At 38.8% G+C, this 576716-nt stretch overlaps 16 protein-coding genes and 1 long non-coding RNA gene across 35 annotated transcripts in view; 9 read left to right on the top strand and 8 right to left on the bottom strand.

Annotated features, from left to right (window-relative positions):
* The first annotated feature begins 34345 nt into the window (after positions 1 to 34345).
* Positions 34346 to 38473, top strand: cnr1 (cannabinoid receptor 1). 2 transcript variants are annotated; one of them, XM_040016931.1, is made up of 2 exons: positions 34346 to 34816; positions 35418 to 38473. In XM_040016931.1, the coding sequence occupies exon 2, from the start codon at positions 35463 to 35465 to the stop codon at positions 36870 to 36872; it is 1410 nt and encodes a 469-aa protein (XP_039872865.1). In that variant the 5' UTR covers positions 34346 to 34816; positions 35418 to 35462; the 3' UTR covers positions 36873 to 38473. The 2 variants fall into 2 exon arrangements, with proteins under 2 accessions (XP_039872865.1, XP_039872866.1); XM_040016932.1 differs by having other exon boundaries at positions 34346 to 34811.
* Positions 38474 to 40969: 2496 nt separating this feature from the next.
* On the top strand, positions 40970 to 48548 carry akirin2 (akirin 2). Its single transcript, XM_040016937.1, has 5 exons — positions 40970 to 41498; positions 41933 to 42064; positions 46097 to 46246; positions 46356 to 46427; positions 47909 to 48548. Exons 1-5 carry the CDS (start codon positions 41327 to 41329, stop codon positions 47917 to 47919), a joined length of 537 nt encoding a protein of 178 aa, XP_039872871.1. The 5' UTR covers positions 40970 to 41326; the 3' UTR covers positions 47920 to 48548.
* A 1110-nt stretch (positions 48549 to 49658) lies between these two features.
* On the top strand, positions 49659 to 60259 carry rars2 (arginyl-tRNA synthetase 2, mitochondrial). 3 transcript variants are annotated; one of them, XM_040016924.1, is made up of 20 exons: positions 49659 to 50007; positions 50130 to 50203; positions 50310 to 50412; positions 50920 to 51003; positions 51118 to 51218; positions 51794 to 51849; positions 52227 to 52310; positions 52407 to 52483; positions 52676 to 52834; positions 52964 to 53070; positions 54019 to 54114; positions 54299 to 54359; positions 54923 to 54999; positions 55514 to 55638; positions 57482 to 57549; positions 58087 to 58196; positions 58395 to 58490; positions 58576 to 58650; positions 58762 to 58841; positions 59831 to 60259. In XM_040016924.1, the coding sequence occupies exons 1-20, from the start codon at positions 49972 to 49974 to the stop codon at positions 59905 to 59907; spliced, it is 1746 nt and encodes a 581-aa protein (XP_039872858.1). In that variant the 5' UTR covers positions 49659 to 49971; the 3' UTR covers positions 59908 to 60259. The 3 variants fall into 3 exon arrangements, with proteins under 3 accessions (XP_039872858.1, XP_039872859.1, XP_039872860.1); XM_040016925.1 differs by having other exon boundaries at positions 49662 to 50007; positions 58762 to 58825; XM_040016926.1 differs by lacking the exons at positions 49659 to 50007; positions 50310 to 50412 and having other exon boundaries at positions 50167 to 50203.
* slc35a1 (solute carrier family 35 member A1) lies at positions 58912 to 65997 on the bottom strand. Its single transcript, XM_040016933.1, has 8 exons — positions 65800 to 65997; positions 65378 to 65558; positions 62841 to 63000; positions 62213 to 62365; positions 61990 to 62056; positions 61595 to 61771; positions 61375 to 61509; positions 58912 to 60803 (listed from the first exon to the last, which is right to left on the bottom strand). The coding sequence occupies exons 1-8, from the start codon at positions 65822 to 65824 to the stop codon at positions 60670 to 60672; spliced, it is 1032 nt and encodes a 343-aa protein (XP_039872867.1). The 5' UTR covers positions 65825 to 65997; the 3' UTR covers positions 58912 to 60669.
* A 1368-nt stretch (positions 65998 to 67365) lies between these two features.
* LOC120724654 (protein yippee-like 5) lies at positions 67366 to 70932 on the bottom strand. The gene is made up of 3 exons (XM_040016940.1): positions 70752 to 70932; positions 69478 to 69631; positions 67366 to 68440 (listed from the first exon to the last, which is right to left on the bottom strand). Exons 2-3 carry the CDS (start codon positions 69616 to 69618, stop codon positions 68219 to 68221), a joined length of 363 nt encoding a protein of 120 aa, XP_039872874.1. The 5' UTR covers positions 69619 to 69631; positions 70752 to 70932; the 3' UTR covers positions 67366 to 68218.
* A 5889-nt stretch (positions 70933 to 76821) lies between these two features.
* LOC120724655 lies at positions 76822 to 79038 on the top strand. Its single transcript, XR_005693965.1, has 3 exons — positions 76822 to 77069; positions 78521 to 78586; positions 78675 to 79038. It is a non-coding gene; the product is annotated as an uncharacterized LOC120724655 (long non-coding RNA).
* Positions 79039 to 80216: 1178 nt separating this feature from the next.
* LOC120724644 (phospholipase B1, membrane-associated-like) lies at positions 80217 to 93600 on the top strand. The gene is made up of 31 exons (XM_040016923.1): positions 80217 to 80267; positions 80370 to 80441; positions 80564 to 80638; positions 80731 to 80791; positions 81255 to 81313; positions 81395 to 81468; positions 81582 to 81625; positions 81735 to 81843; positions 82045 to 82096; positions 82296 to 82376; positions 82468 to 82533; positions 82634 to 82734; positions 82874 to 82955; positions 83045 to 83149; positions 84436 to 84531; positions 85451 to 85522; positions 85695 to 85772; positions 87017 to 87077; positions 88671 to 88729; positions 88823 to 88890; positions 88975 to 89018; positions 89378 to 89477; positions 89567 to 89618; positions 89709 to 89789; positions 89871 to 89936; positions 90015 to 90109; positions 90361 to 90442; positions 90522 to 90626; positions 90705 to 90800; positions 90950 to 91024; positions 91757 to 93600. Exons 1-31 carry the CDS (start codon positions 80253 to 80255, stop codon positions 92030 to 92032), a joined length of 2502 nt encoding a protein of 833 aa, XP_039872857.1. The 5' UTR covers positions 80217 to 80252; the 3' UTR covers positions 92033 to 93600.
* Positions 93601 to 95199: 1599 nt separating this feature from the next.
* On the top strand, positions 95200 to 101251 carry LOC120724649 (serine/threonine-protein phosphatase PP1-beta catalytic subunit-like). The gene is made up of 8 exons (XM_040016934.1): positions 95200 to 95390; positions 97239 to 97370; positions 97810 to 98040; positions 98488 to 98592; positions 98899 to 98970; positions 100071 to 100222; positions 100590 to 100724; positions 100813 to 101251. The coding sequence occupies exons 1-8, from the start codon at positions 95339 to 95341 to the stop codon at positions 100915 to 100917; spliced, it is 984 nt and encodes a 327-aa protein (XP_039872868.1). The 5' UTR covers positions 95200 to 95338; the 3' UTR covers positions 100918 to 101251.
* Positions 101252 to 102253: 1002 nt separating this feature from the next.
* bpnt1 (bisphosphate nucleotidase 1) lies at positions 102254 to 108849 on the bottom strand. Its single transcript, XM_040016935.1, has 9 exons — positions 108391 to 108849; positions 106998 to 107123; positions 106796 to 106900; positions 106583 to 106690; positions 106379 to 106427; positions 105868 to 105959; positions 104829 to 105026; positions 103958 to 104063; positions 102254 to 103835 (listed from the first exon to the last, which is right to left on the bottom strand). Exons 2-9 carry the CDS (start codon positions 107115 to 107117, stop codon positions 103684 to 103686), a joined length of 930 nt encoding a protein of 309 aa, XP_039872869.1. The 5' UTR covers positions 107118 to 107123; positions 108391 to 108849; the 3' UTR covers positions 102254 to 103683.
* A 117-nt stretch (positions 108850 to 108966) lies between these two features.
* On the bottom strand, positions 108967 to 111535 carry saysd1 (SAYSVFN motif domain containing 1). The gene is made up of 2 exons (XM_040016938.1): positions 111302 to 111535; positions 108967 to 110017 (listed from the first exon to the last, which is right to left on the bottom strand). The coding sequence occupies exons 1-2, from the start codon at positions 111503 to 111505 to the stop codon at positions 109694 to 109696; spliced, it is 528 nt and encodes a 175-aa protein (XP_039872872.1). The 5' UTR covers positions 111506 to 111535; the 3' UTR covers positions 108967 to 109693.
* Positions 111536 to 111668: 133 nt separating this feature from the next.
* grcc10 (gene rich cluster, C10 gene) lies at positions 111669 to 117607 on the top strand. Its single transcript, XM_040016939.1, has 4 exons — positions 111669 to 111777; positions 112222 to 112275; positions 115610 to 115786; positions 117125 to 117607. Exons 1-4 carry the CDS (start codon positions 111690 to 111692, stop codon positions 117262 to 117264), a joined length of 459 nt encoding a protein of 152 aa, XP_039872873.1. The 5' UTR covers positions 111669 to 111689; the 3' UTR covers positions 117265 to 117607.
* A 210-nt stretch (positions 117608 to 117817) lies between these two features.
* LOC120724646 (cytospin-A-like) lies at positions 117818 to 126148 on the bottom strand. Of its 3 annotated transcripts, none has more exons than XM_040016928.1 (12): positions 125598 to 126147; positions 124640 to 124757; positions 122461 to 122934; positions 121732 to 121805; positions 120884 to 121452; positions 120716 to 120803; positions 120535 to 120610; positions 120414 to 120450; positions 120009 to 120105; positions 119792 to 119908; positions 118609 to 118668; positions 117818 to 118488 (listed from the first exon to the last, which is right to left on the bottom strand). In XM_040016928.1, exons 2-12 carry the CDS (start codon positions 124677 to 124679, stop codon positions 118399 to 118401), a joined length of 1722 nt encoding a protein of 573 aa, XP_039872862.1. In that variant the 5' UTR covers positions 124680 to 124757; positions 125598 to 126147; the 3' UTR covers positions 117818 to 118398. The 3 variants fall into 3 exon arrangements, with proteins under 3 accessions (XP_039872862.1, XP_039872863.1, XP_039872864.1); XM_040016929.1 differs by lacking the exon at positions 125598 to 126147 and adding an exon at positions 123001 to 123257 and having other exon boundaries at positions 124640 to 124754; XM_040016930.1 differs by lacking the exon at positions 124640 to 124757 and having other exon boundaries at positions 125598 to 126148.
* A 2079-nt stretch (positions 126149 to 128227) lies between these two features.
* Positions 128228 to 211258, top strand: LOC120724642 (disks large-associated protein 2). Of its 4 annotated transcripts, XM_040016921.1 has the most exons (7): positions 128408 to 128536; positions 129109 to 129163; positions 192529 to 193670; positions 199851 to 200068; positions 202091 to 202244; positions 204349 to 204568; positions 207620 to 211258. In XM_040016921.1, the coding sequence occupies exons 1-7, from the start codon at positions 128519 to 128521 to the stop codon at positions 208432 to 208434; spliced, it is 2622 nt and encodes an 873-aa protein (XP_039872855.1). In that variant the 5' UTR covers positions 128408 to 128518; the 3' UTR covers positions 208435 to 211258. The 4 variants fall into 4 exon arrangements, with proteins under 4 accessions (XP_039872854.1, XP_039872855.1, XP_039872853.1 ...); XM_040016920.1 differs by lacking the exon at positions 129109 to 129163 and having other exon boundaries at positions 128228 to 128536; XM_040016919.1 differs by lacking the exon at positions 128408 to 128536 and having other exon boundaries at positions 128918 to 129163.
* A 16017-nt stretch (positions 211259 to 227275) lies between these two features.
* On the bottom strand, positions 227276 to 331550 carry ptprk (protein tyrosine phosphatase receptor type K). The gene is given in 43 exon segments (XM_040016918.1): positions 227276 to 230215; positions 230383 to 230518; positions 230669 to 230832; positions 231296 to 231421; positions 231727 to 231858; positions 232476 to 232493; positions 233302 to 233475; positions 234175 to 234324; positions 235457 to 235592; positions 235717 to 235871; positions 236150 to 236266; positions 236635 to 236732; positions 236872 to 236908; positions 237482 to 237499; positions 238632 to 238777; positions 239661 to 239748; positions 240197 to 240384; positions 240699 to 240710; positions 243210 to 243245; positions 243814 to 243974; positions 246710 to 246739; positions 249727 to 249862; positions 255542 to 255578; positions 255761 to 255835; positions 256166 to 256288; positions 256490 to 256562; positions 256703 to 256808; positions 256919 to 257120; positions 257228 to 257337; positions 257615 to 257734; positions 258530 to 258712; positions 267395 to 267575; positions 268205 to 268317; positions 274592 to 274766; positions 275689 to 275724; positions 275726 to 275805; positions 277260 to 277341; positions 282235 to 282293; positions 282392 to 282443; positions 283694 to 283854; positions 289533 to 289655; positions 324827 to 324850; positions 331224 to 331550. Coding segments are annotated over 43 exon segments (4509 nt in total). The 5' UTR covers positions 331306 to 331550; the 3' UTR covers positions 227276 to 230161.
* Positions 331551 to 384888: 53338 nt separating this feature from the next.
* On the bottom strand, positions 384889 to 390683 carry LOC120724701 (vesicular inhibitory amino acid transporter-like). Its single transcript, XM_040017023.1, has 5 exons — positions 390562 to 390683; positions 389967 to 390169; positions 388777 to 389014; positions 388351 to 388513; positions 384889 to 386821 (listed from the first exon to the last, which is right to left on the bottom strand). The coding sequence occupies exons 1-5, from the start codon at positions 390631 to 390633 to the stop codon at positions 386502 to 386504; spliced, it is 996 nt and encodes a 331-aa protein (XP_039872957.1). The 5' UTR covers positions 390634 to 390683; the 3' UTR covers positions 384889 to 386501.
* Positions 390684 to 390843: 160 nt separating this feature from the next.
* Positions 390844 to 397779, bottom strand: LOC120724702. Of its 2 annotated transcripts, XM_040017024.1 has the most exons (3): positions 397600 to 397779; positions 396604 to 397294; positions 390844 to 391029 (listed from the first exon to the last, which is right to left on the bottom strand). In XM_040017024.1, the coding sequence occupies exons 1-3, from the start codon at positions 397701 to 397703 to the stop codon at positions 390889 to 390891; spliced, it is 936 nt and encodes a 311-aa protein (XP_039872958.1). In that variant the 5' UTR covers positions 397704 to 397779; the 3' UTR covers positions 390844 to 390888. The 2 variants fall into 2 exon arrangements, with proteins under 2 accessions (XP_039872958.1, XP_039872959.1); XM_040017025.1 differs by lacking the exon at positions 397600 to 397779 and having other exon boundaries at positions 396604 to 397428.
* Positions 397780 to 398623: 844 nt separating this feature from the next.
* Positions 398624 to 576716, top strand: part of lama2 (laminin, alpha 2) — a 212298-nt gene continuing 34205 nt past the window's right edge. For 3 of the 10 annotated variants that reach the window (XM_040018526.1, XM_040018527.1, XM_040018529.1), the window contains exons 1-45: positions 398624 to 399070; positions 439219 to 439389; positions 442494 to 442606; positions 460109 to 460160; positions 461626 to 461816; positions 467161 to 467340; positions 467473 to 467562; positions 470476 to 470593; positions 472825 to 473003; positions 473086 to 473185; positions 473673 to 473730; positions 474564 to 474666; positions 474918 to 475058; positions 478563 to 478727; positions 498164 to 498268; positions 501337 to 501548; positions 501945 to 502056; positions 504274 to 504387; positions 507088 to 507215; positions 510808 to 510894; positions 517315 to 517526; positions 526514 to 526620; positions 527231 to 527497; positions 528775 to 528955; positions 530570 to 530706; positions 532163 to 532294; positions 533126 to 533230; positions 536922 to 537065; positions 541687 to 541863; positions 542180 to 542365; positions 542600 to 542718; positions 542920 to 543037; positions 544718 to 544870; positions 550060 to 550184; positions 550356 to 550442; positions 550938 to 551131; positions 553993 to 554135; positions 555652 to 555750; positions 557692 to 557803; positions 566666 to 566828; positions 572003 to 572081; positions 572158 to 572289; positions 575486 to 575602; positions 575801 to 575964; positions 576410 to 576548. In XM_040018526.1, the coding sequence (XP_039874460.1) occupies positions 399004 to 399070; positions 439219 to 439389; positions 442494 to 442606; positions 460109 to 460160; positions 461626 to 461816; positions 467161 to 467340; positions 467473 to 467562; positions 470476 to 470593; positions 472825 to 473003; positions 473086 to 473185; positions 473673 to 473730; positions 474564 to 474666; positions 474918 to 475058; positions 478563 to 478727; positions 498164 to 498268; positions 501337 to 501548; positions 501945 to 502056; positions 504274 to 504387; positions 507088 to 507215; positions 510808 to 510894; positions 517315 to 517526; positions 526514 to 526620; positions 527231 to 527497; positions 528775 to 528955; positions 530570 to 530706; positions 532163 to 532294; positions 533126 to 533230; positions 536922 to 537065; positions 541687 to 541863; positions 542180 to 542365; positions 542600 to 542718; positions 542920 to 543037; positions 544718 to 544870; positions 550060 to 550184; positions 550356 to 550442; positions 550938 to 551131; positions 553993 to 554135; positions 555652 to 555750; positions 557692 to 557803; positions 566666 to 566828; positions 572003 to 572081; positions 572158 to 572289; positions 575486 to 575602; positions 575801 to 575964; positions 576410 to 576548 (6078 nt within the window). In that variant the 5' untranslated portion in view covers positions 398624 to 399003. The remainder of the gene's footprint in view (positions 399071 to 439218; positions 439390 to 442493; positions 442607 to 460108; positions 460161 to 461625; positions 461817 to 467160; positions 467341 to 467472; positions 467563 to 470475; positions 470594 to 472824; positions 473004 to 473085; positions 473186 to 473672; positions 473731 to 474563; positions 474667 to 474917; positions 475059 to 478562; positions 478728 to 498163; positions 498269 to 501336; positions 501549 to 501944; positions 502057 to 504273; positions 504388 to 507087; positions 507216 to 510807; positions 510895 to 517314; positions 517527 to 526513; positions 526621 to 527230; positions 527498 to 528774; positions 528956 to 530569; positions 530707 to 532162; positions 532295 to 533125; positions 533231 to 536921; positions 537066 to 541686; positions 541864 to 542179; positions 542366 to 542599; positions 542719 to 542919; positions 543038 to 544717; positions 544871 to 550059; positions 550185 to 550355; positions 550443 to 550937; positions 551132 to 553992; positions 554136 to 555651; positions 555751 to 557691; positions 557804 to 566665; positions 566829 to 572002; positions 572082 to 572157; positions 572290 to 575485; positions 575603 to 575800; positions 575965 to 576409; positions 576549 to 576716) is intronic. The other 7 variants (XM_040018531.1, XM_040018528.1, XM_040018533.1 and 4 more) reach the window with 4 other exon arrangements.

A 576716-nucleotide genomic window follows, 5' to 3' on the forward strand; every position in this document is an offset into this window, starting at 1 on the left:
ACAGTGTCATAAAATCAATCAAACATTGGGTATCAGACGTGCAGCCTGGAGGCTCAAGCTCCAACTGGGTCCACTGGATGGCTTTGCAGTGGGAGAACTGCAGGGATTTTTCCATAAAAATGAACTACTCTTTCTTTTGTGGGGATTCCAGCTTTACACAGGACAGAAAATTGGTGGAAAATTTAGGAGTATTTCTAAAAGTTTAAATCATAAAGATGTAAAATACTGTTGTGAAACAAAGCGATGTTTGAAGCCTTTGTGACCGTCCACCTTCCACATAGTAATGCACAATGTACTTACAGTAAACGCAACAAATGTGGATAATTCAAATATGGATCATTGTTAAATTATAAACAATTATTTGCTAAGAAATAATACTTTTTGTTGTTGGCACATTTTAGAGGAAAGCAGGAAGGGGTTCTTCTTCACTGAGTCCTGTGGTTTTAGCTTGAATAAAATCTTGGCTATGGCTCAAGTGAATATTTTAAGAATATACATGTACATCTTAAAAATAAAGTAAAGAATGAACGTGGAGGGCTGTTTTTTGTTCGTTTGTTTTTATTTTAGATATGCACTTCGTTTGTTTTTGGGGTTTTTTTTTATTTGTCTTGAACTTAAAAAAGACTACTTTCTGAAGGTCTTTCAGTTTTTCTTTACACTTCAGCTGCTTTTTCACCCATCTTCAGTCCAGTCCTTGTACCTGCCTATTTTCAGGGGAAGCCTATGAATCATTCAAACACTTAAAAAAGAGCCATTAGCTGGTGTGCGCAGTGTCCAAAACAAAAAAAAAAAACTGCACAACTGATGGACAAAGTAAGATGCAGCAGACCAAAAAACTATTTAGAGCAGATAAACAATATCTGAAAGTTATGTCCTTAACCAGGAATAAAAACAGCAAACCTGACAGATGCAGCTAGACCCTCATCATCAGAAATGGCCTCAGTGGAAGATCTGACAGTCAACAAGCCATTCTTGAAGAAGGGGAACAAAGAAAAGGCTGGGGTATGGCAAATTACACAAACTCTGGACAGAAATTTAGTGGCAACAAGTATTATAGACTGATGAACTAAAATTTGAAATTTCTGCTTCAAATTGTTGTCGCTATGTACGATGGAGGTCGGGGGAGAGTGAAAGTGAGTGTACACAGCCAACTGTAAAACACAAGAGGCTGTGTTATGGTTTCAAGCTGCATTTCAGCCAGTGGGGTAGGAGGTCCTGTCAAAATAGAAATGACAGTGATGTCGAACACTGCCAGTGCAGTAAAAACATACCTGGATAGAAAGACACACAACAGGACACAATCAGTCATTGATGGGTCTCCCCAGAGCCTGGACCTCAACATTACTGAAGCATTGTGGGATCATCTCGGCAGAGATCAGAACAAGAGGCAGAAACATCCAAAGAAGAGCTTTGAATGTCCCCAAGCCTGAACTATTCCTGGGGAACTATTCCTGAAGACTGCTTAAAGAAAGCAGGTGGTCATACCTAATATTGACTTTGCAGCTCATTAGAAAAGTCTGATTTTGCTGTATACACTGTATTTCCATCTACTTCCCATTTTATGAGTAAACAAATAAAGAAATGATGGGTACCCCAAACTTTTGGCCAGTATTATACATTATTATGAAATGATGTAACTGGTTTGGCCCACATGGGATCAAACTGGGATGTACATTTTGTGCCCCATGGACTAAAATAAGTTTGAAACCCCTGAATTAGACAACAGAGGAAAGTGGAATTAATGGATTAATTGTAACAGACACAGTAAAATGAACACATGAAAATGAGAACATCAGCAGTTCCGACTTTGAGACATTAACCTGCGAAACTTTGGTATCAGCACTTAAGGATGTGTTCTGTTGGCAGCAGTAGACGGGCATTAAATGCAAATTTAATGTTTGAGCATTTTGAATTATTAACTACTTTAGAAACCAGTCGATATCCAGTAGGCAACTTATGGAAATGTGATGTGGAAACTTAAAGCCCTCCGGGATCCACTGAGAATGGACATTTAAGTAGGAAAACCTTTTTATGAGTTTTAATTAAAATGATTGAGGTTGTTTTTGAAAAAAAATCAGACAAACTAGAGGTTTTCTAAGCATAGCCTGAAAAATGACAGAATTTCAACTGTGACGCCTTTCCATAAATCCACTAATCCTGTCTGCGAGACGTTGACTTTCTCTCAAATGTTACTGCTCTCAAAAACATTACTTGGTATGGCTACGATTGCTGCCATCCTGTATTGGTAGTTTTTGAATGTTTATGTAAAAGTTTTAAAACACTGAAGGTGATCCAGATATATGATTCTGTAACAGGTGAAATTCTGATGTTTATGCTGCATGTCTAAAGTTTGGGAAATCATCCCCTACTTTCCATCTCACTACATAAAGCACACACTTCTTGTATTGGTGCTGAAGGCACTTTTTGCATTATGGGCATTATTCTGAGGGATAATGGGCTGTAATCCACAGACCTCGAGCTTCTTAGAGACTGCTTTCAATCTATAATCGTCCCTGGAATGACTTCAGGTTAATTTTTATTGAATGAAAGCCATTAACTGGAAATGTATTTTATATTAAAGTGTTGTAGAGCCTCAAATTGCCTCCCCCCCCCCCATACTATACCATCATTGCATTTAAAATAGTGCTAATATTAATAATAAACTTCTGCCTTGTGTTTAAATGCTATGTCAAGTCATTGCAGCAGAGTTATTACCAACAAGTGCCTGCAGCCAGAGAAAATATACGTGCGACAAAATTTAGCGAGATGTGCAAAACTAATGAGTCACATCTAGCTTTAGGACTTTAATATGAGTGCGAGTCAGGGGGATTTGTCTGAGTGTTAAATATAAGGTGATATATGTATTATCAGATCATTTGTCATGAAAGCTGGCAGCGTGACCACAGAAAAGGCGTCACTTGTTCTGTGGTACATTTAGTTTGTTCTCTGCAAGTGTTCAAGGTGAAAGAAAATAGGGATTTTAATAGAGGGTTTTATGAGTGCAACAGCAACACTCGACTTTATAACAAAAACAGCAAAAAACAAAGTCAATGCAGGCTTTGCATCATTTTTTTGTTTTGTCTTGTAGCTTCTAATTGCATCTGTCTGGAAAACTGAAGATGTGAAGGGTGTTTTTTTGTTTGTTTGTTTGTTTGTTTTTCTGCCACAGACTTCAAAATGACCATATTACAAGTTTCTGTGTAGCTTTTAATCAATACCAAACATTTCTCTCACACAATGGATGGACTGTATACAAGTAGTGGGATTTAAAGACACATTTAACCCTCCATTCCTCAGTCTAGTGCTAAAGGACAATGTTACCGTAAAGGTTTTCACAAGCCTCAAACCTGTTATCCTGTATGTAAAACCTGACAGTGAGTCTGTCTTGTAGTGTCAAAGCCACTCAATCTAAATCCCAAACGGGAAAGCTGGGGACCAATCACGCTTGTTTTTTTATGTCCAGGGAGAAAGAAGTGGAGAGCTGTTTACTGCCCTGCTGCTAAAGTGGAGTGGGAATCCAGTAAAGTGCAGACACAGAAGCACAAATTGGAAACAAAGCACCATTATTTTCTCCTCTGCAACACACAGTCTAAGCTAAGTTCATACTTAAGCACGACAGTGCTGATGCTACCAATAGCATGCAATTATCAAGTGGCCACCTCCAAGGTAGAAAAATCAAGCTAAGATGGAAATATTAAAAACAGCTGCTCCTCTGATGGCCAATAAAAATGTAAAAATGTCCAATTTTAACAATTTTAAGTTCAAGGTCGATAGCGTGGTTAAAGGAAACATTTTGGTCTATATGGGTCCCTTTGGATTATGTTAATGGCTGCTTTGGTGCCTAAACCCGTCTGCTGGGCTACACCTCAGTGTTTTTGCCTTATGAAGCATTTTCTCATGCTGTTATAAAACGAATAAAACCCCCTGCTGTGTTGTACAACCCAACTAAAAACACAGTGCTGAAGTTTTGGTTGTTGGGATTTCTTTAAGCTTGTCACTTAGCACCAGTTACCAGGTATGTGCCTGGCTACACTGCACCTGTGCAGTTTATGGATGTATCATGGTAACCAGATCTTCCAGCATCAGCTGATGACTTTGCCAACTTGTCCAAATATAGTATCTTCTTTTTAAAAACCCAGGATTTTATGTTGAGGCTTTGAAATGTGAAAAACCAATGGGTGACGTGATGGTGGTCATTTTATATACTCTTAAATATAAAAGAGGCACATAGCCTTTGGTTTGCCATGAGGTGATCTTTTTTGTTGTGTCCACGTTGGTGTTTGGAATTTGGATGTAATGAGTGAGGGGCAGATTTGACTGGGTAATGTGCAAACTCATTGGCTAACAAGTTGTCAATCACAAGTTGTAAGAGGATATGAGCATAGGTCCATTAATGTTTGGACAGAGACAGCGGTTACTCTTCATCATGGAAATGATTCTGCGATCATCCAGCACGACTGTCTTCCATGAACATCCAGTTCTTTTTGCATCGCTGAGTTCACCAGTGCTTTCTTTCTTTCTCAGCATGTGCGAAACTGCAGATTTTGCCACTCATACTATTGTAGCAATTTCTCATATGTTTTATGTTTTTGCAGCTTGAGGATGGCTTGTTTCATCTGCAAGGAAAGCTCATTTGACCACATGTTGTCTGTTCACAGCTAAATCTTCCAAATGCAAGCACCATACCTCAGATCAACTCCAGGCCTTTATCTGCTTACATTAAGATGACATAACGAGTGAATTGCCCACAACTGTCGATGAAACAGAGGGTTAAAAAGAGAGTGGCACATGTTAGGGAGCTGAAACTCCTAAACCCTTTGATATTAGATCTTTGATATGAAGACCACACTTGTTAACAGGGGAAATTTGCTGTTGTTTCTTATTTTCATGGCGCTTTACAGTAAGGAAAATATTAAAAATCACCTAATTTGAAGCCCTTGAATACCAAGAAAATATTTTCTTTTAACGGTTTCTTTTAAAGCCCTCTTTGGGAAGATTTCTGGTGTCAGTTACAGTCCAGTATAACTCAAAGCAAGATGCAATCTGGTAATCTGGCTGCACTTACCCTGAGTTAATTTAATAGAAAACTCTCCTAATGTAGCAGCCAAAGTGTTGCAGGTTCGTGCCGCTACTACAACTGTCACCGCAGGGATCCATTTGATTTCTGTAAGGTCCGCCTCCCTTCAGCTTTCAGTCTCACTAATGACATGACTTGATGTCATTTGAGAGGCATTTGAAACACAAGGATGAGACTCAGTGTGGGGAAACTCCAAGCTTCATTTAGCCAACAGTTTCCTCACAGCAGCTTTCAACATGCTGCTTATAAAGTGACACTTTTAAAAAGGACTGAGACAGACTGATTGGCATGTGGATGAAAACATACAACAGAGCCTTTATCTGCATTTCTCTGAACAGAGAAAGAAAAAATCATAAGCCAGTTTTCATGCTCTTGAATATTATAAACTATGATTGACACAAAAGAAAGACAAGCCCACACAACAGCAGTAATATTGCAAATTGCTTTTCAAAAAATTCTATGCATCAAAAAGACATTTCAGCACAATAAATCATCCAGTTTGGCCACGAGGCAGCGAAGAAAATAGACGTTGGAAACAGCACCCCAGCTGCTATTTGTAATTATGCATTTTTTGAAATCCAAGAGCAGAAAATTGAGTCAGGATTTTAGTGTGAGGGGGTGTTTGTAATTGATATAATGGAACTAGGGGAAAAGCTTTGAAATGGGAGCTTTAGGAAGGAGTGTGGAGAAAAGCCTTTGTGGCACAGCAGCAAAACCTCTTTGTCTCTATCTGAAGCAGAGGTGACACAAAGCACCGCTGATCTGAGTTATCGCATCATTCTGTAAGGATTTAAGAGGCTGAATTCCCCACAAGATCGGCCTCCGCCACATCAAAGAGTGCCCTCTAACTCAGAGTAAACAGGCTCGCTGTTGTTCAGCGCCTGTAGTGGTTTAATAGTGTACAGCATTAATGAATGTCTCCTTGTGCTGGAACAGCTCAGGACTAAATCCTTCAGACGAGCAAACATACACTCGGTCTGTTTTGGTTATTTTTCAATTACACAGAAAAATACTGTGCTGTGGTTGAAGATAGCAGAGTAGCGTTAGTGATCCCATTGGATTGTGGAGAAACAATTTAAAAGTCCACTTCTTACCTCTCTGCTTTTTCCCCAACTTATTTACTTAAATGTGGAGGATATTTTGGTAAAGTCAATGGTACGCTAACTGGGGTGCAGGGCTCATGGTTGGGGTATTTAAAAACTAGACATGGGGCAAGGAGAAAGATATGGACAGAAAAAAGTACAATGAATGTGGTTTATGCTGTGAAAACGTGGAAATTAGGCTTTTCTGATGCTACAGTTCTATTAATAAAATTGAACTTAGATCCTTTTTTTGGGGTTATGATCATGGTAAATATAATATGGTATAGAGGTTTAGATGCAAGTCAGTGATGAATTTAGACTGCATTGAGATCTGATGTATTCCTGACCACTAAAACGCACCATGTGCATAAACCGGATTGATGGTTGATTTAAGCCTTTAACTGCTGTCATGCCTTGGTTCAGATGTCTGTGGCACCACCACAAGGATTTATAGTGCTCAAAGTAATGGATCTGAATCCTACAGTGAGTCAGCCTTATTTCATTAGAGTCAAGGCTTAACTCCTCTTCTGCTTTACTTTAATGGGGAAAAAACGTTTCCTCTGATAGCAGTTCCCCTTTTTACGAAACACCAGATTTGAAGACCAGAAGGTTGAATGGGGACAGTTTTGGAGGTTATTAGAAATAAGTGGGACGCAAAAAACATAAACATAAAATTATGTGACTTGAAACTGAATTTTATGGTTTAAAAATGTTCACTGGTGTTTTTTTTTAATGTATTCAAGGTCAAACGTGGTTCGTGGTTTTCAAAATGCAGAAAAACATGCTGGAAACGTGCTGATGGACCATGTTTCCAAAAAATATGTCTTAAATATGCACAATTTATAAAAGCTAAAATTTCACTACTAATTCTATACATGCAAACTTTAGACCATGAAATTCTGAGGCAAATTGAGCAGAAGGCCCATTGGTGATTTTCACCCTGTTTCTAGTAGAGAAACTGTAAAACCAATCATTCGTGTATCAAGCCACTCGAATTTGAAAGTAGAGAAAACATTTTAGTAGCAAAAATGTAAAGCATCCAATCATCCAGCATACGATTTAACAGCATTAAAAAGCCTCTCTTGATAGTTTCCTCCTTCATAAGAACTTCCCATTATTATTTTTTATTACTCATCCACCAGGAAGTTTTTGTTAGGCATGTGCCCTCTTTCACTGACAGGAAGCTGTAGTCAATTGCTATCTGCTAATCGTCACGTTGGCTAACTGGAGTCACTGAAGTGGACTTAGTTAAGCTTTTGCTTAGATTTTGGCGTTTGATATTGCACTAGTTACTTATATTTAGCAGCTATCTGTGTCAGTGCATTGTACCCGTATAGTTTATAAATGTGGCGTGCTGACCAAGCTTGACAGGCTATGAAGTAGGCGTCCCAAAAAGACAACAACACGAGAAGACTGTTTCCTCACCCTGTGTTTGCAGGATGATATGGCTACCATCTCTCTACCCAGACAATCCGGAACAGACTCCACAAATCACTCATAGGGCAACCAGGAAACCCTCCATGACTACACTTCACCTTCAGGCCCATTTATGCTTGACTCAGCAACACAACCGTAAATAAACCTGAATATGTGGAGGAACCTTTCCAGATTCTTCCTACAACAGTTAGAAAAATAACCCTTGTCATCACTGAAGAAAATTCCCATATGTCCCCAATCTAGGATCCAAGATGACCCCCACAGAGTGGGCTTTATCAGAGACTACCTCCAGAATTTGGAAGTGGAGAGGATGAAATGACCTGCCTGCGATTTTGGAATGAATAGGACACCATCCCACAGCAGTGTGTGACCGAGCTGGGGACAAGCATGAGGAAGAGGTGCCAGGCTGTTGTGGCTGTGTACGGTTCTTCCACACCATTTATGCAATCTATGTGACTCCTGCTGTACTGTCAAGTGAGCATCCTGGGCTTTCTATTGATGCCATATTGGTGTGGGCTGGGCTAATAATGCACATGGACAGAAGATGCAACTACTGTATTTTATGGCCACAAAGGATATTTTTTTCGCAGATATTATGATTCTATTGCTTAAAATCAAATCGAAATGCACAGTAATTTGACCCCTTCCACAACTAAACTTTTATTCAGTGTCCTTTGTAGGACTTACTACCTTACATTCTTAACCAACGTATACACTCTGAGAAGCAGAGGGTAGGATGATACAGAAAGGATTTTACTCAAAACTGATGAAAGAGGTGGAAGAAGGCCAGACATCAGAGCAGGAAGGTGAAAGCTCAGAGGAAGACATATCAGTTTTTTTAGAGACTGAGCAGGGACAGCATGATGGCATCTACTGTCCATAACAGGAAGAACTGGGTTTTTAGGCATTATGATATGTAGAAGGGGAAATAAACACACACACCAGAGTTTGATTTCTTCTTTTATCCTGTCGATTTCAGTAATCATAAATGTGGTTGCAGTGCATTAAACTGCACATTTCCTGGCTTCATCAATTCAGTTTCAACCATACTGATATTGTCATTTATTTTTATATTATGTGCCATGAAAACAGGGCACCAAACAAGAAATAGACAACCAGGTTTTAGCAAAAAAAATAAAATCAGCCACAAACAAATGTGAAATTCTCATTTCTAATAAAAAATTAAAAACATTCACCACATGTGTTCACCACCAGATAACCTAGGATCCGAACTGACTGTTTCCTATGAGCCAGTTCAATAAGTTGAGACAGATTTTAAGCACAATGCAACAAGGCTCCCATGGAAAGATGATTCTCTTAGCATGCCGGTGTCCTGTGCGGCAATTGAGAACCCAAATCCCACAATTACAGAGTGCTACAATACTTTTTATCCATAGTGGATGATGGGTGTGGATGTTGTCATTTTGCCCCTTCTCAAGCCCCCGAAAATCTGGTACAACCTCTGTCTGAACTTTCAGCTTCTTGATGTCCTCACAGCTCCAAGCATGGCTCCAATTCCACAGTAAAATCCTTTCTGCCACACTCGGTCATCATATTATTCTGTGATCAATTAAGACCCCATGTCCCCTTGAAGGGTCTGAAGATTTAAAAAACAAACAAACAAACAAACAAACAAAAAAATCAATTTTGAAAAATAATGCTTAAATTATCAAAACAACCAAAACTAACTATTAAGACATGCTTTTTCTTCTGGTTGTGTTTTCAGCCTGATACAAAAAGAGTTGATTGAAAGTTTTTATAAAGGGAAACCATTTGAATCATCACTGGTGAGGCTGGCAAGGAGCAGTCATTGTGGGAGTGATATGGTCAGCGGACATTAAATGACCCTGTATGGCAGTTTGTCATTCTCTGTGCCTCACAAACAAACTCTCTGTCCCGGCTCCCCATGAACGACTTTGGTTCAATTATCACTGCACTGATGGAAGACATGAGGTCCTGTGGCTCATTTATCAGTTCATGAGGTTTCCTTTCTTCTGTCCATTAAGTGTGATTGTTCTTTTTGTGAGCTTTTCAGGGTTATAGCCTCTTTTCTCCACCCTTGAACACAAAAAAATACAAACTGCCCAATAAGGAACATTAATGTTACTGGGATTTAGTTTTTACAAATTTTATTTAGTAAAGATGTTATGGTCTAACATATATAATAATATTCTTAGACCGCAATAAATCTGATATCTTAACAGTTGTAGTTAGAAGGAGACACTGCTTTATTAAAAAGATTTAAATGAGGGAAAAAAGGGTTCAGAGCCTTTTTCAGTTTGTGCGAGAACAAAGTAAATTTCACATTTCAGATCAAATCAGAACTGAAAAGCAAAACATTACATCAACCCGTGAACAATTTGGATCGGCTAGTCTCACAATTTGCTTCTGTAACATCCATATTTCGCTCCTCACCCTATCATTGATGGATAAATTCCGTCCATTTCTCTTCACACTTTTCCTCGTAAAGTTTTATCTGTTAAGTCAGTTACTCTAAAACATATATTTCATATATTCATATTTTCACCCTTTCATCTTGTGTTGGTGGATCTGGTTTTGCACTCTTTGCGATAGCTTCTTACAAGCAGTTAACACAAATATCTTCTCTTGAAACGATATTTCCTTCAATGTAACGTAAATACTATTTAAATACTAATACAATTGCCTACATTTTGGAAATTACACAACTAGCTCCAGTTCCCTTTTCTGTTGAACCTATAGTGGTGTATTTCCTTTGCTTTCCATTAGTCGTTGGTATAATTTAGATATTATTCTATATTTCTTTGGTTCTAATTATGCCGTTTTTTCTCAATTTGATCTGTTCTCAACTTCTTGCAGCATCTCCGTTTTCTTTTGTTTTCACTGGAGATATAATATTTTAAAGATCTTAGAACAGCTGGTCACTGTATGTTTTAGCTGACTTAACCTCAGCGTAGTGCATTCGTTTTCACCTGCAGAATAATACACGTGACTAAGGGACAAATTTGCGAGTGCAGCAGCACTGAATAACTAACTCTTATATACTTTTGCAGATTTAGTTGGTTAACGGAAATTAAGTGGAGGAGTGAAGGGTGAAGGGAGTGGTGAGGTTTGGTAGAGATTAGAAAAAGATTTAATGATGAGGAGATGAAGCTGCAGAACAGATGAAAGTGAGAGGTCAGGGTGGCTCGAGGTGGGTGCAAAATAATTTTGTTGATGAAGCATGTCAAAAATACATCTTTTCCTCCCCCCGATGTTCTGAAATGGGAAGAAAGGAAAAGGGGAAAATAATTAAGAAGGAAAGTGAAAGCAAAGAAAAGCGTGATTAAAAAGGGATTAGCTATTCCTATACAACGTTTTGTGGCAGGGAATTCAGTGCGATGTGTGATATGCGATTTAGAGCCTAAGCTACAGTATGGTGATGTATTTTCTTGTGTAAATGTAAGTGGTTTTAACAGCTAATACCCAGATTCCAACACAAAATCCAGAATTAAAGTACAGACAGTGCCAGTGCTTTATCTCAGTTAGACAGTGCTTTAGATAACAAACACCTCAGAGCTGCAGTCTCATCTGATTTAAATCCCCAAATCTGAAACTGAAGCACAGGGCCACCTGTTAGGATACAGTCTCAACATTCCTGGTTTTGATTGGACTTCATTTGATCCCAGTAAAAAACTTTTCTTAAATCTTAAATTCCCTTAAAATTTTAAACCCTAATCTGGCTCTTTATTATCTAAGTCAGTGATAAAGTAAATCTGATCAATCTGACTTGGTTTTACGCGAATATTCAACAGTATTTGCCTTCACTTCTTTCTTTGATGTCTGTATTATATAATGCAAGAACTACATAAGCCGTAAAACGTACAGAGTCTAAGGCCTGCCAAAACATAAAGGCAGCAAAATAAATCTGTAGAAACATCCACGCACAATCCACAAGGTACAAAAAAGATTCTTAAACTTAAGCCAGTGTCGCCTATTCATCAGCAAGTACTTAATATTGCTCACTAGCTATGCTATACATGAACAAACACTGGTGAAACACTAATACCAAGGTACCAAATGATGTGTTTTGTGAACCCTTGCCCGTTCATTTCTTTTCTTCTTTAAAAGCAGGGGAGGAGCCGAGGCATAGCCATAAACAGCACAGACTAAATTCATTCAAGCAGTCTTAGTCTTTCAGTCTTAGTCCCAGATGGAGTTCCTGGGCTGTCGTTGATTCTTCATACACTCATAGGTGTAGTTTTCCTGCCAGGGCTGACCTTCCCACATCTGCTTCTCATGGTGTAATCAAGTGCTGGTCGTTTCGAGGTTGATGGATGCCGCAGTTCTCTGCTGGACTGCCCTCGCCACTATATTGCCAATACCTAACAGTTCCCAGAAACCAGCTACCTCCAAGCCACACACACTCCTGATGACTGCGAACACCATCATGCACCTTTATGGTGCTAAAGATGCAGCTAAATGCTAACATGCCACCTACACACATTAGAGTGCATTTAATTTCACTGAATATTTGTGTATTTTGTTACATAGGTTTTTTAAAAAATATTTATAGTGATTGAATAAAGATACTAATTTAAACAGGGAGCTTCATATTTTACATGTCTGATCCTTGTATTTTCTAATATTGATGTATTTCTGGTAGGTTTTTAATGGCAGCTGGCACCAGTGAAAGTCAGCTTTCTATATCTATATATCTATAAATGTCGATCAGTCGTGTATTTTGTATCTTATAATCTGGATAACTTTCATCTCAGATAATCATAATCCTCAAACAAATTGTCTGTCTATAGGATTAACAGTGTACCACAATCAAATTAGGTAAATCATTTAATTGAATTAATTCAGTGGAATCTGTAGTTTTGATTTGAACATGATTTTTTTTTTTTATAAACACTCAAGGTTCTGCACAGGAATTTACAACAGAGAAAGCCACATGGTGAGTGTCAGTTCACAAGGCTGGGACAAGTGTTTGAATTTATTTAGGAAATAGGAGGCAGAGAGGGTGACAGACTGGAGTCTTTCACAGAAGATGAGGAGCCGTTAAAGGGCGGACAGGCTGGTGACTTTAGTGAGACAAGTGACAACTTCCTCCTTTTTCAAAAATGGACCAGCTCAGGATTGCAGGTGAGTAATTTCCACAGAGGGAGAGCTTCACCTGACAAGGAAAAAGCGAGCTCAAATTGGTCCTTGAGAACTGGTAAAATAGTAACAGGCGTGTCGGATAAGGAGTGGGAAGCTATGGGGTCCATCGCCACCTGAGAGCAGAGGAAAGACAGGAGACGAGAGAGAGAGAAAAGAGGGAGAAAAACTCTAACCCACCCTAGACCACAAGCCAAATTGGATGAGAGGAAAAGAATGGATTGTGGAATTTTTCCATTAAACACTTTTGCACATGGTTTCAGAGAGATCTATCCACATTCCCACACTTGTTTTCAGAATTCAAATCATTAAGGACAAAACTACAAAAGACAAAACAGATGAAAATGACTGATGATATTATTATTTTCATTTTTAATATCAACAGCAGTCGTAATAATTGTGTCCTGGGCAACATGGGTGGGAGTCAAATTACCCCCTAAATTATTTTCCAAGTGTGTCACTGTGTACTTCTGCATGGCAGTCATGCCTGAATATGATAAGAGCGAGTGACCCCAAGATGTTATATTTATCTTACAAGGCCAGAAAAAAATAATTAATTAAAAAATAAATTCAGTACCATACCAGTTTGAGTAATGTCGTTCTCAGCATGGCCACATAAAAAAAAACTGCGTGGCTGTGTAACTGTTTGATAGCGTAAATGTGTTTTTAAATCACTTAATTGTGTGAATGTTCAACTCTGAAAACTATACTTTTTATTTACTCTGCGAACACAAGGGCTCTCCGAGTGTTCCAGATACTAGAAAAGGTCAAACTAGAAGCAACAGCACTATTATAAAATAGAAACAAGCTTTTACAACCTCGCTCTCAGATGACACTTGTCTTAAAGGAGCGTGCTTGAAATCTTAAAATCTGCTCCTTAATAATGCCCTGGCACTTTCCTTTCTGTCCTGACAAATGAGCACCTTCAGCTCTTCACTCCTTGTCAGTTCAGTCAGAGCTCTGTAAAATGGTGTCAAACCTCCACCTCCTCCTCCTCCTCTTCCTCCTCCTCTGTTGTGATGAAGAAATGTGATGAAGTCAGTCAGTGTGTGCGTGTGTGCCTGCAAACTCTGTAAAAGATGTAAATAGCACATGGGAAGATGACAGTCCTTTCTCCCCTCCTCCGGGTTGTCCATCAGCTTTCTTCCCACACCAGCCTCCACTAGCAGCCTGCCTGCATCATTCAACCTAAACTCCAGCTTAGACAACACCTCCCACCCTCTGGGTCTGCATCATAGTTTCTGCTGCACAAGCTGCAAACACACATATTCACATTTCAGTGCCCGGGGTTCATCTCTATTACAGGAGATTGGATCTTTATGCATATGTTTGTTCTGTGTACATATGTAGAAATTAAAGGTTTGGAACAATGAAATAACTTTTTTCTTTATTCTGTGATGCTCTGTGCTTTCATGAGCCTGACAAAGTGCTGTTCTGCATAATTTTCTATTTGTTGAAATGAGGACCAGAGACAAATCTATAACTCCGTTCAGTCTGTAAAACAAACACGCTTGCCAGCATGTGTGTTCATGTAGAAAAAACATGGTTAAACTTAGCTCCGTGTATTATAAGCTGTCGATGGAGCTCCCTGAAATGAAAACACTTTGTTTCTCATGTAATTTGGATGAGATAGAAGATTAAGACAATTTCGCATTTTATTGCTCATCTGTTCTCCTCGTTGGATGTTTATAACAAGCATCTGTTATGTGTTTGGAGGAGCAAAGTCCTTATTATACTCCCCACTATGCCATATATATATATATATATTTGAATTGTATTACTTACATGTAATGCATACAGCGTGTTGCAAAACTGTTGAGCCACCCCTCATTACAAGCCAGTATTTGGTACCACCTTTATTTATCAGCACAGCCTGAGTTTTCATCATCATGCCATTTCTTTAAGCCTTCTTCAGCCTTTTGTTCGTTTCTCCGTCACACTGCTTCTACACTGCTGATGTTCGGGCTCTGGGGAGGCCAATCCATGACAGATAGTGTTCCACTGTGTGTTTTTCTTTCCAGGCATGCTTTTACTGCATTGGCAGTGTGTTTGAGATAATTACTATGCTGAAAAATGAAGCCGCTCCAATCAGACACTTCTCACATGGCATTGCATGGTGGATCAAAATCTGGTGGTACTTCACCAGATGGATCTGGCAGGTCCTGTGTCAGGTCTTTCCTCTTTCCTCTTTGTTTTTTCCCTATTTCTTAAGTACATAACTCTCTGATTGTGTTCATATACTGTACATAGTTTGTTTTGTTTTGTTGTTTTTTTTAGGTTTCTTTTTTAGGGCTGCCACTTCTTGTGTCCTCCATTTGTCCAGTTTCCTCATTAAAAAAAAAAAAGAGGCCCTGCACACCATGCTATATTTTCACATAATATTTTCACTTAATGGCTCTTTGGAATTTCCTGGTTTGTGCCTGACAGGTTTATGACTGTCCAAGTGTGGTATCTTTGGCATTTTTCACAGCTTCAGGTAAAGAAATGGGAACCAGGTATGTGCTTCTGTGTCAGACTGCTAGTAACAAACAGGCTATGATACCATTTAAATTTGGTTCTTTGCTTAGTTCTCTATTCCTTAATTTAGGGTCTTTTTTATGCTTGAGTAAATCATAGGTAAGTGTTTAGTGGCCTAAAAAATTAAAAGCATTACTCTGAAAATTATAAGTGCAAGGACTGAACTGAAAACGAGTGGAAAAAGCAGCGAAACCTTTGAACCATACTATACAGAGCTAGCAAAAATTTTGAGCTTGTTTTTTGTTAAACAAAATCGCTCTTTTAAGCACCTCCCTTCTGTTAAAAAAGATTCTCTATCTATCGTTCATCCATCCTTCATGTGCTTCTGCTTCCAAAGTTTATTTCGCTCTCGTCCAAGATCAAAATCCCATTTGTTCTGTTCTTTTTTTCGATTCCCCTTTGCAGTGTTTTATTATTGTTATAATTTCTGCTGCAGCATCCTTGTTTTCCCCAAAGAGTAATTAAAGTTTTTCTCTATCTTATCCTCATCTTCATTTAAGCAGAGAAAAATCAGATTTTAATGCGTTTGTAGATGGCAAATGCAATCAGCGAAGATAAATCATACCAGGAGAGCGTGGATGCAACATGAATACTAATGCCAGCTCTGAAATGAGCCTCTGGGACTCTGACGTTTTAGACTTTTCACCTTAAAGCTGATAGATTTCATCAGCACACATGGATCTGGAGATTTCAGACACAAAAGCCCACAGAGTATTCTTGCTCTAAAATGTTTAACTTTTAAAATATTGACGTTTATGTCTTTATGGTAAATATGAAGCTTGCGCCAGCAACATGAAAGCTTCATATTTCATGTTACATCATGAACTACATAATTCTGCAGTAGTGATTTGTATGAGATTGTAGGCCGAATTTAAAATGTACCTATCCAACTTAAAAGATGGACATCTGCTTGTCGAGTGATTATTTATTAACCCTGCAATTTGTTCTTGTTTTTGAGATCCAAATGAGATCCAAAGAGAAGAAACAAAAGCTTTCTCTCTCTGCCTTTCCAGCTTTTTATCAACACTTTTGATGTGTAGCACATCTTTAAACTACAGTTTTAAAAGCTCATGGTTTCCTGAACAACAAATATTTTTAAACCTCTCTCAGTATGAAGATTAAATAAAGACCATAACTTTTCTTATGCCAAGTAATCTAAACCACAACATTAATGACTAACCTCGTGTTGTTGATGCCGCCTCAGCTATTGGCTGAGGCTCAAGTTTGGCTCAAGTTTGCTCCTTTTTCTGTGTTTTCTTCTTTCTATCGACAAAGATGCTGATTGGTGATCCTCAACATGTATTTTTATATTGTGAACAGTTTAACCCTCATTCTGTTTGTTTGTTTGTTTACGCTGCTGAAGAACATTAAGGGAGCATGTGATCATCACAGTATAACACAAGCACAGTTAAATAGAGACATAATAGAGACACCATTCTGTCCAACTAGGAAGAATAAACTATTGTCAATCTGCTTTGGAGCAAATAAAAGTGACAACAGGTGCACTGGAGAGGCATCAACCAGACACCCCCCAAAAAGAGGAAAAGTTTTGCAGGTGGTGGCTTAAGATCATTGATCTCCCCTTAATCCTCTTGACTGAGTTTCTCTAGTTTTGCTTTTTCTTAGAATCCTCAGCGGTGTCTTAGCTGGCATTTAGTCCACAGTTGCTGCAGTTCTTTACATTTTTTGTATTGCTTTTTTCTTCTCCCTCCTAAACCTCATGAATCCTGAATTGAACTGAAGTGAATAGAAGACATTGCTACCTAGTTATTGACTTTGGGCCATATCCATCCATCCATTCCATCTGTCCGTCTGTTCATCCACTGCTTATCTAGGGAGACACGCCCAGCTACTTCCTAGGAAGGTAGCTGGGGAACCACCATGGTGTCCTCAAGCCAACTCAAAGATATAATATCTCCAGTATCACCCAGGTCTGCCCGAGGGCCTCCTTCGAGTGCGACTGAGCTCCTTAGCCTAACTCTAAAGCTGAGCCCACCCACCCTTCAGAGGAAGCTTATTTCCACTTCTTGTATCCACAGTCTCATTCCCTACCTCGTGGTAGGGAGCTCGTGGTTTCATATTTTCAGTTTTTAAAACACCAAGAAGGTGACAGCCGAAATACTCAGCTCAAGGCTTCAAAACGGGACTTCACAAACCAATCAGTAACAGCATGGTGGCTAAGTGCATCTTTTATATACAGTACGGTCATTTGACAAGCTATTTAGTCACATAGTTTAGAGGAACTGTTAAACACATCCAGTCTTACCTATACAGACAAACGTGAGAGTGTTTCCATTGCTGGGCTGATAGTGGTGTGTTAAATCTGCACCACAGCACTGTGTCCTGCAGGGTAGCGCATGCTGTAGCCTGAGGTGTACATTTCAGAATCATATCTACACATCTCAGCAAAGCAGACCTCAGCAACTGTGAGATGTCTGTTTAGTATGTGCTGTGTAAACACAGTATATGATTAGCACAAGGATAATAATGTGAAACAAGATGTAACATGTAGGCTGTAATTGCAATTGTGTAACATGCTTTTATCAGACTCTGTTGGTTCAAGGTTAAAGTCTTCTCTTTTTCCTAGTAACTGTTGTTCAGGATGTATTGGCTCTGACATTAACAGCTTCACTCATGGGAGAGCAATGCAGACACTCGAGTGCACATATATAAATGCAAACAAGGTAATTGCTTACTACAGCATGGACTTAACAGGGGTCCAGTGCCACACTATAAACAAAACTTAAGAAAGTAAGAAGGAATAGTTCATTAAATGTCAAACAAATGTGTCATGAGTAAAAAGTACACTAGAGAAAATGGAAAGACCAGAATGAGGGCCTTTATTCCAGAGTCTCAAACAAAGCTGGGTAAATATTCATCTTTAATTCTGTCGGCCCAAATGTGATTCTGGAGCTGGGTAATAACTGCTGGTAAACTGAAACATTAGAGAAAAGAACTTACACAGAACTATGTACAAGTAAAACTGGTGAACAGCAGCAGCCAGCTCCTAATTTACTCCTCAAAACTCACTTTTACTGATTTTTTAAAAAAAAAAAAAAGTAAATCTGTGTTTATTCCCCTCCACTATTACTTTATTTACTTATTTATTTTTCTTTTTTTTTTTAATGGCTTTTACAATTTTTTTATTGTTGTTATTTTAACTGCATCTGCTTTTACTTTTGCTCCTTTTTGAGTTCATTTCCATTATCATACTCTAAATTGGACTTAGCAGTACAATTTTGGGCTGCAATAGAGCAAACATTACCTTCTTCGCTCATGAGACAACGAAGACCAAATGTTTACAGTCAGAGGTTTAATCCTCTCTATGCCCTCCTGTATGATAAAACTGAAAGTTTGAGTTTGTGCCGATGAGGCAGGGAGAGGAGGAAGGAAAAGGTTATCGTGGGGGAGGGAATAAGTTTGCTAAATTAGTCAGAAAACTGAGAAGAATACTAATGCAATCAAAGTGCCTCCATCTGTGCAGATGAGACACATATCTGTATTTTCTCATTAAATGCAAAGACAGACGGCAAACACAAAAGGCGCAGCGCAGCAAACTGCAGTCTGCTTTGCTTGTTTTCAGCTAGAAGGACATCAGATTGCTTAATGTCATATATATCAACATAATTGCTTTGAAAAGTTGCATTTAATTTAAAAAAAGTTGAAAGTTGGTAAAAAGTTAAACTAAGCGTCTAAATCAGTAATTCAAATGCTGTTCAGATGGACAAAAAGGTGTATTTTTAATGTTTTAACATTGTGTTTTGATGTTGTTTGTAGTTCAGGTGGAGCTAATTCTTTTCACTTACATAGGGTCATTTAGTTGATCACATTTTGTAGGGTGATTTTTTTAAATATAGGTTTTATCTGGAAAATCCAGCTATCTCCCCCTATGACAGCTGGACCCTATCCCAGTTTTCATAGGGCGAGAGGTGGGATAACCCCGAGCATGTCTTTGGATTGTGGGAGGTACCCAGAGAAAACCCACGCAGATACATGAAACTCCACACAGACTAGATTTGAACCCAGGATCACTGTGATGTCCATGTACGTCATATGTAGTAATGTAGTACAATAAAAGGGATTGAGGCCTACATATGCATGTTACAGTATATGTAGTCGTAATACCTTTTATTCTGTTTTCTTAAACCAAAGCAGTCAAAGGAGCTTGCAAAGAAAAGCGTCTGGACTTTAAGTTGCTAGAAGACCCACTCACATCCTGGGCCATCTGACCTCAGGAATTCGCATGATAAGGTGGGGCCAGGTTTCACAATGAGCTCACCCGAAACCCTAGCTGATTGGGACCCACACCCAGTTTCACACCTTGGCTTAGGTGATTAGAGGATCATCAGGGGGTCCTTTTGTCCCTCTGTGGGGGGATACTCCCACTAGGTTTAAATCTGGGACTCCCCACCATTTGACCTTAGAACTGAAGAAGCTTCTCAGATGAGAGGTGAAACGTCTTCTAGCAACTTAAAGAAGTCCAGACACTTTTCTTTGCAAGCTCCTTTGACTACGATGACCTGGATGACTGAGAACCTTCACAGACATATAAACAAAAGCAGCTCCTCATAAAAGTGCATCTGCAGCACCAGTAATTCAGCATGGTTAGTTATGTGAAACTGAAGCAAATAATAAAGTGCAAAAGAATCACTAAAAAATGAGAAATGAGTGCTCTTGTAACATAAATGGCATGCGTACACGGTCTAATAAAAGTCCTTAAAGAGTCTCATGTCTCTGGTTGAATTCTGTTTAAACAAATGCTTACATAAAGTCACCTCATATGGACAAAAAAGGCCCATCCATTGTGTTTCTCATAGCACTGAGTCTTTTAATATTCCCACATTCTCGAGGGACAGATGTTGGACAGTATAGTGTGAATGACTACAGCCCCTCAGTGTACACACTTCAGCTGGGCTCTGTCCAGAGGCCTGCTATTCAACCACATGATGCCGCACCACCAACATCTCATTCAAAGGGACTCAGTTGCTATGACAGCCAAGCTTAGCCTTGGTTCAGATAGCAGATGTTACCCATTTTCTGCTCATTTTTCTTTTGTTCTTTGTCTCCTCACCCTTCCTCAAGCAGCTGTAATGCACCATTTGTGCACAGTTCAATAGCACTTGTCAGATCACGATGTGCTGGGCTGGAATAGACTCCCACTTCAGATGCGCTGCGCTGCAGAGGAGGCATGCTTGCACCCACTGGGTGTCCCAGGGATAATTGGCTCAGAACATCTTGTTATTGGCCCCTTTCTTTGATGCACTGTCTGCTGTAAAAGCTTTACCCTGCAGCAAAAATTATTATGTTCCCGTGTTTTGTCTGTGCTCAACCTTGGCTGTGTCATGTGACTAGCCATTTCAATCCTCACTGGTTGTCATGCCAACCGTACATCTAAGTCAGTGTGCTTGTTCGGTGTTGAGATGGGATGCTTGCGCTTCACAGAGAGGCAGGTAGGTGCATACAGAGTGTAAGCTTCGTCGTGCGTCGTGCACTCTCAAAGGACACTTATGTGCTTGGATTTTTTGCACTGAAGTTTTGCGATGATTCAATTATTTGACATCTGGGGTAAATTTATTGGGAGTTATAAGAGAGTGTCCTGGAGCTCAGAGAAACCTGGACTGAAATATGTAAGAGAGTTCAGCAGCAAACATGCTGGTAGAAATTCTATTATATGCATGCAGTTTTTGTATATTGGTGAAAACTAAAAAAGTTTGTAGATACTCGATTCCTCTCCTTTTATCCTCACCTTATCCCTCCCACCAACAGAGGAAGCAAGGAAGTTAAAATAACTTCTGAATGCAAAGAAATATTTCTCCTCCTGGTGAGATTTGTATATTTTCTTGGTGCCCCAGCTCTTTCATGCATCATACATAGAAACACTTCCTCAAAGAATACACCTGTGTGTGCATGTGGTAGATTAAAGCTTCTCCAGCAAGGCTCCTCTCTCCTTCACTGAGGCGTACAGAGTATGATTCCCGGGTCACAGTTGGGAGGACAGAGGAGGTGAGGAGGTACAAAGTAGAGAAATGAGAAAAGCCTCCTGTCATGTTTTCCCTCTTTCTCTGTTTCCCTGATGTCTGTTATTGTCACTTCCTGTTTTATTTGGGTAATAGTTTCATGCGTCTCCTGTTGTTTTACTTCCCATTTTGTTTGTTTTTTCCCCTTTTGTAATCCTCCTCCCCACCACCATCATTTTTACCTGTGCGTTATTAGATCCCTGTGTATTTATAGTCTTTTCTTCACTTTGTCAGATGTCTGTAGGTCTGTAGTCGCTGACTGTGTACTTTCACAGTGAGTCTGCTTTTCTTATATATGTTTTTAACCATATTTCTTTCCTGGTTATTGCTTTGTTTGGATTTTTTTTGGTTGTCTTGTTTTTTTGCAAGTTATTTTAAAATCATGACACCTGCTAGCTCCGTCTGGTTTTGGCTCCTCTTTTGTGAGGAGCCCTCAGATTTTTATTCTAATGTTGTTTCAAATTTGACCATGCAAAGACACGCAGAACGGTGTCATGCTAAATAATCACATATGAGCTAATTTCTGCTTTTCATCTGAATCATTTTCATATTTTTGATTCCCAATTTTTAAAGCTGGCATAGCCTTCAACCCACCGTGACCCTTAATTAGATAAGCAGGTTAAAAAAGTGGGGGGGGGGGGGGGGGGGGGGGGGGGGGGATGTTTTTTTCCTTTAATGCTGCAGTTTTTTTTTTATCAAATATATAGAGGAGATTAGACCTAATTAAATTAATTCATGTTGTCTTTTACTGAAGAAAGGCTGATAATGACAGTGATGACACCATAACATGAGTTACTAGATTAAATATGGGTAAGAGTGCTGCCATTAGTTTCTGGAGAGGAAGCTGTAGATATTTAGCAATCACTTTGTTTGGATAACTTTGTTTTGTTTACAGTTTATTGGGGCAGTAAAGTTTGTCTGGGGTAGTTCATCATCACCTTAATTGCAAATATTACTGTTGTCTGTTAAAATGAGTATTATTATTTTTGAGCAAAACAAAGATCCCAAGATTTATTACTGAGTTTTATGAATAAGGATGATTTCATGTTGGAACCCTCCTGGATTCAAATTTGTGTATCACTGATTAGTAATTAATTTTGTCCTTTTTAGACTGATTAAACATCAGAACTTCTGGCTCTATTTCTAATTCATATGCAGCTACTGTTGTTGTGAGTGGTACAATTTAATGAGTTGGAGCCTGAGGCAGTCCTGGTCTAACTGGGATACTTTGTCCTCCAGTGTGTCTTGGGTGGGCCCAGGGTCTCTTCCCAGTCAATCTTGCCCAGAGCTTCTCCAAACAGGAGGCACTCGGGGGCATCCTCACCAGCTGCCTCGCACAGCTCAGATCTCCATATCAGTGTGACACAAAACCTCCACGACAGGCTGCCAGGCCCACAGTGTTTCTTAAAGTCTCTAAAGAAAGAAGCCGCGATGTGGCTGCTTTTATCTCTCACCTGGATGGGTCGGGCTTCTTTGTCCAGTGAGAAACGTTTCAGAGGTGGTGATCCCCATTTGAGCGGTGTCAAAACGTCATGCACACTGCTCTGGTCGACTTTGAGCATCAGTCCAGGGAAACTTGGAGGAAAAAAAATTTAAAAGTAAAAGAACAAACTGTTACTAATCCACAGAGAGACTCAGTAGTGTGTGATACCCAACAGGATTTGTGGAATGCAAATGTGCCTGCAAACATATATCCTTGAAGGTCATATTTTTTCCCCTGATTACAAGCTTTGCATCCCAAAGTACTTTTCCTTGTTTTACTTTTGCATTTTAAGGTAGCTGAAATTTCCATGATTTATGCTGTTGTTTTAGATGTAAGATTTTAACTTTTTCCATGTTTTATGTTCTGTTAACATGCTGTCACCCCTTGAAGCATTTTTAAACAGTCCACTGCTGGGAAGGCCAATAGGATGATTCACTTATATTTTGTACTCTCCATACGTGTTAATAAATTCTGGAAAGATTTACAGGGTCTGCTTGTGTAGGCATAACCATTATAAGCCATCATTTGCCCCTTTCCCAGTTAAACAAACAGTTCCTGCAGGACAGACACAGCAGTGAGTTTTCTGTTGTCTTGTTTTTATGCAGACGTTTTTCAATCATCCTTTGAGAGGCAATAAAGTAACCATAACCTTTTTTGGTAGACAAATGTTCCCTTGAGGGCAATAGGTCAGAAACTAAGGTTTGAAATCAGTTGTAGGAAATTCATCACACAAAATATGCAAAGTAAAAGCTTCTAATGCAAAACAGTGTTAGTTATTACCAGACATTTGTGGCCGTAATAAATTGTTGTCACCGCGGGAGCTTTTGCAGACTTTATTTCTTTGTTTCTTTCCATTATTTAACGCTAATCAACATCAGTTTGCAAGGTTTAACTGGATCATACCAAGAACACACTCAGAGGCAGGAATCGGACGCTACTCAGGATAAAAGACTAATCATTAATAATTACAATAATTACAATTTAATGTGCAAATGGGGAATCACGCACACAGGTAGGCAGTTAACAAAGGAAAAACTGAGCAAAGGGGTTGGGAAAATGTGTAGTGCAAAAAAAACTGTCTAAAATACAAAATCCAAGCAGTGCAGGTAAATAGGCAAAAGCAAACTGTCAGGAAAAATGCAAGAAAAATTCTTGCTATGTTCAAGCTATGTTCAATGAAACCCAGTGGAAGGAGAGGAGTTTGCACTTTGGGTTGTTATCCTGTCACAGATCTGACAGGAAAAGCAGAACTAATAGCAATTTGAAATAAATATTTTCAAAATAAGAGTGTAAAAGCATATGTCATTGCACGCCATTGCACGATCAATTTTCTGAAGGATTTTAGAAGAAGAGACAGGAGGGATATAAGTGACTTGGACCCAAAGAAGAACTCTAATGCAGGTCAAGCATTAACAGTCTCCAATAAATAGCGCTAACAAAGTGGGCCAGTTTAAAATGTACCAGAGGTCCAGAGATGAACAGGTAGGGCTTCACAGAATCAGTTGAGGCAGGCTACTATAACTGGCACAAAGGACGAGGCGTCTGATGGTGAGTGAATTACAAACTGAAGCTTTATACTGCAGTTGAGCAGAAGATGATAAACAGGCACCATGAAATACATATCCACACATGTGCACAATAACCTTTTGAATCACAAGATATTATTTTTCTAAATTGATTTTCTGGGCTTTTCAGCCTTTATTGCAATGGGACAAGAGACAAAGAGATAAGACGGGAGAGCTGGGAGAAAAACACGCAGTAAGACCTCAGGGCGGATTCAAACCTCACGCTTCTGCATTAGCCTTACAGCATATGAGTCGCCTCCTCAGTCCAGTGACATCAACTGGCACCCGATAATTTTTGTACTTAATAAGAGCAACCAAATGAACAAGTGTATGGGTGCAAACCGCAGACAGACACCCCTCGCATTTTTAAAAAAATATTTTGTTATATCTTTTCATGGGACAACATTGAAGATATGAAACGTTGATACAATGTAGTCAGTGTACAGCTTGTACAACAGTGTAAATTTGTTGTCCCCTCTAAATAACTCAACATACTGCCATTATTGCCTAAACCGCTGGCAACAAAGGTGAGTACACCCTTAACTGAAAATGTTCAACTTGTTCCCAATTACCCATTTTCCTTTCCTGGTGTCATGTGACCCATTAGTGTTACAAGCTTTCAGGGGGAACAGGTGTGTTGAATTTGGTGTTATTGCTCTCACATGCTCAGTGTCATATCCAGAGGTTGTCTTTTGAAAATAGATGTATGAGTGCTACCACCGTGGCTGCAGAGGTTGAAGCCATGGCGGGTCAGCCAGTCAGTGCTCAGACCATACGCCGCACACTGCATCACATGGCTGTCGACCCAAAAGGAAGCCTCTCTAAAGATAATGCACAAGAAAGCTTGCAAACGATTTGCTTAAGACAAGACTAAGGGCATGGATTACCTGTGGTCTGATGGAACCAAGACAAACTTATTTGGTTCAGATGGTGTCAAGGATGTGTGGCGGCAAAGGGTGAGGAGTACAAAGACAAGTGTGTCTTGCCTACAGTCGAGCATGGTGGTGGGATTTCATTGTTTGGGGCTGCATGACTACTGCTGGCACTGGGGAAACTACAGTTAATTGAGGTAACCATGAATGCCAACATGTACTATGACATACTGAAGCAGAGCATGATCCCCTCGCTTCAGAACCTGGGCCACAGGACAGCATTCCTACATGATAACAACCCCGAACACACCTCCAAAAAGGCCACTGACTTGCTAAATAAACTGAGGGTAAAGATACTTGACTGGTCAAGCATGTCTACACCCTATTGAGCATCTGTAGGGCATCCTCAAATGGAAGGTGGAGGGGCGCAAGGTCTCTCACATCCACCAGCTCCATGATGTCATCATGGAGGAGTGGAAGAGGACTGCAGTGGCACCCTGTGAAGCTCTAGTCAACTCCATGCCAAACAGAGTTACGGCAGCGTTGGAAAATAATGGTCGCCACACAAACTATTGACAGTTTGGGCACAATTTGGACATTTTCACCTTGGGATTTTCTCTCTTTTGTGAGATACTGTATATATAGGTAATTCCATTAAAGGGGCACCAACAGCACAAACAGAGACGTCCAGTTCATTGATTGTAATTGGCGGAGATGAGGCCTAATAAACAGCTGCGGGCTGCAGCTGCCTGTGTTGTTGTCAATCAATGCAACCCCTCCACCCCCCCCACCCTCACCCCCGTCCTAGTTCACAGTTGTAATAAAGAAGGGAGCTATTAATAGAGGACAAAACTGTGAATGTTTGATATGATTCTAAAAACATCAGCTTAAAAAAAGAAAATTACCCTTGGTGCTCAAATAAATTAAAAGACTTTGTGGAACACTGAGCACTCCTGACAGTCCGGCTTGATTTTCATGAGCAGCACACATGCCTGTCTCAGTAGATGGAAGGCTGACTTCCTTAAGAACTTTTTAAAAAATTCCTCATATTCAGCTCAGACTGCAGCACGCTCACCCACATTAGGTGTTTTGACATATAATTCATAAAATGTGTATGAGGATGCTTAAAAAGGCAGTAGGCTATCATCAGTCCGCATGCAGCAGCATCAGCAGAGCACTGCGGCGTTCACCCATGTGAGACATCCTGACTTCATTGCATTTCATATAAGCAGGAACAGGGAGATAAACAAATGCTGATTCATTTTTTTCCAGCTTGGAGTGCATTATGTTTGCTGTTGTCACCACCAATATGTTTCTCTCTGCCACTTTTGACTCAAGTTCAAGACAAATGGAAAAAAATATTCTGTATTGCCTGCATAAAGCCTCCTATATACTAATATAATTAAATACTTTTAGTCTACTGGGTTTCCTTTATGCATTCATTATTTTCACCTTTTGAATATGAAGACAGTTTTTAGTTACAGTCAAAAGAAACTTTTTCAAGAATTAGAAAACAATGATGAAAGAATGCTGGGAAAGTTACTTTTCAAATGCAATAACCCAGTTACCCTGTTTGTCTTTCTAACATATGTTCAGGGACAAAGCATAAATTTAAATTCAGTACTTTAAACCTTACAGCAGAACTCAGTAAAGATTATTTTAAAACTGAAGGTAAATAAACACAATAGAGAAGGTGTTGGTGACTGCGGGCTTAATAACTTACCTGCAGACTTTTCATAGCAAACAAGTTTTACAACGCTCACCTTCCTTGACGTGGTTGTTGTTTTGCAGCCTTATTCCTTCATGTTAATAAGATTTGTACACATTAAATTAAATATAAGAATTTAGGGAAAGCATTCATCTAAATGGTATTATTATGAGCAGCCAAGGATGGGTTCATTACCGACCAACAAATTTACCCTTAATGGTCTTGATGTTCAATGACATTGAACTATATGCAAAGAGAAATCATTCCTGCATGGGGTAAAATGCAAAAACAACAGAAGAAATGTTCTTATTAACATAATATTTTAAATCATATAATTAGAATTAACACCTTCACAATCACATTTCAGTTGCTAACTATAATGAAATTGCATATCCTTACAAGGTAGCTGATTAAAATCTTTCTCATTGCCTATTTTATACTTCAGTAAGATTTAACTATCCAACGCTTTCTGTCACAGGGCTCCTCTATGTTGTTTAGTGATTAAGTCTGCAAAATAAATGACAGACCGTTAATGCAATGCTCCATTTTTATTTAGTACTGTATGTTGGTGTGCAAACAAACATATTCTTTTCTCATTCAAAGACAGACCCTTCTGCTAAAGGAGACACATTTAGGCTGTAGTCTACACAGCAATAATTTAACACAATGATGCACCCAATGTAAGCATAGCGAGTTTTGCATTTTCCCATGGTTCAGACAGAGGTTTTGTGAGCCACTCACTGTGAAGGATCTTCTGGCATAAAACTTGAATTTTTTTCAGATGATCCATAATTCCATAACTCAGTACTTATAATATAATTCAATACTTTGCTGGGATTAAAGGCAGATGCTCCTTGGAGTGGTTTGTTCTTTAGTATGTTTGTGAGCCTCAAGCTTCTGGAGTTGTAGTGTGCAAACATTAACTAATTAGCACTAATCACAATGTAGGCTGATGCAAATGTTCTTTTGCAGTATCTTCCTATAATATAGCAAATGCCTTTTTGTCTGTTTGTTTGTTTCTTTGTCCACCAACTCGACCTAGATCATCAGGAGTTGAGTAATCAAACTGGGGCCCAGGGTACATCTTAGGCCCCTGAAGGTTCTTATCTATATCAGATATTATGATATCAACGTGTTGCCTAGCAACTGTCTAATAACAGGCTAAAAATACATTTATATACCTGTAACACCTTGTAAAAGCATCATCTCAACAGTAACATCTAATTTCTATCCACAAATCTTGAATTATGCATGATGTATTATGACACCACCATGTTGCCTGGTAAGCACCCAGGAGTGGGCTAAAATAACCTGTTTTAGACTTTATCTTACAAAAACATAATGAAAACATCCCATTGTTATAATTTCACAGCAAAAGCATTTATTTTATAACCACATGATTTTAATTTCAATACCTAGCAACCACCTAACAGGCTAAAATCGCCCATTTTCAGCATATAAACAACATCTGCTATGATTGAGTATATCATCATGGGAGTCCAAACAGGCCAAACAAGCTGTAGGATGGATATGTATGAGTTAGCAAAATTTAAACCTTGATCTGATGCTTAGGCTGTATGAGGAGTTCATGCACCTCCAAGGTTTCTACAATTCAGCCTTAGTAAAATTGCGTACCACATTTCACTCAGTAACTACGTATGCCAAACTCATAAGAAGAAATATCAGAAACTCAACAAAGCCAGTATGATTTATAATCTGTTTAATAAACTGTGACAGCACATGCACTGAAGTCTGGGCCTTTAGCCAAACACTGTTGCCAAACAACAACCAAAACCCCCTGTTATAATAAAATGTGTACAGTTGTGTAAGAAAGTGAATGCTAATTGTCTTAAACTGTAAAGCACATGCACACACAACGGAGAGGAATAAAAATTTAGATAACCAAACTCTTTTTAAAATTCAACACATTGCCTGTGACGAGAAAGGAAACATGCAGGAGGATCAAACTGCAATCACTTGTTCTCTTTCCCATTGTCAACCTTTTATTTTCTGTTCTGTCGTTTTATTGAAGCAAGGTCACAGTGAAAAGGGTTTTCAAACACAAACAATCACTTCAGTAACGACACAAACAAACGTGATGTTTGCCTGACAGCATTTCAATGTGGGTTGTCCTTCTGAAATGACAGCGCCTCTCAACGGGGAAGAGCTAACAATGAAAACATCCATCTACCAGTAATGTGAACAGAATATGGCCCGTTCTTCGGTCATAATAGATACAGATGGGATTCACCCACAAATGACCCATAAATAGTGTCATAAAACTAATCAGATCTATTCATCACAATTTTATTCATTGTTTAGCATAAATAAGAGGAAGTTTGGTTATTGCTGCAGAGCTGGAGTAAACTGTAATTTATCATGAACTGATGGTGCAGCTGCAGCTCTGTTACATACAGATTTTATAGCTAGTTTGGGTCTATTTATGGAGGAACTAAACAACGGCTCATTTGTCTCGATAGGTTTCTAAGCGTATTACACGGAATGATGAGTAAGTGCCACATAGGAAAAAAATAAGCTCTAAGTTAGTTGGACTGCTTACTGGCAAAAAGGCAGAAGTATACATGTGGCCTATTTTCAGATGACTCATCCACATGTCATGCGATAACCTTACTCACTGGTTTCACCTGTTTGAGCAAAAGCATGAGCAACTGAACGCTCGGGTTTCCCAATGAATTTTTAGGATTCAGATCAGGGGAATACCGCTGGGAGACCAGGATCAGACGAATGCAGGAATGTTTTTGATGTTCTGTTTGTTTGTTTTTTAGCTGGATATTGATGAGTTTGTTACTGATGTATTAGTGAGGTATCTGGGAGTTAGAACTTCTTCCTAAAAAATTGCTGAATATGGAGAAAACCTGCAGGGAAGAGGCAGGAAGTTAGGATGGAGTAAACAGCCTTGATGAACTTTTACCTGACAGCTTCAAGTGCAGTGTGATGCAGTCATTTTTGAGGCTCGCCAAAAAAACGAACCATTAAAAAGTTAGATTTCTTTTGAATCAATTTCCCAGTACATGATTTGAATCTCTTGGAAAACACAAACATATTCTGTGAGTAGTTTTCTCGTTGATTGGTTTCACTCAGTGGTGGGAATTTTAATTTGTTTGTCAAACGCAAATGAATGAATCTGTACACCTCAGAATGTGTTCAGTTTGCTGCATTCTTAAGCCAGTGGTATCAGAAAACAAAACAATAGTTTGTGCAGAACACTGTCACAATGCCACGATGGCACAACAGAGGGCTTGCTGTTGGGATGCTGGATGCGGACTTGCATGCCATAAGTCACGATTTGCCATCCCAAATCTGATCGTTCTTGGGGGAAAACTGAGACACTTGTACTTGTGCGATTCTTGTGATAGCACCCTACCCTGTGGCTTTTTCAGCAGGACAATTCCTGTCTCCATACAAGTTGTGCTAGTGTAGCACAGGACTTTCTGGACACTTGTCCTGATACGTCGCCAACTGAACATTCCTTAGACAGGCTGAGCCACAACTAGTGACTACTGCACAGCTGCAGGGTCCAACAGCAGGTGCAGACACTTGTACAGTCTATGTGCAGACTATTTGCATTACATCCAGAAAAGGCAGTACCTCGTATTAATCGTCTATCTACATGTTATAGTACTGGCCTTTTACTGGGTTAACACAGGCTCTACAAAACTACAGCAGCAGCTTATTTCATGCACCGTTTACATAAATAGCTGCTTCCTATTTTCAGCCTATATTATAATGTAGACAGTTGTTTATGCACCTTAATGTTGAAATAATGACTTCATGCGTTCGGTGAGGTAACAAAATTACTTCTGACTAAGAAGGTCGTTTTCCATATCGTTAGCTTCATAGCATAAGTGCCTAAGTCATTTTTGGCCAATGACATAGGCAGACGGACAGGATGATGCAGCAGTGGTAGGGTTTTTCCATATACGCTTATTAATGGGCTTAAATGGCTGTAAATGTACCTAAACTGGAGAGTTTGACATTTTGTACTGAATAGCAATTAGTTACTTAAATTACATCTAGTAAGACTTCCTTCCTCTGACTGTTTTTTTTTTTTTTAATTTCCCCCTGAGCTCTTTGTCTGGTCCATGGACTCGAAGTGAGTCACTGGAGGACAAAATGTTATGTACCACAACTGAAACGCAGATGGCCGTGAGCTTTGCTTCAGCCATCACTCATTGCTCACTCACAGGTTAGCATGCCAACCAAGTCAGAGAAAACTGTCACAGTACACCCGTCAGTTTGGCAAACCACCCTGCTGCCTAAAGTCTAACTGCTCCATGTGGTGGATATTACAAAGTCTCAGAGATTGGGAAGAGAATAATAAACAGATGAAATTCACATGTTGGACATTTTTGCTGGAACATTTTGTGGTGTCTATATATTTAGAGTAAAACTGCAACATACTAGTGGATGTATGTTATTTTCACAGGTGTTGAACTCCACATAAGAAGGCAGTTAGTATTGTTGAATATAAGTGACATATTAGAATTTTGTTGTTTCCAGGTGTCAGTCAAATAGATGTTGATGCTTAAAGGTGAGTTCTGCAGAAATGATGCGTAAAAGAAAGAAAAGTCTGCCTTGATCTTAAATTTATCCCCTTCTGTTTTAATATTACAATCTGTTGCTGTTGTTTCCATTCAAGTGGCATCAGTTCCTCAAATGGCCACATGAAGTTGGCTTCAAAAGTGAGATGGTCCCTATCCACCTGGGAACCCACTGGCCAGTTTATTGACTTCTCTGATTTGCTTTCATGTGCAGCCACAGCCAGGCCATGATTATAGTTTCTGTCAGCTGGCCATTGTTTTCAAATGCAGATCAATTTTTAAAAAGTAAATAAATGCTTAATCGTCAGCGGGTGATAACTGATCGTTATCTGCTGTTTGTGTTTTGCTTGTCACACAGGTTGTTTACCTTAACCAAAGCCTGCTTAAACCTGATGTTAGATGGAACTCGAATAACAAAGAGAAGCCTGAAAGCATCGCGTAGCAAAAATCCCCTCACAGATTCTTATTATTCATGTGAAGCAATATGTATTCATGATAAAATACCCAACGTTTACAGCCAGGACATGTATCCTAGTCCACAAACTAACGCTGTAAACTTTATACTGACATTCTGCATCCCACGAATACAGTCCACCCTATCAAAACTGCCACCTATAGCGCAGAATATCTTAACTCAGGATCAACTGTATCTTTCCCGATCCTTTTATGTAGCACCGCCCTCACCCTGACGTTTCAGGTTGTCTGATACTTTAAGAACAGCTGCACAGTTAATCATACTGTGCTCATCCATTGCCTTCAAAAGCTCCCTTGGTAGTGCAGAGGACTTTAGAGTGATCACAAAAGACACCCTTGGGTTGCTAGTTTGATTACGTGAAGGATGTGGTGTTTTTCGGTGCCTGTAGCTCAAGTGGCAACGCTAAATGTAAAGAATAAAAGCACTCTGCCAGTGTGTGGTAATAGATGAATGTATCTTGTAGTGTAGACAGTGTTCTGAGTAAAACTAGAAGCACTGTATGAATATAAGTCTATTTACCTGTGTTTGGTACATTATAACCTTTGCTGCTGAAGATGGAAAGCACCTACTGAACGTCAACATTTGGATTAATATGAATATTATGCTTAAAGCACAACTGTGCTTTGTTCCTTATTAGTAATTACACCTGCCAGGAAATATTTTCATGTCCTTAACTTTAATTGCATCAAACTACTTCTGCAGCTATTAAATTGTAGGAAATACAGCGAGGAAGTTGACAAAAAGATGCAGTGAAAAGGTGAAGTACAGCATATGATCAAAACACAAGTGGATAGGATATACTGCAACATCACAGTTGGCTTTTTAGCAGTGAAAGTGCATCTGAGGGAACCATTCTCCTTTCAGAGGGAGATTAAAAACAGTAAGATCATTACCTCAAGCTTGTGTACCAACTGAGAAACCCAGAGCAGACAACGTGAAGCAGTGTCTCTCTCCTCACACTGCTTTGATGTTTCCTAGAACTAGGCATTTATCTCCCAGTTAGTCTTTTAGAGCTTATCAGTTATCAACAGAGGAGGAAGAGGGCTTTTATTTTGGTCTTCACTCAGGTTTCAATCAGTATGTGAAGCTCAGATCTTATCGAATCTAGTCTGGCTGATTGTGACTGTAAATAATGTGTTCTTTCTCAGTTTTTCTACAGATTATTGAGAATTAGCTTGGAGAAAATCTACGAGTAACTCACAGGCTCATACTAACAACCTTGACCTCATTTAAACAAAAAGACAAAAAATAATCTAAGTTCTTTTTGGCATTTCTGTCATTTCCTCCCCATGACAATAAATGAATTCACACTTTGTGAAACAGTACACTTCGTTCCCTTCAGACATCACTGGCAGCCATGGCGGAACAATATTAATAATTACACCTGTGATGATGACAGAGGCACAGTCTAATTTCAGTCCCAAAGAGCCAGCAAGTTGGTTTTTTTAATTGTCTGTCTGCTGAGGCAGCCTGTGACCAACAAATGTCCAATTTTAATGCATCTATTCTGATTTTATCTGCAACATTACTGCTATCATCTCCTGCCTCCTTGGCCTGCACTGCCAATTCTGCCATTGTGCTGGCCTGAAGCCATGTGGGGAGAAGAAAACATCACTAAAATGTCTGAATAAATGGAAATTAGATCATTCATAATCAGTGAACTGAATCTTTATTTATTAAGACCATGCACAGGGCAGGGCTTTGCTATTGTGATTCATAACAGGATCTGACTCTTAATTTGTTGGTGAGTAAATCTGATCGAATGTGCTGATAACTAGTCGGCCTGTCCAGATGAGAAGGGACACTGGAGCAAATCTGAAGTGTACAAAGAAAAAACAAAAACAAAGAAAATGTCCTTGAATCATCACCGATCAGGACTGTGTGTGAAATGTGAAGTGTTTTAATGTTAAATGCGACTAAAACTTACTTTTCTTTATTTCTTTCTCCAATTTTCTTTCTCCAAATCGGAATCTTGAGGTTGTTTTTTAAGCTTTAAAAATAGCTGGAAGGCAGACCCGACTGGATAGGTGGGGATGATGGGGTTCAACAGTTAGAGATAGCCAAGAAAATATATGAAGTGTGCTATCTGCGCTCTGAGATTGTCAATCGTGGTTAATTATTCACAGAATAAACAGGCATGGAGTGACTATCAATGAAGTCTGCAACCTCCATCTGTCTTTGAAAGCATTCAAATTAAAGTTAAGCCTACTCAAGGCAACTGAAACGTGCAGCTATTTGTTCCTGCACAATACAAACGATTGTGATCACAATAACGTCATGAAGTAGGAGGACAGCAAGCTTCTACTAAGCTGCTATTTATCTATTTGTTGTGCTGTGGTGATGCTGGTTCTTTGCCCGAGAACATCCTCTGCAAAGAGGAGCTTTGGGAATTCAAAATTCAAAATCCCTTTTGTTTTCTTTCTTTCTGTTTTTTTTTTCCCACATAAGAACCCTCTGTCGTCTGCCTTGTTCCTATGCACCGCACTTGACAGCTTCATGGGTTGGGCAGATAACGCGGTATGGAAACACGTGACCGGGCTTTGTGGAAGCTACGCTTCATAAGTGTGAAGACAGAGAGAAATAGATTGGAGAGACGCTGGAGGCGGCAGGAGCAGCAGTAGCAGCAGGAGGAGCAGGAACAGCAACCTGTTTCCACAAAGCAGGAGCGCACTCCAAGAACGAAAAGGCACTTCTGCAGACACCCGAAAAACTTAACTTGCGCAGAGAATTTGAAAAGCAAACTAATTATTATGATAAAAGTGACGATTTGCGTTTAAAGCTTTCACGGTGGTTGTCTCTCCTTTTATGTAAGATCTGAGTTGGTTGGAGGATGCGTTTCTGACTTGGACTAACGCGCGGTGAAAAAGGGCGATTCTGTGCACTTGGGAAAATTATGTAAGGTAAAAATCAGCACTTTTCTATTGTAAGCGCTACATTAATACTTAGATTAGTACTTCAAATGCCTTTTTAATGTTTCTTCCGCCATCAAAGGGTTGGTTTTTCTTTTTCTTTTTTTCTTTTTCTCTTAAATGTTACCTATTTCCAAATATTAATTTACGCACCGGAACACAGGTTCCAATATACATTCCCACATTAAATGTTTAAATTCGTGTGGGAGTGTTTAAAACTGTAGGTGGAAGTTATTTAATAATTATTGTTCTGTAATTTTATATGTCTCTTAGTAAGTTAGACTGCACAAATTTGCACAATAAGCTTAAAAAATGTATAAAACAGTACTAAGAACAAAGTGAGCTACTGTGTGGGTCATGCCTAACTAACTAACTCGGTAATACGTGTGGAAAAAAATCTGAACTGCACAGACTTTCAGATATCTGCAGTGGAAAATTTGAATTATGCGAGGATTATCCATCTTAGAGAAATTTCAGCCCAAATTTTGCACTGCTGCAAACTTGTTTCTGTTTATGGCTTGTATTTTCTTAGATTTTAAAAAAAATATTTCTGAAATTTTGTTGTTTTGTTTGTTTTTAAATCAATTTGTAGGTTGTCCAGACATCTTAGACTGCAGTATAACCCTCAGACGCAGCCATGAAATCTGTGCTGGATGGTGTGGCAGACACCACCTTTCGGACTATTACATCTGGTTTGCAGTATCTGGGCTCCAACGATGCTAACTATGACGACCCGCTCAGTGATGTAGACTTCAAGGGCAGCTTCTCTCTGCAGAAGCCGTTATCTGCTTTCCGCAGCAACTCTTTCCCAAACAAAGTACCTCCAGACGAGGAGCTCATCCTCAAGGGCATCCCCTTCTACCCTACCAATGCCACAGACTTGTTTGGCAACAGGAGTACATTCAAAGATGAGACTAACAATATACAGTGCGGGGAGAACTTTATGGACATGGAGTGTTTCATGATCCTGACTCCTAGCCAGCAGCTGGCTGTGGCTGTGATGTCTCTGACCCTGGGCACCTTCACTGTTCTGGAAAACCTGGTGGTGCTCTGCGTCATCCTGCAGTCCCGCACCCTCCGCTGTCGACCGTCCTACCATTTCATCGGCAGTCTCGCTGTGGCTGACCTGCTGGGCAGTGTTATCTTTGTCTACAGCTTTTTGGACTTCCATGTTTTCCACAGGAAGGACAGCCCCAATGTTTTTCTCTTCAAGCTGGGTGGAGTCACGGCATCGTTCACAGCGTCAGTGGGGAGTCTTTTCCTCACTGCTATTGACCGCTACATCTCAATTCACCGGCCTCTCGCCTACAGGCGCATCGTGACACGGACCAAGGCTGTCATAGCCTTCTGTATGATGTGGACAATCTCCATCGTCATCGCAGTGCTACCTCTGCTGGGCTGGAACTGTAAGCGTCTCAATTCTGTTTGCTCAGACATATTCCCCCTCATCGATGAGAACTACCTGATGTTCTGGATCGGTGTAACCAGCGTGCTGCTTATTTTCATTATCTACGCCTACATATATATCCTGTGGAAAGCTCACCACCATGCTGTCCGTATGCTGAGCCGCGCCTCCCAGAAGAGCCTTGTTGTCTATTCAGCAGATGGGACCAAAGTGCAGACCACACGCCCTGATCAGGCACGCATGGACATCCGTCTGGCCAAGACCCTGGTGCTTATCCTGGTGGTGCTGGTAATCTGCTGGGGCCCATTGCTTGCCATCATGGTCTATGACCTCTTCTGGAGGATGGACGATGACATCAAGACAGTGTTTGCATTTTGCAGCATGCTCTGCCTGCTCAACTCCACTGTCAACCCAATCATCTACGCCTTGAGGAGCAAGGACCTGAGGCATGCTTTCCTCAGCTCCTGCAATGCCTGCAGGGGCAGTGGCCAGCAGTTGGACAATAGCCTCGAGTCAGACTGCCAGAACAGAAATACCCACATTTCTGCCAACAGGGCTGCAGAGAGTTGCGTGAAGACCACTGTGAAAATAGCCAAAGTAACAATGTCTGTATCAACTGAAACTTCTGCAGAAGCCGTCTAATTGGCCATGACGGGGAAAACTGTGTAAATGTCATCTCTCCCCTCCCCAAACAATGCCATTCCACAACGTAAAGCAGAGGTTAGGCATTCATCTCCCGAAAATTCTGACTTACATCCTCACGTAGATGCTTTAGTGGTTGCATAATTTACGTTTGTGTATGAGTACATAGTGTGCCAAAGTGCCAAATGGTATTGCAAGGTCATGTAAAGGACTCATATAACTGGAAGGGGTCATTAAAGACTATCATAAGTCTGCTGTTTACCAGAGACGTCATGATATCCAATTAGTGAAGGCATATTATATTTTTGTACTGTGAATTCAGGTTTTGAAAACAATATTTCATTTATGGGATAAGGGGCTACTGACATTTTTAAGTAGAGATGTTTTACTGTGTCATTTAGACTTTAACACGTCTTGCACCATAAAAGTATGAAATCCTCGCATCTTGACTTTCTACAGGCTTCATGTACATGTTGCATATCGACATTTCTATAAGCAAATAGAAGGAAAAAATTGATGCAAACTGTCTTTGCCATATAACATGTTACTTTTGTACTTCTGACAACACTCAGTGAGTGGCAAACGTGTGAGGAGATTTTTGAGAAATCAAAGGTGGTTTGTGTTCCAAGACAGAAAACATTATCGCCATGATGAAGCAAACTCTAAGGCAAATAGATTCACAGCTTTTGGCATCGTGAAATCTGAAATGGGATCTTCTGCAGGAGAGTGACTGTCCCCGATGTCTGTTTCTTTACTCGCTGGCTGTTACACCCTCAGAGTAACGTGTCTTTGTTCCGATGTATACCTAACAACTGTACAGTGTTTTCTTGCAAAATAAAGTGTTCAGATCGACTCATTCAACTACAAAGCCGAGACAACAATAACAAAAAAGCTTTTGTTCGAGGCTTGAACAGCTCAAAAACTGAATTTGGACGCAGTGTGCTGGTCACTACTGTAAAAAACTGACTCTAGCTGCTTTCATCAAATGTATGATTTTACTGGATTCAGCCTTGTACGTGTGTGATACCTTGTGACTTGGTGATATGTTTCCAATCCTGAGTCTTTTGATCATTGCAGTGAGGTGTTTTAGTGCTACTGTTGCAGCGGGGCATCATGTTGGAAAATAACCCATGCACGGGGCTAGTGAAGTAGTTTTGGCGTAACTCTACATTTAAAAAAAAAAGAAATCTACTTTTATTTTATGTATGAAAACAAAGAAACTAAGGTCTTTTCATTAGCTGGTACTTTGAATGAGAGTTCTGTGTATGCGTTCTGTGGAGCATTGACAACTGACCTTACAAAAGAAGCTCAGAAGATGTGATTTTTCTAATAGGTGATGTAGTACTTTTAATCTAGAAATCTCACAGCACAATTGTTCTGTAGACATTTATCTCGGTGTAAACTTATCCAGACAGCTGTTTATCAGTATGCTTTGCTGCCTCTTGTAATTTTGAGTATTGAAGATCAAAATGTCAACTGTCAAGTGGCTTCTGTACATTGGTGGCATAATGAGGAATCTATGACTTTAAAAATCCCAATCAGTCAAGTGTTTTTAGTATTGCTGTTCTCAAACTTTTGAATAAAGTCGCAGCTGGTGGTCACTTTGCGTGCAGTTTGTTTGTTTGATTGATTAATTAATGATGGAAAACAGGACGTTTTTGCCTAATCTATCCACTCAGTTGAGAGGGACCAGACGCTAAGAAAGCACAGCTCTGAGCTCCTGAGCATCTGTGATGCTTCAGTGCCCCCTTGTGGAAGAATCTAATCAGCCTTTTTGAATAAAGAGGACATTCCTCCTGTTGGATATAGCTTTGTTACGGTTACTTATCGCAGCCCTAAAAGTGACAAATTGCAAATCACTGGCTGCAAATCATCTCCTGACAGCAACATCTGCTCTGATCTTTTTATCTCTTGGCTTACATGAAGAGGGAAATTGAAACATCTGTTCTCACAGCTGTCCTTGGGATTTTGTTTAATGCAGATGCTTCAGTCTTCAAAAGAAAAAAAAAAAGCCATGAGGCAGCATACATGAACAGGTCTCTCAGTAGGCAGCATGGTGATTCAACGGTTGGCACTTCTGTTTCACAGCACACAGGTCCAAACCAAAACAGGACCCTGGTACTGATGTGGGTGAATGAGATTCTTAAAAGTTTGACTTCCTGTTTAAATAAAAGTTAATAACCCTGTCAAAAAACAATAGCCTTTATTCTAATTACATTTTTCTCCTTTTTACATATTAGATCGCTGATTATGCAACAAGTCATACAAGACTAGTGAAAATAGGTCTTTTCTACACCCTTTAGCACTAATATCAGTCTTAAATCAGAATAATAATAGTTTATCGAGCCGCACAGCAGCACAGTGACACAAAGAAGAAGTGGTGAAATAAACAAAGCTAGCATATCCTGTTGTACAGTTCAAACATAGCATATGTGTACAGAGGTTGCTGAGGAAGTGATCGATGGGAAATGTCTTCAGTGTATCTGTGCAAGAGGTTGAGGGTTATTTCAAAACGCAAACCGCATCTCTGAGAGACAGACTTTTGCAATCTGATTGTTAGAAATGAAAATACCACATTTTGTAATAATTGTTTTTTTATTATTCTTAATATTATTCTTTGCATCAAACAACACAAGGCTGAAGCAAAGAGAACACAAGTCTTTGTGTTATTAAAAAAAAAAAAAAGACTAAATCAAAGTGCCACACCCAAGCTTTAAAGGGAGTCCTACAGGGTATCAAAGGTAGAACAGTTCTCGGCTTTAACATTTGCGGAGCATTTTATGGCTTCTATATATTCTCAGCAATAAGGAATGAGAAGAATTCAATTTGTACTTGGGGGTTTGGTTTTTAGCAAGCAGCAAGCTGTCTGATATTATATCCGACATAAAACACATATCCTAAAGTACCTTATTAACCTAACAGAGCACTTTGCTCACTTTTCTTCCCTAGAGTTTCTAAAAGTAGAATGAGAGGCAGAGCCTTCAGTTATCAGGCCCTCTCCTGTGGGAACCAGCTTGAGTTTGGATTCAGGAAGTCTTTTTAAAAACTAAACTGAAAACTTTCCGTTTTGATGAAGCTTATAGTTAGGGCTGGATGAGGCGACAGTGAATAATCCCTTATTTTAAACTGGTGCTGGGCTTCTTTTGATGCACTCATTTCTTTTTCATTTACCTCTTTTCACTCCCTGTGGATTCATACATCACAACTGCATTTAATCACTAATAATGATCAAACTCTACTTTCACTTATTATTTGGATTTAGTCTTTTCCCTTACCTCCAATCATCTGCAACAGATTCCTGCCAAATACCTGTAAGGATTATTAAAGTGTTCCGATTCTGATGATTCTGTTGGAGGCTTCATGTTTTTTTCTTCCCACTGTCACTAAGTGTTTGCTCATTTCTGGTTGTTGAGTTTTCTCTCTAACATTTAAGTAATTTTACTTTACAGTATAAATTGCCTTGGGGGTGACTGTTGTTGTGATTTGGAGCTATACAACAAAATAAAATTGAATTGGGTGAAACCTTAGGATTAATTTAAACAGAAGCTTTTCTTCATTTGTTAGTAATGACACAAGACGACAACTCTTTTTCTGAGGCACATTCGCAAGTACATAATTCAAACGGGATTATACAATGTATGGACGACAAACAACACATAGAGAACATAGAGAAATCGGAGTTCTTCACCATTTAAGTAGCTGAATTTTAACTACTTTAAATATTGTTATTAGCCAGTTAATTATGTTAGGCAAGCTAGTGATGATTTCGGTCAATATTTCCTCACATATCCAAGATTTAATGCTTTAAAATGTGTACTTTGAATGGTTTCTTCTAGAAAACAACTCCTAAATGTCAAGTCTGTTGCACAAATACTTTTTAAAATGTATATGATATCATATCCTAAAGTTTTAGACGAAACTGAAACTTCGCGTGGATTTGGTACGTTTTGTGAACAAACAAAATAAAATTTAAAAAGAGTGCGTTTTCTGTGTTTTCGGGAAATGTAGTTTTCAAAATGTACAACCAAACGGATGCGAATGTGTCTAAAAACTACAATTACCTGCAAGAGCGTGTCTTCTTGCACATGCGCATTACCAAACAAACGCAAACTAATAAAAGGTAGGGTTGTCCAGACCGTTGTAGTCGGTGCTCTCAGCTAATGTGGTAAAATCTGTAATCATCTGATTTAATGCGACGTTTTCGCTACGTTATTTTATCCTGGTCACGGTAAAATATATTCGTTAACGTGAACGTTGTGAGATTTATCAGTGGAAGACAACGGGAGACGAAAAAAATCCGTATTTGTCTGCAGCCCGGAAAGGCTTCTACCGATCGACTTAGCTAACACTAGCTAGCAAAAGCGGTACATACCCGGGCCCAGGCCGGCGGCTTTCTCGGATACCAAGGAATTTTGAAGTTTCCTGGCTTTAAATATTTAACATATTTAAGCGCGATGGCTTGTGGAGCGACTCTAAAAAGGAGTTTGGACTTTGATCCGTTAATGAGCCCTGCTTCCCCCAAAAGAAGGAGGTGCGCCCCGGTTATGTCTCCAGTGTCTTCACCGCAGAAATATCTGCGCATGGAACCATCGCCTTTCGGGGAAGTGTCGTCCAGACTCACCACGGGTAAGAAATGATGTCTACGTTTGATTTCACGGCCCTCTAGTTTTCTATATTTATACCACGCTATATTAACAAGTATTTCCAGTGGCGTACATGATGTAACGCTCCAAACAAGATTGTGTGAAGTTAAGACAAGCATTGTTATATTTAGCGCAGCATGTGGTGGTTATCTTGTTATAAATTCAACTTCCATCGAACTTTTATGGCTTTATGAAGAAATATTGTTTGGTATTAATTTGCGGGGGGGGATAGTAAAAGGATAATCTTACAGTTTAACTGATTGATTTAATGTATTTGTCTACAGTCGGGATATACATTAAAATAATGCCAAGGCCATACTTAATGATCATATCTGAATACTGCAGCGACTCTGTCTCCATACAATCACAGCACCTCTATGTAAAGATCTCATTTAATGCTGCTTCTGTCTTTTTCAGAGCAAATTCTACACAACATTAAACAGGAGTACAAGAGGTTTCAGAAACGGCGACACCTGGACAGTGCTTTCCAGCAGGCTGAAGGCTCTCCTCTGGACCTGCAGAACATTCCCGGTGGATCTGCCTTACCAGGTAGCTATACCAGGGTTGTTTTTGAATAGGCTTGTTTTGCTGTAATCCATCAACTTCCTGTTTGAGATCAGGGTTTAAAGGGTAATATAAATATTTAAGTCAGTTGCATGGAGTGTGGATGAGCTTATTGTGAGGGATTGTTTTGGGTTACAAGCCTGATTTTTCTCATTTTTCACACTAAATCATCACTTTTCTTTTACTGCTTTGTGGGGTTTTTTTTTTTTTTTTTTTTTATAACATTGCTTGCTTGCTGGGAAATCCTGCTGCCTAAGGCAACTCCACAAAAAAGGCAGAGGGAGAACAGATGACATTCCTTCCTTATCCTTTCACTTTCTTTTGATTGTGAGGTGTTTTTTTTTTTTTTTTTTTTTTTTTTTTTTTTGTAATTCTCCCAGATGGGAGTGTACAGCAGACATTGGAGTCTACAGATGGTAGAGGCCCTCTGGGTCTTGAAATTACACTTGACTTAAAGCGTATTTGCTGTACCAATACTTAACTACAGTCAACAGTGGTGTTAAGTCTAAAAATAAGTGTCAATGGCACATTTGCGTGACGCTACTTCCATACATCAGGGTATTCTGTCATCAGTTCTTTATTTGAACTGTTCAGCTTCACTAAAACATTTATCAAGACGTGCGATAATTGTGTTTAGTGTTGTTTTATTGGTAACACAAATGGCCTTTTATTCTACCAATAACAGTAACAGAAATATACATCTTGGTTGAAGGTTGGGATGTTAAAAAAAAAAAAAAAAAAATAGACGGCAATCACAATTGGTGTATCACAGATAATTTTCTTTTATATGCTTAAAATGAGTGACAGAACCCATAAACTCACCAAAACAGTGTTTACATAGGAATGTTTGGGGGGTGGACAGATCATAAAGTGAAAACCAGATGTGTTTTAGAGTAAGATTAAAACCTGACAGCAAAGCATATGCACTTGTTTGTTTGTTTGTTTGTTTTTTAAAACAAGATTTAGGGCAGATGAGGTGTTTTAAACTGTATAATTACAGTATGAGGCTCAGGTTAACGTATTCGACTTGACAGCAGGCCTGTTTTGACTATATTTTAGTTTTTCTCATCAGTTTTAAGTTGCTTTGTTACAACCCTCTTTTCTATTAGCGATTTGTGGTTCCTAGCTATTATCAGACAGATTTAAAACAAACTCATAGAAAAAAATGCTGGAATAAAACTATTGTGTTGCTCTGTTGTGTTTAACAACGAGAACCTGCAGCCTGCTCGTCTCCTACTTTCCTGAGTGTAGAGAAAACCACCACGAAGTGTATATATTTATTTATTTATTAGGGGTGCAACGATATTCGTATCGATATTGAACCGTTCGATACAGTGCTTTCGGTTCGGTACGCATATGTATCGAACAATACAAGATTTGTAATTTATTTTATCAACTTTCCTTCTGACGATGCTGTCTGTGTGGAGCGCTCAGTGAATCTGCGTTCGACTACTCCGCCTAGGCTGCACTGTCGAGCGCAGATCCACTGAGCGCTCAACACAGACAGCATCGTCAGAAGGAAGAGCGCAGGGCAAGCTAGCGAGACAGAAGTTAAGCTCTCCTTGCAACATGGCAAATTGAACCTCCCCCACCCTCATTCAGATCTCGCATTTGGAATTATTTTGGTTTTCATGTGACGTATGACCCTGAAGGTAAGCGCGTCATGGACTAAAGTAAAACAGTATGTTGGATGTGCCATGCAATGCTCAATTACATGGGTGGGAACTAGTGTGTTAGCGCAGTTAGCTCGTTAACGTGTTGGCCGTCTAGCCCCATGCACGGGGCGATCGGCGGTAGCTCGTTAACAGAGAGTTGCCGTGTTGTGGCGTTAAGGTCATTTCAACGAGATTAACCTGAAAGCACTAGTGGGAACACAACGAATATGACTGCACATTTACGCCGACATCATCCTAGTGCAAAGACAAGTGGAGGCAGACAAAAACAACAAGCATGCATGCTACAAACTTTACCCGAGTCATTTAGACAGCCGTTAGCACATGATTCTCCTTATGGGGACCTGATATGTTTAATATGCTGCTGAGAATATAGCCCAGAAGAAGCGTATAGTATAGCTTTTAATTTGGAAAGAGCCATTTCTCTGTAATAAATTCTCTTTTCCAAAGATGAGTGATTCCTCAATCAGATACAGGGCTTGCAATATCGCTAGCCCGACGTCCTGGGGCTAGCGATTTTTCCAGTCGGGCTACCAAAATCTATCTCTGCCCTGCCCGTCGGGCTATCGTAGGAAGGAAAAATATATGTCAATGCTTTTGCATTCTTTCGGAAATGTAGCTGGGTAATTATGTCATTGGCATCGGTGAGCCACTGTCAATATGTGACATATTGAAATCGCGTTTGAATTTGCGCTTGTTTTTTGCTTTCACTTTGCAATCGCACGAACTGTGTATAGAGAGCGACAGCACTGATTGGTGAGTGATGATAATTTGTGCACCAATTCCTCTGATATCGTCTTATCAATCGTTAGCTTACTATCCAAACATGACAAGTGAAATCTCCCGCAGCAAGCTTAAACATGTGAGAGGTTGATCGCGCATAGAATCGCTGAGCGTTATGTGAGTGCATGTGTAAAAGCAGCAGGATATATATTTTAGTTCTGCTGAGCCAAATAAGACAGGTCAGGGTGAAGAAGTGACAGCCAAAGAAAAGCTTACCACAAAACGGAGAAGTTATGACAAATCAGAGTATAAGGCAAAAAAGTGCAGCTTTATGGTTTCATGGACAAAAGAATTTCTGTGGCTGCAATATGATGAGCTAAATAACCAGGGGTGCACATAAGTGGTCCGCAGGTGCGCATTCGCTGTCAAAATAAAAAAACACGCACAAGGGTTAGGGTTAAATTTAAAAACTGTACTTTTGAGTTAAAATATATATTTATAATTTTAATAAATGACAAATTGAAAAGGCATGAACATTCTTTTTTTTTTTGTATCGAAAAAATATCGAACCGTGACACCAAAGTATCGAACCGAACCGTGAATTTTGTGTATCGTTGCACCCCTAATATATAGATAGATATTTAAAAAAAACAAAAAAAAAACCCCATAAACATCACTGTTTGGAAAAAGCAGTACTTTCACTTGACTGTTTTATGCTTACTGCACTGCCACACTTTTAGCCCACCATGAAATGGTCTACTTCCAAAAGGCATTTGCAGTAATGGTTCATGATTATGGACACAGTGGCTCTTTTTTTCCCCCCCTTAACTCGGCACAATTTTGTTAAGTAATAGGAAATATCTTTGGCCAGAATCTTCAGTGGGGAGGTGTCACCATGGCAACCAGGAAAAACAAGCTTAAAAAGAGCATTGTATTATAAACCTGTCATCTGTCTGGCATGACTCAAAGTGTGGCCTCTGGTGTCAGCAGCGAAATGGTTTACTCTTCCACAAAGCGTGCCAGCCTCCAAATGTGGACGTTTAAAAAGTGGAAAAATATTAATATATATTAATTTTGTGGCACTAGTCAATAGATTAGGGGTTGTGACTGTTTCACTAACTGCCGAGCGACTGCGTTGCATTAATTATGAACGTGTAGGCAATCTGTCACTGTCTGACACAGCCTCTCAGCAGAGTGTCTATTCACACAGTGAGGGCACGATTGATGCAGCACATCACCATGCTCGCACTGTTTTTTAGTGGTTCCAAAAACGTACAAGCACAACACGTTGCAGCTTGTTAGCCCAAACTCTATTGTTAGAAACAAAAGTTAGAAAAATAATGTCGGCATGACTTGAGACTTGTAGGCCGTTTTGCTGGCAGCAGAAATACCTGATTCGTGGTGCAGTGGTATCAAATTAAGGCAAGACTGACTGTGCTTCCTTTGCTTTGTTTGAAGCAGGCCTTTGATTTGTTAGCATGAAGCTGGCAATTGTTTTTATTTCTTTCTTGCTGCAGGCTGATTCTCTGGGCTATATTTTGCCTGTAGTGTTGTTGTTTTTTTTGTTTTGTTTTTGATATATATATATAACTTACATGTGAATTACTGACTCTTTCAACAGGTACATCCTCAGGTGCTTCATCTCCTGCCAGGAAAGAACAGCCTTTGTTTTCCCTCAGACAAGTTGGGATGATCTGCGAAAGACTACTGAAGGAGCGAGAGGACAAAATCCGTGAGGAGTATGACGAGATCCTGACGACAAAGCTTGCAGGTATAGTTTTTTATTTTATTTTATTTTTAATGTTATGTTCACGTGCAAGTAATCCAAACTGAGTTTTTTTTGTTTGTTTTTTTAAATAATATTTGATTTATTCCACTAGAGCAATATGACGCCTTTGTCAAGTTCACCCATGACCAGCTGATGCGAAGGTTTGGAGAGCAGCCTGCAAGCTGTGAGTGTATATTTTTGCTGTTAAACATTTCTGTCATATTAGCGATAGCTATGGTATTTGCCTCTTGAGGTTAAAGTGCATAATAAATAGTTAATATTAAAATATAATATAAAAGGAAACTTGCTTTTCATGGCAGAGCTCTTGTCAGAGTCTGTGTACATTTATGCTTTATCAGCAGTTACACAGCTTCTGGGTGCATGTTTACATTTTCACAGCAGACTGAAGCTGTCTGAGCTAAATGGAAGTATAATGATGTGAGGCTGAACTGTCTAAAATGACAAAGTATTTGCTGCAGTAGACTGTGAGAGTGCAGCCTTTTCAGTGTGCCCAGGCATATCAGCTTATGCTGATAAAAGCCTCAGAGTCAAGCCAACATGAATGAAATTCAAATCGTAGGTGATGTTTTAGCTTCTTAGGGCTATTTGTGTGAAGGAAGAACTCACATTTTAAGTGGTAGCAACCAGAACTAGGCTGCATGTTAGTGCTCGCTCATTTTTCCAGAATTTGGTTACAACTGACACCTAGTGACTCATTTTCTATATTCAGGTGCTGCAGAGGTGCAGTGTTTGGTGGGGATGTCATTCAAACAGCCCACCAATCTTAAACGGCAAACCGGTGATATAACTGTGACCGAATAAAGAGGAACTGGACTTTGCGATATTTATTTAAACTTCATCTGCAAACATCTCTCAAAACCTACTTTTGAAAAATGTTTGTGGTGCATAAACTGTATATAAATATTCAGTCCCTCCTTGTCCACCGAACCCCTCTATTGAGGGCAAAGCCTGCAATATTTGGCCCCCTTAGTGGTGCTGGTGACTTTTCCACATCTGCTGTGTGGATTGTGATCAGTTGATCAGTTTCTTGTAGACGTGGTAGGGCTCGACTTATTTATTGACAGGTTGCTGTAGGCTATTTGCAGATGTATCAGTATTTGTATTTATTAATGGCCAGTAAATGGTAGTGGGTAAAAGCAGTAGAGACAGGGCAAACACCCTTCAACCATGTTATGAATATTTACTTTGCATAGTTTGTCCACAAGAGGGCGCTCTGTAACTTTCATGTTCCATATTTTGCAAACACAACAGCCAATCCTGTTTCTGGTCAGGCTTTTATTATTAGCTTAATCATTTACAAACATGCTATAATTTTTTTTATTTTATTTTTTTCAACAAATAAAAATTCATAGAAAACAAAGAAATCTGTGAAATCTGTTTTTTGCGTGTTAATATAGAAGATGTTAAATTAAAAGTAATATTGAAAAGTAAATTTTTAAAAACAAAATGCAAACAAAATTTGGAGCTCTGGCTTGGTTTTTGCATGTTGAATCCCATTTATGAAGTTGTCAGTGCAAACATTTTTAGCTGAACTTTTGTTAAATGTCTTCTAGCTTAGACAGGATTTATAAACTGTCTTATTAAGAACAGTTCCTGTCTGCCATCTCTTATGTGTAATCGTTTTTTCCTTTTTTCCTTCCATAGATGTTTCCTGAGGTCGGCGCCCAAATGGAGTACCATTTACTGCAAACTAATCCAGGGCCTCACTGGGTCTAGTTGGACTTTTCTCCTAGCTGTGCCATATCGCCTCTATGTGGACCCTCTGCCTCAGGCATCAGTTAGTGGCACTGATGTTTGCTGTTGCCTCCAGAGTTTGGAGGGCGCCCTGCTGCCTTCATGTCTGAGGACCCGCTGTGGCTCCACCCGTGGCCTCTCCACTGCCGCATCGATATTTATTTGGCGTTGTTCTGATGCCTTTGTGAAAGGCTGACTGCCACCACTCATTTGACCTTTTGATTTCACTTTATTCTTTATCATATTGAGTCGTTCCACAGAGAGGATGTTACTGTCGCGGCTTTTCTGTATGTACTTTTTTGAAAAAAGGAATGGCTGAAGGCAGCTTTCAGACTGACTTGAGGAACGGTTGTCTTGGCTTGTTTCAACATAGTTTAAACTGTACTGGTGATTACTGCTTTTACACTTGTATACACTGTATATTTTTATTTTTTTGCTTGATGTGTGTCCATTGTACCATAATTTCATGGTTTTATTTGCTGTAGGTATAAAGGGGCTTTGATTCAAGAAAATCAAACAAATAAAAGTCTTTACACAAATGTTAATTTTAGATTGTCGGTTGTTTGGGGGGGGGGGTTGTGTTTGTTTGTTTTCTAGCCTTTTACTCTTTCTATCACTTGGTAATGGGCTTTGCCATTGTGATTTGTTACTTGGGGGTAGTTGTTGCTCATCTCCCAGGCCACAACCACACTCAAGTCATTCATACGTTCTGTAAATGTATTTAAGGCTTGGGGCGATAACATTCATTAGGATAATAAATGTGAACGCTAAACACAAAATGACAATATTCCGCTGAAAAGTTTTGTTTTGTTTTTTTTAAAATAAAATTCGGCTCTTATATTCTAATAAGAGCCATAAAAATTGCAAATCTTGCAGTACAGTAGCAGGAAAGCTTAAGTAAAAAGAAAATTACATTTGGTAATGAAAGAAGTAAAATCACTGCGATGCAGGGATTATTGAATCATTGTATGTTTATATATTAGTTATGGTGGGGTATTCCATGCTTGAATTTAACGCATCAATTTGACATTGGTCTTGTTTATATGCATCAAGTTCAGAAAAAAAGCATCAATTTTGACTTTGAAAATCACGCAGAAGCCCTGATATTGATCGGATGTTATCTCCTCAGTAATTCAAAGATGAGAAGACTCGAAAAATGGAGAAATGTAATTACCCAACTTCTCCGTCCAGAGATGGTATTTGGAATAGATCACAAACTTTCCAGTAATCCGCGGGACTATTTTTCCTCCATATTTCTAATTTTCATACCTCCTGTTAAAGGTCATTTAAAATCACCAAAGATCTCGATTATCAATAAATTTGAGAAACGGTACAAATATAACTTAATCCTTCCCTCAATCTTTTTAGTGAGGATTTATATATTTTTTCGACTCGTTACTTACGGAAAAAGGTTTTTCTAAGCTTTAAAGCTGCATTTAACGATATGAAACTGAAGTCACGTGAGTTCTCGAGCCAATTGGACCCTCTGTTACCAGGGAAAAACACTTGACTCAAGCTCCTCCATTCAACGGCTCTTGTTTTAGGACTTGCTCAAGTGCACAGATTTTATCCAGGGACTTGAACTTTTGTCTCTTGTAGTCAATAAAAAGCTACAATTAATAATAATAAAACTTTTTTTTCCCGCAGGAGCGTTGTTGGTCATTTTTAAATTCACCAGCTCCCTCGTTTTAAGATGGCTGGCGATGATAAAACTAACCGCAGTCATATTGTCCGCCCTTTCCTCTCCATGCCATAATATGACCGGGAGCAGCCTAGAACAAATTCGAACAAACCCTTTCTTTTATTTACGCTATTTTCTAAAGCGAAGCCTGTGATTGGCCGAGGAAATCGGAAGTAGTAGCAGTAATACGGAAGTGCAGCAGCAATGTGTCAATGTGAAAGCACCCTGCAAGGGTTTTTTTTAATTTATGTATAAAGGTTAAGTTAAGGTTTGGTTCGTGTGTTTAGAAAACATGGCTTGCTTTTTCAGGAGAAAAATCGCGGAGAAGGTAATGCGGCTGGGAGTCTCAGATTTTCACAAACCTGTGTGCTAATGCTATCATGTTTTGACCCTGCAGGGCAGTGATTGAACACTTACAATGTTTATCTGGTGTTGTGTTTTAATGTCTAGCTGGGTAGAGCGCTGCAGCAGTCAGAGGATGTTTTCATTCCAGCTCTGACAGCAGTTCCAGTCCTGAAGAAACAGTTAAGTCTGTTTGTGTCGCTCACTGCTAACCTGTAGGATGCTATAAGTATGTTTTGTCCTCTCACCTGTTTGTCAGAGACTTTAAAAAAAAGTTGTGATCCTCAGGCAGGGAGCCGATTTCAGGCTTTTAATTGGAACACTGAGAGCCAGTGGGATTTTACCATCCAGTGGAGACATTCAGGTGCAGACAGAAAACTTGGCCACTCAGGTGAGATTAAACCACCCTTAGACAGTCACCATTCCTCTTCACGTGTAACTCCACCGCATGTATATATTTTTGGTGGAGGTCATGGTAATACCCGCGGCTTAAAAGTGAGGCCCTTAAAGAAATTGTTTGCTCCAGACAAAGAAGTTAAAGAAGCAGACTGGTTTAACCTGAAGCCTAACCTGTGACATGAACTGTAAGACTGTGACAGGCTGAGCTGCCTGTAGCCGAAGCTCTCACTGCTTGCGATCTATTTCATTCCTCATTGTTCCAAACAGGCCAGTCTTTCAGCTTCATGTGCATCCAAGTTTATCAGTTCCTTTAAGCACCGTAACCATGTGTTTATGACAGTTGGACATTGCAAGACAGTCATATAATTGTATAATCTGTAGCTACAGATTATACAATTAATCTTTCTCAATTCAATGAGTTCTAGTTTGTGTTTGTCTCATATACATTAGATGAAGCTTTAATTTGTTTTTAGTAGGTAATTCACACTTTATCTTTCAGTTGAAGCAGGACAATGTGGTGGAACACATCTCAGCTGCACGTGGAATTATCAACTTTAAAGTTAATCGCAAGCTTCTTGCTCAGGTTTGAGTTTCCACTCACACAGTGACAGCTTAAGCAAACAAAACAAAATGAAACAAAAAAAACTTCCACAGCTTCTGCTGTGATCACAGTCCCTCTCCACTTTATCTGTTCCAGAAATTGTTGGAGCCATTTGGAAATGGGGAGGATGATAAATTTGGGTTAAATAGTGAACTTTTCAATACTCTCACGACAGGAACGACGTTAGTGGAGTACAGGTAAGTTTGTTTTTCAGTTTTATTTATATGGCGATAAATTTAAATGTGGCCTCTTTGTTAAAACGGGGGAAGGATTCTGTATGTCTCCCCCTTATTTTAACGTACACCCCCTGACTATGTAATTAGGTACGCCTGTTCAACTGCTCATTAGTGTAAACATCTAATCAGCCAATCACATTACAACAACTTTGTGTATTTAGCCATGTGAACATGGCTAAGGCAACCTATGGAAGTTCAACCTAAGTGTAAGAATGAGGCAGCATAATAACACAGCTTGTCACAAAGCTCAAATGATCTCAAACTGGTCTCTTGAACATAACAGTGAGTTCACTGAAATGCCCTCCACAGTCACTGAACTCAATCTAATAAAGCAGATTTGGGATGTGGTAGAACAACGTGGATGTGCAGCTGACAAATCTTTAACAACTCTGTCATGTCATTACTTAAATATGGACCAAACTCCCTGAGGAATTGTATCCAGCGCCTTGTTCTTTGGAATAAGAAAAAGTGGCTAATGTAGCTATTGAGTGTATTCATATCCACTTAACAGAGTTGATATGTTGATATGCTTACAGCTCTCCAAACATTGCCAAAAAATTCCATGCTGGACACTTGCGGTCCACAATAATTGGTGAGTATAAACTAAACTAATAATAATAATAATAATAATAATAGTACAATTATTATTATTAACTGAAATGCATGCGAGCTACATATTAAATTGAGCCTTACCAATGAACTTATTACTGATTTAAAAAAATGTGCACAAAAGGGTTTAAAATGATTTTTATTTTGTCATCTTGAGCAACAAGTTTAGTTTTTTTTTTTTAAACCGTGAGTCCGCACAGTTTTACCTTTTAATTATCAGGAAATCTTCAAAATATTTATATTGTTAGCTTGAAGAAGAAAATTAAGACCCGATGTGTCATTACTAGATTTTCAAATTCTTAAATAGCAAATAGTTTTTCAGCAAGTGTAAAAAAAAAAATATATAAACTCTATCTTCAGGTAACTTCATTGCTAACCTTAAACAGTCACTTGGAAATGATGTCATTCGAATGAACTACCTTGGAGACTGGGGGATGCAGTTTGGTGAGTTGGTCAGAAAATTACTCTACAGTGAGGGATTATCTTTTGTTTGTTTGTTTATTAAAACGTCAAGGACAAGTAACCTGTCTTGGATTTCAGGTTTGCTGGGAGCTGGATTTGGGCAATTTGGAAGTCCGGAAAAATTAAAACAGAATCCCTTACAGCATTTGTTCGAAGTGAGTTTGGATGTTTGGAGAAGGACCCGATAGATGCTCTCTGACTCTCAAATTTATATTTAAGCACTGAATGAGCCTCAGTTGCACGTTTAGAAGATGTTGTTTTAGTGTTATATTCTAAATGCTGTTTAAAAAGGCATTTTTAAACAGCACCAGTGTTTTGTTTTTTTTCTTTTTTCTTTTGCTTTGCAGGTTTATGTTCGAGTAAACAAAGAAGCAGAGAACAATGAGGATATGAAACAGGCTGCCAGAGACTTCTTTAGACAGCTGGAGCAGCACGAGAGCCATGTTGTCTCCTTATGGCAGCAGTTCAGAGACATCACAGTGAAGGAGTATCAGGACATTTATGAGGTTAGAAAGCTGCCAGACAGCTTGGTAACAGCTTGAGTCTCTAAAGATAGAAACTTGAAATGAGAAATAAAAATGTTTAACAGTTGACTGCCACGGAGCACGACTGAGATTGATTTAAAATCTCTCCAGCGGTTGGGGGTCCACTTCGACGTTTACAGCGGGGAGTCCTTTCACCAGGATCAGGCCCAGGAGGTGGTGCAGCAGCTGCAGAGCCGGGGCCTGCTGAAGACATCTGAGTATGTGGCGACCTTCGATTGGTAACTGGTGTGTCTAACACCAAGTAAACATGTGCTAAGAGGCCACTGATTAGTCAGAGTTCAGCTTCCCTACAAACAGAATACAAATAGATTTTAACAGATGGGGAAGTTTATTTGCAAAAAGTGTGTCCATCTTTAAGCAAGGCTTTAAACTGCGAATAACATATATTTAATTGTGAAGGTGTCGTCGATCCCCCGATGCATCAGTCATTCATTTTGGAGCCATTTGGAGATGTCACAGAACTTTTTATAGCTCTGTTTTTGATCTCGTTCAGCTCTACAGGGAAATATCTGGCTCTTTGGCTAATACATTCTCCTCTGTGCTCACCTGTGTCTGCCAGCTCTTTGGTGCTCAGCAGGTTGTGTCCTGTTGGTTTTTAGAGCTTTACTTTGAAAAACGAGAGCAACGGCTGAACCAAAACAGTTAAGCTGGAAGGCAGAGAGATTAAATTTGAAAGAAAATACAGATTCACATAGTTATCTACCAGTTTATTGCTACATGCCACCCCTTGTATAATGATATTGTTAAAATATTTACCTAAGCCCAGACTTCTCTCACCCCATACACCTTTTCCAGCTCTATCAGATAACCAAAACACTTCAACTGGCTCATTTTACTGTGCAGGAGCCAGTTGAAGTGTTTTTTACAACACACTATGTTGACTTGAAAAAAAGATCAAAGGTCCAGTTTACCCTTTCCTGTACAGGATCACCCGCATCACAACCTAGAATCAGGCCCAGGGTACCGGCTCAAGGCAGAGGGTTTGGAAGCTACTTGGGTCTGCCCTCCCGTGAACTCACAGGAGGAGTGTAGGGATTCAGTGCTTAGTAGCTTAAAAATGAAATACAGTAACATATGCATAGATTCAACAGCTGAGCCTGACCCTATGTCTTCTGGACATAATGAATTTTTTTTTCTGTTGACAGGAAGGGCACTGGTGTGGTGGATCTTTCCCCCAATAGAGACATGACCAACGTCTGCACAGTGCTCCGCAGCGATGGTACGACTCTCTACATCACCAGGTTAGTTAGCAAGAATTGCGATCGGTACAAAATGGTGAAAGCTTTTAGTCCTTGGGATTTAAGTTTATGTGAGCCCACTGAAACTGTTAGCTGCTTTACTCTGAAAAATCGAGTGCACCTGGTAAATGATGTCTCTCCCTCTGATTTGACGCCATAAGCACTTATTTTGTATTTTCTGTTTTAGAGATATCGCTGCAGCCATTAACCGAAAGGAAAAGTACAGTTTTGATGAGATGATTTATGTGGTAAGCACACCCAAGCTCTCTTTTTTGCCTGCTGCTTTATGCCAATAACAGACGAGGAATAGATGGTAGAAATTGAATGACTTTAATAATCATGGAGCCCAGTTTATTTTCTGCATTATAATTTTTGTTTTTTGCCGTTAATTTTTTGAGCTGAAAACGGAGCAGAAAAATAAACTACTTTCACAACTGGTCATTTAAGTAACTTATAGCCAAGCAATCTTTGTCTAATGTGCTTTTTAAAAAAAGCAGAAGAAATGTATTGAGAAATACACCTGGACTTTCGTTTTAATGAAAAATAAATAAATAATAATTTTCTGGTAATTTTCTCAAAACAAGTAGTAAATAATCGAGAAAAGCAACTGGCAGATTAACTGTTTATGGTTAGTCTGTATGATATTCATATTTTGTATTTAATTCAGTATTTAAACTGAAAAAAAAAGTCTTTATAAGACTTATTATGAAATATTGTATTAGAAACACTAGCAGGACTTTTCTATGGAAGCTTGGAGTTATCTCAAAATTGTAACTCAATAACTTGACATTTCAAATGTTTCTTTTTCTAGACAGATAAAAGTCAAGAGAATCACTTCTCCCAGTTATTCCAGATCTTGCTTGCGATGGGTCACTCTTGGGCTGATGGGTAACGTAGCATTACATAAATTCACCCATAATGCACTGGTTTAATGAAAACGAATTAATGTCAGCTCTCAATCGTATTTTTGCACATTATGTTTATGAAAGACTTGAAATTAAAGATGCATTAAAGGCTGGAATGACAGTAAACCTCGGCTCAGTAATTACAGGATTTCCACCTTCACTCTTGTAATTCAATGAAGATAGATTCAGCATTACTTTACTCCTCCCACCCAAAACAGGCAGCTGTTGTAATTAGAAACAGAATGGAATTCTGCTGTCTCATGATGTCTGTGTGATGGTGCTGGCAACTTTGTGTTGGCCTTAATATTTAAGCCAACTTCAGGCTTCTATTCCACATTTCACTTAAATTTTCTGCCACTTGTAGTTATTGCTTTTTTTCTTTTAAAGTTACACTTAGAAAAAAATAATAGGATACATTTGTGAATGTACATGCATATCATGAGTTTATAAAGTGCTTAAAATGAGTGCTTCTAATAGTATTAAATACATGATTTTAGGTGTCGGCACGTGTCCTTTGGTCTGGTGCAGGGCATGAAGACCAGGGCCGGTGAGGTGGTGTTTCTGGAGGACGTGCTGGACGAGGCTCGGGCCAGGATGCTCAACAACATGAGCCAATCAAACAGTAAGCCTGTCACACATTAGGCAGTTATATAACAGTAAAAGAGTAAATAAATACTTATGTGTCCTTTAAGTACTGTTATGTGCCTTTCTCCAAAAGTTGATTCTTTTCATCTGGGCGTAGTGTTTTCAGTGGGAGAAATGTTTCGTCACTCATTCAAGTGACTTCTTCAGTCTCAGCTGACTGCAGGTTTCCCCAGTCTTATAAACTTGGATCAGTGACGAAACATTTCTCCCACTGAAAACGCTACGCCCAGATGAAAAGAATCAACTTTTGGAGATTTACTTACCTGGATGATTGAGAATGCATCAAGACGTTATGTGCCTTTAAAAACAAAATCAGCACTTCAGTCCTCAATCGACTGGTGTGCAGGAGTTTTGCTTTTATCTGTAATTGTTGTCAATTGCATTTTGCAACAAGAAGATGGCGCTCTTCTCTAAAATGAGCTTGATTTACATTTTTACGTGATGAGCAGGGATGGGTATTGATAAGATTTTCACGATTCCGATTCCATTTTCGATTCTGTTTAACGATTCGATTCTTTATCGATTCTTTTTTATTTTCTTTAAAAAAAAAGGAGAACACAAAGGTCGAATAGCTTAGAACTTTGTTTTATATCTTCTCTTTGAACAAGATAGAAATTTAGGAGTAGCATGGCCTTACAAACCCAACAGTGAGATCTTAAGAGATCCTTAAGAGATCCACAGCCTATGGCTCTTCCATGGGGTGTCACAGGGTCCCCGGGGGAAAAAAATTGTAAATGTAAAATAAATATTCTTCTGTAGCAATAACAATGTATAACATAAATTATTCTGTAGCAATTACACAAGAATATCCTGTAATGTCCCTGCCCACAATTAAACACATTCACTCAAAATCGGGGCATCTGCTGTGGCAAATGGGTGCAAACCTTTTACCACAAACTTAGTCACTGCTCGGTGACATTCGTCTATCCTGGCCTGAAAGGAGACGCTACCGGTAGACTGCAGCGAGAACTGCCAGCATCTGAGCCAGCCAGACTCTGTCTCTCTCATCATGGTCACCTAAATGCACAGTAATGGCAGGTTTTGTAATAAGGCAGATCGCGCTAACATAATATGCACTGTTAGTTGATTATTGACCTGCCGCATTAACGGGAGAGGACGTGCAAACGTTACCGCTGCTGCTGGGTTGAGATTCACGAGTCCGGAGCGGAATTAAAAACACGACATTGATTTAAGGTCATCGCGTGTTTTGTGAGCAAATGCTTTTGCATATTCGTAGTGTTTCCTCCCTTAAATGAAATATCTACTTTGCAAGTATTGCAAGTTGCCCTGTTGTCATCCGTTCTCGTAAAGTTATAACCAAACTTTTGAGCGTTTAAGCCGCTTAGGCGCCGTGTTTCCTGCCAGGTAAATGACGCTCCGCAACGTGGTGACGTCATTCGGGGCGACTGGAATCGATAAGGGAATCGTTTGCAACAATGGCAAACAATAAAAAAAGAAATTGAAACAGTGGGAACTGGTTCTCAACAAGAACCGGTTTTCGATACCCATCCCTAGTCTGAAATCTATCCTCCTGTAAGCAGCTAAGCACATTTTTCGCCCACAATGAACTACACATGCCAAAAAAGGCGTTGGTCAGAGTTGATAAGAGCTGAAACTACTTGTAGATGGTTAAGGTCTTTAGAAAAATGCCTCCTTAAAAAAGTACAAAGACTGGTATGTATTGTGACATATTATTGAACTGAGACACATTCTTATCGTTGACTCAACACTTACTTATTCCATGATTACTGTGGGATTGGCACATGTCAGAACAAGGGCTGTTTTGTTGTGTCACTGACTAAATTTAAATCTTTCCACAGCAACAAAGGAATTGGAAAACCCAGAGGACACTGCAGAGAAAGTAGGAATCAGTGCCCTAATAATCCAGGTTTAGTATTTTTATTTAAAAATACTGCTAGTATTCAGCAACCAGCAGCTTCATTCATTGATCTGTGTGTGTGATTAATGTTATGATTGGGAGTTTCAGGTCTTTAAGTCAGACCGATAATAACATATTGGCCATTAACTGATATTCTAAGTTTGCTAAATGTTCAAAATTAGTGGTCATAAAGATCTAAAAGACTAATGTAAATCACATATTTGTTAAATAATTAAGACTTTGTTTCAATAGTACAAAAGAAAATAAACAAGATTATTACACTGTCAAGTATAATATTCCACCACTGGCTGCTTCATTTCTCGGTCTTAGTGATGATGCGGTGACTCCTTCTTTCAGGAGTTTTAGCATTAAAGCAACATTTATTTATTTTTTCATTAGTTTCTGGCCTTCATCGGGCCTATCACGAGCCAAAACCCATCAGTTAAGCAGTAAAGTCCTGTTGATGCATTACCTTTCTCACACCTTTCCTCCTCTCTGTGCACTTTGCAAGTAGGCGTTAATGTGCCTGAAACCTCTGTGTTTTAGGACTTCAAAGGCCCCCTGCAGTCAGACTATAAGTTTGACTGGGACCGGATGCTGCAAGCTCAGGGTGACACTGGTGTCTTCCTTCAGTACACACATGCTCGACTCTGCAGGTCTGAGATTTCTAGTATTGATAAGTTTTCATTTTGGATCCGCTATCCATTAATCTATTCAGTCATTTATTTTGGAAAATGAGAAATAACAGAAACATTTGAAAGACATCACACTTTAGATGCATGTCTGACATCCTTAATTCCAAAAGGTCAACAGGATATTTGTCATGTGATTCACATACAATCCTGTTATTACAGTTTAAAGCAGACAAACAAAGGTGTAGAGGCAGTTGCCTTCGACCCATCTCTTCTATCTGAGCAGACGTGTACTGCCATCCTACAGCACCTCCTTCGGCAAGCACACTTTCTGAACATCTGTTCATTTGTCAATGTCAATATTTGTTCTACGTTTACAACACTGTCCCTTCTTTATTTGCAGTTATGACGAGGTATTGTACCAGTCAGCTCAGGATCTGCAACCTAAGCACCTTGTCAACTTCTTGCTGAAGCTGTGGTAAGGGACAGGATGCCAGTCTTGCTACTTGGCAAGCCCTTACAGTCATAAGTTAACATTAGTAGTAAATATGTACAGAGGTGTGTCCTTACTCTCTTTCGTGTCTTCCAGCCACCTGATTGCTTCAGCGCACAGAGAGCTGCCGGTAAAAGGAAGCCCTGAGGCTGTTGCACAGGTACAAAGAAAACAGAGTTAAGCAAACTTCTACCTGTTTCTCCTCTTAAACCTGCCAAAATACTACATTGAACAGCCACAATGGAGTTGATTTTTGTATAGCCTTTTAATGCATGGTTCTAGAATTTCTTATGCAACAACCTGTTCTTCTCACACATGAACATATTAAGAGAAACTGGTTGGGACATTGTCTGAAACTGCCAAATTAGCAGTCACATGCACCACAAGCTTTGTACTGAGGAGGTGACAGGTTGAGGGGCATTTACTGTCTGATTTGACTGTTTAGGAAATTTTTCAAGATTTTAAAAGGTCTAGAAAATTAATTATAGCTACATTCTGGCAAGAATACCCAAGAGATTTATACCAAGAAAATTACATGAAAATGAATAACAGAAGTGCTTATTAGTGGGGTTCAAAGCTGAAATTTGGACAAAGTTAAAGATGCCTTACCCCTCACGGGACTCTTCTTTGACTAATCAAACATTGTGTTTGCTTGTAGAAAACATTGGTCAGCCAATAGAATTTCTGTTTAATAGTAGGAGCACTGCTTACAGATATCAGCATAATGACAACATAGATGGTCTATACTAATATCAGTGGTAGATACTTAGGTTTGTCAGTGCAATTGTAAGCCTGACAAATGTTAAAGTGTAAAAAGCTACCTTATTATCAAGGGATCAACACAGTAGCCTCACATATTTTGGCTTTTTTTTTTATTTTTTTTTTTTTTTAAATACACACTTAATACCCTTCCTGATGTCTTCTCTCTAGAGTCCAACTCATTCACATATTTGACTGATAACCAAATGATCCCCATCTTTTGGTAGCCGGTCAAATATGTGAATCACTACATGAGTCTTTAAAATATGCTATACTGATCTCTTTGTTTCCCTGCGAGAACTGATTGTATTTGCAGTCACTGTTACATCTGTCACTACATATGTAAGGGCATTGCTAACAACAGTTTTGCAACCTGAAAACTGCTTCATTCTCCTCATATCCACAGGCAAGGTTACGACTGTTCAGCGGAGCATGCTCAGTCCTGGCCAACGGGATGAGAATCCTGGGCATCACACCAGTTAACAAAATGTAAAAACCGCATCGCTGTGTGTCAGTGTTCTTTTCAGTGCTGCAACTATTGTTGATTTGTATTCTAAAAACAGAGCCTTATATTGTCAAAATAAAATTATGCTAGTCCGTAGGATTGGGTCTAGTCTGTATTCAGAAAAACACTTCTCTGCTAATAAAAACTGTACAATTACCTTCATTACGAGACAACACTGAAGTGATTAAAACAAAAAAAAAATATTATAAAACAAGATGGGGGGGGGGGGGGATTATGCATGCAGTCTGTGATTTGGGCACATTCAGAGTAAGGACTAAGTGATTTGGAGTTAAGTCACTCGTATTGCACAGTTTAAAGACCAATTATTAACACTGGATTATTAAATAAAATAAAGACAATATAATACTCCCAATTTAAAAAAAAAAAAAAAAAAAAAAAAAAACCACACAGGGAGCATAATAGTGAACTTCTTATGCTACTTATTGTGGCTGAAGATTGGATTCCAATTCCAAGAATTCACTGGTTAGGGTATAGATTCGCGAGCTTACTGGTAGCTAGCTATAAGCAGTTTCCAAAAAAAACTACAAAAAACCCAAACTCCCCCACCCCCTTTTTATAAAAACAAAAAAACCCACTAAGATTCTTCAAAGTATTCAGAGACTCAGTTCACGGTTCCATCTGATGACGTCGACACAAAGCAGATCCAACTCCAACCTCAAATGAGGAAAGGCTTCCTTCATCCTGGTCCAGCATAGAAATGTCTGATGTCAGTCAGCACCTCACACAGAAATTAGTTTCTGTTTGTCTTCTAAATTTGTATCCTTCCAGGTTAATCTGGATGTGTCTTGCTTTGGAAGTCCATACAGGTATATGGAAATGCAGACAAGGAATGCTCCAGAGGCAAACGTCATAGCTGCACAGGAGGGTAAAAAAGCAAAATGACATTTCCATTATTAAAAAAAATAAAAAAGGAAGATTAATGGTTTTAATGAAAGCCGGTGTATACCAAATCATTTCATATAAAAACATAGTCAAACCTTCTGTTAGTTTCAAAATGGAAAAAACATGCTAGGAGGCTGAAAGGTAGCACTGACTGTTGCCAATATTTTTAATTATGTGAATCTAAGCTGCTGTGCACAGTGTTTTAAGCTGTTAATGTCAATAATAGAGTATAATTGAGGCTTTAAGCTACTTTTCAAAACTTTTCTAGAAAGTTACAGGAGACTGTGGGATCTGCAGAGTGTTACTGGATGTTTTACACAGATAAAAGAGGGACGAAGCAACACGATTTTGACCATTAGTAAAAATTTGTGTTTATATATTTAATATCTGATTCCAAGAGTGATCTACTCTATATTTGATCCACTACTTTATCAAGTACTAGAGAGGTTTACAGTTCAAATAAAAGAACAAAAATCATTAACCACAATATACTCTTACTTAATGAATTGGCTGGATTCAAACTGTGGTTATGAGAAACTTACTTATTTGTAGTCCAAACAAGATTACAGATGCCACCATTGAGAGGACAATTGCAGCTGCAGCAGAAAAGCCTTTCATGATGTTATCAGTGTACTTCACTACCACTGATGTGTACAGGCCACCTACACTGGCCAGGACTGAAAGCACAAGCAGAGCAGAGTCAGACAAAAGGTACAAGGAAAGTAAAAGAAAGGTACTTCTTCCTCAAGATGTCATACTTACATACTACAAAGAACACCCAAGGTGTGTAACCAAAGAAGAATCCTTTCTCCATGACCCTCTCTCCATCAGTCATGTAAACACCGATCAAGGTGATCACTATGCCGGACAGGTACATCTGAATGTTTCTCACCCACAGGGATGTCTCTGAGCTCTTCAACACTTTCTCAAAGTACACACCTTAAAGTAAATACCAGACTGTCAGATTCAAAGGTTCAAAGTACAGCAGCAGTAAAAGTAAAATCCATCTACTTTAGAGAAAATATCATCTTATCAGTTTCAGGCATGTGTACAGATTGTGGGTTTTGTTGGCGTTTTCTTAGTTGCCAAACGTATTTCTGGATTTTACTTGACAGTTAAGCCAATACTGAAAGTCAAATCATCAGCACTGGTCTTACCTGCAAAACCAGAGCAAAGGACAGCAACTGCAATGGCAATGAACCCAATAACAGGATTCTGTTCAATCTGTGAAAAAAGGATCAATAATGAACTACAGAACAGATGATACAGCTTGTAGATTAACATTCATTTTAAAAATCTCTTTAATTTACTGCTAGTGGTATCACAGGAAATTAAGAGTGGTTTACTGAGTAACCAGGATGGTGTAACATGCCGCCCCACCTGAACTTTAGTGGCCTCCGCAGGTTTCCACTGAACCAGTGTAACGCCTCCACAGAGCATAAAGACGGAAAACCATTGCAGCCGGTTGAGAGAGCGGTTCAGCATGAGCACTGTACACAAGGCTGTGCACGGGATCTTCAGCTGATAGGTGACCTAAAAAGGATTTTGAACTAAATATTATAACTTCACACATAGATGTAGAATTAGTTTCCCTAAATATGTTGCACACTATTAGCATTTCAGCCTGAAAAGCAAAAGCCAAAGTGATCTTAAATTCACTGCCTACAAATCTCTCTCAAAAATGTGTCAAAAATGCAATTTACTGAATGCTTTCTGAGGTATAAACTGCACATAAATTGAGCTTCATTTTGTCACAAATACTTGTGCAACAAACCCTTTGACTATAAGGGGAAAGTCCCACTTGACATAAGGAGGATATCAAACTTCTTGGATCCAAAATATACCAAGTACTTAAAAAATATAAAACAAAAAGGAAACTTTATCAAGCAGTTATCTATAGAATTTAGTTGCTACTGATATAATTAAATGCGTGTAACAAGACGTGTGTAAATGATGGCGTGGACTGTCTCCACAAGAGCCACATGTCAAACCCAGATTCACATAATACCTGATAAACTGCTACATCCAGATTACTCAGGGCGATGAAAGCCATATTATTCTGAACTGCATACACCACCGAAGGCACGCTGAGTTTTAGCAGTTCTTTAGGGCTGCAGAAGATGTGTTCCTGTAAGGTGGCTTTTAGTTTGATGAGACTTGCAGTTTCCCTGGGAGAGGAAACGTGAAAAACAACAGATGAATGGACGAAGAAGAAATTTTTGGTAAATGATGAAACCATTGTCATTTGTATGTTCTGCATGACATGATGAATAACATGATGAATTGTTTTATCTGAAGGGTTTATTCATGAAACAAGATTAACAATTCTCTTAGTATGTCATGAAGGTGTGTCTCCATTTGTGTGGCTACAATGGCAAGGCAACTTATGACAAAGACAATCTGCAGTTAGGTTCAGACTGGAAATGGCACATATTTTCTTTTCAGAATCACCTCCAATTACTCTTTGGAATTTCTCTTGAAGAAATCCAGTTTATACGTAATAAGTTACTATAGTGCATTTTATTGGCACTGACAAACGAAAGCACGCAACAGGAATTTATACACAGTCATGTGTTACAGTGCAGGAATTGCAGTTTATAGAAGACAGATTAGAAGACGGATCAGTTTATTTGTAGTGCAGATTACTTGCACTCTCATTTGGACAAAAGCTAATATAATTTCCATATTACTGTCAGGTTGCAGCACAATACAGTTTTACCTTTATATTTTTATAGCCTTTTTAAAAATAAATCTCAATATTGTGTTTCTCTGACAAATTCTGACTGACATGGATCCATTTTGTGTATAAAAAGTTAGGTATAGAAAAAGAAAATGAAGCAAAGACCATTAATAACCACTCTGCTTCTCTTTGACTGGTTTTGTTGAGGCAGCTAACCCAAAGAAAGTCTGGATATGCTGAACCTGAGCTCTGTAAATAAAGTTACAGATTGAACTACAATGTGTCTAAATATGTTTTTCTATTATTAAAGTCTTCTTTGCTGTCTCTTTACAACTTGTCACTTGTGAGAAATTTCTGCTCTTCTTTTTCTTGGCAGCCTTTAGTTTATTATTTGGCATCAATCTGACAAAATGAAATGAAAAGTATAAAGGCAAAATACTGGGCTTAAATGAGCTGAAAAGGTACAAGTTTAAAGGAAATGTTATACACCAAACTATAAATCAATTTACTCGGAAAATGAGTGGCAAAGAAGATTATCTTTAGGTAAAAGCACATACATATTCTTAATGAAGCTAAGCATCATCTATTACATCTTCAATTTTAATTATCTCTGGGATGTTAAAAGGTTTATTTAAAGTTTGCTAGCTCTGCCCTAACATAAGGTTTTGAAAAAATGTTTATTTTTAAAACTAAGATCTATAGCCCTTAGATTTAAATTAAGGACTCTTTGAAGTATCATCTCTCTCTTGCTTATATTGTGTCTCTTATTCTGATAATAGATTTCTTGGGCTATTGTCCACTTTTAGGGAGTACTAGACAAAATCTATTGGCTTATTTATCAAATGAAATTTCAATCTAGGCAACCTTAATTTATTAATACAAAGATTTATAGAGAAACATTTTTATGTACACACACACACACACACACACACACACACACACACTTGCTGATTACTTTATTAGATAATTAAACTGCTTGGCAACAAGTGCATTTGGAAACCACAACTAAGCCAATCTACTCAACTTTAAACTGAGGAATGAGGAATGGTGATTTACTTGACTCTCAACATGGCATGGCGGTTGGTGCCAGACGGGCTAGTCTGAGTATTTCAGAAACTGTTCATCTGAAGGGATTTCCATGCACAATTATCTCTTGTATTTACAGAGAATGCCTCAAAAAAGAAAAAAAAAAAAATCAACGAAAATGCCTTGTTTGAAGTCACATGTCAGAGAAAAATGGCCAGACTACCTCAAGCTTAAAGGAAAGAGACATTAACTTAAATACCCATTCATTAGAGCCAAAGTTTGGAAAAGGTGTCTCTGAACACACACACGCACACACACACGTACACACACACAAGGAAAAATGTTTCCTGTTATGAATCTGAGAGAGCCAGAATTTGGCATAAACAACATGAAAGCCTGGATATATCCTGCTTAGACTGAGGATATTGGACCCCTTAGCATCAGCACAGCCTACCTGAACGTTATTGCCAACCGTGCCCACTACGTTATGACCACACTGTACACATCTTCTGAAAGTTGCTTCCAACGGCATGTCATAAAGCTCAAATCGTTTCAAACGGAATTCTTGAGCATGACAATGAACTCACTGCAATTAAATGACTTCCACAGTCACCGGCTTTCAATCCAATAGAGCAACTTTGAAATGTGATGTGCAGCCGACTAAAATGTCCGAGGTATGTTTCCAGTAACTTGTTGAATCAATGCCGTGAAGAATAAAGACGGTTCTGAAGGGAAAGCGGAGTCCAAACCAGCATTGGCCAGTCATGTGGGTTTCTTAATTCCATACCTTACATTCTGTGGTCACTAAGGAAATAGCGGGTAGCGCCTCAAACACTTACTTTGTGAGCATCCCCAAGCTCAGCACTAACTTAATGACCTCGGCGATGCACACTGCAGTTGTGGAGAAATAAAGCTCCTCTGTTGAAATGGTCCTGGTGTACCGCAGTGCCACTGTGTAGGTCGCTGCCACCAGTGTCATCACCGTGAGACAGTACACTTTGAAGATCACGCTCACATTTTCTGAGGAGAGAAAGGGGAGAAAATATTAGCTACCGCTCGTAGCACAAAATGGTATAAAGCTACATTAGCGACCGCTTTAATAATTACTTTAAGAGCAGAAACGACGCGGTTAGACAGTTTATCTGTAAACTGTTCGGTTTTGCATTTTAATGTTTTGCTACCTAATGTTTTTGTCGCTCAAACGGGGTCTTACAGCTAACATTAACCAGTTGTGCTAGCTTGTGTTAACAAGTAAACTCACCGTTGGCCATAGTTGCTCCGTTCATCTACCGTCCGAGTGAATGGAGAAGTAATAATGTCGTTAATGGTACATATCATCAAAACAATGCGTATTGCAAGCATGCAGTCAGTGGGGGAATGCCGCTCGCAGCACGTGAAACCCGTTTTCTATCTTATTCCCAGCTCCTGTGTGTCGTCATTCGTTCCGTATTACCCAGAATGCAGCGTAAATCGAGTTTACAAATGGTGCGTTTGTTTTCTACACATTGACGTCAAACTGACCATAACAATATTGCTCAATAGAATAAAGACAATTGCTCAATAAGGTAAAAATGATTGAAACAAATGAGTATTATTAAAAAGAACATAAATAAATAAATAAATAAATAAATAAAAGAGCATCACGTGACCCCCCTTATTGAGCAAGCGTTATTTTTCTTTTGCTTTTTTCTAAGTTTTTCAAGCTTCAGGATTAGTTCTCTAGACTTCCTGAGGTACATTAAACGCTCTTCCTTGCCCTTTGTTCTTTATTCTGTAAAGATCCCCTAGCAGTGCCTAAAGATACAGTTTAAAAAATATTTATTTCCTGTTATGTGTAGACGTAACACTGGTTCATCTACTTGAATAGTTCATAGATTAGTGTTACAAACTTTGGAAAGCCTTTCAGAAAGCCTGGAGAACTATTGCTCAAGAGCACTTTAAAAATTATAAGACACATTGTGTTTCTTTGAAGCAAAATATTGGCAGTATAGTGAAACATATTTTGCTTTTTTGAAACATAATATTAAGAAATGAAGGGTAACTCGACACTTCCTGTAGGTTCCTAGTAGTCAGCTGTGGTATAGTGAGAATTGTATGTAGGATTTTACTTTGGTGCCTTGGGTTTTCCATTACGACTGGTATGCAACCAAACAAGTATGTCTATATAAAGTTCAATATGTTACCTTATTTGAGCTATGAGACCAGTTTAGACTGCTTTCAAACCTAGAAATTTGAACAGTCTAATGCAATATTTACAACAGTTTATCCAGTTTATATTAAACTATGTGTGTCCTTTGATTTAGTCTATGTCAAAACTGAGCTGATAGTCTACAAAGCAAAAAATAATCTAGGATTTTTCTGTTTTATAAATGCGGTGGCATAGGGGTTAACAGGTAACCAGTTTAGGAAAATATACTTTGGTCATGACAGTAAATATACTTCATTTTACTGTGTGGCAGATATAAATATACAATATCATTAACATTTGCCAAATAAGAATTTATAATGCACATCATTAAATTTGAGGAGGAGTCATTTCAAGTAAGTATGCATAATTGTTTCCCCTTTTTTTTTTTCAGATTGATTTCACTTATATCAGGTTAGCTTGTCTACGTTGACTTATGAGAAAGTATTCAGTCACAAAGCATACCGAGAACTGCTTTCACTGGCCAAAATTGTAATAAACACAAGGTCTAAGCCACTGGTAATGACAATAGGCAAATAAACTCAGCACATTAAAAAAAGAAGAGAAAACTAACCAGATTGTGATTATTTGGGCATATTATGTAAATCTAGATATGCACACACAATAAAAAAGAGAATTAAATAACTGCATATTTGAAATCATTTATTGTTTTGCAAATAAACATATCACAAGTCTGAAAAACTGAAACAAAAACATGCTTTGTTAAATAAAGGAAAATAAACTGGATAGATTAGTAGTGATGTAGTGAAATATTGGCATTTCTAACTCTGTAGAACATGTCATATCAACTTTACTGAATTCAGGTTTATTTATATTTATAGAGTCAAATAAGAGGTATGGAAAGGTAAAGACCCCACAATATTGTTTTTGTCATTTAATAGATAAAATAAACTAAGTGACAGGCTTAAATTGCTAACCTGTCTGAATGAAAATAACCTGAATTATAACATTTTATATCAACTAATAACTCTTTTATTAAAGGTAATTCTCTAGCACAGCTGAGCCCATAGGGTAATATATACTTAATATGATCATTTCCAGCAAAGTATCACATTGAACACTTTGTAGAAAATGATTCTTTTGCAGTATAATGTTTAACAACTCACTCTTAAAGCAAATTAGACCCATTGACAGCCTCAGCATTATCTTTACACAGAAATCTGAGCCTCCTGTAAGGCTGCAGGAGCCACGTCTCTTCGTCTGACAGCAGCCACCATCAGCTACACCTGCTCATCACATATTGGACATGAAGATGATTTTTAAATGGGAAGAAAAGCAACTTTATTTGCCCTTTGAGGAATAATCCCCATCAGAATTGAAAAATATCCAACACCTTGTTGTTAGTTGTTCCCACAAACACCCAGCCTGTGATATTTTGGTGTAGCTGTAGGGAGAAATGGAACACCATCAATGCAAGTCCATGTTCTGCTGCTGGAGGGAAAGCTTTGGTATCCACAGATAAATATAAATGAACTCAGGAATTGTCGGTCGGGACGTGCTCGAAGCCTTCGCTCTCCCTCACCAGCGCCCTTTCCAGGATGACGCGGCCCTCCTTGTAGCGCTGGCTCTCCTCTGTGGCGAATTCGTACATCCAACCGAGTTTGCTGTTGCAGTTCTTGCAGCTGACGTCACGCACCATGTGCCTCCCCGTCAGCATGACTCTGTCCTGCACCTCGCTGTGCTGCAGATTCACAACCTGGAGAACACCAACCACACGTCACTGTCACTGTACCGCATAATTGCTTTTCAAAAGTGATCAATACTGAGATCATAATTATTCAACATGATTTATTCCAGGTAACTGGTTTCAGTAAATTAAAAAATATTAAAGTAGTGAAATTGGACTTTTATAGCAAAGCAAATATGAAAGAAAGGGATGAGCTGAAAGACAAAGTGAGAAAATTGTTGAAAAACAACACAGTGATCATTTCATCTTGATTATAGTGTTTTGTTTGGAAGCCAGAATTGTAACTGAAACTACAGCTTGAATAATTGCACCAACTTTAAATCTCAAAGATAGTCAACAAAGATTGATCCAATAACAGCAATTTTGGTTTGAAACTGTTATATGTATTTTGGGTTTTACCTTCATGCAAAACATTTCTGAAAGAAAATCATCTGGACTATAATATTTATAAGTTTTGTTCACTCAAGCATAAAATATGTTTTTTTTTGTTAATGGAAATAACATAAAAATGCCATCTGTTATGTAATGTACCACAGACTCTGTGCCTTAGCTAATCACAAACCAATTGTGCCTGCTTACATAGAGCTTTTCTACCCTAACACAGGACTCAAAGCACATTTTACTACAAGCCACATTCACCCATTCATATACAATTTCATACAGTGCTTTGTTCTAACTGTAACAAACACAACCAGTCCAATGCATGAATCAGCAGCAATTAGGACAGGATAACATGCAGACTGGACGACCTGGGTTTGAACCTTCTGGCTGGTGGATGACCATCTACCTGCTGAGTCACAGCCACCCTCATTTAGGGGCTTAAGGGATCCAAAAGGAAGGAAACAAATATGGTGACTTTAAAGTTTCCTAATTTCAGTTAACCGCTATGTACTTTGACAGACTTTAACTCTTCTAATACTTCTTAATATGAAAGTAATTATTTACATAGCTGCATTAAATATGCTAAACAATCACTCTATTGTTTAAGTTAAAGTATTTTAACTAAATAACATCAATGTTGTCCATCACATGAGAAACTGATGTACCTTGTTGAAGAGGAAAGCCCGGCCAGTGGCTCCGGTGAAGCGGGTGGAGATGAGCTCAGCTCGGTTGGTCAGGATGGTGTCACAGTTGGCACAAGAGAAGAGGCGAGTCCCACCGATGTGGTCCAAGAAGATACGCCCCATTTTGAAGCTCGGCCTTCATAGTGAAGAAAACAGCCCTGTTGGAGTATCCCTCTCACATCTTTCTTTAGATCGCTCTCACACATACAGTGGGTTTTAAAGTGATGAACAGTGTGAGACTCTTTGATTTTCTTTTCAAGTTTGATGTGCAAGAAACTGACAAAAAAGCCATGTCTCAAATTGGCCACAAATAACAGAAAATATTTTTACTGTCTGAATGAACACTGTCCTTTCAAATAAAAAAAATAATTAAAATACTAGCATCACAAAGAGATAAATCAGAGGGGTTTAAATATAAAAAGAAATCTTTATGTGCAAGAAAACTTCCTTTTTGTTGGCGTTGCCAGATACATTCATCTGAAATCACAGTGGGCCTTTTGCTCACCCACCTCAGATTTATCGAAAAATGTCACAGTCCAATGACTGGACATAGATAATGATTGCTGTGGAATATACGCGTCATATAGAAAAAAACAAAAACAGAGCAACCCACCTATTTTCATCCTTCTTTTCCCCCCCAAATGAAATCTGAGGCCATGTTTGAACATGAATATCTCATACAACAACAACAACAACAACAACAACTGGTTTTCCATAAAGTTTATCGTATCACACTACTGTGATAGTCCACACAATATCTGAAAGACTCGAAAATATGTTGATTAGCTCCTTTAGGTGCTTTTCGATTGTTAGCTTGTGTATTGGCAGAAAACGGAACTCAAACAGCTTGTTTTTATTTGGGGGGGTATCCAGACAGAGTAATCAAAAAACAAATATTCACCGCTTACTTTTAAAATAAATAAATAAATATGATTTTGTACCGTACTTGTTGTAAAATAAACAGTGGGGTTTCTGTTTTTAAAGGGACCCTTTAAAGGCATCATCAGGCCGAGAGCTTCGCCAATAACAAGGTTAGGAACATATACAAACTACGTTTCAACATCGACATCGTAAATTATCAAAAAGGATAGTTTTTATAATAAACAAATGATTCAGCTGAAGCGGACTTATGCCAAAAACCTTCTCGGAAAACTATATGATGCCAAATGTAATGCCAAAGTCACCCAAACAATAGCTAAATAAGGATAACCTCAATAGGCCAAAGAAAACCGTTACGTGTGCTCCAAATTTCTCACCTCGTTGCGTTAGCTGAAGAAAACTCAAAAAACTACGGACGTTTCCCTTGTTTTTAGTCGCCGGGTCGTCTTTATATTCGAGTGTTTTCACGTTTCCTCTATTATTATTGTCGTCAAACTCAGCACAGAGGACAGCGTTTGATGCGATTTCTGTTTTTTTACCCAAGCTGCCAAGAATGATATGACAGCTTCCGTTCAGGGGCTTAAAAATAAATCCGAATCGAAACTTTATTTGTTTAATACTGAAACATTTGTGTAAATAATATTTAATTATAAATGTTAGTGCCCTGAAAAACATCTTAATTGGAACAGTATTCATAAACCTACTTTTTTTCAGCATCTTCTTAAAATAAAGGCTTTTATTTTGAAGTTTCGTTCTCTCCAACGTTTTCCATACTATTTAGTAGATTGACGCAGCTCCTACCTTTGACCACTAGGGAGCAACACGTCATACCAAAATAGAAACCCTTTATCAGACCCACATGACTGGATGTTGTGGTATATTTCGTTCCTGCCAATTGAAGCATAAATCCACCAGTTCATTGCTAGATAGATTACCTTCTTTGATTTTTTTTTTTGATACATGAAGTACAACTACCCTTAAACTGTACAGAAAGTGTCCTTTGTAGTAAATTTCTCCTTTGTAAGATGTACTTTTCATATGTTTTCTTCATTTTAAAGTAAAGGTAAATATGTCAACGAAGGTTGAATCGCGTGCTTGTGAGCAAAAACTGCAGACCGGTTTATTTTTAGTCAAATTTTCCATTGTGCTAATCTTGCAGTAAACAGTTAGTTTACCTTACAACCAAGATTAACCAATGGGATTTACCCAGGAATGTGTCCATTCAAAAATAGAACCACAGCATACTTGCACCACCTGCACCAGCTTTCATTCTGTAGCCTCATTCTCCTTCCATGGCACTTTATATCTCTTCGTCAGACTTTCGTCAGCCCCCTAAAACCCATTTCCTATGTTATAGTGAGTCAAGCCAGTTTTCCAGAATAACACGTGTAGCTCTTTATCCTCTGAGAGGACTCGTTGCATCTGCTGTCACGTTAGACTAATGTGCTCTGAACAGCCAGAAAAACAATCAGGAACATTGCACTGATTGTCAATCATTCCACTTAGTGTCATATGTGAAGGCAGTCATTTCTCCATGCATTGTCTTTTTTCCTTGTTATCTATTTTTGCCACTCTCTTGTTTTGCCACTAATCAGGGATTTGAGGGGTTTTATTGTGACTTTTATGAAAACTATTCCAATACTTCCCCGTATTCATGGGTTTTTCAGTAGATTTAGTACTTTAGTGCAATCTGCCAGTTTACTTTTCTCATTTCAGTGCCTGATACAAAGGCTCCGAAACTTTGTGCATTACTTCTGAAGTTGCTTCTTTTCTCCGACAAGTCCAATCTCCTCAGTCTTTAAATCTAAATTTAGGTCTTTAAATTTAACAGCCTCATTTTGTTTTGCTTTCTCTCTATTACAAAATACAAATAGATCGAATGCATTTTATCTTCTGATACAGTGGTGAAACAAATATAAATAAATAAAGTCATAGTACTAGTACTAAAGTTTTAGCATCAAATTATACTTTAAATACACTGTCTTGAGAGACTGGTGAGTGACTCCCTGACAACCCCAATTATTGTGACCTCCAACAGCCAATAATAAACTCATGTTTTTAATTTGGTGGTGGTTGGTGTTGAGGAATAAACATTTTTCCCTATTGATTGGTGGTTGCTAGGAGGTCACTGGTTGGTTTCTTTATGGGTACTCTGACAAAAGTCAACAATAGGTGCTCTATTGGCTTGAGATCTGGTGACAGTGGATCCCATTTGTGACATGGCGCATTATCCTGCAGCAACAATCCCTAACAATACTCAGGCAGGCTTAAACGTTTAAACAATGTTCAGCTGGTCCTAAGGATCCTAAAGTGTCTCAAGAAAATATCCCCTACGCCACTACAGCAACCAGAACAGTTAATATAAGCAGGGTGGATCCACGCTTTCATTTAATTAATACCAAATTCTGACCCTACCATCTGAATTTCACAGCAGAAACTGAGACTCAGACTATCAGATAAGACAGTGCTTTTTTCAATCTTCTGCTGTCCAATTTTGGTAAACCTGTGTGAACTATATCCTCAATTCTGTCTGCTTAGTTAAGACAAGCTGCATCCAGTGTGGTCTTCTGCTGCTAGAGCTCACCTGCTTCAAGGTTGGATGCATTGTGGATTTAGAGATGCCCTTCTGCATACCTTGGTTGTAACGAGCGGTTATTTCAGTTGCTGTTGTTTTTCTATCAGCTTGAAGCAGTCTGAACATTCTTCTCTGACCTCTTGGTCTAAGGAGCTTGGAAAGAAAAGCATCTGGACTTCTTTAAGTTTCCTTAAAGATGTTTCCCCTCTCATCCAAGAAGCTTCTTCAGTTCTAAGAGCAAATGGTGGAGAGTCCCAGTATTTAAGCCCTATCTGGGACTGTCCACCAATTGCTCTTAGAACTGAAGAAGCTTTTTGGGAGAGAGGGGAAACATATTCAAGGAAACTTAAAGAAGTCCAGATGCTTTTCTTTCCAAGCTCCTCAGACTACGATGACCTGGATGACTGAGAACCTTCACAGACATATTCTCTGACCTCTCCTTTCTGCCACTCTGCCATAGGTGCAACACATAGAGATAGGCAACCATTCACACTCACACCTACAGCCAACAAATTCATTAGTTAACCTAACAAGCATGTCTTTGGAAGCCACACAGGTATACTCCACACAGAAAAGCAAATTCAAACCCATTACTTTCTTACTTTCTTTGAGCTTATCAGTGTCATTATATCATCATATATCATATATCATTTTCAAGCTGTGTCCTTTGAACAAATAGGATAGTCCCTTCCCTGCATGAGGATTTATGACATCTATAATTAACTAAGTATAACTGATAATAACAGAGAAAGACGGCTTACTGTAAGCTGAGAGAGCAGGAAGGAAAGAAAGCCATACAGAAGATAAATGAAAACAACATTAAAAAATAAGATGCTTCAGCAGCTGCTTCTGATCTCTCTGCTGGGTCTCACGTGGACATCAGGTCTCCACTGTTACTATAGCTCGATCTAATGCTCATGTTTCATGTTTGTTATGATGCTGTTTTGTTTCAATTTGACAAATTATAAATATATATTTTGAAAAGGTTCTGCATGAAATGTAGGAGTTATGTATGATTTACCTAAAGTAAATTTTGCAGAAGTCAGGTGTTAAAATAAGCTATTTTTAACTCAGTCTGTTAATACTAACATTACTACTTGTACTATTTATTTGCTTATTTTGGAGGTTTAGTTTAAATTATTGGATTTTGATGTATATTTGCTGCTATAGTTATTTATATAGTTACTATAGTTATTAAAAAAATCATTTAAGTAAAATTAAAATATTCAGTATATGACTGTCCAGTTGGTAAGAGTGATAGCAATACAGGAAGAAGATGTTTGTGTTTGTTGTGCTCCTCTTTTCCAACCTAGAGTGGATTTGAGCCAAGTCTGCTATTGAATAAAGAGTAATACTTTTGCCAGAAATGCTTCTCAGGACCTTGAACTTCTGTACTTTGAAGCATTTTTTATCATTTTTTATCTCTTCATGTTTTCTAGCAGTCGGACTGCCGTGCTCGCAGATGATCCCTTCGCAGGAGCCTCCTTCAACTGGTAAATTAGACAATCATATGGTTTTATGAACAGCCTTCGAGGAGAACAAAGCTCTACAGCTGACACTATAATATTGATCTTTATGATAAACTACAACTCAGCCATGAAGTGTCCTGACCACGCAAAGGTACAGAGCAGGGTCGGTGAGTGCTGAGGTACATAGTGCATAAAGCTCTGCTGACTCATTACTGTAGTCCTAAACATCCTCTTGCATTAACAACAACAACACAAAAACTGCACTGGGAGATCGATGTAGGTGTAATGATTTAGTCTGAGTAGAACGTTTAGCATGATTACTAGATTTGATAGTTTTAGTAAACTTTCCTGTTATCACAGTTTTGAATCCAGCAGCTTTATATGAACTTTTTAAAACTTTTACTGGGATATAAATAAATGCAGGTTATAATAAATTTATATATATAAATAAATAAAACAACTTCCCTGCTGCACACACTAATGTAACACCATCATGGGGCGATCGTGGCTCAAGAGTTGGGAGTTCGCCTTGTAATCGGAATGTTGCCGGTTCGAGCCCCGGCTTGGACGGTCCCGTTGCCTACTGGTGGTGGTCAGAGGTCCCGCTGGCGCCAGTGTCCAGCAGCCTCGCCTCTGTCTGTGGCTACAATGTAGCTTGCCATCACCAGTGTGTGAATGGGTGGATGACTGGTTGTGTAAAGCGCTTTGGGGTCCTTATGGACTAGTAAAGTGCTATATACAAATACAGGCCATTTACCATTCATACTTTTACCCACATTTGGTAACTAGGCTAATCAGCTGCATCATTATATTTTTTGCAATTTTTTCAGTTAATGTTGTTAGGCCCTCAGATGTGGGTCTGCTTTCCGCCATTGGACTTCACATGCGCAGGTGAGCACAGTTTACTGTTCAGCTGTGATAGCGCAGTGAAAACCTACACAAAATTTAAAATTCACACTTTGGTCCTTTTCTACAGCACTGAGCTGTCCTCAGTTGTATCAAGACTTAGAGGTAAGTATATATCTTTAACAGCTTCTGACATTATATGTGTACCTAATAAAGTCAATGTTGTTTTTCTGGGCTTCCCGTGGGACATAATGTGAGAGCTTCAATGTGTTCAAGTGTCTCTGGGATAATATAAAAGTAACCAAATGGCTTGATCCAAGCTTTACCCTCACTAGAATTACAGCACCTTACTAAATACACTCATGTCACGAGGCTAATAATTTTTTCCTGTTATACCACAGTGCTTTATCTATACAGCACTGATATGGACACAACGTGATAGTTACTGTTACAAAAACACTGCAATCATGTTTAGGTCAACTTGGCAGGGCAGATTAATTTTTATGATTAATCTGCAGTCAGAAAGCTTAAACCTAAACTAGTTTTAACAGCCACACAGAATAAAACACAAAGATACTGTACTGTGATTGAAGGTGAGCAGTAAACTCTTGCGTTTAAGAGATTTAGGATAGTAAATATTGGCCTCTTTTTCAATCTTTCTACTCTTGGGCCTGTATGATATTTTAATACATAGATATTATCTAATATGCCCATCTAAGACACATTGTTCTAGCTGTGAGCACAGATTTTTCAGCCCACATGTTGTTCAAACTTTCTGTTTATGAGAGGCAGCCATTTAGAAAGGAAGTTGGCTTAAAGGCAGAAGAGTTTAAAAAGTGTTTCAGCTCTTGTAGCTCTAGTTCAGTTCAATTTAATAGAAATGAATTTATCTAGCACTAACACACAGCCACTTCAAAGTGATCTACTGCAATAAGGCCCAGTACAGGGGACACAATTCTGCTTTTAGAGCTTATTTTGAACTGTGAATCATGCAAAGCTACCCTAGATGAGTTCAAGTGTGAAAATAGGTTAAAAATAAGTGCTAATGTTAAACTTGTGTTACCTTCTCTCAACCAGAGCTGATGCTTCTGTTCAATCCTGAACTGATTAGTCACCTCTCAGAGGAAACAAACCTTTACACCTCTCAGCCTATACAACACAGGTACAGTGTGTACTTTTTGGCTCATGAGGAAAAGCTATGATTGCATATGATGGCTTAACTCCTTCATGTTATTTTATTTTTGTAGCACTCTGGTGGATCAGGCAAAGGAACTGTCCCTCTATCTACAGAACAGTCAGGTATATTCTTGCATTTTCCAACCTTAAGGATAAAATTAGATTTTATGCTTTCCATGGTGAATCAAGAAGATATAGCTTATTTGGAAATGAGGGAAATATTAAATATTCACAATAAAAGTATTCTGACCAACCTTTTCAGAAAAAAAAATATATAATTTAGTGTTTGTTAAAAAACACACACACCAGAAAACAAAATATATTCTCTCATTATTGATGTAATTATTAAAAACTGGAAATTTTGCAGAACTATATGTTTGAACAGGTGTTGTTTTAACCTGCTGTGCCCTGAGAAAAATATCTAAAGATCATACTTGCCATACAATTTACTAAACATGTACCGGTGAATGGTGTTTCTTACAGGTTCAAATTCAAATTATTTCAAGTAAAAGTTCAAAAGTAACCAGCAGTGACTTCCCCCCCAACAGGCTCCCAATGTGAATCGGGACTGGAAGTTGGTGCTTCTCTTTGTTCAGCTGGATCAGTTTTGTGCCTGTGAGGACCAGCAGGTAAACAGTGAAAGACCTTACTGAGGTTCCTTAATCTTCAAGAGCTCAATGCCCAGAGTCCAACCCTTGTTATTCATATTTTATAGACTTTGTTGCCTTAATACTGTAGTTACAGAGCCCAAGCTATCAATTCTTATCAGTTTCAGACTTGCACTATCCCAACTTTCCTTCATATATGCAGATAAAAATTTTTTCTGTAGATATGTTGTCACTGTTGCTATTGCAAAGGTTGCCTTCTATAGCGTTTTTTGGCTACTTAGCATCAGAGGTGTGGACTCGAGTCACATGACTTGGACTCGAGTCAGACTCGAGTCATTAATTTTATGACTTTAGACTTGACTTGAAAAAATGTTCTAAGACTTTGACTTGACTTGGACTTTTACACCAGTGACTTGGGACTTGAATTGGACTTGAACCGGTTTACTTGAAAAGACTTGATATTTCACCCCAAATCTAAAATTGAACACACATATTATATAGAAAGTGTGCACCATTCATTCAATTCATTCATTCATTTATTCCAACCACACTCCGTACGTATGTGTGCCTGAGCTGTAGCACAGCCAATCAAATTAACCAGATTTTTTTTTAAGAAGAAAAAAAAAACGTTCAAAAATGCTGCGAGTAGTTTTTTTTTTTTTCAGGTACATAAACTATGAAGTAGTCAACAAAAAAACGAAATGCAATATGCAAAACATGCAAGAAGAGAATCACAGACAGAGATGGAACAACTTCCAACTTTGTCTGACAGTTGAAGTTGCATAAAGAACAGTAGGTGGTGCTTCTCTTTTGCTATGATGAGATAGCTGACTTCATCTAACTTTGTGATGTCAACTAACTTTATTGTGTATGATATTTTTGTCATGCTATTTTAAAGCCGGTCCTACAAGCACATCCAAGAATAACATGCAGCTTATCTCAGAATTGTCGGTGAAAATTATTCTTGGAGCTAAGTTTAATTGAGCTGCATTTTATAGAGGTGCAATTAAACAATTTGTGTATATTTTCTAAGTTCACTATTTCGTCATGTGTTGAGAAAAACAGAAATTTAAAAATCACATGGTCTAATATTTGCATTTAGCATATAACTGCAACATTTTTTTTCCGTTTTTTTTTAAAGACTCGAAAGGACTTGAAATTCAAAGTTTCAGACTTGTGACTTTACTCGGACTTTTACACCAGTGACTTGAGGCTTGACTCTGACTTGCCTGACATTACTTGAGACTTGACTTGTGATTTGAGGATAAAGACTTGAGACTTACTTGAGACTTGCAAAACAATGACTTGGTCCCACCTCTGCTTAGCATTTCCTATAATTTGATTCACATAACACATTAAAGTATTAGCCGACAACCAAACAAACAAGTGACTGTACTGGTGACTCTCTTGTTGTAAAAAAGTAGCATTAAAGTCACTAAGAGTTCATGGAGTCTGTTGTGTTTGTACTGCAGGTCTCATCAATTATCGAGGCAGTGGTCAAAGAGGTGGATAAGGCTCTGCAGTTGCTGCATTCTCGGGTATGTTTCATATTATACGCAGGAAGCGATTTTACCTACAATGTGTTCATAAAATTTGCAAAATTTTATTAACTTCACTGTGCTACAGCTCAAATGGACCATTGTCAGCGTTGCATTATGGGATGGAGAGCATGACACTATGCAGAGCAAGTAAGTTCACTTTTTCTTCCCTGACCTTTAGAGAATGACATCAAAACAGATGGCGTGCATGTGTTGAAGATGTAAAAGGAATTAAGATCTTTTATTCCGAGGAAAATAAATTAATTAGATGACATGATGATAAGTCAGTGTGGCAATACAAAATGTCACTGCTGTCAAGTTAGAGAATGTTATGTTCTTAACCCGTTTACTTGTTTCCTTTAATAGTTTTATTTTCATTTTTTAATTATTCACTGTTGGGGTAGATTGTTTTCCTTTAAATAGGAGGATCCATATTAAGTTTAATGAGTAAATGTGTTTCATTGACAGATCAGGCCAGTGTTTGGAAACAAACAGTGAAGGGGAGCTCAGGCTCCTGAGAGCCGTGCTGACTCAGTCTCTGCAGGTTTGTCCTTATTTCATGTTCAAATAGTGTTTGGATTTGCTTGAGGGTATAGCTAACCTCTTGCTGATAAATGTTGTTCCTAAACTCCCCTTTTCCAGGAATCTTTGGATGAGCTGTTGGTACAGAAACACTGGTACAGTGACAGAAAAGACTTCACTGTTACCCTTCAGGATATACCTTTCATCAGAGACCCATCATTTATTGCTGTGAGTTAAATTCAGATCATATCATCCTTTTATTCTCCTATAAATCCTTTCAATTGCACCATTTTGCAAACCCAAATCTTTATTAGTGCCTTAGTCACACCTGCAGTTTACTGTGATCATTTCTGTCATCAAAAAAATGATGGAGCCTATGCTGGCAGATTTTTAGCTGGCAAAACAAAACCCGAACATTTTTATTGTGATTGAAGAAATTCACCCAATCTTTCTATTTAAAAGGCTTGAGAGAGCAAAAATTTATTAAATAGTGACCTATTTAACTTTTCTTCATCCATTTTGTTGCAACAGCAGTTGGTCAAATTGAACATGAAGTCAACTTCCTTTTCTAACAGTTTTTTTTGTGGATGTGTATCTGTGAGGAGCACTTTAACATTAGCTTCTGAATATACAAGCCCCACCCACCTTCTCTTTAGACCTTCTGTTTATGAAGGGAAGCCAATCAGAAAGGTTAAAGGGATGTGATAGGGAGCTAAAACAGTTAGTGTAGTAAAACTAAAGGGCTTCAAGAAGGCCCATCAGGGTGATATTAAATCGAGTGTTGTAGTCTATTTGTATGCATTATATAAAAACTACTTTCAGGTGCTCCCTACGTCACAAGGGATCACCACAGCAGGTAGTTCGCACAGTGGTTTAGCAGGCGTTTTTATGCAGGATACTCTTCCTGATTAAGTCCCACAGGGATTTGTGTCTCGTCCCAGCATCTGTGAAAATCGACTCCCAAAGAGTACAAAGACTTTGTCTTCTCGGTAGATGATATTAAATGTCTGTGTTTATCTTCCTGAACTGAACTGAAGATATTTTTTATGCACTGTACATTGTCTGTCTTTCTTGCTTTTAACAGAGAGGGAAGCATCTCACTGAGTCTGAAGCATTACAGCACAAAGATAAACTGTTGGTGCAGATGTGGACAAACCTGGTGAGGCTTGGGACTCTCAAAGTCGAATGCACTGGCACTTTCACACCCAGTTACTCTTCTCGGTATCCCAGACATGAAAACAATGAGCCTTTTGTCTCTTAGCTGCAGGTCACAGTTGCCCAATATGAAACAGAGGACAATGGTAAGATCTTCACATTGCCGTGTCCAAGCGAGGTGAGTAATTTTACAGAAAACCCACTTATATATATGGTAATCAGATTAGACACACTGTATTTACAGATGATGATTCTGTGCAGCATATTCCTCCTCCTTAGTTATCTGTCTCCCTCCCTTAGGAACGACCCTACCTGAGGACAGAAGGAAACTCTCCGTCATATCACCACAGCAATAGCTCTCCTCTCCTGGAGCCTGTGAGTATTGTCTACAGCCAACCCGAACCAGCTTTGGGCCAGCTTTGCATGCTTCCTGTCAATTTCTGATTGTGCTCTGTGTGACTGCTCAGTTTACAGGGACAGATATGCCCTGTGAAGACTTAAGTCCCTCACCTTCCACACCCACTTCAGGTAAGATGACATTAAAGGCTTTTCTTGAGCACTTTGGTGACCTTAAATTAGCAAAAAAGTAAGACAGATTTTTATCCAAGATCTGGTTTTTTATATAACATATTGAAGGTTATTCATTTATCCCCCACTTTAGCACATGGGACTAAAAACTACAAAGTAATACCTCTGACACTGTACAAACTTCAAGTCACAATCTAAGATGCTTTATGATGGAGCTTTGTTTTTGTTGTTTTTTGTGAGATGTCTTGGTTTCCTCAGTCTGTAAAATGTAAAGTGTTCTTTAAATCTGCCCTTTCAAATCATCCTAATAGTACCTCCCAGTACATTGATACTAGTATACAATATTTGTGGGAAGTTTAATTTTATATATTTTGTATTTATGTGTATTCTAAATACAATATTATTCTACACTTGTCTTGTTAATTTTATTTATTATTCTGACCATTTCTTCTGTTTTTTGCAGTCCACAAACTCAGACCTGGAGACGTCAAAGTTGTTGCTGCTGTTGGTGATTCGTTGACAGTGAGTCATTCTTATCAACTTCTCATTATTTAGAATTGAATAAGTTGATCCTAAAACTTTTTAAAACCTGCTGTTTTTCAGGCAGGCAATGGCATTGCATCCAGACCATCTGATATCCTGGATGTCTTGCGTCAATACAGAGGTTTATCCTGGAGGTGAGTCAGGACTCTTCAGGTATCCCATAATGTTGCAGCGAAACACTACTATTAAACTTCCTGGGCTAGTGTGTCACATCATTCATGTATTTAACTTCATGTCAATTTCCCAGCATTGGTGGAGATGAAAACCTGACTAGCGTCACCACTCTGCCCAGTGAGTCATTTAGATAACCAAACACATTGCTCAACATTACGTGTGAATTTTTTTTTTAACCTTGATTGTTATTACTATTCATTGTTGTTCATTATTATTGTTATTACAGACATCTTGAAATATTTCAGCCAAAACCTGACGGGTTACTCTGTTGGCACGGGTCAGCAGGACACACCTCAAGCATTCCTTAACCAGGCTGTGGCGGGAGCAAAAAGCCAGTGAGTCCTTTTAGCACAAATACCTGCCTAGAGATTTGTTACAGGTGATACATGAGTGATCAGCTTGTAGAATATGTTTTTCTATACTGAATGAGTACAGCTGTTGTTTTTGCTGTTTAAAAGTTTTGTTGATGTTAATGGTTTAACTTTGATAAAATGACTCTTTAACCATCAAAGAATTGTCTTTTACTGTGTTTTTAGTGATGTACCAACCCAAGTGTGTGCTCTGGTGGAAAGAATGAAGAATGACTCTGTATGTTTAAAGATATTTGATCTTTAACTATATTTTTACTTACCAACTCGATAGATCTATCTATCTATCTATCTATCTATCTATCTATCTATCTATCTATCTATCTATCTATCTATCTATCTATCTATCTATCTATCTATCTATCTATCTATCTATCTATCTATCTATCTATCTATCTTCACATTTGTGCATGTTGCAGAGGATCAACTTTGAATCAGACTGGAAGGTGATCACCTTTTTCATTGGAGGAAATGACCTGTGTGAGCACTGCTACAACTCTGTAAGTACTGGCATGTAGTAAGAACTCATAGGTCACTTTTAAAGAGCCAAAACGGTCACCAAACCCGAAAATGTTATATCTTGGTTTGCAGCTACGTTACTCTACAGAAAATTATGTTCGCAATGTCCGAGAAAGCCTGGATTATCTTCACAAGGAGGTAAAATCATCAGGCAGGCTGTCACATTTATATAGATGCAGTATGTATGCTGGTCCTGGTTAGTGTTAGCATTAGTATTAACTTAGCTAATGTCTGATAGGTGCCTCGGGCTCTGGTGAACTTAGTAGAGCCTCTGCAGATAACACAACTAAGAGAAATGCACAAAGATCCCTCACTTAAATGCCCAACCTGGCTGGTGAAGTGAGTATCACTTTTTTGTATTATGAGATATAAAAAAAATATGTAGGTAATGCATTGCTCAGTTGCTCTTTTGATCGTCCACAGTTATTATTTCATAAATAATCTTAAACTGTTGTGTAACCCCTTGTTATCTCTCCAGGATTATGTGTCCTTGCGTTATTTTGCCAAAGTCCAACTCTGAGGCTCTTCAAATGTTGGAAGACCTGAACAGAAGCTATCAGGTAGAAAAGTCCAGAAAAAGGAAATCTCATTAAAAAAGGAGCCCTAAAGTCAGTCCCCATTGATCGTCATTGTTTTCTCTATATTTCAGCGAGCACTACATGAACTCGTGGAGTCCGGCCGGTATGACACTCGCTCAGACTTCACTGTGGTTATCCAGCCTTTTTTCAGAGACATCATTTTCCCCAGGCTGCCGGTCAGTAATAAAGCACAGAGCACAGGATTTACGGGTGTTTATCCACAGTTCACCTTATCCAGTATGTAACAACATGGCCCCTGCAGCAGTGCACAAGGATTTTGTCGTTATTCCACTATAAAACCACTGAATCAATGGCTTCCACAGAATCTGTTCAAGCAATTCTGTAAATTATTCTGCAAAGCATAAGGTCTAATTTTGATTACCTTAAATCATCATCAAAAGATGTGAAATTTTAAATACTAGCTAACAAGAGAAAGGACTATTGAATTTCTGTAGAAATTCTTGTGAGAAATTGTTTGTGTCACGGCGAGTGGGGTGAGCCGTGTGGAGATAATAAAGGAGGATCCAATCGCAGGCACTTGTAAAGGTGTGAAGGGGGTTTATTGAAAATAAAGTACAAAATAGAAAAACGGCAAACGGGACTGCAGACTATCTAAACTGAGAACAACTAAACTACAAAACACGAACACGAACACGAACACGAACATGGACCATGGACAGCAGGGAGAACACACAGATGAAACACGGTGGATACACAGACAGACCAGCAACTACTACAACAGAAGACCCGACTTAAATACACTCAGAGAAACACAGGGAGATTACACACAAGTGGGGGACACAGCTGGAAGTAATTAACGAGATAAGACAAGGGAAGTAAAACAATACACTCACATGAGAAGCAGACCTTCACAATAAAACAGGAAATACGAAATCACTACAAAAAGACACAAACTCAACACTGAGAGGCAGACAGAAAATAACACATGGAACTCAAACTATACATGAGACAACAAATCCTTAACCACGAATAAACAGAAACATACTAAATATACTTGTGATTGATTGATTGATTGATTGACTGATACTATTCCAAAGTTAAAAATCCACCTCTAGAGGTCACTCTATTCTGTCTGGTTTCAGTGGTTTGATTTAATCTGTATAATGATCGTGTCTTTATGTGATCTTTATAATTTTAGAGTGGAGTGCTCCTTGAAACAGTTAAGATTGTGTATTTTAAAAGTATATTTCTCAAAAATGACAAATTGCTCCCTTAACGATTAAGGTCAATGTTAAATCCTAAGTTCTTACAAAAACAGCTTTATTGACATTTTAAAAGAAAAGAAAATACTGCAGATTCTTTCTTTTGTTTGTTTTGTTTGTTTTTGTATTTTGAAAGATCTGCTGGTCCTGATCAGATATCTACACAGTAGTTATATTCTGACCGCTGCAAGTAGTCCAAAAATCTTAACATTTACATATTTATTGTGCATTTTTCTCAGGATGGCCGCCCTGATCGCTCTTTTTTTAGTGCTGACTGCTTCCACGTCAGCCAGAAGGCCCAGACCATGATGGCTCGCTCCCTTTGGAACAACATGGTAAATATATGGCAAACAAAAGGGACTCTTTTTGTAAAACACTTATTCTGACCCGTATATATTTTTGCTATTTGATACTTTTATTACTACAAAAGCAACATAATATGACATGAGTATTTGATTCCGACTGAATATGTGTTTGTCAAGCACCAATAAAGAGGTAGTTGCCACACTTCAGCTGTTTCATGTGCTTCTAATTGTGCCACATCAGCAAGGATTTTTTTCTTTCTTTTGACATCTCTGCCTGTGCCACTGAAGAGCCTCAGTGGGATCAGCCATCACAAACAGCAGCACTTACCTTCTTTCGTAAACAAAAAGAGGCTGTCACAGTATTTTGCACACATGCCATTTTGCTGTTGACTGCATTATTAATGACTGTTGGGGATGTTGTTCTGCTTCATGAAAATATTAATAAGTGGGTCACTGCATGGAAAACAACAGTGTTTCACCCCCCACCCAGAATCAGAACATTATATAATAACTGTATTATATCTAATGGAACTAGTAGTATGGAAATTTTCTGAATTACAGGCTTTCAAAGTACTTAGTGGTGGGTAAAAACCACTATGTGCTCCCTCAACAATGCCATTATAGCTACTGATGCTATGTGTAAAAGGCAGGAACATTGTAAATATCAGCTGATAAAACTACATTACTAGTATGAGTAGCTGAGCTTATAAAGAACAATATATATTTTCTGTACCCTTGAGACATAAGGATATAAGAATTTATACCGACTAACAAAACTGTATCTGTTAGACGTAATCTTGACTATTTAACAGACTGTTAAACTTCCACTGACTTATTGGTACTGAACATTATCCTAACATGATTATAAACACTATAAAGCTTATTTGCTCTAATCATTATACTTAACATGCTGTGTGCACAAATCACAATTTTTTTTTTACTCTCAAAGTTGGAGCCACTGGGCAACAAGACTTCTTTACAGGACTTTTCTGTATCCACTGGCCTGAAATGCCCAAGTAAGGTAGGAGAAAAGTCAACATGTCTTTGTAAATCCTCGTTGGAAAAATTGCTATTCAAACTTAGCTTAGATTACAAATGTTGTGGTTTCTTTGTCTAGACTCTAGCCTCTATAGATACACATCTCTTTGTAATCACTATACATCACATTTAATTTAAGTTCTTTTTATCCCCAGATTTCACCTTATATTCGGACCTACAACAACAGCAATTACATCTATTCCAGTCCCTCCCCAACACCTCAGCCTAATACAGTGAGTATCTAACTTCCAGGTTTTTAAGGTCTTTATCCAAAAAAGAAAACCAGCAACTTCTATCACGATTAAAATATTTTATTGTTTAAGAGCCAAAGACCTGAATGGGCCATTAAAATTAGCAACCTATCTATTATCAACCTACCAAGTGTCAATCAGAGCTTTTGAACCACCCATCTTCTGTCATTTATCTGGGTTAAAGTTACTAGGACAGAAGTCTAAGCAGAAGTGTCCAGACCTCTCTCCCCCTAGCTACCTCATCTACCTCATTCAGGTGTTAGCTGTTCCCAAGCTAGCCAAGAGACATTATCTTTCCTGTGTGTTCTGGTTCTCCCCTGGGGCCTTCTCCTGACAGGACATACCCCAAAACACTCCCCTTGGAGGCTTAAAGGAGGAATGGTCAGTTGCCTGAATGAACTCATATGCCTCCTTTCGATGTGTAGTGGTGTGGACTGAAATAGTAGTAGGCTCTGCTCTGAGCTCTTTTTGAATGACTGAGCTCCTCACCCTGGAAGATCATTTTGGCTGCTTGACCTAAAGCTCATCTTTTGGTCAACATACAAAGCTTGTGATTGTCATAAATGTCAGGGCTTGTCTCAAAGCACACATTCAAATTACACACAACATTAAAGCTATAAGATTGTTTAAACCCTAGTAAACAGACTCCCTTTTTTTAGGGTTTGGGCTTTTATGAAGGAGTCATGCACCGGAGTCTGTTGGGTCTCAGAGGAAGCTCAGAACTGCTTAATACTTATCTAAATAACTAAAATAGATGCCAGTAATGAGCAGCCCGAGGGCTTATGATGGTTTGTCTTGTGCCAGGGACTTGGGTTAGACATGTGGATATTTTGGAATTGCTTCCCAGTATTCTCCTTGTTTTTAATTATTTCTATAATTCAGCTAGTATCTCTTATTATTGTTACAAGGTTTATGCACTTTTGTTGTGTATGTGTATTTCCCTCATTTACAAATGCTCGCTTCAAGGCCGAATAAAGCAGTGATTCTCCAGATCTTAGCCCCAATGATTACCCCCCCCCCTAAATCTAATTAATGTCTGCTTATTTTCTTTGGGTAAGCATTAGATAAAAAACAGTGCAATGCTTGGACAGACATTCCATTGTTAAAGGTTAAAAGACACAAATATTGTTTTTAAGAAATGTTATTGTACTGATGCTTCATGAAAGCTAAATGTTCTGATTAATGAGGACTGATTAAAGTATTTTTGGTATTTGCAATTCTTTCAGAACTGGAGAAGTGACTTTTCCTGTGTAAATATTGCACCATCTGACACTGTGCCAACTTCAGGTAAGATGGACACCCACATACACACAGACACACACACAACACGTGTCCACTATCATCCACTCAATGCAATCCCAATTCTAAAAAGCTGGATAGATTTTGGAACCAGGGAACTTAAAAGCCAAAAACTTTAAGCTAAAGTACCAAACTTTGCAAGAACTAAAACTATGATAACCTATAAGACTAAACTAAAATTCAATTTAATTCAATTTTATTTACCGTATATAGTGTCAAATCACCATAACAGTTGCCTCAAGGTGCTTTATATTGTATTGTAAAGACCCAACAATAACAGACCCACTAAAATGTAAGACATAAATGTGTCGCTCCATCAACACACACAGCTATCACACATTTGTTGTTTTTGTTCTTAAGATGAATTATTCTTAAATGAAGACATTGATTTGACACAAGTAAAAATATGGTTGATTATATTTATTGTTAGTTAAGAATAAGTTAAGGGAAGGTGAACAAAGAAAAGAAAAATGATGAGGAAGGGAGGGGAGAAAGAAAAAATGGGGAGTGATGGAGAGGTGGAAGGAGAGAAAGGGAGAAGAGGGGAGGTGAAAAGAAAGGGATATAAAGGAGGAAAGAGAAAGGAGGAGAGAAACTCCCAACAATCCCCTCTGAGCAAGCACAAGGCGACAGTGGTTAAGAAAAACTCCCTTTAAAGGAGTGATCAAGTGAAGAAGCAGGAGGGTCCCTCCTCCAGAAAAAACAGAAGCATTTCTTCTTTTTTTGCCTTCTTTTGCAGGCACTGTTCCTGGAGCTCTTTTTTCTGTAGGATGAGGGTTTTCAGTTCTTTGATTGTTACTGCCATTTCCTCCTCAAGTTTCTTGCATTTTTTCTCCAGTTCTTCTAATTTTGCTTGTTTTTCTTCAAGCTTTTCCTACAGATCTTTAGATGCCTCCTGTAATAGCTTTGCCTCGTACATGTCTGTATTCCTCTGTTGTACTTTGTTGTACATGTCTTCTAAGTCGTGATTTCTGCTCTGGATTTCTTGAAGCGTACACTGCAGGTCATCATGTGTTTTCTCCAGTTCTTGCTCTTGAACCTGCATTTCATTGTTTTTGCACTTCAATTTCTTACTAAGTTTTTCGAGCACTGTGTTTTTCCTGAGCATGCCATTGTTCTTGCACTCCAAGTTATTATTAAGTTCCTTGAGCTCTGTGTTCTTTGTCAGCATTTTAATCCATCCTATGCTGCATGCCCGAGCATTGTTTTCTTCAGTTTTTCCTTTTCTCCTTCTAGTAGATATAAATTCCTGCTTTATATTTACATTTAATTACAAAACATTTATTTACAAAACAAATGACCTTTCTATACCTTGTTCATCTGAGAAATGTGCTTTGAACATAGATATTTTATACTGGTGAAATGAACCGAATGGCCGCTATTGACGACATAATAAAACATCCACCAGTAAAAAGTAATTAATACTCTGAGTAGTTTTTGAGAAGAGTACTTTGTATTTTTACTCAAGTATTTTTTAACACCAGTACTTTTACTTGTAATTGAGTACAATTTAACCAATGTAATAATACTTGTACTTAAGTACAAATTTTGAGTACCCTTTCAACCCTTTCAATATCCTAGTCCACAAGCTGAGGCCAGCAGACATTAAGGTGGTGGCAGCACTAGGAGACTCTGTGACAGTAAGTGCAATAACATAATTATTCCCCCTTTTTAAGCAGAAAAACAAACTTTCTGCATCTTTAAACTGCTGTGTGGTATATTTGTTTTCATAGACAGGCACTGGTGCTAAAGCAAAGAACATATTTGAGCTCAATACAAAGTATAAAGGAGTATCATGGAGGTATGATATTTTCCCATTATACAGGATGCTGACTGTTATAAACCAATGTACTGCTGATTGGCTTTTTTCATGTATATCTTAAAGCATTGGAGGTGATGATACTCTGGACACAGTCACAACACTACCAAGTGAGTTATGCCACTCGTTGGGCAAAAACCAGTTACTTTATGGGACTGAAATAGCTGTTTCTATGGGGTATCTAAAGTCTTTATATAATTCTTTCTGTTATACGTATGTCTAATAATCTCTGATTTACTGTTGAAAACATCCAAAAATATAAAGCCTGAAAAGAAATGTTACAGGAATTTGCCTTTTTAAAACAATTTCTGATTTGTTGTTAAAGATTTTGATTTGAAATTGCAATACAACTTAATAATAAAGATTACATGATAGCAAACGACATCCAAGTTAAATCATTACCCCACTGTGTACAAGGAGAACGCCACTCTTGCATATTCTCATTACTCATTTATTTGTATTTCCTCAGACATCTTAAGGAAGTTCAACCCCTCTCTGAAGGGCTTTTCCAAAGGTCAGGGGTTATTGCAGAAACACTTCAACATGGCTGAACCTGGAGTTAAGGCATCGTATGTACACCTCAGTGAAACAAACCTTTCACCAACCCTCTTTCATTTTCTGTAACGTGTTAACGGTCTGTGTATTCACTTGTTCACAGAGATATCCCATCACAAGTCCAAGCTCTCATCAAGGCCATAAGAGAAGATACGGTACATGAAAACCGAGTTAGATTTAAAAATGAGTTACATTTAGCAATTTGTTTGTTTTTGATAATCAGTTTTGGTACATGTGCCCCACAGGAGGTGAATTTTGAAAACGACTGGAAACTTGTGACAATATTCATTGGAGGCAATGACCTCTGCAATTACTGCTTTGATCAAGTAAGTGTTCCCCCAAATTACTGCATTGTACACAAACAACAGTTATGGAACAATAACACAACATGTGCTTGACCTCTGTAGAATAATCTATCGCCCAAGAACTACAGCCATAATCTTAAGATCAGCTTGGATATGCTTTACAAAGAGGTAGGTTATATTTAAAATAGTGAACTATACTGTTATCATGAGTTTAACTAAGTTACATTTCTCTCCATGTATCTTTAGGTACCGAGGTTGTTGGTTAATGTTGTGGAGATCATGCAGATAAATCTGTTGAAATCAGTTACGAGGAACACTCTGGGCTGCTCACTAATCCAGAGGTTGGTTTTCTAGTGCGTGTCTTTTCTGACCTTTTCATAGAATGAAACAGGGATTTTACATATGTCATGTAAATCACCTTTTCAAATGTGAACAAATAAATGTTCCTTTGTTTTACAGATGAGATTGTTCGGAGATGATGTTTGCGTCGACTGTATCATTTCGACTGTATTACCATATTTCAATTGGTCAGCTGATAATGTTATTCCTTCTAAGGACAATAAAACACAATAATAAAATGATTTTTTTCCAGGACCAGCTGTCCCTGTGTTATCAACCCATCAGAAAAGTCTCCAGAGCTTGAGGAGATGAAACGAATCAATCACGAGTACCAGGTCGGGAAGCAGTTTGTTTTAAAATCATTTCAATAATTTCTTTATTTAAAAAAAAATCCTTTCTGTTATATTTCTTTAGTCTGAGCTCCAGTATCTTGTATCTGGAGATCTCTATGACGGAAAAGAAGACTTTGCTGTCGTACTTCAGCCATTTTTACGTAATTCCTTCATCCCTAAAATTGGAGTGAGTAACTGAGAAACAAACCAAACATGAATTATCAAATGCACCCATATTGATACTTTTTTCATTTTTTTTCACCAGGAGGGTGAGCCAGATACAAGTTTCTTCTCTGTAGACTGTTTCCACATCAGTGAGCGAGCACATGCTGAGATGGCCATTGGTCTGTGGAATAACATGGTGAGCTGCGGGAAATAATGAACCAAACTGAAGCAGGGTGGTATACTCTATGCAAACTTTTAACTCAGTAAAAAGTATTAACTTCGTGCAAACTTTTCTTTTGGCTTGCCATTTTAAAGATTTCAACTCTTTTTCTTTCTTTCTTACAGTTAGAGCCTATAGGGAGAAAGCAGGCCTACAACAACTTCACATATGACCGCTCCAAAATTCACTGTCCTTCTGAGGTATTTAGGAAGATTTTAGAGAAATTCTACTAATCATGTTGCTACAACTATTTAATAATTAGTTGATTTAATTCCACTTACAATCTATGATTTCAAAAAGAGTTTTTTTATTTTAAAAAATACCAAAAGTATAAAAAAAGCAAAAGAAATATTATAAATATATATACATATAAATATAGGGGCCACACCTGTCAGCTAAGACCAGGAAACTGAGGCTACAACTTCCACTGATTCACCAAAACTGGACAACTTGGTGTAAACAGCCTCACAGTCCTTTTTTTTTTTTTTTTTTTTATAACAACAGTATAATCATCTTCTGATGGCTGTTTCCAACAGGACAGTGTGCCATGTGACAGAGCTCAAATAATCTCAAGTTGTTTTTTTGTTTTTTTTTACCATGATAATGAGTTTACTGTACTCAAATGCCTCCAGTCAGCAGATTTCAATCCAAAAGAACACCTTGGGGATGTGGTGTAATGAGATTTTTTTTTTTAACATGGACGTGCAGTCGACAAATTCTGCAGCAACTGTGTGACGCTATCATGCCAATATGGACATGTGAAGATGAATAGGAGAAAATATTTCACAATATGTCAAACGATTTTAAAAATGTAGTGGATTATTCCACAATGTCACCCAAAATTAATTTTTATTTCCAGTGTTTCTCCAGAGTTCAGAAATTCTTACATATAGACAGCTCTTGAGCTTTTAACCATTTTATCTTTCCCATAGGCCAGTCCGTTTATCTTCACAAAGATCAACAGTCTTCCAAGTCCATCAGGAACCACACCTACTCCACTTACAGACTCCACCCACAGTTCCAGCTCTGCGTTAACAGCCCCTGTGCTCAACTGTCCCTCCTCCACCCCTGTGTGGGTGCCTGTCCTTGTGGGAATTGTAGGTTTAGTGGTGGGTTTTGCTGCCTGTTGGATAATTCTGTCCCTCGGTCATCGGCGCAAAAGCAAGGCAGAGAGAAAAGAGCTTGAAATGAAAGGAACAGCTTTTTAATGTTGTCTAAAATCGTGTCAAGAATCGAATCAGTGAGCTGAAATCTGGACAAGACTTCATGATGGAATTTAGGTTTGAAGCCATCTCTCAAATATTTAATTTTACTATTAAAATGTTCTTTAAAAGTGCTAGCAGGTGTGTGAAATATTTGTAATTACTTTGTATTGCACAGAAATTTTGAACTATTTATAATTAAATAAACGTATGAATCCTGACAGTTTGTACATTTCACTCTCATCATACCCATTTTTATTTATTGATGAAATAAAAATGCTTCAGTATTTGAGTGCAGTTTGATTCATTTGTTTAAAACAGAGTTGAATTTAGTGTTTTTAAATCTTCTAGCAGTTTTTTGTCCAACAAGTGAAGCATTAACTTTGTATAAATATGCAAATATTCTCTAGAGAAGAAATCCCACTGGCTCTGGTGATCCCTCTAACCTTTTCATAGCACCCAGCAGCAATTTGATATTTGTGGTTTGGATTTATATATTGAAGTTGCTCAGCTTATCAGTATTGTCATACTGTTATTCATTATCATGCTACTCTCAGGGTGAACTGGAGTAACTTTGAAGATCACTCATTTCTGGCTGCATCTCAGAAAGCGCTCAATTGGGCAAATTAAGAAAATGTAATGTGACTCCCACCTTACTCATTAATGTCAGTAAGCAAATGTTGCACACATGGAAAACTAAGAAGGTGAACTGGAACATATTGATAATGTATAGTATGTCTATATCACATAGATAAACATTATTTATTGGATTTGTTTATGGAAATCACATCTTTTTCTTTTCTTTGATGGAATTTTCTCAATAAAAGACATGAATAAACTATGATGAAGAGTTTCTCCCAGGGGAAAGCGACTTATTTTCTCTAATCACTTTGGACAGTCCCCTTTCACATCTGAGACAAATATTATGACTTCACACCATGTGCTGAAAGATGCATTAATACAATTTAAGGACAAAAACTGTCATGGTCTGCGGTGGGTGGCTGGAATTTCCATAAGGCTCCTGAACTGACCTGGGATCCGCCCCTGGGCAGGGCCAACTCCAGCTCCTGCACACCTGGAACCTATTGCAGGCAATCAAGCCAGAGGGATTTAAACCACACGTTGATGTTCATTCACTGCCAATTTGTCATCAACACATGTTGGTAACTGGCCTTATACTTTAAGTTCTTGCTGTGATCTATCTTGTTAACACGACTCTCTTGTGCTGCAGTTGCTGTATTCACCTTGGCTCACGTTCCACCTCCGGACTCAGGATACCAAACAATCATTCTGAAAATCTCTCTGTGCCTCACCTGCCTGCCCTCCTGCCATCACACTCCATCTGAAGCCCCGGATCTCAGGCCAGCCTTTCCACGCCACTCAGCCTCCCCTGGATTCTCATCACCCCCCTCTCAACACTCCATGTCCCCTACTGCAATTAAGAATTGCTACTCTTACAACTGGCCACTTCAGAGCTGCCTCCACTACCTCCCTAACTCCTCTATCATCTCTCTTCAGTGTGACTGTTCCCTGCTCAGCTCCACTCCGCATCTCAGGCCTCATTCCCTCGCCCTAGCCATGTTCCCCAGGCCACGCCTCGTCAAACTCGACGTCTTATTGTTGTTTTTTTTTTGTCTTTGCTACGTTTTCTTTTTTGCACTTAAACCTAATAAATTATTACATCATCTGCTGTCTCTGCTCTGGGTTTCTGCACTTGAGTCCTGTTCAGTACAGGCCACTTGGCCCCGTGACAAAAAACAGAGAAAAGCGGATAGAAAACAAACAATCAGAGAAAAGTTCAGATTCCTCCACTGCCTTCTCTGTCAGACATCTCGATACCTCCACAGGTTTGCTGCTTTTCATCCTTATCATAGCTCCCCACAATCTCTCCATCTAGCTGTAAACATTTAACTTTAGTAATCACACCATTAAATGGATACAGTCTTATCTATCCGATAGGAAAAAAAAAATGCATACAAATAAAGAATAGTAAGTCACCCTATCTTTACTGTATGCAAGGTGTCCCTCAGGGTTAAATTCTAGGCCCCCTGTTATTTTCACTTTAATTAAATGACTTGCCCAATGTGTGCAAAATGTGGACACAATTATATATGCTGATGATACGGTAATTTTTACACAAGCCAAAACTGCTGATGATGCAGCCCATCAGCTTTCATTGGCATTACATTATTTTAAAAATGGCTGAATGACTCATGCCTGTGCCTTAACGTTAAAAAGACCGTATCAATGTTTTTTTTTAGTTAGTGTATTTACAAAAAGGGAAACAACTATTAGTGTAATGGTCAGTGCAATATCAGGACAGTCAGGGCATGTGTAATACTGGGGTTTGTGCAATATAATTGATGTGTTTCCTTTACTGTTATCTATATTGTCCTCTGTTGTCCACTCTTCTTGTCATTGTTAGTTCTAATATGATGTGATCACTGTTTTTGTCCTTGTCACATGATCTGTGAATAGTGTCTCTGTATGTTTTTACTAATTTATCTGTAACACCAACCTGCCAGAGGGTCTGCAGATGGAAATGAGCCCAAGCCTATAATCTGGCATATTTACATTTGTTAAAATGTTCATTAATATGTATTGTCCCTCTTTCTAAATAAAAATAAATTAAATTCTATTAAAATGACCCTCATCCAGATCGCACTGCTTACAGGCATTTTCATAGCATAAAAAGATAGAGCTGGAGTCATTTAGATACCAGGAGAGGAACATAAAGTCTATATACTGTATAATTGAATGCAAAATTTGAACCAGGTGTGTAAATTTCTCCTATATTGGCTCCCTGTTAAATCCAGAATTAAATTCAAAATCCTGCTCCTCACAACGTCGTGAATCATCAGGCTCCATCTTTTTTCTTCCCCCTTTTTTCTTTTCCTAACCTCTTCATTTAAATACTTTTTAAGACTCTGAGTCAAGTGCTTGTACTGCATTACTGGACTGTTCTGAACGTCTTAAATCCCCTTATTGATGAAGAAAACAGCGAAGTGAAGCTTTACAAAAGTAAAGACTTAACAAATGAGTTGGGGCAAACTAAACTGAATGAAAAACAAAAACAAACAAACCCCCCCCCCAGAATAAATAAACTAATAAAAAATCGAAAGCTATAATACCTCTGTTCGTCGGTACTGTGTCTTGATAATACACTCTTGCCTTATTTTACATCCATAGCTTCCGTACTTTTGTACATTTAAGTGTGATTTTACTTGAGTGAGCTTGTCCACTCATCGAGCCTACAAGTCAGCACTCAGGGCCAGTGTTGTCCATTAACCTGCCTGTGTGAGCATCAGAAACATGGCGGAAAGCGAGTTGAACGTTGACAGCCTCATCTCTAGATTACTGGAAGGTAGGTTAGCATTTGTGATCTAGCGTCTTTATGTAAATTTATTCGGGGAGGAGAAAAAGGCTATCTGGAGGTTCTTGTTTGTAACCAGGAACTTCACGACATGTTTCGAAAGCATTTCGCCATCGCATCCTTAGCTGTCTGTTTTTCATCGGCATCAAGCCTTAAGCTAACCGCCGCGTTAAAAAGCTACGGTAAACATTCGACCCAAATAGTGTGGCATCACTCTATCTGTTCGTTATTGCTGGTTAATGCTAGTTTTGAGATTGTGTGGAAAATAAGAGTGATGTCAAATTGGCTTGCTGTTGCCCGATAGGGATAGTGAAAGCTAATTAAATTAAGTAGTCATATAAGTTGAGGGTTTAACAGCACCTCTTTTGTTGTAGTGGGTGCTGGTTAATATTTTTCTTATGTTGGGGAACAGGAAGAACTGTGAAATTTTATGGTTGCTTAGTAACACTAATTGTTCTCGTTCCCAAGGCAGGTAACTAAGTCGGCTACCTCTGCGGACACACCCCCTTTACGTAGGGGATCACTAAAGCCTGCACGGCTAATGAGCCTTTGCTAATTTAAACAGTAAACCAGTGTATTCCCTAGGCTGTACCTGGGGTGGGAATCAACTCAGTCCACTAGTACTGTTCTGAGGTATTAGTATTTCCCACGAGTACCTGATACTTTTAAATAAAGCAATTCCATAACATTTAAGAAAACGAGAATCTTGAGTTATTAGTTGCTGTACAATGCATAATTTAAGAGATAAAATAAATGAAATGTAACAATAAAAATGACGTATTCGATTGATTAAAAAAAGTGTCTTAAATGAAAACAAAATAAACAAAACTTAAAATTTAATTGTATTTTTTGGTCCAATTTCTAAAAGCTGAAAAAAACCTGCGTATGATACCCAGAATTATAAAGTAGTTTAAATAAACCCCACATCCATCAGTGTAAGTAAAAGTGAAGTGAACTTCTTTTACCTTTCACTTTAATCTTTTCATTTGCTCATAACAATTCAGTATTATTTTTGTTGTTGCTTGCCTGAAACCAAATAAAGAATGGTATACGGAAAACAATAAATAATATCTAGTTAAACATCCTGCTTATTGGCAGATGCACTTTGTGGTTATGGAAAAACCAATGATATGCAAAATCATTGTTACTGTTTTTACACTTCAAAATTTATTAAATCCTTCAATTCCATCTACTTTAATGCATGTCATGAACTAATTTTGGATGTATTTGTTCTGCACATACTGAAATTTGTGCATTTAACATCTGCAGGAAGAATGATAGTATTTAACATTACTAGAACTCCACTGTAATTAAAAATCAGCATCATGCTAATTTATTACAAAATCTTTATTGTTTTTATCTGTGGTTACCATTATGGGTTTAATGTGCAATTTGTACCTACTGTCAGTTTTTCAATAACATTTGTGAGTGAGCTTTCAGCTTTGGCTAGCGCTACCACATTTCTAAACAACCTTGGTTTTTTTTCTTCATACATTAATCTGCCCTCTAGACTAGACCGCCTGCGCTCACTCACTCATAAACTTCCAACTGAGCCAACAAGCTGTTCATTCCTGATCTTGCCAGTTCATAACAACCCATGTTGACTGGAGTAAATAGCATATTTGGCCAGTAGCAAAGCAAAACTTGGTGATCAGATTTCTTTAATCTGTGGTGCAAATGTAAATAAAAGACAAAACTTGTGACTTGAACATACTATTTTTTTTAATTAATAGTTTTGTTTAATATAAATGTTTTGGGAATTGGTGATATGAATGAAATGGTTTTTCTTTTTCTGTTTTGATCACAATAATGATATGTGTGTTACTTTTTACCTTGTAGTGCGAGGATGCCGTCCAGGGAAGATCGTACAGATGACAGAGGCTGAGGTGCGGGGGCTCTGCATCAAGTCCAGAGAGATTTTCCTCAGTCAGCCAATTCTTCTTGAACTTGAGGCTCCACTCAAAATCTGTGGTGAGAACCCACCTATATCCCCAGAGGGCGTTTATATACATTGTTTTTATTTGTTCACTACATTTACAATGCTTATGGGTTGAATTGACCAAAAATCCGCTTGGATTTGTCTTATATGTTTTAAGTCCCTTCACAGCAAGACAGTCCACCCCACAATGCTGTTATTTTTGCTCCAGGTTAACCATATTTAGATTCACAGTAGTTCACTGTAGCACAGAAACTGCATTAGTGAAGATTATGAATAACTGCCTTATGGCCTCTGACACTGCACTTACCTGTGTGCTTGTCCTGCTTGACCTCAGTGCAGCATTTGATACAGTTGAGCTTAATATTTTACTACACATTTTATAAATATGTTTATAAATATGCCATTCATTTTCAAAGATATCTGTATAATCACATGAGATCAATAAACTGTGGGTAAAAATTTTAATTTCAGGTGATATCCATGGGCAGTACACAGACTTGTTAAGGCTATTTGAGTATGGAGGTTTTCCGCCAGAGGCCAACTATCTGTTCCTGGGAGATTACGTGGATAGAGGGAAGCAGTCATTAGAGACCATTTGCCTTCTTCTCGCTTACAAGATCAAATATCCAGAAAACTTCTTCTTGCTCAGAGGGAACCACGAGTGTGCCTCCATCAATCGCATCTACGGCTTCTATGACGAATGTAAGTTGAAAAATCAGTGCTTGCCTGCATCTGAATACTGTTAGATTTAAATTCTGTTAATTTAACTTGATGGTTACAGTTTCATAGATGTAAAGATTAGCTGCTTCTGTGGTTTGTATCGATACAAACTGAAGAACTATTTTCCTTTCTCTTTCTGTTATTCAATGGAAATAAGCACTATGGCAATAAATTATGTGTAAAAGACAAAAACGTTTGATCAACATTGGATTTAATCCTTAATATTCTCTAGTGCTTACTGCACTAGAGAATACAACTCATGATTATTAAAGTAATCTGATAATGATTAAACTTCAAAACATATATTGAATTTTCTGAAAGCTAAAAATGTGAAAAGTGAACATTTCTGGTTGTGAGATAACGGAGGTTTTCATGGATGTAAAATAACACACCTGAATTGGAAATTGTTTTTGGTTAAATTTTCCTCAGGCAAACGCAGGTTCAACATAAAGCTCTGGAAGACATTCACAGACTGTTTTAACTGTCTGCCCATTGCTGCGATTATTGATGAGAAGATTTTCTGCTGTCACGGAGGTTTGTGAAACATCTGTTATGTGGGAGGTAACAAAGTACGGCTGAATAATTTGTCTCCGTGAATTAAAAGTGTGCCTCTAAATAGGCAGTGAGTGATCATATAGAATTATTCCATTTATCAGTCTTAGATATTTAAATGCATTTGAGGGCTCAGCTAGTAATATATCTTGTTACTGTTGCATTAACTTAACATATTTTACTAACTACAGTAAATACTTGGTAATTCATGACATTAGTCAACTTTGTTTTTGTCATGTCTAAATTTTTTACTGATGCATGTAGTAAATACTGTCCTCTTTTGCTCAGGACTGTCACCTGATCTGCAGTCCATGGAACAAATCCGACGTATTATGAGACCCACTGATGTCCCAGACACAGGTCTGTGTTTAAGTTAATAGATTCATGAAGATCATCATATATATCTGTAGTCATTTCCCACTGTGCACATGTTCAGTGTAAAATTATGAATACATTGTCACCTACTGCTTTAGCATGTAGACTGTATATAAAGGATGGACATAGCTTTGAGGTTTAAAGAGTAAAGCCATTGTCATAGTGCCTTAAGCCCCATCCAGATATGAAACGATTTGCTCATGGTGCCTTGCTTTGTAGCTGACAGATGCTCATTACAGGACATTTTAGGCTCTGGTTGTCTAGGTAACTCTCTTATGTTTTTACCACCCCCTTATATGTCAGTCAGCACTTTCTTTGTTCCCACACAGAGCTGTTTAGATCACTCACCTCAGAGATGAGGAAAAATGTAACTCAGGAGTGGTCCACTTCATGTCCTTAACAGTTTTTTCATCTGTTGTCATCTGAAGCATCTGACTGTTAATGGCATTCCCGGATCTTTGCTTGCCATATCGCTGTTAGTTGTTCCATTTTGAACCCCCATTTAGACTGATTTTTTTACAATGGCCAGTCAGGGTGACCATACCCATCACTTCTGGTAATTCCATCACATAGCCACGCCCATTTATGGTCACTGTCACGGTACACGTAGCTACCGCCACATCAGCACTGACATATGAGAGGACAAGTCAAAACCAGAAATTTTAAAACCATTTTTTTCCCTTTTTTTACAAAAAGTGTCTTATTCCAGCTTCAGCAGCTAGAGGGCTGTGCTGCTCAAATCGACTAGTGATGTCAATTTGAGGTCGACTTTGCTGGATGGTACCATAAACACTTTTGTGATGAGGTTATGGTCTTGCTGACTAGTTTCAGTTATGTACGGTTTAGGGTGAGCCTGACTTGTGATTGACAAGTCTCTACTGTATCAGTGCATGGTGACAAGTTTGGATTTAAAACACCAAGATGTCGCTCAGAAACCAGTCTTCACAACAGTTTCACTAACCAACAGGTGAAATGTCAGTTTTTTAAACATACAATTACATGTAGAAGTTTACAAAAATAGGCACTTGTCGGTGGGTAACTGCTCAACTCGACTGCGCTGCTGACCTAAATGTGCCACATTCCAGGCTTGCTGTGCGACCTGCTGTGGTCTGATCCAGACAAAGATGTCCAGGGCTGGGGTGAAAATGATCGGGGCGTCTCCTTCACCTTTGGGGCTGATGTGGTCAGCAAGTTCCTCAACCGCCACGACTTGGACCTCATCTGTCGAGCACATCAGGTAACACTCAAGCTACTTGATGACATACAACTGTATTAAAATGGCTCAGCTGATAATTAAACTTCCATTTGTTAATGAAAACAAGTTTGGTCAGTTTTAATTGAATTAAACCATTTTTATTTATTACAGCTCTAAAGTGAAAACAGATCTGATCATTTTGTATGCAAAACATGTTCCCTAAATATTCTTGAATAACTTACAACCACCAAGTAGAAAATGTTTTTGGCTTACTGAGTGGAACATTAAGCTACCAAAACAATCTTTAAAAAAAAACAAGCCTTAAAAATAACTAAATTGAATTGATTACCAAAATAGGTGCCAGTTAATTTTCAGTCAGTCATCTTGTATTAATCCTGCCACACCACAGGTTGTTGAGGACGGTTATGAGTTCTTTGCAAAGCGGCAGCTGGTGACCCTGTTTTCTGCTCCCAATTACTGTGGGGAGTTTGACAATGCAGGCGGCATGATGAGTGTGGACGAATCGCTCATGTGTTCTTTTCAGGTAGAGCGTGTTAATTTTGATGGCACATTAAATCTCCCTTAAATTCTCTGTAGGCTTATATGTCAACACCGCTATCTGTTCTTTTCAGATCCTGAAGCCGTCAGAGAAAAAAGCTAAGTATCAGTATGGAGGGGTGAATTCAGGACGCCCGGTCACCCCACCTCGTACCACTCAGGCACCTAAAAAGAGGTGAGCAGCTGGCCCCGACTCTCCTGCTCCTCCTCTGGCTGGGCTTTGGCCCACATCCCTGCAGGCTGCCTCAAACACTCCAGCCTTCTCAGTCAGTTTATTCATGTGTAAATAAAAACTCAAAGAGAGGGTTTTTTGTTTTGCTTGTTCTGTGGGTATTTTTATGAATATGTGAGTGATTTTTCTTTTTTAATGCTACAGTATGTATTTACTCAGCTCATTCAGGAATATTAACACCAACCTTTTTTCGAAATGGGCGAGATGCTTCTTTGCCTTCAGATTAAAAAAAAAAAAATCGTGGTTTTGTAAATGCATGCACGCTTGTGTGATTGAGATGAGCTCTTTGTTTAAGCAATGTGTAAAATCAGCACTCTCCCAGCCTACAGGTCCAAATAATTCCAGTCTCATCTCGATTCCCACTGTGTTATCTCAAGTATTACACTGGTTAAATCATTAAACATTTTGGGAAATATGCTCCTTTTTGTTCCTGCAAAATATCAGGTAAGACTTCTCACCTGTTAAATATGGCTTTCACAGCTTAGCACAAGGGCCTGAAATCACTCTTCAGACTTCCCAGTATAAAACTTAAATTGACAGATCTCTTGTTAAGGACACATTGCATCTCAATACTTGTCACGCTTTCAAAAGTATGGATGTGCTCTCAAGGAATGGCTGTTTGTTGCATTAGTGCATTTCCCACCATCACAGGTGTTAGTTTGCAAAACAGATGTGCCATGAGCACAGATCCATTAATTAAGACACAAATTGTTCTGCTTCCAGTCTGAAAGTGCAAAAGACTCTGGAGACACTCAGGACTAACAATTTTAAGTTTTCCTAATTGATACTTTGAGGCTTTAGTTGTGCTTTTAGGTGTTGGTTTGGTTTAGGCAGCAAAAATATTTGGTTAGATTTAGGAAAAGATCATGGTTTGGGTTTAAACAGGTGTAGCATATGTTTTAAAGCAGCGCATGTCGGCACAAGAGGTACTTCCAACTGAAGTGCATTAAATTCAGTGCTGGGGTAAGTGTCAACAAAAAGGACAATTTGTGTTCACAATTAGTCGTATTGTCTACTCCTTCAGGTTTTGCAGTGAGACTGAGCTGCAGGGTAGCATGAGCAAAGTATCTACCAGGTCGATTGTTAGATTTAGCTCCTCGAGTACTATTTTTTTTTTCCAGGTTTATTCACAAATTAAATTAGAATTTGATTGCAATCAAATTTGGACTACCTTCTTAAAATTCACATACTATATAAGTATGTACTGTACATGGTGTACAGCATTAAAGTTGACTCAAAGAAACGCCTTTTAAAATTAGTGGGTTTTTTTTGTTTTTTTTTTGTTCGTCCAGATAAACCAAATATTGTTAACGTTCTTGTTAATATTATTGGGCTTTGGAGGTGCTGATATGTTGATTTTGTTGTATTTGATCTCTGCTAGTCATGCTAAGCTCTGTTAGCTGTACCTACAGTCCCAAACAACACAACAAACGAACCGTTAATCAATTCACCATGAATTTCACACTTAGCAGGTACGGCCAAAGCATATTTCCCATAATGTTGAATTTTATCTTTAAATGTGACAGCTAAGACTTTTCTTACGACTCAAGAATGTTTTCTTCCTATGGAGATGCCAATAAAATCCAGAGACTTTTATGATGTTAGTGCAATAAATATTGCTAGAAATCTTGCTGTATGCAAGCACAATTATGTGAGACTGCTATTAAAGCCTCTTAATTTCAAAAAGATGCCAACTTGTGCTAAATCTTTAGTTGGGCATTTGTATAAAGCCGATGCTCCTCGTAGTGTTTCAAGTCCATTTTTCCACAACTCATACTGTACTGTGTACATTTTTAATCCCTCACATCACTGAACAAGCATTAGTGGGTGTTTCCATTGTTGGTATAAAATATCGATAAAGCAACATTGTAAATGGTTCCTTTTTTGCTTCTGAAGTAAAAATCCAGACATCATGGACCCACACCGCTCAGAGAGCACTTTGAGTGTGTGTCCTTTAGTCTGATAAATACAGTAAATGTGTAGAAAAGTAGACAGATGTGCCAGTGTGAAAAAAGAGAAAAAGAAGGTAAGAAAATGAAGAACACGGCATCTTGTTAGATACAAGACGAGGTTTCAAATACAGGATTAACTAGTCGTTGTCAGTTCATTTTTAGTGTTCACAGCTCAGTTGTATGTTTGTTCTTCACAGCAGTGGGGTTTGACCATTGCCCTCTTTCACTGTCCAGAATGCATTTTCTGTTACTGTGTGTAAAGAGGGTAAAATGTATCAAGTCAAGATGCCTGCATTTTGTTTGTTGTTGGCATTGCATTACGTATAGACTGTTCCGACTTTGTGGTTACCGAATCAAGTACAGTACATCATTTCCAACTCACTAACCAACATTTAACCTTCAGATCTTGCCTTTTGCCTTGTACATCTATTGGTCTTCAAGTTGAGAAACAGTATGTTAAGATGTTCTGAGATTTGTACAAGTTTGTTTCAAATGAGTGAAATAAATGGAAGCGCTGTTAAGCCTGCTTTAATACCTGTGTCTGATTCATTAAATTAGTGCAGATCATAGTGGTAGTTTGGTTAGTCTGCTGACACTCAGAAATCACGGTGATTTGTTTTAGGCACAGGAACACAGAATACCCTCAAAACTGCTGTTACTAGTTACATTTAAAAATTAGATACACCAGTCAAATAATGTGGTTAATAAAAAAACAAAACAGAGATTTTACACTGTATGTTTTGACAACATAAAGACAGACCTCAGTCTGACTTGAGAGCTTGCAGCACTGACTGTGGTACTCTGCTGACGTAGTACTTGTGGTTACGGAGTGTAGCAAGAACCCCGGCAGAGTTCATGTGCTTTACACTAGCATCATAGCGGTATGCATTTCCATGCATATCAGTCAGTTTACCTGCATTAGAAAAAGAGATGATCAGGAAATATTTGGGAAACGATTTTAGAAAGTGGTTTAAACCCTAAAAAAAACAGTGTCTATACATGACATTATGTTGCTATATGACTAAACGTTTTCACCTCCAACAGCATGCAGGATTGCTTCAGGGGCACAAGTGTCCCACTTCTTGCACCCTGGACTAGCAAAGACATAGGCAGAAGCTTTTCCTTCAACAAGCTGGATAATCTGCAGGTAGAGAAGCACGGACAGAAAAATGTACGTTCAGTCTCTCTGTGTAGAATTTATCTATGTAACTAGACAAAAGCATTCACTTTTCCAAGTTTTAATTTTAATAATGTAAAAGAAAAATCTCACTGCTTCATAATTCATTGGTCACTAATGCAAAAAAGTGAGTTCAATTTGTTAGCACTTTTTTTTTATATTGATTTACATCTTTCTTTTATTATTTATATAGTAACAACCTTCACCACCTTCATAATGGGGTGCTAAACTAAAGCAAAGAGCCTGCAACAATAGAGAGAAAACCACATTTACAACAGTCTTCTATGAATGCTACTTTGCAATACTGGGAATCTTTTAATATAAAGAGAACGCCGGTTGGGGTGAGAGGAAAGAAGAGCAGAGAGAGCTGATAACCAATAAACTAAACAAAGCACAAACTCCAGGACGATACATAAAATAAGGCCATGGAGTAGTGGGATATAAATGCATGAAGGGTCATTTGGTAGATTATGTGAGATATGCCTGCAGACAAAGCGCTATGATAGCATAAGAAGAGCACAGGACCCTACTTTAACAGAACCTGTGGATTTAAAGCTTGTGATGGCACACTGGGAATCAATCAACTGACTGTTCATTCTATACGTGCAGTTTTTATGTCTTGATGATCTCTGAAATTAAAGATAATGTTGATAAGTTTTAAAAAACCCTGCCCGAACAAGTACACAGAGTTGTTACCACTGTCAGAAGAAAATTTTAGATCCATCTTACCTTATTTCCAGCACCACCCACTCGTACAACTTCGTGAGGCTCCATGGCATCCACACAGTCTGTTACCAGCTTGTTGCTATGGGAACGGGTGGTGGTGACAATCCGTCTGTCACCTGGAACTTCCTGGAGCTGGAACCCAAAAGCGCCCAATCCCAGCATCCCCCACATGGTTCTTCCTAATTGTGTTCCTGCACCAAGCTGATGTTGAAAATGTCACAATTAACCTTACTCACTCAACTACTACAGACTGTTTCTTATAGGTATGCTACATTTTGGACACTACATATATGTGCAGCTGCAAGAGTCCTACTGTGATATCATGCTTTTACATTCCATTGCACAACAATGAGACAAGCCCATATATCGAACGGTGGAAAAGCAGGGGTTCAAGCAACTGGTTAAAAAGCTTGACGGAAGTGACGACATTCCAGGTAGAAAATATTTTTCAGTTTCAGTTTTATTGGGTGTCAATATCGTGCAGGTCCTGGAGAGTTACAAGGTTAGATTATTTTAGTTATTCTAAATTTAGAAGTTAAAAAGTTAATCATCATTAATATCATCATTGCAAATTTCATTGAACTATTGTGTTATAATTTTAAAGCTATATTGCTCACTCAGATGCTAAGCTGCTGGCCTATTGTTATAGCTTGCATGTAGATTTTTAATAAGCGAGCTATTTTATAATGCATCTCTAAGATGTACAATGCAATTCAGCAACTGAAGACTAAAATATGGCTCTAGTCAGCGTTTATCAGGAGAAGATGGGCCACAGCACAGCTGAGACATCTAATTTTGCCTCTGAGAAGCCATCAAGCTCACCAGGTACAGCATGCTCAGTGGGTAAGAAAATCACATTATTTCCATCTCTGGTGAGTCTTTCATCTGTGCAGCTTTTGTGCGCTGTTTTTAGTGTGTCTTGTGATGATTTTGTTGTGTACTATAAGGTGAATGATGTTTACAAAAAGTACTACAAAATAGCCGACACACTATATAGCAAAGCTGTTAGACAGTTTGAACACAGTTTTGATTTGGCTTGTACCTGGTAGTTGTAGAACGGCTGGTTGATCACGCCTGCGATGGCTTTGCCTCCATATGCAATCCCAATGAGCACTGTCACATTATCCAGGAGCCCTGAAGTCAGGAAGCAGCAGGATGTTAGCTGGAAGCCACTAAATGACATTGCTGCACTTCCACTCATAAATATTTCTAGTGTGGCCATAATAATTAATATTCTGCAAGGCCAGGCTTAACCGTTGCCTTCCCATACAGAGAGCTGTGCTGTGAGGCTGAGGGGTGTCCAACCCTTTGTGTGGTGCCTGGGCCACAGCTTGGAAATGGAAACACCTCGATGCTAGGGTCAGCAGAAAGACAGCGGACAGGTGGATAAGCAGGAGCAGGGATGCACAAAGAAGAGGCAAAAAAAGTAGCAGTGAAGTTCTGAGAGCTGAGAACCAGAAAGCAACCAAGCAGGCTTGTGCACAGAGAGCTTTATGCAGCTGAATACACAGAGATGGGAGGAGATTTTTAAGACATGCTTCAGAAGAGCATACCTTCAGTATATTCCTTTGTGCCATCAAGAGGATCTACCCACACAACTATCTGAAATTCAGATAGACACATTCAGAACAAGTATGTATACACCGTAGGAGGTAAACAGTGTCCAAGCAACAACTGTACAACACTGATTTGTAATAGCAGAAAATACTTTTTTATTCAGGTGCTAAACCTCTGAAACTAAACCCACATGTGATTACCTCTTCTTCTTTCAGCTGGCTGTACTCAGGTGGACAACTCCTCTGAAGAATTTCCTCTGACTGGCCAGTCTCAATTAGATCTTCCTGTATCACTTCAGAAGGAAGATCCTGAACAAAGTATATAAATATTCATGAGCTTTGTCATAATACGAGGATGTTTTTAGGTCTAGGTACCCACAGCAAATAATTTGGCTAAATATTGTTGACACTTACCTCCTCTCCAATTATGGTGATTTTGGGGAAACGTTTGGACAGTGAAGCACAAATGCTCTGCTGTGCTAATCTGTCTGCCAGTGTTTGCAGATCATTAGCGCCTGTCTGTGCAAGAGTAGAAACAGAAATGTTAACCTTATATGTTTAACCATGAGTGCAGCTAGTGTTGTTAAACCACAAAATGCACATAGTGGGGTCATACCTTTTCCACAATACCAAGTTCTCCACTGTGAAGGACCTTCCGTACAATGGTCCCAGCCTTTTCAGCCACAGCATAGGCTGAGGCCACCAGTCGCATAACAACAGCAGGACTTCCAGACATTGCTTTCTGGTTGGTGTAGGGCAGAAGAAAGTAAAACTCATAAAACTAGGAGTGATTTTGTTCATTATGCCAATCTGCTATAGCCAGGTTTAAAAACTCAAATGCATAGTACTCCAGTTGATAAATATAATATCTTAAATAAAAGATAACAATGATGACCCTTAAAATTAACAAAAAAAATAAGTCCTTTTTGGATTTATTCCTTAAAAAATAGCTGAAAAATACCAAATGCTCTGGATAAGCAAATAGCTTTTACAATCCCCCAGTTAAATTAAAACAATACATAGGATACTGCAGCTACAAGAGTTAATGACGAAGTTAAGCTGATCACAACACACTAATATCAGAAAAATAATAGTAGCTTCTTTTTGTTGTACATTTTTCTTATCTTAATGTACATCAAAAAATATTTTTAGGTTGTTTTAATAAGATTTACACATTCAAATGAAAATATTTAGCTAAAGGCAGTTGTCCCATTAATTCACAACAACACTAGTGCCATCATCTGCCAATATTTTCTAGCAAAGTGCTACAAGTAACGAAAATCGAAAATGTCACTTTAATGTGATATATATATATATATATATATATATATATATATATATATATATATATATATATATATATATATATATATATATATATATATAAGTACAGGTCAGACTGGTCTAAAAACGACTACTCAAGCAGGTCTTTCCACTCCCTATAATATATAAAGGATGTGGATATCCCGAATACGGTCATCTGTGGCATAGGTTATGCTGTGGGTGCAGCAGCTGATTAATTGACTAATCATTCAGCTGTACTTTACTGTGTAAATCAATAATTTCTAGTATACCTTGTACTCATATGCATAAATGTGTAAAGTAATTAAACTGTTACACAAACATAAACATTACTCGCTGAAATATAGTGCAGTACAGGTATAAGGTCTCACAAGTAGACAAGACTAAAGTTTAAGTATGTTAAGATTGCATTTTAGTAAGTACAGTACTAAATGTACTTAATAACAGCCTAACATTGATAGTTTAAAACTCAGTGAATGCCGTCTTTCGATAACCAGCTTCGTAGCTTAAATATTAAGTAGTTAACTTTGCATTTTAGAGTGATTAGTTTAGCTAAGTAACTAAAAGTCGGGTGTAAACGGAATTCTAAGTAAGCTCGTGCAGTTAAGGCTAATTAGCCACCATGCTATAGCTCAAAGCTAGGTGACTAAAAATCTAAAATGAAGAATATTAAAAAATATATCCTCTTAACTTTGATGAGTACTTACTGATGCTAACGCTGTGCAATAGCCACAGTTTTCCTAGACTGCACCTGGAGATTGTGAAGGAGGGAGACGCAGGAAGTGGTAGACCTTTGATCGCCACAAGATATATACCCCCTCGCCCAAAAGACAAACTCTCAGCAACGTTTCAGAATGAACCCGTCAACAAATAATAAGAACGCCGACCCGGATTAAAATACAGCGATTATCTCTCATATATGAATGTGTGTAAGTAATTCGAATTTGTGTTACGCAAAACAACGTTAAATTTTGCTTAAAACTGGTCTAATCACAATGTAAAACCGTTACGGAAGCACCGGAATATGGAGGTGAACCATCTCGCTTTTGCTCGTGAAACACGTTTTCTCTGTAATGACAGATGTGACGGGTCAAAGTGCCCGCCGGTTTCGTCGAAGGGGAGGAAAGGAAGGACAGCCGTACAGTTTTTTGTTTAAATTTTATTTAACATTCAGTTTTCTTGACCGTAATTCTGTTTTCAGTGAGAAAGCTGTGTTTTGCATTTTAGAACTCCACTTCGTGAATCGCAAACACAATTTGTTATCGGACATCTGTACTTTTTTCCCTCCTAATTTTCTGTCATATGCAGCATTACAGTAGTGGATGTTCATGTGTCTGCACAAATAATCATTGAGAACCAAAAGCTGCTGCTTTAAATGCAGGGTTTCAGCACTTGTTGCACACTTGACCCTGTGTGATATCAATAAGACCACATACCTTAACTTGGTCATCTCTAGTGAGTGCCCACATGCTTTTTCAATCATCTGTTTGACAGGAGCAACCAATCAGCAGTAAGGTCGCTTAAAGGCCTAGAATACAACAGATTATTTTGAGCTACTCTAGTAGCTAAAGAAAAAACACAAAGATGTAAAGTTAAGAAATTAAGATGTAAACATAAAATAAAATAAAATAGCCATTTACTGAGTTAAATTAAAAGCAGTTCATTTGACTCAGTAGAGGCTGTTTGTTTTTTTTTCTTTAATCCTCAATATGGCTTCTGTATTTTCAAATAAACTCACATTTATCAGAGAATTAGGAGTACATCCATGTTTAAATGAAAAAAAAACTTGTATTACAGACATGCCAACCCACCATCATGATTTAGCCATTATATATGACTGATGTACACTATCAAAATAGTTTACAGTAGAAACAGAAATAAAACTTTTGGCTGACCAGTTACATTTTAATGTGGCATACAGAAGCAGCAACTAAAAAAAATGGGAGAAAAGTTAACATTTTTCAGATGAAAATTTAAATATTTGATGTCAATGTGCATATCACAGGCAAGTCATCTGTTTGCCAGAGGTCTGTAGCCCATCTCTCCCTCTAGCTGCTCTGCGGTTAGAGCACCCAGCAGAGGTTGACAGTCTGGATTGAAGACTGAATAAGCACTCAGTTCACCAGGCTTGCGCGGCGCTGGGCTCCGGAGTCCTTCATAGAGCCAGTAGAAGAGAGAGATGACAAAAAAGGGGAGACCAAACTCCAGTTCGGCAAACAGACCCAGCAGAACCAGCCATAGCAGCACTTTTAGTAAAGTGATGTTAGAAATGACAAACTGTCGGGAAGCTAGCCACTTTCCCAGAGCGCTATCCAGCAGCCAGTCTCCACGATCCTATAGTGAATACACAACAGAAAAAGAAGAAGAGAAGAATAAAAACATGTGATGCTACAAATACACCAAACTGGATAAAATAAATAAACAATAGGATGTCAGTTTTCTTAGAAACAGCTCACAAATTGTACATGACTTAGTGGGGATTAAATGAACATATACAGTACAGTGAGTATTCCTTGGCTGCTGAGAAAAAATATGAGCTTACAAAAAATAGCTTGGATCTCCAAATCAATACATCGCAATCAATACAGCTACTTTATTATTTTTCCCACAAAGGCATTTATTTCTAATCTTTAGAGAGAATGGTTCAAAAAAGAGAAAATATCCAGTGAGTAGCAGTTCTCTTGTAGATAATCCCATCAAAAGCCAACACTTTTTTGGCAACAGTAACTCAACCAATCGTTACAACCAAGGTACCCAGAAGTGCATACCTTTATGACCACAGTTTACCTATCTTCTAATGGCTCTGTCCAGCAGGGTAACATGTCACAACCACAAATCATCTCAAACTGGTTTCTTAACAAGACAATGAGTTCACTGTCCTCGAATGGCCTCCACAGTTATGAGACCTCAATCCAATAGAGCACCTCTGCGATTTTGTTTGTTTCCAGCAACTTGTTAAATCTATCCCACAAATAATATAGGCAGTTCTGGTGACTAAAGGAGGTCCAACCTGATTTCAAACGAAATGCCAGAAGGTGTATTCTGGTACTTGACAAAAAAGGACTGCTTATTTTACACTGTTGTAAACACTGTTGGCCTATAATCTGTCAAAAGTATCTAAAACATATCTTTTTGTGAATTATATCAAGTCATTTTGAGTAAAAAACAAAACAAAACAAAACACCCCAATAACATTAGAAGATATTTTAAATGGCCAATGTAGAAAACAGGGTAGGTGAAATAACGTCATGGAAATACCTTCAATTCATTTTCTTTATTTAACTCTTTATTTTATATGTAAACCCTTCGTAAATCCTGTTGACTACAGCCTATTTACCAGTGTGGGCAAATATATTAGATATGAAAAAATAGAAACGATGGAAATCACTTTTAGCAGGTGTAACTAATGATGTGGTCTGTGCGTTTGTTTACTGTTATATTTGATGGTTTACTTTGTCATTGTTCGTGAGTGTGCTTTTTTAAATTATTGCCAATTGTAAAACAATACTATCAGTGCAAAGCAGACGAAGCACTCTATTTATCACGCACAGTCCGATCTTTAAAATAACAAGCTAAATCGGGAAGTTCATGAGCTTCCCGATTGAAATGATCTCTTACGCTGCTTTGAGAGCCGTCGGTCGCAGTCTGGTTGTTTCGTGCCCTGTCTTCAGGCTGCAGACTGTCAGCTGTGGGTGTTTTATCACACTGAGCAGCGGTGTCTGCTGCTGTCTCCCCTCTGGATTGTGAAACAGTAGTCGCACTCTTCTGAGCAGCTTTTTCAGCCTGTCGTCTGGCTCTGAACTCTGCCAGCTTTTGCTCCATGGATAATTAAGAACCGACAGCAACTCATTCACAACTTCTATAAGCTTACGTTAAAGTTATAAGCCCTTCGAAGCACAGGCAATCTCTCTCACACACACGAACTTTCAGTCTAAGTTCGATGACTTGCTACTAGCTTAGTAACAGGTATGTTTACATTTTACGTCGACGTCTACCTGAAAGCAGGATGGTGTGTCGCAAGAAGCCCCCAACAGTCCCCGTTTTACGACAGTTTCACAGTTCTGTTGCTAGCTTAGTGATTGTTTTCAGTAGAGGTGAGTTCCCAAATGTTATACTGTTTTATGTTCATTTAGTTTGGTAAATAAATAAATGGATTTTTAGCTGCTGTTGCTGTTGATAACCGTCAAATTTTAAGCTACTGAAGCTACTGAATGAACGATCGGAGACAGATGCTAATCACCACATAACCACCACGTCTCCTTTATATATACGTGTCGTTGTTGTATTTAACTTGTTTGTGCTATTATTGCGGTTTCTATATTTTTTTTTATTGGTTTATCAAGCTAACAGTTATCATTATGTTATACATTGAAATATATTTCAATAAAACAAAGATGCTTCATATTCTTGAAGCTACCTTGATCTTCCTTTAATTTTCCTACTTTTATTATTGCAAAATGTAAATGTTTTTAATTTTGTCTACATCAGTGCGTCTACAGTAGCTTTATTTTTTTCGTGGCTTTCTGTTTTCTCTGCAGACATGGCCTCAGCTCCAGCACAGCAGCCCACTCTGACAGTTGAGCAGACCAGAGGTGAGAGGAACAGCTGGTTTATATATATAAAAGCTCCCGTTTTTACTTGTTTACTCTTCCCCAGGTGGTCCATATTGTTGCTGAATAAATACTGGGCAAGTACTCGTACCGTTGCATTTGTAAGACCGAGACCTGTACTTGTCAGCAGGATTTTGGATTATCCAGGTAGCTTCAGGGTTAACCCTAGGTTTTCTGTACTACATAGGTGGTTCACTTTTTACCGAGGTAAGTCATCACGGTAATTTATGCTGTAGACTTAACCTGGAAGACCCGGGAGAACTCTGTGGGGAGAGTTGTAGGATGTAAAGTTTCTGTGTTTCCCTGATGAGCATCAGTAATAAATACAGATTTTTAGACACAACTTATTCCTTGTTTTCTGTGTTGGCAGCAAACAATTTTACAACAGCTTTTTGTATTATGAGTAATAAATAGTAATATAAAATAAGTAGTAATATATAAACCTAAAACAGGACGGCTACACTGTCCTTAATGACCTCATATCAAATTTGTACTAATCCTGTGTTTGAATTCTGTTTCTATATTTAATATTTACTTTCAAGCCCTTAAACAGCACTGAGTCTGCAGCTGAGAGAACAAAAACTTACATTTTTAAGAGCGGGTTATGTTCTGAGTTTAAGTTTAAAATCAACTGGAAGCGGCGTGATTCACTGATCCTTTTATTCACAGCACGTTTTAATTGCAACATAGATTGTATGCTGGTCTATGCTTGTGTGTGCAGCTTATTAATGTGTAGCTTAGTAAAACCACTGAATGAAGCACAACCTGTGAGTCATATTATAACGGCAATGTGCATGATTAACTTGGTGATTTAGAAAATGTATAAAATGCTGTTATGCTTAATTCTAATCTTTTACTCTGGTGGTATTACAGCTACTAGAACACAGGACACACAAAGAATGCCTGTTCAATCAATAATATGGTTTTAACTTTTATCTGCAATAAACTATGGCAATGTAAACATCTCCTTTATTCAGAATAATATTATTAAATCAAATCAAATCACTTTTATTGTCACATCACATGTGCAGGTACATTGGTACAGCACATGTGAGTGAAATTCTTGTGTGCGAGCTTCACAAGCAACAGAGTTGTGCAAAATACAATAATGTAAACAAGCAAAATACAAGAATGGCTACATCTGAAACTAATAAATATATGTACAATATATAATAGTATATGCATTTCTGGATGTGTATACTAAATATTTTTCTACGTGTGTGTGTGTGTGTGTGTACACATATTTTACAAATTAAATAGAGTAAAACAATAAATAAAATATATAAAATAAATAAAATAAAATATACAGAGTGAGACATGTGCAAAACAGTGGCATTACTGTACAGTATGGAGTGCATAATGTTAAAGTTCCAGTAGTGAAGCTGAGGTGTCTATGAAGTGTTCAGCAGTCTGATGGCCTGATGGAAAAAGCTGTCTCTCAGTCTGCTGGTACGGGATCGGATGCTGCAGAACCTCCTTCCTGATGGAAGTAGTCTGAACAGTTTATGGCTGGGGTGACTGGAGTCCTTGATGATCCTCCCCGCTTTCCTCAGGCACCGCTTCCTGTAGATGTCTTGGAGGGAGGGAAGCTCACCTCCAATTATCCGTTCAGAGCACCGCACTACTCGCTGGAGAGCTTTGCAGTTGTAGGCGGTGCTGTTGCCATACCAGGTGGTGATGCATCCAGTGAGGATGCTCTCAATGGCACAGTGATAGAAGGTCCTGAGGATGCGGGGGCTCATGCCGAATCTTTTCAGTCTCCTGAGAAAGAAGAGGCGCTGCTGCGCCTTCTTCACTGTTTTGTTTGTGTGTACTGACCACGTAAGATCCTCAGCCAGGTGTACGCCAAGGAACCTATTATTATTAATAATAGTATTAAGCTGTGGGACAGTAAGCTTTAATATTCAAACGGATCCAGTTTAAAGTTTCAGAGCTCTAATGCACAGCCATCACCTTAGAAATAAACAGCAGGACTGAGAGCGCACTCAGTGTTAAAATAATCAACTGGAATGAAAATATTTATTTTACTGTTTTGTGTCCGAAATCTAAAGCTTTCATCCTAGACTTTTAATCATGCATTGATAGTTTCTGGATTAGGTGACACTCATAGGGATCATTTTGTGTGGAAGAAGAGTCATATGATCCGTGAAATGCCTCTTTTAGATTGGTTAGATGCAGCCAATACCACCCTTCTTGTGTTAACGCACAAGAGAAACCCTGGGTTAACTTATTGAGCTGATAACCAGCTTTGTGTGACCTTTTATCCTGATCGCCAATGTTAGCATAAGTGAATCTAGATAACGGTAAAATAGCCTGGGTGTTGTGAACTTTTTTTTGTAGTATAGGGCCCTGGAGTTGGATGGGGTGCACTTTCTTTGTTCATGAAAAGTAAGAAGAAGAATTAGTGATGGTGATTTTCAGGCTCCAGATTAGTTACTGTACTGCCATCCATCCTTCTTCTTCCGCTTATCCGGGACCTGCGGGGCAGCAGCCCAAGCAGAGAAGCCCAGACCTAGCTATCCCCTGGCCACCACCTCCAGCTTATCCAGAGGAACACCAAACCAGGCCAGCCGAGAGATATAATCTCTCCAGCGCGCCCTGGGTCTGCCCCGGGACCTCCTCCCGGTGAGACATGCCCAGAACACCTCTCCCACGAGGAGCTCAGGAGGCATCCTTGTCAGATGCCCGAACCACCTCAACTGGCTCTTTCAATGTGGAGGAGCAGCGGCTCTACTCTGAGCCCCTCCCAGATGGCCGATCTCCTCACCCTATCACTAAGGGAGAGGCTAGCCACCCTTTGGAGGAAACCCATTTCTGCCACTTGTATCTGCAATCTTGTTCTTTAGGTCACTACCCAAAGCTCGTGACCATAGATGAGGGTAGGGGCGTAGATCGACCAGTAAATTAAGAGCATCACTTTTACACTCAGCTCTCTTCACCACAATGGACTGCTACAGCGTCTGCATCACTGCACCAATCCGTTTGTCGATCTCCCGCTTCCTTCTCCCTTCACGCGTGAACAAGACCCAGAGATACTTAAACTCCTCCACTCATCCCTGACCTGGAGTGAGCACTCTACCCTTTTCCAGCTGAGGACCATGGCCTCAAAATTTAGGGTGCTGAATCTCATTCCCACCGCTTCACACTCGGCTGCAAACTGTTCCAGTGCGAGCCAACAGAACCACATCACCTGCGAAAAGCAGAGCTGAGATTAATTAAGTTGATAATTTCTTCTAAAATGTGCAGCAATGTCAGGAAAAGGTTGGGTTTTTTTTACTTTGTGGAGCAGCTACTAAAAAAGCTTTTTTTTCCACAGTGGTTTTGAGCGAGGTGATCCAGGCATTCTCAGTACCGGAGAATGCCGCACGGATGGAGGAGGCCAGAGAGAGCGCCTGCAACGACATGGGCAAGATGCTGCAGCTTGTGCTCCCTGTGGCCACCCAAATTCAACAAGAGGTTATCAAAGCCTACGGATTCAACAATGAGGGGGAAGGTGAGCTTTTTTGTATCTTAAAACTAAAAATGTGCTTGGTTTTGCTCTTTGCTAAGTTAGAGAAAAAGTGCAAACAGTGTACTGTGAAAATAAGCAGCTCGCCCACTGCTGGCCTCCCATTTAGTTTTTGTAGAAAAAAAAATTATTGTAATCCCCCCGGTTTTGAGATGATTAGGGATGAACTCTGTCCAAAGAGCCAACCCCAGTAGTAAGATTATCTGTGGAATTTTTTTCAGGACAGCAGGTTCCTTTCTCTGAGTTAAAGTACCAAGTGTAAGACATTATTCTCTGAAGGCTTAAAACAATAGAAACTACTCTAAAGTTCAAATAATTTTAAGACACCGTTCAGACTAGAACAAATGATCCCACTGGTGCTAATTAGTGTTGGCTGATATGACGCAGAGTACTCATATAATTTAATTTGGGTCTTAAATGTATGAATTGGACATTAAACTACTCAAAGAAGAACAAATAAATGCTGCATTTATAAATCATATTTGTTTCTCATCTAAACGTTTCTTACTGTTTTCTATCTCTAAAGATATCACCTTAAATCTCCCACACAATGCTGTTACAGAAACCAAACTTTGCAGGGTTGTAGTCATTTTAGATGTATACCAGTCACACATTGGAGAGATGTCTGATCAACTACCTGAGACATAAAGACAGTTATAACTAGGAGGCTTGCAACAGATTGCATAGCTCAGACAGAGGCTCGATGGAAAAATAATGAAATTGTTATGGGATTAGGTACAAAGACGGCAGCAGATGAGACCGCCTGAATCCACAGAGGAGCTTTAAGATGCAACAACAAAGCCAGACAGTGTCTTTAAAACACTTATATTCCACCTACTGAGTTCATTATTATCAAAACTAATATCATCCTCACTACAGTGTCACAAACATATGCACATCACTGTTTTTTTATAGATACTAAATGACATATTTTAAATGGGCCTCAATTTTTAATCACACACAGGGAATTTTTTCAAATTAAACATGTCCAAAGTTTTAAATAATAAAATCAGTGTATGTATAAGTAATCCCTGGGAGCCCAAGGCTCGGGTTTAATGAGGTCAATTCAGGCACACAGCACAGATGCCCCGCCTACTTGTGGTTTAAATTTCCTGTCTGCAAGGTGCAGCCAATCAAAAGGGAGTTGCTTTAAAGGAAGACGAGTTGAAATAGAAATCTGTTCTAGGAGAATCCAAAAAAGTCAGTAACAAACTGTAATAGATCCCTTTCGATGGAAACTTCCAGTCTGTACTGGTTATAGGCTGCATGTCATTCTGGGGAGATGATATAATTTGTCATGCTGATCATCTGCTTCCCTTTCAGGTGTCCTTAAATTTGCCCGACTGGTCAAGATGTATGAAACCCAGGACCCAGAAATCGCAGCCATGTCTGCTAAACTGAAATCTCTTCTCCTACCGCCACTTTCAACACCACCTATAGGAGGCGCCATTCCAGCTTCATAGGAAATATTACTTCCATCCATTGTTCGCAAGGATACTTCCATTTAAACTTTGGAATACAGTGCAGTTATGAGCAGATCCAGCATGCCCTCAACAGTTCTGTCTTTATGTGGAGCGGTTATTGTTTAAAAACACTAAATATTCCAAGAAAGACAACACAACTTTTCCGGTTTAATCTCAAGTACCCTTGCTTAATTATTGCTTTTCTTTACGGTTCTGTATTTATTTGTCACATGTTACACCATGACCACTTTCTTACCCTTAATCATTTCCTTTGATGCCATGTTTTGTACCATTTTTATATGCTGTCAAATGTCTTTTTTGTTTAAATTAAAATGTTTTCTCTCAACCTGTGTGCATTGTTAATGCAGAAAATGTGCAAAAAAACAAAAAACAAAAAAACAAAAACTCATTTCCATTTAAATGCTTTATTATTGCAGTTAATCTATATACCAGTGTTTACCATACTTTAAAAAAAAAAAAAAAAACTAAAAACCTGAATCGATTACATGTATTTACATATATACACATTTCATTAAAGGCAATTTTTCTTTTACATATAGGATTTGGGGTTAAAAGATCACTATTCCAGCATATAAAATCTGAATACATATCTACCTTATACAGCTCTTAGGCTTTGATGCATAAATACATATTGTGGCAGAAGAAGTTCAGGATAAAAATATTAGTCGAGATAAATAAAGTGACCCAGATTCTGGAACCTACACTACATTTCCATTCTTCATAAAGTGCTTTTTTCCCCCCTTCACCAAGGCAAACTGTGCAAAACCAGTGCAGATGGCACCCAGTTTATGTGGAAGTAGTTCAGTGTGCAGCCTTTCTGGCATATTTAGATTTGTGTCTTGTGCACATTCACCGAGCCAGGTATTCAGATCCAGAATAACTACTGTGCATGTTTAAGATTTTTTTTTTTAAAAAGGGCTCAGATAGTGAAATGCTATTTAGTTTCTTCCACTGGTTTCTGTGAAAAAGAGATTGTTCTGGTACCTAAACTTAAGTCATGGAGTCCAGTATTGCCAGCGTGTTTTAGTTTAGAGAGCTGAGCTCCGTCTTGTGTCTCCGTGGTTCAGCTCCTGATTCATAATTATAGAAATAAAAAAACGAAGGCGGAAGACTTCACATCTCAAAGTGGCGGAAAATACTTTCGACATATCCCAAGACCCTCTGCCAGTCTGGTCCTTCTGCCTTCAGCATCTCCTCCACTGTCTGCCACACAGGATAAACAGGAAGTTTTAAAAAGCAGATAAAGAATAATAATGTTAAAGTTGAGCTATTTGTGTAAAACACACAAATCTGAGTTGAACAAGAAGAACAAAAATGTCTCACTAGTGTGGCAGAGATCCCGACACTCTCTCCCGTCTTAAAAGCAAGCTCCAGGTTTGCCTTCTGTAAAAATAAAGACACATTTTATATGAACATTTACAGACATGAATGTGTAAATGCAAATATACTTCATAGCCCTTATTTTTGCATTTTAGATGAATCTGTATGTAGGATTAAGATAGCACATATGGACTACTCAGGTTCCACATGTATAACCATAGGTGCATAGGTGCGCGTCTGTCACACAGAGAGCTGTAGGAGGGTCATAAAGGGCACCAACCCATCAGATGGACTTTTATCTACTCCTTTGTGTGAGAAGGAACAGAAGGAGACAGACTTCCAGCAACCCTTTGTATACGTTTCTCACCAAACTTACAGAGACTGAGACCATGAGGGTGATTTGAAGGCCCGGCGTCCTTTAGTGGGACTCGTGTCCAGCACGACAAAGACCTATTGAGGCTCGCCATTTGCACCCAGTTCTCTTCAGAGATGAGAGTAGGTTCACACTGAGCACATGTGAAGGAGTGTGAAGATAAGGTAATGCTGCCAGTCAGTGACTGGAGGTCTTCTCTGTGGGTCTGTGACTGTGCGGACAACCTTGTCCAGCTCTCTTCTCCACTGTTTCCTTCACATTTGTGAGACTATTCTGAAAGACATAGCAAACCTTCTCGTGGCGGCACATATGGTTGTGCCATCCTGGAGTAGCTGGACTAACTGTGCAACCTGAATAGGAACAATAGGTACCGTCTTATGCTACCAGTAGTGGCAAGGACATTAGAAGAAGAAAAGAAGAAAAAAAGAAAAAAAAGGGGGTAACTAGAGAATAATTGGTCAAGCGAGAGCAATGTTGGCCACCACAATCATTCCCATTTGTGGGATCGGTCTTTTTGTTGCCTTTCCAGTCCACCTTGTGACTTAATTTGCACAGAAGGAGGTGAAATGGATTCACAGTGGTTTATGTTTCCTAACTGGACAGATTAATATCCCTGAAACTTTACCGACTTTGTGCTGTATTGTGTTAAGCATTGCACATTTGAGTTTACTATTCAAATTTAATCTGGTGTCTTTGGTATGTATTTGTATTTTATAGGTCATTTAATATTGTGCTTAACTGTCCGGGGACAGGAGATGGAAATTAAAGAGTGCTTTCTTTTCTCTCATGAGATCATTGTGTTTTGAGTTTTACCTTATCAGCTGGGTTCAGGCTGTCATAGGGGATGCGAGTTGGTAAATAGGTGTGATAAACAGCACAGAACGCCAAACCATCTTCCCAGCTGCTGCTGAAGTTGGTGATCTCAATATTCTGCCACAAAACATTATTTGCAATTTGTCTGAATTTAACTTGTTACAAAGAGTCACATGACTTCATATAGCTCAGCAATGTTCAAGTTCTCTTCTCTGACCTTATAACCTTGAGTGCGAGTTTGGCACCAGCGCAGCAGGGAGTTTCTCCTGGAGCCACCATGGCGCCTCAGCAGAGCACTGAAACCATCCTGAGGTCTGAAGATGGAGAAACATTTTAACTATGAATTGCTCATTCACTGCAAACTGTTTCAGTCATTTAACCTGAGAACACGAGTGAAAAAAAAAGTGTAATCGGACAAACACACAAATCGATTCTAAAGTCATACAAATATAAAAGTCATATGGGTCAGTTTTAACTGTTTTTGGTTTAAAGAGTTGAAAACTGCCAATTGTATCAGTGTGTTTTTGGTTATTTTTCCACAAATGCTTGCCAACCTCTCTTTCCACACAAAGACATCAGCATCATCTTTACCAACAATATATGAGGCTTATCAGCCACTCACTTGAAGGAATCTGAGCTTTGTTCGTCATCCTGTTTTCCTGCATCACACAAATGCAGACACAGTTGTAATAAAACAAGATGCTATGGTTTGGTTAACGGTGATTCGGGAGACTGAAGCACACCTGTGTAAAAGCTCGACCAGCTGTCCTGCCTCTGTAAAATTCGGTCCATCCGCCTCCCTTTTGTCGGCTCTTCTTTCTGAAACAGTTAAGTAATGGCATATTTGACATTTCATTCGACATGGGATGACATCGATCATCTCAGTGTCTCCCAGTATATCACAATAGTGTAAACGTGTTATACCTTGCACAGTGGCAATGTTGTACTCAAGTTTTTTGAAGCCCCATTTGGATTTGAAGAGTCTGTTGGAAGCGGGAGACGAGAGAGACTCCTAAGAAGACAACAATTTTGTGTTGGATTAGATTTTGTCGTAACAAGGAGACCACAGTTTGAGCTTTTATGCAGACTCACCAGGATCTCTCAGAGAGCATCACAATCTTTCTGGGATCCTTCTGTCCACGTCCGTCACTTTTCTTCTTCTCCAGGGCAGTCAAACTGCGAATGTATCCCTCTGCCACCCCTTTCCCTTTCAGCTGCACATTTTCTGATTCGCTCGTCTCCTCAGGATCACAGCCTTCTTCTGTAGCATCCACCTCTTGATTTGTTTCATGAGCTTCTGTCCCTGCTTCAGCTTCCTCTGTAACTTCAAGCATTTCCTCCTGCTGCTCCTCAGAGTCTGGTTTATCTGCATCTTTATACGTTTGACCTCTGAGGGCATCGAGCTCGGCTCGATCCTGCTGCTGCTGCTTCTCCAGTTCAGCCAGTTTGCAGCAGGAGTCTTTGTGTTCAGCTCTCAGCCTCTCTAGCTCTCGGTCCGTGTCCTGCTGTTTGCTGAGGGCCTGTGCCAGCTGCTCCTTTACAGTCCTGTGGCTCTCCTGGAGTGAACACAGAGCCTGCTCTGACTCAACCCGGAGCCGGTCGGCAACAGACACAGCGACCTGTAGGTCACACTGGAACTGCTGCCACTCCAACCTCTCTGTCTGAGGAACAAAGAAACACTGTAATTCCACATTAAGGCTTGCTCTCCATTTGTCATTACTACATAAATATCTGTCTACTAGTCAGTACCGTGTGACTGATTTTAAGTCTGACCTGAGCTGTTGGAATGTGAATGTTGCAATGATGTCACATGACATTTAAAACAGAAATAAGTGCACAGAATTAGACAAATGCAGCACTAAATGCTGCATGAAAACACAGCTCTGAATGCTAAATAATTAGCAGGTTCACTCCCTGCAACCTGTAGACCAACAACTCACCCTGAGTGTCTCCTTCAGGGTCTCCACCTCTTCAACCAGCTCTTCTCTTTCTGCTATCAAGTGCCTAAGCAGCTCTGACACACGAGTTAGAAAACAAAACAACCATATCACAAAAGTGTCCCTTTAAGTTACTGCATATTATGCTGCTGTTAATAATCAATTTTCAACATGACACTTAGTAGGTGATGATGATGGTGATATTTAAACCACTTATAAACATGATGATAGCTCCTGGAGTCATACCAGGGTTTTTTTTGCCATATTCCACGTTTGAGTTTCAGTTCCATGTTTTATCCTGGGACTAGGCTAGGTTTTTTCTTTTTAAGTCAGCTTTTTCTGATTTGCTGCTTTTTATAAACACAAGGTTTTAACAGCAGGTGGGTGTGGCCTTTGTGCTTACATACCATTGTGCTGGAGAAGACCATATTGAGGATATTGCATCTCTTTAATATCATACAGATATAGAAGTGGAGAAAAAAACGGCCTGAAAACAAGTGTTGGGAGGAGTGTGAAGCCTGAGCTTTTTTGATCCTTCGCATGCAGATTTCATTATTTGAAACTTTTTCCATGTTTATTATGAGCACGTACTTCTTTAACAATATATATTTAATCTTTAACTACAAAGACTTTCTGCTTCCTTTCTCATCACCAGACATCTCTGATGTGTCAGTGACAGCACACTTAAAAAAACAAACAAACAAACAAAACAGGTGATGACAGAGGGCATACCTACTGCTCCTGTGGTAATATCAGTGCTGGGTGTTAGGCCCAGTGAGGCCCTGTAGTGCTCCATTAGACTGAGTAAAACCAAGGTCATCTCCTCTCCAGCTCTCTCTGCTGTACCCTGTGGCTCCAGCCTGCTGTCTCTCTCATTCGAACAAGGCTCTGAAGGCGAACCTCTGGACAAAGGCAACGGTACTGGAGTGGCCGGACTGCCCACCGCTGCCTCATTTCTCGCTGCTGCATCGCTCACATTTGTCTCTGAGGCAGCGACGCTGTCAACGCTGATTACAGCCCATTCTGAGGGAGCCGACAGCCGCTGTGTCCACTCTGTGAATGGAGAGGTGGTGGAGGGGGTGGTGCTGCCAGCTGCTGGAGGAGTTTGTGCCTTATCAGAGGAAGCTGCAGAGGATAAGGCCATGACAGTCAGCTCTGCCTGTGAGGGTGTGGTAGGAGGCGTTTGGAAGAAATCTAAAGGAGAACCTGAGAGGAGGGAAATAAATAGGTAAAGGAGAAAAATGGCACTGTCCTGAGCTAAAAAAAAATCACCTGAAATCTGTTGAAAAATGTGCCGATTGCAAAGCCACCCCTCTTCTTTTCCTCACTGCAGATGTAAGCCTCGCTGCCTGCTTCCTTATTTACTATCCTCGGCAGACTGATGCAGCAAAAAACCTCCCCTGCCAATATCTTGGCTGGCAAATGCAGGCTGTTCCCCCATGTGGCAAGATCCAGGAAGAGAGATAATTTTTACCCTGATCATAGAGCTGCTCCTCACTGCAGCCAAAATGTGACTATATTATAAAGAGCTGCAGAAAAACAAAAAAAAACAAAAAAACAAAAAACAACATAAACACATTAAAAAAAAAAAAAAAATCTCTAAAAAGACACCTGGAGAGCAGAATGATGATTTCGCTAATGCATTATTAGCATTTTAGTTATGTGTCAAATCAGGAAATATCCACTAGTGTGTCATCTGTTGCTGATAACTAATGTTAGAGCTACTGGATTTCTCTGTGATGTTGATATTATCCTGTTTATGGTGTGGAAATTTTGGCAGGCTACATGGATCTTCGCCTCCTTTGACTCTGATCTTTTTAAGCTTTCCCCTCCTTGTCCTTGTGTTGTGCTGCAGGATTCTGCAGACTCATCATTTCCCTGGCAGCAGCATGATGTAGTCTGCTCAGCTACCATGGGGAAGCTATTCTCATCCTCTAGCATGAGCCGAATTCCTGCATACCGACAGCCAAGAGACAAAAAGACTAGACCTATAAAGTTGTAAAGTCAAATTTCACACATTAGCTCAGCCAAATGTGACGCTTTGAATTCAAGGATACTGAAGGGCTGAAGAAGCTAAAACTCTGATCCCAACTTTTACTGAATCTTATTGGATGTGGTTTCTATTTCACTGTCATGCTGATTCATCATTTTGTTTGCTGAAATATGGTTTTTGATCATACAGGGCCCGACACCAGAATTTAGTTTGGTTTGAAAGAGTGATTCTATAAAATGCAAAGCATCCTCACTGACACATTTACATTTTTTTTTGTAAATGGCTGTCCTTAAATTAATATTTATTTCGAGTTTACTAAAACAGTTCCAAACACATTTTCTGCTGCTTTAGACAAAACATTGAGCTTTGGTTAAAATAATAACTATAAATAAATTAAAATTGTTACTGGGGGAATATAATGGAACATTCTTTGTCTGATCTTTGTTTAACGGGAGTGTTAAAACCTGTTATAGTGAGTGAATGGCACAGAAAATGAACTCCTTCATGCAAATGTCTCCATAAGTGTTCACTTTCTGTAGTCACCCTGTTTTCATCCTTTGGTAATGTGGAAGCACAACAAGCACAAATGTTTTGATTGACGCCCTCTTCAGTGCGAGAGCCCCAGCTGCCGTGCTGTCTCACAAAGTAAAAGTAACTGACTGTCTTTCTCGTGCCGTCTCTTTGACAGTTTATTTTTCACACTTGGAAATACAGAGGAGACAAAGAGATGAAGTGGAGCTGACAGTTTCCTGGACCTGTCGTACCAACAGTCTAAAAATAGTCAGACTTAGAAATAATGATCAGAAGAAACAAGACAGTTACAAAAAAAAAAAATACAAAGCCTGAAACTTATACACAGTATTTTATAAATAATTTCTCTAATGTGTTTTGAAATTGGACTATTGGATGCTGAGTTACCTGTAGGGACATGGCTGTCTTTGCCATTGTGGTTACCCATGATCCAGCAGGGGTGGATATCTTGATAGGCTATCCCAACTGCCCTCACTGTGTCCTGCTTTGTGAGGCTCTCTGTTGACTGGCCAAAAATAAATAAACACGGTTTTCATGAGTATGACTCAGTCCTGACCATTTGATGAGCACAACAACAGAAGTCCAGGAATTCTAGTCCCAAGCACCCCCTTTAGTAACAGTTTCCAAAAACTACAGAAACTATTACATTTGTCCAATAAAACTAGCCTCCAGTAAATTTGCCTTTGCATAGCTTTCATTATCCTGGTCAGCTGGCTAATGTGAAGCAAGGCAACACGAATGTGTGGTGCCCAAAGCATAGCAGCATCTTGTCTGTCAACTCCACGGCAGCAGAATGAGGTTGTCATGTTTAGCACGTGGCTGCGTCTCTGCCATGAAGAATGAACTAAACCCCATTGAATAATCAAGCAATTTAAGGCTTCCTTGGAGAAGGGGGAGGAGATTACACACGAACCGAAAACTGAGATTTGTTCACACACTGGAACACTATTCAAGTTTATTCGGCATGCAAGATATAATGTGACATCCATGGTCCATTTCAAATGACTCACACAGCTGTATTACCCACAGGGCTATACAGGATAACTAACTCTACCAGCCCGACCTATTAAACTCCTAAATCATTGCGCAGCTTAATGAATTGTGTGCCGTGTTAAAGAATGAAGCCTCTAATTGATGAACGTGTCTCGAAAATTGTCTGTCTCTCAATCTCGTTTCTAAAAAGCTTCACATTTTTGAATAGCTCTGTTTATCAGTGAAGTTTGGCTCATGTTTTTCTGCATCCATGGAGAAAAAAAAAACGTGCAGTTTATCAAGCCATTTTGGTTGTTATATCTAACCAGTCGCCTTTCACACGCAGTCATAGCTCCAGTTTCATTAAGCCTACCTGCTCAGCCTACCAGCTGGACGCCTTCCAATTTGGCCCCGACTGTCCGTCCGGCGGGTTTCTTCTTCGAGTGTCTCGGGACAAATTTGCCTTTCTTCGTCCCGTATCCCAAATTTAACGAAAGGCACAGAGCCAATCAATAACAGTCATTTCTTCTTCTTCTTGGGTATCCTACATTACCAAACAGCTACAAAAAGGCAGCCATATATAACTCCAACTCTAAATCTAACTCCGCTGCTTCGCCTTTAAATCCAATGCGTCAAAAAGGAGGCAGAAGCAAACTGATTGCGCAGCAGCCGCACGCTGGATAAACAGCATGAATGTTTGTTAATGGGATTATTTAGATCTCTGTTTTTTCAATCGCACAATACAGAAAATCCAAACACCAAATAGTGAGTAGAGTGCAGGATAAAATGCGCTTGCTGAGAAGCAGACACACCGGCTACGGGCTAATTATCTTTTGTTAAATGCAGGTGTGGCGCCAGGTAACAGGTTATACTTTCACACGGTCCGTGGGTGCAGTGTGTCACATTGCATCTGTCGAGAGAATGGAAACCAGCCAGACAGCCCAGGAAATATTTATCGGACACAACTTTAACCAGAAAGTCCCCAGAGTGGTAGCTATCGATCCACAGACCCCGTTCGTGGGCGGAAGCTCAAACTGTTCCGACACTGAATAAGTCACTGCATACTAACGAGTGGAATTTATTTATTAATGTTTCTGAAAATGCACACCAAGGCCGTTGCTCGTCTCCACAGAAAGGAAATTATATAAAAACGTAGATTAAGGACACCTCGAATGAAACTGAAAACCCAGACACGCATTTAATCAGGAAAAATTGGATCCCATCAAACCTGAGAGCAACGAAATTACATGTGGCGAACGTGGTTATAGTGCTGTTTTTTCGAGCAGTTTTAATTATGTTAAATAAGAACTTACGCAAATTTTAGATGAGATATCCGGGGCAGAGGTTGTGCAGTGATCCTTAAAGTATATATATATATTTTTAAAGAACATAACCACGCACTATATTTAATTTAAGATGCCCCAGTGTGAAGAAAACATGAGAAATTTATGTAGTCTAAGATGCATTATCTTTCTGCACACCCCACAGAACCATCAACATCGAGAAAGAGAAATAAAGAAGCCAAAAACAATGAAGGTCTTCACTAACCAATAGTTTTGTAATGTAAGGTTAAATGCAGGAGCGCAAAAGACAGAATAGAGGATTTTTTATGATTAGTGTTATTATTGTTGTTGTTATATAGAGTCTGATTAGAAATTCAGCGAACCCGCTAGAATTTCAGCACCATGGACAGAGCTCAATGAAGCCAATCGTCTCTGGCGTCCTCCAGTGTCCACATTTAGGAATGACAAGAGGAATTATTTTAAAAAGGCGATTTACTAAGAGTGTTTTGACTCATGCCAGAGGGCCTTTTAAACTTTATAGGTATAAAAACAATTGGCTGAATTGGATTTGCTTAGTAAGAGTATGCAAGGACTTGAACAACGTGTGTTTTGTTTTAGCATAGTTATTATCTATGGGCCCACGGGGAGTTAATCATTTAGAGTAATCATGCCATATATGAAATATATACAAATGATCCTACTTTTTAATAAGTGTTGCAGTGTCTGTGGGGTTTTGTCATGATCTGTTACTCCTTAGACATCGATTGCTCCCATCTGCCACAAAACCTACTTGCAGGGTCTCGACATTGTTGAACAGATGTAACTTCTGTTCATTGTTTGAGTTGAGGCTGATTTGAAATGTGAGCATCAGTGAAATCATGCTGATCGTTGCAGAGTGCAAAGAGGTTAAGAGACGCTCTTTGTAAATATATTCTGTCTGCCAGAGAAGTTAACTTGAAGGCTAGCGAAAGCAGAACTTTATAGATCTTTGGCTATAAGAGCTGATATGATATCTTACATCCCAGGAAGCGGCAAAATTAATAAGAAAGAAAGAAAGAAAGAGGTAAATGTGAGCGTGGTGAGAGATACCGACTATAAAGGTAAGGCTCAGGTGTGGATTGACTCCTGGATGTCAGTTTTGAGATGTTTTTAAGAGGAGATAAATGCTGAGTTTGAGCTTTGCCACCACACTAGTGATAACAACCCCCTTCATGCAGTGTTGCCCAGTGACACAGCAGTCTCCCTGCAGGAGTTTGATTCACACCCAGTAACTTAAAGTTACCGTAGGAATGCACCTTCTTTTGAATTCCTCTCTCCTTAATTTATTTTTATCTTTTGATTTGACTTTTTTTCCCTTTAAAACCTTTTAAGCCTTTGCATTCTACAAAGTTTTGATGATCAAATAATCACAATAGAGAAATAAAACGACAGAGTAAAAAAATATGAAAATGATGCTACTCTCTTTTTCTTTGCGTCACACATATTTTAAACTACACAACACAATAAATAATTGGATTCCACAAACTATTTGGCTGCTTATCATCAGTAATTTTGAACACTCCCCCCTTTGTATATACATTTTCTTTAAATGTGATATGACTGTCTACGTGTCTGGTGCATTTTACTTTTAAGTTTGCATTTAAAGTTTCGTGTCATTTCCCTCACATTAGAGGAAGACAAGAAGGCTTTTGTGGGTGCAGACTTTGTAAAAAATGGCGTCTGATATAGGCTGCCTCCATAAGAGCAGCTGCGCTTTCAGTGACCACAACATCAGTGCATTATAAGTCATCTCCCAAGAATGAATTCTGCCACCGCATCGGGACTTGCGTCGGACAAGAAAACACACAGCACAAGCCGCCTTCATCATGGGAAACTACGACAGATTCGCTGCAGATGTTTCCAACGAACAAGGCAATGAACATTTTCACGGATACCAGGGGACATGATCGCCGTCCACTTATTTATCTCCCGTTTACTATCGAAGAAGAAGTGACCTTCTCTGAGGCGGAAGATGTCAGCGCTGAAAAAGGTAAGAAGGAAGACGCGCATCGTCGTGTTTGTGCACGAACAGAGCCTGCCACGCAGCTTGTTTTTCTTCTTGTTGTTACTGGATGTGATTTCAGGTGCATCTAATGGAGGTTTTGGGGTTGTTTTTTTTTGATCGTCTGAAGCCAGAGTGCCGCACCTGGCCGCGCAGACTGAGAGTGTACATTTCAGAAACTGCCAGAAGTTCTGCAAGGCGCGAATGAGTCACTGTGTGAGGGGTGTTTAACTTGTTAGGGTGTTCCTCTTTCCTACACCGATCAGTCAGTGGCACTCAATGATGCACCTTGTGGGTCAGGTGGTGTGGGAATTAGTATGTATGTGTTTGGAGGTGGTGGGAGGAGGGTGATGAGGGTGGGGTGGTGTTAGGGTGGATTTTATTCCCTTGGTGAAAAGCCATTGTGAATGGAGGGGACCCACAGCTCCTTCCTCCAAGTTTCTTCTGTCTATGTATGCCCACATGTTCCCATTGCTCCCCTCCATTCAGTCAATGTGTGTGCGTGGAGTGACTCAGCTGTAGTGTACTATATCTGTCATCCATCTTTTCATCTGTCACAGGTGTTACCATGGCTACTACAGACTCACTGCTGTCTTTTCTTTGAGAAGGACTCAGGTAAGTGGTGGGAGGGGTGATTAAGTCAGACCTAATGAGTACATGTCATCCTCACTAAAAGGCAGTGCTTTTCATTTAACATGATGTACACTGGGTGTGTCTGAAGGTATGATACAGTAGTATAGTGCTCAAAGCTTCCTTGTTCTGTTCCTTTTTTGGCGGTATTCTTCATGTCAGCACCCCTTTATTCAAAAGATTGTTATTTACGTCTGCAGTGACATATTTGGAGGTATGAATCTGTTCTGGGACCCCCTTTGCACTTCTAAGACACGAGAAGGAGTCATGGAGAGCAGCAGGAAGACCTCAGCACAGAACAGAGGAAGCATCAATAACAATAGACATGCAACTGATTAGGTTAGAAACACAAATGTCACTTGATAACAAGCTGAAAGAGTGAACACATGTTACAGAAGGCCTGTCTGTTCAGTCATGAAACTTTCATCTCACACAAGGTCATACATCCACCCTCGTACACTCTCCAGAGTGTTAACACGCCATTTACAAGCAGTTAGGTCATCATTGTGGCTCACCATAGAGCCAAAACATTCAGTGTCATTAGCAGACAGTGGTCACTAGGGATCCACTAAGACATTTTTTTTCACAATTTCCCAAATAGTGAGATCTCCCAGTTTGGCTTATAGCTGGAGTTGATCCCGGGTGTATGGTGGCTCACCAGTTCTTCTGCTTAGGTAGAGTTAAATGCAGAGAATGGGCTTTCCCTACGGTGATCAAAGATGGATATATTATCTAATTAACCATGTAATCAAATTCTTTTAATATATTTCCACTAATTTTCAAACATAGGCAATAAAATTCAGACCCCAGAGTTAACAGTTAATGTCAGTTTAGAGTAGTTTGCATTGTTGAGTGACCTGAGGTAGAAAAAGTCCCAACTGGCTGCCACTACATCTCAGCTAACAGAGGTTGAAAGGTCTTATAATGAAGCATTTTTTGTTTTCAATTTGAGAAAATCGCAGGAGAACCAAGGTTTGATTTTCTTCAAGGCAAACATGGAGGTAGATTGTCAGAGGGCAGTGGAAGGTAGAAAATTAGAGGTGGGTGTCATCAGCATAACAATGGAAACTGAGCTTAAATTTATAGAAAATAAAACCAATAGAAAGTAAATATTTGATAAATAGGAGAGTCCTCAGCATGTACGACAGAAAATTAAGAAAAACATTTAATGACCTTTTTAAATCCAACTTCTTTGTCAAGAAAACAAAGTTTAAGTTTGTGAATTAACTACTTGTTTTACTATTAGTATACAGGGTGGGCCATTTATATGGATACACTGTGGCACATTAGTATATGTGAGGGGGCAAACTCCTCAAGATGGGTGGTGACCATGGTGGCCATTTAGAAGTCGGCCATCTTGGATACAACTTTTGTTTTTTCAATAGGAAGAGGGCCATGTGACACATCAAACTTATTGGTAATGTCACAACAAAAACAATGGTGTGCTTGGTTCCAACTTAATTTTATTCTTTCATGAGTTATTTACAAGTTTCTCTTTGTTCACAGCCATTGACATGTCGAAGAGGTTAACACATGAGGAGCAGATCGAAATTGTGTTGATATCTGGTGAACGCAGTAACCGGGTCATTGCAGCAGATTTCAATGCAAGACACCCTACGAGACCACCCATCTCCCATGCTACAGTTAGCAAACTGCTTGCTAAGTTTTGTGAAACTGGTTCATTGTTGGATTTGCCAAAATGTGGACGCAAGAAAACTGTCACTAATGAAGAAACATCAGTGGCTGTCCTAGCTTCATTCAGCAAGAGCCCACAGCGTAGCACTCGCCGCATGTCACTGGAGAGTGGCATTAGTCGAACATCCCTTCGGCGGATATTAGCTACTCACAAATGGGACCCTTACAAACTCCGGCTACTGCAGCATCTCAACGAGGATGACCCAGATCGGAACACAGAAATTGCAGAATGGGCAAAACAAAAATTGGAACAGGACCCTCAGTTCACGCAGAAGATTCTGTTCAGTGATGAGGCAAACTTTTATGTGAATGGTGAAGTTAACAAACAAAACCACTGCTATTGGTCTGACACTAACCCACATTGGATGGATCCCTCCAAGACTGTTGGAACAACAAAAGTGATGGTTTGGTGTGGTATATGGGGTACAACGATAGTGGGTCCATTCTTCATCAATGCAAACCTCAAGGCCACTGGATATTTGAAATTGCTACATGATGATGTGTTTCCCTCTTTATGCACTGAAGCTGGCACGTACCCTGAGTTTTTCCAGCAAGATGGTGCACCACCACATTATGGGTGCCAGGTCCGAGCATTCCTAGATGAACAGTTTCCTGGAAAGTGGATTGGTCGTCGTGGGCCAGTTGAATGGCCCCCAAGGTCTCCCGATCTGACCCCCTTAGACTTTTATCTTTGGGGTCATCTGAAGGCAATTGTCTATGGTGTGAAGATACGAGATGTGCTGCACCTGAAACTACGGATACTGGATGCCTGTGCTGGCATTTCTCCTGCGGTGTTGCTATCAGTGTGGGAAGAGTGGGAAAAGAGGATTGCATTGACAATCCAACACAATGGGCAGCACATTGAAAACATTTTATAAGTGGTCAGAAACTTGTAAATAACTCATGAAAGAAAAAAGTTGCGTTGAAACCAAGCACACCATTGTTTTTCTTGTGACATTACCAATAAGTTTGATGTGTCACATGGCCCTCTTCCTATTGAAAAAAACAAAAGTTGTATCCAAGATGGCCGACTTCTAAATGGCCACCATGGTCACCACCCAACTTGAGGAGTTTGTCCCCTCACATTTACTAATGTGCCACAAACAGGACTTTAATATCACCAACCATTCCCATTTTATTACGGCGTATCCATATAAATGGCCCACCCTGTATTTCTTAACTAGTTCCAAAACTGTCCTGTGGTTCTAGTGCACACATGTGCATGCTGTTGTAAAATGCAACCTCTGTCTGCATCCCACAATGACCTAATACCAAACATCTTCAATCATACTAAGAGCTATTCTTCAAAGGGGATTTGTGTCTCCAGCTGGAATTGCACCAGCAACCAAATGAGCATGTGAACCACAACACATCTTTCATGAAAATAAAAATATTTGGCGTGGGAGCCCTAGCACAGTACAGAATGACTGAAAATCCCTGGTTTTACTCTCACCATTAGTAAACCATATAGAAATATATTGGTGCACACTCTATGGAGATCTGACTTGTTTTGCTTGCCACAAAACCGATATATTATCACTTAAAGTTTATATGGTGAGTTTATTAGCAAGGAGATGCCATTTTACAAATGCAGCAGACTGGAAGAAACATCTGTTTAGAAACACAATATCGACTTCATTAGTTCCACCAACAGAGATGTATCCGCCTGTTTTACTGAAATTTTCTATGCTACATTCACAAGACTGGTGGTAATTGGTGCTTGGTCGGCAGGAGTTGGTCTACCATGGTTTTCTTTCTTGGTTTTTTTTTCTGAACCACAGTTGGGGATTGTGCTGATGAGCAAGGGAGACTGTTTAAAAACAGCAATGATCGCGCAATCAACTCAAAACAGTTAACTGAAAGACTGGAGTGGTGCGTTTGACACCAGGAGGATCACCTTCCACATTACATGAAACCATTTCATCCTTTCTTTTTGTAAAAATATCACTTTTTAAACCAAAATTGAATTCAAATGGCTCTTAAATGAGCTCAGTTGTTAGAACAGTCACCCCAAGTGACAAGGATTAATTGCTGCTTTCCTTTCTGTGTGCTGAGCCGACCTATTCTATTCCCATGGCGTCAAATACTGCCATTTCGTCAATGCCACCGGTGTCTCAGAGATGGGCACAAAGTGTCCTCTGGTGTATGTGCCAAGCCTCCCAAGACGTGCAACCAGCAGGCAGCGGTTTGTGTCCTGCTTGAAAGCTTTGTTTGATTTACATGTTTTATTTTCAGTCACTTTTTGGTTGCATTTATTTACATCATGAAAAATAAAACACCAAGGGCTCCTGACCATGCGTCTGTATGTGACATGCGCTTGAGCCAACTGCATATGCACCAAGGTCCTTAAAAAATAGAGGCAGGAGGTAAAGACAACAAGCAAACCCTGGATAGTGTGGGGGAGGTGCTGAGAATTTGAAGATGGAGCAAAAAGGAGCTGGTTGTTAATTAGCTAAACTCTGCACGACTCCTTAAGTCGGCAGAGGTCAGAGCACAGAGCACCATCCAAGGAAAAAGCACTCCAGGGGTCCTCTGCCTTTCTCTTGGATTTTTTTTTTTTTTTTTTTTTGGCATTGCAGATGATCAAATGTTGGCTCACATCAGCACAAATCTCAAATACTGTCACTACCCCTTCCTTTGATGCGTTTGAAGCCAAAGGCCAAGATGAAATTATTTATTTTTCACAGTGAGAGAAAGAAGATCATACTGAAGAAATGAGTTTGAGTATATTTATAGATTATAGACAAAGAATAAATTAGATGGCGTGTGAGTACAGTTCCTCTGGCCGTGGTCACGGCTGCTCTCACAGACTGAATAGAAAAGATGGCCTGATCAACACAGAGAGCACCTATTTGGTTGTGATGCTTCAACACCAACAATGCTACAAGTCCACACTGGTCAGTATGTGGCTGCCATACACAACAAATGGTACGTTACAGTAGCTTTAGATGGTGAGAACAAAGATATCTGTTTTGACTTTATTCTCAAGAAGATCAATAATGTTTTTCTCTTTGCGAACAAGCCCACATTTTGACATAGCATCATGAAGTTTTCATAGTAGGAAAATCATGGCAGAATCTTGGGACTGCATCTCTAAACCATTAGTTATACGCTGTCCCATTGCCTCTGATGGCAGTGGTTCCACCTTTGGGCCCTTGGTACCTTTGACACCTTTGTGGTTTTGTCTGCACCTGCACCTTTCTTTTTTTTTTTTTTGGTGGAACTGCAGGAAGCAGGTTATAGATTAGTCAGGTGGACCAACACCTCAATAATAATAAAAAAAGATTTGAACATTAGTTAAGTTGCTGCACAAAATTATTTATCGACCTAATGTCTGTTCTATGAGAGGACTAAATACAGAAGTTTAAATCTTTGTCAGTAGGGTAAAGCAGCAGGCACTGAGTGTCATACTACAGGTTAAGGAACCTTTTGTCTCATTTTAATCACACCTGACGGTCACACATATTGTTTTTAGGAAATGAACAGTCAGCCAGGATGGATTTCTGCTCATTTTTGAACTGTACTGGTCCTTTCTTTTATTATAGACTTCACGCAAAACATGCCCATCTGCTCTAAACAGCTGGTTATGCCAAATGGTGCGAATACTACTCAATGTGAATTTTAAATTGTTGGTTATAAATACAGCATATTAATAAAAAGGAAAGTGTTCTCATAATTCCCACGACACCACTATAAAAGTTCAGCATGTTTGTTGGCGTGTAACGGCCGGTGAGTGATCATTTTGAGGTCGGGTTTGACTGCTTTTACATGGAGTCATTACCTTATGTTTTCCTCGTTAATACCGCAGGTGCAATTTGCTATAGTAGGTGTTCTCCTAATGTTTCAAATCATAAATGCTCTCAGAGGAAAAAAACACAAAGAAAAACAGTAAAAAAAAAATTAATGTATGAAGTTTTATTGCATTTGAAATACTTGAAAAATGATCATGTATGTGTTAATCATCTTCTCAAATAGTCCTTTTACGTTACAAATGAGCTGACAGCGGAGTTTCAGCACAGCCACACATCAGAGATTATCTGCGAGTTAATCATGTGTAGGATCTTGCTGTGATGTTACAGGCTTTGTCAGCACAAAAGCTTGTGATGAAGGGAGTACAGATTCGAGGACATCTCTGCCTCCGTTTGATGTGCGTAACTTAAAGAACTGTTAAAGGATTTAAAACATTTTTTGTTTCGTCTTTTTCTTCCTTTATCAGCCACCTGCAGAACTGGCTCTTGATCATGCCTTGGTCATCATTTTTTCAAGGTTGAGGCAGACTGTTAATGACTGTGCGCACCACATCGTTTTAAGGAATGTAAAGCAAGCAAGGGACGCATCGTGGGCAGTGATGCTGTTTATGACTTCTGGTCAGACAAAGAGCTCGTGCTTTAAAAATGAGCATGTTGAACATTTAACGTGTCTCTTTTAGTTCTGTGAGTCAGAACGGGATTAAACCACTAGGTGGGACTGTTTACTTTGATAAAATGCCCGACTACTGCTTTGACATGACTGCTGGTGTATTTCAAAAACCGTCCATTCCCACAATTCAGTGCAGACAGTGAGTGTTTTCTGTGTAAGTGTAATCCCATATGCATGAGTAAATTTGTTAGGAGCAAATGTGTTACTGTGTCTCTCTTTTATAAGTCGTCTACAAGCTGTAATAATCATTTAACTAAAGCAGCAGTTCCTTACAGTTGGGGTGAAATCACCACAGGAAAAAGTGTTTAATGCTTTTCGAATCAAACTTTTAATTCATCAGGTTGATAAAGTCATGTTTTATGGCTTTTGCTGGTTTGCAGCATTAACCTCGGGGGTAAAAGCTAAAAGTTTGGGGTCCGTTATAATGCAGGGAACATTCCTCGTTAGATTTACTTTCATATTGCTCAGTTTGTTTCATCTAAGGGTTCCCTGTAATTGTAGCTAATTTAGGTCTTTGTGTACGCACTGATTTGGCAAACACTAATCTGTTTCAATTTGATTTTATGAATGAAACCACAGGTTTCGTAACTTGAGCGTGTTGGAATACTTAACATCTAACATTTCTAAATATACTGTAATAAGCATGTGGCCAGATTCAGCCTTGTTTGAGTTGCTGTCAGTCTGCACACACATGGAAAACTTTTTATCACAGCATTTTTGATTGAGCTCATAATTAGGGTTTTACATCTTTGTGTATTAAGCTTGCCTTTTTTTCTATCTGCACTGCTGCTTACATGTAATTTTTCATATGCATTGTGCGATCATGTTTATCTTGAGCGGCAGCTCTGCTCTTGAGAATACAAATCAGTCTTTAGTTGGGCCTAAAATCAAGCTCATCCTTCCTCAGTCTGGATTTATTCATCTCTAAGATTGTCTCTCAACCTTTGAAGCTACACTGTGCTGTAGGACAGAGAAAAGGCTGGCGAAGGAGGGAGGACGTGAGGGGAATGTGAGGGCGGCTGAACTTGGAGACGAAGTGCTCTGCTGGTTTTCAGAATGTGCAGCTTCAGTTCGGAACAGAGGTGAAGTCAGGACTTTGAAATGTGTGAGGCTGAGGTAATTTGGTCGGAGCTGGTGTCGCGTTGGCCTGAAGTGAAACCTTTAGTTTTGGCGTGTACCTCTCTGCAGCCTGTTCGCTTCCCTCTAACTTTCTCAATGGAGGGGATGCCAATTGAACACCTGCACATGGCATGAGAAACGTGTCTGATCTTCATGACGTAAGCAGGGCCCCGGCAAGACCAGGAAACGACTCCCTCCTTTTTGGTCGGAAGAGTGATGTCATCGCAGGGAGAGCGTGAGGTTGGCTGCGGCTTTATTGAGCTTGGCATTTTATTACCAAGAGTACCAGACGTGTGACCACATGCACCAGTCCATGCGAGGACACAGACCTGGGAAGCTGAGAGCTTGATATCATGGCATTTGTGAACCGATATAAAGCCCTTTCAGAGGGAAAAGGAGAGTGAAGCAAAACCATAAAACAGAGAAACGCAGACAGATACCCAGAGGGGAAGAGGGACAGCATGAGTGTGAATGCTGATGGGGATAGCAACGTGTGGAGCAACAGAGCTGCAGAATCCTGAATCCAGCAGATGGAGACTCCGTGTCCTTGTTTTGTGGTGATCTGTGGAAGCAACATGCAGCTCGCGCCTCTGCCTCGCACTGCTGCAGTGGAGGAGTAAATGCGGAGCCCAGCACTGCTCCAGGTGATCCACAGCAGCCCAGCCCGGCAGACTGCTCCCTCCTCAGCCTTCCCTCTCCTCCTCCTTTTCCTCCTTCTCCTTTTCCACCTCCTCATCCTCTTCCTCCTCCACCACCTCCTCTTTTTCCTCCTCCTCCTCCTCCTCTTCTTCCTCCTATGTCACTGCTCCATTCCTCTGAGGGCTTTGGAAAGAGATAAGAAAGGATCAGAAAAGCAGAGGAGAAATCCTGCTTCCCCCCCCTCCGTTCTCAGATGTGACACACCTCTGCCCGACTGTCCGCCGCTTCCCTGTCATCGTGTGAAGACGCGCCGCATATGTGCTCAAATGTCTCCGGAGCATAGACTCGCTACTAGGTAAGAAGACTCAGACTCATCCAGAGAAATGTTTCTTGCCCACTGTTTTCTTTTTGGTTTATTTTGTTTTGCTTTTTCTCGAGACGTTTTCTGTGGAACTGTTCCAGCCCCGAGTGAGAGTGTGAATTTAACAGGTAGATGAGAAGTTATCACATCAGATCGGACAGAAAAGAAATCAAACGAGGCTCTCAAAGACGAATACATTTGTCTTCAGGTTTTAGGAAAAGCACCTCTTCCCCTCAGCAGTCACAGGGATCCATGCAGGTGTGTGTGCATTCATATGTGTGTGTTTGTGTGTGACAGAATCCAACAGGGTGGCAGGGATTGCTCTTCAACCAGAGCCTTCTCGATGGGTAACAGGGGGATTATCATCTTTACAGTGTGGCCAAAAAGCTTTCTATCGATCTCCTTATGGCCACAAATGTCAGTAGAATCTGTGGCTTCAGCATAACTGACAGACTGTCTTTTTCAGTGGTACCAATAGTTGATCATTATGTAATCATTTTTATGGATACAGTTTGGCGATAGAGAGGAAAAAAATCTCGTCATTTTCTGCATGTCTTAATCCCCCGTTTTTCATGGATGGGGATGAATTTCAGATGAAGAAAGCACTGAAAGGGGGAATTAGGGTACTGACAGGAGGGTGGAAGAGGACAGGAGGGGGGTGGAGGAGAATTTACTCCATCACTCTTTGATTTGGAAAAACTGCTGGCCAACAGCTGAATGGTGCAAGTCTTCAGTCTCTCAGTAACATGCTAGGTCTTACTCTGCAAAGCCCGAACCTGGAAGTGACCAAACAAGGCTTCATCACATTCACCTTTCAAACACAGTGTCTTTGTAATATCATAATAAGAGATGGAGACCAGGTGATTCTGCAGCAATGTGTCCAAAACCTGCATTCTGCTGTGAGACAGAGCATCAGGACTCTGTGTGTGCGTGTCTGTGTGTTTGCGAGCTAAAACCTCTCACAGTGTCCTGCAGAAAACCCGTTTTGGATAAAAATATATGTGCATTTATTGCTAATTTATGTTTGGATGCAGAATCAAATCTTTCATCGCTGCATTTGGCACCATGAAACATCCTGTGCAGACATCTGTAGTCACACACATGTGCACAATCTGTACATATTATGTGCTCTCTCGCAATAAGCTCTCATTTCTCACACACTGTACACAGAGATAAACCTGTCGGCGCACTCTGACAGCTGTGCAGGATGAATCAGGTTGCTTTCTGGTGTAGCGAGGTGTCTGGCTGGTCATTTGTCATGTGCGGCATTGGGAGGATCCCAAAGGAGCAGAGTCTGAGCTTCTCTCAGCTCCCAAGCGGCTTTTCCCCCTCCTTTTGATTCTCCAGGAGATACACTAGCATCCTGAAATGCTTCATTTAGCCATAATAAGAGTGTCAAGCTCCACCAGCAGCCCCCAGAGGCTATAATGTAAATTACACATGTGAATATGAAAGTCTTGGACAGTCTCTGCCAGTTACTTCTTGATGGTAGAAGGAGTACTTTGACATTTTGGTTAATGGTTTTTTGGCTCTTGGTTATGAGTAAGTAGAAGATTGATCACTATAATGTCTTAACAGCAAATGTATGGATGAAGCTCACAGTCTATTGGCTTAGCTGAGCATAAGGACTGGAACCAACACATAAAAACTGACTGTTCCCTGGGCTGGACATGTAATAGTTATACCGGCCTCCTGCCAATTTGTCCCAGCCTTTACGAACATCAGAAAATTTTCAGTTTCGTACATTAGCGGGCTTCACAGATGCTGTTAGGTTTACTTTGTTACTGCTGGACAGAGCCACACTAGAAGTTTTCCCATTTACTACTGCCTTTGCACTAAGCCAAAGTAACTAACTTCTCACTGTGGCGTTGGCATTTTAGATTGACCCTAGTGACATGAAAGTGAAAAAGTACTTTACCACAAAGTATAAAACTCAGGGTTTAGCACTCTGAGAGCATGGATGTGCTCACAAAATTTCTAATCCTGCTTGATGATGATACTGTGTTATGCAAGACTGAATTACAGATTCAGGTCAGGTGGTCAAAACATTAAAATTAATCCTATGTAGACCTCTTTTACAACTTTAGTCAGATTTCAAGGAAATTAAACTATTAAATGTGGAGATTCTTGAGTGTCATGTAGAATTTTGACTTTTGACCCAACAGCGTTGTTAAATCAGTTCTCATGTGATTACAAAAATGATTCGGAGTCTTTTTTGAAGACCAAAAATTTCCACGAATTTTGACATCGGGGGTTTTTGAGTTAGGAAACAAACACCTGGATGGGAAGACTGATTTTTCAATCATTTCAACCATAATCGGTTTAACAGTGCTCTTGACTGCTGACACCGGATGGTAATTCATATTTGGAGTGTTGAAACATCATCTGAAGTCTCCTTTTTTTTTCTTTTTTCTTTTGTATTGCAAAGGCTTTTTGTAGCCTGGAAAGATTTTTTTTTTCTAAATTCTTGATTTAGGAGTTTTCTCCTACTCTTCTCTGCCGAGCACGTTCAGTTCTGAGCTATTTTAGGCTGTCTTGCAGGCACAATATGTTTAAGATTTACCCACACAGTTTTAATGGTGTTCAGATCAGGGGAACTGTGAGGGCTTTTCCAAAAGCTTCAGTTTGCTCTGCTCCATGATGGATTTTAGATGGACATTTTCACGTCTCTTTCTCTTTCAGCCACGGTTTCTTGGCCGACTGCACGACATTTGGATCCAGAATTTGTTAATATTTATTCTTCTTCTATACATGTAATGTTTCCAGTTCACCTGGTTTCCACACGTGTTACAGCTGACATGATATTCTTTTACTTCAAAGAATTCTGAATTCAAAATTAGTTTTGACTTGTTTTAAATGGGACCATCCAGAGCTTGCTTTGTGCAGAAGAAGACAATGGGGAGCAAAGGTTTCATGTAGGCCAGGGATGTCGAGTTCTATTTCAGTAAAGGTCAAATTTGGGAAAGGGGGATTTCCCAATGTCAGATGATGTCAGATGTGGTGAGTTTAAGGGCCAGATATACAGCCAAGTGAAAAAGGAATTTTTTCTTAGCACTCTGTGCAGTTCTGTGAAAAACTAACTACATTCCGTAGCTTGTAGAATCACTTTTAGGAGCAATAATGTAAAGCAATTGTTTTCTCTACGATTTTATCAGTCTCTCACATCGAATTTAGGCCCACTCTTCTATACAGCATTACCTCAGTTCATTGAGGTTTGGGGGCATTTGTCTGGACTTTGTCTGCACCATTGCAGCACCTTGATTCTTTACTTTTTCAACCATTCTGCTGGAGATCTGCTGCTGTGCTTGGAATTGCTGTCCCGTTGCATGACCCAGTTCCAAACAAGTTTTAGCTGCCAGACGGACAGGGGTCACGTTTTGCTCTAGAATACTTCGGTACATAGAGGAATTCATGCTTGACTCAAAAACAAGTTGCTCAGGTCCAGCAGCTGCAAAACAAGCTGAAATGATCACCTCCTCAGCACCTTTTCTCTTGACAGTTGCTATGAGGTATTTGTGCTGATATGCTGCACTTGATTTTCTCCAAACTAAGCATTGTGCACTATTGCCAGACAGCTCCTGTTTGGTCTTGTCTGTCCAAAGGACATTGTTCCAGAAGTCTTGGAATTTTTTCAGATATAACTTTGCAAACTTAAATCTAACTGTCATGTTCTTTTTAGAAAGAGGAGGCTTTCTCCTGGCAACTCTTCCTCACAAGCCATACTTGTTCAGTGTTTTTCTAATTGTACTGTCATGAACTTGAACATTTCACATGCTAACTGAGGCCTGTAGCGTCTGAGATGAAGCTCTTGGATTTTGCAGGTCTTCTGAGTATTTCAGTCTGACGTTGGTGTGAATTTGCTGGGAAATTTACTCCTGGGAAGACTGTGGCATTGTATTGACAGAGGCCTGAATACTCCAGATCAGCAAACTCCTAAAACATCTACCTTCACAGAGGTGGTCACACTTGCTGATAATCAGTTAATCAAGTGCTTTTATTAGCAGCGTCTGGCTAATACTTACACCATTAATCCTATGGAAGTATGAGCCCAGTGCCATAGATTTCAGTGAAAACTTTATCTTTATCACGTGACTGCAGACCGTAGTTTGTTAATGTGCTTTAATTAAATAAAATATTGTTACCTGTCCCATATAGCATTCTTACATTCATTTTGGTCCACATAAATAATTCAACAAGTCACCTAGCCATCATAAGGCCTAGACAAAAAACGAACTACAGTCATAGTTTTACTGGTAGGCTGAATGTCGACTATTGGCAGTATGAGGAATTTTAAAATGCATGATAAAGCATAAATACATAAAGGCAAAGTGATAAATCTTTCATTTTGTTCTTGCATTAATTTTTGAAAGTGTCACTGAATGTGTTTTACAGTCCTGAACATGACAAGTCAGTGTTTGTGTGAGGCAAAAAGTAAAAAAGCTTTGATCGTGTAGTTTAGTACACAGTCTAGCCTTCTGGTGTAAAATCTGATCAACATAAAAATCTATGAACAAAAAAAAGCTGTTATTTGTTTTTGGGTTTTTTTGGATCCTGTCCTCTGATTTGCCAATGTGACTTTTCATCTTCATCACTTTAAGGGTTGGCTCATACGTCTTTTTTTTTTTTGTAATGTAGCTGCATGCTGCTTATCAGTTCAGCGATTTTCAGTCTCTGTCTCTGCTGCTGTGTGGCTTCAAAATGATGATGCAAAGTATGTGAAATTGCTTCACGGTAAATGGATGCATTGGCCTTTCTTGCCTCTTCTTATACTCAGTGAAGAAGTAGTAAGTTTAACACCTCTAGTTGATACTGCCTTCAGGATCAACATACTTCTTTTTCTGCCAAGTTTAGGTTCAGATACACATAACTGTTTAGTTTGGTGTATGCACAGGTTGTGTGGCTCTATACGAATTTGTGGAGGACTGGATTTAGCTCTGACCCTTGAGTTAGACACATAATGGTAGTTTGGACAGTGCAAATGACATGTTTTTATTGCCTTTCTGTGTTTTATACCAATCATTCCTTAGTAAATTCAAAAGAAGAGCCCATGGTTGCTGTCAGATGATTTATCAGCTCTCAGTCATCATCAGGTGACAATTATTCTGCTTCCAGTTAAAAATCAATTAAGACTTAATGAGCTAATAAGTCGTGAGACTCCACAAAAACAACTTTTGCACCTATCACAATAAAGTTTTATTTTTCTGTTTGTTTAACAAAGTTTAACAAACAAAACCGCACGTCAAAAATTCATTGTTAAAGTGTGTTTGGGTGCTGCGATTGCTCTTCAGTAATTGTCCAAGTTGTGCCAAAAATATTGTGCACAACTGAATGGCTAATTTGTTTATCTACCCTCTTAGCTAGACGCACAGATCATGTTTTGCTTTTGGATTAAGCTGCAGTACATCTGGCAGTTGATGGTATCTTTTCTCTCGGTTTTGCTGCGGAGGTTTGGAGGTCAGAATGGAAAGATTAACCACCCATTAACTGACAAGCTGATTCATTGCTGGGTGCAGAGCAGGACGGCAACAAAAACACCGGCAAATTCTGTTAAATTTAAAGTGACAAGCTGCACATTCATTTTAAATTGATCTTTTATGTCTTCTTATCGGTGCTGCTGAACAGTCATTTCTGTGGCGCATCTGCATCGGCTGCATGATCGAGACATGACACGAAAGTCAAACTGGGATAGCTTAGATGACGCCACTTGAATTATTTTAACCTGCACAGCTTGATGTTTCTCTTGGTGACACAATTTACTTTGTTCATGGTGGTAAATCGAGTGTGTATTTAGACCCCAAAGAGGCAATGTGAGTGGGTGAAGCACCACAGCCAAACAAATAAGCATATAAAAAACGCTGACAAGCCCTGCCACAACCTGTCCAGGTCCAGTTACAGATTGCCCTATGACAGCTGGGATAGGCTCCAGCCCTCCCGCATCACTGAATTGGATAAGTGGGAGAAAATGGCAACAAAAATATCATAGTTCCCTGAGTGGTTATCCCATTGTCCCCATTTTGAAACGCCTTTAAACTTGCACTGCAGTTTGCTTCGTAAGCATTTCCAGGCACTGACTTTAAGCAACGAGAGTAATTGCTGTTCTCAAGCCATGTGTTGTTAAACCTGCATCTGCCCATTTCTCTATATTAATGAGAGTGCTAGCTAGCAAGTCCCATTTTCTTCATCATCATCTTCAGGCTCTCCACCAGTGTACTGCAAACATGGCAGCTTGCCAGGGCTGAGCCTTGAGATTTCTTTTAATATTTTTAAGATGTTAACTGTTAAGTTAGTTAATGCATCCTAGCTGCTCTTTACCTCTTATAAAAACACAAACAATTGACAGCATTAATAATCGAAGCAAAAACAGCACCACTGTGCTGGAAAGTATTTAATACCCATCCACACAATAAATACATGTAACCCTCCTCCCACCCGCTAATATTCGGATACCAAGTTAGCTTGATTACTTGGAGAATAAAGAGTATCTTCAGCACGTTTGTAACCATGGCTGTCCAAAACTACAAGTTCCCCTTGACTTGTACTTAGTTTTAGCAACGGAAATTGTTCTTTTCTTCTTTTACTTTCTGTAGCAGTAAGAAGTGATTGTGCTGTTGACAACCACCTCAGGGAATAACACTTCCCCAGATTCACCAATTAACTTACTTCTTGATGACTCAGGATCGGGGTTCTTTTAGCAGCTTACCTATTTTAGAGCTCAGGCTGTTACAACACATCGTTCCTTTGTCTTGTGTCTTGTAGCACCTTGGTATTTTCTTCCAAATCATGTCTACAGTGTAGTTGTAAAGTCCATCGTAACTAGACTGTTGTCAAGATCTCTTTAACTGTCTGAGCAGCTGATATCAAGAGGAAACAGATGAAATGCAAAGAGGAAATAACTGTAAACCCAGGGTTTAAAATGATTGAATGCATGTGATTATCCACCCATATGAACATGCATTGCACATTTGTTGATAATAATACTCAATATGTGTGATTTAAAATGATATTGCCATGCAACATATATTTAAATTCATTGTGTTTAACTCATTAATCAATATGTGTTCTGTAATGTGACAGCATATTCAGAATGTTTATTATCAGAAAATAATAGACGATAGCAGAACTGTTTTAAGTGAGTAGAGTTCAGCAGCACATAATGGGAACGCTAGAAGGAGTTGCAGATGGAGGAAGCAGTAAAAATGTATGGTCATATGTAGTTTCATCCAACTTCGAGCCCCAAACTCAAACAAAGAAAAGTAAAATGTCTTTGAGAAGGTGAAGCTGTCTTTTTTTAGCAGTCTTGCTCCAAAATTGACTTTTTCTTACCATCTTTTGTTTTATCTGTTGAACTCATGTCTGTCTTTACTCTTTTGCTGCTGTGGTGACCAACGACTGCCCTCGGGCATGATTAAAGTTTAATGTCAACTCTTTTTATCTTAACAGTTTCTGGGTACCGTGATGTGCAGCGCTGCAGTTAAACGAGGAGAGCCCAGGATGGAAATAACTAGAATCCAAGATCCCAGTTTTAATCCCTTCAAGTGGTGCCTGGTACAATACCATGTTAGGTAGCAAGTGAAGCTGCGTGGGCGTGTGAGTGAGTGGAAGAGTGAATATAGAGAGCGTTCAGAGGAGTGAGCTCGATATTAGCAGCAGAGATTGATACCATTGTTCTGAGAACGTGGAAATATGTAATTTCTTGGCCAGTTTTGGCACAAAAATCAGGCATTTTCACGTCATAATAGGTCCCAATGCTTAGTATGCTGTCGTTTCATAAGCCCTGTGGCAAAAGATTGAATTTCCCTTTGCAGTTTTTGCCTAAATCTTGGTTTGCTCTTATTGAAGGCCTTCTCTGACCTAAAGTGAGAGCCAGTTTGACCCACTCTCAAGTTTTTTTTTTCTGTGTATTTTGGAGGCAGTAAATCATTAGAAATTCATTGTGTTTATGCGAATCGAGTCTCTCGTTTCTTGGTATTTTTAATGAGTGAGTCATCAATGCTTTTTGGATCTGGCTAAAAAATAATTTCCTTCCCTTTTCCATTTCAGCTGTCAGTGGCTGCACCAAATGCAGAAAGTAAAACGGTAAATATGAGCTGGTTGGAGGAGAAAATAAAATCAATTGGAAGCAATAATGACGGTAAACTAGAGTGAAAATCACACATTATGTATCGATCAGCTTGAGGAGAAAATCTTTTGTTGAAGTCGAGTAAGAAATCCTCACATTTAGCAGGAGGAAACCCCTTCATTCAGGTGTGTGTTTTATTTAAAAGATGTTGCAATTAACAATTGAATCATCCGCCTGGTGTGTGTTGTGTGGTTTGGCTTCCATAATGAGGACTGGATTCATCTTCAGTCTCTGACAGTACGCCGAGCGGGATATGCTGCTCTCCAGCCTGTTTCCATGGAGATATTCAGGAGCTGTAGCTTCCCCCTCTTTTGCTGTACATTCCTCCAAACGGTGCTGCTTTATAAGAGGGATCTGGGCCAGTGTGTGTGTGTGTGGGATTTAACAGTGTGTTAACAGGCACACAGACACGTATGGTGCCATTGATGGATATACTTACGCTATTGTGGTAGTATTGAGTGTGTGTGTTTGTGTGTGTGTTGGTACCTCCAACAGTGTCATTGTACAGTGTGTCTGCAGGAGTTGTACTCTCTCTCCTGGTGTGTCATGCTAGTAGTAGCTGCTGTAGCGAATGTTCAAGTGTGTGTGTGTATGTCATAGTGAGTTATGGAGGCTGAATTATTCGACTTGCGTATGTGTGTGCGTATGTGTGTGTGTGTGTGTGTGAGAGAGAGTGACACTGTAGTGACTCAGACTGGTAGAAAGGGTGAGAGAGAAGAGTGGGATCAGTGGAGCGAGAGGGCAGAAGAGGTTAGCGAGAGAGAGAGAGAGAGAGACAGAGAAACAGAAGGTGAAAAGCTTTGCTGATCTAATGAATCCAGAAAATAATGTATAGCCTTATTGACATAATCGTGCTGCAGTGTCTCGTTACTGTATGTGTAGGGCTGTAGGGCTGTGAAAGCCAGAAAAAACAAGGTGACAAAGGTGACAAGCGATTCCTGGCCAGACAAAGAGGCCACCACAGGGACAGAGCGTGTCGAAAATAGCTGCGAAAAGGATCTTTGTGTTTTGGCAGAATGATGCAGTGCAGACCTGAACAGAGAGTCCCTGCCGTATGGAGGCCAGGGCAATCCCTGTAACAACAGGATTTTTAATCCCGAAGCTCTGCCCTGTCAATGCTCTGCATGTGTCTCTTGGAGTAGTACGATCCACTCACTGATTCTTCGACCGTATCTGATAGTTTTTGCACGTTACCAATTAGTTTTGTGAGAAGAGCACTTACGTAATCTGGCTTGGTTCTGTGTTAACTTGATTTTTTTTTTTTTTTTAACAAGCTTGATCAGTTTCCTTGTGAAGCACTTGGTTGCAGCAGAACAATTAATTTCTTGTTTAACTGTTAGGTCTACACAGAGGGGGAAATAATTATTTGACCCCCTGCTGAATTTGTAAGTTTGCTCACTTATTGATATTCTGTCTCTCCATATTAAATTTTAACCCTAACAGTAAGATCACATCATTATTTGCCCCATCCCATAAGGTGCAATCAAAAAGGTTAGAAACAGACCAGGGACACACATTATTTGTATGGGACCTGTTGTGTGTTTCTTTTTTTTTCTTGTCAAACAAACACATCATGGTCACTTTATTAGTTACTTACTAATACCAGGTTGGACCCCTTACATCGTAATTCTTCATGGCGTGGATTTAACAAGGTGCTGTAAATGTTCCTCTTAGATTCTGGTTTACATTGAAATGCTGGAATCTCACAGTTCCCACAGATTTGTTTGCTGCACATCCAAGAAGTGACTCTCCTGATCCACCACATGCCAAAGGTGCTCTACTGGATTGAGATCCGATGACTGGGCGAGCCATTTAAGTACAGCGAACTCACCACTATGTTCAAGAAAGCAGCTTGAGATGATAAGCACTGTGACATGGTGCATTATCTTGGTGACAATGTTGTGGTCATAAAGTGCTGGACAATACTCAGGTAGGTTGGTACTAAAGGGCCCAAGGTTTGAATCATTGATGTAAGGCAGCATGGAACTGTTCTCATCCTACTATCCAAATGTTGCATCGAGACTCATCAGACCAGGCAACATTTTTCTTCTTTTTATCAGTTTTTTTTTTTTCTTTGATCTTCTGTTGTCCAGTTTTGGTGAGCCTGTGCAAATTGCAGCCTGCTTCCTGTTCTTAGCTGGCAGGATTAGTACTCGGTGTGGTCTTATGGTGCTGTAGCCCATCTGCTTCAAAATTTGATGTAATCTCCCAATCAGAGATGCTCTTCTGCATACTTTGGTTATAATAAGGGATTATTGGAGTTATTGCTCCATTCTTATCACCTTGAGACACTTGGAAATTCTCTGATTTCTGGTATTAGCGAGGCTCAGATAACTGCCACTCAGTAGATAGTTTCCCTTTTCTGGACCATTCTCTGTAAATCCTATAGATGGTTGTGTAAAAAAAAAAAATGGATACATGAAGCAAATGTCCTCAATTTAATTTTTTTCTCTTATCAAAACGAATCAGAATCAAATTGATTGACCTGTGTAATTTTAAACAATCTGCTGTCATGCATGAAACGGATCTGTGTGTTCCCCCTTGTATACACTCACAGTCCCTGTGCATAGCATAATAGGATATGATGTGTGCAGGGATTGCCTGTAGAGTAGCCGGGTGGTAGCAGTGATCTCAGTCTATTACACTCAGGGGAACTCTTATAGGATCAGTTCGAGTCGGGCAAGAGAGAAGCTCTATGCGTGCGCGGACACTGCTGCTCACTGTGGCTCGATCCTTGCCAATGCTGTGTTACCTGCCGTGCGTTAATGGCCAGAGTGCTCTGACTCACGCTGGGCAGCGGAGCCTGCCAGGTGGTACTTGTCCACGCAGGGAATTTAGAGTGCTAATACTAATGTGCTAAGCCAGTGTCCGGTCAGGCCAAGGGGGAACCTGAGTGCCACAGACGATATAAAACACCGACAGGGCATGGCTAGGTGCACCGTTGAGATGGTTTACTCAGCTGGAAGCTCACATGCTTCCTGTCATGCTCGCTTTCTGCATCCTGTTCAGGAACATGTGAGCATATCTACAGGGACTCATTCACAGAACCACTCCACCTGCGTTCAGCCATAACACCTGTGAAATGCATCTGCTTGTATAGAAAACAAAACGTTCGCCTTCATCCAAATGACTCTACTTTGCTGCCCAAACTTTATTTCTTCACTGATGAAGGGAAGTGTTTTCCTTGTGGACAGAAAGAAGAGATCCACAGTTTTTTTTCCTTTGAGCCTTACACACAAACACTTCTTCTTTTATTAAAATTGATTTCGAACGAAAAACATTCTTTTAGCTTTCAAATCCCTGAACAGTCACTAACCAGAGGGTTCTGCCCACTTGGAAAGAGTCTATGTAAGACGTTTTTTGCTTGACTCTTGCAGGCTGCTGGCATGCAGCACCCACAGCTTGGCCTGATCAGCAGACCCTTGGCTCATCAGCACAACTTGAGCGTGGAAGTGGATTATTAATGGCGTTGAATATTCCACTTATAAGGGATCCATCAAGTGTCTTAAACATAATCTTTGAGTCCATTTAATCCTAGATACTTATTATTAAGATGCAAATCTTTTGGTAGATCGTTTTGGGAGAAAAACATTTGAGCATGTTTGTGTGTCAGACTGCTTCATCTGCTCTTTAAAAGTCATTAAACAACAACACCAACAACAAAACATAAGCAGCAGACGTTTCCCATATGTGTGGGGGCATATGAAATAAACCTAATAATTTAGTTTAAAGCCTTTTAGCAGCATCAGCATTTGCTAATCATTTTAATTGCATGGGATTAGGAGATCTGTTTGTCACTGCAGAAAAAAAAAAAACCCACAAGAGACTTAAAGATTGTGGCCTGCGCTCTGATCTGTCGTGGCACACAAAGGTGAGAACACTGACAGCAAAGTCTAGCACCCCGCTGGTGGTGACAGTTTAATTTGAAACTAATTATGGAAAATTCTGGAGCTTGTCTTATTTTGTTTTTTTTCCTTCCACATCAGCCCCGCTCAGGGAGTGAAAGTGTTGACATATGCCGTTCAAAGGTTTGGATCAGAAAGAAGACGAGTCTTAGTTTAGACATCTCTAAGCAGATTTTTAAAATATCGTTATAGACGCTGTAGAGATTGTCAGCGAGATCAGTGACGGCAAGGCTTCACTGTAGCACTGCAAAAAAAAAAAAGTTCTAAACACCAATCAAAGTGTCACTGGCGCTTTAATGTTTCAAAAGAGCCACAGATCTCTTTTGTTAAGTAAAAAAAGAGAGTTGAGATACCACCAGAGGGCAACTCCACCTCTGTCTTTGTGAAAATCGAGCAAAAACTCTCACATATTCCTAAAGAAGGGGGATAGATTTAGTCACAGAGGAGATTTGGCTGCCTACAGGGATTTTAAATTGACCACTTTGGAAATTAGGTGTGTGTGCTGAGAAGAGGGAGAGATGAGTGCACCTCTGCTCTTCATATCAATATTCTTTCAGCCCATTAAAAATAAAAATAAAAGCTCTCTGTTGTTTCGAATAAACAGAGAGTTTCTAAACTGGGATATAAAAGATGAATGTAGTCACTGTGGTGTTACCCACTGCTTAGTGTTGTTAAGTTATGAAGCCACAAGCGGAGCGCGATCGCCAACATCATTGTGGCGATGAAACCCGATGTGACGGGTGAATTAGAAACCGAAGCAGAGGACGCAGTTATGTGGCAGTGACTGGTCCTTAAAAGGTAGGCATGGCTTACAGTACAGTACTGTGCAAAAGTCTTGAGTCACCACTCATTTCTTTTCTGAAGGCTGTATTTTCACTCATTTTCGGTCCAGTCCTTGTAGCTGACCATCTTCAGAGAAATGTTTTGGGTTTTTTTGTTTGCCTCTTAAGACTTACCTATGGATCACTAAAGAATAAAAAAAGGCATCTATGCCAAGCATGAACCCTGTAGTTTCTACATATAACAGACAACTTGGCAAGGAATCAGTTTTAAATTGTGTCTTTAAAATTTTGTTACCAGCAGCCTGCGGCATAAACTCATCCCAATTTTCTCAGCTGAATCTATTAAGATTGCCAACTTTAACACAGTTTGACGGACATAAAATAGTATTTTTCCACCAAAAAGGTTATTCCCACAGGGCTATTAGTTTGAAACTTGGTATATCTTGGTACGGTGTGCAGTGCGTCCCCAAAAACTGTGTCACGGTCTGCGGTGCAGACTGTGTGGAGGTGAGCATATCTTGGAGATGATCATAAACCAGACGCGTGGAACAGAACTCGGTTTAAACAGATAGCGAGTCATTTTAAATGTCTAGTAGAAAAATACAAATCAAACAGGAGAAGGCCAACTAAGGACACGCAAACAAAACCTTGAACTGGATAAATTAAACATGAAAACACAGTGAACATGAACCCTGGATTTGAGCTACATGGATTCCTGGAACATAAAACATGAAAAACAGAAGACCTGACAATGAACAAAGGGAGGCACAGGACTTAAATACACAGAAGGGTAACGAGGGAAGTGGAAACACATGGTGAACACAGCTGACACAACTGGACTTGACACAACAGGGTAGGCAAAACTTAGCAGACTGAACATGGAACATGAGACTGTCAAAATAAAACAGGAAACATAGCGAGACGTAGACTCTGACAACTTGGGAGAGGGAGACAAAGACATGACTAAGACACACAAGGGACGACACTGGGGACACAACATAGACAACATAGTAGGGAAACAAGGACAGGGCAGGAGCCTAAACTGACAAGCACTAAACAGGGAAACAGAGAACTCAAAACATAGAACCAGCTGAATCCTAAACTATATAATTATATAAGTTAGAACATAATACAAAAAAAGGTACAACACCTCAAAATGCTGGGTCAAAATGATCCAGAACCATGAGAATCAGTCATGGATCGGACTCCCCAGAGCCCACTCAACATTATTAAATCACTGCAGGATTCCTGATCCTGCACTAATCCAGTACTTATGCCTGACTATACTTTGTTAAGCCACTTAACACTGACCTGTGACTCATTTAAGCATGAAAAAGGTATCTAACTTAATGGTTAGCTGAGTTAAGTACGTGTCCATACACAACAGAGAACTTAGAAAAACATAGCAAAAAACAATTTTAAGTTGAATCTTTGTTCTTGCTGCATGTCACAAAAACAAAATCAACTGTTCCTATTTCTTCAATTGAAACTATTAAAAATGCCAAAGATAACAGTTTGATGTGCATAAAACAGTATTGCACCAACAAGGTGAGTCTCAAAGATTAGCCAAAAGCTTGTTATATCTCAGCACGGCATGCAGTTTGTCTTTAAAGAAGGCAAAAGAAAACGTGTCAGGCCTAAAAAACTATCTACAACCAATGAACTGGAAGTCAGGGACATAAGAAATAGGAGTAAAATCCAGCAAAGACCTGATATAGGTTCTTTGGTTGATTCATCTACTGTTACAACTACTGTTAGTGGCTGTCGAGAAGCCATTCTTAAGGAAGGGAATATACAGTGCAGCATTATAAGCAATGGACCGGCCTCCTTAGAGCCCAGAGCTAAACATTATTTAGGGAGTGTGGAACAAAAGGTAGCCAACATTCAAAGAAAAGCTTTGCAATATCCTTGAAGAAGCCTGGAGAACTATTCTTGAATAACAAACACAGAAATGATTATAAAGCTTGATTAAGAGAATTCAGGAATCACGGTGGTCATACCAAATATTGACTTTCATGCTGGTTATAATTGTAAAACCTCAGTTTTTGCATAGTTTTTGTATAATGCATGCTTGAATATGTTACAATAGGTTGCTGCATCTGTTTCCTATTTTCCTATTAAAATGCAAATAAGTAAGGGGTGCTCAAGACTTTTCAAAATACTGTATATTCTACCTTAGCCTCCCTTTTGATTCCAAAGTGGGAATAATTTACTAAATGAACAGTGTTATAGTTTACTAAGTGAACCAACAAGCACAGTCATTTTCTCATAGGGTTGTATATTTTGGAACCACTGCAGCTGCCACCTACTGGCTATAAGAAGTAATGCAGATCCAAGACCCTTTTGCATTCACTTCACTAGTTAGACCTGGAAGCTATATCCATCTTTGAAAGCATTCAATTTATTACCTCTGCCAACTAGGTAATTTTTTTTTCAACCTCATTAGTTTTTCATCTCCAAAATTACAGAGCTCTTAAACATGGGGCCACGGACAAAGACGAGATCAACCATGCACTTAATTTTTTGGCGGTTAATAGCAGATCAAGCAGGCTTTTTGCCCAAAATTCAAATAAAATTACATTACAGTGTCACAGAAATCCATGGCTTTTTAAAAACTTTTTGTTTCCGGAAGATATTCCAATTAATGTTTGAAACGAGGTTTAGGAATTGTGTGAAAATTGTGATTTTTAAAAAAGTGTTATTGTACACACTGTAAAAGCAGGTTTTCTGAAATATATCAGCGAAGAACATGTTGGATCTCTGTATAGAGGATCATCATACAGTGAGACCAGAAGCACTGAAGCACACTGAAACAAAGTTTTTATCTTTTGTTTTGTAAACTTCTTCATTAAAAAATCTCCATAATTTAGTACAATAACGTTTTGTGTTGAGCCTAAAAATAAGTTTTTGAATGTTTCCCATTGTATCCTATCACTGTGGCACTACCTTTTTATAATGCTGACAGGTAGTGCCACAGTAACATTAGACGTTTAAATGTTTCTCTTTCTTTTTATTTTAATAGGTATTGTTAAATGATGCAGGTACATGTAAGCTAACCAGCATGACATCAGGAGGTTCGTTCAGTCTTTGAGTGCTTTCCGCTAATGAGCTTCTCTCCAAGAAGCACAAAAACTGTCCAGTATGTTGGGCGCATATTCAGCCAGACACTGGTTCTATCTGTTGGTTTTTGTGGCTCAGTTCCTGTGCCAGTATTCATTTGTTTAAAAAAAAAAATAAAGAAAAGAAATGAAAATGCATGAGCAGGTGAACATAATAAAGTCTGAATCCATCATGTGAGCTGCTGCTGAAAACAAAGCCAACAGTGCTGTGGAATTGCTTTGGATGCTTTCACTCCACATCACATTACAGATAAGTTTTTCTTTTCTTTTTACAAGCATCAAAACAAATAAAAAATAATTTAAATGAATATCAAAGTTCCCTCAAGGCTTCTGATTTGACATTCACTCAGCCCATTGTGATGGGTTTTGTTCAGGCACAGCAGCAGCGCTAAAACCCAAGGCCCTCAGAAAATCAGGACAAAAGCTTGCCATTATGATTGCAGATGGGCATAATAAGAAATACTGTAGTGTGGAAATGCCCAGTTTGTGCTTGTGTAATCTCCCACAGCAGCTTCTTTATTAAAATATTCTGTCACTGCAGTCTGTGCTCAGTGTCCTAAGAAGAAACAGCTTCTGTTGAATGTCAGACAGCTTTGACAAATCGCACTTGAGTGTGAGACCCACACTGATACTGGTGTGAGGCAAAAACACGGCCCACGGAAGCCTCTCAGCGGGGACGTCAAAGTGGACGCAAATAAAGAACAAAGCGAAAGGAAGTAAAAGGGGTCAAGCTGCTTGAATGTTTTGAAAAAATGTCAAAGGAACACGAAGAATTATGTCCAATGCAGTTGGAATTACATGAAAGTTAAAAGCCAATTCAAAAGACTTGAGCTATATAGGTTGTATCCTCTTGTGATAACAACTCAACCTTTGTATGGTTGAGTTTAAATGATGGACAGTATGCCAGATTCCTTCTCTTTCACTAACAAGTTCCTACCTTAAAAACCACGTTTGAAATACTCAATTGTAGCCAGCAGCGACCTATCTAAAAATAAAACTGGTAATAGCCTGCCTATCACTGCAGAACGCAGTCTGGAGCCGAGGAGGGAATAAAATCATAGCTCATAGTGGAGAGTGGAAGACTACAGCTGGAACAACAAATTGGAGAGCAGAATTTCTTGTTGGATCCATGTGCTAATAATTAGATCTTACAGAGAGGATGTCTTGCAGCAAAGTGGAAGTTATAAAAATTACAAATCTGAGCACCTGGCTAAGTCACTATCCATAATCCTATCATTTCCCTGTAGAATTATCCCCTGTAGATAATTCTGTGCACTGTGGGTCGAAAATAGTTTTCTTCATTGTCCCTTTAAAAAAAGACGGTGGTCATTGTCTGGGACGAATAAAATATGACTACATCTACTTGGAAATATTATTTTTATTATTATTGTTATTGTTCCCATTTTCCAGCTTGCACAGCAGGCAACATGAGTGACTCACAGCAGTTCAAAAGCATGTTGTTATACCTAATCATTATCTGTACAATTGGTTTCAGTATGACACATTAAACTGCATGATCAGAGCTCTATGTGGGCTTACACAACAACTGCGCATACACACAGGCAGAAACACACTTGATCACTGACGGGCTGTAGATATTTGAGGAAGACAAATGTGGCTGAAGAAGACATCTTGTGCACATGAGCAGACACATTTGTTTTTAGATACTGATTAAGTCATGAGTAAGTACAGCAACAGTCATTTGGTAGCATGACTAACAGCATCACTTGGTAGCCTGTTTGATGTAGCCTGGTTAACTTTATTATTCATACAATGTGCTTGGCGGGTGCAAACAAGTAGGAACGTCTATGGTGTTCTCTCTTGTTTGGACACTATTTTTTAACAGTGTCCAGTTACTTGTGAGCCTCTGACAAAGGAGAGACTACAAACGTGGCTGTTAATTCTAAGCAGTTAATGCAACAACCTGAAAATACACATTTTAATCACATCTTGATTGCTTTGTTTGGTGGTTTACATGGTTACATTTGCAGAATATAAACCACCAGGATGTATCCCTGACCAACTGTAATTCAATGAAAACATTCATATTTATAAAGGTGATTTCACAGTGTAAACCAAGTGCAAACAGACACATGTCAAAATACAGCACGTCCAGGTATGCTATAAAAATATCCAGGTATGCTTTTACTCTATTGGCAGTGTGTTTGGGATCATTATCGTGCTGAAAAATGACCCTGTTTCAGATTCACAGTGGATCAAAATCTGATGGTAGTTTACTGCATTTGTAATTTCATCATTTTTGACAAGCTCCCCAACACCACCGGCTGAAATGTAGCTCCAAACCATGACAGAGCCTCCACTGTATTTTGCTTCCATACATATTGACGATGATTTGTACCAAATATTTCCTTAACAATGCCTTCTTGAGAGCCACTCTAAAGAAGGCTTTAGCAAACAGTAGATTGATCAACTGAAGGGACAGATGCATCTCTCAGGTTTTGTGTCAGGTCTTTGCTTATATTTTAGGCCTGCTAATTCTTCTGTCCTCCACTTGTCTACTTTCCTCAATTTTTTTGAGGACACAGTGCACATCATGTCGAGAAATACCAGGTTTTCAGCTAACAGCTCTTTGGGAATCACCTTGGCACACCTTGTTGGTGCAAAAATACAATTTAATGCCTGTCAAACTGTGTTAACTTTGGTATTCTTAATGAATTTAACTAATCAAATGAGAAAAATTGTGATTGTTGCGACAGGCCTGAAGATACAGTTTAAAACTTTGCTTTTATTTGCAGACTCAGTGGTGGTTCATCCCTTAAGATACGTGCCTTTTTATCACTGAATGATTCATATGTCACGATGAGTGGAAAAAATAGCCAATGCCAAGAAAAAATCTATGAAAGACTTTCAGAACGAATGCCCACTATTGTTCAAAAACGAAAGTTTAAGTGCCAGAGGTGACTCAAGACTTTTGCACATCTTTAAGTTTGATACAGTGGTGGAATAGCACAATCCTTTTATGGATGTGGAAGAGGATGAATGGGTGGATGCTCTAACCTGTCAGTTAAAGCACCAGTGAAGCAGTGATACTAAGCTCTTTGGTTTTTCAAGCTTATTCGCTCACATACTGTATCTGTGTCCATCTGTATTTTATCGTGTCTCGCTCCACTTGACCTGTAAATTCTTCAGTCCTCCAATTTAAACATCTTCCCAAAGCTCTCATTTCTTCTTTGAGGAGCAAAGAGTGAGGATGCATACAGTAAATCATACAATTTATTGGCAACTTTAAACAACACGACAAACCACACTTTATTTACTATGTATTTTTACTCAATACATTTTATTACTCAAGCTTTAGCAGGGACCACTGTTGGACTAAAGTGCATTTTTCTGTGTGAATGTGCTCCCTGTGTCTTCCTGTGCTCTCTCTGGGTACTCTGGTATCCTCCCACAGTCTAAAAATATGCATGTTAGGTTAACAGGTGATTCTAAATTGGTGTGAATGTGAGTGTGAATGGTTGTCTGTCTCTCCATGTTAGCTCTGTGATAGACTGGTGACCCGTCCACCTTTCACCTTATAATAGCAGGGATTGGCTGCAGCCCACCTGTAACCATAAATTGGACAAGCTGTTGAGAAAACGGATTGGATGGATGGATGTCCTAAATCTAAGTTTAATGAAACAAGTGTTGTCTTCAGTACAAGCCATTAACCGTGCTTCTGTGATTTTTACATGAGAGTTTATTAGACTTTCTGGTCTAACTAGACCCCAAATAACTGCTGGTTTAATAAATGAAGTCATTTGTGTTCATTTGCGTATACGTATATAGATTAAATAAAAATCTAAAAAATAAAGAAATGTAGGTTTTTATTTACTGAATATGAAATGCCAAACTGTTTGCGCAGGTTAAACATGCAGCTATCTCACATAAACATGTGTTATGTTGGTGAATGTAACTACAGTAATTCACTGGTAGAAGTAATTCTACTATTAGGATTATCTGCACAAACACAAATGGTAATATACACAAGCATATAAGAACTGATCATCGGTATCTGACGTCGTTTGAGATGACGGTGTCGGAGGAAATTATATCTCATTTCTCACATTTGTTAAGATGTGGATAGCCTCCTCTGCCCTCTTTTCTGTGAACATGTGAAGCCCCCTTTGCTCTCACTCACTGCCTGCTAAGCTGAGCTAAGTGCTGCTTTGAGATTAATACATCCGAGGCCTCTTTGCCAGATGATGTAATAATCGTGGTGGTTTGCTGTTGCCTAGATACACAGAGATAAAAAAAAAAACTCAGCCAGGTCTTGCTGACTCTGTTACCAAGACCCCAAGGACCATTTTTGTGTGTCAGCATAAAAGTGTCTCAGGATACCTGCCGCTCACTTTTGGAGCCCATGTAGGGAAACCATTTTTATAGTTAATAAAAAAGTCTGCTTTAATATGTTTATGTCTAACAAAAGAAAAAGTATTTGTCTGTCTTCATATAATTTGCTTGAACTTGGAGTGTCAGTAGTAAAGTAGTAAACTCCCTAACCCTTTAGACACTTCTGTATTCCTCTCATATTCCCTTCACTCGCGCAGACGTCCCAGGGAGAGGGAACTCCAACAGCCTGCTGAGATGCAGGTCAGATAGTTTGTCTCAGTGTTTGTGTATGTGAGTGAGCTCGCACTACAGATCGAGGTGGTGACTAAGCCCTTGCTTCTGTAACAGTGTTGCATTAAGTGCATCTTCATTCTGTTTTTAGCTCAGCAGAGCCAAAGCTAATCCACTGGTTGCTATAGCGATAAAGTCTTTCAACACTGAAACTTTTTTTGTGCCTTCAAGCTACATGAAGATGATCTGATTGCCCTGGTTATTTAGCAGGAAAATGGAGTGTTGGATTTTGAGATGGATGACAAAAGAAAATGATTTTGTACTCTCTGGGCATTTCTCCACCTGCATTCTTGTTTGTACGTGCAGACCGACATGCCATGGGTTACAAAGCAGCTTAATCAAGGGTGCATTGCATGCTGGTTTGGAGGGAATCGGGGCTTGTATTGCAGCTGCAGCACACATTTCTACATGTACATCCTTAACTGTGTAACAAAACTGAATTTTTGGGGGGTGAAGTGGTATAGTGATATACTCGCTAAAAATGAATAATTACATATACCTTAGAGCTTAGATTATTATACATAACTTACCATTTCTCTTTCTAAATAATAAATGTGAGAGTGACAATTTAATAAAATATAAATCCGTGCCTTCATTTAGCAATATTGACTAAAAACTATATTTTTTGCCTACTTAAAAAGCATAAATGGACCAGATTAGTACACCAATATCTTTATTTTGAGTCTGTTTTTTGGTATTTTACAAAGGTTTACCCATTTACTGTAAACTATAGTTCCAAAACGTTTAAAAAAAAACAATTTCATTAAAAAAATGTACTTACAGAAATTATTCATAGCAGTAAAATTTCCTTCCTGATATATTTTAGGCCTCCCTTGTGCTGCCAAAACAGCTCTGACCCTTGGACACAGACCTCTGGGGGTGTTTGTGGGTTGTGGGATGAAGAACAGAAGAACATTGCTCAATCAGACAAGTATCTCTGGAGTTTAAGGGTCAGGTCATTCCGACTCCTTGTGATATTCCTTGATCTGTTCCTGAGGAGTTTTGGATGTTGGTTTGATGAAACAACTTCTATGAACATATATGGGTCTTTAGAAAACTCTCATAGACATTAAATTGTTCTTGATAATAACTGGTATCTGCTTGTTGTGAAAGAGGGAAAAATAACACTAGGAGCACAACCACAGCCATGGAAACATTCCTATACAGCAAATTTCCATAATCCTTTTTCAACAAAGGACCACCCTCTTTTCTGCTGGATGAGTAATGATAGACCATCATTTTTCTACCATCTGCTGCTCTGGTGCCAGAGCTCTATGAGAGACTGGCTGTGACCTTGGGGAAAGGCTGGGCTGCGTGGGCCTGTCTGCATGACATGGACTTTCACTGCCAGCTGTCCATTAGCTCTGGAGAAACTGTGTGATGAGTCACTGATGCCTTGCCTACATCGCTGTAGATCTGGATGCTAGATTGGCTATCATTATGCATTTTAGTGGCTTAAAAAAGGCATTTCAAGTGGTTTCTGTCTCATTAGGCGGCGTGCGGCACTGAGAATGTGACATGGAGACGATTAGCTGTGATGTCAAAAAGGCCCAGCTGATGGCTCAGTCTCCAGTGGACTTTCAAAATTTAGCCATTGTCAGTGTGACAGCAGCAAAGTCTGACATTTTCAACACTGTCATGTGAAGAAGAGCTGAGCTGGTTTCTAAACTAAAAGTAGACAATTGCACTGCTATTTTTTCCATTTTCCTCACGCAGTAAAGCCAAAATCTTTCATTGCAAACTGCCACCCAGTTAAAAAAGATATATAGCAGATGGGTATTATGAGGTGCTCCATGTATCAGTGCTGCATTCTTAAATTATGAAGCCACGTTCCTTCTGCTGTAGCTGCAATAATGTTTCACCGAGTGACCTTCATATCACATCATGTTTACAGAGGTTGAGTGGATTGGTCACACATGGATCCCATTCTGCCTTGACGCACTGGAGGTGATTAAAACTTGAATGTTATTCAAAAGCAGGCAGTTTAGAGCGTCGTAAACTAATCAAGCTACCTCCATTAGACCTGTGGGAATTGTGACAGCACTGGCAGAGCATTACCCTTAGCCTTGACAGAAGCCTTTCATGCCAATCCTGCAGCTTTCCACTCAGCTGCTGTGTCCTTTTCAGAACAATAGGGTCAATTCAAAATTGCACAACACTGGTGAGTAAGAAAGATAATTACAGAACATCAAAACAACCACTCGTAAGGTATCACGTGACTGTGACAAACACTCGATGAATGAAACTTATTAGCCCTTGTGATTGTATTGCATTCCTGATCATACAGTCATGATGAACAGTTAATTTCCAACTCCATAGTTTTATTCTTGGACTACACGTAATTTACATTTATTACAGAATTATAGTTATTTATTATTATTATAGTTCTTGTCATTATACTGGGCCCTGTATGCAGCCCGTCCCCCTGTTCATTCACTCTCTGTAAATGAACCATTTTAGCTCCTATCCCTTTAAGTCAACTTACTTTTGACCGGCTGCTTCTTGCAAAAAAAATATTTGAGTTACAGGTGAGTCGGATATTTGTGTCCTTAGTACAGACATCGAGCTAAGATTAAAAAAAAACAAACAACATACCTGAAACTGAGCATTTATAGCTATCTGAAGCTTGAGCTTTATGCTCACAGTAACACTGACATCATTAATTGAGGTGTTGAATAAAGCAGTTTTGAGGGGACCTATCTATATCTTCCCTCTCAGTTAATGGATATTTTTATCATGAGATAGGTAAATGTCACTTTGAAGATAACATTTTCTTGAAGATGAAATCTATTTTGGATAACATTTGTTTTATTGGCAAACTAAAGTGCTGTGCGAAAGTCTTAGGCCTAATTTTGCTTTCTTTTTATTTCCTAAAGCAGGGGTGCCCAATCCTAGTCCTCAAGAGCTACTGTCCTGCAGTTTTTAGATGCATCCCTAATGGTTTGATTACCTCTTAAGCATGCCATCAAGTTTGGCAAAGGCCTGATAACAAGCCATTCATTTGATTCAAGTGTGTCAAAACAAGGATGCATCTAAAACCTGCAGGACGGTAGCTCTCGAGGACTGGGATTGGACACCCCTGTCCTAAAGTATAAAGTGCTTTTGAGCAATTGTTAAGAACTACGACCTGAGAGATACATCTGGACCTTCAGCTGATCCATCTACTGTTCACTGCAGATTTCTCAGAATGGATCTCTGGCTGAAGGGTGGCTGTCAAGAAGCCGTTCTTAAGAAAGGGAAACACAGAGAAAAAGCTGAGATATGTCAGATTACACAGGAACTGCACTGAAAATAAGTGTCAATAGGTCTGAATCCAAATTTTTTAGTTCAAATTCAAATTGCAAATAGTATGCATGAAGGAGGTCAGGAGATACAAAAGAGAGAACCTAGAGCCATCTGGCAAACATGGTGGAGGCCGTGTCATCATCTGGGGAGCATTTCAGCCATTTGTGTTGAGAATCTTATGACATTATGAATGCAGTAAAGTACTGTCAGATTGGTGTTATGGTAAAAAATATAGAGCATGCAAGCCCCATGGCTATATGTAGGCAGGTATGACTTCATGTACCTAAGTGTGTTTTGATTTATTTACTGCCTGGGGTCAAAGTCTTATATTACATACTGCCTGAAGGCATATTTCATCCACTAGAGACTGAGATGGTTGTTTTCAGCAGTCGAACGCACACTGTGGTCACACTGACAGTCCAGACCCACACAAACAGTCTTATTCTTTCCACTTCTCACCTTTTGTTCTTGTCACTGTACAATCCAATATGGTGGAAACGCCTTAAAAAAAAACAACAGGTGCCACCTTTAGAAAACAGTTGCATAACATCGATGTGGTTGTGATAGCGCTGTGTGTAATCTTATTGTCCACTGCTGCCGTCTTCAAGCTTCCACGGTGTCTATTTTTCTTTTCTCAGGGGGAGAGGAGGGCTTCTCAGCTGACAGCCGGGGTCATCACACTTGTTCTTTTGCACTTTTATCTGGGTTGTTTCTGTGACAGGCTTGTATTTTCAAAATCTTGAAGATGAAGCCTACAGAGTAACACAGAGAGAAAAGACCCACACACACTACTGCTTTGCCCTTTGGGGTACGGGCAAATCTCAAACTTTTACACGTAAAGAAATGCTGTTTGATGTTTGAAGAAAAGAGATGTACGTTTATTTTTTCTGACAAATTCTAGTATGACGGTTTTAAGACAGTTGGAAGGATAAATGAAAATACAATGTAGAGCAAGGTGTGTTTGATCCTAAATGACTGCGCCACCCTTTATGGCACATTTAGCATGCTCTTATGGCTCATTAATGTGCCAGACAGCTCAGTGAACACCACAGCAGCATGTGGTTTAATTATCAGGGCGACCAGGATAATCTGTCAAGATGATTGATTTAGAAATGTGCTCCTCTTGCTGAATATATTTTGGTATTTGCGAGCTGTGAAATTTACAGTTAAATGTGCTGCTCCAGTATGCGTTGAGTTGCATTCATCCCTTCATATCATTTTCTCTGTCACACTTTTTGAAGTTACGGGTGCTTCGTTTTCCTTTTAAGGAGAAATGCAAAGTTGTGAGTGAGTCTTAAACTGTCTCCTGATCTGGTGTTGCTTGGCAACCACTCAGCATTTTAAAAAATACCCGTATCAAGAAAAGAAAAAAAAAAAGAGGTACGGTGAAGGCTAAGTTCCCTGAACTCCTGGTGTGGGTGTTTGAATACTGAATACATTATGCCTCTTACCACACACAATGCGGCCCATCAGAGTCCTATTCTTGAGCCAACAACTGTGCCTCAGCTAGTCCGAGAAGAACTTCCTTTATACTGGCTGCAGAGACGAGAAGAAAAGAGCTTACAGTTATAGTTTATCTTTTTTTGAGAAATTAATAGGCCAAGAGTTAGAATGTGTTGGCTTAAAAGTACAAGGGAGAAAAGCAACCTAGAGACCCATTGGTTATCGTCTGATGGTTCAGTCCCTGGGTAGAGATGGGCAATATTTTGGGGGTTTTCTTGTGGCCAGTGGAAATCCTGGCCATAACTGTGTGCAATTTAAGTTTAGAAATATAGATATATATATATTTTGCAGGACCGCATAGAGTCGAGTGAAAACTTCCATCTGACAACACAAGGCTTTCTTCATGGCAACCCTTCTAGACCGGCCATACTTGTTCAGTCTTTTTCTAACTGTGCTGTTATGAACCATATAACATGCTAACTGAGGCCTGTGGAGTCTGATATGTGGCTCTTGGGTTTTTTGCAGTTTCTCTGAGTATCAGACAGTTTGACCTTGGGGGTGAATTTTCTGGGACACCCACTCCTGGAAAGACTCTGGCACTAACACACACCTCAATTTTCCTGACCAGTAAAAATCCTAAAGCCTATTTTCTTTTACACAGGTGCTCGCACTTGCTGATAATCAGTTAATCAAGTGCATCTGATTAGCAGCACCTGGCTGCCACTTACCCTCATAATTCCTAATTCTTGACAGGACTGCACAGTGTCCTGTGAAAATGTTCTTTCTCACAGGACTGCGAACCGTTTACCTACTTGAATCCAGTGCCTGCTCAAACATGATTGGTTAATACCACTCAGTACAAACTGACTGCAAGAAGAAATCAGAAAACTTCTGGTACTTTTAAAAATATTCTGCATATCTGTAGACAGATATCTGTTTGAGAAGAAAAATGAGAAGATAAAAAATTACTAAAGAGAATCATTTAAACGCTGGATAGTATTGTACTGTATTAATATTTTGTTGATATTTTTAAGCACTTTGATAATCCTTTGATACGTATGCCTGGGATTCGTTTTCTAAATAGTTGTGAGTAACACATGTAGAGTGTGGGACAGAATGTATATTTAGCAGCTTGTATTTGACAAAGTGGATTAAGTAATTTATGTAAAAATTAGTATCCTTTATCCCAAGTCAATTTCATGGCTTTTTACTTAGATTTTAAGGAAGTAGCAAGTAAGTCAGCTCAGTGAGAAAGCTCCCATTTGGAATGATTGATTTGTCACATTTGGACACTTAGATATTGGCAGCTTGGCTCTGAGACCATCCCTCCTTGCACATATGTTACATACAGAGCAATGAGTAAATTTTCCCCATAGCCTACAAGATGGTGGGATGGTGGATGGTGGATGGGTAGAAACAGGAGGCAGTGATTCAGGGCAGCAGTGGCGTCAACAATGGGGGAGAGCTGGTAAATCTGCACCTTAAATAGAGCAACAAATTGGGAGGATGTGTTTGGTATATGACGTGAGGAGAGTGAGACATGTTGGTGTGTAGCTTGTGTTGACTGCCTGAATTAGTTTCCAAGCTTTAACTCCACTTATGCCAGCAAACTGCTTAACACGAGTGTTTAGGATACAGAATTCCTAAATATATAGCTGAACTTTACTTGGTCTTAATGGGTCCTATCCAGCGGACTACTGTCTTAGTTTTTCTTAAGTATTATGTGATGTAATTAAAGGGAGGACACCTATTTTGACTGTCCATAAAATATGGCTGCATTATTGATAACTTTGTTATTTGTCGTGAGGGAAATTTGCAAGAAGTCACCATCAAAGCCAAATAACATGGTAATGGATTCAGAACAGCAGTCGATCTGCATGTAACTGTAATTATCTCCACATCCTGCTTTTACTTTCATTAGCAGCCTGTCTCCATAGTGTGCTGACTGTGAGACAGCCAAATGAGAACAAATTAATAAGACTCTGGAACTGTCCCAGCTCTACAGCTTACTGTGGAAAGGCACAGTTTAAATAGTGGAAAAAATCATGCAACTGTGTTGTGTTACTCTTCTCTGAAACACAATATTGAAGGATATGAGAAGCCTTTAATTAGAAGTTATTGGTAGAATTTCACACTGTGCGTAGCTAGATCCACTGACAGGCAACAAAAAGGCATAATGTCAGCCCGGTAGAATGGTTTTAATTTGGCTTATACACCATTGTGGATCAATATCTAGGACTTGAAAGAAAACAAATAGCTTTTAGACATGCATACTACATCCCACTCATTAGAAGGGCATGAAGGAACACCAGCACATTTTTACATTTTTTTTCAGCAGCTTAGTTTAACTAAGCTAAGTTTAACTGTTTATTTAATGATACAATTACAAAGAAAAAGTCAGCATTCTTTTGGATTTAAACCAAGAGACCTAGGCTACTGCAGAGGACTTTTTCTCCTCAATTAGAAACCCATTATTGTTTTTTTGTTTTTCTAAACAGCTGATTTAAAAACAACAACAACAACAACAAAATGCCATTCAGTTTATATTGGTCTGTATTTCTTGGCTTCTTTATACCTTATTTCTAGACTTTATGCGTGTGTGTGAAAGAGTAAAGGGAAACGTGCAAGGACAGGAGAGTCACTCAGGTGTACTGTCAGTGAGAGAGTGCATATGCAGTCTTAAGCAGAGGGGAATTACCCAATTAAATAAGCACTGTGGTGCCTTAATATTTATGCACATGGTGTCCAGCATCCTTGAGTAATTCTGATAAATCACTTGCCCTGCAGGAAAATCAATGTGCAACACAGACAACCCGTTAGCCCATAACAAATCCAGATATGGAAGTGGTGTTTTCCCTGTCAAAACCTGAGATGCAGAGTATCAATAATGTACGAGGCTCCTGTTTGTTTGTTTAATTCTGTAATTAAGTTAGCATTAACCTCACAGTATGGTGTCAATTAAGCATTCAATAGAACATGACATTCTAACTGACTTAGGTCAGCATGTAACACTGTAAAGACCAGGTATAATCAGGGGATTTAAAACAGCGCTCACTCATAATTGAACGAGAAAATGCCAAGACACCTGAGAAACAGCTTAAAGCTCCACAAAAGCTTGCAGTGCAAGTCAGAACTGGGGCAGCAATAGAAGAATAGAAGAAATACAAAAAAACAAGGTGAGACTTGGAAGCGTCAGATCTGCTGCTGTTCTAATGCTTCTTTTTTTTTTTTTTTAAACACAGGTATAATGATCCTGCTTCAGTGATGTGTAATTGTGGTTTTAGGCTACATTCTGCTGAAGATACTTTTATGAAATCTTGGTTGGTTACAAAAAAACACAGTACTGTGCAAAAATCTTGATCATTGATTATTTATTTATATTTTGCTAGAAAAATAGGAAATAGTTGTAGTGATATAAGATATAATTTTTAATGTCAATGTTAAGTAGCAAATAAAAAAAGTAAAATTTTCTGTAAATGGTGAGGTACAAGAACTGGACTAAAGCCTCAACATCTTTAACTTATAATAAAGTCTCACTAGTTGGAATCAAAATGTAAACAAATGAGAGGTGGCTCAAGACTTCTGCACAGTATTGTAGCTCTACTGGAAAATGAATTCTCCAAAAGGACTGTAAACATTGTTTTTCTAACACATTTTTGTCTTTAACATTACATTTTTTGATACTTTTATCACTCCCTACCTTGTAAAGCGAGGTGGCAAGTGGATGAATGAAATCTGGCTATCTGCACGGTAAATGCAACTACAGATTTAAAAAATGCATTACGCAATCTTGGCCTTGTGTAGTTTCTGCCACTGAAAAAAGACAGATCGTGTACTAAGAATGAGAGGAAGGCTAGTTTTCATTCACATCTGAATTTCTCTCTAAAATGATGACACTTGGAAAGGTGCATCCATCACCCTTAGTAACATATTTCTGGTGATTTTTCAGAGTCTTTCTTTTTTCAGTGCCTATACACTGTGATACTTTACAAGTTTGTTGGAGGTGGGTCCAATAAAATGTTTGACGTTTGAAGTGTGTGAGCTGATATGATAACTGGATGGTAAATTATAATGCTATTGCTGGTGTAACGATGCTTATGTGGAATACCAGTTGCAGGATTTGACTGTTTTATGGGAGTTTGTATTGTGTTCCACATGTGCTACTTTGCGTCAGCAGAAACAGTGTTCTCACTGGATTTTGTTGCATTTCTGACCCAATTTTGAGAAGTGTCAAATAAGTTGTCTTGCAACAATGTTACCTTTTACAGTCTAATAGCCAATTTATGCTTCAGTGGCAAATCTACATCATAACCTACAAAGTTTTTCGCCGCAGTTTTTTAATTATCAGTGAGAGAATAACAGGCATGGCCTTAATTTGAGGACTCACAAAAATCTGCCGGCTCATGGAAGGAGAATGTTTAAATGACTGTAATTTATGTGAGGGAATACACAAAAAAGTGGAAAATCCCGAGGGACAAAAACTGACCAGAACAAAGCACTGCACATGAAACATCGGGACATGATCGCCGTTAACAACATGATTGCAACAGCCCAAACATGAATGTGGACAGCAAAATAGGGTACGTCATAGATTCTACAAAGGTTCCACTGAAGTCTATATCAAGCATAAACCTACCATAATTTATGTTTTTACATGCAATGTTACCATGATTTTCCTGTTAGTGATAATTTGTTTGGGGCAACCCAAAAATGCGTAGCGAATTCTCCTCTTCATTAGTAAACCTCCTGTGGGATGAGACTTAAAATCAGAATTGATACATTTATATTCAGCGTGCTTATTTGAAATGCAAAATACTGGTTGCCACACCCTGTTTGTACTGAGATGTGTGCGCTTTGCTCCATGTGCCTTGATTAATGACAGCAATGTGCGTTTTTGCATATATTTACATTTAAAAAGAAACACCCTGATACACCACTCTAACTCATTAAACATTTAGGATAGTTGTAAGCAGTTCGTATTACTACTGTCTCTGTGTAATCTAACAGTGTGTATGTTTTGTAAATGTTTTTAGTTGAAAATGTCACGGTGATCGAGTGCTTTCTATTTGTGGATATTGCAATGAAGAATATCAGGAGTGAGATAGGACAGTCTGATGTGCGAGACTTCGTGTACATGTCCCACATGAGGCAGACTGCCAGCAAATTATTGTCGCCTGAACTCAGGATAAATCCCTCGATGATGCGCTCTTGTTGACTCCGCTGCACCATAGTAGCGAAAGTGCTATTCAGGGTATTCCCCAGTATCTAAGTATGTCACATGTTTAGGAGTTGGAGTTTATCTGCAGCATCGCATTGTCACAACCTGGAATGCAATCCAAAGAAATGTTTCAAGCAATTTCACCCTCACCCCCTCAGTCTCTTGCGTCACAGCCTTGAGAAAGGGACTCAAACAGAAAACGAATGCGTGATGTGATCAAACGAACTACAAGCGAAACCCCACTCGAAGAGCTTTTCTTTGCATTTGTCACATCTGAAATATTCCTTTTGCTTTCATGTCAGGAACAAGTGGGAATAGCTGCGTGACAAATACATAATGCAAATAAATAATCTACAAGCTTTCTTTGCAAGGCAACTGGAAAAGCATTGCAGTGAAAATAAAAACAGTGTTTCGGATTCATCCCGACCAAATAGTTTTAAAAACACACACACACACACACACACACACACACACACACACACACACACACACACAACTTTAATCTGCTAAAAGAAAATGAAAAAGCAGGGAATTCATATTTTCTTCACTCTAAACTTTTCATAAAACTACGACACACTTGAGCAGAAAGACAATATACCCTCTTGATTAATTAGAGGTAATTAAACCTAATCAACAGAGAAGCTCAAGCCTCCTTCCTGGTTGTAAGGTCCCTGGAAAATTGGTGGTGGTGGTGGTGGTGGGGGGGGGGGGGGAAGCAGCATGATACATGTAAGCAAGAAAAAATATCCTTTCAGTTTGGCAGCCATCAGAACTCCTGAGTCCTATTTTAGCATAGCAAGTTTATGCAGTGCAATAGTTTAAAATAGATGTACTTTTAACTAGTGGCCATATTTGCACAGCATCAGTATAAACATGTGACCATGCACTATATATATATATATTAGGGGTGCAACGATACACAAAATTCACGGTTCGGTTCGGTTCGATACTTTGGTGTCACGGTTCGATATTTTTTCGATACAAAAAAATGTTCATGCATTTTTAATTTGTCATTTATTAAAATTATAAATATATATTTTAACTCAAAAGTACAGTTTTTAAATTTAACCCTAACCCTTGTGCGTGTTTTTTATTTTGACAGCGAATGCGCACCTGCGGACCACTTATGTGCAGCCCTGGTTATTTAGCTCATCATATTGCAGCCACAGAAATTCTTTTGTCCATGAAACCATAAAGCTGCACTTTCTTTTTGCCTTATAGTCTGATTTGTCATAACTTCTCCGTTTTGTGGTAAGCTTTTCTTTGGCTGTCACTTCTTCACCCTGACCTGTCTTATTTGGCTCAGCAGAACTGAAATGCTTTTACACACGGACTCACATAAGCTCAGCGATTCTCTGCGCGATCAACCTCTCACATGTTTAAGCTGCGGGAGATTTCACTTGTCATGTTTGCATAGTAAGCTAACGATTAATAAGACGATGTCAGAGGAATTGGTGCACAAATTATCATCACTCACAGATCAGTGCTGTCGCTCTCTATACACAGTTCGGACGATTGCAAAGTGAAAGCAAAAAAACAAGCGCAAATTCAAACGCGATTACAATATGTCACATATTGACAGTGGCTCACCGATGCCAATGACATAATTACCCAGCTACATTTCTGAAAGAATGCAAAAGCATTGACATATATTTTTCCTACAATAGCCCGACGGGCAGGGAAGAGATAGATTTTGGTAGCCCGACTGAAAAAATCGCTAGCTCCGGGACGTCGGGCTAGCGATATTGCAAGCCCTGTATCTGATTGAGGAATCACTCATCTTTGGAAAAAGAGAGTTTATTACAGAGAAATGGCTCTTTCCAAAATAAAAGCTATACTATCCGCTTCTTCTGGGCTATATTCTCAGCAGCATAAGGAGAATCATGTGCTAACAGCTGTCTAAATGACTCGGCTAAAGTTAGTAGCATGCTTGCTTTTTTTTGTCTGCTTCCACTTGTCTTTGCACTAGGATGATGTCGGCGTAAATGTGCAGTCATATTCGTTGTGTTCCCACTAGTGCTTTCAGGTTAATCTCGTTGAAATGACCTTAACGCCACAACACGGCAAATCTCCGTTAACGAGCTACCGCCGATCGCTCCGTGCATGGGGCTAGACGGCAAACACGTTAACGAGCTAACTGCGCTAACACACTAGTTCACACCAATGTAATTGAGCATTGCATGGCACATCCAACATACTGTTTTACTTTAGTCCATGACTCGCTTACCTTCAGGGTCATACGTCACATGAAAACCAAAATAATTCCAAACGCCAGATCTGAATGAGGTTCAATTTGCCTGTTGCAAGTAGAGCTTAACTTCTGTCTCGCTAGCTTGCCCTGCGCTCTTCCTTCTGACTATGCTGCCTGTGTTGAGCGCTCAGTGGATCTGCGCTCGACAGTGCAGCCTAGGCGGAGTAGTCGAACACAGATTCACTGAGCGCTCAACACAGACAGCATCGTCAGAAGGAAAATTGATAAAATAAATTACAAATGTTGTATTGTTCGATACATATGCGTACCGAACCGAAAGCACTGTATCGAACGGTTCAATATCGATACGAATATCGTTGCACCCCTAATATATATATTAGTTGACAATTTAATCCTCTAGAAAGGTAATTTAAAAGGGGGCCAGGACACTTCTCTAAAATGATGGCACTTGTGTTTTCTATTACTGAGCACCTTTTTAAAATTCATTATGAGGCTGTATTACCCAGAAAGTGACACACTATAATGATCTATAATGATTACTGCTAATTTATCTAATGATCTGATGTGAACACCCCTTTGGAGCTCCAAAAAGAGTAACAAAAATGTGTTTTAGCAACTTTACTGATAATAATTTTTCCTTCCGCACTGATAAATAATTTTGTCTATTAAATGTCTGACATTTAATAAAACCAAATTCATCCAAGTAAAGATTAAAATGTTAAAATTATTAACGACTGAAACCACCAGAAGAGAACGTTTTCCTGTGCTGCACCGTATTTCTGCCAACTGATTCAGAGAAAATGAAAATCTGCATTGTAAATTATTTTATACTTACAGTGTGACTCATCTATCTTGATCTTCTACATCCTGGGTGACGGACGGTAGCATGTTCTTCGTGGCAGTTAAATCGAGTCAGCCCTTAGAGCGATTAAAAGCATTCGGGTCCTTTGAGTAGAATGGATAACGCTGAAGGTTTAAAGCCAACATGCAAGTCAAAGGACAACAGCCTCGAGCTCGATTCCCAGCTTATTTTTGCTATTTTTTGGAGACTCCAGCTTAAAAAAAAAAAAAGCACATTGCCTCTTACATAACAATGGAGATGGGCATTATGGTTTGCCAATTGCCATTATAAATGAAGTGCTTCTACAACCTCTTTAAAGCTTTTTCATTACTCAATTGGATTTTATTAATCTGCAGTGATATTTCTTGAAATACTCTCATTGCTGAGGACACTTAAAGCTGAACGCTGTGACTCACAGACATCCATGTAAGGCCAGTTTGAGGATTTTCATCCACCATTTCAAAATAAAAGACCAAAAAAACCTAAATTTTATTCTCTAACACGAGAGATTCAAAAGGACGTCAGAATAAAAGCAACACATCATCAAATGTAACTCAGTATGACAGACTGGTATGAACTGATTTACCTCTGTTCTGCGTCTTGGACACTTAAATGTTAAATCAATGCAAGACTTCTACCTCGTATAGAAAATGCATATTTATCCCAGCTTGACACTGAAAATCAATACATTACTTTCTCTACTAGCAGGCTGTGCACTGTGATGCTAATAATAGCAGAACCTAACAGCAGCATATTTGGCTTACTAAGCATAAAGTTGAATGTAATAATGTTTCTTGGTTAACAAATAAGTAAAAATAAATACATACATAAATAACATAAAACCTGTTGCAATTGACTGTTAGAGGTTGATATGTCAGCATAGGTGAATCTGGAATCCACTGATGGACATGTGAATAATTCCAAGAGACTAAATAAACTAACAGAAACAATAACACGGAACAGTACATTTTACTGCTGCTCGGCACAGTTTGTGTCAAATGCCCTGGAGCTATTACTCTTTACTGGATACTAAAAGACTAAAGGGTAGCATCTGTGATTCTGGTGCTTATTTTATTGCCTGAGATTTAGGCTGTGATGAACCATGACACCCAAAAATGTGGTTATAGTGAGGTTTCTCTCAAGGGGGCTCTCTTGTTTGGAGATTTGTAGTTTATTTTTTTTCAGTTGTTGGAAAGGGAAATTTGGGCAACAGTAAGAGAGATGAGGAGGAAAAATAAAAGTGTTTTAATCAACAGACAAACCCTGAAAAATAGCTGCAGATAACCATAATTCCTAAACGTTAAAATTGGCTAATTAGTGCAAAATAAGTACGTGTTTTTCAAGACAAGAGCAGTCACAAAGTGCTTCATAGATGTGCAGCCACTTGCATCATATAATCTATGAATAGCCCTCCTCTACGGGGGGGAACTATCCATAGAGCATATCGTGTGAGGCTTTTTAATGCTGTTAAGTTGAGCATTTTAACATGGGACTCTATGGAGAAGGAGCAATTACTCGGCTCGAGGAAGAAAATGGATACGTATAATCTTACATTTACACAGTATAGCAAAAAGGACAGGCTGGCTGGACACACAAATGAATCTTTTTGGATTCTTAAGTTACAGGCTCCCAAATACCATGTTTGTATTTTTTTAATGCATAGATATTCTCTGTGGTTGATGCTGCTGTTTATTTAACTTTTAATCAAATTTGATAAATATTGTGGGCTTTATTGTGTCGATGTCCCTTTGGACTCCTACAGCTCTTCAAGATTCCTCCTGTTGCTGGAGAATCACTTGTCGAAGATCCTAATCTTAATCTAAGTGGAAGCTTGCCATTGGTAGAATACCACTCTCATGCAATGAGAATAAAGTCATTTAAAATTTTATTTAAAAAGGTGGCGCAGTTATCACTGTTCCCTACATTGTTACCAGGCAGAAAGTCCTGGGTTCTAATCTAATCTGCAGTCTTTCTTTGTTTGCTTGTTCTTCCTGTGTCCGTGTGGGTTCTCTCTGGGTACTCCAGTTTCCGCCCAAAGACAAGAACTGAGTTAGGTTAATTGGTGATTGTAAACTAACCATAGTTGTGAATGTGATTGTGAATGTGTAAGTGTCTATGTAAGCACTGCAACTGATTCATGACCTATCCAGGGTTTACTACGTCTCTTGACCTAAGAAAACTGGGATAAGCTATGGATGGAAGGAAGAGAGTGCCTTGGATTTCGTTGTATGCTCTGATAATGTGAATGATGCTGGTCAAAATTTGTTCACCATTACTCATATTTCAGACACTGAAGTTGCTAAACTAATTACAGGTTTAAAACAGTCAAAAGCACTTGATGTATATGGTATTAACACAAATTTCCTAAAGGAACATATGGATTTGCTTGTACGTCCAACAACTCATGTTTTGAATATGTCATTCGAACATTCCATTGTTCCAACAGATTGGAAAATTGCTGCAGTTACACCAATTTTCAAAGCAGGTGTGAAGACTGACATGGCTAATTATCGCCCCATAAGCATACTCCCAGTCGTATCTAAAATAGCTGAGAAGTGGGTGGTTAAACTCCTCACTGCTCACCTAGAAAACACCCAACCCTCATTACATCCATTGCAGTTTGGCTTTCGGGCACATCACTCCACAGATACTGCCCTGTGTATGTTAGTGGAGAACTTGAAGAGCTTGCTGGACAAGAGTCCCTGTGTTGGAGCTGTATTTTTAGATCTGAAGAAGGCTTTCGACTCTGTAAACCATCAGATATTGTTGTCCAGATTGACTCAGTTTAATATCTCCAGTCAGGCTCTTCAGTGGTTTGCCTCATATCTCTCACACAGGAAACAGTGTGTGGTGTTGGATGGGGTTAAATCTCCATATTTAGACTGTGATACAGGGATTCCTCAAGGATCTGTTCTTGGGCCCTTATTGTTCTCTCTTTTTATCAATAACTTACCTGAAGTCTGTCCAAATATATTTGCTCAAATGTATGCGGATGATGCAGTTATATATACGCAAGCAAATAGTGTCCAGCAGGTGGCAAAAGATCTTACAGCTGCTTTAGCATTAATGCATAGCTGGCTGGAGGACTCATGCCTAATGTTGAACACCTCAAAAACTGTCTGTATGTATTTTTCAAAACGCCCCTTAAACTTGAAGCAGTCAAACATATTCCTGGATGGAGTAGAGCTTGAATTAGCTCCAGAATTTTAAATATCTTGGGGTCATTCTAGACCCAACATTATCCTTCAAGAGTCACATAAATAAAGTGTCCCAGGTACTTAAATTTAATAATCGAAATTTTAATCATATACGTAATAATTTAAATATGAATGTTGCAAAAACTTATTTTTACTCAATGATCATCTCTCATATGGACTATTGTTTGACGTCCTGGTCACTTGCTTGTCCAACAACACTTAAAACTATTGAAAACATTTATAAAAGAAGTTTAAAACTACTTGACAAAAAACCGACTTCCCACCACCACTGTCATGTGTTAAAAAAACATAAATTACTGAACTTCAATAACTTAGTGAAACCTAAAAGAGTGAGTTTAATATATAAAGTCTTACACTCCCTTGCTCCACCACCACTAAAGCAGTTCATTAGGCATAAAGAAAGCTCAGACAGGACCACTCGAGCTACAATCCGAGGAGACTTGTTTATACCCTACAGACGGACAGCATTTGGGCAGAACGTCCTCTCTGTTAAGGGAGGCCATCTGTGGAACAGTCTTCCTCAACCCATTAGAGAATGCTCGACATTCAATTTGTTTAAGGCAAAGGTTAAAAACTGGTTATGGACAAATCAAGTGTGTGATCATGTATGAGTTGTATAGTTTTAATGTTTTATTTGGGAACAGAATGGTGTGTATGTGTAAGTTTGGTGATGGAGTTTTTATTATGAATGAATGATGAATTTTTATGAATTATTATGTCTATTTTTTTATGTTTAAGGACAACAGATGGAAATTAGACTTTGGCTATAATCTGGCATGTTTACATTCATGTAATTTTTTTTTTTACATTTATGTTCATTAACATGCACTGTCCTAAATAAATAAATAAATAAAATAAGATTTCTTTGATGGGAATTATCTTGGTTTTGGAGCCAGCCTTAAGTGGCCACCAGAGGAACTGCAGTATGTGACCTTTGTTTGTTTTGTAAGTTGTTGTTTGATCTAAAGGCTAAAGGTTGACACTGAATATGCAGTCTGGTTGTGAATTGCAGACATTGTTGCGGTCCTGTTGCTTGCTATCTGTCTTCTCTATATCTATTCATATCTATATGGCTATCTAGCCCACAGCTTCCTCACCTCTTCTGTCAGGTCAACACCAATGGCAAACATGTATTTGTGTATATATGTTGGCAGCTACAGTGTGTGTGTTTTACCTCATGTACATCAAGGTATATCCACTTTGACGGCCACAGCAGAGCATCTGTCACAAAACCTGGGAGTCACAAGTTCCCATCAGCCAGCACTGTGACAGTTTGAACTGGCACCAGACTGACAGATGGAGCGACATGCAGAACAGCATTATACTGCTTTGTACTAACAGAAAAGAGCTGCGATAAGATGGGTATATACAGGTTGTTTGAGCATAAGAAGAAATGATGAATGAAGGAAAATTTAGTGTTGGGATTAAGATTCCCATTCTGCTCCTTGGTTGCTGTACTTAGGAAATACATATTTGGGTTAGAATTAAAGTTAAGAGATAAAGAGTTTCTTTAGCAGTGATTCCTTTTCTCTAATTCTTTTTAGAGAATACTCACACTTTACATTCATGTAAATGCAATACACTGGTGTTAAATAATCAGAATAATAGCACAGATCGACAAATATGTCACTTTACATTTACTTTGATAGAATAATAACTAATTTAATAGTTACTTTTATGTTAAGAATTTTTCTCTTGAATGTATATCGAATGAAAGTTTTTGTGCGTCTGGTTTTAAAAATAGAAAATATTAAAAACACATAAACGTTTCTCAGGCTCGCTGTGCAGGCATCTTAACCACTGAGCATCTAGGTTGTCAAATTCATTTTTTTCATCCATTTTCTGCTGCTTATTGGAGTCTGTCTTACCGGGCTGGATCTAAACAGAGATTCTCGACTCCACCTCTCCAAGCTCCGTTTAAGGGTCAGTGAGCAGCCAGCATAATCTCTCCAACATGTCCTAGATCAGTCCTGGGGTCTCCTCCCAGATGGACATGCTCGATACATTCCTCAGTCCTCCTCAGGAATATGCAGGCTGCCCAGATGTCAGAGTTTTCCACTAGCACTTGAAAGCAGCTTACATTTGTGAAACTACGCGGAAAAAGTTTCAAAACCACACATGCACACATGACTTTTTCTGTGCATATCAGCCAAATCATGCACAGCTTGTATAGTTGAGCAAAAAATATCTTTATTTCAATTCAATTCCGTTCTAATTATTTAGCGCTAAATCACCACAAAGACCACATCAGGACATTTGTTCACACATCAAGTTTTTTTTACTGTGAAAATGATCAGTGATTATTCAAGTTTGGATGCATTTATAGAATGGCTTTGTTCTCATATTGCTTTGTATAAGTATGTGGTTTGGAGCATGCATTTGTTAGTACTAAAAGATTACACACAAATAATTGCACACATTGGTAAATCTTTGTTTAACCTTATGGGTCATATCATACACATTTGCAACCCTTGTGAGATCATTTTCACTCCATAGGGGAGAATATTTATTTATAATATTATATTATATATAATATTATTAGAATATTTATTTATAAAAATATTTTATTGATATATTATGTTGTTTTTATTATTCTGCTGTGTACAGTTTCCTTGAGTGTTCTGAAAGGTGCTTTCAGATAAAATGTATTATTATTATTTGATATTTTTAATATATTTTATGATATAAATATGAATTTATTTTCTCTTGTCTCTGTCTAAAAAATTTTTCAATGGATCCAAACATTCCAATTTGTAAGAAAAAAACCCAGAACAATTACATTTTTTCTGTCTCCCCAAAAAACAAGTTCCCTATTTTATTAGTCAGTGCTAAAAGATAAAAAGTACCCTTGCCCCTTGACAGGTTTTTCTACTAATTGGTGGCCATGTTCCCTGACAATCTATTAAATTAAAAGGAAATAAACAATTTGAGATTACTCTTAAAGTTAATTCATCATTTGTCAAAATGTTAACCCTTCAGTATTTTTAAATTTCATCTAAATTCTTCCCTTTTAAATCACTCTGTTTGACTACACAAAGAGCCCTTCATCCCTGTGTCAAGAGATAGGTGGTTTCCACAGCAACGAGCTTTTATCCTAGCATCTCTAGAGCGGTAGATAAATGGTGCGACCTGGCCTGGACATCTCAACAACACCCTGCTGCGACCTTCACGACCTGATTGTAAATCTTTATTCTAATTAATTTAACACTAATGACAATACTTATTACACTTTGAATAATTTAACCGCCATTAAAAGAAGAGTGCACACAATATGCTGTTTTGTTTATGGTTGTATATTTGTAGCGATGAAGCACTAAAAGCTTTGAGCCACAAAAGTGTTTTTTGTTGCTAATCTACACTGCTATCATTATGTGAACAATCTGCCCTCTTAGGAAATGCTTTTGGGTTTCAACAGCCACTTCTTCCATTGTCAAATTTAGGAAGCACTGCTAGAGGGGCAGTCCAGCTGTTTAGTTTGCAGCACTTGCTCCTTTCATTATACAGTAGCTTAATTTTTCGTGGAATTGCTGCAGCATTATTTAATCTGTCTTCAGCCCAGACATCAGGAGGAGGGTCTGTCCTCCATATTTTATGTGCCTTGGATCTGGTTAGCCATCATGAAAGCTCAACTTTTCACACTGGCTGCTTGACAATCTGGTGCAGGCTGTACAGGTATCGGGGAGGAGTTGTCCCCCACTCCACACTTCATCCTTTCTCTTCCTCTCTTCCTCTCTCTCTCTCTGCTGCAGTAGACTCAAGACAGATGGAGCAGTACATGACAAACCAGCCTAATTAAGAGAGTGGTGGACCTTTGAATTCCCATACGTGGAAACCCTTTTCAGAACCGTGACAGAACAAGTTGGCAGCGGGGAAAGACGGAAAAAACATTTTTCAATTTGCATCACTCGTCTTTGTCCTCAGTGTGCTTGGCTTTAATGCAACCTAGAGGCCTTGAAAAACAGAGCTTGTAACAAATAGACCATTAAAACGTGTGCTTTCGATGGCACAGCGACTCAGGTCAGTGCAGGACGACAACATTAAAAACCCGATGAGCAACACGGTTGAATGCATTTACAAACACACATGATTATTTATTATTTCAACTTCCTTTTTTTAGTTGTTGGATTAAACAGCTCCTACAGATGGATAACATTTCATTAAGTAATCAAGTAATAAGGTAGGGTGGAAAATAACACCCCATTTAAAATTCTGTGTAGCATTTATGTAAATTCTTTAAGGAAAAATGTGTAATTTTGTTACTGTGCCTTGTTTTGGTCAGACACAACAATACCTGAAATAAAATGCCAATTAAATTGATCATGAAAACACTCAGCTGATGAATCTTTAATGATAATTAGTTGTAGCCCTAGAAGAGTGTGTGTTGAGTAAAAATGTGTAGTGAAAATAGAGAAAGAATGAGTCTTTTATTTAACTGCATTTTCCTTCATTTTAATGCCCATGGCAAAAGTAAGGAACTTAAAGGCTTATTAAGCTCTTTCTTATGGCAATAACAACAGTTTGATCACCACAGCCCAATAGTGTCTTCAGTGTTAATACATGAAAAGATTTGCTGTCAAGTTAGAGCAACACATCCTGTTGCATGAAATTCTGTATTAGTGTCACAGCACTAACAAATAGGAGATTGTTGTAAGGAGGTGCTTTATGAAGCTGGCATTTAAAACTGTCTTGTGTTCAATGTACTTATGGCCATTTTTTTAATATATCTACTGGAAACAAAGAATATTGTCAAAATCCTTAGCAAAGTAGTTTTATGGATGACAATCAATTAGTTGGTCCTTCATAAAGCACATAAAACATCATGGAGGGATTTAATAATGCGATGAATTGTTAGGAATTGGAATAACATTTACAGATCATATTATTTCTTATTAATGTTAGACATAATCATAATGGATTGCATTTATATAGCGCTTTTCAAGACCCTCAAAGCGCTTTACAATTCCACTATTTATTCACTCACACATTCACACACTGGTGAAGCCAAGCTACAGTTGTAGCCACAGCTGCCTTGTACCCTGTGCCATATCGCGCCATCAGCCCCTATGGCCAGCACCAGTAGGCGGTAGGTGAAGTGTCTTTCCCAAGGACACAATGACTGAGACTGTCCGAGCTGGGGCTCGAACCAGCAACCTTCCGATTACAAGACGAACTGTCAACTCTTGAGCCACGATCGCTGACGATTAATATCGCTATGTCTCTTTTTGCTTTATGTGTGGGAAGACTGGATGACTTCCTCAGCTGTGTCAATCATTGTAAGCAATGCTGCTGTGGAGTAAATGTGAAAGGCTTACAGAGTGCTCTCACTTTGGTGCACACATGTGGCCACAAAGACCAGTGAGTGACACCGAGGGATAATATGCTCCTGTGTAGATGTACATGCTTCAGGCCAGAGTGAGCTGCAGCAAACGGATGCCTTTTACACACTGTACTGCACATCACTCACACGGATGCTCTTTATTCAAGGCGTATGCATGAAAAATGCTGTAAAAGCACTGCTGTTCTGTCACTGTAATGATACCAGACAAAGTGCGGTTTGGTCTAAGCAGGCATTGTGAATTAAACATTAAGGATGAAGATATATCGTGTGCTTTAATATTACCGTCCCTGCAGATATGATCACTGCAGTTTTCAGAGGGAACTCCATTTCCGGAATTCAATTTCTGGAAATGGAGTTCCATTTGTCCTGTCTTGCTGTGTTCTGTGTTGAGTTGTTGCTGTCAAACTGAGCCTGATATCCTCATCTTAGGTGTTTATTGGAGCTGAAACAGATGGTATATTTTTGAAAATGTCACAAAAGCTGGAGCAATTTCATGTGACGTGGGTAATCTAGGCATTTAGACGGTGACAAATATAAAAAATAAAATAAATATAAAATTGAAGGTACTGCTACTATCTACTTTAGTGAACCGTGGAGAATGTCTAGGTGCTTTCTGACCAAAGGAAGGTTTTCTTAGTTTTTATAACCATATTGCATGTTGACTTCATGGATAAAGGACACAGTGAACCAAGGAGCAGTGAGTTAAAACTTTTAGCCTCATTAAATTAAAGAGGAATACTGATAAAAGTAAAGACATGTACTGTAATTGGTACTGTTTAGTATTATATTCTATCTTTACCCATTCCTAGATGTCACTGTGAGACCCTGCACATGAGAATGTAAAAAGAGCTATGCCAGCCTTCAGGGTTATAGGTCCTCAATGAAAAATAAAGTTAGATAGCACTGATACTCTGAGTTAAGTCATTTGGACCTCCCGGGTGAATCACTGGGTACAGTCACCACAGCAAGTACAGTTTTTTTCTTGGTCTTCAGCTTTCTCATTTCAGGGGATCACTGAATCCTCCAGTGTCCTCAGACTGGCCAACAATTACATTTCCCCTTTCTTTAATCTAGGAAACAATGACCTGAGTCAGTATTTAAGGTCTTTGTTATACATTTTTTGTAGTCAAATGAGAATAAAGCAATATTCCATTTGAATCTATTTCTGACTGATTAAGGAGAAACTTTTGCTAAAGTCTATCAAATGTCTCAATATTCAAAACTCATATTCTTTTACACGGGGAAACTTCTGTATTAGTTACATACTGTAGTTTCCATGGAGATGTGTCAACATTTGGTATAAGACCTGAATGAGAACAGGCGTAATGCCAAACCTAAGCCTCCTACACCACATTTTGTTTTCTTTATCAGCTATAACTGGCCACTTCATTAGGTACACATATTCAACAGCTTGTTCCAGCAAATAACTAATCAGCCAATCACATACCTGCAGTTCATTACATTTAGGCATGTACATGCGGTCCAGATGGTCAGCTGCAGGTCAAAAACAAGTAACAGAATGAGAAAGAAAGAGAAAGGTGGTTGTTGGTGCGAGGCAGACTGGTCTGAGTATGTCAGAAACAGTTACTGAGAATATACCAGAGTACATTTTTACAATATAAAAGTCTCACATTATAATACATGTTACAGCACACACTAAACACACTTTTGGCACCTTAGAACCGATTGAGCATTGTTTTCACACACAGCCTGTATGAGTATTATTGCCAACCATGTCAACCCCTTTATGGCCATAGTGTACCAATCTTCTGGTGGTTGCTTCTAGCAGGATATCACTCCATGTCTCAAAGCTGATCATCTCAAGCTGATTTCTTGAAATCAAAGGACTGTTTACCAGATCTCAATCCAGTAGAGCTCCTTTGGGATGTGGCGGTACAAGCGATTCGCTTTATGATTACCCAGCCGGGAGTCCAGTTAAATACTGGCAAGGCATACAGAAAGTGGCTGGTGCAGTTTTGTATTGCTTAAACGATGGATTAGTACTTTATGTGAAAGGCATTCAGTCACTTGTGTTATTTCACATGGCTATCTTAATGTGTTATTTATTTAATGTTGTTATATTTATAGCATACCTCAGACTGAAAAAGAGACTGTACCAGTGAATCTGACCTAATATAATGAGTTCTTTAAATGAATAATTCCTTCATTCATGTGGATAACTTATTACATTCCCAGTATACTGCATGTCTGTATGTATAAGAAAGTATTCAGAAGCACAGATGAACACTGAAAGAACAGTATGTTTCAGTTCCAAATAAGACCATATCTTTTGTGGCAAATCAAAGTAGTGTGGGAGGCTTTACAAGCTGCTGCACAGTGAGCAGTTATGGACTTTATATCCCTATTTGGCGTTTTCTTCCGTTTAAGGGTGTAGGGAAGAGACAGAGGCTGCATCCAGGGTGTGTGGCATCACTACAACATCAGCCAGTGTCTGCCAGCTGAGGAGAGAACAGCAGCAGTGGGAGGGAGTGGGCGGATATCAAAAGGTGAAATGCAGACTCTGCTGCAAAGCTACATCAAGCTGAATACGATTTTATCTCACTTGCAAGCTTTAACACTCTTTACACTTAAATAATGTTCACTGTTATCCTCACATGTATTAGTAAAAGCACAATACTTTTATTTGCCGTATCGGTAAGAATGCAGGATTTAGTTTGGTAGTAATTTTTCATTTGGCTACAACTTCCTGGTGTAGAATTTAATTTACTCTTACAACTTTCTTCTTCATGATGAAAATTAAAATATTGCCAGGATATGAAAACTTGACAAAAAATCTCCTCACACAAAAAAATCATTATTTTTAAGGTTTGGTTTGTGTCAGCAGATGAGCTTGGAAGTTAGTAAGTTCATATGACGGATGTATAATATCTAAGCTCAAAGTATTTGTCCTTTCACATGATTTACAAAACCTGTATCTGACCAAATGTCAAATATCGTCTAGAAGTACTTTTCCAGGACTTTATGTTACAGTAATAAATTTGACATCTTTAATATGCTAGAAAAAAAGTGCATAGCCATCTTATAATAATCATACTAATACTACTGCTGCTACTAATAATAATAATGATAATAATAATAAGAAGAAAAAGAATAGCACGGAGCAGAATTTGGTCTTGTTCAGGTAATTTTAAGGTTAACCCTGGGTTTTTTGCATCACAAAGACAATGAGCTTCCTGGCACATTACCATGGTAACTTGGTGAAGACCTAACCAACACACATTCATACAGCACTTTTGGTGCTCTGGCCTCCAAATAACTTGTCCCTTGCCTACGAAGGCAATTAATTAAGCTATCAATTAATCTAGAGCCCTTAGTCTGAATTCTTTACAAGTTTATATATATCAACTTATGTATATTGAATTACATGTTTTCAAGATGGCTGTAATTAAACCACTAAAAAGCATTAAAGACCAATTTTCCACTTATTTTTAAAGAGTAGTTGTAAAACAGTTCAGGTGATCTATATTTTTATACAATGATTGGAACACATAGTAGGTATTATAAGAACTGTGCTGCAATGGTTTGAATCATATCTATGCTACATTGCCTTGTGGGAAGGTGGCTTCCTATAATGGTGCCATACGTTCACAAATGTTTGTAGAAGCATGCCTACATGCTTGATTTTATATACATGTGGCTTTAGAAGTTATTGGAACACCTTAATTCAATGATCCGGATGGGTGAGTGAATACTTTTGGTAATATAGTGTATGACTTAATGTAGGGTCTTTACATTACAATATAAAGTCCCTTGAAAAGACTGTTGTTGTGATTTGGTGCCGTATAACTAAGGGCCAGTACCAGATAGTGCTAGATAAAGAATGATTGTGTTAACAACAGAGTACAAGCTCATGTAGTAGAAGACAAAACTCCAGAGCTGTAAATACACCTCGATGTGACTACTGTTGCCTATTGGTGCCATATAAATGAAACTGAATTGAATTGATTGAACATAATAAGTCGACTATAAGCTTTAGCTTAACCTTTTTTTAACTAGATTTAAACACCAGTATTTTATGTTTCCTATTGTATTACTTGGCTGGACTGAGCTGTGTAATCTTACTGAAATCTCTGCCTGTTTGTGTGTTTGCTTTTTTGTCCACAAACTCCTCCAAGGCTTTTAGGGCTTGAGCAACCATAGCTGGCACGCAGACACATTTTAGGCAAGGTTCCTGTCTTTGTCAGATATTATGACGTCATCATGTCGCCTATTAACTACCTGAGCGGCTTTTAATATTAATGCACCTAATACACCTTATACACCTCATTGTGTCACTTTTATTTCACCAACATAACATCCAATATATCTACAAAAAGTTGAATTATGCATGACATATTATTATGCCATCATCTTGCCTGGCAACCACGTAGTAACGGGCTGGAATGATCACTTTAATTTCACAACAAAAGCATTTAATAGCTTCTAATTAAACCCCTCTGTGAAACTCTTCCATGCATGAATCATTAACCTGCCTTACCAAAGACACAAAAGAATAAAATAAATACAAGTAAAAAACTGTAAACGAGGCCCAAATTTATTGGAATTTGCTTGTACTACACTTTATAGATGCTGCATGCTTTAGTGATGTTCTCCTGTTTGTATGAGTCGCAATCAGCCAAATTAAGGACAAAGAATCACTGCATGGCAACATGAATATCATGACATGTGAAGTACACATTCAGAAGATACAACACATCTGTTTGCCCCCACAGTGCAAACTGTAAACCTAATCTAGATTTCCCTGTACAGTCACCCCAGGATTTAGATTTTATAAACTCTCTTGATGTTGTTTGATTGCTCTGTAATCAGCTGTTTAGAAACGAATCTTTCCCCCCAGATTAGTCTATCCAGTGATCAACTAATTCATTTCAAGTAGAGTCAATTCATAAGTCAGTTTTTTTTTAAAAAGGGACTATCGAGAAGCTATTCGAGTTTTCTCTTTCATTAGTGAGTGAGTGGTTAATTACAATGTCAGTGTAATGATATAAATGTACTTTAAGCTATCTTTACTGGATATATAGAAAGATCCAGGGTTATTTTTCTTATGTCCAGTATAACACTGATGTGGTATGGCCACAGTAAAAATGCTTACTAGTCCACAAAGTAAAGGCAGGCACCAATTAAAGAAAGGGCATATACTGTCACTCCAAACAAACAATGTTTTCACAGTGTTATCCTGCGTTTATCAAGACTTGGCAGGTTGCTTGTTTTGCCTGAGAACAGACTGGCAACATCCTGAATATTTTTGAAAAACATGTCCTTTGGGGGCTATTTGTGAATGAGCCTAAAATGTGCAAGCAGCCGTTCTAAAAATGTAGAAGAAAAGTGTGCACCAACTAAAGTTTTGTGTTAAATTCACTCCAAGTGACTTTCAGCTCTACTAAACTCTAATCTTCATACTGAAAGTGGGTAGCCTATTGAAGACTCCCAGGCAGACTGGGAGGCCAGTGACATGTGCCACCAATCTGTGAAGGTAGTACAGTTAAGTTAAGGAGTTCACATATCGCATAGCAACTTGGTGTAGTCAGACAACACAAACACAAGTCTGCCCAAGGAGGCTTGTGTCATCCAATGTTTGCATCAGACTGCTCTGCAAGTTTTACTAATACATACTGTAGTGCCCAGTGCAGTTTTCTTTGTGCGGGGGAGGTGACATCAAGGCTGGGGATGCCGGCAGGCTCAAAAAACTGGTAAAGAGAAAAAAAGTAGCTGTGTCATAGGGCTGACTCTAGATAGCCTACAGGCAGCAGCAAGGAGGAGGATCACTTCCTCAGGTTTATCTCGGACAATACCTCCCACTCACCATACAATGGGCTGATGCAGCATTGGAGCACCTTTAGCTTCCAGCTCTTTTGCCTCAGGTGAACGATGGGGTGTTTCAAGTGCTCATTTGATGACCACGCAATGCAGACTTCACAATAGCACCAATTTCAGGCACTAATTGAGTCCTGAAGCTTGGCCAAAAGCTAAACTCTTGGTGCTTATCTGGACTTTTTTACCCTATATATTCTGTATTCTGTATTTTTCCCCCTTGTTTGTTATTCTCTGTCTCAACACATTCTGACATTTCTACACAGATTCTATCTTTAGATCTGCAGAACCCCTATTAAAGTTTTGCAGGGAGAATAAGTCAGGACAGGAGGTAAAGGAGCAATGTGGAGAAAACCAGCTGATTTAAAGTCATAGTATTTATAGTCACGGTATAAATGTCACTGAAACTGTTTTAATGTAATCAAAAATCATAGATCCAAATAAAAGCAGGGTGTCAGTTTTGCATAGCTGATGTACAGAGTACGAATACTTCAGGTAGTCATTGATTATTTTTTCATCCTCAATAGTACAGTAGGTTCCAAAAAATGCAAATACTCCCTCTTGGCTCTTTAAGAGCTTACAAGTCTATGAAACATTGATGAGAGCTTCCCTGTTTCACAGCTTATGCAACAGCTATTGTGCTGCATGATCAACAGGCAATTTCCTCTGTGCTTCTGTCAGCACCTGATGCAGCCTGTATTATCTTTTGTTTTTGTTTTTTTCTTTTTGAAAAAGATGCCACACATTGAGGGGGAAGATATTGGGGCCAGTGTGTAAGAGAATAACGGAGAGGGGAATGCCTCTGTGTTTTCTCTGCTCTCTGGGAAAGCATTGTGTTGCTGGTTAAAGCTCTGCTGCTATGCTGCAGTCAGCGCCTGGCCAGCATTTTTCCCAAGATGGTTGCATAACTTGGAATAAATGAGGCCTTCCTCCTCCACACCAATGCACAGCTAGCTAATGCCACAGGGAGGAACAAGGAGCAACAAGCAGTCAAACTGTAGAGTATGATTCATGGGCTATATATAATGTCACTAATACTTTATTAATCACTGCTGACCAGTTGCAGGAACCAAAATATGATAAGAATTGCGCTGGGAGACACTTGAAAGAAGTGGAGGATCTATCGGTTTTGTGAGGAAAGAAAAGATGAGAGGTAAGTGTGTTAGCCTAACTATAGCCTAAAAATCCTCCATTAGTATTATATGAATCATGAGATTAAAACACAGTTACCTAGAATATTTTGGTTCCTGCAACTGGTCCGTCGGGTTATTGTCTCCCCAGAAACACTTGTGCTTTTGGAAATCTTTTTTTTCCTATTTCTGTTTTCGTTTTTCCTGTTTCAGTTGTGTTTTGTGTGCTTTTGCAGTGGGGTTTTTTTTTGTTATTGTTTGCTTGTTTGTTTTTATCTAACTGCCGTCAATAAATAATTAACAGAATATTTATTCTTACCTTACAAGTCCTCACCATGGCTAAAACAACCTCCAAAGGAAAAATAATGAAAGTAAGCACCCCTTTTCTGAGCCACCATTCTCTCCATGCATTATTCAAATTCTTGCGTATGTAATGTACAAATCCTCTTCTGGCTATTCCCTTCAGGGGAACCCAACACATCGACTGCCTCCATCAGACCCCATGTCATGAAATCCTTTTCTGTCAAACCAACTCTCTGCATATCCTCCCATATGGAAAAGATATATATAAATCTTATAAAGTTTGTATCTGTCTTGTGTGAAACTTGTATGAAAAGCATATAAGAGTGAAAACAGATATAAGATCCCTTGAAAAATTATATAATGAAACTTGTATGTTTTGGATACTTACTAAAACTATGTATGAAAGTAATGAGAAAGTGGCCACTTTCATGAGTAATCACATATAAGTTTTTACTATTTCTTTTCCATATGGGCTTCTTCACTACATCCATGAATCTCCTAGGTCGTCTTCTTTCCCCTCTGCATAGCAACTCGATATTCCACATCCTTTGTACAATACTGTCACTACTGAAGAACAGAAAAAAAGCAACACAATCTAAAGCCTTAAATGTTGGCTCTTGATTTGGATCACCTGCATATACACTTACCTCATTATTTGAAACTTTGGCCATGCTTAACGTCACCATTTACAACTGTACATAACAAGAATAATGAAATACATACTGGGTCCACATCAAGTCACTGTTCTTGATGAACGCAAAGTATGCAAAAAGCATATTTTTTAAGCACTTTGTCGACTGAGCAACCAATCGATATCGTCAACTTCAATGTACTGAATTCAGGAGATAGTGAGAGGGAACTTAAGGGGGACAACAGAGAGTTTTGATGGTGAAAATGAGAAAGAGAGAAACAGGAGAAGAGAGCGCTTTAACCACTACAGAGTAATTATTACATTAAAGTTGTACAGCGCTACATCTGCTGTTTTCTGTAGTCAACTCACCAAGCAGTGTAAAACCTGTGCTGAAACAGAGCATGAAAATAAAATATAAAAATAAATCGCATAACATGGCTGATTACACCCTCTGATGAATGGGAATGTTTTAGTGTTTTTCACTGTAGTTAGACCAATATTTAGAGCAAGGAAAGAACATAAATTGAATAAATTTAAAGTGTAATTTTATCCATTTATTGCTCTGCAACATTAAAATGGAGTTATTGGTACAAACATGCAGTGTAACAAATCCCAAGTCATGTAGTCCTGGGTATCCCTGGGCGAAAGGCATTTAAATTCTCAAAGCCTTACTATAATGTGCAGTTCATTTTTTGTCTTTAAATGTGTGATTAAATTCATAGTTTATTTTTTATTGCTAAACAAAACCAAACCACCCCAACTTGTAACAGAACACTGAACATAGTAGCCCACATGGCAAATCAAGTCGTAGAGTCACGCATCAAGAGTCTGTATCGCATTACATAGTAGGTCTTTTCGCCCCTCCTTGTGAGACTGGGATACACCCCAAACAACCTTGAAAATCCTATTACAGTTCCTGGGATTTTCAGCAGTGGTTGCCATGACAACTGTGCATTTTATTTCTGGCTCCTTTGAAATGGTGTGTGCGATCAGAGATCCCAAACGTTATGTAAGGCGATGTGCACTGTTCCAGACTGGGGTTTTCTGCTGCAGAGAAGTGTAAGTAATTAATTACAGGGGACTTGCATGCACTCAAGACATCGCCTCCCTGTTTACCTTACAGTTTTCAAATCGCACTGGTAAGATGTAGGCTGTAATTGTTATGCAGGAAGATAAGCTGAGGATGGAGACTATTAATAATGGTGCCCATTCTGACACAATTCGTGGAAGGTTTTGTACATTTAAGACGTCTTCCTGCAACTTGATGGACTACAGCGCCATAAAAATTGTGAAGATCAAGATTTATGTGAATATTGGAAATGCCTTTGATGATAAAAATTCTATAATTAACAGGGCAGAAAATAATAAATTATAATTTATGGTTTTACATGACCTCTTTTGCATTATGTTTGCATATAAACAAGTTGCTAATCACTTCAAGGAAGCAATTTTCTCATCAATCTCACAAATATCAGCAGTGCACACATTTCCAAATGAAGGTTGAAGATAGACATTGGATATTTTGCAAATCACTCCATAGTAATTACCGGTTTATGAGCTTTATAACACTATCATATTCTGAACTGATCTTTTTTACTCTCAGATGCTAATCATCAGTGTTGGGCAAGTTACTTTGAAAAAGTAATTAATTATAGTTACTAGTTACTTCTTCAAAAAAGTAACTGAGTTAGTAACTGAGTTACAATATTCTAAAAGTCATTAATTACTTGAAAAGTAAGTATTGCGTTACTTTAAAAAAAAACGTTTAACCCTCTGGGGTCCAGGGCATAATTGGCCATTTTTAACTACTTTTGGTTTTCCCTCCACATTTTACCTTTAAAAACTATTTACTTTGTCTTGTTTGGTATCATCCTTTTCAGCACAACCTCACGTGTCTGAATTTACAGTTATGTTTTCATTTTGACATACTGTATTAACACAACTGATCTAAAATCAGACAAAAAGCATAAAATCCGAGTAGAAAAAGTTATATTTTTTACTGTAACAACCACAAACATATTTAATGAATCATATTTCATAACTTCAAATGCAAATATAAATTGTCAATTTTAAAATCCTATGCACAAGTTATTTGCATCCATTTACCTTGATTTTTTAAATAAACATTTCAAACTATTTACATAACAATCAGCTGTTCTGCATTCAATAAGATGCCGCACAAATTATTTGTGCCACTCCAAAAAATAATTTGGCTTACCACGACTACTTTATTCTTCCTCAGTCAAACAGCAGCACTCATGCGATTGTTTTGCCCCCTTAGCTCCAGGTGTTGTGCTAGACAGTGATTGTGATTACCGTCCGCGGCAGCGCGCAGCTGCTTAAAGCTGTAGCGCCCAGCTTACTTAGTAGTCAGCTACTTCCGTGCTTCTGTTTGTTGAAAAATAGTAATGGACTGCATTTTCTTGTTAGTAACTGTAACAGCGTTGTAACGATAGGAATAGTAATTAGTTAGATTACTCGTTACTGGAAAAAGTAACGCCGTTACTTGTAACGCCGTTACTTGTAACGCCGTTATTCCCATCACCGCTAATCATATTATATTAACTACAGTGCAACATACAAACATTGTGTCCTCAAAGCTTTATCACTGAAAGAGTCTGTAAAACTATATTACGTACAGATTTACAAACAGAGTCTGAAAGTACAGCTGCAGAGAAAATTTGAGGGTTAAAACTTGAGAAACCTCTTAAAGTTAGGTTCAATCAGCCAAAATTAAAGCTGTGGATTTCAGGCTTGAGGAAAGTCTGTTTAAAAAAGACCAAAGACCAAAAATCTGCAAACTCTTTGATGAATATGGAATTGGGCATCATTACAATCAAAATTCAAACGTAGTTGTTGCATTGCTTTTTCATGCAATGCAAATTCTAAAAATCCAATCTGTCTGTAAAAGGTCTGCACTTTTATTAACCTGAGCTACGTTTTACAAAGCACTTTATAATATGTTCTCATTCACCTACCTGTCATCCAGAGTAACCGGTGGTTCAGTGTCTTATCAAAGGATACTGTTAAACTGCTGGGCATCAAAAACCTTTGATGAATGGATAACCTGGTCTCACCCCTGAGCCTTTATTATACTTCTTTTAAATTTTTTTGACTGTTGTACTACCAGTATCAGTCCAGCTGGGATGATTTTGATCATTTTGCGGTTAAAGCAGTGAAGCTGTGTAGACCCAGTTTAGTTCTAACTTTTTCTGTGTTCATGTGTGGACCATGTGACCCACCTCCAACCTTATATATTGACTTAAGACCAAGCAAGACCAAGTTCTTGGAGGTATTTTATATTTTCTAAATCTGTCATAGAGAGTGGGGACAAAACCACGATACAGGAATTAGGATCTTGGACACTGTATGTGGACTTCTGAACTATTCCTGAGGTTCATATTATTATTTGACCAATGATAGAAGTGCAATAATCACTAACACTTTCTTTGATTAATTTATTTTTTGTGATAATAATAAACCATCACAACCCCACTGGGTGTGTTAACCCTAATTTTTCACTCATCCATTTTCCTAATCGCTTATCCAATTCAGTGTCATTTGTGCCGGCAGGCTGGAACCTATCTGAGCTGATGCTGGGTAAGAGGTGGGGTTCACCTTTGGCAGGTCATCTGCCTAGCATGCAGCTAACAGAGAGAGACAGAGAACCATTCCTGTTTTCGACCGAGAATCACCAAGTGCTAACCAGTGCACCACATTGCCACCAAACCTTTATCATGCCATCATAATATCGTTGTGAGTGAAATGAATAGGACTAATTTTATCTTACCTTTAATCCCTCCCCTAATTTTTATGTGTTGAACATAGCAAACATTGAATGTTATAAACTATTGGTGAATATGCACATATTGTTTCAGCATTGTACAACATAAACGCAATAGAGGAAAACTCGTGGGAGCTGGAACAGCTTTCATCATGAAGCATGTTCTAGGGACTGACAGAGCAAAGGGATTTTGGAAGTTATGCTGAACTTTTTAACCTCACACACAGAAGCTACCAAATTTTCTCATTTAAAAATCTCTCTGAAGTAAAGAAAAATTTGCCCCTCTTTGTGATCACCGCCCAAAGATGTGCACGTCTCTTCCAAAATAATTAGGTGTACAGCTAATAATGTTCTCCACCACGGGGCTTGAGAAATAATGCTTTTATCACAGATTTTAGAGGAGTTCGAATCAGCCCAAGCAGTTGCAGGAAGGATATGGGATGAGTTTAGGAACATAGTCTTCTTTTACAGACAAGTATTATATTGGATTAAATGAAGCAAGCTAGGTTTTTGCATTTAAACAGTAACTTGACAACTTGACAATAATACCTAGTAAGGGATTACATTTGCTTTAGATTTCTTCACAATTTTTGTAAAAAACATTTTGAGAAAACAACTGGAGCCTTAATTCTGTAGAGTACAGTTATATAGAAGGAAACATCTGGTTAGTGCAGAAAATCTCTACTGTAATTTATGGTTATCTATCCATAAACCGTGTATTATTGAGTCTTCAGGTCCAACTGATAACAATGTCTCTGAAATAAATGCTTGTTCTCTTTATATATTCTAAAAAGCGAAACTCTTTTACTGACATCTACCTTTACGATGAAGAATAAAATCAGTTGCAAAAAGGAGTGTATTTCAACATATATGCAGGAGATAATCAGTCATTTATGATGAATTATACATCACAAGTACATTTCCTATTTTTAAGCTTCAAAACCTCCAGGGTGTTTTGTCATCTGTTCTTTTCAGGTGAGATGAAATTTGACACATCATCACATTGAAGTGCAACTTTTCATGTAGAACAAAAATATTTCATTAGCTTTTCTACTATATTAAAAGCAGTCATTAGTGAGGTTAACTTAGGTTAGCGTCACATTACTGAAAGTGTCAATCAGTGTAAAAGTGTAAAAACCTATTGTGTAACATGGTCTGGCCTTTGTAGGAGTATTTACTTAATTAGAAGTGTTTTGGTACGGGCTGGTCTAGATGTAAATTAGAATTGCAGGATGGTTGTGAAGCACCCCGCGAGAGTATTCGTCTGTCAGGTGTCACTATGCTCTCTCAATCTGACAGAATCTTTCTCTTCTTTTTCTCCTTCTCTGAAACAGACCAGAAGACTTCATCTTGGTCTCTGTCTCGAAAGTTCAATGAAGGCAGACGCCTCCCTCCATCCAGGAACATGAAGGGCTTATCGGGCAGCCGCTCCCAACATCAGATTCCTCTACCCCACGGCTTGGACTATGATCCCCACGTCCATGACATCCACACTCACCATGGCGCTGACTCCCGCCACCCATCCTACCTGCTCAGCCCCACAGAGAGCTGCCCTATGGACTTCCACCACCGCTACTCACCACGCAGCTCCATCCACTCCGACTGCATGATGATGTCCCCTGTCATGATGCCCCCAGCTGCTGCATCTGACCACATCTCCAGTAGCACCTTCCCCAGAATGCACTACAGCTCTCAGTATTATGACTCAGCCACACGGGACGACTGCGCTGCCATCACAGCCTCCGCCACATCCCCAGCTGTTGCGGCTGCTGCAGCTGCTGCAGCTGCCTCTTCCCACCATGCTGGCACCAAGAGCAACCGCCTTCCTGCTAATCTCCTGGACCAGTTTGAGAAACAACTGCCACTGCACCGTGACGGCTTCCACACTCTACAATACCAGCGCACCTCTACCACCACCGAGCAACGCAGTGAGAGTCCCGGCCGCATTCGACACCTTGTTCATTCAGTCCAAAAGCTCTTCACCAAGTCCCACTCCCTGGAGGGATCGTCCAAGATGAATGGCACAAAAGGTGACATGGTAGGAGGGGGTTATCACCATCATGGCCACCACTCCACAAAACACGGTAGCAAGAGGAGCAAGAGCAAAGAACGTAAGCACCGCTCTGGTGGCTGGTGGAGCTCAGATGACAACCTGGATAGTGACAGCACCTATCGCACACCCAGTGTCATGTCACGGCACCATGGGGAACATGTCAGCCACTACCACCCAGATTCCATGCACAGCCACCACTTTGGAGACCTGTCACTCAAGACCTCAAAGAGTAACAATGATGTCAAGTGCTCAGCGTGTGAGAGTATGGCCATGGGACCCGAGGGCAAGTTCATGAAGAGGAGCTCCTGGTCGACTCTAACAGTCAGCCAGGCCAAAGAGGCCTACAGGAAGTCATCGCTTAATTTAGAGAAACCCATGATGTACACGGACCTCAAGTCATCGCGGACATGTCATTACCTGCAGGTTAGTAGTACCTTTTTTTGGAAATATATGTCCTTAAAGTGCAGACAAATTTGATTAGTGGCGTATTGTACTGAGCTACTGAAATACATGTTTTTGTGTGCATCGGTGTATATGCTATGGCTGGTACACAAACACTGATTCATTCCATACCATACAAACAATTCTGACTGGCATTGATCAGCTGCTAGTTTATCCACGTATAAGTCATCCTTTGCTTTCAGAATTAATGAAATCACAGAAGTTGTTTAATTTAGTTTGAAGCAATAACAGGATGTTTCCTTCCAAGTTTTGTGTTCTTCTAAATGTTTAATACTCAACTCTTTGGAAAAGGCCCACAAAAAATGTCTGAATATAGACTGAAAGGCCAGTAAATGTGGAGATATTTGAAACGCCAACTATCAGATAATACAACAAACAATAACTAAGATCAATATCCACTCATCTCCGACACTGCCCTTCTCGATAAAATGCATTGATCGATTAGGAATCTAGACAGCGGGGTATTTGGAGTCTGCCTTTCTTTCTGTCATCCTCCAGAGGGCAATTACAGTGTCCACAAGTGTGAGAAGTCAATATATTTAACCAGGATTCCCTTTTGTGTGCTCACCTCAGGGAGCTATTGTCTATTAAGATATAGAGCTCGCCTGACTGAATCAATGTCATGGTGGAAAGCACTGAGAAGAACCACTGAGCTGAACTCCAGTGTAGGAAACACAAAGGCTGTGGTGTCTGCAAAAACAGCATATAGTGTGGCTTGAGTTGCTGTAGGAGCTGGTTCACCAGATTGGAAAGAGACATTACTTTATTCACAGATTTTATGCCCCATGCTTGCCTGTAACACTGTCACGAGTCACGAGACTAAAGTAAAGCAGTTAAGCTACAGATAGTGACTTCTTCTAAAACGGTCAAAAGTCAAGTATTCAGTCTTTCAGCGATCTTTGAGTTTCTTTTAATTTTTAATACTAAGCACTTAGCTAATGCTCTCATCCACAGTGACTCACAGGCTACAGCATTAGAATATTAAGCTCAAAGTCCTGCTTTAAGTAGCTTTTAATGAAGGTGACTTAAGAATTGGAAATAATGATAAAAACAGTGACATGGGTAAAAGTTGTTTCTGAAATGCCAATCAGATTTCCAATGGGTCGTCATTAGCATTACGATGCTTGTTGTATGCACATCTTGGGAAAAGCTGGCCTGGACTTTGGTCAATCATGTTATGAAATGCTTAACTGTAATGTGAAAGAGAACAGCTGAAGTGATTGGCCATTATTAAAGCTATGCTTCCATATTACAGTTGTGCTTGTATATCACTCAATCTTGAAAATAGACAACTCCTTTAAGCCACTTTCAATGACAGCCATTATGAGAAAGTTGCAAACTGAAATATATGCTTGCACTATAATCAACAATTACCCACGTTTTTTTACTCATGACATCAAATTTGAATCGGCACTCATATAAACCCATAAATAGTTCTACCGAGTACCATATGCATCCCCTTCATTCATTTTGATGCTGTGTGAAATGCACAGTTACACACAGATACACAAACTGCAGTTATTTGTGTGTAATGGGTAGTCTCTGTCAATAGAGGGGCTCTCTCACTGGCATTTAACAAGCTTATATGTCAGCAGGCAGAGACCCTGCAGCTGCCACATGGGCACATTCAGCACTGAGCATGTCCATAATGAGAGCCTTATTCAGTGGAATCAATGAGCGGAGATCTGTAAAGGCGTTGTGGTGAACGCTCTTGGTGCCCATCTGATTTTATCTCTTTGATGTCTGGGTCCTTTAGGTCAATGTTCACTTGTGATGAGGAGGACAGGCCTGCCTTAGGGAAGCTGACATAATCTTGTTTTAGCAAGTGTCACGTCTTCAGTCTGACCATCTAAGCCAACAAGGGTAGGGTGAAGCATATGTCAAAGAATATTAGAGGTTGAATCTACACCATTAAGAAAAATGCATACAGTGCTGTGCAAAAGTCTTGATTCACCTCTAGTTTCTTTACACTTCTTGTAATTTTTAAAAGCAGTCTCGAGCAATAGTTCTCCAGGTTTTCTTAAGGTCTTTGAAAAGTTTTCTTTGGACGTTGGTGGTTTTTTCACTCATTTTCAGTCCTATCCTTGTAACTGACCACTTAACACTGACCTATGAATCGCTGAGACATAAAATGGACACCCGATTCCCGATGATGTTTAATCTGCCCTTAAAAACCTAATGAAACTGGAAAAGTGTAACGAAACAAGAAGTAGAAGGCAACAGAACAGTATCTGAAGGGCATGTCCTTAAGAAATAAGAAGAAATTCAGCAAAGACCTGACACAGGACCTGAGCGATGGACCCGGTCCTTCAATCTACTATTAACCATAGCCTCATCAGAAATGGTCTCAGTACAAGAAGGGCTCCTTCCCACCATATTTTTTAAAATCATAGTTATCCTGCTACCTTTGCATTTAAAAACCTTCAAATAGACTGCGTCCACTCTCACCATTTCAAAAGCCAAAAAATAACTGGCTTACTCAGGCACAAAATTACAGGACCCGCACATTTACGAGCTAGAAATTGTTCTACCACATCCAACAGGTCAGTGTTGTTTTTCACTAGATGCAGTTTCACATCTGGTATATGGCGTTATGGAATTACTTTCTGCATTGAGAAGATGTTTTATCCCAGGGTTATTTTTGTACAAAGTGCCCACAGTGTAGTAGTAACTAATGATGGTGTAAAGCAGCTCATCTGTCTAGCTGCCTCAGAGGCACAGCTGAACAAGTTCTTTCAGGTATGGCATCAAATGAACACAGAAATAAGGTAATGCTAATGAGGTAGCGCACTGCTTCCATGAGTGATGACTGCCTTGTTAACAGCAGCCCCAGACGATCAATGGTTGTGCATTAGGAGGAAAATGAATCTTTTACTTTATTGCTGTCTTTAAGGCTGATTAATTTAGTTTCCAGGCATTTTATTCTATGCATGTGGGAATGGAAAATGTATTAGCCTGTGTTACACTTTTGCTGATGGGTCTTTTTTTTCCCATGTTAACTTATGAGGTTACGCAGGTTTGCAACGTACTTACTGCCTTCATTTTTTTAGATGATAATGCACAAAATGTTATCTTATATCACAATATTAGGTAACCGAACAATCATCTCTCGTTTTCCTACGTGCTGTTGTGGAGTTTAGTGCTGAGGCAGTGAGACATGCTGTGCAAAAGAAATTCATTGTGTTTTGGCTTCAAATCGTAGCATATGGTTTAAAAGATTCAGAACGCGTTTTATGTTGACTACAAAAACAGTTGAGGAATACATCTGAGCAGAATACTTTACACTAAGGATGATGAAGCCCAGTTGGTCCTGCTATAATCATCTGTAAATCCTCCTACTTTTTACTATGTGCCACCTTCCATACAGAAGAAAAAAGCTCTATTTAAGTGCCTTATGCTGTTGAGTCCCTCACCTGTCTCCACTGAGCACAAGGGCTGTCGAGTAAGAGAGGATATTGGGTGCTAAAGAAAAAGATTATGAGGGGAAGAGATGAAGAGATGGGCAGCAAGAACAGACAGCGAGAATGGAAGTGATAGAGAAAGCATTATTCCACCTCTAGGAGAAAAAAAGGGGTGTCAGCCACTTTCTTTTCTGTGAGAGCAGTTCAGCACTTGTGGCAGAGAAACAGCCACGCTGTATGACTGGCTAAAGTGAGTAACTGGCAGAGCATGAAGAACAGTCCTGCGCCTCGGCTTGTTGTTCCAGGAGCTAAGACTGGCCTGTCCACTGGGACTACTGCTAGCTGCACCACACACTAACACTGCTGTACTTGCTACATGCCTGATCAATACGCTGTTAGCACAATCAGTGTGTGACACATGGCCACTGTAGCTGTCCATCTTCATAAGAATTAAACCAGGGTGCAATTGAAGAACCCATGAACATTGTTTTTAATAGTATCAATCTGATACTGTAAGCTCAAACATACACTGTGTATTCAACCCAACAATAACAGGTAATCATTTTTGAAGAGTTGAACTTGATATACTCTATAATTTCTGTTCTATCAAAATCACTAAATCAGCGCAATTATTATGAGTAGACATCTGCAGCACTGCACAGCACAGTGTAGAATAATTAGAACAGAATCACTTAATCACTATGCTAATCTTGATGCTGTTGTGTTAAGCAAAGTCCCTGTTTATTGTACTTATAATTGAAACACTGAAACCAATTTATGCTACATATATATAATGTTATGGCTATGAGCATCTAATACATACAGTCACATGAAAGAGTACAGCCTTGCTGCTTCCATAGAAATCAGGGGTGTACGGTAAGTAGCAGCCAAGTGCTGCTAATCGAATGCACTTAATTAACTGATCATCAGCAAGTGGGACCACCTTTGTTAAAGCAGAAGTTCTGCTGGTCTGGAGCATTCAGGTGTGTGTTAATACAATGGCATAATATTCCTAGGGGTGGATGTCCCCATGTTCCCAAGTGCACCAGCAAATCTACAGCATAATGATGGAAAAAGAAAAGAAACAAGGTGTTGCAATATTCTGGTTAAAATCCAGACCTCAGTCTGATTGAAATGCGGTGGCGGGACATTAAGAGAGGTGTACATAAGCATTTGCTTGCACTGAAGCAAAACTGTAAAGATGCGTCGGCCAAAATTCCTTCACAACGATGTGAGAGACTGATAAAGTCATACAGAATACAATTACTTCACCGATTACTGCTGCTAACGGTGGTGCCACAAGCTACTGGTTCATGGGGTGTAGTTTGTTTTTCACAGGACTGCATAGAATACTGTCAGCCTTTCTTTTTCACATGACTGTACATGAGTGTTCATTATTTTTGTCGTTTTCAATCACATTTGCCTTACAACTAATTCTGAGCTGCAGTATGCCAAAAGCTTATTTTGTGTTTATTTGGCTGACAGTCAAAGCTAATTGAAGCGCATGTATGTTTTTGTATTAGTAATACTACAGTGATGACAGTATGCTGACTTAAAAGTTACAGCCCAAGCCTCAGGGGTATGATTGGCTGCCTTTTCTGTGCGTGCATAAAAATACATACTGATTCCTTGCCAAATGTGTTCATTTGCTTCCCAAAAATCCTTTAAATATGGCCACATTTTGATTTGCATTATGAGCGATTTGCTAAAAAGGATGCTGAACCCTGTCCATTCAACTGAATGTTGACCGTGCGGATGTAAAGTGCCATTTTACTTTTAAGAAATGTGATAATGAATTTCACTCCGTAATTTAGTGATGGGCTGGGTAGTTTTGGGCTACCTAAACATTTATGAATGGAAAAAAAGCAGTGTGAACAAGCGTTTGCCCTCTTCCTGATTTCCTAGTTTTATTTGTCACACTTATGTGTTTCAGATCAAACAAACACATTTTAATATTAGACAAAGATAACCAGAGTAAATACAAAATGCAGTTTTTAAATGATGATTTAATTGATTAAGGGAAAAAAGTTGGTCCTGTGTGTAAAAGTAATTGCCCTTCTTGTTAAATCATGACTATTTCTCATATCTCTATATATGTTTATGTGGGAAAATCCCAATATATGACCATGTTCAATGTCACTTAAATCACCTTTCTTCCTGAAGCTCAGTTTGAACTCCAATAGGACATTTTGACCATCTCTTCATGCCTAAATACACCGAACTGCACTGAGTTGGCTGATTGTATATTTATGTTAACAAGCAGTTGAACAAGTCCACGTAACAAAGTAACCAGTTATTATTTCTTAATCAGCCCAAAATTGGGTACAGCTGGAGACCAAAGTTTGTACACTGCTGTGAAACCACTTGGATAAATCTTTATAATTATTAAAAAATTTGCTTTATGTTACGGTCTCACAACTTTATATTTTCACTGATAACATCCTTGGCATCACTGTGATACACAATTCCTTTACTTGATTTTTCCATTTAGGTTAAAAAACACATAGCTAATACACTTTTCACACTTATATGGGTAATTTTCAAGCTGTATTTGGAAATATCTTTCATTTACACAACCCTGTCAAAGCTGTATATTTTGTACATGGCTAAATATTGCTATAGTACTCATCATCGTTTTATCACAGACTTGCAGGAATAACAAGTAATATCCTGAACTACTTCAACCTAATTGTTATAAATGTCTGTATTGTATTAAATGTAGGTGTGCCATCTTCCACAGGTGCCCCAAGATGAGTGGAGTGGATACCCAGGTGAGAAGGATGACGAGATCCCATGTCGGCGGATGCGAAGCAGTAGCTATGTTAAAGCAATGGGAGAGGTGGATGATGAAAGTGGGGACTCTGACACCAGCCCTAAGACCTCTCCACAAAAGACCATTCGGTCAGATGCTCTTGTCCTCAAATCAGCCATGCAGAGACCCCATTTAGACTCCCACAGGTAGGCCTGGTTGCCTAACGTATTGACTTAGTGTGCCCACGGCAATGCTGTGTATTCATTTAAATATTCCAGTTTTTATCATGGGTTCACTAAGGTCTTACTCAAAAAAAGGTAAGATGATGGACTGTGATTCATTTCCCTTTTATTTCACAAGTTTCAAATATTTACATGACAAAACCAACGCTCATCAATAGCAGTATCTCTGGTGTTGCTTCAGGGTGAACCAGTTGAGCTGCTTGGATTTCAGTGTTAATTGTTGCTTGGCTAGAATTTATTGGAGTCAACGCTGAGGACACAAGTTGTTTTTTTTCATACTTCAATACAAGTGGAAAGTTGGGAGTTTTGATGCAACACTTGCTGCTAACAAAATGTTGCTGCATGCTGTGTTTAGTTGGTGCTCAAAGCAAGAACATTCAGAGTCGTCTATATAAATAAACAGTCTCACTGCTCTGCCTACATGCTGTCAAAGTAAAATTGCTGTTTGTTAATGCTGCTTTTTGTTTAGCTGTCCCTGAGAGATATGACTAAATTGAACAGTCAGGTGATTTCAAGTGAAGTTACTTTGGAAAACAATAGTACCTTTGTTGGCTTGTATGGTTGCTGTGGTTGGCTCTTTTTTGGTCTTAGGCATTGCCTGCCAAGCACTGTATTTCTACAACTGTTTCATGGGTCAGCTGCAGCCGTGCTCTGGTGATTGCTGTGGCACCAACTGGTTTTGAGTTTGATATAAATTTTTGATATACCATACACAAACACTGCATCGCCGCATCACGCTATTGCTGACAATTCTGTCAAAAGAAGAAAGAAAGAGAGCCGGTTCAAATGCAGGAGAGGTGACACATGGAAGGGCATACGTTAAAGTTAACACTGCTTGATGAAAAGCCTTGGGGGAAGTGACGGGTTTGTTCTGTAACCCAGCCAAGTGTGGAGTATATATGTCTGTGTTTTGATCCTAGACAGACTTTGACAAAGGGAGAGCATGCAATCTCCACATAGAAAGGCCCCAGTCGACCTGTGGAGCCAAACCCAAGACCCTCCTGCACTACTGTGTTGCCTTTACAATTACAACAAACCTTAATTATTGACAATTTTACCATTCACTTTCACTCTAATGTGATCTACTCATTAATATAAATGTGGTAGATAGTATTTTGTTGGTAATTATTCTAATCAGGGTTAATATACAAATAACATGTTGCAAAAGGTGCTGCACTGGACAAATTGAGATTAATTATCCAGATGATTTGTGTGATGTTACTTTTTAAAGCAGAGTGTACATCAGTTGGCTGTTTTAGAACAGATAGATTTCGCTTCTCAGGATCTTACCACCTCCATTTAATGATTTCCTAATGATCTCTCGCTGGTAAATGGTGACCATGTGTATCTTTTTCATGCTAAACCAGAACAACATACAGAGTGTTTTTTAATTGGCGTATTCGTGATGTCATTGCTCTACCTAAGCTGAAACACAGCTTTTCCCCCCAATTTATTGTTCTCTGTGACTGTTTGTTTTCAGGCACTGTGACTTTCAAACGCAGCCAAATTCTTGAAGCTAGGGAGCTGTCGTGAATCCGTCATCTCTACTGCCACTGAGTGCTAATTTTGTTACCATCATCTCAGTGGGGAACTGATCACTTTTGCTTTTGTCCACAAACAAAACAGCTCTTATGTTTTGTTTATCCTCTGGTGGAGAATGTAATAATCTCTTACTGTAACTCCATGCTGTCACTGTTTCCCTAATAAGAGCCACAGCCTAGCTATGCATGCTCTCTATGATTTTGGGATGAATGAACTAGTGTTTTATCATGGAACTAGAGGATATTTAAAAATGAGAGGGGTGAGGGGGTATCATGTAGAAGTGAGAGGGTATCATGTAGAAGTTCATTTTCATTTAATCACAAATAAGGCCGTGCCAACAGATGCTAACCAGCGGATTTATAAACTACAGTGTGTTCCAGATGTTACCTTTGTGGCTTTTGAACTGTGAAATCGTGTCTGTCCCTGCCCCCTGTCCTTGTTCAGCCAGGGCTACCACTTGCAAACCACAAGAGATATACAGCCCCACCCTAGTGTCACGCTGGACCCCGCCACCTTTCATCCCCCGCCCTTCCGCTCTCGCAACCAGAGCTACATGCGCGCCGTCAGCACCCTCAGTCAGGCTAGCTGCGTCAGCCAGGTGAGTCTCAAACACATGCATCACACAGAGGCAACACCTGGACACATCACTGAGAGCTTATATCAGTTTGTATGTAGTAGCACTGTGCTGAGGACAGCACAGAGGCACTAAGCACCCAAGGGAGGTCCCCTGATTATTAGATTGCAGAGCAGGGGTGTCAAACATAAGGCCCAGGATCCAGAATCAGCTCGGCAAAGACTCCAATCCGGCCTACTAGATGTCTTTGGAAAATTTGAAGGAGGGCTTGAATTATGGACTTTTCACTGTACTTTCATAAGTGTTACTACTACAATTAAGACCTCCCACATGGTCATTAATACCACACTAAAGTCAATAAGTTGTAGATAAAAAAATAAAATTACATTCGCTATCTACTATTTACTGTAGACTAATGGGTCTATAGTGAGTTAACAAGAAACTTCTGTTTTATATTTACAGAGAAGTCTGGGAAATTAACTACTAGAATTTTTCCTGTGATTTCTTTCATTAACTACAGCACAATTTCTTTATTATGTACAAAAAGACACATGCTGTTGAATTAGACTTCTTTATCTAATATTAAGATACCTCAGGGATTAAATGTGTTGTTAAATCTCTTTACACTGACAGAAAGGGGCATTTCACTGGTCTGGCCCAATTAAGTTCAAAGTGGGCTTTGTGTGGCCCACAATGTAAAGCGAGTTTGACATCCCTGTTGTATACAAAGCCTTGGCTATATCAGTCAAACGAAATTGGAATAACTTATTGCTTTTACTGTTTGGGTACAGATGATTTATCTGAAAGCTTATGTCTAAATCAATTCCAGACACAGTCCAACATGGTTTACAGTTTGTTTCTGAAGTGTTATCTGCTCATAAAAAAAAATGTGAAATTACACATAATTGTTAAATTAGGACATCAGTGTCACATCAGCAAGTTTGCATCTTGATATCTGGAACAGGCTACTGATACACTGAGCCTAGTGTTGTTTTAGCATGCCAACTCGTTTGTTTTGGTTGACAGGGCTTTTTTGTCACCCTCGAGCAATGTACTACAGTACTAGTGTAGGCCTAGAGATGAAATAAATACACGTTTTGAACCAACATCATCATTCAAATAAATTCAAATTCAAATACCTTCTTCTTCTATGAATCTATACATTTGGATGAATTAAGTCCGTTTGGACCTCCATGGTGGCTTAAGATGTGGTTACTGCTGCAAGATCTGAGACACATCCACCATTGGACCTTCAATACGTACATGGAGTAACAATGAGGAGAGATTTTGGCTAAAACACAGGTTGAAAAATCAGTTTACACCCTTACGTGCTAACACTTAGTTTTCCATTACTGGAAAAGGTCTAATTAATAGCAAATCATTCCCGTTTTTAAATAGTAAAGGCTAAAGTAATAATGAAAAGGCAATATTATCTCAATAGTACATTAACATTTACAAAAAGTATTACATAATTCAAATATAAACAAAAGTATGCAGCCAACACAATTTGTATCACTAAAAAAAGAAGCTATTTTTAGCTCTTCCCTCATTCACAAGGAGTTTCCAGAACAGGTAAACTCCACATGTTTGATTTGGCAGAGTTTTCGTGCCAGATGTCCTTCCTGACGCAGCCCCAAAGGGATTTGTGTCTCCTCGTAGGATTGAACTGGGGATCTATTGGTGGTTAGGCAAATGCTTTAACTACTACACTACAGAGACACGTTCAGCACTTAGCTGTAAAATAACATTTCCCTTTGATGAGTACACGATTTTGACATTAACAAATGAATCTTGTTACACAGAGCAGTTTATTGTACTTCTAAGCTCTTCCACTTATGAGATATCTTCCATCTGTTAGCATTCAGTATACTGTATAGAACGTCTTTTGTGATCAATTTATTGCTTTATAACTCAAACTGGCTATTTTTCTTATTGTTTTTTTGTTGTCATCTGAATTTTTTTTCCCCCATTTGATCTGACATTTATTCAGTTTAAGGTCGAAACTGACAGCGGCGTTTCCTTATGCTAACACTCCTTCATATTTGCTGTGCAAAGGGGAAGAATCAAAGTGAGAAAGAGAAAGGAAGAGGAAAAATTAAGGACTGCTATTCCTGTTTTTGTCTCTCAGGTGAGTGAGACTGAGATCAATGGCCAGTTTGAGTCAGTTTGCGAGTCCGTTTTTAGTGAAGTAGAATCCCAGGCCATGGAGGCCTTGGACCTGCCTGGTTCGTTCCGCACTCGAAGCCACAGTTACCTCCGTGCAATTCAGGCTGGTTATTCCCAAGATGACGACTGCTTGCCTTCAATGACATCCTCCACTGTCACTTCAACTCTCAGATCCACAACAGGTAAAACAATCCCCCCCCTGAATAAGAGAGGGCTTAGATTACATATCTTCATATATCCTATACATGCGCACAAACTTGACATACCTAAATATGTACAGTGGGGAACCCTTGAGCTTCAGAGATGCCGGGCTGAATGATTCCAGTTATTTTCTTTGGAAGCTATGGTGTACGTGTGTTTGTTTTTTTGCCACTGCATACTCCCAGTTGTTTAGATGGACCTGCTTGTGTGTTACGTTGCATGAGTCATGCATCATTAGCCAAGCTTCTGATTGGTCAGTTGTGGTGTTGCCGAGCTTTAATCTAGGATAGGGGTGGGAGAGCTACATTTTAAACATTAAGACGGCAACACATGGCCATAGTACACAGTATAATAACACAGCACAGCCACATTACATGGCATGCCTAAAAGGAACAGGCCCGAACCAAAGCATGTTAAAGTGTGGTGTTATTTATGTGTTATGAAAAGCGTGTGAGTTACTTAGGGAGGGGTGAAAAACAAAATGGGCCAGGGGGCAGGGGAGCAGTAGGTCACTGATATACTTGTTTGAGAGGACAAAAGCATTCACCTGTACTCCCCCATTAGCACAAACTTTGTAACGGACCTTGCAATTGGCTACATAAAATAAAAAAAATGTAAAAAAAAAACAACAACAAACAAACAATTTAAGGTAAGTCAACAAGCTTTAGCAGCTAGTACATATGCACACCTACATGCTGGTTGCACAAAGAAACTACACTACACATGTTAGAGTTTGAAAGAAAAAAACTTTACTAACAGTATTGTTGTACTGTGTTGCATGAAACTCGAGTTAATGCTAACAAATGTCCCAATGAATGATATGTCAATGTAAAAATGCAATAATTTCAAGGTTTTTTGTGACACAGTTCAAACAATATTTCCCTTTATTTAGCATTTCAGGTTCTTTGTGCAAGCACAGTCTTTGCGGTAACTCCCTCACTGAGTGTATTTGGTGTTTGCCTGCAAGAGTAAAGCTATGAACCCTATTGAAACATTTTTTTTTCTCTAATTACATGCATTTTTTTAATATTATGGATTACCTGGATTTTTACTGTTTTTGTACACTTCTCTGTCAATTTAATATTGGAGACATTTGCAGTTTTATTCATTTTGTTGCCTTTGTTTTCTTGTTGAATCTGGACTTTTGTTTTTGTTTTTTATCCTTTCATTCTCAATTGGGTTTCCATCTACGATTTCTACGATGTGACAGAAGTACTGAGGACAAAGGAGTGTTCTCCAATCCCACCGTCTTATTTGCTTAACGCTATTCATTTAACTCTGCTCCAAATCTGTCAGCTCAACATGGGCGAAAACAAGCAGTTGACTGTACATTATGTTCTGAAATTGTATTACCAAGATTAGCATAATGCATCGATTACAACATGCAATATAAGACTGTAGCAGCTCAGAGAAAGGACTCCCTGGATGCTGATAAAATATACAGTACTGTCACCTCCCATACAACCCGTACTGTAAATATTACTTGTTTTTGGGATGCACTATAATTATGCGTGAATAGTGGCCATAAAATAAAAATAAAATAAGAGAGAATCGCTTATTCATGGAATCCTGTTTTTATGTTAGTCTGCAGTACTAGATTATTACTATTATTATTAAACTGTAAGCAACTTATGACCCAAACCCTGAGGCTAGTGGGCCCTTGAGTGGGGAAGGGACCCCGTGGTGCTCCGTAGGGCAGACGAACAGCAAACCCCTCTCCATTTGACCATCCATCTCTTGAAGGATAACCAAGGGGAAAGAACAACTGGAGGCATCAGTGATGATTGTTGCAGGTATTTTAATGTTGACACGCATACATATATCTATGTATATGTGTGTTTTTGCACTGCCTTCTCAGTAAAAATAGCAGATAAAGTTTATATGTAGTTGGTAGAAATATCGCCTTATGTTATCCCAAGTAGCAAACATGGTGTCAAACAACTCATAAAACCTCAGACATGTTGATTTATTTTTAGAGCACTGGTAACGCTGAATATTGATTACAGTGATGAATGTGATGCTGGCTTTTGTGAGTTGTTTACCACGTCTCTATTTTAAGTGTTCTTAGACCACATTGTAAGTGTAAATGTATGCGGTATGTTCTGCCCAGACTCTTCAGAATGTTTTCATGCTTCAGCATAAAATAGCAGTGAATGTTATCGCATTGCCACTGTCTCCAATCATTTGTGAGCGCAGCATCTACCTGTTGTACATGTGTGAACTTTTTTTTTTTTCTTTCATGAAAATCTGGCTTCTTTTCAAAAGGCCACTTGTGGCAGAGTCTAACTCTTGGCAGTGATTTTGTCAACTGTCTTGGACTGTGGGATTGCAGCCTCTCCCTGGTGCAGCCCTCACCGGGTTTGAATATTTCACATGGTCTAAATCAGCCACCTTGGACCTGATATGTTCAATAGGGTTCATATCTGCTTCTTGTGATTCTTCTACTCCCTTTGCATCTTTTCTTTTGCACAAAATTGCACAAATTTTAAGTAAGTCAGAAACATTTGACATGGTTTGAGAAAGGGTTCTCAGAAAAAAAAATGAATCTATGATTTGATAATGATTGATGTATTTCATGTTTAATTCCACTCTTTGTTGTGCTGTGCAGTGAAAAGATGGAAAGAAGCCTTGAGATGACTGAGAAGGCAGTGTAAAAACATTGTGAAAAGCCTGCAGTATGTGAGTTAGGTCATAATCGTTGCCTTTGTGGAGTAAAAGAACTGAAAAGCATATTTCAGTAAAGGTGCATTTTTAAGCAGGTTTTGGCTGACCGATATTCACCTACAACTTAGCCGTGCACATTTCTAATGCTTGTGGTGGGTGCAGGTGCGTTACTTAACGTTAAATCTGTCAAACCAAATGGGAAATCAATAGATCAGAGCTTGTACATCTTTGGAACTTTCCACTCACATACTGTATGTTTTCCATAGATATGTGTTATACTGTAGATCAGAATCCCAGTCAAATCCCACTCCAGCTGTTCTTTTCACCCTGAATGTCCTTCTGTTTGCATATTCACATTTTTCTTCCAGAGGGATATGATGTATTGGATGGAACATCCTTACTAAATGATGACATGATCGAGGATGATGATGGTGCTAGCTCCTCTGCCTATGCGGAGCTCGAGAGGCTAGAGAGAGAAACTGCTGCTGCACGCAGCCAGCACAGTACTAGCTCCACGGTAACAGCCATCTCGATCCCACCGGCACCTCCACCTTCATACAGGGTCCCTACCGCCTCACCAATAGCCACCTCTGAGCAACCGGTTCCTCAGGCCATTCAGGCCTTTAAGGAGTCTGCTAACATGGTCGCTGCCTTCAACATGCAGTGGAAGGATGAAATCTCTGCAATGCGCTACGAACTAGCAGAGCTGCGCAGAGATGTCTGTGGGGAATTAAAAACTTTCAACAGCAACTTCTTCAACTTTACTCAGTGCTACAATATGTGGACTTTGTGCCGGGAGCCCTGCAGCGACAGCACCACACAAACAGATGACAGAGTTTCCATAGGAATTCAAGCAGGCTCAAGCTGGTCTGTACGACAAAACACAGAGGACAAGTCAGTGATGTGCCAACCCGAGCCAGCACCCTTCAGTATCATGGATTTGATGGACCCACCTCGAATTGAGATTATAGAGGGAACTCCTGAAAGCACGCCAGAGGGGTCAGGCAGCCCCGCCAGCCCACTTCCAATAGAGGATTTCCCATGGGAGATCAACAAAAAGCAAAAGGCTCATAAGCAGCCAGACACAACTGGCCACACAGGTGGTCACAGAAGCGCCAGTCTAGAACTGTGGAGCAGGAAGTACACCAGTGGGCCCATGTCATACCTGTCTATGTCATTTTAGCCATACATACATGTAATTGGAAAATGAAATAAGGAAAACGGGCTGAAAACCTGAAAATTCAGAAAAGGGGAGCAGAACCATGCTGTTATTAGATGTCCCTTTACGCTATGCAGACACAGAGTCTGTCATCTCTTGAACAGGTTTCACTATTGTTCAAGCAATCTTTTAACAAGTGTCTTGCTTAGCCATCGAACAAAGTAATTATTTTGTTTCACACCAGAATGAGGTGACATCATAATCTGAGGGAGAATGTGACTGATATTCAGATCCTCAAGTGCCAACGAGTGCAGCATCATCTTCCCTCCGCTGTCTTAAATACTCAAAAAAGCCAATTTAAGTAATCATGATTGGAAATTTGAGGGATATTCAACAATATAACTCAACTATCAGCCAATGTGAGGTGACGCATATCTCAGTCTGTTTCTGCACATGAATTTGAATAGCTCATGTTCATTCCAGTTTCTCTTCATGTAGAAACATTCTCTTAAGCACCTGAAAAAATACTGTGAATAACTTTATAAACCCTAGTTTTTTAATGAATGCATTAAAGATGAATACATTATTTAAGGATATATTGATATATAATTTATGTTTCAGTTATCGTAATCAAAGCATTCCTTTGCCATTGCCTTCTTCCATTTTGTAGCCAGTTCCAGTTGAAATGGGCATTTTTCTTTTTAATTTCCAACATATGAGCATATTTTCAGTGGTGAACAGATGAACCACGCAGCATAAAGATCAAACAGTAGTTTAGGAAACAGCAGGTAGTGGTGAAAACAATCTGTCATAACCCTCATAAATGGTTTAAAAGTCCTATTCTCTGGAACACTGTATGGATTGCACTGTCTCAAGGCTCTGAGGACCTAGTCCCTGACCAGAATTGTTTACGATAAATTATTCTGATTGACTACGAAGTCAAACAGCCAGCAAAGCGTAAAACAGTAAAGGGGAATTCACAGAAATTATCAAGTTTGAATGTACTGGCTTCAACTCATTCCTGCACAAACTGCATTTATGTTGAAACTCTGTATATGTATATAAATGTATCATTTTGTAAATAGAGAAACTTATATTCAATACTTGTACTGTTTGCAGTTACAAACATACTGTGTTCTGAAAGCGCCGAGAGGGGTTAAAGTAGTAACTGGGTTTCTAAACCAAACACACGTTTACCAGTCTTCAATGTCCATCTTTATTTGTCTCATCCTGTTCATCACCCCACTGTTTTTTGCACATCATGATGAAGTCAGAAGTTTATAACAGTGTTTCACCTGTTGTTTTAAGTGAATGTTCTTCAACTGTTATGAAAAATGTCTTAACTAGTCACATTTATTTTATTTTAGCTCTAAAAAAAACATATATTTGATCTAAATCCTATCATATTTCTCCAGTGATAAAATGCTGAGGCTGTTCATCACTATAACAGAGAAACACTGGTCCCTGTAAGTAGACAATCAGAGCCACTGAGGGCCTCTACCTCTTCGATATGTCCCCAGAGGTGCAGTATAGTGCCACTGAATGTACTAACACCGCCTCACTAGTGATGGCTTAGCTGGGCTCCTGTCAAGCCCTAATGGGTGGGAGCCCAGAATCATCTGCTCTATTTGGCTAACTGCTCATTCTGCCTCTTACTTATAAAATAATAGTTGCTCATTAGCCACTGATATTGCCCTCATCCCCTCCATTGTCACATTATACCTGCAAGGCATACCAAAGTTAATACTGAAAGGTGTGGAAAAAGAGTCCAACAGCAAACAAGTTTGACAGGACTTATCTTTGGACTGCAGCACAGGACCACCGGAAGCCTATATGTATCAAACCCCGACTGAAATGTGAACCTTCAGCAAGGACTTTAAATAAAGAAGAGGCATCATCTCTCAATTTATAAAGAGAGTGGTTCTTCTTCCTGTTTTGCACGACCCAAAAAAACAATATTCACAGAATAAAGCGGCATTTTGATAAGCTGACAGTTGTACAAAGGCTGTAACAAAGGTGAATCAGAATTAATGTTGAAGCCACAAAAGGAGGAAGGCAGACATTTCCTTTTGAGTTTCTGCTGTAGGAGTATCCTACACCTGTTTCAGCAAGCTGTTAAACCTGAGCTCAAACACCTGAATAAATTTCAATCTGTAGATGGGGATGTTTGACAACAAGTCCAAAGTTGTGGTTTTATTAGGACATATACGGATAAGCTCAAGTGTATTGCTATGATTGTCTACTATTTGCAATACTGATTATACATTTTAAAACATTGTAACTTATTTAATTTAGCTTTAACCTAAACATAAGACGTTGAAATTTTCATTACAGACCATTACAGGTTGGGTTAGCATAATTAAATCATAAAATCATAAAAGATTACAGTGAAAGGCTTATGACTGTGACAACATTTAGCCTATAATCATTTTAGTATGAAGTATATATATATATATATACATACATGTACAAATATGAAAAACATTTGGATAGGCTTTTGTTCATAATTCTGCTTTTTGAATGCTTAAGAGGGGACTGCAGTGGCATTCTCTTACATTGTTTCCCATTGTTTGGGGAATGTAAACTAATTTAAAGGTGCTGAAGACTGGCCAATCGTGACGTCTCCAATCTGCGTTCATTCATTCTATGCAAGTCCTTTGTTTCCTGTTGTATGTAGCTACATTTTAACAGTTTTAGATATGAACGTTTATGTTGAGCCTTCATGCCGGTCATCAATTTCGGAAATGGAATCACATTTCCAGAAAATATTGGTGACTCTTTGGAAAAAAAACGTTCTTATTTTTGCATGAGCCATGGGCAACGCTAAGGTTTCCTTAAGTGTTGGCTGCAAAAAAGTTGTTTCATCCACATTTCTACTAATTTAGCCTGTATGTACCTAAGAATCTACGATTTTTGGGGGGGAAGGGATGAGATTCCAGCTATGTAGTAGCATCTACATGTTTTGTGACACTCCATACAAAAAACTGAATAATCATATAACAATTTTACCAAATACAGCCAAATTAGAAAATAGGCCTCCAATAATATATTTGGAAATGCTGTACAAATGCTTAACATTCTTCTCGATCTATATACAACTAAACTGCAAACTCATGACTGATTGATGCCAGGGAATGCACCAATTTTTTTAAATATAAGTTTAATCCAGTCATTCATTTTCATTTTATTACTTTGCTCAAAGATATTACCCTTCCCTTGAAGCAAGTTGAAATGTAGCAAAAATACAGATCTAAATAATATTTTCAAATCATATATGTGAAGGATATACATATTAAAAAAAACAGACCGAAGATGAAATAGACAAAGGGTATTTGCAATTATTTTTTATCATGCAACCATATTTTCTGTAATGAAATATATAACTATTTGTAAGAAATTCTGTCTACAGTATCTAATATGTTTCAATATGTAGTCAATTTTGCCATTAGTTTTTGTTTACATTTCCTTGTCATCCAGAGATATGATGCAACAACTGTGCCAACTCTGTGAAGTCCAGTTAATGGGACAGGGGTTTTTGGATGGAATCTGATCTCACCTGAACCTGTAACACTGCTTCAATATAAATCTTTTTCTATCCCTGTGTTCTCTTCCTGCATTTATTTATGGTGTCTTGGAGAAAACAAGCTAATTTTCAGGGATCTCAGACTGCATTGTTAAGTGAATACGATTTTGTCAAATTAAAAAAGAAAAAAAAAAGAAAGCATTCTTTTTAAATGATAGTTTAGCCTGCACTTGTTAGCTTATGCTTATTTTGTTAAATGAATGAAAACTGTGTGATACGTTTTTTCCTCTTTTATTTTTGCTTATTGTGGTGTTTCTTGTGATTATTTATTTCAAACTTTTATTGGCCTTATGTATTTTTCATAAATTGATATAAAACAATGGATTGAAATGTTTATGATGTTTATGATAATTTAAAATGGAAAAATAGGGATCATAGCTTTACAGTGGCGTTCAAAGATGCGACTGACCTTACGGCACTGATAGCATTTTTTTGTGTCTAAAATCTATACTCTTCAACACACTGCAAATACACAACACAAGCCTGGCACAGTGTCTTTTACTTTGACCCTCTCAATATGTCTTGCTTTTCTACTAAGCTATCACCTTTTTTGTTTTTGTTTGTTTGTTTGTTTTCCTTTTTTGTCGTTTCCCCCATTTTAGGCCTCCGTAGCTTAGCTGGGGGGCGTAGAGAGTACGGTAGGTCTGGTAGGGAACCGCTTTATTCTATCTTTTTTGTATGTTTTTCATACATTTTGTCTGTCATTAACATTTTCACTTGATAAAAATGAGATATCATAAGTTAAATATGCCATCATGTATAAGTATGTATAATACATTTCATTGTTTTCATCTGTTTCAAAATTGAGTTCAATTTTATATTAAGATTTTATAGCAGTTCTGGATCTTTTTCAAAAAAAGAAAAAAAGTTTGTCATATAACAAAAAATACCCACATGTTGGCCTAGTGTTAGCCACTGGCAATTTTGAACAATATACTTTTAAAATCTTTTCTGCACAACTGCCTCCTAATTTAACTGAGATGTGCATGAAGCCTTTTAACAAAGACCATAATTAATTTTTTGTTCATTTCTTTTAATATTACAGTTCTGTTTAAATTCATTAGTTTTAGCAGTGATTCACCCTCTTGCTTTAACCATTGTATATATTTTTCTTTATGAAAACCGAGGGGAGTAAAATCAGCACACACTGTGTTTAAGGCAGGTTCTGACCAGCATAACAGCTTTCTTCTACAAACCACCACAAATCAATGCTTAATATACCTTTGTTAATGTGTAGTAAAGTCACTTGTTTTTAGCAGTTGCTTTAAGATTAGTTTTAAGGGAAAGATAGACACTATTTTCATTTTAAATGGGGTGGTGTAAATGGTATTTTATAGCATTCTACCGTCTCACATCATGGTAGAATATTTGGGTATTTTGGACACTGATATGTTTATTTTTAAATATACCAGAAAGTGGATTTTTTTCAAGCAGGCTACAAATCATGTTAAACTTGTAATCGGGGGCTCTCAGTAGATAAATTAACTTATGAGTAATCTTAAACTCTCTGTTCGTAGTGAGATGACTAGATATACTGTAGCAAACCTAGAACATGTTAGCCCACTAACAGTCATATCCTATAGTTACTTCTCAGTTTCTGTGAAACAAATCTTTTGATAAACCACAGGCCTGTACTACAAAGCAGGATTTGGACTTATCCAGGTAGCTTCTGAGTTAACCCTGGGTTTCTGCTATTATAAAGTTAGGGGTATATCCCCATGGTAACTAATTCTGCAGACCTAAGGTGCTCTGGAGCAGGTTCTGTTTAAGATTACAGATTAAAAGCTATGAAGTCACCACTAACCAATAACCAAGGAACTTTATTCCTTGCTTTTTCCGGTTTGGGTCAAATTATTTTCTTTTTTTAAAACTTTTGTTCTATAAGCATTAATATGCAATCCGATAACAGGGAGCATTTTTGGACTCATGGATTTATTATAACAGAATTAATACTGTATATAGTCTAAGCCTATGCTTGAATTGCATAATGTCAAGCCTTTACTCCTATAGTTGAACCTCATCAGGGCTGCAGCTGAAAAAATGCATATTTGCAGACTTTCCTTATTGGGTTCAGATAGATAAACTATATTGATATAGCCAATTAGACTCTCATACTGGTCATTTGTCTGCAATAACTTTGTTACTTTAGATCTATTTGTGTATTGAACCTCTTCATATTTTTCCAATAATAGTGTTATCTTCTTTTGAAAAGTCTGTTGTTCTGCTGCCAGTTTACCTAGCCATGTTTATCACTGGTCATATATACAATTGTAGCTAGACTGATAAACCCTGGGTCAACTTATTGACCTTTTTACTGATGTTAGGGTAAGTGAAGCCAGCTAACATACCCTGGGTATGTTTATCTTGCTTCGTAGTACAGCGTCCAGGATAGGCCTACTTACGTTTTAGATGGAGTGCTATTGAATTCTCAACATTAGTCCAGCATGTTGTCTTTGCACACTCAAAATATACTAACCTAATCTCAGGAAACCCTTTTCTAATTTTTATCATGTTGGTCTTTGTTTTTGACAACACCTTTGAGCTTACAGTGTACAAGTAACTTTACTTTGGTTTTAACAGCCGGGGGGTTATTACACTGAAAAAAGTGGTAGTTTAGGCCATTGATTTGTATTGGTTTGTTCTGAAATACTCATACATACAAGGTTAATCCACCTTGCATCCATGGGGGCATCACCACTGTATGTATATATGTATGTGGCAATGAACAACATGTTTGTTTTATTGTAAAAGAAAGGGCTACACAAATTTAAATTTAAACATTTTGTAAACCCAATAGAATCATCTGCAATTGACCTCTACACACCGTCAGGTATAACTAGTTGTCCTACGTCAAATCATCCATTCAGTCATCCATTTACCAATCAATCCACTCCATCTTTTCAAAACACCAGTGTCATATTCAGGTTTAAACACAGGACAGAGTATAGGGCCTGAATAGGAACAAGGAAAAGAAAATTCTCTATTTCTTTTTTTTCTTGTTGCTTTTGCCAGACACAGTTATTTATTTTGGCTCAGTCAAAGTTTAGGGAACAAACTTTAGGGAAAAAAAGTTGTATACTACATGCTATATGTATGCTGTTATGTAAAACAGAAAATACTTTTTGCTAGTTTTCCATATAAAGTATGCGCTTGTCTCTAATTTCTTAGGAAATTTTTTTGATTGCAACAAAATTACTCAGATAACAGAAACACCAAAGTTCCATTTTTATCATTATCCTTGTCAAACTGAAGTGAAACTAGACATTAACTCTCTATAGCTAGAGTTAAATAAAACAAAGCAACACGGAAGATTTCACCTTCATTTTGTTACATCCGCAGCCCCCATGCTCATGTACACAGCTCGTCAGTCATTGCATATCATTAACCCACAACCCTGATCTGAGTAAGAACAGCATCTTACCAGCCTCTTTGCCAGTCTGAGTCCACAACTATGGCAAGAACAGCCTCTGGCACAAATGGCGGGAGTCGGACGGAGCGGAGACACTGTCAGAACTTTTCCCAACGGTTTTTCTGAAATTTAAGTGTTGAACACAAAGAAGCAAAAGGTTTGAGAGGTCTGGCTGAAAAGCACGAGAGTGGAGGTCTGTTATATTTTTTGCACCAAAATTATTGTTATGGAATAGTATTGGGTTGCACTTTACATAAAGTCCATGTAAGTACAAAAGGTTTCTCTTTTATTTTCCCTAATTGTGCCGATATAATCAATTGGGAATCTGAACCACATATGCAAAATATGCTAATTTCAAATGTTTTAATTTAATTGTAATTGTAAAGTAGTGATAAGTGTTTTTTATGTGTGCCCATGTACTTGCACTTCATGTAAAGTGTGACTAAAACTCATGAGATCAAATACAAACAGAAACGCATTTGGTCATAGGGTGATCGTAACCATTTCGTGTGAAATTTTAAAAATGCCAAAAGTGAAACTTCAAAAAGATCCATATGCTGAAATACAACATGCAATGCTTTTTACTACATCAGTCAAAGGCAGTCTTCACATTAAGAATGAGAATAGGAGACTGCTTTACTTTTTAGTCTAAACATGTTCTTTGTCTGGCTGTCTCAGCACATCTCATCTTACTTCCTTACTGTCTAAACATCATTTTGGTAGTGTAAGTAAATAGTCTGGATTGGCTAATTCAGCAGTCTGATTTCAATTTGCTGACCTTACAGAAAGAACTACTTCAATATCAAATAATATGAAAACCATTAACTGAAATAATCCAAAAATATTTGACTGCATCCTGGATTTTTTAATATGGCTTGCTTATTCATATTTATGGTGATGATTTATGCTCTGTGTGTCTTCTAAGTATGTGTAATATGAAAAGGTAGAGATTTAGATAATGCATGTTACAGTGAATGTTTTTATGCATTAATGACTTGCCTACTGACTTAAAATTTAACGCAGACTTGATAAGTACTGACAGATCACGAGATCCTGAGAAATGGTTAGGATATTCAGGCAACCAATTGCATGGTGCCAAATTCACAATTGCATAATAAAAGGCATTTTAGTCATTAAACCATCCAGTTAAAGCACTTTCACCACACCATAAGTGAAAGCGCACTTACACGAGTGGCGCTCATAGACGAAAGAGCCGCATTTGGAAGCACATTTAAATGGTAATGTGTTTTTAGAGATCGACAGCATCCTTCAGGGCACTTGGATAATTATCTTCATGCTTGCAAGGAGTTGTTTACCTCCAGCAGTTAATAGACACGTTGCAATCTCTATGACGCCGAACCCTAGCGGTGACACAGATGCTCTGCCTTTTCACCTTCGAGGCAGGCTCCATTTAAACCAACACCGGCTTCCCAAACAGCCGCAAAAAGTTCACCCTGCAATCAGACTGTGTATCAGTGCGATTAAATGTTCACAGGTGAAGATTTTCGATGACACAATCAGTATGGGTTTCCAGATTTTGTGTATTTGTGCAGCTTATGGACCGCAAGAGGCAGATTTTTGCATTTTTAAGCATCCAGCAGCAGTGAGTAATTAATGAGTAATTCTGCTGATGAATTTTCATTTTGTAGCCAATGCTGTTGGTGTAAACGACTTCTCTTCTCGAGTTAGACAACACGCTGTGATACCGGACTCTTTCCAATTTAAATTTGCTCAGATACCAAGAGTCTATATGTTAGAGCCAAATTTAGCCCGAAATCAAGTCTTCATAGTGAATAAAGGTGCTTTAAGCATTTAATTAATTGGCCCCATATTAATCAACATTTATCATCTCTGCCCAATTTCATTCTACATTTGTCCACTGTGGCAGTCTTTTATCTGCTGGTTAATATTAACTTTTCCTCATAACTCTCAATTACAAGTTCTTGCTCTGAGCTCAATAAGAAACCCCTTTGTGTTTTTCCATAATGCAATCACGTACAACAAGCAAACTAAATAAAAAGTATACATTTTCATGTTTTGGGTTGTTTTTTTATTTATAATCAGATTTTTTTTCTGTTTTCTTTGCACAGTTTACTTCCACGTCCCAGCAGAAAATACCATAATAAATATCAGTTACTGGGCTGTTATCTTGTTTAGTACATATTAAGAAGCCTACTGTGAACCAACTTCCAGTTGTTATGTCATTCTGTGTCTTAAGGAGCGGAAGTGGCCACCCCCTCTGCCAAAAAGGTCAGCCAAGGGGCGTGGCGGTGTGATGCGGGAACGCTCTCTGGACCTTCAGGACCGCCAGCGACAGGAAGCCCGCAGACGCCTCATGGCTGCCAAAAGGGCAGCTTCTTTCAGACAGAACTCGGCCACAGAGAGGGCAGACAGCATCGAGATCTACATCCCTGAAGCCCAGACGCGGCTTTGAGGTCCACGGATTCATCCTCAGCTCCCCTCGTGCACCTCCACTCGACACCAGCACGTGGCGCCACATTCAGCCCCCTTGTGCTGTCAACTATTGTCGCTGCTCATCCATGTTTCCATCTGTTGTAATACCCTGGGTTGTCTCTACTGAATCTACACTAAGCAAATATTTCACCTGTAGAAACCAAAAGTGTCTCCAGAACAGTAAAAACTGGACAACAGATCATTTCCCTCTTGTTTTTTCGGTCATTTGTTTGGCTAATGATGATCTTGGGCCAGCTGAATTGGTGATGATAGTATGGTGTTTATGCACGGATGTGGATATTTAAAATAAGAACAACAACAGCAAAAAAATAAATAAAATCAGTTACATTTCTGCCACTTGGAGCAGCTAAAACAGAAATTTGCTTAGTGTAGTTTTAAGACCACAGGGGATTTTTTTTCCGCCCCCACGAGTTCTGCACCATGACGATTAGTTTATAAAGCCTAAAACGAACATTCATCCTTACTACACCACATCACTGTTTTGTTTTTTATTTTCCATACCAGCATTTCTTATACCTCTTTTCCACTTATACAGTGCCAGTGCCAGTTCTGCCTCGGTGCCTTTTGAGAACCAGCCCACATTTTGACAGGTCTGAAAAAACGGCCACTACATCATAGAAGTCACAGCAACAGAAAAGCCTTTGTGGACAGATACGCATATGCATATGCCAATTATTGGTGGATTTAATGCAGTAGCCCCCTCCCATAGCCACCGATGGTTCCAGCTTTGGGATAGGCAATTTTACGGCACCTCTGCTTCTTTGGAAATGGACGGAACCAGCTGAAGATTAGGCACCTGGACTGGGCGGGTGGAAAAGGGGTACTAGACTTTTCCATCGTTCCCATTCTTGCACTGTGTTGAGGGTGATGTTATACAGCACTTGCCACATTTAAAAGAAAACACAAAAGTGCAACTTTTTTCTCACCAGCAACAGTGGTCTTGGGCTAAAGCAACCTGTGCGGGGTTGGTTTCCCATAATGATGTCACTTAGCGCGATTGACGAGCCTCTGAAAATCTGTAACTGCTGAAAGAAATGCAGGGGAAGTCGTTTCTTCAACGCTTCCCATCAAATTTGAAGTCGGAATAGATGGAGAGTAACAAAAGTTTTGATAGGGTGTTTGGGACCCTTCATATCGATCCAACAATACTTTTCCATGTTTAATCAGGCATGCTGCAGCTGCTGCCCAGTGTTGCTGACTGAGATCTAAAAATATGACTAGAACTCCATCATTTCCACATCCATTCATGTTCATGAAGACTAGACAATTCTACGACATGTAGGTTATTTGCTGCTGGATGCATTTCCATTGCAGAAAAAATATGAATTATTAACAAAACAGAGTTTTACATGGCCCGAAAGAGATGACTGTATCAAAAAAAAAAAAAAAAATGCATTTTGCACCTTATAATATACATGTTTGTATTTCCAAGGGAAATGTAGTTTATGAAGCTCATGCGATATTGTTGCAGTTGAATTGCAAGGACAGATATGGAAAATTTACTACAGAATTTCATACAGTATTACTCTATAGGTCATAGAAATTGCACCTTTTTGTCATATTGTTTCTTTTTTTTTCTTCTTAATGGCATTACTGCCATCGCGTAAGGAAATATTGTAATTCTAACACTTTTACTTCTACTTGCAGTATCTATCATATGACCAACGTCACAATCTACAGTAAACATTTAGTATTTCTAGTTAAACCTGTTGTTGGTTGATTTGACAATGTATCTGTCCTAATGACTAAAAGGTGTTCTTTAGCTAACAAACCATTTCTCATAACTCACTGCATCTGATCTTTTTACCAAGTGGCGCATAATGAAAGCCCTTCTGTTCTTATTTTGATCTGCTCACATAGTCTAGGAAAGACAGGTGCAAATGACACTTTAACAATATTCAGTTACTATAGTAAATGGTGCTGCTTTTTACTCTAAAACTGTTGTCCTTTACCCAGTCCTATGTGCACGCACACACACACACACACTCAAGGACTTTTTAAACAGAGATTTATTAATATGGTGCCCACCGTCTCTCCGATGACTTGTGGTAGATTGTGACTTTAGAAACGATCATCTTTGCAATGCTCTTGCCCTCAGTGATGTAAATGTGGAGAAGGTACAATGGCTTAACTTCCTTTCGAAAATGCAAAGAGGTCAGGGATATCTGTTTATCGCATGGGAGAGATTACAGGCTTTGACATTCCACCAACCTCAAGCTAAAATCTAATACCGTATGCCCGCCTTGAGCCAAGGGCATACTGCTATAGCTGAAAGTACATAATAATACGCGTCCATATTTTATACTCCCTGACACCTGCGATGCAAGCCCATTCATCCTCATTTGCCAATCTGAACCCCAACTAATGAATACGAATGTTGTTATGGCCACAGGAATGGCACTCAGTAGGGGAGAGCAGTCTGTGTACCATCAGTACTTCTGGGAGGCAGTGAAACATGCTTGTTGTGAGGGATCGTGGGTGTACATCAGTGCTAGAAGACCCTACCTTACCAGATGGCCTTAACCAAAACAGTCGTGAATGTACAGCCTCCGATGATGCAAAAAATAAATAAATAAATATAAAAATAAGATGAAATTCCAACTAAATTGGACAGGGCTGAAGTCACTCTCAAACCTTTTACTTTTTTATTGTATATTTGCTAATCTCAAATCGTTTTTTTCTACTTAATGTGACTGATTTAAAGACGAAACAGGGTGTGATAAAATAACAGGAGACACAGAGAGAATTACATCCTCCTACGCTTATATCAAATTTGCGATATCACAAATGTAGTTCACAGTTATTCCAGAAGTGTGAAGTATTGCTGAAAGAAAAGCGCACACTTATCTGTGAAAACTGAAATCGTAGTAGAGCCACTTCACATATGAATGAATATTATAAATTAAGTAAAATAGGATTTAATGAAAGCAGGATGTTTAAAGTAGTCAGTTTTATATAGAAAGTAACTGTTTCACATTTAAACTGAGTAATAAAGGTAATCTGCCATCCAGCTCCTTGTTATCCAGATTTGAGTTCAGTGATTTAGTTGATCTAAATACATCCCTGCAGGCTGTGTGTCCCACTGTAGAACAAAGAAGAAGGTACAGTAATTTCATCCAAAAGACGACAAGGACGGCTTTAATTTCCGAGGATTCAATACAATTTACAGCCAATAATAACACACGGCTTTTAGTGTATTGCAAGAGGGAGGATCCAGTACGTCCTGACTGGTCAGATTTATTTTCCCCTTTTCAAAGAGGAAATCGTTTTTTCATTCATATCCATTTATTTGGGGCTTTTCTTTTTTAATTCATACAGTTCTGTAGTGTTTTTGTTTTGGGTTTTTTGGGGTTTTTAGAGCAGTTGGTTGGTGGAAAGGTGTGGTCTGTCTTTAATTTATTGATGCTATACAGGCTGCAGTTTTCATCCAGCCCGTATTATCACACAGAAACCTTTTCTTTAGCCTCCTTGCTTGGGTTGCATTTGAACATTTTGTCCATTTTTCACATAATATTACAATTTACTACTTTATAATCATTCATACAATTTACCATCTTAGCGTTCATTGCCGTATGCATATAATACATGGTTAAGCACTTCAATGAACAAGTATATTCTCAATTATTACCCCCAAATCTAAGAACTGTGGTGATTTCGTTCATCACTCTTAATTTATTTCATCTTGGGGGGCTGTCTCCATTTCCATCCTTTAATATCATTTCCCTAGCATCTTCACTCAGTTTTGGTCTGTAGGTTTGGTCTGTTGGTTTAGAAATATGAAAGTCCTCATTTATTTCACTGGTTCCTCCCTAAGTTGCGCCCTTGGAATGATTGGCGACCGTTTCTCTGAATTATGACAACCGTTGATGGGCTATTTTAACAATCCAGCTGCTCTTCCACCTGACTGAAAGTCATGCAAATCAAGTCTACTTCCCACAGACTGAATACTGTGATACCATCTTATGTAGTACTTGATGATATTTAAAGAACTACCTATTGAAAAGAAGCTTTTTTATTTTTATTTGTTGTCCTTTTGTAGCTTTGAGTTACTGTTGCTTGCAGGCTTTTCAACCAGTAAGCTTGAGTAAAATCTACAAAATGACTTTGACGCTTTCTGAACTCGCCACCTTAAAAGAATGGCTTAAAAAAATAAACAGGATTCAGAGTAACGGCCACACGGCATGAATGGGAGGGATGTTTTTGCACCAACTGCATGTCAGGAAGGCTAACGTCAGAAACAAAGATGTCCTCAAGAGTCGCAGGGATGCTAATATAATATATTGTAAGTGACAATAACGGCACACATAGTCAAAAATTTAGCTAAAGTGTGTGCTATTGTGGAATAATGCAGGGCTATTGTGTAAACATGGTACCATTTACCCTTCATTTGCATACCATTTCCAATGAAACACATAATATTTGTCTTTCACGTCTCCCAGTTTTTCCCATCATGCTATGAGGGGCTTAGAAGTCTGGCAACTATGTATATGACAAATCCTCAGGTGCCTTAAAGTTTGATTCACATAGGACTGAGTGAATGTTTTTGGGTTGAAGTATGGAAAAAAGACTGCAACCTGCAAAGGACTGCACCACTAAGAGTGCAAGTTTGTCTGAAATACTTTTACAAGGGCTGGATACCGGGCTGGGTCGGGCTGCAGAATTTCAAATGGATTTACATTTATATTTGACTGATTTAGAGGTCCTATTGTAATAAACTTCAGCACAATACAGTCTAGAGGGTATCAAAGGAGGATTTGCTATTTTGTTTTCCACATTTTCTTTGACAAAGATTCATAGTGACTCGTTTTTATGACATGAGATGAAAAACACACACAAATTGCAGAGAAACCAGTGGATATGACAGTGTAAATGCTACACGTCAGAGTGTATGTCACATCCATTTCTGCTAATCATAAAAGATTACTTATTTAATAAGGTCTTTCTTTTAATTCCTCCTAGCTGTGATATTGTAATCTTGGGATGTTTCTGCCATTCTTGGCATTTACGTCTACAGAATCGGGAGACTGACAAAACTTGACCAGCCAAAAAAAAAAAAAAGGGCAATAGTGTTTTCATACAATGACAGGCAGGCTCACCTACAGCTATTTACCTCATGGTTTAGTGTTTTAGCAAACATGGTTTTAGTAGGAGTAGTTGTGATCTCCACAGGAACACTTTGTCACGCCTGTGTACTATGCAGCAGTAGTTCTGTGGGGCGGCAGAGCTTGCAGGCCCTGGTGCAGATCATCTTTCCTTCGCAGAGAGCCGAAAGCACCACGTTCATTGAGCTGTGCACCGCAGGAGCTAAAACACCACGCTGTCATCGCCATCCAGATCCTTTACAGCTCACTCCTCATGACTCAGTTTAGGATTTCTTTTATGCTGATTTCAAAATAATATAGTGTAAACAGAAAGTCGACTAACTTTCAGCAACGTTCTAAAAAAAGATTCACGTGAACGTGACGAGTCAGAGTTACTTTGCCGGGGTCACTTTTCCCTGTTTAGTCGCTATTCAAGATAGCTGTTATGCTTTACAGCGTCCATATTTTAGCCTGACATCATATAACAGCTGTCCTGAAGTTAAACCTCAGAGAAGTCTGTATAGGTGCTGAATCAACCAACGCTTCTCCTTGTACTTTTATTTTTCCTGAATTTGCTTTTTTATTTACTTTTTTTTTTGGTTGTTGTTTTATTCTGACAATCAGCAAACACCAAAAGCATCAAAATGCACACACGCATACACACTACAACAGCAGTGTCATTGTATATCCTCAAGATAGCGCCCTGAGTTGCCCTTCTTCATATCTTGGGGATCTTTAAAGTCTCTTTGGACTCCATTTAAAATATCGTTCAATTTTTCTTTTCTCCTTGTTTCCGATACAGTTGCACTGCAAAGATGTCTTTCTATTGCTTGCTCTCTCTTCTCGTAAAACCACGTGACTTTCGATGACATCAGAGCGTCGCCCTGTTGTCGCAAGCCAAACAACCGTCGAGTCACTGTTGAGCACGTTTCACGTCATGCTCCCACGTGTGAGAGTGTGTCTGCTCTTCAAGCAATAAGCCTTATTTAAATATTAGGGATAACTTTTCATTATCTTCTTTAGATTTTTTGACACATCTGTGGGAAATCGTAGGGGTTTCGGTTCAGCAGCAACCGGCCTGACACTGAGGAAATACACTTTAATGTAGAAAAGTTGACCTTACCACTTTCATTCGTGTCTCCTTTGAAGATGCGAGCAGTTGCTTAGCTTGACCACATAGACTCGAAACAGGGGAAAGAATCTGTGCATGTGAAAAAATAGACTAAAACATCAAACTACAAATATTTGCTATGTTGGTTTGGAATATGACAAGATGTCTTTAGGGGTGCTTGCATTAAGATTTTATGACCTTTAGAGAGACACGGATTGTCTGTTCCCCACAGTCTTTATGCTAAGATAAGCTATCTGCTACCTTCATGCTACCTATCTGCAACTGCAACGAAATAGCTAAAATTGCAAATCTCTTACCATCATCTGTAAATTCAAATTCACCTTATCCAATCAGAGATCACTCAGAACATTGATTTAAATCCAAAGTGATATAGGTGCTCAACAACCTTGCATTTATATAAGAGCAGAATCAGAATGCAACCAGGGGAGTCGAGTTAACTCGGTGGTGTAGACTGACCTTTTATCTCTGTATTTATAAATTTCACATCAATTGTTTGCAAACCCTCCCCAATCCATCTGACAATCAGTCTGAGTCAAATTGCAGCTGTTTGGAGACTGGCTGCCTCCCGCCAGGCAATCACCTTGCGGTCAGTTGTGAGTAAGAGTGCAACTTCTTGTAGTCAATCTCCGAATACAAAAAAAGAATCAATGCAATCAGTGAGAAAACTAGGAGGATGTCGTCCTGTTTTCCTCTATAGTGACTGAGCTGTTCTACAAACTTGAGAGTGGTACCGCGCTTTTCATCAAACTCTCTTAAACAGTCTAATAATGAATGTCTAAGGCAGCCTTAAAGGTTACGTATTTCCTCTTATGTCATTCAGGTTGTTTTTATTGCTCATTTCAGTGTAACCTCAGTGCCCATCTGTATTATGGGTATGAGTCATAATAAATCGTCTGATCAGCTCTAAATATAGACACTTTCAAATTTGTACATTGTCCTAATAGGGTTTTGTTTTGTTGAGTTTCTTTACATTTATGTTGTTTGTTTCTTTCTTTTTTTAGTGTCTCATGTTTTATGAGGAGAGAGAACAGTCACTTTTGTTTGCCTTTGGTGGAGAAATGTCTTGTATTGTGGCTGTGGGTAGAAAACATTTTAAAAAAAAAGGCCTCTCATGGGTTTTTGGAAAGTGACATGAGAAAAATTTCATAGCATAAAAAGGTTTGTGGTTAGCTTAAAACTATTTTGAAATTGTTAGATATATCAATAATGAGGATAAATATAATGCCAAATATTCAGTATTTGTACAGAAATATACATATATAAATATATAATATATGCCTAATTTAAATGGAACTATTTTCCACTCTTGACCATATTTTTGTTGTTTAATGTTTCTTTGTCAACATTATTTTATAAGCTCTTCAGATAGCATGCAGGATAGTGAAAATGAATGTATTATTTAGTGTTTCATTGCTGGTCAGTATTACAGCATTCTACAGATCAGTTTGTGTTTGTAGGATTAATTTAAGCTGAATATTTCATTTCTAGACTTTTGTTTATCTATAAATGACTTGTAAACTTTCTTTTATAAATGCAAGGTTTCGAAACAGTTTCAACAGTTTATATCATTTTATTATTTCCCTGCTTATCAATGTGGTTCAGTATACTTTGCCTCTTCTAAGTACTGCTATCAACCATCTGTTGTAAATAATTATGCAAATTAAACTTTTTGAAGAAAACAGCATAGTTGTAAGAGTGCTTTGAGATCTTTCTATGTGTATCAGATGGAGAGGGTGCAGTTGTAGCACAGGTATGTGGCATTTTAGCTCAAAAATCCCACATGGGGTTGTTTATGAAGCAATACAATACAGTTTGCTGGCTAAATATCATGGAAATACGCATCATGCTCCCAACTTAGTCACACCTTTTTGGGGTATTGGAAGTTTTGAGCAGTACAGCACTTGCCTGTTCCTGTGCTGCCCAAGCAGTTCCACCTTTAGCTTAAATCATAAAACTTTTTTATCTAAGAAGTATAATGAAAGAGAAGGAACAAAGCGCTAAGTAATGTGGGTGGTGGATGTTGAAAAGTAAACATAAAGAATGTTTTTATACTAAATCCTCCTATGGTGCTCCAAGTTGACTTAATTTTGACATATTTTGTCTTTTGTTCATCCAGTGAAAAGTGATTTAAGTTCAAGTCATGAGTAAGTGGCTAAAAAAATAAAGCAAAGTTTAACGTGCCAAAAACTGCAGTTCCTCTACTGGCCATTTGCTGCTGGCTCTAAGAGCATGTCAATTCCTATAGACTCCACACTATTTCTTTTTAGTACATGACAATGCTACAATATTTTTTGTAGATATAAACTACAGCTTACTATCAAAATAAATGATATAAAATTAAAGTTATAAGACCATAAATGCCACAAGTGAGTGATTTTAGCCCACTGGTAAGTGGCTGCTATGGGCAACATGACAACATCATAATATCTTGTATAGCTATGAGGCTTCAGGAGCTCAAGCTCATCAATGATTAGTGTGCCGTCTCTGCTGGGGTACAGCATAAAATTTTAATCACTTGGAAAACAAACAAACAAAAGAACAAGAACTGGGTGCACAAACGAGTGGCAACTTGCTAAGAGACTTTGAACCAAATAATAGTGTGCCTATGTGCCGAGTTTGATCACGTAGCAAGAGTTTACGGACAGACAGACAACAGTTTTGTGTATTATGATAAGTTAACTCCATCCATTTGAGTTGACCATGTTGACCAACCTCCCAACAAGAAACTGGACCTCTTGACATTATTGTGGAACAAATAATACGGCCTGCTTTGTGGTCCAAGACGTTTGTGTGTCAGTTTTGATGAACAAAATTAAATTATTTTATTAATCTTTCATAATTTTATTAGTCTGTTTCTTAGCACTAATTAGCGGGTATGTGTATGTTCAATTTTCTCCATACAATTTATGTATGCAGCCTTCTAACAAAGCCCACTAACCACTCTGGTGGCAGCCAAAGTATGAATATTGAGGCTTCAAAAGCTGAAGTACAACAGGTGATGTCACAGTAGCCAAGTTTCTGTTTTATATTCAGGAAGAGTGTAGTCATCAAACAAGGCTAATCAAAATGGAAGGTGTGCAGGGGGACTATAAGCACTTAGGTACCTTAAAGGTAATAAATGAAATGTCTACAGGTTGGTCTGAATGTATCAGAAGCTGATAATGGTTGAATAAATACAACAACTCTCCAAACACGTCACTTTTAATTAAAGAAGTGGTCTTTATTACAGCAAATAAGCCAAACATTACAGACAAGAATAATTATGAACCATGAATATCAACTCTATAGTCAGACTGGCCTCTCATCCAGACACCAGCTTCATTCACTACTCTTCAGGGCCATTATTTCAGATTTAAAGAGGAGGAGTCATTGGCCTCTTAAGAAGATTTGTTTCTTAGTTTTCCTTTAAGTGTGTAGTTAAGAGGCTTTACATATTGTGTTCACTTTCTGCTCTCACTGATTTATGCATGTAGCAAAATCCATTGTCGCTAAACATAAAATATGACTGGATTACTATTACACCATGCTCTTCTCTCTCCCTTCTTTGGATCAGACCAAAAATCAGAAGTAACAAAACTGAAGGCTGATGTTCCACCAACAGAATAATGTTCTGTATTCAGTGAAATCTTATATCTATATCTTTATCTTTTTAAAACACCATCTGTCAATACTTGAATTTGAATCCTCCAAAACAAGAGTACAATCTGTATCTTTTTTATCTACACCAGAACAAATGTTCTGACATTGCATCCATTATCTAAATCTCTACTGTTCACCCAACAATAGAGCCTTTTAGAGCACTCTATTTACAATAACATCCTGATGAGTAGGGCTGCTCTTGCTCCATCAAAGTGGAACATCTGACATGTTATTTACAATAAAGTTCTTTTTTTCTGACTCAGTTTGTTCACAAACAGAAATACATCTGATATTCTGTAAGCTTGTAAAGCCTCACAAAGAAGCATTCTGATGAGTAAAAACACAATGAATCATGGTCCAAAAGGTATTCAGGACACTGTTCGTTCATGAGAACGCATTCAACAAAGCCCTGGGTGCGATCTAAGATGCTGTAAAAATGCTTGTAGCGACAAGAAAATTCAAATGATTAGGCACAATAAATTTTTTTGTATCACAGTCCTGCGTGTTTCACTCACTAAGCCCGTTTATGCATCACTGAGTCAGTGTGTATCCCGGGATAATGGTGAGCAGGATACGAGGATGAAGATAAACAGCTTATCCCGACTAAGACGTTAAGAGGGATAGGCGCTATTATCCAAAATACTCTGTGCATATAAATGCACTGAATTTCTACTGACCACAGACAGCGCAATGGGCTCATACACAAATAAACCACAGTAACATCACAGAGATTCAAGAAGTGAAAACAAAGACAATACTATTGAATTCCACCTAAATACTGAAAAACTACTTCTAAAGCTTTAATATACAGCTTCAATCAGGGGTTCTTAAACTCTTCTTCATGGACCCAAATTGGGCAGATGTAATCTGTTACCTTGGGACCCATTACGGGCCTCGATAAATCACACTAATACTCTCAAGACTCCAGAGGAAACAGACTTGCAGCCCATTTTGCGTCCCCGTGTGCGGTTTAAGAAACGCTGGTGGGCGAACATGGAATGGAAAATGATTGTTCTTACAAGCAATGCAAGTAAACAAACAATAAATACAAACAATGTGCTTTATCCGTATAGACATATTTACACAAAGTCTTTGGCTTATGAAGAAACATCAGCTACAAAATAATAATATTACAACAAAGAGAAGAGTGTTGGCCACCAGTGCACAAAACAAATGAAGCCTGGGGTCAGGTCACTTCCAATTCTATTCAAGCCATACTGTCAATGGAAACTGTCAGTTAATCTTGCCATCAAAGAATGTGTAATTTCAGTCTTTTCTATGGGCAAATAGGCAGATTTTTTGCCATGTCCAAAATCTCTTTATAATTGCAGTTTGTTTGTTTGTTTTTCCATTTATGTACAGGCTGAATTGAAAGTGCATTGGGCCCAGCCCTGAAAAGAACATGATTCCGCTAATGTCACAGTCTAATGTACAATGCAGACTGCAAAAGTCTAACCAGTAGATAGGTACATGATACTACAAAAGAAAAGTGATACATAACACACGTTTTAAAACAAAAAGCATAACATAATGTTTGTCAAGTTGCAGCTAAATGAATAGTATTTAAAAAAAATCTAAAAGTCTAATAATCCCGATGTAAACTTCCTGTTTTTCTTTTGTTTCCTGGTCTTGATTTGCCTTTCACAGTCTTGTTTTTACTTTATTTAATAAGGACAGGCATTTTTTTCTGTTTTCCAAAAATAATAAACTGCGTGTAACCAATGTAAATAGGTTCATACTTGTTCATAACAATGTACTGACTCAATGTTCGCTAAAGTCATTTGAAAGGTGTGCGGAGCAGAAACAGAACCATTCACAGAGTTTCTCCGGACGTTAACTTTCAGTTGTTCACTTGCTCTCATACAAAAGTGTTGGCTGTATATACTACAGATATCACCATGATGAGACGCCCAATACAGTTAAATTAGTCAGAAATTAGCACGAGAGCAGGAATGTCGGGCCACTGAAAACTTTAACTTGCAGTTTATCAAAAGCTGCTTGCAAGGGAGCGAGCAAGCGAGAGAGAGAGAGAGACATCTACAGTAGATAGGAAGTACTGCAGCTGAAACAGCACAAAGCATCAAGTCCATGGGAGGTGGCTGTGGTGAGAGGCTAAATGTTTTAAATGGGGCCCGAAGCATACAGGGGCCCGCTGGCACTCAAAAAGCTGTACAATAAGCAGAAAGGAGTGAAAGGAGTAACATCTCCTCCTCCCCATCGCATTTCCTGTTAAAAGTCTAAGCATTTCCCTTTGTTTAACAACCTGTACAAGGAGCCCGTTTCGCTTGCGCCTTTTGTAGAGACGCAAGATGGATGCTACACAACGGCCGCCACAAAGATCGAGACCAAGCAAAGCAAAGGATCAAACACACAAGATGTGAACAGATGTTCTCCGACTCTTCTTCTCCTCATTCTGCTCTTCTGTCCTTCACTTAGGACGACTCGATGAACTCCAATGCCAGGTCGTAGCAGAACCGATACTGTTCCTGCAAACAGACACATACACACACATACACCCTTAACTAAACATATGCACTATCACACATTCACTGTTTGACTAAAGTTTGTATTATTATGTGTATAATAGTAATAACAACATAATGCATTCATGAGCTCTTTCTCACTTTGCAGAAAGTGTTTATGGTTAACTCACCGGAGTATCCACCATGTTAGGCTTGCTATTCCTCAAGGTCTTTACAGCGTGGAAAACATCAACCACACTCTGTCTCTTTGCCATCTCGCACACGATACTGCTGGCACAGAACACTCCACTACGCCCACCTCCATTTCTACATACAAACATAACAGAATACACGATGATACGTCGCAAAAAGCACAATTTAATATTTCATTTGGGGTTTTTCCAACTCTTGTGCAGGGCTGATGCTTTTAATTTCAATGGCAAAAGAAGAGAAACTCTTTGATTTGTGTGCACTCACAGGCAGTGCACAATGGTTCTTCCCTCTCCCTCCTCCCCTTCACGCTGCCACTGGTCAACCTGAAGGATCAGTTTGAGGAAAGAGCGTTTGGACGCGGGGACTTCTCTGTGCCCCGACCATCCCAGGTACTGGAAATGACGAACCATCAGATAGCCTTCCTGAGGCTGGAATAAGAGACAGAATCAGAAAAACTGATTAAGCCATGTCAAAAACTGCAGATCCTCAAATGGCCGCTTGAGGCTAGCGCCAAAAACGAGTCAATCCTGATAGGCACCAATGTTGAAATGTCAGGCCAAACTATTTTAGAGGAGTTTTAAAACCTTTGGCTCAGTGTCAGACCCACAGGTGATATCACATGGTCACATCCATCTTTTACACTGTAAATAGGTATGTATTTTTCCAGCTAATTTTTCCAGTATGTATTTTTTCAGGTAATTGGTTATATGAATTTTAATGACTATAGTGCGTTTTAACATGCTGTATTTTTGTATGGCTATTTAAAACAAGTCGCCTTGAAAATGACACCTTGTATGAGATTGATTCAATGAGATTTACCTGTATAAATAAAGGTGAAATAAAACAATAAATAAATAATAATAGAAACGTAGTATGATTCTGACTGCCCACCCTGGTGAGGTTGCAGACTCTGAAGAGCCGGCTGATAACATCACATTCCATTGAGCAGGACATACATTCCACCTGGACGGGACCGTAACGCAGCATGCCCTCCTCTGGCCAGTACTGAGGACAACCCTGAGAGAGAACAATTACACCATTTAGAAAAACACCGTAACAATTTCAGAAAAAATAGAGACAAATGCAAAAAACCCCAAAAAATATCCCTGACATTTTTTTGTCCAGACAAAAAATTCTTAAAATGAAATGTGCTTACAAATTTTGGTTAAGACTGTTGGATGTGTGCAGGATTGTTTTCTTCCATCTTTCCTTTACAAGTTTATTAGCTCTAAATAAGCTAATCTTATATAATAAATCCATGATTACTGTAAAAAAGACACAATGCTATGCTAAGAAACACAGCAGAACTTTATGTAAAATACCTGAGCCAGGTCAATCTCATTTAGCATCACCAGACTGGTACATCCATAGTCGTAAACTAGGCGCCAGAAGTCCTTCACCGTGTTGGGCAAAGGATGCTGGGTAACGATGAATGCAGCAGGCTGTCTGTAGCTCTAAAGAGAAGGAGAGAGACAACAAAAGCGATCACCGACAAAGAAGAGACTCTTAATGATTCAATCAAGCATTATTAAACTGTGCGTTATTGTTTTTTATTTTTTAATTTTGACTGTCCCACAGTACGTTTCTTTCTCACGTGTGCACATTAAAACACAAACAGCAGAGTAGAGCTGCACAGTATGTGAGACATGGGAAAGCAAGCATAATTAAAAGGTGACTTTGGTTTGACGATCATGCAGTGGGTCTATTAACTGTGAGGGTTGGGAACATGCACAAGACTACACATACAGCAAAAACTACATTTGATGGGGTCAGTTAACTTTATTTTCAGTTAGCTCAGGTAGACAAACTTCTTCAAAGTTCACATAAAAAAAGAATCAAGAACTAACTGGTCTGAATGTGAACTGAACCCACTTTGGCTTAAATGAAAATGTACAGCCAAATGTGTGACGCAGGTGTGACTGCTTGGTGACAGAGAATCTAATGTGAGGGCCGGGCACAGGTTTAGGATTTAGGGTGTGGATGTCGTTCACAAAAATGAATCTGGTGGCAGAACAACACTGAAGCCATGAAACAAATCCAGTATTGGAGACTTGAAGTAAAATCCCATTACCTGGAACTCTTCTGACAGCTTGGTTAGAGAGAGGCCAGAGGTGAGTAACTAAACTTTAAGGTAAACGCCTAAAACTTGACTGAACTCTAGAAATTTTACAGTATTTTGTCCAACAGCTTTGTTGGAGAGAAGCCAGGTTTGTTCCCACAACATGCAAATGTTCACACATTATCAGGAAATTACTCACATACCTACAGCCCACCTCTTACTATCTTTTTTTCACTATATCTTTACTCACAAACCTGATAATAACCTTCTAATGACCTTACCTTAAAACCTTACCTCAAAATTTCTACCTACTCAATGACTTTCTTTTCAAGTCACGGTAAATGGGCAACGCGTTGAGGCAATGTCAACAGTTGCAAACATAAACAACGTTTGAATGGTGGCCAGAGAAAAGCTAGTGGTCTTTTTAGAGGCTGGATTTGTCTCTAGCCTTCTGCTGCTAAAACCACAAACACAGCATCACACAAAGAAGGAAGGGAGTCTGTGTGTGTGTGTGTGTGTGTGTGTGTTTTATGTTAGTAAGTTTAAGTGTTGTGTGATATTTTTATCTTCATCATCATTTCAATGTACCTTCATAAAAGTCTGTATCATTTTCAACAAAAATGTGACTGCAGTTTGGGACACCGAGTGTTAAATCTAGTCTTTATATAATTGGCATTAAATATACAGAAATTGTGGTAAGAGTAACACATCAGCCGGTTCTGCTGAAAGTCTTTTTGCGCATGTACACACAGTGTGAAATGTCCCAAACTACTCTTGCTTGATGTGTTGAAAATAACACAACCTTACAGTGTGTTCCAGTAACACATTATTGACTTACATCCATCAGAGCAGCATTGATGTAGTTGCTGCTTTCTCCATCTATTGTGATGAGGAAGGGAAGGCATCTATCTGGAGGAAGGCCATCCATAAAGCGGTTCTTATCTTGGTTTCTAGGCAACAACGCAATGCTGCAGTCTTCTGGCTGTGGCTGAGGAGTCACTGAGTTTAATGTCTGGACAGAGAGAGAAATGTATGATGTACGTTAATTAAAAGTGTCAAAAGATTCAAAGAAGGGCTCCATGAAGATAGAAATAGACCCAAAAGCCAAGCTGGTGGGAAAGAAAAACTTGTGTGCATTAAAAATATTGGGTTTCTGGAAGTCACAAGTCACAAGGTTCAGCACTGCAGAGAAAGAATTTGATGAGTTTGAGTATCCAGAAACTCCACATAATTATATTTTTTGTGTGTTAAAGCCCATTCTTTACATCCAGGAGTAGCAGATGACAACAGCAAGTGGTTCCTCTTGATGTAATAATACACAGCAAATGTCTTAATGCCCATATTGTAAAAAGAATTACACAGCAGAACGGGTTAGAGGAGATTTCATTTTAGGACATAAAGTAGGAACTGTTAAAGTTTTGATTACTGAGTTCCATTTAATATTTCAGTACTAGTTTGTGGGTTTTATTAGTATTTTTTTAACCATTAGTGAGGTGACCTTTCTTGACAGCAGCTATAATTGTCAGTGTTAGGAAGATTTAGTCTGCTGCGATGCCAGGAACAGAACAGAACAATTGTAAATGAAGAGCGCTCTCAGACTCTGAAGACTCTGAAGAGCCCTCTGTGCTGCTTTACCACAGACTGACACTGGCCTACACGCTCCACTTTGAAAGCTCTGGGCGCAAAGTAACAGATTACAGTTTGATTTTACCTGGAACTCATCCTTCAGATGGGAAGAGTTGGTCTGGGAGTCGATGCGGATCAGCTCATAATAAGCTGCTTTGAACTCGCAGACCGGTATGGCTGTTTCTCCACAAAGACAAGCCTCTAGTATGGCGTCGTGAATGAATATGTACTGCTCCTGAAGACATATATTATAATACACATATTATCACATATTCTACACATTCATATTTCAACATTAGAAAAATAAGAAATACGACTTTGTATAAGACAAACAAGTGATGCACACACTGTGAGTGAGTGAAGACTGATGAGAGGTGGAGGGATGGATGACGTGATGACTGTTGGTTAGGTGTACTTCACCTGTGAGTCAGTCCATACTGGCAGTTGTGTTTTTAGATCTTTCAAGCAAGTGATGCCAACTTCAATTCAATGATGAGACACAGACTGACCTGCTTTGGTGAACAGCTGTGAATGTACTTTGTTACAATGGGTCTTATAAGCTGTTAAATTGTTACTCTGTATTCTGCACTCCCAATAGTGCAGAATACTTAAGTTGGACATGAAATGTGTCCATGAAAGATTGCATCGACCTGCATTCTGTGAGTCACCAGCCTTCAAGTATGACAAAGAATTTAATAAACTTTTAAAAGTTTGCTTTATGCTCTGACCTACAGGCTGTTCTGAACCATGAAGCTTGAAATTACTTTTGCCCCATTGTTACTGCACTGCTTGATAGTTTATATATATGATCTGAATTACTATTTGTGGTCTTTTTAATAGGAAAAACATTACAAAAATATTAATTTAAAGAATAATAACCACTACAGTCAAAGAAGGCCTTTGTTTGGATGCATATACATATATATTATCTATATTCTGTTTAGCACTAACTCATTTATGCTTCTATTATTCTGCAATTATTATTCTATGTATTAAAAAATGTTTAACAACCACAAATTCAGGCAAATCGGATACACCCATGCAGTGACAGATGAATGTGCTTCCTCAGAGAACAGTTCAACGTGATAGTGATTTTTTTTTACTAACACAAGAGGGCTCCAGAGTAAGCTTTAAATATGAAAATTATGTATGACTTTTACTTATTGTCAGTGTTACATTCACAGAAGTGAAAGCCGACGAATTGAACTTAATGAGGTGATATTTTCATGCATGCATGGAAAATAGGTAACTACATAAAACCTTGTCACCTCAGCCCGTACCATGCTGATGGCTGAGTTTGAAGTCAAGCTTTCCCTACGTCTATTCTAAAAATGTGGATGCAGATGGAGGATGGGTAATGCAGTCACCTCAGTCTGTACCATGTTGATCCTCCTGGAGCGAAGAGCCTTCACACAGTTGTAGATGTCGACCACTCCTTCTCTCTCTGCCATGTCCAACATGATGTCAATGACTATGAAACATCCTGTGCGCCCTGCTCCAGCACTGCAGACAGAAAGTGAAGCACACAAATTTTAACTTTATAGATCTTTCTCTATGTCCGTCATTGGGAGAGAAAACATTTTGTTTTGACTATGCATGTTTATTTTCTAATAATTCATTTTTATACCTGCAGTGGACCACAATTGGCCCAGCAGAAGGTGGATTAGACATTTTAACTCTGCGGATGAAGGAAAGAAGTCCTGTGGCATGATATGGAACTCCATGATCAGGCCAGCCTGTGAAGTGGAACTGCTTGACTTCGCGGACCTCATTGAAACCACGCTGAGTAAAGACAAAAAAAAAACATCTTTAAGTAAAATTCATGAAACGTGTTTATTCTATAAACACCCTTTCTAGATATGTCTCAAACTTATTAACTGGTTTTGTTGAAGCTACAAGGAGGACGATAAACAAAACCAAACAAGTCTGTGTCAACCAAACTACAGCTCGAGGTGCAGCTACACCTCTACCTGAGTTTTTATGCATAAATTACATCGAAGCAAAATGCAAAATGAATACAAAATATAAATTTTTGCTAGATTATAACAAGTTTTACTCACCCTCTCCAGTGTAAATGTGCGAACCACATATTCAGCGAGTGGTTCAACCTCCACAAAAGTCACCTTGAAGTCTCCATACACCTCAGCATCATCTGGCCAGTATTTATAGCACTTAACCTAGAAAGAAAAAAAGCCATGAAAAAATAAAGACAAGCTTGAATCAAGGAGCAAATATAGCTTTTTTTTTTTTTGCATAATGATATTTAATATGATGCCAATATGAAAAACGCCACTTTTAAACCAAATATGTTATACATAATTTAGAGAGTATATTTTACAGGATTGTTGACAGAGACATCACACTAACATTCTTGCAATTTTCCTACCTAACTGTAAATATACAGGTATTTGCAATAGCATTTGTAAATGCAGTGGACATTGCTGAATTAAAAAAAATGAGATTTGGATAGTTTTGACTAAGTAATAGTAATTTTAATAAGGTTACCAACTGAAATTAACTGAGTGTAGAAAAACAAGCAACTTACCCTTCCAACCTCCACCAGATTGGTTACCATCACAATGCAGGCTGACTGTTCCTGCCAAACCATCCTCCAGAAGTCATACACTGTCTCATGAACAGGACCTACGCATAGATGCAGAGTATAATTTCACTTTATTCTGCTGTAAGGACGGTTACAATTTGTGATTAAATAGTTGCTATGCTATAAAACAGCAGTAATGAAGAATTCCTGCATGTAATTGAGAGTGGTGCAGCATCTTACCCTGTGTAGCAATGTAGTGACTTGGTCTTTGGTACCCCTGCAAACAGAACACCACAGTCCTTAATATGAGCTGAAAACATAATCGTGTCAAATTCTAAAACCTTTTATCACGGCTGGAAATGATAACTTTCTATACTAAACTACCTTACTACCTCACTTTCATCTACAACAGGAGAAAAATTCTGACAGACTGATGAAATTCTTTTTTAGCTGACTCCATACTTGAGTTGCACTGCATACTGTTGAATTCATGTTAAAATGTGCAAAGTTGGTCATCTCATCATTTTTCCTTTCCACTTAAAACTACTACTTGACATCTACAACAACTGCCAGGTGTGCCCAGGGCTATGACAACCACTTATTAAGTTGTCATTAAAGCAATTAAGACACAAGTGGTGAATATGCATATGCAAATTGACACCAAACAGTGAGATGCAAAGACGGTGGTTGGTGGCCAAGATGAAGTGCGATCAGTCATGCAAAGGATGCCCCAGCATCTCAAAATGGATACACATCATGTCTTGATGCATAAGGACTGGTTCATGGATGTACAGGTGAGCAGGTGTAATTGTTCAGGGGCATTTATGAACAAGACCACAGTGATACTTACATCCCTGTACAGCCAAATCTACAGCCCAAGCCACAGGCAGAAAGAACGAGTGGAAGAAAGAAAGAAAGAAAGAAAGCACAACAATGTCAGTGAGTGTCAATCAGAAAAAAGAAAAGCTGCATTGACATAATGGAAGTTTGATCAGGACATGCAGAAAAAAAATGTGATCTAAAACTCCAAATTAGACTAAATAGAGAGGACACTCCCTAATGGAATTTGACCATCTTCCATGGAGAGCACAATAGAACCAAAAAGACTCAGAAAGCTGGCATATCACAATCTCATTTAACCACCATCACATACTGATGTTCCAGCTTTCTCCGTCTTTTGGGTGCAGTTCAAATTGTGTGACAGCTGCCTTTGTTGTGCCAACAAAGATTAGGGAGTGCCCACTCTATTCATTCTAATTTTAGCTTAATGTGAGTGGTAGAATGCATGCAAGAGTTTTAATGACAGTAAATTATAATACAGTGGAGTTTATGATAAGCATACTAGCATTAAAAAAGCACAATGTGAGTCGTAGTGACTGGTGTGCAGATGATTGTTGAGAGATGACAGAAAATGGATGAACTGATGAAGACTGTGTCGTGGGTGAATGCAGAAACAATAGGCAAGTAATAGATGAAGCAAAAGATGGAAAATTAATTGTATATAGATGTATAAGGCAGCTGAATAGGTTTGTCGAACAGTTAAAAGTGACTCAAGTCAAGAAAAATGCTAGAAATTAAGCTACCCTTAGAACCTGATTAGCTTAGCTTAGCTTAAAAAACTACTAAAATGCACAAAACTGCTGGGTCCATCCAACAGTAACAAAACCTGCTGACCATCACCTCTAAAGCTCACTAACTAGCACTGTCAGTTCTTAAAGTCACTCCTTTAAATGGATTTCTTTCTGGTCTCCTGGAAAAGGAGTCTGCTAAATCCAAATGATGACTTAAGATCCGCTATGTTGTACATATAAATCAGTCAACTTATTCAGTTCTGGACGGACAGGTGAATTGATGGGGAAACTTGAAAGAAAGACAACAAGACCGACACCTGAGACAGACACATGTACTGCATGTATGATGTGTTTTCTGCATGGCTGGATGCATAAAATGGTATGATGAATGACTGGTAGACGCAATCAAGGTATAGAGGCCTGACATACGAGCGAGGGAGTGTGGTTTCGTTGGTTTCGTTGGGAGCCAATAGTAGCATTCGATGCGTTTCCACTTACATCGATGTAGTTGGCGTTGATGTAGTCGGAGGACGGATCGTCTTCTATGGGCTGCAGAATAACCCTTGAATGGTCATCTAAGAAAAGACAATGGAAAACAGTGTGTGAGAGAGCAGCAGAAACAGACAGGTACGAAAGGTGATTTGCTGTTAAAGAATTATTATTTCAAGGTTTTCATGGTTTGCTGTTTTTCTGAATTTCGTGTTTTGGCTTTCTATTTTTTTATTCAGTGTGTAGTTGGGATTTAATAAAATAATTTAACAAGGTGTTCGGTTCGGACGGAGTCACACAGACTAGTCTAGAGACAACTTGGCAAAAATCTGTATTTCCCAATCGGATGGTGAGTCAGAGGTTGTTTTTAGTCAGTAGGTTTACAGTTCTGTATCAAAAACCTTGCGATTTCTTTGGTTGCTAGCAGATTGCTACAGTAATCCGTACTTTGCAAGAAAACACTTGTCTGCCAATCCTCGCTAACTACTCACTGAATGGAAGTGAAACTGTGAAGGAAGGTGGAAGAGTTTTGGTGCAGCAACCTCTTTGTATTGTTTTATTCATTATTTTACATGATAATACAAACAACAGATTATATGTAACGTTCTATATACAGATAAATCATGCCAATAAAATTACAACAGCTGTCAATAAGCATGGTTATGTATGTATGCAAGTAAGTAGCATGAGACCCTTTTGTGACTCAATTTTTCTGAGTCTGGGGACTCAAGGAACACAAGGAAAACTCTTAGAGTCAAGGCAGAGGCTGAAGAGGTGATTGAGCTTTTGAAGATGTTGCTCATTGATTCTTTTGTTGTTGCTTACAAAGGTGGTTTTTCTTTGGTCCTGTCTTGATTTTAAACCTTTAATTCTGTGGGCTGTACACTTACTTCTGCTCCCAATTTCTTCTTCTCTTCTTCCTGTAAAGCTCTATGACTTAAAATGCAGTAACGCAGATGTCTTGCTTACATGCTATGATATTCCCGTAGCGGTTTTTGGTACGATTCTGCTCCTTCTTGGCCACGTCCCAGGAGGCCGACTGGCCCTCAAAGAAGCTCTGTATCACCAACAACACACGAAGTAATAAAAATACAATTAGATGTCATGGATCCTTAAAAATAACACTTCTGTACTATTGCATATATCTGAGAGGAAAGTGGTACTTAGGTGCTTTTCGACTTTTGTTCGACTGGTTTGATTCAACTAGCAAATTCCAATTAGACATTAAAATAAAAGGACCATAAAAATGGCTTGTGTCTCATTGATTGTTCAGTCGATGGAGCAGAAGGTACCCTCAAATTAAGAGGCAATTTAGACCTGGTAGTCATTTTTTCATTTTAATGTGAGGCCAAAACATTAAATAGAGCAGTATTGATTTTAGAAATAATACTTCTGTGTCAGCCTCCACATTAAAATACATCATTTCCTGCTACTAATAATACTTTTGCCTCTTCTGTAATTAATATTACAAGCTCTAGTGTCAACAGTACAGATAATAATCTTACTTCATATTCCTCCTTGAAGCCATAGCTGTCAGATGTTTTCATTAGGTTGATGTGCTGAAGGAGATCGGCCACTCTGATGGCTGGGTGGAGCTGTCCTGTCTGATACGGAGACTCAGTTCCTTCACAGTGATACCGAGGAACATCTAGAAGCCTGCTGTTCTCGGCTGCAGAGCCAGTGTGGTTCTCATCTACAACAGGAGACAAAATAAGGTACGGTTAATTGATAATTCGCAAAATATCTTCCCTTCATTTTATTTTATCTTCATTAATATTTTAGTTTATGACCCCTATAATGGGTAACATAGATACCAAAACATGCAAACTCTTATTTGTACCTTGAAACTGCACATGTGGAAAGCTACTTGTGCTGATCTGTACAAACGCAACAAGCTTTCCCAATCGTCCCAAATCTGTACTAGTTTCTGCCTTACAAAAAGAAAACAGTGCATTTCCTCAAACCAAACCAAACATTTACCACTTTGTTTTCTCAGTTTATACTCACCTGTGATTGGAACTACATGTCAAAGCAGCAGGAAAAGAAAAGAGCAAAAAGGGCTAGTCAGACTGCAGGATAAGTGGATTTGTTAGCGAGACTAAAGGTTAGTTTAACAGTTTGGATTTGTTTATAAGGACTTTCCACGATGGATGAAATGGATACAGAGAATTTGTAGATGATGTCGTACAAAAAGGACCAAAAATTGCCACAAGATGCAGAAACTGAAAAACATGAGGAATATCTTAAAATGAATTGTGAGGTGGATGTTCACTGCAATGTCATTTAGTTCACAATAAACAACCACATTCACAGCAGATTAAAACATTTGTTGCATTCTGCTGTTCTAAACCTTTCAAACACACTGCAAATATATTTAAAGAAGTAAAAAATCTGTTTTTTAAATGTGGAATAAAATAACTAACTCAATCTCCAATAAGCAATCAAGAGCTATAGGAGTGCTTCCCAAAAATGTCTCTGTGGTGTAGTAGTTAACACCTTACATGCAAAAGATCCCTGGTTTGAGACTGGGAGGCAAGACAGACCCAGCCACGGAGGGTCACAAGCCTCCATAAGTAGGAAGGATGCCAAATAAAACAAGTGGATCCATCTGCTGTAGTGGGCAAAAGGGAGCAGCTGAAAATACACGTAAGTGATTCCCAAAGTGTGTTTTTCTGCCCACTTTGTGCACGTCAAGATGTGGGCCATATATGGTGAGAGGTTAAATTGAACTAATATTATAAGCCCGTGTGAGTTATTCATTAGTTTTTATTTATTGTTATTGTTTTTATTTGTTTATATGGCCTGTTTTTAATCAGGAATGTCCCCTTTATCTCATCAATGGTGGAGGAAAGGTTCAAATGGAGCAGTGACCAGCAGGTGGCAAAGCAAAGCTTTTAAGCTTGTACACTACAACCAAATCACCAGGTCGATATCACATCTTTGTAATGAGAAAAGAGGAAATGTTGTAAACTGATGAGAGTTGTTATAGAAGGTTTAGATTAGCATCAAAGATTTTCACACTGGGCTTTTTATACTCCAGGAATGGTTGTGGTATATTGCATAAATTTAGAGGTATAATTTACATGTGTGAGTACCGCCCCTCTGATTTAATTTTATTTGGATTTTGAAACTTGTACATTTTAGGAGGTAGTTCATTTGGAGGTTATAACTGGGGTTAAACAGTTGCAGAACTTCAAAGTGCGCTGTGGTTAAAATGTGACTTGACAGTTGTAATGTACAGACTGACAGGTTAAATAATGCAGTAGCTCAGGGTTGGAGCAGAAGCGGCTGATTTCATCTTCACCGCTGTTTATTAACTGACACTGTTTATTTCATCCAACGGATGCTTTTCTCTGCTCTGAGGACATGTTAGCTCATTACTGATTGTTAAAGGTTTGTTAAGCCCTCGTCACGGCAATTAACAGTAAACTTGACCCGACACCGCCTCTTAATTTGTTACTTCCTGCTAGTTCTTCTTCCTCTGTGAAGTGATTGGCCAAGACAGATTGTAACTGCAGCCTTCACTCCAAATTAGAGGCTATGGAACAGTTAATTAACACAGTTTGGTGGCACTGTGGTTTGTGAACCCCTTAAGGGTATTTCAGAACTCCACATCATGCTGCAGTGTCAACACTAGACTCAACTACAGATAAACACATTGCACTGCAACACTGAAGCTAGAGAAACATCCAACTAGCCAAAAGCTACATATTTCACGATTCAGACACTCAGAGCAGGGTTTCAGCACAAAACAAGTCCAGGGAATAACACAGATGGTAGATACTCAAGTAGACTTCTAGATCCATTGCACAGAAAAACTTCTGCCAGAGACAAGGCTGCAGGCACTAAGTTGTTCAGTGTTGTCACAGATTTAATCAGCAGTCATTTTGCTGTGGCAACATGACAAATTGTCTTCCTCCTTTTAAGCCTTCTTTTCTGTCATTTTTGGGAGACAAAATGGCACGGCTTAAAACAACTCAAAACTGTGGAAATAATGAGGTCTCTAAGGGAGAATGATGGCAATTACTGTGAATATCAATAACTCGCAGCAGGAAACAGAAACCATGGCTGGAATCGGGAATGACTGAACCAAAGGGAAAACGCAGGATGACAGATGAAGTGCTTAGCTGTTGGAGGTTTTTTTTACACCAGACATGTTCTACACAGAGAGTTGGCAGAAAAATATAAAAGATGAACATAAAGCTTTGCCAACTTCACATATTCTAATGTGTTATACCTCTTTAAATTTTCCTTGATTTGTTTTTGGTCTTTTTTTTTTTCGTCTTTTGAGTATTAAAAACCTAATGCTCCAGAAACATCCAGGAAAGCCATACTTTTGTCAAAGGTCACTATAACATACGTTTGACTATATCCAACAGCTCTAACTATAGACTTCAGTTATGGACACAAAACAGACGGGATAATACGTGCTAGGGTTACAATCGCAAGGTCTATTTGATGATGGTAGGTGATCACTAGAGGTGATACATGTGACATATCCAACACTAGAAGTCTCACCTAACACAGCAGTGGGAACCAGAGGATCGTTGGGCACTGCAGGAGGAAACACGGCCAGGAAACATATTAAAATTTCAGATTTACTAAAGCATAGATGAGGACAACTGAGACAAATCACAAATTCTGGCAAGACCTTACTATTTTCATCATTTTTTTTCTCATCGCTGTCATGTATGAGTTCTACATTTATGCTGTCCTGTTTTCACTGTGAGGTGTTGTGAATTGATTTACAGACAGAACCTTAACTAGCAATGATTTAGATATGACTTTGGTCCATCATTTAAGTCTTTTTCCAGGCAAAACAAAATGCAGGTTAGATCCTTGTTTGGCAAACAAATGACTAATAATTTTTCTGTTTATTGTTATAAAAGTGACAATTGAATAAAAAATACTTGATTGCTAAAATATTAACTAATTGCATTAATAATTGTTTGTTGCAGCTTCTGAACAAGAGCTTGGCTGTTGATAAAAATAACCCTGATCTTTGCAAAGATTCACCTCTAATTAGTGTGGACAGAAGATGGATAGGAAAACAGAATGTAAGATTTATGGCCATTTAATTAAGGGTTTTTTTGTTTGTAAAACCTTGATTTTATGAACCTACATCTGTTGTTGTAGTTGTGAGAGTCCATAAATGTCACAGCCATGGGGTCCTCGCCATGCAGAGTGCTCTGGTCGGCATAGCTGCGGTCCATAGCGTTCACCATGTGCGTCATTTCCTGCCGTGTTGTTCCAATGGCATCTTTACGTTTTTTTGCCAGCTTCCTGTTAGAGGGAGATAGACAGACAGTCAGGAATTGTGCAAAACAAATACACAAACATGAGGAAGCCTGAAGCCACAGCAAGAATGAGAGAATCTAGCAGCTGGATCCCTTTTTGGCTGGGGCTGCTGACTCAAGATGCAGAGTTTGAAACCAACAATAAGGAAATGGGAGAAGAGAAGAAAGGCAGGGAGAAAAAAAAGAGAAGAAGGAAAGAGAAGAGAACAAGCAAGGAAGGTAGAGGAGAGGCTTTTTTGTATATGGCAGCATTTAACAGGCTCAGCAAAAGGAGCAAAGGGAAAATACTGCAGCATCTAATTCAAACAAAGGAAGAAGATCTTTTTTTGTAGCTTACAGCTGTCAGATGAAAGCCTCTAAACTTTACCGTTCCCTCCATTTTTACTTGTATGAACCTATTTTACTAGGCCTATAATAATAGAAACTAATTATATATTTTTTCAAATTGTATGAATTCTTTGGTTTTCATCTGACAGCAAAGTTCAGGTGAATCCCACTAAAACAGAAGCAAGGATTGAGCTAGAATGCACAGAACCCTTAAGGAAAACCATTTACCAACCAACAGTTATCACCATGTAAATAGTAGAACTTGAACTAGTCGTGTCACAAATAGTCAGTGTGTAGTTATGAAGGGTGGGACACTGATTTTCAATCTCTTATGCAGCTTTACCAGCTGCTGTGAATTTTAGAATTAAATGGTATTGCTTTCACAATTTGAAAAAACAAACAAACAATCAGAGTAATGAGAAATTACTTTTTATCATCAGTCTGGTACCTGATTAAATAGATATCAAGATCAAATCATTTTCATATTTAATCTTTCGGTGTTTTCAACATACAAAGTTGCAGGGAAACACTTTTAAGGACTTAATATGTCGAGCATGACACATCATGCAGGAACATTATGTACCCAGAGCCGTAGATGCACATCAGTTAAGACAACAGCTCTTAGTTATTAAATTTCTGTGCGGTATACAAGAAAATCTCTACAGCTGAAACACAGAGAGCCTGTAGGCAGGGGCGATAACATCGTGTGCATTTTATTGGCTACCAATCAGTTTTTGATTGCTGTCAAACTGATGCAATGTACAGCTCTGACTGATAGAAAGCATGCTGTTTATTGTGCATATTTTACCTCTTGACCCCAACTTACACCATCTCCACCTCTGAGATCACACACACACACTCAGTAGAAACATAGATTGAACTATTGACCAAATGTATCTACTTGTGTGTGTGTGTGTTTGTCATAGAATTACAATATTTGCATACTATATAAACCACCACATGCTGAGTACTTTCTCAATATGTTGTATATATAAGAAGAAAGGAGAGTGAGAAAGAAAAAGAAAGGTGAAGCTGAGACCGGACCTAAAATGGATCTCTACTGAACTACTTTTTCTTTTTAACATTGTCATTATTTTCTGATATTCACACTTGAACTGCGAATTAATTTGAAGTTCTGTATGAATTCATAAAAATGCATGAATGTCTAATGAACACGCCTAATTACTAAAATTGCAAATGAATTCCAAGACACCAGGCAGAATGTCTTCACTGATGAGGAACACGTCCAACTTCTTAAGGTGCACTGGAATAAATGGATGGCTTAGACTAGCTATGTTAGGAAAAAAGGAGACACTGTAGAACCAAAATTTTGTTCCTGATAATGTGTTTTAATAGATGTAATATTAGAAAACTGCTACTTAATGGTAAACAGTAAAAAGCAGTAGGTTGTAGCAAGTTCAAAAAAATTCAGCAAAACAGTCGTCCTAGTTTAGAAAGAAATGTCTCATTAAACTACTCCACGGGAACGTTAAGGTACAGTCCTGCATTGATACTCAGCACATCTTGATTTTTAGTCTGGTGATTGTGAATAAAAAGAAGCAATGAGTGTAAATTAAAATATCTGAGGCAGTACAAATAATTGATTCATGATCCATCTTGGTCAGAGCCCATAATGGCCTGGGTAGAGAAAGACGTAAACCAAAAAAGAAGAAAAAACCATCATAAGAACAACCCACACAAAATCATAGACCACGTATCCCAAATAGGAAACCAACTAGTTCAGATCCACTGACGAGAGAGAGAGAGACACTGAACATGTGCAGCAGAGCTTTACCATGATACCTGTGACTTGATGGGCGGATGGATGATCACATGACTACATGCACACAAAGAGCTACAAGTCACAAGTGCAGCATTCTTTTTTCAAATAACACGCTCAGGCCTGTGCCGTCCCACTCTGGCCTGCTTGGGTCTGGTTTATGGCCAACTTTGGCCTTCTTAAGCCTGCTTCAGAGCAACTTTGGAGCATGTAGAGGACACCAGGGCTGAGATCAATTCACTCTCAGTTCAGTCCTTCAAATAAATTCTTGCACTCATTCATTGCTTGGACTTTTTAGACAGGAAATCATCAACATTCTCTTGGTAAAAACAAAAAAAAGAAAGACAATTTCGATATTTTGAAAATATCAAAATCATTTAAACAAGAAGGAATTAATTGAAATCCTGAACAGATTGACATGAAAGTGAACTGACCCCCTCCCTGGTGAGGCGTCAATGAGGATGACTTTGGCTGGTTGGTCAGAGCTGAAAATGTGTTTTGTCTTGAAAAAAGTATACTGCATCTTTAAAAATAACAACAACTAGCCACTAATAATTCGCCCAATAAGATAACAGCAGCTGGATGAGCTGGTTGTTGATTGGTTGTTTACTTACAGGTAATAAGAGTATGAATAGTAGGTCCTCCTGGGGTTGTGAGCCAATCAGAAAGCAAAGAGTGAGACACAAGGGAATATGCAAATTAGGACAAAACTGTCCTGTCTCAACCAGTAACAACAAAAACAGAAGAAAACACCCTTTGATTGCTAAAACTTGAGGGTCATGCAAGGGGTGCCATATTAGCTAAAGTACCCTATTTCTTACTAAGAAAAAAAAAGAACCAAAGGCTAACGCTAAATAAATAGTACAAAACAAGCTACGAAACTTGAATAACAACTCACCAATATCAACCTATCACCATGCAGCCTTTCTTTTCTCTTTTCTTTATTTTTTGTGCCATTTAAAAATATTCATGCAGTATTTTAAAACTTTACTTTTTACTCTAACCCAATGGCCCGATTAGAGATTTAACCCTAATCAGCCAATGATCTTTTTTTACACACTCCTACAAAACCCTCGGTGAAAACTAACACAAAGCTATCCAATCTGTAAAACCAGGCAGCTCGCTTCCTGTAAAGCAAGCATGATGTCACTGCAATGTCATCATGTCCCACTATTTTAAAGATGCAGTATTATTGTTCAAAGTCGTAAAGGTTTAATGACAATGAAGATTGATCTCCCCAGAAACCTTTATGGAAGAGAAAACTATTAAATTTTAAAAAAAAAAATCACAAAAATCTAGAGCACTAATGATGCATAACTCGTCAAACTTCCAGTAGAAATGTGTGTAAAAATACCAGAATGAACATGTCACTTTAAGTTGTTGCCACAAATTATTTGTGTGTGTTGTAAATGGGAAGTAAATGGGACCTCAGTGTGCTGTCTTTGTGTTGTGATTCAAGCTGCTAAAACATACAGGAGCTCTTGCACTCCTTGTATAAACAGCCTTATTTTATACTATCAAGCATATTTATGTGAAATGCATAACTTCACATTAAGCTTCAAAGCCCCAACAATACCACATACTAAATCCAATCCAATACTCAAGGGATGAAAAAAGTTAAATGAGTAACAGCAATCAAGCCACTGAGTGCACACAGTGTTTCAAATACTGTTAGATGTGACAAAAATAAACACCCCGCAAAACACAGTGGTAGTAGCTCCTGCAAAACACATTTCAAATGGACCATCTACCCTACACTTTAAGCTCAGCTCCTCTGATCATCACTTACAATTGCACTTTCACACTAAAGCTGCAGCATGGATGCTGGCTCGCATTAATTCATTACGCAAATTAGAAGAAAAATATGGAGGTCAGGAGCCACAAGAGCAAAGTTCTCTGATGATGAGAGATCATTACTGGCTGTGATTTAATGTCTGTAATTGTTTTTGATTTGCTGAGTGTAATTATGATTGGTTGTAACTGAGAGACTCTTCCTGGTTGCTCTCTTAAGGCTTGTGCCAAGATGCAGTCCTTCAATTTTTTCAGAGGAAAGCAAAATCTCCTGAGACGTTTTCTTAAATTGAGGATGAGTCATAATAACTAATAGGTAAGCCAAACGATTAATGTGAATAGTTTTACTGAATTTTCAGGGTCTCTGTTAGTGGAAATTAATTATTCTTAATTATTTCTAATTATTCTTTTTCAAGTGTGCACTCCCTCAACTATTGTAAGTAAAAAGTTAAAATCACAGAAAAAACTATTTTTTTTTAGGAATTGTTCATTATTACATGCATGCTGGCGCATTTACATAAATTATAAATGCAGATGCAAACACATACACATGAGCACACATTCTCCCAAAAGTAGTCAGACAAAATTTAGCCTAATGGAGCTTCACAGTGGATCCAAGACTAAGAAGGTTATATTAAAACGCTGTTTCTTCTCACTGCTTTTCCAACTTTCCAACACTGTTAACGAAATGGTAAAAATCACATTCAGGGATTCATTTATTTCATTAAGGTTCTGATTATCGTCATATTTTACTAGTTTTCAAAAATGTCTTGAGATTATACTATGACTGCAGCAATACTGATGTTGTTGTATACATACACATATGTTTTACTCGTAGTGAATGTGGAAAAGTGGGACTAAAACCATAATATTTCATAAACGCAAGGCAGCTATACATGCATATTCCATGAATACGTCTGTGCATTTTCTCTGTTTTTTCAACAAAATCTATCAGAGCTTTATTCTAACTTCTGTCTTCATCTACTGTAAAGATGTACCTATTGTAAAGCATGCTCAGGCTGTAACTGTCACTATCCACCACATAGTGGAGCTCTGCACCAAATTAACAATACAGGCCAAACTGCTACACCGACACGTCTCTGGTCTCTGATTCTTATCAGAGCTATTGTGCTGTACAAGTAAAAGGTTAGATATTGTATGAATCCGTTTACATTTCCCTTAAAATAACAGCACAACTATAAATGCACAAAACCATTTCAGCAAGCATCTTTTCTTCAGTCTGCTTCACCAAAATCTCCACCTTTGTGCAGAACAGACCTAAGCTTTGCTGCTTTTAAACTGACAAACATGATACTGTTTTGATGATTTTGATGAGTTCATTTAAGCGGTTATGATAAAGCAGATGCATAGTTTCATTTCTATTTACTTAAGATCTTTTGATTGACATTTTCTTTCACTCTACCTTTTCCTACTTTCACTTGAGAAAACAGCTGTAATGTGCAAGAACACAATACATTCAGCTCTGACATTTCTTGTACCAGATCATCAAAAACTAAGACAGCATATTTTAAACATAAAACATTTGGGGGGTTTTCACAAGCCTTTAGCCATTTGGTGGGAAATTAAACTTCAGGAAGCGATTGAACTGGTTCTGAGGGGAGATCAACATTTATGGTGGATGGATGGAAGATGGTGTTACTACAGCAAATACTGGACCAACACACAACAAGAGAATGAACTAAGAGCATATTTGTGTTTGTATGTGTGTGCATGCATGCAAGTTGGTGTGTGCATTCAATATTGGTCTTGTAAATATTTACCCTCTTTAATAATCTTCATTGAGCTGCTTTAGTGAGCATTGTTTGCAGTTGTCACTCACCTCTTCTTAACCAGCAGAATGGCTACCAGCACCAGCAGTATGAAAACGAGAACACCAGCACTAATTCCAGCAATTTTCACCACCCGATCCGTCTGCTTAGCAGGGTCAGGAATGACTTCTGGTTCCTCTGTGGCACCTAAGAAAGATGATGACAAAAGACATCAACAAGATGGGAACACAGTAACTACTAAAGGGAAAAAGCATTAAAATCACTGTCCAGTAAGAACACACTTGGGATTATTTGTGCACTCCTGGAAGTTTCAAGGAAAACTGAGTTTTCAAATTGTAGGAGAAAAAATAAATAAATAAGACCTCGAAATGTTGCAAAAAAAGGAAAATTTAAATTGCAAAGATATTTAAAGAGAGTTTTAGAGTTTACTGGACAGTAGAGGTTAAAAGTATGTTTATTTTTAACTGTTTATTAGCTAACCAGCTCCTGACCAGTTGATATTCTTCCTAGAGACCGGGGTACATATGTTTAAAAAAAAAAACAAAAATGTTGTGGTCAGGCTCACTAATATTCAAACTCTTTGGAGGTTTTTAGCAGATACACCTGTGGTATCACTTTGAAGCTCCTACATCGTGGGTGTCCATGCTGACCACCCAACCACCTGGTGGTGTGATGACAACACCCCATCAGCTTTTTAAGACTGAGGGGTAAAAAATAAAGAAGAGGGGAGAAAAGCGCCAACGACTCCTATGTTATGAGTTTCGATGTTGCATATTTTGCCCACCAGAGGACTCTTTTAAACCTCCCAGTTGGCAACACTGAACCCCGCAAACACAACAACCCACTGATCTGCACGGAGTTGGGCAGAGCATAAGATGAATAATCTACAACTTGGTCTAACAGCAAATCAAGATTATCTTAGTAACAACTTGCTATCTTAGTAAGGACATATAAATAACTATAATTCGGACTCTTGTGAAAAGCTCCTTTTTGTTTTCAAAACAGCATTCTGAAGAATTAACTAGCCAAATAACATGATCAACCATTTAAGATTTCCAAGAATATACAGCTTTTTCAAACCTAGTCACATCTCTAAACTTATTACTCTGTTGCACTGACTGTAAGGCATATTTAAAAAAGCCCACGTCGCCTCAGGCTAGGAAAGTATACCATCTAAGGAAATATGGTTGTTTTTCTCTTAGGCTGCCTTCACATCAGACAAAATCTAGGTGATTAATTACTAAGGTTCAATTATCCCTGTACTAAAGTTCAGGCAAATATCAAGCATCTAAATATGCCTTGTAAAGAAAAGTTAAACAGCTGCTAGCACAAATGCCATGGCAACTGTCATTCGAACTGTAAATATAATCAAATATTTCATTTTGGGGGTAATCTGGGTCGCAGATTTAAGTACTTAAATCAACAGAAATTTCTTCATTAATATGGTTGCTATGTAATAATGAAACAAAGAGATTGCTTCTACAGCTTGAACTGTATTTCAACATTTTCAGAGCAGGTGTTTTAAAATTGATTCAAGACCAAAAAAAAGGCTATAAAAAGAGATGCATTTCTTGTTGAACTTAAAAATACAATCCTGTAAAAAAAGCAGTGGTAGAGAATCAATGGAAGCTGACAATGTCTATCCCTGGCCTATACCAGCTTCTATAGCTGGGTCAACTGAGCTAAAAGCACTCACCTTACACAGACATCGGCTTCTCATTTATTTAGTCGCATTATACATGATGGCAAACGTACTACACCGAACTAAATCATCAATCAAATCTGACTCCCAGCAGCAATATTCAAACATTCAAAATAAACATCCCTATAAATGTACACTATAGTAATGAAAATAACCAACTGAATGTCTATGTGTCTTCTCTGCTGCCTCTTTGGCATCACGGTCTCTTTAGAAAATGCTTTTAAAATGCAATTTAACTGTAGCTGTCCAATGTTTCTGCACCAATGTCACCATATATTGCTTGTAGCCGAACTCATTTCTGCTTCTGATGACTTCAGAGAATTGACTGAACTCCCTGATTTCGTCTGTTTTGGAAAATAATTCACCAGTGATGTTTCAAGCGGAGTGTAGGCTGCAGGGCTTAAATGCTGTTGATCATGGACAGAAAGTCGACAGAAAGACAGAGAGCATCTGTTTTCAGGCTCCCAAGCTCTACTTAGTTGATGTCATCAGAACAGTTCATACTGCAGCGTAAGAACATTATCATGTCTTATGATAATCCAAATAATCCAACTCAGTGACATATGCACAAAATTCAACATAATGCAATACATGCATCAAACAACAATCCACTTCCATTATCAACATAATAAAAATAACACACAAGAATAAAACATTTTTAGTAATGCCTTGACTTCCACAGCCCCACATCAGTCTTAGCACCAAACCAATTAATTCCTAATGCCACTCAACCTAAAGTAAATAGGGGTCTATTTTGAGGTTTATTTTCCTATTTGGTGCTTCAGTGAGTATTTACAGCATCGGGATGGTGTTTGTGTGATCAATCCAAAATAAAATACAGTACCCAAAGCAGTGAAGGATCATTGTTGCTCACTAATGTGATTTTAATCGTTTTTGAGCCTGGGCAGCAGAGCTCCATCACACAGAAAGACTAGAAGAGCCAAGGCCAACGCCCTCCCTCCATCACAATTATCAAAAAAAGCAATCCAGACCTGCACCAAAACGTAATGGATTCTTCCTTCATCTGTCATGTTTTATGAAATCTGGACTAGTAGTTTTTGTGTAATTTTGCTGACAGATGAACAAACAAACAGAAACAGCATACCTCTATCTCAGCTCTCTGTCCGGGCAGAGGGATGAGATAAATCAAGCTTTTACTATGCAGCCAATACTTACTAGGTTTATTTATGGTAAAAAGTAAAAATCAAGATATTTGAAAACAGAGAATGCTTAAACTGATTATGCAGAAAACTAAGTGTAAAGTTTTATGTTGTTTATATAGCTTAACCACATCTTGGCATAATGACATTATATTGTCTTTTTTTCTAATTTTGTGATTTTTCTTTTTTTTTGCACTTCTTTACCGGCAAATAAAGGGCACTGCTGAGTAGCTACAAAATCTGTTCATCATCTTAGTGCTGATGTACGAAGGCCAAACTTTATTTTAGATGACTTCCACATAGAACGTCTCATTTCATATAACTATCCAACCAAGAGACTATTAGAAGATCACACAGATAAAATATGTCCAAACAAGACACACCAAAACAACAACAATAATCCTTTAAGGGTTCTCAGCCTGACCTCATAATGTCTGCGGAAGCTCTTAATGTGTGTAAAAATGATTCAGGTCAGTACACTAACACTCACAACTTGCCTGCACACAGGCGCACAAAACGCCCTGCGGCAGGAATGACAATACACAATACCCCAAATGACCTACTATGACCACCATCACTTAATCCTCCCTCCCGGATGCATGGTTGAATGCACATAAACACACATGCAGAAAGACGGAGAGAGTAAAGAAGACACAGTGGTCTGACCTCTCGATCCATTAGTGTGTTGGTCTCTCTTATAATAAAAATCTGAAATCCCCTCTAAAGTCGTCCGGCTTCACTCAGACCTCCCTAGGCTAGAAAGACAGTGTCATTTTATTTTAGCAGCTTTTGGGCAGAGTGACCACCTGTTCAAGAAACTGCAACCACCAGCAATTCTTGAAGTATATGACCCTGCAGAGTTAGTGATTTCACACATTTTTGCCTATTTTAGTGTGCAAACGTCCCACCTATGAGACAACTTTCTCACCCTGTACTCTTTGACGTAAGGAGAACAAAAGTGAACTTGTATTATTTGTAGGGCTTTCTTGATGAAGACGCATTTTTTATTTTACTCCAAAGAAATCCAATTTTAATAAACCTGACACTTGGAAAAGCACCACACGCCACAGAATTTAAAGTCTGAGCTAGTTTGGAATGCCCTCTCTCAATGGGTCCACATATAAATACTTAATCAACTTAACTTAACCAGCAATGATGATTCATTCTATGATCATTAAGGCTGATTGTCCTCAAAATGATGTCACTTTTATTGAGTAGCTTTATGAGCTGTCTGCACTTGAAGGTCAAAGAAGAGAAGTTCAGAAAGGCATTACACTCCACCTTGCTTTCTTGCTACAATAATGCACATTGTGCAAGAAAAAGGACTTGATTCATGAACTGATTCTATTTCCAATCTTATTAGTTTTCCGCGATATCTGATGTAAACATTCTACTTATCACAAGCTTTCATACTGATATTAAAAAGTACACCAAAATAACAAAAACACTAGAATAATCTATGGAGATTAATGAAGCTTGTAATTGCTTGAGAGCATCACCTTAACTACACAATAATACTACTACTAAGTTTCTGCCATGCTTTAAGGAATTATGTTCTGCTTTAATCTTTAATAAAGCAATAAAAAGAAGATTAGTGAACTAATAATTATTTCCTCTTAAAATTGCTGTATCACTACATTTGTGTTGTCATAAAAACAAGAAAAAACTGGTGTGAAAAAATTATAGGGCAATTATAGTTTTAGCAAAAGTGGGAACATTTTGTATTCATTTAAATTTTCCACCTCCTTTTACCTTGTAGTTCTACATTACAAGTCGAATAAACACTGAAATGCCTGCGCAGTCATTTGAAGCTCAACTCTGCTGGTTACACAACAGTGTGAGGATGTCAGTTTCATTCAAAATATAATGTGTTTATCCTTATTCCTACTCCACACAGATAAACTCTGATCCATCAGCCGCATTTCTAAAAATCTTTCCTCAAAACAGTGTGTGTGCATTTTTGTGCACATGCGCTTATGTGTGTAGTGCCCGGGGATTAACTCCACACCGTTTAAAACCATCTGATAATCTATTAACATGGCAAAAACCTGGTAAAGACCTGACATTTAGACTCAGTGCGCACCAACACACATTTCTTTCAACGCCATGCACAAGCGCAATACTGTTTTCTGTAATGCTCTTAAACCAGAAACAATTTCCATTTGACAAACCTCCATGGGAATAAAGGGCAGACCAGAGGAAAAACACAATAATAAACTGATTAAGGCTGGAGTAAGCAAAATTTATTTGGTGTCATTGGACCAAAGAAATGCTTATAAACCTTTTAGCATATTGTGGGAAATAAATTCGTGCACCTCCCCTCCACTCCGATTTCACTCTTTATAAAGGCTGGCTTGTAACAAGAGACTTTGGCCATTCACAGCTGGTCCCTTTAGATCAGATCAGAGTAGTTTAAAAAACAAAAAAAACTATGCAATGGGAATAAGAGCTTCATTGGACTCATGTGAGTATTTTCAGCTGGGAAAGTGGGATTTTAATTCCATGTGAATTCCAAAGTCAGCAATGACTCACTTTAAAACAGAAGTGTAAGAAGTATGTGAATGGGCCCGTGCTTGTCTGGTGGGAGGAGGATAGAACAAAATAGCAGAGCTGCAAGAGCTGCGTTCCCCTTAGATTTATGCCAAACCCTTGAAGGGGACCTATTACACTCCAACACTTTACTCTTGGACTCTACTACACCAACATTACATTGTTCGAAATCCAAATATTCCACATTTCTCTAATGCTGGGACCTGGCATATCCCCTTAGTTCGTCTGTTCTTACACTGCAGTATGAACTATTCTGATGCGATGACATCAGCTAAGTAGAGCTGAAGCTCCTATTCCTTAAAGACCACCCTCTTTTTAGGCCAACTTTCTTCTGCCCAGGAGTTGCAGGATTTTTTTCTCTTTTTTTGACAAAATATTTTGGAAATATTTTTAGCATTGAAGCTGTTCCTAAGAGTTAAATTAAGATACTGTTAAGGTCAAATGGATTCTTACGTTTAGCTGCCAGCCTCAGACACTGTGTCTTTGTTTCCTGTGGAAAAAAAGACAGAAGGAAGAAACCTTAGTTCCACTAACACACTACAACACGAACCAGGCTCTAAGCGTTTAATATTAAATACTGTACATAATGAGTGTACAGAAGCTGTAACATAATGTAAGTCTATGAGTGCGCCTTTTTGAACCTCATTCAAAAAAATTAAATACACAGCCTACCCTCTCTGTGCTGCTGACAGCTTGAAGATAAATGTTGTAGTTCTTCCTTGGAGCCAGAGGTGGATTCCAGAAACCCTGAGGAAAAGAAAGAAGGATCAGTTCACACATGTCTACGATACATTTACAGATTTACAACAAGCAATTTTACTTTTACACTTGGCTGAGAAGGATATTGATATGTAAACATTCAAATTATGTAGCCTTTAATAAAAAGTATTGCATACAATTTCTATTAACTTTAAGTCGTATCGTTTTTAAAAATAAAACCCCCTACATAACAACAACTGCCTTCTAGTTCCAGTGAATGTGTTGTGCTGCCATTTACTTCTGTATTTCAGAATTTTTGATAAACACATCTTTTCAAGGCATTACATACATACGGTTTTGTTCAGATAAAAGACTTGCCTGATACGTCTTGTTGTCTCCCACAGTAAAGGGAAGTGGTTCAGGCAGGCTGCTGGGGGACAACTGGGCGGCATAATAATAAGGGGATCCACCGCTAGATGCACTGTGGTAAGAAACTGGGACCTGGAGAAGATGAAGATACGTCTATAAATGTAACTTCAATTAAATGTAAATAAAAAGAGGTATTTTAATAGCAGAGTCAACAAAGCCCATTAATGGAAATTTATTGTTATTTTTTATTCAACTTCAACCATTTACGCTTATAAGAAAAGCTGTAAAAGGGGCATGGGTTTTCAAACATACGTAAAAAGGATTAATAACCACCTGATAACAGTCAGACGAAGCCTGACGGCGTGTCCGCTGAGGATTCACTTCTTCCACCACAATCTGGTACGCACTGTAGACATAGAGACAATATGAGTACAGATGTAATTTTGGTTGTTATTATTTTACTAACACACACATGATTAGTGAAAAGCCGTTGACTGCTTTTGTCATGTGATCTATCCAGTTTAACAGATAACAGAAGTGCTGTACCTTATGGGTGCTCCCTTAGCCTGGGCAGGTTTGAGCAGGACAGTGATAGTTGTTGCAGTTTCATTCAGGAAGGCCTCTTGACCATCGTACTCGTCTATTGTCGGAGCTGAAAAGAGAATATGAGGCTGCATAAGTGTAGCTCTAACCTCTTGCAGTCTAAATGTGATATTAAAATTTTTTGAGTCAACAGCACATATTAAAATGTATTTTTTCCACCTGAAATATTAGTTGTCACATTGAGCGTGGTTGCAGGACCAAACCCTTTAGAGGTCGATGCTCGTATAGACAGCTGGTATGTGACACCTGGGTGGAGCTGAGAAAACATGTGATGGGAGGCGTTTGAAGGCAGTGACACTGTGAGCCCTGGTCGTTGCAGAGGCACCGAAGGGTCAAACGAATGCACGCCACTGTAGCTGATCTGAGTTGGAGTAGAGACAGAGAAACCATTTTTTTTTTTTTTTTTACATTTTTCCAAAGGATTGCTGTGTTAAGTTTGGCCTCTACAACAGCTGCTAATGATAGTACCTCATACTGTATAATGACTCCATTGGGTTCAGTTGGTTCCTTCCAGGAAAGACTTATTGTTTCTTCAGATGGAGTAGCTTTAAGTGACTGACTGGGAACTGGACCAGGAACTGTTAACACACATAAATTCATGCAGTTCTAATAAAATCAACAGTATAATGTTCTGCAAATGAGAAACCAACTGCTAAACAGAAATACACAGATTGAGAACAGGCAGCAGTGACATTCCCAACACATGCAGAAACGAGTTACAGATACTCAAAACACCCTTTGTACAAAACTCCATCCCTTATTGAAAAGTTTGCTTTATAAAAAAATACATAAAATGGATAAAAACGTTTGAAATGGGGAAAAGAATAAAAAAAAGGTGTGATATGTGATTCGTACCATCTTCATCGGTTTGTATGATGGTCTCATCACTCTCTTTCCGTCCCTCCGGATTAGTGAGAATCATTTTCAGGCTGACGTTGGTGTAGGGCGGCAGGTTCCCCACCAGGTGGCGTGGTGCTAAGAACAAAAATGGGGTCAACATAAACACACTGCAGAGTAAAATGTCATAACATTTGCAATGTATTTAGGATCAAAACCAATTTTTCTCACTCATTAATCTGCTGCTGATTTTATAATGGTCTATGTAATGTAAAATCAGAACTTAAAGTGTTTTTAAATGTATTGTTAGGTGTGAGTAATAGTGTGAGAGCTAAAGGCAGTTTACCACTTGTTTGCTTTCACTGTAAAGCCTCATATTTCAAACGAAGGAACAAGAGAGCTGTTGTCATCTGTCTTGAACCTAAATATGTAATTGATTATGTAAATATTGGCTATCACATTTCTGTCAGTCAGCTACTACATTTATTGACTAACGGATCAATAGCTGAGCAGGTCAAACTGAGTGTATGAGAGACATGACTTCAACCAATAATTAATTATTCGTTTTTCAGGGAATGATTCCAACTACTGTACCTACAACCTATGTCCATTCCAATATTCTTCAACATCAGTGCTTCTGATATTATGGCTGGCTTCAAAATGAAGTGGTTGTCAATACTAGTGTCAAGCTCACTGTGAATAAATGATCCACTCAAATTTGAAATCTCGCTGAAAGCAGACACCTTTTTATTATACTAAATTTCAGCACTTTTAGGGTTGTTACTTTATCAAGTCTTTTTGTACTTCTTTACCCATGTCACAATGAATAAAAAGCAATGTAACACTAGAAAACACCACGACTTCAAATCCTGCATCAATGTCAGTAGCACAGTACAGTAGCACCTTTAAGGTAGGAAGAAAAGTAAGTAGTACCTTTAGGGTCCATGTCCAAACAGTCAGCTTTGCTACGATCGTTGGCAGTCATGTAATGGTAACAGATGGTAACGTTAAAGGTGTGACAGCGGGTGATGTTGTAGCCCAGCGATTCCCAGTCCACTGCGATCAAACGCGACCTGGTCTCAGCAATCTTCAGCCTTTTAGGAGTTCGCATGGGTTCTACAAAATAAGAGAAGAAAGAAGATCTGTGATCTATACATGTTGATATAGATCTATATTTTTTCCAATACTGCAACACTCTAATTGCATCCAACATTTGAGGAAGCTTTTGAACTACTGCATTTCCATGAAGTAACTATGTTGCCAAAATGACCAAGAGGTCTTTGTCAACATTTTTCCTCACTGGACTTTACAAAAACCTATTTCTTCACCACCCTTGTCAATCAACTATTTCTCAAAAGCAATAGCTTCCATAAGGACACGTCGTTTTTTTCTGTCTTTTATGTGTATTCAGACTGTTATTGTCAATATAATCAACTTTCCCTCCTCGGTGCCCAGGGCTTTAATTACCTTAACTGGCTCATTTAGCTGGATCAATAATCCCACAGTGCCTAGACACACACACACACACACACACACACACACACACACACACACACACACACACACAGCCACAGAAGAGACTATAATCACAAGGCTGTGCTATTCCTCCTCTACATTCTGCATGCAAGAGTCCTGCCTGTGAGTCCACTGTATGCCAGGGAGTACATTTAAATACATATATTTCTACCTGCTTTCTGCTGCATTCACCTTAAAAGCCACTTCTTAAAAGCCACAAAACTTCTAGTTATCTCAGATACAGGAAATAGCATTCAAGCTATGTGGCTAGCAATCCACAAGATATTGCTTTCTTTTGGAAAACAGAAGAAAGGTAATATCTTTAAGCGCCACCAATTGCTGTCAAAGAGTTATTTCTCCTTCTAACTAGAGAAGATATCCATCAGTCAAGGCAGATTCCAGAGGATGTAACAGTCTATTGAAATGCCTCTGCCACTCTACCATCTTCCAGAGTAAAGCATGATAAATATTTTTGAACTGAAGCACAATATAGCTAGCAGCTTGGTGTATCCTCAGGCACATTGCCATAGATCTAAATCACTAATAATATGTCACTAATAATTTATTTATTACTAATAATTTATTATATAAATAGACTTTTAATCCTAATGGGTCAACCACTTGAGAAAGGCGGTGAAATACAGTACACTTCCATGTTGCAACACTCTTCAAGTATCTTATCCAAATGCTTGCTATTTTTGATTAATTTGGTAAATTCAGGGACTTTCTGTTCTGGATATTTTAATCAGTTTAAAAAGTTCTCGATGTTATAATCAAAATTATCTTTCTAATCAGGCTCAGTACTTCCAATACTTAAGAAATGCCTTGATTAACTCTGATATTGATTGGATGCATTGGTCTTTGACATCGCCAGAGTGAAATACATTACTGGGAAACAAAGACAAACTTAATGAAAAGCTTTGTTCTTCGTCAAAAATTGAATTCACGTTGATAAGCCTATCACCTGTTGATGTTTTATTCCTCTTTTATCCGGTCTAGCTGTAACCCACCTGATTCCTTATGTCCTCCCAGGATTTTTTAATAAAAACAGCTCACCTTAAATAGAGACGCACGTCTCTCCCCAACCCCTCCTTGTCTTGCTCTGTGTTTTTCCCTGGGTCTTCCTCTTTCAGAGGAGACTACACAAGGACACAAACTTGTCGCTTCTTCTGACAACCCATTATCTGCCTGTCACTCACACACACACACACATGCACGGAAGCTCACAGGCACCTACACACACACACACACACACCCACTCACACTTTAGATTGTGACTGAATCAAGATTAAATCTGGGCAGAGCATTTATAGGTGTGTTTGTGTGTGCGTGTGTATGTGTGTTCATCTCAGTAAAACTTCTCATAATAACAATTCATTGTCAAGGACAAACACACAACTCTTACATACACTCAACAACACAAAATGCAGTCATGCTAATGTTTGCGTAATCCTCTAAACATAAATATGTCACTAATAATGTGACAAACAGATGGACAGAAAATGAGGAATAGAAGAAGACACAGGGGAAGAAAGGCTGTGCAGGTAATTGTCTGCTGAGAAAATATTATTGCTGAACAGCGTGTGTGTTAATAGCTGAGGGGTCGGAGCATTTCATTTTTGCTTCAACCTGTTATTGGATGGTTGACATTTAAATAGAGCAAGACAGAGACCACTGGTTTCTCTGCCTGTCTCTCGCTTTGTTTCGCTGTCTTCCTCACTTGTCTCATTCTCTTCTCTGTGTCTCTCTCCCTGTTCAAATCAATAGTTGTGATCCTCACTATAAAACAAGCTATTATGACACACAGGTGCATACACACACGCTCACAGTTAGGGCAGTGTAATAAATTACATTGATTTCAGGGTCTCTTGATGCTAACACTGCTTCACAGTAAGACAGTCTTCCACGTGGAATTAAAACAAAATATATGACTGGCTGCCTGTCACACAAACACACATGCACACAGTGTCATATTTCCATCACTTCAGGGGGCATTACAGTCATTTCCTGGAGACTTGCCCTAACCTACCATCATAACCAGTTACCCAACCCTAACATTAGGCCCTATAATTTCAAGATTTATTATACTGGGACTTTGTGTCCCCAAATGGGAGGTGGTTCCCCACAATGTGAATGTGTAAACAAATTTATGTGTCTTTAACACCCACACGCACCATGACTTTTTTGAAAACCCATTACCCTATTGACTTATATTGTATTGCTGCTTATCTCTATTTATAGTGGAAGCAGGTAGGGAAAAGAAAGAGAGAAGGAATGAAAAAAGAAAGAAAGAATAGTGGCAGAACAGAGCAATATATGGACAAAAATGAAACAGGGTTTGAAGAAAGCGAGGAACAGATAAAGGTAGCAGAGAGAGAAAAGGGAAACGGAGACAAGAGACAGAAAGAGAGAAACAGAGGTGGAACGGGGAACGACGATAACTCGTCTGGAATACAGCCAGAGTCAAGCGGGACCAGGTCCAATGGCAAACCACAGAGGCTGCCTTGTCCCTTTCCCCCTCCTTTTGGTAGACAGACAAACGGCTGGATTCATGTTGGAACTAAAAGGCTTTGTTCTCTACAGATGCAGCTTTGAAAACAACAACAATACCAATAAACACTAACAATAACACCAACGACAGAAAGCTTCATATCAGCAGAATCCAGAGGTTGGAATTAAAAAATGGAAAACAAAAGCAAAGGAAATGAAACTAAATGAAACAGAACTATACTAAAGGCAACCAAACCATGTCCCTCAACATGAGGTATTAGGAAGAGCCAACAAACACAGCCATAAAACCATTGTGAGAGGAGATGAAGCTGAAGAAAAAGCAGAAGAAAAGAGGAGAGGAGGGGCTGGAAAAGAAAAGGTTGACAGGAGATGCAGCTAAATCCAAGTTAATCTGTCCAATTAGTTCCTGGTAATCCTTCCACTGTCATAAGTAAGACAAATGAAACTCCATCCATTTATTCTGTCTCTAACTCTAATTTCTCTCTGCATGTGTGCTTCTCTTTCTAGGCCACATTTAAGTACTTAAAAGGTTCAAATTTGCCCTCCAACATGTTTTCAATTTGCACTTGGAAGCTACATGGATTTTGAGAGGCTAATTATGAAAGCAGCAATTAAGTCCAAAAAACACTATCCATACAGTGCCGTGCGAGTTGTTTCAAATTATGAAGCTGAGAAAAATAAATGGAAATCCAGCTCGTGTCTGATGATTAAAAAGACATGCATGAGTTAAATCAAAAGCAATTCAAACATAAACGCGAAGCAAAGAGGGAGGAGTCCACAAATGTCTTTTAAAGGGTAAAGTTGGCTCTGTTCTTTATTCTTCTTATTACCCATAAAACTCAACATTACTAATACCAATAACACCTCTTAGTACTTTCAGCTTTTGGCTTTTAAACAGTTCGAACATTAGTGTGGTGTGGAATTGACTCAGATCAAACTACAAAGCACACGCTCGTGGAAATGAGGCCATCCAACTTGCAGGATTCATTAATAGGTGATTAGTTGGTTTTATACTTTTCACAGAAATGGTTTCACAGAAACAGCAACCAGAACCTCAGTGATGTAGTAGCTCCTCCGTCTCACGATCCATATGGGTCACAAATGTGACCTTGACATTCACCTTGTTTGGCTGCACTACAATCTGGCCAACACTCCAGGAGGAGTGCCCTTAAACTTGCACAGTTTAGGTGATCATAAAGGAGCAGTGATTCTGGTTAATTGCAGATGCACTGCACGAGCATGAGCACACGCTAAAAGTTTAATTTAATTCACCAGACCTGCTTATCAAGAGTGCAATCATATTAACTCATACAAAATAAAGATGATGACAGTACACTTTAAAAAGCAGTGTATTTTAAAGTGTCACATTATTGCAACAAAATGTCAAAAATGGAATAAAATCGCCTTTCATGCAGTGTTTTACCTCATATTTTCACTGTTTTGCCACAGCGCACAGAACATGTTGTATTTTTTTTTATGAATTTCATTAAATTAAATTTTAAAAATGTCTTCTGAGCATGTGATATTTTTGGTTTAGGAACTACAGAATCTCATGGCGGTTGCAAAGCACTTTGTACGCAACACAGCTGAAATCTATCCATGAAAAACTGACCCCTGCAAATAAGAGACCCTCTGTTAGATTAAAAAAAAAATCCCATTTGCCACACGAATGTGGACCCACACAGACAGAACATTACTATAAAACTGACATGCACAGCAAAACACGCTCTGTCGCTAAATCTGTTGGCTGCTCTTTCAAGAGACTGACACTTAAAAGTGTTGTACTGCTGGTGTGTGTGTCTGTGTGTGTGCATATTCACATATAAAAAGAAGTACATATGACATATTGTGTGTGATTCCCTGCAGCATCTGTGTTTGTGTGTCTGGAAATGTGTTTTGTGATTCTATTCTTCCATAAATCCAAGCGATGCTGAGCTTGTGCAACATATGAGAAATACTGTGACTCTCTTGAACTGCGTGTGTGCTCAAGCCTCAGCAACTACGATTTGTCTGTGTGTGTGTGTGTGTGTGTGTGTGTGTGTGTGTGTGTGTGTGTGTGTGTGTGTGTGTGTGTGTGTGTGTGTATCTAACCTCCCATGACCAAGAGGTTTTCAGCAGAAAATTCAGGATTTGGATTAAAAGCTACTTCATCACCTTCTTCTGTCACACACACACACACGCACGACACACACTCACTAACCCTTCACTTCAAGTTGATTATATTTCACCCTTCAGACAAGAGCAATACATCACCACAGAAGAAAAATCTAGAAGAGTTGGAGAAGAGAGACAGAGAGAGCGTGAGAAAGAAGCGGGAACAGAGGAGAAAAAAATGTAAACGGAAGAGATGAAAAGAGACATGAGGACAAAAGAAGAGAGGAAAGGAGGAGATGAAATCCTTCCTGTTATCATATCAATTGCTCAGCAGTGTGTGTGATGTCTGCTCAGTTTTTTATTAACTATATTGGTTTTTTAATTAAACTGTGTTTCGTGTGGTGGCACGCTTGGGCTGATGCCTGATGCTTGTGTGTGTGTGTGTGTGTGTGTGTGTGTGCATGTCTTCATCATATTGTATTAAACTAAATATTCAGTAAACTACAGGTGGTGGGATCAGACAAACCTAACCAAACAGAAAAAGCAAAGGAGTCATTACCATTTAAATAACATTCCTACCCCGTGCCTGTGTGTGTGCGCCTCACTCTAACAACAAACACAAACACACACAATCCAACTCCAAGGGTGTGTGCACATTTGCATGTGTGTGTGGATAATCTCAGTTACGCTGGAAACACAAAGGGAGAAGGTGGGGAGATTTAACTAAAAACATCAGCATATTATTCAAAATATAAGTAACGGTGCCAAATCATACACTGTATATAAAAGGTGCGACTGTGACCTCACATACTGATTTGTGGATGACCATTCATTTTCAATTCAATTCGATTTTATTTATATTGTGCCAAAGCACAACAGCAGTCACCTCGTGACACTTCATACGGTAAGGTAGACCCCCTACAATAATAGAGAGAACCCAAAAGATCAGATGTGATTGAAGCTAGACTGCAGTGGGAAAGAAAACCTGGCAGAACCAGGATCAGTTGGGGCAGCCATCTGCCAGGACAGGTTGGATCAGAAAGCGAGTCAGAAAATTATAACATAGATATTTTGAATGTCACCATTTTATTTTGTTTTTTTGAGTGATCTACGTAAGGACAGTGTGTGCTGGTACCGTTTGACTTGCCACACTAAATCATATTGTCTTTTTTACTCAAAAGTAGACTTTAATTTACAAAATTACACTATTTTGCATTAAGTAAGACCTGCAACTTGTAACAGAAAGCATAAACTAGTCATAAAAGACTATGGAATGAATTTATTTGACTGTATATTAGCGAGATGACTTTTGTGAAACCTCAATTTATACAGTGACAAAAGTAATATTTTGTTTTTGTGCAGAACCACATTACTTTCCTTTATAATTGTAACACAGGAATTTGACCTCCTCGCTGGCTTTGACACTGAAAGTACTTGCCTAACGTCTTTCTTAATATCAGATTCCACTCTATGGCTCTCATAAAAAGTATTTTTCATATCCCTGTTTCTTTCATTAAAGGAGCATTTCTAAATTGCCAGCTTTAGTTTCTCAGCTGAACTGGAGAAAATTGTTCATGCATTTATCTCAGCGCGCCTAGATTGCTGTAATGCTCTATATACTGGATAAATAATCTCTTACACACCTCCAAGCTATACAAAAAGCCATTGCCAGACTACTAACTCATTCTACTAGGTGAGATCAAATTACTTATTTTATACTTTCCACACTGGTTCCCAGTAGATTTTAGAATTCATTTTAAAATTCTTGTACATGGAACAAATGGACAAGCTGCAGATTTTTTATTTTTATTTTTTTATCTCAGTGTCTTATTAAACACACTTCTGCTCACAGTCTTTGGTAGCTAGTTGTTCCACATACGAAACTGAGAACTGGGGGGGGGGACAGAGCCTTTCAGTTTGTGGCAGCTAGGCTTTGGATCAGTCTCTCACTCAACTTCATTTAGCTGATTCTGTGGACTTCTTTACAAATCTGTTAAAAACGTAGTTGTTTACAAGGCTTTCTGTTGGGATTATTCAGTGTACAGAAAATGTAACATCCACAGTAAAGATTAAATACCAGTCAGAAGCATGCTAGCTAAGCTTAAAGGCTGAAAACACGTGAGAACAGCCTGTATGCATCTGTCCAAAGGTAATCTACCTATCAGCAAACAAAAGTGGCTCATCTTTTAGTTCCCTGTTCAATGAAAAGGTCTTCAGTATTAGATCTCTCGTTTCATCCAACTAATCTAATTGATCTGAGGAATTTTTGTTCATAAGGACATTTGCTGCACTGCTACTGTCTGAAATGCATTTGATGAATAACTACATGCCAGGAAGTCCTTCTAAAAATCATCAAATATTAATGCCTTAATATCAAACATCATAATACACTACAGTTTTCTAGTCAGGAAAACAGAAAAAAAATCAGATGTACAGGATTAATTTTTTTTCTTTAGTCTCTAAATTCATAATCGCATTTTCTAGATTTGGCCTGTTATCATCATATTACGTAGATTACAATGAGTTTACGTCTTTACCAGCAATGTGTTCCAGCATGAATGAGGAGAAGAAGATTAATTTCCTCTTCCTGTCAAACAGGAAACTGTTCAATACACGAGTCGCCTGAACAAGTCTATGACTTCCTCTCTGTCAATAAACAGACACCACATACGTGCAGATCCATTCATTGTTAAACACACGCGCACACACACACACACACACACACACACACACACACAGGTTGGCACACATCAGTCAGACCCTGTGGTTATGAGTTTTCATCTCTCTTTCATTTTTATTCTCCAGTTTCATCATTCTCTCGCCTCTTGCACTCTCTCGCCCCACTCTCATTCTCTCTTCTCTTTCTTTTCCAGCCTTATTGTTTTTCATCATCTCTCCATCGCTCCCTTATTCTGTTTCTCATTCAAGCTCATTGCTTTTATTTCTGTCTCTTTCTCTCTCATATCAACCCTCTCTCTCGCTCCTGCTCCGTCTCTCTCCCTCAGGCTAGCTGTGTTTATATTTCAGTCGTTTATTTCTACAAATGTCAGACAGTGTTTCTGCCCTCCGTCTATTGATCCACAGAGAGCGAAAGATGGGGAGAGAGAAGCAGGGAGAAAAGGGGGAAAGGCAGTGAAAAAGAACGAAGCAGAAAGAAAGCTATAGAGAAGGCACAAAGGGAGGTATGAAAGAGGAAGAGTAGCAGAGAGAAAGCAGGAATGAGGTGACAGAAGTATAGAAAAAAACAGCATAAAAAGTGATAGAAAGTGCAGAGAGCCTCCAGTGTTATAATCACTCTTTTGCGCAGATCACTGAGCAACCAAGAACTGACTCAGGCTCTCCCCTCCTTTCTTCTCCAATTCCACCCCTCGCTACACCTCTCCTCTTCCTGCCTGCTCATTGTACAAATATCACCCTACCAACTAAAATATATATACCAAGACAAAAAGAACAGTAGATGGACAGATCGATAAATAATAAGACAAGCAGAAAAAAGCCTGTGTGATCAAGAGGGACCAATTAAGTAATGCCATCTGTGACTTCTTGCTAAACCTGGCTTATCTTCTTTTAGGAGAACATACATAAGGAAGGACTCTATTGACAAGGCAGAGTCTCTAATCACAAAATCAATACATTGAATCCTAACTCTTCTATGTTAACATATTGCAGCTGTCCTACCTGCACATTTGGTCCGAGTAATGAGCGGCGGACCAGGTTTCCCGGTACCTCCCTCTCCTGGTCTGGTCAGTAAGACCCTGATCTCATACTCTGTGTCTGGGTCAAGATGCCATAACTTGTAGTTAGGAGAGTTCACAGCATGAGTCTCTGTCCAGCTGCCAGATGTCATACGGTACTCAACCTATTAGAAAGAATAGAAAGTATTAATCAGAACATCAATATTAATGTCAGTGTCATATGATAATCTCTGGAATACAAAGGTTTCCTCCATGACCAGATACCATGCTTCTGTTTATGACTTATAACCTTGTGAAAATATGCAAATGACAACTTGTAATCATGTTTTTCCTTATTTTCTTTCATATGCTGGTAAATTGCTGGATGTTCATACTAAGCATGGCAAAGAAGAAATCAAGAAAAATAATCCCTGTGAACCAGAAGCTTGTCTCCATTTTTAGACAATTTTCTATGATGTAAGTGAAGGTGGATATCCACAACAATGTTCTCTCAGTCACATGACTGGTGTGAGCACAGAAACAAACCTATAGTTTAAGTGTTTTATTTGCAAGAGGCAGACAATCAGAAGAAAGTTGGCTTAGAGGTCAGCTTTCTTCATATAAGCTAAATCGGAATTATTCATGTGACTTAGAAGCCACCTTGTTTTCCTGTAAGATTATAAATGGTAATTGTTATGGTCTTTGTTAAAGGTTTGTTAAGTAATTACATAATTTGTTAAGTTTGCATGACTACAATGCCCCAATTTACAATGTTAAAATGTTAAAAACATCCAGTACTTCAAGACTAACGCACCTCCTTTAGTATTATAGGTCCATCTCCAAATATGGAGTTAGCATTGAGCTGAATTAGTAGATAAGTGGGGCCGACACCGAGCAGCTGAGGTGGTGCAATTGGGTGCGGAGGCTCTGAAAACAAAGAACAAGAACATGTAAGTTGGTTTCACAAAAACAAGGTCACTTTAGGGTGGCAGCAAACATAATAAAGTCAATCTGATAAAATACCTCATTAGTGGTCACATGATTTTTGTGAACTCAAGCATTATAAACAGAATACCTGCCAGCTATGACAACTGTCTAGGGTCTAGGTCTTGTAGCCGCGACACCCACTCACAACACAACCGTGACTGTTGAGCTACGTGAGCATCATGGCTAATTAAATGGTTTAAGATGGTTCATAGGGCTGCTTAGATCCCATGTCCTTTTACTAAGAATAAAACCATAATAATAAAGTTTACACTCTACACGTGACAAGCCTTTTACCTTCCTGAATTAAAAATACAGACTAAGCCCTTTTCTGATGTGAAATGTGTGTTTTTCTTACTTCTTCTGTTAAAATCAAATGGATTTTTGGTCCATGAGAAAGAATTTGTGTAAAAACTGCTAATTCAAATATGACAGAACATCTTCGCTACCACAAGACTGTGAATCTACTATGTTAAAGCAACAGCAGGAGCAATTGCCAGTTCCCCCCTCTGCTTTTTTGTTCTATAATCTAAATCTCAAAGCTTGTACTGGCAAGATGCAATACTGAAAACTAAAGCGACATCCCTCACTTTCCATTCGATCTACCAAAAGAACCCTCCCAGTAAAAAATACACATAAGTTGCTAACATTCCTATCTCTCCCTCTGTTTTGACAAGGTTGTTTGCTATGCATCACCATCACCCGAGCATCATCCACCAACAGGCCCTGACTTAGGGGACTGATATTTACCCATCACTCCCCAATATCTCTGTGCAAATGTTTTCTGCAGGACTAAGATGATTAGAGCCTAGAGGCCAAACTCTGTTCTACTTGTCAGATGGCTTTTGGAATTCAAGTCCTTATTCAGACTGAAATCTGTGCATTATATAAGCATCCGAAAAATTTAGAGACATCTCAAAGGGGATCTGGTTACCATTATTAAGTTTGCTTATTTGCCCAAACATTCAGCTCATCAACTACCCCTTTGTTAGGTGTAACGATTAATTACCTTACAGTATCATTTCATAATGTAAAATAAGAAAAAAAGTACAATTGACTAAATAACGGCAATTAAGTTTTAAATATTATGCACAGTATGTAGTTTTACTAGACGTATGTCCATGTAACACGGCCACAAAGTGCTTGGTGAATAAATGATGTGTTTTTACATAATGTGATGGATGCACGATGGTTTCAGGGCCAGCCAGATCCCAGATAACTGTCACACATCTGTGACTGACAGGCTGAAAACACATACAACCTTTAAACACAGTGCATCAAAGTTTGATCTACTTGACACATCTACACACACACACACACACACACACACAGATCAACGCATGAATTAATCACTCTCCTCACACACATGCACTGTGATCTGTCTCGCATGCAGTAAATCATAAAGATTTTTATCTTTCTCAGACACACCACCAGCTTCAATCACACCATATCAAAGCAAGTACTGTATTATCTAAATTAAATGTGTGTGCCTGTGTGTTACTGTGTATGTTGCTCCATTAACAGTTATATTTCACATTACTGTCACGTGTTTTTTTTTTTCTTTGTGTGCCTGCGTTGTCATTTTTGTGTGTACTGAATGTGGCTGTCAGAGAGGTGCGCACGGGGAAGCAGCGCTTTAGCAACAGATGAAACACTGAAGTTTGACAGCACGCGCACACGTGCAAACGCAGACACAGGCACAGGCAGGCCAATGAAGCTGAATCCAGATAATGAATGTTGAAGTTACTTCAGAAAACCACCAACGTCAACGGCATGTCATCCCGCAATGCCATCAAATAAGCAAAGTAAACAACCCGATGATAAATAAGCAGATGAAGAAATAAAGCAGATTCACAATGATGCATTTTTAAAGGGCACAAAACAGTAGGTTTATTTATTTTTTTAGCTTGTGTGTTAGCTTGAATGCGTGTTTGAATGTTGCTTAAAATCTACTGAATATCTAACAAATAAATAATACACATAAAAATGAAACAGTAAGAAATGTAACTGGGTCATTATGAGACTCCAGAGGAAAAAAAACAAAAGCTGGAACAAGCTCAAACTTTACATTTTCTCCTTGTTTTGTTCCATCACTTGTCATTTGTGCAACTGACCTAAAAAATATAACAAATCATCAATGGTGTTATTCCAATATTTTGCGGTGGAATTGCTGTCACTATCTTTTTTATTATTAATCACATGTGTGAACCCTCTCATCGTTCTCAGGTTTTTGGGTCGAATGTAAATGAAAATAAGGAAACAAATGAACACTGGGAAAGCTTCAAATGTATATGCTGATTCTGACCTACACTGCCTCTGTGATTAATTTCTTTATATTGTCATTCATTTTCTTCCGATATGGAAAAGAGCAAACAATCAGAAGCTATTATGAAAGATGTTTTGGTAGGTTCTGTGCTTTTGTGGTTTGTAATGTGGTGACAGAGACAGTCAGACTAATATAAGAAAGGAGTGGAAAAAGAGAGAGTTTTCATTGGTGACCACCAGGAATGTCCTTTGTTTTCCATCGTCAGCAACCTTGTCAATAAAGTTTAGCTTTCACAAACCTTTGCTGACATCACTAGGGAGCTCACTGGAGGTCATGTGACCTCCAGAACTACAGAAGTGTGCATGAGCGTGCAAGTGTGTGTGTATTTCAGCTGCATTAACAACAGTCCAGTGGTAGTAGTTTTGGTTTTCTATAGTTTTATATAATGCCTGAAGCTCCACCTGTCAGTCTAACTTAAGAGTGTGCGACTGGCGACAAGAGAAAAAGGGACATTTTAGAGGTGGACCACTATAGCTTAAACCAACTGCAGCAATTCAAGCAACTTGTGTGTGCACATAAGTCTGATACATGTTTGTGTTTGTGTGTGTGACAGTAATATTGCAGGAGATTTTTAGGCCATGGGTTGTGTGTAATGCAAGCTGGCATGGTGATGTATGTGTGTGGTGATGATGCACTCTGTCACCAAAGGAACCAGAGGGCAAGGCTTTATTAGAGCTCGCCTCTGACCAAACCAAAAGTGACACGCACATACATATACACACCCAAACACACAGTCAGACTCCCTCTCATACCTCTCGTGCTGTTTATCTACAGTAAAACTTGTAAAGGCAGAGCTTCTGCTTGCCAGCATCCATCCATCAGGTCTTAAAATTTTGGGCTTTGGGCTATTGAACCTTAGTACTGTTTTGGTACACAAGGAAATGTATATGTAACGCTGAATTTTAAAACTGGCCTCTGGATATTTGATCAGATCTTGTATATTTGTTTGGAAAAGCAAGCGACCCAGGGATGCTGAGTTGACTGTTATATTGAGAGAAAACCAGCAAGTAATCTTGAGAGAAGCTACAGCTTGTGTGAGTGACGTGTACTTCTTTCTAAAAACCAAGTATCTATTGATCGCTTATTAAAGTTTTACAAACGAATAATAAACAAATCACTGTATAATGTGACAGTATTTTATTCATCTGGATTTTGGCCAAGCTGCAACTCTTGAGTTAAACCCCACAAATTAAAACTGTATAAATGGTTAAAGGTATTATGAGGGCGGTTTTAAGGGGCAGGTCGGCTTTGGTAGTTTGTCACTGGAGTAGATGTCCAAGCTGTGTGCTCAAGTGTACAAAGAGCCCACCCCAGGAGTCTGTGCTCTAGGTTCTTTAATGGAAGCTCTGTTGTTTATATTGCATGATATTTAGCAGTTAGCAGTTATCTGTGTCTAAGCAACACCCATGTTGCCTGTGTTTACTAAATAGGCTTGGTAGTTAGCTAGTAACTTAGCCGTCATATGCTTTTATATTTCAACAAAAGGGAAGAGAGGCGGAAATGTACATATAAGAAATATCTTGGAATCCCCTGTCACACCTCTCAAGCTCCCAAGACACACCTCTGTTTAAAGAAATGTGATTCTTTTCTTTCATCCTGACAGCCTCCCCACATGATAATGGCACATCTTTGTCATCTACATGTTATAAATATCAATAGACTATTCCTGTGAGTAACCTTAGTGGGGCAATTTCACATCCTACAGTGAGCCACTTTAAGGCTTTGAAGATGAAACCTGGGTTATTTTTTATGTATATCATATTTGGCACATCCATATGAGTTCTCCCTTTTCCCGTTTTCCTATAATCTATATAGATGATTCCTCAAGTAATAGCCCATTCCCAGCAGTTCGCCTGCTAGCTTAAATTTCACAATAAATAAATATTAAATATCAAAATATTCAGAGCGAAAATATTAGCAATGCAGCAACACTGTCCGCATTCATGGTTGTCAGTGTCCTGCAGGAGCCTCAATTATCCAACAAGCAGACTTTTCAAAAAGTGAAATAAACATATTCTCTGTTTCTTTGATTTCTCTCTGGTTCTCTTCTCACATCTGATATTACCAATAAATAAACATGAGGCTCTTCTCCTCCCACATTCATACATGCAGTCCTTATTATTTTATTGTGATATCTTTCTAACGACCAGATTCAAGATCAATATTCATAATCACCAAAATTCCTCAAACGTCCAACAGTATCGTTCCTACTGATTGTTAAAAAAACCAAAAACACTGGCTGGTTATGAAAGACACAGCGTTCTCAGTGCACCGTCTTGAACCTGAATCTATTTTCATACATGTAGATTGGTTCCTTTCATGTTCGGACACATATCTCCTGCTGTGCGAGTTTCTCATCTCATTCCTCTTTCCCTTCTCGCAATCAAAAAAAGATGTTCACGATAAATAAACATTAGCCACTTACGTTTTCCTACTAAATCAGCAATGTCCTGAAGATCTCCTTCCATTACTGCCTGATAATCCTCATCAATAAATAAAAAAAATCTGTTTATGGTTAGGGTCATGTGACACAGAGAGTTGAACCTCTATGCCAGAGAGTGTAAGAGCACCTTTATCTGAGGTACACCATCTAATATTCATGGCGCTCGTTCCTGCTTTGATTTCTTATTTCTTTCTGCTCTGACATCTCCTATGCAGAATAATAAACATGACTCTGCTCTGCTGTTTACATATTCACACATATTCTTGATTCTGATATGGATATTCTTTGGATAATGAGCTATTTACATTTAACTTTTCTCCACCAACTCCTCTCTTCTCTTTGCTCTTCCTTCCACCTCCCCACCCTACCCACTCCACCCCCCTTCTGTCACTCCCATATCATTCTTTCTGAATCTCTTTCGCCTTTACCCACCCCAATCTGCCCCCCACCCCCCCCCCCGTGTGTCTCTCTGGGAGATGAATTGAATATGTAAGCTATTGGATGTGAATGAATAAAGCATCCCATCTCAAACACACATTGGTGACACCTTATTAACCACATGTCAGATGCACATGACAGCTGCAGCGCACACACACACATACACACACACACACACACACACAATACAAATACACAGATTCCATTCGCGTACACTCAGACACAGCATGCCCATGCTGGCATAGACAACAATTGAGCTATCTCATCCTCATATAAGCATCTACACACACAGACGGAGCATTTGCACCCACATTCAAACACAAGCGTAACACACATAGATCTACATACCCTCCCTCATTAGCCTATATTGTGACTTTCATTTTTATCAGTCAGTCACAGTGAAACACAAAGTTGATCATAACAAAAAAAACACACAAACACACAGAGAGGTCAAGAAAACAGCTAGCCAGGGTACATGGAAGCACGTAGGATGTAACTCAGCATTAACCTTTTAATTACAGAGTTAGTCTATTATTAAATCACTCTTTCATATGATAAGACATCCTCTATATCAGGGCTGGACTATTAATTTTCATAAGGGGCAACATCATGAACTAAATATTTTGCCCTTAAATGAAGCTTTAGTCCAAAATCACTCGTTATTTACTTCGTGCTGCCCTGGAGTCACTGTTGACTGTCCAAATTAACATCACTGAATTAAACTTAATTACTTAGCTAATGATAAAATATGCTATTGGCAGCTGTGATTTAAGCTAACAAATTTGATAAATGGCTCAAGCTCCTGTGAATCCTGATTTTGTTTACTTCTGTCTGACTTTGTTGACACACTGTATTAAAAATTAATACATTGGGAACTTTCATTGTACGTCCAAGAATTCTTCAAAAAAGCTTATATATAAATATACTACTATCAGATTTTTAAAAAAGCAGCAAAGAAGTTGACAGAAAATCTATTAAATAACCTTGAAAATGTTTTTCAAAATCCTCACCTCTGACGATAAGCGCAGCAAAGTTGGACACCCCAGAGCCGCGCTCTGACTGGGTGACACAGCGATACAGATCTTGATCTTGATTAGTGACTTCTTTGAGGTGGAAGGAGGCAGCAAACCGTCTGTGGTTGATGTTTTTGGTCAGAGCCACTGGAATATCTTCTCCATTTCTCCTCTACAGACAAACACACACAGACAGACAGATCAGGTGTTGCAACGGGTATGAAGGGTTAAATGCCTTGCTCAAGGTCAGCCAGCACTGACCACAGACACGTGCGCACACACTCGTGTGTGTAACACACTCTCATCCCCCTCTGCTTCGCTGACAGCAGGTTTGAAGGTCATGACTACAATAGAACCATAATGAAATCTGCAGCTATTAAACTCTTAATCATGTTAGCTGCTAGATGTATGGCCTGAAGTCAGTCAGTGTGACTGTGACTGCGTGAGTGTGTACTTGTGTGTTTGCGCAGTTGACACTTTATAATTGGACATACAAGTCCTAAGGGTGTCACATTCAGTACAGTCTTTGTGTTGTTAAGTAAATAAAGCTACATACTGCATATTTATATTATTTTACAAGGAACTGCTCGCATTAATCAGCACAAGAATGCAATGACAGATTTAGCAAGACCTTACTCATTTTCATTTGTACTGCAACTTTATGAAGACAGAGAGTCATATAATGAAGGGAAACTCTGTCCCAATTACAGAAAACATGCTCTTAGTTGAGTCCAGTGGTATAAATTTTCTCTTAACTTATCAAGCCTTTCTGGCTTTAAAGTTGACTTTCTTACATATGTTTTTAACTGTCATATTCTGTAAAAAATAAATAAGTAAATAAATGAAATCCATTCAATAATGTTGTATTTGGATACACGAAAATGAATACCACTGTTAGATGTGACAAAATAGGCTGTTTTTGGATCTGGACTTGAAAGGCTGCGAATATTATTGCAATTTAAATACTGCTAGTTAAATAACCCCATAATCATAATTAATCGTTTAGATCTGGTCTTGCTACAAATGCCTTGTAGAACTTGTTGGTGTAATAACAGCACACCGCACACGTTTTGCAAATGTTTTCTTGGTTGTACCTGTAGCCAGAGTTTATTGTTCGAGGTGTCTCGCCCCTGTGGCGATACACTGAAAAGTGGCATTTTGTCCAGCGTTCACCTCCACATCCCCAAGGCGCAGGAAATGAGGCGATTTATCTGCAGGAAATGAGGTCAAACAAAGAGGCGAATCAGATTAGGTTTACAGCGAGGATATATGTATTTGTGCTTTAAAATGTTTTGATTTTATTCCTCTCTTTAAAATGGAAATGAGGTGACAAAACGGTCACCTTATCACAAACACACAATACATTTCAGGACGATGGGCCACCCTGAGGAATATGTTCATTTTTGTCATTATTATGTTTTACTGGACCACAGCACAGTACTGACTTGCCATTGCCAGGTAACAATAATGCCACATTCACTACATGTGACTTGACATAGCTTCCAGTTCTAAAATACCATGCTAAGATAATGAAGTAAGCCTTTTTAGACCCTGAAGATGCAGTTCAGCCGTGACATCTTTATTCTGGGGATGTGATTGCAATCATAGATAGCAGCTCCTATGGTGAATGAAAACACACACACATGGACACACGCTCACAAACACACAAGCTCACACATGCACGCATGTGAACATGTGCACACACACACAAACCCGTGTGTCCAGAAATGCAGCTGTGAGAATGAATGCTTCCACTGTGGAGACTAAGTACTAATTCCTTTTTAAATACTTGCTCCTTCCTATTAAGGGCCCCGCTGCTCTGCCTTTAAAACACCAGGGATCCTTTTTTCCCTCCCATATTTTACAAGATTTCACGTCCAAGTGTAGAAATGTGTTTCTGACTCATATCGACAACTTGTGACAGAGACAGGGACCACAGGGACACCACGACCCCACAAACTCTACAAGGGGGACTGTTCACGACACTTTATTTTTATGACTTATAATCAATAGAATCCATTAAGAAACAGAATTGTCCTGGAAGATTTCAGTGCTTCTGCTAGATAGATAACAAAAACAGCTGTAATAGTTGCCTCTCCAGGAACATGCCTATGGCTTTAGATTAACGGACCACCCTTCTGTTAACAGTTTGTCGTCACAACACTTTTTTTCTAGCCTCTAGTGGTAAGGAAACACTCAAGCAAAGAAGAGAGGAAGACTTGAGACGTACTGAGAATTTAAAAAGGATCGCAGCCCTCATCTCTTTCCTGTCAGTACAGAGACAAGAAAGCTACTGTTCACTCTGTGTGTGTGTGCACGCATCTGTGTGTGCTTGTGGGTTAAAGAGAAAGAGCGAGAACTGCTGAGTGGTCAGAATCTTCTCTCTCCATGATTGCCCTAATACTGTCTCATTTCCCGCTTCACTCTCTCCTATTCCCCTCTTTCTCTCTGTGTTTCCTCCACTCTCCTTTTTTTATTTCTCTCATTTTTCTCTACGACTTGCCTTTCTCCTCTTGCCACATCCCTCCTCTCTTGTGTCACCTTCCCACTTATCTACCCATTCAAGTGCAACAGAAACCATCCCAGGTACAGTCTAATTAGTGGCCAAAGCTATCAGCGTCTATCCAGCGAACTAGGACTAATTGCTGGCATGCTAATGACTCACCGCATGGGTAGCTGAGCACCTGAATGTCGTCTATGGCGATGAAGCCGGCTTTGCTGTCCGAAACCTCAGCTTCAAATATGACCTGAGAGAAGAGAGATAGAGGAGATTTACCTATTGCTCTCCCAATTGCAGTTTAAACAGTTAATATTAACACTGAGATGAAGATATCCTGAAATAACATCTTTTTAATGTGCTAATTAATAAATTCACATACAATTAGCATGCACAATTACTGACAACAGCATTTACAAGTAGCACACAAAATGCTTGAGCTTGAAACCTTGAAGAAGTTGAATTTGCAAATGTAACAATTTGTGCACATAAACCGTGTATCAAAAACAGAAAATACAACAACAGGAAAAACAAAGTCAAAGCCTGAGAGAAAAGTAATCTACAAATGCTCTGTTTGCATATCACAAGCCCCTTATGGTTACGAAATCAACTCTTTAGTACTGTTACCAGATCACAAATTGTTTTGATGCATCCTAAGTGCAGTGGAAGCTGCAAAGTGAGACTATTGCCATTTCAATTTGTTGTGAATATGAACAATTCAATCTTAAAGCAGGCTGAAAGTCACCGACAGCAGCTGGTGATGTGCTTTAAACTGGATAAATTCAAAACCGCCACCCTGAATGCCGCTGGATTTATAAATTCTGCCCAACACTGCAGGGAGGATAAATGAGATACTTCCTTATGGATCATAGTAATCTCTTTGGGTACACAAAAATGGCTGTTAAAGAAATTATAGTATATACTGAAATCCAGTGTGGTAAGTCAGAGAGCAAAGGGCTATGACCTCTCTGTTTGTTCTTTTTTCCCCATGCCTATTTTTGCTTTCCTTTCCTTTCCTACATCTGTCTGTTTTCCTTATGTTGTCAAACATCTGTGCATGTAACACATGATGAGAACTTCAGCAAAGGATGAAAAAAAAACCCAAAATAAATACATGAAATTCAATTTTCTTTTAGCTATGATAATAGTGTTGGCCTTGGGAGTTAAATTCAGTAAATCCATTGTACTGACATCCATGTTCCCCACAGGATAATTCCTAATTTCATTTTTGTGCTACCAGCAGGTCAATGATTGATAAATACTTCAAACACACAGAGTCACACATTAGAGGCATGGGAGGCTGCCATTAGCTGCCTTTCTACTGCATGAACAGCTCCCCGATCAGCCATTTAAGCCTTTTTCTTCATAGTGTTGGAAGATCCACAATACTTTAAACGTTATGTAATATTTGCAACAATTTTGACTGTGATGCCAAAAGCTATGACTAACCAATCTGTAAGACCAAAATCCTTTGCTGCTTGTTTTTTTAAAGGAGTTTAATCAACGAGTATGTATGTAATGCACTTTTAGTTTCCCTAGAAAAGCTTCCAAAAAAACCATTACTTCATGGTATAGGCCACCTTAAAAGTGCTGGATAGTTGAAAACAGCTCATTCTTAAGGGTAGAACTAAAATGTGATATGAGTACCATGACCTGGTGAAGGTAGTGAAAGTTTCAGCGTTATGGGAATGGCCTCGGATGAACTGGAAAAACAAACCTGTCGTGCTTGTTTTGATTCCCTTGGGGAATGGAAACGCACAGTGTTTGTTAATCCACCAGGACTTTACAAAGTATTTAAATGTAAGCTGATAATTGGGCAAAATAGATTACCCATTACGATTTTCATGTATATATAACTTTAAAATATAATGGGTGACCATTATGAATCTGATGAAAATAAAAAAAACCAATCTGTGGACATTCTTGCCGTGAACTAATTTCTCATGTGTTAGTATGATTGCTTGGAAGAAATAAGCAATCATGGCTGAGTAGGCAAATTACCTGCTTAACACTAAATAACACTGGCAAGCTAAATTTGTAGATTTTAAGTGGAGTCATAACAGTCAACAGGTGCTTCAACCTCCCTGCAGCTCACTAAGGATCTGAATTAGGAAAATCCACCTCATCGTAATCTCTCTCTTCTTCACTTCCTCCTCCTTGTCCATACGTTAGCCTTCCCAAGCCTTTTTCCCCTTTCTCTATTTCTCGCTTGCTGTCTGTTTTCTAACAGTGTTTATTTAGAAAGGAGCACCTAATGAACAGAAGAGAAGGGACAGGAGGAGAAAAGAGGAGGTAGCCATCAAAAAGAGAGGCAGAGGGAGAAAGAGAGCAAGGCAGTGAGCAGTTGTTGTCATTCATCACCTGTAAAAGGAAATCTGCCGTGAACTGTTTACCCACAGCTTATCATCTCCTGCTTGTCACACTCTCCCCCTCTCGGTCTCCCTCCCCTACCAATCTATCTTGTCTCTCTCTCCTATCATCTTTCACTCATAGCTCACTGCGGAGCCCAGCAGAAAGACATCAGCTGACTTTTAATACCTTCATCTCCGTCTTTCCTGTCTGCCAAGCTTTCCTGTCTGCCTGCCTCCTATACACCTGCATGTAGGTGAAAGTATAAAAACATATAAACCAATGTTTTATGTTTATGCTTCAAGTCATTGAGGACGAACTCGAGTCACAAGTCTGGGCAATGAATGTTCCCCAAATAAAGTGAATAAAATGAATCCTCTCAAATTATCTTAATACTTTTTCTTCTTACATAGCCTAAAGGAAATCTATTTAATATAGACATAATACTTAAATGAAATGTGTGGCTTAGGGCTGGCTCTTTACCAGCCTGCTATTCAAAAGTGAGATTAAAAAATCTTTAACAACCTTTCTGAATTTGCAGTGAGTGGAATCTAACCCACAGTATAGTCTAAGGTTTGTCAGTGGACATTTAGCTGAACAAATTATATCTTGGTTATGAACTTGTTTGAACCTGACAGAGAATGAAAGACTGAGTACACAAGGTCTGCCCATTGGTGTCCAATTAAATTTTAGCATTTAGGAACTTTAAAAGCAAGAAACTTGACATCAAACTTTTAAACATTTTCAAATCTCAGGCCATCTCTTTTGGCAGTGAAGCAAGTCTCTGCAGTCAAATCAAAGATTATAATCAATTTTTTGAGCTGGTCTTAAATCTACACTCTGCTAATGTTTGTGTACTCGTGAGTGTGGTATTGAAAGGATTTTCATCATGCCCAGGGACATGTGGCTTGGGTGCAAGTCATTTTACCTTCTTGTAAAAGTTAATTGTCTACCATAAAGCCATTTGAATTCATATTCATATATTGGATTGCGGTCACCTCTGATACATACAGGGGGTCAAACACTCACTATCTGACCAATCCAATCAGTGTAGAGCAGGTTTATTGTTTTCTGAAATGTTAAAGCCTACATCATTACTCCAGAGTATGTCACTCAGATACAGTTTATGCATGCATGGCCATTGAATCAAACATGTTTAACCTCCTAGGACCTGGCGTCCACATATGTGGACATCACATTTTGGGTTATTTAGACCAAAATACTCAATTTTGCTCTACAAGGGCCTGATATCCACTTACGAGGACATTATACTGCTACTGTTCTATCAAAATTTTAAATGAATATCCTCATATGTGGCTCTGATTTTTCATAAAAACAAAAATAAGGTAAAAAAAAAAAAAATCTGGTAATTCTTTGTTTTTACATTCATTGGGCCCCAATATACCCAAATATCAAAGAGAAATTAAAAATGCATGCTGTGGAAGAGTTCGGGTCTTAGGAGGTTAAAGCTGCAGGGAAGGAACATTTTCATGTGACCTTATAGCCCAAAGATTAATAAATGTAAATTGTGTTTGGGCACTGTTTCTGTATATATATCATATGAATTAACGCATAAGGTAATTTAAGTTCCTGTGAGAAAATGAGTCTTAAAATATCTTGTTTTGTCTGACCAAGAGCTCAAAACTCAAGATTTACTGTCACGTTTAAAAAAAGAGAAACAAAAACAAAACACATCACTTAAACCACCAATCCTTGGAATATATTTTTACTCTGATATCAAACTGTCACCAGATATTATTATCTTTATATAAAGTTCTTTCTTCACTGCATTGTGGAGATCTAGAAACGGTTAAGATTGTTAAGTTTTCAGTTGAAATAAAGAGCCAAGAAAGACAAAATGTTTAAGAGGACTACAAGGTCTTCTTAAACTGTGCTATGTGGCTTTGTCTGCATTTCATACGTGCATCTGTTGTTGCATGCGACAGGTCTTCCCCTGGTGAAACGAGCCTCATTACAGCTGAAGCTAAAGTGCTAACAGAGAAACATGTTCCAACATGATAAAATAGCTTCATACTCTGAAATCCAATAACCTGTTTCCCAGCCTCAAAACCTATATAATCCTTGGCAAACCTGGATGATTATGCTCCAATTAAAACATGTTGACACACGAGTTTCATGCTGGTGATCTCCGCTGAGGGGGACTGGGCTCCAGATGGGCCATTTGGAGGATGTTCTTACACTTTGCTTTATAGTAATATTACACAGTCCTCTGGCTGTGTGTGTTAACATGATCAGTGTGTGTATGGAGCTACAACGCTCAGCCTGTAACATACACACATGTCTGAACATCACCCATCGACCGCGCACAGATCAAGTTGACTGACATAAATTAAGAAAAAGGAAGAGACAAATATGCACATAAGATCAGTATAATGCAACCTACAACAATATTCCCGCAATAGATTTTCCCTCATGTTCAGGGTCAGGTCAAAAAGCTGCTCATTAAAAACACATAAACAAGACCATAGGGCAATAACAACAATGTCAGTGTCCAGCATGGCGACACACCCCTATGCGTGCAAACACGTGTACACATAAACACACACCCGGCTGGTCTTTCTAAGTGTCTTTCTAGCCTAATCGCCACCTCCTGAGCCTCAGTCAACACAAATAAATCAGCTGCCTGCCTCACAGCACGTGTATGTGTTTGCCTTTATTTGTGTGTCTGTGTGACATCTGCGTTTTCACATCAGTTCGACAGAAAGTAAAGAAATATGCATGATAGTGGGATGTTCTAACTGTGTAGTTGCTGTTTGTTATTTTACTGATTTACCTGATATTCATTAGGCCAGAAGGTGGAAACGGCAAGTTCGGCTCTCAACCACTCTTTACCTGGACAACGACATCAGGGTCAAAATAAGCCATTATAAGGAATAATGCATAAACGCTGAATTGAATCAGATTAAGCACTGCTGTGAGCTAGTCTTTACCGGTGTAGGACGTCACATTCCATATAGGGTTAGCCAAGGGACCCTTGTTCACCTAGAAATCAAACAGAACCACAATCAGTCACAAAATAGTTTACACAAAAATGAACCTATAAGCATGCAGTGCACTGCAATTCATGATTTATCCACAGAGGCCCCTTTTACATTCCAGTCAGGCATCTTTTTCTTGGTTTATTACAGCTCACCTGGCTCTAGCCAGGAAATTCCAAAGAAACTACAATCTAATCTTAATGTGTTTTCTAAGAACATTCACACACAGAAAAAAGAAAAGAATAGGATCAGGAGACAGAGGTGTTATGGAAATAACTGTGGAATAGACTGTCAAAGCAGCAGATATGTGAATGTACTTCTCCATATTATTTAAATAAAATAAATAACAATGTTATTTTGAAATAAACGTGAGACTGCATGTGTGTTGCTTTAAAAATCATGTTTAATTGTGAAATGAAAGTGTCGGTTAAAGCAAGGCAATCAGCAGCCTCTATTGCATGTTAGCTGCAATAATTGCGGGGATGTTTCATAAAACCAAAACCAAGAATTTCCAATAAATCCAGTATTCTTTTGCTTTGTTTTCTTCTGTCCTGTTTTGTTTTAAATGGAGAGGCTTTGGTCACCATCTGCTTTTGTGACAAACAAACTCCTTTAATTAATTTAGAATAATGCAATCCAGCTTGGGCTCTATAATATGTAGCCTCAGAGAATGTACACTGCTGTATAGTGGCTGGTGGAGGTGTACATTTGGTCTTGATTCAGCTGGTTTGTTTGCTAATTAGAAAAATCCAAATAAATATAACCGTCAGTTAATTGAGGTCTACTATGTTTTTCTGTTTTCTGGCACATATTAACTCTACATAGCTGGGCATAAACATGGCCAAAGTTACAAATAATGATGTCACCATATGTGCAGGTAATCCATGTGAGCTAACAGCTCTGTCCCTGAGTTGCTTTAAACTAGCAGTTTTGCTAGCACTTTATTTTTTACTCTTATATCTGGATAATGTCAGAGAGGGCTTACAACATCAACGGGCTCTCTCAGGTACACATCTGCCGTTAAAACTTATTATGAGGGCCAGTAATGCTCAGATAGTTTCAGATCCCAGCTAAAACAACGGGCTGCGCCAAGACCCAGTATAAGATAAAAAAGGATTATTTTAAACTGTGAATCATGCAAAGTCGCACTGGCTCAGAAATAATAAGAGGTAGTTGGGAATGAGCATCATAGGGTCCCTTAAGACAATTAACTACTACATATCCAATCTACTCTACTAAATCGGATCTCAGTACCTTCACCAGGACGTTGAGCGTGCCAGGGCTGGAGCCATCGGGGCTACTGAGGAGATAGTTGAAGTCGATACAGTGAGTATCATTCTCCTTCATGACTGGCAGCTGAAACCTGGCTTTTTCTCCAACATCATACTGCGAGACGTCAACATACATGTAGGAACCTGCGTGAAAGGAAAGAAACAAAGGACTTTAACCACAGTTGGAAAGCAAACAATGCAGCAATTTTAAATCTGACCGGATCAAGAGCAATGAATTGCTCATTTTGTTTGCAGCTGCTTGTGCTTGTGCCAACACATACCTTCAAAAATTCAGTGCTTGAACAGACTAGCAAGGATGCCCTCTGAGGGGCTAGTTAGTGTGTAGACAGTGAAACTATGACTGCATTTGCCAAAGAGTGGGCTGTATGTACCTACATGAGCATCCGACCGCTTCTGTACAAGGTTATAACAGTCTAAAGTATTTAGAAACTTTAAAATAATATTTTGCACTGATTTTTGTTTGTTACCTTCTACTCAGCAGTCCTTTTAGAAATAACGGAGAAACTGCAGCAGTACATGCAGCTGAACGACTCTATAAAAGTGACTTGGCACAAGGTTGGAAACAAATAATAATAATTGGAAGATGTGCAACAACTGGAATGACGCATAAAGAGGAAACTAAATGTCTGCAGCTTCTTCAGAAGAAACCAGAGCAATACCTGGAAGAAGAATGGATAAATGATGCACCACTTTTTAATATACGTAAGTGATTAAACAGTGCTTGTATGGCAGGAAACAAACTCTGCTGTATCCCAATTTGAGGAACTATTGTGACAACCTCCAAATTGTCACAATAGATTTCGCACTCTGATTTCATGATTAGTGGTTGATTTGATTTCCTAGCAGTTCTCTGGGCGATGCGTCTCTGTTTTTACTTCTGTTGTTTACGTTATTCTGGCCCCTTCAACACCGAATTCACACACAAATCAGTTACTTTTGTTATGCTAACACAATGGCACACTGGAGAAATGTTTCATTCTCTACAACATCAGCAAGCCAAGAATAAATATACTTCAGGTACTTCGCTAGCCTACTGAGTACTATACCATGACAGCATGATACACCATTACAGCTGACTGAAGGGAATAATCTGGCTGTACCAACAGGACACACAAACTGTCCTTCCAGATGTTCTAGTAATCAGCTCAGACCCAAACCAGATGTTGATGCAATGAAATATGATAAAATGTGATCCTGCTCTGCATGATGTTTAATCTCACAATCTCACATTAGCTCATCACAAATTCAGAGAAACGATCCCATGGTAACGATTAAGTCTAATTCCTTGAAACGTATATTGTTATATTTGTTTTGAATATGCAATTCTTATTAATCACCTATGAAGACAAATGTATATTATCATAAACTGGATATCTTTGGGTTTGAAATTCTTGGCTATTGAAATTAATTCATTTGCAGATGTAATCCTAAATAGAATAGAATAGAATAGGACAGTATAGAATTAAATACTATTAAATAAAGTCAAATTGGATAAAACCCTACATTCTATAAAATGCCCCTGGTTAATTGTATTTGCATATTAGACTATACATAATATGTACTATATAATGGTTTCTAGACAATAGCGCTTATCACTTATTGTTTAGCTAATCTACTGTGAGAAAACACATCTCTCTGCAGAATGGAGCAGAACATAACAGGCTTTGAACGGATGCACACAAACATGTGGAGGCACGGACATGTGTGCGCACATGCACACACATGCACACACATGCACATCAGCTTCTCAGTACCCCAGTTATCGTTTTGGCTGTTCTTTTCTTTTTATCTCTGCGCTTTTTTCTGCCATGCAGGTATTAGAATAATCTCACTTCTTGGTTCTGAATGTCACAAACAAAACCCAAAATGACTCCAGCCAAACTGGACTACAGCCAATCAGACTGGAAACAAAACAAGGCCGGCACCGATTTTCTCTCTATCTAAATCTGCTGCAAAATGAACATATAATGGACATCACTCCCTTTATTTTTTTTTTTTTTTTCATTTTTGCCACTGACGCTAAGATGGTGACATGAAAAAAAGAGCCTTTAAGATGGCTGCCAAGATGATGTGCCAGCTAAAAATACTCCTATCAGTCAGAGACCCAGATATGTCACAACACAAACAACGTTGCAAAATATAACCTTTAGCACTTCAGCTAATCAAAGCGCTGCCTGCTACAAAAATATAACAGGAAAAGGATTTAGTATAGGTTGAAAACAGCTGAGTAATATGTGACAACAGTGTCTGTTTACTGAAATAATTCCAACATATATTTTAGAAACCACATGAATATCAGTCTATTACACCAGAACAATGACAAGACCTAACCTGGCACAAAAGCTGCATTTGAAAACATGAGTAATAATGAAAGACTCACTGCACACAAAACTGATGCTACACCGCTACACCCATGCTAAGCAAGCACCTTATGATGCCAAGAACATCTGACACTTGAGGTTTGTTTCTAAAATGGCTGATTCTTTTGAATGGCTAAAGTCTAAAATGGCCGGTAAAAGGGTAATGACACAAGATAATTAAAGATGAGACTAAAAATACCGCTGTGATAGCCTTGAGCCCCAGATATGTCGCAACAAGAACAACAGTAGCAGGGCAGACTGGGGACAGTATTCTCCAGCAAAACAATAACAGCTAGCTACTGGAATAACAGCTAATGAGGTATTTTCATTTTTAGCATTTTAAGGCGCCAATCAAGATGCGTGAGATGTCAAATACCCTTCCACAGTAACACATGCTCTTCATTCATAGGAAGGAAGATCACTGCACAGACTACAGATTATGTAGCCTGGAGTCAAACATGGAGTTAATTTCATTTTTTCTTTTCACTTCAAGACACAGCTTGCATCTCCAGAGGCCATGCTCAGTGTTCTATACATATAAGCAACAGTGGAAATTACATTTCCACTCCCTTTTCTGACTATAATTCATTATTTTACTGACACCTTACGCATTGCCTTATAATTCTGAAATTTAATTAGCACTTCTATCTTAATTTGTTGCTTTAAAAATATCCCCATATTGTTATAATTTTTAATTAAACTGCATACTGCTTTTGTGAAGGTTAATACTCATGTCTTGTAGGAACTGTGTCATAAAGGTTGGATTTATTGGTAATTTTAAGTATTTTATAACGGTGTTGCTGCCTTCTTCATTATTTGATCATTATTAAAACATTTAGTGCACATGAGACCAGCTTTGGTGCATTTTAAATGCCTCCCCTCCTTATTAGATAGCACACACTGATAAACATGAGAGACATGGAGAGAATGGCATGCCAAATAGGTTTTGAGTGGTACTGGCTGACAACATTATGAGTCAAGAGTATCTGCTTTAGTCCACTGAGCCACAGGGCCCCTGCCCATGAATGTTCAACTGGCACAATGCACATTGCCAGAGTAGCTTGTAGACCCTGCCATGGTGACTAGTGCCAACAGTGACCCCCGGAGACATTACATAGAAGAGTTTTATCTCTTATTACAAACACTGCCAAACTGCCCCTGCAATGTCAGTACCGCCATAAGCACAAATGGTGATTAGCAACTGGCACAAATCATTGTGGGTTGTAAGGAACAAAAGTATCATTTTTGTCACTGCTATAACTCTAAAAGGATTCTGTGTAACTCCCCTAGTAGATGACTCCTTTTATTCTGCCCTTACCTTTGACAAAATAAACCCCCTGATGTACTAATCAGCGAAAAAAGTCACTCCCAAAGCTCTTTGGGAACTCTTAACAACTCCCCAAACAATGGGATTGGTATTCCTTTGTTTTCAGGGGTCAGAACCCAAAAGACTTTAATGCCACTCCTCTTAAATCAAGCCATGCCCTCAGGGAGATTGTAGTTAGCCAGACCAGAGTATTAAATTACTGGTGGCTAGGATAGCTTGAGAAAACTATTCTAATAATAGACATTACTAAAGTTTCCCTGGGCATGGCACTTAAGCAACCAACTCAACCCCTCACCCATTTCCCTTAACTCCTTCCAAAAAGAAACCTAGCCAAGTGCTGCATCTGTAATCCCCTCTAGCAACCTCGTTTTCCATCCACTGCACCACTGTTCCACACCCCACTGGCATTATTAACACATCAAATGTCAGTTCATGCTCCCATACCTTTAGGCAAGGCTCTGAACCTCCCCTTTAGCAACCAACATCTCCAAACCATTAACCTGCTCTGCCATCCCCATGCCCCTGCTCGTTCCACTAGCTTCAACAGCCATTAATGCTATGTTAATTTCAGCCATTACCTCTGCACTCTTAGGCAAGGTATTTAACCTCTTCAGGCTGCCAACGCTGCCCTCTCAGCACAGTGACACCACTTGGTATTAATAATGCTAAATGATAGACTTTGGCTTTGTACCACTGGGCACCACACTCTTGTGTCAGTGCTTAATTATATGCAAGACCACACATGCACGACACACAAAGTGGGTCTTTGTGTGTGAAAATTGTAAAAAGTCGGCTTTTAAATGAACCTTTCTCTAAATGTCAGCGAGCCTGGGTTGTCATGAAGATAAGTCTGAGAGATAAATAACAGCACTGCATTGTCATGGAAACAAAATCATAATCTTCCACAACAGAGGAAGAGGAGAGGTCAGAGGAAAGAAGTGGTAAGAGAAGAGGGTGAAAAGAATCAAGGTAACGTGAGATCAAAAAGAAAAGGAAAGGAAAGGAGAAACAATGCTGAGAAGCAAACTATGTTTGTGGTGCTACACTGCAACACAGTTTCCTTAATGTGGTTAGGTTCATACTTCCACTTGACATTCTTACTCTGTGTTTTTTTGTAAAGCTAGTTACCATTTCAACATTGCATAGCTGGTTACTGTTATAACATTTTGGTTTTAACATTGTAAAGCAGGCAACCTTCCCTGTTCCCTGCCGTTGATTAATGACCTCATATTCTGTTAATTAGACCCTCAGCCCTGAGGCAGAAAGATTTAATTTCCCCTTCATCATCATCATGAAGAAAAAAAACAACTGATTAGAGAGGAGAGAAGAGGAGAGGAAAAAGCACCAAGAACTTGTACAGTGATATATACATATTCCATTAAAGAAAAAGTCAGTCAATCAGCTCCTACTTCAGCCAGAGTACAAAACTAGTATTATCAGCAAAATAAACTTAAAGCATCAAAATGAAAGTATGTGATCTGCAGAACACCGATGCATCAATATGTAAGAAGCATTTTGCTGCGGCAGCTGCCCGAGGTAGAGCTAGTTTTATACTGCATACGCTTCGGTCATTTAGTCCAGTTATTCCCAGCCTAGGGGCTGACCCCCTCCAAAAGGGAGCAAACTACATCTGCAGGCTCATGGAATGATTAATTGAGAGGGGAAAAAGCTGCTCTGCAAAATTATTTTTGCTTTTTTGAAATATTGGGTAATTCTGCATCAGAATTAGGCTTGTATAGTTGTTTAAATGAAACCACCTGGGAAAATTACGGTAGACAAAAAATGTAGCTGCTAACAACTCAGTGAAACATTTTTTAGGGGAAAGCAACCAAAAAAAACAAAACAACCAAAAGTTGCAAACCGCTGTTCATAGTTCAGCATATACACGATGTGATTATCAGAAGTTGACTGATATAGTTGGGATATAGCAGAGCAGTAATAATCCTGCATAATAAATGTGCTGCAGTAATAAGAAGAAATTACATCTAAAAAATGTGAAACTCGAAAAAGAGCTCAAGCACTTCAAACTGCATTAAACAATAAGCTGCTTTCCACACTTTGAGGTGATGAAGTAGGAGATGACAAACATGAGGGGAAAGGAATTTGAGCTTCACCTTGTGGCAGGTGTGGTGAGACATATGGCAATTCCTGGGTGTTGATGTGCGTCCAGTCAAAGTCATCGTAAGGATCTTGTTGGTAGTCACACTGAGAGAAGCCCTCATCAAATGTACAACTTCCTGCAGAAAAGAGAAACAACAAAACGTAGTTAAATTTACAAAAAGACAAAGATGAAGTTTGTTGCCTTGACTGAGTAAGCAAACACATTTTTTTAAACTTGACTTTGAGTCATGTTTCAAACCTTTCTTTTGTGCTTTTTTATATGTGTGCGGTTGTCTCAGCTCATTAAAAAACCACCAAAGTCTGAGCTCCGACACTTATCACTCAGGGCCACTTAGGATCACCTCTGACTCAGCCAGCAGAGCCTTCAGCTGATCATCTGAGCCCATCACCACAGCCTTGGGACAACCATTTGTGAGCTGACCGCCTCTGGCTCCGCCTAAACAGGAAGTTGCTCTAACACAGATAGACATCACTTGTCCCTGACAGCTAACTGAACCAATCAACTTAAAATGATATGCAGTTTGTTCTGGCTATATTGCTGATAGGAACAGCATTCAGGCTACTACTTGCTATCTGATTCATTGGCCTAGCAGTTATGCACAGCTTGTGTTAATAAAATGGCCAGAAGAGACGTGGCTAAGAAAAGCCAAAATGCCATCTGATTCAAGTCTCTGGTAGTTAGTGGTCACAGAGACGTGTCCTTTGTGCCCTTTTTTTATTTCCCACTGTTGAGATGGATAAAGTCTACTATGAAAAATGAAATCACAATACATTCATTACAGTTAGACATCTATATTCACGTTAACTTATGATGAAACTAAACTGTTTGTAATTAAAATGTTAGTAGGCGCTCGGAAACAAATACTGTAGCATTTAAAAAGATCTTAAATATCATTTATAAAAAGCAGCCACTGTTTGCCTTGATTATCACTTGACAATGACTTTGTTTTGGCAAGATTTAACCTTATTTTAAAACCTCAATTTCATGAAGTATAATAGCATATTTATATTCAAATCACTATACTACAAAATAAATACACAAAGGAAGAAGGAATGAGTGAGCAAGCCACCATGAAGCACTATCAGCAACCAGGACTGCCAGCTACATAAATCTCCTAGCCTTCAGTTAGCGGTACAGCTTTGCTACCTGTGTCCTAGAGCAAACTGTGGTGGCTGTGATGGAGAGCAGAACGACAGGCCCTCAGATACCCCACTGATCTGAGCTCCCGCTACAGAGGCATACCAAGAGGTGACAGCCGCCGCCGGAGGAGAAACAAGTTAACATCAAACTAAGCGACTGTCTTCAACTGCTGGCTGCACGGCTGGCTGTGACTCACAGCCTTGGCGAGGCACTGGATCACATTCCTCTCGGCATCATTCTTTAAACCAACCTCTCTTCGTGCAGTTCAGTTAACTCCCATTCAGTTCAATTAAGTCTTTGTCACGGCAAGTCACCTCCGGTCACTGTGCAAAAACATGCAAGGACGTGCACACAAAGCACAGTACAATAAAAAAAAAACTACTACTACTATACATTAAATTAGATATAGAAACTCTTTGTTGTCGTGCACAGCATTTGTGTGTTTGTTTGTGTAAAACTCCTGTCTTCCGCAGTGTGCGAGTCAGTTTGCATCTTGCTGTCATGTAACTTTCTCTGCATGTGTTAAAAATGTGTTTTTACGTGCATGGAAGTATCCCACATCTACAAACCTGCATGCATTCAAACCGAACACTGAACAAATAAAGAACTAAACACCCAGTGCCATACATCACACATAACAAGTTACACAAATGGACTGGAGAAGAAGAAAATATTGATCTGTAAAGCGAAGTGTAAGTGTGTTTGCTGTCCCTGACTGCCTCCATACAGTGTGGTCTGGAAAATAACTTCCTGTTTTATCAAAACTGAGTGACAAAAATCAGAAACACAGCTTCTTTCCCGCAGTTTCTTTGTGTAGTTATTACTCTATACTATGTATCTCAGTAATTCTTTTGACTGGAAACTACATTGAATAAATGAAATCTGTGTAATAGCTTGTTTTGTCAGTTTTCTATATATCATACACTGCTAGGTTGTGACACTGCAGATGCACTTAGCCTTGGTTTACCTGCTTCAGCGTTTGTTTAGCCCTTCTTTTATTCACTGACACTACAGAGAACGTACAATAGCAGCTTTATTCAGATTCTTCTGTGGAATTTCTACCTTTGAGTACAGAAGCATTTGATTTAAACAAGCTGTGTTTTAAATGTGTTTCATGAGTTTTTAATTGTGTACACATAAATGCCCAGCATTCCACTCTGCTCTGATACAAGCCGTGGTACAAGAGGTATTTTACCTTGGCTTAGCAGTGAAGAAAAAACGTCCTAGTTTTAAATTCAGCTTTACAGGCCATATTAAATCAACATTTTCAGTTGGAGAGCACTTCTCTGTCCTTGTTTGCACACCTCTGAAAGATATTCACTCACTCACACGCACACGAGATGGTAACATACTAAACAAAATGTCTGTTTTTGTGTGTACGCGCTGAAAAGGGGCCTGCAAAAACTAAATATGTGCGAAAGTGTCTGCACATACACAAACCTCACGCTAACCCGCCCACGTTCTCAGTTAACACTTCTCCCTTTTCTAAATGTCCTGCCAACCTAAACCAACACACACATCAGCAGACACATGCATCTGACAGCAAATCCTTGTTGCCAATAATGAGATGAGCAGACTTTGAACTACTCTTTTGCCTCAGCTGAAACACTCAGCAGCAAAATGATGAGCCATGTTTTGCTCAAATGTTGTATGGACTTGAGCCAATCTGTTTTTTTATACTTTAACTTAATGTCAAATGTCAAGAATTACTGACCTCTATTTTGTGTTTGGTGTGCTCTGCTAGTGGTAAATGCTGAAATTAAACATGCAGTAATTGATTTCTTGGGTAATAAGGGCAGCATAGCATCAACTTTTAAATTGATGTGGTAACTTGTTAGTGAACAGATGCCTGTTTACCCTTCAGTAGATAGTTAGCAACATCATCATTTATTCCGAGTCGACTTCTAGCCCCCTGATGAATGTAAATTTGATATTCACTCTCCTTTTTAGTTCTGACTTTGGTTAGCATTTCCCTCTGGGAAATCTCTGGCTTCTTAGTTGCTAAAAGTATTTTCAGATAGCCGCTACTTCTGCTTGTCTGCCTTTTGTTGCTGAGCAGTTTGTGAATGTTGGGTGTTTACGGCATTTTCAGATGAAACAGCTGAATCTCATGACCAAAAACAAAGCAATGAGTTCACTCAGAGTGAAAACAAAACAGCTGAGCTGCTGACTGAAAAACCAAAACAAGCTCAAAGACAGAAGATGAGGGGAGCAGAAATATATGGATCGCTGGCTTTGTCACAAATAATGACCATCTTTCACGTTCTCATCATTACTGCTCGGTCCCCAAATATTGTCCTCCTTTTTTTGTATTTCATATTGTTTCCTCTTCTATTTGAGTCTATGGCAGCTCTTAGAACTGTATCATAAAACAACTGAAAGGCACTGTTGCCATCTTGGATTGTGAAATCGAGGATTGGCGAGTCTTCTCTGGAACACCACACATGCCAAATTTAAAGAAGCTATGACCTCAATTTCTGACATTTTGGATCCTCAGCTATAATGAATTATATGAAATACTTCATATTAAATATTGAAATATTAATTTTTTCCCACAGGTAATTATTTTTTCCAGTCTTTGCCTCTGATTAAGAATGGAAAAAAAATTAATCCCAAGCTTAAGACATGCCACCTTCCATAATTCTCAGTTTTCTTTTCAAGCTTCTCTTAAAGCTTTTCCCAGCCTTTACCAGGACTGCAAAAATAATCTTCAGGAAGGGCCTGACAAAAAATTAAGAGATTGATTTTGTACTTTTCAAAACCCTTTGCTTTTTACACACTGCAGTGTTGTCAATATATATATATATATATATATATAAGTTGAACAAAGGGTGCCCTGTAATAACTGTGATTAGTGTTTTACGTGTTGACGTGATCTGATCACGTTGACCTGGCAGCTGTAAAACAGTTTACAATGAATATAATTGTTATGATTAGAAATACTGTGTGTGCTTCTATCTTACTACTACACTCTGTATGTGTTTGCTCGATAAAACTGTGTAACTATTTTGACAATTTTCAAAGTGCATGTATATGCATGAGTTTGTGTCCAGATGGGTCATTATTGCCACCCTCTCCTCCATTCACAAGGACACGGAGAGAGCAAGAGAACCCAACTGCATGCTAATCACTTTCTAATCAGCTTCTGTGATTGGCTGCCTCGCTAATGAAATAATGGTGACTCATTTGCATAATAAAATAATTAGAAGGACTTGATAAAGGCTCAAGGGCAGAGAGAGAAACAAAACCACACACACCTACACACAGAGATACACAGAGGCAGAGGGAAACGGGACAGCCACTATCTAAAAGACCGTTGAATGGCATCAGACAACATCTGCCACCGTCACTCAAAATCATTTTGTGGTGATTTGCATTGACCTCCACCTCTATAAGGTGAATCAGACAAAAGTCCTTTGACCAAAACTGTTTGAAAACACGTGTGCACGCAGACCCCAGGGGGTCCCTTGAAAGGAAGAGGCCCATTTCTCAATTACTAGTTAAGATCGAGATTATTAGCTGGCATTGGCAAAAACGTGAAACAATAGACAGTTTGATTAGCTTTTGCTTTAATTTGATCTACCCGATCTGCAGAATAGGCAGTATTAAATCATATCTAACGGCTAAAGTCTGCTCAGATAAAAGTCTCAGGGACATGTTTAAATCAAATGAAGGTCTGAGATGTTTTTTTAATATGTTCTCAAGATAATTCAGGAAATCTTGTTATGACAAAAGAAACCAAGAGAGAAATGATTATCAAATCAGTCAATACGAGTGTCCTTGTAACAAATTTATCCTCAGCTGACAAAGTTTCTCTGAAAAATGTGAGAATTTAACAGTGCAGGGTGGCCTTGGTTTTATTTAATAGTGTCAATTCAATAAACAACTAGAAAGTTGTTGTTATCAGTTGTTGTCAGTTGTTATAAAAGGCTGCATGATACAAAAACTAACTATGCGGTCTGAAATGTCTAACTAAATGTTTGCGGATTTTCAATGCCACTGAACATTGGGCTATGTTGCAATTTCTACAAAAGTCTTACAGACAGGTTTTGTTTGACTGCTGTCTCTATGGATGGATGTCTGAATATTACTATGCAAAAATCTCTGTATATCTGCCAGCTCCTCAGATACGATCAGAAGATCAGAAGTTGAGCAATTAAAACTGGCACAAAGATACAGCTTACATATTATAACATCTTCCTATTTCCTAACAGCCATGTACCAATGAGGGAAAATGAACCATCTCTAGTGTTTATGTACCGGCAACACCTCTTAAAAGCATTTTATCAGTTCCATTACAATACCACGTCATTTAGCAAGTACTGAATGCACTCATTTTATGTACTTAATATAAAGTAGTGAACTACACATATGTTGCTCTTATATTAGGAAGTTTCTAAAACTTGGCAGTGTTAATTTTGTAAAGAAATGAGGACGTAACCACAAATAAAGACAAAACAACAGTACAATAAATGCCATTGTTCATGTACAGATATAAAGTTTAAGGTCTGTCACATCACATAGTATCATATCAGGATCTACATAAGGCTGGTTTTACGTGCAGAGTTCTGCATGCAAGGTATGCACTTTGTTTCTATCTTCTTACCTGTTTTATATTTCAGCGGATCAGAGGGCCATAACATCGCTACAGATCAGGTGGCCCTCTGATCACAAGCTGAAATAAAGCAACATAAATCTGCTCAGGAATGTATAGGACTTAGAAGTTCAAGTGGTATCTTGGCTCTCACTAAGACAAACAATATACATTCTTTCTCCAATGTACGTGCAACAGAAGTCTTGATTCTCCCTCTCACTACTAAGTCTGTCTAGTATTTATCAGAAGAGCTCGGTTTCTGTCTGCAGGGATAGATATTATCACCAGAGAGAAGATAATACAACATGAGTGAAAGAGGGTGAAACAGAGGGAAAGGGTATAAAGATATGAAGGGAAGTTGAAGAGACAAGCTCAAAAAGAAACAGAGAAATTAATTTGGCGGAAATCACACCAGCCCTATTCAGAAGAGAAGAGAAGAGAAGAGAAGAGAACTGTCTATTCGACAAATGGAAATTATTATTTTCAAGGACAATAATTACATTTACATCATTAAAAACCAATTCCAACCACCAGTAATCCTGTTTCCCACCAAATCATCACAATTTTGGCTTAGTCCAGTTAATAATTACATTAGCTCACCCGAATCTATAATCACATGTGGCTTTGTGGCACATTTCATACCAATGAATCACTACAGTGCTTTCAGTTTTTAGCTCTAATGTGCCAGAGAAGCTGAAGTAAAAGGAGGAATTACTGCAAAAGAGGCAGCATAGCATCTATGTTGTAGTGTTATACAAAAAACCCTTTATAACGTGTTTTTGGTATTCCACTATGATAAATTATATTCCTGTTTGTTGCTTTTAATCTGTGTGCACTGTGCAGCCCTGATGCTTACCACCTCAAGGACACTAATAAAGTTGTACCTTATCATTTACTTTCTGTGTGTCTTCTCTACTTTTTTTTGTTCTCTCGCTGCCTCTTGTTCTCTCTCACCCTCTCTGAGGATAGGTGAAATTAGCCTGAAATGATACAAGGTGACATCAGAGAGACTGACACACACACACACCACACACACACACACACACACTGGCTCGTCACGGTTCAGTGGCCCTTGCAGCGCAGCGCGACGCCATCAAAGCCGAGACCCATATACACACACCTCGACTGTTAAACATACACAGTGGCACGCGCAATCGCTCACGCAAACGCGCACGACTTGTGTAGCAACACACAGGCATGTGCACACCGTCACACACAGCCCGACACTCATGCATGCACAAACTCAGAGCAGTAGTTTAATTGGAAGTGCTGAAGGCTGAAGAATTTCTCCTTCATCTCACAATGCTGTAATTGAATCTGAGACGTGTGTGTGAGTGCATGTGCATGTGTGTAGGTGTGTGCGTGTAGTTGGGTGTCTGTGTGTGTTCAGCTGATTCAGGAGTTTCCTTTGACAGTAACAGTAAAACAGAAATGTGTATTTTTCCTTCTGTGAGGAGCAGGTCTGTCCTTCCAACCCTGACTATCTTCTCCTCCCCCCAAACCCCTCCTTTCTTGGGGTTAACGCTAGCATTCAGCTCAAATTCAAACCCAAGCAGTTTTCAAAAAGCCACATTATTTCCCACAAACTGATGATTTGGTCAGCTGGTGAAAGGCAAGCACAACCTTCACGGCATGATGTGTGGATGGAATATATTTTCGGCAAAAGTAAATATAACCTCTAGAGCCAAATGCTAATTTAGAGTTGTATTCTGTAAAATGCTTTCTGCATTTTGAGTGCTTTTTGTGTAAAGTTGTTATTACAGAGACTTTTGCTGGTGAATGAGCCTCTCACTGCTGTGCCGTGAGACAAAGGAAGTTCAATTTGTTCCTGAAAACACTCCTCTGCTTGGACAAGTGCAAACAAAAAGAACTATCAGCACACAATGAGGCATGAACAACGTACTAATGACCTGCCATCGCAGTATCACTGTTACACAGCATAATAGGAAAAGGAACAGAGTAACTTTTTTTTTTTTTTTTATATATAGTTGCCCTTTATTAAGGAAATCATTTGGTTCCACATGGCAACCTTATCATTAAAAAGCTTCAGTCTCAAAAGGAAAATACTCTGCTGCTCTTTTTCTGTGATGTTGAATCACACTGTCTGGAAACGCTTTTATTATTGCCCTGGGGCAAGCAGGTACACACTTGATATGAATTAAAGGATGTCAAGTCTAATCTCGACATGTGTATACGTGTATGTGACGGTGTGCTGTTTGGGCAGTAATTGAAGACTAGAGATTTTACTCAAAAGTCAACTTAATTGATGTTTTTATGCCAAAATTACTGTTTTGGTTTTTAAGATTTTGTCTCATCTTAAATGTATTTTCTATTTCCTTCTGAAAATATTTGTTGGCATTCACCTGTGACAACATGGTTATGTTTTGAACTGTTGGTCAGATATTTTTCAGTCGTTTTTGAGCTCTTTAATATTGAGTGATTAATCAAGATAAAACCTGCAGCACACTCACATGGAAGAAGCTGGAGCAAATAATGTCTTCTTGATTATTCATGCAATCATTTGAGCACTAGAAGAATTTCATTACAGATTATTAAACTTCTTTTTTTTTTCAATCAACATGTTCATTATTACGTTTGAGACACCATAAAATAATGAATAATACTTATCGCAACTTCCCAAGACAACATAGTTGGGTTTTTGGGGCGTTTTTTGGGCCTGGCCAACATCTGAAAACCTAATCTGCTGTCATATATAGACCGCAAAAGTAAGCAGTCTTCTGCATTCAAAGCTAGTAAGTAATTGTTTACTGGCTCCTGCATGTTCTAATCAGGCACCAATATCGTATTTCCAATAAAGAGAATGTCACTGACATGAATTCTTTTAAAAACCCCTGAAAACATTCTGGTCAGATTCCCCCGAGAATTTCCGTAGTTGATTTTTGAAAGCAGCTTTAGGTCTGAATCCCTCATGATGGCAACATGATACCTGCACCTTAAGTAAAACACACTTCTTTGAGAATATCTTTTTTTCTTTTTCTGGGCAGTACAGTGTATGTGTGTGTGTCTGCATCTAGCTGTTCGCACTGTTAGCTGGGGTCGAAGTCTTCCACAGACACTATCTTTATGATATTCACCTCCCTCCTGGCTCTCCTGCGCTCTCAGTCTTAGGCTCTGTGTCTATCTCAGCATCGTTAATCTCTATTCCTATTCAAATGCTGACATTTAAAGTAACTTCACATGCTGATTGACTGGCTGGCAGATAAGGCAGGAGAAGGAGAGGGCAGGAGCGAAGGTGGGGGATGATAGAGACGGAGCAGAGAGCTCGTCGTTCACCGGAAAAAATTGGGAAATCCTCCTCACCTCTTTTTTACCTCCCTCCCTCTTCACACCTCCCTGTCTGTGAATGAGTTCACTCATAAGCCCAGAAGAGAGTCAGATTTCACTCGTTCTCATGAAAGCTAACCCATCCCCTCCTTTTTGTGTGTTTGTTCACCCATTTACCTCTCCCCACACCCACTACTCCATTTACTGTCTCCCTGTCCACCCCTTTCTTTCCGTCTTTTTCTGGCAGTGTTTTGTACACGAGGTGCCCATTTAACAATTTGATAAAAAAAATATAGTGCTCTGGGAACACTGACACACTTCAGCTTTTTGTCAAACATGACCGGTCAACTTTTCTTTCCTCTTTTGTAGCAATAGGAAGTTCTGAAAAACCGACTGAGAAGCTTTATGACTGGCAATTAAGTGCTAGGATGACTCTAGACATTGGTATCCAATAATGTCACAAAGAAACTAACCCATAAACCATCGGCACAATCAGATCCCACATCAGCGTGTGTCAGTCTGAATGAGTCATCATTAAACTTTTAGTCTGCGTTGAGCTCAGTTTAGACTTTAAAGTACAGCTGAAAGTTTTTCTTTTGAGTAAGATCCTCACACAACAAGTCTCAACTGGTTCCCTCTCTCCACCCTTCACCACACACTTGACCTCAAACATGCTGACTGGATGATTCACTGTAGACACTAAGCCTGCATAAACTTTAACCAAATTATGACTCAAAGTGGGGAAAAATTTGGAAGGCAATTAATAATTTATTGCAGCACTCCACACCAAGTTTCTAAACATGATGCGAGTGATCTGTTATTCATAAGATCTAATGACTACTAGGTTTTACTATACTATACAGCTCAATGACACTTCTCAATGAGACTGAGCCTAGATGGACATTTCCCATCGAGTTATACAAAAGGAGGCTGAAATGAAAAGGAATCAATAGCGGACAGAATGGGGTCAGAATGATTGCTGGCAGTCGGTCAGCTGCATTTGGGCAGAGCACAAGCAACTCTGCACCTGTATGTATCCACATGCCACCAGAGCCAGCAAACCGTCATTACAGTGTGCTGCTAAAGCATTCATGACGTTACCTGATAACTAACTGATGAATTACCAGGAGAATACAATCAAATAATGCTTTAGCCACTGTAGGTGATTTGAATGGCCCAATCACAGGGGCGGGCAGGATGCAGTTTGTTTTTAAGCCAATCAGGGCACAGCTGAGGTTTTGGACTGGAAAGCAGGTCTGGTGTGGATGAGATAAGAGCAGAACAAACACACATTAAACACCAACCCCCACAGACATGCACACACATATACACATACTCTAACAGGCACACACGATAACTAAATCCAGATGGTGAAGGAAATTTAGTAAAAACAAAAGTGAAGTACATGGAAGAAGACTGGCAAAGAAGGGAAGAGGTAAAGAAGTGGACAAGTAGGAAGAGAAGGAAACTCAACTGTGAGTTGAGAAAAAAACACCCAGAGCTATAAGCAGGTTAATCTAAAGCAGCTAGCTTAGCAAGTCAGCACTGTGGATGGTGACACACTGAACTGCCTGGCTGACTTCCCCACTTGTCCAGGAAGCTGGTTCAAACGCTTGCTGACTGATTTACTGACTGACTGACTGGCGGGTCGGATTTAGCCTATCCTACGTTTGTGCAGCAGAAGCACTTCTGTTGTTCAGCCTGTCGGACAAAAAGCAGTTCTACCCACGACACACAAAGAACAACCTGAAACAGCACTAATACTGGAGAGACCGGCAGAGACGGAGAGAAAGAAAAAGACAGACAAACAAATAAACACTTTAAAAAAAAGCTTCTAAAATATCCAGCTTCAAAGGAGAAAAAAAGGCGCCTAAAATAACAATTGGAAAAATGTTTCTGGGACTTCTGAAACCAATAAAAATCAGATATGAAAAAAAATCTCATATAGAAAAAAATAATGTGTCAAAAAAATCTCTTTTATCTGTGCTTGTGACACAGTTCTGTCGAACAACAAAAGATGCCTAACGATAGCATTTACTGTCCTGGAGGAAATTTACTTTTCAGTGCCAGCACAGAGAAAGAGCACATTACACAGCAGTGGAAACCATAGAGACCCAAACAAAGGGAAGACATACAATTGGGAATAACATGCTAACAGGCCAGACAACTACCAAAGCACCTAGTTCTGAGACTAAAACACATTTTACACATTTCTGTTTGTGTGTTGAGATGGCTGTGCTGAGGCTAAAAACTGATATGTGAGAATGTTATCAGGTCCACAGCTGTATGCCACAACTGTCAAAGCCATGTGTACAGATGTAAATCAACACAGACTAATATTTACAGCATGGGATGCGCAGTCATCAGTATGTTTATGTCAAGAGACAGGTGTATATTAAAGGGGAATTCTGTTTAACGCAGCCTGAGAGTTATTTTGAAAGATGGCCTCATAGACAACAACAACAATCAAATACAGAAGCATCTTAATACTGATACTTGCTTAAAACAAACCTCATCTCTGGACAAACGTATGCATAGCATCAAGAGATAATCTGCAAAGGTATGTAAACTGTCCGTTGCACCCACAAGGGAACATTTAAAGACCAAAGATGTGTTTCAAATACAACCGGTAATACTTGCAATAGTTGTGTGCACAGTTTAACAGGTTCACCCAGTTGTGATGTCCAGTTTCTAAATAAAGAGTAAATTGTTTGCTACTTTACAGTCTTTTGGATCAGCTATGACTCACGGACATCTGTGCTAAGCTGGGTTTAGCACCAACGAAAAACAGCTTCCTGCCTCAATCACAACCTTGTTCAGCCCTAAGCTTAGGGTGCTTTACACCTGTGCTGTTTAGTCTGTTTACAATCAACTCTGATTTAGTTTCCCAATGGTGCGTTTGCAGATATGTGCATGGTAACTGCATTCAAGTGTGGACTTAAACAGTCACATAGAGACCCACTGAAGGACCAGTAACAAACCAATTCCAGAATGATTTGTTTATGGTGAGAAAGTGATCTGACCCAGGTACCAAGGGAGTTGCACATTTGAGCTAAACGCTTTAAGCCAGATACGCTTTGCGTTCTGAGAGGCAGCAGAGTACGACAGATATACAGAGTACACAGACTGGCCATAAACACATGTTGAGAGTACACAACTAGCCGTGAAATGAATGTCAATTGTCCATGTTAGGCAACAGTCCAGAACACCACCTTCTTCCTGCAATTAATTTTGTTACTCTGAGGGACATGAGGTTTGTAGTCACGCGTTTTGGTTCGCTTTGAGTTATCTCTGTGTGAAAGGAAACCAAATCATGGGAAAAAGCTACAAGTTTACAAACTCCTCAACTGATTCAGCGTAAATGAACTACAGGTTAAACTCTGTGGTTCATCTTTGACACAAGTTGATGTTGTGTGCACAACCAACATGCCTGGTTCCAGCTATACTGAATTTAAACATTTCAGAATAATTCTCTTCTATTTGTTGTTTAACTTCAATAATTACAGTGTACCATTAGGTAACCATGCTCAAATCTCAGCAGTTATTTTTGTGAGGATGCTTGGACGCTTCAGGATTTACCAAGATCGAGATCACTTTTGCAAGAGTGGAAAAGATCATCTCACTGCAGTGACAAGAATGAAAAAGATACACATTATTTAGAATTTCAAGTAAAACTTGAAGTTTATTTAATATGGAAAAAGGGAATTAACTCAAGCAAGAAAGTGTGTGTAGAAACTAGTTGTTATAACTTAATAAATTATGGTCAAGACCACAATACTAATACCAGTTGTAGTAAACCAGTAAACCTTTGATTTATTTATTTTTACAATTAATTTATCAATATTTTGAACTTTTACTCTTCAAAGTAGAAAAAAGTAAACTGGTAATATAATAACACTACAACTTTTTCTCTTTCCCCCTCCATCCTTCATAAACATCCAATGACAGTCACAGGCTGAGGAGAACAATGTGCATGAATATGAGTGTGTATGCTGTCACCTTCAGCTGTGAAATGTGGTCAAACCTTACTTAGGGGCTGAAAAAATAAAGACAGAAAAAAGTGACAAAGCGAGAGAGAGAGAGAGAGAGGGGAAAATGCATGTTAAAGAGACCTCCACTTCTCCTGCGGGTTCACAGCATGCGCCTATGCGTGTGTGTGTGTGTGTGTGTGTGTGTGTGTGTGTGTGTGTGTGTGTGTGTGTGTGTGTGCGCTAAATGAGTTTTGGGAGTTGTCGTCTCTTTACGAGGGCTGTAACTGGCCCGAGGACAGCTGTTATTACACTTCACAACAGGGAAATACTGTATGAGTGAGTGTGTGTGTGGCAGAGCAACAGTGCATGTGTGTGTGTGTGTGTGTGAGAGAGAAAGAGAGAGAGAGAGAGAGAGAGAGAGAGGAGTTTTAGAGAAAGTCATGTAGAAACATTATCGGTCGTGTACTTTGTACATGCTTTTGATAAAAGATTTAAAGATGGGCTACATTTGGAAGCCATTTAGAGGAAAATATACATTCACCTTGATTCAACTACTCACCAGAGTCTAGTTATGCAAAACCTTATGTTTCTGTCATTGTGTGTATGTGTGATTATGTGTGTCTTGGAGCAAAGGAGTAGCTCCTGGGAGTGAGAGGCCAGTTACCTACATGGGAGTGTCATTTTAATAGACAAATGAGTGTGCGCATGTGTGCGGCCACTGTTAAATGACAAAGCCCTAAAAAGCAAGTGAGTCCAACCAGTTTCTGACTCATATTCAGGTTACAGAGCAGTGCCTCAGGCTTACTCAGGCTTCGGCACGTGCACGCACACACACACACACACACAGACAGATACACGCACACACTTAGACACCAGACACCATTGTTAAATGTGTTCCTTCTCGTGTTTCTTCTGTCTGCATTTATAGAGGTCAATGGACAAATAAATGGGCTGGTTTGAGACTTTGTGGTCAGACAGACTATTGGAAGCTTGCTGGTTGCATATACCTACACACACACACACACACACACACACACACACACACATAACTACACAAAAAGACGACTGAACACCATGACCTGCAGTTCATCGGAAACTAGAGACTTTCCTTTAGAAAAAGGAAAGGCCTTGAATTTCAGAGCAGAGACTATCCTTTAACACACTCACATAAATTCAACATTGAGATTGAAAAGCAAAATAAAAATAAGAATCCCATCAACTAAAAACAGCACAAAGCTGGAAGCCTGTTATCAAAATCAAACTATTGACATGTTAGCTATAAAGTCCCAAATTAAGAAAACAAAATCTCTTAAAGAAAGTTTATTATTAAAAAAAAGACAATTTACATTAAGAACTAGCAGGGCCAATCCACATAAAGTAACATTATTTTCTAAATATAGGGTCTGAGGAGAGGTATACTGTATACTGCACAGCCCTGGAGACAAAACTGGAAATGCAGTATTGTGCCTATATAACTGAACCTGACTTCTCTTGACTACAACAGACTCATACTGAGAAAAGGACTTCCTGCACTGTTAGTAGATATACTTGTATCCTGTCAGTGTCGTACAGATATCACCACCACTTTTACTGCAACTGACAACAAACGCTGGCTTTTGCAAGCAGAAAATGTTCCCTGACCTTGACAGAAAGACTGACCATTGATTTGGGGACAGCGGTGCATGAATGACTCTCTGGCAGCTTTCAGGAAATTGTGACGTAAAAATAAAAGGCGATTTTTGAGTTAGTTTGAGAAAAAATTGAGCTACAAGCATTCTGCATGACCTTGAAAGCAGTCCAAAATTTTGACTATTTGTAAACAGTTCAAACTAATGCAAAAATAAATTGAATGACTGTCACTAAATAGGTCTACAGAAAGAAAAGCTGACAAACTTTCAAGAAATTCTGAAAAGATTACAAAAAATACTGCCTCAAGAATATCGGCCATGAAGCTGACCCCATAACGTCCATTTCATGGTAAGTATGTGTGTGTGTGTGTGTGTTTTGAGGGGATGTGGTTTATTGCTCTAGGGCATCACACCCTGTTTTATCAAGCATGGACTCACTCTAAGATGGACCCTTTATTGTCAAAGCCATGGGAGGAGACATGTAAGAGGGCATCAGTGAAGCATGCACGCCCATCCCCAAGGTCCAAGACCTAGACACGATGATGCAAAGGCTACACAACAGCAGTGCATAATGTACTCTTCATAGTAACATTGATTACTTCCATAACATTTACTTATGCACCACAGGAAGCCTATACTCTAACAACACTAGCCTGCATTCCTGTCACGTTCCTTCCCAGAAGAAATTAATTGAGGAATTTGATTCTAAATGTGAGCTTTGACTGAAAAATATTGGCACGACGGTGTCAATTTAAACTAAGACTGTAATACTCTACTGAGTCTTACTGGTATATTTATTTTTATATGAACCCCTACAGGCGAACCACAGGTCAATATTAAGCGCAGAACTGGATGTAGCTGTTAATGAATTACAAATTTACTTGAAGATATGTAAACAATTCCTTAACTTATAGCAAAATTCAGAGGTATTTTGTTATAATATTGCTAAGTAAGACATTATATAGCAATTGTGTAAGATTTCGATTAGTTTAAAAGGTTAAAAGTGAAGCTACATCGTTTTCATTTCATCCCCTTTTTCAGACTGAACGGATAAATGTGTTTGTTTAAAAAAATTGATCTTCAAGAGAACCCTTTTGGGACTGAAGAGCATTTTTTTCTAATTTTCAGGATATTACCGTGCACCACAGTAAATTATTTCCATGAGAGCAGATCACCTGCTGTAGTCCAAGCAGTGGAGTTGGATCCTCTCAGACCACAAGATGAGAGACTCACTAGTGAAGCAGCTGAATGACATTGAGGATCTCTGCCACAGCAATCTGACCAGCATGCAATTACAGACACACTGGGAAACCATAGAGACCAGAGATGGATACAGTGGGCCAGAACTAGTAGGTATGTGCCTACTGAACTTTCAAAATAAAAGTCTACTTTTCAAAAAGAAAATTGCGGATGAATGAAAAAAATGCTAAAATGTTTGGCCAAATATATTTTGGCAGCCATTAATAACAATGAAGTCTATGTGTGAAAAACACTGATATTGTTAAGGAAGCACCAATTATGGAGAAAGATTTGCGTTCCAATTGGAACAAGAGTCTGTAATTGCTTATGATCATCCATGTGCAAGTGTTGCCCTACATCTTTTAAACTTTCCCACAATACTGTCCTTTTTCTGTTTCCTCTCCATCACACATATAAGCTTTCTTCCTTTTGTTTAATATACATGCACACACATTCACAGACTCGCTCCCTTTGTGGCACGTACACCACAATGTGTGCCAAGTAATTAATGCTGTTTGTGTTTGTTCTGTGAACAGTTTGGAAACTTGATAATGGAAAACAAGTGCAGACTGGCCACATTTCTCCTTATATATCCATCTATATCTTTCCATTCTTCCCGCCTCCTCTTGATCACATACACACAAACACACACACACACACACACGGACACACACACTATCACTTTCCTTCACCTCCTCCCTCCATGTCAGGGCCATCGCTCATGGCAGCCAGGCAGAAAATGCTGGTTCCTCTCTGGTTTGTCGCACAAGGAAACCATTGGTTGTTATACAAGGACCCAACAATCATTGCTCTGTTTGGTTGTTAACTTGCGTCTCAGCTGAACACACATGCACACACACACAAACAAACTCGGTCAAACTCCTTTTTTGTGACGCAAACACACAGTGCAGTCTTTTTCTTGCTCATGTTAATGTAAGTAATCAAAGTGGACAAGGGGCTTTGTAATGCTGAGAGAGCAAGAGGAGAGGAGAGAGAGAGACAGCAAGAGAACAGAAGCGAGAGCAAGGGGTCATCTCCTTTTACTGTCCACTCCTCTCTGCCTCCTGTCCTGCAGAAAAGGAGGACGATGAGGATAGCGATGCAGACAGAAGAAACGTAGATGTGATGAAAGTGAGGATCAAACTGGTATCCCACTTTTCCAGCATTACAAGCCCAATATCTCCAAACTGGAATTAGGCAATCACAAAATGTTTGTTTCAGAATAAACAAATCCCTTGTTGATGCACAGTGTGTACCCTTTACTGATCATTTACACCATAAAATCCCAGAGATGGACTGTAATTTTCCCAAATCACTGCACAACATTACTGCAAAAAGCATCAACTAGCAGACGCCTGCAGCGCCGTCCTTTGATTTACCGTGGATCCACATCCACCAGTAAAACATACAGAATGTGCTTTTAAACACACACAAAAACACACATTTACAGGATAATTGGATGGGATACTGTTTTTGGCAGGTGAGCCGACTGATCTGGCTGTTTTGGATGTTTCCTCTTACCATCTCTGCTGCTTCAATAGAAAAAGAGGCAACCAGAAACTATGTGATTGTGTGCGTGAGGACTTGGGTATTATTATGCCATGCCCATAGGAGCAAAGATCCGTACAATCAGGCCCTAAAATGTGTGCATGTGTGCTGCCACATGTCTTTGTGAATGCATGTGTGTGTGTGTTTGATGTTAAGCCAAGGGTGTTGTGTAAAATTCACTCAAACAAACAACTTGAAGAGTGAAAAACAGCTTCCTTGGACCAAATGTGTAGCCACGGGCAATGTGGCTATGCGGAGTGCGTGCATGTGTGTCTATGTGTGTATATGTGTGTGTGTTGGCCTGAGGCAGCGTGCGTGTGTGTGGAGTGGATTGCTTCATGCCTGGACGAACATGAAAGGTAGAAAGAGAGCGAGAGAGCATGCCCACACACATACGCAGACTGCAAACAGGAAAAGCCTTTTGCCATAGTTATGGATGTATGAAAAAATACAGACAATTGAATGCACCCATCTCCTTTCAGTCCAAACCCAAAGGATGCAACTGCACAAACACACATGATTATGAATAGAGGGTTTTTTGGTATTTTCTAAGGCAAGGGAGGTGAGAGTAGAGGATTATTAGCATCTTATCCCTTTGGGTTTAGATTGTTGTTTTGTGGGGGATAAGAACAAAAAGAAATGTTTTCTTTTTTTAACGTAATTTAGTATTAGTTCATTTTAACTTATTTTTAGGCCAATGATGGGAATATCCTTTTTGACCTAATTCATGATGCTAACACTGTGGTACTGTTTGTCAATGAACAATAACGGCATATAAGATAAAATAAATAAAAAGTAGATATTATTTTATACATGCAATCATAAGTCCCTGGAGTTGAAGAGGACGTATTTAGATTGATGTTTCTGTATGCAGAAAGCAGCAAACAAAAGATTTACTAATTCTGTCTATTTCTCATCGGATTCAATTCAGTTAGATTCAGTTCAATTTATTTACATAGCTCCAAATCACAACAACAGTTGCCTCAAGGCACTTTATATTGTAAGGCAAAGACCTTGCAGTAATACAAATCTGATCTCATTATACTTTTTCGATTGTAAGCAGAGCTGTAATGGTAACAAGTATCAACTTTAAACTAAAAGTAGTCGTGGTTAGCCCTTCCAAAGCGCACCAATAGTTGGCGTGTATCTGCTCACACTGATCTTTAGAATATTAAATGGGCAAATCTGTCTGTAACAGCAGAAAGGCTGAATTGTGCACATTCCTCCATGCAGTCTGGGGCTGATTTCATTATAGATAAATCAGATTCATCTATTCAATCTCTCTTTCTTTCTATCTGTCAGTCCCTTTCCATTTCTCTCCCTTTCTTTCCCTCTATGTGTTTCTTTTCCCAATTTTAGCTCCCTCTGCCTCTCTTTTTAGAGCCTTCTCATTACTTTTTACTCTGTCTTTCTCAATTTCTGTCACTCCCTGTATCACTCTCGTTATCTGTGTAATATAATAAGTATGCACACAGATGAGGAGGAGGAAAGAGAGAAGAGACGAGAGTAAAAAGTAGTGGAGAGAAACGGGGAGGGTGTGTGGGGGGGGGGGAAGAGGGGAATAAAAAAAAAGAAGTGCCGTGTTAAAAAGCTGAGTCCACCAGAGCAGTCACAACAAATTCATCTCTCCCGCTCTCTCCATTCTTTCTTTCTCTCTCTTGCTCTTTGATACAAGCTGGCCTCAGTAATACAATAAAGAAGTTGGCTCAGCTCTGTGCGTCTGCATGCATGACAGTGTGTGTGTGTGTGTGTGTGTGTGTGTGTGTGTGTGTGTGTGCGTGTAAGGTAGACGACACCTCTTACTCCCAACTCTCTGTCTCATCATTGCAGCTGTTCCACAGAGGTGTGTTTCAATATATCACCCTGACACGCACACATACACACACACACACACACAGTCCCTGCTTAATAAGCGGTATTCAGAGCTCCTGGGTTTATAGAAGCTGAAACTGCACTCCTGCACAAAACTGAAGCCTTTCTGACTTTCCTTCAGTACACAATCATTTCTCTCTTTATGCCGTTCCTTTTGCTTATTCATCCTTTCCTTTGTTTCCGTTTCTTTCTTCCATTTGCTTTTATTTCCCCTTTGGTTACTTTTTTTACTGAGATTTGTGGTTTTCTTCTTATTAATTTATTCTCTTTTTTTTAGAACTTCATTTCTTAACTTGAACCCTGACATTTCTTCAATGAGTCTTCATCTTTGAAGCAAACAGCCCATTAAATAACATGACACAAATAGATCTTAGCCTTTTGTACACATAAATGTACATCAATGACTCATTCAATGACCATCCCGTAACCAGAAAGAAAAGAAAACAAATCAAACATGCCTAAACATAATGAGTAAAGCCCATGTATGTTCAGGCTTCTGTGGCCTAAATTTCCACAACTGCTTTTAAAACTACCGGTTAAAAGCAATTCATTTGACCTAAACTACATAAACAATTTCTGTGCAATTTACTTCTTACTTGACTAAAAGAAAATGGATTGGCAGTCCCTTCTTATTCTTCTTCACCAAAAAAATGTATAAAATTACGTGTTGGTAACATTTTATGGTAATTTTGTTCATTTAACCTCACTATAAAAATCACACTGAATGTGAATATCTGTAAGCAGTCCAGTGACTTTCAAATATGGATGGAGAAATTAAAACAGAAAAGAGACAAGAAAAAGGAGCCAGAGAAGAAAAGTGGACACCTGGATGAGTCCTGAGGCTCTGCGGGAAGGAGGGGAGGAATCAAGGAGGGAGGGAGGATGGGCAGAAGGGTGGGCAGTTTCTTTCAGCTGTTCCTTCTTAAGGGTGTGTACGTGCCGATGTGTGTGTGTCTGTGTGTGTCTATGGTCCATATGCGCATTAGTGCTGGAGGAGTTGAACAGGGGGTCATACCAGATGGACACACACACAGATGACAGATTCCACCCACTAGCATCATGTAACCACAGTTCGGTCACTCTCCTGCATGCATGGAAATAATACATAATTCTCACTTTTAAAGTTGCATATGAGCAGAATGTGTTTTGGCAGAGGAAACTAAAGTAAGACTTTCCGTCAAATATAGCTACATTACTGTGATTTGTTGGTCTTTGTCCAAACTGTGCTTGTGACACATTTACTTCAAAAGTTCACTTAGACAATTTGTTGTTATCAACCTGTGCATCAAAGCAGCTGCTCTGTCTCTGACTGCAGATGCGACACACCTGCTCTAACATCGATGGCTGGGATGAGGCCAGAAATGCAACATTTTAAGTTTTAACTCACACAACAGTGAAGATGTGTTTTTGGTGTTTTTTGTAATCTGGTTTCATTTTGAAGGGAAAAAAAAGCATTGGTGTTGGTCCACCTCTAAGTTTAAACATTAATTGTCCTCATTTGGTCCCAATTGTTGCTGATTAAAGAAAGTACAGCTGAAACCTTAAAACTGGTACCACGTAGAGTTAGTTCTGCTGCTGGTCGGGTCTACACAGAACCATTTTTGTTAAGAGTTGATCCCACAAACCTCTCAGAGACAAATTACGTCTATTGACCCCGATCAACCTTTGCCTCTCCACACAGCCACAAAAACTCACAAACACAGACTCTCCCTCACTCTTTTTCTCTTTCACACACACACAAACACACTTCACTTAATATCCTGAGCGCTTTGGTCTCCACTCCATTCCTCATCCAGTGAACCAGCTCTTTGTGTGTGTGTTTGCTCCTCTCTTTCTTTGTGTTAGGGTGTAAGGTTAAATGATGGCCATTAAGATTCATCTCTGAGTTCACTACCAGCAAACCAAATACCCTCTGACACACACACACAGACAAACATGCACACAAACACATAAGCAGATGAGGGTGGTCAGAGTGCACCAATTGTCTCTCCTCTTCTGTTTGTCTCTCGCCTGTCATTTAGGCCAATTGAAATCACTGAATGCATAATGAATTGCAGTAATTGTAGCACTAAAGCGGGGCTGGAAAATTTGTTCACTTTGTCACTTCTTCTTATTGGCTTTAAATTCCAAGTTTATAGAGTGATTTCGGGCCTGTGTAAATCACCATAAATCACTTTCTTGTACAGCTGACCGTTTCTCGGCAGATCTGTTGTGGCATGCTGTCGACACATTTCACAAGATTCACTCTGTTTGCTCTCCTGCTGCCTCCCAGGACAGATGAACGAAAAAGAGAAGGATGAGGACGAGAGGGTTACAGATCGAGGGGACAACGAGAGATGAATAAAGTGATGATTGAAGTCATTCCATCTTCACACCTACAGATTGGAAATCACCAGGCAATTTCCTACTTTCACTTTGTTTATCACACAAAAAGCGTGTGTGTGTGTGCACGCGTGTGCACACGCACCAGTATGTGTAAGCGTGTTATTCGCATCTCAGTTAATCCTTTTCTCCCTGACAAATTCACTGACTGACTAACAAGGAACTAACTGACAAACTGCCTCATTTTCTTCAATCTGAACTTTTGCACACACGCTTAAACACAAACACACTGCGTGATGACTGAGTGGACCCTGTGTCAATCCCAGCATGCCTCTCTGCTCCGAGGCAGGAGATTCTGTCATCACCACAGTGACTGTCAGAACGCATCATCGGCGGCCTTGGCAACTAATTAAGACCTGCCTGTCAGGCCTGTGGTCCGTGTGCGTGTTTGTGTGTGTGTGTGGAAACATATACCAATGGACAAAAACATGAGTGTAATTAACTACCTGTCATAAACACACACAAGCGCACACACGCTTTATAGCCAGAGCTACTATATCTGCCAGCAGGCATCAACGTACACAGTGTGTTACTCACCAAGACTCACCAGTCATTAGTCACACAGAAAAAACACAAACTAAAATTCCAACAGAGACTTACTCATGCATGAAATCCAATGGTTTTATGCATTTCTTTTTATTATAGCCTCCTATTTTCCAATGAGGTCCCTACAGATGCATGAAAATTCATCAGAATGCATTGTAGCAAATACTAGCAGTGAAGGAAATATGAATTCAAATCCAGAATCAAGTTGTTGAAACACTAAAACTTGTACTTAAAAGTTTATTTACAATGTTAAGGGCGAATGAATGAAAAAAAAAAACAGAACAAAATCCCTGTGTGTGTCAAAGCATGCAGTATTCTTACTTTGATGCTTTAATATGTACAGCCACAGTCACAAAGGTTGCTGGCTGTCATCGAGTTATATCAGTCACACAGAGGGTGCTGCACCAAAAACCTCCTTGAAGCTGCTTTGATTAGCAGAAGAGTGGCACAGTCACCTATAATTTGCATTGAAGAAATGAGCATGGAGGATAAATGATGTTGGTTGCAGCAACTATTTACTTTGTAGGCAACCATTTTTGATTTGCTTTGCACTTTTTCAAGTTTCACTATCACTTGGCAAGGATTGTGTGAGTGTTTTCATACAAGTTGACATATTCCAGTGCAAACTATGGGCAACATCAGTGACCAATTAGCATCTATGGAGGCAATGGAGGTTTTTGGTTCAGAACTGTATACCCCATTGCAAACAATTTCACATGATGGCTGCTAGCAACCACTAAGGAAGTGCATGTGTTTCCTTAGTGATTGATTGCCAGGATCTCTAGGCCTGGGTGACTGAAGTGTAAGAAGTATTTCAATATTGTAGTTGGTCAAGATTTTTTTTATTTTATTTTATTTTTAGGATTTTTTTAAAAATAGTTTTTAACATCTTCAGATAAATCCAGTGAAATGTAATTAACCAGGAGTTGCATGAAATGAAAACACTCATTTTAAAATGATGGGCAGAGTACTTTTTGTCCTTGATCTCTCTTTACTCTCTTAAAAGTGACTAATACTTTACAGTCCCATTAGCTAAACAACATTGAAATCATGTTTTAGGCAATTGTTCACCCCTTACACACAGTAATAGCAGTGAGTGCTGAATTCATCCTCACCACATTAAGAAGTGATGCAAGTTCACTGACTGAAAACTGTGTGCGTGTGTGTGTACAGTCAGTAATGAGGTGTGACTAGTGTGTGTCAGTGAAAGTTGACTGATCAGCGTAATGAGCAACAGAACATAGAGGGAAAGAGACGGCAGACAGGACCAGGAGAAAGTCATGAGATGCAACAAAAATGAGTAGGAGGATATATTAATTTCTTTTTCATATTGACTGATTACACATCTAAAGGCTGTCGGTGTCTCTGCAAGTTGTTTTTGATACTGCTGGAAACGTGACAGGACAGACCAAAAATATAAAAGCACTTAGGGGAGAGGCCTTTTTTTTTCTGGCTTAAAAGGAAAAGATGTCAATTTAAATTCAGGTTGAAGTTACACTGTATGTTTTCTCCTTAATTTCAAGCCGTTTCAGGTATAATTGAAGAATGTATTAAATCTTTGATCAACTGCACAATATATGAGTCAAAACAATTATTTTTATTGGTATAAACTCTAATGCTGGGCAATTCTACAAATGCACTGTAGCTGTATGTACACTTGCTTCAGTAAGATGACTTTTAATAGAAAAACTGACATTTGGTAGGTGTTGCACTGTCTGAGTCACACTGCATTTGCTTACCAGGTGAACTTTATTAAATTAAAATGGGTTTCTCCACTCAGACAAGTGCTTACATAAAGTTAATTGTTACTTGTTTACATGAATAACAAATTACTTGTTGACTTTGAGAAAATATGACCCATTTAGAGAGAAGATTAAAACAGATAATGGGTCACTGCTAAAAAATCTAATCTGACGCTTGATCAAAACATTAATAATATAACCTGTAAATCACGCATCACAAATATCGACCAACAAACCTTGGAACAGAATTTTTTTACATAGATATTTTTAAATGTAATGGATGTCCAGTTGCTTAAATAGATGCAAATAATCTAGTCTTTACTTAGAGGACTTTAAACACACACAATGTGCAGTTCCCCAGATCTCTCTGTAGCATAGTTATAAAACATCATTTTTGCATTTGATTTTAATCTGTGAATTGGACTAACGGATCCCAGGTATGCAGGTGTGACAGAGGCTGTTTTTACCTGTGTATATTTGTGCTTCAAGCTGACTAACCAGAAGTTGGTCATCAGTCAAGCTCTAGATTTATTTATAAATGCATAGCAAGTAATACTGAATGTTCCATTTACAGGCTGTTTCAGCTGTTGACATTTGTAAAAGGGTGCAGAACAAAACAGGAAAAGGCCACCACGTCCTGCTTTAAAGACATATTTTCTTTTTAGGATACATTATCATGCATCTCTATGTGCGTCATTTACATTTAGCACTTCCCACTTGTTCCACTAAATCCTAAATCCAGACATCTAAATCCACGTTTAAACACAGTCTTAGACTACTTTATCTAGTCTGCCTTCCTCTCTATCGGCCTGGTTAAATCAAAACAGCTACAGCCAAAACCAGGCCTCCTGAAAGATAAACAGGCTGATTTCAGAGCAGAAACCTACCAATCACAGTATTGCACAGTAATCCAGCCAGTTAGAAAAGTAAATACACACAGATAGACAAAGACACACATGAAAGAGGAACAAAGGCCAACTCTCAAGGCTCTGCCTCCATCTGTGAGAAAATGGGTTAACAACTTGTACTTGTCCACTTTGTGCTGGTCAAAGAGAAGCCTAACTCCTGCAGTAAATGAGAAAGCAGGTCAGTGCATTCTGTTCCCTTTTCCAAAGATGCAGTGAGTATTGAACCCAAACAGGTCGCAGACAGAAGTTGCATTGCAGAACAAGCCCGGACAAAGAAAATCCTACATACAGAATTGCATCTTATCAAACCAGCATAACTATCTCTCTCTTCGCTGGTCTCTCTCTCCTGTTATCAGCAGATACGGAGGAGGTATGAAAGAGTGCAGCTGCAAGTGTTTGTTGTGTCAGTCTGCTCTGGTCTGCTCCGCTCGTGTGTAGTTGCTTATCATACTTCAAACAGCTTTTGCTCCTTCTCCCACACACTTTTCTCCGGCCACTCTCTTCTGTATCATGTACTCCCATTTCTTTCTTTTCCATTTCATGAAGGATTATAACCCAAGTCTGTGTCACAGGTCGGGGCCTGTAACGTGTATCTAAACAGCTTTTATCATCATTATAATCTGTCACACCAATCTGCTCTTTTCTTTTCTCTTTTTGCCAAATTCAAAAACAGATCTCTGTATATCTGCAAGGTCTACCGGTCCTTAAGCATCTGTTACTTCCCAGCAAACTGTAAAATGGTAACAAATTGGAACTTTGCAAAAGTTAACAGCCATGGAAAAAACAGACCGGCAGCAATGCAGCCATGGTTTATAGTGGTGACATTCAGGAGGGACCTCATCATGGTATTCAATTTGTATTTACAGGTCTCGTGATTTTAAGGCGATCCAATTCAGTGCATGAAAACTCAAAATGAAGTACCACAGTTCACGGTTAGATCTTTTAATGAATTCATTTCATTCTTTCATTTTATCTCTTACACTCGTGGACGATGTCTAACAATACAAGCCAGCAGATTTTCAGGTCTCCAAATAATGAGAGCTTTCTAAAATAAAGGAAAATGGTATTATATTTTCAAGATATGTTAAGCTGCATCATTTCACTGAATTAATACAATCTGGTATCACAGCAGCCAAGAAAAATGATTTACAGTTCTCGGAGGAGAGCACTTGTCATAACAGCCACAGTTAACGAAAGACAAAACATAGCCTACTGTTGAGCCCACTCTTTGTTCACAGTGTCATTTAGAAAGAGCTTCTAATTTGTTCTCACATGTAGGTGGAGTTTCTGCACTGTTCTGTGGTGCGTTGGTTGCAGGCAACATCAGACTGTTTTTCAGATTTTACTCTGAGAAAAACGGGCAATATGATTAATGTGAGTCATAATCTCGGGAATGCATGGAGAAGATGAGTACTGTGCGGTACACTTTACATGCTGAATACCCATCTCTGGTGTAAAATCATCCCACAAATATGAAAAACAGGCCAAATATTTTGTGAAGGATATGCTTAACCTCTTCATATATAGATATGAGCGTATAGCCATGATTATGAAGCATTAAAATCTCGATGGATCAAATTAGAAATATTTGATTTTATACACATTTTTTAAATGAGTATAACATAATTACCTAAAATATGCCTCTGGGATTTAAACTCAAATTACAAGTCGTGTGTGTGCGTGTTGCCGCACAACATGAGTCTATGCCTGACTCACTAAGGTTTATGGGTTTAAGATATATAATGTAACATTTTAATTAAACTATTGCAGATTTGCAGTCCATACTAAATCTAATTCAATAAACGTTCTATATCTTTGTGTTAAATCAAGCAATCGTATTGCGATTCATACTGCACTTCACGTGTGCTTTTGTGTTTAAACACTAAAAACAGAAGGCATCAAAAGATCTAAAAAAAAATCTCTTACAATCTGCAACAATTTAGTAACTTACAGTCAGTAACTTTTTTAAAAAGCAAAACATGACTGTGCTTTGTCTATTTGAACTTCAGTTGAGCTTAAATGGAATCCGGCATCTTTGAAGTGCAAGAACACAACAAAGAACAAAAAGACATGTAGACTTTACTGATTATATAAGAGCTGCTGATACAACTACAGCTCTCCAACAACTGTACAGTATCACATAAGATGGCAATTTAATATACTAAATATTCAGCCTATCTATATCCGTGAGTTAAGTCATGAACATATTCATGCAAAGAACGTAAAATCGTCCACTGATATTACAAATGCACGTATAACCTAGAAATACTCAAGAAAATCTCAAGTATGCATAAATTCATAAAAAAGAGACTTTTGTAATGAAAATTGGTCTGACATTTAAGCATTTCTTTGTGGTGGAGTACAAGAGAATTAAATTGGATCTGTTATGTGTGAAAACAACATCCCACTGGACAAATACTGTAAAGCAGGTTCCAGTCTGATATTAGCAATAAAAGACAGATCCTTTAAGAGCAGATTATTTCGTTATAAGCCTACATAAACTGAAATCCGTGCCATGACCTGCTTTATTAAGTCCACACATCGATAAGCTTTAACATCAACAGCTCAACGACACTGTTTAGGATTAAATAATCATGTTAAGTTTACATACGCAGCCAGAAGTGTATTCACTATGACCTGCAGTCATGCTCCTTCTGTTTCATTCCCTCTCACATTTCTGCTGCTACGATTAAAGTCGCTCTCCCCTCTTTTAGTTTCTCTTGCTCTCTCTGGACCACTAACCTTGATTCACTGCTTTACTCGACTCTGCCTCAGGCTAGGACATATACACATACACACACTGAACATAGAGACATGTACAGACAGGCAGATTTACAAGCATTCATACAGCCGTATAGACTAAATGGGAGATATACACATGTACTTGACCATGGTAAAGTAGAAGCAGTTAGTTTGGGGCCAGCGTGAGGGGAAAGTGCGGCTAACCAAAACCACATGTGGCTGACTCGCTCTCTCGCTGCGTCCAGAGGTATGTGAGGCTTTGGAGCGTGTGTGTGTGTGCATGTAACTGTGTGACGGTGTGTGATAGAGAGCAAACATTAGAAGAAGAGGCACAGAGGCAGAGTGAGCTCATTTCTTGACTTTAACCTTTATTTGTCCAGGGAACAGCTGCATTTAGCAGACATGTAGTTCTGTAGTAAGACTACATTCACACAGCAGCACACGGAGGAGTTGTCCCACTTTAAGTATGCTTTTTACTCTTGACCCCTGCAGCAGTGCCACAATCAGTGAGGTTAAGCTCTTTGTTCAAAGGCAAACCTGCCACAGTTCCTGCACAGTCACATCCTAAACCTGAAAAAATCCAGTTTGAAAGAACTCTGCCCAAAATACTCTTTTAAAATGTTTTTTTTCTCTGACAACCACAAAGAAGGACTGACCCTCTTCTGCTTCAGCTGATTAGATTTCAGCCAGTTACACAGATTCTCCATAAAGAATGTCTGTTTGTTTCAGATCAGCCTCCTAGCCAATGAAACTGCTTAAAAATGACTGCAAATGTATAATCACTGCATTTTGAGCAAGAGTTTGTATCTCACACTTTGTAGAGAAGTATGCAAAAAGAAAGAAGCAACACAAGTGTTTTTTTGGCCAACAATCAAATATGCACAAACTCAATCAGCTCCACAAAAATGATTAATTTTGTTGACTTTGTCCCTTGCATGAACTTGAATGAAGTTGAACAGGAAGAAAACAAATCCACAAAGACTACATGGAATCTCAGGGAAAACATGTTAAAAATAAACGAGGGTGTCAAGTACTGTATCCAACTGATGAATGCCGAGCACACAACGTAAAGAAAGTCATGAGTTTTTTTATTCAACAAATCCATGTAAACCTCAAAACATCAGCAAACACAAATGATCGTGCACAGACAGCTGTAGTTCTGTATCAAACCTGCACTTAGCTTCACTTTGTAGTGAGGAACTAACCCTACAAGACAAAGCAATGCTGTGTGTTAACATACCATTGTGTGCATGTGCGCATGTGTGTGTGTGTCTGCGTCCCTGAGGTTGAGTGTAAGAGACAGTTTATGTCATGGGAAGGTAGCTCTGTATCTGCTAACCGTTACTCCAACAAGACAGCTCGCTTAGCTCACACACACACACACACACACACACACACACACACACACACACACACAACGCACACACACACACACACACACACACACACACTTTATTTACCTTTGGCCCAACACAGACATAGTGACAGTTAACCTAGCCACTTAATACAAACGGACAGTTTCTTCTACAAGGACTTATATTTAGAGTGTGTGTGTGTGCGCGCGTGTGTGTGTGTGCGTGTGTGTGTGTGTGAGCTTGAGTCAGAGTAAATCTGGCTGAACTGAAAACAGAGAGGAGAGAAAACACTAACAAAAGCATTCCAGAAAGTGGGTGAGAGAGATAGTGAGACACAGAAAAAGAAGGAGAGCGAGAGAGAGACCTTGAGAATGTTTCGTGGCAGCATAACACTGTAAAGAAGAATCTGTACTTCACCTTTTGAGCCATCAGATAAAACCAGATAGATCTTATACATCTGCAATATTAACTGACAAAGTGTGTGCAAAGTTGCTGTTTGGGGTTTTTAGCTAAAAGCTGAAAAGAAAACATTTACAAGTCTGTATATGTTACGTAGAACAGGAGAGAGGAGAGAAAATGCATTTGCCATTTCATTCTTTTTTCATTGCACAAATGATCTTAACTTAGCTGTCTATCAGACAAATGAGCTCCCATTTAGCCTAGACTGGGGTTTTTTTCTTTGTTTTTGCTGCTTTATATGGTGAGAAATGAAACATGCTTGTGCCTTTAATGTTCGGGAAAATCAATATAAAGATGAATATGCAAAACATGGGCCTTTTTTAACTATTTCTTGACAGGTGTAAAGTGATGTTAACTATGTGTGGAGTTTTTAAGACGAGGTTGACAAGTGAGGTGAAATGTTGAAACAGCATTTTAGATGCGAAAATCACTTAATTCACTTTAAACTGACTCCAAAAATATCATTTTACCTTTATTTTCCAATCAGTCCAGTATTGTTCAAGTGTTTAAGTAAGGATAACTACATAACAACTGAAATTTCCATCTTAAATAGAATCCACACACTTTATCCCATGTAATACAACACCATTTGGTCTGGATTTGGAAATCCCACCCTTTCTCTTGTTATGGGGGAAACATGGGAACTGGAAAAATAGGGAGGAGAAGAGATGGGAGAGAGGGGGGGGTAAAGAAGGGGGCATTAGATTAGAAGTCAGGGGTAGGGAAAGAAAATGTGTGTGTATGTGTGTCGGGGGGGGGGGGCAGAGAGGGGGTAGGGTTTGATAAACGTTGTGTTACTCTGTTTAGGTTAGTGGGCCATAAATTCCAAAGGGGGTAGGGAGGTAAATGAAGCTTTAGGATAGAGTTTACGGATAGAGGCTTACTTGGAAATGCTCCGTGAGAACAGGCGAGAGAGCTTGTTTGACTAAACTGACTGAGTTTGTTCTGACTTCACCAGACACGGTGGAGTCTGCATAGTATCCGCATCGCAGGGGAGTGTGCATATGTGTATGTGAGGGAACATCAGCTTAAATAAGACTTTCAGGGCATCCTCCCAATGAAAACCTTTCATGTCCTATTTTGGAGCTCTTCATTTTGTGTTGCTCTGAAGCTGTCCGTTGGGAATTTCACTGCACTACCTTTTCTTTTTTATCACTTCCAGTGAAAGGCCACATTATTTGTTCTGAGAGGTAAAGTTCTGTAATCGAATCAGCAGAACTCATAATCAAAGTTTGCCGCAGATGAATCGGCGCTGCTCACTTGTGCTCAAACACTAACAAATGCCTGGGGGAGTAACGGTCTCAATGGATGTTTTAAGCCTGCAATATATGGAAACCGTGGAAAAACTATTGTTTAGTTTCATGAATGCATACATATAAATCTCAAAAGGTTGGCCTTTAGGAGGTTGAAACTCAGCAGGCAGCCCTGGCTCCTCTCAGTTATAGCTGTTGGAGTTGCTGCATAGCTTAATTTTGATATACGACACTAACACAGTGCTATGTTTACAGATTCTAATCCCTGAAAAGTATGCATTTAAATTGTAATTGCTCATAGAAGATTTTTGTGAAGAGCACAGTTTAGTGAAGCCTTCATTATGGTTGATTTTATGGGTACTGTAACAGAACCCGGTGCTAAATTGTGAAAGACCAAAGTACAGAAAAGCTCCAACATTTCAGTTCTGCTCTTCGCAATAGAGGCTGCATTAGGCAGGGTCAGCTTTCTCTTTGATATGCTGAAGAACAGTGCAGCAGATACACAGATGCACTGCTATTAGTGTCAATGGTGGAGAGAATTAAACATTCAAAAGTGTGGTTACACTTTACTAGAGTCAGTGCTGACAATGCTCACTGCCACAGCAACAAGTGGCAGAAACATGAGCAATCTGGCAACTATAAAAGTATATTACAATACAAAGGTTCCCAAATTCAAATCTTTAGAGATGGAAATGTATTGATTGGTTTTTTGATTCTGATATCCATCAAGTGATACCCAGTCTGCACCCATGAGTACATTGGTTTCGCTTGCTATATTTATACACCCTCTTCATGAAAAGTCCTTTCAAAATGTGACATGTCTGATGGAAGAGCAGGGTTGTGAAAAGGTATGAAAGCCACAGATTTACTGTATTACATGTCAGAAGCTAGGAAAAACATGTCCATCACTAGGCAACATCTTTGCAGTGCAACTAACATTCGCAAAATCCAAAGACATTCAATTTACAAAGCAAACAAATCAGCAAACGCTCACTTTTAAGATGGTAAAAATTGGTCATTTTAGCTTGTTAAAAAGCTTAAACAACCACAACGTAATCAGTTTTTCTGTCATTTCATTTGATATTTATTCATTGCTTAATTAAATGTTTCATCATTTCTATTTAATTTAATTTGTCTGCCCTTGGGCTCAGATTTCTGCAGAATATCTTTCTAAACAACATAGCGAAAGCATTATGACTGCAGACATTAAAGGGTTGGGAGACACCTACTTATCGCCCACTTAATTGCAGAGTTTGATTTTCCTTATACAAATGAAGTTTTATACAGTAGTTTTAGAATAATTTCCTTTAAAGAGTAATGATAACGGGTGTATGTAAAATATGTAAAGACTAAATATTAGCATATCACTTTATCACAGGCGATATTTTGAAAAACAAGGCTAACACGACCCAGCTAGAAAACTGACAGACAGACAGATGTTCAACATTTAAATGTCTGTCTCAGACTCCCACACTCAGTCTGTCTGTTAGCATGATTGACTGTATGATGTGTATACGCAGTCACTGTCACGCTGACCATGTGTCTACAGTCATCTGCAGTAAGGAGAGACACACACAGGCTGGCAGGCAGACAGACAGACTAAACGTCAGATTAGAGTGGCAGACAGACAGATTTGACAGGGGAAAAAAACATTGTGTACCACTATTTGGAGGAAAAAGATAGCTCGGGAATATCTCCCGGAAGATTGAAATCTCTGTTCACACAGAGGAGCGGCAGTGTGGGGATGTGAAGATACATGGTCAGGGATGGAGATGATAATCTTAATGGACTGGTCGTCTATCTGTAAGCCATTGATTCACACACAAACACGTAAGGGAAGGTTTAAATATCTCAAAAGCCTTCTCCAACTTCTGATTTGAAATCAGCTTACAGAAGGGAGGAGAATTATTGGAAATGAATTTGAGGACAGTGAAAACACGTCTCTATAATTTTAGGACATATTGTTAAAGTGATTGTAGCAGAGTATCCCGTAGGATTTTACCTAGAGATAATACACACAGATAAGCAATAAGCCTTTACATGGAATATTGCACATTGATGGCTTATGACTACTTTTGTGTGCATTTGTGTGTTCCTGTGTGTGCATTCATGACAGATGTCTTCATAACTGGAATAATAGAAACCATTTCTGCCAGCCCCCAGAGCTACACAGGCACATACACACAGGAGCCCTTTGGCTATCCCATCCACCTGAAGGCTGGCATAATCATGCATAACACACACAAAGTTGGGCTGTCACATCTACTCAAAGTACAGGTTAACTGCGGCCTTAAGCAAAGTCTGTCTCATTAAATATACTTTGTTTACATAGCTTAAGTTTTTCTTATAAAGCATAAAAGATAACAAAACTACTTTACATTTTTTAGGGAAGATAACTAACTGTTGTATAAACTAACACTAAGAAGTAAGAGAGGTTGAGAACTTAAAATGTGCCAGATTAAGACCATGGGTTACACTTTAACCGAGAGTCATCGGGAAATCCCAGACTCATCTATTTTAGTCTTCTGTGGGTTGACTGGATCATTAAACATTTACTGAACATGAAAGGCAGGAACTGGTCACTGTGACAAGAGGAACAGTGGAGATTTGCTGTAAAGTTTCCACCCCAAAGTGAAACATGCCATAATCAGTTTGTAACCTTATAACTTTACTTCAGTGCCACCTATATACTTATAATTAAGAGTTAGTTAATGAACAGCACTTTCTGCAAAGACCCTTGCCTTGCCAAAAACCACCTCCAAAATTTAAATGAGTCTTCCTGGGAAATGGGAAAAGGTGCTTCATACAGGAGTGACCCTGAAAAGCACAAAACGAAACCATGACAAGCTTGAATATGTTACTATATGCATTTCATTACAAAGGACTCTGACTTTGAATTATTACTACCATTAACAATATAATATAATATATAATACAATATAATAACAGAGCACAACTATGATCCGAGCCTAAGGCCTGCAGACTTTGCCTTCATGTTGCCAGGAAGTTTAAAGTGAGCAACAATAAAGATTACATTAGAAAAGAGCATTTAATTTCTAATGTAATCAGTTTTGTTGCTAGAGGATAAATACATTCCTGAAAAGTGAAAACAAATACAAAGCATCATGTCTCACAATCAAGACTCTCTGTTATTTGTGCCAAAAATTGTATTTATTTAATGTTTGCACAATCGAGTGAGGAACCTGAAAAGGGTCTGATACTAAAATTACGATTGATTAGACACTTGTTTGCAACAGTATTGATACCAACAATGTTATCTTCACCTCACACAGCAACATACAGGCACACCTGAACAGCAGCACATCAAAACTTGGCAAAGCATCTGACACCTGAGAGGAGAGGTCAGTGAAGCTCCCATTTCAGCAACATTCAAGTATTAAACAGTATATCGTAAATGTTAAATGTTAAATGCTAAAACTATTATGACAACACAACCATTACCTCACCTCCAATAAACCAGCAGCTTACTAATCCGTTATAACAAATATTCTTCACTTGGGGCCTAAGTTCAGTGAAATCTACAAAATTCTGCCAGAGTAGATGTAGAATCTGCCAAAACCATTTTAAAAAACTTGTACTCCTTAATATGATTTGACAGTATTTCTATCCCACTGGGCATCCGATTGGTCTCTATCATTTTTATACTGAATAACGTCTGCATTGGAACATAGCATTCCTACGTTAGTTTTCAGGGATTGATTAAAGTGGCACTATACAAAATGATCTATCTATCTATCTGCAGTGTGAAGAGTGTGTAGCATATCTTACAAACTTGTAACCTTCACAACCAAAGGACAACTCCCTTATTAAGGAGAGACAGAAGAGAAGAGAAGAGAAGAGAAGAGAAGAGAAGAGAAGAGAAGAGAAGAGAAGAGAAGAGAAGAGAAGAGAAGGGTGTGTTTAGCTACTGAAGGAACAAAGTTACTCAGAGCTCTTTTATTAAAAAGCAGGCTCAACTAAACAAATAGCACCTGGAAACTTCAAACCTCCCGACAGCTGTCTAGCTACACAGACAGACAAGCACAGGAAGAGAGACACAGAGACAAATGGCACATAGATTAACTGACAACCAGGTTGGCAGAGTCACAAAGACGGGTGACAGCATACCAGTACAAGAGTGCTTCAAATATTTAATCGATTCAGGATTGTCACTGTAGAAATTTTTTAACAAGCAAAATAACACTAGACATGAGCTGAAGGTTTATGAAACATTGAAACTATCTGACATTGAATCAAATGGTTCAGAGTTCTTCAAACATGTTCATACTGAGGAAGGTCTAAATATTACTACAGTACTTTAATGCTGGCTTATCAAGGTCAGGAAAATAAAAACCCAAAGAAAGCTCTACTGCCATGTCAAGGTGAGTTCGATTAAATACGCTAAAATAATTGACAAGCACTTAGCCCATGATTAGTAAATGGGATGATTAGTAATGTAGCTAAAAGATGGGATGACAATGGATGACAAAACAAAGCAACATCACTACAACTAATGTCTACACAATGAAAAGGGAACCCTGCGTTAAGGTGGAGGCTATGGGGGAGTTACGACAACATTAAAACCATGAAAGATGAAGCTCGGCTGGCGACTCGTAACTCACCCTTCTCAGCGCGCCCCATGTGAGCTGGATCCAATAGAAGCAAAGCAGAGAATAACAGCACAGAATTAGGTTGGAAAGCATGCACAGGTTCACAAACACAAAAGAGATTTTCATTACATGTTGTTCTGACAGCAATTTTCTCACTTTACGCATTTTTCTGGTCTATTCTGGATAAACTTCTGCTTTTATCTAACTAAACAAAATATATATATTCAAGAAAAGCAAGAATGAAGTAATCCAATATTGCCCCATGACTTTCTTCAGCTTTGCATCTACCCTGTTCAACAGCAGCAGCAACAAAATCAATGCTTTCAGGAATCATATATAAGCAGCTACACTCCAACAATGATTTGTAACCTTAATAACACAGTTGAATGCAATCTGTTTAAAAAATGCAAAGGAAAGAACAAGTCTGAACTAACACAAGTTCACACAAACTTTAAACTTTATCCAAAACACACCCAACCTCTGCCTTCACCCTCTTATTCAACTAATCCCCATGAACTCCAAAAGTCAAGACTGTCTTCACCTGCTACCACTTGCACCAATCTCTCACTCCTTTATGCACATGCACACACAAGTCATATCTCTGTTGCATATATCATTATCACTACACACTAAAATGCACAACTGGTGCTGAGGCTGCTCATCTGGCTGTGTGAGTGTGAGGCAAAGGGTGTGTGCTTGTGCGTGCACTGTAATGTAATTAATCAGCTGTGAGTGTTGATTACTTAATCTGTCATTAGCCAGCCATGTGTATAAGGGTGAGTGAATATGTGTGTGTGTGTGTGTGTGTGTGTGTGTGTGTGTGTGTGTGTGTGTGTGTGTGTGTGTGTGTGTGTGTGTGTGTGTGTGTGTGCGTGTGTGTGTGTCAGGCAGCAGCATTTTTCAAGGCCCCCTTGTACCAACAGCTGTGACCAGAGCCAAACAGGGCAGAGCAGAGATTGATGATACAGGACTAGCATCATCATTCATCAGGGATGTGATGTTTCAGGGATTTGGGATGTGTGTTGAATGTGCTGCCTGTCTTGGTTTCCAGTGGAGCGCTATCACTTTCTTGGTTCGCTTTCTTTGCTTGATTGGTGATTTAAACCCATCACGACCCAGTATTTAAGACTCAATCCTCTTCATGACATTATTTAATCTACTGTAGGTTTTCTCTGAGTACTCCAGTTTACTCCAACAGCCCCAAAACACGTGTGTTAGGTGAATTGGCAATTCTAAATTGGCCGTGGCGTGAATGTGATCATGAATGGTTGTCTTTTCTATAGTCTCTTTTTCAGTAGTACCTACTCAGCTCAGCTCGACTTAACTCGGTTTTCAGAGTTTTCCTTTATGTGGTAGTACCTGATGCCAAAAACATCAAGCCAAAAAAGTGACGTCAACAGACTGCATGCCACTGATTGGCTACGGAGTGGCTGGATGACTCACGAGGCGGAGTCCTTTACAAGAAACCTGCCATTTTTGAGACCCAGCAACAAGGGAAATCGCTATAAACCACCGCCGTGGTCGAATGACAAAGTGCAGACATTTACCATCGGTTTAGCAGCAGGAGTACCATCGTCTCAATGTCCTGAACTTTTGGTTCACATTGCTATAAAAACACCTCCCACATTGAGGTGCTACTCAAATGTAATGGAAAATGACGGAAACAGAGTAGAGTCAAATCAACTTGAGCAGCTGAGTAGCTGTTAATGGAAAGTAGACTGGCAACATATCCAAGGATATGCTACCTGACCAGCATGTCATACAATACAATACAATGTAAATATACAGTTTTTGCCAATACAAACTGTTTATGTCACAAATTATTGTGTGGGATTATATTTGTCATCTTAAACAGACATAGTTGTGGAGGTTTTGTGTTATGAAGTTCTAAAAATGGGTAAGAAGTGTAGAAAGTTAGTAACACTAATCAGTAACCAGTCTCTATTTTCATCTGCTTATTATTGCATTATGAACACCACAGATAATAACTGATATAGCCCATGACTGACGTCAAAAGTTTACATTTTCAAAAAATACAAACTTTCCTTTTAAAGTCACTTCTTCGTGTTTTAAGTTGAGCAAAGTCTAACTCAGTATCCACCCTCTTTGCAGTTATTTCGCTTTGACATTATGGCATCATCACTACAAGCTGCAGAATTTCTTTGGCATTTTATGGTCTCCGGTTGCTGCTTTGCTGCTAGTCTCTCTCTGTTTATATACCCCTTTGGTCACAGTGGATCACAGACAAAAAATATACTCATTAAAAAAACAAAACAAAACAAGAAATCAAATGCCATCCTCTTTTGGGAAGCAATGAGTCAATCAGTGTGCAAAACACACAAACATTTCCCGCACTTCCACATACAGAGCATTAAAAAAGGAAAAAACAACTTTGTCCATATATTTTGATTCTGCCTGTGTAATAATAGTTGTTTTAAACTGTTAAACTGTACAGTTACATTTTTAACTTGTTTTAGGTAAAGTACAGCATTTTGTGAAACTTGAGTTCTTGACGAAGAACAAATTTTTACATCAAAACATCGTACCTTTCCAAAGCAGAAAGGGAGCTTCACTGAGAGTCATTTCAAAGTAAAGAAACCTGCCACGATTTATCAGTGCAAATAGCGCTCTGTTTATTTTGCACGCTGTCACATCCTCTTGAATACGTCTGCATAAACTCATGTAAACAAGAATTTCTTTATATTTTATTTTGCAAAAGTGCCCAAAACTTTCACCCACTGTACACACTTAACCCTCAAACTCATTTATGCTCACGCACACACACGCACACACACACACGCACACAGTCTAATGAGGGATTAGCTAATGAATTCTCTCAGCAGATTAATTACATTTTACAGACTTCCTCCCCAAACAGCTGAAGAAATGAGCCAGCCACTTTCAAAGCAATGGATTTTGTAAAATCTATCACTAAATTGAAATCCGTAGAAACAGATTGGCTCTAAGCAAAGGGACGTTTCATTTGTGGAGAAGACATTAAGATGGATCTGAAGGACTGCAGACTGAGGCATTACTTTTAACGAGAAATAAATAAAAAAAATCCTTTGATTTGGCGCCATTTTACATGGCATGAGTAGAATGAGGAGGCATTTTCACATGAATCGAAATGAGAAGCAAACATTTCAGATGCTCGTCTTTTGTACCACTGTACTCCGGAGGGCTTAAAAGCATCGGCCTCCCTCCTTCTCTGTAAGCGACAGCAAAACACATGAATTGACACACACGTTTGCACTACACACATACACGAGACATGACAGACACACACAGTGATTCACACGCATACACACACACACACACACTCCCTTCTGCCGTTTTCACAGTCTCTTGAGTGGAGGAGATGCCCACGGCCAAAAACCAATGGTTTCTTATTTGTCCCCCTCCTCTTCTCTTTCTCACTGTCCTTCCATTTCTTTCGCCTTTCTCTATTAAAACACACAATTTTATTTCATCTCCTAAATGGGGCGGAAAAGTAATTATAATTAAACTAACTTGGTTCTAATGTTCGAAATACTAAAATAATTTACAATTCTAATTAAACCAGCTCAGATGCTGTGTTCAGTGGCACTGGCAGCCTTTTAATTCGTCTGGAGACAGTGATGGAAAACAATTATTTCACTTCATTAAGATTAAAGACGCCTAGAATCTGTGTCACAACTCGATCAGAGAGGAGACAGATTTAGAAAGTTGTAAAATTAACATAAACTCGGTTACTGACTTTGTAAAGACAGCTTGTTCAGATTTATTACACTGACTTTGTAAGTGATTAGCCAAAACAAAACTGTGTATAAAAAGTGATAAGAAGATGCAAGAGACAGGCAGATTTAGAGAAATGCTTTAACTTGCAGTTTGACTTTCTAATTGGGAAACTAGAATATATTAAAAAACTGAAAGGACACAAATTTAGTGAGAATGCATCTCAGCGCGGACTGAAAATGACTTCTTTAGTGCTTAATGGATGGTTTTAAAGCCTTGCCACTAATATTTCTTGTCCTTGTCAGTGATAAGAGTGTAGCACCCAAACACACATTTCCTTCATTACTAACTTTTGGTCTTATAATTATTGCTTTTTCTCAGTGCCAAGTCATAATGGCTGTATTAATTATCAGCCTGCAAACCTTATCTGCATCACTGGCTGGAGATTTTAGTGAACCGGTGCATAAAAATGCTGCCAGTGATAAGTTTACACAAGCTGAACGGTGTTAACTTAAATGTTACCTAAATTTTTTGTATGGTTAGCTGGTACAGAAAATACATGGAGACATATGAATGTTTAGTAAAAAGTGTGCTTGTTAATTTTCCCTGTACTGATTTGCTACAATTATTTTCACATTTGCATGCTTTTATCACTAAATATGTGGCTCTTTTTCTACAACAAAGCCAAAGTTCTCCTTCCGATCCCCTTTTCCACGCTAATGATAGCCCACGTCTCTGTGAAGCGGCATCCAGTCACTAGTATTTACTAGCAAATTAACAGCACTTAAATTCCCAAAGAGGCCTCAGAGAAATTCCACACATTTGTTACCCAGAGGACCAAATGGCAATGGGGGGGGGGGGGGGGGGGTTAGGGTGGGAAAGAGGAGGGGTGGAGGCAATAAATCCTCCCCAGATGAAGCTGGAATTAATGTGTAATATTAATGCAAATCATTAACAGGGCTATTGTGAACACTGGAGCGTAAAATTATGATTTTATGTGTGGCGCGTGATGTGCTCTTTGCTGTAACTTTATTGTATGGTTGTGATTTTGGAGGTCAGCTTTCAAACAGCTGTGTGAGCCTCTCCTGCCTCTCTGCGCGTCGGAGATGAGAGTGGAGCAACGGCTGAATGCGGAAATAAAACGCAAACAGGTACGAGATCGAGCGATTACAATGAGAACGTAAGGAGTTTGGTTTCTCGGAGCTCGAGGAGTCGTTTGTTTGTTTTGTAACAGCGGTTAACTTCCGCGAGTTCATTTAGGCGACTTGCAAGCATCGTCCCAAAAGTGGCGAGCAGCACTGTTGCAGCGTTTTTCCTGTGCATACGTGTTTCTGCAGGCGAGACGGACAAAAGAGCTTCAAAGGCTCACTGCGCTGCGGGTTACTGTTTAAACTCAAGTCCCGAAGTCAAGCAGAGGGGTGGGCTTCCAACGCATCCCCCGCAAAACGAGGTTTAAAGTATCGCACTCTGCGCGTGACCGTTTTGATGGGAAGTTTCGGGCAATTCGCAAAAATCACGCGTAACTTGATGAATGTGGTAACCAGAAACCAGTTACCGAAAAAGTATCTCAGTCTGATCTCTTCACTCACGCAATGCCAAAAAGCAATACCCCTCTTTATCAACATGCGATCGACGTGCAGACTGTATTCCCAACCATTAGGTTTGATTGCATGCAGCGAGAATAAAGTTGGAGCAGAAGCGGCTCATTTGGTTTGCAAAGCGCCAGCAGCTCGTGGCGCTCGCAAACCCAACTGTCCGCTGGCTGGAACAAAAGAGCAACGCTCCTTTAGAAAGTACTTTTAACACATCACAGAGCGCAGGGTGATATTAAATAAAAAGCTCGCAAGCATTTAAGGACGACAAAGATCAAAACAAACCAATCCATCATGCAATTAAGGTGACACATTAGCGTGTCACGGGATGGAAAAACAGCAAAGTGCACCAGGCTTTTAATAAAGGTTGTACAAATCAACGCTGTCTTGCTACATAAATATTATTATACAGTGATGTCCGGGCACACAGGAACTTTTTTTCTTCATTTATGCGCTGCGAGACTGCACTGCTTCACGGCCAAGCTCGGCTCTGCTTGAAATCTACAGGAATAAACGACGCTCAGCGCAAAAAAATGTGAAATCTTTCCACTTTAATCCTACTTGCTCATAACTGCAAATGTATGCAATGCTTCCTTTTATTCGTAAATCAGAGTCATAGTAACTCTCGGGTCTGAAGACCTGCGATGCGAAGAGCCAAGCAGAAATGCAGCAACTTAAGTTTTAGGCATTAAAGATAAGAGTTGGCGATCCAGGTTATGAGTGAGATTTCTTGTTCATATAAGAGAGCGCAAACAAGGCTTTAAATGGGCTGCATTCAAATCGTCGCACACAGGCGACTTGCGTGAGACGAAGTGAGCATTTCACATTTTAACAATGTCAAAAAGGCATCTCCACCTCATGAAAATGACCATTTCCACGTCCGCCGACGTTTAAAATGCCCACATATGTGATAAAACAGGCGATACGGTGCATTTTCAACACCGAGGCTAACTTTTCTCGCACACCTAAACACACCTGTCTGGAATTTATGAGCTTAAACCAACGAGGAAAAAGAAATTGTCGCCTAAACTTTTTCTTCTAACACACGACACAACACAAACCACTTCAAACTGTCGTGTTTTTCTTCTTCTTTTTCCTCTTACCTGTCGGTATTTGGCCAGAGACGTTACCAACTATCGAACAGAGAAGCAGGAGTCCCAGGAATACAGAGAAGAGTGTATCCATGTTTAAAGCCGTGGCCGTGCGAGAGTCTGTAACAGTTTCTCCCCCCCTGAAAGTTTTTTTTTTCTTTTTTCTCCGTCTCCAGTCTTCTTTATCTATTTCTTCAGCGGGTTATTATTCCTCCTGTTGTGATGAATTCAGCGGCCCCATTCTCTTTTTTCTCTCTCTCCCCGTTTTCTCTCTTTTCGCTTCCTACGGGCTCTCGCGGACTCCACACTTTGTTTCACGCGGAGTGCAGTGAGGGAGCGCGAGGGAGAGAGAGAGAGAGAGAGAGAGGCAGGGAGGGCGAGCTCAGCAGAGAAAATGTGTGACGTCACAAATCAGGAGTTTATTGAAAAATAAAAAATAAGGAATTAATAGAAACGATGTAACAACAACACCCCTGGTTTTCTATTATTTTCTATTATTTTATAAGTAATTAGCATATGCAGATTGAGGTTTTTTTTAAAATTTATAGTATTATGTTATAACTCTGCAGTATTGGTGACATGTTTATGACCCCCATGCCATTAAGCTACGATTAAATTTTAGATTAAAAAAGAAAGAAAATTAACTTGATTTATCATCTACTTGACCTTTTATGTTCTTTCTGGCAAACTCTCTGGCTCGCTCTCTTTCTCTCTCTCTCTCTCTCTCTCTCTCTCTCGCTCACACACACACAGAGAGAGAAAGAGAGAGAGAGAGAGAGAGAGGGGACGGTGCATTAATTTTGCCGGAGTCGTGCCCTAATCCTAAAACTAAGGTCCCTAACCTTAAACCGAGTCTTCAGCCTTCTTTTTGTCCCAACAGATGAGTCGGGTCCTCTCAATTGGACTGCGCAAACAGATTAGGTCTGCACAACATGAGTAACGCCAGTACCAACACACACAGAGTCATAACAATGTCAAGTATGTTTCCCACTGCCTTATTTAAATACTTTTATGTAATCTAGCTGTTGCTTTTATTTTCATTTTAACTAGAACTGATCTGACTACAAGTGAAGAAAAGAACTGAAGGAGTGGAGAGAAAAAGAGAGCGCAATGTCTTGCAATATATTTAATTCCTTACTGCTAAGTTATTTGTCATTATCAAAAAGTCATTGTTTCATTACAGCCTTCTCTAAGTAAGTACTTTTTTGCATTAAATTGCTAAAATAGTAAAAAAAAAGAAAAAAGAAAAAACACACAGTGGGAAAATGAACCTTGGTGTTGTTTAAAAACAAACAAACATGTTATGGTCATAAAAACAATGATAAATCTCAAAATAAACAGCCCTGATACAAAAATATGCACAAAACAGGACGCCTGTCCAACACAGGTCTCTTCAAACTGCTTCCACCTCCAAAGAAAACCATCCAAATAAAGGAAAATAAACAGAATAAGAGGAGAGTAAAGGAGTGAAGGAGCAAAGAAGCACAATATATATCAAAGTGCTCGTGTTATATTGAAAGACATTTACAGTGCAGAAAGATTAACCAAATTAGAGTTCTGCAGTACAAAAACCATCCTCCAAAGACAGAAACCAGAGCGGTAAAGACTTGAATGTGCAAAGTCATCAAGATGTACAGCCAGGAGCTGCTTCCATTTGATTTAAAGGAGGCCTTGTGGACAGTTGGTGGACTATGACCGAAAGTGAACTCTTTTTTTTTTTTTTTTTTGAGCTGACAACCTTTTTGTCAAAGAAAATTACTGCAACATCCTTGATGACCTTTTACATCTCCTACTTCACTCCACAAAAGTGCACCACCACTAAAAGAAAAAGTGTATTTATCAAATTTTACTTATATGCAACTGTATGCTAGTGTTTCCGGTTTCTGTGTGCCACAGTTTGACTTGAAAACATATCATTTACCCACACTTCACCAACAGTCAAGAGTTGGTGACAGTATGTCAGAGTGAGGCTGGATAACATCATGACAGACCTGTCAAAAAGACAAAATAGATGTGATTTGGTACACAACTGAGCTAAAAAATAAAAATAAAAATATGTGGCGTGGTTGGAAATGTATGAGCAGGGAACAGGTGTGCATCCTCTCTGTGTGTTTTGTCTCTCTTAGTGCCACATCTCCCACATGAAAGGTGTGAAGAATCTCCTTTCCCAAGTTTCAGCCTGCGTGAGACGGGAATATTCACATAGGCATCCCCTGGTTTCTGCAGAGAAAATAGATGTAGTGCCGAGTGTTGCTGTGCTGGTAATTACATGTTTCTTCTTACTGTCGTAACTGTAAACTGTGGCTAGCTAGCCTATTGTCCTGTATGTAAACCTGTGTATCTGTCACCAAATATCACTTTTAGATTCAAATCTCAACTTGCTAATGTTGCAAAGTGTTTGTACCCTGCCATTATACGTAGATGGCCGTGTATTCTCACTACTGCGCTCACTGAAATTGCAGGTTGCAGGTTGTTCGTTGCGGTTATTCGCTTGAACACAGTTCTGTCGTGCCATATTTTTGCAGTATACACTGATGCAAAAAGCTCTTACATTTGCAGTGTTTGTATACAGCATGGGTGGAAATCATTATAGCATATGCGTACTCTCTGCAATTTTGCATGGACACAACTCTATATGCAGCTGCATTATAATGTTTACTGACTCTAAGCTGTATTTATAGATAAACAGATCTTTTGTGCTTTGCAACACACACCATGACAGATATGTGATATTAAAAGTGGATACTTTTTCATAAGGATTTGTGCCAAAGCTCATATTTCGCAGTGTACTATACACTCTGATGTGCTGTGGATTTTAAGATGCTTCTCTCTAGTCATTGTTTTTTTTTATTTATTAATTTTTTTTTTTATCCCTCACATCAACCGAAGTAACGGTGCTGCATTTCAGGTGACAAAAGACAGCATACAAAACATGGCATGTAGTCATCGTTGTGTAATAGTACACCGCTAGACTGAAAGTTAGTCTACAAAGGAAAATACACTATGCTGGAAATGGACAGCAAGCATAAATAGATTTTTTATTTTGAAGCACTCCATGACCCCTTTCGATCTCCATGCAGGTACATTGTTCCTGTGCCGGCAATTTTAAGCAATCTAACCTGTCACAGCACTCACTGGAGCTCAATGGTAGCTCAGTGCAATTTTAGGACCAAATGTTCCATCTAGTATCTGTTGTATGATGGATTGCACAAGAGGCCCATGTGCCTTTTAGCTCAGCAGACAGGAACATCTACTCGACAATTCTTCAAAACCATATTCCACATGGGAATATACATATATATATATATATATATATATATAGATATATATATATATATATATATATATATATATATATATATATATATATATAGATATATATATATATACAGATAGATATATAGATAGATAGATAGATATACACATGTGCATTTGGGTAAAGTCTATTATGGTAAAGGTCTGGGTAAAGTTAATAGATGGGATGCAAAGTCAAATCTCTACTCCACAACTCAGTACGCACCCATAGTCAAACCGCTCCTTGTGGATGTGGCAACACAATGACCCTGAAAATGCCATTTTCAGGGTCCCAGGTTCTTGTTTTCAAGGTTTTGAGCTTTAGATTCCTCTTTGCTTTTGTGATCTTTTCTTGCATTTCCTCTGGTCCGCAGTGTCTGCTTTGTCTTCTCTGTTTGTAAGAGATGCCATCGTACTGCTTTTGATGTCCTGCTTTATTTTTGAACCAATTTTCTGACTGGGTCATCTGTGTTTTCCCTCCTGTCTAACAGGCTCACCTGCCTTATTGTTGCCACCTGTGCTTTGCATCCACATTTTTCTTTCCCTGATTTTTTTATGCTTTCTGTTCTCATTTTGAATTCCTGATTTTTGGGATTTATATTACTTTTTGAACTTTGCAACAATTAAGAGGGTTTTTTTCTTCCATCTGTCTTCTTGCCTAGTTTACCGTCATATTGCCTATGCCACACACCAATGAAGTCCCCAGAGTCAGTGTTAGTACTTGTCTTTGAGGATGCATTGCAGTCTTCTCCTCCTCCTCTCCTCAGAAAGAAACTTCAGCATCAGCACTGGTAAAGGTGTAGAAAAAGTTAAAAGACACAGCAAAGAAATCACAGTTTTTCTTCTTTTTCTGAAACATCTCATCTTTTCAAACTGTTGCAGCATCTCGCTCTGTAAATTCTGGGACTTGATATATAATTAAAATGGTAAAGATTGGCACAATCATGAATTCACGTGCACTAGGGTTTCAAAATTTAAAAGTCCACAAAAAAGCCAAAACAACACCAAAGACACACCAACATCGTTTGGCACACATCACATTTTGCAAGGGCAGCAACTGCTAGCATAAACCGAGCATTAGCGTTTTGCTTTAGGTCTGTTCCACCATCATCCCTCTGCTACCTGATATAAATAATACGTTGAAGTGTTTAATAGAGTTGTGCTTCTAGGTGATGCTCATATTGGAAATTCTAGTATTACAAATTCTAAAAATTAGTTTAAAATACTGTGTATAAGAAATAAAATTTACTTTTCTATATATTTTTTAAATATACCTTTAGGAGGTTTTAGTCTATATTGCAATCGGATAGTGGCGAGAAGACAGGAAAGCTGGGAGAAAGACCAGGTGAAGACACAGTAAATGGCCTTTACTTGCATTCAAACTCATACAAATGTTGATCCTGGCACTTTTACCGTGTAGTTATTTTATTATAAACTAATGAGGCTCATTCAGCCAAGCTTTACGTTTACTGTTGATTAGCCATTTTTATCGTACTAACACGCTAAACATGATACCCTTTAAAGATGAGCGTGTTGACTTCATCACCGTGTGCACATTCGCATTTCACTCAAACACCACCGTATGAAACACCAACCTCGCAGAGGTGCCAGCATGGCTCAGAGACTTGTTTCCTCACAGAACGATGTACGGTGTACACTCATCTCTGGGTCTTTTCTTGTGTCTCTCTGGCTACTGCTGGACTGACAGCTTTGTGATTTTCTTACTATTATATATCTGCCTGTAAAGGCAGGACAGCTCTGTTCTTCACTGCCTGCCCGTTGTTTGTTTTATTGAAGACAGACCAAAAAAGTCGAGACAGGCTCCGGGTTGTCTTCTTGGTGTGTGTGAATTTTAAAAGATTGAAACAGAATGGAAATGTGAAATCAATAAGGTTTCACCTGAAAACCCCTGGCTGCCCTTCAAACAGTCACTATACTCTATAATCTGAATTTGCTGACAGTGATAACAGCTTTTTTTCGTCTTTCCAGCAGTGGTTTTATTCAATTTTAACACAATACAGCCATAAATCAGCACATCTTACATTTATAAAATGATCAGGCTGTATTACCACAACCAAAAACAAACAGACAAACAACATAAGCCCCCCAATGCTCCTCATTTTAACAAATGACATTCTAATCTAAAAGCGATACTAAGCTGCAAGGTGCATACATTCATAAGATGACAGAGCAAAAAAACCATATTCATTCTTCTGCTCCAAACTGCAGCTTTGCTGAAAGAAAACAGGAGAAGAAGAGTGGAGATAAAGAGTTAAGGACTACTCCTTCAACTTGCTTCATCCAGATTCTTGATGAAGTGATGAAGGGCATCCATATGTTTTGAAAAGGTCAGCTTTTTAGCTTTTACAATGTATCTGTAAGGGTAATGATAGCAACATTTATTTTATCCACTGGTTGGTGCGTGATCTGTGACCGGACTTCCATGACAAAGCAATACTTTCAAACTGTCAAACTGAGCTGCATAAAAGTTCCCTAATTTTTGATTATAATAGCTTTTTTCCAGGTAGAGTCTCATCAGGAAAAGTATTGGATCCATCAAGATAGAGAGAATTTGTTTTAATGACCAATCCTACCTAATCTCAGAACTTTTTCATTTCCCTCCCCTACCACACACAATGACATAATGAAACTTTAAACAATTATCTGGTATAAGTTTGTATTTTATTTATTCAATTCCACTAGTGTCACATATATCTGCAATAATCTTTTGCATTGGATTCATTTGAGATAAGTGCTAATCAATTTAGTCTGAACATTTATTGTGAGCACTAGGACAAGTATTAAGTGTAGACTGACATGAATTAACACAGACAACCTTACTTAAATATATTTCTTTCATATTAAAGCATCAGCTGTTTTCTATAAACTGTGACTATGAACAGAAGTAGCTTAAACAGTGATGAGAGTCACATAAACAGTCAAAAATCTTTAAAACTATACACTTAAAATACATTTAGCTGATGTTGGACATGACCAGTGGTTATTTCTGAGTTTGGGTGCCGTGAAAGACGAAAAGAAAAAAAAGAAAAGGAAAAGGAAAAGAAGGAGAACAAAAAAGATGTACCAAGCAGGAATCAAGGTCAATTCGTCTGATTTTTTTCCCTTTTTTTTTGCTTTCATCCATTCACAGTGTGAACAGAAACAGGAATTTATTATTTATACATTTTTTTCTCATTTGCAACCTTCAATCTTTCACGGTGAATATGCTAAAAGTCTTTCAGCATTTGAATCCAACATAAAGAAAAACATACTTGCTGAACCGAATTTAAGAAGGACACAGCACATGATGTTCCCGGGGTTTTGTCCTTTGATATATAATAAATAATTTGCAAAAGACATGGGGACAGCGATAAGAACATCCGACAAAACATATGAAGCACAGAGAAGCCTTGATAGAGCAACATTCAAAGGAGGTCATGACAAAGAGTTAAATAAATATATAAATAAAGTTCAGCTAAAGTGTTAATAAAAAAAAGATACACAGAAAAACAACCACGGGGCATGACATGGTTAAAATATAAAAGCAACTATTTAAATAGAGTGACTATGGAAACAGCAGTAATAATGAATTTTCTTATGATGCTTAGCGAACAAAACATACCAACACTGTTGTTTTGTAAAAATATGTTACATTGACATTAATTTGGAGTCTTGTTTCTTTTTGCTTGATGAAGATGAACAATGTCATCCTCTACCATGGTCATATTAGTTCCTTTGTTATTCTCATCCAAACAAGGAAAATGTCTGTAGTACAAGTTTCAGTCATGTGAAAAAGAATCCTGCAGAAAGTACATCCTTACAGCTTCCACAGGAATTAAAAGGGTAGCAGCAGGTTCTGCTAATCAAATGCATTTCATTAATTGATCATAAGCAAGTGCAACACACTCTATAAAAGCATGATCTTTCGCAATTTGCAAATCTGGAGAATTCAAGTGTGTGTTAACACAATGCCACAATCTTCCCAGGAGTGGAAATCCCAGCAAATTCTCCTCAAGGTCAGACTGTGCAATGCTCAGTAAAACTGCACTGTTAAAATAAAACATAATATTCCGGCAGCTGGGGCGCCAAAATACTACCGTAAAATAACAGAAAATAACTTCCTCATAAAAATACGGTTATTTCCAGTAATGACAATACAGTTTGTTGCGCTAATTTTACATGGGATCTGTCTTTTCAAGTGATTTTAAACATTAAATTAGGAACATGTTAATGTGATTAAACAATGAAATTATCTATAAATAGGAAAAAAAAAACAAATCTTAAAAAAACAGTAATATTCCGGCAGCTGGGGCACCAAAATACTACCGTAAAATAACAGAAAATAACTTTCTCATGAAAATACAGTTATTTTCAGTAATGAAAATAGAGTTTGTTGCGCTAATTTTACATGGGATTCTGCCTTTTCCAAGTGCTTTTAGACATTAAATTAGGAACATTTTAACGTGATCAAACAATGAAATTACCTATAAGATGGCGGCGCGCACGGGTGCAGCGGCTCTTAGCTCTCCAGTTTGGTGCTCGTTTTTACTTTTAATGTGGATATTTTTGAATGTTTGCAACGCCGCCATCTCTTACAGTCGCCAGAACCTAATTGACCTAGGTTTTAAATATAGTTTGTCTGTTCCTGGCGACTATCAGCGAACACACAACATCCTGGTGGAGATAGCGAGACCGCCAGGGTCACCGTGGATGGTCTGCCCGCCCAGCAAGCGTAGAAGGCGACGGAGGGAAAGAAAGCAGAAGAGGGGATGCCGGTCGGGCTCAGACGCTAGGCTACGCAAACATCCACACCGGCCAGCACTTCCGAGCCTTTACCTATCGAACGCCAGATCCATCACCCACAAACTAGACGAATTGGAGCTACAGATAGCCAACACAAGCTTTGCACGTAACTGCAGCATTATTCTTATTACGGAGACGTGGCTTCACCCGCTGATTCCCGACGCTGCAGTCGAGTTAGCAGGCCGCACGCTACACCGGCATGACAGAAACAGCAACTCAGGTAAAAGCAGAGGAGGGGGGCTATGTGTTTACGTGCATAACGAGTGGTGTTGTAACAGCAGGATCATTCACACACACTGTTCTCCTGATTTGGAGGTTCTGGCAGTCTTGTGCAGACCTTTTTACATCCCGAGGGAGTTTACAGTAGTTATTGTGATAGCTGTTTATATACCGCCGGATGCTAACGTTAGCACGGCTCTCAGCCTCTTGCTCAACACCATAAACAAACAACAGCTTGCCCACCCCGAAGGGGTTTTTATTGTCGCCGGCGACTTTAACAAAGCGTGCCTAAAGACTGTGCTTCCTAAATTTGTCCAGTTTGTGGACTTTGCTACGAGAGGAGAACACACTTTGGACCATGTCTATTCAAACATCAAGCATGCTTTCAGAGCGACACCCCTCCCCCACCTGGCTGGATCTGACCACCTCGGCATGTCCCTCACCCCCACCTACACCCCCCTGCTGAGAAAAACAAAGCCCCAGACAAAGACAATAAAAACCTGGCCTGAAGGAGCCCTTTCTCAACTGTAGGACTGCTTCTCAACAACTGTATGGGATTTATTCTCCAGCCACAACCTCCAGGAGTACACGGACACTGTACTCTCGTACATCAGGAACTGTGTTGACAATGTCACCGTCAACAAAAGGGTCAGGGTGTTTCCAAATCAAAAACCCTGGATGAATAGCGAAGTGCAATCCCTCCTAAAAAGCCGCAACACTGCCTTCAAGTCAGGGGACAGGGCTGCGTATAGGGCGGCCAGGGCAGACCTGAGTGGAGGCATCAGGAAAGCTAAGGCTGCCTATAGGAGGAGGATTTATGATCACTTTGCTGACAACGACCCCAGAAAAATGTGGCAGGGGATCAATCACATTACCAACTACAGAAGCAATAACCAGGCAACATCTAGGACTGATGCCTCACTGGCTGAGGATCTAAACCGTTTCTTCGCCCGCTTTGAGACGACCAGGCCCTCAGCTGCCACACCACTTCCACCCGCCCCCAGCACTGGCACACTAACACTTAGGGAGCACCAAGTGAGGTGTGTTCTAAGGTCAGTGAATCCCAGGAAGGCGGCAGGTCCTGATGGAATACATGGAAAGGTTCTCAGAGCATGTGCTGACGAACTGACCGGAGTCTTCACTAAAATCTTCAACCTTTCCTTGTCATCAAACACCGTCCCGCCCTGCCTCAAAACCTCCACCATCATCCCCATCGCCAAGAAGACAGCTGTGGCCAGCCCAAATGACTACAGGCCTGTTGCACTTACGCCTGTAGTGATGAAGTGCTTTGAGAGACTGGTCTGTCAGCACATCAGGGCCGGTCTGCCTCCCACTCTGGACCCCCACCAATTTGCCTACAGGACAAATCGTTCCACCGAGGACGCTATCACCATAGCGCTCCACACTGCGCTGAGTCACCTGGAGCACCGAGGAAGCTATGTGAGAATGCTCTTTCTGGACTTCAGCTCAGCATTCAATCATATCATCCCGGAGATCCTGATCCAGAAACTGTCTCACCTGGGACTCTCCACCCCCATCTGCCTCTGGATCAAGGACTTCCTGACAAATAGACCACAGTCTGTCAGACTCGGCCCCCACCGGTCCAGCACCATCACACTCAGCACCGGGTCTCCACAAGGATGTGTTTTGAGTCCCCTCCTGTTTACGCTCTACACATCCGACTGCTCCCCTACCCATCTCTCAAACACCATCATAAAGTTCGCGGATGACACCACAGTGGTTGGACTCATCTCAAGGGGGGATGAGTCGGACTACAGAGATGAGGTCAACAGACTGACTGAGTGGTGTTCAGTTAACAACCTCCAACTGAACACCACGAAAACTAAAGAACTTATCTTGGACTTCAGGAAGGGCAGAGCAGACCCGGCCCCACTTTACATTCACGGGAGCTGTGTGGAGAGGGTACACTCCATGAGGTTTCTGGGCGTGCAGATATCTGATGACCTCTCCTGGACTGCAAATACTACAGTGGTGGTTAAAAAGGCCCAGCAGCGTCTCCACTTTCTGAGAGTGCTCAGGAAGAACAACCTGGAGGAGAGGCTGCTGGTGACATTTTACAGAGCCACCATAGAGAGCATCCTAACGTACGGCATAACAACATGGTATGCAGGGTGCTCAGCTGCAGACAGGAAAGTACTGCAGAGGGTCATCAACACAGCCCAGAAGATCACTGGCTGCTCTCTGCCCAGCCTGGAGGTCACTGCAAACTCTCGGTACCTCAGCAGAGCTGGCAATATCATCAAGGACCACTCTCACCCCAGCAACCAACTGTTTGAACTATTACCGTCAGGCCGACGGTAAAGGTCATATAAAACCAGGACAAACAGATTCAGGGATAGCTTCTTTCCCAGAGCTATCACCGTAGTAAATAAGCACAAAAACAATTGAACCTATTCCATACCGTCACTGTCATTATATTATGCTGCTATTCATACTGTCATTATATTAATGCTGCTATCCTGTATATATTGTACATACTATTGTTTGAGTACTTACGATTGTTTTTTTTTGTACTTTTTATATTTTACATTTATATTTATTATTGAAACTTGCACCAAGGGAGTGGCACTCCAATTTCGTTGTACTCTGTACAATGACAATAAAGGCTATTCTATTCTATTCTATTCTATTCTATAAACAAGATCAATGAATGTGGCAATATGAATCATAATACGTAAATGTACAGAAATATACAGTTAACAGTTGGTTTAAATAATAATGGATTGCATGTCCTGGGACAGACTGACAGAGGCGAAGCTGCCATATCGCACCATCAGCCCCTCACCAGTAGGTGAAGAGTCTTGACCACGGACACAATACCGAGAGTGTCCGAGCCGGGGCTCGAACACTATTTTTTGGAACAGTGTGCATAAAACCCAAGTGCTACATCTCATACTCTACAAGCCTCAGATAGCATGCTAAATGCTAGCTATAATTAGAAAAATGCTGAACAAATATGGCTTGTTTGGAAGGGTCTCCAGTAGACACCCTTTTCTGTCTAAAGAAACACCATGGCAGTTTGGCTTAGGTCGAAAAAGTTGCATCTGAACAAACCACAAGACTTCTACAACAATGTTCTTTGGACAGACAAGACCAAAGTGCAGACGTTTGGCCTTAACACACAGCTCCATGATTGGAGAAAACCAGATACACCATATCAGCACAAGCACTTCATATCAAATGTCAAGTAGAGCGGTGGAGATGTGATGATTCAAGTCTTAAGTATTCTACAGTCAAATGTGAGGCCATCTGTCCCACAGCTAAAGCTCGGCCTAAATTGGGTCAGGCAACAAAACAATGATCCCAAGCACAGCAGCAAAGCCACAACAGAATGGCTGAAAAATAAACGAATCAGGGTGTTGCAATGGCCCAGTCATTGCAACACCATCAACTCCAGTCCTCAACCAAAAAGAAAAGCTGTGCTGGCACTTTAAAAGAGCTTTGCATAAACAAATGCCCACTAACCTCAATTACCTGAAGCAATGTTGTAAAGAAGAGTGGGTCAAAATTGCTCCACAATAATGTTCACAGGACTGCACAAAGTCCCATGAAGGCTTTCTTTTTCACATGATTGTAGCTGCTCATTACCTCTGTCTGCCTGTTCGATTCTGAGACGGCAGCATGTGAGTAGATTTGTCAGAACATGGTGATAACAGTGCTGGTTGCAGGTGGAAATTAGTTGTAAAGGCAAATTGAAATGAAAACAACGTTGTTCTCACTTAGTTGTCTGGTTAATTGTTGGTTTAAAAAAGTCATTTGCACAGGTTTTAACAAAGCTGTTTGGTGAAGTTGTTTAGAATGTGCATGGCTGAAAGGGCAAATTCACCTTAGTCACCATATTGGAACATTTATGTGTATTCTTTTAACCCTTTTTGACCCTCCCCCCCTTTTTATTATTAAAAAATGACACACACACAGACAAAGACAAAAAAAATAACCCAATCAAATGAGGAAGATTCTTAATGTCTTTAAACTTCTTTGTAGTTGTACAGCTGTGAAAGAGGAAGGCAGGGAGATTCACCACTGATTGTGCATTGTAAATCATGCCTCACTTGTGTTCGGAAACACATGGCAAAACCTCCTACCTTACATGAGAATACAATAAAAATTAGAAATATGAATATAAGGAACCTGTCAAGAATACCCTAGTCAGGGTCCTGGAAAGTACAATAAACAGAAGAAAGAGAATAATTAAACAAAATGATTTCATCAAATTTAAATAGATAGATAAAACACCACTGCTTAAACTTCCCTTTAAAAAAATGACTGAAAAAAATGTCTGTTGGACTCGCTTGAAGACAGCATCACTTCTCAGCAGTTTGCCTTTGAAAAAACGTTTTTCTCTCATACAGAATTTGAGGAAATTAGCTCTTCATAATTCATATTCAGTCACTTGTAAGAAAGCACAGAGGTATTTGCACATCTACATCAAAGACACTTTTGAACATACCTTTTTAAGGGATTGAACTTAGCATGATCTCTATAGTGGGTTTCAAAAAGTGATAGCAGGTGTTTTGCAGGCCTCAAGTCAGTTTTGATAAGTCCGAGTCTTACTGAGAAATCCACACATCCTGTAAGTCTTTCAGGATACTATGTAGTTCTGATTAATAGGATTTGAAATTTGGGACACTTTCCATTCCAAACTGTGCCAGTATGATAGAGCTTTCAACCATATCGTGTGGTTTCATCAGTGGATAGAGCTTGCTGTCTTGTCATGGGAGAGAAGATTTGTTAACACACAGCAGTTCATCTCCAGGCTTTTCAAAGCTTGTGAAGTGATGAAGACAGTTGAGAGTGTTGGAAAATGGTAGTAAAGGGAACTTGCATTGTCAAAATGATGTCCAGGAGAAGACGGTAGAGCAGAGGAAGTGTAGAGAGGATGTTTTGTTGTTGTTGTTGTTGAGGTAGACAGGGTTGGCAGTGCTCCATGTGCACACACACATACCCAGAGTTAGACCATTCGGGGGTCTGTGTGCAAGAGATAGGCATGATCGTGTTCAGTCTCAAGGTCGCAGCTGCGGTAGGAAACTGCTGTGTGTGTTTGTATTTGAGAAAAGACAGATAGTGGAAGAAAGTTTGTGTGCTTTATTTCATTTATGCATACTCAGGTCTGAGGTATGCAACCTGGTGTGGGAGTGTGTAAACACGCATGCATACAGCTATGCACTTTTGAATACTCCACACTCGTCCTACACACACACACACACACACACACACACACACACACACACACACACACACACACACACACTGACTTGGAAACATAGCTGAAAGCCAGTTTTTCAGCTCATCATTCAGCACGTGGTAACACAGGGTATTGTGTTCACTGGAGTGGACAGATATTGCAGAGTTGTTCAGCAGCTAGCTGAATGGAACTTGCATTGTCTGTATGCAGCATGAACCAGCACACTGTCAAAAGAAGACTATAAAATATTACTATTGTTTTTTTTTAACACTACAATCTGTGGTTTTGATTTGCTACATGGAGCAAAGAGAATATTTTCAAAGGGCAATACTTTTGTAGCTTTAAACCAGAATGTGGTTACACAGAATTAATCTCTGTCATCTTTGCTGGGGGTGATATTCTCCCGTTAAGCTGATGCAGTGTGCAGTTTATATGTGTTTCCTGGGAACTAAACTATGGAGCTCATCAGTCATTGTAGAGGGGAAAAACATATTCTGAGCCCACAAAATTGAGTCCACATGATAAAATTTGTGTTAATGTTTTTTGTTTTTTTTTAGATGGGCTTAACTGGCCCTGATTTTTTACCACGTTACTAATTTGGTGCATGCATGAAAAGTATTATACTGTCAGTATTTTGGATACTTCCTAAAATATCACACATCATTTTTTCAGGGACACTTGGGTCCCCTCCTGCTCCCCCGTAGTTTGCAATCTGGCTTCAGGGTAAAAGTCTGGTACGCTGTGCTGCTTTGTGAATATATACATGCATCTCACGTGCACAAATTAACAGACATGGGAAATAATTAATCAAAGAACCTCTTGTGCACATGCGATGACAATCTGTGTGCTAAATTTGATGCTATTATTTCCCCATGGAGCCCATATGTGTTTTATAATATTCCATGCATTTACTGTAAATCTGCACATTTGATTTGTTTATACTGTGCAGAAAACGCATGAAGATGGGATAGGAAATGATTTCCTGTAACAGACACAAATAAGCTTGATATTATTTGACCAGCTGTAGATGATCTAGCTCTGAAGTTTAGCCAGAAAGTCAGTCCACGTTATGGAGGCCTTGTTGGAAGCATCTGAATGTTTTCTTCCATATTTATATTCTGCATCTCTCTGCCAATTTATGTCCATGCCTACAAAAGCCATATGACAAAAGACACAGCCAAGAACGTTAAATTTAACTTCGAACATAAAGTCCTTGTGATATTGTTGTTGATCAAGTCGTATAAGTAGCTTTCTGAAAAGCTACAATTTTCCCTACTTTTATTTTTTGAACCCGTTTTTTATATGCTGTTGTGAAAAATGTTCTGACTTCTAAGCAGCTCTAATAACTTGGCCTATTCACGTGCACTTTTCACATTTCTGTTAGCCTGTCCACTCAGCCACAAGGGAGTAGGGGTTAGTCCACACTTCAGCTCCAGTCATTTTTTTTCCTCCCATTGCTCACAGATTCAGCCAAAGCACACACATTTGGCGGTGTTCTCAACCAGAGACTGGCTCTGCTAAAAGCTAAAAAGCAGTGAACTTGATTTAAAATGACAATTTGCATCATCACTGGTAGATGCTCTCATTTTTACTGTCATCTATTTTGATTATTTTAATAAAACATGTGCAGGAAACTCTTGTGTCTATTATCTGGCTACAGATAGATGTGAAATAAAAGGATTACTTTTAAGAGATGTGCTTATGAGTGAAACAACTCCAGTATGGAGTCTTAATGGACCAGCAGTGTGTGTGTGTGTGTGTGTGTTTGTGTCTGTATGGTCTATAGGACTGGCACTGCCCACTTGTCTAGTCTACTGTTACCATGACAATCCCTACATTGCACCAAGCCAACGCCATATGGTTGCTATGGTAACGTCCCCCCCTTTTTTTGGCTGTTTCCATGAGCCAGGTGTATCTGCCAGCTGGTAACGACAGGTGGATGGTGGGAGTGAGTGTGTATGTGTGTTTCTCTTTTAGAGGAGACAAACCAAGAACACAGAGCCTTCAGAAGACACAAATCTCTAAAGAACCAAGCAGAAGCCCGCGCGTTTACTAATTCCTAAATACGAACACTGATAATTGTCCATTCATTAGTTGTTAAGCTCTATTTGAGTCCACAGCAGTTTTACCTTTATTGATAGTCCATCTGAGGACTCGGACCAGTAGCTTAGCTGAGAAAGTCCGAGAAATATCCTGAAATTCTCTCGGCATTACTTTCGAATGTGCTAGATTTTAATTCAAAAAATGACAGTAATGCGTACAAGTGGTTACATTGGCTGTCATGTGCCATTTGTACGCTGTGTTATAATGATTGGCTTATTCCTGGCTGTGTACCAGCAACCATTGGTTAAAGTGGGAATGATCCAGAACAGCATTTTGGGACATTTGATTAATAGGTAGTTTAATGTTTATTGCTGTTGAATGAGTTAATTTTTCGAGCGCTGCAGCCTAGTGTTGCTTCTTGTGATGGCATGAAGATAGGAGATACCTGCTCAGTAGTTAGGGGTGGCTGTAGCTCAGGAGGTAGAGCTGCCAAGTATCCTTGGGCAAGATACTAACCCCAAATTGCTCTCCGATGCGTCCATCAGAGTATGAATGTATATAAATGGAATCTAGGAAGCACTAAGAAACGTAGAAGATAGTCCTTGTGTGAATGGGTGTGATTTTTATAAAGTGATTCTTTTTGACTCACTAAATCGCATTTACTTTGGATGCATATTGTAGACAGTTTAACCTTGACACTTACTAGTGCTGCTCTTTTAATGTTGCTGATGGGATTAATATTTAATGTTCATGTATGTATTTAGTAAGGGGGATAAGTTTTTTTCAGCAGAATACTTGTAGCTGCCCACCATCTTTGGGAAGCCCCTCAAACAGCAGACAATTCAGTAATTTACTTCTATATCCTCTGACAGAAACATGGGTTTGTTTACATTCATTGTTAAACACCAAGTGCATTGTCTGTACTCTTGAGGCCTCCCCAATGTTTTGAATCTATTTTTTTCCTCATAATGCAAAGTCATTTTTGTGTATTTTAAATTGTACACTAAACCTTATCAATCAGTGTTTGCTTGTAGTCCACTGGCTTTGGTAGTTAATTGTTATGCTCCTGGAAGGAGTGGCAGTAATGTGCGTATAAATAGCCTGTGTGTTTAGTAAATGTGTGTCCACAGCAAACAGTTGTTTTTCCACCAGGATAGCATTGATCCTTAGTGTTACTAATGGTCAAAACGCTACAGGGTACTCTTAATTGGCCAACCTACTTGTGTCACACTTTTTCACTAGGCTTCTTAAGGGAGCTGGGTGTGTGTATTTGCTGGGAAGTGTTATACAAGTCAAAAGATTGTTACATATCTACATTGCTGAAATAGCTTTTCACACTGTTGATCAACCAGTTTACATACCCATCTTTAGCTATCAGTGAAATTGTTCTGTGGAATCTTGCAATAGCTGCTGCTTTTCACTATTTAAAAAAGCCACGCCATACTTAATAAGCTGTTACTATTTAAAACCCTTCAAAACGAATTTTTGTTCATTTAAAGTGTTAATACAAAGTATTTTCTTATTGTTCCAGGAAGTCAATAGACAAAATTTCAGAGTTGTGTCAATGAACAATATTCGCCTGAAGAGTAGCAGAACTAATGAATTAACGATGACGACTTTACTAGCTAATATTAACATTACTTTTGGCTAAAGAGATCTTGTTTTTAGAACTGCATGCTCTTCTATTAGCTTTAGATACATCATATACCAAAGAAACATCTCAAAAAGACAAAATAGAATAAATACTTTTTGAATAAAAAGAGTAAGAATAGCAGAGCTGACAATAAAGTGATATAAAATGGAAATAAATGTACCTTGAATTTTTTTACTAAAGCAGTGTTTGAGTCAAGTAAGTGAGTTTGTGGGTCATTTGTAAGGACATATTTTATATATGTTAATATGTTTATTGTTTGATCTATTACCTTGTTAAAGTGATGCTAGCCTCATGAATTACATTAGCTAAAGTAATTAGCTAACTAATGTTAGCTAACATTAGCTAACTGTTATTTACTAGCTAAAGATAACATTACTTTTGGCTAAAGAGATCTTGTTTTTAGAACTGCATGCTCTTCTATTAGCTTTAGATACATCATATACCAAAGAAACATCTCAAAAAGACAAAATAGAATAAATACTTTTTGAATAAAAAGAGTAAGAATAGCAGAGCTGACAATAAAGTGATATAAAATGGAAATAAATGTACCTTGAATTTTTTTACTAAAGCAGTGTTTGAGTCAAGTAAGTGAGTTTGTGGGTCATTTGTAAGGACATATTTTATATATGTTAATATGTTTATTGTTTGATCTATTACCTTGTTAAAGTGATGCTAGCCTCATGAATTACATTAGCTAAAGTAATTAGCTAACTAATGTTAGCTAACATTAGCTAACTGTTATTTACTAGCTAAAGATAACATTACTTTTGGCTAAAGAGATCTTGTTTTTAGATCTGCATGCTCTCAGCTTTAGATACATCACGTACCAAAGAAACATCTCAATTTTCTTGAGCAAAAGTAAGACAAATTAGAATAAATACTTTTGTCTCTTGTTGCTAATGTTAAGGTTGCAAGTCAATAGCAGCTTCCTACGCTAGACTGTCTCATTGTGGCCTTCGTTGCCCACATCCTTGGTAGGATGCAGTCTCTAAATTGGGCTAGATCTAGTGATGTAGTGTGAATGCCAGTTAATGATAGCAAAAGCTGAAACTGCAGCACTACAGAAGTAGCTGTGCATATAGAAGAGGATGGAAGAAAAAAAATCGATTCTTTTTAGAATGGATGGATGATTATAAGTAGCAATTTTTTTGTGTGTGTTGCGGTGAGACTTGATTTCTCCATATTTTGTCTTACTACCATTACCTGCCAACTTATAAATTAGAAATTTTTACAATGTCATACAGCAGGGGAAAAAGCTTAAATGTTTGATTAACTATAATGCTATAAAGTATATTAATTATGAATGCATGCATTGTTTTTACAGTGACACAAACAAACAAAATCCATATACTAATAGGAGATGATGACTTACTCGTCAGAAAGAATCAACTTAAACCTTTATTCTTCAAATATGCTTTTTATTGCTGAAGTATAAAAATATCAGGGTTTTTTTTTCTTCTATGCAGTAACACTAATGGGACAGAAGTGGTCACAAACAAACTTTTTGTCAAACAATTAAACTGCACATCAACTTATCTTCTTGAGGAAGTGTGCAAAGAAAATTGATTTCTTGGCTTGTGATTATTCAATTATTATTTATCTTATTATTATGCGTGCATTTGTTATTCTGTAATGATTGCTACTGCAGTGGAGATCCGATGACAACAGTCATATTTTTTAAGTGAATGACACAAATTATGTATTATGTGGCGTATGAAGAATGGGGAAGACCTAAAGTCGGGGTCATAAGGTTTATGAATGACATTCACAGCAAGCCGGAAAGGACAGAGAACATTAAAAATGACTCCCAAGCTTAGGAGCTTGTTCTTGCCAAAAGAGAAAAGTTTGTGTGTCCCGCTGCTTTCACTAGTGTGTGTGTGTCTCAGTTTGTTACTGTAGATGTGTGCACTTACATGTATACACTACAAGTATCTGTGTGATGTTGGTGTGTGTGTGTGTGTGTGTGTGTGTGTGTCGTCGCCCTGAGAGGAGAGGAGGTAAATTCATGTCAGAATGTTTTTGCCACAGGCATGGTAATTATGGCAGTTTTTAATAACTGTGCTTTATAATCATTTAGCACTGATGTTGCACACACACACACACACACACACACACACACACACACACAAACACACACACACACATCTCTTGAGGCACTAATGAATTTAGATGTGATAGGCACTGAAGCTGAACTTCAGGATGGGGGGGTGGGACAGAGAAAGATGGATGGATAAATCACGTGGAAGGCCAAGAGATAGAGAGGTGGGGAAACTTTGCTTTCAGTGTGACAAAATAACAATTTCTACATGAAAACATTGTGCCGCTTTGATTATTTTTCATCGCGTTTACATCATGTTTAAATTTAAATGATTAATTGAAATGATTAGCGTTCGTGAAAGCACGAGTGAACACAGTTGTGGCTGAAAACGGTCGTACTCTGTAGTTATTGACATATTTGGTTTGGAATAAATTACATTCTACAAATGATAACACTATTGATGCTGGGCAGAGGTGATGATGACTAATCCAGTGATTTCCAAATGTCCAGTGATCCATTTTCTACGGTGGCCCTGAGAGGCCAAACGGACTGCAACTTCAGAAAATACTTGCAAAAAGAAAAATGCTGCAAAAAGAAAAACACTTGCAAAAAGAAAAATGCTGCAAAAAGAAAAACACTTGCAAAAAGAAAAATGCTGCAAAAAGAAAAACACTTGCAAAAAGAAAAATGCTGCAAAAAGAAAAACGCTGCAAAAAGAAAAATGCTGCAAAAAGAAAAACGCTGCAAAAAGAAAAACGCTGCAAAAAGAAAAAACGCTGCAAAAGCGCACACAACACAACGGAAATAGGAAAAAAGACAACGGAAATGTTTCTGGGGAAACAATAACCGGACGGACCAGTTGCACGAACCAAAACATGCTAACAAGTGCACTGGGACTGGGAGACACTTCAAAGAAGTGGAGCGGCCAAAGAGTAAACTTTCAAAAGTAAGTTCTGAATATTATGTCACTTATTTATGTGCAAATGTTTAATAATGAGGAACATTAAAACATTACTGTTGGCCACATGCCGGCAAAGTTATGTGACATTAGCAATGTTTGTACTTTCAGCATTTACTTTGTTTTAAAGCCTTTACTTTATACGCCGTTAGATAGTCGACCTTAATCTTACAGAGAATCTGATGATTTTGTGGATAATTAAAGTCAGTCATATATCCACAAACACAACAGGCTGAAAGTCAGTGATGCTGCTCGGTTTGCAGTCCTGAATATCACGGCACAAGCAGGATTCACTGCACTGTTAATGTTAGCTATGTTATATTGCTGCCTCTGTTCGGTGGTGTCGAGCCAAACGGACTTTAACGTGTGTTTGAACGAGCTGACGGTTCACTCGTTAAGCTGAAAGAAAGATGCTTTAATCACAGGAGTCACACATGTGTCCACTGTACCATCTGGGAACTCTTCTTGTTTAGAACTGGTAATAACACAAACACTAAATCCTCCTGTTTGTAGCAGTGTATACACCTGAGACTCTCACCTGTCTATCTGTCCTGCACTCTCTCTCTTTTTCTTTCTCTCTGATTGTGTAATAAAAGTATGAACATGTATTAAGAAGTTACACTTGTGTTTGAATCCTGCAGCTTATCACACATTTGATTTCCATGTGTGACAACTGCAAGTGTCAAGAGTGAGGACAGAGTGAGGGACCCACTGCTGCACATCATCTGTGAGGCTTTGCACCCCTGATGATCCACCAGGACAAACTCAGCAGTGTGTGAGGAAGAGGAGGAAGAGCCAGCAGCAGCTGACAGATGGAGAGAATAGACACTGTTCCCTGTTTGTGAAGGACTGCTAGAAAAGTTTAAAATAACTAATTGTCTGTCCTGAATCAGTCTTATTAGGTAATGTTCAAATAATGTTATCATTCCAGTGTTTTCAGTGTGGGAGAAAGTACTCGGGGCCTTCAAGTTACACACTATGAAAGGCAGCAACAAGTTTAATGTTCAGAAACCTGAAGTATGTATCAGCAGCAGAATGGACCTAAAAATAAATGTTTGTTTCAGTTCTATGAAGCTTTGAGTATTTTGGATTAGTAGCACTGCTGTGTTTGTTGCATCATATTGCTGTAATTGTTTATTTGCTTTATATATTCTGAGGTAAGTTGATCTATAGTGTTACATCATATTCTATAAGGATGTTATGTGTTTGTATACTTTCTGCCCAGTTTGACCCATTTAGCAGAAGTCAGCCTGTTTAAGGCTCTGATATCTATTCTGTATGACTTAAATCAGTTATGACATGGTCTGATTTTCTCACCCAATAAAGGAATATTTCATATATCAGTCTACTCTTCATTTTATCAGAAACAGTTATCACAGCTCGTACATTTGCTTTTTACACATATATGTAAGCATTGAGCCAAATTTAGTAATGCCAACATACTGAAGGAACAACATTTGTCTCTTATATATAATACATCTATATATGCACTGTCAAAGATACTTGAGTGTCTTTGAGTGAAGATTTAAGGTGATAGGACATATAAATAGCTGCAACTTGAATCTTTACTGAAGCTCAGTGTTTGGCACAGAGTTCATGTTCACTGCTGTAATAACTAATAATGATTAATATAATATTGGCCATATTATATTTACATACCGAAGTGAGATGACTTTAGTCTCATGAACAACATTAGCTAATTGTTATTTACTAGCTAATCTTAAATGACTGTTCAGTACAGAAATGAAACCCAAAAATTATGTTTTACAGTCCTGTGGTCTCAGTCTCAGATACTTATCAAATCACACAGAGCTCATGTAGAAACAAATGTACAAAATATGTTCTCCTTCATTTCTGTCAAACAAAGCTGTATGAAGCGTTTCCAGCTGTTAGTATCATGGTTGCTAGGCAACCTGGGCAGCGCGACGGAGGCTAGACCGTCCCATTTCACAAGCCTACAAGCCTCGCACTTCCGGCCTCAGCGGTCTTTCAGTACGCGGCCCTTGAGGACCGTTGAGGCTGCCTACTTTAAGGCTGCAGACCCTGAATTGGGAAACAGTCCCTGAATTGGGAAACAGCCATACATAGGCTGTATCCCAATTGACACTTGCAGTTGTCACACATGGAAATCAAATGTGTGATAAGCTGCAGGATTCAAACACAAGTGTAACTTCTTAATACATGTTCATACTTTTATTACACAATCAGAGAGAAAGAAAAGGAGAGAGAGTGCAGGACAGATAGACAGGTGAGAGTCTCAGGTGTATACACTGCTACAAACAAGAGGATTTAGTGTTTGCGTTATTACGAGTGCTAAACAAGAAGAGTTCCCAGATGGTACAGTGGACACATGTGTGACTCCTGTGATTAAAGCATCTTTCTTTCAGCTTAACGAGTGAACCGTCAGCTCGTTCAAACACACGTTAAAGTCCGTTTGGCTCGACACCACCGAACAGAGGCAGCAATATAACATAGCTAACATTAACAGTGCAGTGAATCCTGCTTGTGCCGTGATATTCAGGACTGCAAACCGAGCAGCATCACTGACTTTCAGCCTGTTGTGTTTGTGGATATATGACTGACTTTAATTATCCACAAAATCATCACATTCTCTGTAAGATTAAGGTCGACTATCTAACGGCGTATAAAGTAAAGGCTTTAAAACAAAGTAAATGCTGAAAGTACAAACATCGCTAATGTCACATAACTTTGCCGGCATGTGGCCAACAGTAATGTTTTAATGTTCCTCATTATTAAACATTTGCACATAAATAAGTGACATAATATTCAGAACTTACTTTTGAAAGTTTACTCTTTGGCTGCTCCACTTCTTTGAAGTGTCTCCCAGTCCCAGTGCACTTGTTAGCATGTTTTGGTTCGTGCAACTGGTCCGTCCGGTTATTGTTTCCCCAGAAACATTTCCGTTGTCTTTTTTCCTATTTCCGTTGTGTTGTGTGCGCTTTTGCAGCGTTTTTCTTTTTGCAGCGTTTTTCTTTTTGCAGCGTTTTTCTTTTTGCAGCATTTTTCTTTTTGCAGCGTTTTTCTTTTTGCAGCATTTTTCTTTTTACAAGTGTTTTTCTTTTTGCAAGTGTTTTTCTTTTTGCAGCATTTTTCTTTTTGCAAGTGTTTTTCTTTTTGCAGCGTTTTTCTTTCTGCAGCATTTTTCTTTTTGCAAGTGTTTTCTGAAGTTGCAGTCCGTTTGGCCTCTCAGGGCCACCGTAATTTTCCAAAGTGGGTTCAATGATAATGTTATGCTTTACTTAATTTGCGTCCAGTCCTCTTTGCTTTCATTTTCTTGTTTAGACCATGACTTTTTGACATCAATGACAAATCTGATAAAACAAGATTTTAGAAAGAAATTGAATGTCTCAATTAACTGCTAACAACTCACAGATACAGACTACAAGCCAAAGCTACTTGATTTTAAGGTAGAAATCACTAAAATAATCCTTGTTTGTGCAATTCAATGCATTAAGCCAGCGGTCCCCAACCTTTTTTGCCTCACAGACCAGTGTGAGTACAAGAAAATAATTATTATAATATGATGTGTTAAATTTGTTTAGATCAGAGGAATAAGGAAGGATTTGTCTGTGTTTTACTTTGGCTTAGTTGTAGGCCTGAGAATGTGTGTACTTGTTTAGAGAGAAAGGAATTTATGGACACTGGGAGTTTGCCTGCCATAGAAGGAGACAGGAAGCTACAGTTGGGGGTTGCTGATGCTGATGCTTGTACTTTTAATAAAACTCATAATTGTCATAAACTTAGAAGTAGGTTTGTAGGAGACTCTCCACCTTATCTGTAAATGTAAGACAACAAGAGGCGAATGGCCCAGTGGATGCAGAGTGGGGGTCTCAGTGTTTGTAATATGTTAACTGTGTTTTCTATGTTGTGTAGAGGAATTTGGTGTAGCTTGGGTGTGATTACTTTTATGACCGTCAGGAAGTCACATACGCAGAGACACACACACACACACAGCGCTTAAACTGTTACACTCACACATCCACACGCACACTCACTCACGTGCACTCACATAGACATACAGGTACGCGCACACACAGGCACTCACGTGCTCGTGCATACACACAGACACAGAGTTTGCAGGACACCATGGGGGTTTTATGATGGGGTCGCTTCTACAAAACTGTGTTTCACAGACAAAGAAGTGAAGATCTGCAGAGGGAGGGACACCGGCCTTGCACGTCTTCCCTTCTAGAAGATGCATGCTTAAATGAAGATGAATAAAGATGAATAAAGGATTTGTGAAATGACTACTGAGTTCCGGTGCCGTCTCTGGATGCTTCGAGGAATCCGGTCGTTAAGTGATGACGTGACGAATCCTACTTCCGGGCCTAAAGTAGTCTGCGTTTAATATGGCTTTTGTGTTGTTAACATCTTTAATGTTATGTATTTTCAGTCACAAACAGTGACAAACAGTCAGTGATCACTGTTGACCTCCCTCGGCTTTTATTACCGCTAATCATTTATTTAAGCTCAGTTTTTAAAACCTTAGGATGTAACTACAGCCCAGCCCATGCAGCAGTATATGAATGACTAACCTCGTATTGTGGATGGATTATCTCAGTTGTTCTCCTGGCTGAAGTTTGGTCCTTTTACAGCATCCTGCCATGCGGTTACATTTGTTCCTGACCACCGAGAACACTCACGTTAACTTTTATCGAGTGGAAAAAAAGTTAGCTTGTTTATATTATGCTAACATAGCTGTGTCGGTAGCGGTCACGTAGCACATCATTATATACCAGCTAGCCAAACTTCAGTAACCCTACAAACATCACTGCTGTTTAGTTTTCTGTCTTCATTTATGTTGGAAGTGATAGCAGAGCTGTACGTTTTAATTTGTTTCCAAAACCCCGCAGTCAGGACATGCTATATTGTATTTAGATAGAAGCTAGCGAGCTAATTTCCTGCTAACTTCTAACTCCGTTAAATGTCATAAATTCCGTTTTCATGGATGCCTGGATGTTAAACTCAATTGTTACACCTGGTAGAGCAGAACGCTGATCGATTTATTAAAGATGAAAGACTTTAGACAGTTTTTCCAACTCTCAGTAATGCCATAGTGATCGTTTGATATATGGCCCTGCAGTGGAGTTTAGGTCCATACACGGCTAGTGACGTCAGACTGAACGACCGGATAAAAAGAACCGGGGTAAAACTGATTTCACAACACCGGTTTATGTTCGACAATAATTTCACAGACAGGCCTTTAAGGTGTCGTGGATAAATACCACAAAATAAAACCAGTACCGGTGTTCTGGGAATCTATCCTACCTCACAAACCATCCTACCCATTGTTTCTGCGCATACGCTGCGCATGCGCGTAACACAAACCCCATTTGCCAAAGTAGGACGGTTTAACAGAAAGAAAATGAAGATTTATTCACAACACACGAGAGTTAATGATGAAAACGATAAAAGAATAACGTTAAATCATAAATTTCCCACCTAAGCCTCAACTCTTGCAGCCCGGTACCAAACAACTCGTGCCGGGGTTTGGGGACCGCTGCATTAAGCTTTGGGTTCTTGCCAGGAGAAGATTATACGTGCATTTTCTCCCAGCCTTTGGAAGAAATAAACTTTTGTTTTTCACATTGACTTAGATTCTTACAATGTTGTAATGAGCAATGTCTTGGTCATTAATAACCTGAACTGTATTCGAGACAGCAGCGTTGTTGTGCGTTGAACTCTGTTTCCAATGAACCAAGCAGAAATTATGAAGACAAATTCCATTCTTACCGTTGGTAAGTCCTGAGTTAGCCCTCATTTCTATGCTTTCTATTTCCAAAGAGACAGAATTCCTTATATTTTTAAAGCATTCTTGAGCAATAGTTCTCTGGGCTTTCTGAAAGTCTTTCAAAGTTTTTCTTTGAACATTTGCTTTTGCTCTTTCACTTATTTTCTGTCCAGTCCTTGTACCTGGCCATTTTAAATCTTAAACTGTATTTTTAGGCATGTGTTACAAGCAGCCTGTCACAAGAAAAACATTTCTTTACTTGAATGTACAAATAATGCCAAAGATAACAAAACCTGACAGGCAAAAAATTGTGTTTTTGCACTAACAAGGTGATCGCAAAAGGGCTATTAGCCAACAATCAAGTTCAGGGTTTGTTGAAGAATAAACGTGATCCTTACATATATTGACTTTCAAGCTTGTTAGAATTTTCTTTATTTCTTTATTTTTTGTGATTTAAAAAACTGCTGACTTGTCTACTCACCAAAAAGTCAAGAATTTGAGTTTTCATTGCATCTCTTTCGCTGTTCTTTCAGCCTAAGAAAAGGACGCGAAAGCTCTTTAGATAAATAAACCAGCCTCCTCTCTTCTCCTCTCCTCATAGGCTTCGACAGGTACTGAGTGTGGCAGAGCTGAGTGAATTGGTTGCTGAGATGGGTCATTAGCTTTTCGCCCTCGCCATCGATCTGAGGCAGAAGAGACGTGGGAGAAAGGGAACGATAGACGGAGCGAGAGAGAGAGACAGGAGCACAGTTGGGCCTTTAAACTGAGACGATTGGAAAGAATGAAACACTGAATGAAGTGACTGCAACAGAACGGGCCAGGTTAAATGGATTAAACTGTCTAGATTGCTTTGTTTTAACTTAATGTCGCAGGATCCGTAAGTGAGTCTGATAAGGCCGCCATTTTATGCCCTGTCATGCGTGACACCGTGGACAGTTTATTTGGAAACACAAAATGGAATCGGAGAAATCCATAAAACCAGCAAAGAGGATTATTTTGGGCTTAGTTATCAAGACCAGTTAATCTACTGATCAGAATTAACAAACTACCACAAAAGGGGAACTCTGAATGTTTTTTTTATTTCTTATTTAAATCTTAATTTTAATATCTTTTTGACATCGGCTTTAAGTTTGGCAGTGTTAGTCCATCACATCTGTGCAGATTACCATTTTCTGATCACTAATCCCAGACTTTGTTAATCCCATGAAATTTCGTCAGGTCATTTTTAACAGTTTAAAGAGCCTAATTTCTAAGTTGTGTTGGATCTTATGATCCACAACAACAGATATGATGAAACATCTAAAGGTCATTTAAAGAAGTACACATAAACCATAGAATATCTCTTCAAAAATGACAATCCAGCTTCTGAATTCACACTAATAACAAAACTGAGTGTTTTAAAAAATAATGTACTGAATTAAATCTTAAATAGGTTAATGGGAAACATGAAATTGCCCATAGGTGTGAATGCGGGAGTGCATGTGAGTGCGATTGGTTGTCTCCAGTCTATGCGATAGCCCTGCGACAGACTGGCGACCTGTCCAGGGTGTACCCTGCCTGTTGCTCTGAGACAGCTGAGGCTCCAGCACCCCCCGTGACCCTGAAAAGGATAAGCAGAAGCGAATGGATGGATGAATTAAATCTATTAAAATGCTACTCATACTAATAAGAAAGGAGTGAGTCAATAAAACCAGCCCGGGCTAGTGAAACTGATAAAAAAAAAGAAAGTTGTTGTAGTTGCCACCAGCAGTTTAAACTAGAGGTCCCTAACCTGTGTACACCATGCCAAAAGTATAAATAGTCCTTCATTGGCGTATGAAAAGTATACCCTTTCTCTTTTCTCCCAGCAACAGTGACTTGCCTTCGTGTATGCTCTGCGTGTGTCATGTGCATGGTGTCCGATCATGGGGAAGACAGTGTAGAAGAAGGAGGAAACATCCACTCTTGGTGGTGCTGGACAACTTGGGCAGAGGTCTGAACTCTGTCGTTGCCGTGCTGTCCTCTTCAGTTTGCGTCGGGTGCTGATGCTGACTTCTGATGCTGTGCGAATGCCGCATTTCTCTTCTTGCCCCTGTCAGTGCTCAAAGAAATGCCAGCGTTCCATGGCCTCCCTCGAATTAAAGTTAATTTTCTCTGCACGTTTTGCCGCTGTGCTTCTCAGGTCACTCTGCCGTCTCTCTGACCCCATCCTGCTCTGCTGTGCCTCTTTTCAAGAGTGGACTGGGCAGGTGTGATTGATTTTGCATCGTTTGGGGCAGTTGTGGTTTGGGTGCAAAACACTGAATAACAATTTTTAAAATATAAGTATGCAAAGATTACAATAAAATAATATCATGCAAAATTTAAAACAATCAAAATCCACCAATAACATCACACAATAAAACACATGGCAAAACGTGACCTCCACCTGGTGACAACGTGAACGTGCTTTTTAATTCTATTAAATTCTTTTGCTTTTAGCATTAACGCTCATTTCGTACCTTAAGTGGCCATAGGAGCACCTTTAATTTCAGAGAGTGTGTTGACTTCATTTTTTAGCTGTTTGCCATGAACACTCTGGTATTGCCTAAACCTATCCTAACCTAACCAAGTACCTATTGTAGCACAGAGTTGCTTGCATGGCTGTGGAATGTATGCACTTTTCCCTCTACTTCCTCCTCCACCTTTCCTCCTGCCAGAGCATCATGAGTTTTCCTTCCCTTTGCCAGCACCCTGTAATTATCCTCGAAGATGTGCTGCGTTTGTGTTTCTCTTCACAATTCTTAAATACAGCTTTACCGCATCTATTTAGGAGCGTAGGTGGAAATTGCCTGGATTCGACTATATGGTAAAAATGCCTCAATCCCATCCGCTCATCCCCTCCACCGTCTTTACAATCTTAACGATCTGTGACATCACCACCTCGCCGTTCTAACGGACTGTGACATCACTGTAGTTGTGTTTATTGATTAAAATGCTGGCAGCCTTCAGGAAGTTGAAATAAGATTCAATCCAATCAGGCTCTACTTAATAGCATTAGTAGCTGCCATTGGCTGGCTGGTTGCTCAGTAACCTGATTAGTACTAAAGCAGTTTGATGCTAATGAGATTTGGTCTTATTGGTGTCTGATTAAATCAGATCATGAATGTGTGTGTACACACACACACACACACACACTTGCAAATACAAACACATATGCATACATTTAAGCATATATCATATTCATATGCTCATTAACAAAACATGCATATAGGATATACTGCACACACAAGCACATACCCATATTATGATTATGTCACTATGCAACACTTGAACAGAAAACCCCCTGATGAGTCAAAAACAGATCAGGAGTGATGGTAGAAAAGGCTGGAGAGAGGATAAAGAACAGAATGAGGAGTAGCACTTCTCAGTAATAACCCAAAGGTGAGTCCTGGTGTGTTTACAATCTCCCAAATTATTCTGTTAAAGCTGCTGATTTTGAGGCATGACAGGAACAGAAAGAATGGGTTGTGTGATTTAGAGCTTCTCAGAATCCGGGTTCTGCTCTAAAAACCAACAACTGACGTGAGAAACTCCATCAATCCTCTGGAACTGTTCCACTTAGAGAGCAAACGCTAAGAGGTTAGACACCCCAGCGAGGGTGCGCAGTCGTCCGCTTGAAAATTCCCGTCCAAGCCACGTAGGCTTGTGTATACATCCGCATTTCACAACATCCGAACATCTGCTATGAATATTTTTCAAAGGTTTATCATGTCAGATAACTGTGTCTCAGCACTCTCTGCTGTGCTAATGAAAGGAATGAAGCTGCAGGTACAAAGCCCAGTATGTGTGGCTTGATACCTGCCACACGTCTTTTCTTATTGGAAAAACAATAAACTATTAAATTTGCAATAATATGACTAGGACTCGAGAGCAGTTTAATTCTATGTTCTAAAGTAATTGGCAAAAAATGAATCAGGGATTATCATTTTTTTCTTTATAGAATGTGGATGAGTCTTTGGTTCAGAGAATTATATTATTCCTACAGACTGAGTGATCGTTAAGTATTGGTTTTGATGACTGCCTTGGCAAATGGAGCACAGCTCATGACAACCTGCCAACTGGCCAGGAGCTGATGAATGAATATTCATGAAAGAACCAGTCGACTGTGGAGACTCAGACCTAATGTCCAGGAAGAAACGATTAAATTGCATCCTTTCTAATGTTTTCAGCCTTCTGTCCACCATAAACTAACTTTTTTTTCACAGCCCCAAATAGCTTTTCAGAAATGCAAGCCAGGGTGGATAAATCTTTAAAAGATGGTATTGTTTATTTTACCCTGAGCTTATGTCTGTTTAGAGGCAGGTTCTTTCATAGAAGTCGTGATAAAAAGGCACGCTCTCTGTAGAGTGCATACCTTTTGTTGAGCTTTAAGTTTACTAGAACTTTCTGTGAAAAAAGTGAGGAACTGATCAATCTCTGTGCAGGGGTTTTTAAGGTCATGTTTATGAGCAACAATCAAATCTATATTAAAAAATAAAACCAGATCAAATATTGAAGTTTGCCTGATTCTGTCAAGGCCCTGTCCATAAATATACGTGTATTTTAGTAAACTTAGCCTTTTATTTTTCTTTTAGTTTGCCATCCACACATAAACAGAACTTTTAAAAACCTCCATGCATGCTGAAGACTTTTTTGACAGCAGACTGTGCACTACAGTTAGACTGTGGATGGATACAGACTTCTGATTGGCCAACATTTCACTGCCATTGGGGTTATATCACCACATGTTCCTTTGAAATGCTTTTGACAGCATTTCACATCACTTTCAGCATTTTTGTGTGGATGGAGGAATATATGAAAATGAAAACAAAAAACAAAACAAAAAAGTTTTAAAAAATTCTCATGTATGAGTAGATCCAGGCCTGAAGTCTGTTCACTGCCCCCATGGGTACCATGGGTCATTAAGATATTTGCAGTCAATTTTACCAGGTGGAAGAAGCAGCTTTACCAAAAACCTACCAGTGATTGCTTTAGTCACCGGCAGAATGTTGCTATACTTCGCATAAAGTTTGCATCTTACACTTCTGCAAACATTTACACACACACACACTACAAACATAGTATCCACTCAGATCTATAGTGAGGGCAAATGTGTTCACATAATAGTTGGCACGTTGAGCCTGGAGGTTGCTGGCAGTCTCTCAATTCAACTGGTTGCAAAAAAAAGGTCCTTGTCTTTGCTTTGGTTGCTAGCAGAATGGTGCAATGGCCTGTACTGAAGACGCTCACTTGTCTGCAAACCCTTGCCAGCTACTCTCCAAGCAGTAGTGCAACTATGGTGCGACACAAACTGGAAACATAGACTGATGCCTTCAAAGTAAGAGTTCTGAAAAGTGTTGGTTTCAGCAGTAATGCAGAGCTTTTAATCTGTATTTGAACAATCATGGTTTGCATTGCAGAATAGTTGACAAGTGTTTGCAGACAAGTCAGTGTCTTTCATACAGACTACAGGCCACTGCACCATTCTGCTAGCAATCAAAGCAAATGCAAGTGCAAGGAGCTTTTTGGTGCAGCATCCTCTCTGCAGACCTTTTCATCTAGAGATTGCCAGCAACCTCCAGCCCCGATTTACCAAATATTAGGAGAACACATTTTCCCCTCTTTTAGACCTGTGTGAAACAGACTAACCTCAGTGTTAGTCTCACGTTTTATCATTTGACATTGGTAGTAGTTTCAGAAAATAAGCTACTGTTAGTTGCTTATTCCTGCTAAGTTATGGTTGCAGTAATATAGTCCTCAGCAGTTTACCCGGAAAACAAATACTTGCAGAAGGCATGTTTATGCTCTTTGTGTGTGCATTTTTGCAGAAGTGTAAGGAGCTAGACTATGTGAACACAAGAGGAATCTTGCGTGTGCTAATGCATGCTGGATGACAAAAAAATCTTCTAGAAGAATATGCAGAGGAAAAAAGATCTGTTGATAGTAGCTTTGGCTGTGTGTGTGGTGTGTAGGTGTGTGTGTGTGTGTGTGTGGTGTGTAGGTGCAGGCTTCTTTTTTCTTTGCAAGTTGAAATGCCAACGCCTCTTTTCACTCTTACTGATTCCCTTATAATTAATCAGCCATGCAATTATACTGCAGAATAGAGAAAGAGAGAGAGAGAACAAGAGAAGGGGGGGAGCACGATAGGGTGAGAGAGGGAGAGAGAGACACAGGGAGTATGGAAAGAGAGAGCATGAAAACTTCTATTGTGGTTGAGCAGGAGGGGGAAAAAAGAAAGTGATGAGGGGAGAGAGAAACGTAGAAAGAAAGGGTTTTTCATGAAAGGTGATAATAAGGAGCCCTTAAAAGAACAAATGAAAATGTCATTTCTCCACCATCAGCCCCCTGTTCCACCCTCCCCCTTGTCCTGTGGAGGGATAATGAGGGGGGAAAGGGAGAAAGTGAGGGAGAATGAGTGTTTCTCAACATGAGACCTTTTGTCGAAACATCTCCACACTCCTTTCCTCCCTTGGCTTTTCTCTCTTTTCCTTGTACCCTGACATCTTTCCTCCTCCACCTACCTTTTTTTGCCATCTCCCCCTCACCACCCTTTTCCCTTTGTTGGGTGTGATTATTTTCCCGATAAGGACATGTCTTCCACCACCCACGCCAACCCCTCTAAACTCACTTTCTTCTTCTTCTTCTTCTTCTTATGCCTGCAATCTATTATACTGGACATTAATTCCAGGTTGTTATCAAACCGAAAGATTTGGATTGAGCCACAGCTGAGTCTCTGTCCTTCTTTTCAACCAATAGAAAGGTCAGTTATTATGGTAATAGGACACAGTTTGATATTAGAGCTGCTCTTTTTGTTCTAGACAAGTTTCATTACTCTGGAGGAGCTCTCATTACAAAGAACAACGCCTCACTCTGACTCTCTTTTGTCGAGAGGATAATACACGAGGCGGGTGAATGTAGAACACTCTCTGCTCACTGTAAATAAGCTCCTGAGGTGCCCTTGAGCAAGGCAATTAACATTTGACTCCCTCTGCTGTTTTAAAGCGCAGGACAATTTGGAAAGCGATATAAATTATAATTTTGCATATGGCAACAATTTAAAACGCCCTCGCGCCGGAACGTTCGCAAAATACGAATTTACCTTCAGTTCGATTTGCTTTATTCAGAGCCTGCATTCAGCGGAATATCAAAGCAGCTCAGTGTTACTTCATCTTCACAAGCACGTCTTTTGCACAGTAAACACTTGACATTCAAGTGTCAGAGCTGTGCTTTTAGCGCCGCTCTCGATAAGGGAGTCCACTGTTTGGTGCTGCCTCACCTGCCTTTGAGGCCATTTCACATTTTAAGCCACAACTACTGAGAAATCACTCATTTGCAGTGAAAGGTGAGTGCAGACCCGTGGGCAGCCTGGCAAGCAGGGCAAGAAACTGACTCCTTCTCATGGAAACTGCTGTGAAACCACAGGTGAATTGTGTTGAGCTTTTTGAGGCCATCTGCGCACAACGCTGAGCTTGACCAATGACATGTCAGCCCCGATTGCTCTGTCAGAGAAGAAAAGGTAACTCCTGCTGTGCACGGTTTTATTCTGATGTGTGTACTGTACCAGAGTTCTTTGAATCACGAGTGCCGAGGGGAGCAGCTCTCTCTTTGCTCTATGTTTGCAGTGAATGTGTTCTGATTAAAATGTTCTCTCTTTGTCGGGAGAAAAATCTGAACTTTTGTACCAATAAAATATTTGAGCATGATGTAAAAAAATTACATATGACAAACCTGGTATTAAACCGTACCAACATTTAAAGGGGCTGAGGTAAATCCTGTTTGAAAATGTAAAAAAAATGTTGACTGTTATCTTTCTGTTGATTGATTGTTAAATGGATTACCCTTTCCCTGGCACAGGGACATCATTTCAGTGGGAACCATACATCAAGAAGTTGACAATGCTGAGGAAAATGGTGATTGGAGACTCTGGCATAAACCAAATTACTGCAACTAATTGCAGTGAACTTGAAATCTTCTTGCCTTTTGAAATGGTGGCTTCAAGCTCGGGTTCTTTCAGAGCAGGCTGTGTAAAACTATGTTGCCATAAATATTCACTGTAGTGGTTTTCTTAGTTTTGGGCTATATTTCTTTCCAAAGGTCAGCAATGGCTGAAAAGAAAAATTCTGTCAGCTTCCACCAGTGTTTAACTCTGGTGGAAGCTCATCAAAGTTAATTGATGGATCAGCTCTTGATGTAATGTTTTCATTTATAGTCAGTGACACTTTCACTCGTACATTTTCTTTATGTACTGTCTTAACGACTAACATTTTAATTAAAATGTTTGCATTTATTTCATAATGGGAAAATGTAAGTTAAGGTTTGGATTTAAAAAAAGATGTTTATTTCAAAAACTTAAAAAAAAAAATAGGTATACATTTTTAGTAATACATATACATTCATGACAACGACCACATTCATAATACTGATGCTTTCAGTAATGCAGAAAGGGAGCTGTAGTTGAAACTCTTGCTTCTTCCTCCGCTTAGTGTTCCCAGACTGCAACAAGGATGTTGTGCCGTGGATCTGCAGGCGACACACAGCTTATCGTCTGTGAAAGAGTTTAAGTTGATTCTGTTATGCAGCCACAGGGAGGTTGAGTCCAGCTGGACCAGACTGATCAGAGATCAGTGAAACACACCGTGGAATCTGACGAGACTATTACCAAAAGATACAGAGCCTGTGTGTGTGTGCGCGCGAGCACTTTATCTTTTATTTTCCCACCCTTCAACAACAGCTTGTGTGTGTGTTTGTCTGTGTGTGTGTGTGTGTGTGTGTAGCAGCAGATGGGCAATAGAAGAATCAGTAAATTAATCCTCAACACATCGCAGACCACTAATTACTGATTAATAACCACTGGTCTGCTCTCTCTGGCTTTTCCCTCCTCACACATACACACAGTTCAAAGTGGTATAATAAAGAAAATGAGTCAGAAATTGGTGGAGGTAGAGCACCAGAAATAAAATCTCATAAACAGAGACAATGTGGGAGAAAAGAATGGAAGAAAAGATGTGGTTAGAGAGCGCGGGCAAAGAGAAAGATGAAGCAACAACAGGGAATAAAAGTCTGTTGTCTTTTCATCAGAGCAGTCATTGTTTGTAATCCACTTAGATAGACACACGGACACACAGGCGCACACATTTATCTATCTATCTATCTATAACAGGACGGGTGTTGCTCTTCTTTCTGCCACAAAAAAATAGTGACAGATAACAGATGACTGTGTGCAGCTACAAATAGCTACACAGCTGATCAATGCTGTGCATGTTTGTTCTTCTGAAATTGCTCCAAGTATAAGCCTGGTTACGTCAGCGCTGTTGAGTTAATGATACTTCAATTCAAAACATATTTGTGTCAAGTTTTTCTTACCACCTAGAGATAAAACCTCACAACTTCAGTGACTAATACATTTTAACCCACAGAGGAAGATAGTGTATCACTGTCATGTGCTGGTGACATTTTTTTGCCTTTATAAAAACTAGTTATCTTCAGAAGTTTGCCTGCTCTTTGCTTTCTTCCGCTCTAGGACCAACATGCCATCAGCTAAAAATAAGTTTATCCAAGGTCTCAGATTACTTGTAAGTCTTACTAACTACTAACTGCTAACTACTGGAAAGAATCATATGTTTTGTTCATGTTGATCTTGAAGATGATATCCTGTTTACCTTGGATTTTTTATGTCTGGTGACTGGACAGCAACTACACACTACTGTTTGCACCGATCGCTATCATGTGTCCACAAGATGTTCAGCTGTGCACTTGTCTTCAGATTTAGTTACATCCAGTGTGACAGCTGCTTAGTTGCTGTAGTACGGCTGGTACATACACCTGTAACAAATCAAGTGCAGCCTTTCTTTAATAGGTTTAAAAGAAAAATGCACAACCTATATTTTTTGTAAAAGGAACAAAGGGCAGAGGACAAGCTGAAAAAGAACCACAGTGATTACATACATTTTTTCAATGCATCTCATTTGCATTTACACTACAGATGTGCTTTGGAGACAACCTCAGAAAGTAGTTTGAGTGATCCAGCAACAATTTATCTCTGTGGTCATTTAAACCTGTATTTAGTGGTCTCCATTCGTAATAAAAACATTTTTAAAAAGTGTAAAAAGGGTCTAACATATATGTTGATGTTAATGTTTATGAACACTGCTCAGTTTGAGACGTTATTTTTAGCTGCTGTTCTTCTTTTCGTGGTTTTTATGCATTCCTGTGAAATAACTAAGTACACCCTTTACAGCTTTTACAGGAATTAAGAGACTAAGTAGCAACCAGGTGTAGCTAATTAAATACACTTGATCAACTGATGATCAGCAAGTGTAACCAAAGTTTGGTGTTGTGTTCCAGCAATAAAACAATCTTCCTAGGAGTGGATATCCCAGCAACGTCAGGCCATGCAATGCTCAGAGAAACTGCAAAACATCCAAGAGCTACATCTTAGAGTCTACAGGTCTCAGTTAGCTTGTTAAATATTCAGTTCATGACGGTACAATTAGAAAACTACTGAACAAGTATTGCTTGTCTGGAATGTTTGCCAGGACAAAGACTCTTCCCTCTAAAAGAACATGGCAGCACAGCTTAGGTTTGCAAACTACACGACTTCTGGAACATTGTCCTTTGGAGCCACAGGACCTGCACTCACTGAGTCGAAGAACTCCTCTGTATACCAAAGTATTTACGAGACAAATGTGAGGCCATCTGTTCCACAGCTAAAGTTTGGGTGAAACTGGGTTATACAACAAAATAGTGATTCCAATCAAAGCAGTAAATCTACAACAGAAGGGCTCAAAGAGAAAAGAATCAAGGTGCAATGGCTCAGTCAAAACCTAGACCTCAACCTGAACTGCAGTGGCAGGAACTTAAGAGAGCTGAGTCCACAAACCTCATGAAACTAAAGCAACATTGCAAAAGAGAGTAGTACGAAACTCCTCCACGGTGACGTGAGAGACTGATAAAGCCATTAATGCTGCTAAAGGTGGTTCTACAAGTTCTGAATTATGGGCTAGTTAGTTTTTCACAAGACTGCATAGACTGCTATGAAAAATGTCTTTTTCACATGACTATTAAAATTGCCTCTTTCCTCTTCAGCAGATAATTCCTTTGATGTAAGGCACTCTATTTTTGCTGGGTTGAATTTTCAAAATCAGATCTTGTTGGTCGCACTATAAATGGACACATCAAATGCTCTTCTGTTGTATATCTGACAAATATTCAACAATATATTGTTACTTTTTCCAATGCTTTGCTAACTTCAATGGTGTACCAATGCTAAATGTTGTTATAAAAATGCTAAACATTGTTATACCACGCAGGCATTCTGGAGTTTCGTCCTTTTCACCTTTACAGCGAGCAGGAACACTCCAAACGCTTCAGTGAGGGTGTCAGCGTGATCACCTGGCTTTTGGTGTGTACCTTTAAGAGCAGAGCTGGATGGACTGGAAAGTTTGCACTCATTACTCAACATAATGGACAGACAGAGAGAAGGGGGGAGGAAGACACAGAGAGTTAGTGAGATTGTGAGCGACTGTGTCCCACTCTTGATCATGCAATATCACTGCTCTAATAGATAAAGTAAAATTTGCTGACTTGTAGTTTTCCCACCTCTCTCCTGGACCATCTATCTCACTAACTGCTAACGCCTTTGGAGCTGCTATTTCTACAGGAAATTACCATAGAGCACTAACTTCCCCCAAGCGTGACCACATTAGCCTTATCTCCAGGAGAAACTACAATATGCGGGGATATTTCTACAAACGAACTCAGAAGCACACTTTATATCTTCCAATGTGGCTTTTCATTTTAGGAAAAATAAAATTTAATTGAAAAGTTACAAGGTCTAATGTAGTATGAATAGAACCCTATGAGAGTCCATGGAAATCATTCATACCTGACTAGATTTTTTAGAAGTATAACAGTTACAAATCTAATTATGAAACTGTTCATCTTTAATCCTGGGGTAGATTTTTTTTATTATCTAATTTTTGTTACCCTGCAATAAACCTATAGCTCAGAGAACCACCTACTTAAAAGGTTATAACCTCCTTGAACATTAGACATTCAGCTCATTTCAACCAGGAAGCTGAGAGCAGCAGTAATTTACATTAAACAGAGGTGATTCAGTGGGAATGTATATTATTAATGTTTCCTCTTTCTCTCGTTTAGTGTTTTTATTTCAGTTTTACACATTGAGAAAAGTTAATATCTCTACCTTAAACCATTTATAAGAAGGTTTTATATTTGGTATACCGGTAGTTACTCTTTAGCATATACTGTGTTTGTCACAATCTGTCTCTAACAAGACTTAGTATTAACTGAAAACAAGCCGTTTATTGAAGGCTGATTTTAGCAATGAAAAACTAAAGCAAAGACAAAACTAAATCATAACCTAAACTGGGTGAGCTAAACATAACAAAACCCTGGAACATGGACATGGAGACAAGGTAGGATATCAGACGCTCGGACAAGGAATAAATGAACACACACAGACTAAAAGCGCACAGGAGGTGATCGGGGGAAGTGGAAACACATGGGGAAAACAGCTGACACAAATGAACATAATGACATCACAGTAGAAGAGTAAAACTAAACACAATGAACATGTGACCTCTTCAAAATAAAACAGGAAACATAATGAGACAGACATGACAACATGAACTTGACAACAAATGACATGCAGACATGAAACACATAGGACAGGGGAGACTTAATACAGGGGTAGAAAACACAAAGGGAAACTAACAAACAAAGAACTATAATGACAACCTAGACATGATAGAATGAACTTAGAAAACCTAAAGGACTTAAACATAAAAACAAACTAAAACTCAAAACGCTGGTTCAAAATGACCCAGGATCGTGACAGTGTTAAAGTGTCTTAACTGCAACAGATACAAAAATAAAACATATTTAAACCTTTACATTTTCAAAAGTTTATTATATATTAATTTCTTAAATAAAGCTTCTGTGTCCATCTGCCAGTGAAATCATGTACACATGTACTCATACATAAGTTAGGGTAGCAAACAAAATAGTCAATCACATGACAATAACTCTAGGGGTTTAGCCATGTAGGCATGGTCAAGATGACCCACTGAAGTTCAAACCAAGCATCAGAATGGACAAGAAAAGTGATTTAAGAGGGTTTGGTCTTAGTATTTCAGCAGTTGATGATCTACTGGGATTTTCCCACACAACCATTGCTAGGTTTTACAAAGAATGGTCTGAAAAAGAGAAAATGTTCTTTGGGAGAAAATGTTGATTTGAAAAGTCAGATCAGTATGGCCAGACTGCTTTGAGCTGACTGAAAGGCAGCAGTGACACAAATAACCACTCTTACAACCAAAGTATGCAGAACAGCATCTCTGAATGTACAACATGTCAAAACTTGAAGCAGATAGGGTGTAGCAGAACATCATAGTGGGTGATACTCCTGTTGGCTAAGAACAGGAAAATGGGGCTACAATAAGCCCAAGTCCAACAAAATAAGACTTCAGAAGATTGGAAAAATGTTGCCTGGTCTGATGAGTATCGACTTCTGCTGTGATATTTGCATGATAGGGTTAAAGTTTGGCCTAAGCAACATCTACAGTACATTTGGATTTCTCAGAGCGGCACCTTAAATCTGCCTTTCTGCACAAAAGATGCTTTACAAATTAAACTACTTTGCCTTGTCTTACCTCACTGTGATGTACAATCAAACAAAAAGGTTCTTGGAAAAAGGATTTTAGTGCTTTTCTAAGAAACGGAGGTTCATGGGCTGTTGTGACATATTTCCACACATGTTCCACATAACTCACACGGACACACACAGACATGCGTATCCACACACGGCTCATCCTGCATCCTGCTGTTGAAAGCCAGCATATTAACAGCTGCTGAGAACCAATATCACTAATGACTGACCCCATAATATACTACAGCGGCACACACTAGACCTGGCTTCCAGTAGGTGCAGCATGTGTTTCGTGTATTAACACATGTATTGTATGGTGTGTGTGTCTGTAGCTGTGTCAGATGTGGGTCATTGTGTGTTTGGGATCCGTGTCTGATGATATTAATTTTAATCATCATCTGTCTGTCCGCACAACAGCTGCCACAGCATAGAGCAGAGAAAGAATAGAACTGGCTGATGTTTTAAACTCATAGAAACATGAATTAAAAATAAGGGCGATCTGTCTTTAGGATGCACATTTTGCAGCGACATGCATTTCAAGTGTTTTCACAAATCAATAAAAATAGAGAATCAAGGTAGACCATGCTTCCAGTAACTGCCCAATCCTAATGACTGCTAAAGTGCTTCTTAAGTGGGTTTCAAGGATGATGCTCTTATTGAGAATGGCTGATGTTTAGAGCGGATATAGTATAATTAAGCGGCGAAAAGCACACAGGAGGACAAAGCACGAGTTGATGGGGAGTTTGGAGTGAAGTAAATGTCAGTGCAAGTGGTATATCTTCGTGATTACAGTGGAAATCTCAGTCATGAATATTGCATAAATGGCTGTATTATGAATAGCTTAATTGTTAATTAATATTAAGGGGAAAAATATGCAAAGTGGGATGCTTTTCTGCTCAGTGCCATGCAGTACAAATAGACCTATTTAAATATGTAAAAATGATTTTTCAAATACTTTGGGGCAGTGCATACAACACTGACTTTATCAGCAACATGATTAATAGACCGATTGATACTTCTTTCCCTTTGCACATCAAAGTACATTGAACCTACATACAGTGCTTTAGTATGTGTTTACCCATCATACATATGCCTATGGATGCATTTCAGACAACACAGAGTTTCCCTTCTTACTCCAGAACACTTTAACTTGCAGTTGAGAGAGACTAGGGAATCGAGCTATTGACCTTTGGATTGGCAGACAACCAACCGTATCTCCTGAGCCACCTTACCTTGCAAGCTGATAGATCAAACTTGTTAGCAAATGGCTGCCAACATGTTATGGCATTTGACGCTTGCCAACAGCTGAATAGTAGATAATTAGATAATAATGAGAAACAGTCTGTCTCAGAGTGATGCTGAAAAGCTAGTTCACGCAGTTATTACTTTTAGGTTAGACTATTGTAATTCATTATTATCAGGTCATGCTGAAAACCCTATAAAGAGCCTTCAGTTGATCAAGAAAACTACAGTGAAGACTGGGAAGAGAGGCCATATTTCTCCCATATTTGCTTCTCTTCACTGGCTTTTTTGTTAAATCCAGAAGTGAATTTAAAATCCTTCTCCTAACAAATAAAATCTCAAATGATCAGGCCCTCTCATATCTTAGAGACCTCATAGTACTTTGGTATCCTAACACTTCGCAGACAGCACTTTGCTCACAGACTGTTGGCTTACGTGTGGCTCCAAGAGTTTTTTAAAAGTAGAATGGGAGATTTGAGCTTTCAGGGCCTGCTACTATAGAACCAACTCCCAGTTTGGATGTGTGAGACAGACACTCTCTCCACTTTTAACATTAGGCTCAAAACTTTACTTTTTGATAATACAGCTGCAAAAGGTTACCATGAACCATCCATTAGTTAAGCTTCAATAGGACTAAGCTGCTGGGGAGCTTACCATCACTTATCACTTTTCACTCTTTGTATGTTTTAACCCCTTGATAACCACTTGTGAAAAACATTTTTGTTACACAGGTTATTATAGTTAGCTAAAACTAAACTAGAAGCTAAAACTATATGTGAAAAATCAGTTTTGTTTACTACTTAAAAAAATATGAGACTAACTAATATTATTTTGCAAACTTGAACTACTAAAATAAGATCAAATCAATCCTTAGTTTTCATTTTCTTTCTTAGTTTGGTAAAAATTTTATTACAACTTGCCTGGTGTGGCTTTGATCATTGGATACCTACAAGATTGTGAATCTACTGCTAAAAGGTCTGCAGTTTTGTACTAATGTTCCCATTTTCCTATGCTTCAGATTTATGCCCCATATACAACACAATGAATAATTTTAAAAAGGCTAAAACTGAAGACCGAAGCTAATAGAAACACAAGTAAAACTATACGTTTTCACACAATAAAAAACGAGCTAAAATGAAAAATCCAGTCTGGAAACAAGGTAAAACTAAACTGAATTAAAAGCAAAAATGAAATAAAACTAAAAACTAATACAAAACTATATTAACTCTTTGTGACTGGTTCGCACAGGGCTGTAGGAGGATATGGTGTTGCACTGAAAACAGCCTCTGTCTAACAACCACTTAGCAAGTAGTTGATGAGTGTTTGCAGACATGTTTTGCCACTGCTTGGTGGTCATTTAGCAGGTGTTTGCAGTCAGCATCTTCCATAGAAACTACAATCAGTCTTTTAGCGGCCAAAACATTCACATGGTTTTTGCACTTGCTAACTCGTCGAAAAATACTAGTCACTATTCCCTAGTTACCAGACGTTGCCGAGGAGTCACTGACCAGTTTGTAGACCTCTGTGGCTGAGGCCTTAAATGCTTTTCATATTTACTTCCTTAGAATATAAAAGTTGTTTTTATATATAAATACAGAAAAGGACCCACAGATGTGGGTGAGACTAAAAGTCACGGCCACACTAATTAATGAAACGCTGCGTGCTTTAAATTACCACAATATTTATTTTTGAACGGTGCATCTGGAGTGTTAAAACTAAAATAAAAGCTGTCTTATTCCAACAGCATAAATGAGTGGTTCTTAACTGTGTTTGCTGTAACTTCATGAGTTTATGGCTCTCCCTCATAAACTACTTCTGGGTTGTGCGATATAAAATTTAACGGGCCCTTTGTTTGCCTCTCTATCTGCAGTTTGTTTAGGTGTTCGGTTGACTAATACTGCATGTTTCTCAATCTTCTCATGCTTTGTCTAGTTTCTTTGTCTTATAAATGTGGCATGTGTGGCCAAAGTGTTAAAGCTCTGCTCCCACACCTGTAATTTATGAGCATATAACTTGCAGTCAAATACACAAAACGCACTTCTTCAGCACTATAACCAGGCTGACAAAAAGAGAGAGGGCTCTTGGGTCAAACATCCCTTTGATGTTAACTAGTAATAACTACAGTAACCAATTTCTTCAGTAACCATCAGACACTATGAACAGCTACTTTCAATACCATCAATATTTATTTAGACTTTTTTTCTCCAACTCATCTTTGTAAGTCAACTTCAGTTCTTCCTCCAACCCATCACTCTATCTTTAAGACCCCATTCCTACAAGACTGCACAAAGAGGTCCTGCCATTAATTAATGTTTGAATTTTAAATATGATCAACCTCTATTAATCTTCTATGTGCCACAGGCCATCAAGCTGGCACTTTCTCCCCTCATTACAAGCAGTCGCAGCAGATGGCCGCCCCTCCCTGAGCCTGGTCACTGCTGGAGGTTTCATCCTGTTAAAAAGGAGTTTTTCCTTCCCACTGTCACCAAAGTGCTTGTTCATAAGGAGGTCATGTGATTTATGGGGTTTTCTGTGTTTTCTTTTTTTATTGAAGGGTCTTGCTGTAAACCTCTGACTTGGTCAATAGTACAGTGACTGAGAATTAACCATACCACAAGACTAGCAGCATGTTAATGCTTCTGGCCACTATACTGATTCTGAGCCTCTTCCTAGTTTAAAAGAATAGTTAACTAAATGCCAACATTTTAAAGTAAGATGAGTCAATCAAGGATGTTGCAATCTCAGATGATTATTTCATCCCTGAGGTTCCAACTGTTTCAGGGGGTTTTGACAGTAAATGTCAGCAAAAAATAATAATAATTAAGCCAAATATATATATATATATATATATATATATATATATATATATATATATATATATATATATATATATATATACACATATCAGGATTATAATACGTTAGGTATGTAATCACAACAACTGAATGTTCAGTGTTCACCCCAGAGGACATTTTTTTTTGTTGATTCCATTTGTTGCATTTCTGTAATGAGGAATCCTCCACATCTGCTGACCCCATGCTCAAAGAGATTAAATATGACTCAGGCTTATTAGGATGCTTAATTATCATAATGGTCTCATTATTCTATGGTCAGCGATGCAACATTGTCAGTTTTTAAATTTATGTTTGTTTAACCTTGTAGGTTAGTGGGATATGAATTTATTATTGCTGGGACAGGGGCAGAGCTAAGATTAAGAGTTATAGAAGAGAGAGGGGGGGGGGGAAGAGGGGCTTTGGAGGAAATCTGAGGTGTATACAGTAGTGTGTACAGTAAAGAAAGCAAATAAATTAAGAAAAAGCTAGCATGGTTTGTAAATCTAAGGAAGACAGCAGGTGCGGGAACTTGAAAGTGTTTTGACTAGCCTATTTTTAAAGGGTATGGCTGGGATGAAAAGATCAATTTGGGGGATTTTGGAACTCACTGCAGTTGCTGGCAGCTGCACAGTGGAGTGGGTTACAGCCAAAGAAGGTGTGAGCTTCAGGGAGGAGGAGAGGAAGAGGGGGAAAATTGCTGGAGCTGGTGGAGATGTGGACTGGTGAGCTCAGATAAAGCAGAGTCTTGCCAAGGATGGATTTGCAGATGAGTTGGTCTGATGAATGAGCGAGTACAGCACTGATAGACTTGTAGCACTGCCCATAACTCGTTAATATTTATGACAGTGCCAGCTGACCAAAGTGGTTTTATTATAATGCGCAGGCCAAGTTGAGTGCTCAGAGACCCACCTAGCATGCTCTACTACATCCTTCAATTTAATATATTTTCTCCAAACTCTCCATAATTATGTGAAATATGTAGTGTAAAACTGGAATGGTAATGAGTATATACACTCTTAGTTTCTGGCAACGTTATTTCTCTTCCTCTTTGTTAAGCACTTCCCAATCTTAATCATTAGGAGACTTGGCACTGGAGTTGAGTGATAAATTGACATAACAAAGGCATTAAAAACCACAAGCAGCTGCAAAAAAAACCCAAAACAGGAATATAAAGAAGTCGGTCTACAATCACTTATACACAAAAAAGGAAAAACATATGTACATTTAAAATTGGGTCACACAAACACATCCCAAGAATTTTAGACAGTGAAACTTCTCCAGGATTTTAGCATTTCAGTGCAACACCCATGAAACTTTCATTTGAAAACCGGCATTGCTGACTCCTGACCTTCACAATGCAAAGTGATGTACTAAACATGTGAACTTGAAGTCGAGTTTGATGTATCTGACGTTTTTCTGGCAATGATTAAAGCGAACTTTTGGTCAAGTGCAGTTTGCCTAAAATACAGTTCTGAGAATGTGAGCCTGGGTTGAAAAAGATGACCGCATTAGCCCCGTCCTGAACCTTGTTGCATTTGCTCCAATTTTAAGGCACTCCAGCTGACATATTACACAGAATTGCACCATCTGAAGCCTGCCTGAGCCAACAATGCAGAGCTCCTGATTATTCACAGAATTAACAAAGAAATTCTCTTATGGAAAATATGTTTTTTGGAATAGCTCCCCAGCTTTTGAATAGGCACAGTGTCTTTGTTAACTTCAGATGACAGAATTTAATACAATCTCTATAGGCTGTACACAATATCTGGTCCTATAAGTACATTAAAAAAAAACAACCTAAACTTTCATATAGCCTATATTAATGATATCAAAGTCAAATGTTTCAAGCCCTTTTTTAAAAAATAAAAATAAATCTTGATGATTTAGGCTTACCCCTTAGTTTATTTCATGTTGTTTCAATAAAGTACTGTTCAGACAGTATAAAAGCCATGTAACTCCTGCTTTAGTTGAGTACACACAACCACAATCACAAGGAAGACTGCTGTCCTTACAGATTTCCAGATGACCATCATCAACACCCTCCACAAGGAGGGTGATCATTGCCGGACCACAGAAGGTCATTGCTGAAAATGCTTGCTGCTCACAGAGTGCTGGAAGGAAAAGGTGCACATGCATCATGAATGACCACCACCACCACCACGAGAAGACTGTCAATAAAAGTTGATTCAAGCATTACAGTGAGTGGACTGAGTCTGGAGTCAGAGCCACCATTCACAATTACCTACAGGACAGCAGGTACAGACATCAAACATACATTACCAGGGCAGGCAAAGAACTGGATTATTGTTCAGTTTTCCAAAGTAAATCTTGTGTTCCTCTTGGAAGTCTAGATCTTGGATTCTGGAAGAAAAGTTGCGAGGCACAGACTCAAAGGTGTTTGAATTCCAGTGTGAAGTTTCTGTGGTCTATGATGATGTGGGGGCCTGATGTTCATGGAGTTTGTACATTGTATTTTATCTAAAGTCAACAAAGCCAACTACCAGGACTACTACCCACAGTGCCACAAGATGATCACCTCCATGCCGCACCACACTGATTGCATGAATCTTTGGTAAAGGAGCCCCAACCCAGTAGTGAGTGGACGAAGACTTTTAAAAGGTTGGAGATTTCTGTATTGTAAATTCTTGTTTAATTGATATTTTGATAATTTGAGACAGTAGATTTCACATTTTTATACGGTATAAGCCATAATCATCAAGATTAAGACCTCAGATACTCAAGAAATATTCCGAGAACACAAACCTCCACCTCAGCAGTACTTACTTTTAAGGCAACAGTATACATGTTATTTATGCTATTTCCTGTCTTCTTTAGGCATTACAAGAGCACACTTAGCTGTAATCAAACATGACATAAAATAAATGCACCTTTTTGTGTGAATGCACACTAAGCTGATACAACTGATAAATTATATATGTCACTAATGGCTTTCTGATTTCATATTCGGGGGTATGCTATGCTGCAAAATTTAAAAAATAAGTCAGATGGCTCTCTGATAGCAAGTCATGGAGAAGAAAGTAAATGTTGAACCTTGTCAAATGTTTTGCACACATTATCGACTGGACTTAAATAAAAAGGTTTTTTAAAATATTGGTCAAATATCTTCAGTAATACAATTTAGGAAATATTACCCTGAAAGCAGTTGTGGCAACACGCAGACACATAGTATAACATATACATACACAAATGTATAAAGTCCCATATGTGCACCCACATTGCCTTACCGTATGAGCAGAGCGAAACTGATAAATATATGTATGTGTAAGCTGGCCTATAATGGCACTCCCACATACATATACACAGTGTCTTAGCCAGCCAGATGTTAAAGGGATTAGCAAAATTGGCAGCCAGCACAGAGCTCCTTATCCACTGGAGCTAATTCACTTTACTACAGTACCTCTGTCGCTTTCTCACTGACAATCTCGCCTCCATCTTCACCTTTTGATCTCTGTGTCGGTCTCGTTTCTGTCCCTCTCTTTTTCTATTCTCCCTCCTCTCATATCCTTTTCCACCTCTATCTCCCTTTCTTCTCACCCCTTTGCTCACTTCCTCTCTTCATCTGCTTTCCGCTGCAGCAGGAGTGCTCGACTTTCTTTGTTAGGCAGGTGAAGATGTCTTGGAAAGCTCTCTATGCCTCTGGCAGTAAAAACCCTGTACTGATAAAGGTGTAGCCTACGTTACTCCTGAAACTCCTTTAGCATCTGTGAAAATTGATAAAAGGCACGCCAGAGTTCCTCTAACTTTTGAACACATTTTGAGTTATTTTGCCTGTGCAGGAAGAAAAACTACAACTATACTCTGCACAACCCTATTCCTAAAAAGTGTGGATGCTGTCTAAATTCTAAACATAATGATTCATCATCATGATTTAAAAACTGAATGTAAGGATTTGAATTCTCTTTTGAAAACTTATATTTTCTTCAAATAGAATATAAAAAGCAAATCAAATGTTTATGTGTGCCATTTTCTGAAAACTATTTGATCATTTTGAATTTGATGGCAGCAACACATCGCCCAAAAAGTTGGGACATGGCCATGTTTATCACTGTGTAGCATCACTTCTTCTTTTAACAGCAGTCCATTAACATCTGGAAAGTGATGAGACCAGCAGCTGGATGTTTCTTTAAATAAATGTTTCCCCATTCCTGTCTGATATAGGATTCTAGCTTTTTAACAGTCTTGGATCTTTCATATTTTTTATTACACGACGCACAATTTTTTTCAATTGCTTGAGATCCAGGCTGCAGTTAGACCAGTTCACAACCTGGACTCTTCTACTATGATGTCTTGGTGTTGTAGTGCAGTTTGCTTATTAGTGTTGTCTTCTTGAAATATGCAAAAGCTTCTGGATGGGCACATATGTTCCCTTAAAATCTGTATATAGCATTCAGCAGCGATGCACAAGTTGCCAGTTCCATAGACACTCGCGAAGCCCCATACCATCAGAGATGCAGAGATGCAGGTTTTTGAACCGAGTGCTGACATGGCCTCTTTGCTCTTTTGTCTGGAGGATGTGGCATCTATCTTTTCCAAAAGGAATTTTGAATTTTGATTCATCTGACCACAGGACAGATTTCTACTTTGATCTGTCTTTGAGAAGACAGGTCATGTTCACATATGGCTTCTTCTTTGCATGGTAGAGCTTTAGCCTGCATTTGTGGATGGCACTGTGAGCTGTGTTCACAGACAGTGATTTCTGGAAGTGTTCGATGCATGATTTACATAAGCAGTGCTGCCTGAGGGCCTGAGGACTGAGGACATCGAATAGGGATTTTCAGTCTTGTCCCTTGCGCACAGAGATTCTGGGAAAGTTTTGACGATAAGATGTGCAAAGTCTTCACAATCTTACGTTGAAGATCATTATCCTGAATTTGTTCCACAGGTTTTCTTTTTTTGTATAACTGAATCTCTGCCTGTCTTTAATTGTGAAAATCTCTGTTTCTCTCCAGCTTTTTCGTCCCAGTACCTCTTATTTCTCAAACCCTTTCCCAACTTTTTTTGAGACATGTTGTTGTGATCAAATTTAAAAATGTGTTTCAAAACTTTCAGTTTAGCATTTGATATGTTTTCTTTGTTGTATTGTAAATAAAATATGGGTTCATGAGTTTTGCAAATCATTGCATTCTGTTTTTATTTACGTCTTATACAGCATCCCTGGTAAAGTTAGATAGTGCTGCTTTGACACTGACTGCACCTGAGCGTCTTTAAAGATGCCAAAGCTCTGATCACACCACACAATGGCAAAGAAAAATGTACCATTTACATCTTTGTGGGTAACATAGACCAACTAAAATAATGTACCTAACAAGCTAAGCACTGACATGCTGTGGCAGGATGTGGTTTGTGGCTCAGCTGCAGGGGGAGGGTAGCAGTGGGTTCAGGGTGTGGCGTCAGGGGAGGCTGCCACAGCCGGTAGTCATCATCTAATCATGCCTCCCTTATTTCAGTTGGATGCTGGGACCTGGACAAAACAGAAGAGATGGCGGAGACAGAGCATGAAGCAGAGGGCTGATTTAAGTGAGCGCCGGAAAGCGATTTAGCTGCAAGTGCGCTAAAAAACGAACACTGTAAATAAACAGGCGCTGAAGCTGCTACCATTGTGCGTGAGTTCCTACTTTACACATGCTAGTAGTTCATGCTTTTTATACGGTCACTGGCGGTCACGATGGTTCCAGTTTTTATTTTAGCTAAACGTGTTTTCCCAACTCTCTTGCAGCTCTAGACCTTTCTAGACATTAGGCAACCCAACAGAGGAACAGGTGAGAGCACAAATCTTAGGCAATTATATGGCCTTTAACCTTTGAGATTTCGAGTACAAAGTCTGTGTTATATACCAATGTGAGAACGGCACAGGTAATAAATAGTTTGGGGAATTCACAGCTTGTGGGTGGTGATCCTGTGTCCTGCCTCCTAAATACTCTAGTTGGAACGCTATCTTGCCTAAACTTATTAAGAGCACTGAGAACTCATCTGACTCAGTATTCTGCTATATGCTACATGTGACAAAGGACAACATGTGACAATGTCCTGACCTGATTCTCCTGACATTTTCAGGCATTCATATGTGAAAACAGCTTAAAAGTTAACAGATTGCTGGCAGTAGCTTCGTGTTTACCACACGAAGAAGAAAAATCCTTTGAATGCCATTGTCACCAGGCATTAACGCACATCGTTTACGTGCCTGCCTTCACAGAGGTTTAAACCTTGATCACCCAGCTGAAGGACAGTAGCTGTGATGCCAAATGTAACACGGTGGACAGCTTCATTCAGAGCAGCTCAATATGGTGAGTGCATACTTCTACCACATAATTGGCTCCAGTGGGATTGACTGAAACAACCTTCCAGCCTGACCCCTGATGACATGGCACAACCCAACCCACGCTCAGGCTAAATCACAGCCAGTAAGACCTATACTCTGCTTGTGAATTTACTGGGTGACAAAGCATGAGCAACTACAGTATAACAATGGATATCTAGAAGTAATTTTTCAAAAATGATACACAGAGATCTCTGGAAAATCAGGTACGTGCTATTAATGCAATCACCGGAACCAAAAGGGTATGGCAAAGAACCAGCATATGAATAGCATCATTTATCATTGCACAGTACAGGTCCAGGTGTATTAAATACAATTTTGGAGGGCGACCGCAGCGACGACCGATAACAAGATATTAAATCTCCTTTGTGATAAATCAATAGATTCTGAGGTCAGCGGGCTATCATTGCAGAGGGTACAATGGTTTTTTTTCCCCATGTAGTTTAATGCTGTTTTCAGCAAAAATTAAAAGAGCCCCTCTGCACATTATATGTTTTGGACAAGTATGAGCACTTCGCACTCTCATCCATTTTTCTCCACCCATTTGGACACCACATGGTATCCACTATCTCACTGTTAAAGTTTGACATCAGTGAGACGTGAACTAATTTATTTTCTCCTGATCTGAATGGACTGGCTCTGCTGTTGAACATTCATGGAGTAATTATAAAACTTTTTTTTTCAAAAATACAAAGGAGGTCTTAGGTGTAATCTCCTGTCTGAATCTTTTTTCACAGGCTGTTTTCTAGCGATGTGTTGGTGTGTTGGTGTGTCGTGTTCCTGCCACATCGCCGTATGAAACTGACCTCTGGCTAGACACACATGTGTCTTATGATATTTATATGGACGTGGCAGGTGTTGGCTTAAAGACTTTGTCAAGCTGTCAACTGAGTATGTGTGTGTCTCAAAGTAGAATAAGGTTGTAACACGACACCCATACACCCAGAGACATTTTTTATTATATAGATGCACCTGTTCATCTGCCATTTAACACACATTTCTAATCAGCCAATCATGGCTGGAGGAATGAAAGTCTTTTTGCAACCATGGTTAATAGAAATTTAGTGGTCTTGAGATAGGATTAAGGTTTTTAGGCACTTCCACATTAGTTTTATTTTTCCAACCTGGAAGCTATGCCTGTGTTTTGAACTGTCTATGGCAGCAGTTCCACCCATTTAGACATGTAGACATGGTCAAGATGACCTGCTGAAGTACAAACCGAGTATAAAAATGGGGAAGAAAGGTGATTTAAGTGACTTTGTTTGTGCTCAGAAACTGCTGATTTACTGGGATGTTCTTACAGAATCAACTCTTGGACAAAGTTCAGCATTTTTATTATAATCCTTGCACTGATTTTCCTAAATCTTGTCACTGGCACATGCTGTCAATACGTTAATAATAATGAAAACTAAACATTTTGAAACTATAAAAAACTGAAACAAGAAAATCCAGTCACTACACAAGTGTAATAACTCTAATACTTCTGATGGAAGGGTCAGAAGTCTGTGGAAACAGTAATGATCCATGGATAAATCCTGCCTTATATCAATCATTCAGGCTGCTGCTGGTGGTTTAATGGGATGTTTCCTTGGCACGCTTTGGCTTTAGGCCCCAACAACTGAGCATCCTTTCATTGCCACAGCCTACCTAAGCATTAGGCACGTTAGTATTGTGCATCTAGCTTCTTATTACTACTTCCAGCAGGGTAGTACACTATATTACAAACCCCAAAACAGTCACCAGATCTCAGCCCAATCGGGATGTGCTGGAACGGGAGGTTGGATGATACTATGTCAATGCGGACCAACATTTATGAGGAAAATTTATAACTTTTACACGAATTGCTTTGTTTTCAGCGTTACTATAGTGCAGCACAGTATGTGTGTTTGCTTGTCTCACCAGTGACTCAGAATCTCTGACTAAGAGTTATCACATATCCCCGAATAGAGTTCCAAGAAACACAGAAAACTTTAATTTTTCTTCCCCTCCTCCTCAACTGTCACTTTCTGTTTGCCCTTTCTCAGTCTTATCTTTTCCGTTTTCATTTTTCATTCCTCTCACTGTTCATATTTTTGCTCAGTAGATGTTTTTTTAACATGGTGAAAAATTAAACTACCTTGGTTTCCTTTGTAGTTCTTTTAGGTTTTTTTTAATCTATCTCAGTTCATTTCAGTCCACTTCCACAGCGTGCTGAAAACACAAACAACTGCCAAACCAAAGCCAGAATCACTCCCACCTGCACACACACAAAACACACACGTGTATATGTATATATATATATATATATATATATATATATATATATATATATATATATATGTATGTATATGTGTGTGTGTGTATATATATGTTAAAAATTCAGGCATTGGAAAAACATAAGTCAATTTTCTCCTGCCCAGGAGAAGTAGATAAGCAATAATTTTTCATATTTACTCCCCCCAGAGACTAATTAGTTTCACAACAACGATAAGGTGCATACATTTTTATATCTAACAATTGTGTTTTACAATAATAATGTACAGTTAAAGGGTATATCTTTAACTTAATTTCTCTTCCCCTCCTCCTCAGCTCATCTAGTCAGAACAATTTTTTTCTCTTTTTAAGGTTAAATTAAGTTTAAATTACAACATATGTTACACTCTTTTTGCCATCTCTTAAAGAAACCCTTAACCATGTTTGATATTATATTACCCACTCTGTGACGATTTCTTGTTTAAGGAAAAGAATTTGTCTGTGATGTCAAGGTCAAGCCTAAGTCTCTTTCTCGTTACGTCTTCCCATAACAAGTCTGTGTGGGGAATGATATTTTAAAGGTTTGTTGCTGTAGTCAATAAAATGTCACAGCCACGGCCATTTGTGAGCAATGACTCCATCAGAAGCCATGAGAAACACACAGCTGACTTGCTGATTTTCACTTCATGTTCTTCATTCAGTCTCAGCATTCACATTTACCCTTGGAACTGTGGGATTTGAGTCTGCCTGTTGCCACAAAATGCTCTCTATTAAAAGTATCAGTATATGCGATATGGAGGAGGAAGCTTGTTGCTCATATAAATGTAGCAGTAGTTTTCTTCCAATAGTGAATATTTGCTTTTATGGAATAATTCAACTCTTCTGTGGTGGAAATGAATTTTATTCACACACATTCAACACTGAAGATCACAGCATGCACATACACTGATTTAGATCATCTATAAAAGAGGTTTCAAGATAATGTGTGAATTATCTTCTTTTATGAAATGCATTTACACTTCTATATTTTTTCACCTACATGCAGATTATAATCTAGCAGATCTAACAACAGAAAGGTCACAATATCAGTTTTGTCTAGAATCAACTGGACTTGGTCTTCTTAACTTTACATCAATGCTCAGAGTAACAATTCAAATTGTATGTACAACACTGCAAATGTCTTGAGTTACCCCTCATTTCTTTATGTTTTGCCTCCTTTGAGCCAGACTTTCTTTAATTTTTACGTGGTTTTGAGCAATAGTTCTCTGGGCTTTTTCTTTGGCCACTTTTTCACTCATTTTCATTCATTCCAGTCCTTTTACCTGAACATTTTCAGAAGATTTTAATGATTTATTTGTTTTTAAAACTGACCTTTGAATCATTCAAGCATAAAAAAGTAGCTAACTCAGACGACTTTGCAAAGAACTGATTTTAAATGGCATCTTTAGGCACTGTTAATGACTCCCTGTTGCAAAACTGCAAAGATAAAACAGTTTGACAGGGCAATAAAAAAAGAAAACAAAATATTAAAAAATGTTCACTGAGAATTTTCATTCCCAAAGATCTATTAGCCAAATATTTAGCACTCACACAATTTAGCACTGTTATGTGTCTGTCAATTTCTTTGAACAAACAGCACAAGTGTAGGATAAAAGATGGACTGTATCTCAAAGTCATGTATTTAAGAAACAGGAAAAAAAAATCTCAGTAAGAGTCTACTGTTCTCCAAAGTCTCATCACAGGTGATTTAAGTAGAAGTGCTGCTGTCAAGAAGTCACACTTAAGGAACTGAAACACGGACCAAACAGGGAACAAACCAAATGACACAAGAAGTGGACTGAAAATCAGTGGAAACAGGTCTTATGGAGTAATGAGTCCAAACTTGGAATATTTGATTTGAAACATTGGCAGTATATAAAAAAAAATGGAGGAGAAAGGTGCATTTCAGTGATGTTGGAATGTTTGCAAAAGTGATGCAATTGTGAACATTGTAAAGTACCATCAAATTTTTAACCACCATGCAGTGCCATTAAAAAAAAACAAAAAAACATCTGAATGTCAGTCTCTTCATTTTTAACATGACAATGATCTCAAGCAGACTACCGATGCATAAAAGCATACCTGGATAAAAAAAACACACAGTGAAACACTATCAGTCTTGGATTGCAATCCCCAGAACTCGGACCTCAACATTATTGAAGCAGCATGTGCCTGACAGACGACAGAACATCCAAGGAAGAGCTTTGAATGTCCTTCAAGAAGCCTGGAGAGCTAAGACTTACTCCTGGAGACTTACTTAAAGAAGTTACAAGAAAGATGTAACGGTGGTCATACCAAATCTTGACTCTCAAGCTCATTTGAAATGTTAAGACTCTGTTTTTGCCTCATATACTGTATTTTCATGCATGCTTGCATGTGTTTCAGAAAATCGCTGCAACTATTTCCTGTTTTCCAAGCAAAATATAAAGAAATTAAGGGGTGGCTCAAGACCAGGGGTGTCCTGTAGGTTTTAGACGTCAACCTAGGTCAACACACCTGAATCAAATGATTAGTTAATTTCCAGGCCTCCAGAACTTGAAGACATGTTGAAGAGGTAATTTAGCCAGTTAAATCAGCTGTGTTGCATCAAGGACACATCTAAAACCTGCAGGACTAAAACCGGCCCTTGAGGCCTGGAGTTGGACACCTCTGCTCTAGACCTTTGTACATTATTCTTCATTGACAGTTTTCAGAACAAACAAATAAAGAGAAAAAGAAAAAAAACGTACAATTTGTACATTTATTGGATCCTAATATACCTTACAAGCCTTTTAAGACTAACAGAAAATGAAAAACAGCGTGCCTATTTTTATTTGTACTGTAAACTATGTTTGACAAGTACAGAAGGGAAAATATCTGCTCATACATTATTTTAATCCAGGAATAAATACAAAGAAGAACTCGCAGCTGTTCTTTAACGTGACTGACTTAAGCTATTAGCAAATTTTTGCCTTTATCCATCTTCACCTCCTATAGGCCTTCCAGTAGCCTTTTCACTGAACAAATCACACCAGACACACTACAGATGACCCCCAGACTCAGAATACCCACATCTATCAGTCGGTCCTTCACAGTAAGGCGGCTCCACTGCAGTCTAAGGTGAAATAAACACGGCAGTATGAGTGTCATTGCCGCCCCGGTCACGCTCCCTGTCAGACCCATCAACAGGGAGAACCTGGGCACCAGCAAAGCCAGCAAGTATGATGTCATCAACAAGGCGCCGCGGACCACAAGTGCAGGACGAGATACAGCTTGACCTCGGTGTTTGGAGTAAGACGATATGGCAGCATCTGAAGGGATTAAACCAGAGAAGTTGAAAAGATATACAGTGGTACCTGGTAACTGGTTTATATTCACTATCAAAGAAGCTTTTGTTGTTTGGTCTTTCAATTTATGGATCACTGAACAAGTGGGTGTTACTCAACCACAGCCATTAGATTTGGTTGGATTACAGTTGGGGTTGCGAAACCTGCACCTGCGTGTTGACTTTAATTACTAAATGACTGGAAACTGTTAGCCATGCATCATTACATCATCATTGAGTAGTGTGATGACTACATAACTGTTGACAGTCAACTGAAAGGTTCAGCTATGGTGACCCATCACCAGTATGTTGACAGTTGGCACGTGTTGTAGGTTACTTTTAGCCTAATTTGTAGGGTTTTCCTTATTAAATTTGACTTACTGTAATTTTTTTCTTACTTCAAATGGTTACACTAATATCATTAGTGAAACACTCTCTGTTAGTCATGTGTTCAATCGTGGCTGAACGTATTGGAAGTATTTTTAGCTATTCACTGTCTGATCATATTTCTCACAGCATCAAAATGCACTAAGCCTTTAAATACATCTGCTGACACTGTTTAGTCACTGTAACTGCTTCTATTTCCTAAAAGGCTGTCACATTGATTTACCAAAACTGCCTTCTTGGGAATCATAGTTTTACTTGTTATAGACTCTTTTGACAGTAGGCATTTTGAAGTGCCATTACAGGGTAAACAAAGGTGTATTTACTAACAGCAGCACTGTGTAGTACTGTTTCATTGAGACAATCCAGTGTTCTGGTTTTGTGCATGCTAGCTCATTGGAATGGCTTTGACACTCCAAACAGAACAGGCTGTTATTAATTAAATCCACATTTAACCCGCTATTATCATACGAAAATGGCCTCTGTTAAATGGCCCCATGTGGGAAGCAAGGTGGACACCAACTACAGACATGGGTGGCTAAAAAGCCATCTCAGCTGGGTGCTCATAAATTGTCTTAGGCAGACTTGGTTTAAAGGGTTTATAGAAACAGGTTGCTATTTTTGACATCTGGGCTAATGTAGTCTTTCGTTCAAGAGTAACCTCACAGCATGAGGTGAAATACGACTGATCTGTATTTACTGGCATTTGAAAGGGTAAGCGTTAAGTTTGAGCTTGTCTTTTATGGGCCAAAATATCTGGAAGAAATCACAGCTTGATAAAGCAACATGTGACCTGCATGTTCTGCAGACTTTACAGTGGATTTATGGTTCCTTGTTAGCTCCCAAGCATGCTTTTTTTAAATTAAAAAAGGCTAAACTAGGCTAAACCTAAGGACCAACACCCCCACATATATTTGACACTACCTCCTGGTGACAACAGACATCCACAACATGTAAACGTGGGTCTGCAAAGCCCAGTGTGCCACCTGCAGACTACCAGAGCACTACTGCCTTTAATCGAAGTAGCTTATGAACATTTGAACATCTTTTTAATTTCAGTGACCCACTGTTAGTTTTAGTATGTACTGAGACAACACTAGGGGTTATGTTTGGGTTTTCTTTTGGTTTTACCTCTGAGCACACATGTTTGCAGTATTTCAGCAGCAGCATAGAATGGCAGAGGGTAGGACAGTTGGGCTTTAGCCAGCAGGCACAAATTGACTAGAGGTCGTAGGTCAGAGGGTAGATTGTCTGTGATGACCTCACTGGTTTCTGGTCCCCAGGTTAACACCGCCTAATGGAGGAAGTTAACAATCAGCCAGTCTGTTTGTCAACTTATCGGTTATATCAAACCTTAATTGCGAGATACAATTTCTGCTCTGTTTAAACGTGCATGTGTAATAACAGCAAAATAATAAGAATGAAAAGCTTTAAGCAAGGGAAGTGCTACTGCAAACTCACATGCTAATGTTACAAACTTAAAAACCCGCTTTTGACCATCATTTAACTGAAGCTTGTTAGCCTGTGCAATCATATGTTTTCCAAGTTGTCACTAACCATTAGGGAAAACATAGTTTTCATGATGCAAGCTGCTCCATGGGTCCACCCCAGCATGACATTAAACTGCCCCCTGTCTTCCATACTACCCTCTAGAGGAGGGAGGAAGATCTGCGAGGTATAGGAGAAAATGATGACACCGACGGAAACGAGGAAGTCCTCTGGATCCACAGAGAGAGACAGAGAGGACCAAGACCAGCTGCTGGCGCAACTTAAACAGTACAGCATGACCAATAGGCTGTGAGTGAGACAAAACAAAAGCTAATGAGAACTGATTAATTCAAAATTTATCAGCACAGTGATAAACACACACAACAAAGTGGGGCGTAAAAGTCCTAATTACGCCGAGAGGAAGAACAAAGTGATGAACTGCAGAAAAACCCCCACAACAAATAAAGGCAGAAATGATTAAAGGGGTAATAAATTAAACTCTCTGAAGAAGACAGTTTAATCAAAGTCTATCAGCAACATCTTAAACTATTTTAGCCCACCACACAAATAAAAAAAACACTAATAATTGTACCAGATGACACTTTAGAAATGCATTAATTTTAAGAAAGTATATGTAATAGTATGAGAATAATTTAATTTACAGATTTAACATAAATCAATAAACTCTGAATTCAACACACTGTACTGTAGTTTGATACAAATGAGTCATACTAACTGATGTCATCATATCTTATTCATACAGTCTACCTAATAAAAAAAATGGATATATTGATGTTGATATTCAACCAGTTACACCAAAGCACTTTATGATTACATGGTTTTAATTACATGATGAATTAATCTAACCAGCACTGCCAAAGAGTGGAGCGAAAACCCAGGCTTTACGATTTCTTTTTTTCATGAACTGAAAGTCAAAGTGTGTGCTTTAAAAGATCAGACAGCTGTAAGAACCCTGGCAGCTCATAGACGCAACTCCGTGCTTCTTTTCTCATGCAAGACACCTGGTGTTAGAAATAAATCAAACAAGCAGGAACAGCGGCGTGTAGCAGGTGAGAGCAGACGACTTAAACAGCAGCAGCTGCACCACGATCACATGAACGAGAATGAGAGAGCAATTTAGACAGCGCGCCTTCCTCTCTTGATTTAAAATGATTGTTGAGTTTTTAAGGCGATCAGGTCAGCCAGTACAAATTTGCTGGAGTGTTGGGACAAATGAGTTGCTTCTTTTATTCTGTCACCTGATAAGTATGTGAGCCAGGGAACAGAGGAGGCTGAGAGTGGAAACTGGTCTGAGATCAGTCAGAAGCAGACAGGGCAGAAGAAACACCAGAGACACGAGTGAACACACTGATCGAGGAACAGCCACCCAGGACAAACTGTCAAACAACAGGCTTGTAGAGACGAGTAGATAGAGGGTACAGGTCATCAAAAGTTCAATGACCTGAAAGACAGCACAGACATATATTTTTACTTCATATATTTACTGTATATTGTAGGAAAGTAAATAAATGGCCTTTTTCTGGATATACATATAATATTACTGCATCTTAAATATTGTTAGATTTTGAGTTATATAAAAGTTAAGTAGTTTCAGGTTTTTTTCAGTGTAGAATGATGTAATTTCACTTCTTCTAGTGCAACTCAGTTTGAATAAAGATTATTTTTGAATTCTCTCAAAAGTGACAATATTTTAAGACTCTGCCACAAACTTAGAAGATTGTTTGATTGTTTCATCTGCTTTAAAGAAAAGTTTCGAGTTTATACGTTATATTGCAGAGCAAAAAGAAAAATAAAGGAAAATAAAGGACTGCGTTACAGTTGAAGGCGTGTTACCTGAGCTACATTTACCATCAGACCTCCAACTCCAGACCAATTCGGCCACAGTCCTTTGCAGCAGGCCTCCATAATGTCCTGATAGCTGGTTCGGACCCGGACCTTTGAAACTGACCCAGACCCACCACTGAAATATAACAAAAATATACCAAAAACAACTATTTAACAGAACTAGTAATGGCCTCATTACTTTGTTAAAATGCTTGTGTATTTGGTAAATGTAACAGTTCCCTTAAGTATCTCAATAAAACGAGACACTTAAGGTTACTTTTAGTAACGGGCTCACAACAGGCACTGTCATATTGATATTGATAACAATGTGAAACTCTACCTCATTTCTTCTTCATATAAACAGGACACCAGGGTTCTTCCTGTGTGGTTACAGACCCACGCTGAAAGAACCAACAGGACCAGACCCACATAACCTGACTGCACCAGGGCGAAGGGCAAACCCAGCACAAAGATACCCTTTGAGAAAAGAAAAAGTGCATTTTAAAAAATGTAGGTTTACGAGTAGTCTAAGAAAAGCTCGAAATGACAGACGAATCAAAAACAGCTTAGATGTTCATGTAAGATCATGTAAGGGTGAAATTTCTGGCTTAATCTGCATGTCGTTACTTCATCTTTGAAGGGAGAAATTTACTCAAAATAAAACAAACTTTGATGGTGGGTTTTGTTTCTGTTTTTCAGTGTATAAATTGTGCATAGTCACACATCACAGATGCACATTTTCAGTGAAAGTTCAGGCCAAAATCAAATTTGCACATTTTAAAGATCATCTTAAATGAAACCGCTCACATCAGGAATTTTTTTTTAATGCATGTGAATTCTACCAAGCTAGATAATTCAGAAATAAACAACCTAGATCGATAAAGTACACTACAACCCAGAGGGTAATTTCTTCTTTGTGTGCACACAAAGAAGAAATTATAGAAAGAAAGAAGGTGGGGGAATATCATTATCTTAGAAAATAATCCACCTTGAGATGACTGTTCTCATGAGATGGTACCATAAAAATAAAATTCCATTAAAAAATGTAATTGAAAGGTTTGATATTATTATAAAGAATATATCAGCATTACTGAAATTCATGCAATAATCATCATCATGAGACCCCAAAGACAAGAAATCTTAGTCAAAGTTAGATTAGGATCGTAACTGTGCATACATACGTTAAAATATTTTTTTTTAAATGTGAAAATTCACAACTTAAAGTGGAAACTGAAGAGCGAAGGATGACTGAGGAGAAGAGCGAGAGCAAAGAGATGAAAGGACTCTTCATGGTTGGATGAGGAGGAGGCGAGAGAAGAGTTTTGGCTGGATGCCTGGAGAGTCTGAGGATGCAGGAGACCAGCAGGAGCAGAAGGAAGAGTAGAGTCGAGCTTTGGCCCATCACCAAGGGAAAATGTAAGTCACTGCCAGAGAGGGAAGATGGAGGAGAGGGAATGGAGGTGAAAGTGTGAGGTGAGGAAAAGAAAAGAAAAAACAGGGAGACTAGGGAGGAGGAGAAGGACACAGACAGGAGAGAAGGTTGGAAGGAGAGGTGCAGCCTCAGCGCCAGAGAGCATGAGGTTGGATGATGGGAGATCAGAGGAGACAACAAGCTACTTTGATGGAGTTGCTGTGTTTTGAATGTTGGAACACGGAGATATGCAGACTCACTGAGAGAGTTGTGGAAGCACATCACAGAGCAGACATAAGCACACACTGTGGATGCATAAACAGACAGAGACACATTCTCTCTCTTTCAAGTTGCTATTTTGTAACTGGTGACTGTTAGGCATATGCTGATAGAGCTTTGATGTTCAAATGGAGCTGCTGGGGATGAAAGCAGTTTGAGAGGAATCTGACGCTCAAGTATTTGATTTCATCTCCCCGCCGCTCTCACTGCACTTCTGTTTCTCTGTGTTTTTGCCAGCTAATTCCTAATTGGTTACTCTGAGTACAACCAAAAGCAGCTTCCAATCACAAAGGGGTACAATAAAGGAAGAAACAAATCCCCGATTGGCTCGAGAGAAGCTGTAGAAGAAGTTTTACCCCCACCCCCTTTTATTCTGCCACAATATGACAACTCTAGTATCTTCTATTTACCCAACACTACCTTTATACTCTTTCATATCTTACACAGGAAGCATTGGCAAAACAGTGAGAGTTCTTTGGCATTACATGCTAATAGAATAAAGTTTATTGCACATTCACTGCACCATGCCTGGACTTCTGAGTTAGATTTCAGCTCCTGCCCCTCAGGTCATGGCCAGTATTTTATGCATGGACATGCCTAGTTGGCAAAAAGTGACAGAAAAATGTCTTATTTTCTGCCATGGGGGGATTAGATGGTGCTGACACAGGCAGGTTTGACATTTAAATAACTGAAAGTGACATTTTTTTTTAAACCAGGAACAAAGAACTGTTCTCAAGTTCAATCAAACCTGCATTAGAAAAATCAATAAAACAACAAATGGATGTGCCTAATTCATGCATTTGCTGTTTTTCTCTTTTCACTTTATTAGGAACAGGGAGATGCTCATTGAATCTAATGACACGGCATATGCAACTCGATGGATTTAGGCTTGAAGAAGTTGTCAAGATTATCTGTTGACGTTTAAATCAAGCCTTTAAATAAGCAAGAAAGGTGATTTGAAGTGATATGTAATGTCAGATGGTTGTTGGTGTCTGAGTATGGCCCGTCTGGTTTGAGCCGACAAGAAAGCAACAGCAATTTGTAATTCATTTGTTGCAACCAACGTATGCAGAAGAGTGTCTCTGAATCCACAATACATCGAACCTTCAAGCAGGCAGGCTACGGCAGCGGAAGACCATACCATGTGCAAATCCTGTTGGTTGAGAAGATTAAACTGAGGCTAAAATTCACATGGGGCTACAAAATTGGTCATTGGTCTGATGAGTCACAATTTCTGTTGTGGCGTTGGTATATATAGAATTGAATACATTGAATATAATTAGAATTTGGTACAAATAACATGGGTGGTTGTATTTTAATGGTGTAGGTAGTACTTTCTTGGCACTCTTAGGCCCTTTAGTAGTTTAAATACTATAGACTACCTGAGTGTTGTTGCTGACCATGTCCATCTCACTATGCAAAGCATGATGGCTGCTTACAGCAGGATAACGCATCATGTTACAAAGCTCAAATCATCTCAAAGTGATGTTTCAGGTTTTTTCTCAGCATGACAATAAGCTCACTGTACTAAAATAGCCCCACAGTCACCATATCTTAATCCAACAGAGCACCTCAGGGATGTGGTGGAGTGCGAGATTGACATGGACGTGCAGCTGACAAATATGCCGCAACTGCGTGATGCTATCATGTCAGTATTGACTAATGAACTAAAATGCCTGAGGAGCATTTCCAGCAGCTGAAGACAAAAGGGGGTCAAATCTAGCACTAGCAAGGTGTACCTAATAAAGTGACTGGTGAATATATGTATTATTATATTATCATATATTTCTTTAGCAAAGACTTATGAGTTGGTAAGTTCACTAGTTTAAGATGGCTTGACGTTCATATTTTTCAGTTATGGTTCTTTTTAGAGTAAATCACGATATATCTAGACTGAAAAACATATTCTGATTTATAGAGTATCTATATTGTAACTGAAAAGTCACATGAGCGTGTAGTGTTGCTCAGTGAGTTCGTTGTCATGTTGTAGACTGAAGTTTATAGAGTGTCTGCATACCTATAGCCTATTCATCGGTAAACAATCAGCTACAGTCGTTATTTTTGATTTATCATTTCACAGATCATTTAAAACTTGAAATGTAAAAATCTGACGCAATTAGTTCATTAAGAGCATTTTTTTTAAACGGGGCGAATGAAAAACAGACATTCAGTTTGTAGCATCCCAATAAGTTTTTAGTCTAAGCAAAGCAAAAGAATAAAGGAACAGATCCTCCTTTTCTCAACCATCTTTCCAAAACAGAACGAGTACATTTATTCCCCTCTGGCTTCTGTTTAGATCAGAAAATCACGACGACTTAAATTTTTTCAGTGTGGCTTAAAGTAAAATATCACTTGTAAACAGAAAGCGTGTCAGTCGCAGCCATTCTTATTCTCAATAACATAAGGTCCATATCTCTAATTTGAAACAAAGACACACAAACTGGAGCTGCCTCATTAACAATCAGATTGGAAATCAAACTGAGTTTCATTATTCCCATGTCAGGAGCCTTGAGAGCTGGAGCTGGTTTTTGCATTTTGGCAGCAAATTTACTTTCTAATAAAAACTTTATTAAGCTGGCAGACAGTCAATTATATTGGCATCAATAAACCACCACAGGAAAGTACATATTTTCTTTTTAGCCTTGATAGGAGATAAAAGTGCTGTTCTTTTCCCATTATTTAGACATTTGTTAGCCAAACATCAGATCTGTGATTAATGCCATAATATTTCTTTACACACCACAGATATCCTTTGTCTTTGATCGCTGCCATGTGATTGTTCGTCGCTGTTCGATATTTTAGTATCCAGTGAATATTAAACCATAACCTGACCGTCTGTAACCTCAAGTGAAAGCATTACTGAGCAGTTCATTTAGTCAAGGTCGCTGATTGAGACAGAGGGCTGCAGGTAATGAACAACCTATAAAACATTAACCAATCCAACAACCCTGGAAAGTGTTTGTGCTGAGGTAAAAACACGCTACATGAAAAGTATTCCGATCACACTGGGGTTTGGAGCTAAAATAAATAGCTGGGAGCATTTAAAAAGCCATAGCTTTAAATAAGCAATTTTAATCAGTAATACAGTATATATCACAAGCTGAATTTTCACTGGAGACCAGGATTCTGTGGCTTGCTTGGCACAGAAACCGAGTCTCTAAGGAAAACTGGAATTAAAAAAAATCTGGCACTCAGATATAGACTGCCGTAAACAAACCAAGCACATAAAATACTTCTCTACTAAAAATCATGTGCTAGAATATGTGTTATGTGCTTATACAACGGGGTTAACAGTAAGAGTTTCGAGCAATCGAACACAAAAGCATCTGATGCAAATTTACCTCCGCTCCCGAAGGAACATGTTTGCATCTTAATTAGTCAGCATTTATCTGCATATGACTGTGTATGGATGCATACACAGTATTCATACCCTAATGTCACAAAGCATTCTCTATGGCTCCGGTGACACTGTTCAATTACACCAGAGTTATTCAGTTAAAACACACGTGCACACACACACGCATTTACGTGAATGCAGTGGTTGAATAGAGCCCAGCATTTAGAGCAAGAGAAGCTATTAGCATTACTGCCACGAGGACACGCTGTGACCGGGGAACTGTCATTTTTTAAAAAACGATTTTATTCACACTTAATTTAATTATCAAGGCTCGCGAGTGCCTGACAAACAGACTGCAAGACAAAAGAAAGCATTGTTCAGTAATATAAAAACACAAAAGGAGTAAATGAAATAGGCTGCTTCATGCTTTTTGAATGACGTGTGCAGCTTAACACCTTCACAGTTGGCATTTCGAGTTGTCATTTTTCAGAGGAAAAATAGATGTGGTGCATTTTCAGCTGCACTTAACAAAAGATGTGTTATCAGAAGACAAACATGAGGGCTTTCTTTAAAGTCCTGCCGCTTTAAACGCTGAAACACTGACTCAAAAATCTGAATTGAGTAAAAGCACTCAATAACTGGATTAAATAACTTTGACTAATGTCTTTTCATAACTGGATAAGTCATACTAGCAACATGCTGAGTTATTGCATTCATTTGGCAGGGAACAAATCAAGGATTGTGCGTCTGTAGCTGTAGGAAAGGTTGATTGGCATGATACAGGTGCATGAAAGTTATAAAAGTGGAAGTCTGAAAAATGTGCTGCATTGTAACGACCTAAATTATGTGCCTCTGGCAGAAAATAAGCTTAAATGTAAGACAAATATCTGTATTGCTGCTCTACTGTTTTTTTTTAATCACTTACATGAGGTATGGCATCATGAACTTCTAAAGCAGGGCATAAGAACTGTTATATTTTCTTTTAGGGAAAGCATTTTAACCATACATGTGTGTATTAGTGTACCTGTATAGCATTGGTGATGTTCCAGCCAGCCTCCCAGGCTGTGATGGTGGGAGAGGGGTTCAGACCCAGGGTGCAGGTTTCGGGGCTCTGAACCGAAGTAACCAAACTCATGCTCCCACTCTGTTTTTCAAGGCGTGTACAGAGCTGAGACGTCCCTTCTACGGGTTTCTCCCCCTCTTGATTCTTCTCTACATCTCCTGAAACTCTCCATTTTACCACTTTCCCTCTAGGAAGCCCAGATGGTCTGATGGACTTCTTCTTGTTCCCCCGGTTCTGGCTGGAACCTTGATTCTCCCAACTCTCGCTTCCCATCTTTTCACCTTGCATCTCAGATAATCTTTTTTCTTTTTCATAACTTCTGGTATTTTCCAACCAAAAGGGCTCTTCAGTAGAGACAGCGGAAGTTATGGTGAAGGTCTTGGTTCCAGTGGAGATTACAGTAGCCCTGGTTTCTTTAAAGGCTGGGCTTTCCCATCCTAAGGGGCTGGTGGCTCCGTTATGAGTTGCTATAGAGGGCTCATCCTTGCGTCTGTCTTCTCTTGATGACAGTCTGCTGTTTATTCTGTCATCAAAATGTGGATTAATATTGCTTGTGATGTTGTTAAAGGCTGATCTGTTGTCCTCACAGTAACTTCGGTTTAACTCATCACTCTGGGTCAAAACCAGCATCTCTTCATCTCCTTGAAAGAACCTGTAAATCAAAACCTCCTTTGAGAGCTCATGATTCCTCCCCCATCTTTCATTTTACAAAGAACTTCTAAATAATTTTTACTCCTCCAGAGGTTCCACACATATTCAGACAGATAACAAAATAGGAAAAATATCAAGAAGTATGAAAATAAATCTCAAACCGTCAATAAAGTTATATCAGTTGTGAGAAAATGAATCTATAAAAGTTCACGAAAGTTATGTTATTATATGTATAACATTACTGTAAAAATATAGTTCATTTTTAAAGTGAATTTATAAATAAATATATCTCATGATGTCACTAACCTTGTTGTTCGGTCCAGGTGCAGCCTCGACATAGCCCATCCCCACAGAGACCCAGCAGCACTCCAGGGTTGCTCAGGCCCACGAGCCCAGTGAAGAGAGCCCATCTTCAGCCTTCGTGTCTGCAGAGTAAGCCTCTCTGTCTTTGGAGGTCTTAGCCTCCGGGGGAGCTTAACTCACACTGGACACATAAACAAGTCCAAACAAAAATTCTCACCCAAACACACACAAATACAGGAGTAACATATTCACTCAAATTAGCACATCTGTGTAAGTAGTCACAGTCACAGGTGTGTGAATTGACTGACAGGTTGATGAGCTGTAACATTATAATATGCCAGTGCTTTCAGCGGGGAAGAAGTAAACAGCTCTAATGGCCCTGAGTACACTCAGGGAGTGGAGGCCATTGTAAACAAGTAAACAAGAAACACCCTGAATTCCCGTAGACAACCCTACACCACTACATTTACATTTATCTTACTGCTGCCAAACAGCAGTAAGATAAAGTAATTTATTCTATCCTAATTTATCATTTATGTTTATAACATTGTATTTGAAAATTGCTTTAATTCCACCCTTAGTCTAATCCTTCTTTTTACCCAACATATGGAGGTACCAACACCTCTAGTTACCAAATATTGTGCATCTTTAACTTTAATGTGCAGGTGACATGTATGTATCAGCGTCTCTGATTGTTTCAACAGATGGAGCTTCGTGTCGTTTCACATCTCACTTCATTCTTTAAACTACAAGCAGTTTTTCTTTTAACTTAAAACTTTTTTTTGTCCACAAATAAATAAAATTGTAAAATAAACTGATAACAGTACATGGCTTCCCCTTATTTAAAGTCTCTCCAGTTTATCTGTGAGATTTAATGTTGTTTTGCCCCAGAGTGTGGTAAGTTCTATGGGGCAGCAGGAGGAGCCATAGAACAGTAGAGCACATCTGGACACGTGTGGACCAGAACTTCTGGCTTTTCTGATACTGTCTGTGAACCACTACTTTTCAAACTTTTCCCTCTGCTTCTCCTCTTCTCAGAACTGATGTAACACTTCACTGGCTTTGTAGCATCTGTCTGAGTGTTCTTGTCTTGAAGAACACATTTTGGTTACAAGACCGCTCATTTGGATGTAGTGTTGTTGTTTTTTTTTCACCTGCATCTCCCTAGGAAGGTTTCATATTCCATTCCCATCTCCCCCACCCTTGCTCCCGCCACAACTTTTAGAGAGGAGGAGAAACGAGAGGAAGAGGAGGAGGAGAAGAAAAAGAAGAAGAAGAGAGAGTTTGGATCAACTTCTGTTAAAACTTTTCTGGCGTTCAACTCAACATTGAGCCGCGCGAGAGGACGCCGCGGACCCCACATCGCGCGCGCGGCAGGCTACACCATAGCAACTCAGACAGGACAAAATGAAGTTGCTTCTGCTCGTACTTACGACCGCGTTGCTATGGCAACACTGCCAAGCCCAGCAGAGGGGTAAGTCATCAGCGACTGATAGATAATCGATACGCCGATACCCGGCGCTCTCTGCTGGAGTTCTTTACACAGAACCCCCAGAGCTCATTCGGCTGTGGCTGTTTCAGCGTGTCCCGTAATGAACCACTCAGTCAGTAATTAGCTACACCTTTTAACTTCCGGCTATCAGTTCAGTATATTTTGTATCGGTTTAGTTGCGAAGAAGCCTGCCTTTACTGGCTGTAGCTTTACTTTGTTTTCAATAAACAAAAGGGAGGGGAAAGTATGTGAAAATCATTCAAAGCCTATTTAAACACGTTTGTCAATGAGCACAGCCGTCTGCTTTAGCCCTAAGTTAATACTAGCACTTGATGAAAAGATGTTTATGGTGGGATTTATGCCCGCTTTGTCTCTTCAATCTGATATTGGAAAAAAAAAAGAGAAACACAAGTTTAATGGGTCAGAGACTTACTGGTGGATTTCGTATTATTTTTAGCCACATAAATCAAATTAAGTGCTTGACCTTAAACATAATTGACCCTGGCTTAGCTGTACTGTTATGTGTTAGACAGATGTCACTTGGCTTGCTCTTTTGCAGTTACTGCTGCAAAACAGCATACACTGAGTTTATGATGATCCATGTTTCACAAAATACAGCCTTACTAGTATAGAGTCCTTCTTTTTCTTTCATAAAGTTTATGTTCCACCTACTGCAACATCATCAGAAACTTATTTATTTATTTTCAATCAAAAGTCATATTTCTTTGGTCTCCTGTCACTGTAAATATAGACAATGTGTATATAGGCAATACTTTGTAGATGCACAAAGTGACACATTTACATCTAAGCACACAAATACAAGACCTACGCATCCGTAGCAACGCGTAACATATGTGCACTATTAAAAGTAATGTCTCTTTTCTTCTTTTTTTCTATTCTGTAACTCACCTCCAGCCCCAGCTGTAAGGGCTCTTAGCAAGTTACAGCATTAGGCAGGGCCGGTTGACCTCACCTGGGAAAACCAGCAGTTTCTAGTTTACTTATTCACAATTCAGGGGCAAAAATAGTACTGTTTGGTCAAAGCCACTGGGATCTCATAGAAAACATTGACAAAGTCTGGAAAGTAAGGCTAGTAGCGCTTTCACCCAGGAGACTGCGGTTTATGTCCTGCTTTTTTCTAATTCTAATTTTCACTTCCTTCAAAAAAATGAATGAATGTACTAAAAAGCCATGCTAGTTTTTATTTCACATATTGATTTTGCAGTATGACTTTAATATTTTGTCAGAAAACCCAATATAACAGAGATTAATTGAATACCATTACAACTTTACGGTTAGAAAAATCATCTCTAAATCGTTTTAAAACATTATGTGTTTGCAGAACCAATGCTCTTAATACAGTACTAAAAAAATCATTTTTTTGAACATTTTTGGTGATATAAAGATTGTCCTAAATAATAGGAAACTGATGCTAACATTTTTTTAAACAAACAAAAAACTAAACAATCTGCATCTGTGGACACCAACTGAAAAAAAAATCTAATAGTCTAATAGAAGTAAGAATTCAATTTTTAATTAGAAGTGCCCTGAAATGCACTCGAGAAAGAAATACTGCTCTTTTTTACTTGGTATGTGTGCAAGGCTATGAAAGATTAATTCATTTAATGTGTGTGTGTGTGTGTGTGTGTGTGTGTGCGTGTGTGTGTGTGTGTGTGTGTTAGGGCCCTGACACAGTCAACAATGAAAAATGAGCAACGAAGCCTTGAGCAGAGATGGGGATTGACAGCTGAGACAAAACCAACATAACATGGTGCACAAGAAGAGTCAAAATATTCATGCAAGCAGTGCTTCTAAGTTTGTTGTTAAGCAAATTATCTCACAGATCCACAAAATGCATTAAAACTGGATTGGAAAAGATGAAATAGTTGCATCCTGTGCAGGGAGCTGATCAGTCAGGTGTTTGAACATGAGTGCGTGCAGAAGTTCTTTGCATGTGCATGTTTTTTTCAGTATGAGGTGATGGTGACTGTTGCTCGAAAGATGAAGCAAATGTATTGCCAGTCATGCTTTTTTCTATTTATCCTCTTCAAACCATCTCCAACTAGTCTGTAAACCTGGAGTGCTCTGGACCTCCCGCAGAGAAGAGGATGGGGACTGCCATCAGGATGTATGTGTTTCTGTATATTGTTTGTGTGCGAGAGATGGAAAAAGAGTGAGCTGAAGAGGGTGGAAGAGGCCATCTGCTTAAGAAGCCTCATTACCAGGCATGTCAACCAGGCATGCTCTCCATCAGCGACAGAGCTCAGAGAGACACTAGGAGATAATCAGAAAGAGAAGAGAAGGAGGAGGCAAGCTGAAAGAGAGAGGAAGGGGGATCTGTTTAAGAGTTGTTAAGAACTAGAAGAGTGATAGAGAGTGGACTGATGAAACAGGTAGACAGAAGGTTCAGAGGATATAAGACAGAGGATGAGGTTGAAGTATAGATGTTCAGCAAGGAAACCAAACTACATTAGCCACTAAGCAACAACAGCTTGATTGGAAAAGAAGGTTTTGTCATTCTCCAATATTTATTTTGTGCCTGTGAGAGGGTAGAACTGAGATCATTTTTGCTGATCAGGAAATAATGGGTATTTTTTGGTCATAGTGGAAGTTCAAGTACATTTCCTGGAGAGTCTGGTGCAGAATACACCAGACCTTTCAGCTTCAGTGTGGAACATAAATAATGATTAGTTTTAACTGATGTATTCTCCTGATTTTTGTATCTGAAGAAAAAAATCTTTGCGCAGCTTTGAGGGCATATGAAAGGATTTGTCTGTGCTGTTCTCACTGGTTTGAAGTTGGGAGGGTGAGCTGGAAAATGTGATGCTCTACATTTCTCTTCATCGATAATGAGCTATCAATATTTGAATCTGAGGATTTTTTGTGTTTGTTTGTTTGTTTGTTTCTCTTAGTTGCCTCAGCATTGACTTTTGAGTGTTAAACACTTCGGGGTATTTTTCCCCCTCAAACTTGGATTCACTGTTGATTTATTATCTTTGCTTGTTGAAATTTTTTGAGACAACGTGAAATCGGGGTCTCACAGCCACCATTATTTGCTGATATTATATGGAGTGATTGAAATAATGAAAAAAGATCAACAGATTGATGAGAAAACACTGAGGTTTTGGCAAGTGATAATCAGTGAACATTATGTTGAGTACTAATGCCAATACATTGCTATTTACAAAAACAGTATGCACTGGTCAGCCAAAACATGAAAAATAGGTCTGTGGTTTAAGGCCACAGACCTAGAGACTGGTCGGCGACCTGCTGGAAACCACTCGTTGCTTCTAAAAAAATTATATTCCCTGAGTGGTTGCTGGAGGCTGCTGGCAGTCACTAGGTGAAATTGGCTGCAAAGAGCTATATGGACTTGCACCAAAAGCTGCCTTGTGATTGCCTTGATTATTAACAGATTGCTGTGGTCGCCTGTAATTTGCATGTAAGACAGTGCGTTGTTTGCAGTTGCCAAATACTCATCAAGTAGCAGTGAAACTGTGAGAATTGCAGCGCAAATTGGAAACGGAGTTTGCCTTCAAAGTAAAAGTGCACCATTCAAAATGATTGGTTGTACTGGTAGGGTACAACTTTTACTTTGAAGTTTGGGGTGCACGTTTACAAGTTTCGCTGTAGCTCAGTGAGTAGCTGACAAGTGTTTGCAGACAAGTTGGTTGGTTTTCCATGCAAACTTCAGGTGACCATGCCAATCTGCTATTGACCACCAGGAATCACAAGGTTTTTGGTGTCGCACGCTCTTTGTGACCGATTTCACCAGGCGACATGCAACAAATCTCCAGCAAACACTCACTAACCACTTTGAGAATACTTTTTTTTCTCTAGTGGCCAGAGTTTGCCAGGGTATACTGACAGGTAGGGGTATGTAACTGGGTCCCCTCTTTCCACTAAAACATTAATGTGGTTTTAATATGTGGAAATTTTGTGTTGCTGGATGCTTCTGAATTATTTTGCTCCTGCACATTCCTTGATTTCATATACTCTTATAACTTAGCATGAGTCTTCTTGCAATATAAGTTTTAAACTCTGACTTTCTATCAGATGAGAGCCAGTATGATGCATGGGACTCTGGCACCAAACCAAACAACTGTATTGATAAAAGATAGCAAAATGTCAAGAATATGTGGCTGTCACTGGGGAAAAAAATGTAAAAGTTCTGAGAAGTTGCCAGAAAGTTAACTTGTTGGAGTTATGTGTGTATTAATGTGAGTATTACCAGCCTGATTTGCATGAATAGATGTCAAGTATAGTCACTAGAGACACTAGTGTGGATTGAATCCAGACAAGGCTTGTAAACCAACTGAGAAATCAGCATTTGTATTCAGTGAATTCATGTGACTTACTCATAATCTACTGTCCTGCAGAAACCCCATGCTGCCTCTTAGACAAGATGCAAAAATGTAAGGAAGAGTGAGAAAACTGATTGATTTCCCTGTTGATGTTTATCACACTTTAAGTGTAATTAAAGGTGCAGACTAATCCTGTGATATATTTTCTCCTTGGCAGGATCTATTTAAAAAAATATAACAAGTAGTTAATTTGCTGATAAAAAAAGTCTCTTCATAGCAACTACAGATGTGTTTATAAGTTTATGGTAATGTGGATTTAACCAAGCTGGGCCAAATGCGATGAGATGTGAACTCACCAGAGGCGCCGCAATGAAGGCGATGTGAATCCAGAATGGGTTTTTCTGCTCATCAGAGAAATCAACATTTTTATGAGGTGTATTCATCCCAACGTTATAACGTTTCTAAAATATGTTGATCTCACTCTGCTATGTTAATGTGAGAGCAGCCGAGCTTAGCTGAATGGATTTGATGGTATACACAGGGGGGGGGGAAGCTCACTTTTTCTCAGCCTGGTACCCAAATTCAGTGAATATAATCAATGTGTCCTAGAAAATAAGGGTAGAGGGAGTGAAGAAAGGAAGGAAAGATAGGTACAGGGAAGAATAAAAGCAGAATAGGCAGGAAGATATGAATGATTCAAAAAAGTTTGCTTGGGTTTAGGAAGTGCTGTCATAAAAGCTGTAGATGCATGCAGAATGTAGATACATATGTCCTTTTGCTTTATACAACTTGCAATTACATGTTATACTTTTAATTGTCTTTTCTACAATTTCTACTAACTTTAGACAGGAATAGTGTAACACAAGAGAAATCACTGTGTTTCTCATGCGAGTTTTTGTACATTGGAACAACTACACTTACCAAAGTTCACATTTCTTGTTCATTCTAACCAATCATCAGGCCTCCATCCACTTCACCACCACTGCAACAACAACTCGTGTCTTGTGACACCGTAGCCAAGAATTAATAAATGACATTGTGCCAAAAACATAGATCACATTTCCGCTAACAGGTGTTTGTGTTTCTGTGTGCTTCGGAGGAGTCTGGGTGCTAAATTTAGGCAGGTGCTAAGTTGGAACATAGCTGGATGCCTCCAATCAATAAGTGGAAGAGAGCTGGAAGCTGCAGGAGAAGAGAGACACAGTCAATTGCACGGACTGATTTAAGTTTTAAATGTGAATTAGTTTATTCTCTCTCTTGTACAGTTAAATAAAACTAATAGCCTGTGTCTGACCACCTTTTGCCTTTAACAAAACACGAAAAGTTAGGGCGTTCTTTTTTCTCCATAACAATCGATATTAAAATATATCATGAGATGAATTAAATTCACTATGTCAAACAAGCTTAAAGATTACTTTTTACTACTAAGTGAGCAATCATGAGGTTGATTGCTGATTTAATTGCTGATGTGGCGTTCACTGTCCTTATACCAGTGTCTGTTGTGATGAAGACTTCAGTCCTAAAACAATGGTTTTGCCAACCCAGCTCGAAGACATTTACTTTCCAGATTCCAATGATGGACAGTGAGTTGGACATTGAGTCTTATATGTGGTTCTGATGTCCGACTTGACCGCAAATCCAATGTGGTAGCAGAGCATATAGTACTTTGCGGCTGATTTTTAGTGGATTCTCTATACTTTGTCTATAACTGAGGAACTGCCATCTAAGAGAAATGTTTATGGCCAGGGAGTTGGTAATGAGGGTTAGCTACTGTAATAACTCAGTTAAATCTTATATTTTTGACTGTGCTTACTGGTGTCATGTGTTTTGCACTAAGGTAGACTGTTACATCGTTGATACCACTATAGCTCTCTTTGTTTTGTTTTGTTTGTTTTATTTTTTTGTGTACTAAGGTATTGAACTGGAGAAAGTGGACACTATGGTTTGTTGTTGCGCAGATATCCCAATTGTTGTTTTAGGGGGACCACCAGCACTTGCTTGGATCTGGAACTGTAAAGTCTTGTAAACATTGTTTGTGCTCCAAAGGATGGAAATGCTTCAGAAATAAGCTTTGTTTTTACCATAATCTGCAGTGCTTGCAACTTTGTTCCTTGCCAGACTTTAAAAAGCCAAAATATCTCCACAACACTGTATTTCTCTGATCCTTCTTTTCAACAGTGTCCTTGTCTTTTGGGCCTAGAGCTATATTCACTGGAGTGTCTTTGTTGGTAATGCTGTCTCTTGACTTGTCTTTAACATTTTCTGTTGCCACTTTCTCTTTTATCTTACTCCTCGTATGCTGGTGTACATGGCAGTGGCAGCAGTATCCCAAAGGTTTGTACATGTGCCATGCCTCCTTGTACTTTTTCACTGTTGTTGTCAACCTACCCTGATGTGGCTGTAACTCCACTCCAGAAGATTTCTCATGATTATTATCATTGCCTTTTTATGCCGGCTGTCAACAAACTTGGATGGAATGAGTGTTATCAGTATTGTATTCACCATGCATTGCATTAATTACCTTCATCAGTTTACTTGCCAGCCTTACCACCAATTGTAAAAGGCACACAGCATGTAGAAAAACAAATCTTTTGTGGATTTAGAAATCTAAAATGTTTGCACAGTGCTGTAGGTCACACTATGGATTCATTGTTAAGTGATACATGCTATCTCTTAAAAGTAAAGAAAACTAGCAGGACTTTTTTTTTTTTTGGAAATAATTATGTAAGTAACGACTCCGCAAATTATTTCCATAATACTTTTGAGGCACTCGTAATTCATTCACTGAACTTTAGACCTTTATATGCTGCATTTTTCTTATTTTAGAAGTAATGCATAAACATGTGATACATAAACACGCGGGACATTGTCTCCACTAATGCATGTGTGATATGGTTGTCAGAAGATTTGATTCAGTTAGCTTTGCATATTTGATTATTTGTGTGCATTATTGTTTGTGAATGTGTTCGATGCTTATTACAGCAGGATTTTAATATTTGACTTGTGTTCTTCCCCGTGGGGCTTTGCCGCCTCCTAAAAAGCGCATCTTCCACAGAAAAAAAAAATCTAGGTCTGTGCATGTGTGTGTATGCCCATGTGTGTGAGTGTTTCTTTGCTGTTTTGTTGTCAGAACAGCATTGATAATGCTGAGGAGAAAATCAATAGTTAATTCTACCAGGGACACAATAGCTACTCTGCCCAGCTCCATTCTGTGGTGGGCTTAGACACAGAAACAAACAGGGCATGTGCTGATGAATTGGTAAGTGTGTGGTGTGTGTGTGTGTGTGTGTATGCAGTAACTGCAGCACTCAGACTGCTTAATGTGCCTAAAAAATAAACTAGACTGTGACATAGATTTGTAGGACGCAACACACTGTAAAAACTGTAAAATAGTGGATGACAACGTTTTTAGGAATGCAACCCCTACCACTGTTTTGAATACATTACTTATTTAGGTTACACTGAGCTGCGCTATAACCAAGTGTGTCTGCAGCAAGGAATACATGGGAAAATAATGGAAATTAATACAAGTGCATTCTTCTAATAGCACCGACTTCCCACATTGAGAGGCGTCAAAATAGAAAAAGTGTTCTGTGAAGTAGTAATACCAGTACTTCAACTTACATTTTAGAGGGGCATTGCAGAAATAACTACCCAAATTACCCATCTTTCATTCCTCTAACCTTTTTTTGGTATTTCGACACATCAAATGCTGCTGTGTGGGTAAAATTGCTCTCCAGTAGAAAAAAATCTTTCAGCCTATCAGGTAGCTTATCTTGAAGAGTAAAGAGCACAAAATGGGTTACTCGTTGGGGGTTTTACAGTAAAATCATCATAACTATTAAACATAGTACTGGAAACAGCTAAAGGTGTGCAGGAACCATAATTTGTTATGCCGTTTTTTTCAGCTTTAATTCCAAGTCAAATAAGTAAAGGTTATAATAAATACAACTCACTCAGTGTTTACACTGTGGAGTAATATTATTCCTTTAGCTAACCAGTTATGTATTTGGTTTATAAAAAGTCCAAAAATGTAAAAAAAAAATGACAGTTGAGTGTAATGTTTTCACAAATGGTACAGCAGTAATTCAGAAACATGGTGATCAAGCTTTTTATAATGGGGTGGGACTTCATGCGATGCGCATGCCACAAAAAGAAACAGTGCACTCTTCCTGGGATATCATTCAACAAGGAGCGTTCATGATACTTAGAGTTAGAGTTTTGCATTAAACACTATCTAAATAATCTTCCTCAAAACAGGAAATGTTGTACCTATTTCGATTGTTTTTGTCTTTTTAAAGAAGCTAAACTCTTCTGATTCTCAAATTCCTATCAACTGAATAGACAATGTGCATTCAAATATTGATGCATAAATGTCTGCGTTGGATAGAAGGTTAGTAAAGCAGACAGTCAAATCCATGTATGCATGCTAGGGGATTTGATGTTATGAACTTGTGGCAAAAACACAGCATGTTTGACATACAGATACGCTGCTACAAAACCAGAGGCTGCTGACCCTTACACACATAAACACACACATCTGCAGCTGCAAAGGTTTTGGAATGACCTCTGTTTTTTTTTTTATCTCTCTATGTCAGTCTCTCATCTCTCTCTTGCTCTCTGATCTTCCTGGGTGCTTATATTTTTCCAAGGAGGTTCCTGTGGTAACACATGGTGTCAATAATGAGCCCCCTACACACACACACACACACACACACACACGCACACACACACACACACACACACACACACACACACACACACACACACACCTACTTTGCAGAAATGCACACAGACATCCCCCCTTCCTCCCCTACTCGTACTCCTCTTTCCTTCCTGTCCACCTCCGCTTTTTCTTTCCATCTCTCCTTTCATTCATTGGCTGCTTGATTGCTTCTCTCCCAGACTATTTTTTTTTCAATATGTTCTTGTTTTGTTTTTGGGTTTTTTTTTTATCACTTCTTCTATCTCTATGCTTGTATCTAATCAGCAATAATCAGTAATTTTTTTTGAAAATGTCTACATTTTAGAATTTTAGATCAAAATATCTGTCTAAATTTTTAAAGGTACACTAGTGATGTGTAGTTTTTGCACATTAAGCATTCTGGAGTTTCTACATTTCATATCCTTGCACCTCTCTTCCTCCTTCTACATTTCCACCCTTAACTTTTCTTCCACGTCCTTTTGGGCATCTTCCTTTCATCCTCTGTAGGAGTACTCTTGACAACCTCTGTGGCCATAGCTGAGCGCAATGTCTGCCCTCAGTTTGTTTGTCTAGCTACTCCCTCACTGCTGGTTTCTGGAGGTCTTATTGTTTTGTTCCAACTCAAATCAGTTGAGTTCAGAACCTCTGTTTATCCACAGTGAACACAGTGAGAGCAAGATGTCTTTTACAGGAGAAATCTGCCTGACACAGGCAGTTGAAAGACAACCATAAAGCAAGACAAACACCCCCCGGCTTTATTTTGGATTTTTTTAGCTTGTTAAATTTGGTTTGTGGAAGTTTTTTTCCTTCTGTATTAAAGTTTGAGAACTAGGGCTCAGCTTGTTGATTTGGGTCCAGGCTCTTCCTTTAAGCTGTCTTTACATTTTATCTAGGTCATGAACCTAAAGCATTGAGTTACACCAAAATAGTTTCTTAATCAAAGTTTGTGCTGTAGCTACACAAAAAATAATCCTATTGTAAAGATCAAATGTGTGGATATTATGTCTCCTGAGTTATATTCAAGGCACATCTTTTAGATGAAGTCAAAATAAACTTGAAAATCTTTTGCTCATGTCTAGTTGAGTACAAAAATTTGACGTCCCTGTGTTTCCAGGGAATTCTTGCCAAATTTATTCATTTTCGCTAGGATCAATCAGAGTGATCCTGGGAATTCCAAATATGGTATTTCCTGGTATTTCTAAAGGTTAAAGCAGGATTTGCGGATCCATGTTCAAATTTACTTCTATCTCTAGCTCTAGTATTCTTCTGTTGTACATTTTTATTAATTACCTAATTTTAAAGATTAGGCCAACAAATAATGCATATATTAAGTTCAATAAAGACAACCTTTAGAGGAATTGAGATGTTAGATTTTTCTGCAGTTTAAAAAGTAAATAAAAGTGTTTATATCTAGAATAGTAATAACCTGAAGAAAGAAATTGATGACACGGTTTCAGGCATATTGCGAGCAAGGCATATTGCACACATTGAACTTGCACTAAATATGGTGTGTATTAAGACTGAAACAAGGGATAGTATTGCTGAAAAATGTAAATCAAAATCTCACAACACACCTAACCAAAGAATAAGCCATAAATAAGATGAACCAAAAACTGAAAAAAAGAAAAACAACAAAGAAGTCTGTAGAAAAAGTATTACCTGCTCTCACAACCAATTAATTTCAGTTCATTTTATTCAATTTTATTTATATTGCTTATTTCACAACAATAGACGCTTCATATTGTAAGGTAAATTCTAAGGTACCTTACAATATTAGAAAGAAACCCCAACAATCACACAACCAGTATACAATCTTGACCATCAAGATAATGTCATTATATCCCGGGATGTCACGTGAACTAACACTTAAACCAACTTTTGATACCTTTCAATACAAAAAGTCTGAAAACCAAATGGTATTTATTCTTTTAAGTACCACAGGCAACATATGAAAGCAACCCCTAACCCTAGGCTGCAATTCTTCCAGGCAGCAAACGGCTACAAGTCTTCTAATCTACCCTTGCATGCTGAAAAAGGACAGCCACAAGCTTAGGGAAAACAACTCATGTCATTGCACTAATAGCTTCTTTATAATTATAAAAGGACCACCAGCAGACTGACTACTCAACGAGTACAGTCACCCATTGCAGTGACATCTGAGTGAAGATAATGCTTTTTGACTTCAGACCTGTTACATTTATGGCATTGCACTTTGAGACACTTTTGCCCTGTTTTTAATTTCAAACCACAGTCTTGTTTATAGACACACAACAGAAGAAACCATGGCTTGCATGTCTTGTGTAGTGCGCACAAGACACATGGTCTACACATGTTATAACTTTTTTGTCTGGATTCTTTGTTTGTCTGCTTGCCTTGTTGCTTCATAACATGGTTCTTATTCTTGAGGGGAACATAAACTGCCATACTTATAGTTTTTGCCTATTTTTATTTGTGTGATCTTTATAGAAAATACTTGAAATTACTTGATTTTGTGTATGTTTCCTCAGCAATTGAAGTAGTCATTTCTGTATGTGTTCATGGAGAGATATAAGGGAATTTTTGTATCTTGATGTTTTTTTAATTACAAATAAAGGCTGATAAAATAGCAATTTAGAGTAGGTTTTAATCCTCGTGTCTTCTAGAAAATTGTGAAAAATTAGGTCAAGAATATAACATTGAGATTTAGCTCAGAGTTTTTCACGACACATTTTGGTAAAACATTTTTTTTCTCAGAAAAATTTCAGAGGCCCACTCAGTCTCGACAGAAAACCCCTTGTTCCTGACTCCCACCAACATCGCAATGCTTTATAGATCATGTTTCAAAAGCGGATTTTTACACTTTAGTTGGCAAGTCTGCTGTGGGCCACTGAGGAGTAGGAATGTCTGAGCTCAGACTGCTTGTTAGACTGGGGTTTCTCTGAACTCTGCTCAATACCAGTTGTTTTTAGTGGTTGTTAGAAATTACCAATTACCTCAACCACAACATCCCCGTTCAACACATGGTCCCAAATCTGGGTACAATATGTGTGTGTGTGTGACAAAAACAAATACAACTGCATCATGAGGATATGGCTTTTTGTTGATCCATCTGTTTTTTATTTCTCCATCTAGCTGTCTAGCTTTTATGTCATGAAGTTCATAATAACCTCTACCCTCTTACATTCATGAACTTTGACCTGCAAGGGTCACCGTCCTCGACCTTTTATTATTGTAACCGAGGCCATTTGTGTGGTCCAAGTTGAGATATCTAAGACTATTCCAGAGCTATACCCACAATGGCTGTGGTTGAGCTCCAGAGTTCAGTTTGCATCAAGGCGAATAAGGAGCGGTATTAAAGAATTGAATCTACTGGCTGCATTAGAACTGCATTTCGGTGCATATATAGAACCTTTCCATCATCAGTTCCATGGTTGCAGAGAGTTGGTGTAATTAGGTCAACAAATTAAATCACAATTTGTTCAGCACTCCTACGAAATGGCCTGAATGCAGTTTTTACTTTCTGTGAATCTCTAAGACAAAGAGACAAAGACAGATACCTATTAAATAGGCAATCTCTGTTTTGAAGGCACCCATTTTCTTTGATTTTTTTGTTTAAATTTATATATTTTTATGTTCTGCTTTATCAAAAATCACTACCAAGGACACTATTTGACTGGAAAGTAAATTTTTGTACAATTTTTTTCTCAAGGTTGACTGCTTTTGGAGCAAGAGCTTTTCATTCACTCATCTACCCGCCCCTGTTAGGTGAAGGCACATTTCCTGTTGTCATGGGGTCTGTTTTTGTTTGCTTGTTTGTTTAGATTTTTGTCTTTCTTCTGTTATTTTATACAGAAGACAACTGCACAGTTTGCTGCATACTGGGATTGTCACAAGATTAGAATTTTCAAATTTGCTACTAATACTCAAGACTCCATACCAATATCGATAACACTGAAAAAAAAATTGCCATTTTTTTTGTTTAAAATAAAGATAGGAAAAATCTAATGATTAGAAAAAGTCTGTAGCTAAATACGATAGGCATTTAGCTACAGCCTTGTTTGTTTCTGCAAGACTTTTCTCAGCTTCAATCAGAGACTTTAAGATAAAAATAACATTTTTTAGACATAAGAGATGTGTAAACTGGGTAGTTGCTAATAGTTAAACCGCTAATTATATTGTGTGTGCCAGCCACCTTGATGTTTATGATAACTGTTTTGAACTGTTGTTGAAATGGGAGCTTTTATTACACCTTGAATTCTTCGTAATGACCAGATTAATTACCAAGTTTGTTGTGCTGCTGTTCATGCGTTCAGCTGCTAGTGGTCTCAGCTGGCACAAAACGTTACTGATGTAAACAAGTATCTAATCTGATAGTAACTTTTTGGCATCAATTAGTATCCAAGTATACACTTTTTTAAAAACTCTCCTCAGTATGTATATGTACTGTGTTGGCATGTTTTTAGAATTTGGCACTGAATGATATTCATTCATTAGTATTCATTCTGGTGACATCCCTACCTTATATATTATTTGCTGCTGAATCAAGTAGTTAAAGCTTGGGGAGTTTATGAGGGATTTTTGACTTCGTCATCTTCACTTCCATGCCATCAGACTTATATCCACTTATATGTCTTTTCTTTTCCCTGCCTCCCCACTGATACTGTAGTAGAGAAACTAACATGAACATAAATGAGTTAAAATCAGTAGAGACTCTCACAATATGGTGAAATAAAACCCTTGTTAAAAAAAACTTTTTATTGTTTATTTTCCCCTTTGGAGAGAAGAACACACACAAAGTTGCACCGTTTGGACACTGCAAACAGACTACCTAGACTTTACCTATTTTTATTAATGTGTTCCTTCACTACTCATAATCAGTAGCTTTTTTTCATTTGTAACTTTTAATTAATTTCAAATATGTGCAGTCAGTTTGACTGACAGGTGGATAAATGAATGAATAAAAGTCTAGGGCTTCCCAACCCAACAATTGCCATTTCTGGCGTTACTGACAGATCTGTATGCAGTGCACACATTCTGTGCAGCACAGCTCCTAGATAGAAGTGCGCGCACGCACGCACACACACACACACACACACACACACACACACACACACACACACACACGCGCGCGCACACACACACACACACACACACACACACACACAGAAAGAGGCAGCAAACAGAAAGGCCATTATTTTGGGGCTGAATGTTTGTGTGATTGAGCTGATAAAGCATCAGAGGAATAAGGGTCTATTAGACTGGCCTGGTTAGCTATGGATTTAACATTTATACACACCTCTATGTGTGTGTAGGTGTGTGACAAAGAGAGTGAAAAATACAGATGGTGCAGAGTGAAGGAGGGAGAAAGAGGTATGTGTTGTGTATACAATTTTTGCTTTTCCATTATTCCAGTTGCTTTTCTCATCAATATTGTGTGTGTGTGTGTGTGTGTGTGTGTGTGTGTGTGTGTACATGTGTGTACATGTGTGCACAGAACAGGAACATACTCTATATGTAATTTCACATTTCCATTATATTTTTTTGTGTTTCCATTATTATGGTCCAAGGCAAATCCACAGAGAGCCTAATGCAGAGCAAATGCTCACATCTGACATGAGATGGAAATACATGAAAAATGGTTGTGTGTGTATATGTGCATGTGTGTGGACGGGGGCCCATAACCTCTGCAGCCCCGCAATAATAGACTGGTGACACCCGGGATTTGGGACTGCGGGCTCGGGATTGGACAAGGCTGGTATGAAGTAAAATATTCCACACTGTCATTTCCTTTTCGGGCTAGCAGAGATGGAGCTAAGTAGTTTTTCTAATAAATCATTTAATGGCTGGGCTTAAGGGGGCATGGAAGAATTGAGGCCCAGAACAAACACAGAAATGCAAAAGTGACATAAACTTAATTTGATGATGCCAGGAGGAATCAATAATGTTCTTGGTGAAAATCTCACAGGCTGGTGGCATAATTAAAAGGGCATGGCATTTCCTTTATATTTGTACATTTGTTTAATTACCTGCATCCAAAATTGACACACATTACTGTAATGGCTGATTAGTTTTAACCGAGTATGGATAAACCAAATCTATATTTTAACTTTAAATGTCTACTGAGGAAACCACTAGGAGCACCTCCAGTTGTGATCCATGTCTCACTTTGCGCTATTTGGGCTGACTAGTGCACTATATTTCCTTTTAGTCAGTTTCAAATGAAACAAAATCATGTAATGGACTTTGTTGTTTTTACGTTTTTCACAGCTGCTTATACAGTTTGAATAAAAAAGAAGTTGCAAACAAGCAGTACCAAATCTTGTTTTGTTGCTTTAGTCCATTCCTGTGAACCCAGTATTTCTGGGATGCTTTCAGAGAAGGTTTAAAATTTGGCATGGACATTAATTTGGATTCACAAATGAACTGCTTAGAATTACAGGAATACTAAAAAGTAGTTATTCAATGAAATACCAGAAAGCAGCGAAAGAAAGTTAGCTTTTGTCCTTTTCAAAAAATATATATAAAGAAGGTGACCGGTGAACTAAATAGTTGTTGCAGCTCTGTGTTTAATTATTGATTGGTAATTTTCGACAGAGAGAGATGAATAATCAGGACCCAGTGTGCTTTTTAGCTGAATTTGACTTTTGACCTTCTCCTTGTTGGAGGAAATTCCCCTGCTGGCATCAGTCAAGTATTAATCTGTTTAGTATCCTAAAATCAAGAGCAAATGTCAGATGCAGTAAAGCAATAAGAGGCAGGCTTTTTTTTAAATACATCTTTGCATCCTCATTTTCCCCATTAAATCTTGACTGTGTTTTTTTTTAAACATTTCTAAGATTCATACTTTATTTTTCTTCTGCTGACCTTGTTTGCCCCTGCAGAGAAAAAGTCAACCTAAGCGCTCAGCTGAGCCCAAGGCTTGTGCTGACAGTGGGTGGGAGGTGGGTGGTCTGTTAGCACATTTATTCCTAGGAGAGCCCTGTGCTCTCTTCTTGCAACCCAACCAGCTCATTGTCCTCTGCTGGCCTAGGCCATGTTAACAAAGGCTTCTGTTAGTATGACTTGTAGGGGTCTTGATCTTCTTTGCCCCCTGCTTATTGCTTTATTAATTTATATATTCAGCATTTTAAGCCAAATCACGTGTTTCTTTATCTAATCGGTTAGAAATCCACCTGCTTTATTTAGATTTTCATTTTCAAGTCAGCTATTGCAAACACATTCTCAAAATTGTATAATTACCTGATAAAAATGAGTTCTGATCAAATGTATTACCTAAAACAGCAGTCCCCAACCCCCGGGCCTCGGACCGGTACCGGTCCGTGAGTCGTTTGGTACCGGGCCGGGAGAGTTGAGGCTCAGGTGTGAAATGTATGGTTTTCAGGGTTTTTATCGGTTTTCAGCGTTATTTTGTTATCGTTTTTATCGTTAACTCGGTTTTCCTGGGTCTTTTCACGTGTGTTATGAATAAATCTTCTTTTTTTCGGTACCGGTACTACTTTTATTTATATTGTATTTATCGGCGACACGCGACAAGGCCGGTCCGTGAAAATATTGTCGGGCATAAACCGGTCCGTGGCGCAAAAAAAGGTTGGAGACCGCTGACCTAAAACACAAAATTTAACACATAGTGCATAAAGAGATGGATACTGCCACTTGACATCTGATTGTGAAGCCTTGACTAGGGCTATTTAAATAAACAGATCTTGATTTTATTGGGATTAAATGCTTATTTGTGCTACAAACCTGTTGTTGTTTTTTTTGCCTTGTTATTTTGTCTTAAATCAAGTACATGCCTTATCTTTACAGCATTGCACTCCAGTCTGTCCCTCAAAGCCCAAACTTCCACACTGTTTTGTGCCGCTCCAACCAGGACAGCTCAAAAACAACATGTTCGTAACTTTTTTTTCCTTTTTTTTCCCCTTCCTTTCCCGTTTGGCTCTTTTGCCATCAGAATTATTGTCTAAAGGCGAAGAAAGATGCCCAACGGATTTACTTTACCAAATGGACCAACCCAGCCTTGTCGTAATGGTCTATTTGAGTCACCTTTTATTGTTTATTTTATTTTCACTTGCTAAATACAGGACAGATTTGAGTGGGGAAAAGAAAGGGGAGAAAGAAAGAGGGAAAGAAAAACAGAGGGGAAGAGGGACGGGGATAAAGGGCAAAAAACAAAAAACAACAAAATAAGCACACAAAAAATACATATATCAATCACCTGGATCACCTGTTGAGAAAGAAAAAAGAGAAAACAAGCAGAAGAAAAAAAAGAGCAACATAATAAACAACATCACGATGATCTATGTGAATATGACAGTAAATACTAAATATTAAACATTATTGTGCAGCACGTAAGATCGACAGAACACAGTGTGCTGTGAGGTAGGAGCCAAAAAGGGTGTAGTTTGTATGTGTGAGCACCCGTGTGTACACCTGTGAGCATGGACGCGCTTGTATTTAAAAGGTTCCTTCATGTAATGATCTGCTAGAGGGTGTGGGGAGCCACAGCCCCGTCCTCCAGGGCATGAAGCAGGTATGGAGGATATCAAAACTCCAGACATCCAGAGGCCCCCAGAACACAAGAGACCAAGGAAGACCAACAGAGGGGCAGCCGCGCAACTATCCCAGAAAGAGCTGAGGAGAGTCCCAGATGAGGGGTCACACATGTATTTCTTATTAATTTCATCAAAAACAATCCTGATTATGATTTTTGCTACCCCATTCTCATGAGCAGGTAGCAGCGGGGAGAATTTCATGGTTTTATCTCAACCGTTTTGGTACATAGAGTTGGGACCACATCTGAGGAGGCAGAGAAATAATTTCAGAGAGCTGATTGAAACGAAGCAGCATCTAGCTGTCTGTCTGCGGTTAAAATAGCATTGTTTTCCTATATATTCTATAACAGTGTGCATTTTGAGCTACAAGTGAACTTGTAGCCAAATCCAGTGGTCTGATTGGTTAGATCTGTATATTCACATCCAAGAAATTAAGTTTGATCTGAAAGAATAAATGCCACAAATTTGTCCTGCACTAAGAATAGCTGAGCTCCAAAAATATTTTTAATGCCTGAAATATTTGCATGAATTTTACGTGTTTGGTGTCTAAAGTCGTTTACTCTGAAGTAACGGAGACCAACATCTCATCAGGAAAAGTCACAGATTGAGGAAATTTAGGGTTGTTTCTCATAGATATTTACACAATTATCAAATGTTGTTGATATAATATCAAGCTTAATTATTTTTTGAGTTGTACTCTTTATTATAATGTCAATTAATATTTTTTCTTTAAGTATGTCATCCTTATTCCAGGATTTTATGCAAGTTTCCTTGTGGTTTGGTGCAAAGTCGTAACTCAGCACGGTACAGATGCAGTGCACTCATGCACAAACACTGGCAATGGAAACACAACGCACATTTTTGAGGAATAGTCCTCAATCTTAACACACGTCACTGTGTATTCTATGCTTTAGATCATTGTGTCTGCCCCCTGATGTCAAAAGCTTTCAAAGGCTGAGATAAGTCTGGGGCTTATTTTCTCCATCAGTCTTTTGAAGGTAAGTTGCAACCATGTTGAAGCTAATTTCCAGGTGGCCTACATAAAGTTATTGGCAGGCTCTTGCTTAACAAGCAGCTGAATAGAACACGTCACCACTGTCAAAAAAAAAGCACCCTGGGAAATGTGGAAGGGTAGCCAATGAAATGTGTAAGGTTGCGAGTGGGCATGATTACAACACTCAATCACAATTTTAACTGCTGGAGAATCTTGACCATCACAGGTTTAACAGTATAAGCACATCTGAGAGGGTATGATGGGATCGTTTAATTGCTCTCTAAGGTTCAGGTCTAATTTCAAATTTGCCATTCAATGGCAGTTTTTAAAGTGAGTGTGCCTTTTATGTATTACATCAGCATGCCATTATAATGAGCGTGTTAAGTCACATATACACAATAATTACAGATTATTAGATGTGTTTATTTGCTGTTTCCTTTTATCACAGCCACTGCTAATTTTAATATTGTTAAATCATAGACACACTTGTAAGGATGCATACTTATAGAGCTTCTTTCCGATGGGCCTGTCAGTCTTTTTTTTTCTAAAACATAGTGTGTCTAATGCAGGAAAAATCCATCTGTTTCTCAACAGACACGCCTTTGGTGTGTGTCACACACTCAGCAGCTGTTCCCAGACTGAAAGCAATAGGAGAGCTTTGAAGTACTCTATCCTATTCTGTCATATTTTCTTTTGTTACCCTATGTTTTATTCTAATACCACTGGTTCCCAGTTGATATTTTCTTCTCAAACAACCAAAGACGGACAAGGTTTTATATGACTTCACACAAACCGGTGTTTGGTTTCACTGATTTACATACTGACTCAGAGAGAGCAGAATTCTAACCAGATATATATTTTTTTATTATGCCCCGTTTCCATATGCTCTCTGCTGAGTTTCTCATGGTGTAGGTGGGTGTATTTGCTGAGACAGCAGGTCTGTGTACTAGTAGCCTCGCACACTTGTACACAGTACTGGTGATGCATGGAGGAATCAGAGCTCCAATAATGAGCGGAATCAGCCTTTAACATGGTAATGTGTCATTTAGGGCCCATCCATTTAGCTAACGACTTGCTTCCTTTTGAAACCTATTAGCAGTAATGGTAAATAGCAACTCCCCTTTCAACTCACATCTGATCTATTTGCTTTGCCTCTGTTAGTCTTCTCTTCTCTTCTCTTCTGATTTTTCTTTCATCTTCATTATTGCTTTTTAAAAAAAAAAGAAGTTCAACTTCTGTGCCCTGTCTTTCATATACTCAACTTTTATTTTCATTTCCTCATTCACATCCCTTGTGTTTCCTTTTTCTTGTTAATGCAGTTCTCAAAGTCCTTCTAGAAGCCAGTCGTGCCCCGTGTTATCTATCTTAGCGGCAGTATTTTCACAGGTCCTTAAATGAATAATAACCTTAACGCAAGCAGTCTCCCTTAAAAAACATTAGTAAAAGAATGGGTTGTTCTAAAGATCTCTCTGCATTTGAGAATGGTGTCGTAATAGGTGCCACTGTTGCAACGAGACTCTTTGTAAAAATTTGTCCCTCCTGGGTATTCAGCGATTAACTACTGTACAAGTGTATTTTTGAAAAGTGGAAGCGTTTAGGACCCACAGCAACTTGGGCAGACCACCTAAAGTTGCAGAGTGGGGTTTCCAAATGTTGAAGTACATAGTCCATAAAAGTTACCAACTCTCTGCTGACTTTGGCATTAATATCAGAACAAGAAGTGTTTGCAGTAAACTTCATAGCATAGGTTTCCACAGCTGAACCGTTCCTCTATCTGTAATATGTGTAATGTATAGGTGGTACATGCTTTATTCCCTATGATGCAAAAGGTTTTGTGTTGTTACGAGAAGGGTGTTTCACACATGACATTGTAGGAACAAGTCAAAAGAAAACAACAACAAAAAATGTTGGTCTACACCTCCCTACATCTTTACTATGTTAATGAGAAGATATGAGTGTCGAGCTCCCTTGAGGCTGAAATATGTCCATGTATCGAAAATACAATAGTTTATATTAATCAGCTTTTGGGGAGGCTGGGTGGGTTGACATTTTTGGCATTGCTGAATTCTCTTGTAGTTTGTTCTTTCAGGATTTTTAAATCCTCTGTGATGTCTTAGTTATTTCCTTTGATCCATTTTCAACCTTGCCCTTTATGCATTCACATTTTGGCCATACCTTAGGTCTTACAACTTCTCCTCTTCTTTCCGCTCCTCTCTTCTCCAACCCACAGGGGCTCATTCATAACATGTACCCATTACCCACCAAGCTATTAGGTTTGCTAACAGTGAGATCCATTGGGTGAAAATCAATGTCTATCCAGGGAGCAGTTTGTCTGTAGTGCCACTGTAATGAATGCTATATACTCCAACACACACAACTCTGGCCCTGTTTTCCGTGCACACTCTCATAAACACACACATACAGGTTCAGACTGAGAATGTGAGCATTGGTGTAACCGATAGTTTTGTCAACAGTGCGCCTATTCGAAAGAGTTGTAGACAAATTGTAGTCCACACTTATGGGCTCTTTGGAACTCTATCTGATAATCTGTCCACCCTGGTTTTGTCTCTTTTCCGTTTTTCTCTCTCTTGCTCATGTTTCACCTGAATACGATGCTGAATGTTTGAACGCAGATTGTTGTCAAGTAAATTTAAATGGACATTTTCTGTATATTTAGTCATAGTAAATGGTATAAAGCACTATATGTAGTCACCCATTCACTATCTATTAAGCCCTTGCATACACTCTTATAGCTTCTATATTCTCCAACCCATATTTCAGCTACATTCAATCTAATCGGAACCTTTTCCATGCCAAAGCAGTTAGTGATAGCCCCAGGTCAGCTAATAGCCGACGTGTAGTCGTCAGTGCTGGCCAGAAACCATGACTCAGCAACCTGTACTTCAGTTCTTGCAAAAAATCCATAGTCATTATTTAATACTATGTATGAACCTCTTAACTCCAGGAGAGCTCATTTCTAATTCAATCATTTGATTCTGAGTTTTCAGACAAATGCAGTCATATTTAAAATGTCACACGCAAGAGTAGTCTGCATAAAAAGAAGTCCTGAAAAACAGTCTGATCAACTTTAACAAAAGGTTGAGGGGAAAAAATGTGTATGAAGTGGTTGCATACTGACTCATCTGTTATCCAGCTGCTGCTTTCAAAAGAAATGGTTTCCACATTGGGAAGGTTTGGGAGCATTTCTGGGTCAATTTTGTTACTCCCCAAAAATCTTTTACTCATTTCCTAAATCAAATATAGAGTTATCATTATGAGGTTATATTTTATGTAGCACAATATGTTTTTATGCATGACGGATGAATAATGAGCATTTAGTTTCATACATTTAAAAGCCTGATGATTAAGTATCAGGCTTGTATGTATGATAAAGACTGTAATGCAACCATGTACTAGAATAAAATACTCTGATCTCAGTTTGGTCAAAGAGCTTCCTGTAAGACTTTAAACATCTGTGTGCTTTTTGACTTTTTTTTCTGTTTTTGTTGGCTTGCAGTAATGTTTTCCATGTTGACATTCACATTTTGGGCTGCGTCTGGGGCCAGCAGACTATAAAACATTTTGAACTAATCTTCAGATCATAGCAACACTGAGACTAATGGGAACAAGTCTAGCTTCCGTCGGTCTTTCTGATGGCCAGTGAGCTATGATAAGGGAAGAAATCATGAGGAAAATGGGAAGAGAATAGGAAAAGTAAAAGAATAGGAAGGGTGCACAGGCAGAGATGAACAATATTAACATTGTAGAGTGTGTTCGGTTTGATCTCTGTGGTAGCCGTTTCTTCCAGGAAGCTCATGCACATCCATCTGGATTTCCAATTACTCACAATCCCTTGTGACCCCACTGGCGGCGTCTAGAAAATAATGTTATTTCCTGACCTGACAAATACAAAACACACTCAGGACAGACCTGCACATTCACACAAAATACATCTACTTGAACACATGTAGGAAGTACATATGTACAGAAACACACATAGCAAGGTAACAAAACGAACAAACCTTGTTTTCTGATAATGTTATACTTGGAAAAGCTTCAGCACTAGAAACTCTATGAAAAAAAGGGTTTAGGAATGCACATTAAAAAAATACCTTTTACTATATAAAATAGCAGTCTGTTCAAATCTCTGTGTCACATCATGAATCAGGATAAACTCAAATTGTCTTAAAAATGTTAGAATTCCATTTTCTTTACCTTGGGGACTGCTGATGAATCACCTGTCTCTCAATGACCATTTTTAGCTGTTAAAATAAATAGAAAGATTTTGTAAAACGATTAGACAAGGAAGCATAATTTTAGATAAAAATATTGAATTTAGTGACCAATTTGTTTGTTCCACCATTCGTAGACACATCCATTACTACTGCGACAAGTCACGATGGCAGCAGTGTCTCCTGCTGTCTACTGATAGTGGGTACTTGGAGTGACAGTGTTACACCCAGTTTATGTTCACTTTTCTTGCTCTTGCAAATTACAGAACATTTTGAAGATATATCAGATATAACAAGAGCTCAGGCAATCTCAGATTACAAGGATGCAACAGCTGCATCAAGATTCAAACGCATACATATTTTAGGGAGACACCATCACTGTAACGGTGACAGGTTTGTTTCAGATATTTGTAAGTGCACAGCACCATCAAACTTAATTTCATATTGCCTCGGTTTTACAAGCAAATTTGTGTAATACTTTGTACAGTTTATCCCTCAGGGGGAAATTACATTTTAATGTAATAAGCCCTATTTGCACTGGATTAGTATTATCAGGGGGCTTTATTTTAGATTATAACTTTGTTACTCAAATTTACTGACATTTGCGTTTGCCAGTGACGAACCTAATGTTAGCATTTAATGGGATGTTTCATTTAAAAAAAAACAAAACAGTTGAAAAACAGGTTTGATAGCCTGCAGCATTTCCCTCTGCTGATGATTTTGATCTTTTTCTGTGAATTTTCACCAGTGCTGTGTAGTTACAAGAGCCCTGCTAAATTTTCACCAATGTCAACTCATGTGCCAATGCACGCTCTGCAACTCATTTACATAAAACAGGATTGGGGGAACACAAAAATTGTGATGTCGTTTTTACTTTGCACACTACAGATGGCAGAGTCACAGAGTATTAAGATCACAAATGACCTCAATATTTATTGCAAATTACTAGAGGTCCCCGGGTCATAGTCCCATGTGAATAGAGCTATAAGCTCTGACAGATTGCAGACAAGTAAAATGACCTTCTAGCAGTATCATTGTTTTGTAATTGTCATATTTTCCTTTGGCTTTTATTACATAATGATGTCTACTCTATGCACAGTTAATTGTATTTACAGTACACAAGAGGTTTTATTGCTTGGACATGTAATTGTTCGTCGCATATTAGCAAAGTTATATATGAAATCAAGGCAAGGCTATTTTGTCCTCTTTCATTACCTAGTCAGCAGTAAGACTGACCAATTATTTTTGGAAGCTGGAATCAGTCTGGAAATATTCAATATAATTGTCATTTTTTGTTACTTTGACATTCACCATTTCATTTGATGACATCAGGTTTCATAATTGTTTTGCTTTGGTTGACCATAAAGGCCACATATACGTGCTGTAAAAGCCTGAGCAGTCACTGATCCATGACTTTATCTCCAGGGAGCATTTCATCTCAAAGAGCGGTTAGCAGAATCAGGAGGCCATTGCTGGCTTCCTGTTAAATCCAGAAATAAATTTAAAATCCTTCTCTTTATATTATCTTTATATCACCTTATCTTAAAACCTCATAGTACCAGGCTTAGTTGTGCATCCCAAGGTATTTAAAAGCAGAATGGGAAGCAGAACCTTCAGCTTTCCGGTTCCTCTTCTGTGGAGCTAAATCCCAGTTTGGATTCAGGAAACAGACACAAAAAAAGTTACTTTTTTAACATAGCTTATAGTTGTGGATTGATCACGTGAACCTGAGCCCTCCTGAGCTCGTTCTGCTGGAAGTTTCTTCCTATTAAAAGGGAATTTTTCCTCCCCACTGTCACCAAGAGCTTACTCATAAGGAGTCATCTGATTGTTGAGGTTTTCTCGCTATTATTGTAAGGTCTTTACCTTAAAAGATAAAGCACTTTGAGGTTTTTTATAAATAATGTCGAATTAAACTGTTGAAACTGACATAAATGCAGTCCTGTTCTGCTCTATTTTGGGTTGCAGGAGACTGTAGTGGTTGTAGCTATGAGAAGATTAGATGCTCTCTGGGGCCAGAGGTCAAGTTGCTCTCTCCTGTAAATCTGCTCTCTGGCATGTTTTCATTACTAGCACCAACATATCCCCCATATTCCCCAGACAACGTGTGAATCTAAGTGTGTGTGTAGTGGCCTTGGCTCAGGCTGGACTCTAAGTACTAACCAAGGCTAGCAGCAATAGTTCCTGCTTAAATCATACACGGCCACACACACACATATACGAAGCGAGAGCGAGGGACAGCCATTTCGCTGAGGTGCTTGTGGATGATTTAACAAAGTACTCATCACTGCCTCATCAGGTATGGATTGGGTGTGTATATGTGAGAGAGCAGTTGGAGGGGGTTGCAGGATAGATTTACTGCTGACTGGTCTGAACTCAGCTATATCACTTCAAACACTTATCCAGGAGTTATTGCACATAAACATTCTCCCTGCTCCCCTTTGCCTTTAATTCTTTTTTATTTTTTTAAACATACAGGCCTTGGATCCATTTGTTACTAGAATACTATGGTATTCAATTACAAAACCTGCCTAATTAAAGAAATACATTTTGCAATTGGCTGCTCTGATTTCCGCAAATGTTAACTGTCCTTTCATGGAAGTAGTCGACCAAATGTTGGTGTCATGCGAAATGGTATGCATGGACACCAGTAGCAGCGATAGTCTTAGCCAAATAATTTACGGTACAGTGCACCTTTTTGCATTTCTCAATAGATACAAAATATCAAAATTGACCTAATTTTAAAAATCTGGCATCAGTTATGATGCCAAGGTATAGTGTTACAGTGTGGATATGCTGTTGGTGCTTGTTGCATTAGCTATAATAGAATTGTCCCTTTTCAAAAGTAGTAGTTAGCAAGTTATTTCCAGAGGTATAGCATTTATCTAGGGCTTTTCAACTCAGATTGTCTTACCTTTAAAATATTGTCTAGAAATTTTGGGTTGGAAATAAGTGCAACGATTTATTGAAACTTGTGCAAACATACAAGGAAGTACAGTATATAAGGTTTAAAAAGAGTTTGTATAATTCTAAAGAGCTTGAAAGTTAATATTTCGTATGTTCAACTTTAAAACAGCCTGAACTCTTTCTACCTTATTTCTTTTTTCAGTTGTATCAGAATCACAGTTGGCTCATGGCACTTTATATTGTAAGGTAATGACCCTGAAACAATAACTCTCTAAGTCAAGCTTTCTTGCGATTTCTGTAAGTAATCTTCAATAATAGTACGGAAGGCTTCTTGAAGGACACTCAAAGCTTTTCTTTGGATGCTGGGTGGCTTTTATTCCATTTTCTGTCAAGACGACCCCACACTGTATCAATAATGTTGAGGTCCGGGCTATGGACAGGCCAATCTATGATTTCCATTGTATGTTTTTCTGTGTAATTTTGGTTAAGATCTACTTTTTGCAATTTCATCTTTTACTGGGCTGCACTGACTTTCACTGAAATGTTGTTTATGCAGTATTCTTCAAACTTCTCAAAGCCTCAAGGAAAGAAGTTACATTAATTACCTCGTTAAACTAAAGTTGATAAAATGAGCCAAACAGACAAATCGGACATTTGTGTACTAGTCTGTGAAATTAAGGACCCCAGGAAATTCTGACACTGATAATCGTGTTTATGTTTATGTGCCTGGATGCTTGACAGTTTTGAGAAAACAGAACTTAAGCAGACATACTGTTGGATAAAAAGGAGTTTTGATATTTAGTTCAGACCGCAGCCGAAATGATATATTGTCAAAGCGCACCACTCCCTATTTTGTAATTTAGCCTACATCCTGGTCTGCAGAATTAATTTGTGAGTGGACCTCCTCCTCACCCTCCAGTCTGGAGCAGACAGTTCATTGACACTGGGTTTGTGAGTTCCTAAGAGTGTGTTTAAGTAGGGGATTAACTGTCTATAACTTAGCGGTTTTCCTGTTTAGTCTGGGTTTATGACCGTCTGGAAGAGGACAGCTTTCGCAAAAATCTACCATACAGACACACACAAATTCACACACAAATTCACACACAGATGCACATACTTAAGCCCACGTGCCTCTTCCTCTTCGGCTCTGTAATGACTGTGTGTGGCCATCTGGAAAAATACAACATTTGAGTCAGTAATTTCCTAAAATTTGGGCCAGTTGTAATTAGTAAAAAGAAGCTTCACGCTCCAATGAACATTGAAGTGTTAATATGTGACTTCTTACTGTGAAAGTACAGCAGTTACATTGACTCGTAGGTGAAATAGTTCAGAGATAGCTGGTGTTGTTTGTAGTTTTAGTTTAGGAGCTTTTAGACCAGTAAAAAACGTGATGTGTGGGAAGGGACAAAAAAAAAGAGGCAGAAATGAAATTTTATTGAAACAGAAATGAGATAAAAGAGAGAGAGGTCAATGTCCTGACTCTTTTGATCCCACAGCCTTTTTCTTTCTTTTTAAAATAATTTTCTGCATTTATTTTCTTTTTGTAATAAGTCATTCATCACTCTCTTTCAAGTCAGTGTGACTATCTGCCTGCATTTCCTTTGGAGCTCCATTACTGTTGGGAACCCACACAGAGACACACACACACTGACACACACTCTCCCAGGGCAAGAAGTCCTAGTGAGAGCAGGATGTTGACTTAGTTTTCATTTCAGCTTTCTATGAGAACCCCGGAGGTCGACAGAAGAGGGGCCAACACGTGTAAAGCTGGAGACAGAAGAAGGGGAACAAAACTATAGATTAATGTATATTTTCTCACTCTTATCACCCCAGAGAAGCAATAACAAGAGAGCTCAAAGTACATATTTATTTTCAGCAATGGTATTGAGGGATACAATTCAAGAAAAAAGCTTGGGGAAAGCAGACACAGAGAATATGCAAGCACAAACACAGATTTGCCTTGAGTTTATGAGTATTGTATGATGAAAAATCACATATTTTATCGTTTGGCTCATACGGTAACATAGATAATGGGACTTTTCTGAAAGACTCTTTGAATGAAATACACTTTAAAATGAATGTGTTCAATGTGACACTAAAGACAGTGACAGAGTGACACATAAAGACGCTTTTCAAGTGCTACAGTAATGACAATGTCATAAAAAATGCCCATAAAAACTGAAAGGCACTACTATCGTGCATATCAATTCATTTTCTTAGCGTAACATGTTTGGGTAATAGTTCTAAAATCCTTTGACTGTCAACATTGTCTTAAAATCAGCCTTAAGATTGCTGAGGTCAACTCATAGCATTATAGTGACTGAATTCAACCATATCAAATAAACTGACTCATGGGGACCAAATCGGAAATAAGCAGCAGTTACAAAGCGTCTCAGAAGATAATGTGACAAACTGCTTTAAGGTTAAAGTTGGAATGGGTATGATGCACGCTGACAGGAACAAAAAGCCGCTCATTGTCCAGTGCATGAAATTTTCCACACTTCACAACGTCATTCATTTATCAAACATGTCTGTGAATTATGTTACTATGGAAACAACATGCAGTAACCAAGGAACACTGACGGTCGTGCATGGGCGCAAACACACCAATGTTAGTATTTAACCTTTTCTTTGATCTGAGTTATGCTGAACATAAGTCTTGATAAATGCTATGAGAAGTCATGATTTGCACGTGTATGTATGTGTGTGAAGCAACCAGGGATCGAACCACAAGCGTTCTGATTACTAGATGATCTGGTCTAACTCTGGAGCCACAGCCACCTTAAAATATAATAATATATGTTCCATATAATAAAACCTGTTAGTTGAAATCTTTAAGCAGATATTTCGCTTTTTCATGTTGCCCGGCCTCAAATTAAATGCCGTGCTGTGAACTTTGCTGTTATTTACCCATTTCCTCACTTGTCCACACCTCACCTTCCCTGATTTCTTATTACTGATTGGCTCCTGTGTTACTTTGTCTCTTAATTAAAATCACCTATACAGCAGATATTGCTTAAGGACCTCCCATTTTATTAAGTCTCAGCAACGGGTGTGTGAGTTTGTTGTTTATTATTAGTTAGATTAACTAATAGCTTTACTTATCATTAAATTACTGACCAAAAGTCTAGTCTTTTTTGTGTCTTTTTAAGAGTTTGTAGTTAATGTGTGTCTTTTCCCTATAGTTAAAACTGCTTTTCTTTTAAAACTAAAAATAAACTTAAAACACAGAAGCAGTATTGTTGGCTGTATTTATATGTATTCTGATACATGATAATAAGCCAGTTCCTGTGAAATAGCTGATAACTTTTTGGTTTGAGTAGTCTGGGTCACAATAAAGTATACGTATATATTTTAACAGTTAGATTTTAAGACCAGTGATTTACAAAACAAACATCTACCTATTTATACGAACTAACTACTGGAAAATGATGACATTTCGAATCTTCACGATTAAGATAAAAAACAATTACATGCTATATATGCCACTATATTTGCACAGTTTAGTGATTAGTCAGTTTGTCACACTTGGATCTTTTTCATTTCAAATTCGTACTTAAAAGATTTTTTTCTTTAAACTTGAGCCCTTAAAAGTTATGCTGCATGTATTTCAATTTGCAGTTAATGAAGACTATCTTCCTTTAGATAAGGATGGTGGCTGTTTGTTAGTGATGGATGACTGAGTGTATTTTTCTTTCCTATATAAGTAATTTAGACAAAGTGCTACCTGTTAGGTTCCTTCCTGTAGAGCCATGTGTAACAGGAGGAAACTTTGCAATTATATCGCACTTTGATTGAGCCTTGAGGGATTCAATAGATAGCTTAATTTAGCAATTATAATTTAATCATTCGGTTGCATTATTTTACTAAGGTCTCCAAGTGTTGTGTTGATGTTACACTTAATGATCACTTTCTTTATTGGAAACATGCTTTGCTGTACCTTAGTTCTGTGTGCAGATGCCTGCCTGTACCCTGTGACACCTTGTTAACTGAGACAGAAAATTATTTATGTCTTATTTGTATTTATTTATTTATTTTACCAGGGTTTCAGTCATGACTCAGGCTATCATCTCGCCCACCTTCAGTAACAAAATTAGGATATGGTCTTGAGAACACGTTATTTTCATCTAGCCTGACATATGACGAACTGACGAGTTATAGTCAGTTTAAGCTTCTGAAAAGGGGCCATGGCGTGTGTTTCTGATTCATAACTTTTCAGTTTCTCCTTGATGAAAAACAAACATTGATGTAATGAAGCAGATACGTGGCCACCAAAAATTGTTTTGTCTTAAAGGAAAAACTGAATCATTGATATTAACCACATGGCTCTGGTCATGAGCAGATGCGGGCACTGCAGCCAGAATCAATTAGCAGAAGCTTTGGTCCCTCATTCTGATGGAAAATTTGATATATCCAGATAACAAGATAATTAAGTTTTGATTTTGATGCTGCTGGAGTCGAAATAGCTGCTGCTGATCTCACCTTCATGTGGACATTTTGGCGATATTTGGTACAAATCTGGGCATGCATTGAATTCTCCTGTCCTTGTTAAACTGTTAAAACCCCATTTCCTGGATTGCCTTGTTTACCAAGCTCAAACGAAGGAGAGAAATCATATTTCTGGTGTTTCGAGCACAGCTGAGCTACAGTAACAAAGCTGATTAGATTTTTTAGGAGAGATCCTCATGAAGCTGAAGATGAGTCCAGCACTGATTAGTGTCTCTCTATTTATTTTTTATCTTTTTTGCTGGAAATTAATTTGCGTGTTAGGTGCATATGCATCTTATGAATAATATCTCTGTGAGACTGGATATAGAGTAATTTTCTATATTTTTGCATATGTTTTTTTTTTTTACAGAGTTTAAAGCTCTGCGCCTCGGTTTTTCATCTTTTTGCTTATGTAAATATCTTTATATAAAGGTTATGTGTGTGCATATACAGGATTATTGCAGTCTCATTCCTCTTCTAGCCCTCACCCTTTTTAAACAACACTTCATCTTTCTCTGGGAATCCCTCCATCCATCTATTTGCTCTCCATCAATCTTTCTATCTTTTCTTCCATCCATATCTCGCTCTCACCCTCTAAGCACTCAGGGTGGAGGGAGAGATGGAAAGTTACAGAGAGAGAGAGAGAGAGAGATACAGAGAGAGAGATGATCCTGTCTTTTTCAACCTCCTCCTTATTCCATCAAGCATACATCTAGCCTCAAAACTCAACAATAACACATCCATCACACACACACACATAAGGCACACGCACAGACACAGAGCAAGGCGAGCAGTGCCGAGTCATCTTCTATTATGACAGAAAAAGCAAATAAAGTTTTATTCCTAATGCAATAAAAAACCTTTATAAGATAAAAAGAATATGCTATCGTCCCGAACTTGTGGAAATCTGATCAGTGTGACCATTTTCCCCTTAGATTTAATGTAGACTCCTATGTTAATGACCCATGTTACTACATTGATGAACGGTTCAGTAGCCTGACTTTTGAAAACTCTGCTTGTGTGCACTTGAGCATGTGTGCCCGCCTCAATTACATATATGTAAAAAAGCATAAATATAGAAGATAAATAAAAGAAGGTGAGAGGTGTTTGAGGAGCTTTCAGTAATATTTTACATTAACAGGTGGGTTGGTTTGCTCAGTTGACACAGACGTTATATAAGTTCATGTGCTGATGAAGGACTCAAGATTTTGACTGAATTGCATAGGTACTTGTAGACTATTTGAATATAGACAATATCATCTCAGTTTTTGTGCTCGACATCCTTGAAGGGCTCACAGTTGTGCTCATTGTGTAGCTCTCTGGCTATGAAAATAGAAAGTTTATGAGAATTCGACCAACACAGAGACCACAAAGGCGCTCTATTGTGCAGCCTGCCAGAAAAAAACAATCACGTGTCACCCAGTGGTGGTGACCCGATGCATAGTTCAAATACTAAGTTTGAAAAGTTGGCTTGAAAAAGTCAAGAAATATGGATGTTCACCACAAAGAGGAAAATGTACAAGGAAAAAGATAAAGTTCAAAGAATGAACAACAAGATACCCTGACCGTGGCTGGAGTTGATAGTGTTCATGGTTTTTCAAACTATGTTTCACACAATTATAAAAAAAGTGTTTTGTGTATCTGGATTGCTGTCTTTCCTCAGCGAGGGATAGGCTAAAGTACCAGCAAAAGCACATATTTTTGCAGTATTTCTCATGTTTTTCATAGTAAATGTAGCAGTAGCTATGCTCCTTCAAACTCCTGTTGGTGTTGGTACTGACTAATAATCATAAATTCAGTTTCTTTGTAAGTGCACTTGAGGAGACTGGGAACTGGGAAAAAAGGTCAAAAGTTTAAAAAGTCAACTTGATTAACACAAATTTTTAATGGTAACAACCTTTTTTTTTTTTCTTTTTTTTTTTGTTTTTACCTACCTATATCAGTATGCAAGCCCGTTTCCGCCCACACAAAACCCCCCCAAAAGTATCCGTAACTCAAAATGTCGAGTTATTAACTCAGAATTTCAACTTATTTTCTCGAAATTTTGACTTATTGACTTTAAATTCTGAGAAAAGTAACTTTTCAGAGAGTTAGCTCTGCCAATCAGTAATATACGTGGAATGCGCACTCAAAACCGGATTGCAACAAATTGGCGCTTTCGAGAGTACGTTTGCTGACAGTAACGCCATGTGATTCAGCTAATAACTCAAGGATTTCATCATTTGTGAAGCCACGCTGAAAATAATCAGCAATTTGTGCATTCATGACTGGCTGTAATACTAGTAGCTTAGCTCTAGCATTTGTAGCTGAGGGTTTCAGCTTCCGGCTAACAAGGAGATGATGCGATTCACGTAGATTACTGATTGGAAACTCTAACTCAAAATTTCAAGTTATCAACTCAAAATTTTGAGTCAGTCAAAATTAAAGTAAGTCAAAATTTCGAGCTACTTTTGTCAAAATTTCGTATTAATAAGTCGAAATTTTGAGAAAGATAACTCGAGTTATGGATACTTTTTTGTGTGTGGCAGAAATGGGCTTCCATAATATCAGCCTTTAATAGTAGCAAAACATCGAAAGTTTAGGACATTGACAACTCCTTGGGCAATGACACCGCCCAGCTTTCCCTAGGTATACTTATGCATTTTGACAGTATTAAAATTTAGAGCCAGTATGGCAATAAATCCCCGGAGACTTCTGGTTAACAGAGCGTAGATGGAGGAGGATAGAGAGGCCAACAGACAGACAGACAGACAGACAGACAGGCAGGTTGCCATAGTTATCAGAGCAGAGAGAAAAGAGTGGAAGGTGATGAACCTTCGTAGGTGTGTGTATGTGAGAGGCATCCACGGACCCGTAGGCAGACAATCATTGTGTCCTTGTCATTCAGTGAATCTGAAATGTGAACCCTCGTCTTTATCCAGCGCTCTCTGTTTCTCTGTTATCTCACCTTATTGTTCAACATAAAAGGCATGAGAGAAAAAACTTATCACCGTCTGAAGTCACAGTCGGACACATGATCAGAACTACCAAGAATTTAGATGTTGCTGTAACAGCCAGCAACCCATAAAAGTCCCCAAAGTAAAGATCATTCAAATGTCCTTGTTTTATTTCTTTAAAGCTGGAATGTTTTTCTTCTCGGCAACATGAAAATTGAAATGTAAGGGTTGTTGGGTTAAGATTAAGTTTATGTGGTGAGGGTCGACTGCTTGAATGTAGCATGGTGCAAGGAGCCTCTGCCCACAGTGCTGAGTTCTTTTCGTTCGCTCATTGAAAAAGTTCTGTTTCCTATTAGAGCTGTGTAGGTTGGATTTATGCTTGAATAATTTCCTGTTAATAACTCACATTGTTTTACTTCATTCGCTGTTCGTTGCATGCCACCTGCCACCAATGAGACAATCAGCCTCCTTGCTGTTTCACTTTGTTTATGGACAGATGTTTTAGAACTTCTTGAGCTTTTTAGACGTTCTCCACTGATTTGCTTGTGATTTTTTTTTCTGAAAATCTCTCTTTGTTCTTAGTTAGCTATTTGTTTTTTTTGTGGTTTTTTTACATTTCTTTGTATTGTTTACCACACTGACTCAGGGGTGTACTACAAAGTGACGTTAATGGATTAGCAGCTATGTAGATCTTAGAGTCAAAGCTTTTTTTAATGGCTCTCTTTTTACCTGTCTAAATCACTGTGGTAACTTATACTGCAGCACCTGGTTTATAGCAGATTACATTCAAAGTTATAGTTTAAAATTGGCTTGAAGTACCACGATTTCACTAATTATTTTACTTTCATTATTTGCATGTGTTAAGTGTGATGTAGATTCTTTATTGGCCACGAAGGAAGCCCAGCTGTAAAATTTCAAGAGTTCTAGCTTTCCATTGACATTGGAATGTTTTTATATTTGATTCTAAGTTTCTGCTAATTCTCTTTCCCACAATTACAGCTACTAGAACACAAAGTAGAAAATTAATCAGTTATATTTGTTTGCTGGTCATTAAAAAATTAAATTCATCAATAGTGGTGATCTAATGATTTTCTTGTTTCCTTTATTTAGACTATAAGATGGTAACTTTTAATTTTTAACTGTATTTTATGTTCTTTATAGATTTCTATAAAAATAAATAAAGTTTATTATTTCTGTCAACTTCTTATCATCATTATCTGATAATGTCCGTCACTGGAGTAGGGACACTCATAGGGATCATTTTATGTGGAAAAGAAGAGTCATGAGTCTAATGAAATCTGGCTGTGTTGAAATTCCTTAATAGTATACCACTCCGATGGCCTGCGTATGACCTCTTAAGAGCAGTTCACAGCAAAATGACCACAACATGTACACCGAACCTAAATTTGATGACAGGCTGATGAGATGAAAATGGTACTTCTGTCTAATTATAAGACTTATCCAATTCAGGAAGATAGATTACCCAGAGAGGAGCCAACGCCAGTCACTTGTTGGATTTGAACCCAGGACAGTACCAATCACTGTAGCATCAGTGAATTTAATCTGACCACCAGTATTTCCCAGCTCGCTTGAAAGACAAAGCCAATACAGTTAGACACGGAAAAAAATGAAGTTCTCTTTTAAGCCCATATGGAAAAGATATATATAAATCTTATAATGTTTGTATCTGTCTTGTGTGAAACTTGTATGAAAAGCACACAAGAGTGAAAACAGATATAAGATTGAAAAATTATATAATGAAACTTGTATGTTTTGGATACTTACTAAAACAATATATGAAAGTAATGAGAAAGTGGCCACTTTCATGAGTAAATCATATAAGTTTTTACTATTTCTTTTCCATATGGGAGACCACGTGTGAATCTGTAAATCAGCCATGAAGAAGTGATAAAAAGCTAAGGGTAATAGCTGTCTCAAATCAAGCTGAAAATTCCACAGTCTCCCACACACACTTGTATCTAGAGACTCTTCCAGGTTGTGAATCAAAACCCCAGGAATAAGTAGGATGTTGGCTTGATTTCCTGGCAGTTATAAACGGTGTGGACAATAACCATAAAAATATGTTCATGAAGACTTTTTTTTTTTATTGTGCAGTAAGACCTTAAACTAAGTTTTATACTCGGGTCTTGGTTGTCTATGTTGACCACAAAAGAATGCAATCTCTTTTTTCTTCCTTACCTCTGTGGTATGTATATACAGGTCTTGTATGCCATTGCTGTTTTTTTAGAGCTTTATCTCTTCCCTGTTGCCAGTGTTCAAACTGAGAATAAGTGAACAAAAGAGTGCTTTTGAAGGAGTTCAGACTGCTCTCCACTGACTGTGTTCTTTGAAAGGTTGACCAAATATCAGACTAATCTTGAGGCATCAAAAAAGAAATCTCAGAAATTCACAAAGAATCACAGTGAATAGATTAAATTGAAAAGATTTTGATAGCAAATCTATAAAAGTGGCTGCATTATCATTCCAGGTTTCAGAGAGAGACAAAGAGGAGTTGCACTTAGACTGTTTGATTGTGAGTTGAGATTTAGGCATTTGTGACTGTGGGACTATTTGTTTGAACACTTTGTTGAATAAGCTTAGGAAAATGAATTTATATTAAGTACAGCAACATAAATCGCAACAAATAAAGCATAAAAAATAAATGTGGTGTATTAACGCATGATTCTGTTTTATTTCAAGCCGGCATATTTCCCCCAAAAGGTGTAGCTCGTGCACATGTTGCAGGTCATGTTAAAACTGCACATCCCATCTTCGTTGGAAGGATTCAGGGGAATTACTCGTGGAACAAAAAAAAAATCCTGGGGAAGTCTGCACATGCCTCCCGTAGCTTTCCAAACAATCACAATTTTTACATGAATCATTTTAAATGCTTTGCTCTGACTGCAGCTACAAATAAGCACAGTGGGTAGCTGCCTAGAATGGTCATTTTGGCTAACTGCATAGGGATCTACATCTGGGTCACCTCACCTGCTGGCTGACTTCAATGGTTATTTCGACGGCAGTTATGTTCGAAATCAAACGGTGTGACTGCTCAAACCGCAGAACAGCTGATCAGTGATTTTACCATCATCACACCCCCCAGAAGTTACACATTAAATGACGACTGATTTGAAGAAAAATTGGGCCAACTCTAAAATTTATTTGGGGCTAAAAGTCTGTACGGTATCCTTGCAAGGTTTCTGCAACTAAAATGCACATTTTCTGTTAAATCAAATGTGTTTCAATACATTACAGCTCGAAGAATTTGATTAACTATAAATATTTTGTGTGCTTCAGTGCTTTAAAGTGAATTAAAACCACTAGAATATGTAATACAGGAGGAATAAATACGGGACTTTGTGTTATTACTCATTGAGAAGCTGGTTAAAATATTTATCCGTGACATTTCCTTTATTTAAAAAAGTCGCAATGGAAGTCTGGGCTTCTTAAGTGGCAGGGGCTTCTCAGATATCATTACTAAAAGCCTGGGAAACACGTGTGCGTGTGATATGTTGTGAGTATTCGTATGAGAATGTGTGCGCATATGTGAGAGAGACTTTGGGTGTCTTAGATGTTTTTCACAGTTCATCTGTCTTGACATCTGGCCAAACAGCTGGACTCATCTGGACAAACACTCACAGACAGTCCACGCTTTTCCAAGTGCTTCTCCTCTCAGACTTCCTTACACTTTTCCTCTCCTTCTTACTCACCCTTGATTTGTTTGTCTCCCATGTGCACGATATGGTACATTTATATTTAGCTATTTTTCATTGTGTATACATGCACATGTTCTTTAACTTGTTTTCTTAAACTTTAATTGTAATGTCTAGTGTAACATAGTATATTTATGTGTTTATCTGTGCATGATTTCCAGAAAGGAAATGTGAACCATATGTAGGCCATGTTCAGCATTCCAGGACTTTAAGTTCAACAAGCTTGCCATTCATAGTGAACACTCTGTGATCTCTTAGGGACAGCTGATACTGGCCAATGTTCCATCCTTGTACTGCAACATGTAAAATGCAGCTTTTGATATCTTGAATGGAAGTTCTGGTTAAACACTGAACAGTTATAAACCTTGGTTGGTTTTTACATTTTAGCTTTACATGCATAGCAAAATAGTAATTTTGATTATTTTTTTTTTAAGAATTGAATTAATGACTTAATTGATAAATTCTTTTTGAAAACGGTCTTTTTTTTGTTTAAAAACTGAGCATAGTGTTATTTCAGGCAGACCGTCAGCGGCTCAGTGCCAGCCCACATCAACTGAGGGTTTGGCTGATATCCTTTTTTGCATCCAACTGTCAAGTCTAATATAGGGTATGTTATTTAAACTGCCCACAGTTGCTGTGCCTCTGCAAGCCACTTCGCAACTCACTCCAATCCCAGGTCCTCTGTTCAAGCTTTATCTGACTTATCCGTGTCATAGTTGTTTCTGTAGGAGGTCTCTGCTATATTGGTATCCCTCAAAAGCAAGTCATTATATCTCAAGGAAAATTCCAATAATTTTATGTCAATAGGTAGGGGTGGGGGGAAAAATCGATACTGTGTAGTATCGTGATATTTTGTTTGCTAATAATGTATCGATACAGGGACAGCAGAAATCGATATTTTGTTACAAAAAAAGTTTTTGTGGAGTGGAACATGCTCTGACTTCAGAGCATGTTGATCAGCTCCTTTTTCTGAGCAAGAATCCTGACATTCCTTCACTGTCCAAATGTGTTTAACTTGTTTTTTGGCAGCAATAAACATGACAGTTTACTTATTTTAATTTAAGACATGTTTTATTTTAATTAAGTTTAAAACTTTTTTATTTAATGTAAAATTGTATTTTGTTTTAATTTACTTTCAAATTCTTCAGTTGCTGAATGGGCTGCATAGTTTTCATAAATTGCATAGTTCAGAATAGCTATAATTGGACTAGACTATAATACAAACCGTTCAGTTTGTCAACAATAAAACTGACTGAAATGAGAGAAAGACTGAGTGTGAGACTTTGATATTAGATAAAATTAATATTGATAAAGTTTACCTTTATGTACAGAATCTGAATATCGCAAAATATTTTAAAAAATTGCAATCGTGCGTTAAGTATTGTGATAATATCGTATCGTGGGATGTATGGTGATTCCCACCTCTATCAATAGGGAGAGATCACTTAGAAGACTTGAACATGATTTATTGAGATTGAGAAATTAATGTGTTTGGTAATTAGACATCATGGCAGAACAGACTCCCGGTGGTGATAGGATTTAAGGCAGGAGCCCCCGGAGTCTAGACGCTGGTGGTGGTGAAGATGAAGACTGAGGCTTGGATGAAGCTCTGATGGGGAGGAGGTTAGTTGCACTGACGGTGGGCAAGAAGATGACTGGACCAGAGTCATGATGTCAGTACTGAGATTGACAGCTTGGGAAAGTGGTAGTGATGTTGTATTTTGAAATAAGCTTTTTAAAGCTTTAAGCCCTGCTTTTTCAGTAACGTGTCTATCCACTGTTGCTCAGTTAAACTTATGCAGTGTAACTGGTGATTGCTGCAGCCATTCTCAGTTGAAACATTTACTTTTAGATTGCACAAAACTAGCGACTAATATTCAACTGTATGTTTTTGGTAAAACACATTTGCCATTTCCAGCAGTTTTGGTGCACAGTATTGTTCTTTGTTGGAGATTCCCAAAGTGAACTGTCACTGAAGGTTGACAGTACTCTAGCTTCCTGGCTCCATGACATATATGGTCTTGTCTCATTGTATCCACTAGGGAACTTAAATGCATCAGGATGGATTTCCATCAATCCATTCATATGATATTTTACGTCATTTAAACATTTATTGATTAAATATGTATATTATTTGAAAACTAACTGAATGATAATAGGTCTTAGGGATGAACAGAGTGGTGTCAGCCTTACATAGATGGAGAAATGTGCTGAATGTGCATAAATATGACCTATTGTGGAATAAATTGTGGCAGTGAGTGGTATATCATACGTTTGGTCTTCACTTTTATCCTTGATATCTGGCGTGTTGCATTTTCTTTCTGCATAAAACATCCAAGTTTCCTGAATGTCCTTCCTGCTTGAATGAACCTGGTCTCACAAGATTACCATAACAATAAGGTTGAAAACAAAGTCCTGTTAGCACAGTATAACTTTATTAATGGATTCCAAGAATATCCTGGAAAAAAAATTGGAGGATTTTCCATAATGTATGTCCTCTCCTAGTTTAAATTCTGTGGCTCCAGCAGTGAAAAATGTCCATGGTCAGAAAATGAAAGTTGCTTGAACAACATAATGCAAATGAACAGTTTTGAAACAAAAGTACAAAATTGCTCAAAGTCTGCACAGTGGAAAGCGTGCCAGAAAATATTCTGTCCATGCTTCTTTTATCAAAAGATAAAGTGATTACAGCCATTTCTATCTGTTAATGTTAAATGATGTTAACTGCTTTTGACTGCACTGAAAATACACCCAAATGAAATAGCTCGGATGATGCGAAACCCTTGCCCTCCCCCTCATGTTCCAGGCTAATTACTCATAACCTCAGTACAACAGAAATACAGGCATCATTTTGATTTGAAATACAAAACCTAAATGCAAATCAGGATGTGCTGTTCCTAACAACCCCCCACGGTAGCATTTGGCAATTGCCCACCTTTTATTTTATGCTTTGACTAAGAAATCCAGCCTGGCCTCATTTGAAGTGCTCTGAACGGACTTTGATGTGTGATTAACGAAGATCTGAATGCACAATAACATAGAACTTGCTTCGAAGTTATCATGTACTGTGTTCTTTTCTTTTCTTTTTTAGATATGTTGAAAACGAGTGAACTAACTTTTGAAATATTGTAATTTTTTTAATGGATAGTTGATGTAGGTTTGCTTTTTATTTCACATTTTTTAAGATATAAAAAAAAAGTAGAAGGTATATGCAGGCATCAGTACTAATGCATAAAGCTCTTTAACTTTCAAAAGTTGCATCTGTATGCAATTATCCAATTACCCATGTCTGTTTTCTTTCTTTTTTTTTTCTTCCCCAGGTCTGTTTCCAGCTGTGTTGAATCTAGCGACTATGGCTAATATAACAACCAATGCTACCTGTGGTTCAACTGGTCCAGAAATGTTCTGCAAGCTTGTGGAGCACGTTCCAGGACAGCCTGTTAGAAATGCACAGTGTCGAATCTGCAACCAAAGGAGTGCAAATCCCATGGGTAAGGAAGAGTCACATCCACATGAGACTTATAGTCTTAGTGATTACAACAATTAATCATTTTACATTAGTTAATTAGACTATGATTGGCCAGATGTTAACCAATCATTTTGTCTAAAACGATAATTATAGAACAAAACGAGGAATCAATTGCAACATGACAAGACGACAATACAAAATTAGCCTGCACTCATTATTCAAATAGTCTACCAGACTGTCATAATACAATGGATCAATAATTCAATTAACCGCTCAGCCAGTCAAATACCCAATCAGTTTGTCAGTGAAGCACTCCATCATTAACTAGTATCCAGTGATTAGTCAACAAACCAATTAGTCAGCCATCAGTCAGCCAGTTCATTGTTGGTGTTATTCATTAAATGGAGCCCATCCCTTTCTTTATTTTCTTATTGTATACTCTTACATTGGCGCATATTCATATAGTGATGGGCCATGGTTTAAATAATAAGGTCAACGTGTATCCATAGTAGCCTAGTGCTTAGTCTTTAGCGTGCTCTCAACATGAGGTTTTAGAGCTTTGTTTTTTTGTTTTTTTTTAACTTGTGGCTCTTTTTGTCCTTTTGAGCAGATATCTTTAATTACATTTTAAATATATACCATCAAATCACAACAGCAGTTTCCTCAGTGCACTTTATATTGTAAGGTAGAGATGCTACAATACTACAAGGAGAACCAGGCTCAGCGGCTATCTGCCACGACAATCCTTAATATGTTCATTGACAGTGTGTTCAGTATGTTCAAATAACAACTAGCTGTATTTTGGTAGGGTATGTAGATCACTTCTTGGCTGTGTAAAGTGAGTTAAGGGGGGGTCAACCATCAGGTTGCCCAACATTCAGAAATGGCTCACTGCTTATAAAAGCACTAAAAGAGCAGTTGACAGTTGGTGGGTGAAATTTAAAAAAACCTCTTTGCTGTTGCTTTGGTCCTTGTATTTTGTGTAGAAAACAATATATTGTCTGCAAACACTAACCAACTGCTTGCCAAGTAGTAGTAAAACTGAAAAGTGCAACTCAACATATTGGTTTTAGAGACTTGTAACAACTTTAGTTTGAAGGTCAACACTTGGCAAGGATTTGCAGACAAGTCGGCATCTTTTATGCAAACTACGGGTGATTACACCAACCTACTAGTAAACACAGAAATCACAAGGAGCTTTTTGGTGCAGGGCTCTCTTTGTGACTGATTTCAACAGAAAGCTCTAGCATCCACCAGCTGGTCTGGGAATATTTTTTTTCTAGGACGTAGCTTCAGTTTTAAAATAAAGTTTATATGTCTTCATCTACAGGTAACTTTGTAAGAAAGTATTTACCCTAGGTCAGGGGTCAGCAACCTTTAAGACCCAAAGAGCCACTTGGACCTGGTTTCCACGCAAAAGAAAACACTGGGAGCCGCAAATACTTTTTGACATCTAAAATGAAGATAACACTGTATATATTGTTTTTTACCTTTATGCTTTGTGTGAACAACTAAGGTGTGTTGCTTATGAAATCCATGAAGTGCTACAGAGAACGTTACATTTTATTTATGTAATTAACACATTTTGAACTAAAGAAATATAACAAAAGGAAAGACACCCAGCTGAACTAAAATGATCCATGTAGCAAACAAAAACTGTTGTGAGCCGCCACCCTTATATCGGCTTTGGGCTTTTGGAGCCTTGACCTGACTTTTAAAAAATAATTGGAAAAAAAGCACTCTGCTGCTGAAAAATGAAAAATAGATATTTGCAAAATTCTGCCTAAATATGTATTTTACCAGGTTAAGGTGTGTGGCGGGGCGTGGTCTGCAGCGCTGCTGCAGGGGAGGCGGACGCACCTGAGCGGCACCCGCAATCACGCCTCGCCACCTTAACGTCTGTGCTATCTATGCTGTTGTTGGTGTATGTCGGGCTGTGGGCTGAAAAGCTACAGCCGGCTGTATGAGTACAGCAACTGTGTATGAAAAGTGGTCAATAAAGAGATGCTGAAAAGCATGTTCATGCAAACATCGTCGGGTCTGCCGTGGTATGTTTACAATGGGACTTCTGCTCCTGAACCTCTGCGCACAGCGTCTGCAAATCGGGGCTGTACGAAGTCACTTTCATCTTTACGCAGGACTGTAAGCTGTCATCTGTGAGACGTGAGCAGTGTTTGTTTTTAACATAGTTCACGGTGGAGAACAGCTGCTGACATAATGTGGATTTGAAGATCCATAATTGGCCTACCTGGGGTTGAAAGTCTCGATAAATGCATGGCGTTTCGGCGGGTACACCGGCTTCCGCGAGTGTGACGCTTATTTTGAGCGATGAAAAAATAATAAAATATAATTTTATTTTTATATTTCAATATCACAATAATCTTCCAATTTAGAAGTACAAGTTAAAAAAAAGAACGAACATAAATAAAATACACTTCAGCTAAATACTTCTAATTTATTTTCCCAAACCACACGGAGACGCAGTATAAGTATAAGCCGCAGGTTGCCAACCCCTGCCCTAGGTGAATATTCATTTTCTATATCGTGGTTTTAGTGTTTTGTCCATTCTTTATTTGCTTTCTGTAAAATAATTTTCTTTACTGTGTTCTTCTAATGCCACACAGCAGGGTAGGAAAGAGCAAGATAAGTGCAATACCTTTATTTTGTTATAGATCATTTCCATTACTTTTAACTGAAATGTCACAGGTAAGTAGCCAGATGACTGACAGGTGCCAGTCAAGCTGAAAAAACATATCTGCTCTTAAAAACCTTCATTAACACACGTATAAGCACCCAAACGATTCTGCATATAGCGCATAAATAAAATGCTTGATTGTGACCTTTGCTTTATAATAAATTATAGTGGTGATGCATTTTTATCTTCCTGCTCTATTAAAACTGTTCTATAGAATTGTAATAGTACCCAGAAGAAGACTGTGCAAATGCATTATTATTACTTCTTTTACAAGGTGGACAAATGTGCTTTTGATATCTGGCCTTGAACGTCTCAAATGCCAGAGTGGAGAAAAATTGTAGAGTACTACATTTTCACTTTAGAACAATGTAGAATGCAAGATGAAAATACCTGAGATATTTAAAATAAACTGTTTGTGTGTGTGCTTACAGAACATCATCCCATAGAGTATGCCATAGACGGAACCAATCGTTGGTGGCAGAGTCCGTCGATAAAGAATGGAATGGAGTACCACTATGTGACAATCACACTGGACTTGAAACAGGTAGAAAACACACATTCATTATGAGTGAAATGCTGTTCACGTACTTTCACTGCATGCCTCTTTTCTGTTTTATTTATTTATTTGTATTGAACTGGGTTACTTGTCTTTATCAGCTTGCATCATCAAATTTAAGCATTGATTTTCTAAGGTACAAAGTCTTAGAATAACAAACGGGCAGCAGTTTCATCATTCGACAGATTCCTTTAGTGATGACACACGTGCATAATTCGTCAATATAGAAATAATGTCAGCCAGACACCCAAGAACACACACAAGCACATATTATATAGGAGAAATGTACAACTTTTCCTCATTTTATACCTGATTGTCAGCACCTGGGGTACCAGAGACTAGGAGGTAGGAATCACAAGCCCTGATTTCTGTTTGCAGATACAGACGTAATAAAAGATGGTTGGGCTCACCTCGAAGTCACTCGCTGGTTGGCAAATCCAAATCATGTTACAAAGCCTTGAGTGTTTTCACCATCACTTTATGGTTTGAAATCAGATGTGACAAGCGAGGAGTGGATGTGAGTGTGAAAATGCATGCTCGTTGGCTAAAGACTTGTCAGTCACAAGTTTTCATCAAATGAACATTTCCTGGATCCTTTCTGATCTGACATTTCAACTCAATCACTCAATTAGTCATTAATTGAGTGACTGAGTACAAAAAGCCATCAGGAAGCCTGAGCTTGGGACTGTACCAGAGACTTGTGTAAGACCAGGAGGTACAGATATAGAAATTTAAGAAATTTAAGAATTTCTATATCTGTGTTTGTTTTTTGTTTTTAAATACTGTCTAGCTTTATATGTTGGAGACGTGGAGGCAGGGTGGGAGGCTTAAAGATGGCTGGTTTCAGATGCAGCATTAACTAAGGGGCTGCACAAGGGCTGGCATAAGCTTAAAATATTTTTTAACTGGGAATTATTCCTCCATTCTCTGTGAGGTTTCATTCATGTCATTTTCATTCTTTAAGGTAAATAACCACATGCTTGTAATTGCAATTACTGCATGTAAAATCGAAATCCTTATAAAATTAATAATTTACTAATTACTGCCCAACCTTTCATACTTATCCCAAAACATGCAGCAATAAATGCATAGCTGTGACCCAATAATTCAGATTTGTGACAGGTTTGTGATGTGATATCAAACCGCTTTTTTTTAAAAAATGAATAAAGGGCAAAATCCTCTTTATCAAGGGGTATTTAAGGGGTATTCAATGTAGTCCAAGCAGAAAATCTAAGTACACAAATGCTCATGCATGTGTGCTATTGCAGCATGTTCATTCTCTGAAGGCGCACCTTCACTTGATGCCGCATCAGAAATGTGTTTTGTCAGTACAGTGGAACCCTGACTTACGAAATTAATTCGTTCCCGAGGGTCTTTCGTAAGTCGAAGCACCCATCGTGCGTTTTGACTGAGGCGATGCTGAACGATAGGCTATAGGCTAATCCTAACTAGAACAACAATACGTCATTCAAGTGGAACAGCGAAGCGCAAATACGGAAGCCAAGGGGTTGTCACTAGGGGTGGGTTTTGATAATCGATTTATCGATTAAAATTGATTCTGGCTTGGATAACGTGATATCGATTCATTAAAATCCTGAATCGATTTTTTAATTTACATTTATTTTGCCTGAAATGCCAGAATCTCAGGTGAAACTTCACAAAATTTCAACAACCACCAAACAGCTAAAACAGTGAATGAGAGCAGGAACACGGATTCTGCATATAAATGTAAACACAAAGCAGATCAGAATCAGTGAGATGCGGCTTTCTCACCCGACGGCACGGACACGGTCGGGGCTGAAAGCCGACAGCTCGCTAAATCTGATATTTCGGTGGGTCCGCGCTTTGAGTTTACGCCCTTTTTGCGCTTATTCTAAAGCTGTTAGTCTGATCTCTCTCCAACCAATATTGACCGAACCAGCAGCAAAAGAAGATCCAAACTACGCTTCACATAAACATCGTCGAGGATTCCCTCTGACTTTTGCTGTTTTGCTTCCAACATGATAAAATCAAACGTCATGCACAGCTCTCTCTCTCTCTCTTGCTCTCTCTGTACTTCAAGAACAGTTTCTAAAAATCTTTTTTTCTGCATTATTTGCTTGCTTGTTACGCACAAGTCTACCGTTGTTTACAGCCTGTCGGCCACTGTTTTTTTCCTTTCACTTACTTCCAAAAAGAAAACCTAATTTCTGCTGTTCAATAAGCTTCTGAACAAATTGAAACTTTTTAAAATTATGCAAAATGCAAAATGCTTAGCTGTGTCTCTAATAAAACCGCTGTAACTTCAGAGGTAATGTTCATGTGTTGAATAATGGTTTTCTTTCGTTTTTGATCTACTGCAGAATATTTTTATAAAATCCCAGGCCAGGAAAATCACCTTCATGTTTTTCTGCATTTTATCTTCAGCTACTTTGACACAAAGGCATCTGCTGTGATGCTTACACCTTTGATAAAGTCTTGCGAGTGTCAGCTTCCTTTTCATAGATACAAAAATATGTAAATGTACTGATCTTAATTAGAATATTTCTGACTGTCTGAGGCAAAATTTCCCAGATACAAATCGAATTGAATCGAATCGTGGATCGAATCGTTTCGGGACCTTGTGAGTCAGAATCGAATCGATTCTAGAAATCAGTGACGATACCCGGCCCTAGTTGTCACATGATTCGGAAGGCATTGTGGGCATTGTAGGCTCAGCCAATCAGAGCCAGTGGATTTCGTTACTCGGGCATTTTGCCGTAACATGGGCAAAAATATTGCCGTTCAGTGCCTTTGTGACTTGAATTTTTCATGAAACGGGGTATTCGTAAGTCGGGGTTCCACTGTATATAAACATCAATCCCTGTTCGCAATGTCCCCTTTTTTACACACTTTTTTCATTTGTTAAGGTTCATTTAACAGCTTCAGAATCATTATTTAATTGCTGTGTTGTATATGTGTATTATACATTCAGACATACAGATATTTAAAAACTCTTACTAAAAGGAAAAGGTTTCACTAGACATGTATACCTTTTTTTTTTATTTTCGCTCAGTTTACTTTTAGTTTTAGAAGTAATATTTAGCATTTCCTAAATTGATTTATATGGATATCCACAATCTCATCTTTCCATTAGAATCAGTCGTACTCACACAAATGCCTATTTTAATGAGTCAAATTCTTTTCATTTGCTTTCTGTTTGTGCACATATGATTGGATTCACACTGAGCGCAGATGCATTCAGCTGCCAGGTGCTTGATCCATCAAGCTCATCCCTTTTCTGCCACTGTGTTCCCTTTCCATCAGGATGTTGCACGTACAAACACTGTCTTCCCAGAGCTACATTAACACCCTGTGCTGCATGCTGTCATGGTCAGCTTAGCTTGGATTTTATTTTCTGTGCAATTAAAGTGATTACTGCAGTTAGTCATTTAAAGGTGCGGGGTACAAAATGTGTCATTGATGTGTCATCAGGGTTTTAAGCTACACAGAACTGTTTCAGTAGAGCTGGAATTAGTTAAACCAACTTTGCTATTAATCACTTCATAATCTTGTGTGCCACGCTTTAAATATTGGCCTCCATTTTTGACTTGGAAAGCTTGGCAGGAATCTCTGTGATTGAGTGGCTGTGTACTGGCATGGGCTGATTTAGGACATTTAGTTTAGTTTAGAAGTGTGATTAAATAGATAAGACTGCCAGATTGTAATTATATAGATGTTATGAGAATAAAAGTAATGAGAATAGAAGATTTAGTTTATGAGAATCCATGGCTTCATTAAGAGAAGTCAGTCAAAAATTGGTCTAAAAGTAAAAAAAAAAAAAGAGATTAATTTTAGATGTCTAATAAAAACACCAATATTCATGAAAAAGCTGAAAACTAACTCGGGTTAACAATTTCTCATTTTCTGATCACTATTTGACTTTATTAAGTATGTTTTTGATGTCAGCCGATCAAAATTCATACTTTACTATTATAGGGTTATGTAAAAAAATCCAGGTCTAGAAATTGTAACTTGCTCATCCCTTCTGGCTCCTTTTATAGTGGACTGGAAATATGTCTTTAAATTCATTTTAAACATATAAAGAAGAAACAGCAGTTAACCTTCAGCCTTTTTACACATCTAATGCATCCTTTTCTCTTTCTAATCCATGTGATGCGTTCATGGTGCAGATGTAAAGTTGCGGTTGTGATTCTGTCCTAAATCGAAGCAGAAAAATTAGAGTTATTTAAAAGTTGCATTTAAATACTTTACTAGGCAGTTTGCTACAGTTTAGTAGAGGCTGATTAAAGGTTAGTTCGGAGTTCTGAGGTGAAGTTTGTAGTAATGTGCTAAGTTGGACTGATTCTGGACAGACTGTGGCGTTCATAGGTTATATTGAGGCCTTTCGTATGTAAGCTGATGATACTGATTAGATTCTGCATTATCTGCTGTCTAAGGATTGGGCTCAACCATGATATCTCATTTAACATCTGCTGAAATTTAAATCCAGGTAACTAAATCCATAAAGAGAAGTAAACCTCTGCAGCAGTGCAGGTCAGCTTGTCAGAGCCTAAACACAAAGAAAATCTACCAAAAAAGTTATTACATGACTTATTTCTAACTAGTTATTTAACCTCATGCTGCACTGCTCCACCTGATCTACAAAAGGCTGCAAAAGTGTAAAATGGAGCAGCAGAACTGTGGAATAAAAATAAATAATTAAATAAACAAGATAAAGTGAAAAGACAGACATGGAGCAGAGAAATTATGAAAATGATGATGACTGAAAAACAATCTGTTAATTTAATGGCAGTACATTGCTCCAAAAATAATTGGATCACACGTTTTTCAAATGGAATTTAAAGTTTTTTGTTATAATAAAAATAAAGTAATTTTTATATGGCAACGTCTTGCAAATAATGTTTGTTTCAGTCAAATATATCCGGAGTTAATAAAATGGACTTGGGTTATTCAAATCAGTTAATAGTCTGGTGGTGACTGCTGTCTTGTGGCTCATTAAAATCAAACTGCTAACTAGCAGTGCTGTGCTCTATTCATAGAGGATAATTGTCATAACACTAATAGAAATTGCAGGTGGTGGTAGTAGACTTCACTTTTAATTCACAGGTAAACTGGACCCGTTTGACTGACAAAACATAATCAATGGGAAATCATCAAAGAACTGAAATTACAGCAACAAGCTGTATCCACAACAAGCAGAATAAAACCCTCCTAGTTGCCTTTTTTCAAATTTTAAGATTTCTATTCTAACATAATCCCACACGTTTAAGACAATGATGGATGAAAGTGGATGTAATGGAATGACCCTCACAGTTTAAAGTGTAGTTTGTTAAGCAAAATGACAACAAAAAAGTAGTGAAACAAACAAAAAGTAAGAGTTGAATACTAATGTCACATATGAATATTGTAGTATTTCTGGTCAGTCCTACTATTCATACTGAATTTAGAGCCACAAAGACAACTGCAACAAAGTGAGGCAAATGTGAAGAGTGCTTTTTCCTTTTCTTGCTTGCTCTTTTTTTCCTGAATGTAATTACAGCCCTGCACAGGAAGAAGAGTAACAGCCATCTTGAAATAATAATGACTTTAGGCCCATCAATCACACCTTTCACCACTGTGGTGCGTCTACTGAATAAATATTAAGGCTTCAGTGGTCTCACAAATACACACACGCACACACACCTGTCTCTGGAGTAGTACAGCCAGTGAATGCATCTGCCTGGTTACTCATACTCACTCACTCACTTACCCTGACACTCTTGACCTTAATATTAGTGTGTGGAGCAGGTGACACCCACACACACCCAACACCACAGTCATTTTGATTCTTATTCATGTCTAAGAAGATAATAGAGATGTACAACGAAAGATTATAAGGACTGAATAAGAATTCCAGAATTTCAGGGTATTCCTCACAATTAAATGATCTTCATGTAATCACCACATTTAACATGTTTACATATTTCTCTGTATTTACAGTATCCAGAGTTAATAATTTTAACATTAGGACTAGAAATCACTGAGAAAAGCCTCTTAAAATAAAACCCCATTATCTCATATTTCACTACTTTTACTAAAATTGGTTTATTTATGACGTAATTAATTATATAGCACCTTTCTACAACATGCCTAATTCACCCATTCATACAAGCACTTTTTTATACTTTCTATCTAACACACATTCATTCTCCAATTGATGCATCAGAGAGCAACAATACTTTATTAATCATTTCTAATATATATTTTACCTTTATAACCAGGGGTGTTAAATATGAGACCTAGGGGCTAGAATTGCCTTGGCAAAGACCTCAGATTGGCAGAATGGACAGTTTTGGAAAATAACATAAATAAACAAAGCAATTAAGTAATAGATAAACAATTAGATGGCAGTAAAAGTCCAGTTTTTTTGCAGTGGGTCTGCAGTAAACAACAATAGGATATTTTCTTTGAATTAACTGAAACTTTCTCTTTTTCTTGTTCTATAATTTTACATATTTATTTGTTACAATTTAAATCATGCTGACACTTTTCTTTGAATTACTACAGCAGCATTTTTTTATAATGTAGAAAAATCAAGAAATACTGTTCAAATTGCCCTTTTTTTCTTCTGTTCAGACATACTAGGGGTTAAATCTGTAGTTAAGGTTCTTTATGTTGACAGAGAGGGGAGTTTCACTGGTCCGGGCCACTTGGGATAAAAGTGGGCTCCATGTAGCCCATCATGTAAAATGAGTTTGAAATCATTGATATAAACCAAACGTAACTTACTGAGGTATAAGACATCATATGTGCTAACCCTAATCCTACCCTGCACTTTGGGAGAGCAGCACCAGTATCAAACTAAAAAAAATAGCTGGATCCAAAATATCATGCTGAAAAGTGTTTACCCCTTCCTAATTTCCTAGTGTTTTGCATATTTGTTTCACTTACATGTTTTGGATCATAAAACTAATTTTCATATTAGACAAAGATACACCAGGTAAATACAAAATGCAGTTTGTAAATCATGATTTCATTCATTAAGGCAGAAAAGTTATCCAAACCGCCCTGGTCCTGTGTGACAAAGTAATTGCCCTTATTGTTTAATCATAAATTAACTGAGAGCTGAGTTCAGTTTCACTAAACACACTCAGGCCTGATTACTGGCAGACCTGTTGAATCAAGAAATCATGTAAATAGAACCTGTCTGACAAAATTGAAGCAGGCTAAAAGATCTCAAATCAACACATCATGCCGCGATCTAAAGTAACGGTTGAAAAATAAAGTCCTTGACATCTATCAGTCTGGAAAGAGTTAACAAAGGGTTACAAGGTCATCGGGGTTTTGGGGGTTCCAGTGGACCAAGGTGAGAGTCATTATACACAAATGGAAAAAACTTCCCGGGAGTGGCTGGGCCGACCAAAATTACTCCAAGAGTGCAGCGATGACTTATCAAGGAGGTCAAAAAAGAACCAGAAGAAGATTAAAGAACCACAGGCTTCAGATGTCTCAGTTAAGGTCAGAGTTCATGATTTAACAATAAGAAAGAGACTATGCAGAAATGGCTTCCATGGGAGAGTTTTAAGACAAAAGTCACTGCTGACCATCAAGAACACAAAGGCTAATCCCAAATTTCCCAAAAAACATCTTAAAGGCATCTGGGAAAATACTAGACCTTTGGGATGACGAGATAAAAGCTGAACTTTTTGGAAGTTTTGAGTCAGGTTGCATCTGGTGCAAAAGTAACAGCATTTCAGAAAAGGAACATCATACCAACAGTAAAATATGGTGGTTTTAGTGTGATGGTCTAGGGCTGTTTTGCGGACCTGGAAGACTTCCCATGATAAATGGAACCATGAATTCTGCTGTCTACCAAAACCTCCTGAAGGAGAATGACCAGCTATGTGTTTGTGACCGAAGCTGAAGAGCAATTGGGTTCTGCAGCACACCAGTGATCCAAAACACATCCAGTGCACCTCTGAATGGCTTAAGAAAAACTAAGTAAAAGCTTTGGAGTGGCCTAGTCAAAGTCCTGACCTGAATCCGTTTGAGATGCTGTGGCATGCCACAGCATTATCCATCGGCATTATCCACCGAGATTATCCTCGAAAACTCTCCAGTGTAGCTGAATTAAAACATTTCTGCAAAGATAATTTTTGCCAAAATTCCTCAGGTGTTGCAGGTGTTGCTGCTAAGAGTGGCCCAACCAGTTATTAGGTTTAGGGGGCAGTTACTTTTTATGTAGGTTTGGGTTTTTTTACCTTCATGTAGAAACTGCATTTTGTTTTTACTTGTGTCTAATATTTAAATTGATTTGATTATCAGAAATATTGAAACCTGACAAACATACAAAACATAGGATATCAGGAAGGAACTTTTTCAAACCACTGTGTGTACACACACACACACACACACACACACACACACACACACACACACACACACATATATATGCTTTTATATGTATTCTTTTGCAGCATAATAGTATCATTATCACATCATAAAATATCTAAAAAGCTTATGTAAGGAGCTTAGATTACCAATGAGTGAGACTGCAAGGTCATCTTACCGGTAATGTGATTTGGATGTCCCAGCTCGTCCACTGACTCCAAAGGGTTAATGTTAAATTCTTATTATTTAAAATATGTCAAATTTACATCTTAACGTCTTGATAAATTACTTATTTGCTATTGGTGCTATTATTGTAGGATTGGGTGAAAATGATCCACCATGGTAGTTCTAAAAGGCTTTTTTTGTCTTGTTCTAACCAATCTGTCTTCACCCACTGACGATCCCACAGGGGATTTTGTTATTCTGTACAAGAGGTTTCTAACCACTTGGCATCAGATATGACTGTGCCTGTGGTGTCAAATTGATATGCCAATAGACACCTTGAGTGTTCCTCTACAACACTACAGCATTTGACTGAATGGGAGTATTCTGTTTGGTGCCCTGGGATTGAAAAAGAGTATCAGCCCATGCCAGTATTTTTTTAATTTTGCATGACTGTAGATACCAGTAACATCTCGACCTGATTTAATTTTGTTGAAAGTCAGGCTCAAAGTCAAGGTCAAGGTCACAACAAATGTGAAGATCAGTAAAAACGTTATATTACCAACTGTTTTTTATGGATCGTCGTCAAACTTCACAACAATGCCACTGGGGGACATGAGTATATACATTAACTAATTATTTGACCTTGAACTTAATTGTTAGCGCTAAAGGTCAAAGTTTACCTTGGAAAAAAATTTAAAGAAAGCATATTGAATAATATATTATATGAAAGGGCATGGAGCAATGCCCTACAGCATCACAGTGATGTCATAACAGGCGGACTTCATTGTACTGTAGTACAAACAGACTAATGTCAGCTTGTTGTAAAAAAAACATCATAAAACATCAAAGTTTTAATATAGGCTTTGCACTTCGGGGGGAGTTGCACTCTCTGAGTGCTCTTGTTGATTTTGAAGTCATGATTTTAGAGAGTAAAGTAAGTGATACGAGTGTCAGTCAGTCTCAGTGAATACTAATGTTTTTAGTATTTTCAGAATTGAAAATTTGCATTCTCATGAACCTGAGACTTTTAGGTCAGTTGAATATTTGAAACTTCTTTATTCTCCTATTTAAATAATGGCTTTTGTATTAATTACAGTACATAATAGTACATTCCATCTATGCTGCAGACGTTGACTACAAATTAAACGTGGTTAATTTTTTGTTAATGCATATGTGTGAATGTGCTTCATTGTATGTGTGACGCTCGATCAAACCAACAGAAAGCTATTTACTCTCCAGTGCACTGAATTTCCTCTGCGACCACAGCCATTTCACTCGGAAAATGACAGTGGGCTTGTGTGTGTTGTTATCGTCTGTGACATCACCACTCTCATTTCCTCTCTTGTTATTGTTGAGACTCTCTGGACAGAAAGACTAAATAATGAGAGAGTGGGAGCTGAGGGTCTATGTGCTTCACTCCGTGTGTGAAGCAGACAGTTGATGTCTGTGTATGTTCTTCATTATTTTTAGATAAATTCTTGAATCATATCCGTGCGTGAAGATGCATCAGACTTGACAATACACTAAAAGCCATCCGCAGAGATTCTGGAGAGTGGCTTGAGAATAATTTCTAACTTTGCAAAAATAAACATTTTTGGGGGGGCTTTCATTAGTTTTAAGGTTTAATTTACTTTTTAAAGATTAAAAAATCAAATCCCTTTTTTTTACTGTATCATTGGAGTATTGCAACTCCAGTTTTTCATGCCAAACTAAGAGTTTTCTGGCCATGCATCGCTGGTGTATAAAACTCTGAATTGCAGTTGGCATAACTAATAAAATACATTTAGACTAAGAGATGTCTTAGGACTATTTTACCATGAGTGGATATGCTTGTCTTGCAATCCCAACATTTTAAAATCATTGTAAGATAGTTAAATGCAATACGTACTTACTCTACAATACTGAACTATTGGGTCATGCAAAAAGGCAGAAATGCATGTGAAGTAATACAAGTACGCAGAGAAAGTTGCAAAATGTGAATGCATTGGAGTCGTAACATGATTGGGTGTCAAAAAAGGAGCGTAGGCTTTATCATATCCATCAAAAGTTGTCAGAGACTGTATGGGCTAATAGTTTAGTAGATAAGAATCTAGTTTCTCAATATTAATTTGCAAACATTTTAGAGATTTTATCATCTACAGAACAAAATGTTATTGAAACACTGATAATCTGTATGGAAATGTCAGTGTGGAAGGGACACAGCTGGAAACCAATATTGAATGGCTGTGATCTTCTTAAAGCCATGATCTCTAATCTAATTTACTTCATGGGCTCAGAAACACTTCTGAAAATCATTCAGTCAGTGAAAATGCACAGCAAAACTCCACCATACAGACAAAAAATCAAGTAACAAAAAACATATCAACAATCTGAGAAACACATCTTTCCTTCACTGTGACTTTGCTCATATAAACTGGACTCAATTTGAAGTGTACAACTATTACATCATTAATATAATAATTATCATAATATTATTAAGATTTTTTTTTTCAATTATGGACACAGTATTGTGCTGCCAAAAGAAAAGAGACTGGATTTTCACCAGTGCACCTGTGCAGTGGTGCATATGGCATATATGCAAATTAAACACTAATAAGAAACAAAATATTAATGTTTTGGAGGAACACAGGCTACCATCTAGGGATCCTTTTTCAAGGAATGCTTTCTCATTTCAAGAAGACAGTGCTGAAATAACTTAAAAATAGCATGGCTCCATGCAAAAAGTTGTCCTGTTGCCACACTGGTCTACCTGCAGTCCAGATGTGCCACCCTATGTAATGTTTGATGAAGCGAAGAGTAAAACCAAAGGTTTGCTGAACAGCTGAGATCCTGTATTAAACAAAAAAAGGAAAACTTTGTGTTTTCTAAACTGCTGCAGTTGGTCTCCACAGTTTGCAAAGGCTTTGTGTTGTTGAAGAAGAGGTGATGCAACACAGTGGTAAACATGCTTCTGACCTAACACGAGCTAAACATATTGCTAGTATCAAAATGAATATGAAAAATACAAAAAAATACTGTTGTCACTTTATGTTACCTTCTTATTTTAGTCAGTACCCTAAGAAAGCACTGAATTAATTATATTTTTTGCTTTTCCCCCCACATTTTACACAAAGTCACACCACTGTTGATTCAAAATTTGATGTGTTAAATGCGTATTTCTTTCTTTAAGCGATACAGACAAACTTGTTTAGCTTTTCAAAAATAACAAACATAAAAAATGATGTAGTCAGAACTTTTAGTGCCAACAAAAATCATAACTAAGAGGACGTAAATGAAACATCTGCTGTACCCAATAAAAGTTTGCTGGTTTAATGTCTGACACTAGCTTGGGCCAAAGCAAGAATGTGGAAGATTGCAGCATCTGGTGTTTTGTGTAGAGTAAAGCCTATTTAAAAGCTTAGGGCCAAATTACGACCCAGTCTGTGAGTGAGCGTGTTAGTGTATAAAGGCATTTCATTTGTGTGTGCAAGTGTGTTTTGAGCAGTTCAGGCAGAGTGACAGACTTAAACAGAATGGATTTCAAAAGGCTCTTACACAGCCGGGCATTCCTCTGTCTTATCCCGAGGCCCGTGTTTGTGTATACTGCTGCCGCTTCGCTATTCAAATCTATGTGAAAAACAATATTTTTTTCGTATTTCTTGTTGGGGTGTTTTTTTTCTGCAGTTTGCTCAAATATCAGAATCCTGTAACTTATTTGGTGCAGGACTGGCGAGACTTTTTTTTCTGGTACATTCAAAAATATGTTCTCAAATTGTTTTTAGTGGAAAAGCACAAAAATGTGAAAAACAAGTGAATGGTTCCACTGATTATTTGCAGCTTGTTTGCCTGCATTTAGTTTGGCAGTAAAGGATGCTGGATGATTCACACCATTTTGAACCGGACCAACAGCTACATTATTAGTCCTGTGAGATGTTAACACATTTTCATTTGAAGTGACAGTAAATCTTCGTACTAGTTTCTCTCATGACATATCCACCTGTGTGTTTATGTCTGGGGGGAAAAAACCAAACTACAATAACAACAACAACAAAGCACCTTTTGCTATTTACATTTTGGGGGTAATATATTATCTTGTTCTGACCTCATCTCACTTAGTTTCTGGTCAGGCTCTGTTTTTGTGCACTGGAACTGACTGGAGTACTAACAGGAATTGGAGGCTGATGCCAGTGTATCAGGCCAGAGAGATTTTAACACGTTTCCATGTGAATGACCTGTAAACACCAGCTGTTCTGTAAAACCGCTGTAACTATGTGTCCAAATCACACTGAGACAAAATGGATTCTTCACAGGCTATTTAATTGTAGGCAACCTAGCCACACTGGATACGGGGCTTAAGTGGCCCGATTGAGCATTAAAATAAACATTTTAAGTGCTCAGTTGGCTGTAACGCTGAAATATCTGCCAAAAGCCAGTTCCTGGCATATCATGATGATTTTCTGTCAAGTGTGTAATGGCAGCAATGGAATACATGAGAGCTATTTGGAAATGAATTTATATTTTTCTGAGTTTTTCATTTAAAAAAAAAAAAGATTTCTATGAGATCTAGATATATGTGCGAATGTTGTAAACTTTAAAGACACTTTTTTATTGTGTTTTTATTTACGTCAACTCTGAAATCTTGTCACTTTTATCTGAAGCAATGTGCAATGTAAAATTAAAATGATTCAGGAGTTTATTTTTGAGTCAAAGAATTATTCATCGGTGCAAAAAACAAATACGATTTTCCACTTCACCTGGGGAACAAATGACTCACCGTTTCACTTTTTAACTTTTTATAAACTCAAACAAAACACAGAGCACACAGATTCTCTCGCAAAAGTAAAAGCTGTTAAATTTTATACTTTTTAATTGCACAAGAGCACCGTCTGTCTGTGCATTAACATGTTGGAATTTGTGTTTTTACTGTAGAAAAAATGTTTAAGGCTTCAGCACCAGTATCAAACCATTTATTTTTAAATGGTATCAGTAAAAATTTGTAACGTCATTGAATTAACATGTGATTATTTCAGTGTCAATTTCACTAAACACACATGGGCCTGATTACTGGCAGACCTGTTGAATCCAGAAATCACATAAATAGAACCTGTCTGACGAAAGTGAAGCAAGCTAAAAGATCTCAAAAAGCAACACAACTTGCTACAATCTAAAGAAACACCTGAGAAATAAAGTCACTGACATCTATCCGCCTGGAAAGGGTTACAAAGCAATTTCTAAGACTTTAGGACTCCAATAAATCAAGGTGAGAGCCATTATACACAAATGGAGAAAATTTGGAACAGTGGTGATGCTTCCCAGGAGTGACTGGCCTACCAAAATTACTCCAAGAGTGCAACGACTCATCCAGGAGGTCAAAAAATAACCCAGAAGAAGATTAAAGAACCACAGGCTTCACATATCCCAGTTAAAGTCAGAGTTCATCAAAAATAAGTGTGCAAAAATGGCTTCCATGGGAGAGTTTTAAGACAAAAACCACTGCTGAGCAAATAGAACACAAAGGCTTGTCTCACATTTGCCAAAAAACATCTTAATGATCCCCAAGACATCTGGGAAAATGTCCTGTGGACCGATGAGACAACTTTTTAGAAAGTTTGAGTCCTGTAACTAAAAATAAAACTAACATTTTTAGAAAAGGAACATCATAGCAACAGTAAAATATGGCGGTGGTAGTTTGAAGGTCTGGGGTTGTTCTGCTGCGTCAGGGGACCTGGACGTCTTGCTGTGGTAAATGGAACCAACCTGCTGTATACCAAAACATCCTGAAGGTGAATATCCAGCCATCTGTTCGTGACCTCAAATTGAAGCGTACTTTGGTACTTTGGATCGAAAACACACCAATTTTACCTCTGAATGGCCTAAGAAAATCAAAATGAATGAACCGGCTTTTTAAGATCATGCCACAGCATCTCAATCGAATTCAGGTCAGGCCTTTGGAGTGGCCGAGTCAAAGTCCTGACCTGAATCTGATTGATGTGCTTGATGGCATGATCTTAAAAAGCCGGTTCAACCTTGAAAACTCTCCAATGTGGTTGAATTAAAACAATTCTGCAAAGATGATTGTGCCAAATTTCCTCCATAGTGCTGAAGAAGACTCATTTACAGTTATTTATAGTCATTTATAGTTATTCATTTACTACTAAGAGTGGCCCAGTCAGGTTTGGGACACTTTTTCACACAGTGCCATGTTGGTTTTGTTTTTTCCCCCTTAATAATTAACCGCATCATTTAGAAACTGCATTTGCATTAGCTTTGTCTAATATTTAAATTTGTGTGTTTTGGGGTTGGGTGGGGGGACTGGTCAGGTCTCCAGTCTGGCATTGGGCTAACACAGAGAGACAGACAACAAGCCACAACATATTCACAGAGATACCCACCCAGACATGGGGAGAACATAGAAACTCAACACAGAAAGAAAGATCCCTCTAAGGTGGCGGATTTAAACCCAGAACCTTCGTCCTGGGAGGTGGCAGTGCTAAGCACCATGCCACTATTTGGATCAGAGTAGAACATTATGCTGTAAAACTCCTTTCAGCTGCTACATTATTCAGTAAGGGTTGCCACAGTAGAAGAATATGCATATTTGATTTGGTAAAGATTTCAGATGCCCCTCCTGACAGGAATCCTTTCTCCCTGAGAGACTTTTGTCTCTTGTCCCAGTCTTGAATCAAGGACTTTTGTGTGTTAGGTGAATGTGTTAACCACTACCATATGGAACCGCAAACTGACAGAGTAAATATTTGAAGCTAAAATTCAATTAATAATTAATAATAATTATGCTGCAAAGAATAAAAATAAGTTTTGGTTCACAAGATAGACCAGATAGATAAAATAGACATGACGTTAACATTGTTGGACTGTACTTTAAATGGGGTGACAAATACAATGCTATTGAAAGGCAGTAACTCTGTAGTAATACCACCACATTTTATTTTTGTTCAAAAATTTCAATTTCTTTTTTCTTTCATTTGGTGATGCACTTTTTTATCCATTGAGAATGTTTTGTTTGCTTCATTTTAAGTTGGAAATAACAAGGTCTCATGCAAAACCTGATGAAACTCGCTGACACCCTGCTGCTTTGAGCTTATAGTTCTTGCACTATAAAGGAAAAAATAAATAAATAAATGTTTGAGCTGAGAATCTATCCAATTAAACTTTATACTTATATGGGCTCTACATAAATGTATTTATCTGACATTAAATTAAATTTCATGCCTATGAGATTCACATTTATTCAACAGCTCTCTTATATTTTGCAGGATGGTTATTGGTTTGTTTATTTGTTGATGCTGTGTTGAGCTCCAGAGGCTGAAAAAAATCTCTTGTCTGATCCACATTTGATCAAGACCTAGACTATGACACAATGCAACCCTGGGTGCGCGCGCACACGCATAGACACAGAGTGCATTAGTTAGTGGTGTTGATCTATGTTTAGCTGCTGGAGCTGCCTAGCTGTCCCAAAGTTGTCACCATATTACAAGTTACCCCTGAAATCACTCCTTTTCACATACACACTCACATGCACACATACACACCATCCCGTTCTCAGTAAGTAACAGTGACTCTTTGTAGGAGGTTTGAATAACTGCTATAGGGTTACTTAAATGACACAATCTCTCGCTCTCTCTTGCCCTCCCTCTCTTTTGCTCACACACACACACACACACACACACACACACACACACACACACACACACACACACACACGCTTTTTCCCTATTCTAATTGCTGCAATGTGACACTTCTTCCCACATCTGAGAAGAAAGGCCAATGAGCTTGCATAGAGAAAGGAAGCACAGCCTGGTGAAGATAGTTCAAGCAAGCATTTGACCTAAATCTGAATTTCGCATATACAGTACATTTTTATACCTGTCTATAGTGAGCTGACCTTTTATCTTGCTGAGCGAATCTGGAATTTTTTTTTATTTAAATCATAATAAAATATTTAATTTCTATTTTATAAATACAAAAAGTCGGGCAAAACTGGACAACAACATTCAGTGACTGAAAAATAAAAACCTTTTAGTTTGTTCTGGGTTTTTTTGGTTTATTGTGGTTGTCTAGCTTAAAGTTACCACGAAACCTGCTTACTGTAAGCGCTGGTTTGCATATGTATTTTCATATATTTTGAAATTACTATAGCAGCAAATAAGCATTGGCTTTAAGCACATGAGAAACTCATGCTCCCTTTGTGTGAGTTTTAATCTGAGTTTCCCTCTTTACTATTTTTGGCAATCGGTATAGCTGGCGTGTTCGTGCATGTAAGCCTCTCCCCAACACCTGCAATCTACTGCACTGCACTGTATAAGCAACAAGGGCAAAGTGCAGTCCTGAGCATTCAGTTACCCAATTTATGTGCACTTTATTTTTTAATTTTCACTTGTTAAACTCCGCAGTGAGAGTTTTGGTGCCCTCCTCTGCTCCGTGTTTCACCATCGAGCAGAGCAGGGGAGAAATTAATGAAATGAAGATAATTTGACCCAAAATAAGGAGAACTTGATACACTACTGCAAGTGCAATAAAAGCTCCCCAGCAAGTGTTAATATGTGTTAACATGTTAACGCCTTCTAAGATATTAATGCAATAAATTAAAGGGAGAGAAGCTGACAGGAAGACTGTGTCATGAGTAGACGTCATTCAGTGCCCTTTTGTGTGTTATTTGACAGTGTGGTCTAATGGATTTCATTTTCTCTATGTATTTATTTACTTTTTGCTCATCTGTAGGCACAGGTATGCACAGCTTTTGTTAATTTTAGGGAAATATTGAATGCCATATATTTGTTACAGTGAAAACAAGAAAAAAGCTGAAAAGAACTGAATTTTCAGTCTGACATACTGGTAATATTTTATTTATTCACATATCCCTGTTAAAGGTTACTAATATTGGACTGCTCCGTATTAAGGCTTAAAACAGTGAAAAAATTGTGTAATTGTTAAAACCAAGGTATGATGTGGATTTTTTCTGTGTGCATCTTTCAGGTTTTTCAGATCGCCTATGTGATAATAAAGGCAGCCAACTCACCTCGCCCAGGTATGCGTTCAATTATAAAAATGTTATTTTATCAGTCTCACACTGCTGGAAGTGTTAATATTTTTGCTTTGATTCATTTTAAGGAGAGGACTGTGACTAATGCGCAGGGTTCGTCTTAGGAGCATTAATCATCAAGCTAATGATCATCCCACAGAGAAGCCTTCATATAATGGAAGACTCCATTCAATCAAATGGATCTTTAGCTCAGCGATTAACAATACTGATGTGAAACAACAAACTAGCACGTTAAAGTAAAATGGCGGTGGAAGGTTTAAATATGTTGAAAAGTAATCTAGAAAAAGACGAAACAGTTGAATTCCTATGGAATTACTATGTTCTTGGCAAACAGTGCTATCCATTATGGCCACATCTCCATTTGATTTCGTCAAAGTTCCACAAGTCTTGTGGTTTGTTCAGATGCACCTTTGCAAACTTAAGCCATGCTACAATGTTCTTGTAGCATTGTACTTCCAGACAAGTGCTACTTATTGAGTCTTTCTCTAAATCAGGGGTGGAAACTGCAGGCCTCAAGGGCCAGAGTCCTGCAGGTTTAAGATATCACCCTGGGTCAGCTCACCTGAATCAAATGATTAGTTCATTACCAGGCCTCTGGAGAACTTGATGACATGCTGAGGAGGTAATTTAGCCATTTAAATCAGCTGTGTTGGATCAAGGACACATCTAAAATCTGCAGGACACCCCTACTCTGTACTGTCATGATCTTTACCATTAAACATGTTAACTGAGGCCTGTAGAGTCTTTGTCAGATCTTGGTTTTTCTTTATAGTTTTTAAGAGGACTGCACGATCTGACCTTGGTGGGAATTTACAGAGTTGTCTGGTCTGTGGCATCGTGTTAACACAGACCCAAATCCATCCAGATCCAGACCACCTGCTTAATAGAAGTGGTCACGCTTGCTGATTATCAATTAATCAAATATATTTCATTAGCAGCACCTGTCTGTTACTTACCCTAATTAATTCCTATGGAAATAGTAAAGGTGAACCTAATTTTTGACAGTATTGCAGAAAGCAATGTGAAAAACCTGCTTTTTCACATGACTCTATATAATGGAGGGATGTGGTGCTTACATGATAAAATAAGCAATTATAATGGGCAAAAACAAAGCTGATGTTCTAGCTAGTTCACACAGAAACAAAAGAAACAAAAAAATAATAAAGATTATGGAAATTATGAGTGCAATTTTGTTTGATTTTTCTGTTGTTGTCTTCACAGTTGTTTTTTTCGTTCAGCAGGACTCACTTTACTTTGCATTTAATCAATCCAGAATACCACAGTTAAATATGAAACGGAATGTTTTGTCAATTTTCTATGTATATTAAGCAGCGTGACCTTAACAGAGACTTGCGTGCCACTCATTATTTTTATTGATCTTCCCTGGTCTCCTCATCACACACTGAAAGCATTTCATTGTTTTCTTTACCATCGTTTTTTTTGTCCGCAGGCAATTGGATCTTAGAGCGTTCAATAGATGGCGTGACCTTTGAACCCTGGCAGTACTATGCTATCACAGACACAGAGTGCCTGACAAGGTTCAACATAAATCCTCGGACAGGACCTCCATCCTACACCAGAGATGATGAAGTCATCTGCACATCCTTTTACTCAAAGATTCACCCACTGGAGAATGGAGAGGTAACACATGAAGATGTCACAAACTAGGCCTGCTGCAATGTCAGATTTTGACTATACAATTATTCTGGCTGAAAGAATTCATGCTGATCATTTTAACTGTATATCTAAAGGCTTTTGGTTGCATAAGGGTAAGCTGTCCTTCTTAAGCAAAAGAGAAAACACATTTGCAAACATTTCCAATATACCACCTCATATAATGGGAAGCCTTGACCTGGATATCTGCTCACTCAAAATACAGCTGTTGGGGGTAGGAGGTTGGATTGACTCAAGGTTATTTGTCTTTCTTTGGTCCCAGTTGGGGAAGAAGGGTTAAGGTGGGTTAGTTTAAATCTACTTAAACCATGCTGGAATTTCTGGATTTAATGCATTGCTTGTATAGGCAAAGAAGAAAAAATCCAGAGTGGTCAGAGATGATAAAGAAGGAGGCAGAACCAAAGTTGACTGTACATCTGTGAGACACAAAGGAGGATGTGGCAAAGAGACTGATCTGGTGGACTGGTGTAGGCAGGTGATGGCCAGGCGACAAGAGGGATGTGGGAATTGTTATAAAATACTTTAATCAATGACATGAAAAAGAAAGTTCTGAGTTATTAAAAAAGAAAAAAAGAAAAACACCACAAGACACACAAATACACACATGTGCACCCCAGTGTTTACTGTTGTGTTCCTTTGATCTGCTGTGTGTGATCACATCCAGTAACAACAGGCAGGCAGGCCTGACATTAATGAAGAGAAAGAGGATTTCAGAGCACACAAACATACTAACAAATACACAAACACGCATTGAAAATAAACTAATCACACGTTAACATCCCCCCACACAGGGCTGTAATTGTAGATGCCCTTCTGATTATCTGCATGCGTTTCCATGTGTGCTAATGTGCGTGCATGAATATGTGTGCTCGGTGTGTCTTTTTGTGTGTTTGCACTGTATGTGCTTGTGTCCTGCGGGGGAGCGCTAGAGGGGGTGCGAGCTGGGAGATGTCAAGAGCTGCAAGTAACGACGGAGGTGTCTGAATTGTGTGTGTGTGTGTGTGTGTGTGTGTGTGTGTGTGTGAGCACAAGTGTGTGGTTGACAGCTCCCTTGCCGTCTGATCACAGTGAAACCATAATGAGTCGTAGGCGATGTGTCACAGCATCGCACACACACGTTCACAATGTCACCCCACCACTCATCACACACACGCCAGCACACACACATAGAGAACCGGCTCCTTCGTTACTTCCAAGTGTGCAGCTTACACCCATCAAGTGTTTCCCCTTGACATACATGCACATACACACAGTCAGCTCACTGAAAGAGTTTTTATTTATTTATTTATTTTTTTACAGATGCCAAATGTTGCTTTTGGCCACATTAGTGAGACAGACAGATGGACAGTCAGACAGGCAGGCAGGCAGACAGAACCTAACACTTCTTATTATGTGCCTGCTTGGTGATTATTGTTTATGCACAATATAAACTGATGCTTCTACTACTTTCACTCTGATTTAATGTTAGACCAGTGCTGGAAAAATACAAGATTCTTTGAATGCCATCAGTAATTGTGCTTGTCCTTCCTTTTTCTATTATTATGATCCAAGTTGTAAGATTCTGTAGAGAGGTATAATCTTTGCCTTGTGGGCATCCTGTCATTAGAAATTTTACATCAGGAAATCTTTTTTGTTGAGAATTACTACGTTTCAGAAAGGATTTGTGGTCATCTAACATTTCAGCTCATACATTTAATGTAATTCAATGTTATTCATATATTGCCAAAAAGGTAAAGGCCCTAAAATAATAGAGAGAAAACCCCAGAAATCAAACAACCCACTTTGAGCAAGAACTTGGTGACAACGGGAAGGAAAAACTCCCTTTTAACAGTAAGAAACCTCTGCTGTGACTGGTTGGGGTTAATGGGAGGAAGACATGATGCAGAAAAGAGCCAGAAATTAATAATAACTAATGATTAAATGCAGAGTGGTGTACAAACACAGTGAAAATGAGGCATACTGAAGAAATACACAGTGCATCATAGGAAGCCCCTAGCAACCTACATCTATACATATAGATGTAGGTTGATGTAGGCTATTTTCCCAGGCGTGGGACTAATAAAGGTTATCTTATCTTATCTTATACACCCAGCCTAAACTATATACTTTATCACAAAGGAAATTTTTAATCCTAATCTTAAAAATAGAGATAGTGTCTGTCTCCTGAATCCAAACTGGAAGCTGGTTTCACAGAAGAGGGGCCTGAAAACTGAAGGCTCTGCCTCCCATTCTACTTTTAAATACTCTAGAAACCACAAGTAAGCCTGTGGTCTTAGAGTAAAGTGCTCTATTGGGGTGATAAGGTACTATGAGGTCTTTAAGCTAAGATGGGGGCTGATCATTTAAGACCTTGTATGTGAGGAGAAAGATTTTAAATTTGATTCTGGATTTAACAGGGAGCCAATGAAGAGAAGCCAATATAGTCCCTGTCAGTACAATTGCTGCAGCATGTTGGATCAACTGAAGGCTTTCAATGAGTTTTTAGGACATCCTGATAATAATCAACTGCAATAGTCCAGCCTAAAAGTAATAAATTCATGAACTAGTTTTTCATATCTATATAATCAGCATCTCAAATGGCTACAACTTCATGCATTTGGACCTGTAGACATAGAAAAAACAACTTGCTGAAGTTGAAACTGAGCAGAATGGGGAAGAAACGTACTCTAAGTGACTTTGAACATGGTTTTATTCCTGGTGCCAGACAGGCTGGTCTCAGTATTTCAGAAACTGCTGATCGACTGAGATTTTTCCACACAACCATCTGTAGGTTTTACAGAGAATGGTCCAAAAAAAAAAAGAAAACATAGAGTGAGGTTTATGGGTGAAAATGTCTTGATACCAGAGGTCAGAGCAGAATGGCTAGACTGTTTTTTTAATAGATGGGCAACAGTTAATCTGATATCTACATGTTAAAAGCAGCAAGGCATACAGAATAACACAACTGAGCGCACAACACGTCCACGCCTGCCGCCTCTGTCAGCAAAGAACAGGAAACTGAGACTACAGATTACACTGGCTCACCAAAAATGGACAATAGGAGATTGGAAAAATGTTTAAACACCACAACCTACCAGGGCACCATTTATATTGATGTCCATCTCTTTATAACCACAGTGTAGGGCTCTTTTGATGGCTGTTTTCAACAGGATAATGTGCAATGCCATCAAGTTCAAATCATCTCAAGCTGGTTTCTTGAGCATTTGCTGAACTTAAATGCCTTCCACAGTCGCCAGATATCAATCCAACAGGGCACCTTTGGGATGTGATGGAACAGGAGATCGTCATCATGGATATGCAGCTCACAAATGTGCATCAGCTATGTGATCCTATCTTGTCAGTATGGAAAAAACATTTTTGAAAAACCTCTTACACACCATCATTCTGTGCGGTGAAGGAGCTAAACATCCAGGAAACGAAACACTGATCAAAACATGTGGCTGAATAGAGACAGATTTTTTTAAAATAAATTATGAACAAGTGAAAAACCATCTGTGATATTACATAAAAAACACGCTGATACACTCAGTAAAAAACAAATTTAGGTATAAAGAAGCATAAGAAATTTGAGGCTTCCGACTGAATCAGGTGTGCATGACAAGATGTCTTAGCCAGCGAGTATTTAAACTCTGCCAAGTTGTGGAAGGCAGGGTGAAACTGTTACTATGTGATAAGTTATAGTAAAGTTGGGGCACTCTTGGAAGTTATAATCCCTTAAATAAGTTGTGCTGTCAGCTGTAAGGAGGCATTTTTCTTATTGAGTCTTCTTTAAGTGCTTTAAGTGTTAGTGCCAGGTTAGCTTAGCCTACTGTGACCAGTCACTGTTCAACAACAAAGACTGTATATAAGTTGGTCACAGCCACTGTGACATCACCCATTGCTTTTCCCTCTGCATCTTGAGGTCTCTTTTTCCTTTTGCCATGCTGGGGTTTTTTTTGTCAGAGGGAAGTATATTTGTAAGATAAAGTGGTGTGCTAAGTTATCTACTAAGCTTGATTACAAAACAGGTATCTGATAATTATTACTAACTAGTGCTAAATAACAGATAATTCATTTGCCCAGAAAGGCACCAAGAACACAAACATAGTCAAGAGATTAAGTTGAGTGACTCAAATGTGCTCTGATGTGGCTACATTTGTCTCCATTTTAAACCCTTTCAGAATTCATTCAAATGACCTAAAAAAAAATGTCAAAACATTTTTTGTCCACATTTTTGTCACTTCTGTGCTGGCTTCACTTTTTAGTTCAGGACTCTCAGTCTGTTGTGGTCAAAGGGTGATAGCAGGTTTTCTGTTTGAATCACTGCTGTGCTTTGCTGTAGCCACTGTCTCCTGGTCTGAATTCGAAATCAGTTTTTATTATTACCAAATAAAACCATTTTCTACCCTGACATTCTTGTTGAATCCAGTGAAAATCAGCATTCTTTTAATTAAATTTGATATGTTTCTGTTGTTAAAGAACAAATAGCAATTTATCCTAGAAGCTGTCGCTGCTCATCAGTGTTGGTCAAGTTACTTGAAAAAGGAATTAGTAACTAATTACTGATTACTTGTCCAAAAAATTAACCCCGTTACTTTACTGACTACTTATTTTCAAAAGTAATTAGTTACTTAGTTACTTAGATAGTTACTTTTTAAAAACATGATACATTATATGCAACAGTCTTTGACTTGAAGAAATTTGTTTAAGATTTAAACCTATTTACTGCATATCAGCACATAAAATAAAATAGTGCTTCGTGTTTACGCTCACTCTTTCAAATAGATGCAAGTAAAACACAGCAGAAATTAAAAAAAATCAAAGACTCAGTGGCACTGAGTCCTGTCGCTCTTAAATCTATTTTCACCTGTTTAGCAGGAGTGGGGTGGGTGGAGGTTTGCCCGGTGCCGCAGCGGTCATGTCAGTGGGGGGGGGATCTGGGGGTTTCTCTGTGAATTTCACATTCGCGTGGCAGCGTGCTAGGTACTTGCTCAGAAGCTTAGGGGTTTTTCTTCACACGCAGTGTACAGTTGATAGTAATGTTTTTGTCACTTTTTATGGAATCAAACTCAAAGTAAGGTCAGTACTTTGACCCTTTAACACAGTAACACAGAGTGCTTACGGGAAAATAACAGTAATCTAATTACTTTTTTGCAATAGTAATCCCTTACTTTACTCATTACCTGAAAAAAGTAATTGGATTACCTGCCCATCGTTATGTCGTTTGAATTTTTACTTCTTCTGTTTACTGCTGTGAGAAACTCACAAAACATTTAATCTTCACAGCATGTAGTCGAATTCTGTTGTCATATCTCGGCGTTTATCTCTACAGATACACACTTCTCTGATCAATGGTAGACCCAGTGCAGATGACCCCTCGCCAACTCTCCTGAACTTCACGTCCGCCCGCTACATCAGGTTGGTGTTTCAGAGAATCAGAACGCTGAACGCCGACCTCATGACTCTGACACTCCATGACCCCAAAGATATGGATCCTATTGTGACGAGACGGGTGAGGCTAAAAACACATGCGCTACCACTTTAACTTTGTCAGTATGAGTCATTCATCTCTGGATATTTTTAAGTAGAATATCTTTTGAGTCATTGGTTGTTAAAGTTGCAATAACCTGTTTTGGCTCTTCAGTACTACTATACCATTAAGGACATCTCAGTTGGAGGGATGTGCATCTGTTTTGGCCATGCGAAAGCTTGTCCACTCAACAGTGTTACAAAGGTAATAATGTCCAACTTTCTCTCACTCTGTTTAACAATACCATCAAGGTGATGTAGCTCTTCCATAGTTCTGAACAGGAGTAAAGAGAGCCCTCAGGCATCACCTTTTCATCTAACTCCTTCTATAAAAACTTTCCGTGTGAGTCTGTGCACGCCTTTCTGCAGGGGACACAGGTGACACTGTACAGCGTCGTCTCACGTGTCACTTCAAACAGAGGAGTGTTTGATACCAGACACCTGATCTTTCCCTCTTTTTCTCCCACCACACACACATGCACCGCGTTGTGTCCTTTACATGTCCCGAGGCTGAAACAAGAAGTCTAACTCAGATTTGACACCTGTGTCTGGTCCCTCGGTGGTGATGTCAGTAACAATAAGTGATGTCACTGGTGTGAAAAGTCCTGTTTTTTTTTTCTTCTTCTTTTCCCCCCGTCTCTAACCAAGACTTGAGGAAGTATTTAAACTCACTAGAGGAGGCTAACCACTTTCTTCTGCCCATGTGTTTAAAGGCTACACATTTAGTCAGTTTTAATAGAACAAAAAGACTTTGCAGAGCAGATGTAGTATACGGTACAGCCGAGTAATTTCTGTTTATTTATAATTCTGCTTTATTTATCTGCAGTTTTTTTAGAGCCTCTCTGTTGCGCTGTGTTCCCACAGGACATTTAGCTTTTTTACTTTGATTAGTGTTCAAACAATCCATGCAGTAGCATACTGGGCAGACATTCAGAAAGGTGGAGACCTGCGAGATGATTTGTTGATGATCGTCCGCAGAACATTTGTTCAGATGCCTGCTCAGCACAAAGGCAGCCTAAGCAAGAGCTGTAGCATTGTGTCTCAGATAAAAAGGGGCAAATTTACTCATGCCAACAAATCCAGACTTGGCTCTTGTTGTGCTATTGTACTGCTCTCCTCTCAGTTAAATCTGGCACCCTCACCATATCAACCAATTTACGGAAAGTCCTAAATTGAATTACTGAACCTTAGTTGGCAAATATCCTGCTACATTCTGCTTTGTCTGTGTTTAGTTTTGAATTTATTTCTCTCCTGGGAGACTAATCGTGAACCTATTTACTGCTAACTGAAAATTTGGAAACTGAACCAAGTTCTTTCAGTTGAGTTGGCTCTCATGTGTACACATTGTTGTGTAAAGGGCTTTCAAAAGGTGATGCATTTTGATAATTACCTATTTGCACTCTATTCTCACATTCATGTGAATGTTGAGGTGCCACACGAGGGTGCACAAAGGAGAGAATTTTTTTTCTGTGTATATTAAAAATATATTCATAAATATTGTACAGAGGGTTATACATGTACACTTTCTACACTTTTAGATTCAAATCAATACAAACTTGATCTCAACATTTTATTTTGCTTCAGTTCAGGTGTTGTTCATACATTCAAACATTCTTACTGCAGATGTGGTTATGCATGTAAAGGACCACAAAGTCACAGCAAGAACATAAAGACTGCATTTGAACTAGGTTATTACTTTATTTGAAAAATTGATAGTTACAGTGCTTATTATCTCAGAACAGTTTAAAAGAGATTTGTTCTGGAAGTTATGTCGACCAAACCAGGAAAAAATATTATACCCTTTCATTTATCTAAGAAACACTAAGATATCAAGTTAAATTTCCATCTAATGGAAAATGTCAAAAACTAATAACAGATGCATTTTAATAACCAAATCAACAACAACAAATAAAACAACCAATATAAATAACCGATGCTAAATATGACGTGAAAACATGTTACTACAAAACATGTTCAAATATGACAAGTTAACATCTGACAAACGTATAAATTGTGACAGAAAAGTGTGGCGCATTGTGCCGTGTGTTATGAATGACGCACACTGTTCAACCACTGCAATAAAAGTTCAAATTTAAAATAACAAAACAAGCATCCAGCCATTTTCTTCCGCTCATCTGAAGTGATGATTCAGTGATTTACTGGCATTTGGCATCAAGTAAAATTTTAACAATTGGATTAAACGTCTACTGAGTCTGGTACCGACTGGCAACAGCGATGATTAGTTGACTAGTCGCACACATCCATAGTGGTAATAGTCCACATTCGACTGAACAGTTCCTTTGCAGTAACTTGACCAGCACCATTTCCCTGCACAAGCAGTGCAGTTCCTGATATCTTATCATATCATCCATATCCCCCAAAGAAGTCCCAACGCTGGGTTTGGTCACACTAAAACAGTGAAACAGTAAAACATCTCATACTACACTCAAGCAATAATTTCTATTTAGACGATTTATTGTCTACAAAACTTAAACAGATGGTTTTTATTTTCACCATTTAACTCTCCACTTAATTCCAGCTCTGAAACCTCGTCAATCTCCTCCAGGATTAAAGGCCTCACTTCGGGCAGTGGAATTGTTAAGAATATAGTGGCAAGAAACAAAATTTGATAAGAAAGGAAAAAATAAATAAAATTGATTTCCCTTCAGGATACAAAAATGGTGTAGGGGAAAATAAAAGTTAAAATCAACCTTATTGGGTTGTAAAGTCATTAAAATAATAATATCAAACAACGGGAGCTTCTCTAACAGGCTGTCACTCGGCACAGCGACAGGACACAAAGAAACAAATAATAGTTATTAGTTTAATTAACTGAAGGTCACTCTTTCCCAACACTGTGTGTGGGAGTAGTGTCAAGCTAAGGGCTGACATTTCATTTTTTCACTTAAGAGGTTTTGAATCACCTGCGGTGAAGAATTGGCTGCAGTGAAAAATCATATTTGTTCACGATTCAGATTCAGATTCAGATTTAAAAACCTGCTTCTAGTTTGCACAATCAATTTAAAGAGAGCTCACATCTGTGAAATTTAAAGTGCACTGTTAATGTGTGTTTTCCATGTGTTTGTGTGTGGACATTTGTGTTTCTGCGCATATGTAGAAGTTTAGCTGTGAATGTGAACACAACACTTGTGGGGAGAGCTGTGATCGCTGTTGCCCAGGTTACCACCAGCAGCCTTGGATGGCAGGAACCTTCCTCACTCGACATGTCTGCGAGAGTAAGAAAAACACAGAACAAATTATATTCGTAAATTACACACAGCTACCCACAAGCTTACAGCAGTTCACCCACAACACATTTGCTACTTATGAAAAATAAACAGTGACTTCTCAGATTTTCATGAGTTAAAAAGCCTCTATCAGAGTTCTTATGGCACTATATAATAGGAAACAGAATACTACATCTTTTCCTAAGAGATTGTAACTAGATATTTCAACTATTTTACCCATTATGTTATTTAACAATTTCTCCATCTACATTTTTAGCTAAATACACTTTACTTACAGATTTGGCAAACTATTACAACCATTTATACATTAAGTTTAGCAATTTGATTTACTAATGGCAGTTTAATGTTATGTGTATTGGCTAACAATTTATTTATTTATTTTATTTTGCTATTAATTTTTCAACATTGCATATTTATTTTAAATATTAATATATATCTATTTTAAAGACTAATATTATTTTTAATTTTACTTTTCTGGTCAAAGTCATTTAGGTCCATTCGGTTCAATAAATTGTGCTTCTTTTTCAGATTAGTTGAGCTAATTTTTTCACATAAAGCCTGGCTACTGCAAAAAAGTAGGCTAACCCTAGAGTACTCACTCACTGAGGTCAGTACTCTCCACACAATTAAACTGTGAAGCTGTGCCCTGAAATTCACATTCTTTCCAGCTGATCAGAATCAGTCTGTGATATAAGTCTGTATAAAGCCATCCGAAATCACCCTGGCATCCATTAACCTTCATCAGTTATGCAGCAGTGGAGGGATGAGGTTAGAGGCTTCCACCTGTCATCATAAAACTAAGGTTACAACATGTAATCTTTATTTTATTTCACACAGGCTACACCCTCTGAAAGCTCTGTAGTCTTAGTGGCTCAATGACTGCTTCTGTTGCCTTGACATTGACATAACTAAAGTGACAAAAGGTCCTGGATAGCATAACAGTAAAAGAACTGACCATGACAGATTTAATACCAGTACTGAACAAAATGTTGTAATGGTAGGGGTAGAAAACGTTTATCTAAGATGAGGTATTTAGAGAGAACTCGGCACTCTAGGATAGCACAGAATGATGCCCTGTAGTGTTGTGCAGCTTTACAGGTCAGCAGTGACCAGCGGGACAAGATATCCACTGTTCTTAATCCCATAAACACAGCTGTGAACACTATACTGGATTAACAGTGGGTGGAAGGTCCAGTCATGCAAACATATAAGACAGATGTAATTATAACTTTCTGGAGAACAAAAATCTTTCATAATCATGTCATGGAACATATAAAGCACTGTGTAGTGTTTAAGCATGTGATAGATCATGTAACTTGCTCTGCTTCTCAAGCCAACCAATATGCATTGTAATTAATATGTCGTAGGGACCTGAAATAAGGCATGCCGAGCAGTGAAGGTCAGTACTGTTTTCTTAACACCTGGCCATTTATACAGCTGATGCCTTTAATCCCTGGATTTAATACACTTTAAGTAATGTCCATCAGGCCATTTCCCTGTGGTTGTTTTAACCTAAAATCTAAAAGTGTTTTGTGTGTCTGGCCTTGCAAATGTATGTGCTACATTAAATGTACTGAGTTTGTAGGGGTGAGAGTCCATAGCCATAGTGTAGGTTAAAAAGTCCATTAGTCATGTAGGTTTGCTTGTCATACTGGGAAAACATATGATCAATATTGCATCAATCACAACATTATCTTTGCAAAACATGTTCTGGTCTGAATTAAGAAAATGTATGAAACAAATGAACTCAGCTACAAAATCGGAATCTAAACTGAAGAAGATCTTTGTGGCCTGGAGTTCGGGCTGTAGGAGACTTCTACAAACTTTAAGTCCAAGTTTCTTCTCAAAATTCCAAAGGACAATGCTTTTATCTAGCTCATGAATTTTAGACCACTTTAGTAAATATAGCAAACTAAAGTGAAAATGGAAAGGGCATGAATGAATAGTAAGGCTATTTTTTTCCTCTGGAGATAATTCTCTGGAGCCCTAGAGATAACACACAGCTCACAGTCAGTGTGTGAACCTTACGGCACTGTCTAAAAACCAGGATAGGGTGTTTTTTTTCTCATCTTGTGAGCAGATGAAGTAAAAGGATTAGAGAAAGTGTCCCCCCCCGGCTGCATATAATACTGTACAGAATTTTGATAGAAGAGGCAGGACTCGACAAATCCTATCAACTGCAGTACTACAGCCCACCAACTTTTTCTGTGTGTTTTCAGAGTGTAACTGCCACGGTAAGGCAGAAGAATGCTACTTTAATCAAACAGTGGCAGATCTGTCGCTCAGCCTGGACATTCACGGTCAGTACAAAGGGGGCGGAGTCTGCATAGGCTGCCGTGACGACACGGCTGGCATTAACTGTCAGAGCTGCGTTCCTGGATTCTACAGACCTGCTGACGTACGTAACCTGCTTATGCGTGTGTCCTTACATTACCTAAATTGCTGCTATTTGAACATGTCCGCGTTCTCTACCTGTCCAGGTGAGCGCTGAGGAGGAGAACCCCTGCATCCCCTGCTCCTGCGACCCATACGGTTCCATCAGCCAAACGTGTGTCGCAGATTCGAGACAAGCTACGTCCCGTATGCACTCAGTTTGACTTGTACTTTCTGTCTGGTTACGTGACTTTCCGCCTTGTTCTTTCTGAGGATCATTTAAGCCCTAACATAGGGATAATTTTGGCCCCTCAGTGGATATGCATGCAGACTTTTAGAGCCTGCACCCATTCCACATTTTAATTCATTTTAAAGTGGTACTTCAGTAACTCTGAGATTTCATCAATTCGGTCCACATTGATTTCCTATGGGATCGGGGTGAGTCGAGTTCAGCAGCATGCACAGAAGCTTCTGTTACTTGAAAATGTCTTTGACAGAACAGAACTATTTATATTAGAGATAATTTTACTCCTCTGTCCTCCTCTGTGTTTTCGCTGTTTTTATATCTAGCAAGTAGAGTTATTTTAGGTGCAGCTACTTCAAAGAGATACCCTTTCTCTTACACTTATACTTTTTTTTATGTGTGCATGTGTCTCTTTGTGTGTGTGTGTGTGTGTGTGTGTTTGACTGACAGGCCAGCCAGCAGGGTCATGCTGGTGTAAGGAGGGTTTTGGGGGTCTGAGATGTGACAGGTGAGAGACACACATACACACACATGCACACAAATAGGGAAAGAGATAGACACATAGTGACAGGTGAGCAGAACCTTTCAGCTGTTGTCTGTTCCAATTAGTGTTTAGAAATTGCCACCAAGTTTCCATTAGGATCTTTGATGATATTGATTATCACACTTGGGTTGTATAGAAGTGACTGCATGCATAGCTGTGGTGCAAATGCAAGGCACTGTCTTATTTGCAGCTAAAATGTTACTTCCTTAATAATACCTTTCACGAACTTAAACGGAGAGAACCACAGCCTGAGGTCTTCATGAAAAGTCTTAGCATTACTAAATTCCTACAAGAATTAAACAAGAAGCAGTTTCAATATCAACCCGTAGATCTGTCAACAGGGTCCTTCATGTTACTCTCCTGATTAGTTAGTTTGCGAGTAATTGCGTTTACTGATGTAATTGCTTTTTTTTTTTTGTATTATCTTTGATCCCACGGTAACCCAGTATTCCACGCTAGTCTAATGTAAAAGCCTTATCTTCAAAATACTGCTTTTCCTCTAAACTTTTAATGACCTACCCGCAGGGCCGCAGCATAAGCATTGTCTCTAAAATGACTTCCTAAATGCTATTTAATAGACTTGCTTTGGCTTACTTTCTCTGTTAATTAGTAGAAGTTTTTTGTTTTGGTTTTTCTGCTTAAGCACGCACACATATTACCAGCGTTAGCGGTTTGCAGCAGTGAGTAGGGGATCGGTGGCTCACGCGAAAACAGTTTGACCAGGATAAACGCAGTGGTTGTTAATCTGATCAATTTACTGTTTTGACTTGATCTTTATTATTGCTGTAAAACTGTAGGTGTGCTATTGGTTATATGGGCTACCCATACTGTGAGCGCTGTAACTGCAGCGTTGAAGGAAGCGTCAACGCTGACCCATGTATAACACCCTGCATATGCAAGGTACACACAAACACGCACATTCGCATTTGTATGCACAGAAATAATGACAAGTACTCTCTCCTAACCTTTTTAGCCCTGTCATCATTATTTTCACCACATTAACATTGCCGGAACATGCTTTGCGCTCGTAGCGTCAACCTGAGGGCAGCCTATAAACTATGCTGCGTCCTTCTTCTTCTTCTTTTTCTCCTCTCTCTTCTCTGCCTGCCCTTTTCTGTCTCTCCCCCTCTCTCTGTCTTTCTCACATGCAGGAAAATGTGGAGGGGGAAAATTGTGACCGCTGTAAGCTCGGATTCTACAATCTTCAAGAGTCCAACAGACGCGGCTGCGAAAAATGCTCCTGCATGGGCGTTTCCAGTCAGTGCGCTGCCTCCACGTGGACCTATCAGAATGTAGGAACTCATTATTCACTGATGTTGTGGGATGATGTAAACGTCACTTCAGTTTAAGATCTTTTCTGCAAGAGTGGCTTAGAGCTGAAAAACTGTTTTTTCCTCCTTTTATTCAAATATCATTTACTGCTGTAAACTTAAATTGCGTCATAACTGTGCACCACAGAAGGATGAACATCAGCTGAGAAACAAATTTGTGACGCAAGTTGTTCTGACTAATTTTATAGCATGTGTTCCCTTCCATGACAAGTTTCAGAGTGGAGTAAACTTTCAGTTTGTGTTCATCTTTTGCATCTAATCCAACTTTGGTGACTTTTGACATGCAGAATTTTAAACAGCACTGATGTTCAGTGAATCAGAGAGTCCAAAACAGAAGCATGTGTCATGAGGTTTTACTGACACTGGCCTGTGTCTCCTTTTTCTAACAGCGTGCTTTACTTGAGAACAAATTGCTCAGCAAAAGAGACGTAAATTTGATTTTTAAACACGAGGGAAATACTACATGAACAACAGGTCTCATACATCAGAGTTATTCTATAATGTGTGGGTTTGCTCATTTCAGTTTAGTTTAGTTTTTGAAAATGTTTGCTTTTAGTTTCATTTTTACTTGTTTTATAGTTAACTTGAGGGCATTGAGGGTATATGCTGGAAATAACATAGGTAAAGGTACATAGGTATAAAAAATAAAAGCGAAGAACAAACTAGTTGAAAGCAGCTGACTCAAAGTAGACATGCGAAGTCACAATAAATATATGCAAAAAAGCCTCATCGGCCAAGCTGTGATAACAAATTTTGCGAAAAGAATTAAACTAAAGTGTAACTCGGCTGGGATAGGCTCCAGCACCCCGACAACCCTGAATTGGATAAGCAGAAGAAGATAGATGGATGGGTAGTTTTAGTTTTTCATTTAGTTTCAGTCACCTAAAATAACCTTGTCATAATGTTCAATTAGGTTCAAAGCTAACAAGCTTGGGCACTGACACTGAGTTTGACACAAGTTTTTGTGATTGAGTTAGTAATTAGTTTGCCAACTACTGTTTACCCCTTTGTTTAATCAAATAAATTGGTTTGACCAGGCCTTCAGTATAAGGCCAGTATAGTGAAAATTTTCAGATTGTGAGTTTTTAATGTAGGTCCATAATACACATTTTCCTAACAAACAAAACAATCACTTAAGCTATCGCTCAAAACACTTTTTTTTAGATGACACGAAAACTACTCATCCACACTGCTGCATCAGTTTAATAAATATCTTTCAGGGCCTGAACATATCTGACACCAGGTATAAATTAATTTGGATCTGGCAAACATTAAAAACATCTGGAAATTAATCAGTAGGATGTTAAACAGAAAAACAAAACTGCATAGAGAGTCTGGAGGGAACAGAGAGGCGAGAGACATGAAGAGAAAGAAAAATATGGAGGAAGGAAGAGGACAGGACTAGAAAGGAGAAGGGAGAAACAAGACAAGAGGCAAGAGGGAGGAGAGAGGTGAAGCAAGAGGAAAACAGTTTTTGACTGACAGGCAGGGTGGGAGAGGAGGAGAGAGGAGACGCTGACAGGATGACAGCTCTGATTTAGACACCGATCGTGTGTGTGTGTTTGTGTGTGTGTGTGTGTTTTCAAAAGGGGAAGCCAAGGTTAGGTTAATTACAATGACAGATGTGTGTCTAGCAATCTCTGATTCACAAACACACACACGTGAAGACACACATCAACACACACAAAATCCTTAAGAAAAAAAATCTCTTTCAAGGTGTCGATTGCAAACTTCCAGCTGACATGTGGCAGATTTACAAAACTGTTACCAAAAGCTTAACTTTGACATTTTTGTTAAAAAAAATCTTTTATCTCAATCAACTAATTACATTTACAATAAATTACATTAAAAAAAAAAAATCACATGATAGGCATTTTCTATTGTTTTTTAAATTAACCTGAAGTAATATGGTGACTTTAACTTGAATTTTGCTTTTAATTTTTAATTACCTCTTATAATAAAGTATCGTTAGAGGTAATAATTTTCCTGCTCATGAGTTCATCTATATAAACCACCTTTATTTTGCTTGAAGGATTTTTGTAAAAAGGTTTTGGGGTTTTGGAGGCAGTGGTATGGACAAGTTGACAGATGAAGTCAGGCAGGAGTCACCATGAGCTATGATGTTCATAGATGACACTGTGTTGTACTGAGAGTATGGACAAGAGGAGTGTAGAGGAGTAGTAGTGGAGTGGAGGTGTGTGCTGGAGAGAAGAGGATTGGAAGTCAGTAGAAGCAAAGGAGAATACATGTGTGTGAATGAGAGGCAGGCAGGTGTAACAGTGAAGATGGACGAGTTGAGATACCTGGGGTGAAGCATCCAAAGCAACATACAGTGTACAATAAAGGTGAAAAAGAGAGTGCAGGTAGGGTGGAGTGGGTGAATGTAAATGAGGGTTTACAAGGTGGTGGTGAGACCTGCTGTGATTTGTGGTTTGAAGACAGTGGCATTAACAGAAAAGACACCAGGTGGAGCTGGAGGAGGCAGAGTTGAAGATGCTCAGAGTTTGGTTGGGAATGACCACAATACAGAAGATAAGGGTATGATGGAGGCAGACCAAGCTCAGATGATTTGGACATGTGTAGAAGATGGATAGTGGGTATACTGGACAACGGATGTTGAATATGGAGCTGCCAGGCAGGAGGAAAACAGGAGAAGGTCCATGAATGCAGTGAAGAAGGACATGAGAGGGTTGCTGAGACAGAGGATTCTAGGGCAGGAAAGAGAAGTCAATAAAACAAAGGTGACGTTTGGCAGTAGACTACCTGGACACAATAGGTACACAAAAAAAATACATTGCAACTTTGGTAATAGAAAAGAAGGAGCTCAGGTGGTGGATGAACAAATCTATTAAGAGAGTCAGAGTGTTGACAGTTGTGTGAAGTAGCAAATCCGAACCACCAGCTGGGCATCATGAGTAAAACCTGTCCGTCTACACTGAACATGCCTTGCTTTAATATGTTTGCTGTCAATGTTACTGATGTGCTGACAGTAAGCAACTCTGTCGTGTGGACAGAAATAATACTGTATGTTGCTTTTCTGTTTCAGACTCTCCCTTTACATATTTATATAAATTCTTTTCCTGATGACTATATATAAACATCTTACATCTCTACATGACTCACGCAGTTTAAGTGAGCAACAGAAAACCTGCTGAAAACAGAAAACCCCAACAAAAACTTGAAGTTGAAAGCTGACGTCTTGTTATGATGTGTACTTCCGCGATTGCAGAAGAGAGCGGAAAGGTGCAATCCTGCCACAGTCTCTTCACACAGATCGTGCCTCACAATTTGGGTGTTGAATTTTTTAACAACCCCTACACAGAAATATTCTTTGTGTACTTTGAAATGTGACATGGGGAACTGCGGTCTGGGCATGCCAGCATGATCAGAGTAAAAAAGTTGTTTTTGAAATAGATGGAGCTGAAAGTAAAATAACTTTTTTTAACCTGGATGTTGTGTTCATAGGAGACCACTCTGACAGGCTGGCACCTGGTTGGCAACACGGGAGGGAGGGTGTGGTCCGTTCACAGAGAGACCCCTCCATATCTCAGCGTGCGACACTTAGATGTTGTGGACGATCTTGGCACCGCCTACTATTGGAATGCACCTGGACTATACTTAGGAAACAAGGTCAGCTGCAAGCACACACTCTGAGACTTTTACAAATAGCTTAAATGACACCTATTAAGATTTTCCTTGTTTTCTTTATATTAAACATGGCCAGTGTTTCCAAAAATGAGGTCAGTGTATGTGCAAGGAACCCGTGCGAGACAATAGGCCATTTTTTCTGCTTTTGCCTGTCTATTATGCTCCTAATAATCCCTAATAATCTCAATCACACTGCTCCTGCATTGAGAACAGAAGCCCCACAACCTCCTGTTCGAGTCTTTTGTTTGCAGCGTGCAGCTAATCAAAAGAAAGTTGGCTTAAAGGAGAGAAGGAAAGGAGCTGAGACGACTTGTTTCAGAAACATGAAGAACTGAGGGGCTGCGCTAAGGCCCAGTTTAAGATAAATAATGCAAAGCTACTGTAGACGACCCCAAAAATAACATGGAATGTCAGTGAATATATTCGGTGTCCTTTGAATAACCAGCAGTCAACACTGATTGCTGATTTTTTTTGTGCCTATTTTACTTGAGATAACTGAGAAACTACATTAGCACCAACATTAAAGTAGACACATCCAAATGCTCTCAAGGTCACAGTAGTAGCTCAGTTGTGCGTTGTTTTAATCCGATCTTTAATCTTACACTTCAGCAGCAATAAGCTATAAGCTAATGTTTCGGGTTACTTCAGCGGACTATTTGCTTCACGACATGGGCATTTCTAACTATATTACTGTGTAGTGATAGCACTGGCGGGCAAATATATAAATTCTAACGTGATGCATCATTAGGATAGGCTTCACTATATAAACATATCCAATTTATGATCTCAAAATGTATCCCCTGGGTGGAAGTCTGGTGAGAATGTGTCCTGCTGGGATGTTCACCTCCCTCGTAGCCCTGCTTCTCTGGATCAGCTTCTGCTAATGCCGACTGTTTGAAATTGCGCCGTGGCTTTCTGTATCCACGATTAGACTTTATCACTCCAGCTGGCAAATAGCTGCAGTCCATGTTTCAGAAGTCGAGTTTTTGCTCTACTACAACAACAGACCGACTGTGATGTTTGTCTGTGTGTCATGGCTTAGAGGAATATACCACTGAATTTCATTACTTTGCACCCGGCAGGCCTGGCTTGTCATCTCACTTCTTTGTCTGAACCTCTATCCCTCCCTCTAACCATCCCTCCATCCCTGCTTCTTTTCATTGGTGTGCTCCTCTAACTCTCTCTCCGTCTCTCCAGGACTCGCATTTTTCACCTCCCTGTTCCTAAATCATCTCCTTCTACTTCCCCCAAGCTCTTTTCTCTCTCACTTCTCTCTCTCTCTCTCTATCTCTTTCGCTTGCTTTGTGTCTCTTGGGGTAAACAGTGTTTCGCCTGTTGAACTCAATAATCAATGTGTTTTTTTTTTCCTCATCGCGCACACATGCATACACCAAACACACACACACACACACGCATTAACACTCAGACAGACTCCCAGGTCTATATAAGTCAGATAATGATGTGTTTTGGAGGCATTAGGGACAGCAGAGCAGAACCAAATGCCTCCAAACATGGGAAACAAACAAATTACCACCGTGTGTATGTATGTGTGTGTGTGTGTGTGTATGTGTGTGTGTGTGTGTGCATGCATGTGTGTGTGATCACTAGAAGCAGTACGCAATACTGTATGAAAAAGTGATTCTTTGCTTCAGTCTCTGATCGTGTTACAGAGATAGATGCTATGTGACTTGACTATGTAACGCATTCACTTACACACGCACATACACACACACACAAACACGCTGTGATCTGTCATGTTAGCGTGTATCATTGGAAGTGACAGGCCATGTTTGTAATAACAAGCTAGCAGCAGATATATAAGAGCACAAATGTGTGTGTGATGATGTGCTCCATCTCCATCTCTGTATCGTTAATGCCATGCATGCGCATTGGCCCGATCGCCTGCTTCTCGGATGCTCATTGGTCCAGAAGGGCATTCCACTGATGCTCATTGAGTAGTTTATGTGCCATGTAGGTCCAGCGACTGCTCATTCACAGGAACAGCAGTTACTATCATTTAAAAGTGCCAAGTTTAAAAAATAGCTGTCTCTGCTTTATTTGCCAGCAGAGGGCAAATGAGTGGGGTTCAGCGTAAGGATCACAATAAAACTTTTTGATGTGGAGTGTAATCTCAATCTAAGAAAATGTTCCACAAGTTCAAAGACTGTTTTTTTTTAGTTGTTTTGGTCGTTCTTCACAAACCTGCAGTTGATTCAAGCACATGGACTTTCTTAATCTTTTGCTTCACCTGCCGCCATTATCTCCTCTGTTGAAGATTGTGAAACTTTTCTTGATTTCTTTTTAGAAAAAATCAGTAGCATAAGGAAAAACTTGTCCTTTTCAGCATCTGCGCTGTCTGCTCCCACGCCAGCTCGGCCTGTCGTTTTAGAAGGTTTTTCACCTGTTTCACTACCAGAGTTGGAAAAAATAGTCAGTGCAACAAAATTATCCACTTGCTCTCTTGATGTGTTACCTGCATCATTATTTAAAAATGTTTTTTACTCTACTGGTCCTTGCATTCTTACTATAATTAACACCTCCTTGGCTTCGGGCATAGTCCCTGCCTATTTTAAAACTGCTGTTATTCATCCTTTGTTAAAAAAGCCTATGCTGGACCCATCTCTCCCTAGCAATTATAGACCAATTTCAAAAATTCCGGTAATCGCTAAGATTTTAGAGAAGATCGTGGCTAAGCAGCTTACAGCAGTCTTAGATAATTATAGTATTTTCGACAAATTTCAATCGGGCTTTCGTAAAGTCCATTCCACCGAAACAGCCCTTCTTAGAGTTTCTAATGATATTCTGTTACAAAGTGATGCAGGTAATTGTTCTGTTCTCTTAATGTTGGATCTTACGGCGGCTTTTGATACTGTTGACCATTTTATCTTACTTAACAGGTTGAAATACTGGGTCGGTGTCTCTGGGACTGCATTGAAATGGTTCTCCTCGTATCTCTCTGACCGATTTTCCTCTGTGGCAGTTTCTAAGTATAGATCATCTTCTGCGTCTCTGTCTTTTGGTGTGCCACAAGGCTCTGTGCTGGGGCCATTACTGTTTTTAGTCTATTTACTCCCTCTCCAGCACATTATGAGCCCTTTTGAGGATATTTGTTACCATTGTTATGCGGACGATATCCAACTCTATATATCTTTTAAGCCGGAGGAGGTTTCTAAGCTGCAGCTTTTAAATGTGTGCTTGGAAACCATTAAAGGCTGGATGGCTGAAAACTTCCTCCAACTAAATGATAACAAAACCGAAGTCCTCTTATGTGCCCCAGATGGACATAGACCCAGTATAATAAATGCTCTTGGTCCTCTTTCAGCGTTTGTAAAACCATCTGTCAGGAACTTAGGGATTATCCTTGATCCTGCTCTTACGTTAGATAGTCATGTTAAATCTCTTGTTCGGTCCTGCTTTTATCATTTAAGAAATATCTCTAAATTGAGCTCCATAATTTCCTATACCGAACTCGAGATTGTTATTCATGCTTTTATTTCATCACGATTGGACTATTGCAATTCCCTGTTTACTTGTTTAAACAAAGGTTCCTTGGAGCGTCTGCAGATCGTTCAGAATGCTGCAGCAAGACTTCTGACGAAAGTTTCTAAATATTCACATATAACACCGTTGCTTAAGCAGTTACATTGGCTTCCTGTCGAATCTAGAGTCCATTTTAAGATTTTGGTTTTAACTTTTAAGGCTCTTCGACAACAAGCACCACCATATATTATTGAACTTTTGCAGCCCTATGCCCCTAGTAGGTCTCTGAGGTCGAGTAGTCAGGGCCTACTTGTCATTCAGTATACGAGACTGAAAACTAGGGGTGATAGAGCTTTTGCTACTGTGGCCGCTCGACTTTGGAACTCCCTTCCTCAGGACCTACGATCCGTTGATTCATTGATTACTTTTAAAAAACAGCTAAAAACTTATCTTTTTAAAATTGCTTTTTGTTAACTTTGTTTGTTTTTTGTCTTTTAATCTGTTATATCTGTAAAGCACTTTGTGATGTCTATCTAGAAATGTGCTATATAAATAAAATTTTACTTACTTACTTTACTTAATCTCTCAAATCTCCATTTTTTTTGGAGCACTTAAAGTAGTCCTTGCACTAAAATGTCATTTTGTTTTAGGAAGCACTCCTCTGTCACAAAAGTGCAGATCTTTGGCTTTTTAATCAGAAACCAAATACTTTATGATAATAGCAGCACAGAGTCTTTGCTAATTTATTAACAGATTCACAATCAACAAAATTTGGGAATAAAAGAACGATGAAGATGGCCAAACAGAGAGCAAAGCCATAGGGTTTTCTTTTCTTCTCCCTTTAGCAACTCTATCTAGCTATTAGTCACCTTGCTTTTGTCTTCCTTGTGCATTTGACAATGCAAAGAAGACAAAATGATAATTCTTTTAGAAGCAAACTAGCTACACTCCTGAGGGAGGAGCGGAGTAGCTGATTCTTTAGAAAAATGTTATAGAAGTTGACACCTCACAGTTGTAATGAATGAAATTTGTCTTTGTGGAAAATATTCTTTTTCTCAGTAAGAAAAACATCAACCTTTTGCAAGCTGATGAGCTGTGACTTATGAGAGTGACAAATGTGTGTAGGTTTTGTGTATAATGTCACTACTAATCTGGTCTTAATTGCATGACATGGATTTGCCCTCCCCTTTCCTCTTTTCTTCTCTCCCTCCCCTTTCTTTTTCTGACTTGTACGGCTGAAAATGCACCGTTACGTCAGTTCGCGGTTGATTTCTTCCAGTTTTTTTTTCATTCTAAATAGCAATCTCATGGTCCAGAGAAAAAGAAAGGAAAATAATTACACCTGGTTATCAGTACAGCAACACAAAATTGCATTCCTGAAAGTCAAACAAGACGTATATAGATACACAACCGTATTCAGTTTGCAGCAGGTCTTGAAGTTAAGATAACTGTTCCTCTGTACATTGTTGCCCTTTGTTAACAAGTTGCTATTTTGGCTCGTATCTCCACTGCTTATCCCCTGTCCTACTTTGCTCATTCAGGAGATATTAGAAGAGAACAAAAGCAGGTAACACATGCAACACATAATTTGGACGAAACTGGACTCATCAACACTGTAATTAATTGCAAAGTGAAGAGGAGTTTGGTTTTGTGCCTTTTCTGAATTATGAAATAATTTAATTTCCTGACAAATTCAGTGTAGGCCGATAGAGGCTGATAGACTTGTGTTTACATGTTCTTATAATTAAATGTGGAGTGCTAGTAGGATGTTCATACTTAATACAATAGCTGTAATGAGCCTCAAGGGTGAATATGTGCTGAATATTGAATGTGGGATATCATCTTTCTGTTTATTTGTTAGTTCAAGTCTTAAAGCAGGAAAGAAGTGTTGCACATATAGCCTGTGTATGTACACTCATTGGACACTTTATTAGGTAAACTTTGCTAATACTGGGTTGGAACCCCTTTTATTTTAGTAACTGCATAACTTGGCTCTTCGTGGGAGAGATTGAGCAAGATGCTGGAGACAATCCTCAATTCAATTCAATTCAATTTTATTTATATAGCGCCAAATCACAACAAAAGTCGCCTCAAGGCGCTTCATAGATACAGAGAAAAACCCAACAATCATATGACCTCCTATGAACAAGCACTTTGGCGACAGTGGGAAGGAAAAACTCCCTTTTAACAGGAAGAAACCTCCGGCAGAACCAGGCTCAGGGAGGGGCGGCCATCTGCTGCGACCGGTTGAGGTGAGAGAAGGAAGACAGGATAAAAGACATGCTGTGGAAGAGAGACAGAGGTTAATAACAGATATGATTCAATGCAGAGAGGTCTATTAATACATAGTGAGTGAGAAAGGTGACTGAAAAGGAAAAACTCAATGCATCATGGGAATCCCCCGGCAGCCTACGTCTATTGCAGCATAACTAAGGGAGGATTCAGGGTCACCTGGTCCAGCCCTAACTATATGCTTTAGCAAAAAGGAAAGTTTTAAGCCTAATCTTAAAAGTAGAGATTGTGTCTGTCTCCCGAATCCAAACTGGAAGCTGGTTCCACAGAAGAGGCTCTCCCTCCCATTCTACTTTTAAATACTCTAGGAACAACAAGTAGGCCTGCAGAGCGAGAGCGAAGCGCTCTAATAGGGTGATATGGTACTACAAGATCATTAAGCAAGCAAGCAAGCAAGCAAGCAAGCAATTTATTTATATAGCGCTTTCAGATCAGCCACCAGCTGAACACAAAGTGCTGTACACTTGACATGCCAAACATGATACATTGAGCATGTTAAAAAAATGAGAAAAATAGTAATAATAATATAAGATAAGTAAAATATATATATATAAAAAAAAACCTTCAGATAAGATGGGGCCTGATTATTTAAGACCTTGTATGTGAGGAGCAGGATTTTGAATTCAATTCTGGATTTAACAGGAAGCCAATGAAGGGAAGCCAAAACAGGAGAAATATGCTCTCTCTTTCTAGTCCCTGTCAGTACTCTTGCTGCAGCATTTTGGATTAGCTGAAGGTTTTTCAGTGAGTTTTTTGGACATCCTGATAATAATGAATTACAGTAGTCCAGCCTGGAAGTAATAAATGCATGAACTAGTTTTTCAGCGTCACTCTGAGACAGGATATTTCTAATTTTAGAGATGTTGCGCAAATGGAAGAACACAGTCTTACATATTTGTTTAATATGTGCGTTGAAGGACATATCCTGGTCAAAAATGACTCCAAGGTTCCTCACAGCATTACTGGAGGCCAAGGTAATGCCATCCAGAGTAAGAATCTGGTTAGATACCATATTTCTAAGCTTTTCAGGGCCGAGTACAATAACCTCAGTTTTATCTGAATTAAGAAGCAGAAAGGTAGCGGCCATCCAGGTCTTTATGTCTTTAAGACATTCCTGCAGTTTAACTAATTGGTGTGTGTTATCTGGCTTCATAGACAGATAGAGCTGGGTGTCATCTGCATAGCAGTGAAAATGTATGCTATGTCTTCTAATGATGCTGCCTAAGGGAAGCATGTATAATGTAAACAGAATTGGTCCTAGCACTGAACCCTGTGGAACTCCATAATTAACCTCAGTGTGTGAAGAGGACTCTCCATTTACATGAACAAACTGGAGTCTATTAGATAGATATGATACAAATCACTGCAGTGCAGTACCTGTAATACCTACAGCATGTTCTAATCGCTCTAATAGGATATTATGGTCAACAGTATCGAATGCTGCACTAAGGTCTAGCAGGACAAGCACAGAGATGAGTCCACTGTCAGAGGCCATAAGAAGATCATTTGTAACCTTCACTAAAGCTGTTTCTGTGCTGTGATGAGCTCTGAAACCTGACTGAAGCTCTTCTAATAAACCATTCCTCTGCAGATGATCTGTTAGCTGTTTGACAACTACTCTTTCAAGGATTTTTGATATGAAAGGAAGGTTGGAGATTGGCCTGTAATTAACTAAGACTGCTGGGTCTAGAGATGGCTTTTTGAGTAAAGGTTTAACTACAGCCAGCTTGAAGGCCTGTGGTACATAGCCGATTATTAGAGATAGGTTGATCATATTTAAGATCGAAGAATTAATTAATGGCAGGACTTCTTTGAGCAGTTTTGTAGGAATGGGGTCTAAAAGACACGTTGATGGTTTCGAGGAAGTAATTATTGAAGTTAACTCAGAAAGATCAATTGGAGAAAAAGAGTCTAACTTAACATCAATGGTACTAAGAGTAGCTGTAGATAATATTACATCTGTGGGATGATTATTGGTAATTTTTTCTCTAATGATAAAAATGTTATTTGTGAAGAAGTTCATGAAGTCATTACTAGTTAACGTTAAAGGGATGGTTGGCTCAACAGAGCTCTGACTGTTTGTCAGCCTGGCTACAGTGCTGAAGAGAAACCTGGGGTTGTTCTTATTTTCTTCAATCAGTGACGAATAGTAAGATGTTCTGGCTCAGAGATGTTGGTCCATATCGACCGTGATAGCATCACACACTTGATGCAGATTCATCAGCAGCATATCCCGTTCCACCACCTCAAAAGATGGAGGTGGTGAAATGGGCCGAGTGGCATTGAGATTAGGTGACACAGGAGAACAATGAATTAATGGAAATCTTCAAGAAACCAGTTTGAGATGATTTGAGCTTTGTGACATGGTGCAGGAAGCAACCATTGGATAATGGCTGCACTTTGGTCATAAAGGAATGGACATGGTCAGCAATAATACTCAAGTGGGGTGTGGTGTTTAAACAATGCTCAGATGGTATTAAGGGAACCAGCGTGCCAATAAAATATCCCCCACTCCCTTACGCCATCACCACTAGGGGGTGACTGTGGTTCAGGAGGTAGAGTAGAGATAAGAGAGATTTGATGTTGTTTACACAAAGCTGTTTACAGTCTTATATTGTCCGATTTTGATGGGCTTGTGCAAATTGTAGCCTCTGTTTCTTGTTCTTAGGCGACAGGAGTCGCAATTGGTGTGATGTTCTAGGTGCTGTTCTGCTACTGTAGCCCTTTTGCTTCAAGGTTCAATGTGTTGGGCATTCAGAGATGCTCTTCTACCTTGCTTGTAACAAGTAGCTACTTTAGCGTAACTGTTGCTGTCCTATCAGCTAAAAGCAGTCTAGCTGTTCTCCTCAGATCTGTGGCATCAGCAAGGCATTTTCATCACTGGATATTTTCGTTTATCAGACCATCCTCTGTAAACGCTAGAGATGGTTGTGTGGGAAAATCCCAGTAGAACAGAAGTTTCTGAAATACTCAGACCAGCCTGTCTGGCACAATCAACCATGTCATCAAAAAGAATCTGTTATAATGTTGAACATTTTAACATGAGGATTAACTGTGGCCCGTTAACTTCACATTGGCTTCATTTCTTGTTTGCACAGTTGGTCTTAAAATCAAATTTTCTTTTGTTCGGATGGTGCTTCAGGCCTTAGACTTTCTTTAAGCTCAACAACCATAGCAGAACCAAGACAGTGATATGTAATATAGGCCACACTGTAGTAATACATATGATAGTAATTTAATAATTATGAGAAAAAGCCATTTGAGAAGTCTTCAGGATGTGAACTTTAAAACAAAAACTTTAAAACAAAAACTTTAAAACAAACACGAAAGCTGGTATAGCCACCATGCCTTATACCATATGTAAAGGTGAACATTTTTTGGGCTCTAAAATAACAAAAAGCCATGAATTTTGATTAGATCTGATATGGAGGGAAAAAGCTAAGTTATTATAAACTTGAGTGAAAACATAATAAGACTTGCTGGAGAAAGAACTTTGACACAACACTTATATTGAATCCATAAGTCTTTCAAATGTTAAATCCAAAACTGTTACCTTGTAGAAAGTAAAACTTCCAAATCTGATACATCGCAAAATGATGGAGTTGATTTTAAGGAGTCAGCAAGCTGTGGAAGAACACAACAATAATTGATTGGCTCTAAGAGACTGGGGGCAACAGAGTGAGCTGCTCTGTGTCATCTTCCTGAATGAGATATGCATACAGATTTACAGTATATGTAACCTTCTCTGGAGTAATAATTATTCTGTCATAGTCCTGCACACAACCACTTAAGAATTCAACAATGTTGCTTCCCCCTTTTGTTTTTCCAAGTGCCAAAGGCATATGTTAGTGTCTGTGCATCACTTAGCAGCTTGTAAAACTTCATGGAAAGGAATGTTATTTGAACCACATATACAAGAATACGGAGACACTGGTCAGCTGTCTTTCAGAGGTTGTTTGTGCTTTTTCTTAGGAATTTTCATGTGCTGATTTTGATGTGCTGAACCCAAATATTACATTTTAAACCTGTTTACATGGTTTAGATTATCTTATGTCTTGTCTTTATGTGTGTTTCATGTGATTAACATTTCTTTATTTCTTTATGTACCAAACAATAGCCTTGTAAAAAAAAAAGGTATGGAACAAAAAAATATCCGTGAGTTCACGAAGTCGTTGTGTAGAAAAGGGGGAAAAAATTGATGTCTAACGTCCATTACCTCAGCAAACTCCGATGGGGTAATTTTGATTCATTTTTCTATGATTTTTCATTTTTCAACATATGTCCTTATTATTCTGTTTATTTATCTATTTCATTCTTAATTTAGTTTTTCTTTGACCTTATTGTTTGTCGATCTGCGCCTTGACACACAGTAGTGTTATGCGTTAAGTTGTGTGAATTTGATTGCGTCACTAGGTTGTGTGGGTAAGCTACAAAGTTGACCCCACAAACGTGTCCTTGTTTGGGATTAACAAAGTTTTCTTAACCTGAATGTGAATAAGAAACTGGATATATGTAGTGACAATATATATATTAGAAAAAAACTGCAGGGTTATTCCACCTAAAAAAGCCCCTACTGAAAATATTTAGAGCTGTGCAAGTCATGTAGACGTGTTGCCTGCATGTCTTTCTATGAATGTCTCCACAACCTTTTGCACTTTGTGACTCACAGCACTCTCAACGGCATATCAGGAAAGGAAGTGAAAACTATCACTTGTGTATTGCATTATAGACTTTCTACTGCAAGGAAGGTCAAACCCAAAGTCACAGTAGAAGTCAAAAAGTCAAATAGAGATAATATATGATATTATATATATAATATAATATATAAGGCAAAACAAAAGCTGTTGATTAGAAAATTGTCTAAAATATTTGACAATTTGATGTAGAGTGACCCTAGGGTAGATTTCAATAGAATGATATACTTTTTGTTTTTTTTAGAAACAGAGGAAATGTTGTCCACTTTTTACAGCTGGAGGCTGTGTGCATCTGTTATGTAAAGGTCATTGCCTGTAGCCATGCACAGTGTTAGGTATGTCTAGGGATCTAACCTCTTGCCACAAACATCAACTTTAGGTAGAAAAGTGAAAAGACCATATTAAGTTATTGCCTATAATGCCAAACTGAACTCGAGGCCAAATCCATTGCAGAGAACCTCAAAGAACCCGATAATAAGCCCGGCTCATTCCTGTGTGCTATTACTGAGTCAGGGTGCAACGGACTGACCCCCAATTAAAGAATGCTGCAAACAACACAGGAGGACCTCCAGGCCAGTACCTGGACCTCTGTAGCATGCACAGCTGCCAAAACATTCTCACAGTCCTGGGAAACTGCAAGTGATCATACAGCCAAGCACAGAAAAAGTAAAGTATCAGGGTGAGTACTGTCTGAAGCAAGTGCTACCACAATCCAGAGCACAAACACCTTCTAAAATTGTCTTTACCTTGTAAAAGTGATCAGAAAAATGAGACCTAAGAGAGGTAATCACGCAGAATGGTTACTGAAGTACAATCCAATAATCACCTGGTAGCAAACTGCAATGGACACATTGTCTTGTCCAACATCTATCTATCTATCTATCTATCTATCTATCTATCTATCTATCTATCTATCTATCTATCTATCTATCTATCTATCTATCTATCTATCTATCTATCTATCTATCTATCTATCTATCTATCTATCTATCTTATGTTCTGTGTGCCATGTGTTTGTCATTTTAGAGACGTTTGTTTTCCAAGGCTTTTGTTACAATCTGGTTTTCATTTCCTGAAGGGTGATTTCCTTTGTCCCCCTCCTCATCCTCCCCATCTCTTTTTTTCCCTGCCCAATCTCCTGAAGAGAGCATCTGTTGCCACTGTCTGCTTTTGTATTCGCAAAATTGACAGAAAGCAGGCGTACATTTCTGTGAAGAAGCTGGCATGTGGTACGTACAAAAGAAAGTTACATGCTAATTGCATGTCATTACTCCCCGCACACAGTAATTTCTTTGATTGTGGTTACTGTACTTTTCTTCTTCAAAGTAGTGATGGTGCTGATTCTTACCTCTAAAATCTCCATGAATGTCCACAGCGTCTGAGATCAAAAGTCGCTAAAAGTAATAGAAAATGTTTAAAATTGACATGTGTATGTTTATTTGTAATGTGAGAAAATAAATAGACATATAGGAATCATCATACAAATCATTGTAAATTGTTGCTCTTGTGGTTTAGTCAGATTTCTGGGTTTTTGGTAACTAAATACTATTTGGATTAATTATATTCTATATAACTGCATCTGATTAGGCAACTGCCACCATCAGTCCTGTGCAAAAATGGGTGTACTCACCTTACAGGGAGTGCAGAATTATTAGGCAAATGAGTATTTTGTCCACATCATCCTCTTCATGCATGTTGTCTTACTCCAAGCTGTATAGGCTCGAAAGCCTACTACCAAATAAGCATATTAGGTGATGTGCATCTCTGTAATGAGAAGGGGTGTGGTCTAATGACATCAACACCCTATATCAGGTGTGCATAATTATTAGGCAACTTCCTTTCCTTTGGCAAAATGGGTCAAAAGAAGGACTTGACAGGCTCAGAAAAGTCAAAAATAGTGAGATATCTTGCAGAGGGATGCAGCAGTCTCAAAATTGCAAAGCTTCTGAAGCGTGATCATCAAACAATCAAGTGTTTCATTCAAAATAGTCAACAGGGTCGCAAGAAGCGTGTGGAAAAACCAAGGTGCCAAATAACTGCCCATGAACTGAGAAAAGTCAAGCGTGCAGCTGCCAAGATGCCACTTGCCACCAGTTTGGCCATATTTCAGAGCTGCAACATCACTGGAGTGCCCAAAAGCACAAGGTGTGCAATACTCAGAGACATGGCCAAGGTAAGAAAGGCTGAAAGATGACCACCACTGAACAAGACACACAAGCTGAAACGTCAAGACTGGGCCAAGAAATATCTCAAGACTGGTTTTTCTAAGGTTTTATGGACTGATGAAATGAGAGTGAGTCTTGATGGGCCAGATGGATGGGCCCGTGGCTGGATTGGTAAAGGGCAGAGAGCTCCAGTCCGACTCAGACACCAGCAAGGTGGAGGTGGAGTACTGGTTTGGGCTGGTATGATCAAAGATGAGCTTGTGGGGCCTTTTCGGGTTGAGGATGGAGTAAAGCTCAACTCCCAGTCCTACTGCCAGTTCCTGGAAGACACCTTCTTCAAGCAGTGGTACAGGAAGAAGTCTGCATCCTTCAAGAAAAACATGATTTTCATGCAGGACAATGCTCCATCACACGCGTCCAAGTACTCCACAGTGTGGCTGGCAAGAAAGGGTATGAAAGAAGAAAAACTAATGACATGGCCTCCTTGTTCACCTGATCTGAACCCCATTGAGAACCTGTGGTCCATCATCAAATGTGAGATTTACAAGGAGGGAAAACAGTACACCTCTCTGAACAGTGTCTGGGAGGCTGTGGTTGCTGCTGCACGCAATGTTGATGGTGAACAGATCAAAACACTGACAGAATCCATGGATGGCAGGCTTTTGAGTGTCCTTGCAAAGAAAGGTGGCTATATTGGTCGCTGATTTGTTTTTGTTTTGTTTTTGAATGTCAGAAATGTATATTTGTGAATGTGGAGATGTTATATTGGTTTCACTGGTAAAAATAAATAATTGAAATGGGTATATATTTGTTTTTTGTTAAGTTGCCTAATAATTATGCACAGTAATAGTCACCTGCACACACAGATATCCCCCTAAAATAGCTAAAACTAAAAACAAACTAAAAACTACTTCCAAAAACATTCAGCTTTGATATTAATGAGTTTTTTGGGTTCATTGAGAACATGGTTGTTGTTCAATAATAAAATTATTCCTCAAAAATACAACTATGCTTGGACGTTTAAGCACAGAGTGAGTGCAAGCCAACAGGCAAGTGTAATGAGGGAACAAAAGTGCCTGGATGCAGTACAGAGCCTTGACTGAGTACAGCTTAAGTCTGGGCTTTGGGTGGGCCTGTCAAGGACTTGTCCAGAACCCACTCCAGTGTTTTGATTGTTTGCTTTGGTTTACTTTTGTGCACATTTAAAGGTGAACTGTCGCCCTATAGCTTCAGGTTGCTGCCCTCCTGAGCAGGTATTCTCCAATGACTTTTCTATATTTGGATGAAGTCATCCTTCCCTCAGTTCTGACTAGTTTCCTGGTCCCTGCTGTTGAGAAGCACCCCAGAGAATCTTTATCCTTATGCTCTCAGGGTGTCCTTAAATGCCTTTTGAGAAACACCAAGTGGGCTGCCATGTACCTCTAACTTCTGAATCTCTGTTACCATGACTGCTGGGGTCCTGGTCACCTCCCACATGGACCTTCTTGCTCAGTTTGGCAGCAGCGCCAGCTCTATGAAAATTCCTGGAGGGGGTCTTCTTTCTTTTGCAATTACCGACTCCTCTGTGCTACTGGGAACATTCAAAGCAAAGGTTTTGAACCCTTGCTCCCCACAATTTTAGCATGTAAGTCTACAGCAAGGTTCTTTGGATTTCTGAGGCTGAGGCTTTATCCTGAAGTACAGCGCGAATTTTCCTTTCATACAGCCATGCATATATGAGGGTTTGTCCCTATCATACCTCTGAGTCCATCAGAGTTCTACATACTTGCTAAGGGTTATTAAAGCCAATAACATCTGGCTAGAATTTGAACTTTTACAGTAAAAGCTGAATGATTAGTAAAATTAGACATTCAGTTTCAGAATTTTAAGACATTTTCTGTGTTTCTCATGTTCTTTTCACTTTGTCATCATACTCGTCTGAGTGCAGATTGATGGGAAATGTCAATTCTATTTATTTCACAAATCATAAAAAAACAGTTTGTCATTTCTCTACATACATACATATACACATTAGCACCCAATGTAACATGAGTAGCATATTTCTTTAAACAACTATCAATGACTAATTTGATGTAGTGTTTTATAAAAGTGTGTATAAGGAACAAACTCAGCTAAATTTGAATAATTTTATGTGGATATGAGAAAACAGGTGTTGTTAAGCAGATATCTCTTTAGGAAAGATGTCTTCGCCTTTTTCTGCAAAACTCGCAAAGAAGTCAAGCTGTAGCACAAATCCAACTCTTTTTGGACAACAACAGTATCCTAAAATTGGAATGGACTAACCCTTAAATTATAATACTCTGACTAGGCTACTTATGATTATGGAAAAGTCCTATCCATCTTACATCAGGGCTCTGCTGAGAACCTTGGAGGAGGACTGAGGTCAAACGTGACTCATATGTTGAAGTCACCCAACTTACAGTGACTCATTCTTACACCTCTTCTCCGTGCCAAACCCAAACCCACTGCTTGGCACAAAGCCAAACTTTACTCTTCTCATTTTCTATATTTTATCCACTTTATTTTTAATTAAACTGATAAACAGGGGCATTATTACCAGTTTCCCCTCCTTCATGGCGTTGCACACTTGAACAGCAGCATGCACACCTTCCCATTTCATCATGTTTAGTTTAGTATGCTCCCTTTTTTTTCACAGTAACTACTCCTGTTTTGATATGAAACTACTTTGCTTTATCCCTTTTCTCAAATAGTATTGAAGTGAGCTGAATGGCTTGTATGATACTCATATAGCCGTGGCTGTGACAAAGGGTTTCACTCTAATGAAGATTGTGTCAGCTTCTTGATTAGGGTTTTAACAGTGGGGATTATGTCTTGTTCTTCTTATTCTGACCACTAATACAGTTAATAACAGGCTTATCAAGCTCACAAGGGATCTCACTGATGTCTTTTGCAGCTGTGTGTGTGCGTGTGTGTCTGAGTGTTTATTGTTCCTTCGTTTCCACTACACATGATTCTCCTCTCCCTCCCCGTATGTCTCTCTCCTGCTGTGCTGTTCTGTTGGCCTTTTTCTCTCTCCTGTATTGTGTTTCTGTATTTCAACTCCCCCCTAGGGTAGAGATGGGTCATCAGGTTGCCATGACAAAAGCTTTGATTGTTGCCCAGGTTGAGTGGACGGCATCAGAGAAATGAGTTTTTCTGAGAAATGTCAATAATTTCAAAGGAAGTAAATTGCAAAATACAGGAGTCCTAAGTGGATGAAGAATCAGAGTGAAAAAGCTTTTCTGTTAGTTTTCAGGTCATATCCTGCTGAATGCTTAGTGAACACAACAAACAGAAACAGGTAAAAAAAAAAAAGTATAGTACATGCAAATCCACTTTTTATGTAGTAGCTCTTTGCACAACTGGAGTAGTAAGTTGAAGCACTTACAGATCTGTGCAACTTTCTTGTGTTTTTATCTAGATTTTATTCTATGCCAGCACTTCCTATACTGGTGAACAAAACACTATGTTGTAGTAACAGCAAATGTGAATGGCATGAGATAGACAGTATTTGATTTTTGGTTCCATAATTCTATATGTAACCATACAGAATTACAGTACTATTTATTAGACTGACATCCAGTGTTTATGCCACAGCTAAACTAAAATAACAATATTGATTATTATAATAAAAATAATGTGTCTATGTCTCTGTAATGGCTAATCAACCAGTGTGTGTACACTCTTTACAAGTGAGCAAAATTTTATTTTATTATGCTGTGTTTTTTTTTTTTTTTTAATTTTCCGATTAGGATGACAAATTGTAGTTATTTTTGCAGTTATCATTCCTGAACAGAACATTTATTTTTAGCCATTGAATGTTTTGCTCTAATAATTTCTGACTTTTCAGACAAGTCCATTGTGCTTGCTCAAATTTGGGTATATCAAAATGTAATTTTAGTTAAAAAAAAAAAAAACCTGACAGATTTTTTAAAATATTTGTGTTTTCTTATTTTTATGATAAGTGGTCTAATAAATTTGTTAAGCAAATGTTGTTTTCATAAGCCACAAGCTAAAAAGCCCGGGAATCAGGACCCTGTGAGACTATAATGTATTTTCAGCTCATATCTGGGGTGTTGAAAACTTTACTAATCAACATTTATACTGCAAATGAAATGTAAGATGAGAAAAAATACAAGTTATATATAATTAACCAAAATGCAGACAGAGACAGAATTTTAGGCTGAAACTGGGTTTTATTATACGAGCTGATTTCACAAAAACTAAAAATTGTATAAGCTAAACTCACAATTTTAAAAAAAAAAGTGTTGTAAACAAACTAAAGCTAAACTTAGCTTCTTCTTTTTTTGGTCGCCACTGTAGATTATCTGCCTCCATCACCCTATTTTATATACTTTTCCTCTTCACTGGTAGCTCCATATTCAACATCCTGTATCCACTATCACTCCTCTGTGCATGTCCAAACCATCTCAGACTTGCCTTTCTATCTTTGTCTCCAAACCACTCAACACGAGCTATACTCACATCTACTCCTGTCCACTCTGGCCACTCCCACCTAAAACCTTAGTTGGAATCTTAGCATCTCCAGCTCAAACCAAAGCTAAGCACACGCAACAGTAAGGGTCAAGCAGATAATCACAAGGGCAGGAATAGAACCAAGAGAGGAAATAAATTAACAGAGGATGCTCAAGAAAAAACAATTACGAAAAAAAAAAAGAACCATTAGGAACACAAACACACACAGACAAAGAAAGATGAGAAAAAGGAGGAAAGTAGAAAACAGCGGGTCAATAAAAGAGTAACAGGAATCAAGATTAAAACAAAATTCAAAACCTCGTCCATCTGCATGTTGTGTGAAGGTCTAAATCTTGCTGTTTGACTAAGTCTCACCACTAATCAGTCTATTTCCATCTGCAGCAGGCAGCTGTTTCTCATGAAAAGCCCCAACCCTAACCCTGTTACAGCAATTATTTTCTTTTTTCCCTGCTTGCAAAGACTTGGGAGAACAATTGAATAAAACCAAAAACTACATGTTCTGATAGCCTAGGGTTAGAGTTAGGCTTGTGATCATGTAGTGACTGCTCATGCCTCAAAAGGTTAAAACCTATATACACTGTCTAGCATCAGTGAATGACGAGACAAACCTATTGACTACTTGTTTAACACAGTGGGGGTCTCTAAATTCCCAGATATTTCCATTAAGGATAGGGACTAGGATTGTATTTTTTCCTATATTTACCAGAAAAAAAACTATTTCTAATGCTAATGCTAATTTTCAAATGTTGTATTTATATTATCTCGTGCTTTCTCAACGTGACCAAAATGAACATGGAAATAAAATAATGCGGGTTTAAGTAAAATAAATAATTAAAAGCATGCTATGAAATTTTCACAGTAATATATGTAGTTTTGTTAATTGGTCAAAGTATGAAGTCTGTGTTGTGCTTTTTAGCAGGATCTGTGTCTCTGCTTTATCTTTTAAGTGCTGGTAGCTGTAGTGTCAACAACGAGTTCAAAAAAGTGACGAGATCACCAAAAGTTACTTTTTCCCGTCTACTTGTCTGATCATACCATTTATTACACCTGTAGTCTAGCGAGTACATTGGAAGTGGATGCGTAGCTTATCGTCCTTTTTGTTGCACTGGAATGAAGTTCAGACTTTTTTCTTTTTGCATGAGAAACTAAGCGTGTATGCAGTGGTCATGCTAGAGGGCTGATTAGCTAATGGAGGAGGAGGTCGGGCAGCACAAGTGTCTGATGTGTGTGGGCTGTGTGGGTTTAAACTATGATTTTACTGTCCTCTGGAGTCCAAATCAGCAAATGGAGGTAGATAGAGGATAAGTGTTATAGAATAAAATATCCACCAAGTACACCTCCAGGCACACTGGTGTGGATATATCTGTGTATGTGTGTGTGTGTGTGTGTGGTTTTTCAGTCAGTTGTGAAAACGGTGATTCCGCCTCGTGGTTTAAAAAGTGAGTGTAATGATGTAGAATGGAAGAGGTTTATAGAGGCATTAAGCCTAACTCTTCCTCCTTCACTACCTCACTCGCTCTGTCTTTCTGTCTCCAGCTCTATTTCTTCGTCTCTCTCCCCCTCATCCTCAATGTCCCCCTCTCTCTGTTTTTATGGTGGCATTATTATCTCGCTCTCCCACCCATTACTGTTCAGGTTGAAGCAGAATAATAAATTTCAGGATCATGCCGATGCAGCACTTCTCCAGCTAAAGCTCATTCTGTGGACTCGACAGAAACACTGCACCAAAACAACTCAAGACAACAAAGATTGTAGCACGTACCTGCTTTCTTCATGTTTTCAGCATTTTAAAACTATTTTAGGGGGAAAAAGTCATTATTAGATGAAGAAGTTGTGGTGATTTTTCTGTGTTATTGTGGGTTTGTCTATGACTTGTACTTATTTACAACTTTTCAAAATCTCTCTGACTAGATAACATTTTTTGCATTTTCTAAAAACCTCTTTCTGTGAGACTATGGTTAGTTTAAAACATTGTATTAGGCTTTTTTCCTTCCTACTAATGTACTTTGTCAACATTTTCAACATTTTTAAGTTAACCTGCCTCTACATCCGAATTTTTTCTTTGTCACTTTTTCTCTCACTACTCTGTTGGTTTTTGGTCACGTTTCGCTTTTTAATCCGTGCGCTCTATTAGCGTCAAATAAAGCAGAAACATGGACCTTTAAATCAATCTAATAGTGAGCTAAGTCTAATGAGCTACGAAGCATGGGAAATCAAAAGGTCAAAAGGTGTTGTTTTTATTACAAACTTGACTTTCTAACTTGTTTTGTCTGCCTTTGTCATTCTGCAGCTTTCAGCCTACGGTGGGAATGTCATTTTCACCGTGTCTTATACTGTAGAGCAGCAAGAACAAGTGAGCATCAGAGTCACATCAGAGCCTGACTTAATCATAGAGGTAAGTTTTTAAACAATTCACTACTTACTTGTAGCTGCAAACTTAAACTACTGTCAACATGCTACACGGTAATGGAGAGATATTAAGTCAACCAGGACTTGAGACGGGTCGGCTACCACCACCTGATAGGGGAAAAATGTGTACTACCTAAGCAGTTGGCGAGTGTTTGCTGGTTGTCACCCAGTGAAACTGCAGAATAAATCTTGGTCGTTATTGGTGGTTGTTATCAGATTGCATGGAGGACACAGACATGTCTGCAATCACTTGCAAGCTGCTTATTAACAGTCAGACTGGAAACTGAGAACATTCACCCTTAAAGTGAAAGCTGTGCCTTACCGCTATAACCAGCACCTTTTGAAGACTTTGAACTCTAATACATTATTTAGTTTAATATTTCAAGTTGCGGTCTTCAGTCCACAGCCACAGTAAGGGCTGAGACTGATTTCACATAGCAACAGCCATCAACCTCCAGCAACCACTTGCCAACTGGTTGGAGATTGCAAATGCCTGTGGTTGCTAGGGGAACTGCATGACTGGAGCTTTAGCAATTGGTTTCCCAACAACAGCCAGAAATTTCTGCCAATGTTTGAAGAAGTGGAGCTTTTTATTTAGAATAGTTGGAAGGACCTCTAGCAGCCACTCGGTGACCAGTAAGGGAATACACGTTTTTTCCTAGTGATCTGTGGTTTCCGGGAGTCCCCAAGTGTTCTCTAGCCTGAAACAACATATCCATGCAATCTATATGCATGGGTTTAAATTGTGTCGTTTTTTTGTTTTACTTTTTGATTCCTATATTAAACTGACTTGGTGCATTTGGGAGACTCCTCAGGAACAGCCATGCGGTAGAGCCCAGGAATGAGATCCAACTGAACTGACTATTTCAGTTAAAGGGGTTGACAAGGACTGCTCCCAACACTCAGCAAATACATTATTTTTGGTGTCAGAGTAACTCAAGTGTGACTTTTTCTGTTTTTGTGTACTTGTTTTTGCGCTGTTTTCTGCGACCATGAGGACTAAATGAAGTTGCAAACAGTTAAGAAAAGACAGACAGTCACACACGCGCGCACGCAAGCAGCTGCAGCCTGAGGAGAACTGCTGAACTTAGCAATAAAAAATGCAGATATACTCTCTCGCCCCTTCTCTCCCTGTATGTCTGTATAATGAGCAGGTTGCAATATGATGTATGGCAGCAATAAGCAAAGCAGCCACACTATTAGTTAACTGTTTATATCTCTCATATCACTAAACAACATTGTGTCTGTGTATGTGTGAGAGCATGGGGTACACACAAAACGATACACAGGTTGGTGTGTATGTGTGTCCTCTGTGCTGGAGCTGTAGAAAGGATCCAGTTACTTTGCTAGTGTTCGAAGAAGTGGGAATTCTAATTAGAATAGTTGGAAGGGTTTTCAGAAACGATCTAAAATAAACTGCAGTAAATGTGAAAGCACCTAAATCTCACATACTGACTGCAAAGAGAAAGCGGCGATACGATATTCTTTGTCCTGCAGCTGGACTTGGTTTTTTTTTGCCTATATTAAATTCCAAATTGTTTAATGACATATATTGGATGTGTCATAACAATGCGTGCATTTATGTACTGTGTACGGTAGGTGAGAAAGAGTGGATCGAATGGATGAAAGGGCACGAAAAGAAAGCCATAAAAGGAGGGAATGAAAAGAAAAAGAGACTTTGAATCAAATAAAGGCAGGGCAGACTGAAAAGTGAAATAAAAGATGGGAAAGAAAGAAATTGACAAAGAAGGAAAAAGTAGTGGAAGATTGAAAGGAAGAATGGTGGGTGTGAAACAACACAAAAGGAAGTGAAAATGAAAAAAGGAAAAGAAGAAACAAACAGTGAAGAACGGAACGTGGAAATAAACAAAAGTAAGAATGAGGAAGAAGGAAAATTGTGAGACGGATAGTCACAGACCAATGAGCTTGTGTTATTTAAAGATGTGTCAGTGAGATCGACAGACTGGGAGGAGATGGGAGGAGAAGGAGAGGAGGACAAGTGTCGGTCTTGTTGTCAACAAAAAGCCTCTCCAAATGATGACAATAATGAACCACCTACACACTGTCAGCCAGCTCTCTCCCTCTTCACTGTCTCTCTTTCAGCCTTTGTCTCGTTTTGTTCCCTCTTTTTCTGCCCTGCTGTTTACGCTGCATATCTGCATCGAGTTGTAATATTTTTTGTTGCTTGTTTTTGTGAAGTGCAAGAAGAAACTTGTGTGTTGTTCGCAAGAAGTCGGCATCTGAATAGATAATAATCTCTCTGTCTTTGTATGGCTCTGTGGCTTTGTTGCTTTCCGTGCCTTCCTCTCGATCCATGCCCACTCAATCAGTCCACTTTAGCACAGTTAAAGTATGTAAATAAAGAAAGAAAAGAATGCTGTAAACACAGAAACGCAGTCTTGAGCCGCCTCTCATTTTGTTTCAGGAAAAGCTTTATAAAACTTTCCCTTTGTGATCTAATTTTTAAAGTAAGCAGTGAAATGTTTGTATTAAAAAGTATTAAGAATTGCACCAACATAATGATGTTTGTCTTTTTAAGGGATTTTTTTAAACTGAATTCATTTTCTTACTGGTAAATAAAAGTGAGGTGACTCTGTCATTTTCCCTCTTTGTCTCTGTCATCCTCTGATTTTGTGCATCTCTTGGCTGTGCTGCTGGTTTCACCGTCTTTATGACTCCCCCACCTCCCCCAATTCAATTAGTTTTTATTTAATGGTTTATTGGCATAGTAAGCTCTCTCTCTCTCTCTCTCACTCTCTCCCTGCATAAGTAGTTGTCACTCTGTGTTAGCCACTACATGCCATTGATCCGTTCTCAACAAGAGATAGTCAGATACCAGGCCTGGGCTCAATTTACTTTGCATTTAGTCCATTCAGTATGTCAATATAAACTGGAGCTCATTACCTAATGACACATCTTTCACTCTCACTCATTTTTTTTTTAGATAAGTTATAAATGCACATGTCAGTGCTGTCATATAAGCAACAGAGGGAATGCCGATGTTTTACATTTATGAAATTAAAAGTTCAAATTGTAATTCTTTTGCTCTACCAGGGAGGAGGGATGAAGATTAATTACAAAAGGTTTGGCGAGCCTGTCTACCCGTCCTCATCCAGCACCAGTCACATAGTTCTCCTGCCAGAGAACTTCCGGGTCTCAGAGACGGCACAGCCAGTTAGTCGGAGAGATTTCTTGTCTGTGCTGGCAAAAGTGACGAGTGTGATGGTGCGGGCCTCTTACAGCACAGAACGCAGCGCTGTTTACAGGTGGGTACAGTTGATCATACGCTGTAAAATAAATCATTATATTAAAATTAAGCTTGTAAAATCAGAAGATTTTAGTCTCATTTAGCTGTAGGAAACAAAATTTTTGCTCAGAATCAAGACTCTGAGGCATCTCCTTCTTATAGCCTGTGAATATCACGGCTTTAACCTTGTGCAACCTAAACATAAAGATGGTGGTTTTATAGGTGAAGCTTATTGCCGTCTGAGAGTAAAATCTGCCTGAGAGAATGAACTCGGCTCATAAAACCTCTAAAAGACTTATCAGCAAAACTGCCCTGTTTACACACAAGCTGTATGTTTAACTGTGAAGGCGGACAGACTCCCAGTATGCTGTATGATTTTGCTTGATATTTGTATTTCTGTGCCCTCCGTGTGCAGACTCCACTCATTTTCTATGGAGGTAGCAAATCCCGCTGCCAGAGGAGAGAGGAGAGCATCAGCTGTAGAAGTGTGTTCTTGCCCTTATGGATATGGTGGAACTTCTTGTGAGGTAAATACACACCATTCATCCATTTGTGTTAATGGCTTATCCAGTGGGCACATAAGGCTGGTTGGTTACATACTGTAGCACTAATGCATAGAGACAACCGTTCATACTAACATTTATACCTACAGTCAATATAGACACAAGCACATAGAACAAACAAGATGCTACCAGACAATAAAACATATAGAAGGCGTTAAAAACAAATGTGACAAGAACAGAACCAAAACTGATTAACTAAATTCAATATCCAATCGGGCCAAGAGATTAGTAAAGATCTCTGCTTCAAATGGCATTGTTGAAAGAAATTCAGCAAAATGTATCCTGAATAGAATTAGGTATATTACACATACCTAATTATTCCATTTGTATGACAAAATAACATCCAATCCAATGTGCAAAAGGTGGATAGGTAGACTTACAAGTTAAAAGAATCAACCACAGTTACTGGATACAGAGCCGTCTGGAGATTAGGTGGAAGTCTGAAGCTTTCTGCAGAACATGAAGTAAGTTGTGGTTTAGCTTTAATTTCTCTGGAGAGCGTTGCTGAAAACCTGGAAGCTTGTCTCTGCCTAGGAAACACACATTCTTTGACAAACACTTTTTTGCTAGCCATAAGTCAAAATTTGGGGTTATTATTTTGAAATTTCAACTTTCAAATTTCAATAATAACAATACGTTGTTTTCTCAGACGTTTGAATTGCTAAGACCTAACCTTTTTAGCTCATTTTAACTTATGAATGACAGTTTAGGTTTTTTTTTCTAGTTGTGGGGGAAAATATTTTATAGTCTTGAGTTCATGCAGAACCGAATAAGACGTGTGAGCATCGCCTCAGCGGAGCAACATTTGTCGCACTGAAAGGGCATTGATGAAAAGATGTGGTTCAGTTTTGTTTGGCGTAACTGCATATCTTTGGACTGTAGCGCTGTGGAGTGAACCCATGCATCCACTGGGAGAACATGCAAACTCCACACAGAAAGGCTGTGGAGGCTGTAGCTGTAAGATGGCAGGTCTAACCACTGCACTGCAAACAAGCACAAATAAACAAAAAAAATCATTCAAACACAAAGAAACATTGATTAGAAAAATTTCCAGTGCAAGAAAGGATTCTTGAAAAAGAAAAAGTACCTATTCAAAAGATTGTAAGCCCGCACTGAAATGTACGCAGTCACTTAATGATGTTGGTGTTTATTTCTATGTTAGAACATCACATGTGTACTTTTAAATGTGGCTAATGTTAACACATGTACAAGTAATCCCTGTGAGCCACAAGTAGAGGCTTCAATTTGTATCCTGCTATATTGATGTTAACTCAGGATGCATTTCCTTAAATGGTCATCAACTGAAGGCTTAGACACCCATACATACAAACAACAGTCTCTTTCTGTAAATGTTTGTGCACAGTTTTGTGTTACAGGCATTTAGTGTACTGATTCCTTGATATACTGTATGTTATGCTTGGTAATACTTGACTGCACTTCAGGTGGAATTTTAGTGCATTCGTTTTTCATAAATACATCAAAAAGAAGTGTCCTTATTCATGATAACACCTTATGTCCACGCACATATTCCAGATGGGATTTTTACTCAAAGTGAAAAGATGTTTGTCTGTGTAGCTTTTAGTTATCCAGATCATGGTAGCTGGAATGAGCTCAGAAAGAAAGTGACTTTTTTAAGTCCCGTGAAGACTTGGTTTAAATACCTGGAACTTTCTTTAGAACTCAAGAATCCTCTTGGATGAGAGGTGAAACATCTCCACGAAACCTAAAGAAGTCCTCTCCATTTCTTTCCAGGCTCCTCAGACAGATGGTTGGAAATGTTATGGATCAGCTTATATTATCTGGGGACTGTTTAACTAGTCTAAAACATCCAAACATATCTCAGAACATAATTTTATTCAAATTGTATTGTGATTCCTAAATTTGTCTCATGGAGATTTGAATTGCTTTATTCAAAGAAAACTGTAAACAATAACACGAAATTACCGTTTAGTCTCAGAATGCAGCTGATGCGCTGTTGTTTTAGCTGACAGCATCATGCTTTTGAAAGTCACACACAAGCGCGCACGAAAAATATTCCAAGTGTTGCACTCAGAAACACACACACACTTGAGGTGCTAATTAGAGGATCACCATGTAATTACTCTACGCTACAGCAGCTTGAAGAAAGACACTCCGTCTGGCTTTCTGTATTTTCTAACTTTGTGATCCTGTGTGTTTCAGGCGTGTGCGCTTGGTTTTCGGAGGGTAAACGGGAATCTGTATAACGGGGTGTGTGAATCTTGTCACTGCCATGGACACACAACACAATGCCATGAAGTCACGGGGCATTGCTTGGTAAGTAGCTTAGTAGTGGGTGAATTATGTCACCTGTTTCTTTTTCTGATCATTTGTATTTATTATTTATTATTATTGCTTTTATGTGTTTGTTTTATGTGTAAATTAATACTCAAAGATCTAACCCTATTTATCATCATTAAATGTAATAAAGAGTAATGAGTAATGAGTTCAATTTTCTTTATTTGTTTGTTTTGAAAAGTCTCATTTCTTTCATTAACCGCATTCTTTTTTTAGTCAGTAATTAAGGGAGTTAAATTGTTTATTTGGAAGCCATGGATCACATGTATTCATATCTTTTCAGTGTTTTTATTTAAAATGTGTCCAATTAATTGAGGAATTGCAGAAAATCTTCCAAAATTGGTTGAGTTAGCTGAGTGTGAGAGGTTTGAAATGAAAGACGCTCGGAAGCTAAATGCATGACTTAATATGGAATACATAAATGAACTTTTATGTATACAAAAGAGTTTTTTTCTTATTAGTTGAAGTCTCCCTGGATTTGCCATCTAGTGGTGAAGGCAGGAATTGCAGTGTGAAATGAATAAACATTCCAGATTGGCCTTCTTATGTGCATCTGCTCACATGCACCCACCCCAGTCTGCACATTGCCTTAGGGTTAAGCTGTCAGTTACCATCGCACATACACACACCAGAATACACACACAACACACACATACACAGCGATCTATGAGTTTTGTATTGCCATGTTATGTTTCATTATAGATGAGGAGGATGCTGGGATGTGTCAGGGGGAGGCCAACACACAGAAAAAGACAGACAGACAGGCAGGGAGGCGCTTTCTTTTTCTCTGACACACACACACACACACAGGAAGACAATTTGACGTGAACTCACTCACAGCACATAAACAACCTCTGTATACATATTCATACACAGTGAGTGGCAGACAGATCTGCACACAAACACACCTCTTTTCTGAGGAATTTGATTTCCAGCTCGGGTTGAATGACTGAATGATGCCATGGTTATACAGGTTAACACACTGTGTATGTGTCACATTGTGATTCACCATTTGGGACGTTTGAGCTGAGAAAAAAATGATTTGGAATAAGGTGACATATAAATGCACAGACTAGCTCAAAAGTACCACTGGTGCTTCAGCTGCACATATGAAAACACCCAAGATTTTGGCCAATAAAAGAGCTGTCTATTATAGATACAGCATAATTTTACGGTTTAAAAACTCTTAAACTGAAATCTTCAGATTTTCTATTTTACTTCTCAGTGTTGAAGAATTTAGTCTTATTAAATAAGTTGTGATGCCACAATTACAAAAGAGCACTAATGGAAGTAGAAGGTTTTACAGCATAAGTGCAGGTTTTAATATTGAGTTTCTCTCTGGAAGCAACTTCTTAATTCAGATTAAAAAGATGCAACAGAAGAAGCATCGCTGTGTTTTGATATATGAAGGTGAAGCCTCCCATTAGAAACCGTTGGGTGTCGAGGACTGTCGATTTTTAATTTCAGAGAGTTTTTTGTACTGCCACTAAATCTGGCCCTAACTATATTGTTTGCAGCCTTCACAATTTTGCAGGTAAAATATTGTTGGGTTGACTGTTATGATGTTGGGTTTCTGTTAAACCATTTCCTGTTTTATTTTGGAATTCTTTGTCTGTTTATGTTGTTGATTTTATTTCCTGTCTTTGTTAGTTTTCCTTGTGATTGTATGCTCTGCCCTGATTAGTCTCATCTGTGGCGTTCCTCATCCCTGTTTCCAATTAGTCATCATTTACCCGGCTATATGTGTGTGTCTGCAGTTGTTTTCATCTTACTTGCCTCATTTACCTAGACCTTATATTGTTGTCACCCTGCTGGGTGGGTGACAAGTTTGTGAATGTGATAACTGGAGAACCAGGTGACGTAGGATTTTGAAATTCATATCACAGTTGCATCTACTAAAATCTTCAGATGAATTTGAATCTCGGTGAACTTGACCTCAAGGTAAAGGTCAGAGATCAACTTTACAGAAAATCTTGTGAGCACAATAAACTGACCAACGTCACCTAGGCTTTTCAAACTGATACCATAGGTGCGTCAAGGTCAGAGGTCACCTTTTTACAAAAATCTGGTTCTGCTGGTGTTGCTTGTGTTGCCAGGATTTTCTGGTGTAGTTTTGTATGCAAACCACCCCCACAATGGCAAAAAGCTCCAAAGGTGTGAACTGTTTAGTTTTTATCTTTCTAACCTTCTATTATGCTAAAAAAAAAAAAAAAAAAAAAAGCAGATCTGTTCTAACGTCTTTCTTTCTAGTTTCTTTTTCTTCCAAGTCTCAACTTAAATCATCCCCTTTTACTGTTAACTGCACATGTATGGCTTGACTCAGTATGGTACAGGTTCAGTTCGTTGTTCTTCCTGTCTGTCTTTAGCATTTTTGACTGTTGGAAATGATGCAAAGTTCGTCTGCAGATGTGTATAACATGTACACAGCTAAAAAAAAATAAAACAAATACTCGAGAGGTTTTCTGTTTCCAAGACAATTCCTTGTTACTTGAAAATAAAAAATAGGTCTTATTTGGAGTTTTTTCCTTCCTAAATGACTCAACAGAACAATAGCACAATGTTGTTGAGGTATTTTTATCATTGCACAAACTGCTTAAACTCTTCTTTGAAATTGCATCCTCAGAGAAATTGACTTGCTCTCCTGACTCAAATGAACTTTAACCCATTTTTCTCCCCCAGGACTGCTCCCACAACACCGCTGGCCCCTACTGTGACACCTGCCTGCCAGGTTACTATGGCAACGCCACCCGTGGGTCACCTGCGGACTGTCAACCCTGTGCCTGTCCGCTCAATATTCCCAGCAACAAGTAGGTTCTGAAGACCCTGGGGTTAATGCAGCCAGGGCAGCACAATTTAATCAAATGCCTCAATCTATCACTGTTGACCCACCTGACCCTGCGGTCCCTATTTCTCTTAATAATCTCCCGTCTCCTCCTGACACTCTCACCATGTTTTTTTTTTGTGTGTGTGTGTGTGTGGTCTTTAGAGGTTATCGCCACAACTAGAGACTTCATCACTCTCGGCGGGAATATAATTGTAATGACATTAATGGAAATATCATCACCACAGGTAGACTCATAAATATAAGTGGAGAAACATTATCCCTGTGGGTGGAAATGTCATTGTCGCTGTTAGAATCAACATAATTTCTACTAGGAGCCTTAACACAGTAGAAAATGCAAACCTCCCACAAGTCATTAAGGAATTGAAAACCCTTTAGCATTATATTCCTCTCATATGGAAAGCTACTCATGCTGTGGCTACATCACAGACTTGAATGACAGATGCTCAGATTACACCACACAACAGTTTTCCAAAGAGATGCAAAAATACTACCAGACATGAAGACCCTTAAACCACAGCTATTAAAAAAGCATACACATTGATATGTTGTCTAGGGGTAGGCACATTGCTTGGTTACATGCGGTTATTAAATTGAACTCCCTCCGGGACCACACGTGTTGATAAAGTTTAAAAAATCATTGTTTATAAGAATTTATTTACACACGTCTGATTTGGTTCATGAAGCATACACATAGTACATAAATGACATCATTTAATAGCATTTTATGTTGTTTTGAGGTTTTTTTGGGGGGTGGGGGGTTTGCAAAGATGTTTTCACAAAGTGGAGTCATTAAAATCAAAACTACCAGCCAGTGTAAATTTGGATAATCTTTCCTTCAAGGTGTCCTCCTCATGCATCTCTGGTGCACTTCAGAGCAAGTGTTATTATTACGTTTCTCCCTGGAAGTCCAATTTTGTATCCTGGCACTCTTTGCAGTGCACGCAATGTCCGCTCTTCTAGCGTGTCAAAAAGCCAACATTTCAACTTGAATTATATATAGGCGAATAAGGGAAATGCTGCTAGCAGTGAGTGAAGGTGTGTTGGTGTGGCCAAAAAAACATGCTGTACTCTAGCACACTTTTGGCATAGTTTGGGCTATTTCAGCGGAGTGCCCTCCCTCCGGATGTGTCGGTAGACTGCTTGTTGAAAGCCTGATCATGGAGGACAAATTCACAGGGCACAACCCTGTCAAAAAATAATGAGCGTGCTCCTACTCGTGGTTCTGATTTGATGTGCCACCTTTAGACTTGTGCACTTCAGACTTTTTGACTGAGAACTCCTCTTTGGTTTCTGAGTCACAGAGCCAGCTGTCATCTCCTGTGAAGGTTCTTGAGATAAAAGGAGGGTTAGTATGATACTGAAGCTGAATTTGAGGTCCATGGTTAAGTTGCAAATGCAAAATGGGTCTTCCTCAGAGCAATATATGAATAATAGTATCACTGGAATTGGTGTAGAGAGACGCTCATACAAAGTCCAATCTTATAAAGGCAAAAATTGTAAAATAAATTATGCAGTTAATTTTTTAGTAAATGTAAGAAATGATCAACTTCAGACAGAGTAGGTTATATATAGATATTTTATTTTTATATTATTATATTATTGAGCCGCAGATTTTCTAAATGACCAGGGTGTGATGCTCTATGGGACTTGCATGGACAAACACTGGCAGCAGCAGCTGAGAATTCTCATGCAGTCATGACATGACATATTCAAAACCCTAAGCGCTAAAGTAAGACACAACTCTCTCATACCTCAGGCCTCCACACCACCCTGGCAATAATAATAGCTTTGAGAAGCCATGCCTTTCACCCCCCTCAAAATAGCCATCCAGTCCCTTATGTTTACCAAAATAGCTAGTTAGATTGTTCCACTTATCTGTAATGTCTGAGCTCTTATGAACATCTGATGAAGTGATTAGTGTCAACAGGGGAGAAGACTGGCGATTTTAATCAAATCAATAAAAAAAAACTGCTTTGTTGTTGATTGCTGTTCTTTTTAATTTATGCCTGGGATTAATTCTCTAACTGCCAAGGACACGTTTTTGTCTTTTTTTTTTCTTTTTCTTTTTTAAATCACTATAGTTGAATGGAAGTTAATAGTCAATTATGTATTCACGCAGGCCTTAAAAATCTGTATATGTCTGTTTCACTAAGCGTTTTTCACCGCCATTACGACCTAAAGTTGTGCCAAATTTTCCAAAAAGTATAACACGGCCTGCTTTTTTTCCTATTATTTTTATTATTATTTGTATTTTAATCTTGGTATTAATCAGTTTATCAGCTTTAAAGATTATTTATTTTAGTCAAATGTGTTTTTTATGATTTTGCTACCTTGGCAGGAGCCTTTCCCAAATAATTCCTGGTGATGTCTTAAAAAGTGATTCGCACATTTCTGATTTTTAGGATTTGGTGTTAAGCTTTGATCTGATATGTCAGCATACTATAGTACCAGCTTCAGGCAAAATATAACAGTATGTCTACCCTTGATTTTCTTCTGCCTTAGTTTCAACCGTACTGTAGTCTCATTTTCAGTTTCTGGCTGTATAACTGTTGCCAGGTTAAGTAAAAACACTGATCTTCTCATTTCACTACACTATTCAGCTGGAGAATATTCATGTCTCCTGTAATTCGTGTGATGTTAATTTTGCAGATACTACCTTCCTAGATATATTTGCAGACCAGTGACATCCTTCCCATCCTGGCCCTTGCAATACCACTTCTAAACTGCAGCAGCCTCCTTCACCTAATGATCCACACGGCAAAATCGGATAAGAAACATAAAAGCACAATCCTTAAAGGCGCTTTAAAACTGCATCACTTTAATGACCACCAGGGGGCAACTCGTGTGACGCAAAATAGCTTCTTCCTCAGGTTCCTTGCTCTGTGACATCAGTAAACACTTAGCAATAAAGCATTAAAATGAGCACAGCTGCAATTTGGCTGTTTACAACTTTATACAACTCTTCTTATACAGCTATGAATTATTTACATTTTATATAGAAAGTGTTTTTCAGTTTTTGTTGTCCGCATACTCTGGCCAATGAAATGTTATTTGTAACTCAGTGAGCCAGCACACAATTAATGAGCCAGTCAGTCAGCTAGTGAGTCAGTCTGGTGCCTGGAACCCGAGCCAGCAGAACTATCTATAGTCTTTGGAAGTGGGAGGGTGAGAGAAAGAGGGAAAGAGACTATCGTTTTACTTTGTCGCTGTCTCTTTCTCTCTCTCTCTCTCCCCCTCTCCCTTGGTTCGTTAGGCTACACTTTGTAGGGTGGAAGAGGGTTTTTGTAGTCAGGATTGGTCCATGTGTGTGTGCAAAACGGAGAGGAAATTAAAATGTGTGTGTGAGTGAATGTGTCATTCAAAGTGCGAACGGGACTGGGAAGAGAAAGAAGAGAAGCAGGTGTGAATGTGTATATGAGGAGGCAAACAATGGCCTTAACTCGCCTCTGTCTTCTCTTCTTCTTCCTGCCTTTTGCCACACTGGGACAACGCTACCAAACTCATCAAAAACTTCAACAACAATCGCAACAACTTCATCTTGGGAACCATGGTAGCTTCAGTCCAACCTGCCACTTGAGTCAAGACGGAGAGCTGCTGTGTGATCAGTGTCGGCCTGGCTACACAGGACCACGATGCGACAGGTAACACACAGTCAAAGCGCTTAGAAACGGTGAAAGGTCTGACACAACTCTGCCTGAACTATGTGCCTAATTTTCACCTTAGCCCAGCTAAGTTCATTATTATTTAATTAAATGACACTGTCAGAAACACACATCTGTTAGTGTAATGCATTCAAACCAGCAAAGTATGTTTCATGACCAAATAGTGGCACTATTAGATGTACCCAACTCTAAGTACTAGAAAGTAAACCAGACTTATAGTCAGTTGTTAATTTTGTTTTGAGAAACTACTGCTCATTAACTGTTTCTTGAGTACTCTGTCTCATTGTCCATCTATTTTATTAGCTGAGTGACATTCTTGTTCCATTAGCTATGGGCTCACCAGTGCAAAACTAATGAGAAATATTTCTCTCTGGATGTGAGGCTTGTTGAAACTTCAGGCTATACTGTCATGTTATGACACGCACCGAGTAAATATAGACGTTTCACCACCCAGGCTGACTCAAATACAGTACATTTGGTTTGTATTAAAATAAAACTGCTCATAGTTAAAATTCTAAAGTTCTAATGTGCTGTAAGAGTACTCTTCATTATGTTTGTTTTTCATATAAATATATATGAAAAAGCATTTAATAAACTTCAGACAAAGCCTTGTTCTTGCTTTTTGCTAGATGGAAGGGGCCTACCGGATGTTTGATGTGCTGATCTGATTCATGTTTTGTTTTTGTAAGCTTTTATGAGCTTCTTTAGTGACAAGTTTTTGGAAGTCTGTTTTTTTTCTTCTTTTTTTACACCACAACCTGGCAACCCAGAAGCTGTTTTCTGTTGTATAAATTTATAAATCTTTAATAAACTCAGTTGTTTGCACTGTCGTCACATAGCAAAAGAACATCATTAATCATAAAAAGTGTTTGCCCTGGGCATGTGCTGATTTCTTACATTCTTAAAAATTGGTGTCTAAAGCTCAAAATGTGTTCGTAGTAATCATGTTCTATAATCAAACTAGTGCACTTCTCTTTGCACTTCTCAACCACATTCATTCATCTTCTTTTATTAGATAACCTATGGCAAATTTAGAATTGCCAATTACCCTTACCCATGCATGTGTTTAGTCTGTGGGAGGAAGCCAGAGATGGGTGCCCAGGGAGAACCCATGCAAGCATTAGGAGAATATGCAAACACCACACTGAAGGTCCACAGTAGGCAGCTTGATTCAAACGTAGGACCTTCTTGCTGTGAGGCATCAGTGCTAACTACTGTACTACTGAACTGCTCTTCAAATCTCATAGTTCTATCTTGTAAAGCAAATGATTCGGTCTTGGGCCTGAAACATTCTTAACCTCTTATTCTCGAACTTTAAATGGGTAATAGGCCAGTTCACTGGCTTGGAGGCAGTTTTGGAAGGGAAGCAGGCAAATGGGTCACTTTTTAGAAGTAAAATTGGTGCTGTAGGAGGAACTGAACACCAGGTTCAGGCACCCGGCATTCATCAGACCCAAGAGGTTGGTATAGACAGAAGGACGGACCGTGTGTAACAATGCCCCTGCTTAACCAGCTAGCCCTGATGGCACTGGAAGGTTGGGCCCATCCTTGGAAACAAAAGCCATGAGTGCCATGAGAGTGTGCAGATCTTGGTAGCAGTAGCAAATATTCAGTTAACAAATTTAAAGGTCGAATCTTGGCTGCTCGGTTGATGGGAACGTATCAACCATGATGTAAACCACTGAGTTTCTGGTGTTTGCCATTGAAGTCAACTGACCACTGTCTCTAATGCCGCATAGATTAGTGTTTACATTTTCAGCTTTTACAGCTTTTACAGATATGCAAGGATATGTTCATATGTTTTTTCTTAATGAGAGTAACAGATTAATAAAACAACTTAATATTGGTATATTTACACTGTTATTTATAAACAGTCTCAGTCTCAAACATTTGGGCTAATATGATGACAAATTCTGCAGTTGCAGTTACCCGAGCTTTTCTATTTGTTGCTGCTGGAGGATGCGGCGCCTCAGTTCGCTGTCCTGAATAGTATGCATGCCATGCATTCCACATCAGAATCTCTCTGTCTGCCTTTGAGTCTTTTTATAAACCTCATTTGCCACTGGAAAGTAAACTGACTCATTGCCAGCTCTGTCTGTCATAGAGTAGCATCTGCACCACATTGCTTTCCAGCCACTGTGCAATATGGCCTCGTGCTGGAACGTGGCCCAACCAATACAATTTGACTCCTCCACCTTTCCAATCTACTTCTGTGTCCGTGTATTAATGAGTGACCACATGGTGCAGTCTGTGTTTTTAATTAATCCTAAAGTAGGAAAAAGCTCATAATATAGTAAACATTCCTTGTTGCTGCTTTTAATGAATTTAGAAGATGGTGTTTAATTTTGGGGAGTCTGTGTGTGCCTGTACATGTTTATCTTTTGTGCCTGTGTGCCGGTAAATTTATGGATCTGCAGCTGAATATACAGAAGGCATCTGTGTATACATTCTCCTATCCACATGCATGTGTTGTTTTGATCTCACACTGCACAGTCTCATAACGCACAGGAGCTGATGTAATGGGAAATATTTTATTACTAATGACAGCATTAAGTAGGTAATCAGCAGTTGGTGTTTCTTGTTCTATTAGTCTAATTGATACCTGCTATGCACTACCTGCCATTACACTTCATTATCTACAGTGCTTTTGTTGTTGTTTGTGGTAATTAATTGTAATGCGCCAATTTGTCTGTATTATGGGCTTTAACAAAATAAGCTGGTCTATTCCGCCCATACTAATAGACTATCCACTCACTGCTAAGTGATTCTGCTTTTCAATTTCCTGTCCATAAACAGTCATTTAGAATATAGCTGAAAGCTCTTTATTGCAGCTGCTTAACAAATGTAGGTTAAAACACTTTGAGTCACGGGGTGCTATTTAGGGTGTGCCAGTATGTTAATGGTCTTGCAGATAAGGTCTTTCATTTGTCATGTTAGGTGCTTGCTGCCAACTAGCTGATATGATGGATATAATGTACTTTAATCGATCACCCTCTCATCTAGAATGCAGAGGGATTAAAGTGAGGGTTATTGTTAATGTTGTCGTAATACTACTTATTGATGTTAATGTTAAGAGATGTGCAAATGTAATCATATGTCAAGCTTCGCTGTACGTGTGAGTAAAAGTAGAAACTGTAACACGGAGGCTGCTGGAGGCTCCAAAGTAACATTCAAAAATAGAAATGAAGACTCCAGGAATTAAGTATCTGTTACTTAATTGACGCAAACTATAGTATTTAAATACCTTGTCTCTATGCCGGTTTATGAAGTTTGTCTCAGCTACTCCTCACATGACTGCAGGTGACTAAATGAGTAAATGAGTGGAATAGTCAGTTCACATGGGATTGTTGCTAGTAGTATTAAAATGAGTGTTGGCAGAGCATTAGTTCAGCATTACTAGATAGCAGCAGATTAATTGGTGCTTTGGTTTTAATGAAACTTTTCAGTGCAAAGTTCAGACAATTACTGTATATTGGATTTGATTGACAGTGGCCTGTTAGCAGCAGCAGCACCATCGCAATTATCATCAAACTTGAAACAGCCCTCTTCAACCCGGGGATGACACCACAAAGAAATGCGTTTAATCAGAAGCTTTTTGTGAACTACGAAAAGTACTCTGACAACGTTTTATGGCTTACTTTGTACTTCATTGAACGTTATAGTAAAAAGCTGATTCCAAAAATGATTTCCAGGTGCTGTTAAAGCACTATAGTTTTCCATATAGCTAGTTGTTAATTCAGGATTTCAGATTGTTCTTTTATGAGGAAATTAGTCTAAACTGGTTGATGGTGCGAATTTGAGCATTGTTTTAGTGTCGTTCTGTTTTAGCCTGTGATGGAATGATTAAAAAAGCTTTTAACAGTTTTATTGACAGTGGAGACGAACATAATTAATGATTATATTAAGAAGAAACTGAGCATTTATTCCCCTGTTGTCGACTCTCCATTCATCACTCTGAGAATACAACGCGACTGTTACGATCCAAGCCCGTCTGCCCTTCTCTATCTCTCTTTACAAGTTATGCCATACATTTCCTCCACACTCTGATGATTTTGACCAGGTGTTTAACCCCTCCAAAAATATCAACTTCAAGCACGCTAGACTAGCCACTATAAATACCTTCACTTCCTCTTGAGGCCCAAGTAACTACACGTATGCATGACTAGAATAGAAGCCCTAACATCGGAATTCATCTCGCATATAAGACTAAATGCAAACAGCTCATCTCAACTCAAGAAATAAAAATGCTGCCAGTAAAACTGGGAAGATGTGCAGACATGCTTCAGAAACATACATGTGCACATACACACACACACACACACTCGGAGTTCGAAGGAAAGCTAATAAACCAGTTCTATTGAGTACCAAGGAGGGTCAGTGGTAATAATGGCTGGCTGCTCTTGACTCTTTCCCTCACTCTGTCCTTTCCTACCCTCCACCCTCACCCACACCCCCTCTCTAAATTCAATTCTCTTTTCAATGTGAAGACCTTTCCCCTCTCTCCATCTCCCTCTCTTCTCTCATCTGATCACTCTCCCTCCTCCCTTTTACTTTTCTCTGTCCCTCTTCCTCTCCTCTTTCATCTCAATTCCCTTTTCAGCCTGTAGAGCCTGAGCTCAGCTTTGGCCGGCCTTATTTGGTTTCAGCGGCTCGTGTGACAGCGCTGCTTTCTCGGGTTAATATATTTCCCAGGCTTTGGCCATCTTCCTTTTTATTAATCAAATGAAGTTATTGAAAAAGCAAAATATTGAAATCCTGAACTGGTTTGACAGTTAACACATTTACTTGTTCTTGATCAAGGGTCTTAACGACCCTTTGGAATTTTCGTATCCATGAATGATGCTTAATTTTTGCTAAACATAAAGAATCCAGCACAAAAACATCACTTGGTTTTTAAGAAATTTGAGTACAAATTTGAAAAATTAATCAAGAATAATGTTTCCACAATGCAAGTTAAAAACTATAATTTAGCATCTTAATCAAAAAATAAAGTGCTTTAATTCTTTCCCCACTTTTTTTTTGGTAAAATATCAAATTTGAAAATTCACGGATAATAATAATTAGGATTTAATATATCATTTTGATTAAAGACCTTAAAGAGCGCACCCTGGTGGATTCACCAATACAGAAGCATAAAAAATGATTTATTGTTAATTTAGGACAGCTGTGGCATAAACCTTACTTTGACTGGTGGACAAAAAAAATAAGTTAAAATAGGTTATACATTTTTTATGATTTTGGTTTTTAACGTTACAAATAAATTTGAAATGAACATTGCAGTGGGTTTTTTTTCGTAGTCTGACTTTTTGTTTCCAGTTTATAAATGTAGTTCAGACAGCAATGTTTTTATTTGAGTAATAGCTGAGCAGCCTGCAGTAAACATCCTGAAGTTCACTGCCTGAAGCCATTAAATCTCCATTTAAAAAAAATGTCTTCAAGGGTTTACTTTTATAAACTTTAATTTCTATGCCCTTTCATTTCTCTGGGTTTGCCCTGTAGCTCTTTGGGTGTTTATATTTATGTAATGGGAGTGTACGTATATGAATAATTCAGCTGGACTGGTATCTAAGCAGTTTAACTGGTCAAACAAATTATATAACAGTGCTCATATTTCCTGTGGACATTTGCTGATGATTTTTAGTTCTTGTGTAGATAGAGACTGGATTTTGGCTTCTGTGATAGTTTGGCACTTTAATTAGTAATTTTGTATTCGAAGTGTTTTATAATACTGGTGCTAGAAGCTGAAGTAAACAATACTTATATTTACCTGCTTTTACCTGCTGACTCATACGCAGTAGTTGTTAGATGCGAAAGAAAGATAGAAGACAAGGTGACCCACTGTGTATTTTCTTTCAAACTTGAAAGCTGAGGGGGAAAAACATATTTTCAAGTGTTATTTGGGATATAAAAGCAGAGCAAAACTGTATTTTCAAGATATTAGTGCAATACCTGCTCCTTCAGTAACAGAGAGAGGGAGAATAACAGGATGGCATCTTGTTGGTGCAGCTCGAAAAGGTAAAGCTTGGATGTTAATCAGGGTTGAGGCATTTTAAAAGCTCCTGTATGTCGAATTTTATAGTTAGACAACTTCTGCTGCTGGTATAAGAGTTGGTATGTAGAAAATGTGACAGTTTTTACAGTCAGTTTCAGCCCAGTCATCCTCAGTGGTGCTTTTTAATGCTACCTCTAGGAGTCAGAAACTTGACAGATTACAAGTAAAAATCTGCAAAAACCTTGATGCAGAAAAATATTTGTGGGTTCACTGGCATGTCTTCTATCTGCATTGTACAAAATATTTCACCTTATTCTCTTATTATTACATCTCGCCCAGGAAGCTGATCAGTTAAAGATGATGTGAAACTGATTTATCCATCTCTTGGTATCTCCACTGATTCTCAGATGTTCCAATGGATACTACGGTCAGCCCACTGTACCAGGGGGATCCTGCAGACTTTGTGATTGCAATGGCAACCTGGACCTTTCCATACCTGGGAGCTGCGATCCAAATACAGGCCGGTGTCTGCGGTGTCGCCAGGGTTATGGTGGCGAAGCTTGTGACAGCTGCGCTGCAGGTTATTATGGAGACGCCATCATAGCAAAAGATTGCCAACGTAAGTAAGACGACAAGAATTTAAACAGAAATCAAGCAACTGATATACAGTCATGGGAAAAATGAAAGCTTCTGTTGAGCTTTGTCTCTTGCTTGTTGCATGGCCCAATTTCAAGCCAGGCTTTAGCAGTTGTACAGATGGACTCACATCAGTATTATAGATATGTTTATTTTGTTATTAGTATCATTATTATTAATAGTAGTAGTTGTGGTGGTGGTGGTGATGGTGTATACTAGTTGTAATATTCGGTTTTAAGATATTTTTAAATTTTCTAACACGGCCAAAGCTTCATAATTTGTTTGTACTTATTTTGTGATGCAGTTCTAAATTTGGACATAAAATACAGACAGTTTCATGAATGAAATTACTCATTTGATTTTAATCATTTGTGCATCAAACATTCACTCTCTGATCTAGAGCTAATTTTGCTGGTACATCCACTCCAAGGAAGACTATTTTGAATCTTTCCATTTGTAAATAATCTTTCTCGCTTTCGAATGATAGCTTTCAAATGGCTTGAAAATGGCTTCATAACCCTTCTCAGATTTATGGGCAGCAACAGTTGCTTCTTTAAAATAATTTCTTTTCTCCTTGGCATTGTGTTAACACACACTTGAATGCTCCACACCAACAAGCTGCCAAAACCTCTGCTTTTATAGCAGTGGTCACACTTGCTGATGATCAATTAATCAAATGCATTTGACTAGCTGTACTCAGCTGATACTTACCCTCTTAAGTCCCATGGAATCAGGCAGTTCTTCTGCATTTTATCTTAGCCTTTGTTAAATAAATAATATTAAGAGCTGCTAAGGATCAGATCTGATTTGATATCTAAAACCTTAGAACTGAAGGATAATGTTCTTCATTTTTACCATGAAGGTATGTTAGTTTATATCGCTGTAGTATTTCAGTAGTTTTCAAACTTTATGTGGCCAAGGCACACAAAAATGTCTGCGCGGTGACATTTTATCAGTTGTTTTTTTGATTACACAGTCAGACGAAGGCACTTCTTCTTGTGGCATCTAACATGATATTTGGTTACCTGGTTGTTCCTGACACAGTCTCATAATTCCTACCATCCAGCAACTGCATGAATTGACCTAGTTGTCTTTGACAGAAGGCCTTAAGATGTTTTTTATTTCCTTCTGTGCATAAAGAGTATGAACATAGCATACTTAGACTTAACTTCAGACATACCGGTAAACCCCAGCACACCATCTGTGAAGCTCTGGTCTAGAGGAAAAATAAAACCCACACGTGCATCGGGTCTGAGTGCATTTACACTGCAAGCACTATTCACACACATTGGTGTTCACTTGCAGGGGAAATTTTAGAATTTCATTATCCTGTCCGTGGACATTTGGACCATAGACCACTACCAGAGCCACAGGGACCCCTGACTTGGTGTATATATCCAGACATCAAGTAAAAATCTGATTCATCTGTTTTGGTGTAAACAGCACAAATTTAATATTCTCAGTTCTAAATTTGTTTGCATGTTGTTCTAAATCACATACAGATCTGTTTATTTCACAATGGGACCTCACTGAAATCTGAATTCATCTCACTCTTGCGTCGCTCATATAACTCGAAGTTGCTGGAGATTACCTGCTCTGGAGTACACGCTGGAAAACAAACCCAACAGAGGTTTTATGAGCTTTGATAGTTTGTAGTTGCTACAGTGCAGACAAATAAAAAACAGAGCAGACATTGAAACTTTGAAAAGATTTTTTTGTTTTTGTTTTTTGCTTTTTTAGACTGAACTAATGTTTTGTTGTCACAGCAGCTGTTGTTTGTCTAAAAGTTACATTGGTCCTCGTTTACGATGGCTATCCACTAAGGTGGCACTTCATTGTATGTTTCAAAAAAATCTCAATTTTTACCATACAAGGTTCTCATCCTTTCATTCTCTCGAGAGGCAGGTCAAAATCTTATCTAAATCAGAGTTTGTATAAACATGATAAATTTGCAGCCCTCATTTTTAAAATTTCAAAATTGATCACTTTGGTGACTCCTAGTGTCAGAAAGAGACACTGCACGCCACTGCGTCGCATCCCCAGCGTGACCCCTGGTAAAAGTGACATATTGACAGGACCCATCTGTCAGTAAAGAGTTTATTATCATAAGGATTTTAAAGAACCTGCAATAAAAAATAACACTCAGGGCCTTAAAGATGGAAAATATAATTTGGTTTTCCTTCATTATAGAGAAAGTCAGCAGTGCAGCTTGTGGGTCTCAGCAGGGTGTCTCACTGTAGAACACAATTTCTTTATGAAACTCAGTTTAGCTAAATGATACGTTTAAGCCTTTCTCTGAAACATTCAGTGGATTGTACGCCATCTGGAGCGCGACTGTATGTGTGTGTGTGTGCATCAACGAGCAGCTGTGCTAGTGGGAGGTGTGATGTTGGAGCAGCCCACTGACTCCCAGCTGTGTTTAAGATTTAAAATAAACACTATACCTGTAAAAATGAGGTGGTGAGAGTGGAAGAGAAAGAAAGAGATGACAGCAAATACAGATGGCACTTGTTTGTGAAAATCTTCACTAAAACCTGTGCTGTTTTTAAAAGAAAGAAGAAAAAAAAAAGAAGACAGTGGTGCGGGTGGGTGTGGGGAGGGTGGGGTAGGGGAGACAGATCAGCAGAAAGACACTTCACAGTGAGCGATAGACAGGCGGACTGATAAACAGACAGATAAAACTGTCAGCCCAGCACAAAAGCAGGCAGACAGGCTGACAGAGGGTATTAATGTGTATTTGATAGTTCATTGTTCTGTAGTTGTTTCCCCTCTCCACCCAGCTAAATGGTTATTGATTAATCAGCCTGATCTATTGCTCTTCCACAGTGCTGATCGGCTGCTTGTGTCTGGGAGATGGAGAGTTGTTATTGATCCTGCATGAATGACAAAAGACCACCAAGAATTATTAAAACACAACAGCTCTCTCTCTTGCTCCCTCTTCTTCTGCCAGTCTACCTCTCTCTCGCTCTCTCTGTGACTGCTTCCCTCTCCCTGCTGCTCCCGGTCTTAATGAATTTTATTGAGTGGAGCAGGAGAGTTCAGGCCGAGTCCATTTGCGCACTATTAGACTGTAAAAATCCTTTACTTTTTCTTTTGATGTCAGAGTTCTCATCTTCAGCCATTTTCGCCGCAGCCTTTTTGTGTCTCCCCCCTTTAATAGTGTTTCGCTTTAATTCTGTTGGAGAATTGAAAATGGTTTGATTTTGCAAGCAAACTTGACCACAAACCAATTTGTCTGAGGAATAAATTTCAAGAGAATGAACTCCTCTGACCATTTCTCACATGGGGGGGAAATTCATTTGAAAGTTGTAGAAAAGATATGTCAATTGCTCCGTCGCACATTTGTCCATGGGAACAAAGTGAATATGTGGTAATTCAATGGCGTAATTACGCTTCCTGTGTATCTGACACTTAATGAATGTTTCATAGATGTTTCTAACAGTTGGTCAATAAACTCTTGAGGGATCTTTGGGAAAACTCACAACTCTAATTTTATCACTCCTAACGGACTATTGAGTGCAGAGGCCCAGGCACTTTTCAAGGGACTGATGGGACCAGAGAAATACTGCAGGAAAATAAAATCCTCAAACAAGTAAGGAGTCTGGACTGACTATGTTTTAGCCAGTTATTTTTTTACATGTACATTAATAGTGCCCCACCATGTATAAGATTCAGACTTCCCTGCCTTATGCTTACTTGACTTCTGGAGATTGCCTGTGGAGACTACTGTACCTGCAAATAATTTCTTTCAAGGGGTTTGTGGCTTGAATTTCTCCAGTTAGACTCCCATTTCGAGCTCTAGATGTGAAAAGGAAATGAGAAACACTTTTCTTTTCTTTGAGTCAGTCAAACAGCTTAACCCCGGATGCCACCACTTCATGTGCTCAGTGGTCAGTAGAAGTCCCTTTAAAATAGTGCTTGCTGCACTGTACCATGAAAAGCAAATGTGGCTTTGGTGGAAAACAGGATGTGCACTCAGTGGAAATCATCTAGATAAAGACTTGTAGAAATTAGAGATGGCACAATACCACTTTTTTATGTCCGATACCGATATCATAAATTTGGATATCTGCCGATACCGATATGAATCCGATATAGTGTTTTTTTTAATCAATAAAACTGTTTTTTTAATATCTTGCTGCATTTTGTATAAGTTCATACTCAAGTTTAAATAAACAACAACACTAAAGCTATTCTGTTATACCTGTATGTAAAAACAAAAAAATACACTGCACCCAAAATATTTCATAGTTCAGCAATACTGATCAATCTAATAAACTTAAACCTACTCCATCCTTCCTATTCTGGAGTACTTAGCAGAAATATTAAGCAGCCTAACTAATAGGGTTGCAAACTCCCTGCAAAAAAAAAAAAAAAGGGAACCACCCCCCACTTCATGATGCTTAATCAACGTGATCAACTTTAATTTGATGCAGTGTGAAAAAAGTGCACACAAATAAATTATTTTTCAAGAATAATTAAATAGATTCAACATCTTTCTTCAACAGAACTGTAGACTGCACAGATCGTATCTTCCCAAAGGAAAAAGTAGTATAGCTTACTAGAGTATATTAGACTTAACAGTTACTATATACAGTAATGGACTTCTATACATTTAAATCAGATTAAAACTTTGGGTGTAAGATTCAGGTAATTATTTATTAAAAGCTGGACATTTTAAATGAGAATAAGAAAGAAAAGTATGTCTTTGTGCCCCCCTTTTCCCTGTTCATGCCCTATCGGCCCCCCTGGCTAAACTTTGCTAGATCCGCCCCTGCACAGTTACCAGCCATCAGCTACTTAGAAAAGGATACTGGTGTAGAAAGTAAATAAATTCTAACAACAGCTTATCAAGGTTAAATGTGCTGCTGTTGTTCAGCTGCTGGTTTCCTCTTTCTGGTGCAAAGTGGGCCAAAAACAAAGAAGAGATATGGACTCCTGACAGAAAAGCCGATCAGCTGATCATTAATCAGTTTCATGATTGAAGTAGCAACAGGAGAGGAAGAGAGAAGAGGCAGTCGCTCCATATATTGGTTATTAAGCTTAACGCGGGAATGCTTTACAAACATTCAGAGATGAACTTACACACTTGCTTTACTTCTCTCTGGGATCACTTCCTCGGAGATGAAATGCTGGTTTAGTAGCAGGCTACAAATACACACAGCCGCTCTATCACGTGAGCACACTGCTCTGACGTGCTACGGTTATGACCCGAGTTACGCTATGTCGCAAGTTTTGTGAGGTGCTTTTTTTGATATTTAAGGGATCGGATTACATTTTTTATTTCTCTCCGATATCCGATCCAGTAATTTATGTCAGTATCGGACCCATACGTAATATCGGATCGGTCCATCTCTAGTAGAAATGTCAGGCAGATAATCATCTAAACCAAATGCCTGGTATAGCTCTGATGCAGGGAGATCTGATGTCAAAAATCTCAAAAAACTTGAGATTGTAACCCTGAAATACATATTACATGTAGTAGTGCAGATAAAACTGGTTGAATTTGGGACCAATCGGATGCCTCATTGATGGAATTGCATCATCTTTTACACAGCAGTTCATATAAAACATGCATTCATAGCATTTAGGCTCTCTAATTCCCATTTTTATTTACATGTTTATCATTTTAAAATTATTATGTAGCACACATGCAAGCAAAACCCTTTGGAGTGATGTGCATTTATGGATAAATGCAATTTTTTTTTAGTTGCATTATTGAATAAACACTGTGTTCACTAATATCATTATTCTAATGATAAATGGCAAAGCTAATTAAGGACAGAAGTTATCAAACTAGGATTGGTGATAATCATTAGTTATTTTGAGTCATAAAGATCTCAGTACTGTGGCCATGCCTCGATCATGGAGTTACAGACCCCTGGGCACAGATGTTTGATGGGCTTTTGCCAGCTTGTTTTAAGGATCAGGCTTGTTTCTCTTTTCTTCAATAATCAGACACGTCATACAGGACTGTGTGCAAACATATACATAAAATAGTTTGAAATGAGTACACATACACACATACCTGCTCTTTTCCTCACTTTCTCTCTCTCTCTCTCTGTGTCTGATTTCCTCAGCACCTCTTGACAGTACCACAATGCTGCTTCTACATGAGAGCTGAAGTAATAACGAAGTAGAGAGCAGCGCGCTTTTATCAGGAAAAGCACTGGGATGTGTTTGCTTAGAAAAGGAATAAGCATTGATTCTTTGTCAAAAACCAAAATTAAGTATATAAAATAATAATACAGGTAAAACAGAAATATTTTTTGGATACTTCCTTCTTCGGTTGTGAGGGCAGCCTGGTTTTGATCGAGTCAAACCTTTAGGTCATAGATTTATGGTGATTGTGAGTAGCTAACCCTTAGCTGCTAAGCTAAAGCTAACCTTTAGTCATGTTATCACACCAAGCATTTCAAGAACTTTAAAGTCAAGGGACAATGTTTTCATCCTGAATTTTTAAATTTCCTCCTTTTTCTTGTCATGGCTGTTTCATTAATTTTTCTTCCGCTCCTGTGTGTCCCCGCACCCTGTGCTCGCTGCTCTTGTCTTCCCTGCTCCTTCCTGGAGAAAAATAACAAAGAAGCAACTTGTCAGGACACTCAACTACCACAGGCATGCACTCACTGGCCTTGATACTAATAACACTAATGTGGAGTCTCACACAATGATCCCACGCCAAGGAGCGCTCAGCCACCGTCTTAAGAAGCTCCCCAACGACGCTTCATTAGCTGCAGGTGTGTGAGTCATCATCTGCTTCAGGTGTGGCCATCCTCTAGATAGGACACGCCCACCAGGCCTACCTGAAACCCAGTACTCAGCCACACTCACAGACACACCCACTTGCCTATACATACCAGGACAGGGAATCACAAGAACAGCAGCAGTGCAGACAACACACATCACAAAATCACAGCAATAATTATAACAGTAGTCCACACTGCCCACGGACCCTGAGTCCCCGGAGCTGGGTCCGTGACAACTAGCCTCAATAGTATAGAGAAGAAAGGGCAGGTAAACTACTGTATTCTCCCAATTATGTAATTGTTATGAAAAAAAGATACATAGATACAAGGTTTCAAGATCTAATATTTACGATAATACAATCCTGGTCATTTTTGGTCTTTTTTTTTTTTTTTTTGGTCTCATTTTCCTCATGAATAGACACCCCAACTGAGTCCCTGGACACATACCCAGTATGCACATTGGAGGCTGTGGTAATTCATTAAAAGATGATGTAAAAGGACAACATGTGATGCTTAGTAAGTTCAAAAACAAGGCCAGAGTAAAGGAATTGTTGGAGATGGCTAACAACGTCTACTATTACAAGGTAAAGGCCTGGTGTCCATGGTAAAAATTACAGGGGATATTCCTGATTTTTTTTCATAGTACCAAACACTGGCATTTCTTTGGGGAAGAATGTGCTTTTACACTGGCACTTTGGATGCCAGATGCACAGTAACTACTCCTCCAGTTGGTTAATCTGACAGATTGACGATTGCTGAGTAACAAAACAAATTTAGTCTAAGAAACATTTACTTTTCCAACACTGAAAAGAGAAAAAAAAATTAAGTAGTGATTTATCCCACAACAAGGTCCACATAGTAGCAACAGACAGAACAGTCCAGATGGTTCCCCAAGGGTGAAGCTGGGGAGGTGAGACAGAGTACGAGAGAGTGTGAAACAGAGGCAGGTGTATGTGTGCATGTTTTCTCGCATGTTTAATCAGCCGTATGTGTGTATTTACATCTGCATGTATGTGGCTGAGCAGGTGTGCATGTGCATGGCTTTCTGCAATGTCCGTTATGTATCATATGAATGTTTCTGCATATCTGTGTGTATTTCTCCATCTCCCTATCTCTTTGTGGGGGCATCTGTTGTGAACCCCTGCCTCTCACCTCAATTTCCCATCCCACAGTTATGTCTGTCCTTCTTCCTCTTTTATATCTAAGAGGACAGCATGACAGAAGGCAACACAAACTACAAATACCCACTGTTGTTTGTCCAATGTGATGTGTGCTGTTAATTGCAGGGTGTGTTTACAGATGGATGTGGTTATGTGTGTTTTTAAGCATATGGTAAATGGTAAATGGCCTGCATTTGTATAGTGCTTTACTCAGTCCCTGAGGACCCCAAAGCGCTTTACACTACATTCAGTCATTCACCCATTCACACACACATTCACACACTGGTGATGGCAGCTACATTGTAGCCACAGCTGCCCATTTCCTTCTGACAGCCCATCTACCTGATACAAGCTGTGATGTTCAAGCTTTTAGTTGTATGGATAAGTGGTTGAATGGCAGGGTTATGTGTGTCTTTATTTACTTTATTTATTTGAGTAATGATTTAAACACATTTTATTTATTTATGTATTATTATCTCAGTAGGGATATCGGGACATAAATCTTAAATAAAAAATTACATTCATGCAAAGTATTAGGAGTAAGGTTCTAAAGAGTCATTTTGTGGGAACAAAATGTGCTATATCTTGAATTTCTTATACAGTGCTGTGCTAAAGTCTTGATCAGTCCCTTATGTCTTTATATTTTGCTAGGAAAATAGGATGTAGGCACAGAGATTGAGACAAAAATACACAGAAATGCAGTATATAAGAGAAAAATAGAATGTGTACAATTCTACGTGCAATCCTTTTTTTTCTTTGCAATTGAGAGGTGCTCAAATAGGTGCTTGAAACATTTTTATTTTTTTTAACTGAGAATTTTGAAAAATGCAGACAACAGTTTTCAAAATTCATTCAACCCACTAGACTACAAAAAATATTTGAGCAACAGAATATTTTCTCAGAAGTGCTGTGACCAAGTGGATATCAGCAGTTAATCCTGAAAAGAAGACCTTAAGCAGTACCTCTTATCCGACCCACCATAGTGTTAGATAAACGCACTCAGAACATGTGTTATTGTTAAATATGCTTGTTCTCAGTCTCTCCTGTCTTTTCCTTTCCTGCAGCGTGTCAGTGCCATACTAATGGTTCTGTTTCTGAGGTCTGCAACCAGGAGACTGGAGAGTGCCACTGTAAGGAAAATGTGCTTGGACAGAAGTGTGACAAGTGCAGGGTAAGTGTAAAGTTTTCTCTACTGACATCCCTGGTTTGTGTTGATGGACTTGTAGACTTTAATTATTTCCAGCTCTATCTCTCTCTTTTTTTAATCTTCTGTTTTTTCTTTCTGCAGTATTATACCGACAGAGTATTTCACATCTGTGTTTTTATTTGAATTTATCTTGCTTGTCTCATCACATATAATGTGTTTTTAACCACTGGTATACAGAGTACCGACAGGTCAAAGCTGATTAATGTATCTGCTGCTGCACAGTAAATGAGGTATTATAAGGCAGTCGTGACCTTTAGGTGCTTATATGTCATTGTTAACCTGTTTCTGCAATTTCCCAGCACCTACACAGTTTTTACTTCTAACACAACCTAAGACCCACATGCAAAGCTTTTTCACAAGAATTGGTTTACAGTTGCATTGACAGTATTTGCAATATTTAACCTTGTGTTACCCTGTATTTCAGTTAGCCACACAACACAACAACAGTGTAATTCGTTAGTGTGTAGCCTTGACTTTTTTTAATTTTCTTTTTAACTCTACTGTTTTTATTGCCCTGCTTTCTTACTCCTCCTTGTCTATCTATCCTCCACTATCTGTATTCTGATTGGTCCAGCCTAACAGCTGGTGGGATGCTGAGCATCAGGAGTGTATGCCCTGTCGCTGCAGCCCCTACGGATCTATTTCTCAGCGCTGTGACGTCGAAGGCCGCTGCATCTGTCGCCCTGGCTTCGTGGGCCGACGCTGTGATCTCCGTCGCCTAGGTTACGAAAGGCGCGAGACACGGCGGCCCGTGGAGCGCATCTCGGTGGACTCTGCGCAGCAGAGATGGGGGGGAATAACCCGCACGGGTGGTTGTCCCAGGGGCGCATATAGGCCTAAGGCACGGGTAACACGCGCTGCATGTGGATGGCAGTGGTGTGTTTTTAGTAGCATGGATGTGCTTTCGAGATAAACTCTCTTGGTTAAACATATTGTGGTTTTGGTTTTAAAGCAGTGCACGGCAACGGAAGACAAGTTTATATATAAGGGTTTTGTGAGCATGGCTCTTCCTCTGTGTGTGTGTTTCTTTTCATTCTGAATGTAATCAGTAAAATGTCATCCCTCTGAGTAACTCGAGATGTTTGTTGGGGCTGAAAATTGGCGTCGTAAATGTCAATAGTTTTGGCAAATTATGATGTTCATGATGTTTTTTTGTTTTGTTTTTGTTGTTTTTCTAGAGTAGACACACTAATGAAGCTATTTTTTTCTTTTAGTTGAGCTTTTTTTCTTTTTTGTTGTCTTTTTTTTTGTATGATAACTTCTGAAAAATACCTTTGATTAAAAAGTATTGAGTCAGGCTTTATATAATATGACAGTTTAGTTGGCATGGAGATGTCAGATAGCTTTCGGAGATCTATAGCAGTTTTTAGGCGGCCTCTAAGCTGAAGACTGATAGAAAATAAAGGTGACTGATTATGCTAATTTACAGACAAATTTTACTCTGCTTTGCTTTGACTAGTTCATAGTGAAAATATATATATATAGTTATGTATTTCATATCAGACCTTTATTTAGCTGATTGTATCATATGTCTAAAAAATATTTTAATGATCCGTTCATAAATGTTTGCTTTCTTCTTATTGGTTGCCCCTCACCTAGCTTGAGCAAACAGAACATTTTTCTAAAGAGATTCAATTCAATTTTATTTTATTTATACAGCACCAAATCAAAACAACAGTCGCCTCAAGGTGTTTTATATTGTAAGCTGGATCCTACAATAATACATACAGAGAAAAACCCAACAAACCCCCTATGAGCAAGCACTTTGGTGACAGTGGGAAGGAAAAACTCCCTTTTAACAGGAAGAAACCTCTGGCAGAACCAGGGAGGGGTGACCATCTGCCAAAGAGAGCTCTATTATATGGTCTTTAATACTTATATCCAACGTTATATATTTATAAAGATGACCAACAAAAAGGAAAAGTAATATTGCCTCTACAATTATTTCCTCAGTTTTTCCCGTCTTTATATTTTTCCAGTCTTCTAAAAAGTCTTGTCTGTTTTTCAAACCGCTTTATCCGAATTTGAGCGTGTCTGACATTTGTTTATCCCGGATCAGTTTATACTTTGTCATTTCAGCTCACTAACTCAATGCCAATGGTCTGTGTGTTTCTCCAGGCTGGGACTCATGGCCTTACCACAGGTGGAACCTGCATCCCATGTCACTGCAATTCATATGGTTCCAAGTCATTCGACTGTGATGAAAACGGTCAGTGTCGGTGTCAGCCTGGCGTCACCGGACCCAAATGTGACCGGTGCTCACGAGGATATTTCAACTTTCAGGAGGGAGGGTGCACACGTAAGCACAGAATTTTAAGTCTACTTTTCACAGAGGGCTTTTCCTCATTTCAGTCAACAAATGCAAGTCCGGAATTTGTAGCAAAAGTAATGTCAGCAATCCTCCCCCTCAAAACAGCCTGAAAAAATATGTAAATCGTAACGAAAAGTAATAAATTGGAGCTGCTGCTTTCTGCTACGCTGCAATTTACTTTACTAAAACGCAATATACTGTCACTATGGGCATTTTTATTCCAGGTTCAGATGAATGTGATTATGCAGTGTTCAGCCACACCTGAACTTTCAAAGCCAGACAGCATTTTGTAATATGCTGCAATTGTTCTCATGTACTTTTTTTATGTCGTGACATGTATTATATACAGCTAAGCAGTTCCCTCAGGCAAAAGGCCTGAGATGGAACCAAAAAAAATCTATACCTGTAAATACACAATGAAAGGAACAAATGAAAGACAGAAGAAAGAAGGAAAGGGAGACGCAAAGCAATGAGTAAAACATTGCCAGGAGAAACTAGCTGCTGAAGGTCTTTAAAGAGTGAACACACACACACACAATAAGAAAAGAGTTGTTATTCATGCTGTTTGGTCAATAAGGAAAACGGCAAATAAAAATTATGTGTCTAGGATATTTATAGGAGACAACGTTTAATAGATCCATCCATCCACTCTGCTTAACTGGTTGCCGAAGCCTCTCCCAGCTTACATTGGTTTATCCAATCAAATATTAGTCAAATTTACTGGAATATCTATTTTAATGCTTGATTTAAAAAACAACAACAAAAGGACACGACATACCAAACTGTAGCTGTATGTGTGTGTGCATTTATGCAAATTGCATAACTCTATATGAATGTTCAATGAGGCATTCTTCAATTAGTTTATCAATTTGTCTAATATATATTTATATTTATTATATTAACTTCTGTTTCCCTTATTGCACTCTGTGACTGGTGCTGTGTAAAATTGTGAGGGTTCCAGGTAATTAATTTTCCACACCGAATGCCAGTCTTCATCCTGTAGCGGTGATTCAAGGTCCGAACCCATTGGGATGTAAGAACAAGCACGCGTTTCTATTCGCACCTCAAATTAAAGGTCAAGGTTTGTACATCAGTGATTTGAGCTGGAAGTGGAGACAGAATTATTCTGTGCCAATTAAGTCAGTGTAACCCCTAAAAAGAATAGAAAGTGAAGGTATGTGCTGTAAAATTTCAGTATGTTCTATTCATTTAGGAAAATGTTTTCCTTATGTGCATTTAATGTTGTATTTCTCTTGAATTTGCATAAATGACACAGTTACACTCATGTCAGTTGCCCAAATAGCCAGGTGAGTTAACATTAGAGAGCTATGTTTACCTACCACAACAGTAAGTGTCTCTTATGAGTCTCTGTGTGTATCCTCTGCAGCAGTTACTACCACAAAGGACAAATTCTTCCCTCTAAAAACAACCCCAAAGCTCTTTTCTTCATACCAGCCATTATTAAACTGGCCTTTAAAATTCGATTTTCGTTGATAACAAACACACTCGCATTTGAGACAGCTGATTTTTTTTCAGCTGCTATGCTCGCTCACCTCTCTTTGCTTTAAATTCTCTTTAACTACCTTTCTGCCTCTTTTACAGCATGTCAGTGCAGTCATGTGGGAAACAACTGTAATGCTAACACTGGACAGTGCATCTGTCCTCCGAACACAAACGGTGAGAGGTGCGATCGCTGTGCTCCCAACCACTGGGGGCATGACATCGTAACTGGATGCAAGGTAGGCTGAACAGTGAGCGTCCACATCAAAGGACACTCACTTATGAGAGTACATACGGACACCACATGCCACAATGAATGGGTTATTGAACATGAAACAGAAATATGAAGGATACTGAAGAATGCTTTATCACTACACAACCTTGGGGCCTTCTGTAATTATAGAAAATATTTTTCAGACAACACATTTTTGTTAATTTATTTATTTACTTATTTTTTATTTTTTTAACTTTCACTTCTAAACCTGAAACTAACAGGTATGTCTGTGCATTTAATAAAAAGTAATCATTATTTGTGAAATTATAATATATTTTCAAATGTATTTAATGTCTTTCTGATAAAATTAGAAATTCACTGTACTCACTGATCCAGGTGTTTAATTAATATTTTACAATAGATGTAAGTTAAGTGATTGTTTGTGTATATGATGTTATTATGTTATGTATAGTGTATGTAGGTAATTTTTGGACTACCCTTGCCTTGTTTCCACACTCTTATAACCTGCTTTCAGTTCTTTATTCCTCACTCAACTGATTTCTACATGCTCCCTTTCTTTGGCATTTTGTTTTCTATTACTGTTTTGGTTTACTCACCTTTTTTCTTTATCTTGTTTTTGTGCTTTAGAAGGTGTTGTTTTGCTCTGAAACTATTTGACCAATGAGCTGTGAGGCAGCGATAACAGTAAACTATTAGAAACAGGAACAGGCTACTAGTAATTAGATGCTTCAACCTAATCCACAGGAGTACACCGGGACAACTAAGAGAAGAGGAATCAGAAAAATCTACATGATAAAAAAAACAAAGAAAATCACAAAGCTACAACCTAGATGTCAATGAGGTCTCAGTAAAAGCACAACAGGAAGGAAAACACAGAGTGAGCAAAAAAAAAGTTAATTTCAAGGTCATGTGGAGATGCTCAAAACAAAAAAATAGTCATGCATCAGCTCATAAAATATTACTGAATATTGGGTTATTAACTCTAACAGTGTTACTTTGGGTCAGTAGATCAGGGTTTCCTATTTAAAAAATTTCGATTCGGAGTTGAAAGTCTTGCTGTGATTCTGTCGTAGTTCCTCTCATTTCAGCAGAGACATAGTTTACTGGATGATATTTGTCCATCTGCAGTCTTTGCTTCTGAGCATGCAAAACAAATATCTATTTTTCTGGTGTTTTCATCTTTAATTGCAACATCTATTAGGGGAACATGGCATTATACAATAATAATGATTTTTAGTATGTAAGAAAGTCCCTGAGAAAGCACTGTAACAAGTGGAGGTTCTTCTCTCCACTCATGCATACATGTAAAGTTGTCATGCTCACTTTGCGGACACAAAACTGTGACTGCATCGTTGCACTAAGATACAAGTTTGCGTTATACACAGTTACAACATACAAAGTTTTTCTTTGATGTTTTCATGTCTGAATAAAATTTGGGTTTTTTGTGTGTTTGTATGTAGGAGTGTGGCTGCAATGTGATCGGTTCAGTGACCCAGCAGTGCAACGTAAACACAGGCTGCTGCATCTGTCACGACTCCTTCAGAGGAGATAAATGCAATGAATGCCAGATTGGATACAGAGACTTTCCTCAGGTAAATGGTCCAGATTAAAGCTGCTAATATTTCTCATATTGTCATAAATGTCGCTTTTATCTCTGCTGACATGAAAGACGAGACGCTGGAGAGAATCCCTACGGGGATTCAGTCATTAGGACTTGATAATGTTTGTAGCTATAGTTGGACAAGCAAAATAGATTTTCATAGACATGACGATGCTGTTGTCATTAATTTTATGAGCACTGAAAACCTGAATAAAAGCATTTGTTTCCTTTCCTATTTATAAAAGTCCAACAGTTTCATCAAAGCCAGTATTAGATCATTTTTATGGCAGAGCCAAACTTTTCAAGACGTGCTGATATTTCTGTATCACAGGTGCCTTTTATGAAAATGAATTATTAAAAAAAACATCCTATAGCTTAAATATAGAGTGACATTTTAATCAAAGCTTAAATGGACATTATTGCCATTTTTTTTGTTTTGTTTCTGTCTTTTTTTGATAAGATTTGAAAGTTTATACATAATCTTATATTTGTCATTTGGCTTTGTTGTGTAGCTTATGATAGAGGAGTTGTTTTGTTTTTAGCACGGTTACTGAATCAATCAAGGAAGACACTCTTTAAAAAGTTCAGAAAACAGTTATTTTTTTACACTTTTCAAACCTGGGAACTTTTCAAACCAGAAAAATTCTGGTTCTGGTGTTTGTCTGAAATTCTCAGTTGACATTGGAGTGAGAAGATAATGGCAACATTTTCATTTTGGAGTAAGTTGTTTAGTGAAGCATAAAGCTAGGACACACTCTGCTCCCTCCTCTAAGGCCTGTCATGTTGTTGATAGCAAAAACTTGCTGGTTTTTTTTCCCCACAGTGCGTCCAGTGCAAGTGCAACATCGCAGGATCGGACAGCCAGACTTGCGACCAGGAGAGAGGAGCCTGTGGCTGTGCAGATCGAACAGGAAAATGTAGCTGCAAGGTAACAGCCACCTTTTCACATTATGTTAAAGGCTTATTTTATTCATTTATTTATTTATTTATTTATTTTTCTGGCAAGATACTGGCAGTGTCCAATGAATGTTTTTATGGGAAAGCGAGAAAAAGCATGTGCTGTTTATTATTTTGACTCCTCGCAGAGATGATAGGTTAGATTTTAAATGTCAGTGCAGATTTAAAACCTAATTCGCATGCTTTCGCTGTCCTTTCTGTCTCTGTGGGGAGCCTGCCCATGTTTGTGTTTTAAAGTATATGTGCGCGCGTGTGTTTGTATGTAATTATTCCAGCAAATGTCACCGTGCCGAGTATGACTGACATCTGCGCACGATGACCTCCATATACTGGAAGAGACATACATGCAAACGTATGAGGTGTGATCAAAAAGTTCAGTGAAATGAGCCAGAAAACTTGCAAAAGTGCGAAAGGACAGAGCAGAACTTCCAGGAAGTGATCTAAAAATAGTTGTGGTGTGTGTGTGTGAAGATAATCTTGGAGGAGAGATCAGATAAGTTTTATGGCCTGGGTCCCAAAACGTTGTCATCACACCTTGTACACTAACAGATATAAAGATGCTGTCATGGTTTGCAGACCAGAACTCAAATGCAGGACATCAGAGGCAGAATGAATAAATGGGAAGTTAATTTTTATTGCTTATATAAGTCCCAAACAAAGAAAGGTCAAAAGGTAAAACATAAATCTAAACTGCTGGGAGCCAGGGGAAAACCAGGAAATACAAAGAATAACTCGGATCACGCCCCACCACACCCTCCTTTATATTTCCCATTTTGTCATGTGTCCGTCAGCGGTACTCTTCACTTTGACTGATACTCACTGAAATAGTGTTGCCACAGAAGGTGAGATTCTACCACTTTCCAGCACCAACACTTATTTCCCTTGTTGGAAATAGCGATTTCATATTTACCTGAAAAATATACAATGTTGTTTTTCTGACTATCTTTGAAATCATATTTTTTCCACAAGACACAATGTGGCAAAATTACTAAGCTTTAACTCAATTTTCTTAATTCGAAACATTTTCTTCATCCCGGTAGAGGGGTCTTTTTGATCATGGTCAAATTGTCTCAGTGCAGTAGTAACTACTCTTTACTTGATGAATACTTATGCGTGCATTATCCCTGCACTGCTTCTAATTTAGCATCTGTATGTGTGAACTGTAGACATCTGATGTTTCCTAGATTTGTCCTGTCTGTGTGTCAGAGAGACAGAAATTGAGTTACAGTCAGAGTAGTTAAATGTTCTACCTAAGAAAACTGAAATTTGATTCATCCGTCACCATCATCTCTCTCTGTGTCCTTGGAAAAACCCTGACACACACATTTTTACAGGAGTTACACACATATAAAGCTTAAATTTTACACCTCTTATCGTCACGTTGACAAGGTGATCGCATTACTGCACTCTTTTCATCATTACCTTGCTGAAGATACACACTTTCACATATTTGATAGAGACTGGTCCACCTGGCATCACTTTTCATCTCTGCTGTCACTTAGTGATCACATTATGACACACGCGAAAATGCAAACTTTTTGCGCATACACACACACATATACCACCTGATTCATGGCATGTAATGAGGCTTTACATTACTGAGTGTCATCTTCTCTCTGAAAACGTAGGCTGACTTGCAATCACTCGGTCATTAATAACCTGTCTCCTGTATGTAGACGTCCTGTATGTTAATGTGTACCTCTCTGCCTAGCATGTGATCTACCTACATTGCGTTATATCATCAGGCACATCACTGCTCTTCAATTTTGTGCTTTAACATTAAAACTTAAATGAAATCATGTCATAACTTACTAACCCCTAAATTAAAAGCTGCTGCAATCTAAATAAATTTTTAAATAAAGCAAGCAGGCAAAGATAAACATTAATGAACAATCTGGTAGGAAAGTCTTCAGCATATGCATGATGAATGTTGCACATCAAGTCAAGAATGTTCCCCTGCATGAAGGGGAACATGCATGCATGTTGGCTGTTGTTCACAAAACTTACAAAAGGGAAACAGTAGAGTTCTGAAAGAAAGAAAACCATCAACCTATCAAAATGTTATTGATGCCTTCACTTTTGACAGAAGCAACAGAATACAGAATGAGAAACAGGCACATTCTGTGCGCTCGGATTCAGCCAAATGTATTGGATGAGATTACATCATTCCACAGAACAGTGATCATAAATATACAGCTAAGTAGCCAGGGAGCTTTTCAGAGGAGCAAGAATGGGAAATACTTACCACATATTTGTTACATTCTTTTGTTACAGCATTTAAAGTAATAAAATAGCGTTGTAAAGAATTATTGCTCTGAAATATTTCCGATACGTGTCCTTGTTATAGAAGCTGCTCTGCTGCCTGTCTGGTAAGCAGTGCAAAAGGTGCAGTGCAGGATTATCAATGATGGATAACAGTTTGTTCTATGACGTCCTCTCAACCACAGCTTAAAAAGTGTCCAATTTGCAGCCAATCACAGAGCACCCCTGATCAGTTTATTTGGTCCGTTGGTCACACAAGCTTTGATGTTGCTCCACCAGCAGACCACAGCTAAGTACACTGCGCTATCCACAACTTACTAATAACTGCTACCACTAACTACTAATAAAATATCTCCAACACCAACGTGGAATATCATACCTGAGCTGCATTCCACTTTCTGAAGACTAAAGACATACAAGAGATCAGTGTGTCAGCAGTGAAGGAAAACAACACTAACGACTTTGGTACAGTTTTTTTTAAAGTAAGGAAGTACAGTATATAGTGCATTTAGGTTAACAATTGTAGGGAATCTGAAGAACAATATAAGGAAATAAAACTGTCACTGTGCACCTACCTTTGGGACTGTACAGGGACTGAATAAAGTATAATACAGTTATGAGCATTAGTTACAGTAATTCAAATGTGGGTATGTGTGGATTTTTAGGTATTGCTGTATGTGAGCATGCAGTGGGATTTTCTTTGTTTTGTGATACAACCCCCCCCCCCCCCTCCCAAAAAAGAACTGTTGTTGATTATGATAAACAGCCCCCAATAGTGACATAATGATTTACTTTTAATGAAGAAATCCTAACGTTGTCCTCACTTCCTGACTATACCTTCCCACTCTTCCCTCCTCTGTCCTTTCTCACTAACCTGCAGGACTTTTTGACAGAACTCAACATTAATTGGATGATGTTGTGTTGACAGCACTATAACTTTCCTTTGCAGAGAGAAGGCTTAATGCACAGCCCTGTCCACAATTCCATTTTAGACCAGTCGAGTCTCAGCTTATTTACTCACAATGTAAACAGCCGGTCCAGATTCTTATTGCCACCCCAGTGAAGCCAAGACACCAAATGCATTTCCTGGCAAGCATATAAACTAATCAGTTAAACTTTTTATGACATCTAAGAAGATATTAATCATTAAATTGCTGTAAACACATAACTAGGGCTACTTCTGGACTGCTACTTTTATCTGAAGGGTTTAGACTTTCAGCCGTGCTGACATGTTTTGGAGTGAGACACTAGATCCCAAGAGTACTATTAAGCTTAATGTGCTTTATAGCCTCAAGCAGAAAAGAGTCATTTAAAGTATTTCCTAAAGAAATGTTTTCATTTAAAGTGTGCATAGAAAGACTGGCTCAAAGGTTGCTTTAATTTGCTGTGTCACATTTTAGGAAAATGTGGAGGGAGACTACTGCGATCACTGTAAGCCCGACACGTTTGGGTTATCCCTACGAAACCCGCTGGGCTGCAGCAGGTGTTACTGTTACGGATTGACCCACTTCTGCACAGAGGCGCAAGGACTTATCAGGATGTGGGTAAGTAAACGTATGTGTTTTGAAATGTTTAACGGATGAAAAGACAAAGAAAGTTTAATTTCAAGTCAACTCTGAAACATTTGGAGGATTTTGATAGCAGTGTTTTATTTTGTTCCCAAAAACTTTCTAAAAAATAAAGTAACCAACAAAAGCAAAATATTGCTGTATATTGCTCAAAATGCTGGTGATGTCACTAGTGACTTTAAAGCTAATATTATGGTCTGTATCCTTGTTCACTTATGAGCTGTTTTGCCCGTAGTGTTTCAGAAAAGAGGACGTAGACAGTCGTTTTCTAAACTGCCTATTTGATTTACACGCTGTCTACACTAGCTTACTTGCTGAGATAACTCATTTGGCAGCCGGCTGCCTGCAACTGACTCTGCATTATACGAGCGTTGCCAAGTAGACTCCATGTCCTTTGCTCATTATGTACAGATGATCTGCAGCTTTTATGAACATTTAATCTTAGCAGATTTGATTGCACCTAATTTTGCTCAGTGAAAAACCAAACATGGTTTTTTTTGCCAGTAATCATAAGCATTGTTTAATGATTTTCTCCTGTACTGCAGATGGAATTAACAATGTTATAAAAACACAGACACCTCCAATGATTAAACAAGGTTAAAGGCTTTTATAGCAGCTCTGATAGCTGTGTCTTTTTGAAGACTGTGGATGCTGCATTGTTTGATGCACTTACGAAAAGTGGGTATCAATACAAGAGATAACAATTACAACTTGATGAGGGCAAAACAGAAAAGCCATGGACCAACAAAAGCCGTGTGGTGTTCACTACAAAAGTTTCGCCTCACATTGGTTTGCAGAAACAAGAAGTCCTGCAGTTGCAAATCCCTCTGCTGCCCACAAACAGGGCTGTTCACAGGCTATTAAATGAGTTAATAGGTGTCTGTAGGTTCTCAGTCACAGGAGACTTAAATGTTTGAGTTGAAGCCATCTGGACTTCTTGAGGTTCTCGAAGATGTTTCACATCACACCTGAAACTTCTTCAGTTCTGGCAGCTGATACGGAGATATGTGAGCAGTTAGGATCACATGGGTCAAGATTTGAGTGTGCGTTCAATGATGGTTGTTCCAGGTGAGCATAGATGTCTTGTTGTACTCCTCTCTTAACCGTCTGTCTTCTTTGACCAAAATGTCAACACCTGTATCCTCAAAGGAATGTCCCTTCTCTTTTGAGAGCAGATATTCACTTAGTATTCACAGATTTGCCTCTCTGGGTAGACTTTCTGTTATTATTGCAACCTGTGTAGCAAGTATTGAGTTATTAAATTAGCAAGCTACCTAAAGACTAACATTGGGATTCATAGCTGTTAATGTGTCTAAAATGTATGAAGTTGTTTTAACAATGAAAAGATGAGATTTCCTACACTGTCAACATAATCAAGGAACTTTTCCTGCTGTTCAGTCATCCATTGTACATGTTTTAGAGAACATAAACATAGGCGTGAAAATGACATGTAGCAACTTGAAGTCAAAAAGAGAGGTCTGATAGATGTAGAAAGACACTCAGGAAGTTTAGAATCAGTTGTTGAGGAAAGAGTGTTTTGAATAAGGCCCCTTTATTGTAGAAATGGTTGCAATCAGCAATAAACTGCCGTTTCCGTGGTAACCCGTAGAGTTTTAGGAGGGTGGCGAGAGGCCTCATTTGAACAACAACCATTCACTTCATTTATTGTTGACTGGGAGGGTGGACAGACAGAAAGAGAGAAAAAAATGGAGAGTTTATTGGAAAGAGGGAGATTTTTTCTGAACCACTGAATCGTGAGATTACACTGAGTGAAGTGGGATATATACACACACACTATGAGTGGACACTATGCACACACACACTATGCAAACACAGTACACATGCATTAATGCACACTCTTGAAAACTCACACTACATCGGATTACATAGAGGTTTTATGTACATACAACTTGCTGCACACAACTTTTTTTGAGGAAACTAGAAGTGTTAGATGGGTGAATATTTAATGAAGATTTGCACCAGCATAAAACTGTAAAAGCTTTTACCTTTATGTGGAATTTCCCTTATCTGTGGGAAAACTAGGAATATTAAAGCACCAGATAGAAGAAAGAAAACATTGTAAATATCTGAAAAAACAAAAGCATGCATGCTTGCTTTAAGTCTGTAGGTAAACTGTAAAGATAATGCATTGATTATATATATTATATACAAACTTGGTGATTTTTAAAGAGGTCTTGAACACGGGTCTTTTTTACAAAAGTTTTCCTTTAGACATGAGATGCCTTTTCACTCATTTTCAGTCCAGTCCTTGGAACGTTGTTTGACTGTAAAGCCACTTGATGCTCAAGGGATCAACAACTGTTGTGGCTAGCTGTAACAGGCATCTTAAAAAACTTTTACTAGCAGCCTCTTGCTAAAACATGCCTAAGATAGCACAGTTTGGCAAGCATAAAAACACATTTCTGCACCAACAAAGGTGATTCCCAAAGAGCTGTTAGATGAAAACTTGGCATATTGCCACATGGTATGCAGTCTCCTTAAAAATGTGACAAAACATTTCAGGCAATGGAGTCAGGGTTTTTGTCAAAACTGATAGAATCATGAATGCAGAAAAGTGCCGTCAGAGTTGGTGGTACCATTGGCAGTTATCCCAAACACTCTGCCAGTAGCAAAACCCTACCTGGATAGAAAAACACATAATGGACCACAATCAGTCATGGATTGGCCTCCCTAGAGCCTAACCCTAACCCCTAACTGAGACTGGAGCAGAAGGTAGTCAACTTTCCAAGAAGAGTTTTGAATTTCCTTCAAGAAGCGTGGCGAACTATTCCTGAAGACTACTTACCAAACATAGCTAGAATTGCACAAACTCAGTTTATATAGTGCTTTAATACAATATTTAAATTTATGTTTGCACGTGTTTCAATAAATTTCTCATTTTCCTAGCAAAATCTAAAGAAATGAGGGGTGGCTCAAGACTTTCGCATGACCATACATATTGTAATATAGATAGACTGCTACCTGTGACATGCTGGCATTATGGTTTGGCCTGCCTCATTCACCGTGACACACTAAACACTCTGATTAGAGCATTAAAAAGAAAAACATTCTTAATGATACGCTGTTACTTAAACAGATATATGAAGGCAGCAGTTTAATGTGTTTTATATCTGATGAGGTCTGTATTTACACATTGTTCAATGACAGTACGAAACTGTATTTTTTACCATTAATTTGATTTCTATTTAGATTATTGTTAGAAATCCATTACTCTATATTAATGTATGCCATAGTAATATGTAATAATAACTTATGAGTAACAGTTAAGTAAGAAGCGAGCAGTTTCCCATTTCATGTGTGACTACCTCACTTATACAGGCAATATTCCTAGTATATCCATGCTTTAGTAACTTAATAGATTCCAGAAAATCTGTGCACCACACCAAAAAAAAACCCTTCCATAATGCCTCAATATTATTCGCGCAATATCCACATATCAACACTTCTGGACAGATGGATCTTTTTTTAAAGTGTTTCACTGAACCACAATCCACAGTCAATAATAAACTGTGATATTATTCGAGTAGTATTGAAATATATACACATAAAATGAGAGATGGAGAGAATGGAAAGGAAAGGGGTAGTTTTTCTCCAGACTGCTTGTAATAACGGAAATATTATATCAAAGAGAAAGCTTGGCACATCAGATTTAAATTATATCTAGAATGTAAAGGAACAAAGAGAAGAAATTTTTAAATTATCAATTTACTGAAGAAAGAAAGAAACACTTCCTTCACTCATTAATAACCCACAGGAAAAAAGGAGATTTCTTCTGTATTGTTAGTGGGTTTTTTTTAATGAATAATCTGTTAATGTGTCGCTTAAACACATTTTTGAGAGTGAAGGTGTTCCCTTGTACAAGACAGAGTGTGAACACGGTAAAGAAATTCTTCTTAATGCATTTAGGTTCAGAGCGGGAGTAAAGGTCATTGTTATATCACAGATAAGTCTTTACCTACCTCAAAGGACGAGAAGTATGCCAAGAACTATTCAATCTCATTTGAAGGATTCTCTAAAAAACTCCCATCATATTTCAATCAAGTGTGTGTGCAGGAAGTGCCTCCGTTCGGACCGTTTTGGAGGCCAAATTACAAGATGGCAAACAGGAAAAAAAATAAGAGAAGCTGAAATTTTGTCTGGGCATCTCAGACAAAAGCCATTTGAAATGGCAAAAAGATCAAAAGATGGTGATGAAAGAGCTTTGCTTGAGTCAGCATCGTCAGGAGGTGAAGAAAGTATGTGGATAAACAGGACAAGAAACACCACTCTGTCCAGTTATTGTTACACATTCTGTTCACTCGTATACTAGAGGCTACGCAATGAACACAGACTCCTTCACTGCTCGTTAGAAAGTTTTTAGCATGTTCACATTCTTTAGGCTTATGCCATTGAAAGTAACTGTTTAATTTTCTAAGTACTTGTATTATGCTATTTAATTTTCTAATAAACAGTACAATCAGGTACCCTAACAGTATGAACAGAAAACAGGATTATTCTCTTAAACGATATCTTTTGGCGTTATTCTGCTGGGTTCCACAGGCCACTGCATTAATATTGTCATGGTTGTGTATCCCAGTTAACACTGAAGCCGGAGCAGACGGTGCTCCCCTTGGTGGATAAATCCAACGCCGTGGAGACGAGAACAGGAGTTAGCTTCCAACATCCTGAGATCATCGTTCATGCAGAACTTATCACCTCAACTCTGTCTGAACCATACTACTGGAAACTGCCTGAGCAGTTCAAAGGCTCTATGGTAGGAAATATCACAGTGGGGTTTTTTTGTTGTTTGTATCATCTTGGATTTTACTGTGGTATTTACAAGATAGTGTGTATAGTGATAGACGCTAACAAACATCATGAATGAATGTCTTTCCAAATATAATTGCAAAACTGATGTCACACCTGCCGTTCATTAGGATAATATACATTCGTATATTGCGTACAGATCCATTGTTTTGCATGCATGTAAGACAAAACGGCAAGATATTCATAGAGAATCTCAAAAATAATGCTCAAAAATCTAATAAGTACAATGTTGGTGATTGTTTTGTGTCATTGTTTCTCTTAAGATCACAGCATATGGGGGGCAGCTGAAATATGCTGTGTACTATGAGGCCAGAGAAGAAACTGGTCCTTCCTCCTATGAGCCTCAGGTCATTATTAAAGGTGGTCCTAACCACAACATGGTGATGACACGCCACATAACAGGACTCCAGATTGGTCAGCTCACCCGCCATGAGATTGACATGACAGAGGTACAGTAATGGTTTAGAGGTGATAAGGAAATTCATAGTAGTAGTAGCAGTAGTAGAAGTAAATACTGTAGGAGTAATTTAAAATTAATTGTTTATTTTACTCCATGCAAACAGGGTTTCTTAAACTGAGTGCAGTGATGATGTTGATTGTTCATCGTGTGTGTGTGTGTGTGTGTGTGTGTGTGTGTGTGTGTGTGTGTGTGTGTGTGTGTGTGTGTGTGTGTGCGCGTGCAGCATGATTGGAAATTTGCAGATGATCGGACTATGACTCGAGAGGACTTTATGGACATTTTGTTCTACGTGGACTACATCCTAATTAAGGCATCACACGGCAACTTGATGAGACAAAGCCGGTAACACACACACACACACACAGAACAACTTAATCCTCCATCTCCACACATTGGGACAATGGCTAAATAAACATTACTTTTGTAAAAGTCTTCAGGTGCAATAATGCAATTTTTTAAAATCTATTTTTTTACTTTACTTTTTTAGAGTTTTGTTCATTAAACTAATAAATTCAAAGATTCTTGATTTTTTTTTTCTCCCAGTATTTCAGAGATCAGTCTGACAGTGGCCGAGGAGGGCATACCAACCAAAGAAAGTGAGAAAGCCCACCAGATAGAGAAGTGTGATTGTCCAATTGGATACTCTGGACTTTCCTGTGAGGTGGGGACACAATTAAATACCTGCATGCATTCACACATGACACCACACATCTGAAGACCAAATATCTGCAAAGGTCTTGTAAAAGAAGCTCAGTAAATATATACAGCTTACAGATGGTGGGTATAGTGCTCCATAGTATTTGCAAGTAACTAGTAACTAATGCAAGTTTTTTTTTTAAATTAATCATTTAAAATTTAAAAACAGGTGAAACTTGGAGACTATCTCATATAGAAAAGACTTGAGGACATCTCTCTAAAATGAGGCAGCATGGTTTGCAAAGTATCTGAACAAACCAAAAGACTTACTGAACAATGTCCTTTGGACAGATGAGCGGAGATATTAGAGTGTTCTTTCTTTTTGCTTCTGCCTGGGGATGCCACATTTTTTAGCTGGGTCCTGTAACCCAATATGAGTTGTGTGTTGAAATTAATTGAGTGCAGCTGAGAAAAAGCATGCAACATTAAAACGAATGAAAAAAGACAAAAAAAAGTACGATAGTGTGAGATTCTTACAAAAAAAAATCAGAAGAAAAACTGGTTAAATTAATAAAAGTTCAACATTAATCACAGAGTGAGCTGAACTGCCTGCTTCCTTCAGAGCTCAGAAGAATTTTTTCTTCCTGCTTCACTCACAATGAGAAAGAATGAGGGGGAAAATGGGCGCACAGACATGGCTTTCAGTACTATCTCAAAAGTTTCTAATTTACATTTAGTTCAGCATTTTAAGCCTGTCGGTGCCTTTCAGACCCTCCTGTTTTTCTATTCTGTTTTTTATTCTTTTACTTTGGTTAGTCAGGATTAAGCCTCACTGAGCATCTCCTCCACTCAGTTGCGATTTTGTCCAAGCAAATGACTTTCAGCTGCATCCAGCTCCTTTGCTTAAGCCACAGAAATCTTATAGCTGTGACTCAATCTTTAGTCTAATGAGGATTTTGAAGACACAGCTTATGATACACTGACACGACAGTTCTGGTTAATTCTGCTAGGCAGCAGTGCCCGAAAGTCGTTTAGGCATTATTGTGTTAATCTTAAAGGTATACAAGGTCTTCTGGCAAACTTTTAACTGTGTTCTTCAACTTCTGTTTCACTTTGTTGGATTTTATTAGGTGTTCAGAGCACATATTTTCTGGAAAAAATAACTTAAAAGCTACAGATACTATTAAAAATGGCATCTAAACTTAAAATGTTCAGGTTGTTGAGGGCTTAGCTGACAGATGGCCATTTCTATTTGTAGCTGCCGACGTTGTTAATAAAGTATTTTTAAACAGGCGTTTAGTGCTAGCACAGGGAACAGATGGCTCTTTAAATGGACTCCATTAATTATTACTGAGCAGGAGAGAGAGGAAGAGAGAGTTACCTTGCATGTGTGTGTCTGTATGTGTGTGTATGAATGGATGCAGTTTTGTGTGTGTGTGTGCATTTGGCAGGTACATGAGGGTGTGTGCCTGTGTTCAAAAGTTACTGAAGGGAGACACCTTTGTGTGTGCGGAAAAAAAAGAGAGCGGTCAACAACTGCCCAGAGAAGTAACGACTGGGGATTATTATGTGAGTGTGTTCCAGTGCCAGGCACAGTTTGATGTTACCGTGGGAACGCACGCTCCATCAAACCTGTAAAAGTCTACTTCTATTTTTAATCTTTGTCTCTGATCTAAATCTTTGCTCCCATTATCTCTCCATGCAGGAGTGTGCTGCAGGATTCTACCGTCTTCGCAGTGGTTTCCTGGCATCTGCTCCAGCGTCCAGAGTGCCCACGGCTACAGGCATGGGCAGCTGTGTTCAGTGTCAGTGCAGTGGGCACTCCTCCTCTTGTGACCCTGAGACATCCATATGCCAGGTAACTCTGTGTGTGTGTGTGTGTGTGTGTGTGTGTGTGTGTGTGTGTGTGTGTGTGTGTGTGTGTGCGTGTGTGTGTGTGTGGGCATTCTACCGCTGGAGACCATCCTAGAGCCATATGCTGAGCAGTTTCTGGAGGAAAGAGGTGGATGAGGGTGCCATATAGGTGTGTAGGTGTGTGTTGGAAAGGATGTCTGGTACTGTAATTAGCCCTGCAATAATTAACGACCTCCAGCTTTCTCATATTTTATGTAATTTCCTCTTCTCTGGATCTCACCCAAAGTTATGTCTGAATATTTTTTTCAAGCAAGGGCTATTAGTTACAAGTAGTTACTGTATATAATGCTATGGCTGTATGACAGAAAACAGTGGTTGGAGACAAAGTTATTGCAACTTTGTGTAATAAACATACAATCTTGGTGCCTTTGAAATGGTTGCTTCAATGATAGAAACCAGGTCTGGGAGTGGTCAGTTGCCATCAGACTGACTTGAGCAATCTAAGGGCACAAGACAGAGTCAGACTCCTGTCTCTTTGTGATTGAATATAAGAATTGCATTGCATGTGTTTCTGATTAACTGTGCTAAATTTTCAAAAATTCCTCCACATAAAGTGACATAGTTGGTGCAGGACTGCGATTTAGCTGCAAAATGACCAAATGAATCCTATTACAAAGAGATGTGTTGCAGACGAGTTAAACTCATCGGTGCATACTGGCTTCAACTGTAACCTGTTGGCAGTCTGTCTACATTAAAAAACACTTTCTCAAGTTGCAGTCTGAGTAAGACCGTGATCATTTGGAGACAGGTTGGGTACCATCGAGTGACCTGTGCAATCCTTGCATTCAAAAGTGGTCTCCACAGCTACTTGCAATCAGTTTCCAGTGGGGAAAAAATTCAGTACCATCACCAGACACTGATTTTTGTGAGTCGTAAGGAAGTCGCTGTTGTATTTTTAATCTAGCGTGAGTCATCAAAGGAGATTTATAACATCATCTTCGGCAGTATTGATGAAATTATAGGTTTATGTTAGTTAACATATTATCAATGGCTTGCTGTAAATAGATGTTCAATATTTATTTAAATGGGTTTAGTTCCTCAAACTGTGTTGTATTTAATCTCATTAAGTTAAAATACATTTCAGTGCAATCTGGGTGATACTGTAAATATTGTGCACTACACCGAGTACCTTGACTCTCCGTTTATCACTACTAAAAGTATGTTTGAGTAAAGCGATGAAGTTAATGTAAAAATGAATTGTACTTGGATGGTAGAATGCTAAATGTAAAATCAACAGCTTTCCAAACAAATGGGGGTGGTTGAATTCTCATGGAGCCTTGTATACCCTTTTGCATCTTACTTGCAGCTGTTCGTGGCAGCTGGCTGTCATCCCAGAGCATGTTTATGCCTTAGGTTTGTGTCCAGTGCAGCTCAATTTTTGTTCTGAAAAGTTTGCTTAACATGCTTAAGGACATACAAACAGGACAACTGAAAGAGTCAACTAAACAGTGTTTTCATTCCAATTTGTTTAGGTTGTAATGCATCAATGTATTTGTTGTCCACTGTCATTTTAAAGGAAAATTGTACTGCTTTCATTCTTAAAGGAACAATAATTCCCTTCCAAATATGGATTTAAACCACAAGTCCTAAACATTCACCATAAATTCATGGATAATAATGGTAATTATACAAATTCTGTCCTTACTCAGCTTAATATTCCAACTTTAAACCCTAAGTGTGTGGTTATGTACTGACTTTTTTGCCACTTTCAGTTTCTTTTACTGTCTAATTTTTGTCAGTTTCTCCATTTTCTTCCATGACTTTCATCTCTGCCTTTCTTCTGCATTCCTTGTGTTGTTCCTCCTTCTGCCACTCCTCCAATTTATCTTTTTTCACCTCATTCACATCCCCTAAATTCCTGTTCTCCTTTCCCTAGTTATATATTTATTCCTCTGTTGTCTTCTTTCATCTTCTTGCCCGTCTTTTGTTTCTAGTTTTCTCATTTTTCGTTTTCCCCAATCCTCCTTAACACCTCCTTGGTTTTACCAATTTGTTTTTCTCTCGCTTTCTTTTTTTTACTACTTCACACCCTCTTCCTCTCTGCCTTCCAGACGTTTTTTCCTTGCCCATTTCTATCTTGCTCTCCATAACAGCAGCATCATTAGCATTTTCTAACCGAGCGGGCTAAATTGAAAATGCTAAACGAGTTTGTTTCTGTGGTAATTAGAGGTAACGAGGAACACAGGAAGTTAATGGAAATGACTTGCCTCGTTAAGAGGCGACTTCCTGTTGTACTGATTGAAGTTCCTATTTATAACAAACAATTCGAACACATAGGACAGGACCCTGGGGATATGAAAGAGAGAGGTGTGTGTTTGTGTACAATATGTATTGCCGTTTAAATTGTGTGCGTTAAAATGATTGAGCTCACAGTGAGTGTTTGAGGGTGGAGGTGGAATAGGGGGTATTTTGTTGTGTGTCCTAAGTGCCTACAGTCTGCACATATTGTACAGAATTACTCTATATAAAAAACATGCCATATTTTTGCCATGAGATGTACCAGAATGCACGAAGGAATAGACACTGTGTCCGTGTGTGTGCATGTGTGGGTGTATGAGACTTTTATAACAAGCATAGCTAAAAATAAACTACAAAATAAACAGAAACATCTGTGGATATGAAAATATTTTAGATATATTTAGATCTCTGTGTGTTGTTGTACCCATGAGGCGATCTGAACAACAGCAAGAGTGAAATCCTGCGAGGAAAATTAGTATTTCAGATGCTCTTGAAGAAGGAAGCTTATTAAAGTCTTTGACGTGTGAGATCGCACCTGTCGGCTAACAGCTACTGTAGCTGGTTGCTCTTGGTCTCACAGCACCTCATCATGCAGGAATGGGACTGAGACCATAGTATAGTTGGTCACACATTATTATGTGTGACCAACTATATTTCTTTTCAGAAATGGTCTGTCTTAGATAAAAGTTCACCAGTGCAAAAGCTTGTACTGGCTCAGCAACTGTAGGTGGTAAAAAGAAGCGAGTAATGATTTCCCACAGAGATTCAGAGCAATCAACACTCACTGTATACTTCTATTAGTTACAACTTGCTAGTACCGGGCGAGACCTCTTTTCCCTTCAGAACGCTCTTAATTCTTTGACTCAGACATTCAGTATTTTTCTGAGATTTTAATCCTTACTGCAACATCACCTTGCAGTTGCTGCAGATTTGTCAGCTACACATCCATGATACAAATCTCCCATTCCACCCCATCCCAGATCTTAATCTACTGGACTGAGATATGGTGACTGTGGAGGTCTTGTGAGTACAGTGACCTCATTTGTGACATGGCATGTTATCAGAACATATCAGACCAACAGACCAAATCCATCAGTCAGAACTGCTGACATGAAGAAGGGGGGATCCATGCTTTCGTGTTGTTTATGCCAAATTCTGACCCTAACGTCTAAATGTCACATCAGTAATTGAGACTCATCAGACCTGACAACATGTTTCAATCCTTGTAGTTTCAGTCTTCTGTTCTTAGGTGATTAGTGTGGCACCCAATGTATTTCTGTATTTCCTTAACCCTTTTACTTTAAGTCTCAATGTGTTGTGCCTTCAGAGATGCTCTTCTGCAAACCTTTGATTGAATGAGTGGTGATTTGACTTCTTGTTGCTTCCTATCACCTTGAAGCAGCCTGGCCACTGTCCTCTGACAGCAACAAGGCATTTTCACCCAGAGAACTGCTGATCACTGGATATTTTCTGTTTTCAGACAGGTGTAAGCCCCAGCAGTTTCTAAAATACTCGGACCATCAAAGCGCATCAAAACCAGCAACCATCGTAATTTCAAAGTTACTTAATTCGTCTTTCTTCCCCATTCTAAAGCTCAGTTTAGACTTACCAGGTCATTTTGACCATGTTTACATACCTAGTTGCATTGAGTTGATGCTATGTAATTGGGTGATTAAATCTTAGCATTTATGCCCAGTTGAACAGGCGTACCTGACAAAATGGCTGGTGAGTGTATACGTATGTTAAGATAGTAAGTTTCTCAATTAATAATTAATTCATCCATCCATTCTCTTCCGATTACCCTTTTCAGGGTTGCCGGTGGGGGGTGGGCATGTCCCAGCTGTTTTAGGGCCCTAAGATAGCTGGAATAGGCTCCAGCCAGCTCCAGGATAATTATCCTTAGGCTGGGATAATTTACTGATAAATAAAAGGGACTGTGTTCATCTTTCCCTCTAGAAAAAAGCAAATCAAAAAGACGGCCGGTTCTTGACATTGAAGAGATTTAAAGTGAAATGACCCATCTGTCAACATGTTGTCAAACATTTCACTGAGAGTCTCTAAAGTGTCCACATCAAAGCTAAGCACAAAAGTGTTCGAAAAGGCTGTTGTTAGCACCAAAAACTGAAGTGACAGCAGGGAGGTATGCTACTATTATTTCTACTTCTCTGGTATTGATGAAACTCGAACAGCGGTGCCAGGATAATTATCTCACTCACCAAAAAACAAGCCTCTTCAGTGTTGTTTTGTCAGTAATGAAGGAGGTAATGACAGGTGACCCGGTCTGTCATCTTTTCAATTATTCATTGTCAACTTGAAAAACATGGGAGACTGTACACAGCTTAAGAGATATACAGATTTCTTCTTTATTAAAGCATCTGAAACACAGTAGATTTTTTTAGTCTACATGCACTTGAATAGATTCCCATTAGCCCACAAATGCCTGTAAGTGATTCCAAAAAATGTTTTATCATCTTGCTCAAGCAAATTTGGTGTCTTGCTTTTTATCTTGCCAGGGGTGATTTCCAAAAATAATGTCCAAATGGGAGTGTAGGTTAATTTTTGTTAATTTAATTAGAAAATCTGTTGATTTTAGAGATGAAAAGCTTTCTGGAGAGGCAACATGAGTTTTCTTCTTTTTGTGTGTGTGTGTGTGTGTGTGTGAGTGTGTGTCACCATCTTAAAGTTGCCTTCATTATGCTCAGTGTGACATTCTGTATTTATTTCCCATCCCAGCACACACCAGGAATTTCTGGGTGGTGGGTGATGGATATTTTTGCACCTACATATTGGAGTAGGTTAGAGTCATGGGGGAGTTGGAGAATGACTAAAGGTAAATAGAGTGCCTTCGCATACATGCATAGTATTATTTTTATGTGTGCGCATTTGTGTTGGTAGAACTGTCAAGACAACACAGAGGGTGATCGGTGCGAACGCTGTGCACCGGGATTCTACGGCGTGGTCCGAGGTTCTCCTGATGACTGCAAACCCTGCGCCTGCCCCCTTACCAACCCACAGAATAAGTAAAATTTCTTGCAACCTATCACTACAAACTTTAAACAATATTAATCTGTCATTTTATGCACATTTTATCTTTTCTGTCCTCTCTCCTCTGTAATATAAATAGACTGTATGCTCCAAATGTTTTAACATTTCTTTTGTAATGTCTGTGAAAAATCTCTTTTCATATCCAGTTTCAGTCCCACCTGTGTAGCAGAGGGGTTTGATGACTACCGCTGCACCGCCTGTCCTTTAGGATATGAGGGCAAACACTGTGAGAGGTCAGACACATACAGAGAAATGAACAAGCATAGAAGTTTGGAAATCATCGGCTTTTAATGTGGATTGCATGGATATTTAAATGCAAAGACCAATACAGGGAACACGAGTTGATGTAAAGTGGAATCCAAAAGTCTTAGTCGACCCGTGATAGTTTTAAGAGAGACATTATATGGAAAGAAGGTAGTGGCAGTTGCCCCATGCCCATCCCCAAAGAGCCAATCTTCAACTTCATACCAGCCAAACCTGGAAATGCATTGCCAGTTGTTTGCACTGATTTGAATATTTAGAATATCCTCGTATGTGTTATGCCTAAATTCTGCTGTAATGACATGCACTTGAGGTTTACATGAAAACATCTCAGACCTTGGGATCCCACTGTGAGTATTTTGCTGGTGAAATAATTTGTGATATCTCTTTACAGTGTAGGGTGAACATATGTTAAAATTTGGTTAGATTTGAATACTCTCTCTCTCTATGTGATCCCCCCTGTTTAGGTGTGCCACTGGTTATCATGGTAATCCAAGGATACCAGGTGGCCACTGTGAGGAGTGTAAGTGTTCCTTGTGGGGTGCGTTGCCCGGACCATGTGACCCTGTCACGGGCCAATGCCGTTGCAGGGTTGGGGCATCTGGGATGACGTGTGACCAGTGCATGGATAGGCATGTGTGTGGACCATCTGGGATCATCTGTAAGACTAACGCACAGCTTTTGGTTACTCATTCTTTTGTTTTCTTCATCATTTCATTTTTTTTCCTTCATCTTTTACTGTGTTTTTGTTCAGAGTGGTCTAGTGTAAAACATGAAAAAATGAAGAAATAATGTGGCTGGAATTTTTATGCACTTACCTTTAAATTGAAGTTGAGAGATTTTATTATAAAGATTAGTCTGCAGTGAAAGTTACCACCAGTGGTGGAAGTAACCCAGCGTAGCAGCATGGGGTGTCATGCTTCATGAACCCCACAGACATGCTCTCTGTCTCTTTCTTCTCTGTTCTTCTGTTCCCTTCCCTCTGGTGGCTCACCTCCCTTCATTGTCACCTGATGTTGTGATTTTTACTTTATTTTGGCAATGAAATGCAAATGAACAGTCAGAGCTCCTTTCTCCAGTTGCCATGGGAGACAGGAGATCGTGGCAGAAGTCAGATTCAAGTCATTTAGAAAATAATTTCAATGTCATTTGGAGCTAATTTAAACTTAATATGACCATAATGGCAGGGCCAATTTGGTGCCATTAGCATGTCTAGAAGGAAGTCTATGTGTGCAAGTGAGAGCACAGAAGAAAGGGTAGTAAGACAGAGGCTGATGTGAAATTGCTGCTGTCAGGTCAGTGAGGAAATTGCTTGCTCAGGTCTTTGTGTTCAGACACAAAGCGTGTGTTCATAAATTGGCAGTGCGTGTGCCGCAATGCTTTCTGACACCAAACCGCTCGACTCTACGTCCAGGCTATAATCCCAAGTCCTGATGGTTTACAGAGAATGGAGTGATCACACTGCTGTTCACTTGTTGAAGAGTGATTGCACTCTGCATTCCTTCTGTTATCTGGCCTTTCTCCCATTCTGTCCAATGCCACTGAGCACTTTTGGAGTCAGAAGTAGTGACATGCATGCAGCTCCTAAATTTGTTGTATAATGCTGTTTGCTAAGAATTGCCCCTTAATGTCAATAGATTTTGTAATGGGTACATTAGTAAACGCACCCAAAGAAGAAGAAATTCAGGAAGAAAATTGAGAATAAACTATACAGTATCATGGTGTACAGTTATAACTAAAGACTATATCTGCTTAATAATGGAAAAGAAACTTGCTGGGCATTTTATATAAACTTTTAAACCAAGATCCACATCACTACATGACATTCAAAGCCTGACCAACAGACTCGCTAGTGCTTGATCTTAACAGGTGGATAGCATTATAGCTATGTAATAAGTCAGGATATAGCTTATTTCTAAATTAGATTAAACTGAATTACAATGTGACTGCAATGGGCTTCCCTATTAAATTAAATAATTCAATTAAATTTAATTTAACTTTAATTTAGACAAACTGACTTTGGACTTATCAGTCTGATGCAAAATAATTGGGAACACAATATATTGATCACTGAGTATTCAGAAGATGGAAACCGTTGGTGGGTGGAACATTTTGACCATCACTGTCCTGTTTTTATGGATCCAGACATCACATGAGGGAAACTGAGGGATATACAGATTCATTTTGGTTTTAGTCCCACCCTGAAATAATACTTTTCAAACTTAAAAATACTTGACTGTAAAGTCATTAGAAAATTGCTTATTTTGGCCATAAATTTGGTGATTAGTATAACTTTCATGTTATAATCAAACTTCAATGTCCATCTTTTTTCTTCTGTCTGTGTATATAAAGTTTTTGTTTTTTTAAAGACACAGGCGGGGACATTTGCGCTGTTGTTTCTGTGAACTTGCTTAGTGCCACACCTTTAAATTCAGTGGTGTTTTGAAACCTACAAAACCTACCTACTAAATAAACTGCATTACATTTGTAACCCTTACAACTCTTATAATCTCATATAATTTACTATATCAATAGAAGTTTACTATTTTATTATCACACTTCAATAGAAAACATTTACACTATAATATTACACTTGCTTGGTGTAAATATATATATCATTTCAATGGCACACTGGAAATGTTTGCAGTGATAAAACAACTGCCGTTGTATAGTGACTCACACATGTACAATAATATTGTGTGTCATTATTAAAATCCACTATCAGCAGACTTGAACATACTGCTTACAAGCTCCATCTATGTAGTACAAAATGTTTTCCCTCAGTGCCGAAGTTAGTGAATGCAATCCTTCATCAGTGAGCTTCTTGAATAGCTTTGATTTGACAAGCAGCTATTTACTCCCACATACACAATGTAGTCTGCATACAGTACACTGTGTGCGCATATATGTGTGGGTTTGTGTGTATGCATTAAACTGCATGAACGCATGGATTTATTTGTGTTTTGCTGTTTTGTCAGAGATTGATAGAGTAGAAACTGTTTTTATTTTATTTTATTTTTCTTTGATTTCCCTTGTCAGAAATTTTAATTTGTGTAATAAATCAGCCTCAGGCTGCAGAAGGCAAAGAAATTCATACACGCGCGATATAGGAGAATGTGTGTGTGTCTTAGTGAATTCCCTGGTGTGCGCCGTGCATATTTGTGTGTGTGTGTGTGTGTGGGTGTCTGTTTGTGTGTTTTTAGCCTGCAGTGTGTACTTGTAGTAGGCACTTTTGCCCCTGCGCGCTGAATTTCATGCATCACCAGCCCTGTCTTTCTGATGCCAAAGCCACTTAAACAGAAAAACACAAGCAGTCACCACAGTCCCTCATTGATGTGTTTCTGAGCTCGCCCATATAAACACACATTCAGTTGTAAAAATGCACTCAAACTCAAACTTTCTCGAAAAGTTAACATGTCAGCTCACACACAGACACAAACCCATAATGACTGTTTGTGGTTTTAGCTGCCCTCATGACTCACTGCCTTACATCTAACTGTGTGTCTTTACTTGTTTCTCCAGCCTGCGATGATGAGTGCTCTGGTTTGTTGATCAGCGATATGGACCGCCTGTTACGCATCATCAATGAGGTCACTTTGACGACACCCCTTCCACCACCTTATAAGGTGTTGTACCGATTTGAGAACATGACAGAGGAGCTCAAGGTAAGAAAAAAAATGTGTGAGAGTAGTTGGAATTTACTTTTATTTAACCCATGTCATAACTACAAGTGGTTTCATTACTTTGACTTACTTTGACCACCTATATGTGGCGTCCCTCAATTCGATGCCTTCAAATTTCCTCCATTTGAATTCTGGAAAAACTGAGATTCTTGTGTTAGGACATGGAATTTTCTCCAGTGAGGTCGGTCATTACACCAGCCCCCCTGCCAACAATATCAAATATTCTCCTGAGAACCTTTGCATCGTTTTTTGTTTTGTTTTGTTTTGTGAGGCTCTAAGATCCAAATCTTGTTTCTTTCATCTAAGGAACATTTTAATCGGTGCCTTGTCTTACACCCAGTAATTTGAGACTTTTAATACTCCCTTTAAATTCCGCCCGACTTGATTATTGTAACTCACTTTGCTTCGCTGTCCTCCTTAGCCTGTTATTCCTTTTGTTATGTTGCATTTCTCTTTTTACTCTTTTACAATTTTTATTAGAACAGTAGATGCTGGTATCTAACGTTACCAATGGTTGTGACCATTGGTTGCATACTACTTTTTATGAGGCGTTACTTGAATGCTCTATGTAGGGCATACTGATACTCATTGTGCATTCTAACACTACTACAACATGGTAAACTTATCTAATGAATCTACTGATTAACATGTGCATGACATGTTATGATACTTCGACTGCTTCTGTTTGTGAACCATTCAAATGCTGCCTTCTTTTTCTAGTGAAACCTTTTTTTTTGGCCTCACTATGATGTGTCAGTCTCTAGTGGGCTCATTACTTCCCCCTGAGGTCTAAAGACCACTGGTACAATTATCAAGTCACAGTGAGTCCTACACACACCACAGGGAAATATGTACTTTTGTGTTTCAGCCCTGTGATAGACTGGTGACATGTCCAGGGCGTACCCAACTTTTTTTTTACACTTTTTAGACTAATAGGCGGCATAAATAGGCCATAAATAGCCTACTAAGTTGGACAAGCAGTATAGAAGGATGCAAAGATGGCTGGATGAATGAATGGAAATGTTTTCTGCTTTGAAGGTTTTACAAAAGAAAATATGTACTATAACTACTATTTGGTTTATTGTAAAAAATAAACCAAGTAGAAAGCATTTTAAAGTGCTGTGTAATCAAATATATGGTCGTACATTGAGACACTCACTTTAGCTCACTTAAGATGTTCTGTAGGTAAAGGATTATCCTGCATTAACACTCCTTAGTGAGTTTTTCAAATTTTTCCAAGCGCTTAATTACAATTCCATAAAGTTACCACATTTATATTGCTAATACACACTGCACTTTGAGACAATTTAAATATGTTTATCAGATGTGTTTACAATTGAATTATTTATGTCTTCCTTGCCTTTTGCACGCACTTGTTTATTCTTTTCTTTTTAGCTCTATGGCACAAAGCCAGACAGTTCAAAAGCCTAGCCCAGGGCCAAAATGTGTCAGACATTTCTCTCCATAATTCCTTCATCTCTCTGTTTCTCTCTTGCAGCACATGTTGTCGCCTCAGAAAGCTCCAGAGAGATTACTGCAACTGGCTGACTCCAACCTGGGATCGCTGGTTACAGAGATGGACCAGCTACACAGCAGGGTAAAAACCTTTGAGTTTTTCTTTTGACTCAAATTTTGTCTCCATCGTTGTCTGCCTTCGTCCTGTCTTTATCCTTGTTTCACTCTTTCTTTGTGTGCAGCCGGAGAGCAAATACACATTGTGACAGGCACTGAGATCATAGTTTAAAGCAACAGATGTGCACATTGTGTGTAACAGTTTTTGCTGTCTGGGATGTCAAAATATAGATATATAGTACTGAGACACTGGGAATTAAGTGCTGCCATCCACTGAAACATGCAATCATAAATACAGATAAAGGATGTAAGGTAAAAATCGAGTTTGTACAATCCTAAAAGTCTTCTCTTACGCAAGCTTTCTTGAACTTTCTTTCAGGAATAGTTCTCCAGGCTTCTTCAATGAGATTCAAAGCTCATCTTTGGATGTCGATTGCCTTTTGTTCCATTCTTTGTCGAGATAATCTAGATTATAAATGCTAACATACAGTATACCAGTATTATTGAGGGTCAGAGAAACATATTTTGAGCATTTTACTAATCTTTAAAGCAGATTTTTACACAACTTTTAAATCATATATTTATACCTGCATGTTTCTTTTAGTGGTGTTTCCCATACTATGCAAAAATAATGAAGATGAAGTGCAGAATAACTTGTGCCAATTGGTCAAAAATGTCTTAAAGGGCATTTTAAGCACTTGATCATGGCAGTTTCACTTTGATGGTTTGTTTTTCAAAGCAAACCTGATGTCATTTAATAGCTTTCCCACCCTCTGGAGCTCTGTGTTGCTTCTTTTGGCCAGTTATATCGCTCAGCTGGGCGCGGATGAGTAGCTAAGTGGTTGGATATTAATAAAATAAAGTGGTTGTCACACATGAACTCCAGAGAGTTCCAAAGTTTTCATATCTCACATAGAATATACAGCTGGAAACACTCTGTTTCAGACAGTTTGGTTTAGTCGAGGGTTTTGCAGGACGGAGGACACCTGACACCTACTCATGTTCTCCCTGAGCCTGCGTAGGTTTTCTTCAGGTACTTCAGCTTCCTCCCACTTTCCAAAGATAGATTAATTGGTGATTCTAAACTTGGTGTGAATGCGGGGTAGATACAGGTCTTAAGCGCACAGATTAAAGTGCTCTTTGAATGTGTGTGAAAGCCCATAGAGTGATATATAAATCCAGTCTAGTTTATTCCATCTATTATTCTGTGATGCCACAGAATAAAAGTTCAGGGCTGCGCTACCTGTTTGAGAATCAGTCCATGCATAAAAGTAATTAAGATGAAAAGTTAACACTCTAAAGTTTTATATACCACATAAATAATGAAGTATTCTACAAACTCTTTGTCTAATACGCGCTCATTTTTTACCATTTTGAGAGTCAAAGTTGTCTGTAAGAGTAGTTTACCAACACAGAAGGAAAAAAACACTTTTTTAGTGGAGGGCACCTAAAAATACCAAATGGAGAAAAATAACACTCACATTCGTGCTGTCAAGCTGCAGCCTTTTAGGGGCTGAGGCCTTGACATTTGTTGACAGCAATACTATCCCCCACACCCCATCGCACATACACACATACTCTCACACAAACCACCTAAAATGATATAGCATGGTCTTGTCAAATCACAACAGTAATTACCTACACTTTCTTTCTGTCAGTGTGTGCGTGTACATGTACATTGAGTGTATATGGAACTGTTTTCATGTCTGTCAAAAATTCATCCGTCTCTTGTTTTCCTGGTCCTTTGTGAACATGTTAATGTCTGATATTTTGTTTTCATTTCATGTCAGTAATTCATTTATCCTTATATTTGTTTGCACAGTATTATCAATAGTGCTTATGTATTGCTTTCATCGCCCTTTACGTTGAAGATCTCATCCTTCTTTTTTCCGCTCCATAGAAGTCGATACGTTCACTTATTCAGCAGTTGTTCATTATTTTATAACGTATATGTCTTTGTGTACAGGCCACTAAGGTGTCTGCTGATGGAGAGCAGGTTGAGGATGATGCTGACAGGATTCATAAACGAGCCGAGGACCTGGAGCAGTTCATCAGGGACACACTGCTCGGAGCTAAAGGTAGCAGAAATGAGAAGCACCTCTCCCCTATTAGCTTCCTCTATATCCTGCCAACTGGGATTTCAGGATTTATCTGTCTATTGTCTCACTAGTTTCATCTGTCATTAGAGCACATTTCATTAAATTAGAGAATATTACACGTAACAGATCCCAATGGGAAATTTGGGTTATTACATTTCAGGAGAGTGGGACAGAAGAGTATGAAAACGTAATGAAATGAATAATTATCATGACAGAACACATTAAAAACTCCATTTAAATAAAGATGCAGCATCTTCAGAATGACACTGAAGTTGAATTGCACATAAAATAATTACTGTGATAAGAGCAGTGTCATTACAACCAAGACTCATTTCAGCATTTACTCGGAGTAAACAGCTTGTATTCGTTCTATTCGATCATTATTCTTTGAAAGTGTGACATTTTCAAAGTGAGACAAGCAAAACATCTTAGTACCCCCTTGTAAGATCACTAATGGAAAACGTAGCTCAAACACAGTCGCTGATGGGCCAGCTGCCAGTGCTCTGTGCCAGCTGCCGGAGTAAAGTGTTGCCTGACCAATAAAGACAGATCCAGCAGGCTGCAGCATCGCTAACCACGGTGATAAAGAGAGCACCTACCAAGATAATTGGGTGCAACAACTCAGTTGGCTTTGTTCGTTTTGTAGGTAGTTGGCAAGCAACTCTTCCATTACCTTGAAGAGTAGCATCATGTGGCAAAAGAGACTTCTAAAGCACAATCTAGCTCATGTGCACATGAACTACAGTGCTACACAAAAATCTTGAGCCAGCCTTTCTTTTACTAGGAAAATGGGAAATATGTGCAGTGATTTATTGAAATGTGACCACATAATTATAGTGAAATAAACTGTACAAGGTAAAAACAGTTTGTACCATTCTAACAAGCTTAATGCACTACAAAATCGATATTTGGTATGAGCACCTTTATTCTTCAGCACAGCCTGAACTCTCTTAGCCAGGTTAGAATTGCTTTTAGTCCTCAGGAATAGTTCTCCAGGCTTCTTGAAGAACATTCAAAGCTCTTCTTTGTTTAAAAAATGCTGAGGTCCGGGGTCGTTATAGGCCATGTCAATGACTGATGGTGGTGCATTGTGTATGCTTTTATTGCCCTAGCAGTGTGCTTGGGATCATGGTTATGCTGAAAAATGAAGCAGTTTTAAATCAGACGCTTTTTCCAAATGGAATTGCCCGATGGATCAAAATCTGATGGCATTGTTCTGTGTTCACAATTGTTCATAATACCCAGTTTTGACAAGTTACCCAACACCACTGTTTGAAATGTAGCCCCAAACAATGATAGATCCTCCACTATGTTTTATAGATGGCTGTAGGCACTCACTGTTGTACCTGCTTCTTGACTCCATGTATACATCTCTTTATACATTTTGACAATGCCTTGTTGCAATGTCTGCTTCTTGTGCAATAATGCACACCTCTTACTTAAAAATTGCTTCTTCCACTGAGATGGTTTCTGATGAGACTTTATTGAACAGTACATGGATAAACTGAGGGGCCAGATGAATCTCTTACATGCTGTTAATCTGCTGTAGGTAGTTCTTTATGTCTGCCACTTCTTCTTTGGATTATCTCTTGTTTGCTTGGCATATCTCGGACTGCCAAGCATTGCCTAACGATACAATTTCAAACTAGTTGTTTTTTTACACTTGAGTGATTCATAGTTCAGTGTTTAGGGCCTTAACATACAAGAAAGGAAGAAAAAAACATTCTTCTGAAAATTGTCTGCTACAAGGAAAGGACTGAAAATAAGTGAAAAGCAGCCAATATCCAAATAGACATTTTGTAAGACCTTTAGAAAGCCTGGAAAACTGTTGATCAGGAACACTTTAAGAAGTTACTCTTCCTCCCGAGAAGAACGGATCAACATCTTTGCACAATACTGTACTTATTGTGGGTTCTCAGTCATCCAGGTCATGGTAGAAGCTTGGGGGAAAAAGTACTGTACTTGTTCAATCACAAATGGTAGCTTGAGCAGCATTGCTCATGCATACACAGATTCATGCTTCAATTTTTTTTTTTTAAAGATTTGTTTCCACATTGGCCTTTTTTTAAAATATATTTTTTCACGGCAAATGTTCAGCTCCTGTTCACCAGCTTGTTGCTGTGGTGCTAAGTATGTACTGTAGAGTGGCGTTTAAAGGAAAAAACAATAAATAATAAAACAATAAAGCATTTTTGCTGTGTCTTGATAAGAGGCAAGAGAGCGGTGAATCAGAACGGTAATGTTGCATTTCAGAAAATTAGAACAACAAGCTTGTAGCTCGGAAGGAAATCTTTGTAGGTTTAAGAATTCAAACAATCCTGCTGCTTTGATTCACTGTTAATAGAATAATATTGGCTTACAGCACCTTTAAATTAATTTTCAATTAATTAGAACCAAAATATTTTCACAACTTAAAGGTATTTCTTCACTATTATTTGTTTGTTTGTTTGAGTTCTTCATGTGGTGTCTTTGTTTAACCACGAATCATATATTATCCATGTAGCCACAGGTTTAGGGATAAGTACTGTCCAAAAGCAGGATGCTGGTGTAAAAGAGTCTCTCAGGACTTTGCAGTTTTTTCCAGATGGTTTCCTCCAGCAGTGACGACTTCAGGCAGATTGCTTCTTTCTTTGGCTCTGTCTTACGCACACATGCGCCCACACACACTCACACACAAATATATACTCTGCATATGTAACTAGCAGGTCACTCAATTCAGCTCCAGTGTCCTTTTTTTTTTTTTTTTTTTTTTTGCTGGTGCAGCTGCTGTATCTCCTCCTTCAGCTCTGTCAACAGTGGCTTCGTGACCAGCTTGTGATTAGTTTTCTCCTTTGACTCAACACAAAATAAACACAACAGATGATAACTCAAGTATAAAAGAGGTTTCACTGCTTTGTTTAGGGATTCCAAGCCATTAGCAGTCTTCCGTGTGGGAGTGGACGAGAATTGAACGTGTAGCTTTTGAGCTTTTGTTTAGCCAAAAGTGCTTTTTTGCTCGATACTTTGGTTGTACTAGAACCCTTCATGCTCTTCTTTACCTACTATTACAGCTGACACCACATTTAGTCCCTGTTGTTTCAATATTAGCCTTAAAGCGGACTACTACACTTTTTCTCTGGTAGTGTGTTGCAGTGGTGGAATCTAAATAAAATGGACAAAGTTTCGAATAATGAAGTTAGTTTATGTGCAAGTTATCCCTATAAAGACTTTGAACTATCCTAAATGAACAGTTTCGAACAATCGTTTGTACTCTTGGTTGTGTATGTCACTGAGATTATATCCCTGATGTGGTTATCCCTGGCACATGGCTCTGGCTGTAGAAAATCAGCCTATTTGTAAAGCCTCTGTTTACAAGGACCAGCCAGCAGTGAACTGGCTATGTGGGCACTAGGTTAAACAGGTTGTTGCCGACAGCGGGTGGACTCAGGTCCAGTGTAGGATGAACTGTGAAGAAAGAAAAGCTACTCCCCTTTTTTCACATTTAACAAAGTAAACATCAGTGACACAATTCAATGCAGTGTGCCATCACCAAGATATTTTTTTAACCCAGTGCATCTTTGGCATTAGAAAAAGCTGCCGATTTCAAACAGTCTCCACTCACTTGTTTTTGAACTCTCATTTTTAGATAAACTTTGCTGTCACAAAACTGTTTTTTTCCCCCCTATTCTGAGTATTTTTTTTTATTACTTGTATTCATGCTGGCTGGAAAAGGGTGTTTTAGTATGGACAAAAGACGCAACCCTTTAACAGAAAAACTAAAAACACTGCAGCTCCATGGCAACCACCTAAACTTTATCTGCTGATAAAAGCTCCATAGCGAGCGAATAAGTGGATCTTGAGTGCAGCTTGGTTTGTCACCTGTTTCCACAGTCGCTCCCTGTTGTCTAATGTGTTGTTCTCTGTGTTTTCCCTTTCAATAACTGCTCCAGTTAGACAGTCAAAGCTTTAAAAAAAAATAATATTCTTGTTGGTGAAAATGGTAATATATGTGCGTGTGTGGCTCTAGTTTTAGTCACTTTATCCTGAGCAACTCTAATTGAATTGTACTTAGGCTTAGCACAAATAAATCTATTTATAAGTGGCTCTTCCCCCCCTTTGCTGATATTAGGTGGGAACAACAAACAAGTGTGCTCTTTCTAAAACTGTGTAGTCAAATAATGAATTATTTTGATTTCCACTATGAAAATTTTATGGCTTGTGTGATGAAAAGAAAGTTACTAAACCAACCCATTCTGGCTGGCTGTGATGAAACTGTCCTCTTCTTGTTGTTGCTCCCAGCTCTCTGGCCCTCTGCCTAATCATTGTGTGATTATGGTTGTGTGCGCGCGCGTGTTTGTTTCTGAGAGAGGAAAAGAGAGACTGTGTCGCAGCTCACTGGATGATTGAGAGTAGCAATTAGAGTCTTAATTAGTGGCTATCACAAACGCGTGCGCATGCACACACACACACACCAGATACACAAACACTGATGCCAATGTACACACACATTCATACAGCTGCGCATGCACAGCCACACACGTGCACACACATAATAATACTGTACACACTTTTCTCTGTGTGCGTGCCTGTGTTTACTAGATAGCATAATATGATTCCATCCACGTTTTAAGTGTTTAATTGGCTTTTAAATCCTACTATGTAATTATATGGCTGTGACACACACTTACAAACTCATAGACATACGCACACACAAATGCAACACGCGCACACATACACACATGCAGTACAGCTGTTCATTAGCATGATGGCTTTACTTCTGTCTTGGCTCTAATCACGGCATGTTTACATTTTAAATGAGCGGAAATGCTGCATTGCCACAACTGCGCACACATACACTCAGGCCCACCCGTACACAAACACCTTCCAAACACTCACATACTCCGTTTAACTTTGAACTTACTTTAATCATATTGTGTTTACATTTCAAATGAGAAAGGATTGCAGCATTACAGCAGACACACAAACCACACAAACACACATTCAGTTTTTCCCTCTTCTGTTTTCGTTTTGAATAAGCAAATACACAGACACACTTCTCATTAGGGTTGCAGCAGTTTGAATATTGTGAGCCATAGAGTTTCTTTTTTTTTACTGTATTTTAATTATTGATTAGTTTGAGATTTCACTAGCTGTAATTTAATTAAAGAGGGGCAGACATAAACTCCTTTGCTTTGAATAGAGCTTTAGCGTGTGCATTTGTGCATCTTACTGTCAGACTTTGCCAAAGACAGAATGTCCGTCAGGTTTGGCGTGTTCATCTGTTTGGCTGTGGTACATCTCTGTTTAAATGAAGATGATTTCTGTGTGCACTTCTCAAACTGTCCCTAGCATCCACTTCTGTCACACCAGTCCTCTGCATGTCCTCCTTCACTCCTATGTGGTCGTCCTCTTTTCCTCTGGCCTGGCAGCACAGCATTCAGCAACCTTTGTCCAATACATCCACTATCCCTCCTCTGCACATGTCTAAACCATCTCAGCCATGCCTCTCTAACATTATCTCCAAACTGCTCAGCCTGAGTTGTCCTCTGATAATTCTACCTTATAATAATTCTGTGGACTGAACAGGCAAGATAATACTTGAAAACACACAGTGTTTCCATCATTAGATTAAAGTCATACAGGTTTAGAAAATTCAATCTGTGGATGATGAATTTAGTATTTTGTGCAGTTTCTGTCCACTACTTTGGTGATGGCTGAAATTTCTCAGCAGCTAATGGATTGCCATGAAATTTGTGCTGAATCATTTGCTGAATGTTAGAGTGTCCACTATCCGTTTTGTAAATTAACAGTTTGCGTGGTGTGAACATTTTCAGAATGTAGTTTTACTTCTTTGCACTAAATAGTAGGGCTGTGCGATATGACCCAAATCTCATATCCCGATATAAGAATTCTATCGTCCGATAATGATATAAATCACAAAAATGTAACATTTTCTGTAAATTCTGTGAATCTCGGGCAGCTCGACTTGCGTGAAGTGTTTCCAGCTGCGCGCCATGTAGCTGGAGTCGAGTGTTTTAACCGATGCATGAAACTACACATTTTTAGACATAAGTTGTAACGGCCGCCGTTTTCTTTGTGAGTATTTATTACACGGCATGCTGCGGGGAAAAGCCTGTCCTAACATTTGAGTCTAAGGTTTATTTTTTAGCACCCGGCCGCGCTTTTTTACTTCTCATCTGTAAATAACCTGCTCTTTCACGTGATTCAGTTTATTTTGAAAAGTCTCAACAGGATCTTGAGTAGTGATGTGCTGATCGAGCCTGAAATATCGATTCCTCCGATACCAATCATCTAGAATCGATTCTCACATTAAAATATCGATATTTTAGTCATTTCGAGTAAATTTGTAGTTTATCACTAACAGGAACACAGTGGAAAGAAACTATATCATTCGATTGTCTACATTCAAAGGAACTACTTCCTCTTCCGCCTTTCATAGTCATGTGCGAAATACGGCTGTATAAATGTCTCGCAGCCCCTTGGCATGCATACTCACAACAATGGCTGAGCCTAATTGGAGTCATGTGTGGACTTATTTTACCTCCACAAACAGCTGAGACGTGGTTTGCGATACATGTGGCAAAAAAGTGCTCTAAGAGTGAGGTGTTGTGGCTATACTAGGGAGACGTGCAAAACGGCTGTTGGGGGGGGGGGGGATACATTTTACAGTGTTTATTTATCGGATAAAATACGTTAAATGTCACCGTTATTATTGGCCGACCCGGAAACAGCGGGGGTGTCCAAATTCAGAGGCTGCTTCCACCTGAGGACCCGGCCTTCGTGGTCTAAAGAAAGCCGGGTAGTACGTCACGAGCTCCCTCGGTGGAGTGAAACTGCCGTCTGCTCCTTGCTATCTAAAATATAACCGGGCGCTGGCGTAAACACTCGATCGTCTCACACTTCTGTTTAATCGTTTTCTGTTTGACGTTTATTCCGCTGTATGAAAACCCCAGAGGAACCCTCCCAAGGGATTAATAAAGTTAAATTTAATTTAATTTAATCTAATAACTTTAATCTCAGCCAAACCGATTTACTCACGAACAAATAAAACACTGAAAAAGCCAAACAATAACATTTTTAAGTTATCAAAGTGACTTATATATCATGTTTAACCCGAGTAGCGAAAGACCGCGGGGGTTTGAAGACGATATTCGAAGTTTACACAGCTACATTCTCACCTGAAAATATGTTAAAAGTTTTTTTGCGACCAAGAAAGAGAAATAAGAGTAATATTAAAACCAAGTAGCTGCCGCCATTGTTGGAAACTGGAATTGGCTGGGCCGCGCTATGAATTCTGCAATATGGTTTTTCAATTTTGTTGTCCGGGTGGAAAATCGGGAGAAATTCGGGAGAATGGTGGCTCCGGGAGATTTTCGGGAGGGGCACTGAAATTCGGTATTCTCCCGGAAAAATCGGGAGGGTTGGGATGTACGGTTGTGGCAACATCACTAACCTTGTCAAACACCTCAGAGTAAATCATATCACAGAATATGACGAGCGTATGTTGAGACTGAAGAGGAGGAGAGGGACAGGTGCTGCTAGGGCGAGACAGACGTCTCTCACAGAGTCCTTTAGTGCTGCAGGCAGGCAAGGTGTTCAAATAGCGCACAACTTCAGTTTTTTTATTTCTATATGATGAACTCTGCATTATTAAGTGATAAGAACAAGTAATCTGATGTCCTGTAATCATAATGATGCTATAATTTGAGATACAATAAATAAAATAAGTTTTTGTACAAAGTATCAGTATCGGATCAGTATTGTCGATACCACCCTGAATATTACTTGGTATCGGATTGGAAAGAAAATCAGTGGTATCGCACCTCACTAATCTTGAGCTTTATTGTGAAAGGTTTATGTGGAACATAAACAAGTGGACACGCGATGCTGTTACCTTCGTTGTTGCTAACCACAACGCATAAAAACAGGCGCTTGTCCGTCTGTAGTGTGGTTATATTAAATATAAGAGAAAGAGAGAACTTTAAGAAATTAATATAACCACTACAGTGACCATCAAAACGATGAAAAAATATTGCCGTAAACAGTTTATTTTGCGACACCACGAAACAAACTATAGCGTAAAATGAAACGATAGACGTTTTTATATCATCATCCGATATATATCGTTATATCGAACAGCCCTACTAAATAGGACATTTTTTTTCATGTTTTTATCCATCTTTATGGAGTTATTTTTGCTTACACAGTTGGGCTGTATATTGCCTATACACTAAAAGGAGATTGACCCTCTTGGCTGTTTGTCTTGTATATAACAGACTAACTACTGAAAATTGTCAAAGAAGCTGATCATGGTGACAAACCCACAAAGAACTGACAGAGAAATCTTTAGCTCTGATAAATAGATTAGACTCTCCCTTTCATGCACCAAGCTCTGGTGTGTTAATGTTGTTTTTAAACTAAATTTGATCATCTAACAACTGAAAATACCCAGATTATTTTCCCAGGAGAGAGTAAAAAATAAAACTGAGCTAAAATATAAAGTGAATATGTCGTTACAGGAATTGCTGGCCAGTGTATAAACTGATTTCATAAGATGATTACGTGTCAGTGGTGTGTTTCAAAGCTTGTTTTGAAGTTCTTCTGCTCTTGGTTGCTGAAAGGTTTGTTAGTGAAGCTAAGCAGAACTGTTAAGGTGACTAAAATAAAAACATCTGAACTTGATAATACCTATATATATTTAAAATATAAAAGTTCATTATTAACCCTGAGGAAATTTAAGTGAATCTGAAATGCTTGTAAAACTGTGACTGCATGAATTGAGTCTGTCCACCTGCCGTGTTCTAGATTCAGACTACTTTCACGTTGTGTCTTTGTCTCCAGACCTCGAATCAAAGGCTGCTGAGTTGAATCAGTCTCTTTCACGGAGAGGTGGAACTCCAGAAAAAAGCCTGAGCGAGATGAAGGAGGAGATCCAGGCTATGCTGCATGAGATGAGGCAACGACAGCTGGGAGGGAAGAAAGTTATTGCAGAGGAGGAAAACAAGTATGGAAACACATGAACACATATGTACAGAGGTCATGTTTTTCTATCACACACACACACACACACACACACACACACACACACACACACACAAAAGGAAAACTAAGTAAACAGACCAGCCATTGTTTTAGACATATGCTACGGAGTGTGTGCAAACCATAAGGTGGTAATATACAGAGATAAAATATGCTAACAGTCATGTCTGAGTACAAGAGAAAAAGTGAGCATCCATGCTATGGGCACTTTTTGAGGATGCTTGATGTTTCTCTTTCTCGCTGTCTTCATTATTTTTATTTTATTTTTTGTAAAATTTGTAGATTCAAATCACAACTGTTATCTCTAGGTGCTTTATAGTGGAAAGAAAAAAACCTAGTGTAACAGTGGAAATCACATCAACCAGACAAATAAATCTATGATCAAGCATTGGGTGATGGTGGGAAGGAAAAACTGCCTTTTATCAGGAAGAAACCTCCAGCAGAAGCAGATTCAGATAGAAGCAACCACCTGCTGTGACATGTTGGGGGGGGTGAGGGTGAAGCGAAATGAAGAAAGGAGAACAGGGGGAGACAAGACGAAAAAGTCCATGTGGGAGAGAGAAGACACAACAGTGCCATGTAAACACACAAAGAATAAATTGAGGTGAGTGGAGATGAAGTGCTCAGTACATCACAAGTCCTGCAGCAGCCTGAACCTATATCAGCATAACCAAGGGATGCTGAGGGTCATGTGATAAAGCCAAAAGTATAAGCTTTATCAAAAGGCCAAAGTTTAAAGTCTAATCTTAAGTCTGTCTACCAAATTCTTAAGTCTGTGATAGCCGAAGGCTCAGCCTCCCATTCTGCTTTTAAATACAATATGAACCACAAAATGCTCTATTAAGATAATATAGTACTACTGGCTCTTTAAGATATGAGGAGGCCTGATTGAGGAAGATATGAGCGGACTTTCTACAGTAAATGGGATGGTTCTTATATAGCACTTTTACTCTACTTGAGCACTCAAAGCGCTTTATACAACATTATACATCACCCATTCATTCAAGCACTTTTTTCTGTGCTTAAGCGCTTTCTGTCTAACATTCAAACACATTCACACTCAGATGGAAGCATTGGAGAGCAACTTGGGGTTAGTATCTCGCCCAAGGATATTTGGCATGCAGACTAGAGCAGCCAGGGATCAAACCACCAACTTTCTGATTAGTAGATGACCTGCTCTACCACCTGAGCTACAGCCACCCCGAAAATGTGAGGAGAATGATTTTAATTCAATTCTTGATTTAACCGGAAGCCAAAGAGAGATGCCACCATCTGGGAAATATTATCTTGCTGCAGCATTTTGGATCAACTGAAGGGTTTTCTGAACAATCTGGTAATATTGGATTATAATAGTACAGTTTAAATATTCTGAATGCTTATTTAATTTACAAACTCGCTTTTCAGCATCACTTTGAAACATGATGTTTCTAAATTTAGTGATAATAAAGAGATAAAAGAATGCAGATGAAAGAAATCAACACATTTGTTTGATGTGACTCCAGGATTCCACCTACCAGTTATTTTGCTCTCACTTGTTCAAGACTTTGCATTTACTTTGAGCTGTTTTTACTCATGAAATTGTGAGTGGTGCCAGGACATTGTTCCAATGTGTACAAAACACTCTGCTTCAGAGATTTTCTCTCACTTGTAAATACTCGGTTTGATTTTAGCAAGGTTGCTGCCTGGGTAGAGTGTGCAGAAGGCAGGAAGTAAGAAACGCATTCGCTTTTTGCAAAATCACCTTTTGTATTGTCACAAAGTGGACATTTCTACTTATGGTTTGCGGTAAATTAGTTTGAAAAAAATTAAACTTGTGTGTAATTACTTTGTAAATGCACTATGTTTGTTTCTGGCCATTTAAATAAAGAAAATTCTGCATCTGTATTGATAAAGTAAACTGCAAATGATGTCAGACTTGATATTTTCAAGAGTTAGAAACTAGTTTCATTTAGATTCTAATTGTTTATGGAACTTTCCGTGAATGCCGGGAATAAAAGAAAATCACCTTCATTTGTAAAACAACACTGCACTGAGTATTTGGAAAATTGTTAGGTAATATGTAGAGGTTAAATTAAGCAAACCCATCATTCCTTTGTGATTGATTTCTTTCTTTTTTTGGACATTGGGTATCAGATGTAAACCACTCCCACTTACAGAGATCTGATTGCTATGTGTCCTAAAGCCCTGTTGATGTTTCCCCCTTTGCGTTCCCACACTTTCTCTGTCTCTCTCAATGCATTTGATGGAATTAGTAATCTGTTCCCGTCTTCCCTCCTTTGCTCCCTCTCTTTGTCTGTCTCTTTGAGCAGTAAATGTTGACAAGGACGATGAGTTAATTAAAAGTATCACTGCGGGGGCAGAAGCGGAGAGAGACACAGCCATACAAAGAACAGGTAGTGAGAAGAAAAGTCACAGAGGGACAGGGGAACAGCTAACAGATGGACAGCGAGTTGTGATGGGATAACATATGAGGAAAAACAGAGACAAAGAAAAGTTGCCACTGCTATTCAGTGACTTGCCTGTCAGTTCACAGTGCATTATTTCACTGAACCCTGAGGGGAGCAAAGAAAACGCTAGCAAAAAACAAGTGCTAAAATGAGCAAAGCTGGCACAATTATGCATACTGTTTATATTTCATCTAGATATGCCAGAGTTCAAAAACTTTGCAGTGTGCTGCAAATGTTACTTTCATTCACATGCAGCATTAGTATATAATGATGTTGTAATAATTAATTGTTAGAGGCGCCTGTTATATTTTTTTAACTTTGACTTTCTCTTGCTATTCTCCACAGGGTTCATTAAATTTTCATCAGATCAAATCATTACCTTCCATATGTCCCTAAAATTATATGAAATTGTCCTCTGAGTACTCTTAACTGGAGGACACTAGATCCTTGTAGTCCTTTTTAATGCTGAAGGTGAAAATTGCACTCATTACAGGACTCACTGGTAAGCATATGGCTACTAAACTGTTTGAAAGTATTTCTGCTTTCTAAAAGTTCACATCATGGCAATAAGTAAAAGCTGCATTCAAATCTGGATGGGGGATTAAATAAAGTAAATTCAGACAAGTTAGTTTTCATGTCATGTTTACTGAACAATATGGGTGTCCAGAGGTGAATGACATAACTCAGAAAAAGGTTGCACTGTAATTCAGGGCTCTGTAAATGAAACTGAATTGAATTGAAATAAACGGTATAATTGATGGTTAAGGTGCATGCTGGTGGGCAAATCGCACAATCAAGTGTTCTGTGCAATAAGATCAGTGTAGGCAGACAAAGTTAAGCTGAAAAGTATTTAGAATTCCAACTTTTACTTGCTTCATCTCTCAGTTAAAGAAGTGGTTTTAACAAAATTTGTAGCACAATGTTAAAAAAGGTAGAGTGTTCCTGCACATAAACGGTGCTTTATCTTTGTTGAGACAGGATTTCACACGAGTTTGTGTTATCCATGTGTTACATGTTCTTATGAGCTCTCATTGGCATGCATTCTGTGATTCACACCTTGGAGCAGAAGTCTCCTCAAAATACGCCGGGTGACCCAGTCTTCTTGTTGGGCCTGAGGATTGCTGAGAAAACTTGTGGCTACAAACAAGAGTCGAAAACACCACAATTTGCAGTGAAAGCGCCTGCAGCCTTTGAAACTAAAGACAGAGTTTCACAGTATGTCAGATTGGTGCTCTGTGAACGTTTTCCCTTGAGTCTGTCCCCTATGTACACATCCTCTGATGCCCCGAGCCAGCTAAGCAAGAGAATATTTGCTACAAGCCACCCAAAATGTGAAGTGGTGACTTTTAGGTGTCTTCAACATGACAAGATGTCCATGTTGAAAATGCTCAATGTCTTGGTTGTTGCAAAACAATCATTGCTGCCCACTGGCTAGTTTTCCTTTTCAAGTTTTTCATTTTGAGAAGTCTTTTCTGGAAACATTCATGATGATGCACTGCGTTATGCAAAAAGCCCCCTAAATTCATATAAAGGCTGAAACAAGGGCTTGAGAAAGTTTACACTCGGCCAACTTTCTCACCTTCATACAGCTGGCCGTGTATGCGACGGCCATGAATGTTGCAACATAAGTTTCAGAGATTGTACTCTCCCATCCAATTTTGTCTTTGGAAATATGTGGCGGTAGACTGTTTGAACACCTATGAAGTATTTCTGATGGAGTATACTGGCTCTCTAAGCAATCAGTGCTCTGCTCTTTCATTTGCTGGATGCCTGGTACCACACTGCTCACCTGAAAGCCATGCACTCACTTGCTTCTACTGCTGTTTTCATTTCATTTCATAGCCTAGAATGCACATGGAGTGTCTGAGTCTGCCTTTCCCATTGAGGAAAATGACTATTGTCACCTCCCCACTCTCAGCCTTGCTGAGCCTGATGCTGTAAAAAGAGAAAATGGATTGTTCTGTAAAAGCCAAACACAAACATTATACATAAATACATTTGCAAATGATCCATCCCATGTTAGATACTCAGTGTGTACTGCACTTAGAATGAGAACAGCACAACAAAACTATTAAATTTTAATGAAATGTCCCTTAAACAAAGCCTGATGACAGCTTAAAATTCCTTTTATATTAAACAAAGTCTCTGGATTGTTGGCTCTGGATATTTGTGGCAGCAAGTTGAATGCAAAATTTATGCCTCGGAGTATTTCTCAGACAGGCAGCCTGATGAGGCTCGGTTGTTAGGTTTTAGTTATCTTTTAGAATCTCGTTTTCTTCCAGTTTTATTTATTGCTGTTACTTATATAGCAAATTCTGCTGCAGTGTATATTACCACGTGTTGCTTTACCCCCTCACCCACACAGACACGCATGTTAGAGTGATATTTGCAATGTTTTACATTGCTGCAATTTAATCTATCTTAGCCTGAGGGGTCAATAGACAAACGCTGCTAATTTCAGACCCACATTTCAGTGTTCAGTCATATGGAGTGATTATTGTCTTCAGACTAGCAGAGGGTCTTTCACACATGGCAGTAACTCCCATCCTCTTGTCTCTTCTGTGGATTCTAGTATTCGCATGTGACACTTTAATCCACTGTTCTACTAAGTCATGTATGACACTGTGCAGTAACACTGTGGGATTTAATGGAAATAATCCAGTCTCTCTCTCTCTCCTCTTTTTCCATTCAGTTTAGCAGAAGAGTTGTATCAGAAAGTCCAAAGACTCTTTGGTAAACCGCATCAGGCCACTGAAGACCTCAAGGCAGAGGTGACAATTAATTTTACTTATTTGTCTTCAGTTTTACTAAATGAATGGCTTAACACCTCCTTATCTTCTTTCTAAGATAAAAGAGAAGCTTTCGGACCATGAGGAGAAGCTCAGGGATGCCCATGGTCTGCTCATCTTTGCCCAGGGACAGACAAGTCTGGCTGGCTCACTGGCTTACCAAAACCAAGCTAACCTCACAGCCCTGGAGGTACAAGCACGAGTTTACATTGTGACCTCGTGTCCAAACTGTGTGTTTTGTGTATAACTGATATTTTGAGATGTCAGTTAGTTAAATGTTGTCATAATGTGGTAAGCAAAGCCTCTTTGCCTCTTTAACTATCACACGATGGGTCGATCGTGGCTCAAGAGTTGGGCATTCGTCTTGTAATCGGAAGGTTGCCGGTTCGAGCCCCGGCTCCGACAGTCTCGGTCGTTGTGTCCTTGGGCAAGACACTTCACCCATTGCCTACTGGTGGTGGCCGGTGGCGCCAGTGTCCGGCAGCCTCGCCTCTGTCAGTGCGCCCCAGGGTGGCTGTGGCTACACTGTAGCTTGCCATCACCAGTGTGTGAATGGGTGGATGATTGTGTACAGGGAGTGCAGAATTATTAGGCAAATGAGTATTTTGTCCACATCATCCTCTTCATGCATGTTGTCTTACTCCAAGCTGTATAGGCTCGAAAGCCTACTACCAATTAAGCATATTAGGTGATGTGCATCTCTGTAATGAGAAGGGGTGTGGTCTAATGACATCAACACCCTATATCAGGTGTGCATAATTATTAGGCAACGTCCTTTCCTTTGGCAAAATGGGTCAAAAGAAGGACTTGACAGGCTCAGAAAAGTCAAAAATAGTGAGATATCTTGCAGAGGGATGCAGCAGTCTCAAAATTGCAAAGCTTCTGAAGCGTGATCATCGAACAATCAAGCGTTTCATTCAAAATGGTCAACAGGGTCGCAAGAAGCGTGTGGAAAAACCAAGGCGCCAAATAACTGCCCATGAACTGAGAAAAGTCAAGCGTGCAGCTGCCAAGATGCCACTTGCCACCAGTTTGGCCATATTTCAGAGCTGCAACATCACTGGAGTGCCCAAAAGCACAAGGTGTGCAATACTCAGAGACATGGCCAAGGTAAGAAAGGCTGAAAGACGACCACCACTGAACAAGACACACAAGCTGAAACGTCAAGACTGGGCCAAGAAATATCTCAAGACTGGTTTTTCTAAGGTTTTATGGACTGATGAAATGAGAGTGAGTCTTGATGGGCCAGATGGATGGGCCCGTGGCTGGATTGGTAAAGGGCAGAGAGCTCCAGTCCGACTCAGACGCAAGCAAGGTGGAGGTGGAGTACTGGTTTGGGCTGGTATCATCAAAGATGAGCTTGTGGGGCCTTTTCGGGTTGAGGATGGAGTAAAGCTCAACTCCCAGTCCTACTGCCAGTTTCTGGAAGACACCTTCTTCAAGCAGTGGTACAGGAAGAAGTCTGCATCCTTCAAGAAAAACATGATTTTCATGCAGGACAATGCTCCATCACACGCATCCAAGTACTCCACAGCATGGCTGGCAAGAAAGGGTATAAAAGAAGGAAAACTAATGACATGGCCTCCTTGTTCACCTGATCTGAACCCCATTGAGAACCTGTGGTCCATCATCAAATGTGAGATTTACAAGGAGGGAAAACAGTACACCTCTCTGAACAGTGTCTGGGAGGCTGTGGTTGCTGCTGCACGCAATGTTGATGGTGAACAGATCAAAACACTGACAGAATCCATGGATGGCAGGCTTTTGAGTGTCCTTGCAAAGAAAGGTGGCTATATTGGTCGCTGATTTGTTTTTGTTTTGTTTTTGAATGTCAGAAATGTATATTTGTGAATGTGGAGATGTTATATTGGTTTCACTGGTAAAAATAAATAATTGAAATGGGTATATATTTGTTTTTTGTTAAGTTGCCTAATAATTATGCACAGTAATAGTCACCTGCACACACAGATATCCCCCTAAAATAGCTAAAACTAAAAACTACTTCCTCAAAAATACAACTTGCCTAATAATTCTGCACTCCCTGTATAGTTAAAGCGCTTTGGGGTCCTTAGGACCAAGTAAAGCGCTATACAAATACAGACCATTTAGACCATTTACATTGACAGTAGATTCTGTAAAAACACCCTTCTGTTGTCATTACAATTACTTGTCATTGTATTTGCCGTATACTCTAAAGTGCTGAAGCTGCAGTATTTCATAAAAACCGACTCTGAACCTGAAGCATCTACATGAACACTGCTGTGTGATGTCTTTGTTACTCCCCATTTGCTCTGTACTTTCTACTGTGGCCTGGATAGCTACAGAAAAGAGCACCAAAATGACTGTTTGCATATTTTTGTACCCTTCCATGCACTTGAGAGAGACCAGTGCACAAATTTATGCTCATACCAATAAGCATGTTCCAGTCTTTAAGAAGTTGGGTCACAAAGTTAAAGGCACGAGGCCACACGTTACCCAACGTCTGATAGTAACGATAACGTTATAAGTGTATTTTATTTCTGACTTTAGACATAAGACAATTAAATCTTTTAGTTTCTGTCTCCTAAACTGAAAAAACAATAAAAATGCTTAATAATCCCAAAGACTGAAATTCACCATCTATAAATCATTGATGCCACTTAATCTTATTTCGTTGAGAAGCCTTGTGCATGTGATTAATCATCAAGAAGAGCATAACCTCTAACAGAAAAAAATAGCAAACATTTATTGAATAGATTATCCTACATATCCTACAGGAAAGATTATACAGTCTTCTATCTCTGACACACTCAATCAATATAGTCTCACAGCAATTTCATTAAATGCACCTTGCTAGTTACGGCTCACTACCCCTTTTGCCCTCAGAACTGTCTTAATTCTTTGTGGCACAGATTCGACCCAGAAACACTGCTTAGAGATTTTGGTCCATATCAACCCGATGGCATCACACAGCTGCTGCAGAATTGCCAGCTGCACATCCATGATATAAATCTCCTAGTCCACCACATCGCAGAGGTTCTCTGTTGGATTGAGATCTGGTGACTGTGGAGGTCATTAAGCTCATTGTGATGAAACCAGTCTGAGATGATTTGGGTTTTGCGACATAGCACATTATCCAACTGGAAGCAGCCATCAGAATGTGGCTACACTGGGGTAAAGAGATGGACTTGACCTGCAACAATATTTGGGGAGGCTGTACTGTTTGAATGATGCTCGGTTGGTACTAAGAGGCTCAAAGTGTGCCTACAACATACCCCCACACACATTACACCACCACCACCAGCCTCAACCAGTGATGTAAGGCCAGATGGATCCATGCTTTCATGTTTTTACCACCAACTCCTGACCCCACCATCTGAATCTGGTCCTGTTTTCTTTTAATGCAGAGGAAGCGATCTGCAGTCAGCGGAGTGAAACAGGAAGCACAGAAGGTTCTTAGAGAAGGAGAACGTCTACTGGGTGAAGCGAACCAGCTTTCTGACAACGTCAACAAAGAGATCGAGGTACGGAAATAAACCTTTCGTACTCTGTAACACTTTAAACCTCTGTCCACTCTAGAATATTCTGCCTCAGGTTAGTTGTATTGCTTTTGTCTTCAAGAAAGACAAATTTCAGTTTGGCACATATAATGTTATTGTTATGTTTTATTAGCATTAAAAATCACTTTTATGTAGATCTGAGTCTCTGTTCTCTGTTCACAGGACTTGGAGGAAATGGCGAGTGAGCTCGGGGCTCTTCATGGCCGGCTGGATGACAGAGTCAGTCACCTCACTTATGGTTTGAGCGATGGTCGCCTGGCTTATCGCGTGCAGGATGCAGAGGAACATGCCAAGCAACTTAACGACTCTGCAGCCATTTTAGATGGGTAAAGGGAGTATACTTTTACAGTACAGAAAAGCACACACGTAGGCCCAGGTAGTATTTACTTCAGGCCGAGTGTGATTTTAAAACGGGTTCATGTTGCTTTCTTTCATGTTGTTGTTTTTTTTAATAACATTTGCTGGTTACAGCTTTTTATTCAGTTTCATGTAACTGTAAGTTAAATATCCAAATCGACTCTTAAGCGCTAAAAGCATACCATCATCAACTGCACGCTCAGCTTCACAGTTCAGTTAAGCTGGAATATATCATGCTCAAGTCCACCCAAAATCCAACTAATGGCAGTAAATGTTGAGACATGAAAAGTTCTGGAAATTCTCATTATAACTTCCAGTTTAATTTAACTGCTTACCAAAGTGTGTATAACAAATAGAACAGGAAATCAATGTCCATTTCTTCCTCCCCCCCCCACCCCCCCCCCCCCTTCACAGTATTTTGGCTGAAGCTAAAAACCTTTCCTTCAATGCGACAGCCGCCTTCAATGCCTACAGTAACATTAAAGCGAGTGTTGATGCAGCAGAGAAGGAAGCAAAGGCAGCCAAACAGAGGGCGAGCGAGGCGCTGGCACTGGTAAGAGGACGTGCACTGTCACGTAAGGAAACACATGCTGTATGTAACTCGCCCTGTATTCAGCTACTGTAGATACCAAGCACAAGCAGTTTAGCAATCCGGACCATGAAAGTGTTCTCTCAGCACAAAAGATAGTGTGTGTGTGTTTGTGTGTGTGTCGCATGCAGT

The sequence above is a fragment of the Simochromis diagramma genome, unplaced genomic scaffold (assembly GCF_900408965.1).
Source record: "Simochromis diagramma unplaced genomic scaffold, fSimDia1.1 OVJJ01000802.1, whole genome shotgun sequence".
Lineage (NCBI taxonomy): Eukaryota > Metazoa > Chordata > Actinopteri > Cichliformes > Cichlidae > Simochromis > Simochromis diagramma.

What these genes read in the sequence shown, in the direction of transcription:
- LOC120724644 (XM_040016923.1), top strand. An exon ending in GCAATTACTGCTTTGATCAA is followed by an intron (nt 89,790 to 89,870) that starts GTAAGTGTTCCC and finishes TGACCTCTGTAG; the next exon opens with AATAATCTATCGCCCAAGAA. An exon ending in TTGGTCTGTGGAATAACATG is followed by an intron (nt 90,801 to 90,949) that starts GTGAGCTGCGGG and finishes TCTTTCTTACAG; the next exon opens with TTAGAGCCTATAGGGAGAAA.
- LOC120724649 (XM_040016934.1), top strand. Translation starts at nt 95,339, where the DNA reads ATGGCGGAAAGCGAGTTGAACGTTGACAGCCTCATCTCTAGATTACTG. An exon ending in CACTGATGTCCCAGACACAG is followed by an intron (nt 98,971 to 100,070) that starts GTCTGTGTTTAA and finishes GCCACATTCCAG; the next exon opens with GCTTGCTGTGCGACCTGCTG. An exon ending in CGCTCATGTGTTCTTTTCAG is followed by an intron (nt 100,725 to 100,812) that starts GTAGAGCGTGTT and finishes TGTTCTTTTCAG; the next exon opens with ATCCTGAAGCCGTCAGAGAA.
- slc35a1 (XM_040016933.1), bottom strand. Translation starts at nt 65,824, where the DNA reads ATGAACGGAGCAACTATGGCCAACG. An exon ending in TGGATGTAGCAGTTTATCAG is followed by an intron (nt 62,366 to 62,840) that starts GTATTATGTGAA and finishes AATCCTTTTTAG; the next exon opens with GTCACCTATCAGCTGAAGAT. An exon ending in CGGAGGCCACTAAAGTTCAG is followed by an intron (nt 62,057 to 62,212) that starts GTGGGGCGGCAT and finishes CTTTTTTCACAG; the next exon opens with ATTGAACAGAATCCTGTTAT.
- saysd1 (XM_040016938.1), bottom strand. Translation starts at nt 111,505, where the DNA reads ATGGAGCAAAAGCTGGCAGAGTTCAGAGCCAGACGACAGGCTGAAAAA. An exon ending in CCGACGGCTCTCAAAGCAGC is followed by an intron (nt 110,018 to 111,301) that starts GTAAGAGATCAT and finishes TATTCACTATAG; the next exon opens with GATCGTGGAGACTGGCTGCT.
- bpnt1 (XM_040016935.1), bottom strand. Translation starts at nt 107,117, where the DNA reads ATGTCTGGAAGTCCTGCTGTTGTTATGCGACTGGTGGCCTCAGCCTAT. An exon ending in GCCAGCTGAAAGAAGAAGAG is followed by an intron (nt 106,428 to 106,582) that starts GTAATCACATGT and finishes TCTGAATTTCAG; the next exon opens with ATAGTTGTGTGGGTAGATCC. An exon ending in AATCCTGCATGCTGTTGGAG is followed by an intron (nt 103,836 to 103,957) that starts GTGAAAACGTTT and finishes TTTCTAATGCAG; the next exon opens with GTAAACTGACTGATATGCAT.
- LOC120724702 (XM_040017024.1), bottom strand. Translation starts at nt 397,703, where the DNA reads ATGGGCTCTCTTCACTGGGCTCGTGGGCCTGAGCAACCCTGGAGTGCT. An exon ending in CACCTGGACCGAACAACAAG is followed by an intron (nt 397,295 to 397,599) that starts GTTAGTGACATC and finishes TTTGATTTACAG; the next exon opens with GTTCTTTCAAGGAGATGAAG. An exon ending in ACATCACCAATGCTATACAG is followed by an intron (nt 391,030 to 396,603) that starts GTACACTAATAC and finishes CTTTTCTCAAAG; the next exon opens with GGTATCTTTGTGCTGGGTTT.
- grcc10 (XM_040016939.1), top strand. Translation starts at nt 111,690, where the DNA reads ATGGTGTGTCGCAAGAAGCCCCCAACAGTCCCCGTTTTACGACAGTTT. An exon ending in AGTGATTGTTTTCAGTAGAG is followed by an intron (nt 111,778 to 112,221) that starts GTGAGTTCCCAA and finishes TTTTCTCTGCAG; the next exon opens with ACATGGCCTCAGCTCCAGCA. An exon ending in GACAGTTGAGCAGACCAGAG is followed by an intron (nt 112,276 to 115,609) that starts GTGAGAGGAACA and finishes TTTTTTCCACAG; the next exon opens with TGGTTTTGAGCGAGGTGATC.
- rars2 (XM_040016924.1), top strand. Translation starts at nt 49,972, where the DNA reads ATGGCTTGCTTTTTCAGGAGAAAAATCGCGGAGAAG. An exon ending in GGAGAAAAATCGCGGAGAAG is followed by an intron (nt 50,008 to 50,129) that starts GTAATGCGGCTG and finishes TTTAATGTCTAG; the next exon opens with CTGGGTAGAGCGCTGCAGCA. An exon ending in GGTCACTCTTGGGCTGATGG is followed by an intron (nt 55,000 to 55,513) that starts GTAACGTAGCAT and finishes ACATGATTTTAG; the next exon opens with GTGTCGGCACGTGTCCTTTG.
- LOC120724654 (XM_040016940.1), bottom strand. Translation starts at nt 69,618, where the DNA reads ATGGGGCGTATCTTCTTGGACCACATCGGTGGGACTCGCCTCTTCTCT. An exon ending in GGGCTTTCCTCTTCAACAAG is followed by an intron (nt 68,441 to 69,477) that starts GTACATCAGTTT and finishes GGTGTTCTCCAG; the next exon opens with GTTGTGAATCTGCAGCACAG.
- akirin2 (XM_040016937.1), top strand. Translation starts at nt 41,327, where the DNA reads ATGGCTTGTGGAGCGACTCTAAAAAGGAGTTTGGACTTTGATCCGTTA. An exon ending in GTCGTCCAGACTCACCACGG is followed by an intron (nt 41,499 to 41,932) that starts GTAAGAAATGAT and finishes TGTCTTTTTCAG; the next exon opens with AGCAAATTCTACACAACATT. An exon ending in CCTGACGACAAAGCTTGCAG is followed by an intron (nt 46,247 to 46,355) that starts GTATAGTTTTTT and finishes TTATTCCACTAG; the next exon opens with AGCAATATGACGCCTTTGTC.
- LOC120724646 (XM_040016928.1), bottom strand. Translation starts at nt 124,679, where the DNA reads ATGGGTAACCACAATGGCAAAGACAGCCATGTCCCTACAG. An exon ending in AGACAGCCATGTCCCTACAG is followed by an intron (nt 122,935 to 124,639) that starts GTAACTCAGCAT and finishes CCCTCCTCTCAG; the next exon opens with GTTCTCCTTTAGATTTCTTC. An exon ending in CAAAGCTCAGATTCCTTCAA is followed by an intron (nt 120,106 to 120,413) that starts GTGAGTGGCTGA and finishes CTCCATCTTCAG; the next exon opens with ACCTCAGGATGGTTTCAGTG.
- LOC120724701 (XM_040017023.1), bottom strand. Translation starts at nt 390,633, where the DNA reads ATGGAGGCCTGCTGCAAAGGACTGTGGCCGAATTGGTCTGGAGTTGGA. An exon ending in TGATGGTAAATGTAGCTCAG is followed by an intron (nt 390,170 to 390,561) that starts GTAACACGCCTT and finishes GCTGTCTTTCAG; the next exon opens with GTCATTGAACTTTTGATGAC. An exon ending in AAACTATGTTTTCCCTAATG is followed by an intron (nt 388,514 to 388,776) that starts GTTAGTGACAAC and finishes TTCCTCCATTAG; the next exon opens with GCGGTGTTAACCTGGGGACC.
- cnr1 (XM_040016931.1), top strand. Translation starts at nt 35,463, where the DNA reads ATGAAATCTGTGCTGGATGGTGTGGCAGACACCACCTTTCGGACTATT.
- LOC120724642 (XM_040016919.1), top strand. Translation starts at nt 128,956, where the DNA reads ATGGAGGGGACCCACAGCTCCTTCCTCCAAGTTTCTTCTGTCTATGTA. An exon ending in CCCCATTTAGACTCCCACAG is followed by an intron (nt 200,069 to 202,090) that starts GTAGGCCTGGTT and finishes GTCCTTGTTCAG; the next exon opens with CCAGGGCTACCACTTGCAAA. An exon ending in AACTCTCAGATCCACAACAG is followed by an intron (nt 204,569 to 207,619) that starts GTAAAACAATCC and finishes TTTTTCTTCCAG; the next exon opens with AGGGATATGATGTATTGGAT.